This window comes from Hypanus sabinus, chromosome 23 (genome assembly GCF_030144855.1).
Source record: "Hypanus sabinus isolate sHypSab1 chromosome 23, sHypSab1.hap1, whole genome shotgun sequence".
Lineage (NCBI taxonomy): Eukaryota > Metazoa > Chordata > Chondrichthyes > Myliobatiformes > Dasyatidae > Hypanus > Hypanus sabinus.
This window is the reverse complement of record NC_082728.1, coordinates 58,340,643-58,828,229: the sequence shown is the minus strand read 5'-3', so window position 1 is coordinate 58,828,229 and position 487,587 is coordinate 58,340,643. Positions and strand designations below refer to the sequence as shown.

The 487,587-nt window shown below is 43.5% G+C and overlaps 4 protein-coding genes across 9 annotated transcripts in view; 2 read left to right on the top strand and 2 right to left on the bottom strand.

Annotated features, from left to right (window-relative positions):
* Nucleotides 1–1,322: 1,322 nt before the first annotated feature.
* On the bottom strand, nt 1,323–119,584 carry sap30bp (SAP30 binding protein). Of its 2 annotated transcripts, none has more exons than XM_059948933.1 (11): nt 119,469–119,584; nt 95,145–95,248; nt 93,076–93,123; nt 55,166–55,208; nt 21,416–21,504; nt 18,041–18,132; nt 17,672–17,732; nt 15,455–15,506; nt 15,272–15,330; nt 3,176–3,260; nt 1,323–2,069 (listed from the first exon to the last, which is right to left on the bottom strand). In XM_059948933.1, exons 1-11 carry the CDS (start codon nt 119,545–119,547, stop codon nt 1,885–1,887), a joined length of 897 nt encoding a protein of 298 aa, XP_059804916.1. In that variant the 5' UTR covers nt 119,548–119,584; the 3' UTR covers nt 1,323–1,884. The 2 variants fall into 2 exon arrangements, with proteins under 2 accessions (XP_059804916.1, XP_059804917.1); XM_059948934.1 differs by having other exon boundaries at nt 1,323–2,066.
* A 20-nt stretch (nt 119,585–119,604) lies between these two features.
* LOC132380222 (ATP-dependent DNA helicase Q5-like) lies at nt 119,605–173,790 on the top strand. Of its 3 annotated transcripts, XM_059948930.1 has the most exons (9): nt 119,605–119,762; nt 137,203–137,324; nt 138,322–138,840; nt 143,538–143,643; nt 145,025–145,136; nt 157,539–157,701; nt 158,166–158,248; nt 161,052–161,101; nt 173,377–173,790. In XM_059948930.1, the coding sequence occupies exons 1-8, from the start codon at nt 119,642–119,644 to the stop codon at nt 161,098–161,100; spliced, it is 1,275 nt and encodes a 424-aa protein (XP_059804913.1). In that variant the 5' UTR covers nt 119,605–119,641; the 3' UTR covers nt 161,101; nt 173,377–173,790. The 3 variants fall into 3 exon arrangements, with proteins under 3 accessions (XP_059804913.1, XP_059804914.1, XP_059804915.1); XM_059948931.1 differs by lacking the exon at nt 161,052–161,101; XM_059948932.1 differs by lacking the exons at nt 161,052–161,101; nt 173,377–173,790 and having other exon boundaries at nt 158,166–158,252.
* Nucleotides 173,791–178,710: 4,920 nt separating this feature from the next.
* LOC132380220 (ATP-dependent DNA helicase Q5-like) lies at nt 178,711–231,327 on the top strand. 3 transcript variants are annotated; one of them, XM_059948927.1, is made up of 13 exons: nt 178,711–179,041; nt 187,062–187,289; nt 189,998–190,094; nt 190,412–190,448; nt 192,028–192,086; nt 202,791–202,870; nt 203,206–203,299; nt 214,615–214,758; nt 219,498–220,021; nt 223,445–223,541; nt 223,621–223,839; nt 224,010–224,079; nt 230,402–231,327. In XM_059948927.1, exons 2-13 carry the CDS (start codon nt 187,153–187,155, stop codon nt 230,494–230,496), a joined length of 1,653 nt encoding a protein of 550 aa, XP_059804910.1. In that variant the 5' UTR covers nt 178,711–179,041; nt 187,062–187,152; the 3' UTR covers nt 230,497–231,327. The 3 variants fall into 3 exon arrangements, with proteins under 3 accessions (XP_059804910.1, XP_059804911.1, XP_059804912.1); XM_059948928.1 differs by lacking the exons at nt 178,711–179,041; nt 192,028–192,086 and having other exon boundaries at nt 187,247–187,289; XM_059948929.1 differs by lacking the exons at nt 178,711–179,041; nt 187,062–187,289; nt 192,028–192,086 and having other exon boundaries at nt 189,957–190,094.
* A 29,692-nt stretch (nt 231,328–261,019) lies between these two features.
* Nucleotides 261,020–487,587, bottom strand: part of LOC132380273 (unconventional myosin-XV-like) — a 909,717-nt gene continuing 683,149 nt past the window's right edge. Inside the window, exons 29-71 of the mRNA XM_059949029.1 lie at nt 465,158–465,226; nt 457,454–457,511; nt 451,827–451,957; nt 433,392–433,487; nt 430,434–430,669; nt 427,354–427,517; nt 426,138–426,210; nt 414,661–414,870; nt 413,079–413,194; nt 408,149–408,234; nt 405,848–405,935; nt 405,546–405,575; nt 403,527–403,730; nt 397,445–397,605; nt 386,501–386,743; nt 383,492–383,585; nt 376,301–376,420; nt 375,537–375,744; nt 368,541–368,631; nt 364,743–364,971; nt 363,523–363,629; nt 357,587–357,646; nt 353,222–353,297; nt 352,744–352,862; nt 351,393–351,511; nt 348,068–348,209; nt 347,022–347,133; nt 343,808–343,950; nt 342,445–342,608; nt 339,198–339,261; nt 337,120–337,192; nt 336,521–336,597; nt 334,228–334,304; nt 328,692–328,822; nt 296,799–296,893; nt 295,862–295,939; nt 293,374–293,470; nt 292,285–292,433; nt 292,071–292,195; nt 288,869–288,999; nt 268,658–268,791; nt 264,799–264,939; nt 261,020–263,553 (exon numbers count right to left, since the gene is read on the bottom strand). Coding sequence (XP_059805012.1) covers nt 263,488–263,553; nt 264,799–264,939; nt 268,658–268,791; nt 288,869–288,999; nt 292,071–292,195; nt 292,285–292,433; nt 293,374–293,470; nt 295,862–295,939; nt 296,799–296,893; nt 328,692–328,822; nt 334,228–334,304; nt 336,521–336,597; nt 337,120–337,192; nt 339,198–339,261; nt 342,445–342,608; nt 343,808–343,950; nt 347,022–347,133; nt 348,068–348,209; nt 351,393–351,511; nt 352,744–352,862; nt 353,222–353,297; nt 357,587–357,646; nt 363,523–363,629; nt 364,743–364,971; nt 368,541–368,631; nt 375,537–375,744; nt 376,301–376,420; nt 383,492–383,585; nt 386,501–386,743; nt 397,445–397,605; nt 403,527–403,730; nt 405,546–405,575; nt 405,848–405,935; nt 408,149–408,234; nt 413,079–413,194; nt 414,661–414,870; nt 426,138–426,210; nt 427,354–427,517; nt 430,434–430,669; nt 433,392–433,487; nt 451,827–451,957; nt 457,454–457,511; nt 465,158–465,226 — 5,187 coding nt within the window. The 3' untranslated portion in view covers nt 261,020–263,487. The remainder of the gene's footprint in view (nt 263,554–264,798; nt 264,940–268,657; nt 268,792–288,868; nt 289,000–292,070; nt 292,196–292,284; nt 292,434–293,373; nt 293,471–295,861; nt 295,940–296,798; nt 296,894–328,691; nt 328,823–334,227; nt 334,305–336,520; nt 336,598–337,119; nt 337,193–339,197; nt 339,262–342,444; nt 342,609–343,807; nt 343,951–347,021; nt 347,134–348,067; nt 348,210–351,392; nt 351,512–352,743; nt 352,863–353,221; nt 353,298–357,586; nt 357,647–363,522; nt 363,630–364,742; nt 364,972–368,540; nt 368,632–375,536; nt 375,745–376,300; nt 376,421–383,491; nt 383,586–386,500; nt 386,744–397,444; nt 397,606–403,526; nt 403,731–405,545; nt 405,576–405,847; nt 405,936–408,148; nt 408,235–413,078; nt 413,195–414,660; nt 414,871–426,137; nt 426,211–427,353; nt 427,518–430,433; nt 430,670–433,391; nt 433,488–451,826; nt 451,958–457,453; nt 457,512–465,157; nt 465,227–487,587) is intronic.

Genomic DNA, 487,587 nt, shown 5'->3' with positions numbered 1-487,587 from the left:
TCTAAGCAACCCTCACATGTGGCCTCCCGTGGTGCCACTGGCCACCAGGGTTCTCAGGAGACAATGGTGTCTGATTCCTGTAGGGAGGTTACATTGTAAACAGACTTGTTCCTATTTGAATTTAATAAAATTGATGGGAACTTGTATGTACTCAACAGGCAGTCCATAACTTGGGTGATGTAACCCAAGGAGGGTCTGTATTGTAGGGACTTCTAAGATTTTGTAGTTCAATATTATAAGCAAATCTCAGTGAGTGAGCCTCCACAGAGAGAGATTAGCACTTAATGATTCATTCAAGCTAGAATGAAAGAATTCCTCAAGGGAAAAATAACATTGAATGACAGCATAAGCAGCTTGAGAAATGTCAGGCGGAAAGTGTGGTTGGCCTAAGAAGAGTGAGGTGGCTTTGGACCTACATTGTGTTGGAGAATTCCCTACTTCATTTTAGGCTTGTTATTGATTATCAGAATCAGGTTTATTATCACTGGCATGCGACGAGAAATTTGTTAACTTAGCAGCAGTAGTTCAATGCAATACATAATCTAGCAGAGAGAAAAAAATATAAAATAAAACATAACAAATAAACAAGTAAATCAATTACATATATTGAATAGATTAAAAATGTGCAAAAACAGAAATACTGTATATTAAAAAAAAGTGAGGTAGTGTCTAAAACTTCAAGGTCCATTCAGGAATTGGATGGCAGAGGGCGAAGAAGCTGTTCCTGAATCGCTGACTGTGTGCCTTCAGGCTTCTGTACCTCCTACCTGATGGTAACAGTGAGAAAAGGGCATGCCCTGGGTGCTGGAGATCCTTAATAATGGATGCTGCCTTTCTGAGACACCGCTTCCTAAAGATGTCCTGGGTACTTTGTAGTCTAGTGCCCAAGATGGAGCTGACTAGATTTACAACCTTCTGCAGCTTCTTTTGGTCCTGTGCAGTAGCCCCTCCATACCAGAGAGTGATGCAGCCTGTCAGAATGCTCTCCACGGTACAACTATAAAAGTTTTTGAATGTATTTTTTGACATGCCAAATTGCTTCAAACTCCTAATAAATGATTGCTAAGACTTGCTAACACTTCCATTATTGGTGCAGCTTGCGACGACCAGGACTGGAGAACATGACTTCTCCCATTGAGAAAATATGAAGACCAAGCCTCACAGAGAGATGGTTCAAAGCCCATCCTGCTCTGTGTTAAGTTGCCACAATAACTGGATCAAGTTTGGATGGGTACCAAAGGACACTTCAGGAAAGACAGTCTGCAAAAAAAATTCATACATACTGCCCTGTTTGTTTATAGATTTTGTGAAGGAAACTAGGATCAGTTAAACTTAAGAATGTAAAAAGTTTTTATTTGTTTACACACTGGCAGCTGTTTACAGCACTTCATAATCTCATGGACTATTGTGAGCATGTTTTCCTAGGTAACGCACAACACAGAAGCAACAGACTGTGGTGAGGAAGAAGAAAATCTCAGTCAATATCCATATATGTCTGAGCAGTTTCTTCATCTCTGTTCTATGGTCTTGCAGTGTCTCACCTTCACTACCTCTGTCCCTATCCACCTGGCCTTACACATCCTTAAACCATTCACCCCAGCCCACTTCCCCCTTTATCCAGGTTATAGGTTGTACTTCTCACTATGCAAATTACTCAGACTCTTCAGTGCTCATCCAGGACACTTCCAGCTGAGAGATTACAGTACAGTGATATCTGGCTGGGGCAATGAAGGGGTCCCCTGAGGGGTTGTAACATATTTGCACATAGTAAGGAGGTGGTTGTTACAAATAGGAAGAAAAGTTCTCAGATCCAAGGCTGGCTCTGAAGAGCTTGAGATTGCTAGCTTTGCAGTGCTTCCCTGAGATAGCACTCCCAATCAGAACTCATTGCTTGGCTTTCTTCACGATGGTCCCCACTGCAGAAATGACGGTGGTTTTCGCCCCAGTGGCGCTGGTAGTCACTGTGACGACGCCTGGCAGAGTGGCAGTAGTAGTAATGATTGTTGGCTGGGCGATTGTTGTCACAGGCACTGCTGAGTCCCATTTACTTTTCCGTTTCTGAGAATCTGCTGAGAGGAAGGAAAGCCAGGTATGAAGCAAGAAACACTTGAAACGCCAGTACAGGAACACAGGCTGACAGGGCAAAATCCCCACCCGAATGAGGTGCCCCATGTACCGCCCTTGTTGTGTCCCTTCCTCCACACATTCCCTTCACCGCAGTGTCCCTTCCTCCACACATTCCCTTCACCGCAGTGTCCCTTCCTCCATGTTCCCTTCACCGCAGTGTTCCTTCCTCCACACGTTCCCTTCACCGCAGTGTCCCTTCCTCCACACGTTCCCTTCACCGCAGTGTCCCTTCCTCCATGTTCCCTTCACCGCAGTGTCCCTTCCTCCATGTTCCCTTCACTGCAGTGTTCCTTCCTCCACACGTTCCCTTCACCGCAGTGTCCCTTCCTCCACACGTTCCCTTCACCGCAGTGTCCCTTCCTCCACACGTTCCCTTCACCGCAGTGTCCCTTCCTCCACACGTTCCCTTCACCGCAGTGTCCCTTCCTCCACACATTCCCTTCACCGCAGTGTCCCTTCCTCCATGTTCCCTTCACCGCAGTGTCCCTTCCTCCACACGTTCCCTTCACCGCAGAGTCCCTTCCTCCATGTTCCCTTCACCGCAGTGTCCCTTCCTCCACACATTCCCTTCACCGCAGTGTCCCTTCCTCCACACGTTCCCTTCACCGCAGTGTCCCTTCCTCCATGTTCCCTTCACCACAGTGTCCCTTCCTCCACACGTTCCCTTCACCGCAGTGTCCCTTCCTCCACACATTCCCTTCACCGCAGTGTCCCTTCCTCCACACGTTCCCTTCACCGCAGTGTCCCTTCCTCCATGTTCCCTTCACCACAGTGTCCCTTCCTCCACACGTTCCCTTCACCGCAGTGTCCCTTCCTCCACACATTCCCTTCACCGCAGTCCCTTCCTCCACACGTTCCCTTCACCGCAGTGTCCCTTCCTCCACACGTTCCCTTCACCGCAGTGTCCCTTCCTCCATGTTCCCTTCACCGCAGTGTCCCTTCCTGCATGTTCCCTTCACCATACTGTGCACCTCTGTCCTATGCATCTTATGCCTTCTAGCCTCTATGCAGTGTGTTGTCAGTGGTGCGTTCCCATGCGACACATTACCTGCTATTGTTGTGCTTGTTGTGGTCGTAGTAGCTGTGCTAGAACTGGTATTGGTCCCTGTTTTTGTTCTAGTTACAAATTCAATCTACAAAAAGAAAAACTGAAATTGAAATCAAATAAAACAAAAGCTCATTCACCCAAAGCACATTGTTGAACTCCGTCATGTACCCAGTCCTTATACCGAGAATAAATCCATATTCCTCTAAAATTTGGTATTGATTCGTTTCCCCAGTTTTGTTCGTGGACAGGCAGGGTTGTTTAGATTCGTTCACTCAGTTCTTGCTGTCAGCCCTCCATCCACAGAAGGAGTCAAGCTTTGCGTACATAGATGAATATGTGTGTGTCTGGTACATTCAAAGCCCATCCATTCCCATCATGTCCAACCTCCCCTCTGTAACATTATCATGCCCATTATTTTGTTGCTTCTATCCATGATCCACATCCTTGGTCTTGCTGTCACAATAGCTGGTGGGCAAATTTCCTGTACAATGGCAACTTGTTAAGTGTTCAATGTGCACTCACAGAGAAATGTCCGTGACTGAAATCTGTGCTAAAGAGGGGCACTATAGTTAGACAGGTGTCTTACTGTTATGCTGCTGCACAAGTTACCTAGCTCCAACGCAACCCCTCCACCTCTTCCTCCATTTGTGTCCCACAGGATCAAATCATCCCATGGCTCGATGCAGAGCTGGCACTGCAGGCTAAGCAAGTGGTGAAGTTAGCAGAGTGAGCGTGGACTGTTGCTGGAGTCTGGGAACACCTGGTTCACATATTCATGCACACCCAGATCCTATGGTCTCTCACCTCTTATCAGATGTGACACAAGTTTTTCTGTGGCAGTGTTCTCTGGGGATGTAGTTTATTCAGTTCGAAAGCTGTTTCCATTGTGCTGATTGTTTTTTTTTAAAACTTTTTGCATTGTTTGATGTGTGGGGGCGATGGAGCCCACCTGCAGTTCCGAGCACCTTACGAATATAAGAGACGGCTTGTGCAAAGGGTTCGCCCTTTTTCTTCCCTGCCACCCATGGGACCCAACTTCAGATTGAACTGATGACCATCCTGAAGGACCACTGAGAAAGAGCGTTTCAGACGTGGACGGCACCCTCGCGGTCTGTTTAGTTACGTATCTGTTCATAGCACGCTTACTTCTTGGGTTTTATAAATCGGGGAGGTTTAGCAGAGCATCTGTTCACTTGAAGGGTAACTGAATGTATGGTGTAGTGGTTTGGGGTAAATTAAGACGAATACTTAGAAACATAGAAAATAGGTGCAGGAGTAGGCCATTCGGCCCTTCGAGCCTGCACCGCCATTCTGTATGATCATGGCTGATCATCCAACTCAGAACCCTGTACCTGCTTTCTCTCCATACCCCCTGATCCCTTCAGCCACAAGGGCCATATCTAACTTCCTCTTAAATAAAGCCAATGAACTGGCCTCAACTGTTTCCTGTGGCAGAGAATTCCACAGATTCACCACTCACTCTGTGTAGAAGTTTTTCCTCATCTCGGTCCTAAAAGGCTTCCCCATTATCCTTAAACTGTGACCCCTCGTTCTGGACTTCCCCAACATTGGAAACAATCTTCCTGCATCTAGCCTGTCCAATCCCTTTAGAATTTTATATGTTTCAATAAGATCCCCCCTCAATCTTCTAAATTCCAGTGAGTGTAAGCCTAGTCGATCCAGTCTTTCTTCATATGAAAGTCCTGCCATCCCAGGAATCAATCTGGTGAACCTTCTCTGCACTCCCTCTATGGCAAGAATGTCTTTCCTCAGGTTAGGGGACCAAAACTACACACAATATTCTAGGTGCAGTCTCACCAAGGTCTTGTACAACTGCAGTAGAACCTCCCTGCTCCTGTACTCAAATCCTTTTGCTATGAATGCCAACATACCATCTGCCTTTTTCACCACCTGCTGTACCTGCATGCCCACCTTCAATGACTGGTGTACAATAATACCCAGGTCTCATTGCATCTCCCCTTTTCCTAATCGGCCACCGTTCAGATAATAATCTGTTTCCGTGTTCTTGCAACCAAAGTGGATAACCTCACATTTATCCACATTAAATTGCATCAGCCATGAATTTGCCCACTCACCTAACTTATCCAAGTCACCCTGCATCCTCTTAGCATCCTCCTCACAGCTAACACCGCCGCCCAGCTTCCTGTCATCCGCAAACTTGGAGATACTGCATTTAATTCCCTCATCTAAATCATTAATATATATTGTAAACAACTGGGGTCCCAGCAGTGAGCCTTGCGATACCCCACTAGTCACTGCCTGTCATTCTGAAAAGGTCCCGTTTATTCCCACTCTTTGCTTCCTGTCTGCCAACCAATTCTCTATCCACATCAATACCATACCCCCAATACCGTGTGCTTTTGTCAAAAGCCTTTTGAAAATCTAAATATACCACATCTACTGGCTCTCCCCTATCCACTCTACTAGTTACATCTTCAAAAAATTCTATAAGATTGGTCAGACATGATTTTCCTTTCACAAATCCATGCTGACTTTGTCCGATGATTTCACCTCTTTCCAAATGTGCTGTTATCACATCTTTGATAACCGACTCTAGCATTTACCCCACCACCGATGTCAGACTAACTGGTCTATAATTCCCCGGTTTCTCTCTCCCTCCTTTTTTAAAAAGTGGGGTTACATTAGCCACCCTCCAATCCGCAGGAACTAATCCAGAATCTAAGGAGTTTTGAAAAATTATCACTAATGCATCTACTATTTCTTGGGCTACTTCCTTAAGCACTCTGGGATGCAGACCATCTGTCCCTGGGGATTTATCTGCTTTTAATCCCTTCAATTTACCTAACACCACTTCCCTACTAACATGTATTTCCCTCAGTTCCTCCATCTCACAAGACCCTCGGTCCCTTACTATTTCCAGATTATTTATGTCCTCCTTAGTGAAGACAGAACCAAAGTAGTTATTCAATTGGCCTGCCATGTCTTTGTTCCCTATGATCAATTCACCTGTTTCTGACTGTAAAGGACCTACATTTGTCTTGACCAATCTTTTTCTTTTCACGTATCTATAAAAGCTTTCACAGTCAGTTTTTATGTTCCCTGCCAGCTTTCTCTCATAACCTTTGTTCCCTTTCCTAATTAAGCCCTTTGTCCTCCTCTGCTGGTCTCTGAATTTCTCCCAGTCCTCAGGTGTGCCACTTTTTTTTGCTAATTTATATGTTTCTTCTTTGGACTTGATACTATCCCTAATTTCCCTTGTCAGCCACGGGCGCACTACCTTCCCTGGTTTATTCTTTTGCCAAACTGGGATGAACAATTGTTGTAGTTCATCCATGCGATCTTTAGCTAGATGTTTTGCTAGATGCCCGTTCTAGTTTCTTTTTTTATTTCTTAAATAAATACCTACACATCCATTTTGAAATCTGTCTCCTGTTTGACTCATTGAATCCTTGAACCTGCTCTTCCACATTACATGCAGTGTTTGGGACAAAAGATGAGTACTTTTAGACAGATGAGTAAGAGAGAACACACCCCATGCTGAGTTCCTGGGTGCAGGATTTGGTGGCCTCGCTAACCTCATGTGGGGTTATGGACTGCCTGTACATTGGTCTAATCAGCTGGATTCCTCCGAGGTTGAAACTGGACACCACATCCTGTCAATACTAAACTCGTTAGGATTTCCCAGGAGAAAGGGGAGCTGAAAGGATGCTTTCTGGCAGTTTGCACCAACATAAGCAGATCACGGTTCGGCAGAGTTGCGTGAGTGCAATATTGCCAAAGAGGAAGCTGCTGTAATGGCATGGACCTGGGTCACAACACTAGGAGATAAGGGTAGAGAGATAGCCTGTCGGCTAATGAAAGTACACAATTGCAAGGCTAATTGGTACCAGACCCCAATAAGGTTCGAGCCATGATGAGGAGGAGTGATGATCTCAACACATGGTTAGGGAATGGGGATGTCTGGCTAGAAGAGGGGATAGAGTGGAGTTCTGGGATTCCCTCTGAAAATGATTGCCCTTCACCTCCTTCGCACCCAAGACCTTACAAGCCAGGCCGGCGACCACATGGTCCTATACTCGGCACGCGGCCTCTTCCACCTCAGAGGTGGAGGAGACTGGTCAGGAATGGGTAAGCAGTAGTACAGTGGGCCCCTCCATGACCACAGTGACCAGTGAGTTCTCCACTAAGGAACTGACAGAATAAGGAGATGGATACAGACAGATGACTGGGGAGTCTCTGGCCATGTGAAGATATGGGATGAGCTGGAGTGACCATATCTAATGCAGAGATGGGTATTTTAGGGGGCTTATTGTCTCAACATGCGATTAATTGCGCTGAGGCTAACTTAACACTATGGGAAGAATGGCGGCAGCAGATAGGATCAGATACCCTTTCCTCCTTGAATGGGATTTGAAGCCTCGGGTGGGATGAACACAGTAAAGGGAGGCACTAAGGCCCTCTGCAATTATACAATGTTAGTGATAACCCACCAGAGGATGTGGAGTTAAAATCTGCTATGATAGCACACTGGTTACAACAGAGGACATCCATTTAAAAGGAGTCGCACTATCTGTAATAGGGCCAACAGTTGGTTGTCCTGTAAGTGCAGCCATACTATTATTGCAGATGAAGTTGGATAGGCAGAGGGGGTGTGGGATTCCGTATGACCCATAAGGAAATGTTTATAGCACTGCTTAGAGTAGAGGTGCCAAAGGAAGGGATTGATAAGATTCCTATTCTTACCTTATATCAGATGTGGAGGGTACACTGCGAAGGGAAGTCAGGCAAGGGTAAAGCCAAGAGAGAGATATCATCTCTCATCTGATCCTGTGAAGCTCACCTGATCCTGTGCCAGTTTCTGCATCTCAAGGTCAAGATTCCCATATATTTTGTGCTGGAATCATTATAAAGGGCCGTGGCTGATGGTTAGGGTGCCCTTGTCCTGCTCCCACAGGGATGTGGTCAGGGCTCCTGGCAGAGGCCCTTTCCCCACCGGGCCTTGTAGCCATACCTATTACCATGCATTGGGGAAAGGGGAAAGTGCAGTGATGGCTGGCACTGATAGATACCAGTGTCAAGCATACAATCTTTCCGGATAATCCTGACATTTGGCATTTGTGGGGGGGGTGGGGGGATGGGGGAGTTCCCTTCCTCCTCCTGCCAGGGAGGTTACATGATGTGGTCCTCGGAGTAGGACTGACAGGACCCATGACTGTCTTGGTTGTGGCATCTCCTGAATGTATTCTGAGCTGAGGGGTAGATTGGTGCAGATAAGTAAGTGTCATTTTTCCTTTGGGGTAGCCCAGGTAAAGGTGCTGGTGGGATTGGCTAAGTGGGAGCCTTTCGTGATTGCGCTTCCCTCAAAAGTGGTCAACATCAAACAGTATCGGATAGAGGAAAGATTGGGGAGACTGTACGAGCCCTATTACGTGAGGGAGTCATTTGCCCTGCTCCGTCTCCTTATAACAGTCCGGAGTGGAAAGGAGACGGGACATGGCGCGTATTGGTCAATTATCGACAGTTGAACAAACATGCACCGCCCCTCACAAGTGCTGTGCTGGATGTGTTTACTGTCATTGAGGATATGGGGTTAGAGGGGGAAAGCATTGGTATGCATTAGTGGATCTGGCCAATGGCTTTTTCTCCATTTCCTGATCCAGAATTGCAGGACCAACTTGCCTTTGCATAGGAAGGTACACTTGTTGCTGCCTCCCCTAGGTTATGCTACAGCTTGATAGCCTGAGATGTACAGGAGACACAGTTAAACCCTAGTATCTCCGTGTCTCACTACGAGACATTGTGCTGCTACAGGGGCCCTCACAAGAAGTGAGCAGCAGGCATTGGATAGAAACATAGAAAACCTACAGCACAATACAGGCCCTTTTGCCCACAATGTTGTGCCGAACTTGTACTTACTTTAGAAATTACCCAGGGTTACCCATAGCCCTCTGTTTTTCTAAGCTCCATGTACCTATCCAAGAGTGTCTTAAAAGACCCTATTGCATCCACTTCCACCACCATTGCCAGCAGCCCTTTCCACACTCTCACCACTCTCTGTGATAAAAAAAACTTAACCCTGAAATCTCCTCTGTACCTATTTCCAAGCACCTTAAAACTATACCCTTTCGTGTTAGCCATTTCAGGCCTGGGAAAACCCTCTGACAGTCCACACGCTCAATGTCTCTCATCATTTTATACACCTCTATCAGGTCACCCCTCATCCTCTGTCACTTCAAGAAGAAAAGGTTCACTCAACCTATTCTCATAAAGCATGCTCCCCAATCCAGGCAACATCCTTGTAAATCTCTTCTTGCACCCTTTCTATGGTCTCCACATCCCTCCTGTAGTGAGACGATCAGAACTGAGCACAGTACTCCAAATGGAGTCTGGCCAAAGCAGCAACATTACCTCCTGGCTCCTAAACTCAATCCCATGATCGATGAAGGTCAACGCACCATATGCTTTCTTAACCACAGAGTCAATCTGCATAGCAATTTTAAGTGTCCTATGGACTTGGACCCCAAGGTCCCTCTGATCCTCCACACTGCCAAGAGTCTTACCATTAATACTATATTCTGCTATCATATTTGACCTACCAAGATGAACCACCTCACACTTATCTGGGTTGAACTCCATCTGCCAACTCTCAGCCCATTTTTGCATCCTATTGATGTCCCGCTGTAACCTCTGACAGCCCTCCACACTATCCATAACACCCCCAACCTTTATGTCGTCAGCAAACTTACTAACCCATCCCTCCAATTCCTCATCCAGGCCATTTATAAAAATCACATGGAGAAGGGGTCCCAGAACAGATCCCTGAGGCACACCACTGGTCACCAACCTCCATGCAGAATATGACCCATCTACAACCACTCTTTGCCTTCTGTGGGCAAGCCAATTCTGGATCCACAAAGCAATGTTTCCTTGGATCCCATGCCTCCTTACTTTCTCAATAAGCCTTGCATGGGGTACCTTGTCAAATGCCTTGCTGAAATCCATATACACCACATCTACCGCTCTACCTTCATCAATATTTTAAGTCACATCCTCAAAAAAATTCAACCAGGCTTGTAAGGCACGACCCGCCTTTGACAAAGCCATGCTGACTATTCCTAATCATATTATGCCTCTCCAAATGTTCATAAATCTTGCCTCTCAGGATCTTTTCCATCCACTTACCAACCACTGAAGTAAGACTCATGGTCTGTAATTTCCTGGGATATCTCTACTCCCTTTCTTGAATAAGGGAACAACATCTGCAACTCTCCCATCCTCCGGAACCTCTCCCATCCCCATTGATGATGCAAAGATCATTACCAGAGGCTCAGCAATCTCCTCCCTCACCTCCCATAGTAGACTGGGGTACATCTCATCTGGTCCCGGCGACTTACTGTGGACATACATGGTAAATGGTAGGGCATTGAGGAATGCAGTAGAACAGAGTGATCTAGGAATAATGGTGCATAGTTCCCTGATGGTGGAATCTCATGTGGATAAGGTGGTGAAGAAAGCTTTTGGTATGCTGGCCTTTATGAATCAGAGCATTGAGTATAGGAGTTAGGATGTAATGTTAAAATTGTACGAGGCATTGGTGAGGCCAAATTTGGAATATTGTGTACAGTTCTGGTCACCGAATTATGGGAAAGATGTCAACAAAATAGAGAGAGTACAGAGGAAATTTACTAGAATGTTACCTGGGTTTCAGCACCTAAGTTACAGAGAAAGGCTGAACAAGTCAGGTCTTTATTCTTTGGAGCGTAAAAGGTTGAGGGAGGACTTGATAGAGGTATTTAAAATTATGAGGGGGATAGATAGAGTTGACGTTGATGGGCTTTTTCCATTGAGAATAGGGGAGATTCAAACAGGAGGACATGAGTTGAGAGTTATGGGGCAAAAGTTTAGGGATAACACCAGAGGGAATTTCTTTACTCAGAGAGTGGTAGCTGTGTGGAACGAGCTTCCAGTAGAAGTGGTAGAGGCAGGTTCGATATTGTCATTTAAAGTTAAATTGGATAGGTATATGGTATAGGTATCACTACAGGAATCGAAGGTTATGGGCTGAGTGGGACTAGGTGAGAGTAAGTGGTCAGCACGGACTAGAAGGGCTGAGATGGCCTGTTTCCGTGCTGTAATTGTTATGTTATCCAACGTGATGCTTTCCAAAAGCTCCAGCACATCCTCTTTCTTAATATCTATATGCTCAAGCTTTTCAGTCTGCTGTAAGTCATCATTACAATTGCTGAGACCCTTTTCTGTAGTGAATACTCAGGCAAAGTATTCATTAAGTACCTCTGCTTTCTCCTCTAGTTCCATACACACATTTCCACTATCACACTTGATTGGTCTTATTCTCTCATGTCTTATCCTCTTGCTCTTCACATACTTGTAGAATGTCTTGGGGTTTTCCTTAATCCTGCCTACCCAGACCTTCTCATGACCCCCTCTAGCTCTCCTAATTTCATTCTTAAGCTCCTTCCTGCTAGCCTTATAATTTTCTAGATCTCTATCATTAACTAAGTTTTTGAACCTTTTGTAAGCTCTTCTTTTCTTCATGAGGCTGTCTACAAGAAGGGTCAGAGCCGTCTCCACTTCCTGAGGAGACTGAGATCCTTTAACATCTGCCGGACGATGCTGAGGATGTTCTACGAGTCTGTGGTGGCCAGTGCTATCATGTCTGCTGTTGTGTGCTGGGGCAGCAGATACCAACAGAATTAACAAACTCATTTGTAAGGTCAGTGATGTTGTGGGGGTGGAACTAGACTCTCTGATGGTGGTGTCTGAAAAGAGGATGCTGTCCAAGTTGCATGCAATCTTGGATAATGACTCCCATCCGCTCCTTAATGTACTGGTTAGGCACAGGAGTACATTCAGCCAGAGACTCATTCCACTGAGATGCAACACTGAGCATCATAGGAAGTCATTCCTGCCTGTGGCCATCAAACTTTACAACTCCTCCCTTAGAGTGTCAGACACCCTGAGCCAATAGGCTGGCCCTGGATTTATTTCCACTTAGCATGATTAACTTATTATTATTTAATTATTTATGGTTTTATATTGCTATATTTCTACAGTATTCTTGGTTGGCACGGCTGTAACAAAACCCAGTTTCCCTTGGGATCAATAAAGTATGTCTGTCTGTAGATTTTCAATAGCCTTTGTACACCACATTTCCTGTACCCTACCATCCTTTCTCTGTCTCACTGAAACGTATCTATGCAGAACGCCACACAAATATCCCCTGAACATCGGCCACATTTCTACCGTACATTTCCCTGAGAACATCTGTTCCTAATTTATGCTCCCAAGTTCCTGTCTGATAGCCTATTTCCCCTTACTCCAATTAAACACTTTCCTAACTTGTCTGTCCCTATCCCTCTCCAATGCTATGGTAAATGAGATAGGATTGTGATCACTATCTCCAAAATGCTCTCCCAACTGAGAGATCTGACACCTGACCAGGTTCATTTCCCAATACCGGATCAAGTACAGCCTCCCCTCTTGTAGGCTTATCTACATATTGTGTCAAGACACCTTCCTAAATGACTTAATTACCTCCCTGGGGAATCAAGGGTGGTCCATCAACCTCAATAAGATACAGGGCCCCAGTCAGAACAGTGGGAGATACCTGAAAAGGCTAAGTGTATGATTCTGAATACTGCCATCCCCACTCCTAAGAAGGAGACGCAGCATTTGATCAGACTCCTGGGATATTGCCACCAATACACACCCCATTTGACCATGATATGGTTTCCAGATTGGTCCGGAGGTTGCCAAACAGTCTGTGGAACAGGCTCTCCCATTAGCGCATCATCTGAGCTGCAGGTTTCCGCTACTCCTCAGGTCGCTGAATGGAGCCTCTGACAGGTTTTGAAGGGACGTCGTGTCTTTGGACTAAGATTCTCTCTGAGGCTGTAACCTGATACACTCCCTTGGAGAGGCAGATATTAGCCTGTTATTTGGCTCTGTAGGCCACTGAACATCAGGCAGCCTTTGAGTCAGTTGTACTATGACTGCATCTCCCCATCATGCAGTGGGTAAAATCCAACAAGGTGACTCACAAAGGGGGCCACGCCCAACAGTCCTCGATCGTTAAATGGTATGTCACAGACAGGGCCGAGTTAGGTCCTGATGGGGCGAGCCGGCTCCACCAGCAGGTTATGCCTTTGCCCGATAGTCACCACTGCACTCTCGATGACATCCCTACAATCTACCCCTTGCTCTACAATATAGTGGGGCTAATGCTAGAAAACCCCTGAAGAAAAACTACGTCTGGTTCACAGACAGCTAAAGCTTTTGGCGGAGTGGTAAGCAGTGGTAGAAGGCTATGGCTCTCCACCTATAATGGGCAAAGTTGTGATAGAAGGGGGGTGGGTGGGAGGATCCAGTCAATTGGCTGAGTTGGTGGCTGTAACTCTGCCCCTCTGAGAGGCAACTGGTCCTACTGTTTCCTGGGCAACCTAATGGCATAGTGGTATGGATGCCTCAGTGGAACAGGAAAAATGGGGGGTGCATGGGTGACCATTTTGGAGGCACCCTTATTGGGAATATATCTGGAGGGAAGCATGGCGGCAGTGGTAATGATGCTGACCTGTGGTGGGCAGTCCTACAACACGTTGCTGCAAAACGCAAACAAGACTAACGTGCTGGACTGATGGATTTGTGTGCGAACATCAAAACATGTCGCGGATAGGATACCATTAATACCAATCCCTTTGGATGACAAGGAAAAAGACCATTGGGGGAAATTATCCAGCTTCTCAGGTTTTGTCATTCTGTTTTGGGGGAAGCCAGGAGAGAGTGGTCTATTATATGGCTGAGTTTTAAAGAACTTGAGCCTTAATGGTGCCACAAAGGTGGGTACCCCTTGGATGCTAAATGCCACTTACTGGATATGTGGCTGTCAGACCTACCTGTGGCCTCCCATGCGGTGGGACAGTTGTTGCTATCCAAGGTATGTTGTGCTGTTAATACACCACCTCCGTGCTCTAGATGAGCACCCTGTCTATGTTGGTTGGCATAGTAAGAGGACCCTCACAGAGGCAGAACAGTTTTGGATGATAGCCTTTCCCACGTGAGGTACTGCTAGGCTATCCCGGGGGATTATACGCATTGCCTGTTTGATGGAAACATTGGCTAACGAGACAGCCATAGCTCTCAAGAGATACAGAGGAAGTGTTAACTGGGGTTTCGGCTGAAGTACTAACTATCCAAATGATCTTCTTGCAGAATCGGATAAATTTAGATTACCTGCTTGCAGAGAAAGGTGACACTTGTGCTGTTACTGGTCAATGCCTACATTCCTGATCTCAGAGAACATCACTCATTTGGCTGATCACATTAAACAATCAGTGAATAAAATTATCAATGTAAGGGATCAATTCCATAGCTATTACACTTCGGGCAGAAGTTGGTGGCCTTCTAGGGCGCTGGGAGGTTGGTGGACTACTATTATACACTGGGGTGCAACCAATGGACTTATAATACAGGGTATTATATTTTTGTCTTGTCCCTGTAGTTTAATGGGACATCTGCGGAATTAGCCTGAGGGCCGAATTGTCACAATATCATGACTTTCAAGGATTGAATGTCCTCCAGGGACGTAGCTTTTTCCTGTTTGAAAGCTGCTTCCATCATGCTGATTGGTTTGTTAAAAGTTTGTGGTGCTCTTTTCCTACTGTTTAGTTTGTGGGCACAATGGAACCCATCTGCTGTTCCGAGCACCCTGTGGGTGTAGAAGATGGCATGTGCAGAGGGTTCACCCTCTGTCTTTCCTGCCACCCATGGGCTCGACTTCAGGCTGAATTGGTGACCACTGAGAAAGACCACTGCAGACACAGACAGCACCCCCATGGTTTGTTCAATTAAGTATTTTTTTGTAGCATGCTTACTTCTTGGGTTTTATAAATCAGGGAGGTTTAGCAGGGTATCTGTTCACTTAGTGGGTAACTGAATGTATAGTGTAGTGATTTTGGGTAGCTTAGACGCTGATTAATAAAAATAATAAATCTCAGGTGTCATTGATGCACAGTGTTGCAGCAGAGGGGGAAGTTGCATTCCTTTTATCCTGTATGAGCAGTTTCAATGATGCTGTGGTGGCTGCATTTCACTCACCTTTGTCCGCTCCTTCTTGGCTTTCTCTATCTTGTCCATTTCTATTTTCTGTGCTTTCGCTGTCAGGGGAGAATGAAATGGGCCATGAAAGCAGACCAGAATATGGCTTCATTAACATTGTGAGCAATCAATGTAGGTGCATATAGATAGGTTTGGTTCCCACAAACTCCAATAAAACATTACCTAGGGCTTCATAGTATGAGTCTTCTGACCAGCCGTGAGGGTCAAACATGTCCTGTGGAGAAATAACACATCGAATTATCCGGAGTAACACACCTCCCTGCTTCCACTCACAATGCTCTAACACTACATTTGATGCAGCATAGACATTGTATCCTTGGCATATTCACCAATATTATTGCAGGTTTAGGGAAAGTAATGAGGTCAGCAGCTCTGACTTAGTACTTTGTATAATGCAAAGTGTTTTGGACTATCCCAGCCTGGAAAGGGGTCACATAAACCTAAGCCTTTCTTCTCCCCTCCCCACCTCCTCTCTGACCTTAAGCTCTATAGGATAGACAAAGAGTTGTGAGCGTTTGGGGGAACACCTGTAATTCTCCAATGCCAATCTAAAACCATTTTAATTTATCATCAATCCTCATTTTGTTCAAATCTCCCAACTTCTGGCTACTAAATGAGAAAAATTTCTTCCAATCTCTAATTTTGAGGACCTGGAACTAATTTTGTTCTCTCAATCTCTGATTAAGTGAACATTAGCAATCATCTGTGCTCTTCTTGTCTGTTCATTCTATTGTTTTGAGTGCTCTATTAAGTCCTGAATCTCAAAGCCTCAGCTCATAACATGGAACTATTATCTTTGAGTTACTTCCAGCAAATCTGCTTTGTACTTACCAAGGGTCATGAAAGTGACCTGACAGTGAGCTCAGATCTGCACACCATTTTCTAGATGCAGCCTTACAATCAACTTTCATCATCGTTTATTTGCAGAAGCCAAGATGTCTCGGATCAAATGCTATAAAACTCTTTTGTTGTATCAGTGACAGTATACCAAGAATGTTCATGAAGAGTAGAGGGAAAAAGGTGGAATATTTGAACAAAATTTCCCTTAACATGCCAAAAGAATGCTGAAGTACATTCTGGATTGTACCTTTATAAACTTGACTAATCTGTGCTGAGTATTTTGATCTGTATTACACTGGTGGTGGTGGGGTGTAGGGGGCTCTGGATAGAGGTTGCCCCTTTGATGTCTGGGGGCTGCACTGGTCCTCATCCATTTCCCAAATCTCTCACGTCTGCCTCCAGGTGGTACATCCTGATAGTGACTCCAGCTGCCAAGCTAAATAATGTGAGGGGGTGGTGTTAACTCGGCACCACTGGGCAAGGGACCTCGTCAATGAAGTCATTGGCCAGGGCGGATAGTCCCCCGAAGAGCAACAACGACCACATGTTTGAGATCAGCGTAAGCCACAGAGTTGGAGGACATTGGCTGTAAGGGGGATGGGTGCTGCCAAGCCTTGCTAGCCCAAGACATGTGAAAGTGCCCCTATGACCCATAAAAAGGGTTGCAGGATCCGAAATGAACCTAACATAGGTGGTGGTAGAAGTAATTTCAGGCAATGAATCAGTAACATTGTATTAGAACATTGCAAGAAGACCAGAAAGGGCAGAGGTCCATTCTTCACGAATATGGGTTATATCTTGCTCACACCAGCACCGTTTTCTATGCTGCCTAAAGAAGTTCAAAACAAATTGTTCTTAATGAGAGCAATTTTGGTTTCGCATCCAATATCCAAACATCAAGAACCTGTTCTAGGACTGTGCAAAAAAGGATTTCACTATTTTACAGTTCTTGATGCTTGAAAAATCAGATGCCAAACTGGATCATTTCTCAATTGGTTAACATACATAAGGAAATTGGCTCTAAGAATTGATTGTAATAAGCAGTAAAGGAATGTGGTGACAGCCTTAACTATTGGCCATGTGCAAAAGCAATGCATCTTTATAGAGTCTTTTTTCACAACTTGCTTTTAGTTTCCCTCAGGGCTTTGAATACAGCAATAGAGTAAGATAGTGAGAAGCCAGGTGAAGTACACTGTATTTCAAACTTAGATTTGTATAAATTGATCAAACTCCATATTGCAGCATTGACAAGTATCTCATGCCCAAGGCTTCACTAATTAGGTTTGTGTTCTTTCTTTTTGAGCAACTGAGGACTGGGTAATATTTCACCACCCAGAGTTGTTCCTTCCCCCTACAATCCTGAAATTTTTCAAATCCACTTTCCGTGTTATCTTATAATTACATTCCGATTCACCATGTATTGTTTTTTAACTTTACCCTGGCTTATATCATACTTCAAGGTCAATGCATTTCTCAATAAGAGAAAACTAGATACATTATAAATGATCAGTACTATGTGAATTTGAAATTGACAGTTACCTTTGGATAGTTGGTGCCCAGTTCATCAATGCCACAGAACTGGATCAGTTTTTCATAAATACTGAGGGACAGAGAGAAAATGGAACTATTAAATTCAAAGGATACAACATGTTGAAAGCTGCATTCACTGACAATCCAATATATCTACTAGACTTGAGCATCTATTTTTTCTAGAGCATCCCTCTCTAACTGGAACCAATACAGCCACGTTCTTACCTAAAGTGGATACCTGTCCTAAATTACTACCAAAGAGCAACCAGTTTTTCATAAGCCCCAGCAGGATCACAGAATCTTCTGTTAAACAGCAACCTGACCTCAGAACCTTCCATTTCCTACCGTTCACAAGCCGCTAGTACAAAACACACAAACCTGGGGTTGCGGAATTCTTTTTTTCTCTGAATGATATTGTTCATATCAAGCCCCTCATTTAGCTTCCTGTCATACAGCTTCTGAATCTTCTCCTGCGGAGACAGAATGTAACAGCTCATGTTAAATAATGCTCAATAAGAATTGAAGGGCTAAGTGTATACAAGTATACCAGGACGAACTCAAATCTACCTTGGTTCAGAAATTGCTCAGTTTCAAAATGAGTTTCTAAGATTGCTCATTGCACAGTCAGACTGGTGGCTTTACCTACAGAGGTCACGGAACCGTGATTCCGGTTGGTTTTCCAATTTCCTAAGCCAAGACCTCTGTAGCCAACTGTACCACTAGTACTGCTGGTCCCATGCATATCAACCAAACATCTGCATTAAAGGAACCTCCTAAATGGAAATAGAAATGCTTGACAAAATATAGCTAAACAAGTATTGTGATGAAGATGTTTATTTTGATTTTTTTCCTCTTTCTAGTGAAAGGACTTCATCTAGGTGTGATAGTTTCCTCCCACATCCCAACACTATAAGAACTGTTAAGAGCAACTGCCCCTGATGCAAGTTAGTAGAAGAATGTGTGGGGACAATGGAGTTGATGGGAATGTAGGGAGAATAAAATGTGTAGGATAGGATTGGTTGGTGTGGAAGGGCCCAGTTTCCATGAACTGATACACTGTCTACTTCTGCCTAAACAGATGATGCATGATCTATTGTCTATTTCCACCACTTTGTTATTTCAGATTTCAACTATTTGTACTGTTTTGGCTTTGTACATTCTTGAAGGGCTTAGTATCATTTTTGTTAAAGTCGACGGGGAATCTTTCTGGCATCATTCCATCATAAACCAACAATGAGGGAATTCCACTCATAGTGGTAAAACTCCCCATTAAAATAGAGTGAAACGGAATGCAGTTTTTTATTTAAATTATCAACACCAGGACCACCACAGTAGGAGATTCTTCAAATAAAGATGATTCCAAGATTTGAGGAGACTTTTGCACTTACTACCTTTTGGCAAAATGAATTGACTGAACCCGGTTTTTCTGTTCAATGTTACCCAGGACCCAGATCCCCTTGCCCCAAGTGTGCCCGAGTCAAAAAACCCTCATATGGTAGGGTGGGATGGGCCTGCACTTCCTGAAACGAAGGACACTTTGTACATGTATAAGAAAACAGAACATGTCCACACACAGTTGTAAGTGGCATAAGCTTCTCACACCTGCTTAACACATTCATCCATCCTGGCCAAAACATTACTCATGGTAAACATTTTAGCCTTGAGCTGTGAGTGTAGTTATGTGTAGTAACGAATAAAGATTAGTCAGTCACACCCAGTGCACTGTTACTTCTATAGATTCTGTGGATGGAACTCGTCCATTGCTCTTAACCATCTTAGCCCCTCAGCCTTCATTCTGAGAAACCATTTCTTTCAGAGGAGAGGTTGATTGGTCTAGTTTACTCTACTAGACACTCTGTTAGAGCAATAAGGCTTTTTAATTAATTTCACAATGTCATGTGTTACATTTGATGTAGCGATTGCCCACAAATAGCAGAATTTTTTTCACATAGGCTGTCAACAGGACTTACTGATATCAGAAGGATTTATAAATCACCTTTCAATTGCAAAGTATCCCAAAGGTACTATCAGAGAACACTGCATACTGAACCACGCAGACACATGATCAAAGGGCTACAAAAGCAAAATACTGCAATGACAAAAACCTGAAATAAAACTGCAACTGTGATTACCAGTAGGCCTGGTAGTAAGAGAGAAACAGAGTTAACAGTTCAGATTGATAACCTTTCATTAAAAGCAGTGAAGTAGGTTAGAATCAGAGTCTTAAAGTAAAAAACAGAGATTTTATAGAGGAAAGGTTCGAGACCAGGTAGTCAATGGCATAGGTGACAAACAAGTAATCAATGATCAAAGTTTCCATTTCTGAATCTGATCATTTTCTGAACTCCTACAATGCTACCAAGGGATTATTTAAAATCAGCATGTAATGAGGCAGGGAAGCCCCTAGGGTAAAAAAAAGTAGACAGTGGTGTGTCACAGCTCCAGCGTTGTCTGTGTGGAGTTTGTTTATTCTCCCTTTGACTGTGTGGCTTTTCTCTGTTTGCTGTTCCATCCCAAATGTCGTGTGGATTGTGGGTTCATTAGCTCTTAGAGAGCAATGATAGAATTTGTGGAGAGTTAACAGGAATGTGGGAAAAATATTAGAGTGGCATTGGTGTAAATTGGCAATTGCTATTCATGTGGATGCAGGGGCTTAAAGGATTTCCTGCTGTGCTGCATCATTCTATGACTGATAAGGATCACCCAAAATGTGTGGAGTTACCAGATCAGCTGATTTACATTAAAGGCGTTTCAGCTGGTTTCTCACTAAACAAAGGAGAGGGTGTTAAAAAAAAATCATCAGCTGGGATCTCTGCTCTCAACCGAAACCAGGAAGATGGGGGGGAGGAGAATTCATTTTGTAAACTATGTCCATTGATTACCGAGACCAAAACATTGGAATTGTTGGAAATAAGAACGTACCATATAGTGTGCAATGTACTATTCCTCCTGTTGAGTGATACAACTTCACTGGAGTGAATGAATCTGCTGTCTGATTACATGATTTAAATTTGATGTTCCCTTTCCAGTACTGACACCACTCCACATAGAGAATGGCCTTTAGACGTGCAGACATTACTGACAGACAACTGTAACAAAGGATTAAAATACAGTCCAGGACAATTTGAGGAAATCCTTGTTCTCAAGCTTATCATGGTTCAACCAAATTAACTCATTTATGTATTTGCACATAATTTACCAGTTTCATGTCTCATGAGGAAAGGGTGAGCGAGCCAGGGCTTTTCTCTTTGTAGTGAAGGAGGATGATAGATAGAGTGAACAGTCAGCGTGTTTTTCTCAGGGTGGAAAGGCTAATACGAGGGGACTGGAGGAAAGTTTAAGGCAAATGTCAGAGGTAGTTTTTTTTTGCCCCACGCAAAGAGAGTGGCAAGTACCTGTAATGCACTGCAAGGAATGGTGGTTAGGGATGTCAAGAGACTCTTAGATAGGCACATGGATGTAAGAAAAATAGAGGGTTCTGGCTATGTAAGAGGGAGAGGTTCGACTGATCGAGACTAAGCTTCTATAAATTGACATCACATTATGGGCCAAAGAAATTGTATGGTGCTATACTGTTCTGTGTTCAAAGTCAGCATTAGATATAAACCATTCCTGCAGAAAGCTGGAATGTGCTAATCAGATTTATTTTTTAGCCAAAGAACTGTTGAATCTCAAAGAAAAAAAACATTTGCCGGAGTATGTCATCTTTCATATCTAATTTCTGTTACTCTTTTTTACAGCTGTACTCCATACCTGTAGGTGATTGGAACATCTTCCCATGGGTTCAGGGGGTATTTTGATGTCATCAGGGGACATGTTCCTCACTTTTTCTGAAAATGATGCTAATAGGAAACAAAAGCAGTGTTAGGATATGGGACAGGATAGGTCTGCACTGCCCCCTGTATCTGGAGCTCCTCAAACCATTCCAGCACAATTCATTGTTATCTGGCAAAGTCTGAACCTGCTTCCACATCCCAAACATTTAGTTTCACCAATGTCCCGTGTGATTTATGCTTTCCCCTCCTTACTTATAATTGCCTCCTTCTGCTGGCATCTCAGGCACCAATGCCTTCTCCAAATCACCATCCTTTCCATAAGCCTTGCCCTAAACCCTTGTTGAACAGAGATCAAGAACACAAACGATCAATATTATTTTCCAATTCCTACAACAATAATACTTTGCACTTATAAAAGCATCTTAATGTAAGCCGAAAACAGTCATAACCAGAAAAAAACTGCTTAGGTACAAAGGTTGATAGATGAACAAGTGATCAAAAGCAGGCTTTAAGTGGTTTGACATGTTTACAGAGATAGGCAGAGCAAGTCCATGCTAGGCTTTGAATGTAAGGAACCCCACTGCGACTGACCATCACATCCAAGCTTCATCTTGACTGACAGAGGGGGACTACCCGAGAAATAGAATTCAGCAAAAGTTTTGATGTGTTAGGCCGCATCATGGAGGGATCTGAACATGAGAATTATTTTCTTCTTTGAGCACAAGTAGCCAGAATGCCTGGCCTGGAACTGTAATAATAACTACACCAGGCAGCTGGTTCAGAGTGGAGGCATAGGTACATATAATGTTTCATAAGCAGTCAAGGCATCAGTAGCCATGTTGGTGAACAAGACATTTGATAGGGTTCATTGGACTTAACACTCATAACGTGCTTTGACTTATTTTATCTGATCCAGGTCTTGGAAAGACCTTGATTGGCTTCACCTTCAAATTTTTCTTCTTCAAAATGATTTATTTCTAGCCTTCTGGAAGTTATTCTTGAATCTGGTTGTCACCTTTTCAGGCAGAGCATCACGGGGCTAAAGTCCCCTTCCCATTTTTTATTGATGCCTTAATGAAAATGTGATTGTGGGCAAGCACAGGGTTCAAACCCTACCAGCAGAATGGGTGACTATAGTACCAGAGGATTCAGATTAGAAGCAGAACAATGGACAGTGAATGATGAGGTGGAAGGGGTGGGGAATGTCCAATAACACCAAAGACATCACTGGATGAGGTGAGTGAGTTACATAGCAGATATGGGAGAAATTAACCAGGACAGGATCAGAATGACAGACAATTTACGTTCAATGATCTGATCTGTTAGGAACACTGAGGCTGTCTACAAGAAGGGTCAGAGCTGTCTCTACTTCCTGAGGAGACTGAGGTCCTTTAACATCTGCCGGACGATGCTGAGGATATTCTACAAGTCTGTGGTGGCCAGTGCTATCATGTTTGCTGTTGTGTGCTGGGGCAGCAGGCTGAGGGTAGCAGACACCAACAGAATCAACAGACTCATTCGTAAGGCCAGTGATGTTGTGGGGGTGGAACTGGACTCTCTGATGGTGGTGTCTGAAAAGAGGATGCTGTCCAAATTGCATGCCGTCTTGGACAATGACTCCCATCCACTCCATAATGTACTGGTTAGACACAGCAGTTCATTCAGCCAGAGACTCATTCCACCGAGATGTAACACTGAGCGTCATAGGAAGTCATTCCTGCCTGTGGCCATCAAACTTTACAACTCCCCCCTCGGAGTGTCAGACACCCTGAGCCAATAGGCTGGTCCTGGACTTATTTCCACTTGTCATAATTTACTTATTATTAATTATTTACAGTTTTATATTGCTATATTTCTTCACTATTCTTGGTTGGTGCGACTGTAACGAAACCCAATTTCCCCTGGGATCAATAAAGTATGTCTGTCTGTTTCATTAACAATGCATGCTGCAACAGTATTAGATGGGAGTTTTTCTTTGCTTCTTTTAGACCCTGAAACCCAAAGTCCTAACTAATTTAACTCTATTGTTAAAAAAAATTGCAAACACTAAGGTCCGCTCCCAAACTGGAAAGAATAAAAACTTAGGACCAATAAGTTTGTATAGATTGTATGACATCAGGTGTAGAGGGAAGACTGAGGAAGCTGAAGGGCTTCATGTCGAGCAGTGTAAAAGAACAAGTTAACTGATCAGTGGTGCAGCAATAGATCTGTCCCATCCACTTCACATTAATAGTTCCAAGGTCCTTCACCCAACTGGAATCGGGGTCCAGAGACTTCACCTACTTGGACACATTATACAGAAGACTCCTTCGCTGATCACATCTGAGTGCCATGCACCATGATAAGAGGGCTATCTACCTCAGGCCAGACAACTCTCTTATGTGGATAAGCACAGTTAAAAGTGACCTTAAATAACATGGCTTAGTGCTCAATGTCGAGGCACAGATCCAGCAACATCTCATGGGGACTGTTTCATTACTGCCAAGGTAAACAGACTTTGGCAAAAAAGACAAAAATGTTGCTGAGAGTGGGCAATGTGGTGAGTGTTATCACTGAAGGAGGAAACAGTAAAGCAACACAGGGGTATTTTGGCTACATGAAGAAAATGGTTGAGAGATTTTTCCCAAAGCATGAATGTGCAGAGACCAACAGGAGGCTGGACAATATCCTGTCATGCTTGAACTATTCTATTGTTAAGCCCCTACCCAATATTGCATTCTTGTTGTTTATACAAAATGTACAATTAAATAGTTAAGAATACACCAGCGTCAGCAAAGATGAATTGGAGTTACATAATGCCATATTACTAGATTGGATGATGCAGGAATGTTCTAGATCAGTGATACTGATAGGTACAGGCCTGCCACTGCATGATTGCTGGGGATAGATCTATCACTGAATAACTTTGCAATGCAGTTTTGGAGGGTATACGGCCATTACTGTACTACACAATTGCACAAGACTGTACATGCTGGTAACTAAGGATGGAAAGAATACAAGATTATTAATTATGAACATTCTTCTGAAACTACTTTTGAGGACATTCCTTTTGGTGCTTTGAAGCCAGTAGGCAGCATAACCTTTATGTTTTGCTTTTTGTTGATGCCCCCTGTATACTGTACCAGATCAGATTTGACAGACATGCAATGAAATGTCTGTGGTGCCAGCTTCAGAAAGTCTGCATAAATCTATTGCTATGTCCCCCTACACCAGGTAGCCTCACTGGGAGTGTTAAACTCACAAGTCACGAATAACTCTATTGTTCACAGAGAAAGAGTGTGTGTGTGTTCTTTAAACCCCTTGGACCAAACCAACCACATCACAATCATTTTTTGTTTTCCTGGACATGAAATTCAAACAGGTAGTCCCGGCTAATTACCTTTAGCCCTTACAGATTGGTGTCAGTTTGCAACTGAGCTTGAGGTGATATGACTGTTTCATCGAGGCACAACTGAGCAGGCATGTGGACGTCAGCGAGTTAGACCGGCAGAAAGAATTTAAAAGGAGTGCATTACCTTGAGGCGAGTGAAGTTAGTTGTGAAGAATAGGAATAGATAGTATGTCTGCGATGCCAGTGTTCTGTATTGGGTGTTGGATGTGGGATGTCCAGGAGACTCCCGGACTGCCACATCTGCACCAGGTGTGTCGAGCTGCAGCTCCTTAGGGACCAGGTTAGGGAACTGCAGATGTAGCTTGATGACCTTAGTCTGGTCAGGGAGAGTGAGGAGATGATAGGAGCTATAGGCAAATAGTCACACTGGTGCCTCGGGAAACAGATAAGTGAGTAACAGTCAGAGAGGAAAGGACAAGGCAAATACCAGAGAGTACCCCTGTGGCTGTCCCCATTAACAATAAGTATTCCTTTTTGAGTATTGGTGGGCGGGGGGATGACCTACCAGGGGGACACAACAGTGGCCATGCCTCTAGCACAGGGTCTGGCCCTGTGGCTCAGAATTGTAGGGAAATGAAGAAGATGGCAGCAGTGATAGGGGACCCTATAATTAGGGGGTCAGACAGGCAATTCTGTGGACGCAGGGAAAAAAACCATGGATGGTAGCTTGCCTCCCAGGTGCCAGGGTCCAGGATGTTTCTGATTGCGTCCATGATATCCTGCAGTGAGAAGGTGAACAGCCGGAGGTTGTGGTACATATTGGTACCAATGACATAGGCAGGAAAAGGGAGGGGGTCCGGAAAACAGACTACAGGGAGTTAGGAAAAAAGCTGTGAAGCAGGATCACAAGGGTAGTAATCTCAGGATTACTGACTGTGAGTATACGAATAGAGTGAGGTGGAGGATAAATGCGTGGCTGAGGGATTGGAGCAGAGGACAGGGATTCAGATTTCTGGATCACTGGGACTTCTTTTGGGGCAGGCGTGACCTGTACAAAAGGACGGGTTGCACTTGAATCCGAGGGTGACCAATATCCTGGCAGGAAGGTGAGGTGGTGATAGGAGCTATAGGTAAGATGTGTCTATTTTAATGCAAGAAGCATCACAAACAAAGTAGATGAGCTTAGAGCGTGGATCAGTACTTGGAGCTTTGATGTTGTGGACATTACAGAGACTTAGATAGTTCAGGGGCAGGAATAGTTACTTAGAGTGCCAGGCTTTAGATGTTTCAGAAAGAACAGGGAGGGAGGCAAAAGAGGTGGGGGCATGGCACTGCTGATCAGATATAGTGTCACGGCTGCAGAAAAGGAGGAAGTGATGGAGGAATGGTCTACTGAGTCTGTGGGTGGAAGTCAGAAACAGGAAGGGGTTGTTAACACTACTGGGTGTTTTTCATAGACCACCCATAAGTAAAAGGGACATCATGGAGCAGATAGGGAGACAGATTCTGGAATGCTGCAATAATAACATAATAATGTCGAGGTGGGAGATATTAATTTCCCCAATATTGAGTGGTTTATCCCTAGGTTTAGATGGGGTGGAGTTCGTTAGGTGTGTTCAGGAAGGTTTCTTCGCACAATACATAGATAAGCCTACAAGAGGAGAGGCTGTACTTGATCTGATATTGGGAAATGAACCTGGTCAGGTGTCAGGTCTCTCAGTAGGACAGCATGTTGGAGATAGTGATCACAATTCTATCTCATTTACCATTGCATTGGAGAGGGATAGGAGCAGACAAGTTAGGAAAATGTTTAATTGGAGTAAGGGGAAATATGATGCTATCGGGCAGGAACTTGGAAGCATAAATTGGGAACAGATGTTCTCAGGGAAATGCATGGAAGAAATTTGGCAAAATGTTCAGGGAATATTTGCGTGGTGTACTTCACAGGTAGGTTCTAATGAGTCAGGGAAAGGATGGTAGGATACAGAAACATGGTGTACAAAGGCTGTTGAAAATGATAGTCAAGAAGAATAGAAAAGCTTACAAAAGGTTCAAAAATCTAGGTAATGTTAGAGATCTAAAAAATTATAAGGCTAGCAGGAAGAAGATTAAGAATGAAATTAGGAGAGCCAGAAGGGGCCATGAGAAAGCCTTGGCGAGCAGGATTAAGGAAAACCCCAAGGCATTCTACAGGTATGTGAAGAGCAAGAGGATAAGACGTGAGAGAATAAGACCAATCAAGTGTGACAGTGGATAAGTGTGTATGGAACCAGTGGAGACAGCAGAGGTACTTAATGAATACTTTACCTCAGCATTCACTACAGAAAAGGAGCATGGCGATTGTAGGGCTGACTTACAGTGGACTGAAGAGCTTGAGCATATAGACATTAAGAAAGAGGATGTGCTGGAGCTTTTGGAAAGAATCAAGTTGGATAAGTTACTGGAACCGGACGAGATATAACCCAGACTACTGTGGGAGGAGATTGCTGAGTCTCTGGTAATGATCTTTGGATCATCAATCGTGATGGGAGAGGTTCCGGAGGATTGCAGATGTTATTCCCTTATTCAAGAAAGGGAGTAGAGATAACCTAGGAAATTATAGACCATGAGTCTTACCTCAGTGGCTGGTAAGTTGATGGAAAAGATCCTGAGAGGTAGGATTTATGAATATTTGGAGAGGCATAATATGATGAGGAATAGTCAGCATGGCTTTGTCAAAGGCAGGTCGTGCCTGAAGAGCCTGAATGAATTTTTTGAGGATGTGACAAAACACATTGATGAAGGTAGAGCAGTAGATATATTGAATATGAATTTTAGCAAGGCATCTGAGAAAGTACCCCATGTAAGGTTTATTGAGAAAGTAAAGAGGCATGGGATCCAAGGGGACATTACTTTATGGATCCAGAACTGGCTTGCCCACAGAAGGCAAAGAGTGGTTGTAGATGGGTCATATTCTACATGGAGGTTGGTCACCAGTGGAGTGCTGCAGGGTTCTGTGACCCTTACTCTTTGTGATTTTTATAAATGGCCTGGATGAGTAATTGGAGGGATGGGTTAGTAAGTTTGCTGATGACACAAAAGTTGGAGGTGTTGTGGATAGTGTGGAGGGCTGTCAGAAGTTACAGCAGGACATTGATAGGATGCAAAGCTGGGCTGAAAAGTGGTAGATGGAGTTTAACCCAGATAAGTGTGAGGTGGTTCATTTTGGTAGGTCAAATATGATGGCAGAATACAGTATTAATGGTAAGACTCTTGGCAGTGTGGAGGATCAGAGGGATCTTGGGGTCCGAGTCTATAAGACACACAAAGCTACTGTACAGTTTGGCTGTCTGGTTAAGGCAGCATACTGTGCATTGGCCTTCATCAACCGTGAGTTCAAGAGCCGAAAGGTAATGTTTCAGCTATATAGGACCCTGGTCAGACCCCACTTGGAACTACTGTGCTCAGTTCTGGTCGCCTCACTACAGGAAGGATGTGGAAGCCATAGGAAGGGTGCAGAGGAGATTTGCAAGGATGTTGCCTGGATTGGGGAGTATGCTTTATTAGAATAGGTTGAATGAACTCGGCCTTTTCTCCTTGGAGCGACGGAGGATGAGAGGTGACCTGATAGAGGTATACAAGATGATGAGGGGCATTAATCATGTGGATAGTCAGATGCTTTTTCCCAGGGCTGAAATGGGTAACAAGAGAGGGCACAGTTTTAAGGTGCTTGGAAGTAGGTACAGAGGAGATGTCAGGGGCAAGTTTTTTCTTATGCAGAGTGGTGAGTGTGTGGAATGGGCTGCCAGCAATGGTGGTGGAGGCGGATACAGTAGGTTTTTTTTAGGAGACTCCTGAATAGGTATATGGAACTTAGAAAAATTGAGGGCTATGGGTAACCCTAGGTAATTTCTAAAGAAAGTAAATGGTCGGCACTGTAATGTGGGCCGAAGGGCCTGTATTGCGCTGTAGGTTTTCTATGTTTTATGAGTGAAATGTAAAATTTGTACACTGCTTCATTAGGAGGTATTGGAATGGGGCTAAGGCATTGTATTCAGCAGAGTTGGAGAACGTTGGTGTGCTCTCATCATGGAATATCTGAGCTAATTTGTGAGTTTCCTGCTCGATGAACACTAAAGAAAGTCAAGGGGATCTACCTAATACAAACAGTTGGCTGTTTGGTGCATGCCAACTGATATCACCTGATGACTGTGCAGAGACAACATTCCCCAAAGTCACAATCATCTGTTCCTATAGCCTGCAGTGAGTGAAACTCCAACCGTGCTTGGTCACAGCTAATATTCAGCATTAGATTTAATTCACAACCACAGCAGGGCAATGAGCCACCACTTGCCCTGAAATAATTGAGAAACTCACTGTGCAATTATAAAATGTGGTGTTGCTAACAAAGACACAACTTGATGCTTGCCCCGGCTGCCTTGACTGTGAGCACTTTCTCCAAACCAACAGAGTGGCTGATTGTCCTCTTCATGCAGCAGTTAAATTAATTAAATTAGGCCATAAGACACAGAAGAAGAATCAGGCTCTTTGGCCCATTGAGGCTCCTCACCATTTGACAGTGGCTGATTTATTTGCTTTGGGATAAGAGGTCACATTTATCCCATATCAAATAAAGACAGCAAAATCCCTTCCTATTAGGCATCAATGAACCAATTGGATTTTTAGGACGAACTATGAGATCTATCATTACTTTCTCAATGATTTTCCCTCCACATGTATTCAGATTATGAAAGCACAATGATGGGATTCAATTACAAGTTTCCTAGATCATTAGCCCTGGCTACTTACTTACTGGCTCACCATCTCACTGTACCTCATTAAAGTGACTGCCAGAAAGTGAAATGGAAAACAGAATGCCAAATTAAAGCAAAATTTACTCACAGCTCCACTGGAAGAGTCAAAGTTTAAGCATTAAAAATATCTTGAGAAAGGACAGTAAACAAAGGAAGTTTCTGTGTGTTGGAGTGAATTTTAATCCTTCTGAATATTTGGGGCCTGCCATCATTATTCAAACTCCGTTCCTGCAATCGATAACTAAATCAACAGCTCTTGGCTGGAAAACATGCTCCACGAGGCTGCTTTTGGACTGACACCACAAGACACAGGCATGCTTACGCACATATCCTGAACCACGTAAACACACTACGTCGCAGCCAGCTGGTGCAATTCAGGTGAAAGTGACCTTGAGGTACTGACCAAATTCATGGCCTAATTCAACTCAGGTTATTATGGACATATGTTACAACCTGCAGAGCCTTACCAGTTAATGTTAGCAATCTTCTTGTGTATTAATAGCCCAGGGATATCCTTCTCTGTCTCCCTAAAAGCACGATCTCCACTTTGTGCTAATAGCAATACTCTTGGTGTCTAAGCAAGCAGAGACTCGATAAGCAGACTGTGGGAATTAGTTGCATTGGAGCTTTGCCCAGTGCAGTTAATTCTACAGGATCAACGGAGGCAATGCTCTGAAAAAAACAGCTTAAAACATTGCCGACAAGAGCCTGGTATTCCAGTTACCATGGAAATTGAGGTGAAGGTTTGGCCCCTTGCTCAGGTTCTACAATGGGAAGTTGAACAAGGTCTGAGGTCCTTCGGGTGATCTGTAACAATACGCACAGGATGCGGGAGGGACAGCTGGAGGTGCTGGGGGTGGGGGAAGCTAAAGGATCCGGCAAACAGAATTGGAAGGCAAGGGAAGATGCCAAAATACAAGGTGGGGGAGGGGAACCTGCTTCTCCCAGGTGCCTTCCCTCTTTCCCTTTCTCCCAAGGTTTTCTCTCCACTCCTATCAGATTCCTTCTTCTGCAGCCCTTTACCTTTCCCGCCTATCAACTCCCAACCTCTTTCTTCATTTCACTCCTCTTTCACCACCTGGCTTCCCTGATCACCTTCTAGTTTGTCCTTCATCCTATCCCCCCAACTTTTAATTATGAAATCTTCTGCTTTCCTTTCCAGTCCTGATGAAGGGTCTTGTTCTGAAATGCAGACTGTATATTCATTTCCATTGATACTGCCTGACTTACTGAGTTCCTCCAGTGTCTTGTGTGTGTTACTCTGGATTTCCAGGACCTGCAGAATCTCTGGTGTTTGAGACAAGCAGAATGTTATACAGAAGCAACACCAACTGTGAAGCGAGAATGAACAAGTTGATTGCTGGTGCCAACTGTAGAAAACTACGAGGAGGATCTTCATCAAGAACCTTTGTTCTGTCCACCTCAACAGCAGGTTCTCCCATTTTAATTCGCTTCCTATTCCCACACCAACATCGTCTCCTCAGCTCCCACAATGAGACGAGACCCAAGTTGGAGGAGCAACACCTTATATTCCATCTAGGTAGACTCCAACTTGATGACATCAATGTCAATTTCTCTAAATTTGGTAACTACAGCCCCCCTGCCCCGTTGTTTTCTCTCATGCTGGTAGTCCTCTCACCCCTTCCCTCTGGTTCCTTACCTCCTTCCTGTTATTCCATCATCCACTGCCCTCTCCTATCGGAGACTTCTTCCTAAGCCCTTTACCTCTTCGGCCTATCATCCCCAGCTTGTGCTCCCCTCTCTTCCCCTATTGTATTATTCTGGCTTCTGCCTCTTTCTTTTCCAGTGCTGATGATGGTTCCGGGCCTGTAATGTCAACTTTTTATTTCCCTTCACCGAAGCTGCCTGACTTGCTGAGTTCCTCCATCATTTGTGTGTGTTCCAGTAAATTGCCCTAGTGTAGGTGCTGGTAGGGTTCTACATGAGAACTGGTAGGGTGGGGAGGTGCTGATGAGATGTGAGAAGAGAATTGGGATCAGTATAGATGGGAGCTTGTTTACTTGCTGTATGTCAATGGGATGTGTGGGAGACAAATAGGGTACCTTTACATGCAGTGGAGGGGAAATAATACCGTAGAGAAGTAACAGGGCTTTCAGCCCATCTAGTCCATGCCACAGCAATTTTAACTACTTACTCCCATCGACCTGCAGCGGGACCATAGCACTTCTGTTCCCTACTATCCATGTACCCATCCAATGTTGAAATCACATGCATCATGTGCTGGAAACTCCTTCCACACTCTCACAACCCTCTGAGTCAAGATGTTTCTCTTCATGCTCCCCTTAAACTTCTCACCTTTCACCCTTAAGCCATGACCACTGGTTGTTGTCCCACCCAGCCTGAATGGAAAAAGCCTACTTGCATTAACCCTATCGATACCCTTCATAATTTTGTATACCTCTATCAAACCCCCCCTTAATCTTCTATTTTCTAAAGAATACAGTCCTAATGTATTCAATCTTCCCTTATAACTCAGGTCCTCCAGAACCGGCAACATCCTTGTGAATTTTCTCTGTATTCTTTCAGCCTTGTTTACATCTCTTCTGTAGGTGATGATTACAACTGCACACAATATTCCAATCAGGCCTCACCAATGTCTTATATAACTTCAACATAACATCTTCTGCATTCAATATATTGTTTTAAGAAGGCCAATGTGCCAAAAACTTTATTTATGACCCTGTCTAACTACAATGAAACTCTCTATGAATTATGGATCTGTATTCCCAGATCCTTTTGTTCTACTACACTCCTCAGTGCCCTACCGCTTATTGTGTGAGACATCCTCTGGTTGGTCCCATCAAAATGCAAAAACCTGCATTAAATTCCGTATGCCATTTTTCAGCCCATTGTTCCAGCCGATGCAGATCCCTCTGGAAGCCATGATGGTCTTCCCCATTGTCCACTACAACCCCAAATCTTGGTGTCATCTGCAAACTTGCTGATCCAGTTAACCACATTATCATCCTGATCATTGATATAGATGACAAACAAGAAAGGACCCAGCACTGATCCCTGTGTCACAGGGCTCCAGTCAGAGAGGCAACCATTTACTCTCTGGCTCTACTGCAAAGCCAATGTACTAACTCATCCAGAATGCTGAGCGACTGAACCTTCTTGACCAGCCTCTCATGTGGGACCCTGTCAAATGCCTTACTGAAGTCCACGTAGACGGGTTGCATTGAACCCCAGGAGGACCAATATACTGGCAGGGAGGTTTGCTAAGGCTACTAGGGAGAGTTTAAACTAGAATTGTTGGGGGGTGGGAACCAAACTGAAGAGACTGGGAAAGAGGAGGTTGGCTCACAAATAGAGAAAGCTAGGAGACAATGTGTGAGGGAGGATAGGCAGGTGAGAGAGAAGGGATGCGCTCAGACTGAAGGTTTGAGATATGTCTATTTTAATGCAAGGAGTGTTGTGAACAAAGCGGATGAGCTTACAGCGTGGATCAGTACTTGGAGATATGATGCAGTGGCCATTACAGAGACTTGGCTGGCTCAGGGACAGGAATGGTTACTTCAAGTGCTGGGTTTTAGATGTTTCAGAAAGGACAGGGAGGCAAAAGAGGTGGGGGCGTGGGACTGCTGATCAGAGATAGTGGCACTGCTGCAGAAAAGGTGGACGCCATGGAGGGATTGTCTATAGAGTCTCTGTGGGTGGAGGTTAGGAACAGGAAGGGGGTCAATAACTTTACAGGGTATTTTTTATAGGCCGCCCAATAGTAACAGGGATATCGAGGAGCAGATAGGGAAACAGACCCTGTAAAGGTGTAATAATAAGAGTTGTCATAATGGGAGATTTTAATTTCCCAAATATCGATTGGCATCTCCCTAGAGCAAGGGGTTTAGATGGGGTGGAGTTTGTTAGGTGTGTTCAGGAGGGTTTCTTGACACAATATGTAGTTAAGCCTACAAGAGGAGAGGCTGTACTTGATCTGGTATTGGGAGATGAACTTGGTCAGGTGTCAGATCTCTCAGTGGGAGAGCATTTTGGAGATAGTGATCATAATTCTATCTCCTTTACAATAGCATTGGAGAGAGATACGAACAGGCAAGTTTGAAAAGCACTTAATTGGAGTAAGGGGAATTATCAGGCCATCAGGCAGAAAATTGGAAGCTTAAATTGGAAACAGATGTTCTCAGGGAAAATTATGGAAGAAATGTGGCAAATATTCAGGGGATATTTGTGTGGAGTTCTGTATAGGTACATTCCATTGAGGCAGGCAAGTTATGGTAGGGTACCGGAACCGTGGTGTACAAAGACTGTAATAAATCTAGTCAAGAAGAAAAGCTTACAAAAGGTTCAGAGAGCTAGGCAATGTTAGAGATCTAGAAAATTATAACTCTACTAGTAAGGAGCTTAAGAAGGAAATTAGGAGAGCCAGAAGGGACCACGAGAAGGCCTTGGTGGGCAGGATTAAGGAAAACCCCAAGGCATTCTACAAGTATGTGAAGAGCAAGAGGATAAGACATGAAAGAATAGGACCTATCAAGTGTGACAGTGGGAAAGTGTGTATGGAACCAGAGGAAATAGCAGAGGTACTTAATAAATACTTTACTTTAGTATTCACTATGGAAAAGGATCTTAGTGATTGTAGTGATGACTTGCAGCAGACTGAAAAGCTTGAGCATGTAGATATTAAGAAAGAGAATGTGCTGGAGCTTTTGGAAAGCATCAAGTTGGATAAGTCGCCGGGACCAGATGAAATGTACCCCAGGCTACTGTGGGAGGCGAGGGAGGAGATTGCTGAGCCTCCGGCGATGATCTTTGCAACATCAATGGGGACGGGAGAGATTCTGGAGGATTGGAGGGTTGTGGACGCTGTTCCTTTATTCAAGAAAGGGAGTAAAGATAGCCCAGAAAATTATAGACCAGTGAGTCTTACCTCAATGGTTGGTAAGTTGATGGAGAAGATCCTGAGAAGCAGGATTTATGAACATTTAGAGAGGTATAATATGATTTGTAGTCAGCATGGCTTAAGCAAGAGCAGGTCGTGCCTTATGAGCCTGATTGAATTCTTTGAGGATGTGATTAAACACATTGATGAAGAGAGTGCAGTAGATGTAGTGTATATGGATTTCAGCAAGGCATTTGATAAGGTACCCCATACAAGGCTTATTGAGAAAGCAAGGAGGCATGGGATCCAAGGGGACATTGCTTTGTGGATCCAGAATTAGTTTGCCCACAGAAGGCAAAGAATGGTTGTAAATGGGTCATATTCTGCATGGAGGTCAGAGACCAGTGGAGTGCCTCAGGGATCTGTTCTGTGACCCTTACTCTTCGTTATTTTTATAAATGACCTGGATGAGGAAGCGGAGGGATGGGTTAGTAAGTCTGCTAATGACACGAAGGTTGGAGGTGTTGTGGATAGTGTGGAGGGCTGTCAGGGGTTACAGCAGGAGTTTGATAGGATGCAAAACTGGGCTGAGAAGTGGCAGATGGAGTTCAACCCAGATAAGTGTGAGGTGGTTCATTTTAGTAGGTCAAATATGATGGCAGAATATAGTATTAATGGTAAGTCTCTTGGCAGTGTGGAGGATCAGAGGGATCTTGGGGTCCAAGTCCATAGGACGTTCAAAGCAGCCGTGCAGGTTGACTCTGTGGTTAAGAAGGTGTACGGTGTATTGGCCTTCATCAATCGTGGAATTGAACTTAGGAGCCGAGAGGTAATGTTGCAGCTATATAGGACCCTGGTCAGACCCCACTTTTGAGTACTGTGCCATGTTCTGGTTAATGTACTGGTCGCCATTGAAAGGGTGCAGAAGAGATTTACAAGGATGTTGCCTGGATTGGGGAGCATGCCTTATGAGAATAGGTTGAGTGAACTCGGCCTTTCCTCCTTGGAGCGATGGAGGATGAGAGGTGACCTGATAGAGGCGTACAAGATGATCAGAAGCATTGATCATGTGGATAGTCAGAGGCTTTTTCCCAGGGCTGAAATGGTTGCCACAAGAGGACACAGGTTTAAGGTGCTGGAGAGTAGGTACAGAGGAGATGTCAGGGGTAAGTTGTTTTTACTCCGAGTGGTGAGTGCGTGGAATGGGCTGCCAGCAACAGTGGTGGAGCTGGATACGATAGAGTCATTTAAGAGGCTTTTGGATAGGTACATGGAGCTTAGTAAAATAGAGGGCTATGGGTAAGCCTAGTAATTTCTAAGGTAGGGACATGTTCAGCACAACTTTGTGGGCCGATTGGCCTGTAGAGCTTTGTAGGTTTTCTAAGTTTCTATGTTTTTAGACAACATCCACTGCCTTGCCTTCATCCACTTTCTTAATAGTTTCCTCAAAATACTTTATATGATTGGTTAGACATGACCTTCTATGCATGACACCATGCTGATGATCCTTAATCAGTCCATGATTACCTGCATACTTATATATCTGGTCACTTAGAATAACTTTCCCACAACTTTCTCAGGTCCAGGGGATTTATTCACCCTGATTTGCCTCTACTTAGCAAGCACCTCCTCTTCTGTAATCTCTATAGGATCCATGAAGTTGATGTTGCTTTGCCTCACTTCTATAGACTGTGTCCATCTCCTGAGTAAATACAGATGCAAATAATTCCATCAAGATCTCCCCCACCTGTTTTGGCTCCACACATAAGATTACCATTCTGGTCTTCCAGAGGACCAAATTTGTCCCTTGCAATCGCTTAGGATTCTCCTTCACCTTTGTCTGTTGGAGCAACATCATGCCTTCTTTTAGCCTTCCTGATTTTTGTGATCGCTAGCTTTTATTCTGATAGGCACATACAAACTTTGTACTCTCAAAATTTTGGTTTCAAAGGCCTCCCACTATTCAAGTACACCTTTGCCAGGAAACAGCCCCTCCCAATCAACACTTGCCAAATAATTTCTGATAGCATCAAAATTGGCCTTTCTCCAATTTAGAGTCTTAACCTATGGACCAGATGTACCTTTTTACATATTTACTTTAAAACCAAATACAAAACCAGGAAGAATGGGATAAGGGAAGAAAAGCATCAATTAGTACTGGAACAGGAAAAAAAGATAGTGAATAACTTGAGGCACAAGGAAAATGGGAATCACTTACTTTGGTAGCCAGCTCATATAGAAATTAGGAAAGAGGCCACTAGTCCACATAGCTGAGTAAACAATGGGACTGAAAACACTGTACTACAATAGGCTGGAACTTCTAATAGAAGGGCTTCCATAAAATAAACGGCACTATGCATTTCTTCATATACAATCAAAGTGCCAGGACATTTTTATTTATTTGGCAGCTTATGACATGGTGAAATTTCAACATTCTCTCTAACCTTTAATTAAGCAAAGTGATATCTCAACTACTTACATCAACTTCAGACTATGCCTTTATGCCATCAATAAGCAAGCCTATTTTGACCTCTAGAACACTACTTTACTCCATTCCTGAACAGGCTTGTCCCCGGTGAAACATCACCAACACCTTTGTTACTGCTATGTTTTACTGTGCCAATGCACTTCTGGCTGGTCCCCCTGCTTTATCCTCAGTAAACGAGTTCATTGGCAACTCTGATGCCACTTTAGTAACTCTCCCATTTTCTTATTGACCCATACTTGCTGACCCACTCTGGTTTCTGGCTGGACAAAGGCGTAACTTTAAAGTTCTCACCCTTGTTTCAAATAATTTTATTGCCTCATACTTCCTTATTTCTTTATTGTCTTTCAGAAGAGAGGTGTCTCCCCTTTCACTTCTGAACATGCTCCTAAATTTAATCACTCTACAACTGCAATGGTCACCTCAGCTACCATGGTCTTAATTCCTAGAATTCCCTCCCTAAACCTTTGTAAAGCTAATTAGAAAATATTAATCTTCCCTCTGTATAATTTATCTTTCTGACCTCTATCATTTCTATTCTTTCCTTTCATCAGAACAAGTCATTCATTTGAAATGTAAATTCTATTTCTCTATTTATACATGCTGCCTGACTTATCAAGTATCCCCAGTGTTTCCTGTCTCTATTTAACATTCCCTGCATCTGCAGTAACTTACGTTTGGAGCCACCCTCTGAAGCAGTTTCCCCAACCTATTTAAGTTGAGTTTAAGGAGTTAGGATTGAGTTTAGGAGCCGAGAGGTAATGTTGCAGCTATATAGGACCCTGGTCAGACCCCACTTGGAGTACTGTGCTCAAATCTGGTCGCCTCACTACAGGAAGGATGTGGAAACCACAGAAAGGGTGCAGAGGAGATTTACAAGGATGTTGCCTGGATTGGGGAACATGCCCTATGAGAACAGGTTGAGTGAACTCAGCCTTTTCTCCTTGGACCAATGGAGGATGAGAGGTGACCTGATAGAGGTGTATAAGATGATAAGAGGCATTGATTGTGTGGATGGTCAGAGGCTTTTCTCCAGAGCTGAAATGGCTAGCATGAGAGGGAACAGTTTTAAGGTGCTTGGAAGTAGGTACAGAGATGTCAGGGTTATTTTTTTAAAAAAACGCAGAGTGGTGAATGCGTGGAGTGGGCTGTCAGCAATGGTGGTGGAGGCGGATACGATAGGGTCTTTTAAGAAACTCCTGGACAGATACATGGAGTTCAGAAAAATAGAGGGCTATGGGTAACCATAGGTAATTTCTCAAGTAAGAACATGTTTGGCACAGCTTTGTGGGCCGAAGGGCCTGTATTGTGCTGTAGGTTCTCTATGTTTCTATGTCCTGGGTACTTTGTAGGCTCGATACTGTTCTGAAGCAAAGTAGTCATTTCTAGCATCTTGACTAATATTAATTTTTCAATCTGCATTTTATCAATCCAAATATCTACCTTACTGGTCATCATCACATTTGGGGGAGCATGCTGGGGAATTTTCTGTTGAATCCCCTATGTTTCAAAAAACATCCATTGCTTTGTCTTCATCCACTTTGCTAGCTTCCTCAAAAATCTTTATATGGTTGGTTAGACATGACCTACCATGCATGAAACATCCAGGGGAGGGAATGGTGGTGTTACAGAAATACAAGTCTCTTTGTTGAAAGTGAGCGGAGGAAAGTTTAGGGAAAGTCAGAGGCTGTTTGTTTCCAGCAGAGTGGTGAATGCTGGAACGCACTGCCTAAGGTGGTGATAGAGGCTGATAGAATAGCAAGTTTTAAAGGCACATGGATGTAAGAGAAATTAAAGATTATGGGCTCTGTAGGAGGAAAAGGTTAGCTTGATCATGGAGTAGATTTGTGTCCAGCCATCTGCCCAATAATCCTTTAAAATGACCTCAAAATGCTCCTGATGTGGCCTTTTATATATTGGTGAGACTCGACGCAGACTGGGAGACCGTTTCACTGAACACCTACGCTCGGTCCGCCAGAGAAAGCAGGATCTCCCAGTGGCCACACATTTTAATCCCACGTCCCATTCCCATTCTGATATGTCTATCCATGGCCTCCTCTACTGTCAAAATAAATCCAAACTCAGGTTGGAGGAACAACACCTTATATACCGGCTGGGTAGCATCCAACTTGATGGCATGAACATTGACCTCTCTAACTTCCGTTAATGCCCCTCCTCCCCTTCTTACCCCATCCCTGACATATTTAGTTGTTTTCCTGTTCTCCATCTCCCTCTGGTGCTTCCCCCCTCCCCCTTTCTTTCTCCCGAGGTCTCTCGCCCCATGATCCTTTCCCTTCTCCAGCTCTGTGTCCCTTTTGCCAATCACCTTTCCGGCTCTCAGCTTCACCCCACCCCGTCTGGTCTTCTCCTATCATTCTGCATTTCCCCCTCCCCCCACAACTTTCAAATCTCTTAGTATCTCTCCTTTCAGTTAGTCCTGACGAAGGGTCTCGGCCCAAAACATCGACAGCACTTCTCCCTATAGATGCTGCCTGGCCTGCTGTGTTCCACCAGCATTTTGTGTGTGTTGTTTGAATTTCCAGCACCTGCAGATTTCCTTGTGTTTGCTAATATACATGCAGTGGCTTACAGAAACATAAACAGCTGCTGATGGTCACACATGAAAGAATGCATGTTTGGGTGGAGAACAGACAAGCCATTGCAGGCTGCATTACTAAACTAGTTGGTGATTTGTTGGCAGAGAATGACACTCCTACCATTCAGAAACCGATGCTTACAGGAAACTACTTCCTTACAGGCTGACGCCAGCTGCTGAAGGACAGACTGGGGCTGAGGCTTGGGGGGTCCTGGCTGAAAGGACCGCAGCTATCTGGCAAAAGCATTTTTACGCTTAGGCCCAGGGAGTCTACAAAAACATCATGTTCTAGGACTAGCTGGGGTTCAACTACAACAGCATATTTAAAGAATGCCCTGAATAGGCTGCTGAGGCAGCTTGCAGCTGAACTGAAAACCACTCTTGACATTTGATTGTGAACACTATGGACAGTGGGTTCTCTGTTTCACCAACCGAGGAGGCTGGTATTTCTTAGCTGACGTTCGTACTTGGCATTACAGTCCCTAAGTAAGGCTTGTTTGTGAACAAACTGCTTTACACTCTTTGCACTTCACAGACAAATGAAAGATGCTTATATCTGATTTTAAACTGGATCTTTTTTCACAGATTTTTAAATTAAGATTGGGGTTCATTAATAACTCGAACTGACTGCACAAAATAGGTATTTCTAGACCAAACTAACTAACTTAGGGAACATGGCACCAAACTGAAAGACTAAGATTTTCTTGAGTTTTTTCATAAAGTTAGATTGTCCAGATATATTTTATTGCTAATAAAGTCTAGTCATGTAGATAAAGCTGCAGCCAATTTTTAAACAGTAGACAGCTGTTAAGTTATGCCTGTTAATGTCTTGTATTGTTGATGTTGGTTAAAGGATAAATATTGCCTGGAAGAATGGAAACTTTGTTACTCTTTTCCAAAAGATCTCATAGGATCTTTTATGCCAGATGAGAAGATCTTGGCTCACCGTCTCATTATCTGATAGTCTGCAATTTGCTGTTGGAGTAACCTTCTGACTCAGATCCATGAACACAGGCAGGAAGTGTGTAAATACTTGAATCTTTAGCCACTTGCAAGTGACACAGAGATAGGCAGGTGAGGAAGGTAAACAGGATACAAAATACCGGGCCAACAAAGAACTGCAATGTTTGGATGAGTTTTTGCTGAAGCACGTTATTCAGGGATATAGCAAAAATTGAGTAAGTCCATCCTGTATGCAGAAATGGCCTCAAATATCAACTGCTTATAGTTTAAATTAAATCAGTAACTAAAATAATACAAATTCAACAGCCCCACACGAACTCTTCAACCTGTACTCAACATTAATTCATTATTTTTTTAGACATTGGCCTCTGACCACAAGAATGTCACAGTCTTCAAATATTTCCAAACAGAGTTACTGAAATGCCTGAACTTGCAGAATTGCTGCTCATCTGTTATACAGCAAGCTTCGATCCTTCCCTAAAACTCAACTTAATTCAGTGAGCTTGCAATTGGGTAGAAAGTCAGGGTCCAGAAAAAAAGATATATAAAAGGGACATTTTAGTCAAAACCAATCATCTTACCTCAGCAAAACACTAGCAAACTTGCAGGCCGAAACAGATTAGGGTATTAATTCTGAAACCCAGTGAAGCTTATTTTCATATGACGTGTTTGGGAATTTCTCAGACATCTCTCTCACCACTCTCACCCCTGCCCTCCTCCAGAGTATACTGCAACTAGACAAATAGTCAAACCCTCTTTGCCCCTTTTAAATACTCCTCCCAACCTTTATAATTTCCTGCAACTCCACCAGTCCCAACCCCAAGAACAACACAACACATGGGAACCTTGCAAGCAAGATAGGGACCAAATTTTCCAGCTTTGTAAATGGAGCCAGAGAGTAGAACACATTATTGCCAACCGTAATTTCTCATTTAACTTGTCAAACATTTTGCTATTTTTTAAAACATTTCCCAAACTCTCGAGGTTCCATCCAATGCCACTGTTTTGTGTGAAGCATATTAACTCAATTTCAACTAGAGGTTTCACTAAACTTGCAGTAGGAACAGTTTTAATTTAAAGTAAATCCACATTGAATTGGTCGGACTTTAAAGCTGCACACTTGAAAATTGACTGAAGTGGACAAACAAGCATGTCATAAGGTATCAAGACCTTATCAAGAGTAATTGAACTAAAGGAAACACTGGAGCAGCTGTCTGTGCAGATTCAGAGATAGGGTGGAGAGTGGTTAGACTACACCATTACATTGTCTGTTAAAGTCTGATGATTCTATTCTCTGAACTCCCTTGTGGTCTAGCTGTCCACAAGATTTACAAATTTACAAGGAAGTATAACTATGGCTTTACCAAATCTGGATTCATCCAAAAAGAAAGTCCTTTGGAAATGCCAATATTCAGCTTGCTTTAAAATTTTAATGAAAGCAGACCATGTTCTATTAACTCGCACAAGATGTGACAGACGGAGGAATAGCAGGGCTCACACAGCTAATGGTACGAGCTAACGGTTTAAAAAGTTTGTGTCTAGCAAGGTAAGTGGGTGAGTAGACTTATTTTTCCTTGTTTCATCCCTGTAGAATTAGGTGGCACGTCTGCAGGGTTAGTGCTTTGTCACATGTGGTAATCCTGGGAGACCTCCAGCCTCCGATGGGCACATCTGTGCCAGATGCACCGAGATGCAGATCCTCAGAGACCGTGTTAGGGATCTGGAGCTGCAGCTTGATGACCTACCGCTTATTGGGGAAAGTGAAGAGGTGATAGACAGGAGCTACAGGGAAGTAGTCATCCCTAGGCTACAGGGGTCAGAAAACTGGGTGACTATCAGGAGAGGGGAGGGAAATGCCCAGATAGTGGAGAGCACCCCTGTGGCTGCCCCCCTCAGCAACAAGTATATTGTCTTAGATGCTGCTGAGGGGATGACCTGACAGGGAAGGCCACGGTGATCGGGTCTCTGGCACTGAGCCTAGATCCGTAGGGCAGAAGGGAGAGAAGATGAGGAATGCAGTAGTCATAGGGGATTCCATAGTGAGGGGAACAGACAGGAGATTCTGTCAGCCTGAGAGAGATACCCGCGCACGGCGTGTTGCCTCCCAGGTGCCAGGGCACAGGATGTCTCGCATTGGGTCCAGAACATTCTGAAGGGGGAGGGCAAGCAGCCAGCTGTCTTGGTTTACGTTGGTACCAATGACATAGAGAGGAAAAGGGAGGGGGTCCTGAAGAAAGATTTCCAGCAGATAGGAAGGAAGCTGAGAAGCAGGACCTGCAGGGTAGTAATCTCAGGATTGCTACCTGTGCCACGTGCCAGCGAGGGCAAGAATATAAGGATCAGGCAGATGAATGTGTGGTTGAGAGACTGGTGCAGGGGGAAGGGCTTCAGATGCTTGGATCATTGGGATCTCTTCTGGGGGAAGTATGACGTGTTCAAAAAGGACCGGTTACACCTGAACCTGAAGGGGATCAATATTCTAGCGAGAAGGTTTAATACAGCTGTTAGGGAGGGTTTAAACTAATTTGGCAGGGGGATGGGAGCCAGAATGATAGAGCAGAGGAGGGGGAAAAACAGAAATAAATCTAAGATAGTGAGCAGTAAAGATGTCAGGAAGGACAGGCAGGTGATGGAGCAAATTTGCAGCTATTGGGGTGAGTTGTAGTGCAATAAATGCAGTGTATCACCTGAGATTCTACCAACAATCAGCAAATTTGATGGTATTTGAGCTATGCCTAGCCACAGAGTCACGCATATACAGAGTAGAGCAGTGGGCTAAGCACACACCCCTGAGGTGCGCCAGTGTTGATCCTCAGCAAGGAGGAGATATTATCACCAATCTGCACAGATTGTGGTCTTCCAGTTAGGAAGTTGAGGATCCAATTGCAGAGGAAGGTACAGAGGCCCAGGTTCTGCATCTTCTCAATCAGGACTGTGGGAATGATGGTATTAAATGCTGAGTTGATGAACAACATCCTGACATAGGTGTTAGTGTTGTCCAGGTGGTCTAAACTGATAATGGAGACACTGTGATTAGGAAGAAGTGAACTGGTCACATGCTGGAAGATGTCACTATATTGTCAGGTGGATTGACCACTAAAATGACTGTTAACCCAGGAGGTTCAGCTTGCAACCTGGAGAGATGGGTGGGGGAGGGGTGCTTGCAGTGAGAGATTAGTATAATCTCTCAACTCAAATAAAGGTAGATCATACTGGAAAAAGAAATTCTAATCTGCCACCATGTATTAAATTTTCTGGTAGGAGTTTAGTACAGATGACAACATTTGTTCTAAAAGGGCACTGCATTTCTTGAGTGCATAGAAACAGAAAACCTACAGCACAATACAGGCCCTTTGGCCCACAATGCTGTGCCAAACACGTACTTAGTTTAGAAATTACCTAGGATTAGGTAATACCTAGTGCATTATGGATAATTTCTGATGCAATAAATCGTAACGACTAAGGGAGCAGACTACCTTTAAGTTAATAAGTAATAAGGTAGATTTAGTCAAACTGTGCATGAACAATGACTATAATATGATTGCATTTAATGATGTCTGTGTGAAAGAAAAATAAAAAACAAACAAAAGATTCTGTAGATGCTGGAAATCTGCAGCAAACACACACAAAATGCTGGAGCTGCTCAGCAGGTCAGGTGGTATCTATGGAAATGAAAAAGGAGTCAGTGTTTCAGGCAAAACCCTTCATCAGGACTGGAACGGAAAGGGCAAGAAACCAGCTGGGGGAAGGGGAGGAGGACAAGCTAGAAGGTGATAGGTGAAGCCAGTGGGGTGAGGGAGGTAAAGGGTTGAAGGAGGAATCTGATAAGAGAGAACTGTGGAGCATGGGAGAAAGGGAAGGAGGGGTACCGGGGGGAGAAGACAAGCAGATGAGAAGAGGCAGGAGGCCAGAGTGAGGAATGAAAGAGGAAAGGGGGAAGGGAAAAGGAAAATAAAGGAGAAAAAAAATTACCTTAAGGAGAAATATCTTGTCATCAGGTTGTAGGCTCCCTGGACAGAATATGAGGTGTTGCTCCTCCACCCTGAAATAAGCCTCATCTTGACAGAAGAAGCTGCCATGGACGAGCGTGTCAAAATGGGAATGAGGATAGGAATTAAAATGGTTGACCACTAGGAAATTCTACTTTTTGTGGATGGAGCGGAGGTACTCAACAAAGTGATCCCTCAATTAACAGCAGGTTTCATCAATGTACAGGAGCACCAGATACAATGGATGCCCTTAACAGATTTGCAGGTGAAGTGTTGCCTCACTTAGAAGGACTGTTTGGGGCCCTGATTGGAGGTGAGGGAGGAGTGAATGAGTGAAGATGTGGCATTTCTCTCACTTGCAGGGATATGTGTCAGGAGGGAGATGAGTGGGGAGGGACAAATGGACAAAGGAAACATGGAAGGAGCGATCCCTGTAGAAAGTGGAAAGTGGGGGGGAGGGGTTAGAGAAAGAAAAGATATGTTTGGTGGGAAGATCACATTGAAGATGGCTGAAGTTGTGGAGAATGATCAGTTGGATGTGAAGTCTCATGGGGTGCTAGGTGAGGACAAATGAAACTCTATCCCTGCTAAGGGGTTGGGAAGATAGGTTGAACATGGATGTCTAAGAAATGGAGCAGATGTGGGCCAGAGCAGCATCAAATAGTTGAGGAAGGAAAAACTTGTTGTTTGAAAGAGGAGGACATCTGTTTGATGATCTGGGAAGGAAAGCCGCATCCTGGGAACAGATGCTAAAAAGAAACAAGTATTAAGACCCTACACTTAGTCAAGACAAAGTCTCTCTATGGCAAGTGGGCAATGTGTGGAAAAAAGTAGAAGATTAATGAGAGCAATTCAAAAAAATACTGTGATGTAGACCAGCCAAAGAGCAAGAATATCACTTTCCAAAACTGCTCCACGGTTGATTAAAAATGGAAGGGGCAGTGAAACAAAGCTGAAAGGAAAAGAGTACAAAAATCCAAGATGTAATAATGATCTTAGAGATGATTTCCTTGCACAAGGAATGTGAGTGAATCAGATATGTTTTCATAGCAACCTATTAGTTTCATGGCTAACATTATTGATAATACTCATTTCAAATTATTTACTTAACTAAATTTGGGATTAGAACTCAAAACTATATCTTTCTTTCTGCCTCTTGAATTTAAACAGTTTTCCAACATTCCTGGACACAAATAGCAATTGAAGTAAAACCAGAAAATGCTCAATTTACTCAGTAGATCAGGCAGCATCTGTGGAAAGAGATCCAGAGTTAACATTTCTGACAAAGGAGTGTCCAAGTTAAAATGTTCTGTTTTTCTCTAGAAAGATGCTGATCTACTGAGCATTTCCAGTATCTTCGTTTTCCTTCAGGCTTCCAACATCTGCAGTTTTTTGATTTTCATGAATTAAATTATGCTGAAGTGCTGAAGTCAAATTTTTGGATTAATATGCTTTGTTAACCACTTAATAGGGAGGATGCAAGACTCAGACAAAGTGATTAGGTTACATCAGGCCTAATTTTACTGAAAAGTGGAATTAGTGGAGATGAAAGGACAGATGGTTATTTTAACTTGGAAATTGTTTCCTAACTCTGATGGTCCTGTTCAAAAACAAGGTGATGGACAGAGTACTGCTCATTTCCCACACTAAATGTACACACACATCATTCTTTAAGATTAACTTTATTTGTCACGTGTACATCCAAGCATTGAAACAGCCAGTGAAACGCATTGTTTGCGCCAAGGACCAATGCAATCTGAGGATGTACTGGGGCTAGTCAACCCGTGTCGCTGTGCTTCTGGTGCCAATATCGCATGCTCACAACTTACTAACTCTAACCCGTACATCTTTCGGAATGTGAGAGGAAACAGGAATGCCCAGAGGAAGCTCATACGATCGTGGGAGAACACACAAACTTCTGAGACAGTGGCGGGAATTGAACCCTGATCCTCTTATCATTGACACTGTAAAGCATTACACTAACTGCTACGACACTGTGCCTCCCTTTACTGCTTTCCACTAAAATGAAAGTCTGAATGCTGCCCATGATCCAGAATTGACCTCCTTCTTCTGTGCTATTTATGCAGCCAAACCATCAAACACCACTGACAACCGACTCTCCTTGGTCTCGTGTTTCTAACTTCTCCTTGGCAGGAAGTTTGTGGTGTACTTCAGGGCATCCATTTGATTCCCATAACAGACCGCAAGTCAGTTCCCCTAACTCATTTTATAGATTCTCAGAGTATTTAGTTTTTCCTTACACTTGTCAAATTTCCTGCTGGTAGCATAGTGTAATGGTTGACAATGCCAGCAATCACCAACTGGGGTTTCAATTCCTCCTGCTCTCAGGAAGGATATGCATGTTCTCCCCACAACCACTTGGGTTTCCCGTGAGTATTTCAGCTTCCTCCCATATTCCAGAAACATACGGTTAGGGTTACAACGTCTAAGGCATGCTCTGTTGATGCTGGTGAATTGCAACACTTGCAAGCTGCCTCCAGCACAAGCTCGCTGATTTGACTTGCCGCAAATAATGCACTTCACTGTATTTGTAACAAACAAAACAAAATCTTTATCTTTGATTATGCAGGTCTGGACAGCTTGTTGATACCAGCCTCGCTGCATGGTCACTCTTATTTCTTTCAAGTGTTGGAATGCCAAGTAAGAGCCAGGGAGTGTTGATTGTCCATTTCAGCAAGGGGAAAACAGCACTGTCAAACCCAAGCTATCCCCACTACTTGACGTCCATAAATGAAGCATGGTGCATGGGTGCAGGCCGTTGCTTAAAAAAGGAGAAATCAAGCAGAGATATGATTGAATCGGGCAACAGTCAAAATCAGTTAGAGTAGTATGAGTAGACCGAGAGAACTGGCTGCATACTTCAAATACAGTTGATTCTGGTTAATTGAGCCATCAGTAAACAGGGGCAGCTGCTTACTTTGGACAACTCTTAAAGAACAAAAAATATTGAGAAAATAGCCATGATTCCCTTAATTTATTTGGGACACAATGGCACTTAAATGAGACAGAAGGCTGTTGCTGAACAGCTTCTAAATAGCATCAGTCATGTGCACTTGTGTGGCTATTAGATGCTATGCCAGGAACTACAAGAATTTGAAGGTATTGATAATCATATTGAATGTTACAATGAAGATTTGGAGGATGGAATAGTATGAAGGCAGTCCATTATCTGCACTAGTTGTGTCACTGGATGAATTCTTCTGTTGAAAGCAATGAGGAACTCATACACAGTTTTATAGTACTGTGGTGGTGTAGATAGTGTTCTAATTTGTTCTGTATTTCATTCAAATATATAACGTGTGACTCAGTTAAGCGGTAGTATGTCTTTTTCATATCTTTTCATTCCTATGAAGCTTTGGCTAACTGGTGCAGCCACTTAACTAGGCCAAAATGTACTGGTACTGATATGTCCCAATTGGTCGGAACCCACTGCTGAACATATACACATCAGCTCAGCCCATTCTTCCACACACTTGGATAAAGATAGAATCAGACACCACTAGTACCCTAGGGTGAAATTCTTTCGAAGCAAGTAGGGACACTATCAGATTCACACAAGTTTAATAGCAAACCAGCACAAACAAGGATACAATTTGTCTCTGCACTTTCCCCTTTTTCCACTCCAGTTGATTCCTTTCTTTTTTCTGCCCCTGGCACCTTTTCAAAAACACTAATCTAGATTGGCAACACGTCCCAGGTGTTGCGAAGTAGCACAGGAGAGCTCTTTGCTTTGACAACTCCCTAAAAAGCTAATTCCTGCCAGCTGCAAAAGACAAAGTTTAGTGCCTGGAGCAGGTACTCCACCCTCCTGCAGTAGTGTTGATGACTGACGGTCACACCCAGTGCACACCGTGTGTGCTGTTCCAGTGTCTGATTCACTGGGCTGCGCACTCACACAAAGTGGGAATGCAGGGCCTGAAGTTATACATTCAGCAGGGTGTGGGGCAGGAAGTGGCTCAGGGTGCGGTGTGTTGCACATGCAGCAAAGAGCAGAATTACTGGCCGCAAAGCAAATCACTGCTCACCAGCTTGACTAAGACAAATTACACAACCTCCTTCCTTAATTATGATTGGAAATCTATGATGATCTATGGTGATTCAGCACAGCATCCAAGGTAACTTAAAAGGACATAGACCTTTGATATTAAGATTAAAGGGAGAAAATTGTCAAAGGCCCCATTTATCCCATGACTGTTCGACCCCAATGGAAACAGACCTGCTAGAATGTGGAGTTATCCAAGAACTCTGCTTTAAACTGCAGGTACTACCACAAAAGCTGGAGAGGGGCTGTAGGGTGTAAGATTTGTTGAGAATCCATTGACTAACAAGATTGCATATTATCTTCACTTTGTTCTCCACAAAGATTGTCTGACCTACTGACTGTTTCCAGCTCTTTGTTTTTCTATTTTGTATTTCCAGTATCTGCAGTATTTTCCTTTTGGCAAAATAGGCAGACTAAAAAAAACAAAGTTGGATCTGTGAATCAGAATTATCCAGGTCAGCAGTGACAGCCAGAATTGGCCAATCAACTGAACAGATAATCATAGACAGGGTGGAATTTACAACCACACTGGAAAGACCGTAACGTGTCTATATAGCTGTGATTAGACCATAAATACAAAGTATACAGACAGATCCATCTGAGGCAGGCAAGCTATTATCCACAAATAGTTCACAAAGGCACAAGAAATACTGGAGAACTTCACACACTTACCATCAGACCCATCCATAATATGACTGCCATGACCTCCCAGACAGAAAGCAATGCCATGGTACAAGCACAATCCATTACTTCAAATATCAATATGCAGCATTGGCATTCTCCTTCTGTCACTGATTGGCCAGGAGCAGTGCCTCAGGTAAAAGCAGTCTTCTTGTAGTTCTCTCAGGATGCTATTTTATGTACAAATCCAGAGCACGTATCCCAGACAGCTGTTAGTTGGTGACGCCATCACAGAAAAAAAGCCAGATCCTATAACTAACTTGCTCAAAATGCACACCTTCAACATTATCACAGGATAACAACCAAAAATTCTGTTGCTCTTCTAGAGGGCAACGTGCCCAGAACTGAAAAATGCATTATCCTTGTTGCCTAACTTTGTTTCACCCACCATGCAAGGAGATTGGTTCAACAGCCTTAATAGCTCATTGAGGCACCACACTCAGACATTTTAGCCATCCAAATTACCAGTACACCAGATCGGGAATAGACGATTCAGATCCTTGAGCATTCAATTAGGCAAATCTAACTGCCAGGGTTCCATAACTGAGCAGTCAAAGCTAACACAAATCTATCTAAACGTTAGCATTTATCAACCTGATTTTCTGCCTCAGATGTACTTCATTTGCCTAGATCAGCAAACCCCAATTTAAAGGTGTGTTCATGGACATAATAAAATTAGATGTTTTTTTTCTAGATTTACCCAAGGTCAGTTATACTTGCTCTATAAATTCTACTATCAAAATCCTGCAATTACATTATTTGTTAATTTTCTGTTTAGCAAATATATACCTTGCCTAGAAATGTCCATCTGATATCATTATTCTCTTTTGTTTGGCTATTAATCTGCATTTCTAGTCTGAAATATCTTATCTGAGAAGACAGAATAGTAAAGTGAAATAGGGAATGATGTGAGGAAAATGGAGAGGGAAGCTGGGTGAACGGGAGAGGGGAGTGGGAAGTAGGGCCCAAGGCAGGGAAGGGAAATGGGATGAGGGGCAGAGAGTCTGGTAGAGAGGCAGATAACTGGTAAGGATAGGACAATATGTAATCAATGTGTCGAGGAAAGTTCCTGCAACACTCCTGTTGGTATTTAGAAACACATTTGTTGTAATATTATTTCTGCTTAATATCTTTTCTAAAAGATGGCAATTCTCACTGTGCAGACACCCTTCAATACTGCATCAAAATGTCTCCACAAACTGTTCGAACAAGTTATTCGAACACAACTTTCTGATCAAAACCTCGCCTGAGTCTTGATGTAGGGTTTCAACCCAAAGCATTAATAAATTCCTTTCCTCCCATAGGTGCTGCTAACCTGAATTCCTCCAGCATCTTGCTTGTTGTTCCAGATTCTAGTGTACATGTCTACAACTTTCTGACTTAGGAGTAAAAATGTTAACCAAGGAGTAAAGTTTTGAAAACTGTTGTTAATTACACACTTGTATATGGCTTTTATCCAATTTCTTGTTGATAGTAAACTCTCAGAATACCACTTCAGTAAGAGAGATGTCAGGAATTATTGCCATCTGGCAGCCTTGCTGTGTGTAAATTGCTGTCTTGTCCCCTCGATTAAACTGTGATTACACTCCTTGGGCTGTAAGCAGTTCAGAATTTCAGTAGATCATGACAGGAACTACCAGCAGTGCATGTCTATCTTTTTATTTCCTGGTCCTGGAGCTTTTAAGTTGTATCCCTTTTGGGTATTACCCCAAATCTGTCCTCACAGCAGAAACTCTTAAAACACAGAAGATTGTAACATTAATTGAAAACATGAGGGAAATATTAAAATACATCACCTTCTAATTCAAAATGAGCCCAAGCCTGAACATGATTTGGCAGCTAACAGCAATACTTCATAACGTCCTTGTAATGAAATTGTATGTGCAAAACCATAGCAATCACAAACCACTGATCCATTATCAGATCCATAGAATAATAAAGAAATCACTGACACAGATAACCACAGCAACACACACAAAATGCTGGTGGAACGCAGCAGGCCAGGCAGCATCTATAGGGAGAAGCACTGTCGACGTTTCGGGCCGAGACCCTTCGTCAGGACTAACGGAAAGGAACGATAGTAAGAGATTTGAAAGTAGGAGGGGGAGGGGAAAATGTGAAAATGATAGGAGAAGATCGGAGGGGGTGGGATGAAGCAGAGAGCCGGAAAGGTGATTGGCAAAAGGGATACAGGGCTGGAGAAGGGAAAGGTTCATGGGAAGGAAGGCCTAGGGAGAAAGAAAGATAGAGGGGAGCACCAGAAGGAGATGGAGAACAGGCAGAGTGTTGGGCAGAGAGAGAAAAAAAAGGAGGGGGGAAAACACTAAATATATCAGGGATGGGGTAAGAAGGGAAGAAGGGGAGGAGGGACATTGACGGAAGTTAAAGAAGTCAATGTTCATGCCATCAGGTTGGAGGCTACCCAGCCAGTATATAAGGCGTTGTTCCGCCAACCTGAGTGTGGCTTCATCTTGAGATAACCACATGTATTCTACAGAATAATCTGCATGGTTAATCAATCATCCTACTCTGGACTTCTCAGCAATAAAGACAGAGGCTTCATAAATAGATTACATTGACACCACTTACTTTAAATCTGATTCCATTGCCTCAGCACATAACTTAAGCTAATGTACTGCAGTTGCCATCTTTATAATGAGGCATTAAATAAAAGGGTTCAATCTGTCCTTTTATCTTGTCTTTCATGATTGACTGGGTGAGGTCTCCCCAATCAATACTCCTCCCTCACAATGCACCACAAAAGTAACTTAACAATTTGCATTTATATAGCTCCTCTAAATGAATTGAAAATATGTCAAGATTCTGAATAGAGGTACTATCAAACAAAACTCTGAAAGGCAGAGATTGATGGGTTTTTGATTGGTAAGGGTGTTAAGGGTTTTGGGAGAAGGCAAGATAGTGGAGTTAAAATAGATCAACCATGGCGAATTGAGTCTCAATGGGCTAAATGGCCTAATTTTGAACCTATATCTCATGGTATTATCTTATATCTTATGAATTAAAAGATATCTCTGATATCTTATGAATTAAAAGGCTTATATTGGAAGTAGCAGAGATATGGAAGACTTGCAGGACTGTAAGAGGTTACAGAGATTATGGGGGGTAGGGAAATGGAGTGAATGATGCAGAGATCTACAACAGGTACAATGATTTTAAAACGGAGGCATTGATAAAAGAACTGATAAATGTGATGGGTAAATGGAATGATTTAACCAACCAGTTATATTGTTGGCTGTATGTGGGTTTTATCTATACACAAACTACCTGCCACATTTGCTGATCATGGACTACACTTCTTTCATTGGCTGAGATATCTGTTGTGAAGCTGTGAAGATGTACAAGTGCTATATAAATATAAATATTTTAAATCAGCAACAACAGATGTTCTTCCCCCAAAAGGAAACAAAAACTATTTGTGGGACTACAGTGAAGATTAACTAGACCGCTACTTGGGAGTTGTGGGAAGGAATTGACTACATTAAGCTTGCATTCACTAGAATTTAAAAGGTCTCACCAAAACATACAGAACTCTATGAAGGCTTGATGGGACAGATTTGGAGAAGATGCTTCAACTGAAAGAGGAATCTAGAAACAGGCATTTATGGCAGTAACAACTCATTGATTTAAAGCAGTCATCTTCACTGATCGCTGAACTACAAACTTCCAGATGGAAGTTTGCAATCTTAGCACCTTGTGGACTAATTTTGGCATGTTAAATGGAAAAGTGGAAGGTTTGCAAGTGACATTCAAGGGTCCCAAATGGGTCAAATTAGAATGGATATCTTCATCATTGACAGTCTCTTGATAATATATTCAAGCTTTCCACGTAACTTCAAAAGCTACTATTACCATCCCTGCTCAACACTATTTTCCATTAATAGTAGCTTCAGCCGCATGATAATCTGGTACTCTCAGGACTTTGGCAGTGCCAGATGTCCAGGCATTCCAGGTTATTGGAGATTACCATTAATATATCAACATATATTTAATTCAATTTTTACAGATTTTACATGATAGTATAATTATCTAACGAACTAGATGAATTTAAAGGACAATGGAGATGAAGACCTAGTGTGTTTAAAGAAAAAAACCCTCCTCCCTCCAAGGTAGTCTTACACAAGTCAAACCTTCTCATGTCTGCACATACAAGTTTGCAACCTCCTCACCTATGCACAAGTAAAAATCCTACCTTACAAGAACACAGATGTTCCCATTATCTCAATCCAAAATAGGTAAAAAACCTAGCACCTCAGATATGCAGTTCTGTGCAAAAGTCTTAGACACACACACACACACACACACATATATATGTATGTCTCTATTGTGAACTGAAAGTGGGAAGGGGCAGCGAGAAGGGAATCATGGTTGGGAAAAGGTGAAGGGAGAAGGAGTGGGAAGCACCAGAGAGATATTCTGTAATGGTCAATAAACCAATCGTTTGGAATCAAATCACCTTGCCTGGTGTCTCAGGGTTGGGTGTGTCTGCACCTGACACTTTTCCTCTGCTACCTGCCCTGCACCCCTCCATTACAGGATACCTCTCTGGTACTTCCCGCTCCTTCTTCCTGTGGCGCTTCACCTCACTATTTCTAACATCCTTTGCTCAAGCCAGATTTCCAAACTTGCTATCCACTCCAAGTTGACAAATACTAGTTATATATATGTGCCTAAGACTTTTGCACAGTACTGTACACAAGACATAGATCTCAGTCACTCAACCCTACAAAGGTAAAACTCCACCTCTCTGGACAGAAATATAAGGCAGGGGTCACTAACCTTTTTTGCACCATGGACCAGTTTAATATTGACGGGGGGGGGGGGGGGGAGGGGGGAGGAGGTGTTAATCATGACTGGAATACAGCAATACTCGAAGGGGGTTCCTTATGTCCAGTCTATTCGGCAATTTAATTTTCGTGGCTATCAGCACTTGCTTCTGTCCCGCTTGCTCACATTTTTTCTGCTCAAAAAACTCAATGGGTTTATCTTTAAGTGCAGGGTGCTTGGAGTCAAGGTGCCAAAGCAGTTTTGAGGGCTTCATTGCCTCATTAGACAGCCTCCAGGCCCGAACTCTAGCCTCCCACCCGCCCGCTGCCAGATGCCAGGTGTGGCTGGTCGTGGGTGGGGTGAGAGGACAAGGTCAGGGCCGGAGGTCTCCATGCCAGGGCTGTGGCGATCGCAGTCCAGAGAGAACGACCGAGGAGTGTGTCAGGGCGCACACCTGCCCCCCCCCCCGTAGGTAGGTAGGATCTATCAGCCGACAGAAGTTTGGTTGGAGGAATGACTTTCAGTAGATCGCAGCAAGGTAGCTGCTCTGTTACTTACAAAACCCTGAACCCAAATTAGGTCGTCTGCAAATATTTTAGCACCGGGTTCCCCACGAACATTCAGTGTGCTAAACAGGTTTAGAGGCGGCGCCCATCTGTCTGCACTCCAAGCCAGTAGCAATGGCACTTCTTGCCGGCTGGTTACTTGAGGTCAGCCGGTGATCCCTGGTGCTAGGCGACTGATGACCTCATGTGCATTCAAGTTCAACAGTGGGTGTGATGGAATGAGAAAAGGTGCAGCTGACTCATATCGTTTCCTCGCAGCCCGGTAGCACATGCTTTGTGGCCTGGTGGTTGGGGACCACTGATAAAAGGAACATCTCTTTAGCCTTATATTTGCAGGTTCAAACCCCAACTTCTCAATTCAAATATATAATAGATATCTCAGTCCCATATGATAACCTTATTTGTTTCCTCACTATTTTGAAATGAAAATGTTGTAGATTCATCTACTTTCCCCACACAATAGAACTTCATATTTGTTATAAACCTACTGTTTAAAACTGAAATGATATCACCAATTTATAATCTTTCTGATTCATCCCTTGCTCTCACTGCAGGTGACAACCTTGGGTTCCCGAGCGTTACACGATTTTTTTTCCTTAAGCAACAATAATACATACCAACTAGTTCCTGCGGATTCTTCTTTTCCACATCGGGGAACTCCTGAAAAAGAAAGAGAGATTACATGCCTTAACCACCATAACATAATGTCAAGATCTGCATCTCAATGTAGTATTCAGGGGTGTACAGGATGTAGAGAGGTGGGAACAGGGTTGTGAGGAGAACCATCACTCAGATTGTCTGAAAGTAAGGCATAGCTTGATGAAAAGATATGTCAAATATAGAGAAATAAACAAGTAGAGGGAATAGAAGCTGCAGCCCTTTCTAGATCTCGTGAGTATAGGAATGTGCCCATGCAGCAGTGATTTGACAACACTGCATAGCAAACAGGAGACCAAGCTCACAAACCAGGTGCCAGGGTAGAATGTGAACTGGAAGAAGTGTCTCAGGCAGAGTAGGCAGTTTCTTGCTGGCTAAACAACCCTCCAAGCGTTATTTAATGCAGATTTTTGTTAAGGATGCAGTCTCCCCTTAGAGTCAATTTATCAACTATCAAAGTCAGCCAGGTACCACATTCAGAACTTCCTTCAAATACTACAAAGTCCTATTGTATTGCTAGTAGAGGCCGGTAGTGGATACATAATATTGACATTTAGGCTCAAGTTATCAACGAAACTTAAATTCATAAAGAAACATTGAGCCTGAAGTTGGAATGGTATTCCTCCACTGGTCAAGTCTAAGGTCCACTCACTTCTGAACGTGGAAAACATGGAGTTATGTGTTAGCAGTTTCTGGCCGTGGCAATTGAAGAACAATAAGACCATAAGATATAGGAGGAGAATTAGGCCATTTGGCCCACCAAGTCTGCTCTGCCATTTCATCATGGCTGATCCAATTTTGCTCAGCCTCAATCTCCTGCCTTCTTCCTGTATGCTTATATCCACCCAACCTCCTACCTCCCTGCCCACCATGCTACCGCTGGGGAAGAGCTACAGGAGCTCTACACGCCACCTGTGACCCGGAAGCCACTCACACCAATGTTTCTTCATTGCAGCTGGTGACTTCAATGATACTAACTCACAAGCAGTTCTGCCAAAGTTCTACTAGTATGTCAACTTTGCAGCCAGAAGAGTGAATATACCAGGCCCGGTCTACACCACTTTTCATGGAGCCTACACAACCGCCCGCCACCCAGGATACTCAGACCATATATCCATTTTGCTAACCTCTGGCTGAACAAGATGCATGGACTGGAGCACGTTCAGGGACTGGAATGGCTACCTACAATCACCACGTCAACATTGATGAATATGGGATCAGTGATTGGCTACATAGGAAAATGCACTGAGGACATTACAATGTTTAAATACTAAATGGCAGAGCAACCAGAAATTATGGTTGACTGCAGAAGTTCATACACTGCGCAGATTGAGGGACAGGACAACTCTAAGGTCAGCAAGAGCCGTGCTCTCATGTGCCATCAGGAAGGTAAAGCTAGAATACTCACAGAAAATTCACAGGCATCTTTGTGAAACCAGGGACACATGCCACGTGTGGTAAGGTGTACGGACCGCTAAAGGTTACAAATCCACCCTGAGAAAGTGATGTCTCCCTTTCTGATGGGCTTGAATACCACCTATGCAGGATTTGATGCAATGAATGAACGTGACATCAGGGAAAGCTCCCTCTCCCTGAGGAACAAGCACCCCGTCTAGCCACAGCCGAACTGAAGAGGATCCTAGTCAGGGTAAACACACGCAAAGCTGCAGGGCCAGACAACATACCAGGTCAGGTGCTGAGGGATTGTGCGGCCCAGCTAACAGAGGTCTTAAGGCACACTAGTATCTCATTGCAACAGCCTATTTTTCCTGTAGGCTTCAAGCCAGCTGCTATCACTGGTGCCCAAGAGAGCAACGGTAAATGGCATAACCTCAACAACTATGAAGTGCTTTGAGTGGCTGGTAAATACAATCCCACCTTCCAGCTACATTGGACCCTTCTGCCTACTGCTCGAACCAGAGCAATGATGCTATCACTCTGGTCCTCACACTATCCTGTCCCACCTAGAAAACAAAGCCAAGTACTTCAGGTTCGTTGACTTCAGCTTGGCGATTAACACCATCATCCCTCAGAGGCTAGTGGGCTAATTGTCCTCATTGGGACTCAACACCTCTTTCTGTAACTGGATCTCGTACTTCTTGATAGAAAGAACCCAGTTAGTCTGAGTTGGCAGGAACATCTCAAGCTCCATCATGCTGGTGCCTCCCAGAGCTGTGTGTTCAGCTGGCTGCTGTTAAAGCAGCAGACTCACAAATATACTGCCATATTCAGCTCAAACTGCATCATGAAGTTCACTGATGATAATACAACAACTGGCCTCACCAGCAACAATGAATCGGCATACAGAGAGGCCTGTCAAATAACGTGAGAAAACCTGAAGTCTCAATATGGACAAGACAAAGAAGATGATTGTGGACTTCAGGAAGGCACAGGCCGACCACTTTTCATTGCACATCAATGGCTCTGCTGTGGAGGATAAAGAGCAAAAAGTTCCTTAGTCATCTAACCTGGACCCACAACACCTCATTAATTCAGACGGCACAACAGCATCTACATTTTCTGAGGAGACTTGAGGCACGCAAGGCTCCCAATGCCTATTTTAGCAACATTCTACAAGAGTACCATCGACACTGTCCTATCCGGCTGCATCATGTGGTGCAGAAGCTGTACGGCATTGGACTGCAAGACCCTACAGAGGAAAGAAAACACCGCTGACCGGATCACCAGGCCTCCCTCCTCCCTATTTGCGATATTTATCGGTAACATTTTATATAAAAGGCCCAAGGCATTGTTGAAGAGGGTGCAGAGGGGATTTACCAGGATGCTGCCTGGATTAGAGAGGGTGCAGAGGAGATTCACCAGGATGCTGTCAGGATTAGAGAGGGTGCAGAGGGGATTTACCAGGATGCTGTCAGGATTAGAGAGGGTGCAGAGGAGATTCACCAGGATGCTGTCAGGATTAGAGAGGGTGCAGAGGGGATTTACCAGGATGCTGCCTGGATTAAAGAGCATGTCTTATGAGGATAGGTTGAGTGAACTAGGGTTTGCTCTTTGGAGCAAAGAAGTGACTTGATAGAGATGTACAAGATGACAAGAGGCAAAGATTGAGTGAATAACCAAGGCAGAAATGGCAAATATGAGAGGGTATAATTTTCAAGTGATTGAAGGAAAGTATAGTTGGGATTCCCAAGGTAATTTACTTATTTACACATAGAGAGTGGTCAGTGCATGAATGCCCTGCCAGGGGTAGTTAGATTAATCACGTAGGCCGAAAGGCTAGTATCATGCTGTAGTGTTCTATGTTATCTTGTGGGCAGCATTTGATGAATCTAGGCCTGCGCTCACTGGGATTTGAAAAAATTGGGGATTTCAATGAAATTTATCGAATATTGAAAGGCCAACAGAGGATGTGGAGAGTGCGGGAGTCAAGGACCGGGGGTCAAAATACAAAATACAAGGACGCCCCTTTAGAATTGAGATGAGGAGGAATTTATTTAGCCAGCGAGTGGTGAATCTGAGAATTCATTGCCACAGACAACTGTGGAGGCCAAGTCACAGGGTATATTTAAAGTAGAGGTTGAAAGATTTCTGATTAATAAATGCATCAAAGGTTCCAGGGAGAAGGCAGGAGAATGGGCTTGAGAGGGATAATAAATCAAACAGAGCATACTTAATAGATCAAATGTCCTATGTGGTGTAAATGGATGATGGCATGGAGTCAGTGGGCTAAAGGAGTTGATTCTACCTTGTATGCTCAATGAATTTACAATATTATTAGCAGCTTTGGAATTTTGCTGAGATGGTAACAGGAGCAGAATCTGCCTCGAATTCTCTCCATAAAAATAAATTAAGAAAATAAAGTTTGATATATTAAACAGTGAGAATTTAAACATTACATTATAGGTTCAAAGCATTACATGTTCAAGTGTCAACAACATAGTCCAATGATAACTATGCTCACTGAGGAGAAATGTCTATTATTTGGGAGCTGTGAGCCTTGCACAAGGTCACCATTTCTCCTACAGACTCAGTGTGCACTGAGATTAATGACTGAGCACTGTTTTGAACAAGGATTTGGAGATAACAGAACAGAATTGGAATTGTTCATGCATAGAAGACCATCATTTGGTTCACTGAACTCTTGCCATCTTTCTGTAAGAGGAAACGGTCAGATCTGTCCCCACCCTTCTCTCAACAGTTTTCTAGCTTCTTCTCAAGTATCTATCCAATTTCTGTTATGAAAGCATGATTGAATCGATGTGCACTACCCTAACCTGAGTGTAAACTCCAGATCACGGCAACTTCCAAGAGAGTATGTCAATCCCAGTTCTGGGATAATCACATTATATCTACACACAATGTAAACCATAGCTTTTTCTTTTGACTTTATTTTTTGTCATTTTGAATGCCACTATCAAATCACCTCTCAGTCTTCTCTCTGTTCATGTAACTGAAGCTCCTCATCTCCATCATCTTCAGTCTCTTCACAACCATAACATGGTGACCAGCACCGAACATGATATTTTGTTTGCAGCTGACCCAGTGCTTTAGAGGTTTAACATAGTCTTTGTGGTTTTGTACTCAGTATTTATGAATGCTTTATCTTAAATTGCCTATTCGGCTCGATGTGCCATAAAAGATGAATGAACATAACACATGCAGGGCTTTTTTTTCCCCAAACCACCCCCCCTGCTAAGGACTGTACCTATCCTTCATCCATTCTACCAAGATGAATCATTTTACACAAACCCAGGTGCCTGTAGGCAGTTGCTTACGGAAGCCGCAGTTTGCAGCTTTGGTAGCAGTCCGCAATGAATGATGCTAAGGTTGAAACTAAAGTGGAATCTGCCTTGGATTATCCCCATAAAATGATTTTTAAAAATAATGTCATAATCGGAGCAAGGAGAAACATTACACCAAGTGTCCACCCATTTTATCAGCCTCACTCTCCAGTTCATCACTATGCTTTGAAGTGTTTAACACACTTCAAATGCAATGTCATTGGTAAAATTTGAACTGATGAATTACACATAATCAGCTAAACACAAGTCCCCACATTATCCAGAGAAACAACTGTTTATCAAGGTACAGAATTTCAAACCAATTGCACATTGCCTCTCTTACTCCACACACTTCAACTGTGCTGACAAACATTAGATTTTACGCTGTATCAAAGTTCATAGACAAATTGATCACAATAGCGTGTCCTACAGCTTCATATTCGGACAGAATAAAAAGATTAGTGTAGGATTAATGAAAACAGTTGGTGGCCTTAATGAGCTGAAAGGCCTGTATCTGTGCTGTAGGACGTATTTAAGAACGACTTTTAACATGCCTGTGCTAGCTTTCAATAGTTCAACCCATAAATTGTTTCACTGTTTGCTAGTCTATAATTGATAATTTTACGCATTTGCACTGCTCTACTGCTGCAAAACAAATATATCATACAAGTCAGTGACAATAAATCTTGAGTTTGATGATTAATTTTGCTCTTCAATGTCAATTCCAGCTGCTTCTCTGTCACTGAGACTGACTGCTTGGTTTACCATTACATTCCCTTTTCAACAAGCTTGTAGTGTTTTGATCCTTATGTTTTCTGGCATCATCTCTCCACTTTTGTGGTAGGCAGGAAGATTCAAACTTCAGAGTAAATTTATTATCAAATTACACATCTGTCACCAAAAGCTACTCTTGAGATTCCTTTTCTTACAGGCATTCAGAGTAGAACAAAGAAAGACACCAGTATCATTGAAAGAGTACACACAAAGACTGAGAAATAAGACTGAGAGCTAAAGAAAATAATGAATAAATAATACTGAGAACATTACCTGTAGGGTCCTTGAAAGTGAGTCCATAGTTTGTGGAATCAGATCAGTGTTTAGGCAATGACAATGAAGTTATTCACGTTATTTCAGGAGCCCGATGGTTGAAGCATAATAGCTGTAACTGAACCTAATGGTGTGGGACCTAGGGTCCTGTACCCCCTTCCTAATGACAACAGTGGGAAAAGAGTATGGTGGGGTTCCTTGATGATTGATTAAGGCCAGTGTCACTGTTTTACTGGACCTTTTTGTTTATAGCCTTGGACCACACTGAAGCTCATTATCTGTGGGCTTGAACTTCTCATATTGAATTTTAGCTATGTGATATAGACGGCAGGAAAATTGAAACTATAGCATTTCGTGCTTGAGCCAAGCATCATACCTGTGCTAATAAAGACAGAAAACACAGAGAAACTTCAGCATTTGTAGAAATAGAAACAGAAGGGCTTGATTTGGAAGTGCCGACTATTTCTCTTTCCACAGATGCAGTCTGACCTGCTGATCTTTCCTAGCATTTTAATACAGATTTTCAACATCTGCAGTTCTTTGACCTTCAATACGTGTGCTGCTGGCACTAGCTCACAGTCTGGTACTAACATGGAAGTGTGGTAGATTTTGAACCCCAGCAAATTTGAATCTACTCTCTGGGTTTCTATACATTAACTGCTCTGTAATGCATTCGGGTTACCACGGTCTTGCATATATCAAGAACTAAAAACAGGTCATAGTAATAAAAACAACTTTGTATTATAAGTTCCTTTGTTCTATAGAAAGGAAAGCACAAACATCGAATGAAGCAACAAAACCACAAGTGCTGGAAATCCAAAACAAAAACAGAATGGCGGAAGTGCTCAGCAGGTCTGTCAGTATCAGTGGGAATGGGAAACATGGTCTACGTTTTGGATCAGACCATTCATTAGAATGAGATCGATGAAAGCCACAAAAATTCAAGGGGGGGGGGTCACGATTTCTTTATACCCTACCGCATTCCCTTCACCAAGTTCAGCGAGCTGCTCTCTGCATTTGCAGCCACACCCTCCCCAAGCATCTGTGGTATTTTCACATCACAGCTGCAGGTAATAAAGTCTGTTTCAGCTTGTTTAGCTGCTGTGTATGGACAGACTTACAGGAAGTGTCATCACTGAACTGAAATCCAAAAGAGCTAAATACAGTGGATTCTTGGTTAATTGGGCCATCAGGGCAGCCACTTATTTGGGACAACACTTAAAAAAACCCCATTTAATTGATGAAATAACTAGGATTCCCTTCATTTATTTGCACACTATACCACATAATCGGGACGGTTGCCAAACAGATTCCACCTAGCGTCAGTAAAGTTCACTGTGCGGCCATAAGAAATTACTCTGTGCTTAGAGTGAACAGATTTTTTAAATAGCATCAGTTGGTTGTGCTTGTGTTATCCATTTGAAGCAAAAGATGCTGATTCAAAAATCAGTAATTTTTGCTAATTTTGTGCTGGGAATTTATTGTTGGATTATGTACTACTTCATGCAGGAACACAATGAAAGCAGTCCACTATCTGCATTAGTTGTGTACACTAATTTTGTTCATTTAGTCATTACTTTATTAGTATTGGTAATTTGTTTCGTATTTCATTTTAATATGTGTCTTGTTACTCCATTAAATGAAACCTTTTCTATTTTATACCTTTTTAATGATTTCCATGAAATTGGTTTATTGGGGCAATTCTGATCTTGATGTGCTCCAATTAACCAGAATCCACTGTGCATATTAAATGCTTATAACAGGTAGAATTATTGCTCAACGGTCACACTTACTGAATGAAACCAGAACATTGTAACGAGCAAGAGAAATTCTGTAGATGCTGGAAATCCAAGCAACACACACAAAATACTGGTGGAGCTCAGCAGGCCAGCAAGGATCGATGGAAAAGGTAAACAGTCAACGTTTTGGGCCAAGCCCCTTCATCAGGACTGGAGAAAAAGATGAGAAGTTACAGTAAGATGGGGGAGGGGAGGAAGGTGGGAAGTGATGGGTAAAGAGCTAGGAAGTTGATTGGTGAAAGAGATACAGGGCTGCGGATGGGGGGATCTGACGGGAGAGGACAGAAGGCCATGGAAGAAAGGGGAGGTGATGGGCAGATAAGGATGAGAGATAAGGGTGAGAGAGGGAAATAGGAATGGGGAATACTGAAGAGGTGGGGGGGCAATTACAGGTTCAATAAATGGATGTTCATGCCATCAGGTTGGAGGTATAAGGTATTGCTCCTCCAACTGAGTGTTGCCTCATCACAGCAATGGAGGCCATGGACTGACAAATTGGAATGGGAATAGGAAATAGAATTAAAATGGATGGCCACAGGGAGATCTCACTTTTTCTGGTGGATGAAACTGTCTTTCAATCTCGGTTAGGTCTCATCGATATACAGGAGGCCACACCGGATACAGTAGATGACCCCTGATTCAAACATGAGGTGACACTTCATTTTAATTCTACTTCCCATTCCCACTCTGACATTTCAGTCCATGGTCTCTTCTACTGCTCCATTCCCACTTCCCTCTTTCACCTTATCACCTACCTCTGGTGCTCCTCCCTTACTTCCATTGCTTTCTGTCTTCTCCTATCAGATTCCGCCTCCTCCAGCTCTTTCTCTCTTTCACCACTAAACTTCCCAGCTCTTTACTTCACCCCTTCCTCTCTCATGATTCCACCTATTACCTACCACCTTGTACTTCTTCCTCCCCTCCCACCTTCTTATTCTGACTTCTCATTGACTATCTCTGTTCCCGATGGAGGGTCTCAGCCTGAATTGTCCACTGTTCACTCTTTTCCACAGATGCTGCCTGGTCTGCTGAGTTCCTCCAGCACTTTGTGTGCACAGTATTATAAGTGTACTTGGGAAGAGGCTCAAATGAAAGAAGCAGATGAAGATCTGGAGGATCAGGGAGATTAAAACCACAACTATGAGGTTACCTGCAGCATCCAGTGACCCCAAGATCTCGGTCTTGGATTCATGAGGGTGAACCCATGCCAGGTGGCAGGGCCTGGTAACCTGGTAAGCCCCTGAAAAAATGTGCCACCCAACTGGCTGGAGTATTCAAAGACATTTTCAAACTCTCACCGCTACGGTCAGAAGTTCCCACCTGCTTCAAAAGGTTAACAATTATACCAGTGCCCAAAAAGAGCAGTATGAGCTGCCTTAACAATTATCACCCAGTAGCACTCACATCTATGGTGATGAAATGCTTTGAGATGCTGGTCATAGCTAGAATTAACACCTGTCTCAGTAAGGACCTGGACCCACTGCAATTTACCTATCGCCACAATAGGTCTACAGCAAATGCGGTTTCCAAGCTCTCAATGCAGCCTTGGATCACCTGGATAATGCAAAACACCTGTGTCAGGATGCTGTTTATTGACTATAGCTCAGCATTTTACACCATCATTCCTACAGATCCAAAAATTTCTACAGAACCTAGGGGGAAAACTTCATTTGTTCCATCACTAAAGTGTTCCCACAAACTTGGGACTCACTTTCAAGAACTCTTCATCTCATGTTCTCAATATTTATTGCTTACTTATTGATTATCATTATTTCTTCTTTTTATATTTGCACAGTTTGTTGTCTTTTTGCACACCGGTTGAACAGCTAAGTTGGTATGATCTTTCATTGATTCTATTAATATTGATAAAATTGATTTTGAACTTTGAAACGGATTGTCAGTACTTCAGGTTGAAATCCATCATCTGAGTCCAGGTGAAAGGTCTTGATGTAAAACATTAACCGTCCATTTTTCTGCTGTCACCTAACCTCCTGAGTTCTTTCAGGTTTTGTTTGTTGCTCCAGATTCCAGGACCTGCATACTCTTGTGTCTCAAATATTTGAAAGCAAGTCGGATTTTGTGATCCATGGACAGAGGCTGAAATGATGCTTTTAAAACACTGGTTAATGTGAGAAACAAGTTAGTGTGGACGTAAAGCAATCAAAGGGGCATGGGAACTGGATAGAAAGATGGGCTTGAGGTGGAGGATTAGCGGTGACTTCACTGATGTCCAGAGCAGGACTGAGGGCTGTATAGTTTGCTCTAGCCACTAAATCATGTTGTAACATATATAACAATGAAATAAATTGATCCATATTTATCTTATTAAAATGCATGAACAAAACCATTAAAATTCCATTAACGAAAACTTCCACATCTTTTTTAAGATAACTGAATTAGATTTCCCATAACAGTCCACAATTTACAGAGTTAACAAATTAATTGTCAGTGTACAACTGTCATTTCTTTGGCAAATCCAATAATTCCTACATGTACAGCCTATACCACAGGATTCACAAATATTAAGAACGTCAGATATTCCTTGAGGCAATGAATTAATGTCCAAACAGGGCATAATAGCATTGTACAGTACAGTATCATAAGCAGTTCTAGTACAGGACAGCTTATATTAGGACAGGTTTTTGTCATCTGATATTCGAGGATTTGGATGCATTTGAAAAGCTTCAGGGTAAAGTAATTGAAATGATTGGTGGTTTTATTGAAGCAAGCCTCTAGCAGTTAGCCTTACCATCATCACAGATAAGACTGGACAAAATTTTCAAGGCAATGAAAGGTATGAAGGAGAGTAATGAAAACAAGTTATTGTTCTTGGCTGAGCACCACACACAAAATGGAGGAGGAACTCAGCAGGTCAGGCAGCATCCATGTTAATGGATCGATGGTTCTGACCAAGACCCCTCTTCAGGACTGGATGGAAGTGGGAAGACATCAGAATAAAAAGTGGGAGGGGGGGAGAGGGGAAGGGAGATAGCTAGAAGGTGATAGGTGAAGCCAGGTTGGTGGGAAAGGTAAATGGCTGGAGAAGAAGGAATCTGATAAGAGAGGAGAGTGGACCACAGGAGAAAGGGAAGGAGGAAGGGACCCAGGAGAAGTGATAAGCAAGTGAGAAGAGGTAAGAGGCTAAGGATAGGGAAGAGGGGAGGAGGAGGAGGGATTTTTTTTTAAACTGGAAGAGTACAAATTGAGAAGACCCAAGCAGAACACCCTAAATTAAAGCCTGAGATTGGAAAAGTTCTGCTTTCCTTGAGAGAGTTGAAGTAGCCTGAGGAGAGAAACAATTTAGGGTTAAAAAGCAACTCTAAAAGGAGGAGGGATTGAAAGCAGTGGCTGGATTTATAATAGTCCAGAAAGAAACTGAGACATAGAGAGACACTATACAGCACTGCTGCTTGATTCATAAGGCACAGGAAGGAAATTATTGTCCCCTGACAGAGATCAATGGGTGAACTGAGTGGAAATGGCAAGATATAATTAATCACTAGTTTGATAAAATGATGGGAGCTCAGCAGGTAGGTAATTGGAGTTATTTGTTTACGTGAGAGTAAACACTAAATAGGCTCACTTCAAGTTGCAACCTCAATAATTCCCAATCGGCTCACATAATTAAGAATAGAGTAGTATTTACTAGAACCCTTGTCAGTGTTGTGCTGTGCCATTCACATGTATGGCATAAAGCAGGTTTGGAATCACTTATCCCTGTGTTGTACTGGGGCAGCATGTGAAGACGTACAAAGACGTACACTGCCACTAAAACATTTGCCTTCATCACTTGACCTGGTATGAGTAATTCAAGGACTGCTCTCACCTAGTCTGAATCCAGCAGACAGAAACTGGTAGCCTCTCCATAAACATTTGGTTGTAAAAGTTAAAATATTTCAAATCAACAGCTTTTCATATCGTAACAATTATGCTGTTTGGTCAATCCAAGAAATCAGAGCCAAGTCTGTAGTTGAGAAACACAGTGTACTATACTTTCTATTTGCTGCTAAGGTCTTCTCTATCCAGGCTTTGGGCAGGACAGGAATGTAGCCATGGGTCCATGATGCAAAGGCCATGTAGGGTGGAGGAAGATGGTAGTATGGTCATGAGATGCCTACTTTTCCATGCATACATGACCAGAAACCCAAAAAGTTGCTGCCTTTCCAGTCCAGCTTTAAGGCCAGTACTGCTAGACAGGTACTTGGAATGAGGGTGAAGAATCCAGTTGTCACTGTCCACATTTAAGCTGAAGATCCAAGTAGGTTGATGAATTAGCTCATATTTTCAGAGAAGGTCTTCAGGAAACGAGGTTCTGCTGAGAACAGTGGGATTGAAAATTAAAGTGCAAAACCTCAAGTATCTGCAGCAGAATTATTATTCAGGCTATATATATTGGCAAAAGATTGAATTGATCAAAGATTTAAACAGAGATGGAGATTCTAGCATTAATAGTGCAGAGAGTGGGGAAATTGTTGTATTGAGAACCGTATTGAAACCAACACTGATTTTAATGAAAGAGCTAATCCTTGCCTGTACAAAAACACAAGGGCAGTACTGCAGGATAACCTTGGTCCAGAAGAGTTGAAAGAATGTCGAGTAATTAAATGGTTGGAGAAAAGAGTAATTAAATGGTTTGAAGAAAGAGAAATTCTCCATTATTCTCAACAAATTTACATTAAGTAAAAATTTTAGAAAGTGTAACCTTTATTTAGCAAATACAGCAAACTAAAGAGTTTGCTCAATTTTCCAAAGCCGAACAAGCTGTAAGTTTTTTCAGAAGACCAAAGATTATTGACAATGAGGTTGAAATAGCAGGAGAGTTTAAAAAAGTTTGTAAAAAGTGGGTTGTAACAGTAAACATGGGTCCCTCAGAGGCACCAGAGATAACAAAAGAAATGGATGGGATGAAAAGCAACAATTTCACCCTTGCAGGAGGTAACAAATATTTATGCTGAACTATGCAGAACCGGTAAAAGTGAGGAATTTAAAGCTGACTATTCATACAGAGAATGTACTGCTGCAATTAGGAAGACAAGAATATAGAAGCCATGTTGCAAAAATACTAGGTTTTGTTGTAACGACACTTGCAATTCTGGCCTCCACAATAAAGAAAGATATTATCTTGAAGACACAATATTGTAAATTCAATTAACTGAGATCTAGTACAAGCTGCATATCCTGTGAGCAGTGAGTAAAATGGACTGCGAGTTTAAAGGAGTGAGATTCAAAAGAGAATTGACAAGTGCAGACAAGTGGTTCTTCTCACCAAATCTTTTAACCAAAATCCAGAATGTCATGATCATTTAATAATATGATGAAGAAACATCACGCACGGATCACTCTACTCCAGAGGAATGAGATACTGAGTTATTACCTCTTTAGTGTTTATTCATTTTTATAGATATGATTATCAATGAAAAGGCCAGCATTTACGTGTCACCCCTAATTACCCTTGAACTTATTGGCTTGTTCATAATGAGACTGGAATCACATACAGGTTAGGAATTGCGTGGCTCATACAGGTAAGAGTCACACAACTCCTGGCCTTGTGAGATAAAGACAGAAAATGCTGCAGGTCGGGAGGCACCAGTAGAAAGAAAAACAGTTAGCATTTCAGGTCCAAATCCCTTTGTCAGAACTGGGAAAGAGACTAAGCATATTAGTTTACATTAACCAATTTGGTCTCAGCCTATTGGAGATATTTCCTTCTTTCTCTTTCTCTCTTCACTTCTGAAATAGGATCCTTCAGTTTCCAGTATCTACAGTTAAAAAATACTCATTTACTGGTGGAAGTTGAGCTTGAATATCTGGATTGTTAGTCCAGCCATCCAGATTACTAACCCTGTAATTTATCCATTTTATTACTAGCACAAATGCTGAAACCTCCAGGGATATGGGTGTCAAGCAGAATGGTAGATTTCGGGTAAAGCATTCAGTCACCATCTTGTAAAATGGCACACAGGCTTCAGTTGTTGTCTGAGCTGCACCTGCTTTTACTGCCATTGTTGCTCTCACCTCAAGTCTCATCTTACACCTTCCAAGAGTGGAAATAAACTTCCTCCTTTTCCCTACAATTTACTGATGACTCCTTGCCAATTCACTGTGTTGAAGATAGGGCACAACAAAATATTCTATGACGGTACATTGTACAGAAAGATCTATTTACTTGGAAAACCATCTAGTCAAAGATGAAAGAACTACTATAACTTCTCCAGAACTTGCTATGTGGGAGAAAGATGCAAATAAGTTACATACATAAAAATAATCTCATTAGTAAGATCTTACTATTTTTTACTATCTTTTCTGCTCTTACTATCTTTCAGTTAGTCCTGACGAAGGGTCTTGGCCCGAGACATTGACTGTACTTCTTCCTATAGATGCTGCCTGGCCTGCTGTGTTCCACCAGCACTTTGTGTGTGTTGTTTGAATTCCCAGCATCTGCAGATTTCCTCGTGTTTGCAGAGCAAATGGATTCTCAATTTGGCATCACTACAGTGTATTTGGGGAAATATTAAAGAGGCATGTGACAGCAAAGATCTAAAAGTGACTACACCCAAGGGAATTTTACATTTAGATCAATTATTGTTCAATGAGAGCAGGGTTTATCAACTAGGGTTCCACGAGAAGCTGCTAAGGGTTCTGCGAAAGTTAGTGATTAAAAAAATGTTCTTTTTGAACCTTGTGCAACACACAATGCTAGCGCTTGCAGTGATGGACAGTGACCAAGCAGCTCCGTTAGCAATCTCATTAGAAGTCACTCAGCCCAGTTTGGCAATGTGCAGTAGGATTGTGTTTACTCTCAGTTTTTGACGTGAGCTAGGAGAGGCCATTGATAATTGGTGAGTGCTGTATTACATGAGGGGAAGAGAGTAGGCTAATGAAGAGCATGAAATGCATTTTCCAAGCATTGAATGGACTCGCCCAACTTGGGCTGTGACATTAGTCTCATCCTCCTGAATTACCTCCCCCAATTTCCCTTTACGCACTGCCAACCGACTTAAAGGAGCAAACAAACTCTACTGGTGTGTAGAAAATTGAAGAGAAATTTTCATTCTAAAGGAATTTTTATGAGCCATGACTCAGCTGCTGGTCTGCTGCTTTGCTGTTGTTGTAAACATTGCAAAAGGTGGATTGTGTAGGTTAGAAGTGAATTTAGAAACATTAATTTCCATTTTGCCTTAAGCTAGTTATTTAACAGAAATTTATTATATTTACTTTATGAGTTTTAAATTTATGAAAGGGAAAGAAAGATTAATTTCAGAAAGGTAAACTGTTTTTTCAATAAAAATCTATTCGCTACTCGAAAGATCATTGACAATTATCTTTGGATTATTATGTTGACAACTGCACTGTAAGCTGTAGATGTAATTTTTACATTGGGTTCCCTGAGACCTGAAAATTATTTCAAGGGTTCGTCCAGGTTAAAAAGTTTGAGAAAGGCTGAACTGGGGGTTCCGGTGATGTCATCGTCCAGAATGGCAGCTTAAATCAATAGCTCCTCCAGAAAAACATGTATTTTGATTGCATTAATCCATCAAATATAAGATCTTTTGAAAATATCTGAATTGATAAGGGGAGCAAATTGGAGGAAAAAGAATGGAGATAAAAAAAGCATCGCCGTGGAGCCCGTGAACGAGAGGGGTGCAGCAAGCGGCTCTCCTACCTGAACACAGAGAAGATAAACCACGCTCAATAGTAATTAGATTCCTTCAATACAATACCAAGGCGGAGATTCTATGAAGGGCCTGGGGTAAGAAGGTGTTTTTGGACTGGAAATTAATATATTTTAAACTTTTTTTTATTGTATTTCAAGTAGTTACAAAATAAAAGTATGAAAAAAATGTTTATTACCCATCCCCCCTCCCCCCTAGCATCCCTATAGAAAAAAAAGAGAAAGAAAGAAAGAATGCCTGGATATCGGGAGATCCCCACATAAAGTTCGTAATAACTTTAGTATATATATTTATTTCTTTCCCCAAATAATCAATTATTTCATCTTCGGAGCACCTATATATTTAATCCTGTCTTTTGTAAATAAGGGTGCCAAATTTTCAAAAATGTTTCATATTTATCTCTTAAATTATAAGTATTTTTTTCAAGTGGAATACAGCTATAAATTTCTTTCTTCCAACGATCTATACTTAAATATATATTCGATTTCCAAGTAACTGCAATAGCCTTTTTGGCTACTGCCAATGCAATTTTTATAAATTCTTTCTGATATTTATTCAATTTGGGTATCGGTTTTATCCCTTCAATATCACCCAGTAAAAATAATATTGGATTATGTGGAAGTTGTATTCCAATAACTTGTTCCAATAAAATTTTTAAATTTATCCAAAAAGGTTGAATTTTAGAACAAGACCAAGTAGAGTGTAAAAAAGTACCAATTTCTTGGTTACATCGGAAACATTGATCGGATAAATTTGGGTTTAATTAATTTATTTTTTGTGGTGTAATATATAATTGATGTAAAAAGTTATATTGCACTAATCTTAACCGGATATTTATTGTATTTGTCATACTCTCAAGACATAGTCTTGACTAATTTTTTTCTTCAATTTTGATATTCAAGTCACTTTCCCATTTTTGTCTTGACATATGGACTCCTTGTTTAATTGCCTGTTTTTGAATCAAATTATACATACAAGAAATGATTTTTTAAATCTTTCCTTTTTGAATTAAAGTTTCTATTTCATTAGATTTCGGCAATAACATTGTTTGACCTAATTTTTCTCTTAAATAAGCCCTTAGTTGAAAGTAACAAAAAAAGTGTTGTTTGATACTTTATATTTATTCTTTAATTGATCAAATGACATTAATATACCTCCTTCAAAACAATCACCTATATATCTAATCCCTTTTTGAAACCAATTATGTAAATGTTGATTATCCATTGTAAAAGGAATAAGTCTATTTTGAATTAAAGATCTCTTTGCTAATAAGGATTTCTTTATCTCATCGTCAATATTTATCTTATTCCATAAGTCAATCAAATGTTTTAATATAGGAGATTCTTTCTTTTCCCGTATCCATTTAGATTCCCATTTATATATAAAATCTTCCGGTGTATTTTCTCCTATTTTATCTAGTTCTATTCTAATCCATGGCTTATCTTTCTGAAATTAATATATTTTGATCAAGATTACCTCCCCCCCCCCCCCCCCCCGGCGGTCCTGCAGAAATGTAAAGAATACTCTGAAGTAAAGCGAATATTAACGCAAGGAAAGATTAGATTTCAAGCTCTGTACCCTGCTAAACTGCGAGTGTTTTATGAAGATGGGATCCAACTATATCAGACAGTGGAAGAGGCATGAAGGCCAGAGGGTTGCCCATCAGTGCGATCAAACCGAGGGAAAGCCTGGCTGAGCAGTCATCCTGCTCTGCTTGGGAAATAGTGAGAGAATCAAGAAAGCAGGGGACAGGAGGAGGAAGAGAGAAGTATATCAGGAAGAGACTGGGAGTTTTCTGAAGACAGCCCTCACCCCCACCAGAAAAGCCATAAGGTTTGGCTAACTTTAAAAGTGTTGAGAAGCTAAATGAAAGCAAAAATGGATGGTGATATACCTATCTTGAGAAATACTTATTATTATGTGCATTTTACATTACTCAAATATTCTTTTTTATTCATTCATTCGCTCCTTTTTCCCCACCTAAAATATATACATATATATATGGGAGGAATACATAGGGAAATCTTTTCTGTGTAATGGATATAGATTTGCTCGCTTACTTTTATGGGTACTGCAATGGGGGCCCTCACTTCACAGGTAGGACGGGCTATCCCTCACAACTAGACATTTCCTCTAGCTCAACCCAGGGTTATCTACTAGAGACCTCAGCCTTGGAATCACACCTTCGTTGCCTTTTTTTAAAATTATTCGTGTTTCTTGATTCTTAATTGTTCAGGGAAAAGATCAATTAAGCTTTATTCTGCTAATTTCAATGATATATTGACACATGGCTAAGGACAAAGTAAAATTCATTTATTTTAATATCAATGGGCTATTAAATCCAATCAAACATAGCAGAATTCTATCCAAAATGAAAAAAGAACAAGCCCACATAGTATATATTTAGAGGAAACTCACTTAAGTGATAATGAGCATGGAAAACTAAAGAGAATGGGCTTCACTAATTTGTTTTTCTTCTCATATAAATCAGGACATAGGAGAGGAGATGATATTCTTATCTCAAGCAAGCAAATGTATTCAAAATGGTAGATAAAGAGGGCAGATATATTCTGGTAATATAGACAGAAATTCAGTTACTCTATTGAATATATATGCAGCCCCAGGAAGTGATATTTGTTTCTTTCAGAAAATTACTAATATTATGGTAATGGAAACAGAAGGTCTCCTGATATGTGGGGGAGACTTAAATTTACAATTACAACCAAAGTTAGACTCTTCCAATAGAAAAACCTATGAAACAAAATCCTTACATATGAAAGTTAATACACTTTTTGAGGATGTTGGACTGATTCATATATGGAGGGACCTTTTCCCCGAGAGAAGGGATTACACTCATTATTCTGTCCCCCATTCTGTATATACAAGAACAGACTATTCCATAACATTTGGAAAAGACAAAGACAAAATAAACACCTGTGGTATTGGGACAAAAGATTCGTAAGGCCATGCACCTATATATTTATCTGTTGATTTTGACCTACAACCAAAGAATACTATTTGGAAACTAAATTCAAGTCTACTCAATGATCCCGACTTTAAGGAACAAATTAAAAAAGAAATTGGTCTTTATTTTGTTTGCTATTGTGTGCTGGGGCAGCAGACACCAACAGAATCAACAAACTCATTCGTAAGGCCAGTGATGTTGTGGGGGTGGAACTGGACTCTCTGATGGTGGTGTCTGAAAAGAGGATGCTGTCCAAATTGCATGCCATCTTGGACAACATCTCCCATCCACTCCATAATGTATTGGTTAGGCACAGGAGTACATTCAGCCAGAGACTCATTCCACCGAGATGCAACACTGAGCGTCATAGGAAGTCATTCCTGCCTGTGGCCATCAAACTTTACAACTCCTCCCTTGGAGTGTCAGATACCCTGAGCCAATAGGCTGGTCCTGGACTTATTTCCACTTGGCATGATTTAACATTATTATGGTTTTATATTGCTATATTTCTACACTATTCTTGGTTGGTGCGACTGTAACGAAACCCAATTTCCCTCGGGATCAATAAAGTATGTCTGTCTGTCTGTCTTAGAATTCAATAATAATGGAGAGGTTTCACCTCCCATTCTATGGGATACTCTGAAGGCTGTTTTAAGAGAGAAAATTATAGCGATATCTTCATAAAAAAAAGAATAAAACATTAGAGGAATTACAAAATAGGCTGAAGGAACTAGAAAAAGGCAAATTGAATTTGGCACAGGATACATTAGAGGAAATTTTAAAAATTAGGAATTAAATTAATAGTTTGGCTACGTAAGAAATCAGGAAAAATTTAATGTTTCTGAAACAGAGACATTATGAAAGTGGATCTAAGTCTAAGAAAACACTGGGGTGGAAACTGAAAAAAAAAAGATAGCAGAAAATATAATTCATAGAATTAGGAATCCAAGAACAAAAATGATAAAAAAAATAAGCTAAGTTAAATTCAAGAAGCTTTTGAAGTGTTTTACAAAACTCTATATTCCAAAGTTCCAGGGGGAAGCATAACCCAAACTGATACCTTCTTGAATTCTCTAGAGTTACCCACTTTAAGTGAAGAACAAAATAGAACGATGACTGAACGATGAATCTCAGCTATATTGAAAGAAGGCATGCATAAAATGGAATGTGGGTCATTTAGACTAATGTAGATTATAGATTATTTACCTCCATCGTGGCCAAACGACTAGAAGAGACAGGTTTTATATAACAACGCCAAACACAAGACAATATACGAAGGACACTTCACATTATGGATCATATACAAAAAAATAAAATCAAAACAATAGTGATAAGCGTGGACGCTTTTGATTCAGTTAATTGGAATTTTCTTTACAGAGTTTTACATAGATTTGGTTTCCATGACACAATTATCAAAATTATACAGACACTATATGACAACCTTAATGCTATGATTAAAATCAATGGATATTTATCATATAGTTTTACCCTAGAAAGGGGCACGAGACAGGGTTGTTGCATGGTCACCGCTACTCTTCGCATTATATCTGCAACAATTAGCTCAATACATCAGACAAAATGAAGATATCAGGGGAATTACTATTAAAAGAACAGAGCATAAATTGGCTTGTTAAGCGGATGACATTTTGATCTATCTAGGGCAACCAACATACTCTTTACCTCAATTGATGCAATCCTTTGAACAATATGGTCAATTATCAGGATACAAGATCAGCATAAATTCCAAATACTTTCATATAACTATAGCCCACCAAGTGAAATTAAAAGTAAATATCCCTGGTTATGGCAAAGAGTCTTTCAAATATTTGGGCATCATTATACCAAAAGATTTGGCAAAATTATCAGAATGCAATTATCAGCCTATATATAAAAAATTAAGGAGGGTATAAATGGCCCGTTATGAAGGACTATTGGAGTGGGATACACTGTGCCCTACAAGACATTTTTAAATGTGAAATACCCTTAGAAAGTAAGACCATTTAAAGATGTCTTGTAGGGCATTGTGTATCCCCCTCCAATAGTTTTTGATATCAGGGCAGTCCCAAAAAATATGATAATGATTTGCATTTTGATTTCCACAATTTCTCCAGCAAACAGGGAGGTTACTATCATAATGGGATTTCTGAGAGGGTGTAATGAAATATCTTATCAAGTTTTTCCATCCAAACTCCCTCCATTTCTATGAACTGGTACACTTCCATTGAAAACTCCATATTATTGTCCATTCTTCCTCAGATATAATTATCCCTCCTTCCTTCTCCCATGTGGAGATTTGTGACATATATGATTATATGATATATATGTACAATGTCTGAAATACATCTTATGGAAATGTTTGTTTGATGATGAACTTCAGTAAAAAAAAATTACAAAAAAAGAAAGTAAGACCATATATTTTGGGTATATACCTCAAGAATGGTTGAAAAGAGATAAATATTTAATGAATATACTGTTGGTGGCTGGTAAAAAGACTCTTACTAGGAAATAGTTATCAATGGAGAGCCCAACTTTAAACGCATGGATGGAAATTACAATGGACATTTACAAAATGGAGAAGATAACAAGATCTGTTGGAATCATAAGTTGGAACAATTTGATTCATACTGGGAAAAATAGTTTAACTACATAATGCCTCATAGGCCTGATTTTATTCTCACAGATCAATTAATATGTTGTAAAAAAAAATCACTCCCTACTTGTACATAGTTTTTTCCTTTCACTTGTTCTTTCTTTCCTCTTCTCTATAAGTGTATACCTCAGATAAATATTATGTAGAGATTTGTGGCATATATGACTATATGATATATATGTACAATATCTGAAATACATCTTATGAAAATGTTTGTTTGATGATCAATAAAAAACAAATTACAAAAATAAGAGAATGGCTGAACTAGCGGTTAACATTGCCACCTGCTGGAATAGCACCCTGGCAAGTTTGCCTCTAAAATAAGGGAAGTTTTGCAGACATACAGTCTGAGCTTGCTTTACCTTGCTTACAATGTAGGATTTTGGCAAATAGTGGAAGCACTTAACAGGAGGATCACACAGAGGTGATCTTCAATTAGATTGATGGCCAGTAGCAAACCAACACGAGCAATGCTGTCTGCAGAATCCCAAGTTATTAGTCCCTTGACAGGGTCAAGGGCAGATACGCTTTGGAGAGGCTGGGGTGCAGCCAACAAGTAGCTGAGGTCAAAGACATTAAATAGGAAGACAATACAGATAAACAGTTTTCTCATTTAAATACAAGGTGCTCATCCAGCATGGGACTGCTTGCAACCTAATTCCTCCTTCAGATTCGCTAGTTGCATTCTCCACATATTTGCCTCTCTCATCCATATTCTAATGAAAGGTCCACAATCTGAATTGCTACCTTTCCTCTGTCACAGATGCAGCCCAGCTGCTGAGTGTTTCCAGTATTGTTTTTATAATTCCAGACTTCTAGTATCTGCAGTTTTCTCCATCTCATCCCTTTCCTTTCTTCCCTTTTTCTCTACTCCATTCCTCTCTCCTCTCGGTCATTTTCTCCTTAATTCTCCTTCTCCAATTGCTTCCCTTGGTAGTTACTTCCCCCTCAGCTTCTCTTGACCCCAATTCCCTTGTTCCATCTCCCACAACGTATCTCATGCGTTTGTCAGTCTCAAACTCGGTTTTCCTTGCCCGCTCGCCTCTTATCTGATCTTCTCTTCTCATCCACTCTGCTTTTAACAACTTTTCCTTTTCCACTCAATTGCCAACTATTTCTCTCCCTTACTGCCTCTTTCCTTCATCTTCAATAGCCTTCCATTTCCAGCTCATTCCAAACCTCTTCCACAATTATCACCCACTCTTACTATTCCCTCAAATCCTTAATCCAAATGTCTGTTGCCATTTCCTGCACCATTTAGACAGCTCTCCCAAGATTTCTTCTTGAGCTCCCTTCCTCATCCATCTCCACCATCACTTCCATCCTACATCCATAACATGTCCTTTCCTCATTGCTACAATCAAGGAGGAGGTATCAGAACCTAAAGACACAGATTCATTGTTTCAGGGACAGCTTTTCCACTTCTGCCATCAGAGTTCTGAATGGACAATGAACTCATGGACACTTTCCTTTTTTTTGCACCACTTTTTTTATTTATATACGTGATTAAATGATCTGTGTGGATGGCTTTTCAAAACTGCATTTACAGTATATTGAAACACATGAAAATAATACACCAATTTATCACTCCCACTACTTCCTCTGCCCTCCCTTCCCTTTATTTCTCACCCATTTCTTATTCTCTCTGTCTCTGGCTACAACATTCCCATAAGTTGCCTCAGTTTGTATTATTGGGAAAAATTTTCTTATTGACATTCAAGCCCTTCCAGTCCTTTGAGCCACACCACCCAGCAAACCCGTTTAATCCTAGCCTAATCACAGGCAATTTATAATGACCAATTAACATACCAACCAGTACGTCTTTGGAATGTGTGAGAAACCAGATCACCCAGAGGAAACCCACAGGGAGAATGTACAAACTCCTTTCCGGCAGTGTGGGAATTGAACCCCGGTCACCTGTACTGTATTGTGTTAACCACTACCGAGCTGTCCCTGGACAAATCTGAGTTAAACTACCACCACAACATTAGTCTACCTTGACCTGTAGCAGATTTGCTGATCCAATTAACCACATTGGTATCCCAATCATTGATATAGATGACAAACAACAAAAAAATCTGCCACTGATCTCTGTGGTACTCCAGGCCTCCAGTCAGACAGGCAACCATCTACTTCCATTCTTTGGCTTCTCCCACAATGCCCATGTCTAATATAATTTATTAACCCATCTTGATGAGCAACTAAACCTTCTTGACCAACCTCCCATGAGGGACATGTCAAATGCTTTGCTAAAGTCTATGTCGACAACATCCACAGCCTTGCCTTCATCCACTTTCCTGGTAACTTCCTCAAGATCCATTAGACATGGCCTACCATGCATGAAACCATGCTGATTATGCTTTATCAGTCCATGGCTATCCAAATATTCATAATCAGAATCAGAATTATTATCACCAGCATGCATCATGAAATTTGTTAACTTAGAACAAAGCATTACATAATGTAGAAAATAAGAATAATAAATAAATCAATTATAGTATACATACATTAACTAGATTAAAGATAGTGCAAACAAACCAGAAACAATGTATATTTAAAATGTGAGGTAGTATTCACAGGTTCAATGTTCATATAGGAATCAGATGGCAGAGGGGAAGAAGCTGTTCCTGAATCACTGAGTATATAACTTCAGGCTTCTGTACCTCCTACCTGACGGTAACAATGAGAAAAAGGCATGCTCTAGGTGCCAGAGGAATGGATGTTGCCTTTCTGAGACACCACTCCTTGAAGATGTCCTGGGTACTTTGTAGGCTACTACCCAAGATGGAGCCAACTAAATTTACAATCCCATGCAGCAGCTCCACCATACCAGACAGGTCCCTTAGAATACTTCCCAATAACTTTCCTCTCATATGGTCCGAGGGAACAACTCATCAGGCCCTGGAGATTTATCCATCCTGATATGCCTGAGGATAGCAAACACCTTCTCCTGTCTAACCAGTGCAGGGTCTATGAAGTTGATGCTACTTTGCCTCACTTCTACAGACTCTGTGTCTACTTCCTGAGTAAATACAGATGCAAGAAATTTATTTAAGATGGCCTCCATCTGTTATGGCTCCACATATGGAAACATAGAAAACCTACAGCACGATTAAGGGCCTTCGGCCCACAAAGTTGTGTCCAGCATGCCCCTACCGTAGAAATTACAAGGCCTACCCATGGCCCTCTATTTTTCTAAGCTCCATGTACCTGTCCAAAAGTCTCTTAAAAGACTCTATCATACCTATCTCCACCACCGGCAGCCCATTCCACGCACTCACCACTCTGAGTAAAAAACTTACATGACTCTGTACCTACTCCCCAGCAACTTAAACCTGTGTCCTTTTGTGGCAACCATTTCAGCCCTGGGAAAAAGCCTCTGACTATCCACACAATCAATGCCTCTCATCATCTTGTACACCTCTATCAGGTCACCTCTCATCCTCCTTCGCTCCAAGGAGAAAAGGCCGAGTTCACTCAACCTATTCTCACAAGGCATGCTCCCCAATCCAGGCAATCTTTGTAAATCTTCTCTGTATCCTTTCTATGGTTTCCACATCCTTCCTGTAGTGAGGCGACCAGAACTGAGCACAGTACTCCAAGTGGGGTCTGACCAGGGTCCTATATAGCTACAACATTACTTCTCGGCTCCTAAATTCAATTCCACAATTGATGAAGGCCAATACACCGTACACCTTCTTAACCACAGAGTCAACCTGTGCAGCAGCTTATAAGTGTCCTACAGACTTGGTCCCCAAGAGCCCTCTGATCCTTCACACTGCCAAGAGTCTTACCATTACTACTATATTCTGCCATCATATCTGTCCTGCCAAAATGAAACACCTCACACTTTTCTAGGTTGAACTCCATCTGCCACTTCTCAGCCCAGTTTTGCATCCTAGCAATGTCCTGCTGTAACCTCTGACAGCCCTCCACACTATCCACAACACCTCCAACCTTTGTGTCATCAGCAAATTTACTAACCCATCCCTCCACTTCCTCATCCAGGTCATTTATAAAAATCACAGAGAGAAGGGGTCCCAGAACAGATCCCTGAGGCACTCTACTGGTCACCATTCTGATCTTCCAGAGGACCAACTTTGTCTCTTGCAATCCTTTTGATCTTAACATATCTGTAAAATCCCTAAGGATTCTCCTTCACCTTGTCTGCTAGGGCCACCTCATGCCTTCTTTTAACTTTCCTGATCTTTTTCTTCAGTGTTCTCTTGCATTTCCTATACTCCACAAGTACCTGACCTGAGGAGGATGGTCCCTAATGGTGACTCCTTAGCTTGCATCTTCGGAAACAGCTCTATTTCTATCTTTTTGGGGTTCTTATGAAGACCTTGACCTGCAGTTACACGCTGACTTCGGTTCTTTGTGGAAATGGGACCCACTTTCATAGCCTCACAATCAGCCGCTCTTCAATATGCCAAGGACGTGGCCTGGAAGACTGGCGCGCTTTGAGGGTGTAGAAATTTTTGTGGCTTTGGAGGCCGGTGGATTTGAGGTCAGTGCTGCCTGGGGCATTGTGAAAGTACACGGAAGAACGAAAGCAGCGAGTTGGCTGCATGCTCAGAGGCCCAAGTTCTTTGGGCACAGAGCTCTGTAAAAAGCGACACAACAGACTTTTAACACTATAAATTGACAAATTCTTTTATTATGTCTTCACTCTTGGTGTGAATCAGGAACACCACTTTTTTCCTTATTAAGGAGAGAGCCTGTGGTGTGTTGAATACCGGGTGATTGAGTAGTCTTTGGGATACTATAAATCTCTGTCTTCATTGATGCTTTGCTGCACGCTTGAGTTCTTGGTGGTGGGTGCCGATGCTTTTTTGCTGGTGGGAGTTTGGGCGGGGGGGTCATCACTTTGCTGCTGCCTATGTGTGGGGGGGAGCTGGGGGGTCTTTGGGGTTCTAACATTTAAGTTGTCACTCATTCTTTGGGGCACTCCTGTTTTCATGGATGTTTACAAAGAAAAATAATTTCAGGATATATATTGTATATATTTCTCCGACATTAAATGTACTTATTGAAACCTATTGATTTGTTCCTATTTGCCTATACCCGTGCTGCACCTCCTTTTATCTCTCAACCAGATCCTCAAAATCTCTTGAAAACCAAGTTCCCTGCACTTGTTATCTTTACCTTTTATCCAGACAGGCATCTACAAATTTTGTATTGTCAAAATTTCACTTTTGAAGGCCTCCCACTTGCCTGAAAATAGCTTATCCTAATTCACATTGCCAGATTATTTCCGATACCATCAAAATCGGCCTTTCTCCAATTTAACCTCAACCCGCAGCTCAGACCTATCTTTTTACAGGATCTCCCAGTGGCCACACATTTTAATTCCACGTCCCATTCCCATTCTGATTATGACTACCCATGGCCTCCTCTACTGTCAAGATGAAGCCACACTCAGGTTGGAGGAACAACACCTTATATACCGGCTGGGTAGCCTCCAACTTGATGGCATGAACATTGACTTCCCTAACTTCTGTTAATGCTCCTCCTCCCCTTCCTACCCCATCCCTGATATATTTAGCTTTAGATATATTCTCCCCCTCCTTTTTTCCCTCTCTTTCTGCGCATCACTCTGCCTGTTCTCCATCTCCCTCTGGTGCTCCCCTCCCCCTTTCTTTCTCCCTAGGCCTCCCATCCCATGATCTTTTCCCTTCTCCAGCTCTGTATCCCTTTTGCCAATCACCTTTCCAGCTCTCAGCTTCACCCCACCCCCTCCGGTCTTCTCCTATCATTTTGCATTTTCCCCTCCCCCCCCCCCACTTTCAAATCTCTTACTATCTTTCCTTTCAGTTAGTCCTGACGAAGGGTCTTGGCCCGAAATGTCAACAGCGCTTCTCCCTATAGATGCTGCCTGACCTGCTGCGTTGCACCAGCATTTTGTGGGTGTTGCTTGAATTTCCAGCATCTGCAGATTTCCTTGTGTCTATCTTTTTGCACATTTACTTTAAAGCCACTGGTATTGTTGTCATTAGATGTAAAATGTTCCCCTACACAAAATCACTGTCACCTGCCCTGTCTCATTCCCTAACAGCACATTGCACACTCTCTCATTGGGACTTTTATGTATTAATTAAGGAAACTTTCTTGAACTCATTTGACAAACTCTACCCATCGAGTCCTTTGACAGCAATGGGAATCTCAGTCAATACATGGAAAGTTAAAATAATCTACTGTAACAACCTTGTTTTTCACAACGTTCTGCAATATCTCTCCAAATTTGTTCTTCTAAACCCCTCTGACTGTTGTGTGGTCCAGAGTATAGCCCCATTAACATGCTCATAGCCTTCTCATTACTCAGTTCCATTCATAATATCTCACTAAATGAGTTCTCCAGTCTGTCCTGACAGGGCACTGCCATACCATTTTCCTAACTGATAATGCCACCCCTTCTCCTTTAATCTCTCCCACTCTGTCACATCTAAAACAATGGAACCCCGGAATACTGAGCTGCCAGTCCTGCCCCTGCTGCAACAAAGTCTCACTAATACCTATAATATCATAATTCCATGTGTTGACCCATGCCCTGAGCTCATCGGTCTTCCCTACAATACTTAAGACAGAAGATTATCAACCTAGAAAATAGAACTAGAAGAAACAACCTACGGGTTCTGTGTCTCGAAGAATTAACCGAAGGTAATCATCCTATGGAATTTTTTGCAAACTTTTTGCAACAATTATTTCCAGAAATTTTGACGTCTTTGCCTATGGTTGATCGAGCTCACAGGTCTCTCGTGTTTTGACCTCCTAAGAGAGATAGACCAAGATCGGTAATGATCTGTTTTCACGAACTTAAAACAAAGGAACTGTTAATATGTGAATCTCGTCAGAGACATGATTGATTATCATGGCTGCAAAATTAGAATTGTCGAAGATTACTCTCCTGAGGTTATGCTGTAACATGCTAAGTTCAAAGAAATTATGCCTGAGTTTTTTAACAAGGGTTTTAAGCCCTCCCTATGCTACCCAGCTCGACTCAGAATCACACTTAAAAGTGGACCTTTCAAATTGTTTTGTTCGACTGTTGAAGCACAAAGGTCTTTAAAATCCAAAGGCTAGCTGTTTAGTTTGTACATGAAGACACAAGATTAAATGAGAAACTTTTAATTCGCAAATCCTGTCGAAGGGGCATGATTGGTTATAGGCTGGAATATTAAGATTCTCGAAGACTATTTGCTTGAGGTTATGCAGGAACATGCTAAATCTAAACAAGCTTTGTTGGAATTTTTTTAACAAGGGTTTCAACCCATCCCTTGGCTACCCAGTTTGACTGAGAATCTCATTGAAGATGGATTCTTCAAATGAGTTTCGTTTGAATGTTGAAGCACAAAGATTTTTTAAATTTGAAGGCTAACTGCTTAGTCTGTTTTCTCATGAAGATATAAGATTAAATGGTTTAATGTCTTTCTGTATGAATAACTGTATCTTTTACTTTTGCTAAGCCTTTGTAACTAATTTCCTTTTGTATTTTTTAATACTGTATTTTTGATATACGAAAATTGAATTTCTTGTTTGGATATTGTTTAGTCTAGGTTGGAATATAAATTACCTTGAAACTAATTGAATCACCAGGTTTTTTGGGGGGGGGGGGGGTTGTCTGTAGTTGTAGATGTCGGCTTTCTATTGGTCGATCTTCTTTCTTTGGGAGTTAGGTGGGGGTATGGTTTTTTTCTCAGAAGCTGTTTTCAAATTTTTAGCCAACTTGTTGCTTGGTTACCATTTCTCAAGGTTTATGGGTTGGTTTTTAACTTACATTTTAACCCTTCCTTTAAATAATATTAAAAATGGACCAACCTATTAATTTACTCAGTTTTAACATGAAAGGGTTAAAGCACCATGTTAAACCTAATAAGATTTTGGCTTTTATTAGGAAATTTAAGGTCCTTATTATTTTCTTACAAGAAACCCACATATGCAAATGTGATAATCTACACTTTTTAAGTCATTGGAATGGACTTTGTTTTCACTCTTCTTTTCCGGCCAAATCTAGAGGAGTTTCGATTCTTATAGATAATACACTTTCCTTTGTTCAACATAAAGTAGTGTTTGATACTAATGGACATTTTGTTTATAGTTTCAGGAAAACTATATAATAAACTATTAGTATTTGCCAATGTGTATGCCCCAAATGTAGATGATTTTGGATAATTTGAGTGTTTTAGTTTTTACCAGATCTGAGTCTTTATACTTTGGTGATGGGAGGAGATTTGTTGGCTAACTGTTGGCTAAACCCAATTTTAGACCGATCATCTTCTAACCCAGCGTCTCCTAATAAATCAGCTTTGTTTATTCAATCTTTTTTTTTATTGAAATGTGGTATTATTGATGTTTGGCTTTTTTTTACATCCTTTAGATAGGGAGTCCGCATTTTTTCCCATGTTCATCATACATATTCCAGGACTGATTTTTTTTTTTAATTGACAGCTTCCAGTAGAAGTGGTAGAGGCAGGTTCGGTATTGTCATTTAAAGTAAAATTGGAGAGGTATATGGACAGGAAAGGAATGGAGGGTTATGGGCTGAGTGCGGGTCAATGGGACTAGGTGAGAGTAAGCATTCGCATGGACTAAAAGGGCCGAGATGACCTGTTTCCGTGCTGTAATTGTTATATGGTTATAGTCAAATGATTTCATCAGTTCGTTCCTGTAAATATAAAGAGATTGCTCTTTCAGATTGTATATTTTTATCTTTAAATCTCTCTGGTCTTCCTCAAACAAACAGATTTTGGTGTTTAATGCAACTTTGTTATCTGATAAGGAATTTTTAAAATTTCTAGAGAGACATATTATTTTGTTTTTTGAAGTGAATAAAAAGGAAGCCAATCAATTGAAACAATTAGATCCAAAATATGCTATAGCTCCAGCTCCTGTTTTACATAAAAGATGTGTTGAAGTTAAAACTAAATATAATCTTCTGTTAACATATCCAATTGAAACTCAACTTCTTAAAGATAAAACTCAATTTTAAATTAACTAAGATAAATCAGGCTAAGTATTGGCCAACCAATTAAAAGCTTCTATAGTTAAACAACAAATTAAAGAAATTTGCAAAACTAATAGTGATTGGACAACTGATCACTCTGAAATAAATGATACCTTTACAGAATTCTATTCTAAACTTTATAGATCTGATTCCCCTAAAGATAATACTGTAATGAATATTTTCTAGATCAATTAAATATCCCTGCACTCTCTGCAGATAATTGCAAACAGATGGATCAACCCATTTCTATTGAGGAAATTGCCAAGGCTATATGCTCATTACACTCAGGGAAGGCTCCGGGTCCAGATGGATTTTCTGGAGAATTTTATAAGGCTTTTTCTTCTTTAATTATACCGCAGTTACACTTTGTCTTTTTGGATTCTTTCAAATTGGGTAGCTTGCCTCAAGCTTTCTATGAAGCCTCTATTTCACTTATCCTAAAGAAGAACAAGGACCCAACTGAATGCTTTTCATATAGGCTAATTTCATTACTCAGTGTTGATACTAAAATCATATAACCATATAACAATCACAGCACGGGAACAGGCCATCTTGGCCCTCCTAGTCCGTGACGAACTCTTAATGTCACCTAGTCCCACCTACCTGCACTCAACCCATAACCCTCCACTCCTTTCCTGTCCATATACCTATCCAATTTTACCTTAAATGACACAACTGAACTGGCCTCTACTACTTCTACAGGAAGCTCATTCCACACAGCTATCACTCTTTGAGTAAAGAAATACCCCCTCGTGTTTCCCTTAAACTTCTGCTCCCTAACTCTCAAATCATGTCCTCTAGTTTGAATCTCCCCTACTCTCAATGGAAACAGCCTGTTCACGTCAACTCTATCTATCCCTCTCAAAATTTTAAATACCTCGATCAAATCCCCCCTCAACCTTCTACGCTCCAATCCTTTCTAAAGTTCTGGTTCGTAGGATTGAAAATATTTTACCTTCTATTATTTCTGATTTATTAAAAACCGACATTCCCATTTTAATATATGCATGCATTAAATGTTAATTTAATTTACTCTCCTTCCCAGGAGATATTGGAATGTGTGATATCCTTAGATGCTAAGAAGGCCTTAGATTGGGTTGAATGGAATTATTTATTTAAAACCTTAGAAAAATTTAATTTTGGACCAGATTTTATTCAACGGATTAAATTACTTTATCTATCTCCTTCTGCTCAGGTTCTTACTAATTTTCAAAATTTCAAACTATTTAAACTTCATCGCGGAACTAGACAAGGCTGCTTGTTGAGCCCTTTGCTCTTTAATCCAGTTTCAGAACCCCTTGTCATTGCCTTTCGAGAATTTAATGATATCTGTGGTATTTTAAGGAGAGGTATTACTCACAAAATCTTGCTTTACGCTGATGATATATTGTTTTTTTATCTCTAATGTTGAGACCTTGTTACCTTGTGTACTTTCTTTAACTCTCCCGTTTTAGCCAGTTTTCAGGATATAAATTGAACCTACTTAAGAGTGAATTATTTCCTTTAAATAATTTGATATCAATTAATACTAATCTCCCTTTTAAAATTATGAGGAATCAATTTACTTACTTGGGTGTAACAGTCACTAAGAATTACAAACACCTGTTTAAAGAAAACTTGCTTACTTTATTGAACCACGTAAAAAGGATATCATTAAATTGGTCATCCCTTTCAATATTGTTGATTGGATGAATGCATTCTGTTAAAACAAATATTCTACCAAAATTTATATACCTTTTTCAGGCTTTACCTGTTTTTATTCCTAAATCCTTTTTTGACTCTCTTGATTCTATTTTATCCTCCTTTATATGGAAAAATAAATGTCCTCGTTTAAATAAAGTTCATCTTCAAAAATCTAAAAAGTCTGGAGGTTTAGCCTTAGCTAATTTTATGTTTTATTACTGGGCAGTTAATATACGACATCTTACGTTTTGGCTTTACTATATTAATCATGCAGACTGTCTGGTATGGGTCTCTTTAGAAGCTAACTCTTAATAATTTTTCTGTTCTTGGATCCCACTGCCTTAATTTGTAAGTAAACTAACTGCTAATAGTTAAACATACTCTAAGGATCTGGATAAAATTTAGAAGACACTTTGGTTTATTGAGATTTTTCTTTTCAAGTCGCATTTATTCTAATTTTTTTTAAACCCTCCATGACTGATTTAGTTTTTAAAGAATGGGACAGGTTGGGTATTAAATGATTTTGGGATCTGTTTGTTGGAGGAAACCTTTTTTCATTTGAGCAATTGTCAGCTAAATATAGCTTACTCAGAACTCACTTTTTAAGATATCTACAAATTAGAGACTTTCTATCATCTCAATTATGCACATTTCCCATAAGCTCAGCTAAGAACTTACTAGACATAATTTTTAGTTTGACACCTTTTCATAATGGTTCAATATCTAATGTTTATGGTATGTTACTGGAGACGAGGAATGTTCCTTTAGATTAAATTAAGAGTCTCTGGGAACAAGATTTACAGACATCAATATCTGAGGAAACTTGGAATGAAATTTTTAAATTGGTTAATACTTCATTACTATGTGCTTGTCATTCCCTCATACAATTTAAGGTGGTACATAGAGCTCATACAACTAAGGATAAGCTATCTTGTTTTTATTTGGATATATCTCCCTACTGTGACATATGTAATAATGGAGAAACATAGAAACATAGAAAATAGGTGGAGGAGTAGGCCATTCAGCCCTTCGAGCCTGCAGCGCCATTCAGAGAAGTTTCATTAATTCATATGTTTTGGACTTGTCCAAATCTTGAAATATATTGGAAGTTTTTTCAAACCTTTTCCTTACATTTTAAAGTCAATTTTAAGCCTAACCCTCTGACGGCCTTATTCGGTATTGTTGCAGGACAAGATATTAAACTGAAGGCACCTGATTTACATATTTTGGCATTTAGCTCTCTTATAGCTAGGAGGATACTTTTGTTTAAATGAAAAGATGTTTTTCCTCCTACTCATGCTCAATAGTTATGCGACGTTATGTCATGCTTAGATTTAGAGAAGAATCGTTGTTCAATTTCTGAATCTTGTCAAGACTTTCAAACATTGTAGAGACCTTTTCTGAATTATTTTCAAAACCTTCAACCCGTTGTTTAAATTCAGATGTTGGCTATTATTAATTTTTATTATATGAGAAGGTATTATACTTATTTTCTCCTTAATAAACAGCTTCGGTCTTGGTAGGGGTTAGATTCTTTTTTTGGTAATAAATTAGTATAGTTCAATAAAACTATTGATTAACTTACATGAATATGGGGTAATGAGATTGTTATTATGAACAGATATAATGTAATTGGTCTTTTTTGACCTTTTATATATACACTCTTGTACTCTGTATTCTTCTATGTAGAAACTAATAAAAAATATTGGAAAGAGATACTCGGAGCTCAGGACGCTAGATGCACTATGCTCATTCTTTTGATTCCTGACTTTGTGGTCTTACCAACATCTGTCTCCATTAACTGTTCTGGTTCTCTGGCTCCCATCCCCCTACAATTCTAGCTTAAACCCCACCGTGCAGCTTTGGCAAACGTTCTCACTAGGATATTTGTCCTCTTCCAGTTCAGAGTAGAGCATCTCTTCTGAACAGGTCCCACCTTCCCTGGAAGAGAGCCCAGAGATCCAAAAATCTTATGCCCTCCCTCCTACCCTTACTCCTTAGTCACATGTTTAACGTGTATAATCTTCCTAGTTCTAGCCTTACCAGCACATGGTGCAGGTAGCAATCCTGAGATCACAACTCTGGAGGTCCTGTCATTTAACTTAGCACCTAACTTCCTGAATTCCCTTTGCAGAACCTCGACACTCATCCTACTCATGTCACTGGTACCTACATGGACCATGACCTCTGGCTGTTCAATCTCCCACTTGAAAATGCTGAGTACTTGATCCAAGATGCCCTGGATCCTGGAACTCAGGAGGCAACATACCATCCGGGAGTCTTGTTCTCACCCTCAGATCCTCCTTTCTCTTCTCCTCCCTTCTGAGTCACAGAGCCAGACTCAGTGCCAGAGACCCGACCGCTGAGACTTTCCTCTGCGTGGTCACTCCCCACCCCCCAACAGAATCCAAAGTGATATACCTGTTTTTGAGGGATTGGCCACAGGTGTACTCTGCACTGGCTACATAACCCCTTTTCCCTTCCTGACTGTCACCCAGTCTCCTGTGTCCTGCACCTTAGGTGTACCTACCTCTCTCTACGTCCTGTATCACACTCTCAGTCTCCCAAATAGAACTAAGTTCACCGAGTTCCAGCTCCAACTCCTAACACGGATTGTTAGAAGTCGCCAGCTGGATGCAGTTCTTGCAGGTGTAGATGTTAGGGACACTGGAGGTCTCCCTGCTTTCCCACATCACACAGGAAGAGCATTCACTATCCGACCTGGCATTTCCTCTGTTCTAACTGAGCAAATGTTCTGACTGAAGACTCAGAGTTAAAGCCTCAAAACCTCTACTCTGACTCTGTCCATGCCGATGATGATCGCTACTCTTGCCTCTGCCTTGCTTTAATTTGTTCATGCTTATCACTCCTAATCGACAATTGGCCACTGGTCAAAGATGCAAAAAACTGTGAGTTGCTGCCTTTAACAGTGAACCTGAGTGAATTCTGTCCTCACAACTTCTGATCTCGCCGACTGGTCACTGGTCAAAGCATTAAGTGCAAGGTTGTTGTTGTGACACCTCTCAATCAGCCGGTATATCTCACTCCTATACACCATCTGAGATTCTGCCAACAATAGTTGTATCATCAGCGTATTTATAGATGGCATTTGAACTATTCTTAGCCACACAGCTGTGAGTGTAGAGAGAGTAGAGCAGTGGGCTAAGCACACACCCCTGTGGTGCACCAGTGTTGACCATCAGTGAGGTGGAGATGTTATTTCCAATCCGCACAGGCTGTGGTCTTCTGGTTAGCAAGTCAAGGATCCAGTTGCAGAGGGAGATACAGAGGCCCAGGTACTGGAGTTTTTCCAATCAGCACTGTAGGAATGACAGTTAAATCCTGAGCTGTAGTCAATTAACAGCCTCCTGATGTAGGTATTTATATTGTCCAGTTGATCTAATATTGCATGGAGAGCCAATGAGATCATGCCCACCAAAGACCTATTGTGATAAGCAAACTGCAGTATATCCAGGCCCTTGCTGAGACAGGTGCTAATTCTCAAAGACCAACCTCTCAAAGCACTTCTCTGCACATGTCAGTTCCACTGGACGATAGTTAAGGCAGCTCACCCTGCTCTTCTTGGGCATTAGTATAATTGTTGCCCTTTTGAAGCAGATGGAAATTGTAGCAATGAGAGATTGAAATGTCTTTGAACACCCCCACCAATTAGTTGGTACAGGTTTTCAGAGCCTTACCAGAGCCATCTGGGCTTGTTGTCTTGTGGGGGTTCACCTTCTTTGAAAGACAGCCTGATGCTGGCCTCCTAGACAGAGATCACAGGGTCACTGGGTGCTACAGGGATCCTCATAGCTGTAGTTTTATTCTTCCTTTCAAAGCGAGCATAAAGGACGTTGAGCTTGTCTGGAAGTGAAGCATCACTGTCATTCCGATGTTAGATTTCATTTTGTAGGGCGTAATGGCCTGAAAACTCTGCCAGAGTTGACACGCATCCAATATCGCCTCCAATCTTGCTGGAATTATTCCTGTTCTTGAAATTGCCCTCCGCAAGTCCTATCTGATTTTCTGGTAGAGACCTAGATGTCCAGACCTAAATCCCACAGATCTAGCCCTCAATAGACTATGAAACACCTGGTTCATCGACAGTTTTGGGTATGTACAGTAAGTTTTCATACGCACAAATTCATCCACACGTTTTAATGAAGTCAGTGACAGCTGTGGTGTTCGCATTCAGACTCAAAGATGAATCCCTGAATAAAGATCAGTCCACTGATTCAAAGCAGTCCTGTAAATGCTCCTGTGCCTCTCTTGTCCATACCTTCTTGGTCCTTATTACTGTTGCTCCAGACTTCAGTCTCTGTCTATACTCGAAGTAGAAGTACAGCCAGGTGATCAGACTTCCTGAAGTGTGGGTGGTGGTGTTGGTTCCTCTGGTACTACAAGTGATTGTTGGTAATAATTATTTCGAGTTTTTCAAGCTGGCCTGGTTAAAATCCCCCAACGCGAGGAGGAAGGCGCCAGGATGTGCTGTTTCATGCCTGTTGATTATATCGCTCAGTTTGGCTCGAGCCTGTTTTCCACTAGCCTGGGGTGGAATGTACATCACTACCAAGATGATCGCTGAAATCTCTTGTGGCAGGTTAAATAGATGATACTTGATCGTGAGGTGTTCCAGGTCGGGTTATCAAGACTGGGACAACACCACCATGTTTGTACACCACGAGGAGTTGATCATGAAACTCCCCTGCCTTTGAAAGACTCAGCAGTCCTATCTTGGTGGTACATTGTGAACTCTTCCTTCTTACCTTAAACTTGTGCCTTCCAGATCTTGACTCCACACTCTTGATGCCCCTCATGATTTTATAAACCACCAGAAGGTCACCGCTCGGCCTCCTATATTCTAATGAGCCTATCCAACGACACTTTCTAACGAACACGTTCTATTCCAGCTAACAGCCTTATGAATCTCTCATGCTGACACATCCTTCCTCTAGTGTGCTGACCAGAACTGTACACAAAACTTGAAATGTACAGCTGCCACATGATATCCTAACTCTTACCCTCAATGCCTCAGCCTACAAAGTACACCAAATAGCTTACTCGCCTTGTTTCCATTTCCAAGGTTTTCACCTTAAGGTTTTTCTGTATATTAACGGTCCTGTCCCTGCCATTAATATAACTTCCCAAATCACTTATATGTATTACAAACAACCAAGGAGCCAGCATGGAAACCTGAGGTACACCACTCATTACAGACAATCAGTAAGAAAAGCACCTTTCCACCACTACCTTCTGCTTCTTATCACCAAGTAAATTTTGGATCCAGTTTACCCCAACACCTAATTTCCCTCATGCCTTCTGGATTAGTCCACCATATTGGACCTGATTAAAAAGCCATGTAAACCACATTTACCATTTTGACTTTATCTTTTTTTTTCAGCTGCCACTTCAAAATACTGAAATTTGTAAAATGTGAATTTCCTTACACAAAATCTTGTTGACTCCTCCTAATCAGTCCCTTTGTCTTATAATTCACCAACAAATTCCCTGCCACAGATTTATGGCTCACAGGCTGGTAGTTTCCAGACTTATTCCTACTTCCTTCCTGAACAAGGGAACAACATGGCCTATTTTCCCATCTCCTGGTACCTCATCTGTGGTCCAACTAATAGATGCAATAAAGACTTTAGTCCCTTCAGTGCTCATTGTTTGCAGACGTGGACATCATCTGCTCTGTCTAAGAACACTGATTCATGGACATAGCTGAGGGAGAGAGGAAGGCAGTTGAAGCAACCCCAATCCCTATGCTTTGACCGTTCTGACCTTTGAATAGCCACCTTGGCAAAGGCCAGAAACAAATCATGATGACAAGGTCCTCCAATTTGCCCCCGAAATCAGGAGCCCATGTCTGTGGTATAGCTGTCAACTGAAGAACTGGATGGTACTTACAGAATGAAAAGGGGCTGCATCTTCTCAGGTGAACTACAAAGGTCTCCAACCTGTAAAAGTTACAAGTGGGCTGGAGTCCAAAAGCAACTTAAACATTTACTGCATGGAAGCATTGCATACAAACACATCACCCAAAATTTCCCACACGGAACTATCTTTAGAGCTTCACTGAGTGATGCACACGATGCTCAGGATTACGTATAAACTGCTCTGACATTTCCCATGTTGGACATGAGATGCTGACGAGGAAATGAAACTTAAGTGCAGTCCCTGACCCATTCATGTACACTGTGACTTGAAAGCTCTTCACTTAGGGTAGACTGTGGGGCCCCCCCATTGGTTTCTTCCTTTGCCCCAGGTCGAAGTGTGGCAACAGTGTGTGAGATTTGAAAGGTACCTTAACACCATCCAACTCCGGCAGCTCCTTTTCTGAATCTTCACCTTCCTATAAGACAAGAATTTAGAGGGTTAAAGGGATCACTTGTGGCTGCCAGCTGGCCATTTGACTGAAGAGCAGTGCAGAGCGACAACCCCTTGCTCAAGGGACACAGGGAGATAGAGCCAAATCCAAATCCACTTCCAGACAGGCATCCATTTGACGAAAAAAAAAACGCTCTTATACACTAGAAAGGGTAAGTTCACTGGAACAAATGCTGCCCAGGATTTCTGCACAGGCAGACCAAAATAAAACAAAAGGAACACTTGAAAAAATACAGGTCTGGTCCTAAATAAGTAATGACATGCATAAGTTCCAGAGAGTTCAGAAAAACAAGGGTACTAGAAACCTGAATAAAGGTCCACTTCCCTTCTGATTGGCCAAGTCCAGTCCTGTCAATTAAGTACAGATCTATCTATTTTTATGCTTTCCACTGCCTTAGGCCCAATCCAAATTTTTTCCCACCCCAGCATCACACTTAATGTGAAATGGGCTTCTGATCCCATTCACCACTAAACAGACTACTTTTACCTCTGGGTTTCTCAAAATTTCCTCTATTACGCAACCCAATTTTCTTCATCCCCATTTGCCTTCTGCCTCCATGATTTTAGGCTCTGGAATTTCCTCCCTAAGTCTCTCAATTTATTCTCAGATGGCCATTAGGATCGATCTCCTCAGACCAATTTTTGGTACATGTCAAATGTCCTAACATTACCCTACCATTTTTTCCTCTAAATATGCTCTTTATGAAAGCCTACAGATTTTTTGCCATTTTATAAATTCAGTACAAATTCAACTTTTTCCAGTTTTGGAAATGGATATAGAATCACAAAATAGTCACTGCCTGATGTGAGCACTAGACATTTAATGAGCGACTGAAACAATAGTGAATGTAGAATGACAAAGGTATCAATTGGATCAACTGGACCAGTTAACATATTACTACTGCACAAGAAACAACAACAGAAATGCCCAGCCGTTCAGCCAAAAGATGTTTCCTTAACTGCTGGAGATTTCCAATGGGTTTTGAACTATTTTTGATAAGGAGCACCTGAATTATTTTGTTTCTGTAATGCTATGCAGAGCCCAGGAGATAGAACTTTACACACATAGATCCACAAATCCTTAACGCCTTAAAGGCTTTGACTTTATATCGGCGCATGGGAAACATTTGGAAAGTTACCCATTACAACTTTGCCGACTAGTAATTTTTCACATGAATTTTGATGGCAAAGTTTTCAATTATATATATGAGCAAAGCAGCCACATTCACTCCTGGTCTTGCTCAACATCAACTTCCCAAAATATGTAACTGGACAATGATTAAGGACAAAAGCAAGGCAGGGAGCTTCCCTACCTTTCAGTTGCAGCATTGAAAATAAATTAACTGGGACTGAGCCCAGCACACCCTGCTCAAGGCAATGTGAGCATTGACTTATGAGACTCACAGCACAGAAGAATATTCTTGTCAAGTAATCCACTTCACAACCCTACAATATCCAACTTTTAGCGTCCTCTACATCTGATAATACTGCTGAGCCAGTATAGCCAGATTATTTGACAAAAGAGAACAGTGTAAATCCTGACCGACTTCATGTAACTTCTCTTGCCTGGGCTTTAATATTCAGTTGTGTGAATGTGGATTAAGCTCCCAAGACTCTACACTAACTATTTTAGCCTTATTTGGAAATTGTTTTCCCTTATGAATCATTTATCTTAAATCAGATTCAACAAATTTCAAGCCTTTGCAGCATTAAAGCTTAAGGAAAATCATGTAAGCTTGTAATGCACACTGTTAATAAAGTTAAAAATTTCAATTTCTTGATTCTTCCCCGTCACAGGGCCTTCAGAAAAGTTTTATCACCAATTCCAGTTCCATGGTCCTGACACCTGGGATACATTCGTCTTAGTCATGGGAATATTTGGTCTGTTATATTGAACAAGAATGAAAAGCACAGTGTGTAGGTTCTGGAATCCGTCGATACGAAAGGAGGTATTTTTGATGACATTCCTTCTTATTTCTTACTCACCAATGGACTACTACTTTCATCCTCTTCATCCAGCTCATCCACCTCTTCTATCCGGCTCATATCATCATCTCCATATCCATCAGACACCAATCCTCCTTTCGTGCCTGAGGGGAAATCACACAGTAACATTACTATAGTCAAGGCTGTATTTCAATCATGAACAATTAAGTTCCAAGTGACAAAACATAACTTATTCAAAGATTCATAGTATATTTATTATCAAAATACTCTGGGATTTATCTTTCCAGAGTCAGCTATGAAACGAACAAAACCATGGAACCTGTTCAACAATGGCCCCCACACACAAGCAAAAATATATAGTGCAAACGGTAAAAAAAAATCGATGAAAACACTGAATTTAAAAAACAAAAAAAGGAGTCCAGGCATATTCATTTCAGTTCAATCTAGCGCTGTGTTGTTTGTTAACTGCAGACCACCTGATTAAAAACACCCAAACCTGCAACAATAAAAGGAGCGACCAGAAACACATCACAATGTGAACTACAGAGTTCAATCCACATACTGCATTGATTAAACCTTGCCCAAGACCCAGCACCATCCTCTGGCAGCGTCAAGCGAGAGGTTGATAAACCTCACTTAACACCCTGTCGCCTTCTGCTCTTGCCATGATGATTTCAATTTTCCTCGATGCTTTAATCAGCGAGATTGGCAAGAAATGGCTTCTTGGCCTCGAGGCCACACGCCTAGCTCGAATCCTCACCGAACTTCCTCGGAGATAGCAAAGCGCCAGATCACTCAGTTGATCTAAAAACACACCATCAAAATGTAGATCACAGGCTCCAACAGTAGCAGAACCACATTTGAAAGACATAAATGGGGTAGTTTTGTGAACTGTCTGGAGGTTGTCACCCTTGGCCGCATTGTTCACTGGTGCCATCTTCTTCCAGATCCTTTTTCTGGATATAGGAACAGAATTGTCATTCTGCCCCTTAAAACTGCTCCAACATTCGATCAAAGCTAATGATTATTCCATCTCAATGATGACTATTCCATTCTCCTGCCTTCTCCCATAACCTCTAACACCCTATCTAATCAATCCATCAACCTCTGTTTAAATATACTCAATGACCAATAGAAACAATAGTTTTACTATGATTTTAAACATGGTAAAATGACTTGTAGCATTACATTTGGTCATTGACAAACAAAATTTGAAAAAAGCTTGTTAAACATATGTTAGATCAGAGATCAAAAAGCATGGTGAGAGAAGCAGATGTCATGGAATGAATTAAAGGTAGGTTTTTGAAAGAATCTAAAATGCAAGACTAAGAATAGAATGCTCCGCAAGTACCACACACAAAATGCTGGAGGAACTCAGCAGGCCAGGTAGCATCTATGTAAAGAGTACAGTTGACATTTTGGGCCAAAACCAACGGGAATGGAAACCAATGCCATCTCCAGCGGAACTTCTTTCCCTTCCCTCCCCCACTTTCAGCTTTCTGCAGGGATTGCTCCCTATGCGACTCCCTTATCTATTTGTCCCTCCCCACTGATTTCTTTGCTAGTACTTATCCTTGCAAGCTGAATAAGTGCTACACCTGACCCTACACCTCCTCCCTCACTACCATTTAGGGCCTCAAACAGTCCTTCCAAATGAGTCGACACTTCACCTGTGAGAGTCTGTTAGGGTCATATATTGTGTTTGGTGTTCCCGGTGTGGCCTCCCGTACAACAGTAAGACCCAACGTAGATTGGGAGACTGCTTCACCTAGCACCTATGCTCTGTCTGCCAGAACAAGCAGGATCTCCTAGTGGCCACCCATTTTAATTCCACTTCCCATTCCCGTTCCGATGATGTCGTGATGAGGCCACACTTAAGTTGGAAGAACACCTTATATTCTGTTTGAGTAGCCTCCAACCTGGTGGCATGTCAATCGATTTCTCAAACTTCTGGTTATGCTCCTCACCTCCCTCTCCTTCACCATTTCCCACCCCCTTTTGCCCCTCTCACCTTACCTCCTTGCCCACGTGTCACCTCCCTTTAATGCTTCTCCCACTGCCCCCCCAGCTTTTCTTTCTTCCATGGCCTTTTTCACCAATCAACTTCCCAGTTCTTTACTTCATCCTTCCCCCTTCAGGTTTCACCTATCACCTCTCTCCTCTCCCCCCACCTTTCAAATCTACTCCTCAGCTTTTATTTTCCCCTCCCGACCTGCCAAAGGGTTTCGGCCTGAAACATTGACTGTACTCTTTTCCACAGATGTTGCCTGGCCTGCTGAGCTCCTTCAGCATTTTGTGTCTGCTGCTTGGATTACCAGCATCTGCAGATTTTCTCTCGTTTGTCACTGCAAGTACAGTAGATTCCAATTAACTGGGATACATCAGGACGAGTACATTTTGGCCCAATTAAATGGTTGTCTCAGCTGAAGTTTCACGAAAATAGTTAAAAAAGTATAAAAAGACAAACTATTGAGTAACTAAATAAAAAAGTTAATTTAAATGAAATACAGAACAAATTATAACATTGCCAATACAGAAATACTATAGAACTGCATTAGTTCCTAATAGTTATTGAAGGGAGAATTCATGCAGTGTATGCTGCTGTGTTCTTTTGATTGACTGTAAAGAACAAATAAGTGCAGAAAATGGACAGCCTTCATACGATTGCATCCTCCAAATCTTCATTTTCAATGTAATGTTCAAGATGATTGTCAATACATTAAAATCCAAGCTTGCTGAATCGTTTCATTTTCACTCTGGCTGTTTCTGGCATTTGTAAGCCTGAATGCTTGAAACCTTGACGAACAAAACAGTCTAAGTTCTCTTCCTGTTTATTGCTTGCCAACTATTAGTGACAAAAATCACTGTTTTGAACACATACACATTCTACTGATGCTATTTAAAAACTGCACGGTACAGTGTCTAAGGGCCATGGATGACACGAGTGAGAAATCCTGCAAACCTCTGTCACAATTTAGTGGCATAGTGTCCCAAATAAACAAAGGATATCCCAACTATTTTCTCAATTAGTCTTCATTCTTTACGAATTTCCCCAAATAAGTGGCTGCCCTGATTAACAAGTTAACTGGAATCCACCAAAATAAATTAAAACTAAGAATGTAATAGGTCAAATGTGCTTCTTTGTGATAGTGGTGAGATTGTCAAGGCTGACTGTGGTCAGTTGTGACAAAGATCACTAACAGGTCAAAGAAAAAATGGCACAGATCCCTTATTATAAATGGAACTTCATATAATGAGAAGCTGTTCCATTAGTTGGTTCTAAAGTTTAAAAATACAAAATACACTTATCAAGGTGCATATATGTCACCATAAACAATCCTGAGATTCATTTTCTTCCAGGCATAGATACAAAGAAACACAACAACATCAATGAAAGACTGCATACAAGGTGGATTAACAACCAATGTGCAAAAGACAACAAACTGTGCAAGTACAAAAATAATGAAACAAAATAACAATGAATCAATAAGCAATAAATATCAAGAGCATGAAATGAAGAGTCCTTGAAAGTGAGTCCATAGGTTGTGGGAACAATTTAGTGTTGGGGTGAGTGAAGTTGAGCGAAGTTCAAGAGCCTAGTGGTTGAGGGTGAACCTTGTGCTGTGATTCCTGAGGCTCCTGAACCTCCTTCCTGATGGCAGCAGCAAGAAAAGAGCATGGTCAGAATAATTATAAAGTAAAAGAGAGGTGAATTATGAGTGATAAGAGGAAATAGTTAAATATGTAGTGCAATTCATGTGGATATGGGAGGCATGACCTGCCTACTGTGGTCTTGGAAAGGAAACTAGGTGGGGTGGGATAGGGTGCAAAACTGGAAGAAAGATGATGCAGAAAGGGTCAAATGGTTTCCTACTGTATTACAACTTTGCTGTGATTCCATCAATGACCTGTTATCTCATCCTCTATAGCAGCCTCTACCATTTTCTTCACTATTGGTATTAGGCCAATTGATCAGTTGTTTCTCGGTTTGGTTCTCCCTCCTTCAAATTGTAGTGCTCTCCTCCAAACTAGCAGAATCATTCCATAATATTTAGAATTTCAAAAAAAAAACTAGTGCATTTAGTATTTCCATGACCTTCTCTTTACTTCCAAGGGTGCAAATTATTAGATCCGGTAGATTTATCAACTTTCAATGCCAATCGCTTCTGCAACTCTATTTTCTAATGAAAAAATCCCTTTAGTTTTGTACCTTTCTTAGGTTCTTGGTTCCTTGAGCAAGGTTACCTGGGTTGACATTTGAACTCCACCGAGACTGCATATCTTCATAGAAACATAGAAAACCAACAGCCCAATACAGGCCCTTCGGCCTGCAAAGCTGTGCCAAACATGTATTTACTTTAGAAATTATCCAGGGTTACCCATAGCCCTCTATTTTTCTAAGCATGTACCTATCCAGGAGAATCTTAAAACACCCTATCGTATCCACCTCCACCACTGTTGCCGGCAGCTCATTCCACGCACTCACCATTCTCTGAATAAAAAACTTACCCTGACATCTCCTCTGTACCTACTTCCAAGCATTTTATAACTGTGCCCTCTCATGCTAGACATTTCAGCCCTGGGAAAAAGCCTCCAAATGATTGATGCCTTTTATCATCTTATACACCTCTATCAGGTCATCTCTCATCTTTCGTCACTCCAAGGAGAAAAGGCCGAGTTCACTCAACCTATTCTCATAAGGGATGCTCCCCAATCCAGGCAACATCCTTGTAAATCTCCTCTGCACCCTTTCTATGGCTTCCACATCCTTCCTGTAGTGAGGTGACCGGAACTGAGTACAGTACTCCAAGTGGGGTCTGACCAGGGTCCTATATAGCTGCAACATTACCTCTCGGCTCTTAAACTCAATCCCATGATTGATGAAGGCCAATGCACCATACACCTTCTTAACCACAAAGTTAACCTGTGTGGCAGTTTCGAGCATCCTACGGACTCAGCCCCCAAGATCCCTCTGATCCTCCACACTGCCAAGAATCTTACCATTAATACTATATTCTGTCTTCATATTTGACCTACCAAAATGAACCACTTCACACTTATCTGGGTTGAACTCTATCTGCCACTTCTCAGCCCAGTTTTGCATCCTATCAATGTCCCGCTGTAACCTCTGACAGTTCTCCACACTATCCACAGCACCCTCAACCTTTGTTTCATCTGCAAGTTTACTAACCCATCCCTCCACTTTCACATCCAGGTCATTTATAAAAATCACAAAGAGAAGGGGTCCCAGAAGAGATCTCTGAGGCACACCACTGGTCACCGGCCTCCATGCAGAATATGACCTGTCTACAACCACTCTTTAGTCATCCCTGGGCAAGACAATTCTGGATCCACAAAGCAAGATCCCCTTGGATCCCATGACTCCTTACTTTCTTAATAAGCATTGCATGGGGTACCTTATCAAATGCCTTGCTGAAATCCATATACACTACATCTACTGCTCTACCGTCATCAATGTGCTTAGTCACATCCTCAAAATATTCAATCAGGCTTATAAGGCATGACCTGCCTTTCACAAAGCCATGCTGACTATTCCTAATCAGATAATGCCTCTCCAAATGTTCATAAATCCTGCCTCTCAGGATCTTCTCCATCAACATCTTCTCCAAAAAAAAAAGGAAATATGACAGAGCTAAGGTGAATGGGAGGACAGATGATTGGGAAGTTTTTAAGGAACAACAGAACTTAACTAAAAAGACAATACGGGGAGAAAAAATGAGTTACGAATGCAAGCTAGCCAGGAATATAAAGGAAGATAGCAAAAGCTTTTTTCGTTATGTGAAGAGAAAGAAGATAGTTAAGAACAATGTTGGGCCCTTGAAGAATGAATTGGGTGAAATTGTTATGGGAAACAGAGAAATGGCAGAAGAATTTAATGAGTACTTTAGATCTGTCTTCACTAAGGAAGACACAAGCAATCTCCCAGATGTATGGATGGGCCAAGGACATAGGGTAACAGAGGAAATGAAACAGATTGACATTTGGAAAGAAACAGCGATAAGAAGACTGATGGGACTGAAGGCTGACAAATCCCCAGGTCCAGATGGTCTGCATCCTAGGGTACTAAAGGAGGTGGCCCTGGAAATTGAGGATGCATTGGTAATCATTTTCCAATGTTCCTTAGATTCAGGATCAGTTCCTGAGGATTAGAGAGTGGCTAATGCTATCCTACTTTTTAAGAAAGGAGGGAGGGAGAAAACAGAGAACTATCGACCTGTCAGCCTGACATCGGTGGTGGGGAAGATGATAGAGTCCATTATTAAAGATGAAATAGTGGCATATCTAGATAGCAGTGATAGGATTGGGCCGAGCCAGTATAGATTTACCAAGGGTAAAGCATGCTTGACTAAAGTTTTTCGAGGATGTAACCAGGAAGTTAGACGGGGGAGATCCAGTGGATGTAGTGTACCTCGATTTTCAGAAGGCATTTGATAAGGTCCCACATAGCAGATTGGTGGGTAAAATCAAAGCTCAGGGCATCGGGGGGAAGACATTGACATGGACAGAAAACTGGTTGGCAGATAGAAAGCAAAGGGTTGTGGTGAATGGGCGTTTCTCGGAATGGCAGGTGGTGACTAGTGGGGTGCCACAGGGCTTGGTATTGGGACCACAGCTGTTCACCATTTACATCAACGATTTGGATGAAGGCATTGAAAATAACATAAGCTGGGTGGCAGTGTGACATGTGATGAGGATGTTAGGAGAATTCAGGGTGACTTGGATAGGCTGGGTGAGTGGGCAGATACTGGGCAGATGGCGTTTAATGTGAATAAGTGTGAGGTTATCCACTTTGGGAGTAAGAACAGGAAGGCAGATTATTATCTGAATGGTGTAGGGTTGGGTAAGGGAGAAATACAAAGAGATCTAGGAGTCCTTGTTCATCAGTCACTGAAGGTGAATGAGCAAGTGCAGCAGGCAGTGCAGAAGGCTAATGGAATGTTGGCCTTTATTACAAAGGGAATTGAGTACAAGAGCAAGGAAATCCTCTTGCATTTGTACAGAGCCCTGGTGAGACCACACCTGGAGTACTGTGTACAGTTTTGGTCTCCAGGGTTAAGGAAGGACATCCTGGCTGTAGAGGAAGTGCAGCGTAGATTCACGAGGTTAATTCCTGGGATGTCTGGACTGTCTTACGCAGAGAGGTAAGAGAGACTGGGCTTGTACACGCTGGAATTAAGGAGATTGAGAGGGGAACTGACTGAAACATTTAGGATTATTAAGGGATTGGACAAGATAGAGGCAGGAAATATGTTCCAGATACTGGGAAAGCCCAGTACCAGAGGGCATGGTTTGAGAATAAGGGGTAGGTCATTCAGGACAGAGTTAAGGAAAAACTTCTTCTCCTAGAGAGTTGTGGGGGTCTGGAATGCACTGCCTCGGAAGGTAGTGGAGGCCAATTCTCTGGATGCTTTCAAGAAGGAGCTAGATAGGTATCTTATGGATAGGGGAATGCAGGAACCGGGTATTGATAGTAGTTGATCAGCCATGATCTCAAAATGGCAGTGCAGGCTCGAAGGGCCGAATGGTCTACTTCTGCACCTATAACATATAACTTATATAAGTTATATGTCTATAACTTACCAACCACGGAGGTAAGACTCACTGGTCTATAATTTCCTGGGCAATCTCTGAACTAATTAGTTATTAATTTGTCCAGGTTGTCATGAATCATATCACACTCAGATTTAGCACCCTCAAGTTTCCCATCTTAACTTTTAAAAAAATTTCACATTCTTCATTTTTGTTAAGGACCTGTGTGTCTTATTTTCACCTCATGTTGTCACTTGAAAGCTAACGGCTGGTAGTTAACTGTCCAAGGATAAACATCCAATCAAAAAGACAATTAAAGTGATATCAAACCCTAAGTGGGATATGACATTTGGGGGAAGATGCAGAATTCTTGTGTGTAAAGTTAAGAAACTGTAAAGATAAAAGTTTACATACAGGCCTCCAAATTGTAGTCAGGATATGAGGTGCAAATTACAACAGGAGATAGAAATGGATTCAAGGAAGACAATGTTATGGTGGTCAACATGCAGGCAGACTGGGAAAAATCAGGCTGCATCCCACGATTAGTAATTTATAAAATGCCTAAGAGATGTTTTTGAGAGCTGCACCAGAATCAGATTTATTATCACTGACATACAGTGCCTATAAAAAGTATTCACCCACTTGGAAGTTTTCATGTTTTATTGTTTTACAACATTGAAATATAGCGGATTTAATTTGGCTTTTTTTGACTCTGATCAACAGAAAAAGACTCGTTAATGTCAAAGTGAAACAAGATCTCTAAAAGTGATCTAAACTAATTACAAATATAAAACACAAAATAATTGACCACATGAGGATTCATCCCCTTTAGTATGACACAGCAAATCATCACCGATGCAGCCAATTGGCTTTAGAAGTCACATAATTAGTTAAATAGAGATCACCATGTGCAGTCAAGGTGTTTCAATTGATTGTAGTAAAAACAAACCTTTATCTGGAAGGTCCAACTGTTTATAAGGTTGAAAGAAAGCAAATGCAGACTACACTACGAGCTTTGGGGATTGACAGTTTTCATTTCAAAAATTTACTAAGTTAGGGAAATGACTTTAATTTAAATTACAATATTGTCTTTCAGTAATTACAGTCTATATGGCTTTTAGGGATGATTTCGTTTTTAGTCCAGTTGGTGGTGGTAATGCACCTTGAAACTGGACTGCCAACCAGCATTAAAAGTCAGAAGAAGGAGCAACTGATGGCAAGTCAATATCCTGGCAAAAACTACACCATAAAGACAAGAACACTCCAAATAATTCTGCAAAAAGGTTATTGAATTGCACAAGTCAGGAGATGGATACAAGAAAATTTACAAGTTACTGACTATCCATTGGAGTACAGTTAAGTCAATCAAGAAATGGAAAGAATATGGCACAGCTGTAAACCTGCACAGAACAGGCCATCCTCAAAAACGAGTTACTGTGCAATAAGGGACCAGTGAGAGAGGCCATCACGAGACCTATGACAACTCTGGAGGACTACAGGCTTCAGTGAGACTGTACGTACAACTGTCACAGCTTCACCAGTCACAAGAGAGTGGTAAAGAGAACACCACTGTAAAAAAAAACCTAATGAAATCTCAGCTAGAATTTGTCAGAAGGCATGTGGGAGACCCCAAAGTCAGCTGGAAGAAGGTTCTACGGTCTGATGGAACCGAAATTGAGCTTTTTGGCCATCAGACTAAATACTACGTTTGGTGTAAGTCAAACACTGCACATCATCCCTGCCGTGAAACGTGGTGGTGGCTGCAGCTTGCTGTGGGGATGCTTCACTGCAGCAAGGCCCGGAAGGCTTGTGAAGGTAGAGGATAAAATGAATGTGGGGAAATACAGGGAAATACTGATGCAGTTTGCTAGAGAACTGTGACTTGGGAGATGATTTGTTTTCCAGCAAGACAATGACCCCAAGCATAAAGCCAAAGCTACATAGGAATGGCTTAAAAACAGCAAAGTTAATGTCCTGGAGTGGCCAAGTGAGAGACCCAACCTCAATACAATTGAGAATTTTCGGCTGGACTTGAAAAGGGCTGTTCGCTCACGATCTCCACGTAATCTGACAGAGCTTGAGCAGTTTTGTAAAAAAATGAATGGGGAAGAATTGCAATGTAGGTTCACAAGATTAATTCCCGGAATGGCGGGACTGTCATATGTTGAAAGATTGGAGCGACTGGGCTTGTATACACTGGAATTTAGAAGGATGAGAGGGGATTTGATTGAAACATACAAGATTATTAAGGGATTGGACACGCTAAAGGCAGGAAGCATGTTCCCGCTGATGGGTGAGTCCAGAACTAGAGGCCACAGTTTAAGAATAAGGGGTAGGCCATTTAGAACAGAGATGCGGAAAAACTTTTTCACCCAGAGAGCGGTGGATATGTGGAATGCTCTGCCCCAGAAGGCAGTGGAGGCCAAGTCTCTGGATGCATTCAAGAGAGTTAGATAGAGCTCTTACAGATAGCGGGGTCAAGGGATATGGGGAGAGGGCAGGAACAGGGTACTGATTGTGTATGATCAGCCATGATCACAGTGAATGGCGGTGCTGGCTAGAAGGGCCAAATGGCCTACTCCTGCACCTACTGTCTATTGTCTATTGCACAGATGTGCAAAGCTGATAGAGGGCTATCGACACAGACTCAAGGCTGTAATTGCTACCGAAGGTGCATCTACTAAATACCAACTTGAAGGGGATGAATATGTAAGCAATTAATTATTTTGTGCTTTAAATTTGTAATTAATTTAGATCACTTTGTAAAGATCTGCTTTCCATTTTGACACGTCTTTTTCAGAGTCAAGAAAAGCCAAATTAAATCCATTGTACAATGGAACCAATGTACAAAAGGAAAAGTGAGGAAGTGCTCTTGTGGTCAAACTCTGAAAGGAAAAGGCAATTGTGGATATAAAAGTTCTCTTTCGATATATAAAGAGTAAAGTGTGGACATCAGGACACAGGAAAATGATGCTGGAGAAATATTAATGGGAAGAAAGACAAAGGGTATGAATTGAATAAGTATTTGTGTCAGTCTTTACTGTGGAAGACATCAGCAGCATGCTAGAAATTCAAGGAAGGCAGAAATGAGTGTAGCCACTGCTAATGAGGAGGAGGAGGAGGAGCTTGGAAAGCTGAAGGTGGAAAAGTCACCTGAACCAGATGGACTACACACACACACAAAATACTGGAGGAACTCAGCAGGCCAGGCAGCATCTATGGAAAGAAGTACAATCAATGCTTTGGGCCGAGACCCTTCAGCAGGACTGGTTCTGAAAGGGGCAGTTGAGATTGTATAGGCATTTTAGTGCCTTTTCAAGAAACAGTCAGGAATTGTTCCAGAGGACTGAAAAATCACAAAACTCAAAGCAATTTTATTCTCATTAATGGAAAAGGGTAAACCCAGAAAGGTTGGACCATTAGGAACAAAAGAAGCCTCAAAAAATTTCAGATTTTTGATGCAGCACTACACCTTGAGGGTTTCAATATTCAATAAAAAGACAGGACAACTGATTCTTTTTAAGATAGAGGAGGTAAAGCATGTTTCATGGCTAACTCATCATGGTACACAGACGTGGCAGTCCTGTCTCCATCCTGCTCACCCAACCTGGAACATCTAATAGTCAAGTGTCATCCATCTTATCTGCCAAGGGAGTTTTCAACCATCATTAGGGTTTTGGGAGTGATGCACATTCCAGCCTTGGCTAACATCAGGCAGTTACTGGAGGAGTTGAGCACCACGATCAGCAGTTGTGAAAATGCACACACTGATGCCTTCATTATCATTGGGGTTGGGTGGATTTCAACCAGGCCAGCTTGAATAAGTCTCTAAACAATTACCAACATATCATCTGTGCAACCAGAGGAGCCAACATACTTGACCAGTGTTATCCCACCACCTAGAAGGCTCACCATGCCAATCCAATGCTTGGAAAGTCTGATCAACCGGCTGTACCTCTACTCCTTGCATGTAGGCAGACTCTAAAGACCTCAGCACCAGTGGTGAAGACAAAGAAGCTATGATCAACTGAGTTGGAGGAGTGCTTACAGAATTGCTTTGAGTCAGTGGACTGGACAATATTCAGAGACTCATCTTCAAATCTGAATAAATACGCCTCAGTTGTCACCAACTTCATCAACTCCTGTACGGAAGAGTGAGTCTTCAAGAACAAACCAAACCCCATGGATGAACCAGGAGATTCATCGTCTGCTGAGGGCAAGGTCTGTGGCATTCAAGACCAGTGATCCAGAAATATACAAGTACGACCTACAGAAGGCTATTTTAAGAGCGAGGAAACAAAACTAATTGAAGATGGAATCAGATGCACGTTAGCCCAACCTCATGAATGGCTGTTATACTTCAATGCCTTTTAGGCGTTTTTTGAGATGGAAAATAAAACTACACATATGTGAATCCCTGCAGCATCTGGTGACCCCCTGATATCTGCCTTCAACACCGATGTCATCAGAACATCTTTCAAGAGGGTAAAACATCAGGCATCAGGCCCTGATGGTATACATAGTAGAGCATTGAAAACCATCTGGTGCATGTTCAAGGATATGTTCAGTCTCTCACTGATGCAGAGGAACCAAGAAGACCATACCTGCACCCAGGAAGAGCACCGGAAGCTGTCTCAACTACTATCAGTCATGGCCAGAATCAACTCCTGCCTAAGCAAGGACCTCGACCCAAGCAACACACACAAAATGCTGGAGGAACTCAGTAGGCCAGGAAAAGAATAAATAGTTAATGCTTCAGGCCGAGAGCCTCTATCGGGACTGGGGAAAAAAGATAAGTGAGAGTAAGAAGGTGGGCGGGAGAGGGAATGTAGTACAAGGTATCGCCTCACCTGGAAAGACTGTTTGGGGCCGTGAATGGTAGGGAGAGAGCTATAGGGGCAGGTGTGGCACTTGTTCCGCTTTCAAGGATAAGTATCTGGAGGGAGATCAGTGGGGAGGGAATAGAGAAGGAAGTCATGTATGGAGCGACCCTTGCAGAAAGCAGTTCCTGGGGGGCGCAGGAGGAAAGGCGTGCTTGGTGGTGGGATCCCATTGAAGAAGGCATTTGCGGAAATTACATGTTGGATGCAGAGGCTAGTGGGGTGCTAGGCAAGGACAAGAGGAACCCTATCCCTGCTGGTGTAGCTGACCTCAAATAACTGGAATTTGCCTATTGCGACAATCGGTCTACAGCATTTGCGATCCCACTGGCTCTCCTCTTGGCCTTGAAAGACCTGGACAATGGCAATACTTATGTCAGGCTGCTGTTTATTGATTACAGCTTGGCGTTCCACACAATCATACCCTCAGCTCCAAAACCTGGGCCTCTGTACCCCCTTCTGCAACTGGATCCTTCACTTCCTCATCGGGAGACCAGTCAATACGGATCAGAAATTGAATTTCTCCCTCGTTGACACTTAGCACTGGTGGACCTCAAGGATGCGTTGTTATCAATAGGTTATTAGCTTTACTCTCTTTATACCAATGACTATGTGGCTAGATACAGCTCAAGCATCAACTATAAATGTGCCAATGAGGAGATATTGTCCTGTAGCACTTGCATCCAATGTGACGAATTGCTTTGAGAGGTTGGTGATGAAACTTATCAACTCTGGTCCAATTTGCCTACCATCACAACAAGTCAACAACAGATCCCCCTTCATTGGCCCTTCACTCAACACTAGACAGTGAAAGTGCATTCATCAGCCTGCTCTTCATTGACTGCAGCTCAGCTTTCAAAGCCAACAACCCTTGAAAACAGATGAATAAGTGTCAAGACCTTGGCCTCAATACCCCCTTGTGAAATTGTATCCTCTATTTCCCAACTTGCAGACCAGTCAGTTCAGATCACCATTAGCACAAGGCTGTCTATTTAGCCTCCTGCTCTCCCTGCTTTATACCTATGACTGAGAGACAGAGTATAGCTCCAATTCCATATTTAAGCTTGCTGATGACACCAGTGCCACTGGCCGAACCTAAGGTGGTGATGAATTAGCATACAGGAGGGAGATTAAAAAAATCTGGCTGAGTGGTGCCACAACAACAACACCTCACTCAATGTCAGCAAGACCAAGGAGATTATTATTGACTTCAGGAGGAGGAAACTGGAGATCCATGAGCCAGTCTTCATCGGGGATCAGAGTTGGAAAGGGTCAGCAACTTTAAATTCTTTGGTGTTTTCATTTCAGAAGATCTGTCCTGGATACAGCATGCAAGAAAGCATGGTAGCATCTCTACTTTCTTAGAAGTTGAGAAGATTCCACATGTCATCAACAACTTTGACAAGACTTCTACAGATATGTGGTGGAGAGTATATTCACTGGTTGCCTTATGTCCTGGTATTGGAACGCCAATGTATTTGCATAGAAAAACCTAGTACAGTCGGCCCTCCTTATCCACGATTCCCACATGCGTGAATTCAACCAACTGCGAATCGCAAAAACCCAGTACACTTGGCCCTCCTTATATGCGATTTCAACATGCATAAATTCAACCAACCGCGAATTGCGAAAACCCAGAAGTGCTCTTCCAGCACTTATTGTTCGAGCATGTACAGACTTTTTTTGTCATTATTCCCTAAACAATGCAGTATAACAACTATTTTACATAGCATTTACATAGCATTAGGTATTATAAGTAATCTAGAGATGATTTAAAGTATACGGGAGGATGTGCGTAGGTTATCATGGCTCAGGATTGAAAAAAATCATAAGTTCTCTTACTAAGTAAGTTGGAACAGGTACATCCAGTATTATTTAGCGTCAGTTAGTCAAACATTTGTCTTCGTATATAGTATATATTTTACCTTTCTATGCACATAAAACACTAAGAACGTATGTTTCAGAGCCGGGCTCGGGTACAAAAGTTCCCGAGTTTGATCTAGTGACAGATCGCTCCCAAGTGCGCTTTCCACTGTGCCGGGTTGATGTGGTGGATCAAAAATGCAAAACCCAAAAATTAAACCACTGCGATGCTTAGTAATAATTGCAGCCTTCATCGGGGCAGAGCCTTTCACCCTTTACCCTTTAAAAGCGTTCTGATCATTGACCGACATAGCCTAATGCTTTTCAAATGACCAATGGCGTTTCATCTCTTTCCAATCACTTTATTACTTACACTTTATTTTCAATCATGATGGTGATTATTTTCATGAACAGAAACACTGGATTCAGATCTCTGTCGCTGGGTCCTAATGTCCACTGCACTGAGACAGGTTAAATAAGGTCTGGGGTTCTGCTGGGTCCTAAGGTCCACTGCATTGGTACAGGTTGAATTAGGGACTTGAGCATCCATGAATTTTGGTATCTGCGAGGGGTCCCAGAACCAATCCCCCGCGGATGAGGGCTGACTGTATAGAAACTTTGTATAGAAAAGCCTAGTTCATCGTGGGTAAAGCCCTCCCCACCACTGAGCACATCTACACCTAGCATTATTACTGGAAAGTAGTATTCATCATCAAGGACCACCACCACCACCACCCAGGCCATGTTCTCTTTTCACTGCTGCCAGCAGGAAGGAGGTACAGAAGCCTCAGGGTCCACAACACTAAGTTCAGGAACAGTTATTACCCATCAAGTTCCTGAATCTGAGGGATAACTGCTCAACTTCTTTCACCCCAACACTGCACTGGTCCCACAACCTATGGACTCACTTTCAAGGAATTGTCATCTCATGTTCCTGATATTTCGTGCTTATCTATCTTTCTTTTCTTTTTGTATTTGCACAGTTTGTTGTCTTTTGCACATTGGTTGTTTTTCTGCCTTGTTAGGTGTGTGGTTTTTCATTGATCCTATTGTTTTTATTTGTATTTGCACTGAATGCTTGCAAATAAATGAATCTCTGGGTTGTACATGGTGACATAGATATACTTTAATAATAAACCTGCTCTGAACTTGGACCTTTGAACTTTACACATTTGTTGGCAGAATTTCAGATGGTAACAAGGTGGTATCCAGGAGTGAGATAGATCAGCTGGTTGAGTGACTTTGCAATAACAATCTTGCAGTAAGACCAAGGAACTGACTGCGAAGTCGAGGGAACACACATCAGTCCTCAGCAAGGGATCAGAAGTGGAAATGGTGAGCAGTTTCAATTTCCTGTCGACATCTCTGAAGACCTATCCCAGAAACAACATATTGATATAATTACCAAGAAGGTACAATAGTGCCTTTATTTAATTTGGAGCTTGAGGAGACTTAATATTTCAGCAAAGCCTAATAAATCTCCACAGATGTACCATGGAAAACATTCTAACTAGTTGCATCACTGTCTGGTATGGAGAGGCCACTGCACAGGATTGGAAAAACCTGCAGAAAGATGTAAGCTTGCCAACTCTATCATGGGCACTAGCCTCCCCAGCATCGAGGGCACCTTCAAAAGGTCATTACTCAAAAAGGCAGCATCCAGCATTAAGGATCCCCATCACCCAGGACACACCCTCTTCTCATCAGGGAGGAGGTACAGGTGCCTAAAGATACACAATCAATGTTTCAGGAACACATTTTGAATTGATAATGAACTCATGAACACTACCTCACATTTTTGTTCATTTTTTGCATTACTTAATTTAAAATATTTTAAATATATGTTTAATTAAAAAAAAACAGATTTTTCATTTGCTAGTGATATTAAACCCTGATTCTGATAGGTACCTTAATAATAAATTTACTTTGAACTTGGGCCAGATGACTAAAGGCGAGATGGTAAATTAATATTTGTCTTCTGTATTTAAAATGGACAAGAATATTGTAGTTACTAGACCTGCACTCAGTGAAAGCGTTGCTTATATGTAGAGGGAGGAGTATGATAATGTGCTGGATCACGAATCAGAAAGGAGCAAGTGCCAAAAATACAGGTGCAGATTAGGGCAGGCAAATGCTCAGGGTTTGTCAGGATGCCAAAGCAACAGAGAATAGAGCTCCCTGGCACTCTGACAGTCAGTTTTGCATCTTTGTTAGATGCAGGTGAGGTAAGTGAAGACTGAAAGATAGCCTATGTTCCCTTGTTTAAGAAGGTAGTAGGGCTAAGGCTGTAAAGTGCACCCTTACCTTCGTTGGAGAATATTCTGCGGGACAGCGTTTATGGTCACTAGGAAAAGCATGATGTCATTAGGAGGAGCCAGTGTAGTTTTGTGCAGGGTAAATCTTTTTTTTGAGGAGGTAATTAAAACAACAAATAAAGGCAATAGGTAGTTTACGTGGATTTTGGTAAAGCCTTTTCCAAGTTTCTGTATAGTAGAATATTCTAGAAGGTTCAAGCAAACTGGATCCAAAATTGCCCTGGTGACAGAGGGAGAAGGCAGTGGTGTGTGTTTGAATGGAAATGCAAGAACCAGTGAAGCACAGAGATTGGTGTTCGAACCTTTGTTGTTTTATAACTTGGATAGGAATGTGGGCAGTACACATAGGAAGCTGGCAGACATCATGAAAATTTGAGGTCATAAAAAGCACAGGTTATCTAAGGACATATCAGGACATGGATCAGCTAGCAGTGGTAACTGATGGAATTTAACATAGAAACATAGGAAATAGGTGCAGGAGTAGGCCATTTGGCGCTTCGAGCCTGCACCGCCATTCAGTATGATCATGGCTGATCATCCAACTCAGAACCCTGTACCTGCTTTCTCTCCATACCCCCAATCCCTTTAGCCACAAGGGCCATATCTAACGTCCTCTGAAATATAGACAATGAACCGGCCTCAACTGTTTTCTGTGGCAGAGAATTCCACAGATTCACCACTCTCTGTGAAGAAGTTTTTAACCCAGACAAAGGTGAGATAATGTGTCCTGGGAGGTCAAATTCTGGCAGGATGTATCAAGAAAATAGCAGGGACATTAGGACTGATCAGGTACAAAGGGACTTTGGTGTACAAAATTTACTGAAAGTGATGACACAACTAGATAAGGTAGTGAAAAAGCCATTTGGTATGTTGACTTCATTAGCTGAGGCATTGAGTACAAGAGTTAGGATGCCATATTGCAGTTTTTAAGGAATTGTAAGTGGAATGATTAGTATATTTACAGATGACACCATAACTGGTAGTAGTGTGGAGAGGGGAGTAGTTTTTCAGAGTAATATATCATGGATATAAGCCCCGTTGGCCCTCCCAACCAGTCCATGCTAACCACACTAGAAACCTAGCTAGTCCTCATCTCCCACGTTCAGCCCCTATACCTCAAGTCCCAACCCTCTATATGCTTCTTAAATGATTCTATTGTATTTGGCTCAACCACTTCCTTTGGCAACTCACCACCCTGTGTGGAAAAAGTTGCCGCTCCAATCCCTTTTACATTTTTTCCCTCCCACCCTAACCATATTCCTCCTTGTTTTGAACTTCCCTACACTGGGGAAAGACTGTTACCACCCACCTTGTCTCTGCATCTCATGATTTTAAATACTTCTAAGGTCAGCCCTCATTCTGCAGCCCAAGGAATAAAGACTAAGTCTGGCTAATCTCTCTCTATGACTGACAAGGGAAATCAAAGACAACACTAAAACAAAAGAAAATATATAAAATTAGTTGGAAGTCTGAGGATTGGGAAACTTTTAAAAACCAATAAGCTAGCCGGTAATACAAAAGAGGATACCAATTTTTATATATGTTGATTGTGGGAAAATGATGCAGGAGATGTAGCAATGGGGGACAACGAAGTGGTAAATGAACTAAATAAATATCTTGCATCAGTCTTAACCATGGAAGACACTAACAGTGTGCCAGAAATTTGAGCGCCAGGGCAGAAGTGAGTGCAGTTGGTATTCAATATTTTTATTAGTTTCTACCTAGAAGAATAGAGTACAAGAAAGTGTATATAAAAGGTGAAAAAAGATTTTTAAAAAAACCTACCAATTACATTATATCTGTTCATAATAACAATTTCATTACCCCGTATTCATACGTTAATCAGTAGTTATATTGAACTATACTAATTTATTACAAAAGAAGAATCTAACCCCTACCAAGACTGAAGCTGTTTATTATGGAGAAAAGAAGGTAAAATACCTTCTCATATAATAAAAATTAGTAATGGCCAACATCTGAGTTTAAACAATGAATTGAACGTTTTGAAAATTCAGAAAAGGTCCCCACAATGTTTGAAAGTCTTGACGAAATTCAGAAATTGAACGATTCTCTAAATCTAAACATGACATAACATTGCATAACCATTGAGCATGAGTAGGAGGAAAAACATCTTCCCATTTAAACAAAAGTGTCCCCCTAGTTATAAGAGAGCTAAAGGCCAAAATATGTAGATCAGATGCCTTCAGTTTAATATCTTGTCCTGCAACAATACCGAATAAGGCCTTCAGAGGGTTAGGCTTAAAATTGACTTTAAAAAGTAAGGAAAAAGTTTGAAAAACTTCCTTCCAATATTTTTCAAGATTCGGACAAGTCCAAAACATATGAATTAATGAAGCTTCTCCATTATTACATCTGTCAAATTAGGGAGATATATCCAAATAAAAACGAGATAGCTTATCCTTAGTCATATGAGCTCTATGTACCACCTTAAATTGTATGAGGGAATGATGAGCACATAGTGATGAAGTATTAACCAATTTAAAAATTTCATTCCAAGTTTCCTCAGATATTGATGTCTGTAAATCTTGTTCCCAGAGATTCTTAATTTTGTCTAAAGGAACATTCCTCGTCTCCAGTAACATACCATAAATATTAGATATTGAACCATTATGAAAAGGTGCCAAACTAAAAATTACATCTAGTAAGTTCTTATCTGAGCTTATAGGGAATGTGCATAATTGAGATGTTAGAAAGTCTCTAATTTGTAGATATCTAAAAAAGTGAGTTTCAGGTGAGCTATATTTAGCTGACAATTGCTCAAATGAAAAAAGGTTTCCTCCAACAAACAGATCCCAAAATCATTTAATACTCAACCTGTCCCATTCTTTAAAAACTAAATCAGTCATGGAGGGTTTAAAATCAATCAGAATAAATTTTTAACTTTAAAAGGAAAATCTCAATAACCCAAAGTGTTCTCTAAATTGTATCCAGATCCTCAGAGTATGTTTAACTATTTATCAGTTAGTTTGCTTACAAATAAAGGAAGTGAGGATCCAAGAAGAGAAATATTAGAAAATTTAGTTTCTAAAGAGACCCATACCGGACAGTCTACATGATTAATATAAATAGCCAAAGCATAAGATATCGTGTGTAGTTGGTATTAATAAGGAGAAAGTAGCTTGGGAAGCTGAAACGTCTGAAGGTAGAGAAGTCACCTGGACCAGAGGAACTACCACTCCCACGATCCTGAAAGAGAGAGCTGGAGAGATTGTGGAAGCATTAATGATGATCTTTCATGAATCACTAGTTCCTGGAATGGTTTTGGAGGACTCGTAATTTAAAAATGTCACTCCGCACTTTATAAGGGAGGGAGGCAGAAGAAAGGAAATTCGAGGCCAGTTAGCCTGACATAGTGGTTGGAAAGATATTGGAGTCCATTATGATGGATATGCTTTTGGGGTACTTGGAGGCACATGACAAAGTCAGCATAGCTTCCTTAAGGGGAAATCTTGCCTGTCAAATCAGTTGGAATTCTTTGACAAAATAACAGGTAGGGTAGACAAACATAGAAACATATAAAGCCTACAGCACAATACAGGCCCTTTGGTCACAAAGCTTTGCTGAACATGTACTTACCTTAGAATTACCTGGGCTTACCCATAGCCCTCTATTTTTCTGAGCTCCATTTATCCATCTAGGAGTCTCTTAAAAGACCCTATCGTCAGCAGATGTTGTTTACCTGGATTTTCAGAAGTTCTTTGACAATGTGCCGCACATGAGGCTGCTTAACAAGGTAAGGACCCATGATATTACAGGAAAGGTGATAGCATGGATAAAAGATTGGCTGATTGGCAGAAACCAAAGAGTGGGAACAAAATGTGTGTTTTCTGGTTGACTAGTTGTGTTCTGCAGAGGCCAGTACTAGGATAGTGTCTTTTCACATGATGTCAACCGTTTGGAAGGCCAAATTGAAGGCTTTGTGGCCAAGTTTGCAGACGATACAGGGATGAGGAGGGGCGGGTAATATTGAGGAAGGAGGGACTCTGCAGAAGAATTGAGACAGAGTGGGGCGAATAAGCAAAAATATGGCAGATGGAATAGAGCTTTGGCAAGTGTACAGTCATGCACCTTGTTAGAAGGAATAAAGGTGTAGACTATTTTCTAAACAGGGAGAAAATTAAAAAACCAGAGGTGCAAAGGGACTTGGGAAACCTTGTGCAGGATTCCCCAAAGGTCAATTTGCAGATGGAGCTTGTGGTGATAAAGGCAAATGAAATATTAGTATTCATTTCAAGAGTATAAAAGTAAGGATGTAATGATGAGGCTTCAATAAGGCATTGATCAGACTATACTTAGGAGTATTATGAATAGTTTTGGGCCCTTATCTAAGAAAAGATGTGCTGGCATTGAAGAGGGTCCAAAGTTGTTCACAAGTATGATGCGGGGAATGAAAGATAGGTTAAGTGAATGGGCAAAAATCTGGCAGAAGAAGTACAATGTTGGTAAATGTAAGGTCATCCACTCTGGAAGGAAAGATGGACGATCAGATTATTATTTAAATGGTGAAAGATTGCGGCATGCTGCTGTGCAGAGGGACTTGGGAGCGCTTGTGTATGAATCAGAAAAGGTGCAGCAGGCCATCATGAAGGTGAATGGAATGTTTGCCTTCGTTACCAGAAGGATTGAATTTAAGAGCAGGGAGCTTATGTTTCAACTGTACAGGGTACTGGTGAGGTCACATCTGGAGTACTGCGTGCACTTCTGGTCTCCTTACTTGAGGAAGGACATACTGGCTTTGGAGGCAGTGCAGAGGAGGTTCACTAGGTTGAATGCATAGATTTGCTATGAGGAGAGACTGAGTCACCTGGGACTGTACTCACTGGAAGTCAGAAGGATGGGAGGAAATCTTATAAAAACATATATAAAATTATGAAAGGGGTATATAAGATAGAGGCAGGACCGTTGTTTCCACTGGTAGGTGAGACTATAACTAGAGGAGTAAATATGTAGGGAAGCAAATTTAGGATGTGGATCAGGAGGAACAGCTTTTCCCAGAGAGTGGTGAATCTGTGGAATTCTCCACCCAATGAAACAGTGGAGGCTCCCTCAGTAAATATATTTAAGACAAGGTTGGACAGATTTTTATATAGTAGGGGAATTAAGGGTTATGGGGAAAAGGCAGGTAGGTGGAGATGAGTCCATGGCCAGATCAGCCATGATCTTATTGAATGGTGGGGCAGGCTCAATGGGCCAGATGGCTGACTCCTGCTCCTATTTCTTACGTTCTTATGAAAGGGTAAACTTATGAGAAGCAATTAACCATATAACAATTACAGCACGGAAACAGGCCATCTCCGCCCTTCTAATCTGTGCTTATCGCTTACTCTCACCTAGTCCCACTGGCCTGCACTCAGCCCATAACTCTCCATTTCTTTCCTGTCTATATACCTATCCATTTTTACTTTAAATGACAATACTGAACCTGCCTCTACCACTTCTACTGGAAGCTCATTCCACACAGCTACCACTCTCTGAGTAAAGAAATCCCCCCCCCCTAACTTTTGCCCCTAACTCTCAACTCATGTCCTGTTTGAATCTCCCCTACTCTCAATGGAAAATGTCCATCAATGTCAACTCTATCTATCCCCCTCATAATTTTAAATACCTCTATCAAGTCCCCCCTCAACCTTCTACACTTCAAAGAACAAAGAACAACTTGTTCAACCTTTCTCTGTAACTCAGGTGCTAATACCCAGGTAACATTCAATTGATGGTTTTGGGCCTATACTCACTGGAGTTTAGAAGAATGAGGGTTGAATCTCCTTGCAATCTATAGAATATTGAAAGGCCTACATAGAGTGGATGTGGAGAGGATGTTTTCTAGAGTGAGTGAATCTAAGACCAGAGGGCACAGCCTCAGAATAGAGGAACATCCATTTAGAACAGAGATAAGGATGAATATTTTTAGCCAGAGGGTTGTGAATCTCTGGACTTCATTGTCACGGACAGCTTTGGAGGCCAAGACGTTCAGTACATTTAAAGTGGAGGTTGATAGGTTCTTGATTAGTCAGTGTGTCAAAGGTTGCGTGGAGAAGGTAGGAGAATGAGGTTGACAGATAGTAAATCAGCCATGATGGAATCAGAGCAGAGCAGACTCAGTGGCCCCTATGCCTTCCAGTCTTATAACTCAGAGTTTCTAGTCCTGGCAATATACTGCTAAATCTTTTCTACACTCTTTCCAGTTTAATGACATCTTTCCTAAAATAGGATAGCCAAAACTAAACATAGAACTCCAAGTGAGGACTCTCTATTGACGAATACAACATCATGCCTCAATTCCCAGACTCAAAGTCCACAATGGCGAAGGCCAGTGTCTAAACTTTGTCACCACCCTATCCACTTTTTCTCCTTGGCCCCTCTGTTCTCTTATACTTGAGTGCCCTACCATTCACAGTACATCCTTAGCTGGTTTGACTTTTTTTTAAGATGCACCACCTCACAATTACCTGTAGTGAAAATGTCTTGCCACTCTTCAGCCCACTTCCCCAACTGATTAAGACCTCTTAATGAAGCTACATTAGCTTCACTATCAACTGCACCACCTAATTTCATGTTATCCACAAACACTGGCTGATTTATTATCCCTCTCGGCCCCATTCTTCTGCTTGCTCCATCAGCACAGGTGCACTGCAGCACTGTGTGCTTAGCCCTCTGCTCTACTTGCTTTATACATACGACTGTGTGGCTACGCACAACTCCAATACCATATTCAAGTTTGCTGATGACACCACTGCCGTTGGCGGAATCAAAAGTGGTGGCAAATCAGCACATAGGAGGGAAATTGAAAATCTGGTTGAGTGGAACCGATAACAACCTCTCACTCAATGCCAGTAAGACCAAGGAGCTGACTATTGACTTCAGAGCTCCATGAGCCAGTCCTCAATAGAGGTGAACAGGGCCAGCAGCTTTAAATTTCTTGATGTCATTATTTTGGAGGGCCTGTCCTGGGTCCCAGAACACAAGTACAATTACAGAGAAAGCACGGCAGCACTTCCTTGGGAGTTTCTGAAGATTCTGCATGACATCTAAAACTTCCACAATCTTCAATAAATGTGCGGTGGAGAATATATTGACTAGCAGTATCACAGCCTGGCATGGAAGTACCACAAGAAAATAAATCTCAGGGTTGTAGATAGTGACATTACCTCCAGTATCTTCCCCCTCCCAGCTTTCAGATTGACGTTCCTGTAGTTCTCTGCTTCTCCTTGCTGTCTTAAAATGTGGAATGACGTTAACACCTTGCAGTCTTTGGGAACTTCAGCGTCTACCTTTAAAGTCAATATTCCCGCAAAGGCCTTCTCCGCAATTTCCTCTCTAGCCACCCTCAATGTTCCAGGAATTTCAGCTGATCTGTCCCCACCAGGAGTGCTCCACCTGCTATACAGGGAGAGGCCTGTCTCCGCTAGTATTTACTCTACTGTTAACATAGCAACAGATCCATCCCTACCAGCACTGTAACCTTGCTACCTCAAGTACATCCTTGGGTTGTATTGGTTGTTAACACAAACAACGCATTTCAATGTATGTTTTGATGTACATGTGATAAATAAATAATCTGAATCTGGTGATATGGAGCGTCAGGACCGGTTCGCTGTTGTACAGGAACAAACCATGTACCAAGGCCTAATGTCTTACACACAGCACTTGTAAGCCGAATGCAGCCCATTATGAAACTTCTGCCCGAACCGCATGCCTCCCCCGACTCCCAAGCGTGCCCGTAACCCGAGCCTCACCTGTGCCGGCATCGCTGTCCGAGTCCGAGTCCCCCGCATAAGCCTTCAGCGTCGATAGAACATTGCGCTGACTCGCCATTTTTGACGCACTCTGTTTGACGTCACTGCTCCGTAAATGCGCACGCGCCCTTCTGGCCCGGTGTGCGACGTCAGCATTGTGCGACCGGTCGGCAATGGGGTCTCCGCTGGGCTCGGGAGGCCCGGACCGGCTCCTAACGGCCCTCGTCCGCGTCTTCGGCTTTCAGTCGTTCCGCTCAGAGCGGCAGGAGTGCGCCGTCAGGGCGGTGGTAAGAGGTGAGGCTCCGAATTCCAGTTGAGCATTCTCACTACCGCCTATCCCAAGCGTACCCCTTTCCCCCACCTTCACCTTCTGCCTCTAACCCTCCCCCTTCTTGAACCCCGTGTACCTCTTTTCCCCTCCCAGCCACTCTCCCTCTGTGTCTTCCTTTCACTCGCTTCCTCTATCTCTCTTTCGCTCCTTGTTCCCTCGTCCTCACCCTCTCCTACCCTCTCTGTTTCCCCCTTCCTTTCAGGAAGTGAAGGATCTAGCTGCAGAGGGAGATACGGAGGTTCAGATTTTGAAACTTATTGATTATGACTGACGGCATCATGGTAAACAGCCGCCTGATGTAGGTATTGCTGGTATCCAGGTGATCCATGACTGACTGTTGGACTGAATGTTTCCTTCTTGGTCTACACTATGATTGATGCCCTTTTGAAGCAGGTGGGAACCTCTAATCGTACCAGTCAGAGATTGAAGAAGAGTTTGAATACTCCAGTTAGTTGACACTGTGCTTTTGCAGGTACACCATCAGGACCTAACTCCTCTTGAGGGTTCAACCTTTTGAAAGATGTTCTGCTTTTGACTCCTGACACAGATATCACAGAGTTACCAGATGCTACGGGATTTGCATATCTGTAGTCGTATTCACCCTTTCAGAACGTGCATAAAAGGCTTTCAGCTCATCTGAGAATGAAGCATTAACAGCTGTTTATGATGTTTGGTTTCGCCTTGTAGGAAGTAATGTCCTGCAAACCCTGCTGTGGCTGATGTGCATCTGGGTTTTGTCTCTGACGACATTAGGAATTGAGTTTCATTCTTAAGATAGCCACTTGTAGGTCATACCTGAGTTACTAGTAGAGCTCTGAACGCTACAAATCTAGACCACAGCAGACTGAATCTCACAGTTCATCTATGTCTTCTGGTTTGGGTCTGTCTGGTATGTTCTTGAAGTCACAGTTATTAACATACAGTGGCATGCAAAAGTCTGGGTACCCCTGGTCAAAATTTCTGTTACTGTGAATAGTTAAGTGAGTAGAAGATGAACTGATCTCCAAAAGTCAAAGTTAAAGATGAAACATTCTTTTCAACATTTTAAGTAAGATTAGTGTATTATTTTTGCTTTGTACAATTTTAGAGTGGGGGGAAAAGGAAAGGAGCACTGTGCAAAAGTTTGGGTACCCCAAGAGATTTGAGCTCTCAGATAACTAAGGTCTCAGACCTTCATTAGCTTGCTAGGGCTATGGCCTGTTCACAGTCATCATTAGGAAAGTCCAGGTGGTGCAAATTTTAAAAGCTTTATAAATACCCTGACTCCTCAAACCTTGTCCCAACAATCAGCAGCCATGGGCTCCTCTAAGCAGCTGCCTAGCGCTCTGAAAATTAAAATAAATGATGCCCACAAGGCAGAAAGCTATAAGAAGATAGCAAAGCATTTTCAGGTAGCTGCTTCCTCAGTTCGTAATGTAATCAAGAAATGGCAGTTAACTTGAATGGTGGAGGTCAAGTTGAGGACTGGAAGACCAAGAAAACTTTCTGAGAGAACTGCTCGTTTGATTGCTAGAAAGGCAAATCAAAACCCCCGTTTGACTGCAAATGACCTTCAGGAAGGTTTAGCAGACTCTGGAGCGGTGGTGCACTGTTCTACTGTGCAGTGACACCTGTACAAATATGACCTTCATGGAAGAGTCATCAGAAGAAAACCTTTCCCGTGACCTCACTGCAAAATTCAGCATCAGAAGTTTGCAAGGGAACATCTAAACAAGCCTGATGCATTTTGGAAATAAGTTCTGTGTACTGATGAAGTTAAAAAAGATCTTTTTGGCCGCAACGTATGTTTGGAGGAAAAAAAGGGTGCAGAATTTCATGAAAAGAACACCTCTCCAACTGTTACTAGGCTTGTGTTGCAGCCAGTGGCACAGGGAACATTTCGCTGGTAGAGGGAAGAATGAATTCAATTAAATATCAGTAAAAACTGGAAGTAAACATCACACTGTCTGTAAAAAAAAAAAAGCTGAAGATGAAAAGAGGATGGCTTCTACAAAAGGATAATGATCCTAAACATACCTCAGTCCACAAAAAATCATCCAACATCTGTGGATAGATGTCAAAAGAGCAGTCCTGCAAGACCGCCCAAGAATCTCACAGAACTAGAAGTGTTTGCAAGGAAGAATGGGTGAAAATCCCCCAAACAAGAATTGAAAGACTCTTAGCTGACTACAGAAAGCATTTACAAGCTGTGATACTTGCCAAAGGGGGTGTTCCTAAGTACTGACCATGCAGGGTGCCCAAACTTTTCCTTCAGGCCCTTTTCCTTTTTTGTTATTTTGAAACTGTAAAAGGTCAACAACGCCAGGCACAAGAATATACGAAGGACACTTCACATTATGGATCATATACAAAAAATAAAATCGAAGCAATAGTGATTAGTATGGACGATGAAAAGGCATTCGATTTGGTTAATTGGAATTTTCTTTACAGAGTTTTACATAGATTTGGTTTCCATGACACAATTATTAAAACTATACAGGCACTATGTGACAATCCTACTGCTAGGATTAAAAGCAATGGATATTTATTGAATAGTTTTACCCTAGAAAGGGGCATGAGACAGGGTTGGGCATGGTCACCACTACTCTTCGCATTATATCTGGAACCATTAGCTCAATACATCAGATAAAATGAAGGTATCAGGGGAATTACTATTAAAGGGGCAGAGCATAAATTGGCCAGTTACGTGGATGACATTTTGATATATCTAGGGCAACCAACTTTACCTAAATTGATGCAATCTTTTGAACAGTATGGTCAATTATCAGGATACAAGATCAACATAGATAAAACCCAATTGCTTTCATATAACTATACCCCACCAAGAGAAATTGAAAGTAAATATCCCTGGGCATGGCAGACAGAGTCTTTCAAATATTTGGGCATCATTATGGCAAAAGATTTGGCAAAATTATCAGAATGCAATTATCCACCTTTGAATAAAAAAATTAAGGAAGATTTAACAAGATGGAACCTAATTCCTTTTTTTTCGTCTCAGTCCAAGGATTGAATCCATTAAAATGAATATATTGCCCAGACAATTATCTCTTTCAGACCCTACCAATAGAGATTAATCAAAATCAATTCAATGAATGGAACAAGATGTTATCGAGGTATATTTGGTGGGGTAAAAAGCCTAGAGTTCATCTCAAAACTTTGCAATTAGCCAAGGAAAAAGGCGGAATAGAGCCTGCCTTCTCTTAGAGATTATTATTTTGCTGCACAGTTGAGAGCTGTGATGTGTTGGTGTAACCCATCATATGACGCTCAATGGAAAAACACTGAGGAGGGGATACTTTCCATCCCCATACAGGCAATTTTGGCTGATAACAACCTACAAGGGTACATAAATACTATTGATAACTCATGGGTGAAATGGACTCTTAAAATGTGGGAAACTATTATAAAATAATAAAAATTAGAGGGAGATATAGCAGTTCTTAAATGGTGTGCGTATGACTAAGATTTTATGCCGAGTAAACTGGATGCTAGATTTAAGGACTGGACAGCTAAAGGAATAACAGTTCTTTGCAATATAATGAAAGAAGGAACACTGTTCAGTTTTGAAATGCTTGAAGAGAAACACTTATTAGAAAAACAAAACTTTTATCGGTATTTGCAGATGCAACAGTACATTAATAGGAGGGTTAAAAATGTAACCAAGGCAAGTACGTATTTGATAGAGCTATTTAGAAAAGGATATAATTCAGATAACGGTAGTAGAATCATTTCAAGCATGTATAAGAGTTTGTCAAATCTTAAAACACATTTGACTTCATACATTAAAACAAAATGGGAGAAGGAAGGAGGGATAATTATATCCGAGGAAGAATGGACAACAATATGGAGATATCAATGGAAGTGTACCAGTTCACAGAAATGGAGGGAGTTTGGATGGAAAAGCTTGATAAGATATTTTATTACACCCTCTCAGAAATCCCATTATGATAGTAACCTCCCTGTTTGCTGGAGGAATTGTGGAAATCAAAATGCAAATCATTATCATATTTTCTGGGATTGTCCCGTTATCAAAGACTGCTGGAGTGGGGTACACAATGCCCTACAAGACATTTTTAAATGTGAAATACCCTTAGAAAGTAAGACCATATATTTTGGGTGTACACCTCAAGAATGGTTGAAAAGAGGTAAATATTTAGTGAATGTACTGCTGGTGGCTGGTAAAAAGACTCTTACTAGGAAATGGTTATCACAGGAGAGCCCAACTTTAAATGCATGGATGGAAATTACAATGGACATTTACAATATGGAGAATATAACAACATCTGTTAATCATAAGTTGGAACAATTTGATTCATACTGGGAAAAATGGTTTAACTAAATAACACCTCATGGACCTGATTTTATTCTCACAAATCGATGAATATGTTGGAAAAAAAATCACTCCCTGCTTATACATTGTTTTCTCCTTTCGCTTGTTCTTTCTTTCTTTCCTCTTTTCTCTATAAGAGTATATCTCAGATAAATATTACGTGGAGATCTGTGGCAAATATAAATATATGATATGTACAGTATCTGAAATACATCTTATGCAAATGTTTGAACTTCAATAAAAAAATAAATTACAAAAAAAACTGTAAAAGGGAAATAAAAAAAGTAATCTTGCTTAAAATATTAAAGAATTGTGTCATCTTTAACTTTATGCCTTTTGGAAATAAGTCATCTTTTACTCACCTATTCACAGTAACAGAAATTTTGACCAGAGGTGCACAAATTTTTTCAGGCCACCGTAGGTCATGATGAAGTTAGTGACAATTATGTCATATTCATTCTGAAGCAAAGCTGCTTTCCTCATTACAACAGTCCTGTAAGCACCCTTCTGCTTCCCTTGTGGTCCTCATTACTGGTGCTGCAGTCCAGTCACTGCAAAAGTACAGCCAGGTGAGCAGACTTATTACAGTACAGGTGTGGGATGGCACTGTAAGTATTCTTGATAGTGTGGTGGTTCCTCTGGTTCCACGGTAATGTGGTGGCAATAGTTGGTCAGAGATTGCTTCAAGTTCGCCTGGTTGGTGTCCCTGCAATGATCTGAAAGAAGGTACGCTATCATCATGGTGCTCAGCTCCTCCAGTGCCAATCTGAGATTAGTCAGGGGTGGAATGCACATTTGCAACCAGGACGATGGTGGAAAATTCCCACAGCACATAAAATAGATGACACAACCACTAGATGTTCCAGGTCTGAGAGAGGACCATGCACCGTGAGTTATTCATAAAGTAAACACCATCTCCTCAGCCTTTCCCTGATGCTGCTATCTGGGCCACGTGGTGGAAGGTGAAGACCTTGGGCTGAAGTGCTGCGGCTGGAATACTGGGAATAAGCCATGTCTCTGTGAATCATGAGCAATCCCTGATGTTCCTCTGGTACTGCAACCTTGCTCTTCGGTCATCCATTTTATTTTTCAGAGCCTGCATTAGGAGAATGGCACAGAGTGGAGGCCTCAGGGCTCTGCATTTCAGTTTTGCCTGCACCCCAACGTGTGATTTATACCTACTCGTGTTTCTCCATTGTTCATTGATGTAGGTATGAGATCAGTTTCTGATTGACCATGTGGATCATGCTGTCCTTTCTCATGTGTTTCTTAAGCAATACATATGAATTGCTGGAGGTACTCAGCAAGTCAGACAATATTGACTGTTTATTCTCCATAGATGCTGCCTGACTTGCTGATTTCCTCCAGCATTTTGTGTGTGTTGCTTAAGATTTCTTGCATCTCCGGAATCTCTTGTATGATGTGTTTCTACTTACAACACAAATCCAGGCTGTTATCTCTGTTATGAATACTTTCTCTTGGATGTCTCCATTGTCTTCAAGTATATACTGAAGTCTTTCTAAACAGTACTATTTACATGCTTTTTATAGTTTAAACACTTTGGAAACAGGAAAATTTTGTATAAATCATTGATATATTTTGTAAAAAATAGTGGCCCGAATGATAGTCCATGGGGAACACCTTGCAAGGTTGTCCAAGGCTACAAGATCTACTTGTTGGAGTACTCTGTGAATCTCTGGTTACCACATTATCAAAGTATTTAATTAAGCTTGAGAAAGATACAGAAAATATTTACAAATATGTTCTTGGACTGGAGGGTTTGAGTTATAAGGAGCGATTTTAAAGAATTACAAGGCTGAGGCTTTTCCCTGGAGTAAAGGAGACTGAGGGGTAACCTTATGGAAGTTTATATAATCATGTATGGGTTTCTGGAATGAGATGACGGGAAGACAGTACAAGCAGAAACAATTACAGTATTTATAATTGTTTTGGAAAGATTCAGAGGGACCAGGGCCAAAGTCTGGCAAATGAGGATAACACATTGGGCTTTCATGTGCTGTATAACTCATGAATCTTAGAACACTTATCTACTATTTTCAGTTTTAATTTCAGATTTAGTATCTCTGTTTTGGTTTGATTTTTATGCGATATACTTTGGTTTCTGATCTTAGGTCAATTTTTATTCCATGGGTTCCAACCTTATCTATTGTACTCAAGTGTTTTTGATGATTTATCACAAATGTCACCTACTACATTTTATTCATCTGCCTTCTCAATAATTTTATCAAGAAGTTCAGTCAGTTTAAGTTATCAGAATTTGACTTTAATAAATCTGAGGCTTTCCTTAATTAGCTCAAACTTCTTTAAGTATCTTGGAAGGAATTTTGTTACTAGCTAGATACTAAGGGGTTAAAGAGTTTTTTTCACAGTAGCCTTAAACTGCTTCTGCAGGACTGCTGTGAAGATCAACAATCTTCCTCTTTCCTCATTCGTTGCTTCTGAAATGTTTTCCAGCACAGAGGATAAACTGGTGTTTAGTTCCTTTGCATGTCTTTGAGATTCATTTTAAGCAAGAGCATTGTTGGATCTATGCAGCCTTCTTGCATCTCAGAGGTCTGGAATATTATCAACGCCAATTGTGGCTGAAGTATTTACATCTGGCATTCTTGACCTTTGTCTTCTTTATTTTCATTCTATTCATGAATTCTGCCAGAAAGTAGCAGTCGTATACCAGTAGAAAGTACCTGGCCCCTCAAGCTAGGCCCACCACTCAATTATGATCATGGTTGATCCACACTGGCCTTGGGTCTTTTCTGATTCAGACTCCCATAGCCCTCAATTTCCTGATCTTTCGAAATTACGTCTCTCCACTTTAAATACACCCAATGATCTTACCTCCATAACCCTGGGCCAGAAATTTCCAGAGATTCAGTACCCTATATGTAAAAAAAAATAAATAAATCTGTGCAATCATGTTTTAAATAACTGTTCCCTAATGTTGAAACTCAGTCACTCTTTCCCCTTGTTCAACACAAGTGAAAATGTGTCAGTTCTGTTTTGTCATCTCCCTCCCAACCACCCCAGAATCTTGTTTGTGTTAATAGGTCATCCTTCATTCTTCTGAATTCCAATGAATATAGACCCAACCTGCTTAGATTTCCTCAATAGGATAAACCTCTCATCCTGGGGTTTAAGTTGGTCAACCTTGTTAAAATTGAGACAACGTATTTAGGATTTCAACTGACCATCTGCCTCTATGCATCTTTCTTTCTTTCTTTCTTGCACGTACACGTAATTGTGTTTACATTCATGGATGTCATTTGGGTTTAGTTCAGGTTAGCAGCCATCCTGTTCTCTTTTCCCATCTTGTTTTTTTTTAACCTTCTGCTTCAGCTCTCTATAATTAGCCTGGTTCCCTCTCGAACTTTTCATCTACTGTGCACCATGTGCTCCCTAAATTTCATGTTTTTGTCTTTCAATTAAGTGTAGGAGATTCCCAACAATGAAAACTGGTCAGTTTAACCTTATTAGTATAGAAGCTTTAAGAAATAATTTTCAGGTGAATTAATAGGCCCTGAATTAAATGGAGACATTGGAGTTAAGAAAGCAAATTAATACAAGTTTGTTGCAAGTAAATTACTTTTGAAAACCTGATTCAGTATTTTTAAAGCCAGGAAAGTTAGAAGATTATGTGTTTCAGGGGACTGACAAAGTTGGTTAGCTACATAATTCCCCATGGAAAAGAATCAGGCATAGCTATTGTTCAACAGGGAAAAGCAGAGGATTATGATAGATGGTTGTTTTTCCAGATTGCAGTAATGTTTCCAGATTTAGTGCTAGATCACCACTTTCTTTCTCAACATGGTAACTTGAACACAATGTGAAAAGGTTCCAAATTTTTTAAGAGTGACCTGTGGTTAACAGTGAGGAAAATGGCGACAGAACAAAACATTAATCAGCTTCTGGTAGAATGAACAGGTGGCAGAAAGGAAGTGTGGTGAAGTGAAGTGACACATTTTGTTAGAAAAAAAATGAGTTGACATTGTTGATGAAATGGCAGCTCTAAAAGGCATAGAGGAACCAGAGCCCTGCTGAATGTGTTGGAAAAATTCATTAAGAGAAGAAAAAATATTTTGTTTGTAGTGTTTCAAAAGCTCAATTTAAGAAAGGAGGGTTAAGAATCTGTAAATTATTCAGAAGGACTATAGTTTGTATTTATGAGAAGATAATAAGATGGGCTGCAGAGGAAAAAGTGGGGAACGTGGCACAGACCTAACTCCAGTGGTCAAATTCTGACACAAATGAAGCTGAAGTAATAAAGGATTGGAAAGAAGAATATTAGCAGCCATCTTTAAGAAAAAGGTGCCGGGGAAATTCATCCCCATTAAATCTGTCATGTGCAATGGGGGAATTGTTAAAGACCGACCCAAGGAAGGACATGATAAAGAACTACAAAGAACTAAAATTGGTAGAGTAAGTCTTTGTGGCTTTCTGGGCAGAGGACTTTGACATTTTAGGGTTATTTGATGAAGTGTTGCAGATTGGGAATGTAGGAAAGTCAATGGATAATGTTTCAAGTTTGAAACCCATGAAATAGTTGGAGAGTTATCGAGGTGAACTGGCTTCCAGCTGCACTGAAAGACACATGCATGCAGTTACCCAGGGGTGACATTTAACTCAGCAAAGGGTTGAATAGTTGAAAACAGATATTTCACTTAAAGCAGGGTGAACTGAACTGCTTGGCTAGGGGATATTGATACTATGAAAATAATATGTTATAATTAATTAAAATAAGTTGAAGGATTTAGATGATGAGCTGTTTTTAAACTCTGGAACCAGCAAGATGAATTTTGCCAATCCAATGTTGAATGGATAAACAACTTCAAGCTTTAAATCAGCAGTCGCACTCTAACCACAAAGCATTTTCACCATCATGCAAGTTTACTTATCATGCTTTGAATAACTGATGATAGTGCGTGAGCAGAAGTGTCACATTTCTACTAATGCCTTTCAATATTTGAAAATAATCAGAATCTTTGAGTTTGAACTCTGAGACAGTGCAGTTTCAGGCCATTTAATTCTAGTTTACCTGGAGGCAAGTGCTGGAATGTATTACATGGGAAATTATTGAACATTCGGAAAGAGGCTAAACAGGTTTCGAAGGATGGTTCTCTGATCAACTGTAGAGTTTTTGGAATATGAGCTACATTTATGGCAAAGTGTACAATAACTGTAAAGCTTTGTAAACACTTCACCATAATGCTTGAAGAAAAATCACAAAAGGAAATAAATTAAACACTGTGTGAATATATAAAACAACTAGAGATAAGCTTATATTTTGTATGTAGAATTACAGTGCATAATAGAAGAGACCATGACAAGATTAGGAGAGAAACCAAATTAGAACCATTTAAAAGCCAATGAAGAAATTATACAGGAAGCAAAGTAGTAAAATGTTTTACAGGCATTCTATTAAAATAAGATTGGGATGGGTATAGGGCCATCCAAATAATCTAGATTATTAGTTTGCTGCAGTATTTAGCACAGAGGTAGAACAGATCAACATGATATTGGATGAGATGTTAAGTGATGAAATAACATTTAAAATAAGAAATACTAAATCATTTAATCAAACTCAGAAAAACAACTTTAACTTCACTCACTCACTCCAGATCAAAGACATGGGAAGCTGTGTGGGCCAAGGCTACACCTGTCTCTGTGGGTTACGTACAAATGTCTGTTTCAGTCCTGCTCAAGTCCCCTCCCCCATTGTCTTTCTGGCCCACAAATGAATGTATTGATGTTACGTTCCACACTTACACAGAACAGTTTCATCACTTGTGCTGCTAATTTTCACTCTGCTCTCACCTTCCTGTGGTCTCTGACTCTACCTTTCTTATTCTGGATTTTTCTGTATCCCTCTCAGAATTGGCCAGCTACAAGCATCCTTTACCAGGCACCCAATTGTCCACACTTCCTCTATGGACTTCATTTCATTCTCCAGTTTCTTCTGTCTTTTTTGTATTTGCTCAGATGATGTGATTCTCCACATGGGTCCTTTGGAGATGTTTGGCTTCCAGACTGTGGCTTCCCTTCTACCAGACTTGACTATATTTCTCACATCACTGTGCAATCCATTTGAGGGCAGAGCAATAATAGAGTACCCATGGTTCTCATCTTCTACCCTACCAGCCTTCACTTTCAAAGGATTATCCTTTGCCATGTTCACAAGCTTAAATAATATTTCACCACAAGACTCATCTCCGTATCCCAATCTCAGTTTAGTAATTTGATGAGATCGTTGGCAACTGTCTGGTACACACTTTCACCTCCAATCTGTCATTCCCTTTTTTATGGTATTTTTCCATGCAACTGCAGGAGATGCACATCTGTTCTTTTATCTCTTACTGTATCATCATTCAGAAACCTAAACTCTCTTCTGAGGTGATACAGCAATTCATTTGCTCTTCCAATTTAGTGCATTGCATTTGGTGCTCACAATTACATTGGAGTAACCAAAAAGATTTGGTGACCGCTTTGTGGAGCCCCTGCATTCAATCTGGAGGGGTGACCTTGAGCTTCCTGTTACCTGTCACTCTAATTCCCTATCCCACTTCCACTCTGACTTATCTGTGGTCTCCTACAGAATGCACAACTTTCTCTTATCTTTACCTAAACAGTTTTTTCATCCATTTTCATGAACATAAGCCTCCCCTTTCTACTGTTTTTGGTCTGTCATTAATTAACAGAGCTGCTCCCTCTTTTCCTGGCATCCCCTTCTTCTGAAGTGTCACGTAACCCTCGATAGCCCAGTCCATGTCACCCTGCAGCCATATTTCTGTAATAGTTAACAGATATTTACTCTCAGACAATAATTCAGAAGTTAGAGTCTACAATATTCTGTTTAACTTGGTGCCTAGCTCCATTCACCATGTGGAATGTTTTTTTTTGTTTTCCTGATATCATTGGTCCCAACATGCACTATGAACATTGTCTTCTCCCTCTCGCTTATTCTTGTCTTCAGTCCAGAGCTGAACCAAGGTACCATCCTGAGGACATTTGCCCTTCGTTACAGTGCACAGTATGAGTCCTCTGTCCTACATTGTCTTTTACTACTCTACAGTCTTCATTCCCATCACTTGAATGACCTCTTCTTGATGGCATGGTCCATGATCTCATCTAACCTCGAGCTCAGCTCTAATCAGAGCAAGCTGAGCAATCATCAATACCGGTGGCAAGTTGTACAGCTGAGAATCCTGCTGTCTTGGTTCTCTTACCTGCCATGTTTGCAGGCACACTTCCTGCACTTGATTATTAATTGATTGAAAGATCATACCTTAAGGGGGTGACTGATTTTGGGTATAAACTGTCCAGGTGATTTTCATTGGCAACACGAGTGAATCTGCAGATGCTGGAAATAAATAAAAACACAAAACGCTGGCAGAACTCAGCAGGCCAGACAGCATCTATGGGAGTGACGACGTTTCGGGCCAAAACCCTTCATCAGGAGTGAAGTAACATGGGATGGTCGGGGGGATAAGAAGTGGGGAGAGGGATGAAGTAGAAAACTGGGAAGTGATAGGCTGAAGGGAAATGGGCTAGGGGAAGGTGGAGAATTATGGGAAACAAAAGAGAAAGAAAGGTAGGGCTGAGGGGAGATTATAGTGAGGGGGGAAAAGAGAGAGAAAGAGAACCAGACTAAAATAATAGATAGGGATGGGGTAAGGGGGGGGCAGGAGTATCAATGGAGGTCTGTGAGTTGAATGTTCATGCCGGCAGGTAGGAGGCTACCGAGCCGGGAGATAAGGTATTGCTCCATCGACCTGCGTGTGGCCTCATCTTGACGATAGAGGAGGCCGTGGACAGACATGTCGGAGTGGGAGTGGTCTGTGGAATTGAAGTGTGCGGCCACAGGGAGATCCCGCCACTGCTGGAGGACTGAGCGCCGATGTTCGGCGAAACGGTCTCCCAGTCTGCGGTGGGTCTCCCCAATGTATAAATGGCCACATTGGGAGCACCGGATACAGTACATCTCCCCAGTTGATCCGCAGGCGAAGTGGTGCCTCACCTGAAAGGACTGTCTGGGGCCTGGGATGGTGGTGAGGGAAGAAGTGTGGGGGCAGGTGTAGCACTTCTTCCGTTTGCAGGGACAAGTGCCTGGAGGGAGGTCGGTGGGGAGGGATGGGGGGATGAATGGACAAGGGAGTAGCGTAGGGAGCGATCCCTGCGGAAAGCCAAGAGTGGGGGGGAGGGGAAGATGTGGCTGGTGGTGGGATCACGGAGGTGGCGGAAGTTACAGAGTTTTATGCGTTGGATCTATATGCTGGTAGGGTGATAGGTGAGGACCGGGGGACTCTATCCCTGGTGGGCTGATGGGGGGATGGGGTGAGGGCAGAGGTGTGTGAAATACGGGAGATGCGATGGAGGGCAGAGTTGATAGTGAATCATTGCTGTGTTTTAAGCATCTGTTGCTCAGCCTCAAGCTGAGAGATCCTGATCAAAAGCTCTTGAAGCTTCAAACACTTATAGATTTGTCTGCCCTAGATTGCATTGGTGCAGTACTGAGATGCCTTTTTTATTTAAGCTGAGTGCTGCTTGGTTATAGGACTATGCTGGTATTGATAACATATCAACAAGCGTAAATTGAATGTTGCCACATTTTTTATTACTAATTTTTATTGCAACAAATTACATTCACTACAACCAGTTGTCGATTACATTTTGACTGTTTAACCCAGCCACCCCGCAACCCTAATTGCCAATTCTCCTCCACCCCTCTCTCTCCCCACCCCACCAACCAACTGAATAGAGTGCATACACTGACAGAGCATTCCTGTTTTAACAGATCTTTGAAGTTAGATATCAAATTTGTCCACATTAAGATTGTGTTTGGTCATGCATCATTTACTCTCGCTGATGATAATTCCAGGTAAGAAATGTCCAAAAAGCTCCGAAGCCAGTGAGTACTTGAAATATCATGAGGAGGTTTCCAACGCTGGACGACAATCTTCTTAGCTGCAGTCAGGCCTGCCAGCCAGATTTTGCTTGTTTTTTTCGTAAGGGAAATGTGGGAGTCATCAATTGGAAGATGTACAGTGGAGTCCCTAGGTAATTGTACCCCCGTTAGTTCTGTAAGTGTACTGGTAACCTTCCCCATAAACCAAAAACCCCTGGACATTTCCATACAGCATGTATAAAAGAGCCAACAGTTCCGTAGGGGCAAAATGAGCAATATGGATCAGGAAAGAGACCCATTTGATGTCTAATTCTCAGTGTTAAATATGCTGTATGACAAAATTTCAAGTGTATATACCGATGATTTGGGTTTTTTGAAGCACCAACAGCATAATTCTAAATCGCATCCCAGTCTTTAAGTCTTGTCCCAATTCAGATATGTCCCGATCCCAGGCTTTCATTTCTGATGTGGGCATACATTTCTGGGAGTTTAACTTATCATAGATATATGACACTCTCTATCCTGAAGCATTCTATATCCAACTTAAAATGAGATGGTCCTTTAAATCTGTCCCTGTAGACTTTACCAGCTGATCTTATTCTAAAGTAGAAGAAAAGAGAGTGTTTATCAATATTATATTGAGATACCAGTTCTTGAAAGCTAAGGATAGTAATTGCTCCATTAATAGCTTGAAGAGTGGTAATACCTTTATCCTCCCAAGTTCTGTCAGTGAATGGTCCACCCCCCCCCCCCCCCCAGATAGAAGATGATTATTGTTCCATAATGGAGAAGATTTGCACCATACGCTTTTAAATTTCAAGTGAGGCGGTGCGGCATGGCAGCAGCGGCCTTTCAGACCTGGTGTTACTTCAATATAATTTTCTAATTTAAGTTTGAGACACAATTTTTGATTAGGGCACATGGATAACAGAGCGACTATCTACCATCACCAGATACTACTACAATATAGAGATTGGCCAAAAACAATCCTTCACGAAGATCTGCTGGTTAAATTACGTGACCTCGGCTTGCTGAGGGGAACGGGCCTACAGTCCCCTAAGTCGCCTGATGCTGGTGGCCGGAGGTGGAGACGTCGTAAGCGATGTAGCAGAAGCGAGGCAAGCGAGCAGAGATCCGTGCCAGGCAATAAGCAAACCCTAGCCGGCTGGCTCTCCTGTTCATTCTGCTCTCCAATGTCCACTCCCTGGACAATAAATTGGACTACACCTGACTCCACCGAAATACTCGGCGGGCGTACAGAGTCTGCTGTGCGTATGTTTTTTTTCAGAGACGTGGCTCACTGTTGGAATTTCAGATGCCACTGTTCAGCTGGATGGGCTCGCCTTGTTTTGAGCAGACAGGGATGCAGCTCTCTCTGGTAAGACTCGCGGTGGTGGCTTGTGTGTTTACATCAATACGGAATGGTGCAAGAACTCTGTGCTGGTTTCCAGACACTGCTCATCGCTAGTGGAGTTTGTGGCTGTTAGATGCAGACCATTTTATTTACCACAGGAATTCACCTCTGTCCTTATAGTCGGTGTCTACATTCCCCCTGGCGCTAATGCTAAGCAGGCGTTCTGTGAACTGTACAGGGCTATTAGCAAACTGCAGAACGCACACCCTGATGGACTGTTTATTGTCGCCGGAGATTTTAAACATGCGAACCTTAAGTCAGTGCTCCCCAAATTCCATCAGCATGTGGACTTTGCAATGGGGGTGGGGGGGAACACATTGGACCTGGTTCACACAATCATCCCCGACACACACCAGGTGAAGCCCCGCCCCCACCTCAGATACTCAGACCACATCTCTGTTATGCTAATCCCAGCATACAGACCGCTCGTCAGGCGCTCCAGACCAGTTCAGAAGCAGGCGAAAACCTGGCCAGCAGGAGCCATCTCTGCTCTTCAAGACTGCTTTGAGCACACTGACTGGCACATGTTCAGGGAGGCTGCAACCGATGGCGACTCTACCAACTTAGAGGAGTACACAGCATCAGTGACCAACTACATCAGCAAGTGCATTGATGATGTTACTCTGTCCAAGACCATCACTATACGTGCCAACCAGAAGCCATGGATGACCGCAGAGGTGTGTGTGCTGCCTTCAGACAGGCAACAAGGCAGCTTTAACAACAGCAAGGGCCAAACTGTCCCGAGCCATCAGAGGGGCAAAGCGTTCACATGCCCAGTGAATCCACAGCCACTTTCAGGACAGACGACACGCGGCGCATGTGGAAGGGCATCCAGGACATCACCAATTACAGGACAACATCACCTGCCTGTGCAGGTGATGCCTCCCTCTCAGATGTGCTGAGTAACTTCTACGCTCATTTTGAGGTGGAGAATGATGTGGCAGTGAGCAAATCCACCCCTCCAGGTGATAATCTCACCTGGTCCCTCAACACCAGCTCCATAGCAAAGAAAGCCCAGCAGCGTCTCTACTTTCTGCGAAGGCTGAGGAAAGTCCATCTCCCACCCCCCATCCTCATCACATTCTACAGGGGTTGTATTGAGAGCATCCTGAGCAGCTGCATCACTGCCTGGTTTGGAAATTTTACCACCTTGGATCGCAAGACCCCACAGCGGATAGTGAGGTCAGCCGAGAAGATCATCGGAGTCTTCTCTTCCCGCTATTACGGACATTTACACTAAATGCTGAATCTGCAAAGCAAACAGCATTATGAAGGACCCCACACACCCCTCATACAATCTCTTCTCCCTCCTGCCGTCTGGGAAAAGGCTCTGAAGCATTCGGGCTCTCAAGACCAGACTATGTAACAATTTCTTCCCCCAAGTTGTCAGACTCCTCAATACTCAGAGCCTGAACTGACACCTTGCCCTATTGTCTTGTTTATTATTTATTGTAATGCCTGCACTGTTTTGTGCACTTTATGCAGTCCCGGATAGGTCTGTAATCTAGTGTAGTTTTTTTTTTGTGTTTTTTTTTTACGTAGCTCAGTCTAGTTTTTGCACTGTGTCATGTAACACCATGGTCCTGAAAAATGTTGTCTTGTTTTTACTATGTACCAGCAGTTATGGTCGAAATGACAATAAAAAGTGACTTGACTTAAGAATTTTGATGTTGCCACATTTTATTAAATTCTGTAAAATAAACATTCAATTATAGAAAGCTTTCCACAAAACTTTACTTGGAAGCAACTGCTTTCCTTGGTTTTCAACCTTGAATGTTGTTTGCAATTGGTTTTCAGGCTATGGACCTCGAAGACCTAATGTAACATGGATTCCCTGTGTTCCTGCACACTCGGAGCTTCTGCTAGGAGGTTTGCTTTATTACGGCAACTGTCACAGTTCAGCTACTGTTTCCTGTCCCGTGACACTTGGCTTCACTTGGTTCATTTAGTCTGGAATTACTTGCACTGAACATGCCTATAAGTACTGTTTTGTGGGGCCCATTTATTTATCAGAATTATTGAAAATCCTCTGTTAAAGGAAGTGTTTTTCATCCCTTTGGTAACTTTTCATTACCAGTGGAACATTATTCCTACCGTACAAGCTCAAAATGTTCCAACTACAGTTGTAAAGCAACTTATCTCCTGCCTGTAACTGAATCTCAGGATTGTATATGGAGACATTTATGTACTTTGTTAATAAATTGACTTTGAACTTTGGACTTTAAGACAATTGTTCTCACACTCCTGCCTGCCAAAGGGTCTTGGACCTAGAAGTTAAGACTGTTGCCCTTTCCACAGATGCTGTTTGACTTGCTGAGTATTTTCAAGAATTCTGTGTTTTTAATCCTGTTTGGTTATTTGTGTTTCATCTCCCATAAGTTTCTGAAGTTCTGTAGGATCTCTGAAGGGAGCAAAGTAGATTGACTCTGAAATGAGCACTACTCAGGTGGGCTTTGTCAGCTGAGGAATGACATATTTGTTTCAGGATCATAGCGATTTTGATGAAGGTTCAACAAGCTAAAGTATTAACTGCGTGTGTGTCTCTCCTCCTCTTCCCCCCCCCCCCCCCCCCCGACCCTTATTTCAGATTTCTGGTATCTGTGATTTGTTGCTTTTTGCTTGAGCATCTTGCATCTTTTGAAACTTAGTAAGTTAAAAGCACTTGTGTAAATAGAAGTTGTCTGAGAGTAAATTTAGTTCTTGTACTGGAGCTGGGACTAATAATTTTTTTTTTTTTTGCAGGTGATAAAGATGTCTTTATTTGCATGCCAACAGGAGCAGGGAAGTCTCTGTGTTACCAGTTGCCAGCTGTGATTGCTAAAGGTGTAACCATTGTCATCTCTCCACTGATAGCACTTATTCAGGCAAGTTTTGTGTTGGTCCTTCTCTGCTTGCTGTGCTGATCGTTGAAGTGCAGGATCAAAGCAGAGGCCTTATCTAGTTATCCACGTGACATGTGAACATACTAATTTGGAACAGGGACATCCTCAAGCCTGCTTCACCATTAGATAAGAACATGGCTGACCTAAAAACCTCAGCTGCAAATTCCTATTTAACCTTGGTAACCTTCTGATCCTCTTGCTTATCAATCTATGTACCTACCACTACCTTAAAAATATTTAAAGACTTTGTTTCCATCCCCTTTTGAGGAAGAAAATTTCAAAGATTTAAAATCCTCAAAGAAATTGTTTTGCCTCATTTATCTAATCTTTTGAACCAGTAACTCTTATTTCTCGCTTCTCCCACAAGAAAAAACATTTCCTCTAAAGCCAATCACGCATGTTGGCGATCACGCATGTTTCAATCAAGTTCGCTCAATTTCTGCGGATACTGCTGTCTATTCCTTGTGTCATTGGATTGGCTCAACACAAACCCTCTTTTGCTGGGATTTTCTTTCCTGTCCAATAGTTGAAGATTGAATGTGTACCTAAAAAACAAAGGGAAATAGTCAGACTAGGACATGGTAATGTTCACCCTATCAGATGAGGAGGATAGGAGGTCTGAATTGTCCTTTGCAGTAAATGTTTGTGTGGCTGTGGGTTACTCCGAAGGATGCACATTGTCTGTGGAATCCAATCTGGTGGGCATACAATATTGAATATCTGCAAGATTGTCCTGAGAAGTGTACTTGAGGTTAGTGTGTTTGGAGCCTGCCCAGCAGTGTGTCCAGTATACACAACTGTGTACCTTGGGATTTCCGTGCCGAGTGTATAGTGTTTGATGTTTGGGTTCATTCATCAGTTATGTTAATTTTCCTAAAGAGTGTGAAGTATAGTGAATGGTATTTAATATCTATGTGCTTGGTCACTAGACTGCAGTGTATGGTGTTTAATATCTGAGATATATGTATTTTTTCTGCAGGATCAGATTGAGCACCTGCACATCCTGAAGATACAAGCATGTTCCCTGAACTCCAAGAACCCCCTTGAGGAGCGGAAGAAGATCTTATCTGACCTCCAGTGTGAGAACCCCAGCATCAAATTGCTCTACATCACACCTGAGATGGCTGCCTCCAGCACTATGGGCCCTGTCATTGACTCCTTGCTGGCCCGGAAGCTCCTAGCGTACCTGGTTGTTGATGAAGCACATTGTGTATCACAGTGGGGGCATGACTTCCGCCCTGATTACCTCAAACTAGGGCTTTTACGCAGCAAGATATCCAATGTCCCCTGTGTAGCTCTGACTGCCACAGCCCCTAAGCAAGTGCAAGACGATGTTGTTGCTTCTCTCCAGCTGAAAGTGCCCATTGCAATTTTTAAGACTCCGTGCTTCAGGGCGAATCTATTCTACGATGTTCTCTTCAAAGAGATTCTGAACCAGCCATATGTAAACCTAAAAGGATTCTGTGAAAAGGCTTTGGGGACAAAGAATTCTTCAGGGGTGTGTAGGAGTCTTTGTTGTACTTTCTGATCCTTTAAAGTGCTGCTACTGGCTATATACTTGGACATCAGTTTATATACACTTTGCCTAGTTTCATCAACTAATTTTTCTTGTGTATGACAGGCAAATCTGATTTTCTTAAGTACCACTCTTCTCTGTAACGTAGATTATGATCAGATGTTGAAAACTAGGTTGACCCTAAGTTCCACTTTCACAACTTTCCTCAACAGCCCTGAGCCAAGCACTTCATGACTGAAGCTTCGGCTGTGATCAGTAAATTCAAGGATCATCATATCTTGAAGAATTGGATGGTTTATGTGATGCAGAGCTGATCCATGTACCTTGCTGTCGAGGTGAAGCCATACATACCATTGGTGAAAGTTTAATTTGCCATAAGGTTCAGAGAAACTCTGAGGGCTCTGGAGTGCAGGAAGTGCAGAGGTGAGATTAAGAAGAATGTTAGGAAGGCAAAGTGAGTGCATGAAATTACACTGACAGCTAAAATAATGGAAATCTGTAGGCATTCCATAAATACGTGGATTAGAAAGGGAAAAGTGGGTCCTCTTAAAGGGTGTGTGTGTGTGTGTGTGTGTGTGTGTGTGTGTGTGTGTGTTAGTGTTATCTGTTATGCTGGAAGTTATAAGTAAAGTGCTGAATAATCTAACCTCTTAGCCTGGCATGTTACATGTTGTCTCATTGCCTAGTTCAGAGCCATGCAGAAGGGTAAACAGAGCTTTGCCATAACCCACTGCTGAATGTTGTCAGACAATTAAACAGTTACTGACCATCAAGCAGTCTGCTGGAGGAACTCAATGGATTGCTTGCTACTTCAGGTTCCATCACCTGCAATTTTTTTGTGTCTCCAGCTAAATGGAGGAGACCGCTCCTAGAACATCCGCATCATCAATGTTGAGGCCTGGCATACATACACTAAAGACAAGATTGTATCGTTTTCAAACAGTAATACCACTCGCGTGTGCTACCTCTTTAGCACCCAGTCATTATAGGAACACGTTTTAACCTTTCAGACTGAGAGGCCAGATAATGTGCCCAGGAACTATCTTTACCTTTAACCAAAATCTTCCAGCACAGTTACAACACGGTCATCAACCTCTTGCCTGGTTAAGTCTTGCCCAAAGAAAATGACAAATATAGTGTGATTAATTATGCACAGTCGGGCTTCCTTCAGTCGTCAGCAGAATGAGGGAAAGAATTGACTTAATATTCTGCTCACTGATACTCATTTTGCCAGCCCACATGTCTCTGGACTCCATTGCAGCTTTTGTCTAGATATTGGCCAAAAAGCTGAATTCCTGAGAAAAAGTGAGCAGCTGTCCTTGAAATCACGGCAGTACACCATTCACAACTCCTCAGGCAACAAAGTAGACAGTATATGTGTGCTCCATGATACAAAGTATTCAGGAAGTTGCTGATCAGTGGCCAGTAACATTCATGAGCTGCAAGTGTTGGGCCATGGTCCTAAATCCAACTCCTAACGAGAGAGTCGAACCTCTCCACTCTTGCCATTCAGTAATACTAGCCTTGCTTGGATCCCCATCAATATCCTGGAGGCAGTCGCTGTTTACCAGAAAATCAACTGGGTGAGCCCTCAAAATATTGTGGCTTCAAGAAACATTTAAAAACCAGATGCCCTGTGCCTCTCCTCCCCCCATACAAGGCAGTTGTGGGCTGTACAGGAATGTTCTCCATTTACCTGGATGCGTGCAGTGCCAACACCACTGAAAGCTCAGTGCCATCAAAAGCAAAACAGGCGTTTTCATTGGCACCGTGTCTACCACCCGAAACATTCATTTGCTGTTGGGTACATTTTGTACCATTGTCAAATTGCAGAGCAGCTATTCTGCAGATGCAAGAGATTGTAATCGCCAGAACCTGGAGCAACACCTGATCTTCAGTGAGCAGCATGTGTGGGGAAATGAATTGTTAGCGTATCTGAAATGAGAATAGATCTTGCCTTACCGCTCTCAGTTCTGAAGCAGAGTTTCGGTTCTGAAGCAGTTTCAGCCTGAAATGTCAACTGTTGCTTTCCCCTACATATGCTGCATGACCCACTGAGTTCCTCCAGCAGGTTGAGTGTGTTATTTTTTCTGGCATCTCACAAAGCCAGGACCTCTATTGCCATTGAGGGTCAGGTCTTCCAGTGAAAGGGATGACACAAAGGTTCAGGGTGTTGTGAATAGTGTGGAGGGCTGTCAGAGGTTACAGCAGGACATCGATAGGATGCAAAACTGGGTTGAGAAGTGACAGATGGAGTTCAACCCAGATAAGTGTGGAGTGGTTCATATTGGTAGGTTAAATATGATGGCAGAATATAGTATTAATGCTAAGACTCTTGGCAGTGTGGAGGATCAGACTGGGGTCCGAGTCCATTGGACGCTCAAAACAGCTGCGCAGGTTGACTCTGTGGTTAAGAAGGTGTACGGTGTATTGGACTTCATCAACAGTGGAATTGAATTTAAGAGCTGAGAGGTAATGTTGCAGCTATATAGGACCCTGGTCAGACCCCACTTGGAGTACTGTGCTCATTTCTGGTTGCCTCACTACAGGAAGGATGTGGAAGCCACAGAAAGGGTGCAAAGGAGATTTACAAGGATGTTGCCTGGATTGGGGAGCATGCCTTATGAAAATAGGTTGAGTGAACTCGGCCTTTTCTCTTTGGAGCGAGGGAGCATGAGAGGTGACCTGATAGAGGTGTATAAGGTGATGAGAGACATTGATTGTGTGGATAGTCAGAGGCTTTTTCCCAGGGCTGAAATGGTTGCCACGAGAGGGCACAGGTTTAAGGTACTGGGGAGTAGGTACAGAGGAGATGTCAGGGTTAAGTTTTTTTACTCAGAGAGTGGTGAGTGTGTGGAATGGGCTGCTGGCAACGGTGGTGGAAGCAGCTATGATAGGGTCTTTTAAGAGACTTTTAGATAGGTACATGGAACTTAGTAAAATAGAGGGCTATAGGTAAGCCTAGTAATTTCTAAGGTAGGGACATGTTCGGCACAACTTTCTGGGCATGTATTGCGCTGTAGGTTTTCTATGTTTCTGTGTTACCCCCGCAGATTCCTTTCAAGGTCTAAGATGTGGTCACTAGGTCTAAGATGTGGAACTCACCAATGTCTCTGTGTGAGCAGCTTCACTGTTGGGAAAACAGAGGTTCGGGAAGGTATTAAGTTCAGTTGTGGATGGACAATAAATGCAGCAATTGTCTGTGATGTCAATGCTCTGTAAAGTGTTAAGCTTTGAAAAAAGCCTCATCCTCCTTTGTCTGAAGTACTGTGAATGTGAGAGTTAGTGCCCTACTGGTCCCTTTTACCGACACACGTCGAGTGGATGGAAAATGAAGAGCAGCTGCTTTAATGCACATCCTGTTGATAGTGAGCAAGTTCAATCCAGTTACGCCATTACCATGTGACCGAAGAAAATCAGAGGCAGAGTTTACCTTTCCCTCACTGTCTGCCTGCACATTCAGCATCTCAACCCAGTGTGAGCAGCTGACGTGCTCTGATTGCTGAAGTTTTATTCTACAACAAGACATCGTAGAACAAGGAAAAATGTTAATAGTGACATTGGCGTTTTTGGACCACGACTTGGGGGGGAGAGAAACAGAAAGAGATGCTGATGAAGACTTGGACCTGAAATGTTAACTGTTGCCCTGTCCACAGGTGTTTCCTGACTGTTGTGTTTTTTTGTTTTATATTTCCAACATTTCCAGGTTTTTTAACGTGTTCCTTTAGCATTGGAGAAAGCCACACAGTCAATCAATAAGGTCATAACCAATAAGTGGCATTTCCACTCTCTCACGTAATTTGTTTCCTCTGATTTCTATAGTATCCAAAAGTCTATTGATTGAGAGAGACTCTATTGTCCTGTGACATTGAGAATTTCCAAGATTTATGTCAATAATATGAGATTATGTTCTGCGGCTAGAGGAAGTAGATCTGTTGCACTTATCCTGTTAGTTCTGTTTTCTGGAAACCGATCATGTTTCCCCACCTGTTTTTACCTTGTCTAGGATATAGAGGGCTAATTTCCTAGCCCATTGTAACCTTGAGTCAGGGACCAAGATCTGATTGCTTACTCTGCTGTAAACAACATCTTGGGGAAGCTTTGTCACCGTCCCCAACCTCACTGCAGATATTTAGACAAGCACTTATGGCAGGTAAAACAGGCTGCACAGTTTTACTATTGGCCAAGGCTAGCATGGTTTCTAACATTTGATAAATTTTTGAGTGCAGAGATGGTTAAAAATTAATTCAAAATAATACTCAACTTTTCATTTGCTGATTTAACCTGCAGGTATAGAGTTAATGGGTGTCAGGTGCTGCAGTAGGCTGATTGGTACAGGGCCTGAGAATTTGTAGTCTTGTGTTTTATTTAGGGTGTCACAACAAAGTTGCCATTGGATGAGGGGCAGTGCCGGACTGTGGTCCCCTGAATCTGCAATTGTTACAAGTCACTTGGCATGGGTGCGCAGGTTCAGGATTTAATTCAGCTGAGTGCTAGTGGTGCTATTTGAAACCACTGGTGAAAGCGATAACTCCACTTTTGGTTAGACTACCAAAACATATGGAGCAAAGGTGAGTTACTGATCAGTATGAAATGGTGCAGGGTAATTTGCTTGTAGTCAGGTTAGGTGGTGCAAGTGTGCTGAAGCAGGTTGCTCTCATGTTATTCTTCCTCTGCAGAGGTTCAGTGGTTGCGGCATAGTTTATTGTCGGACTAGGAACTCGTGTCAAGAGGTAGCAGAGGAGCTGACAAAGAGAGGAGTGGATGCTAAAGCGTACCATGCAGGTATGTAATACCAGTAAAAGCACCAAGGATTCTTTGTACCTGGAGCTATCATAATGTGTTGTATTATAATGAGTCTTCTATTTGTTCAATTTATTTAATAATGGCAACTGATATATGCTACTAATAAAAGGCACTGTGTTCATGGAAGTTCATTTACCTTGTTAAAATGCATTCCTTGTGGTTAACTTTGTTCTACCACTAGTTAATCTTCACATTTAGCAAGTCTGCTTAACTGGTTTTACTAACTCTGTTTAGCTGGTTTGTCCTAATTCTGGTTAATTTTTCTGTGCACTTTCACCAGTACTACTATTGGTTAACAAATTCTACTTGGTTGCCACATCTTAACTCTTGTTAAACTGTGTAATTTTTAAATTCTGTTTACCTTTGGAATGAATAGATTCTAGTTAACTGCTGCTATTAATTTTAGTTAACCATGCTCGGTACCAATTCTTGTTAACTTCCAGTGCTACTAATAGTACCTGATGTCTGCATGGTGTGTATAATCTCTGGTTACCTTCAGAGTCATATACTTACATGCATAAATGTTAGCTTCATTAATTTGATTATAAAGCTGTAATTTATATAGGTTCCTGCCAAGGTGTTACTTATAACAACACACACAAAATGCTGGTGGAACACCGCAGGCCAGGCAGCATCTATAAGGAGAAGCGCTTTTGACCTTTCGGGCTGAGACCCTTCGTCATGCTTACCTATGTTACTTATAGTGGAATTATCCTCCACCCTCTCCAAATTTTTTGATTTTTTTTTTTTACTTCTCTTTCACATTTTACAGCACTTAAAAACAAATCTATTTTATTGAGTTTTTGGTTATTTGCCCTTTTATGCTTGAGAATTGGATTTTGTTTGATAATGCCTGAGGATGCTTTGCTATGCTGGGAGTCCTGTATGAATGCTGCTGTGGAGAGAGAAGGGAAAACAGCTGGGGCTTTTGCTGATCCCATGTGGGAACTGCATGTATCATCCCATCCTCATGGGTGAGCAGTCTGTTAGAACTGTGGAGCTGCATCTGACTGGGTTGGGGCTCTAAGAAGACAGAAAATTTCTTGGGAAATTTTAACATGAACTTACTGCCCAAAAAGTGGACAAAATAGATTCAGTAATAACTGGGGAAAAATATGTAGAGTTGAAAAAGAAAGGCTAACAGAAGTATGAGGAAAAGCAAGGGAATGGTTAATTTGATAACTCTTTCCTGGAGTCAGCAGAGGCACAATGGGATGTGTGCTGTATGTGTGTAAAATAAAAATTAATTTCATAAATAGTATGTTACAGTTGAAAGTGATTCCCAAACTATGTAGACGGGTGTCTCAGCAGGCACTTCATATTCTGTGAGCTGAATGCTATGTTCCTGTTGTACTGACAGGGCTAAAGAACTCCGAGCGTTCAACAGTGCAGCAGGAGTGGATGGAGGGCAAGGTGCCAGTGATTGTGGCAACCATCAGCTTTGGAATGGGTGTGGACAAGGCAAATGTTAGGTAAGTGTCCATGATGTGAATGGGAATGGCGACTGAGTGGCAATCTACGTGTCTTGGGAAGGGGAGTGAATTATTTCTGATTTAGATTGGCTGATTGTTTTGTCCTGGATAGTGATGAGACCTTTCAGTTAGACAGACTGCTCAACTGGAGGTTGACAGGATCCCACTGTCAGTATGACTTATTTGGGTCAAGCATGAAAGGAGACGGTAAGTTCTTGGGTTTGTAATGCATGCTCAGTGCACTGCTGTGCTGAAATACACGAACTGTAGCGATGTGCTACACACAGCGCTGAAATAACGCCACGCAGTCGATAAGTCATTTGGAGACTAGTTTATTCAAACTTCGCAGCGCTGGCATTTAATCCCTAGCACCCGCCCTCTCTGGGCGGAAATGACGTCAGAGGGGCCTTACCAAGTCTCCCCCCGCGTGCTGGCTATTTGTGAGCCGGTTCGCCTGCGCAGAAAGTGAGTGCCACATAACCAACCCCCCCGATGTCCACAGTCTGGATCAGCCTCTGTTTGGGAGGTCTGCCTCTGCGCCACGGTGCCTGAACCTCGACTGGCTGCGCCAAGTCCACATGGGCTGGTTTGAGTTGGTCCACTGTGAAAACCTCCTCTCTCACCCCAATGTCCAGAACGTACGTGGACCCATTGTTGTTGATCACCCTTGAATGGCCCCTCGTATGGCCGCTGTAGTGGGGCCTGGTGTCCACCCCTTCGTACAAACACAAACTTACAGTCCTGCAGGTCTTTGGGTACATGGGCCGGGGTCCGTCTGTGCTGTGAAGTTGGTACGGGGCCAGATTGCTGACCCTTTCGCGTAGTCTGTCCAGGACTGCTGCGGGTTCTTCCTCTTGCCCCCTTGGGGCTGGTATGAACTCTCCCGGGACGTCCAGGGGCGCGGTATACACCAACTCGGCCGACAAGGCGTGCAGATCCTCTTTGGGCGCTGTGCGAATTCCAAGCAGGACCCAGGGAAGCTCGTCCACCCAGTTAGGTCCTCTCAGGCGGGCCATGAGAGCCGACTTCAAGTGACGGTGGAAGCGTTCCACCAGTCCGTTCAACTGTGGGTGGTGGGCGGTTGTGTGGTGTAGCTGCGTTCCCAACAGGCTGGCCACAGCCGACCACAGGCTGGAGGTGAACTGGGCGCCTCTGTCGGAGATAATGTGGGCCGGTACCCTGAAGCGTGCTACCCAGTTTGTGATCAGTGCTCGGGCGCAGGAATCGGCAGATGTGTCGGTGGGCGGGACTGCCTCTGGCCACCTCGTGAAACAGTCTACCATAGTTAGGAGGTACCGCGCTCCTCGGGACACTGGTAGGGGGCCCACGATATCCACATGAATGTGGTTGAACCTCCGGTGGGTGGGTTCGAACTGCTGCAGCAGGGCTTTAGTGTGCCGCTGCACCTTGGCTGTTTGGCACTGCGCGCACGTTCTGGCCCATTCACTGACCTGCTTGTGAAGTCCGTGCCACGCGAACTTGCTGGAGACCAGCCGGACGGTTGTCCTGATAGATGGGTGCGCGAAACCGTGTATGGAGTCGAAAACTCGCTGCCTCCAGGCTGCCGGGACGATGGGGTGAGGTCGCACAGGAGGGTCCTATCACCTGGGCCTACAAGAAAGTCCTGCAGCTGCAAACCCGAGACTGCAGTCCTGTAGCTGGGCATCTTGTCATCTGCCTGTTGCGCCTCTGCCAGTGCTGCATAGTCCACCCCCAGGGACAGGGCCTGGACAGCTGGTGTTCTGGGGTGTACCAGCATTGTGGCATCTGCCAAGGCTTCCTTGGTTTTAACGAAAGTGGCCGCGGCCTCCTCGTCCCAAGTAATGTCCTTGCCTTTACCTGACATCAGGGTGTACAAAGGGCGCATGATACAGGCTGCTGAGGGGAGGAAACGGTGGTGGAAGTTCTCCATACCAATGAACTCCTGCAGGCTTTTGACTGTGTTGGGCTGGGCAAAGTGGCAGATCGCGTCTACCTTGGCGGGCAGAGGTGTTGCCCTGTCGTTGGTAATCCTGTGGCCCAGGAAGTCGATGGTTTCGAGACCGAACTGGCATTTGGCTGGGTTGATTGTGAAGCCGAAATCACTCAGGCGGGAGTAGAGCTGGCGGAGGTGGGATAGATGCTCCTGACGACTACTGCTGGCTATGAGGATGTCGTCCAAATAGATGAACGCAAAGTCCAGGTCGCATCCCATCGCATCCATTAGCCACTGGAACATCTGTGCGGCATTCTTCAGGCCGAACGGCATTCGGAAGAACTCAAGCCGGCCGAACAGGGTGATGAGTGCTGTTTTGGGGATGTCTTCAGGGTGCACCAGGATTTGATAGTATCCCCGGATGAGGTCTACTTTGGAAAAGATTCTTGCTCCGTGCAGGTTTGCTGCAAAGTCCTGCATGGGCGGCACGGGGTAGCGGTCAGGAGTTGTAGCCTCGTTCAGTCTGCGGTAGCCGCCGCATGGTCTCCAACCCCCGGCTGCTTTGGGCACCATATGCAGGGAGGAGGCCCATGGGCTGTCGGACCTCCGTACGATCCCCAATTCCTCCATCCTCTTGAACTCCTCCTTTGCCAGGCGGAACTTTTCCGGGGGGAGCCTTCGTGCGCGGGCGTGGAGGGGTGGGCCCTGGGTTGAAATGTGGTGCTGTACCCTGTGTCTGGGCATGGCTGCCGTGAACTGCGGTGCCAGAATCGATGGAAAGTCCGCCAGGATTCTGGTGAATTCGTTGTCCGACAGCGTGATGGAGTCCAGGTGTGGGGCTGGCAACTTGGCTTCACCCAGGGAGAACGTCTGGAAAGTCTCGGCATGTACCAGTCTTTTCCCTTGCAAGTCAATCAGCGGGCTGTGAGCTTGCAAGAAGTCCGCCCCCAGGAGTGGTTGGGCCACGGCGGCCAGTGTGAAGTCCCACGTGAACCGGCTGGCGCTGAACTGCAGCTGCACTGTGCGGGTGCCGTAGGTCCGTATCGTGCTGCTGTTTGCAGCCCTCAGGGTGGGTCCTGGCTTCCTGTTGCGGGTGTCGTACCCCGTCAGGGGCAAGATGCTGACCTCCGCTCTGGTGTCGACCAGGAAGCGGCGTCCGGACTGTTTGTCCCAGACGTACAAGAGGCTGTCCATGTGGCCAGCCGCCATAGTCATTAGCGACAGCTGGCCCTGGCCCTTGCAGGGCGGGGACAACAGCGGGCTTTTGTGCCCCACTGCTGGTGGTAGAAACACCACTGTTCACTGACCTCCTCGCTCCTGCCTCTGTGTTGTGTGTGCCCCCCTGCCGGGCCTGGTCTGGTCTGCTGTAGGGCGCGTGGCCTGGTAATCTGACTGACTCTCCCTCTTGGCTTTCCACAGCACGTCTGCCCGGGCCGCCACCTTCCAGGGGTAGCTGAAATCTGTGTCGGCCAGCAGCAGATGTATGTCCTCGGGCAGTCGCTCTAGGAACGCTTGCTCAAACATGAGACAGGGCTTGTGTCTGTTAGCCAGGGACAGCATCTCATTCATCAATGCTGACGGCAGTCTGTCTCCCAAACCGTCCAGGTGAAGCAGGCGGGCACCCCGCTCACGCCGTGAGAGGCCAAAGGTCTCAATGAGCAGCGCTTTGAGTGCTTCATATTTGCCTTCTTCCAGGGGCAACTGTATGAAATCCACAACCTGGGCAGCCGTCTCCTGGTCAAGGGCGCTCACCACGTGGTGGTAACGCGTGGAATCAGACGATATCTGCTGAATCTGGAACTGGGCTTCTGCTTGGCTAAACCACATGTGTGGTCGTAGCGTTCAGAAAGTCAGCAGCTTTAGTGAAACTGTGTGAACAGATGAAGAGTCGGTCATATTTGGTCCAAATCCAGTTTAGACCGTTGGGGTCACCAATGTAGCAATGTGCTACACACAGCGCTGAAATAACGACACGCAGTCGGTAAGTCGTTTTGAGACTAGTTTATTCAAACTTCACAGCACTGGCATTTAATCCGTAGTGCCCGCCCTCTCCGGGCGGAAATGACGTCGGAGGTGCATTACCAAAGTCTCCCCCCGCACGCTGGCTATTTGTGAGCTGGTTTGCCTGCACAGAAAGTGGGTCGCCACATAACTATATTTTAGCAAGGTTGTTCCTGCCTATACTGCATACCCAGGGCAAGTTTCTCTGGTTGAGCACTTCTGGTGATGGTCATATTGGGCATGGAGGAAAAGCAGTCGTCAGGTCATGGACAGATCCAGTTTGAATTTGATACTTGATTAAAGTTCTGACCCAAGGCTGCCATCTTGTGCTGACTTGGAGGTTTACATGAATGGGGAATGATGGTGAGAAACACAACCTGTATCAGTCATGTTATATTTGTTTGCCTAACCTTAAAAAATTAGCCTTCCCTAAAACATAAAAATTGGAGATGTGCACAACATTAATTTTTGACTGTTGATTGCCTTCAGATGCTTTGAATGGTTGTGGTTAGCAGGAGTTAGAACATGAGACAATGAGAGCAGAATTAGGCCATTTGGTCCATTGATCCTGCTCCGCCATTTCATCATGGGTGGTTTATTATCCCTCTCAACCTCATTCTTCTGCCTTTTCCCTGTAACCTTTGAAGCCCTTACTAATCAAGAACCTATCAACCTTTGCTTTAAATATACTCAGTGACTTCGCCTTCAGAGCCAACTGTGGCAATGAATTCCACAAATTCACCTCCCTTTGGCTTAAGAAATTCTCCTCTGTTTTGAAGGGAGGTCCTTCTATTCTGAGGTTGTGCCCTCTGGTCCTAGACTTTCCCACTATAGGGAACATTCTTTCCATGTCTTCTCTATCTGGACCATTCAATATTCAATAGGTTTAAATGAGATCTCCCCACATTCTTCTGAAGTCCAGTGAGTATAGGCCCAGAGCCATCAAATACTCTTCATACAGTAACCTTTTCTCTGGACCTTTCCAATGCCAGTTTGGGCTCCTCAACTTCTAAGATATGGAGACCAAAACTGTTCACAATACATCAAGTGTGATCTGAGCAATGTCTTTGTTATGTCTCAGCATTACATCCTTGCTTTTATATTCTAGTCCTCACAAGATGCGTGCTAACATTGCATTTGCCTTTCTTGCCACCAACTCAGCCTGCAAGTTAACCTTTAGGGAATCCTGCATGAAGACTCCTTTGTTCCTTCTACCTAAGTGTATGATCATACGCTTCCCTACACTATATTATGTAGCCCATTCTCTTAATCTGTCTTAGTCCTTCTGCAGATTTCCTGTTTTCTCAATGCTATCTACCCCTCCACCTATCTTCGTAGCATCTGCAAAAGTGGTCACAAAGACATCAGTCTTGTTATACAAATCATTGACATATATCATGAAAAGAAACAGTCACAACACTGACCCCTGCAAAACACATCCCGAGAAGGCACCCTTTATACCCACTCTGCACCTGCTAAGTCAACCAGTCTTCTATCCATAACAGTATCTTTCCTGTAATACACATGCTCATATCTTGTTTAGCAGCCTCATGTGAGGCAACTTGTCAAAGACCTTCTGAAAATCCAAGTATACAACATCCACTGACTCTCTCCTTTGTCTATCCTGTCTGTTAATTCCTCAAAGAATTCCATCAGATTTGTCAGGGATGATTTCTCCTTAAGGAAACCATGCTGACTTTGGCGTATTTTATCATGTGCTTCCAAGTATCCTGCAATTTTATCATTAATAATGTACTCCCAACATCTTACCAACCACTGAAATCCAGCTAACTGGCCTATAATTCCTTTTCTGCTTTCCTCCCTTCTTAAAGAATGGAGTCACATTTGCAATTTTCCAGTCCTCTGGAACCATTCCAGAATCTAAAGATTCTTGAAAGGTCATTACTAATGCCTCCACCATCTCTTCAGCTACCTCTTTCAGAACCCTGTGGTGCAGGTGACATCTACCTTCAGACCTTTCAGCTTCCTGAGCACCTTCTCCTGAGTAATAGCAACTACACTCACTTCTGTCTCGTGACACTTTTTTTAAAAACTTTTTTTATTGAGTTTTCAAATAATTACAGAAATAAAAGAAAATATATGAGAGAAAAAAATATATATATACCCTACCCCCTCCCCTTAACCCCTCCCCCCTAACATCTCTATATGAGAAAGAAAGAAAGAAAAAAAAAGAAAGTAGGAGTGCCTGGATATCGGAAGATCCCCACATGCTCCAAGGAGTTCGTAATAACTTTAATATATATATTTATTTCTTTCCCCAAATAACCAATTATTTCATCTTCGGAGCACCTATATATTTAATCCTGTCTTTTGTAAATAAGGGCGCCAAATTTTCAAAAATGTTTCATATTTATCTCTTAAATTATAATAATGGAATACAGCTATAAATTTCTTTCTTCCAACGATCTATACTTAAATATGTATCCGATTTCCAAGTAACTGCAATAGCCTTTTTGGCTACTGCCAATGCAATTTTTATAAATTCATTCTGATATTTATTCAATTTGGGTTTTGGTTTTATCCCTTCAATATCACCTAGTAAAAATAATATTGGATTATGTGGAAGTTGTATTCCAATAATTTGTTCCAATAAAACTCATAAATTTGTCCAAAAAGGTTGAATTTTAGAACACGACCAAGTAGAATGTAAAAAAGTACCGATGTCTTGGTTACATCGGAAACACTGATCGGATAAATTTGGGTTTAATTTATTTATTTTTTGTGGTGTAATATATAATTGATGTAAAAAAATTATATTGCTCTAATCTTAACCGGACATTTATTGTATTTGTCATACTATCAAGACATACTCTTGACCAATTTGTTTCTTCAATTTTAATATTTAAGTCACTTTCCTATTTTTGTCTTGACTTATGGACTCCTTGTTTAATTGCCTGTTTTTGAATCAAGTTATACATGTAAGAAATAATTTTTTAAATCTTTCCTTTTTGAATTAAAGTTTCTATTTCATTAGATTTCGGCAATAACATTGTTTGACCTAATTTTTCTCTTAAATAAGCTCTTAGTTGGAAGTAACAAAAAAGAGTATTGTTTGATACTTTATATTTATTCTTTAATTGATCAAATGACATTAATATACCTCCTTCAAAACAATCTCCTATATATCTAATCCCTTTTTGAAACAATTATATAAAAGTTGATTATCCATTGTAAAAGGAATAAGTCTATTTTGAATTAAAGATCTCTTTGCTACTAAAGATTTGTTTGTCTCATCATCAACATTTATCTTATTCCATAAGTCAATCAAATGTTTTAATATAGGAGATTCTTTCTTTTCCCGTATCCATTTAGATTCCCATTTATATATAAAATCTTCTGGTGTATTTTCTCCTATTTTATCTAGTTCTATTCTAATCCATGCCGGTTTATCTTTCTCAAAAAAAGATGCAATAAATCTAAGCTGATTTGCTTTATAATAATTCTTAAAATTTGGAAGTTGTAACCCTCCTAGATCAAATTTCCATGTCAATTTTTCCAACGATATTCTTGACATCTTACCTTTCCAAAGAAACTTCCTCACATATTTGTTTAACTCTTGAAAAAACTTCTGAGGTAGTTGTATTGGTAATGATTGAAATAGGTATTGTAGTCTAGGGAATATATTCATTTTTATGGTATTTACTCTACCTACTAATGTTATTGGTAATACCATCCATTTATCAAGATCTTCTTGAATCTTTTTCAGTAATGGTAAGTAACTTAATTTATACAAGTTCTTTATATCACTATCAACTCTTATACCTAAATATTTTATACCATTTGTCGGCCATCTAAATTGAGTTATTAATCGACATTGACTATAATCTCCTTTAGTAAGAGGTAAAATTTCACTTTTATCCCAATTTATTTTATAACCTGATATTTTCCCATATTCTTCTAATCTATAGGATAATTTACGCAACGAGTGCAATGGGTTTGTTAAATAAAGCAGAGCATCATCAGCAAATAAGTTAATTTTATATTCTTCCTTATTAACTCTAAAACCCTTAATATCTGGGTCCATTCTAATTAATTCAGCTAATGGTTCTATCGCCAACATGAATAAAGCAGGTGATAATGGACAACCTTGCCTAGTTGACCTTGTTAGCTGAAATGGTGTAGAAATTTGACCATTTGTCACTACTTTAGCTTTGGGATTAATATTTAAGGTTTTAATCCATTTTATAAAAGATACTCCTAATCCATATTTTTCCAATACTTTAAATAAAAAATCCCATTCCAATCTATCAAATTTTTTCAGAACTATGGACTCTTATGAATATTTATGTACCGAATGAAAATGATGTAAAATTCATACAAGAGGTCTTTTTGATTTTGGCTAACGCACATGACAAAATATTAATAGGTGGAGATTTTAACTTTTGTCTAGATCCAGTTTTAGATAGATCAACAAAGGTGGTCACAAAATCAAAAGTAGTAAAATTAACTCTTATCATTGATGAAAGATTTAAACTTGATTGATATATGGAGAAGAATTAATCCAAAAGTAAGAGATTACTCATTTTATTCAAATTGACATAAAACATATTCAAGGATAGATTTTTTTCCTATTATCAACGAATATTCAAGATAGAGTGAAAAATGTGGAATATAAAGCGAGAATATTGTCAGATCATTCTCCTTTGACAATGATAATGACAGATAAAGAGGAGTCAATTTATAGATGGAGATTTAATTCAATGTTATTAAAAAGTCAAGATTTTTGTGATTTTATGAAAAAGCAGATTCAGTTCTTTTTAGATACAGATTCACATTCAGTTGATGATAAATTCATATTGCGGGAAGCAATGAAGGCATACTTGAGAGGTCAGATAATAAGTTATACTTCTAAAATTAAGAAGGAATATATGATAGAAATACATCAATTGGAAAAAGAGATTACAAAATTAGAAAAAGAAATATGACAGAAGAAAAATGAAGACAACTTATTAATAAGAAGTTACAAAATAATACACTCCAGACATATCGAACAGATAAAGCAATTATGAGAACTAAACAGAGATATTATGAACTAGGTGAAAGATCACATAAGGTCCTTGCATGGCAGTTAAAAACAGACCAGACTTCTAAAACAATAAATGCAATTCGAACAAGAGTAAATAAAATTACTTATAAACCTTTAGAAATTAATGAAACTTTTAAGAATTTTTATTCTGAGTTGTATAAATCAGAATCACAAAATGATAATGTCAAGATAGAAAGATTTTTATCACAAATAGCTCTTCCAAAATTAAATACGGAAGAACAGAAGGGATTAGATATGCCTTTTACATTGAAAGAGGTCGAAGAAGCTTTAGGATCACTTCAGAGTAATAAATCTCCAGGAGAAGATGGTTTTCTGCCTGAATTTTATAAAAAGTTTAAAGATTTATTAATTCCTCCTTTTATGGAGTTAATACATCAAGCAGAAAGAACGCATAAACTTCCAGAATCTTTTTCAACAGTCATTTTAATAGTATTGCTGAAAAAAGATAGAGATCTTTTAAAGCCAGCATCATAAAGACCTATTTCTTTATTAAACACTGATTATAAAATAATAGCAAAAGTCTTATCTAATAGATTATCCAAATACTTACCAAAATTAGTACATATGGATCAAAGAGGATTTATTAAAAACAGACAATCAGCAGATAATGTAACTCGGTTATTTAGTATAATTCATTTGGCACAAAAGAGGGAGCAAATGAGTGTGGCAGTTGCTTTGGATGCAGACAGTCTTGAATTTCTAATTTACTGCTAGTGTTTTCCACTGGGAAGACTGACACAAAATACTTAATAAGTTTATTCACCATTCCTTTGTATTCCATTACAATCTGATATCCACTCTTGCCTCTCCTTTATTCTTAGCTAGGTAAGAGCTTTCCAAGTGGTTGATTTATTAGTTTAAGTATCAGGGAAATGTACAGCCGGATTTGTCAAAGTATAATCTAATTATGTGAAAGTCAGGGACACAAGTGTTAACTATCTAGATGTAGAAAAAAGCTGGATGAACTCGGGCAGCATCCGTTGAAAGGAGCAGTCAACGTTTCAGGCCGAGACCCTTCGTCAGGACTAAAAGGGTTTCAGTCCTGACGAAGTGTCTCAGCCCGAAACGTTGACTGTTCCTTTCAACGGATGCTGCCCAACCTGCTGAGTTCATTCAGCTTTTTTGTACATCTTGATTTGACCACAGCATCTGCAGTGCACTTTGTGTTTAGTGTTAGCTATCTCCTGGCTGATGGTGCTGTTTGAATTTTACCTAGTTTTCTGACTCTTGGTTACTGTGTGCGTGTAGATCCTGGAAAGCTTCTAAATGGCTATGTTCACTGCTTACGTGTCAGGTCTGAAATCCTTATCAGAGCTGTGAAAGGGATCAAACAAGGCAGTTTTAGTTGTGGAGAAGGTAGGGGAAGAGTAGGTTGAACAATGTGAACATCTAATATACCAAAAGAGTAAAAGTGGTAATTTGAGGCAAATTGTGCTACTCAGTTTATACTAACCGTTGTTAACAGCATGGTTCTAAAATGTGCTCAGCTGTCTGGGCTAAACTAGATGGCTAGCAGGCAGAAATAGTCAATTTTGATATAGAGAAATAAAGAGCAAATTCCATGAACCTGCTAATTTTACATCAATCTGGAAGATGGAAAATGAAAGTGATATTGGTATGGGTGCAGTTCAGACCTAATATAAATGTAAATGATAAAAAGTCTATCAATAACTTTTCAAAAGAGCAGAAATAAATCTGGTCCTATTGAGATAATGATAGGAAACATTAAATCAGGGAATAAAGAAGTGGCGGAGTGTTAAAAGTATTTTGAATCCATAATTATTTGTATTGTTCCCCTGTATCTCTTCTGAAAGCTGTCATACCAGTGCCTGTCCAGCCAATGTTGAAGCCACTTAGTTTAGAGAAAGAAATAGAAATCAAAAAACCACCTCTGTTCAGTCTCGGTGCTGAGTATCAAAACAAGTTCTGTATACTTGTGAATACCAGTGGTAATACCAGTCCATACCCGAATGGAAGATATGCTGGTTTTGAGTGCCCAGTGCTGTTGGTTACTGGAGCTGGCCTCTGTAAGATGGTTAAGCTTCAGTTTATTTTCCTACAGCTCAGCAAATTCTTTTTCAATTGCTTTTTTGAAAGCTATGATTCAGACTGATAACACAGTAGTGCACTGAATAAAACAATTTGTTTCCTGGTTCATTGGACATTGAAACTACTTTCAACTCCTCCCTCGGAGTGTCAGAAACCCTGAACTAATAGGCTGGTCCTGGACTAATTTCCACTTGGCATAATTTACTTATTTAATTATTTATGGTTTTATATTGCTATGTTTCAACAATATTCTTGGTTGGTGCGACTGTAACAAAACCCAATTTCCCTCGGGATCAATGAAGTATTTCTGTCTGTCTGTTTCAGTTCTTCAAAAAAGGGCATATGCTATATATTGTATCTTGTGTCGATCTCCAGATTATATTTTAGTGGTTTAATGATGGTTGTAATTGCCAGCTGGTGGCGTAGTGGCATCAGCACCAGACTTCGAAGCGAAGCCACCTGAGTTCGAATCCAGCCAGCTCCCTTGCACATTTTCCATCCATGCTGGACTCCACTCGGAGTTAAGGGCTTTCTTCTTTACATAGTTGTAATGTTACTATTTGCTTCAATTTTCTATATTCTGTAAAGAACAGCCCTGTGGTGGAGGAGGCTCAGGGGTAAGGGGCATAGATAAGGTGAATGGTCACAGTATATTCCTCAGGGTATGGGAGTCTAAAACTAGAGGACTTAGGTTTAAGGTGAAAGGAGGAAGATCTGAAAAGAGAAAAAGAAGCAATTTTATTCACACAGAAGGTGGTGGATATGCAGAACGACCTGCTAGAGGTTGTGTTGGAGATGGGTGTAATTAAGTCATTTAGACAGGTGCATGGATAGGCAAAGTTTAGAGGGATACATTTGTGCCAGATGCAGGCAGAAAAGATTACTCTGGTAAGCACCTTGCTTGGCAGAGATGAATTCGGCTATAGGAGTGTTTGCATGCTGCATGACTCTTAAGCTCTGTAATAAGTAAAGTCCATGTTCTTGGTATCGTGCTGGTAAAATCTTAACAACTTCAAGCACCTTGCAATCCATCCAAAATGGTGCTGTCCAGAACTATGTGTACAACCCTACTCACGCCAATCTCATGATTCATGTAGGTTTAGCACAGACTCTTCAGCTGTTACTGTTTGTTTTTCAGAATCCGCACTGGTAGTTGCCTGCTGTCTTTGAGTACTGAGTACTACCAGCTCTTTGAGACTTTGGGCATTTTTCATTACTAGATCTTCTATTATCAAGTCCTTTTAACTACTAGCTGCATATGAATGTTACTGATGCTAGTTACTAGGTCTCCAGGTGATGGATATTTCTAGTTGCCTGTTCTCTAAAAGCTGCCTGATATTACTAATATCTTTTTTCTGAATTTATAAAGGTTTGTTGCCCATTGGAATATTGCAAAGTCAATGGCTGCTTATTACCAAGAATCTGGCCGAGCAGGAAGAGATGGGAAACCTTCATTCTGTCGAGTCTACTACTCCAGGACTGATCGTGATAGTATCAACTTTCTGATCAAGAAGGAGATCGCACAAATGCAGGTACTGGGTGATAATATTTTGCTTACAATAGTGTTAGGTTTTAATTTAATACCCTGCTAATTCTTGTATACCTGTTGTTTGCCTATTTGAGGAGTTGCTGAATTTTTGACTGTTGTTACCTCAGGCATTTTTCCTTTCCCTTTCCTTGAATTTCTTACCTTTGTTTAAGAGCAGACCCATTGTCTCCTTTCATCTCTTCATCTTGCTCTTCCACTTAATGTCCGTGTTCCACCTGTACATCACCTGTTGTCACCCTCATTGTGGTGATCCACCCCTTTGTGTACATCCTTGTGAGGTTGTCTTGCTCTCTCATGCCCATTTGTATTGGGGCATGCCACACATGTTCTAATATGCCTCGGGCATCTCACCGAGAGTGGCTATGTGCTTTATTTTTATGTTTCTTTCAGAATGTTTTAAGAGTTTATCCGAACTCACTAATGTTTAGTTCTTTTGCATCTTTTCAGAGCAAGAGAGGCTGTGTAAAAAGCTCAGACAAATCCTCTATGGTGGGCTTTGAGGCTCTAGTTTCCTTCTGTGAGCAGCCAGGGTAAGCACTTGCATGTCCTATATGTCCTGCACTATTTTTATCTTAACAGTCAATAATGAGTTACAGTTTGCAATATACTTGAGAGGTTTAAACAGTTTTAAAAGATAGCTGAGAGTAAATGACAAATTTGGCAGGTTATATTGTAGTGTTTATGTAGTTTAAATGCAGTATAACAAATACCTGCGAGTGCATTTGCTATAGTGGAGAGGATGTTTCCTATAGTGGGGCAGTCCAGGATCGGAGGGCACAGCCTCAGAATACAGGAACATCCATTTAAAGCAGATGAAGAAAATGCTCTTTAGCCAGATGCTGGTGAATCTGTGGAATTCATTACTACAGGTGGTTGTAGAGGCCAAGTCATTGGGTATATTTAAAGCGGAGTTTGATAGGTTCTTGATTAATACGGGCATCAAAGGTTACAGGCAGAAGACAGGAGAATGGGGTTGAGAGGGATAATAACTCAGTCATGATGGAATGGGGGAGCAGACTTAATGGGCTGAATGGCTTAGTACTGCTTCTGTGTTATGGGCCTATGGGTTATGGAATATAATTAAATTGCTGTTGTGTAAAATAACAGATACGTAGATGAATAAACAGCTTCTACCTCAGTGCTTAATGAATTTAAATGGTATTAATTAAATCTGGAATTATAACCTGACATCAGTAATGGAGATCATCATATTACTGGCCACTCTGAAACACACTTGAAAAGGAACACACTTAGGAAAAGAAATAAATTGTCCCTTACGCAGTTTGGCTGCCATGTGACTCCAGACTCGAGGCATTCAGTTACATCACTGCAATGGCAAACAATACTGCAACTGAATGAATGGGACTTTACCTAGTCAATAGTCCAAGCCTTGGACTCCAAGGTTTTCCTCACTGGCATCTAAGGACTTGCTAAAATTGGAAGAGATAATCCAGTGTTTGAAGCAGTAAGCTACATTTTTGTTATTTCAGAATATATCCTTTCACGATATACCTCAGAAAGGCAGCATCCATCATTAAGGACCCGCATCAGACAGGAGATACCACAGGAGTCTGAATACACACACTCATGTTTCAAGAACAGCTTCTTCCCTTCCACTGTCAGGTTTCTGAATGGACAATGAACCCATCAACATTACCTCACTGTTTTCCTCTCTTTTTGTGCTACATATTTAATATAATTTTTATATATTATTATAATTTATAGTTTATATTATGTATTGCTGCAGTAAAACAACGAAACTCATGAAGCATGCTAGTGATATTGAACCTGATTCTATACACTTTCCTCCAAACATTTTAAAGTTATGCCTCCTCGTATTTGTATATCTGCTGTAGGAGAAAAATCCTCTAGCTGTCCATTCAGTCTATACCTTTCATCATCTTGTACTGCTTTATCAAGTTACCTCTCATCCTCCTCTCCAACGAGAAAAGCTCTAGTTCACTTAACCTATCTTCATAAGATATGCTCTCTAATCTGGGCAGCAACTTGGTAAATCTCCTCTGCATCCTCTCTGAAGCTTCCACACCCTTCCTATGGTGACCAGAACTGAACACAGTACTCCAAATATGATCTAAAGTTTCACAACATATACCAGTGACGTTAAACATGGTTCTTATTCTGATCCATTCATTTATTTGTGCTTCACCATCCCTTAGAGTAGTGGTCGCCAACCTGTCGATCGTGATCGACTGGTTGATCTTTGAGACTTTCCCAGTAGATCCCGAAAAAAGAAAAAAAAAGAAAAATAAATACACAAATACTGTTGAGAGATTGTTTCCAGGTTGCGGGGTTTTAGTTCCGTTCTTTCTGCCCAGTGCGCATGTGCATAGCTCCCCCGCACTACACAGTGTACTTGAGTGGTCCCCAACCACCGGGCCGCAAGGAAACGTTATGAGTCAGCTGCACCTTTCCTCATTCCCTGTCACGCCCACTGTTGAAGTTGAACCCACGCGAGGTCATCAGTCGCCTAAATGCAGTGATACCCTCGCGCCAGTGTTCGCCTTGCGTGACTGGCGGGATGCGCCGATGCTACTGGCCCGGGGCGTGGCCGGTGGGAAGCGCCATTGGTACTGGCCCAGGGCACGGCCAGCGGGAAGCGCCGATGCTACTGGCCCGGGGTGTGGACAGATGGGCACTGCCTCTGAACCTGTTTAGCACACCGAATGTTCGTGGGGAACCCGGTGCTAAAATATTTGCAGACGACTTAATTCGGGCTCAGGGTTTCATAAGTAGCAGAGCAGCTACTGCGCTGTGATCTACTGAAACAAACTTTTGTTGGCCAGTAGATCCTACAAGGGGGGCAGGCACGGGCCTGTCGCTCTCCTCGCTCAGTCAGTTGCTCTCTCCGGACTGTGACCGCTGCGGCCCCCACACGGGGACCTTTGTTCCTGACCTTGTCCTCTCACCCCACCCATAACCAGCCACACCTGGCCAGGGTTGTCTGGCGGCGGGCAGGCAGAGGCTACAGTTCGGGCCGGGAAGCTGTCTAATGAGGCAATGAAGCCCTCAAAACTGCTTCAGTACCTTGAGTCCAAGCACCCTGCACTTAGAGACGAACCCGCTGAGTTTTTTCTGCGGAAAAAACGTGAGCAGCGCGGGACAGCGGCTAAGTGCCGAGAGCCGTGAAAACTAAATTGCGGAATAGACCGGACCTAAGGAACCTGCTTCGAGTATTGCTGTATTCCCATCGTGTTTAACACCACCCCCACCCACCTGTCAGCCGGTCCACAAGAAAATTGTCAATATTAAACTGGTCCACGGTGCAAAAATCAGTGGGTACCCCTGGTGTTTATGCATTATTTCTACTTCCAGGTTGTGGGGATGTACTTCCAGACATCTACCAGCACTTACTCATCATTAAGGTACCTAGCCAAACTTAATTTGAGTTTTAATTCATCTGATTGAATTGAGATCTCATCCACGTGTTGTCCAAACAAAACAAAATGCTCAGTAATGTGGAAATGAAATATATGTGACATCTTGGACATGGCAGAGGGAGCAACCTTTGATCCAAATGCTCTTCCGAGAGTTTCCCCTCAACTTAGTGGTTTAATAACAGTGTTAAAGAGCAGTTAAGTCCAGATCAGGTAAGGGTGGTTCCCTGTACAATCCAGATAGGGTTTTATAACAATCTAATGCCACTATCACATATACCAGCTTTTCATTTTAGATTTATTTAAGGAATATTTCAATTTACACATTGGAAAGCAATGCAGTGGTCCAGGCCTCCAGGTGTCGTCATGTATCTTTATACTGACTGACCTTGCTAGTGATGCCCACATGGTAAAGTAAATGGATGAGTTACAAGATAGAATTTTATTTAGCAAATGTGCACAATAAGATCAGACTTACTGACTTTGAGTTTCATGGAAGTTCTAGTTGATGTTCATGAATGTTTCTGGAAGAGTAACAAGAATAGTGAATAATCAGATAGCACAACTGCTGGAGATGTTGAGCAATGTGCAAAATGCTGGAGGAGCTCAGTAGGTCAGACAGCATTTATAGAGCAAAGTGAACAGTTGACTTGGCCTAGACTGTTCATTTCCCTCCATGGATGCTATTGGACTTGCTGAGTTCTTCCAGCACTGTGTGAGTGTTGCTCAAGGTTTCCAGCAGCTGTAGAATTTCTTGTGTCTCTGGGGAAGACACTGCCTCATCAACCCTGTTTCAATCCTGTCGGTGTGGAGTTTACATGTCCTCTCTGTGTTCGCAGGCTCCCCCCCCCACAAAATGTTCTAGTTTCCTCCCACATCTCAAAGATATGCTGGTTGGTGGATTAATTGGCTTTGTAAGTTGGCCCTAATGTGTACGTGACTGGAACCTGGGTTAGGGGGATTTGATGGGAATGTGGGAAGAATGAGTTGCAGGGGAAAATAGTGGGGGAATAGGATTGCTATTTGATGACATAGATAAAATGGGCTGAATGGTCAGCTTCTATGTTGAAAGAGAAAAAATGCCCAGATTGTAGCAACTGGCTCACACTGTTCTGGACATTCATATTGTATATTAACTGGATGAACAAGGTGGCCAAATATGGTATCAAGCTTATTGATATACTGTATAGTGATTTAACTGTTACATGATAGCCTGGCAGTGCAAATGGACTATTAGATCTATATATTCATAGAGAAGGTGATGATTTTCATCTTTTGATCTATCCATGAATGTGGCTTGAGGGTGCAGTCTGAGACACCAATACAACATATGATCATAGTGAAATATTAAAAAATGACTTACTTAAAATTGGAAGTTAGTTTAGAATAGTGTAAGGTTATCTGACATTGTTGTTAAAATTTCAGCCTTTATAATAACGAGAAAATCAATTGCAATGTACAGGGTGTAACCTGTAATTGGAAACTGGACAACTATACCCAGAATTAACTTTTAAAAAGTATTCATTTATTTATATTCTATTCTGATAAAAACCTAAACATGCAAAAAAGAACCAGCTTTAACCAATGTAGTTCAGTAAGTGCATTCACAAGTATAGTTTCTTACAATTTGTCGGTGGTGTTTGAACTTCCCAAGTCTGAATTTCAGATATACTGCATGGGCTGATGAAATGAACAGCTGTTCATGAGTTATGTTTTCCAAGTGTATTTTCTATGTGTAAAAAATGTCCAAGTGTAAACTGTGCAACAGATTTACTTTTATTCCTCCCACCATGTACTGCAGACCTGCTTAAGGGCCTGGGTGTCAGTGGGTTGTTTCTGAAGATTCAACTCTGATTAGAGTGCTGCTCTACACTCTCCTATTCAGCAACTACTTACTGGGAGTTCTGTTGTTTAACCATGGAGTTCATGTACTTTTTATCTTGGGGTTTGTATTCCTGCTTAAGGTCCTCGAAGGCGGGATTAGGTGGTGCAGTGTCCTGTTGCTTGGGTGAGGTTATTGGGATTTCTGTTGCTGCTGTTGGGTTGTTGATTCTGCCTAGTTTGTGGGCATGTGAGCTGCATGTTATCAGATCCTTTTGGTCTTCCGAGTTCTGTTACCAGGTTAAGATTCCATTGTCATATCAGGTTGTTAGAGTTCTCCTGCGTCCAGTGTTGGGTGTTGGAGTTTGTTTGTGCTCAACGTTGAGATTTTGGGATTCCTGTGCCAGAGTTTAAGTTGTTGGTGTTCCTTTGCCGGGCAATGGTTGTTGAGTTTCTCCTGTGCCTGCCATTGGGTTGCTGGGGTTTCAACTATCAGCTTCAGGTGGTTTTTGAATTTTCTAGTGCCCAGTTGAGATTTTATAAGTGTATCCTGTTGCTGGGTCAGGTGTGGTTGGGATTCCTCTTACACAGATTTTTTTGGTTACTTGATTTATTGTTCCTGGATTTGTTGTTGGGTTCTTACTGCCGAGTTTGGTTGTGGTTTCTTTTGGTGAGTTGGTTTGTTGTTATTTGCTGTTGCCAGAGGCAGTTACCTGGAATTCCAGTTGATGGGATTGTTTGTTGTCCAGTTCTTGATGTCAGATTTTTTTTGATGTCTGCAGATTTGGGCTGCTTTTCCCAATTTGGTTAAATTCTGGCTTCCTGTTCCTGGGACAAAGCTGTTGTTGTGCTTTCTTTTCCTGAGATAAGGCTGTTGTTGGGTATCTTGTTACTGAATTCCATGAGTTCCTGTAAATAAGATCTGGCGGTTTTGTGGTCAGTTTGTTGGGATTCCCTTTGCAAGATTCAAACATTGTTAGTCCTTCTCGGGTGTCTATCTGTACCTGGTTCTTGAGCTAGTTCTCGAACACAATCCATACAAAACGGAGAACAAGGTAAGAATTAAGAACATGGCAACAAAGGTTAAAATGACCACAAACCCGCCCAGGGACCAGTCGTCACCCCACATCCGATTCATAAACTTCTGTACCGTTCCAGAGGTTGGGAATGATGATTCATCCATTGTTGTGCTGTGGAATGGAGAGATGGGAAGGTCAGAGTGAGAAAGGTACTGGGGCCAGAGGTGAGATGGGTGGAGTGCAACTGTCCATCCTCTGACCCTAATGCTTTTCATTACTGTAGTGAAGTTAGCTGCACATGACATGGATAGATTTGGGTGTTGCTTGCAACAAGAGGATATACGTGTTAATGCATTTATGAAGACGGACAGTGAAGGGGTTCATGCTGACCACAGAGCAAGCTGGAGCACTGAGATCCTCATAAGCATTCATATATGTGCATATGCATGCAGGTAGGCATCGGTTGGAACATATAGACTCATTCATGCACACAAGTAACCTTGCTCATTACCTCCATTTGCTTTGTGCCTCACACCTCATTCCTCCTCAACCCTGAATCATTTCCCCAACCTTTAATCTCAAACCCAAACACCTTTCTTTCTCTCCCCTTCTTTCTCCTACTTGTCCCCCTCTTCCTTCCCTACACTGGAAGTTCTCCTCCTCTTTCTTCAGGCTCTCTGCTTTTCCACTCTGTACCTTCATTCTCTATTACCCCATCTCCAAGTTCTTTTCACATTCTCTCTTGATCCTTTAAGATCAGCCTCACTTTCCACCCTGGGGAGATTGTGGTGGTCTTGGGTTGGCAGGTGCACAACAGTGCCTCTTGCCACCCTCCTGCCCCTGCTCCTGGGAGCAACCTTGTGCCGTTGAACAAGTATGATTGCTAGCTAGTTACCCAAGGTTTGAAAACAAAATCATACACACATGTATGAAACATCATTGACCTGAACCATTGAACCATGGTTTCTTTCTCCACAGATGCTGTCTGACATGTTGAGCCTTTCCTGAACTTACTGTTTTATTTTAGATTTCCAGCATCTGTAGTTGTTCAATTTTTGTTTGAACTCTGTTGCCGAAGGTCAGGAATTTGGGGAGCTTTGATAATACTGAGTTAGATACAGGGGAGAACTTGCTTTCAGTACAAGGCATTGAGTACACTTGTAGATGAACAGACTGGAAGGTGAATGCTGCGCTGGAGTGAGCTGACCTGTCAAGGACCTGTAAGTGGCACTGAATGAACACACAAAGGTCATCAATGCCTCAACCATGGAAGATGTGGTAGTGGCTAAAATGTGCTGCTATTTCAGCACAAGAGAAACCCTGGCTAGTTTCTCGTAGCCAAATGAACTGATCCTTCGGGAGATTTCATTGGCGGGACTAGAAAAATACAATTTTCTGGTAGGTTATGATCGGTAAAGAGAGCTATTTCTGAAATTGGTCCCCCGACAAGATGCTTGATGTATGATCTTATCATAACCAGCACTTTAATTCACTAGGGAGATGAGCACCAGATCTGGCAACCACTTTGAATATAGAAACTGCCACCTGATGTTTTATCTTATTGTCCAAAAAAGCCCCTGCAAGGATGCCCACATCACTTGTGATCTGACAGGCACTATGATGACTTTTGAACTGATCTGTCTAATGTTATCTTCATCTGCCTACCTCTGAAAGCAGTGGCTGCATTGCCCCTGGCAGTATCTGGTCTGTCCTGGTCCACAGTAATTAACAGCTCTGAGGTGACTGTAGGCCTCCTAAAGCACCAAGACTAGTTTGATGAGAGGGAGTATCTGGCACAGCATTGAAAACGTTTGGACCATGCTTTAGGAGAATGTAGAAACCCAGTATAAAAAATTGGAGAGAGCCATTGATCGTGTGGATAGTCAGAGGCTTTTTCCCAGGGCTGTAATGGCTAACATGAGAGGGCACAGTTTTAAGGTGCTTGGAAGTAGGTACCGAGGAGGTGTCAGGAGTAAGTTTTTTACGCTGAGTGGTAAGTGTGTGGAATGGACTGCTGATGACGGTGGTGGAGGCAGATACGATAGGGTCTTTTAAGAAACACCTGGGTAAGTACATGGAGCTTAGGAAAATAGAGGGCTTTGGGTAACCCTAGGTAATTTCTAAAGTACATATCCGGCACAGCATTATGGTCCAAAGGGCCTGTATTGTGCTGTAGGTTTTCTATGTTTCTAGAATATCTGCCAAACAATCCACTCAGTTGTCCTGCCTTTCACAACCTTCTCCACGTTGCAGAGTTCACAGGTTCCACATTAACTTTATTCATTACCTCAAAAGCAACAGGTGAAGAACATCCTTGATCACTAGGAACTGCCCAACAAGAAAAGTGATCACAGTAAACAGTCCCATATTAATGTTGACTGACCATGTAATAGCTGTGCAGAGTACTTGCTGTGACTGAGTAATTCTAAGATAACACACATCACGCATGCTATAAACCCTTTAAAGGTCAGAGCAACCTTTAGCATGGGACGAACTTGAAAAATCTTTCTCCTTGTATGACCATTAGCAAAGGTTTGAAGAGCACAGTTTTATAGATGAACAGTCTTTACCTGAAGAAGCCAAGTAATGGTGAGATGGTTGCTGTTGCTTTGCCAGCGTCTTCTGAAATGAGATCAATCTTTTCCTTTGGTTTATGTTTGTTTAGTTAAATATTAACCTGATGTATTGGAGGAAATGAGCTAACATTCTTATCTGTGACTTTCTTATATTAAATAAATATTATAAATAAAACACATTGACTGGCATTGCATTGAGCTGTTTTGGAGTAGAGAAAGGGTACTTTGTATCCTGGATTAGGAAAGAGAGAAGTATATACAGTGCCTAGAAAAAGTATTCACAGTTCACAGCCCCCCCCCCCCCCCCCAAAAGTTTTCACATTTCATTGTTTTACAACATTGATTCACCATGGATTTAATTTGGCTTTTTTTGACAATGATCAACAGATCAAAGTGAAAATAAAGTGATCCAAATAATTACAAATATAAAACATAAAATAATTGATTGCATAAGTATTCACCCCCTTTAATATGGCATACTAAATCATCACTGGTGCAGCCAATTGGTTTTAGAAGTCACATAATTAGTTAAATAGAGATCATTGCAGTCAAGGTGTTTCAGTTGATTGTAGTGAAAATACTCCTGTTTCTGGAAGGTTCAACTGCTGGTGAGTTAGTATCCTGGCAAAAACTACACCATGAAGACAAAAGAATACTCCAAGTAACTCCACAGAAAGGTTATTGAAAAGCACAAGTAAGGAGATGATGGATACAAGAAAATTTCCCTTGGAGTGCAGTTTAGTCAATCATCAAAGAATGGAAAGATAATGGTGCAGCTGTAAATCTGCCTGGAACAGGCTGTCCTCAGAAACTGAGTGACCATGCAAGAAGGTGATTAGTGAAAGAGGCCACCAAGAGCCTACGACAACTCTGGAGGAGTTACAAGCTTCAGTGGCTGAGATGGGAGAGACAGCACATACACCAACTGTTGGCTGGGAGCTTTACCAGTTGCAGCTTTATGGGAGAGTGGCAAAGAGAAAGCCACTGTTGAAAAACATTCTCAAGACTTCCTGCTGGTTGCTGATGGAGTAGCAGTTTTCTGAAGTTGCACCTATTTTACTTACTTTACTGTTTCCAACCTGTTTTGAAACCTTATTCTTCAACCTGACTTGCTTCACTATGACTACAAGGAGTGCCAAAGGTACTAGAAAAGAGGATCCTCCTGCATCTTTGGAATCTATTACGGATTTGCTTTGAAGGCTCCTCCGAGGAGCTCCAGCAACAATTTCAGCAGCTCTCATCTGAAATTAAACAGGTGGATGCAAAATTAGATTCTCTGCAAAAAAACCTTAGTTGAACATGATAAACGAATTGAAGATAATGAAGCAACTCTTGACGATTTTGGATGCAAAAATTGATGACTTAGGAAAGCTTTGTAAAAAGCAATCAAAGGCTAATGGAAAAAATAACGCAGAAGATTATCGACTTAGAAAACAGAAGCAGAAGAAACAATCTGCGAACTCTGGGCCTTGAAGAGTTAACTGAAGGTGATCAGCCTACAAAATGCTTTGCAAGTTTTTTGGCACAATTATTTTCTGTAATTTTATCGTCTTTGCCTATGGTTGATCGAGCGCATAGATCGTTGGTACCTAAGCCCACTCCAGAGGAAAGACCCAGATTGGTCATAGTCTGTTCACATGAATTTTAAACTAAGGAGCTTTTAATTCGTGAATCCCGTTGAAGAGGAATGGTTGATTATAAAGTTCAAAAGATTAGAATCGTCGAGGATTTTTCACCTGAGGTCATGAATGAGCATGCTAAGTTTAAAAAGGTTATGTAGGAACTTTTTAACAAATGTTTCAAGCCTTCTCTTCGTTATCCTGCATGGCTCAGAATTATATTGAAGGATGGCTCGAAGAAGTGGTTCTGTTCAGTTCAAGATGCTCAAGAATTCTTGGAATCAGAAGATTAACTGCTCAGTATCTTTCTGCATGAATATCTGCCTCTCTTACTCTTGGTAACCCTTTGTAGCTAACTTTTTTTGAAACTTTTAGTGTTTTACTAAGAGAATAAGGCTTTAATGAGCTAATACCTTGAGTTTTCATGTAACATATATAACAATTACAGTACAGAAACAGACCATCTCAGCCCTTCTAGTCCATGCTGAACACTTACTCTCACCTAGTCCCACCGACCTGCACTCAGCCCGTAACCCTCCATTCCTTTCCTGTCCATATACCTATCCAATTATACTTTCAATGACAATATTGAACCTGCCTTTACCACTTCGTTCCACACAGCTACCACTCTCTGAGTAAAGAAGTTCCCCCTCATGTTACCCCTAAACTTTTGCTCCTTAACTCTCAGCTCATGTCCTTTTGTTTGAATCTCCCCTACTCTCAATGGAAAAAGCCTATCCACATGGACTCTATCTATCCCCCTCATAATTTTAAATAATTCTACCAAGTCCCCCCTCAACCTTCTACGCTCCAAAGAATAAAGACCTAACTTGTTCAAACTTTCTCTGTAACTTAGGTGCTGAAATCCAGGTAACTCTAGTAAATCTCCTCTGTACTCTCTATTTTGTTGACATCTTTCCTATAATTCAGTGACCAGAACTGTATGCAGTACTCCAAATTTGGCCTCACCAATGCCTTGTACAATTCTAACATTACATCCCAACTCCTATACTCAATGCTCTGATTTATAAAGGCCAGTGTACCAGAAGCTTTCTTCACCACTCTATCCACATGAGTTTCCACCTTCAGGGAATTATGAACCATTAGTCACTCTGTTCTACTGCATTCCTCGATGCCCTACCATAACAATTACCATGTTTGTCCTATTTTGATTAGTCCTACCAAAATGTAGCACTTCACACTTATCAGCATTAAACTCCATGTGCCATCTTTGAGCCCACTCTATTAACTGGCCTAAATCTCTCTGCAAGCTTTGAAAACCTACTTCATTATCCATGCCACTTATCTTAGTATCATCTGCGTACTTACTAATCCAATTTACCACCCCATCATCCGGATCATTAGTGTATATGACAAACAACATTGGACCCAGTACAGATCCCTGAGACACACCACTAGTCACCGGCCTCCAAACTGACGAACAGTTATCCACCACTACTCTCTGGCATCTCCCATCCAGCCACTGTTGAATCCATTTTACTACTTCAAAAGTAATACCTAACGATTGAACCTTCCTAACTACCCTTTTGTGTGGAACCTTGTCAAAGGCCTTACTGAAGTCCATATAGACAACATCCATTGCTTTACCTTGGTCAACTTTCCTAGCAACCTCTTCAAAAAATTCAATAAGATTTGTCAAACATGACCTTCCATGCACAAATCCATGTTGACTGTTTCTAATCAGACTCTGTCTATCCAGATAATTATATATACCATCTCTAAGAATACTTTCCATTAATTTACCTACCAGAACCCTTTTTAAACAATGGAACCACATGAGCAATACGCCAATCCTCCTGCACCATCCCTGTCTCTAAAGACATTCGAAATATTTCTGTCAGAGCCCCTGCTATTTCTACACTAACTTCCCTCAGGGTCCTAGGGAATATCCTGTCAGGACCCGGAGACTTATCCACTTTCATATTCTTTAAAAGCGCCAGTACTTCCTCTTCTTTAACCATCATAGTTTCCATAACTTCCCTACTTGTTTCCCTTACCTTACACAATTCAATATCCTTCTCCTTAGTGAATACCGAAGAAAAGAAATTGTTCAAAATCTCCCCCATCTCTTTCGTCTCCACACATAACTGTCCACTCTGATTCTCTAATGGACCAGTTTTATCCCTCACTATCCTTTTGCTATTAATATAACTGTAGAAACCCTTTGGATTTATTTTCACCTTACTTGCCAAAGCAACCTCGTATCTTCTTTTAGCTTTCCTATCTTCTTAAGATTCTTTTTACATTCTTTATATTCCTCGAGCACCTCATTTACTCCATGCTGCCTATATTTATTGTAGATCTCTCTCTTTTTCTGGACCAAGTTTCCAATATCCCTTGAAAACCATGGTTCTCTCAAACTTTTAACCTTTCGTTTCAACCTAACAGGAACATAAAGATTCTGCACCCTCAAAATTTCACCTTTAAATGACCTCCTAATACATCCTTCCCATAAAACAAATTGTCCCAATCCACTCCTTCTAAATCTTTTCGCATCTCCTCAAAGTTAGCCTTTCTCCAATCAAAACTCTCAGCCCTGAGTCTGGACCTATCCTTCTCCATAATTATATTGAAACTAATGGCATTGTGATCACTGGACCCGAAGTGCTCCCCAACACATATCTCCGTCACCTGACCTATTTCATTCCCTAACAGGAGATCAAACACTGCCCCTTCTCTAGTTGGTACCTCTATGTATTGCTGCAAAAAACTATCCTGCACACATTTTACAAACTCCAAACCATCCATCCCTTTTATAGAATGTAAAATAGACTTCTCAGTCTATGTGTGGAAAATTTAAATCTTCCACAATCACAACCTTCTGCTTACTACAAATATCTGCTATCTCCTTACAAATTTGCTCCTCCAATTCTCGCTCCCCATTAGGTGGTCTATAATACATCCCTATAAGTGTTACTACACCTTTCCCATTCCTTAGTTCCACCCAAATAGTCTCCCTAGACAAGCCCTCTAATCAATCCTGCCAGAGCACCGCTGTAATATTTTCTCTGACAAGCAATGCAACTCCTCCCCCTCTTGACCCTCCAATTCTGTCACAGCTGAAGCAGCAAAATCCAGGAATATTTGGTGGCCAATCACACCTCTCCTGCAGCCATGTTTCACTAATAGCTACAACATCATATTTCCAGTTTCAATCCATGCTGTAAGCTCATCCATCTTTCTTATAATGCTCCTAGCATTAAAATAAATGCATTTAAGAAATTCCCCACCTCTTCCTCTCTGTTTATCCCTAGAGGTGCAAACAACTTTACTATCTTCTTTTTGATTTTTTTATATATTTTTTGATACTTTATTTTATACATACTTTCTGAGGTTTTTCTCTATTAATAAGAAAATAGAAAAATGGGTATTTATTATTTTATCATTTTGAAATTGCAAAAATTAATCTGTTTTTTTGGTATGAGGTTTAAGTTTTTTTCTCTCCATTTTGTCTAGGTGGGAACGCAGCTAGCGGTATAGATTGGAGTTAAATCAGCAGGTTCTTTTGGGAGGATGACGTCATTAATGCTAGCTGCCGGCAATCTATTGGTTGGCTTTTTGGTTTTGGGAGGAGGGCTGGGGGGAAGGACTTTTTTTCTGGAAGTTGTATTGGGTTCTTAGCCAAAACTGGTGCTGGGTTACCTTATCTCAAGGTTCGATGTCTGGTTTTAATATACATTCTAGCATGGTCATTATCTTAACTTTTCTTTTAAATAGTATTAAAAATGGATTAAACTATTGATTTACTTAGTCTTAACATGAAAGGGTTAAATCATCCTGTGAAACAGAATAAGGTTTTTGCCTATGTTAAAAAAACTTAAGGTCCCAATTTTATTTTTAACAAGAAACTCATGTATGTAAATGGGACAATCCATACCTTTTTAGCAGATACAAATGCTGCATTTTCTTTCCTCTTTTTGAGCTAAATCTAAGGGGGTTGTAGTCTTTATAGATAATAGTGTTCTTTTTGTTCCACATAGTGTCTGATATTAATGGGCATTTTGTTATAGTGTCAGGAAAATTAGATAATAAATTAATGGTTTTTGCTGATCTGTATGTCCCGAAAATAGATGACCCAGGATTCTTTGATTTTGTTTCACTCTTGCCAGATTTGAGCCTTTATTCGTTAGGTTTGGTAGGAGACTGTAATTGCTGGTTGGATCCAGTTTTAAATTGGTCATCTTCCAAACCAGCTACCCTTAACAAATCAGCTTTATTTATTCAATCTTTCCTCATGAAATGCGGTATTGTTGATATTTGGTGTTTTTTATATCTAGAAGATAGGGAGTATTTTTTTTTCCCCCCATGTTCACCATACGTATTCCAGGATAATTATTTTTTTTATTGATAGTCAAATGATTCCATTAGTTTGATCCTGTGAATATAAAGAGATTGCTGTTTCAGATCATGCTCCAGTGCTTTTGTCTTTAAACCCTCCTGGTCTCCCTCAAACAAATAGATTTTGGCATTTTAATCTAACTTTTCTATCTAATAAGGATTTTTAAAAGTTTCTGGAGAAAGAAATTATTCTTTTTTTTGAAGAGAATATGCTCGAAGAGACTTCTGGTCTTATATGGGATGCTTTTAAGGCCTATATTAGAGGACAACTTATTTCTCATACTGTAAGTGTTAAGAAAAAAGCTATTAAAGAGAAAGTTGATTTAGCTAATCAGTTGTAACAATTAGACCAAAAATATGCTTTGGCTTCAGATCCTGCTTTATTAAAAGATGTGTTGAAGTTAAAACTAAATATCATCTTCTTTTAACGTATCCAATTGAAAGTCAACTCCTAAAAGACAAAAGTCAATTCTATACTCGTGGAGACAAAACAGGTAAATTATTGGCTAACTAATTAAAAACCTTTATAGCTAAACGGCAAATTAAAGAAATTTGTAAAGCTAATGGTGATAGGACAACTGATCATATCGAAATAAATGATACCTTTAGAGAATTTTATTCTGAACTCTATAGTTCCGACTCTACTGAACATAATACTGTAATGAATAATTTTTTTAGACCAGTTAAACATCCCTGTACTTTCTGTTGATTATCGAAAGCAGTTGGATCAACCTATTTCTTATGAGGAAATTGCCAAGCTGTACGTTCATTGCACTCCAGGAAGACTCTGGGTCCTGATAGATTTTCTGGAGAATTTTATAAGGCTTTTTCCTCATTGCTTATACCTCATTTATGTTCTGTCTTTTCAGATTCCTTTAAATTGGATAGGCTGCCACAATCGTTTTATGAAGCTTCCATTTCGCTTATTCTTAAAAAAAGAACCCAACTGAATGCTCTTCATACAGACCAATTTCTTTACTTAAGGAATTTTAGTTGATACTAAAATTCAATCCAAAGTTTTGGCTCATGGACTTGAAAATATTTTACCATTTATCATATCTGATGATAAGACTGGATTTGTTAAAAATCACTATTCCCATTTTAATATTCGTCATTTACTGAATGTTATGTATTTTCCTTCTAAGGAGATATTGGAATGCATGATATCTCTAGACACTGAGAATGTTTTTGATTGGGTTAAATGGAATTATTTATTTAAAGCCTTAGAAAAATTTAACTTTGGGACCGGTTTCATTCAATGGATTAAATTACTTTATTTATCATCTTCTGCTCAGGTTCTTACTAATTTTCAGAATTCTAAACGTGGAACCAGTCAAGGATGTCATTTGAGCCCTTTGCTCTTTGATCTGGCTTTAGAACCCTTAATATTGCTTTCCGAGAATCAAGTGATATCACTGGTATTTTCAAGAGAGGTACTTACCCACAAAGTTTCACTCTATGCTGATGATCTATTGCTGTTTATTTCTAACATTGAGACCTCGTTATGTCCTATGCTTTCTTTACTCTCTTGTTTTAGCCAGTTTTCAGTATATGAATTAAATTTACATGAGTGAACTTTTCCCCTTGAATAATCTGTTATCAATTAATACTAACCTTCCTTTTAAATTTGTAAGAAATCAATGTACCTAGTTGTGTGTAATAATTACTAAGAATTATAAACACCTACTTAAAGAAAATTTTCTTACTCTATTGGATTATGTGAAAAGGGCACTATCAAACTGGTCACCCCTCTCTCTATTGTTGATTGGTCGAATTAACTGTTTTAAAATGAATATTCTGCCTAAATTTATACAGGCAGTCTCCAGGTTACGAACCAGTTCCGTTCCTAAGTCCGTCTTTAAGTCGGATTTGTACATAAGTCGGAACAAGTACATCCGGTATCATTTAGCGTCGGTTAGTCAAATGCTTGTCTTAGTATATAGTATATACTTTACCTTTCTATGCATTAAAACACTTAAGAAACATATGTATTCCAATAATTAAACCACTGCGTTGCTTAGTAATAATTACAGCTTTCATTGGGGCAGGGCCTTTCACATGCTCCATTATTGTCACTTTATCCTTTAAAATTGTTCCGGTTGTTGACTGACTGTAGCCTAACACTTTCACCTTTTTCCCATCGCTTAATTATTTCCACTTTATTTTCAATTGCGATCGCTTCCCATCAATGGAACAGAAACACTGCGGGTGGCGGGTCCCGACCTCCGCTGGCTCCCGAGGAACACTGGGCCCTAAGGACTACCGCAGTGAATTCCCCGGGTCCTAAACTGAGACAGGTTAAATGGGACGAGTGGGGACTGTGCTGTGTTTGGATATTTGATCCTCCACAATATTCCACGTGGGAATTTAAACTGGAGGTGGAGTTGCGAACTCGACATCAACCCAGCATGGGAGTCGTCTGTCACTGGATTGAACTTGGGAACCTCCGTTCTCGAGCCTGGTGCTGATCTCACTGCACCACCAGCCGACTGGAACGGGGAGGTCAGAGTAAATCTTGCTAAGAAAAATTTAAGCCAAATACGAAGTTACACACTCAACACAGTGTCAACAGCAATGACTTAAAATGGCAGACAGGGTTCTCCTTCCTCTGATCATAAGTACAAGTTGTCCGTAAGACAGACGTTCGTAACTTGGGAACGACCTGTATAGCTTTTTCAGTCCTTACCCGTTTTTATTCTGAAGTCCTTTTTCGATTCTCTTGGTTCAGTTCTAACTTTGTATATATGAAAAAACTAACATTCTCGATTAAATAAGATTACTTTTAAAAAGTTAAAAAGTATGGAGGTTTAGCTTTACCAAATTTTAGCTTTTTTTACTATAAAATCTTACGTTTTGGTCATATTACATTAACCGCGAGGGCTGTCCAATATGGGTCTCTTTAGAAGCTAACTCTTAAAAAAAAATTCTATTCTTTCTCTTCTTGGATCCTCTCTTCCTTTATCTTTAAATAAACTTACTGACAATTTGATACTTAAACATACTTTGAGGATCTAGTTACAATTTAGAAAATACTTTGGTTTATTGAGATTTTCTCTTTCTAGTCCCATTTTTTCTAAAAAATTTTTTTAAACCTACTGTGACCGGTGTAGTTTTTAAAGAATGGGATAGTTTGGGTATTACACGAGGAAATCTGCAGATGCTGGAAATTCAAGCAACACACGCAAAATGCTGGTGGAACACAGCAGGCCAGGCAGCATCTATAGGGAGAAGCGCTGTCGACATTTCGGGCTGAAACCCTTCGTCAGGACTAACTGAAAGGAAAGATAGTAAGAGATTTGAAAGTAGGAGGGGGAGGGGAAAATGGTAGGAAAAGACCGGAGGGGGTGGGGTGAAGCTGAGAGCCGGAAAGGTGATTGGCAAAAGTGATACAGAGCTAGAGAAGGGAAAGGATCATGGGACAGGAGGCCTAGGGAGAAAGAAAGGGGGAGAGGAGCACCAGAGGGAGATGGAGAACAGGCAGAGTGATGGGCAGAGAGAGAAAGAAAAAAAAGGGAGGGGAGAAAACCTAAATATATCAGGGATGGGATTAGAAGGGGAGGAGGGGCATTAACGGAAGTTAGAGAAGTCAATGTTCATGCCATCAGGTTGGAGGCTACCCAGCCGGTATATGAAGTGTTGTTCCTCCAACCCGAGTGTGGCTTCATCTTGACAGTAGAGGAGGCCATGGATAGACATATCAGAATGGGAATGAGATGCGGCCTCTGGGAGATCCTGCTTTCTCTGGCGGACAGAGCGTAGGTGTTCAGCGTAACGGTCTCCCAGTCTGCGTCGGGTCTCACCAATATATAAAAGGCCACACCAGGAGCTCCGGTGTCGCCTCACCTGGAAGGACTGTCTGGGGTCCTGAACGGTGGTGAGGGAGGAAGTGTAAGGGCAGGTGTAGCACTTGTTCCACTTGCAAGAATAAGTGCCAGGAGGGAGATCAGTGGGAAAGGATGGGGGGGATGAATGGACAAGGGAGTTGCGTTGGGAGCGATCCCTGTGGAAAGCAGAAAGGGTGGGGGAGGGAAAGATGTGCTTGGTAGTGGGATCCCGTTGGAGGTGGCGGAAGTTATAGAGAATTATATGCTGGATTCAGTGGATAGGCCATCTCCAGAGATGGGGACAGAAAGATCAAGAAAGGGGAGGGAGGTGTCAGCAATAGACCAGGTAAATTTGAGGGCAGGGTGAAAGTTGGAGGCAAAACAGTATAACTCAGTATAATCCAATGTATAATTCTCCGTAACTTCTGCCACCTCCAATGGGCTACCGGCTGGGTAACCTCCAACCTGATGGCAATAACATTGACTTCTCTAACTTTCGTTAATGCCCCTCCTCCCCTTCTAACCCCATCCCTGATGTATTTGGTTTTTTCCCCTCCCTTTTTTTCTTTCTCTCTCTGCCCATCACCCTGTATTCCATCTCCCTCTGGTGCTTCCCTTCCCCTTTCTTTCTCCCTTGGCCTCCTGTCCCATGATCCTTTCCCTTCTCTAGCTCTGTATCCCTTTTGCCAATCACCTTTCTGGCTCTCAGCTTCACCCCACCCTCTCCAGTCTTCTCCTACCATTTCGTATCTTCCCCTCCCCCCACTACTTTCAAATCTCTTACTATCTTTCCTTTCAGTTAGTCCTGACGAAGGGTCTCGGCCCGAAGCATTGACAGTGCTTCTCCCTATAGATGCTGCCTGGCCTGTTGCATTGCACCAGCATTTTGTGTGAGTAGATTGGGTATTAAGTGCTTCCAGGATCTGTTTGTGGAGGAAGTCTCTTTTCGTTTGAGCAACTGTCAGCTAAATATACCTTACCAAAATCTCACTTTTTTCGATACCTACAAATTAGAGACTTTCTACGATCTCAATTACATACATTTCCTATGTGTCCTGATAAGAACTTATTAGATGTAATTTCTAATTTGGAACCTTTTCATAATGGCTCAATTTCCAATATTTATGGTATGTTGTTGGGAATAAGAGAGGCTCCTATAGAGAAAATTAAAAATGCCTGGGAACAAGATTTACAGATTTCAATTTCTGCAGAGACTTGGAATGAAATTTTTAAATTGATTAACACTTCATCACTATGTGCTTGCCACTCCCTCCTACAATTTAAAGTGGTCCACAGGGCCCACATGTCGAAAGACAAGCTATCTCATTTTAATCTGGATATATCTTCCTATTGTGATAGATGTAACAGTGGAGAGGCTTCACTAATCCATATGTTTTAGACATGTCCGAGTCTTGAAAAATACTGGAAAGAAATATTCCAAACTTTTCCTGTACTTTTTAAAGTAAATTTTAAGCCTACCCCTTTGACTGCCTTGTTTGGTATTGTTGGAGAAAAAGGCATAACTTTGGAGACATCTTATTTGCATGAATTGGCTTTTATTTCTTTTATAGCTAGGAGGGCAGTGTTGCTTAAATGGAAGGATGTTGTTCTGCCTACTTGTGCTCAATAGTTACGTGATGTTATGTTATGCTTAAATTTAGAGAAGATGCGTTCGATTTCTGATTCGAACCAAGACTTTCAAACATTGTGGGGACCATTCTTGAACTACTTTCAAACCTTTGATTTGGTGTTAAAGTACAGATGTTGGCTAATAACGTAAATCACTATGTGATAAGGATTTTTTTCCGTCTTTCTTTACCGTACAGCTTCAACTTTAGTAGTGGATTTAGATTCTTTTTTTATTACAATTCAAATTACAATTTAATTAATGTATGTGTTTGATCATGAATATAGGGTAATGTGATTGTAAGTATGATTTAAATATAATGTATTTGGTGCTATTCTATCTTTTTATTGATTCATAATATATATCTTCATGTACTCTAATCTTCTATGTGAAAATCAGTAAAAAAAACAAATTGAAAAAGAAAGAAAGAAAAACACTTTCAGAAATCTTGGCTAGAGTTTGCCAGAAGTAATGTGGAAGATTCTGAAGTCCGCTGGAAGGAGGTTCAATGGTTTGATGAAACCAAAATTGAGCTTTTTAGCCAGCAGTCTCAACACTGTTTGGTGTAAGCCAAACACTGCATATCATCAAAAACGCACTATCGCTACCGTGAAGCATGGTGGTGGCTGCATCATGCTGTGGGGGTACTTCACTGCAGCAGGCCCTGGAAGGCTTGTGAAGGTAGAGGGTAAAAATCACTGCAGCAAAATACAGGGAAAAAAATACAGGGAAAACTTGATGCAGTCTGCAAGAGAACTGCGACTTGTGAGAAGATTTGTTTTCCAGCAAGACAGTGACCCCGAGCATAAAGCCAAAGCTACACACAGTTGGCTTAAAAACAAAGTTAATATCCTGGCCAAGTGAGAGTCCAGACCTAAATCCAATTGAGAATTTGTTGCTGGACTTGGAAAGGGTTGTTAACTCATGATCCCCATCCGATCTGACAGAGCTTGAGCAGTTTTTTAAAGAAGAATGGGGGAAAAATTGCAGTGACAAGACGTGGACAAGCTGAGAGACCTATCCACACAGACAAGGCTGTAATTGCCGCCAAAGCTGCATCTACTAAATACTGACTTGAAGGAGGTGAATATTTCTGTTATCTGTTATTTTGTGTTATATATTAGTTATTAATTTAGATCACTTTGTAGAAATCTGTTTTCACTTTGACACAGAAGTAATTTTCTGTTGATCAATGTCAAAAAAAAACCAAATTAAATCCACTGTGATTCAATGTTGTAAAACAATAAAACATGGAAACTTCCAAGGGGGTGGAGGGATAAGCCCTGTTTGTTGCAATTTTCACATTTGGGTTATTCTGTTGAAGTGTTAGAGCCTATAGAGAGATGGAGCAGTCAACTAGCACACAGTGTTGTTGAAGTACCAACCAGTAGACCTGTTTGGTGATATTGATGGAGAAAAGCTGGTTAGGGCATCAGCAAAAATCTTTCTCATCATCTTCAGGACATTGCACGGGGTCTTTTTTTAAGATGGATGTGGGGCATTACTTACCACCTAAAGGATTACAGCTCAGCTAATGCCCTCGGCTGTGCTTTAATATTAGCCTGGATTATGGGCTCATTTTACCAGAGTGAGACTTTCACCTTTTGCTTCAGGATCACTGAAATGTTATTTGAGAGACAGCCCAAGGGTAAATAACAGTAATGAAAGAACAATGCCTGTAAGTTCTGAACCAGTGTCCATATTATTTTGACCTTTAGTTCTAATTCATTTTCCTCCTTGAATCCACAGCAGAATGATAGGTTCTTGATTGTAAAGGCATTAAAGCTACGGGGGAAGGCAGGAGATTGGGGTTGAGAAGGATAATAAATCAGCCATGATGGAATAGTACAGCAGACTCAATGGGCCAAATGGCCTAATTCTGTTCTTGTGTCTTGTGGCCATGAGACCAGTTAAGCTACTAACCCATGTGTCTTTGGAATGTGGGAGGAAACTAGAGTACACAGAGGAAACCCATGCTGTCACAGGGGAATATATGAACCCCTTACAGACAACAGCAAAACTGAACCCAGGTCATTGACAGTTTAATAGCATTACACTAACAACTTATGCTTTGCACATTCCAGATTTCCTACTCTGCCTTTGGTTAACTAGATTCCAGGTGATAAAACTTCTCCCCCAGGTATTTCTGTTGACTTCCTTGATCTGTTGCTAATACCTACTTCATATTATTTATTATACTTACTAATCTTTGAACCTGTTACACACTTCCTTAAGGTGATAAGGCTAAAATTTCCTGCTTTGACTTTGCCCTCATTTAGAATTGTTAATAGCACAGGAATGGAACTGGACAATGTTTGGATAAACTGAAGAATGCCTGGACCTGGTTTATGGTGACGTTTTTGTTGGTGCATTCCTTAATTCAGCTGTGCCTTTGATACAGCTTTGAATGGTAACTTGACCCTTCTGAATTGACTTAGCATGAATGAAGTGTTCATCTGACAGTTGACTGAAAGCATTGTAGGTTCAAAGTAAATTTATTGTCTAAGTACATATGTCACCATTTACAACCCTGAAATTCATTTTCTTGCAGGCATACACAATAAATCCATGATACTATAATAACCGTAATAGAATCAATGAAAGACTGCACCAGCTTGAGCATTTAACCAGTGTGCAAAAGACAACAAACACTGCAAATACAAAATAAAGAAATAATAATATTAAATAAATAAGCAATAAATATTGAGAACATGAGATAGAGAGTCCTTGAAAGTGAGTCCATAGGTTGTTAGAACAGTTCACTGATGGGGTAAGCAAAGTTGAGTGAAGTTATCACCTTTGGTTCAAGAGCCTAATGATTGAGGGGTAATAACTGTTCCTGAACCTGGCGTTGTGAGTCCCAAGACTCCTGTACCACTTTCCTGATGACAGCCGTAAGAAGAGATTGTCCTACTGGGTGGTGAGGGTCCCTAATGATGGATGCTGTTTTCCTGAGACACTGCTTCATGGAGATGTGTTCGATGGTGCGATCAGCTTTCCCTATGATGGACTGGACTGCATTCACTACTTTTTGTAGGATTTTCCATTCAAGGATGTTGGTGTTTCCATTACCTGGCTGTGATGCAGCCAGTCAAATACACTCCACCACACATATATAGAAGTTTATCGAAGTTTTAGGTGTCATGCTGAATCTTTGCAAACTCATAAGGAATAGAGGCGCTGCTGTGCTTTCTTTGGAAATACTCTTGCTTGCTGAGCCCAGGTCAAGTCCTTCAAAATAATAGCACTGAGAAATTTGAAGTTGCTGACCCTTTCCACCTCTGATCCTCCGGTGAGGACTAACTCACTTTTGCCTTCCTCCTCCTTCTGAAGTCAATAATCAGCTCCTTGGTCTTGTTGACATTGAGTTGTTGTGGCACCACTCTGCCAGATTTTCAATCTCCCTCCTATGTGCTGATCCATCGCCATCTTTTATTTGGCTTATGACAGTGGACTCTTATGCAAATTTGAATATCATATTGGAGTTGCGTTCAGCCTCACACTCATAAGTGTAAGGTGAGTAGAGTGGGGGGGTGGGGGTGGGAGGCTAAGCACAGCCTTGTGACGAATCTTTGCTGATGGAAATCATGGAGGAGATGTTGTTGCCAATTAGAACTGACTGGTGTCTGCAAATGAGGAAATGGAAGGAACCAGTTGCACAAGGAGGTATTGAGGCAAGAACTTGCTTATTGATTAGTTTTGAGGGGAAGATAGTATTGAATGTTGAGCTGTAGTTGATAAAGAGCATTCTGATGTGTGCATTTTGCTGTCCAGATTTTCCAAGGTTGACTGAAGAGCCACTGTGGACCTGTTGCTCCTGTAGGCAAATTGGAGCAGATCCAAGTGGAAGACAATGTTTTGTGTGGTCACTGAGCTGAGCATCTGTTCTGTGGGTAGCATGGCTTATTCTAACTGTTGCAAGTCACTTTGTCATGATTGGTTAGTTTAGAAACTGAAGCTCCCTCTTCCTTGGTTTAAGGTGAGCGGTGCACAATGCCATTGGGAAGGTCCAAAAATCAAGACCAAACTTTTCTCCATGTAGATTATGTTTGAATCATTAGATAACTCTGTTCCATCTTTTATATTTTATTAATTGAAATATTGATTCAAAATGTTGTCCATGATTATTTTTTTGAAAAAGTGAGGTGTTCAAAATTTGTACAATAGAAACCAACATGCAATGTTATTCTGATGGACATGTGATAATATGCTTCAAGAAGAAAACAGGCAGCATTTGATATGATGCTTTGTATGGCTGAGAAACTCCATCTCCCTTTTATTTCTCCCCCTGTATGCGGTGGACATACCAAGGCCAACCCTGTCTTCCTGCCTTCTTGCTATGTATTTTACAACTCCCACACGTGTCTGACTATGTTCTTACTCCAACTGCTCCTACTTACTGACCTGATAACCTTGTTTGTAACTTATCCCTTTAGTCTTTCAATTTTTTTGGAGCAACCAGTTTATCCTACTTTTTCTGACATGCATGCAAGTACAGCAGCGGTAAAAAGCAGGGATGAGAACCAGTAAGAGGAAAGTAGCTGAAAACACAGAATGGTGTAAGTGTAGTTACTACTGGCAGTTTTACAATTGCAATTAACAACACATTGTGGTTATTTTGACCAATAGATCTCTATGGCTCCACTCTTGCCACCATTCAGGACCCCAAACAGTCCTTCCAGGTGAGACAGTCCTTTCACTTGTGAATCAGTAGGTGTTACTTATTGCATCCAGTATTCCTAGTGTGACTTCCTCTACATTAATGAGACCCAATATGGTTTGGGAGAATCACTTTGCCAAACACCTTTGCTCTGACTGCCATAACAGTTTGGATCTCCCAATGGCCAGCCATTTTAAATCTACTCCCCAGCTCAATTAATGAATATAAACTGACATTGGAGATTCTCGTGTTAAAGAGCGGGTTCTAAGCACTTCTACTGTCAGTGCTCAGCTACTCCAGTCACCTGTACTTTGCTTGTGGGGTGATGCTCTGATGAAGACTCCATTAAGCTGAAATTTGAGTTTACATTTCTAACATCTTTATATCTGATTCATCACTATGAATCTTTACTATCTTATTTTAATTTTAGAAATAAAATGATTACCTTATTCTTTATAATATTGCCATTTCTTTAATAGCGTCTTTATCTTCTGCTCTCAGCATTGTTGCATTGGAACTTCTATATTCTCTGCTGTCTGGCTTTCACATAACATTGACAGGCGCTGTTAACGGCAGCTGATGTTCACACTGAGGAAGTGCTCTGTAACGAGCTGTTTGAGGTGCTGTTGGGCTCTGGCTGGAGAATATAGGAGCTGTGTTTGCTGTAGTTCAGCCCTAAGTGGCAAAGTTGAGTCTCACTAATGTAGAGGAAGTCACACTAGGAATACTGGATGCGATAAGTAACACCTACTGATTCACATGTGAAGGACTGCCTCACCTGGAAGGACTGTTTGGGGTCCTGTACGGTGGCAAGAGTGGAGGCACAGAGATCTATTGGTCAAAATAACCACATAACAAGATGGCGGCGCAACACAGTTTGCAGCAGCCTCTCCGGAGTTGATATCTGTTATTTGTTAAGCAGGGTGCCGTGCACAATCTTAATCTGATGAAAAATGAACGTGGGAACACGGAGGAACATCTGGAAATCTCCAGGAAGGCCTTCTTCGTTGCTGCTGCAGTTGTGAGGTCCAGGTCTCTGCTGGGAAGAACAGGCCCCCAGTCCTCGGGGTCGCATTGCTGGTGGCCGTTGGCGGGGGCGTCGTAGTGCACTCGGCAGAGGATGGTGCTCAGAGAGGCTGTGCCGGAGGGGATGGTCGGAAGTTCAGAGGTTCGATGGACTCGGAGTCTGCTGCTGTTGGGGCGCTTTCACTGTGTGCTGCGTCTGCGAGGCTGAGTCTGGCAGCGCCTTGGAAGTTCATAGCGGGGGCATTCCTTTCTGCCACCGGCGTGGGATGACGAGTCTGTTGGGATCCTGAGGACGTAGGGAAACTGTGTGGTGGTTTCTTATAGTCTTTTAACATCTTTGGACTATTTTTTGTGCCCATGGTCTGTTTTTTTAATCAATTATGGTATTGTTTGCACTGTTGTAACTATATGTTAACTATAACTATATGTAACTGGTTTTGTGTAGGTCTTGTAGCTTTAGTTTTTGGTTTGTTGGGTGGTAAAGTTGGTCTCCTGACTTGGTGTGTCTGGGTAGTCTTGTTTTGTCTGGTGGGTTTGGAGCTCCTTTCTGGGGAACACACTACGATGGTAGCGCGATATTAATATGCAGCAGCCTCTCCGGACTCTGGATTTGGGGATTGCCAAACGTTATATGGATTTTCTAGTGTAGTCTGTTTTGTCGAGTGCTTTTGTGATATCATTCTGGAGGAACGTTGTCTCATTTTTTTAACTGCATTGCATTTGTGGTTTCTAAATGACAATAAACTGAAGTGAAGTGAAGGACAAAGGCAGCTGTCACAGGCAAGGGCCAATGAAATGCATTATAATATTTTTCCAGCTATTTATGGGAATTTTATTGCAGTTAGCACAATGGTAGCATAGTCACTCTTGTATTGACCAACCTGAGTAACTATTTCTCTGCTGTATTGAAGGGATTAAATGGGAAAGGTAATTACTGCTGTGTCTGTTTCCTGCTGTGTATTACCAGCACAACACTTACAGTTCAGTGGATGTGAACCTACCTTTGCAGTGTAATACTCCAATTACATCAGGCCACTGTTTATTGATTACAGCTTGGTGTTCAAAACTGTAATTCTTTCAGTACTAATAACTAAGTTTCAAAACTAGGCCTCTGTACCTCCCTTTACATTTGAATCCTTGACTTCCTTATTGGGAGATGATCATGGTCAGTGCAGATCAGTAATAACATCTCCTTGTTGACAATCACTCAGATACACCTCAAGGATACATACTTAGCCCACTGCTCTACTCCCTCTACATGACTGTGTAGCTAAGCATAGCACAACAGCATCTATAAATTTGCTGATGATACCATTGATGTTGGTAGAATCTCAGATGCTGATGAGCAGGCTTAAGAGTGAGACTGGTCAGCTGGCTGATTGGTATCAACACAACAAACTCACACTTAATGTCAGCAAGACCACAGACTGATTGTTGCCTTCAGAAAGGGGAAGCTGGGAGAGCACGCACCAATTCTCATTGAGGAGTCACTGATGAAAAAGGTGACCAGCTTCAAGTTCCTGGCATCAAAATTTCAGAGAATCTGTTCTGGTCCAACACATTGATGCAGTCACATAAAAGTCATGGTAATGGCCTTGCAGCATTACAAATTTGAGAAGACTCATTATGTCATGAAAGACATTTCAAAAGATGCACAGTGGAGAACGTTCTGACTGGTTGATTCACAGCCTATAACCTTCTGGTGAAAGATTATAGCTGAGATCATATTTATCCATGCAATAATCTCTTTCAATTCTGTGCATTCTTAGTGTACGCCACATTGATATTTCACTGTGGTAAAGTACTGTATTTGTAAAAGAGCCTGCTATATCTGAATAGTAACATGTCTTGTTGGCACTGAGATACGGTATGTTTGTGTGGTCAACTGTATTCATGTTTAAACCTAGTATTTCCCTTTCTATCAAATCCAAGTTAAAATAGGTAACACTGCAATTTATAGGCCTCATTGAAAAACTGGATGACTGTCTGAATGAGAGTTAGAATATATTCCACAGGAACTTTGTATCCCCTCCTTTTCTTTCTGTACACCCATAGATGTGGCACCACCCATAGCTCCAATCTGCTAATTAAACTTACAGATGATACTACAGTGATTGGTCTTATTTCAAATAATAATGAGGCAGCCTACAGAGAAAAGTCATCACCTTGACACAGTAGTGTCAAAAAAACAATCTTTCCCTCAATATCGCAAAAACAAAGGAGCTGGTTGTGGATTACAGGAGGAATGGAGACAGGCATCAGTGGATCTGGGGTTGAGAGGGTGAACAGCTTCAAGTTCCTTCATATACACATCACTGAGGACCTCACTTGGTCTGTGTGGTGAAAAATGCACAGCACCTCAGATGGTTGAAGAAGTTCAGTATGAGTCTCCAAATTCTAAGGACTTTCTACAGAGGCACAATTAAAAGCATCCTGACTGGCTGCATCATTGCCTGGTATGGGAGTTGTACTTCCCTCAATCGCAGGGCTCTGCAGAGAGTCAGAGAGATGCAGACAGCTCAGTACATTTGTAGATGTGAAATTCCCACTATTCAGTACAGTTACAATGATCCGTAAGGATCATTGGGGTCTTGAGTCACCCCAACCACCAGCTGTTCCAGCTGCTATCATTCGGGAAAGGGTACTGCAGCATAAAAACGAGGACCAACAGGCTCCAGGACAGCTTCTTCCACCAGGCCATCAGACTGATTAATTCACACTGACACAATCGTATTTCTAAGCTATTGACAGTTCTGTACATATCTTACTGTACATACTATTTATTACAAATTGCTATAATTTGCACATTCAGATGGAGATGTAATGTAAAGATTTTTACTCCATGTATATGAAGGATGTAAGAAATGAAAGTCAATTCAATTCAATTTAGTTTTGTGAGTTTTATCATTGCAAGGTAGTTTGTCTTTGCTGGTTTCTCAGTTAACTGGGAAGAGAGGTGCTCAAGGTTGGTTAAGAATTAGACAAATATTTGAGCCTTGGCTAATAAAGTATTACAGACTTGAGAGTACTTGGTAGATATGTTTTTGTAAGTGGAAATCTTGCCATGCAACTCATGTATTTTGAATCATGGGTAACTGATATGTATGTATGGTAGCTGTTAGAGTGACTGACTCCTGATTGGTTTGTTAAAGCAGCAAAATGAGAAAACACCTGTTTGCATTAACAGTCTGAATTCTGCTTTTGTAGATACTTGACAAATGGCAGAGTTTATACCAGACTAGGGAAAACAGAGGAATGGTCTGGGTGGCGATAAACCCGAGGGATTTAGTATTTTTAGCCAGTCTGTTTTTAAATGTATATAGGATAAATGCTAGTCAGATTGGGTGTTTGTCAGGGTGCTTTTCTCCACAGGTCATTCAAATTTTTGATATCTGATTTTTTGACGTTTTGTGTAAGGTGTCGGCATGCAGCCATTGCCAAGTATTTTGGAGATGCAATTCCAATTTGTAATCAGGCATGCGATCACTGCAAAAATCCTGAGATTGTGATGAAACAGCTGGACTCCCTGCAGAGGCTTGACCTCAGCAAGGCTCAAGCATCGGCTACAACACCATCAGCTGCAGGACCATTCGGATACATCAGTGACCTGTATGAAGGGGGCAAAAAGGGTTACGGCTTTGAAAGGTAGGTTAACTATTGGAGAATTTACTGGAAACATCTAAAAGTGATATACTGGTAGTGTTGTTGACAAATGAATTTTGTAAGAAATAAGGCTAGTTAGAATTTGTGATGCTGCCAAGTGTATATTAAGAAAGCTTTCATTTGTTTATTTACTCATGCCCCATTTAAAAATATAATACGGATGCTTCACAATAAACAATGCTGCAACTTTAAAGTAAAACAACCTTGAGCATTGGCTATGCTCAGGTTTGTATGAAATGGTTCAGATGGTATGTGTTGGTTATTTAGTAAGTACCAAAGGATGGAATAGAAACCAAAAATGCTGGAAATGCTCAGTATTTTACATAGTATCTGTGAAGACAACAAGTCAGAGGTAATGTCTCAGGTTGATGATCTAGAAGTAGCACAAGTTATAAGTTAAACATGTTTTATGTTGCAGAGAAGAGGAAAAATGGAAATATGAAAAGGGAGTATCTGTGATTGGGTGACTAAGGGAGACTGACACAACTAGTGGTACTGGCTGGGAATGCTGAAATTACTAAGCAGGTCAGGTAGCATCCATAGAGAAAGGAGAATAATTCATAGAACAGACTGGCTATCTTTCATCAGTGTAGGCGGTAGCTTCAAGAATGCTGCCTGACTTGATTATTTCTAGCCTTATGTTCTATCTCAGACTTAGCAGCATCTGCTGTGGTTTGCTCCTCATAATTCTGGCTTTGGGCTCTTCTCTTTCTTCATTTTCATTCATCATCTCCTATTTTGTCTTTTCGTTCAGATCAGCTGCCATTAACAAGCTTCATCATGACGCGTCTCACTCTGTTGTTGATTCTGTTTCTTTCCTGTCTGACCTGATAATTTCCAGTGTTCTCAGCTGATGCCACTATTTGTGTCTTATAGCTCTGTTTTCACCCTTCTATGTTCTCTCCATCCCTTCCTTTCCTCTGCAGCTTAAAAGTATATCTGATATCCAGCTTATCTCAGCTCTGATAAATCATCATTGATCTGAAATGTCTCTCCACAGATACTACCTTACCTGCCACTTCCAGCATTTTCTCTTTTCATTTCAGACTTCCAGCACCTGCAGTATTTTGCCTTTTGAGTATGAAAGTTTGGAGCCTTTCATCAGCAGCACTGTTGGGTGAAGTATTCTGAGGAAAAAAATGGGCTAAAGTGGAAAAAATGTGGAGATCTTATGCCCAGTTTATGTCTTATTTAATTTAATGGAAGCATTGTCTTAACATTCCAAAGTAATGTTACAAAGTGATACTGAAATTATTACTCAAAGATACAGATTAGAATAACAGGATAATACAGCCTGGCAAAATGCTTCAGATCATCACCAAGATGACCAAGATCCCCTTCACTGTTTACAGTACCAGCTTCATCCCAATTCAGCATGCTGACCAAGCTGCTCATTTAAGATGGTCCCAGTAACCTGTGTTTGGCCCATGTCCCTCCAAACTTTTCCTCTCCAGGTACCTGTCCAAATGTCTTTTAAATGTTGTAATTATACCCGGCTCAACTCCTTCCTGTGGCAGCTCAGACTATATTTGCTTCACCCTCTGTGTGAAAAAGTTGCTCCTCAGATCCTTCTTAAACCTTTTTGATTTCGCCTTGAGCTTAGCCCTCTAGTTTATGATTCTGTTTCCCCAGTGGAAAAGCCTGTCCATCCACCCAAACCATGTTGTCGTGATTTTGTACACCTCCAACAGGTCGCCCCTTGCTCTCCAACGCTCCGAGAAGTGAAGCCCAAGCTTTCCCATGGCTATAATTCAGCCCTTCAAGCCTTGGCAATAATCTCCTAAATTTTCATTGCACTCTTTCCAGCTTAATGACATCCTTCCTAGAACTTCACACTATATCCAAATGCAGCCCCACTATCGCCTTGTATAATTGGTGCCCTGATTGATGAAGACCAACATCTTTACCACCCTGTCTATCTGTGATGGCATCACTTGTTCTGTTAGGACCATCTGTTCTATAACACACCCCAGTGCTCTACCAAACATGAGGAAATCTGCAGATGCTGGAAATTCAACAACACACACAAAATGCTGGTGAAACACAGCAGGCCAGGCAGCATCGATAGGGAGAAGCACTGTCGACATTTCGGGCTGAGACCCTTCGTCAGGACTAACTGAAAGGAGAGATAGTAAGAGATAAGTGCTCTACCATTCATTTTAAAGTTGTGCCCTGGATTCTGGATTGAATGTCATTTGCTATGCCTCAGCTCACCACCAAGATGATCAAGAGCCCCTTCACTGTTTACAATACATTCTTTGTACTTTGTGTCATTCTTTGTACTTTCTCTTCCAAATTGTTTATATGAATGATGAACACCATTCAGCCAGATTACAAACTTAATCTATGTCTGACCATTGCATCTGTGTGTGTGTGTGTGTCTCTTTGTGAACTTGTATGCTTTTCTTTGGAAAATCCTTGGGACCAGCAGCTTTGCTAATTGGTACAAAAACTGTGAAATGGAAATCAAAATAAATTAGTGAAGTCCAGCTTAAATTTTGAAAGACAAGATAATAGCAGGTTGAAGAGATGAGCTTTACACTGTCAAGTACATGTGTACACTTTATTTACTGGTTTTATTAGAATCTATGACATGAATGTACGTTGTGAGTGAGGTGAAATAACTTGAACAATAAAAGTGATTGGAAATTGACGATGGATATCTGCTCAGCTCAGTCTGTCTCTTTCAGATATGGGAATGAAGATGGCAGTGAATCAGATGGGGAAAGTGAGCACAGAAAGAAGGAATGGAATAAGTTTTATCAGAAACAGATGAAGCTGCGTAAGGTAAGGTTGATGTAGGAGTTGAATAACTTCAATTGAGTGCTTTGATTTTATTTAAGCATTCATTCAGTTGTTACAAGGCACTGAGTTAACAGTGAACTCTTCCGTTCCTCCTGAGTAAACAGTGGCTGTGTGACTGAGAAATACAGTCCAGTCAGTGAAAGCTTCCATCACACTCGTTTCAGTTACTTGGCCAAAGGGAGCAAATCCACAACAGTGGATTGGAAAGGAGAGAAGATGAGTGGATCGTGATGTATCAGTCCTTTGTTTTTGTTCTTCCTGTGCTAGCTAACTTTTAATCTATTTCCTTCTGTCTATAGAATGGGGAACCTGTAAAGGATGTCTTTGTACCACCAGGTGAGTTTGTGAGGGTTACGTTTATCTTTTAGTTGCAAGTTACATTGCTGGGTTTTGTACGCTTTTATTTTAAGAGAGATTCTGGAACTCCACCCTCGCTGTTGCAAAGCCAGCACAAGGGCTGCTGCTTGAGCAACCCTCGATGCTCAAAATAACACTAGAGCACTAGAAAAGAATTTCTGAACAGACAAATCCTCTGAAGTGAGTTATGTTCTTACCAAACTGTAAAATAAGCTTTTCATTCCTTTAGAACCATTTATTCCATTCAATGCATTTCCTGAGTCTTCTCCCAGCTAACCTTTTTTTTTACATACTCACTTGGCTTCCATTTTGAATGACTTGCCTCAGCCAAGCACATTGTCAAATTTTATTGTTGTAGAGTGGAAGATTTACTTTTAGACCCAAGCTCAATGTTGAACTTGCTTTATGCCAGTATAACATCAAACAGAATGGAAGGAAAGCATTTGGACAACTGTTCATGGCACTGTACATGTTCCTGTATTTATCAATGGTGCTGAGGTGAAGGTGGTTGAGAGCTTCAGGTTCCTAAATGTAAATGTCACCAGTTAGCTTGTCTTGGTCCAACCATGTAGACAATATGGCTGAGAAAGCATATTTCTTCAGAAGATTAAGGAAATTTGTCATGTTCCCATTGACCCTCATCAATTTTGTAGATCACCAGAAAAAGTGTCTTATCTGGATGTGTCATTCCTCTGTGTGAAATTGAAGAAATCGGTAGAAACAGTTCAGTCCTTCATGAAAACCAACCTCCCATCCATACACTCCGTCTACACTGTGATAAACAGTGAGGAGGATAGTAACAATCACAAGAGGGTACAGGTGGGTTACAAAGTGTCAGTTGTGATTTAATCCAGGAATGCAAATCGAGAGAATTAGAAGAGACATTTCTGCAGAAAGAATGAAAGACTAAATAATTAAATGGCATGGTTCTAAAGGACACAAGGAAAGAAAGTAACATGGAGGCACATGTACATAAACACTTGACTGTGGCAAGACATGTTGAGAGGGTAGATGTGGAGAAACCGGAATTCCTGTAGACAGAGGAATGCTATTATACGTCAAGACTGCTCAGGGTTATATACAGTATGTTTCAACGAATTCCCTCTTGCTTTTCTAAATTTCAATGGCTAAACACAAAGCCTGTCCAATCTGCTCATTCCACAGGTGGCTATGGAGGCCAGGTCATTGGGTGTATTTCCAGTGGAGGTTGATGTGTTCTTGATTAATTAGGGCATGAAGGCAGGAGAATGGGGTTGAAGACTGATGAATCAGCCACAATGAAATGGTGGAGCAGACTCCATGGCCGAATGGTCTAATTCTGTTCCTATGTTTTATGGTCTTATGGTCTAAATTGGGTTCCCAACGTGGAGTCCGCAGACCCCTTGGTTAATGATAGAGGTTCATGGTATTTAAAAAAAAAAGGTTGAGAACACCTGGTTTAAATGATTGCCCATTTAGCATAACTCAAAGCCCTGCTTATCTATAAACTTGTGGCAATAAGAGCTGTCTCTCCCATCAGCTGAGCATTAATGATATTCCATACTTATTTTCTGTTAAGACCTTGACTGTCCCCTCCGTGATGCAGCCAATCAAAAAATACCTAAGCTCTCTGTCAAGGTAAGGACTAGAATTGTAGTAATTAGTCTCCTTCAGGAATAAAATAGAAAATTAAAGAACTATTTCAACAATGCACTGTTCAAAGCAACTGTTCAAATTCATTGTGTACTGTACAGGGTGGACATTTTGTACTGTGATAATTATTTATTGAGACTGTTTGGATATGAGCATAATGCTCTTGCTTATCCATTTCTAAAAAGGATATTTGCTAGAGTTTGGAACAAAAAGTTTGGAAGCTGAAAGAACTTAGCCAGTCAAGCAGCAAAAAGATGAGGCAAAAGATGTAATTCTATGCTTCAGGTCAGGAACTTGTGATCTTTACAGATGCTGCTTGAATTGCTGTGTTCTTCCAAAATTTTTTATGAAGTGTTGATTCCACACATTGCCTTTCTATTAGTCAGTGATCTGTTGGGAATAATTTGAGAATAGATTTTCTGTTTCAGACCAATTAAGAGTTGCCACTGTCACACTTAATTATTAAGTTGTTAACAAAAAGAACAACAATGAAGAACCTTGACAAATTTCTTTTTCTTGAGTTTGTTGAGGAAATTGTATCCAGAGTTGATGGGAGCCAGCTGGCGTGTTGTACTTTGAGGCATTCAACCATGGGCACCATGGTAGCATAGTGGTTAGCATAGCTTGGGGTATTCTGGAGGTTGAAGTTCAATTCCAGTGCCATTGTGTAAGGGGTTTTTACATCTTCCCTATGAAAAGGGTGGGGTTTCCTCCAGGTCCTCCGCTTTCCTTCCATAGTCCAAGTAGATTAATTGGCCAGTGTAAATTGTTTCATGATTGGGTTTTTCAGGGGTTGCTGGGGCAGCGCAGCTCGAAGGACCAGAAGGGCCTATTTCATGTGGTATTGCTAAATAAATAAAGTGCCTCACAAAGGGTTACATCACCAGTTGAGAACCTACAATACTGGAAATAATCCTGTGGATAAACAGGCAGGAAGCAGTGAGGAGTTATTTTAGGAGTAATTACTGGCCAACAAACTGTGTGACCAGTGGGAGTAATGTGGAGCAGTGCTGAATCAGAATCAGGTCTGATATTACTGGCATATGTGATGAAATTTGCTGTTATACGGCAGCAATACATTGCAATGCATAGTAAAAACTGTAAATTAGAGTAAGAAGTAAATATTAAAAAGGTAAAATTAATAAGTAATGCAAAAAGAGGAGAAAAAAAGTAGCGAGGTAGTGTTCATGGGTTCAATGTCCATTCAGAAATCTGATGGGAGAGAGGAAGAGGCTATTCCTGGATTGTAGAGTGTGTGTTTAGGCTCCTGTACCACCTCCCCGATGGTAACAATGAGAAGAGAATATGTCCAGAGTGATGGGATCCTTCGTGATGGATGCTGCCTTTTTTTTTGAGACATCTCTCATTGAAGATGTTCTGGATGCTGGAGAGGCTATGTCCATTATGGAACTGACTGAATTCACAACTTCCTGCACCATATTTTAATCCTGTGCAGTGCCCTCCCCTGGCCCCCCCTTCCAATACAAGACAGTGATGCAGTAGCCAGTTAGAATGCTCTCCACGGTACATGTGTAGAAATTTGTGAGTGTCTTTGGTGACATACCATATCTCCACAAACTCCTAATGAAATATAACCGCTGTTGTGCCTTCTTTATAAATACTTTGGTGTGTCAGGCCCAGGATAGATCCTCAGAGATACTGACACCCAAGAGCTTGAAATGGCTCACCCTTTCCACTTCTGATCCCTCTGAGGGCTGGTATCTGTTCCCTTTCTGAATTCCACAATCAATTCTTTCGTCTTTTTTGTGCTGCAACACTACTCAACCAGCTGATCTAGCTTACTTCTGTACGCCTTCTCATCAGCATCTGAAATTCTGCCAACAATAGTTGTGTAGTCAGCAAATTTACAGATGATATTTGAGCTGTGTATAGCCACACAGCCATGTGTGTAGAGAGAGTAGAGCAGTGGGAAAAGCACACCTCCTTGAGGTGAGCCAGTGTTGATTATCATTGAGGTGGAGATGTTATTTCCATCTTGCATAGACTTCTGGTGAGGAAGTTGGAAATCCAGTTGCAGAGTGAGGTGCAGAGGACCAGATTATAGAGTTTTTTTTGATCAGAACTGTAGGAATGATTGTGAATGGTTGTGCACCATTTGGGCCTGTCGTCTTGCAAAGCCTCTGAGACACAGATCACTGGGTCACTGGAAGCTACAGGAATCCTCACAGCTGTAGTTTTACTCTCTCTTTCAAAGCATGTATAAAAGGCGTGAACTCATCTTGAAGTGAAGCAGGACTGTCATTCATGATGTTAGGTTTTGCTTTGAGGAAGTAATCGCCTGTAAACCCCGCCAGAGTTGACGTACAGTTAAAGTCAGAAGTTTACATACACATTAACCAAATACATAATTCCTGATATTTAATCCTAGTAAATGTTCCCTGTCTTGGGTTAGTTTGGATCACTACTTTAAGAATGTGTAATGTCAGAATAATAGTAGAGAGAATGATTTGCTTCAGTCTTTATTTCTTTCACTGCTTTCCCAGTGGGTCAGAAGTTTACATTCACTTTGTTAGTATTTGGTAGCATTGACTTTAAATTGTTTAACTTGTGTCAAACATTTTGGGTAGCTTTCCATAACCTTCTCACTGTCAGTTACATAGAGAAACATGGAAAACCTACAATACAATACAGGCCCTTCAGCCCACAAAGTTGTGCCAAACATGTCCCTACTTTAGAAATTGCTAGGCTTACCTATAGCCCTCTTATTTTTCCAAGCTCTGTGTACCTATCCAAAAGTCTCTTAAAAGACCCTATCATATCCGCCTCCAGCACCGTTGTTGGCAGCCCATTCCACGCACTCACCACTCTGAGTAAAAAAACTTACCCCTGACATCTCCTCTGTACCTACTCCCCAGCACCTTAAACCTGTGTCATAGAAATATAGAAAACCTACAGCACAATACAGTCCCTTCGGCCCACAAAGTTGTGCTGAACATGTCCTTACCTTAGAAATTACTAGACTTACCTATAGCCCTCTATTTTACTAAGCTCCATGTCCCTGACGTCTCCTCTGTATCTACTCCCCAGCACCTTAAACCTATGTCCTCTTGTGGCAACCATTTCAGCCCTGGGAAAAAGCCTCTGACTATCCACACGATCAATGCCTCTCATCATCTTATACACCTCTATCAGGTCACCTCTCAACCTCCGTTGCTCCAAGGAGAAAAGGCCGAGTTCTCTCAACCTATTCTCATAAGACACATGCTCCTCAATCCAGGCAACATCCTTGTAAATCTCCTCTGCACCCTTTCTATTGCTTCCACATCCTTCCTATCTTTCTTAAGCACAGAGTCAACCTGCTTTGAGCGTCCTATGGACTCAGACCCCAAGATCCCTCTGATCCTCCACACTGCCAGGAGACTTACCATTAATACTATATTCTGCCATCATATTTGACCTACCAAACTGAACCACTTCACACTTATCTGGATTGAACTCCATCTGCCACTTCTCAGCCCAGCTTTGCATCCTATCAATGTCCTGCTGTAACCTCTGACAGCCCTCCACACTATCCACAACATCTCCAACCTTTGTGTCATCAGCAAACTTACTAACCGATCCCTCCACTTCCTCATCCAGGTCACGAAGTGTAAGAGTCCCAGAACAGATCCCTGCGGCACTCCACTGGTCACCACCCTCCATGCAGAATATGACCCGTCTACAACCATCCTTTGCCTTCTGTGGGCAAGCGAGTTCTGGATCCACAAAGCAATGTCCCCTTGGATCCCTTGCCTCTTTACTTTCTCAATAAGCCTTGCATGGGGTACCTTGTCAAATGCCTTGCTGAAATCCATATACACTACATCTGCTGCTCTTTCTTCATCAATGTGTTTAGTCACATCCTCAAAAAAAATTCACTCAGGGTCGTAAGGCACGACCTGCCCTTATAAAGCCATGCTGACTATTCCTAATCATATTATACCTCTCCAAATGTTCATAAATCCTGCCTCTCAGGATCTTCTCCATCAACTTACCAACCACTGAGGTAAGACTCACTGGTCTATAATTTCCTGGGGTATCTCTACTCCCTTTCTTGAATAAAGGAACAACATTCGCAATCCTCCAATCCTCTGGAACCTCTCTTGTACCCATTGATGATGCAAAGGTCATTACCAGAGGCTCAGCAATCTGCTCCCTCACCTCCCACGGAAGCCTGGGGCACATCTCATCCTGTCCCAGCGACTTAACGACTTGATGCTTTCCAAAAGCTCCAACACATCCTCTTTCTTAATACCTACATGCTCAAGCTTTTCAGTCTGCTGCAAGTCAACACTATTATCATCAAGATCCTTTTCCATAGTGAATACTGAAGTAAAGTATTCATTAAGTACCTCTTCCATTTCCTCCGGTTCCATACATACTTTCCCACTGTCACACTTGATAGGTCCTATTCTTTCATGTCTTAACTTCTTGCTCTTCACATACTTGTAGAATGCCTTGGGGTTTTCCTTAATCCTAGCTGTCAAGGCCTTCTCATGGCCCCTTCTGGCTCTCCTAATTTCCTTCTTAAGCTCCTTCCTGTTAGCCTTATCTTCTAGATCTCTAACATTGCCTAGCTCTCTGAACCTTGACTAGATTTATTGCAACGGTTCCTGTACCCTACCATCACTTCCCTGTCTCATTGGAATGTACCTATACAGAACTCCACACAAATATTCCCTGAATGTTTGCCACATTTCTTCTGGAATTCCCCTTACTCCAATTAAACGCTTTTCAAACTTGCCTGTTCCTATCTCTCTCCTATGCCATTGTAAAGGAGACAGAATTATGATCACTATCTCCAAAATGCTCTCCCACTGAGAAGATCTGACACCTGACCAGATTAATTTCCAAATACCAAATCAAGTACAGCCTCTCCTCTTGTAGGCTTATCTATTTATTATGTCAAGAAACCTTCCTGAACACACCTAACAAACTCCACCCTATCTAAACCCCTTGCTCTCATGCCAATCGATATTTGGGAAATTAAAATCTCCCATCACGACAACTCTGTTATTATTACATCGTTCCAGGATCTGTTTCCCTATTTGCTCCTCGATACCCCTGTTACTATTGGGCGGCCTATAAAAAACACCCAGTAAGGTTATTGACCCCTTCCTGTTCTTAACTTCTACCCACAGAGACTCCGTAGACAATTCCTCCATGGCGTCCACCTTTTCTGCAGCAGTGCCACTATCTCTGATCAACAGTTCCACTCACCCACCTCTTTTACCTCCCTCCCTGTCCTTTCTGAAACATCTAAAACCTGGCACTTGAAGTAACCAGTCCTGTCCCCGAGCCATCCAAGTCTCTGTAATGGCCACCACATCACATCTCCAAGTACTGGTCCACGATCTAAGCTCATCGGCTTTGTTCACAGCACTCCTTGCATTAAGATTGACACATCTCAAACCTTCGGTCTGAGCGCAGCCCTTCTCTGATCACCTGCCTATCCTCCCTCTCGCACTGTCTACAAGCTTTCTCTATTTGTGAGCCAACCTCCTCTTCCTCAGTCTCTTCAATTCAGTTCCCACCCCCCCACCCCCAACAATTCCCAGTTGCCTTAGCAAACCTCCCTGCCAGGATATTGGTCCCTCTGGGATTCAAGTGCAACCCGTCCTTTTGTACAGGTCACACCTGCCCCAAAAGAGGTCCCAATGGTCCAGAAATCTGAATCCCTGCCCCCTGCTCCAATCCCTCAGCCACGCATTTATCCTCCACCTCACTCTATTCCTGCAACGCACTGTTGCATGGCACAGGCAGTAATCTTGAGATGTCTGCCTTTGGGGTCCTGCTTCTCAACTTCCTTCCTAACGCCCTATAGTCTGTGTTCAGGATCTCCTCCCTCCTCCTACCTATGTCATTGGTACTAATAAGTACCACGACATCTGGCTGTTCTCCCTCCCACTGCAGGATATCTTGGATGCAATCTGAAATATCCCGAACCCTGACACCTGGGAGACAAACTACTATCCAAGTTTCTTTCCTGCGACCACAGAATCGCCTGTCTGATCCCCTAACTATAGAGTACCCTGTCACTACTGCCTTCTTCTTCCTTTCCCTACCCTTCAGAGCCACAGGGCCAGACTCTTTGACAGAGGCATGGCCACTGTTGCTTCCCCCAGGTAGGGTGTTCCCCCCCCCCCCCAACAGTACTGAAACAGGGGTACAGCCACAGGGGTACTCTTTGAAAAGTTGCTGGAATTTTGTTCCATTCCTCCAGACAGAGCTGGTGTAACCGAGTCAGGTTTGTAGGCCTCCTTGCTCGCACATGCTTTTTCAGTTCTGCCCACAAATTTTCTATCGGATTGAGGTCAGGGTTTTGTGATGGCCACTCCAATACCTTGACTTTCTGGTCCTTAAGCAATTTTGCCACAACTTTGGAGGTATGCTTGGGGTCATTGTCCATTTGGAAGACCCCTTTTGTGATCGAGCTTTAAGTTCCTGGCTGATGCCTTGAGAACGCAAACACGAGGAAATCTGCAGATGCTGGAAATTCAAGCAACACACACAAAATGCTGGTGGAACACAGCAGGGCAGGCAGCATCTATAGGAAGAAGTACAGTCGACATTTCGGGCCAAGACCCTTCGTTCAGGACTGACTGAAAGAAAAGATATTAAATGATTTGAAAGTGGAAGAGTGAGGAGGAGATCCAAAGTGATAGGAGAAGACTGGAGGGGGTGGGGTGAAGCTAAGAGCTGGAAAGGTGATTGGCAAAAGGGATACAGAGCTGGAGAAGGGAAAGGATCATGGGATGGGAGGCCTAGGGAGAAAGAAAGGGGGAGGGGAGCACTAGATGAACTGACAAGGAGTGATTGTGAGAGGGACAGAGAGAAAAAAGAAAGAGAGAAAAGATAAAATGGGGGTGGGGAGAGGAGAGATAAATAAATAAGGGATGTGGTAAGAGGGGAGGAGGGGCATTAACGGAAGTTAGAGAAATTAATGTTCATGCCATCAGGTTGGAGGCTACCCAGACGGAATGTAAGGGGTTGTTCCTCCAACCTGAGTGTAGTTTCATCTTGACAGTAGAGGAGGCCATGGATAGACATATCAGAATGGGAATGGGACATGGAATTAAAATGTGTGGCCACTGGGAGATCCTGCTTTCTCTGGCGGAGAGAGCGTTGGTAATGGTCTCCCAGTCTTGAGATGTTGCTTCAATATATCCACATTATTTTCCTTCCTCATGATGCCATCTATTTTGTGAAGTGCACCAGTCCCTCCTGCAGCAAAGCACCCCCACAGCATGATGCTGCCACTCCCATGCTTCACGGTTGGGATGGAAAAGCCTCACCCTTTTTCCTCCAAGCATAACAATGGTCATTATGGCCAAACAGTTCAATGTTTGTTTCATCAGACTAGAGGACATTTCTGCAAAAAGTAAGATCTTTGTCCCCATATGCACTTGCAAACTGTAGTCTGGCTTTTTAATGGCAGTTTTGGAGCAGTGGCTTCGTCCTTGCTGAGCAGCCTTTCAGGTTATGTTGATATAGGACTCGATTTACTGTGGATACTTGTCTACCTGTTTCCTCCAGCATCTTCACAAGGTCCTTTTCTGTTGTTCTGGGATTCATTTGAACTTTTGGTGCCAAAGGACGTTCATCTCTGGGAGGCAGAATGCGTCTCCTTCCTGATGTGACGGCTGCATGGCCCCATAGTGTTTATACTTGCATACTATTGTTTGTACAGATGAATGTGGTACCTTCAGGCATTTGGAAATTGCTCCCAAGGTTGAACCAGACTTGACTTTATTTTCTGACCTCAATCCGATAGAAAATTTGTGGGCAGAACTGAAAAAGCATGTGTGAGCAAGGAGGCCTACAAACCTGACTCGGTTACACCAGCTCTGTCTGGAGGAATGGAACAAAATTCCAGCAACTTACTGTGAGAAGCTTGTGGAAGGCTACCGAAAACATTTGACCCAAGTTAAACAATTTAAAGTCAAGGCTACTAAATACTAACAAAGTGTATGTAAACTTCTAACCCACTGGGAATGTGATGAAAGAAATAAAAGCTGAAATAAATCATTCTCTCTACTATTATTCTGACATTTCACATTCTTAAAATAGTGATCCTAACTGACCTAAGACAGGGAATGTTTTCTAGGATTAAATGTCAGGAATTGTGTAAAACTGAGTTTAAATGTATTTGGTTAAGGTGTATGTAAACTTCTGACTTCAACTGTACATCTGATTCTGCCTCTAACCTCAATCAGAATAGTTCTTTTTCTCTTGAGATGGCTCTCTGTAAGTCGTACCTGGTGTTCTTGTATATTCCTGGATCACTAGACTCAAATGCTATGGATATAAAGTTAGCAGACTACTAATCTCTTTCTTCAACCATGGCTCTTGATTCTGTATGGTATGTTCTTGTAGGCACACACATTGACCAGTCTACTGACTGAAAGCAGTCCTGTAAATGCTCCTCCGACCCCCTTCTCCATATCTTCTTGGTCCTCTCTACTGGTACTGCAGTCTTCAGTCTCTGCCTATACTTGGGGAGTATAAGTGCAGTCAGGTGATCAGATTTTCCAAAGTGTGCGCATTGAGTGGCATGGTAAGCGTTCTTGATGGTGTTTTAACAGTGCTCCATTGTGTTGGCTCCTCTGATTTCATAAGTGGTGGTTATTATTTAGGGAATTTTTCAAGCTGGCCTATTTAAAATCATCTAAAATGATGGGAAAGGCATGAGAGTGTGCTGTTTCACGCTTGTTAATTATGTTGCTCAGTTCTGGAGCCTGTTTGATACTTGCCTGAGGCAGTTAAAATGGACAACACTTGATCGTTAGATGTTCCAGGTCGCAGGTGGAGGACTGGGACAAAACTGCCACATTTGTACACCACAAGGAGTTCATCAAAGAATACTCCACCTCTTCTGCCTTTGAATGACTCAGCAGTTCTATCTTGGCAGTGAATCGTAAAGCCAGTGAGCTATATCGCTGCATCCAGAATGGCAGAGGGTAGCCAAATCTCCATGAAACAAAAAACGCAGCAGTCTCTGTTCCTATGGTTCAGCAGTCTTGCTCTGAGGGCTTCTAATTTATTTTCCAGAGACAATATGTTTGCTAGCAGAATAGACAGTAGTGCAAGTTGGAACCATTTTCTCCTTAAATTAACTTTTCATCCAGCGCAGCATTCTCTTTTCCACTATCTTAAAGGGGAACCGTATTTGTCACTGAAGACTGCCATCCAAGATTCGTCAACTTTCAGTAGTGATAGATTTTTTAACTGCCTGAAATTGATGTTAGTGCACTGTCCATGGCTGTAGCTGTGGATTTCAGCTATAGCAGCCGGCAATGGGATTATTTGAAGATTTCCATAGGAGTTGCTGGAACAACCTATTGTCTTAATGGCACCACCAGAAACTGCCTTTAACTATAAATGTAACTATAACTGTTTATAATACATTAATTACCTGGAGGAAGGAAGTCAAATTTGCTGATGACACAAAAATTGATGGCGATACAAAAATTGATGGCAAGACAAATGAGGAAAGTGTGAACAGACCAATATGGTGTTAAGTGAATGTCCAAATGTCTGGCATATCTAGGAAGCTGAAATTCATTTTGAAAGGAAGAATGAAGCATTTGTTCAATGGAAAGTATTGTTTCAATGGAGACAAATTGCTTAAAGCTGCCGTACAAAGTAATTTGGGGAATGAAATAGAAAGCTAGTACATGAGTAATAGGAAAGCTAATGGTAAGGTGGCCCTGATTTCATGGGTGTTGTATAAAAGTGGGGAAGTCTAAATTCAACTGTACAAGGTACCCATGAAACCTCATCCAGAGAACTTAAATCATTTTGGATCTCCTGCTTAAGGAAAGATCGTGAATGTGGTGCAGAAGGTCTGTTCAGATTAATTGGGGACACAAGGGAAAGTTAAGCTGATGGGACTCTTATAAGAATAATAAGAAGCGACCCTATTAAAGCAAATAAGATTCTTAGGGGGCGAGGCAGAGTAAACGCTGAGAGCAGGTTTCAGAATAAAGAATATCCATTTACACTGAGCTGTAGGTGTTTTGAGCTGCTTGACAGAGACAGATATAGAGAAGAATCCTTGGGTTTATCTAAAGCCAAGGTATATTTCTAATCAGAAAGGGAATCAAAGATTACAGAGGGAGAATCAGTAATGTGGGTTTGAGGAATGTCAGATCAGCCGTGAATGAATTGAATTGTAGAGTAGGTTGAGGGTCTGAATGGTCTGTTGCTGCTTATCCCTAGTTGGAGCGTGCATAAGCCCATGAGGGATCTCAGTGTTAACCCTCAACTGAAAAAGTTGGAATTATTTCCTTTGGATTATAGATTGATAGGATATTTGTTGGAAGTGTATGAGAACATGGATTGTTTTAAGAGGAGAAGGAGAACTATCCCACTGGTAGGTATTTCCTGGACAAAGATGTAAGGGAGATGAAGGGAAGACATTTTATGCAATGAATATTTATGGTCTGGAATTTATTACCTGTGGAAATGGTGGAGACAGTGTTTTTAAAGGGAATATATTCTGCAGTATTTGAAAGGAAGAATTTCCAGGGTTATGGGAGAGTTGGATGATGTGATTTCTGCACCTGATAGGTATTCTGGACCAAATGAATACCTTTTGTACTGCAGTTACTATATGACACTGCTGAATGCCAAGTTTTTACACTAAATGTTTTGGCTTTCTTCTATGCATCGGTGGCTGGGTACCAGGCACGAGAACATTGTCTCCACATGCTGGAGGAGGCACTGACCAAGAATAAAGGGACGGAAGTCACCAAAGCAGACCAAAGGTAGGTAACCGATTCGAAACCTTGCACCCATTTTCCACTTAAAGCAAATATCAATGAGTGTGGGGAGAGTTTCAATAAATGGGCTGTTGAGTATTTGCATAAGAATTTACGAGTCTTAAGTTTGTGCCATAACTTGTCTTCCTTTCTCAAAACAGTTAAATCCCATATCCATGAGACCTTTTCCTTGCTGTGTCATTTTGTCTTCCTATTTCTCCCCACCCTCTCTCCCCTCCCCTTCTCCCTTCACACTCACCCCCTCTCTCCTCTCTTGTAACACAAATATATATAAAATGTTAAATGTCTACTGATGCTACTATCTCCTCTCCCAATATCAGGGCTGACCCCCACTCATGTGCCATACAGATGGAACATGAAGCTTTCAAAACCAGCAAAATGGCTAATTTGTATAAAGCAGTTGTACTCCGAAAGGTAAGGAAACTAAACGATGCCTTTTTAATACATTTTCATACATTGTGACTTTCTAAGTATATTCACTATCATAGTCGATTCATTGCAGTTAATGTGTACAATTCACTCAGCACTTCTCCCTTGGATACATTCAACCACTCTGAAACTAGGATATCCAGGTTTGGATGTTCCGGGTGATGGTGTTCGTTTTACCAAATGCGACTTGAGCTACAGTGCTCCTTTTCTCTCTTTCTAGTTTATTATGGAACAACTCAGTTTCAAACCAAGAGCCTTGTTCTCCTTATCAGCCTCTTTCCCTGGCATGAGAGTTTTGTTCTCCACTTGTCAGTTTGTCTTGGTAGAAGTTCAGTATTTGAAGAGCAAATGCTGTCATTCTCAACGTGCAGAAACAATTACAGCCTCTTGCTCAAGTTCCATTAACATTGATAAGCACAAATCTGTGTGGTTTTAATCAGGCTGAAATTAAAACCACAGTGATTTCTGGAAGGCATGGTCAACATTCAGCTCCAACTGTCTTCATTCTGTCACTTAATGGTTCTCCCACAGCTTTTCCATCAATCACAAATTGGCAGGATTGGATTAGTATTAGAATCATGAGAACCGGGCATTTCACATATATGAGCAGATAACATTGCTCAGCAGTCATCTGTGCTCAAGTTGCTTAACTGTGCAATATTGTAATTTATTTGCTAAATTTTAAAGATGAAATTACTCAATTTAAAATAACTTAATTGACAGTTTTAACATTTATGTAATTATAAATTACAGTTTAATTAAGGGGGAAGGCAGGGAATAGATTATAACTGGAAGCCTTCTGTAATTGGCCATGTAATATGATCAGACATTTCACACGAGAAATATTGGGCTCCATTTTGTCCCCTATACTTTCATGTAGTTGAAGTTGATTCAATATGAGAATTAATGGTGTTGGTATTTGGTTTGACATTTAGTTTCCAGCATAGAATGGGGTAATGGGTACATCAATTACTTTATAAATTTTCCATGGAGTTGATGCATGGATGAAGTCACTGGAGAAAAGTATTGGTAGGTATGAAGTAGCCCTTTGAAATAGATATGAAGCAACCCCTCATCTCTGGAATCAGCCTGGTGAACCTCCTCTGCACTGCCTCTAAAGCCAAAAGCCCAATGCCTTTGTTACAAACCCACAGGTTTCCTGTACTGTGGACTGTCACTTTAAAAGAGCGTTTCAGTGAGGCAGGACTGTGATGTTGTTCACTGACTGCCTCGCAACTTGTTTACCTTTAAAACAAGGACACAGACAGTCACAGGCAGAAGAAGAGAGAGAGGAGCGAACCTGGAAAAGGTAGCAGCTCCAGCTTGTTGAAGCTGGGGATTTGGAACTCTGCCATACCCACAATGGTGGGCTGATTATTGATCCAGTGCACATTGGCTATCACTTTGTATAATCTATAGGAGTGGATTAAGGAATGTCTTGTGAGACCACTCGAAGTTAACCCTTGCCTGGGTATGTTATGCGATAACCCCTTGAAGACAACATCCCTTTGACAGATCACTCTGGTGGTAATTCGTGTGTGGATTTGGACGGCTCGATGGAGGATCTTTATTAATTACCATTGTGGAACCTGTGGAATTTTACGTATTTGCCTTCTCTCTACGTTTTACCTTGGATTACAAATAACTGTCTCCCATCATTTATTCCGTGGATGAACTGAACTTTCATACTTTACCATCTCAAGACTCTGAGCTTTGTTCCCCCAAGCTCAATAGTTTGGGAGTTATATTTACACATATATACACACAACAATGTTAACTTTTGTTTATCTTGGTTAAGTTACTATATTATAAGTAGATACTAATAAAGATAGTGGTTTTAACATCAAAACCAGACTGCAAGTGTGAGCTCTGTTGCTGCTGGTTCATTTTAAAATTGTTACAGTTCCTAACACCTTCTTCAAGTAAGGAGACCAGAACTGCACGCAGTACTCCAGGTGCGGTCTCACCAGTAGCAGCATAACCACCCTGCTCTTAAATTCAATCCCTCTGGCAACGAAGGCCAACATTCCATTTACCTTCTTGACGGCCTGCTGCACCTGCAAACCAACCATTTGTGATTCATGCACAAACACTTCTAAGCTTCTCTGCAAAGCAACTTGCTGGAATTTTTTTTAACCATTTAAATAATAATCTGTTCTTTCATTTTTTTCTTCCAGGGAGGATGACCTCGCATTTACCAACATTGTATTCCATCTGTCCACTCACTTGACCTATCTATACCTCACTGCAAACCCTCCGTATCTTCTGCACAATTTGCTTTTCCGCTCAGTATCATCAGCAAACTTAGATGGACTACACTCGCCCCTGCCTTCCAGATCATTAATGTATATCGTGAACACTTGCGAGCCCAGCACCGATACCTGTGGCACACTGCTCACCATTGATTACCAACTAGAAAAACACACATGTACCCCAATCCTCTATCCATGCTAATACATCACTCCAAACTCTATGCATCCTTATTTTGTGCGTAAGTCTTTTATGTGGCACCATTTTGAACGCCTTCTGGAAATCCAGGTAAATAATGTCTGTCTGTTCCCCTCTATCCACTGTGCTCGTTAATATCCTCAAAGAACTCCAGTAGGTTTGTCAAACAGAGCCTCCTTTTGATGAATCCATGATGTGTCTGCCTAATGATCCATTTCTTTCCAGATGCTTTGCTATTTCTTCTATTATGATAGCTTCAAGCATTTTCCCAACTGGCCTATAAGTTACCTGCCTTTTGCCTACATCCATTTTTGAATAGTGGCGTGACAATCACTGCCTTCCAATCCGCTGGGTCCTGCCCAGAGTCCAGAGAATTTTGGTAAATCACCAAAGCCTCTACTATAACTTCTTTCAGTACCCAGGGATGCCTTCCATCAGGACCAGGGTACTTGACTATCTTCAGGCCAACAAGCACTACCTCTTTAGTGATAGCAATTATATCGAGGTCCTTACCTCCCATCGCATCCATAACTTCTCTCTTTGGCATGTTAGATGCATACTCCACCGTGAAGACCAACACAAAATAGTCATTCAAAGCCTCGGCCAATTCCTCGTTACCAAATATCAATTCCCCTTCTCGTCCTCCCAAGGGAACTACATTCACTTCGGCCATCGTTTTCAGCTGTATATAATTATCAAAACTTCTACTATTCATTTTTATATTTTATGCTAATTTCTTTTTATAATCTAGCTTCTCTTTTTTATTCCTGACGAAGAAGTCCCTGACAAAGGATCTCGACCCAAAACATCAACAGTGCTTCTCGTTATAGAGGCTGCCTAGCCTGCTGTGTTCCACCAGCATTTTGTGTGTGTTGTTTCCCTTTTTTATTGCTCACTTAGGGGTACTTTGTTGCTTTTTAAATTTTTCCCAATCTTCTGGTTTCCCATTAATCTTGGTGACTTTGTATGTACGAGCTTTTAGTTTGATGCCTACTTTTATTTCCTTAGTTATCCAAGGCTGGCTCTCCCCACCCTGACTGTCTTTGCTTTTAACTGGAATATACTTCTGTTGAGCTCCGTGAAAGATCTCCTTGAAAGTCTTTCACTGTTCCTTAACTGTCCCACCATATAGCTTCTGTTCCCAGTCAACACTAGCCAAATCCTCCCTCATCCCATTGTAGTCTCCATTGTTTAGGCACAATACACTGGTTTTAGATCGAACTATTGCAGCCTCCATTTGTATGAGAACCTCAGTCATACTGTGATCACTCTTTCCGGGAGGATCCCTAAAGACAAGATCACTAATTTTCCCTGTCTCATTGCACAGGACTAGATCTAAGGTGGCACGTTCCCTTGTAGGTTCAGTAACATGATGTTCAAGAAAGCAATCATGGATTCATTTCATGAAGTCCTCCTCAAGACTGCCTCGACCAGTTTGATCCACTGAATCAATGTGCAAGTTAAAGTCCTCCATGATGACTGCTGTTCCATTCTGACATGCTTCAGATATTTCTGGTTATTACCTGTGCCATTGTAATGTTATTATTCAGTGGCCCTTAGACAACTCCCACCAGTGATTTTTTTCCCCTTTACTATACCTAATCTCTATCTAGATGGATTCACAATTCTGCTCCTTAAATCTTATATCGTCTCTCACTATAGCCCTGATCTCATCTTTAATTAAGAGCACTTCCCCACCTCCCTTACCTTCCTGCCCATCCTTCCGTATTACCTGATATCCTTGGATATTTAATTCCCAATCCTCTGCACCCTGCAACCACATCTCTGTAATGGCCTCTAATCATACCTCTTTGTACTGATTTGAGCCACGTTCATTGGCCTTGTTTCGAATACTACCGGCATTCAGATAAAGAGCCCTTGCGCACATTGTGCTTTTAAAGCCTTATCATCTTTTACTCTTTTGCATTTGACTTTTCTTCATACACTCTTACTTTTCTCCTTTTTATCTTTATCCACACTTTCCTTTCTTACTTTATCCATACTTCTCCAATCTGTTGAACCCACCCTCCCTATGACTTAGTTTAAAGCCCTATCCACAGCGATGTGATTTGCTAGGATCCAGGTCCCATCTTGATTCAAATGGAGCCCATCCCATTGACACAGCTCCTTCCTTTCCCAATATTGATGCCAGTTTCCCATGAATTCAAACCCACTTCTCCCCCACTAATCCTTGAGCCACACATTTAACGCGCTAATCTTCTTGACCCTGTGCCAATTTGCACGTGATCCAGAGATTACCACCTTTTTTGGTTCTGCTCTTTAATTTAGTCCCTAGCTGCTCAAATTCCCTCAGCAGAACCTCTTTCCTTTTCCTGCCTATGTTGTTGGTACCCACATGGACCATGACAACTGGATCTTTCCCCTCCCACTGCAAATTCCTCTGCAGGCCAGATAAGATGTCCCAAACCCAGGGACCAGGCAGGGACATTCTACCCTTGTGACAGAGAACTCTGTCTATTCCCAGGTCTATACTATCCCCACTTACCACTACATTTCTTTTCTTTCCCTCCTCTTGAATGGTTCCCTGAACTACAGTGCCATAGTTGGGTTGCTCATCCTTCCCACAGCTCTCACTGTCATCCACACAGGGAGCAAAAATCTCAGACAAGCTCAAGGGCTGAGGCTCGTCCAGCACTCTCTTGGATCCCACTACCCGCCTCACTCAGTCACATCCTCTTGTCCCTGACCACAGACCGAATTTGAGGCAGCTAATCTAATGGGTGTGACTACCTCCTGGAACAGAGAATCCAGGTAGCCCTCCCCCTCCCTGATGTGCCGCAGTGTTTGAAGCTCTGATTCCAGGTCATCACTTTGAGCCTGAGTTCCTCGAGCAGCCAGCACTTGCTGCAGATGTGGTTACCAGGAACCACAATGGGGTGAACCAGCTCCCACATCATGTAACTGTAGCACATCACCTGATCCTGCATCATCCCTTTATTTAATTAGCTGCTACTTAGTGACTTTATTCAACCACGACAAAAGCCTTATTTGCTACTTACCTGTGCCTCCTCACCAAACCTCCAGTTCCCACTCCTGCACTGGTACCACCACACAATGGCCACTCTGCTTTGACTGTGCTTTACTTTTATTTGCTGCTGCTAATGAATCGCGAATAGATTGGTCTGCCCTCACGAAATGCCCTCCTTTTTTTAAACTCTTCTCCCTGATGCATGTGAATCTCTCCCCCTCTTTTATATATATATATAATATATATCTAGAAAGAGTTAAAACAATGCACAAAGGAACTGAATCTTCAAATACACGGAGCCTTGGTTAGGCCTCATCTCTAAAACCAACTTCACGGAAAGGAGTTTCAAGGCCAATTTATACTTCGGCGTCGAATCTATGCCATAGCTACATCGTAGCCGCGTACCCTACACCATACCTGACGAGCACCTCCCCAAAATATAACTATGTGTCGCGGCGACACAGACCGCAACAACTGTGATTGGTCTGCTTGGTAGCATCGCACTTCCTCCTACACATTTCCGGTTGCTTCTGAACAATGAACCAAATCGTCAAATCTACCTGCCGACATCTGAAAATATTTGAAATGCATTTCCTCGTCCATGTCTCTCAGTGGCCGGACAAGCGCAGAAAATTCACCCTCCTTCCTCAATCCGTTCAATGGTCGTACATACCATCCCCTCCGACGTCTTCTCTCCTTTCTGCATTGCAGTAATTTCAGCAAAAGTAACTCCTGTTCAACATTTATTAGCTCCAACTCCAACATGATGCTCAGTTTCAGTCGCCATTGTTTGAAGTACACAAAGAAATTCAACACAGTGGCATAGAAACCCCACTGCCAACTAACGTTTTGGCGGTGAATTGCAGAGCGACGCAGACACAGCAACACACAAGTATAAATGCTCACAGCGGCGTAGGCCACTTGTGTAGGCAGAAGTATAAATCAGCCTTTAGTCTCAGTGGAAGTTCAGCATGTGTTCACCAGACCTGATGCAGGGTTTCAACCCTGAAAATCAACAGCTCCTTATCCTCCTCAGATGCTCCTCAGCCTGCTGAGTTCCTCCAGCAAACTGTGTGTTGCTGTCAAATGATACCCCTGTGTAAGTTATGAAGAAGCATTGATAAACTTAGCTCGGATTCATATGAAGTCTGAGGTGATCTAATAGATGTTTATAAATGACAAAAGCATTTTAAAACTAGAGCTGCAAAATACATTCAAATGTGCTAGGAATGTATTGCAAGGGATAGGGTCCTAAAATTAGAGATTTTCAAAGTGAAATTCTGAAATACTTTTGTCGCAGAAAGGGTAACGTTTGGCGACCCACTTCCTAGCGCACTTGAACCGGCTCACAAATAGCCAGCATGCAGGCACAAAGGCCAGTCCCAAAAGGGTGCCAGGTCTGCTTCACCAACAAAGGGAAAAGCCTGCGCGGGACTGTGAGTACGTGCCCCCCACAGCATCCGCGCCCGGGGAGGGCGGGATCAGGGAGGCTTTAAAGCGAAGCCGCGAAGTTCGACTAAAATCTTCTTTAACTGCAGTTCACCGACTCCGTGTCGTTATTTCAGCGCTGCGTGCAGCACACTGCTACAATTGGTGACCCCGACGGTCCAAACTATATTTGGACCGGAGATGAATGACACCGCATCTGTTCATGCAGTTTCGTTGAAACTGCCAAGCTTCTGGACGCTGCGACCTCACCTCTGGTTCTAGCAAGCAGAAGCCCAATTCCACGATCGGCAGATAACCTCAGAGGACACACATTACTACTACGTGGTGAGCTCCCTCGACCAGGACACAGCGGCCCAGGTTGAGGAGTTCGTACAGTCTTCCCCCAGCGAACGGCAAGTACATGGAATTCAAAGCCCTGCTCATAAGGACTTTCAGACTCTCATGGCGTGAGTGGGCTGCCCGTTTACTGCACCTGGATGGCTTGGGAGTCAGACCTCTATCGGCTTTAATGAATGAGATGTTGTCTCTGGCCGGCGGACACAAACCCTGCTTCATGTTTGAGCAGGCATTCCTGGAGCAACTGCCCGAGGACATACGCCTGCTGCTGTCCGACGCGGATTTCAGCGACCCCCAGAAGGTGGCAGCCCGGGTAGACTTGCTGTGGAACGCCAAGAAGGTGAGAAGGGCGTCCGTCGCACAGTTCACCAAGCCACGCTCCCAGCAGCAAACCAGACCAGGCCCGGTCACAGAGCTCGCTAACCCCAGAGGCAGGGGTGAGGAGCCCAACGAACAATGGTGCTTCTACCACCAGCGGTGGGGCGCAGAAGCCTGCCGCTGTAGCCCGCCCTGCAAGTTCCCGGGAAACGCCAGGGCCAGCCGCCGCTGATGGCTACGGCGGCTGGCCATTGGGATAGCCTCCTGTATGTGTGGGACAAGAGGTTGGGATGCTGTTTTTTGGTCGACACTGGTGCCGAGATCAGTGCCTTACCTCCGACGAGTTACGACACCCGCAAAAGGACACCGGGTCCCCCCCTGAGGGCCGTGAACGGCAGCACAGTAAGGACCTACGGCACCCGTACGGTGCAGCTACAGTTTGGCTCTAGCCAGTTTGCGTGGGACTTCACACAGGCCGCCGTAGCCCAACTGCTTCTGGGTGCGGATTTTTTGCGGGCTCACAGCCTGCTGGTCGACTTGCTGAGGCAGAGACTGGTCCACGCCGAGACCTTTCAGACGTTCTCCCTGGGAGAAGACCAGTTGCCAGCCCCACACCTCGACTCCATCACGCTGTCCGACAACGACTTCACCAGAGTCCTGGCGGATTTTCCATCGGTTCTAGCACCGCAGTTCATGGCAGCCATGCCCAGACACGGTGTACAGCACCACATCCTGACACAAGGACCACCCCTCCACGCCCGTGCTCGGCGGCTTCCCCCGGACAAGCTCTGACTAGCGAAGGAGGAGTTCAAGAGGATGGAGGAATTGGGGATCATCCGGCGGTTCGACAGCCCATGGGCCTCCCCCCTGCACATGGTGCCCAAAGCGACGGGAGGCTGGAGACCTTGCGGCGACTACCGCAGGCTGAACGAGGCTACCACACCGGACCGCTACCCTGTGCCGCACATTCAGGACTTTGCAGCAAACCTGCACGGTGCACAGATCTTCTCCAAGGTAGACATCGTCCGAGGGTACCATCAAATCCTGATGCATCCGGACAATGTCCCCAAAACGGCACTCATCACCCCGTTTGGCCTTTTCGAGTTCCTCCACATGCCGTTCGGCCTGAAGAATGCCGCACAGACGTTCCAGCGGTTAATGGACGCGGTGGGACGCGACCTAGACTTCTCATTCATCTAGTTGGACGACATCTTCATAGCCAGCAGCAGTCGTCAGGAGCATCTGTCCCACCTCCGTCAACTCTACGCCCGACTGAGTGAGTACGGTCTAACAATCAACCCCGCCAAATGCCAGTTCGGGCTCAACACTATCGACTTCCTGGGCCACAGGATTACTAAAGACGGGGCTCTGCCCACTAAAGTAGACATGGTCTGCCATTTCCCCTGACCCACCACAATCAAAGGCCTTCAGGAATTCGTAGGTATGGTAAATTTCTACCACCGCTTCCTCCCTTCAGCTGCCCGAATCATGTGCCCCCTGTTTGCCCTGATGTCGGGTCCAGGCAAGGACATTACCTGGGACGAGGAGTCCGCCGCCGCTTTCATTAAAATGAAAGAAGCCTTGGCAAACGCCGCGATACTAGTGCACCCTAGAATGGACGTCCCTACAGCCCTCACAGTGGACGCCTCTAACACGGCAGTCAGTGGGGTTCCGGAACAACTCATCGTGGGTCGCTGACAACCCCTGGCGTTTTTCAGCAAACACCTGCGGCCACCCGAGCTCAAATACAGTGCTTTCGACCGGGAACTGGTGGCGCTATACCTGGCAATCCGGCATTTCAGGTACTTCTTGGAAGGTAGGCCCTTCACCGCGTTCAGGGACCACAAGCCGCTTACCTTTACGTTCACGAAGGTGTCCGATCCCTGGTCGTCCCGCCAGCAGCGCCATCTGTCCTACATCTCTGAATACACGACGGATGTCCGGCACGTCTCGGGTAAGGACAATGTCGTGGCGGATGCGCTCTCGCGCCCTAACATTCATGCCCTTTACCAAGGGGTAGACTTTGAGGCGCTGGCAGAGGCCCAGCAGGCAGACGAGGAGATCTCAGGTTACAGAACCGCAGTCTCCAGTTTGCAGCTCCAGGACTTCCCCATAGGCCCAGGTGAGAGGACCTTACTTTGTGACGTCGCCACCGGCCAGCCCCGTCCCGTCGTCCCGGCACCTTGGCGGCGATGCGTTTTCGACTCCATTCATAACTTAGCACATCCTTCCATCAGGACAACTGTCCGGATGGTCTCCGGCAGGTTCATTTGGCACGGTCTCCGCAAGCAAGTCAGTGAATGGGCCAGAACGTGCATGCACTGCCAGGCGGCCAAGGTGCAGCGGCACACCAAAGCTCTGCCGCAGCAGTTCCACCCCACCCACTGGCGTTTTGACCACATTCATGTGGATATCGTGGGCCTCCTGCCAGTGTCGCGCAGAGCGCGGCACCTCCTGACTATCGTGGACCGGTTCACAAGATGGCCAGAGGCGATCCCGCTCACCGACACCACCTCCGAATCTTGCGCCCGGGCACTGATCGCCACCTGGGTGTCCTGCTTTGGTGTACCAGCCCACGTTACCTCCGACAGAGGCGCCCAGTTCACCTCCAGCCTGTGGTCAGCTGTGGCCAGCCTTTTGGGGACACAGCTGCACCACACCACTGCCTACCACCCACAGTCGAATGGCCTGGTGGAGCGTTTCCACCGTCACCTGAAGTCGGCCCACATGGCCCGCCTGCGAGGAGCTAACTGGGCGGACGAGCTTCCCTGGGTCCTACTCGGCATCCGCACGGCGCCCAAAGACGATCTGCACGCCTCGTCGGCCGAATTGGTGTACGGCGCACCCCTGGTCGTCCCCAGGGAGTTCATCACAGCCCCAAGGGGGCAAAAGGAAGAACCTGCAGCAGTCCTGGGCAGTCCTACGCGAGAGGCTCGGTGACCTGGCCCCCATACCCACTTCGCAGCATGGGCAGAACCCGACCTGCATACCCAAAGACCTGCAGAACTGTAAGTTTGTGTTTATACGAAGGGGTGGGCATCGGCCACCGCTGCAACGGCCCTATGAGGGGCCATTTACAATGCTCAGGAACAACTGGTCCACGTTCGTGCTGGACGTTGGGGGGAGAGAGGAGGTTTTCACAGTGGACCGACTCAAACCGGCCCACGTGGACGGCGCAACCGGTCGAGTTTCCGGCACTGCGGCGCAGAGGCCGACCTCCCAAACAGGGTCCGGCCCAGACTGTGGACATTTATCGCCGGTTCGGGGGGGGGGGGGGGGGGGGTGGGGTTATGTGGCGACCCACTTCCTAGCGCACATGAACCGGCTCACAAATAGCCAGCACGCCGGCACAAAGGCCAGTCCCAAAAGGGCGCCAGGGAAAAGGGAAACAAAGGGAAAAGCCTGCGTGGGACTGTGAGTACGTGCCCCCTACAGCATCCGCGCCTGGGGAGGGCGGGATCAGGGAGGCTTTAAAGCGAAGCCGCGAAGTTCGAATAAAATCTTCTTTAACTGCAGTCTACCGACTCCGTGTCGTTATTTCAGCGCTGCGTGCAGCACACTGCTACAAACGTACATTTAATATGCACATCTGGAAAGACTGATTAACTTCTGAAATTTGTCATCAAAGTTAGGTGACAGAATAATTGAACTAGGCAAATGAGCTAAAGATCAACGGTGATCTGCTAGAATGATGGGAAGGTTCAAGATACTGAACAATGTATATTAGTTCTTATTTAATTGTCTGCTGCTTTCTTACCAGGTTGCAGAAATTAACAAACTGACTGAAAATGGACTGCTGTATCCAAAACTGTCAGAAATGGACAATGCAGCAGCATCAACAGTCAGAACAGCAAATAGTGATAAAGACAATGAAACATTTACTTCTGCATCAGAGCTCTATTCTGTGAGTACGTTGAGGTGAAGAAGTGTCATCTCCTCCAGTGAATCTCCGAATGGAAATGAAGATCTGATAAAGCTTTTAGTTTTCCTTCTGAAAGTAAATGCACCACAATTTATCTTTCTAATTTCGTTTCCTGCACAATTTCAAAACAGTAAGCCCCTTCCCCTACCCTGAACGTCATCTCATTATTATTTCCTGATTTTGGGATCACCTGATTGTGGCCTATAATTTTACAGATTTGTTAAAACAGTGTCTGACATCTCTCATTTAAACCAGTTTAAAAAGTGTAGATCAATTCTTATCATTCCCAACTCTTGTCAGATCTTAAGGTGAAACATACAGTGTTGGTGTTGTACACTACCTGGTTGCAGATGGATTTGGCTGTAATTTGATCGAGCAATTGCTTGCATGAAAGTGAATCAGAATCAGGTTTTTTAAAGTCACTGGCATTACTAATGAAACGTTGTTTTACGGCAACAGTACATTGCAATACATAATAAAAAGCTATAAATTACAAGGAGTATATATAAGAAAAATAAATTAAATATGTAGTGCAAAAAGAGAAGGAAACATAGTGAGGTAGTGTTCATGGGTTCATTGTCCATTCAGAAATCAGATGATGTAGAGGAAGAAGCTGTTCCTCAGACATTGGGTGCAACCTGGTTTATGAATGAGAGATGTCACACCATGTTTTATCAAATCGATAATTACATAGGCCACAAACAGCTGACCCCAAAATCAGGAAATAATGAGATAACAGTCAGGGAAGGAGAAAGGGATAACTAAAGGAAATGCTTACTGTTTTGAAATTGTACAAGAAACCAAATTAGAATGAGAAGAGGGCATGTCCTGGGTAATGGGGTCTTTAATGATGGACACTGCCATTTGATGCATCATGTTTTGATAGGGTCCTGGATACTGGGGAAGCTGGTGCCCATGATGGACCTGACTGAGTTTACAGCTTTCTGGAGCTTTTAGAATGCTCTCCATGGTGCATCTGTAGAAACTTGCGAGTGTCTTCGGTGACATACCAATTCTACTCAAACTCCTAATGAATTATAGCTGCTCTCATTTCTTCTTCATAATTGCATCAATGTGATAGATCTTCATAAATGTTGACACCCAGGAACTTGAAGCTGTTCACCCTTTCCATTTCTGATCCTTCGCTAAAGACTGGTGTGTGTTCCCTCGACTTCCCCTTCCTGAAGTCCACAATCAATTCACTGATGTCGAGTGCAAGGTTTTTTGCTGCAATACCACTCAATGAGCTGATCCCTCATCTGTAAACCTCCTTGTTGTCATCTGAAATTATGTCAGCAACAGTTGTGTCATCAACAAATTTATAGGTGTTATTTGAGCTGTGCCTAGCCATGTAATCATTGGTGTAGAGTGAGTAGAGCAGTGGCTGAAGCATGCACCCTTGAGATGTGCCAGTGTTGTCAGCGAGAAGTTGTTGTTTCTGATCTGCACAGACAGACAGACAGACATACTTTGTTGATTCTGAGGGAAATTGGGTTTCGTTACAGTCGCACCAACTAAGACTAGTGTAGAAATATAGCAATATAAAACCATAAATAATAAGTAAATTATGCCAAGTGGAAATAAGTCCAGGACCAGCCTATTGGCTCAGGGTGTCTGACACTCCGAGGGAGGAGTTGTAAAGTTTGATGGCCACAGACAGGAATGACTTCCTATGATGCTCCGTTTGCATCTTGGTGGAATGAGTCTCTGGCTGAATGTACTCCTGTGCCTAACCAGTACATTATGGAGTGGATGGGAAACATTGTCCAAGATGGCATGCAACTTGGACAGCATCCTCTTTTCAGCCACCACTGTCAGAGAGTCCAGTTCCACTCCCACAACATCACTGGCCTTACGAATGAGTTTGTTGATTCTGTTGGTGTCTGCTACCCTCAGCCTTCTGCCTCAGCACACAACAGCAAACATGATAGCACTGGCCACCACAGACTCGTAGAACATCCTCAGCATCGTCCGGCAGATGTTAAAGGACCTCAGTCTCCTCAGGAAGTAGAGACGGCTCTGACCCTTCTTGTAGGCAGCCTCAGTGTTCTTTGACCAGTTCAGTTTATTGTCAATTCGTATCCCCAGGTATTTGTAATCCTCCACCATGTCCACACTGACCCCTTGGATGGAAACAGGGGTTACTGGTGCCTTAGCCCTCCTCAGGTCCACCACCAGCTCCTTAGTCTTTTTCACATTAAGCTGCAGATGATTCTGCTCACACTAAGTGACAAAGTTTCCCACCGTAGCCCTGTACTCAGCCTCATCTCCCTTGCTGATGCATCCAACTATGGCAGAATCATCAGAAAACTTCTGAAGATGGCAAGACTCTGTGCAGTAGTTGAAGTCTGAGGTGTAGATGGTGAAGAGAAAGGGAGACAGGACAGTCCCCTGTGGAGTCTCAGTGCTGCTGACCACTCTGTCTGACACACAGTGTTGCAAGCGCATGTACTGTGGTCTGCCAGTCAGGTAATCAATAATCCATGACACCAGGGAAGCATCCCCCTGCATCACTGTCAGCTTCTCACCCAGCAGAGGAGGGCGGGTGGTGTTGAACACACTGAAGAAGTCAAAAAACATGACCCTCACAGTGCTCGCCGGCTTGTTCAGATGGGCGTAGACACGGTTCAGCAGGTAGACGATGGCATCCTCAACTCCTAGTAGGGGCTGGTAGGCGAACTCCCCTGGGAAACTGAACTCCCAGTAGTTGCAGAGAGATGTACAGATGCCCAGGTTTTGGAGCTTGTTGATTAAAACTGTGGTTATGACTGTGTTGAACACTGAACTGTAGTCAATAAGCGACAGCCTGATATAAATATTGCTATTGTCCAGGTGATCCAAGGCCAAGTGGAGAGCCAGTGAGATTCCATCACTGACCATGGGTGTGGTATAGTTTTGAAAAACTACAAAAGGACAATAGATTCTAAACTGGGTTGAGCCACTTTTACTAGATTGAAGTGTTTAGTAAAAACATACTAAAATTGACTTGAGAAGAAATCAGTCCTAGAGCAATGGGAAACATTTAAAAGGGGACTCAAAATGTTCCAGATTAATGTTTTCTCAGAGGTAAAAGACTGGGCAGCATATCTGGAGCCCTTTGCAATGACAAGATGAATTAGGGTAAGGTAAGGCAAGAAAGTGAAGCTTTTATGAGGCACCAAGAGCTTCATATAGAATAAAATCTTTTCTAAAAAATTTAGAGATGTTATTAAAGAAGAAATTTAAGGAAGCAAATCGTATGGAAAATTGCACACAAGTAAATTCAGCTATAATGTATATAAGTAGATAAAAAGGAAGAAGTTAATTAAGGGAAGTTAGTTTTAAGTTGCAGAGCAAGGAATGAATAGAAAGGAATAGCTTTGATCAGGTGATGTAAGTTTTTGAAGAAGTCAGCAAGTTAATCAGTGTAGTTCAAGGAGGTAAAGGACATGTAAATGCTATGCAGTGCAGGTCAAAGTTATAAGCAATGTCCAGCAAATCAGACAGTGTAAGTGGAGAGAAAAATAGCGAATTTATATCGCAGATGGATACCGTTCATTGGAACTGGTCAGTTATCACACTAAGTTCACATTTGAGTTTGTTGAATTCAATGTTGAGCAACAATGCCTCAACATAAGATTATGGAACAGAACCTCTCATTTTGTGTCCTGGGCACATTACTGCCTTCAGAACAGTAGCATCTTCACGAACCATTGGCTTCTTGTTTTCCCATGCAGACATGAGACTGAAACACCTACTTTTTCTCCTTCATTTCTTCCAATTATTTTAGTGATTGCACTCACAATTCAGTGTTAATAAAATGATCTCCTCTGGTTTAGAGAAACCAAAAGTAGATTGGATTATCCTGAGCCCCATCTTACTTTCAAACTGACCTACCTGATTGAGGCTTCCTGTGGTATTCCCAGTGAGAGCTGCAGAGAGTGTTTGAGGACACCTCCCACCTCATCTTCAGCCTGGTCCAGTTGCCATCTTTAGGATTCAATGCTGAATTCAACAATTTCAATGAACTAATTTATCTCTGTGTTAGAGTGCTGTTGACCTCCAAAACACTCCAGGTCTACTGATCACAAAATAGATGTCCAGTGTATCATGACCATTATTGACAGCCTCCACCAAGATCACCCCACTATACCTTGTTAGTGACCCCAAGCAACTACCTGGTGTGGTTTGAATGTCATTGACCACAAATTATTGTCAGCTGTATGTGGATGTTATTGATCTAAAGCTACTACTTATAAGATCTCTGTATGATCTCAAGCCTGTGAGCATGTACCATGAATGCTGGAGACCAGAACCCATCTGTGGAGTAATGTCAATTATGTCAAACTTGTCAAAGTAATGCCAAAAGAAAGTGTGACTTTAAGTCAATGTCTGCCATATCTTGACATTGACAGCAAACTACTAGTCTTTAATCTAAATCACTGCCCTATGAAGTTTCAGTGACTGAAGACTTTATCTTCTGTAAACTTTAACCTAACTCTCAGCCCTCTGTATACTCGCAATGACCTTAGTGACAGCTCTCTGTATGCTTTGTGACCTACCCTTGGTATAGTCCCAATGACCTGAGCCACTGCCTTCTGTAGTTTCAGTGACAGGAGTAGCTGCTCTCTACATGGTATTTCTGACCTGTCACTGGCTTTGCTTGTAATGGTCTCACCTTCTCTGTTGTACCATTGTTCTTGTAATTGTGGTTTTAAAAAAAGAATGTTTGTATTTTGCAGTTTAAGCCAAAGCGTGTTGGAGTAGCAGTTAATTGTTCATCCAGCCCATTCCAGACAGCAAGAGATCTGCTGAGGAATTCTGTGCCAGCGGAGAGTGAGCATAGGAATTATGCTAAGTTGGAGGATTCAAACCACCATTCAAAAAGAGCAGAGGAAAAAACAGCACATGATTGCACAAATCCTTCTGTAGACAGCAATGTGAGGACGTGTCAAACCGCACCTGCTTGTGCCAGTTCCATCAAGAAGAAATCCACTAAAAAACAATTGCTTGCAGAAAGCGCCAAGAAGGGGTCACAGAATATTACTAAATTTTTTCAGAAAAACAAATCTGAAGGATTAACAAAGAATTCACCTAAGAGTCTCAATGATGATCTCCGCTCTCTGATCAATGATGGCCAAGAGCAGTATAGCAGGAAAGGATTATCTTCCGTTCTAACCTCTTCTGAGGGGCTGGAATCATTCTCAGATCCAGAGAATTGGAAAAAACATGAGCAATTTTTTCATCATTTGGAGGAAAAGATAAGGTAGTTAATTTATTCTCAGTAGGTTTGTTTCACATGCTGTGCCTTTCAAATGGATCTGTATAACTCAGATACTCAATTGGCAAGCCATTCAGAAAAGATGACACAAAAGTTGAACATTCATAAGACATGTTTGCAATGCAGTGCAGAAATACTCCAGTGATCTGTACCTTTTTTCCTTTGCTCACGCCCCAAGTCCAATGTAATAGACTTACATTATTACATAATGTAATTAATCTTTTTTCTTCAGTAATTTTATCTTTTTCAATGTTCTGTGGAGAATCACTATGAGTTACAGCCAGAATTATTGACTTTTCTCTATAAAAGTGGCAAAGCTATTTTACCATCTTTCTTACTATCTTACTGGCTCTTACTATCTTTCCTTTCGGTTAGTCCTGATGACGGGTCTCGGCCCAAAACATTGACAGCGCTTCTCACTATAGATGCTGCCTGGCCTGCTGTGTTCCACCAGCATTTTGTGTGTGTTGTTTGAATTTCCAGCATCTGCAGATTTCCTTGTGTTTGCTATTTAGTTAGATTTCTCTAAAGAAACAGTAATGCTGAACTTTTTGATTGAACAATTCTCTGCTTACACTTTGCCACAGGGCTTCCTGATAGTTCTCCTCATAGATTCCAGCAGGGAGGGCAAAATTCCTGTTTTCTCCTCGCCGTGGTTATTTTCCTATTCTTACTTGCATCATTTTTGAGAATTTTTATACCATAGATAACTTGGTTTCAGTGTTGCTCTTAAGTTTGGTCTTTCCCTTTGGTCTCCAGAGACCAGGAGTTCCCAACTTTTTTTATGCCATGGACCTATACCATTAAGTAAACGATCCATGGACCCCAGATTGGGAAGCCCTGCTAGAGAGGGTTCCCAGAAGTTGTAAAACAACTTGACTTTGCATTGTGGACCCTCATGGTCTCAAATGCAATTCAGTGTACTTTCTGTGTGTGCCCAGGCATGTCACTCTAATCTTTTCACAGCTGGATTGAGAACTGTATTGATATGCAAGACAAGATACAAGCTGTTAAAGTGCTTTATAGCAGAATGATTTACTCTGTACAGTTTATTTCTACATAATAGGAAATAATGCATACTCTGATTCCCTACACCAGTCATTCGTCTTGCTTGAATTAATGAAAATAATTGCAAACTGAACTGAGCCAGGGCAAAATTTGCTCTTGCAGTTTTCTGTTTGAAGTGTGAATGTGTACATTTTTTTATCACTTGTTTTCATAAACTGTATCTGAGACAAATACTTGTCAACATGAGATCTAGATGTGTTTATGATCCAGTCATTGGGCTAAGATTTCAACTACATTTCTTCTGTGTGAGTGTGAGGCATACACTCAGTGACCACTTTATTAGGTACACCTTTGCACCTGGTCATTAATGGTCATAAATCTAATCAGCCAATTTTGTGGCAGAAGCTCAGTGCATAGAAGCATGCAGACCTGGTCAAGAGGTTCAGTTGTTCAGACATTAAAAAAAGAATGGGGAAGAAATGGGATCTAGATGTCATTGGCCGTGGAATTATTGTTGGTGACGGACAGGGTGGTTTGAGTTTCTAAGAAATTGCTGATTTCTGGGATTTTCATACACAACAGTCTCTAGAGTTTACAGAGAATAGTGCAAACAACAAAAACGTACAGTGAGCAGCAGTTCTGTAGGTAATGAGAGAGCTCAGAGGAGAAAGGAACCCAAGTACATAGAGCCCAGGAATAAAGACCAAATCCAGGCCAATAGAAATAGCTCACTTAGACATCTCAGCATGTCCAAGTTGGACAGAAGGCCCGTTTCATTGTTATATAAAGAAAATCTTCTAACTTGAGGGTCCTGAGTATTTGGAACTGCTTTCCTCAAGTGAGTGTTGGAAGTAGTGTCTCTGACTATTTTCTATGGCAGAGATAATTATGTTCTTGATAAATAAAGGATGAAAAATTATTTGGATAAATGGGAATGGGGAGCTGAAGTTGTAATCACATCAGCCATGACCTTGTTGAATGGCAGAGCAGGATCTCAAGACCCAGTGGCCCATTCCTGCACCTATTTCGTATGTTTATATGCAATCTCTAACAAACAAACCTAATGACCAGTTAGAAATACATGGATTGAACTCTCATGCATGGATTTATTAAATGCAAATTATGTTTGACTTCTATTTTACAAGAAGTGAGCAAATTAATAAAGAAATAATATAATGGATATAGTATCTGTGTATCTTCAGGTGCTATTCAATAAGATCTCTAGCATGTTACAAAGCATCAGCTGTACAGTATAACAGAAAACTCAATTTAACGTCTAGTAAGACATCTGGTACTAAAGTCTGGTTCCTTTTAAAGAATTTGAGAAGGATTTATGATATTAAGAAGGTAACAAATATATTATACGGAAAAATAAGTAATATGTTTTTAAATATTTTATATGTTCTTGCAATGTGTCACCAGCAAATTATTGCCCTTGATATGGTGGCCCTCAATCACTGCCTTCTGTGTGCTGAAGGTACTTGTAATGTTATTAGGTGGAGAGATCTAGAGTTTTAAGTCAGAGATGATGAAGACTGTCTGTTTGTCCAAATAAAGATAGAGAACCTAAAGGTTAGAGCAGAGGTAATGGTTTCCCTTGTGTCTGTTGTTGTACTGCTTTATGGATTTGAGGGTTCCTGTTTCAGAAGCCTTAGCTGCTCCATTGAACCTTACAAATCATAAACACTGCAATCAGGTTGCACCAATTGTAATTTTAGATGGCTGTGAGAATTCCATTACAATCTTGATTTTGTCCATTGTAGGCACCTGGAGGGCTTAGTGAGTCAGGATACGCAGCTAACTGGCCTCTGCAGTAGCCATAACATTTATCTGTGCATATTATAGAAGGCTCCAGGACCCTGTTTCCATGTGAACGTGGATGCTTAGAATATTGTGTTCAGTTCCAATCACCTTATTATAGGAAGGATGTGGGTGCTTTCGTGAGAGTGCAGAAAAGATGTACCAGGATGATACCTGGATTAAAGAGCAAGTCTTATAATGATAAGTTGGTTTAGCTAGGGATATTTTCTTGGGGGATAAGGAGGATGAGAGGGTGAGACATGGATCGAGTGGATAACAAGAGACTTTCTCCCAGGGAGGAAGTGTCTAATTCAAGGGACATAATTTTAAGGTAATTGGAGGAATGCACGGGGTGGAGTCAGATAAGTTTTTTACACAGAGAGGTGGTGCATGGTGCCAGGGGTAGTGGTAGAGGCAAATACTGTACATTAGGGGCATCTTAGATGGGCAGATGGATGAGATAAAAATGGAGGATGATGTAGGAGGTCAGTGTTATACTGCCCTTAGAATATGTTAAGAGCTTGGTACAACTTCATGAGCCAAAAGGTCTGTAGTGTTCTATGCTGTAACTTTTCCTGTGTTTGGTATGTATTTTTCAAGTGATGGAATTAGAAACGTGGAAGAAGTACCTGACATGAGCAAACAAATATTGGAAGTTGCCCATAATGCTGGTGAGAAAAGATCAGCATCAAATGAGGTGAGCTGCCAATGTGTTTGTTACACGCAATGTGACTTGTGATGATAAACCCTCAATTTACACTTGTAATTTTTCCCAGGGATCTGGGTTACTCGATCCCAAGCGACAGCGAACCAGCACTTCATGTCCTGAGATTAAGGCCAATCAAGTCAAGAAGAAAGTGAGCTTGGACTCCTTGTTTCAGGGGAGCACAAAAGTGCTTCCTCCTGCATCAAAAGGAGGACAACTGAAGCAGACAGCAGATGTTGTTGTCAAGTGCTTGACTCCTTATTACAAAGAAGGAAGATTTGCTTCTAAGGTAAAATGAGCTGCATTCAACCCAGGGCATCCAAGCCTAGTTCTTAATTTGCAACTAACTTATCTCTTGTATCATTGCTCATGTGGATTGTTTTTTGTTTACACTTTTAGTGAATTGTGTAAATGATTTAACAGATTAAACCAATAATATTTTGTGTTGTGTCATTACAGGATTTATTTAAAGCCTTTGCTCGCTACCTTTCTCATTTACTGGCTGTTGAGAGTGCTTCAAAGAAAAATGGTAAGACTAAACTCTACTTTTGTAAATGCCTGTAAAATTGAATGCACAATTAATCCGAAGGACTGGTATATCCTTGAATAGTACCCTCATCAGATATAACCAACATTAGCATGTTCAAAATACATTGGGGAATATAAGCTTTGAGTGAAATTGTGATATCAAACCGATAACAGAGTGCCCTTCAAAGTGTGGTCAAGGTAGAGAAGCAGAGATAAACTCTGGAATAAGAATCAATTAGATGTCGTGAAGGAGAAAACTGAACTATCAGAAACAAAATGATCGTCTTCATCTGTTTCTGTTTTGTGACTTAAAGATGTGGCTTGCCAATATTTAACATACAGTCGGCCCTCCTTATCTGCAAGTTCCGCATCCGCGAATTCAATCCACCGTGAATTGAGAAAACCCGGAAGTGCTCTTCCAGCACTTGTTGTTTGAGCATGTACAGACTTTTTTTTCTTGTCATTATTCCCTAAGCAATGCAGTATAACAACTATTTTACATAGCATTTACATTGTATTAGGTATTATAAGTAATCTAGAAATGACTTAAAAGTACAGGCAGTCCCTGGATTATGAATGAGTTCCATTCCTGAGTCCGTCTTTAAGTTGGATTTGAAGTCGGAACAGGTACATCCAGTATTATTTAGTGTCAGTTAGTTCAAACGTTTGTCTTGGTATATAATATATATTCTACCTTTCTATGCATATAAAACACTTAAGAATGTATGTTTCAGCGCTGGGCAGTTCGATCCAGTGACAAACTGCTATCGAATGCGCTCTCCATTCGTACTGGGTTGATGTGGAGGATCAAAAATTCAAAACCCCAAAACCGAATAATTAAACCACTGGGTTGCTTAGTAATAATTGTAGTTTTCATTGGGGCAGGGCCTTTCTCACTTTATCCTTTAAAATTGTTCTGATTGTTGACCAATGTAGCCTGACACTTTTCCAATGACCGATGGCATTTCACCTCTTTCCAATCGCTTTATTATTTCCACTTTATTTTCAATTGTGATTGTGATTATTTTCATGAACAGAAACACTGCGGATTCAGAGCTCTGCCGCCGGGTCCTAATGTCCACTGCATTGAGACAGGTTGAATAAGGGACTTGAGCATCTGCGTTTTAGTATTCGCGAGGGGTCCTGGAACTAGTCCCTTGCGGATAAGGAGGGCCGATTGTATTTTTGAAACCAATATATTGTTCCTTTTATTTTTCACATTTATTTCTAAAAACACTAGCTCTAGTTAGTGTGAATGTAGAAGCTTTCCCAAGCATACATTCTTCACATGTCAGCAAATCTAATTCCTAATTAAAGACATTGTACTTCATTGTGTTAAAGCACTTCAGCATACTGCGAGTTTTGCAGATACATTTATCTGAGACATTTATTGAGACATTTATGTCTCAATTCCAATGATAAAATTTTTCTGTGTACAGAGAGGAAATGTAAACCAGGTTAACAAAAAATTTGGGCCAACATGCCTCCACTTCCCCAATCAATGTTATTCAAAAAATGCTCAAAATCATGCTGAGCTGCCTAACATGCCATTTAGGAATTACAACTATTTTTAAATGCTTTAAGGCATTTGTACTGTGGAAGAAAATTAAATTCACTTTATTTAGTGCTCCTGCCATTAAAATCACTTATATCCAAAAGAAGGAAGCAGAAAAATGACAAAGGCAGATCATAACTGTAATTCATCTTTAGAGTGTTGTTACCATAAGGAAATCTCCCAAGATGTTTCATGGTCAGGCCTAAACTGAAGAAAGAAAGAATGCAGCTAACACAAAATGTGGTGGTAGGATGAAACAGAGAAGAATGTTTGGAAGGATTCAAAATATTCTTGACTCTAGTCAAACTTGATCAAAAATAACAAAAATATTTGCTTAATATCAATTTTATTGAGGGACTTTACAATAGGCTGTAGATTTACTAATGTGGAAATCTACAATGAAATAATTTCTAAATGGCTTTATTGCATTTGATCAAAGTTCAAAGACAATCTCTTAAGTCACCATATACAACCCTGAGATTTGTTTTCTGAGGTGCATACAGAGTAATCCAGGAAGCACAATCAATAAAAACCTACGCTCAACAGGATGGACGGAAACCATAGTGCAAAAGGAAACAAACTATGCCAATACAAAAAATAGAAATAAGCAAACATTCAATAAATATCAAGTTCACGCGATGAAGAATCCTTGAAAGTGAATTCATAGGTTATTGGAGCATTTCAGTGATGGGACAAGTGAAGTTATCCCCTCTGGTTCAAGAGCCTGTTGGTTGACCATAAGATGTAGGAGCAGAAGTAGACCATTTGGCCCATTGAGTGTTCTCCACCATTCAATCATGGGCTGATGCAATTCTTGCAGTCATTCCCACTCCCCTGCCTTTTCACCATACCTTTTGATGGCTTGGCTAATCAAGAACCTATCTATCTCTGACTTGAATGCACCCAATGACTTGGCCTCCACAGCCACTTGTGGCAACAAATTCCACAGAATTACCACCCTCTGACTAAAGTAGTTGCTTCACATCTCTGTTCTAAGTGGATGTCCTTCAATCCTGAGGTCATGCCCTCTTGTCCTAAGCTCCCCTAACATGGAAGAGGCATAATATGATTAGGAATAGTCAGCACTGCTTTGTCAAAGGTAGGTCGTGCCTTACAAGCTTGATTGAATTTTTCGAGGATGTGACTAAACACGTTGATGAAGGTAGAGCGGTAGATGTAGTGTATATCAATTTCAACAAGACATTTGATAAGGTTCCCCATGATTGAGAAATTGTTCCCCATTATTGAGAAAGTAAGGAAAGTAAGGGGACGTTGTTTTGTGGATCCAGAACTGGCTTGCCCACAGAAGGCAAAGAGTGGTTCTGGACGGGTCATATTCTGCTTGGAGGTTGGTGACCAGTGGAGTGCCTCAGGGACCTGTTCTGGGAATCCTACTCTTCATGATTTTTATAAATGACCTGGATGAGGAAGTGGAGGGATGGGTTAGTAAATTTGCTGATGACACAAAGGTTGAGGGTGTTGTGGATATTGTGGAGGGCTGTCAGAGGTTACAGTGGGACATTGATAGGATGCAAAACTGGGCTGAGAAGTGGCAGATGGCATTCAACCCAGATTAGTGTGAGGTGGTTCCTTTTTCTATGTCAGATATGACAGAATATAGTATTAATGGTAAGACTCTTGGCGGTGTGGAGGATCAGAGGGATCTTGGAGTCTGAGTCCATAGGACACTCAAAGCTGCTGAGCAGGTTGACTCTGTGGTTAAGAAGGTATGTGATACATTGGCCTTCATCAATCGTGGGTTTGAGTTTAGGAGCCGAGAGGTAATGTTGAAAATGAGTACTGTGCTCATTTCTGGTATCCCCACTACAGGAAGGATGTGGAAACCATAGAAAGGGTGCAGAGGAGATTTACAAGGATGTTGCCTGGATTGGGGGACATGTCTTATGAGAGTAGGTTGAGTGAACTGAGCCTTTTCTCCTTGGAGTGACAGAGGATGAGAGGTAACCTGATAGAGGTGTGTAAGATGATGAGAGACATTGATCATGTGGATAGTCAGAGGCTATCCCAGGGCTGAAATGGCTAGCACAAGAGGGCACAGTTTTAAGATGCTTGGAAGGAGGTACAGAGGATATGTCAGGGGTAAGTTCTTTTACACAGTGAATGTTGAGTGTGTGGAATGGGCTGCTGGTGACAGTGGTGAAGGTGGATACGGTAGGGTCTTTTAAGAGATTCCTGGATAGGTACATGAAGCTTAGAAAAATAGAGGGCTATGAGTAACTCTATGTAATTTCTAAGGTAAGGGCATATTTGGCATAGCTTTGTGGGGTGAAAGGCCTGTATTATGCTGTAGGTTTTCTATGTTTCTATGGGAAACAACTTTACCATATCTAATCTGATCAGGCCTTCTAACATTTGGAATGTTTCTATGAGATTTCCCCCCTCATTATCCTGAAGTTTAGGGAACACAGCTCAATACCTGCCAACCATTCCTCATATAGTAACCCTTTCATTCTTGGAATCATTCTCGTGAATTTTCTCTGACCCCTCTCCAATGTCAGTATATCCTTTTTAAAATAAGGTGCCCAAAACTGCACACAATACTCCAAGTCTGGTCTCACAAGTGCCTTATAGAACCTCAACATCACATCCCCGCTCTTATATTCTGTATCTCTAGAAATGAATACCAACATTGCATTTGCCTTCTTCACCACTGACTGAACCTGGAGGTTAACCTTTAGGGTATCCTGCATAAGGACTCCCAAATCCCTTTGCATCTCTGCATTTTGAATTCTCTCCCCATCTAAATGATGGTCTGCCCATTTACTTCTTTCATCAAACTGCATGACCATACCCTTTCCAACATTGCCTTTCATTTGCCTTAACTATCTGAGTTTGTCTGCAGGCTCTCTGTTTCCTCAACACTACCCACTTCTCCACCTATCTTTGTATCATCGGCAAATTTAGCCAAAAGTCCATTAATCTCATCCAAATCATTGACATACATTGTAAAAAGCAGCAGTCCCAGCACCAACCCCTGTGGAACTCCACTGGTAACTGGCAGCCAGCCAGAATAGGATCCCTTTATTCCCACTCTCTGTTTCCTGACGACCAGCCAATGCTTCACCCATGCTCGTAACTTCCCTGTAATTCCATGGGCTTCCATCTTGCTAAGCAGCCTAATGTGCAGCACCTTGTCAAAGGCCTTCCGAAAATCCAAGTACATGACATCCACTGCATCTCCTTTGTCTACCCTGCTTGTAATTTCCTCAAAAGAATTGCAGTGGCTTTGTCAGGCTGGATTTCCCTTTCAGGAAATCAGGCTGGATTTGGCCTATCTTATCATGTGCCTCCAGGTACTCCATTAGCTCATCCCTAACAATCGATTCCAACAATTTCCCAACCACTGATGTCAGGCTAACATGTCTATAGTTTCCTTTCTGCTGCCTCCCACCCTTAATTAGTTGAGTAATATTAGCAATTTTCTAGTCATCGGGTTGAGGGTAATAACTGTTCCTGAATCTGGTGGTGTGGGTCCTGAGGGTCCTTATCACCTTCCTGATGGCAGCAGTGGGAAGAGAACATGGCCTGGGTGGTGAGGGTCTTTGATGTTGACTGCTGCTAATGACTCCACTATAACCAATATGATATTTACTGATTTATGCTAAGTCATTTTGCAGTTAGTCAACAGGTTATTTATTTACTGCAACAACACACGCATTCTTGTGTGTTGTTGTTTGAATTTCCAGCATCTGCAGATTTCCTCATGTTTTATCTATTTACTGCAGTTTGACTTGCTTAGTTTTTTATTTTGTATGTCGCTTTAAAGTTTTGTATCTACTATATTGGTGAGATCTGCCATAAATTGGGGAACTGCTTCGTCAAGCACCTCCACTCCATCTACCACAAGCTGGACTTCCCAGTGGTGAAACATATCAATTCCCACTCCCGTTCTAATATGTCAGTCCACGATCACCTCTTGTGCCAAGATGAGGCAACCCTCAGGGTGGAGGAACAACATCTTATATTCTCTCTGTGAACCCTCCAACCTGATGGTATGAATATTGAATACTTCTGGTTTAAAAAAAATCCCAACCCCTCTTCTCCTATACCCCATTGTGGCCTCTTGCCTCTTCTTACCCGCCTAAATCCTCCTCCTTCCCTTTCTCCTCTGGTCCACTCTCCTTTCCTATCCTATCCGATTCCTTCTTCTCCAGCCCTTAACCTTTCCCACCCACCTGTTTTCACCTATCACCTAGCATGCTTCCCTTCCCCCCAGATTTTCTCCCTTCCTTCTCAATCCTGAAGAAGGGTCTTGGCCCAAATTGACTGTCTATTCATTTTCATAGATGTTGCCTGACCTACTGAGTTCTCCTCAGCTTTGTATTCTCTCTCATTTTATTTAATGCTTTATTGGTTGTCAATTCCCTTTCTTGATTCATGTTTGTTTCCTTCACAATGTATACCTGGATCACTCACTTGTCTCTGGTGTTCTTTGTGAATTTTGCTCTGGTTGTTATCCCTGACTTCTCTTCTATTTGAAACCAGGACTTTCTATCCAGCAAATGAGATTCTGATTTTGGCTAAGTGAGAGAAATGGAACAGTCAAAATGAAACAGAAATGCAACATTTTACAAGTGGACTTGAGGCATAGGATCATTTTATCTAAATGAATCACAGATAAATTATGAGGGGTCAAATGGCCTACTAATGAAATAATGTTATCTACATTTCTCTCATCTGTATAACATTAGCAGGAGATCTTTTCGTGAGAAATGATTAAAACTAGTTTTCATTTGATCTCTTTCAGTGAAAGAAGAGGCTCAGCGAATAATCCACTGCTTCTTTAAAAGATGCAGAAAATGTGAGAGTGAAAATGACTGGAGGGGCATGAATGCATTGTAGCCATTCTGTTATATTTGACACTGACAAGAAGCAATGTGGTTTTGTTTATTGTTTGTTTGACAATTTAATATGTTATCTTCATCAGAACTGCATCAATCAGGGCTAATCTCAGTAATTAGGAAACATTTACCTGTTCTATGCAAACTCTTTGAAATATGCACCAGGTCTATTGAATGAAAATAAGTTTATATTATTACTATTGTTCTGTTATAACTGAGAGAATTGTGAAGAGATATACTTTACTAAAATAAAATTTTTGTCCAAATAACTCTCGAAAGGTTTGCTGGAAAATGTTAGTCTTGAGTCGCACAGGGTCAGAGGGTGGGTTCCAGATGACTAAGCTATGATTTCATCTATGAGTGCTACATGAAACATAATTTTTTTTTTATCTATGTAAAAATAGCAGACAGTGTCTTAGCTTAGCTTTTAGCCATAGACCAGCACATCTAGTATTCTACACTTTCATTACTGTTCTGATTACTTTAGTAGAAAGTTATAAAGTTTTTATACAGAAATCACCAGAGATGTAATCTGTACAATATTTTGCTCCACTAATATGGTGAACTGAGGTCAAGGCTTGAGCTTGGGCCTACTGCTCAGGCTGCTCCAGCAAGCAGATCTAAGGACTCCATCTGGTTTGGAATGCTGTCATTTACTTTTATTGCTTGCATGATATGTGTGTGTGTGTGTGTGTTTTTCTTTTCCTTTCTCGGTGCAGTGGTTATGATCTTTCTTTTAAATTGAGTTCTTCGGGTTTCTTGCTGTGTGCTTCCTGTAAGCAAACAAATCTCAAGTTGCATAATTTATGCATTATTTGATAATAAATGTACTTTTAATTGAATGTTTGCTTAGGCCATCATCTAAATTGTGGTACATATTTCTTCCTTTTGGAGATAATGTTTTAATGGTCTGTTACCAGTAATGCTTATTGCATTTAAGCTTAGAGATTTCAGCAAAATCTACCCAAGCCTGATATCACTTTAGGCAAAAAAATGTGCTAATTCTACAATCCACACTCATCTTTAATTGCCAAAACATATCAATGGATTAGTCAGATGGGACAAAAGTGGCAAATCCAGAGAAATGTGAGGTATTTGAGAAGGGGAACCAAGGCAAGGAAATACTTAGTACTTGATAAAATACTGAGAACAACAGAGGCATTTTAGAGTGTGTGCTATAGAAGCCTGGCAATAACAGGACATCTACAGAATGTACAACTTGCTTTATTTGTGGAGTTGCTTGAATTTTACAAAAATATTAGCTCCACCACAGTAGTCACAATGAAGGAGGGTAGTGGTTACAGATTACGGGAAATTTAATTAAGGGGCAAAAATTAGACAGAGCCTAGAAAGGGGCTAAATAAAGACATTTCCTTTGGCAATCACTTGTAAATAAAATTAAAGGGAAATTGACCTCCCCCCACCTTAAATTTGATAAACCCTTATCTAGTAATTTGCAGTTAGAAAATAATACGTAGGAGTGAAATAAGGTCATTTGGCCCACTGTGTCAGCTCTGTCGATCCATCATAGCTGATTTATTATCCCTCTGAACCTCATTCTCACGTAACCTTTCGCACCCATACTAATCGAGAACCATCACCTCTGCATTAAATATACCCAATGATTTGGTCTCCACAGCCATCTGTGGCAATGATTTCCACAGATTCACTACTCTTCAGCTAAAGAAATTCCTCCTTGTCTCTGTTCTAAAGGGATGTCCTTGTATTCTAAGGCTGTGTCCTCTGGTCCTGGAATTTCCTACTATAGGAAACATCCTCTCCACATCCACTCTATCCAGGTTCTTTCCACACCCCCCAGTTCTTCTCAAAGCCAGTCAATTCCGGTTCAGAGCAATCAAAGGTTCCTCATATGCTAACCCTTTCGTTCTTGGGATAATTCCCAAAGATAAAGGGCCATAAACTGCAAACAAGTTCCAAGTACAGTCTGACCTCAGCATTACATCCTTGATTTTATATTCCAGTCCTCTCAAAATAAACACCAACATTACATTTCCCTTCCTTACTACCAACTCACCCTGCAGTTAACCTTGTGGACCTCCTGCACCAGGACTCCCAAATCACGTTGCATCTCTGATTTCTGAATTTGCTACCCATTTAGAAAATAGAAAACCTTTATTATTTTCTAGCAAAGTTCATAACCATACACTTACACTGTATTCAATCCTTTGTCCATTCTACTAATCTGTCTAAGTCCTTCTGCAGTCCCCCCTGCATCCTCAACACCACCTATTTCTCCACCTACCATTATATCATCCATAAACCTGGCCACAAAACCATCAATCCTGTCATCCAAATCATTGCCAGGTAATGTGAAAAGTGGTTCCAACACCAACCAATCCCTGAAGAACACCACTAGTCATTGGCAGCCAAACAGAAAAGTACCCCTTTATTCCCATTCTTTGCCTCTTGCCAGTCAGCCAATCTTCTATCCATGCTAGTATCTTTCCTGTAATACCTTGGGCTCTTACCTTGTTAAGCAGCCTCATATGCAGCATCTTGTTAAAGGCCTTCTGAAAATCCAAGTAAACAACATCTACTGATGCTCTTCTGTCTATCCTGTCGCTATTTCCTCCAACAGATTTGTCAGGCAAAATTTTCTCTTAAGGCCTATTTGACCTATTTATCATGTGCCCCCAAGTACCCTAAAGCCTCATCCTTAATAATAGACTCTAACATCTTCCAACCACAGAAGTAAGGCTAACTGACCTATGATTTCCAGAGGAGATTTACAAGGATGTTGCCTGGATTGGGAAGCATGCCTTATGAGAATAGGTTGAGTGAACTTTTTTCCTTGGAGCGACAGAGGATAAGAGATGACCTGATTGAGGTGTATAAGATGATGAGAAGCATTGATCATGTGGATAGTCAGAGGCTTTTCCCCAGAGCTGAAATGGCTACACGAGAGGGCACAGTTTTAAGGTGCTTGGAAGTAGGTACCGAGGATATGTCAGGATATGTTTTTTACGCAGAGAATGGTGAGTGCGTGGAATGGGCTGCTGGCAGTGGTGATGGAGGTAGAAACGATAGGGTCTTTTAAGAGACTCCTGGATGGCTACATGAAGTTTAGAAAAATAGAGAGCTATGGGTAAAGCCTAACTAGTTCTAAGGTAGGGTCATGTTTGGCAAAGCTTTGTGGGCTGAAGGGCCTGTAATGTGCTGTAGGTTTTCTATGTTTCTGTTTTATGTCTCCTCTTCTTAAAAGAGTGGAGTGACATTTGCAATTTTCTGTTCTCGGAACCATTCTAATACTAATGCCTCCACAATTTTTTCAGTTATGTCTTTCAGAACCCTGGAGTGTAATTCATTCAGTCCAGGTGACTTATCTACCTTCGAACCTTTCAGCTTCCCAAACACCTTCTTCATAATAGCAATTGCATGCAATTCTGCCCACTGACACTCTTGAATTTCTGGCATACTGCTGACAGTGAAGCCTGACAGAAAATACTGCAGTTTCCTTGTCTCCCATTACTATCTCTCCATCTGAACATTTCCCATTGTTCAGATATCCACTTTCATCTGTCTTTTACTCTATATATCCGTAAAATCTTTTGATATCCTGTATTATTAGCTTACCTTTTGGTTATAGTTGCCTTCTGTTCATTTTTAAAAGCTTCCCAATCCTCTAGCTTCCTACTAATTTTTGCCAAATTATATACCTTCCCTTTTTTTTAATGTCTTTGACCTCCCTTGTCAGCTATGGTTGACTCATTCTCCCTTTAGAATACTACTACTCTGGAATGTATCTATCCTGGATCTTCCAAATTGCACCCAGAAACTCCAGCCATTGCTTTTCTGCTTTTATCCCTTCCAGTGTCCCCTTCCAATCAACTTTGGCCACTCTTCTTTCAAGACAATAGGTGCAGAAGTAGACCATTCGGCCCCTCAAGTCTGCACCGCCATTCTGAGATCATGGCTGATCATTCACTATCAATACCCAGTCCCTGCCTTGTCCCCATATCCCTTGATTCCCCTATCCATCAGATATCTATCCAGCTCCTTCTTGAAAGCATCCAGAGAATTGGCCTCCACCGTCTTCCGAGGCAGTGCATTCCACACCTCCACAACTCTCTGGGAGAAGAAGCTCTTCCTCAACTCTGTTTTAAATAACTGACCTCTTATTCTCAATCCATGCCCTCTGGTACTGGACTCTCCCAACATCTGGAACATATTTCCTGCCTCAATCCTATCAAATCCTTTAATTATCTTAAACGTTTCAATCAGATCCCCTCTCAATCTCCTCAATTCCAGCGTATACAAGCCCAATCTCTCCAATCTCTCTGCGTAAGACAGCCCTGCCATCCCAGGAATCAACCTAGTGAATCTACGCTGCACTTCCTCAATTGCCAGAATGTCCTTCCTTAAACCTGGAGACCAAAACTGTACACACTATTCCAGGTGTGGTCTCACCAGGGCCCTGTACAAATGCAAAAGAACATCCTTGCTCTTCTATTCAATTCCCCTTGTAACAAAGGCCAACATTCCATTTGCCCTCTTCACTGCCTGTTGCACTTGCTCATTCACCTTCATTGACTGGTGAACTAGGACTCCTAGGTCTCTTTGCATTTCTCCCTTACCTAACTCGACACCATTCAGACAATACTCTGCCCTCTTGTTCCAGCTTCCAAAGTGGATAACTTCACATTTATTCACATTGAATGACATCTGCCAAGTATCTGCCCACTCACTCAGCCTATCCAAGTCTCCCTGTATTCTCCTAACGTCCTCTTCGCATGTCACACTGCCACCCAGTTTAGTATCGTCAGCAAACTTGCTGATATAGTTTTCAATGCCCTCATCTAAATCATTGACATAAATCGTAAAGAGCTGTGGTCCCAATACAGAGCCCTGTGGTACCCCACTAGTCACCTCCAGCCAGTCTGAGAAACACCCATTCACTGCTACCCTTTGCTTTCTATCTGCCAACCAGTTTTCTATCCATGTTGAAACCCTGCCCCCAATGCCATGAGCTCTGATTTTACTCACCAATCTCCTATGTGGCACCTTATCGAATGCCTTCTGAAAATCTAGGTACACAACATCTACTGGCTTACCCTCATCTAACATCCTTGTTACACCCTCAAAAAACTCCAACAGATTAGTCAAGCATGATTTGCCCTTGGTAAATCCATGCTGGCTCGGCCTAATCCTATTTCTGCCATCTAGATGTGCCACTATTTCGTCCTTAATAATGGACTCAAGCATCTTCCCCATGACTGACGTTAGGCTAACAGGGCGATAGTTCTCCGTTTTCTCCCTCCCTCCCTTCTTGAAAAGTGGGACAACATTAGCCACTCTCCAATCTTCAGGAACTGATCCTGAATCTAAGGAACATTGGAAAATGATTACCAATGCATCCGCAATTTCCTGAGCCACCTCTTTTAGAACCCTCGGATGCAGACCATCTGGACCCGGGGATTTATTAGCCTTCAGTCCTACCAGTCTACTCATCACAGTTTCTTTCCTAATGGCAATCTGTCTCAATTCCTCTGATATCTTATGACCCTGGCCCATCCATACATCTGGGAGATTGCTTGTGTCCTCCCTGGTGAAGACAGATCTAAAGTATGCATTAAATTCTGTTGCCATTTCCCTGTTTCCCATAACAATTTCTCCCACTTCATTCTTCAAGGGGCCAACATTGTTCTTAACTATCTTCTTTCTCTTCACATAGCTAAAAAAGCTTTTGCTATCCCCTTTTATATTCCTGGCTAGACTGAGCTCATACCTGATTTTTTCTCTCCGTATTGCTTTTTTAGTTAAGGTCTGCTGTTCCTTAAAACTTTCCCAATCATCTGTATTCCCACTCATCTTAGCCCTGTCATACTTCTTTTTCTTTAATGCTATACAATCTCTGACTTCCTTTGTCAACCACTGTGGCCCCTTCCCCCTCTTTGAATCCTTCCTTCTCATTGGAATGAACTGCATTTGCATCTTTTGTATTAAGCCCAAGAATATCTGCCACTGCTGATCCACTGTCTTTCCTGCCAGGGCATCCGCCCATTTAACTTTGGCCAGCTCATCCCTCATGGCTCCGTAGTCTCCTTTATTTAATTGCAACACTGACACCTCTGATCTGCCCTTATCTCTCTCAAATTGTAGATAAAAACTTATCATGTTATGATCACTACTTCCTAATGGCTCCTTTACTTCAAGATCACTTATCAATTCCTGTTCATTACACATCACCAGGTCCAAAATAGCCTCGTTCCTGGTTGGCTCAAGCACAAGCTGTTCCAAAAATACATCCCTTAGACACTCCACAAACTCCCTATCCTGGGGTCCAGCACCTACCTGATTCTCCCAGTCCACCTGCATGTTGAAATCTCCCATAACGACTGCATTACCTTTAGCACATGCCAATGTTAACTCCCTAATCAACTTGTACCCAATATCCACGCTACTGTTTGGGGGCCTGTACACAACACCCATTAGGGTCTTTTTACCCTTACTGTTCCTCAGCTCAATCCACACAGACTCTACTTCCCCTGTTCCCAAGTCACCTCTTGCTAAGGACTGAATCTCATTCCTCACCAACAGGGCCACCCCACCCCCTCTTCCCATATTTCTGTCTCTACGATAGCACGTATACCCTGGTACACTCAATTCCCAGGCCTGATCCCCTTGCAGCCATGTCTCCGTTGTCCCAACAATATCGTAGTTCCCCATTTTCATCTGAGCTTCAAGCTCATCTGTCTTATTTCTGACACTACGTGCATTCAAGTATAGAATTCTTAGCCCATTCCTCCTCTCTTTGCTTAAAACACTGTCTACTGTACCTAACCCAGCTCCTTGAACTTCCATCGGGCAAATTGCACCCTGAATTTTGATGACCTTCTCAAGATCACCCAAAACCTGTACACATTTAACCCCATGCACCTTCTGACCAACCCTCTGGATCTGGATCCCTGCCCCCTGCACATCTAGTTTAAACCCCCCCTAGCAGCACTGGCAAATGCTCCTGCAAGAATGTTAGTACCCCTCCGGTTCAGATGTAGACCATCCCTTCGAAACAGATCCCAATGTCCCTGGAACAAAGACCAATTATCCAAAAACCTGAACCCTTCCTTCCTGCACCATGCTCTCAGCCTCGTATTAATGTGCATAATCATTCTATTCTTCGCCTCACTCGCACGTGGCACAGGTAGCAATCCCGAGATTGTCACCCTGGAGGTCCTGCCTTTCAGCTTCACTCCTAACTCCCTGAACTCTCTAAGCAGGACCCCCTCACTCACCTTACCTACATCATTGGTCCCTACATGGACCACTACATCTGGGTTCATGCCCTCACTCTCAAGAATAACCTGCACCCGATCTGAGATGTCCCGGACCCTGGCACCAGGGAGGCAACATACCATCCGAGACTCCCGATCTGCCCCACAAAATCTCCTATCTGCCCCCCTAACTATAGAGTCCCCTAAAACTATCGCTCTCTTCTCTTCCCTTTCTAGTTGAGGGTTCAACCTCTGTGCCAGAGGCAGGACCACTACAACTCATTCCTGGTAAGTCATCCCCATCAACAGTATCCAGTACGGTATACTTATTGTTAATGGGAATGGCCGCAGGGGTGCTCTGCTCTCTCTGCCTCTCTGGACCGTCACCCATCTGCCTACTTCTTGGTTTTTTGGTGTGACTACCTCCTGATAACTCCTATCTATCTCTGCCTCCACCTCCCGAATGATCCATAGTTCATCCAGCTCCAGCTCCAGCTCCAACTCCCTAACTCGGGCTGATAGGAGCTGCAGCTGGACGCACCTTTTGCAGGTGTGGTCATCAGGGACAACTGTGTTGACCCTGACCTCCCACATACTGCATACGGAGCACACCACTGCTCTGACTGTCTCCCCCATACCTGAACTGAATTAATAGAATAAGTCTAAAAAGCACCGAGCGACCTTACCTTCTTCCCCTCAGCGAGCAATCACACAGGCTTACCGAAGTCCCCTTACGCCAAAGCCCATTTAGCCAAAGCCCAGGACTCTGCTTCCACGGACTTCATGCTTCTATAGTTCCCTTTACTCCACTGATACATCTGATTTTATCTTCACTCTCTCTCTCAAACTGCAGGGTCAATTCTATCATATTTATAATCACTGCCTCCTAAGGGTTTCTTTTCCTTAAGCTCCCTAATCAAATCTGGTTCAATACACAACACCCAATCCAGAATTGCCTTTTCCTTAGTGAGCTCAATCACAATCTGCTGTTTAAAAAATAAATCTTGTCAGCATTTCCTTCTCTTGGGATCCAGGACCAACCTGCTTTTTCCAATTTATCTACTTATTGAAATCCCTTATGACTATTGCAACATTGCCCTTTTGACATCTTTTTTATCTCGCGTAATTTGCATGCCACTTCTTGACTACTCTTCGGAGGCCTGTATATAACACCCATCAGGGTCTTTTTATCCTTGTCGCTTCTCAACTCTACCAACAAGGATTCTACATCTTCCAATCCTGTGTCACCTCTTTCTAAGGATTTGATTTAATTTTTTTTTACCAATATAGCCACCCCATACCCGTGCCCCCCTACCACCACTGCCTACCTGCCTGTCCTTTCAATACTAGGTGTATCCTTGAATGTTTAGCTCCCATCACTGATCATCTTTCAGCCACAATGCAGTGTGCTCATAACGTCATACCTGCCAATTGTTATTGTGCTACAAGATGATCTACCTTATTCCGTATACTGTTTGCATTCAAATATAAGTCGGTGCTGTATTCATCACACTTTTCAATTTTGCCCCTTTATTACCAGAAGTTAAATTCTTATCCCATGCAAATACATCGCTTTTTAATTTATTCAGGAGACTTTCATAATCTCTTTTGCATTCCCCTTCCATTTTACTTTATCCTAATTTTTTCAAAATGTTGAACTGTTAAACCTACTATTTGGTTTAAAGACACACTTCAACCAATTGCACTAATGGCAATTTTGCCCTATCATCTGCCCATCAGTTTTCATTGTCTCACTACACACTGCATCTACTTGTACACCAATTGTACTGTACTCTTCCTTATCACCCTGGTTCCCACACCCTTGGCAAACTAGTCTCCTACAGTTCTAACAAACATGACTGCAAGCATGTTGGTTCGCCCTCAAGTTCAGGTGTAACCAACCCCCTTTTGTACAAGTCATACCTTCACCAGAAGATATCCCAATGATCCAGAAATCTGAAACTCTGCACCAATTCATCTATCAAATCATCCTATTCTGACCCTCCCTAGCTCATGGCACAGGGAGCAATCCACTGAGGTCCTACTTTTCAGCTTTCTACCCAACTCCTGCATTCTCTCTTCAGGACCTCATCGTTTTTTCTACTTATGCCATTAGTACCAATATATATCACGACTTCTGGCTATTCTCCTTACTCCTTTAGAATGTTATGGACCTGACCCTAGATGTCCCTAACCTTGGCATTTGGGAGGCAACAAACTGAATATGCAAATCATCTCAACTTGTATACTAGAGAGCACTGTGCAAAAGTCTTAGGCACACAAATTGCTAGTGTGCGCGTACACACACAATCTCCCTTCCCCCTCCCCCCAACATCTTCCTTTGTTTTTAAAGTTTGGTTGTCCTTCATCCAGTTTGATTCCTTCTACACCCATTTCTGTTTCAGTTAATCAGTTTAGTTCATTTAACTTATGGGAGCCTCTGCCGGTCCAAAGAGAATAACCCAGGTTTATCCAGCCTCTCATAGCACATGGCCTCTAAACCAGGCAGCATCCTGGTAAACTTCTGCACCTTCTCCAAAGCCTCCACATCCTTCCCTTAGTGGTGTGACCAGAACTGTATGTAATACCCCAAATGTGGCCTAACCAAAGTTTTATAAAATTCTAACATAATCTCCTGACTTTTGAACTCAATGCCTTGACTAATAAAAGCAAGCATTCCATAAGCCGCCTTAATCACCTATCGACCTGTGTAGCCACTTTCAAGGAGTGATTAATCTGGATCTCAAGAGCTCTCTGTTCAGCAAGACTGTTAAGGATCTCACATGTAACAGTGTACTGTCTCCTTGGATTTGCCCTACTGAGGTGCAACACCTCACATTTATCTGGGTTAAACTCCAGATGCCTTTTCACTGCCAATATCTGCAATTGGTCTATATTATTCTGCATTCTTTGCCAATCTTTCTACACTGTCGACAACTCCACAAGTCTTGGTATCATCTGCAAATTTACTAACCCACACACCTATATTTTTATCCAGGTCACTTATATATGTCATAAGCAGTAGTGATCCCAGCATGAATCCCTGCAGAACTTGACTAATTACAGACCACCTGTTTGAATGAGTCCCTTCAATCATTATACTCTATTTTATTTGTGTAAAGCTGTTCTGAATCCAAACAGCCAATTCGCCACAAATCGCATGCATTTTAATCTTCTGGATTAGCCTCCCATGAGGGACTTTGTCAGATGCCTTTCTGAAATCCATGTAGACAACATTCACTGCTCTACCTTCATCAATCTCACTCATCACCTTGTCAAAAACCAACTTAATAAAGTTGGTAACATAAGACCTGCTCTGCACAAAGACATGCTGGCTCTCCCTAATTTGACCATGGGCTTCCAAGTGCTTGAATATCCTATCCCTATGAATTTTCCCAGCAATTTCCCTACAACTGACGTGAAACTCACCAATCTACAGTTTCCAGGATTTTCCCTTGGTCTCTCCTTAAATAGAGGAACAACTTGCCAGTCTTTAGGACCTCGTCTGTGTTGATAAATCCTAAAAAGGATGCAACTGTGACATGTCTTTGGTCTTGGAGTCCACCACAGCTCTTCTCAGCATACTTGTGTAATTCTTGCACGTCAATGGTATGACCATAGTAAACGATTCTTGTTTTAAAGAACTCACTTTTCTGTGTCATACTATGAGCCTTTAATCTCTTTTTCTTTACCACGGTCTTGAGACTTTGGAGATGTTCCTTGTCACCCTGGGCATAGCTTTCTGCCAGATTGTAGGTGCACATACTACTTCAAAATGATGCCTGTTATGGTGATAAAGCCCTTTGTAAGTGTTTATGGAGAGAAACACTTTTGACTCTTCTGCCCCTTCATTTCTCCATCTGTAGGTAGGCCTCAACTCAGTCTACTTTGCTGAGGTGTTTCCTCCATCCTACCCTCCAGCCCCGGAAAAGGTTTGCAAAGATATCATCTATAGTGAGCAGAGGGTTTTGATCTACTCTCAGTACTGGATTGATGGTGACCACAGATCCTGACAACTCTTAATTTTCTTGGCTAATGGGACCACTGGTGCTGCCCATGGACTGCACTCAACCTTGGAAAGGATTTGCTCAGCTGCCATATATTCTAGCTAATGGGTTATTTTATCCCAAACTGTATAAAGAATTGAACAGGCTTTGTAAAATTTGGGTGTGGCAATTCCATTTAACACTAGTTTACCTTTGATATGTTTGAGTTTTCCAATGCCATCCTTGTACTCTTCTTAGTTCACTTTCAGTTTAAGTTGCCTCGGCCACGCAAGTCCCCACAATGCTGGTCCTCTTTTTTTTTGCCACATATGTATGGTTTGTTAGTTGTTGTATTTCACTGTTACAAATGTCATTCCCACAGGAGTTATTTTTCTACAGGAGTTATTTTTCTACAGTATAAGTTTAGTTGGATATCTGTAAGCTTCCGTTCACTATTTTTGACGTACTGTTCAAACATTTTATGTAATGACTGAAACAACGAAGCCGGTGTCCAAATACATTTTAATTAATCTCCACTTCACTTCTAGTGTAAGCCATATTGCTTGTCTCCTGTTAGTTTTCACATTGAAAATCTCAAGGCTAACAAGTCCTGCTTCATTTTTATCACCAGATTTTTCATCAACGGCATGCAGATTAGTGCTCTTTTTGAAACTACAACTTGATTTCTTCTCTTCCTTATCCAGTCCATTTATTTTTCTCTGCCCAACATGCTCTTTGCATATGTCCTTTGTTGCATTTTCTGCAACTTTTGCCTTTAATCTGCATTGATCTGGTCCATGTGAGCCCCTGCTACAATGGTAACACAATTTGTTTGGCCAGGCTGGTTTCTGTTTAGATTTTGTCCACACACATTTTCATTCCTGACTGCAACTGAATTATGTATCTGGCTGCAGTTTCCATTGATACAATGATTTCAATTGATGTTTGTGCTTCAGACAGAAGCCATATTTGAATGCTTTCTTGTTGGATTCCATTACTAAATGCATCATCACTGAACTGGCAATGCTCAGACGATTCTTTAATTTAGCCATGCAAGTTGAAATGGACTCCCCTGCCTTTTGATTCCAGTTATGAAATTTAAAACATTCTGCAATCAACAATGGTTTTAGTTGCAAATTTTCCTGCATTGCTTTTATGATATCAGCAAAGCTCATTTTGGCTGATTTGGTTGGAGCAATTAAACTTCTAAAAAAAAAACTGGATTCTCTTCCACCTATTATATTCAACAAAACTGGTATTTGTTTTTCATTGGTTATCTCATTTGGTTCAAAGTACGGCTCAATTTGCTCAGTATACATCATCCAGTTATCTGTTATGTAATCAAACATCTACTTTTTCAATGGCAAACACGTGGAAATCTGCAGATGCTGGAAATTCAAACAACAACACACACAAAATGCTGGTAGAACACAGCAGGCCAGGCAGCATCTATAGGGAGAAGCTGGACTTCGTTCCTGACAAAAGGTCTCGGCCCGAAATGTCGACAGTGCTTCTCCCTATAGATGCTGCCTGGCCTGCTGTGTTCCACCAGCATTTTGTGTGTGTTGTTGTTTTACTTTTCTAATGTAGCCAGCCATTTCTAGTTTTTTTTTAACTATTGTAATAATCATTCAGTAATCAGTGTTTATGAACCCATATATTTCTTCTGTTTTCTGCCTTTTTTAAACTTGAGCGTCCCTTCCAAAGATAAACGTACTGTGTTTTTTTAAAAAAAGCTCAAATGTCTCACTGCACTTCTGAAGAAAAAAAAAATCATGCCCCACTTCAACAGGTAGGTAATAGTCTCTGGTTCATTTAAAATCATACTTGTGACCACTAATGTGCTTTGTAACACCAAAATATGCAACTTAATTAAAAAACATGGAACTGGAAATAATATGTCTTAGTTTTGTTTTTACTTTAGTAAGATGTGCAATTATGACATACTGGCATAATGATGTATGCTATTCATGTACTTTTACATGTAACGTAATCAATTATTGAAATGAATAACAAATGCTTAATCAAACAATCTATTTAGAATATTACTCAAATATTGCTGAAATATTAAATACACAACACAAACCATCCAGGTGTCTTTTTCACATCCACAGAATCTTCTGTTACACTACTGCACTCTTCTTGTCCCCCTTTCCTCCTGAGCCACAGAGCAGGACACTGGATGCAGGGTGAGGACAGGTTTGACATAATCTGAACTATGTCTGGGTCAGGATGGCAGGTAGTAGTGGTGGAATGGAAGAGGTCTTTATGGAGTGGAAGGAAGTGCAGACAGGTAGGAAAAGTGGAAATAAACGAGAAAATATAATGATAGAGGACAATGGTCAATTCAAAGGAAGGACATAGAGGAGGAATTTAAAGTCATATTTAAGTTTAAGTAAGGCAGTGGAGTAAATACATTGAGTTCACTAGTATTGACAAACAATCTTAAAGTTGTAGGAGATATTAGTATGGCAAAGATTCTGCATGTTGGATGTTTGTAAAAAATGCAAAGCAATGAAGATATTAAATATTGGCAAAAGAGACATTATAGAAAAGAGGCTGTTATGGGAAAATGATGTTAAAGGGGTGATAACAGAAATACCAATTGCAGAAAACTTCGAGGAACTGAAGAAAAATATTAAAGGAGGATTGGTGACTGAAATAAAAAGATTGAAAGCAGTGAGGAATGGAGAAAAGGTCAATACCACATCTGTCATGTTAATATTTCAGGGTTCAATCTTACCAGAAGAAAGTAGCAATTGGATTCATGTGTCAGAGTCTTGTGTTCCACCATCACTTAGGTGGTATAAATGTCAGAAATAAGGGCATGTAGAGGCCATGTGTAAAGTAAGGTAGAGATGTGGTAGATGTGGAGCAACACAGACAGGATGAACCGGTAAAATGTTACTGTGGTGGGGCCTGTACAGTAGCCTGTTGGAGATGTGAAATCAGGGAATGAACAATGGAAGTCCAACAAATGAGGGGACAGCATAGTATGTCATGTGTATACTATTAGGATGGTGAACAATGAAATAAAAGTTAAGGAAAGAAATAATTCAGATGTAATTGCAAGACAAGGTCAGTGAAATAATTCACCATTTGTGATTAGCACAGATCAATTAGTTTTATTCATGGCAAATGTTATAGCTTGCAAAAACCATAACAGAAAAGATAAAAATGATAGTGAAGGCATCAGTGAGTTCTTTGAATATGAGAGAACTATCACAAGAGCAAGTGCAGGCAGAACTGGGTCGGAATGATCCAAGTTTTGAGGTTTATTTACAAGGTAACTAATACTATACTGATCCTGTTAATTTTTCAGTGGAATGCTACAAATAGCTAATGGACAAGAATTTATGAATTATGTGAGAAGTTTTGCTGAGAAGCTGGATGTGATAAGTGTGAAAGAAACATGGGTTAACCAAACACTAGATTTTATAATTAATGGTTATGATCGTGTGAAAAGTGACAGGGTTAATGGCAGAGGGAGTGGGTGTGCAACTTTTGTTAAATGTGGTTTACAATTGGAGAGCTAAAGGAGAACCAGAGTACACAGTTTTCAAAGTATGCACAAAATCATTAATACCAATAATACTTGCAAAAAAAGAAATCGATTTACTGGAACAAATTAGTACACAGGGAAATACAGTACGGTGTGAGGATTTTAATGCACAAAACACAATGTGGGGGGGCATGTTGATGCTGATGGGGCAGTGAGAGAACTTGTGGAAAATTAAATCTGGTCTGTATAAATGACGAAAGTGGGACGAGACAATTTTGATGCAGGTTGTGAAACAGCAGTTGATTTGCCATTAGCTACCTCACCTGCAGGAAATTGTTGATGGCAGGTTTTGGAAGAAACAGGCAGTGATCCTTGGGTTGAATAGGAATAGAAAAGTAATAGCTGAAAAGGCTGATTGGGGCAATTTTAAATAAATAAATGGCCAGGAATGACAGAATATTGACATCAATCAGAATGTGGTTATTTTATGTGACAGGTTTGTAGAAGGGATAATGACAGTGGCAACAATAAGTATACAAAGGAAATAGAACAGAACTGAAGAGAATGTGTTTTTGTATCATCTTCAGGCTGCTGCGGGTCATTGTTCTTCGTCCAGGTCATTGAAATATAGTGTGAAGGCAGGTGACCCCTGTAGCGCACCACTGGTCACAAATGGCCAACTAGAAAAGACACCCTCTATTACCTCTCTTTGCCCCCTACCAATCAGCTAGTGCTCTGTCCATGCTGGTATCTTGTGAAGCGGCTTCGTGTGTAGCACCTTGTCGGAGGCTTTTGGGGGTCCGGGTAGATGACATCCACCCACTCTCTTTTGTCTTTTCTGCCTGTTGTTTCCTTGAAAAGTTCCGGCAGATGTGTGGGGCAGGGACTCCCCTTGAGGAAACCATGTTGAATTTGGCCTATTTTGTCATGTGCCTGAAACCTCATCCTTAATAATAGTCTCAAACATTTTTCCAACCACTGAAGTCAGACCTACTGGTCTACAATTTCTTTTCTTCTGTCTCCCTCTCTTCTTAAGAAGTATAGTGACATTTGCTATTTTCCATTTCTCCAGAACCATTCCAGAGTCTAATAATTGTGGAAAGATGGGTGGAATGCAGCTCCGGCAGTGTTGGAAGCAGGTCCAATCGGGTCTTCTAAGAGACTCTTGGATAGGTACATGGAGCTTAGAAAAATAGAGGGCTATACAGTAGGGAAATTCTAGGCAGTTTCTAGAGTAGACTGCATGGTCGGCACATCATTGTGGGCTGATAACGTGCTGTAGATTTCTTTGTTCTAAAATAGTACCGTGGAGAAGCAATACGGCATCGTCGAAGAGAACACAAATCTTCAAAAAGATACAAGCGATAGTAAGAAAAACAATTCTAAAGGTGAAACGGGAATAAGCCTTGGGACTCTGGGATCTCTGGTACAGAGTTTGGAAGATGATTAAAAAGAATGAATGGTCTCATCAGGACATTTGGATCCCCAGTGTGATGTGATGGGGAAAGAGCTGCAATGTTGCATGTCGGGAAAGCAAAAATGCCAATGCATCCCGTTGTTAAAATACACGGGTTCTGGCAATATGAGTCACACAGGAAAGAGCAGAAGGAATGAAATGTTATTAGAGAACCTGGAAACAATTTACCGGTGAGGTGTCCAGGATATAATCGCAAGAGGGGATGGTTGTTTTTAAAGTTATCACGGAATAAAATACTATTTAACATTAGCAGTATTTTGCAGAAAGGATTGCAGGATTATTGTTTTGAATATATAGTGTAGTTCATTAAGAATACAGGTCTTTTTTTTTTGTATTTGATGCAAATACAAGTACAGAGAATTTAGATATCCTGGTCCACACTCCAGCTCAGAAGGTGGCGGTAATGAACCGCCATAGAACCTCAAAGGATTTAATCGTTGGCTGTTGAGCAAAGTCGACTTGGTATATTGCGTTACACCGGATCGGTTGCCTGGCTCCTCTCGGAGAGATCCAGCATTTTCGGCGCAGCGGTGTGTTGAAGGTGGGAGAACCCCGCTCCAGGTGAGGTGCTGAAGACGGGAGTGAAGGGAGAAGAGGAGAGGAAATGTGTTTATAATCCATGCGGTCCGGGTGGTTGTGAAAACGAGATGGCTGCGGGTGTTGGTTACCTAATAGTTTCAGACCTCTCAGTTTATAACCTTGGTGGTGGGAAAGTTTTAGGAATAGTAACAGACACAGAATCAGGAGTCACTGTGACAAGTGCAGGTAATTAGGGAACGTCAGGCAACGTATTTTAAAGGGAAATAAGAATGGGAACATGACCAGGGTAGTAAGTGGAGCCAGGTTCCGTTAGAGGGGCTGGATTTGAAATGAAGGTGTGCGGGACAGGTGGGGTCTGTGACTAACTGGATTGTGCTAAATAGCGTGGACTAATGAGAATTCAGAAATCAGTGGAACGAAGGGACTTGGGAATTCTCAGTTCAAGTGCCCTTTGGGTTAACTTCCAAGTTGAGTACGTAGTAGAAGGCAAAAGCAATGTTTGCATTCATTTCCAGAGGACTGGTATATAAAAGCAAGGATAGATTGCCGAGGCTTTATTAGGTGTTGGTCAGATCGTATTTGGAATATCGTGAGCAATTTTGGGCTCTTGTCTAGGGAAAGATGTGCTAGCCCCGGAAAGCTTCACAGGACTGTTCATAGGAATGAAACGTTTAACACATAGGCAGGATATAAGATGTCTCTAAGCCTATACTCGATGAAGTTCAAAAGGATAATTGAACTGAATTGACTTTATTTCTTACATCCTTCATAAACATGAGGAGTAAAAATCTTTACGTTACGTCTCCGTCTGAATGTGCAATGTGCAAATTATAGTAACTTATAATAAATAGTATGTACAACAGGACAGTCAATATTACACAGAAATATAATTGTGTCAGCATGAATCAATCAGTCTGATGGCCTGCTGGAAGAAGCTGTCCCGGAGCCCATTTGGTCCTGGCTTTATGCTTCCCGGACGGTGGCAGCTGGAACAGTTTGTTTTTGGGGTGATGGGCCCCCAATCATCCTTCGGGCCCTTTTTGCACTCTTGGCTTTGTAATTGTCCTGAATCATGGGAAGTTCACTTCTACAGATGCACTGGGCTGTCCGCACCATTCTCTGCAGAGTCCTGTGATTAAGGGAGGTACAGTTCCCATACCAGGCAGTGAAGCAGCCAGTCAGGATGCTCTCAAATGTGCCCCTGTAAAAAGTTCTTAGGACTCAGGGGCCCATAGCAAACTTCTTCAACCGACTGAGGTGAAAGATACGCGGTTGTGCTTTTTTCACCACACAGCCAGTGTGCACAGGCCACGTGAGGTCCTCGGTGATGTAGATGCTGAGGAACTTGAAGCTGTTCACCCTCTCAACCCCAGATCCATTGACATCAATAGGGTGAGCCTGTCCTCATTCCTCCTGTAGTCCACAACCAGCTCATTTGTTTTTGCGACATTGAGGGAGAGGTTGTTTTCTTGTCACTGTGTCAGGGTGATGACTTCTTCACTGCAGGCTGCCTTGTTATTATTCGAGTTTAGGCTAATCAGTGTAGTGTCGTCAGCAAATTTATTTAGCAGGATAATGGAGGATCTCATTGAAAACTACTGGATATTGAAAGGCCTGTATATCCGAGAGGAGAGCCGAAGATCCGAAGATGGATCCTCCTTTAAAACTGAGGTGAGGAGGAATTTCTTCTAACAGATGGTGGTGCATCTGTTGAATTCTTGTGACCGAGGGCAGTGGGTGTCAAGTCGTTGGGTGTATTTAAGGCAGAGATGATAGGCTCTTGATTGGTAAACAAGGTAAGGGTTATGGGGAGAAGTTGGGAGAATTATGTTAAAAAAATCAGCTATGCTTGAATGACAGACTCAGTGAGCTGAATGGTCTAATTCTGTTCCAGTGACCTATCGTATCTGACTCAGCTTGAAGACCAAAAGCGGTTGTTACTGTGTGGACAAAACACTGGCCAAGTAAAAAGCAATGAAAGGGGAATGGAAATAGTTTTTACCAAGCAAAAGTGTGTAATTGAGTTTCCTAGGGGTCAGTATGAGAACCACTTCACTTCATAACTTAGACCATAGAGGAGTTTCCAGGTTTTCAAGGTGGGTGAACTGGGAGTAGTATGGTAATAGATATCAGAGTTATGTGCAAGTTGGTGGAGTGGATGAATAAGGGGAGTACTAACAAATGTTACATTTTGATGGGACAAAAGGAAGTTGTATAACCCTGAGAACATAAATCAAAGCAGGGTGGTTTGAGAGTATGTGTGCATGGATTGCAGAAAATGACAGGACAGGATGAGAACGTGGTTTTAAAAATATATTGCAAGATTCTGAGTGTCAAGCACCTTTTTGTTATGTCTTACAACAATGAACTTAAAATGAATCAATCTTAAGTACATTTATTTTACTTGCTGTAAGGGAATACCATCACCACACAAAAGCTGGTGATAGCTTTGAGAAAACAGACAGCCTTTATACGCAAGTGTTAGCTTCAGTTCAAGGACATTGTGTTACCTTCACTTGATCAGTGTTCTTGGTGATCATTCTCATCATGCGTTTGCTTATCTTTCTGCAGTTGGGCATATACTCAAGGTCCATTGGCATAATGTTACACAAACATTATTAGCAAAGCACTCTGGTACAATACAGGTTCCATTTTATTATAGACAAAAATGTCATTTTGTTGCTACAAGTAAAGTACATTTCCTCATTTCCTCCTTTTTGTTATTTCATGATAACACTGTAAGTACTTTGTACTTTCTACTTTGCAGTGATGCAGCTTTAAAACCAGACTCAAAATTCCCTTTTCATCTGTCCTCTTCAATGTACCCATCCTTTCTGTAATATTGTCTCCATCATCTTGTTATTTCACACAAAAGTTACAAAAGAATAACTGTCATTATTATACCACCAGTTATACCATAATACAGAATAGTTGCCCAGCATCGTCCCAGCACCCTGAATGGCCACCAGCCACCTCCTGAGTGTAATAGTTGTGATACTGATCTCCCACTTCCTTAAACTCTTTTGTAGCTTCTCAGATGTGATTTGCCAAATTGGTTGTATTTTCTTATTCGCCAAGTATATAAGTACAGCAACACAAGAGACCCCTTTTTCTGATAGAATAAAATCCAAGTCATTCTGTTCTGTAACGCTTGTTGGGTTTGAACAAAGGCATATGCAGTTTCATTTGCTATTTTCTCCAAAGCCAATGCCATATCAGTCAATTCCCGGGACAATCGTTCAGTCCCATAGCAGTCATCCAGAATGTCTTGGCCCCTGTTATGGACCTCTGGTGCAGCCAGATGAGTGAGGGTGGGGCACTACATAGGCAAGATAACAGCAGCCCTTACAGGGTCATGACTCTCTCCACTTCCCTCATACTCAGTGGACATGCCCAGCAGTCAGGATTAGGCCTGGTAACCACATACCTGATAAGTGTTGATCAGCGTGTGGGGAGGACTGAGATTTGTCAGTTCTGTACATGTACCCTTACTGCTCCCATCAGGGGCTCTTGCCCTTCCACATTCCCTGATGCCAGCACTTCAGTTCCAGAAACAAGCATTTGAATCCCTCTCTCAACCATTGAGGTATAGAATCAAATCTTTGGCAGAGCAATGACCAACAAGATGCTATCATTCTTTGTGTTCGTGAATCAAAGTTGCTCTCATTGCTGTACAAGGTGAATTGTCCAGCTCTATCAGGGATTCTTGATGCAGGTATAGTAAACAATGTCACCTTTGAAGTTTAAAACACTTTCAGTTATTCTTCATTAAGAGTCATAAGGTCATCTGAGCACTTCTTGTCATTTAGTAGATTTTTGACTCGTTGAGCAATAGCTGATTGATCTGCTGCTTGCTTGACAATAAATTAATTAGCTATGTCATTTGACATAGCTGTCAATCTTTTTGTTTTGACACTGTCATTCCACTTGAGTCACTAGAAGCCAATGTAGAGTCCTTGTCAAAGTCCAGCCTATACTTCCCCAGAGTTCAGATGATGTTGCTGTTCCTGGAGTCCTGTAATTCTCCTGAGTTCAGATGGTGGCACTGTATAAGAAGACTGTTTGATGGGAGATGTAATCTGTTGTGTATTTAATACTTAAGTAATATTTGAGTAATCTTGTATATAAATGGTTTTATTGAGCATTCTTGTTCATTTAAATAATTAATTATGGGTTATATGTGAATTGAAAACACATTACGCTGCATGATATGTGCACACCTTGCTAAAGTAAACCCGAAGTTAGACCCACATTTTGGACTCCTGTATCTTCCTTTGAATTAGTTTAATGTTTTGAAGATACAAACAGAACATTGGTGACGAGGTATCTTTTAAAATAAACCTGAGACAGTTACCGACCTGTTGAAGCACAGTCAGACGTTCGAGCTAAAAAAATGCAGCAAGAGATTACAAGAAGCAGTGCAGTACTCTTTCTTTGGAAGGGAAGACTTGATTGAGGTTTTTTTTAAGTCAAAAATGGAATAATTCACGGCTCCATAAACATAGAATACCAGGTGATGATAATCATTAAAAAAAAGAGCAGAAATGGTTGGCTACATTAGAAAGATAGACATGTTTGATTACACAAAAGATAATTGAATTTTGTATACTGAGAAAACTGAATGATATTTTGAAGCAAATGAAATAGCCAATGAGAAATGAGTACCAATGTTGCTGACTGCATTGGGTTTAAATGTATACAGTTTGCTTTGACTGCTCCAGCCAAGCCAGCAGAAATGAGCTTTGCTGATATTGTCAAAGTAATGCAGGAATACTTCGAACTGAAACCACTGTTGACTGTAGAACGCTTTAGGTTTAATAAACAGAGACAAAAAGAAAAGGAATCCTTTTCAGTGTATGTGGCTAATTGAAGAGATTGTCCGAGCATTGTCAGTTTGGTAATGGTCTTAATGAAGCACTGAGAGACCATTTAGATAGTGGAATCTTACAAGAAAGCATTCAAAAATGTCTCCTAACTCAAACACAACTTACATTTAAAAGAGCACTTGAAATCGCTGTTTCAATGGAAACCGCAGATAGAAATGTGATTCATTTGCAGTCAGAAATAAGAGTGAGCATGAACAAAATTGCACCATTTAAACAGAAACCAACCTAGCTGAACAAATTGTGTTACCATTGTGGAAGGAGCCCACATACACCAAACAAGTGCAGATTGAAAAGTGAAAAAATGTCCCCATCATGCTGTTTTTGTAGTTTATCGTATGTTTGCTGTTTCTTTACTTGCCTCATTAGCTTTTAGTTGCTCACACATTTTACAGAACTTGTTTTTAATCACTCTACTCATCCTTTCTAAGCCAGCTGACTGAGGGTGGTAGCTACAATGGAAATGCTGGTCAATGTGTAAGGCCTTATATACTTCTATTTTTACCTTCCCAGTGAAGTGGGACCTTTGTCTCTGGACAGTTTCCAAGGGATCCCAAACCTCAGGATGCGTTCCTTCAATATACACTTAGCTACTGTAAACTGCATCATTTTTTCTACAAGGAAATGCTTCACTCCATTGTGAAAAAAAGATCAATAATGACCAATACATATTTATATCTGTCACACAGAGGTAATTCTATAAAATCCATCTGTAATGAGGGTGGTGTATGAGATCCTTCTACCTTCACTAGTTTCAATTGATTTTGTAAAATACATATTCACAGCTTGCAATAATCCAGGGGCATACCATATTTGGTTTAAACAATATGTCAATCCCGTCTTCAGCCTCCAAGGAAAAATTTCCGGCTGGGTCATAATAAGCCGTACAGTAAAGATAACAATCCCACTTCCTGAGTTGTAGATCTAAACAGAAACTAGAGAAGCCTCTGGTTTTCAAAGCACTCTCATAAGTATGTTCCAAAGTCTTTGATAAATAGGTTACTAATAATTCCATGATACAAAATATGTTGACGGCAACTGAAATAGTACAGTCCACAGTAATTTTCTGGTAAACACATATTAAGTTCCTCAGGAGTCCAGGTAATAGCTTGTATCTTTTCCATGTAAGTTTACAGGCACACCTGGAGAAAGTAGATATAAATCCTGGCCTTCCATGCTAACCTCCACTGGGTCTGATTTCAGAACATTAGTAGACTGTCCTTTGTTTGGGAAGGACAGATTGCTATTCGGGCTGAAGACCATTTGCAGTAACATCCCATAGCCTTCTGTTTTGTCAGTTCCATTTTCTGTACTGTACTATCTTCTGTATATATTCTTTTACATACCACCTCTACCTTGTTGTGTCTCCATATTCTTAGACCAGTTATTCTTCTCAGTAAAGGCAGCATGTAATGTATTATGCTTATTTATATAAAAGACTTCATTTGACATGGTGGGAGGTTGTGGTGTACTGAAATTTAACCTCAAAATATTCGGAGCAAGAAGGTTGCGAGTGAACGGCTGAATTTTTGGAGTGAAGGGAGTATTTTACTACTTGAGTTAAAGAGAGGCGAGACTGCGCAGGCGTTTGATGTTAGCCAGTAGCGCATGAAAGGTTTAAAAAGAAGACCGCCGTATACAGCGGGCAACGTCGGAGTGGGTAGCGGAGTGAGAGGTGATAGGGCTTTGGCTCAATGCGCTTAGGCGGTAACGGGACTTGCGGAAAGGAGGTAGTATGTGTGTGAGGCCAGCTTTCTGTGTTCAGTGTCAGATGTGGGAGGATCCTGGAGTCCCCCAGCTACCCAGATGGCCATATCCACACCAGTGTGTTGAGCTGCAGCTCCTAAGGGACCAAGTTAGGAAACTGGAGATGCAGCTCAATGACCTTCGCCTGGTCAGGGAGAGCGAGGAGGTGATAGAGAGAAATTTTAGGCAGGGCATGGGAGACAGACAGGTGGGTCAAAGTCAGGAGGGGTAAGGAGAAGAGTCAGGTACTAGAGAGTACCCCTGTGGCTGTACCCCTTGACAATAAGTACTCCTGTTTGAGTACTGTTGGGGGGGGCGCAGCCTACCTGGGGGAAGCAGCAGTGGCTGTGCCTCTGGCACAGAGTCCAGCCTTGTGGCTCAAAAGGGTAGGGAAGGGAAGAGGAAGGCAGTAGTGACGGGGGACTCTATAGTTAGGCGGTCAGATTGGCGATTCTGTGGATGCAGGAAAGAAACTCAGATGGTAGTTTGCCTCACAGATACCAGTGTCTTGGATGTTTTGGATCACGTTCAAGACACCCTGAAGTGGGAGGGAGAACAGCCAGAGGTCGTGGTACATATTGGTACCAATGACATAGGTAGGAAAAGGGAAGAGGTCCTGAAAAAAGATGACAGGGAGTTAGGAAGGAAGTTGAGAAGCTGGACCGCAAAGGTAGTAATCTCAGGATTACTGCCTGTGCCAAGTGACAGTGAGAATAGGAATAGAATGAGGTGGAGGATAAATGCACGGCTGAGGGATTGGAGCAGGGGGCAGGGATTCAGATTTCTGGATCATTGGGACCTCTTTTGGGGCAGGTGTGACCACAGAACCATAGAACATTACAGCACAGAAACAGACCTTTTGGCCCTTCTTGGCTGTGCTGAACCATTTTTCTGCCTAGTCCCACTGACCTGCACCTGGACCATATCCCTCCATACACCTCTCATCTATGTACCTGTCCAAGTTTTTCTTAAATGTTAAAACTGAGCCCGTATGTACCACTTCATCTGGCAGCTCATTCCACACTCCCACCACTCTCTGTATGAAGAAACCACCCCCCCAATGTGTCTCCCCTCATTCTTCTACACTTCAGGGAATAAAGACCTAACCTATTTAACCTTTCTCTGTAACTCAGTTTCTCAAGTCCCAGCAGCATCCTTGTAAACCGTCTCTGCACTCTTTCAACCTTATTAATATCCTTCCTGTAATTAGGTGACCAAAACTGTACACAATACTCCAAATTCAGCCTCACCAATGTCTTATACAACCTCACCATAACATTCCAACTCTTATACTCAATACTTTGATTTATAAAGGCCAATATATCAAAAGCTCTCTTTATGACCCTATCTACCTGTGATGTCACTTTTAGGGAATTTTGTATCTGTAATCCCAGATTCCTCTGTTCTATTGCACTCCTCAGTGTCCTACCATTTACCTTGTATGTTTTACCTTGGTTTGTCCTTCCAAAGTGCAATACCTCACACCTGTTTGCATTAAACTCCATCTGCCATTTTTCAGCCCATTTTTCCAGCTGATCCAAATCCCTCTGAAAGCTTTGAAAATCTTCCTCACTGTCCACTACCTCCAATCTTTGTATCATCAGCAAATTTCCCGTACAAAAAGGACGGGTTGCACTTGAATCCCAGGAGGACCAATATCCTGGTGGGGAGGTTTGCTAAAGCTACTGGGGAGAGTTTAAACTAGAGTTGTTGGGGAGTGGGAACCAAACTGAAAAAACTGGGGAAGAGGAGGTTAGCTCACAAATAGAGAATGCTTGCAAATAGAGAAAGTGCGAGAGGGAGGATAGGCAGGTGATAGAGAAGGGACACGCTCAGACCGAAGGCTTGAGATGTGTCTATTTTAATGCAAGGAGTGTTGTGAACGAAGTGGATGAGATTAGAGCGTGAATCGTTACTTGGAAATATGATGTGGTGGCCATTACAGAGACTTGGATGGCTCGGGGACAGGAATGGTTACTTCGAGTGCCAGGCTTTAGATGTTTCAGAAAGGACAGGGAGGAGGCAAAAGAGGTGGGGGCGTGGCACTGTTGATCAGAGATAGTGTCACGGCTGCAGAAAAGGTGGACGCCATGGAGGGATTGTCTGGTGGGTGGAGGATAGGAACAGGAAGGAGTCAATAACTTTACTGGGTGTTTATTATAGGCCGCCCAATAGCAACAGGGATGTCGAGGAGCAAATAGGGAAACAAATCCTAGAAAGGTGTAATAATAACAGAGTTGTCGTGATGGGAGATTTTAATTTCCCAAATATCGATTGGCATCTCCCTGGAGCGAGGAGTTTAGATGGGGTGGAGTTTGTTAGGTATATTCAGGAAGGTTTCTTGACACAGTATGTAGATAAGCCTACAAGAGGAAAGGCTGTACATGATTTACTTGAGATAAGAATAGCAACTCCTTTCCTATGTCCCGATTTATATGAGGAAAAAAACAGATTAGTGAAGCCCATTCTCTTTAGTTTTTTATGTTCATTATCACTTAAATGAGTTTCCTGTAAATATACTAAAATGGGCTTGTTCTTTTTTCATTTTGGATAAAATTGTCTTACGTTTGATTGGATTTAATAGCCCATTGACATTAAAAGAAATGAATTTTGCCTTGTCCTTAGCCATCTGTATTTATCTGTCAATGTATCATTGAAATTAGAATAAAACTTAATCGATCTACTCCCTGAACAAATAAGAACCAAGAAACGCAAATAATAACAAAAATGGCAACAAACGTGTGATTCCAAGGCTGAGGTCTCTGGTAGATGACCCTGCGTTGAGCTAGAGGAAATGTCTAGCTGTGGGGGATAACCCCTCCTACTTGTGAGTTGAGGGCCCCCATTGCAGTGTTCATAAATGTCAGTGAACAAATCCATTACACAGAAAAGATTTCCCTGTGTACTCCTCCTATAAATACATATATATACACACACACAGACATATATATATATACATACACACACAGACATATATATATATATATATATATATATACACACACACACAGACATATATATATATATATATATATACACACACACAGACATATATATATATATATACACACACACAGACATATGTATATATATATATATATATATATATATACACACACACACACACACACACACACACACACACACACACACACACATATACTCATTTTGGTGGGGAAAAGGAGTAAGTGAGCGAATAAAGAATAACAACTAAGTAATATAAAATCCACATTATAATAAGTATTTCTCAAGATAGGTATATCACCGTGTACTTTTGCTTCTGTTTATCTTCTCAACATTTTTAAAGATAGCCAAACCTTATGGCTCTTCTGAAGGGGGTGAGGACTGCCTTTGGGAAACTCCCGGTCTCTTCCTGATATATTTCTGTTGGCCTCCTCCCATCTCCTGCCTTCTTGATTCTCGCACTATTTCCCAAGCGGAGCAGGATAATTCCTCAGCCAGGCTTTCCCTTGTTTTGGTGATGTTGATGGACAACCCTCTGGCCTTCGTGTCTGTAGTCACCTCTTCCACTGTCTGGTACAACCGTGTCCCATTGTCATAAAACACTTGAAGTTTAGCAGGGTACGGAGTTTGAGATCTAATCTTATTTTGCTTTAGTACTCACTTTACTTCAGAGTGTTCTTTGCATTTCTGGAGGACCGCGGTGGGGGGGGGGTGGTAATCTTGGTCGAAATATATTAATTTATCATTGAAAAACACTCTTTTCTTACCCCAGGCCCTCCGTATAATCTCTGCCTTGGTGCTGTACCGAAGGAATTTAATTATTATTGAGCGTGGCTTTCTATTCTGGGTAGGTTTTGGGACGAACGCGTGTTGGGCTCTTTCGACTCCCAGCTTCATAGCCGGGGGAAGATCCAACGCGTCCCACAGTAACTTTCCAACAAACTCCATCATAGACGAGCCCTCCGCTCCTTCGGGAACATTATAGATTCTGATATTTTTCTACGGTGATCCTCCCTCCAGGTCAAGCAGTTTATCTTCTTGGTGATGTAATATTTTTATTGTCTTACTCAGTATCCGTTCTACGTTTTGAACGCGATCTTCCACCTTCTCAATTTGCGACTCTGCCACCGCTATTTTTTGATTGACGCTGGCGAGCTCTGACTTAACATCATGGAGCTGCTGTTTTATATCTTTCTGGAACTCCATCATCTCTTTCAGAATTGCGATCATGTTCGCCACTTCGCCTGAATAAGGCCCAGTGTCCGCCTCGCTAGCACGCGGTTGGGTAGGAGAGCTGCTCGCTGCACTCTTCTCGGCCACAGGCTCTGCAGTGTCGCTTATTTATTTCCAATTTTTTCCCCATTCTTGCCCCTCTTTTCAGTGCAAATATTTTTCAAAAAATATTATATTTGATGGGTTAATATGCGTTTTTCCAGAGGAGCTAGTGACTTAAGCTGCCATTCTCGACGATGAGTCACCGGAAACTCTCGTTTCTAAAATTTGAATCTGGGGGCTATCTGTGCCCTCATTGAGATTTACAAATCCATAACAGTAGATACGTGACACAAAACAATAGTTTTAAGCTACTGAATAGCTTTTTCCAAAGCTGTCTCCAGGTCAGGCAGGTCTTCTACCATGGCGCATAATTCAGCAACCAAGGTTGACATTCACACCTCGGTTCTCCATTCATAATTTTTCTGCCGATTACTTCCCATAATTATTAAACAAATACAATGTTGGCGTCCCCTTGTTTGGGTCAGGGAAGTTCTCCCCTTCTCCCATTATTACCTGTTTCTAGTCTCTCTTCCTCATCCTACTTACGATTTTCTTTTTCTTTTGTTCACAGCTTCCTGGAGTGATTAAACTTATGAGCTTAGTTTCCACAAATCCCACCCAAACTTACTCTTCTTATTGGTACTGGCACATCCCTGACACTCCACCATATGGATTTGCTGCATTCCTGACGCCATAGGTGTCCCTAACCCAGTCAAATCTAATCATTGATATCCATACATTTAATAATCATCGGTACCAATATATTTAATCTAATCATAATACCCATATATTTCTGATCACCGTGGTGAGAGCATCAGAATCACAGTCACTAGTCCACTCAATAGACAGTAGCTCAGTGTACAGATTTGGGGTGGGGCAGAACCTGGTATTTGCTACTCACCTGGAAAGGGCACACAGAGCAAAAAGCAAACTTATCATTCCTCCACTGGAATTATATCAGGAGATAACTGGGGGAATGGGGATGAGGGACGTGCTATGAGAGCTGCATAAAACCAATCATCCAAATCATCTTCTTCCAAGTTTTAGGGAAATGCATGATCAGCAGAAGGGTGAGGAACTGTAGATGACTGGCAATGAGCAAACTTTCTCATGTAGCCAGTGGTCAGGGTCTGGGATGCACTGCAGTGAAAATGTTGGTGGCAAATTCATTTGTGACGTTCAAAGGAGAGCAAGTATCTGAGAAGCAACGGTTTTTGGGCAGTGGGGAGTGTGACCAACTAGAATGCTTTTACGTAAACCCAGTATGGCACTAATAGACTAACATGGACACTTTCTGTAATGTGCATGTAAATGAGACTCTGGTTCACAGCACTAGAATAATATTGTCATCTTTTGATGCTTTTTGATGCTGTATATGTATCAGAATTAAACAAAGATCACTTATAATTACTTTTCTAGAAAATGGATATTCAAATAAAACAATGCCTCCGAAAAGAAGAATGACTGTGGTGATTCAAGGATAACAAGCTCTTCAAATACCCCTAAAGTGGCAATGTTACTTGCCCTGGCATTTGAAAACTGTATTGTAAAATTATTTTCTACCATTTTTAAGAGGGTTTGAGGTCAGGGAGGGGTGAAAACAGGAGAATTTGGGGGTAGATGGGAAGCATAACAGCAAGGCCTGGAATAAATATTATATCTTTATAAATTTCTGTATCTCCATGTATGACAACAAAACCAGTCCATCTGTGTCGCCACCCACAGCTCCAAACTATTGATTTAATTTGCTGACAATACTACACTGATCAGCCTAATCTCAAATAATAATGAGGCAGCAGACAGAGAAGTCCCAGGGCTGAAATAGTTGCCGCAGGTTTAAGGTGCTGGGGAGTAGGTACAGAGGAGATGGCAGGGGTAAGATTTTTACTCAGAGTGTGGTGAGTGCGTGGAGTGGGCTGCTGGCAACATATAGGGTATTTTAAGAGACTCCTGGAGCTTACATGGAGCTTAGAAAAATAGAAGGCTTACTAGGGTAACCCTAGTAATTTCTAAGGTAGGGACATGTTCAGCACAGCTATGTGGGCTGAAGGGCCTGTATTTTGCTGTAGGTTTTCTATGTTTGTATGTTAAGTCATCACCCTGACATAGTGGTGTCAGGAAAACAACCTTTCCCTTAATGATGCAAAAACAAAGGAGCTGGTTGTTGATTACAGGAGGAATGGAGACGGGCTAACCCCTATTGACCTCAATGGATCTGAGGTTGAAAAGGTGAACAGCCAAGTTCCTCAGCATCTACATCACGTGGTCTGTACACACCAGCTGTGTGGTGAAAATGGCACAACAGCGCCTCTTTCACCTCAGACGCTTGAGGAAGTTTGGTACGGGCCCCCGAATCCCAAGGACTTTCTACAGGGGCACATTTGAGAGCATCCTGACTGGCTGCATCACTGCCTGGTATGGGAACTGTACCTCCCTTAATCACAGGATTCTGCAGAGAGTGGTGCAGACAGCCTAACACATCTGTAACTAACACTATTCAGGACATTTACAAATACTGGTGTGTAAAAAGGACCCAAAGGATCATCAGGGACCTGAGTCACCCCCAATAATAATCTATGCTACCATCTGGGAAACGGCACTGCAGCATAAAAGCCAGGACCAACAGGCTCCAGGACAGCTTCTTCCACCAGGCCATCAGACTGATTAATTCATGCTGATACAATTGTATTTCTATGTTATATTGACTATCCTGCTGTACATACTATTTATTATAAGTTACTATAAGTTGCACATTTAGATGGAGACGTGACGTAAAGATTCTTACTCCTCATAGATATTAAGTCTGTAAGAAATAAGGTCAATTCAAGTCTATCTGTTTGATGATAAATTGTGTGAAGCCTTTAACAGAATTGTGCACATTTGTAGATGAATGCTTGCATGAATAATACAAACAGAAACATGATCTTAAATAGAATTTAATTTTTCTAGGTATAAAACAGTAACCTGTCTAAACTGCGTTATTTGATCATTAGGAACAAAGCTACAAAGCAAAGGAAAGTGAAAATTCCAACTGTTTCATTTCCGGTATATGGAAACTTACATTTCAGGATTGTCTTTTTGTCTAGGTCACGACCGAAGAAAAGCTGTGGTGTTTGATGAAGAGGTGGTGGGATAGGAAGCTTGTTCCCTAGCTTTTACACTGAGCATCAAACTTCGGTTGAGATGAAATATTCTGTAATATTACCCTTAACATAAAATATTCTGGCATTTTCTCATTCCTTTCCAGTCCTGATGAAGGGTCTCGGTCAGAAACGTTGACTGTTTATTCATTTCCATAGCTGCTGGTTCCTGTGTGTGCTCTTCTGGATTTCCAACGTTTGCAGAATCCCTCGTGTTTATGATAATCTTTTTTTTGTATCCTGGCTAAGGCTTTCAATTATGATTATACTGTTGGAGGTTATTTCAAATACCTTTGAATGCCCTATAGTTGAAGTTATTTACAGGTCTCATCTAGCATTATGTAACATTTCCTTTCTAGATGGAACTTTAATGGATTTCATAAAATGATTAACAGATCAGATTCTGGAAATGGCCTAACATAATAATTTAAATTGAACTTTTCCTGACACCCATTGGACCTGGGTACCACCACACTGCATAATTCATCACTTTAATCTTAATCTTGCCAGGTGTTCTGAAAATTAGCATTTGGAGATTAAAGGCTAAATATTTCTGCTAATCAGACCGAAAAGCAGCAAAAGTTCCATGAGCATGCTTGGTTTTATCTCTGCTGTACAGTGTACTGCTAGGGTGGTTTTAAAGTGCCAGTGCCAACAGATTATCCAGAACACTACAATGATATACTGCATTTTCACTTTATTCTGAAGCAGCACCTTGTGGTATCAATGTCAGAATATTAACTTAGATGATTTTGGAAATATAAACTTGAAAAACATTAAAAAATGAACAAAAAATAAAAAGAGAATAAAAAGAGGTCTATTTAAAAAGATAAATAGCTGTTTCATTCGCAGCTTTGAGATGTATATTTACATGTTTGTTGTTTTAGTTTATTTCATGTTGTCTCCAGTTTCCAACAAACCTTTTCATTAAAATAAGCTGCTCTCTCAACAAACACAAGAAAACCTTCATTCACACAGAGGAATTTAGGTGTCAGAACCTGGCTGTGAAGTGATCACTAGGCTGTTGGATGGGAAGCTGTACTGTGGGCTTTCGCACTGGGATCATGTGTACATGGGAAGGCCAATCACTTGACTTCCTCCTTATGCCAGTCATGGACCAGTGATGGAGAACTTGCCACAGTGTTTGCAGACTCAACGCTAAATGGTGCAGTTTACAGCTAAAATTAGTCACCAGGTGAAGATGGGAGTTCCCTCGGATGATTTGGTCTGAATCTGTGACCATATTGAATGTTGGTGATTCTGGGCAGACCTCTAGGCAAGGCAAAAAGTGGCCACTTCAAATTTATTATATTTTACTAAATAGCTGGAAGTTTAATTATATCTGGTGTCTGCAGCTGAGTGCAGATTGAACAACCCTTATCTGAAATGATTGGGGCCAGAAGTATTTCCAATTTTGGTGTATTTACATATGAGACAACTCGGAGCGAGCAGCTGAGTCTAAACGTGAATTCCTTTTATGTCACGTGTCCAGCCTTACCCACTGTATCCCTGGAGGTAGTTTTGTTTTTTAACAGCAATCACTACCTCAGTCACTCAGGTTTGGTATAACTATCATTCCTGATTCGGAATTCATGTGCTACCATTATGTAATCTTTGTCTTGCATCACACATATGTATTGATGCAGCCGTTCAGTGTGTTAGATTTTCATCAGTGACGATCTTGGCAAACTTGTTAAAGAATTTCTCTGCTGTTTGGTGATCAGTAGACACTTTAACAACCCAAATCTTTAAAAATGCAGTGCTGTGTCTATTCTTAAATTTATACAACCAGACTGCTGAATATTCACAGATACTAGTTCATCATGATTGATCTTTGCTTGTTTCATGATCAGCCTACTGTTAGACAGTATATGTTCACTCTGATGCTGACTCAAAAACTCTTTCAAAACACGATCAACATCTTCATTTTTCACTTTATGTAGTGTTTCTAATTAACTTCTGTTCATTGCATATGTGAGGGCACATCTCCGAACTGTCTGTGGTGGGTAGAGATCTGTGAGTCACCTGGGGACCTTCCCAGCACCTTGTGGAATATTCATTTTGTGATGTCGTGTCAGCACTCAAAACTAGTTCAGATTTTGGAAATTTCTGGGTTTTGGGATTTCAGATAAGGGGTGATCATTCTGTATTAATTTGGATCGCATTGTGTTTCAGTTTGATAAACTTTGATTAACCTAGCAGTAACACTGGAACTCTAACCCATCTTTGTATGTGATCTTGTGTAGGTCATGTGTAGGTGGTCTGCAGTATGTCGTCCAGGATCATTCTAATCATGTGGCAGATCTTCTTTGCCTGGGTAAAGAAATAAAGACAGAATATTAGTTTCCACCATATCCATCCCTGAAACACTCCTGGCTGTAGAGTGGTTCCGGAGCTTTCCAGCAGACAACCCGATGGACACTTTTTATATGGGAGCCTGAAGCATTGAACATGATACTGTTTTTGTAATGAAATGCTGCATTGTGTTAGAGTCTCCCCTTTCATCTCTGCATTTTGAATTATAATGTAACTGCAGCCTGCTATTTTGTAAGGTGAATTTTGCATTTGCTCAATTAGTTCTCAGTTATTAAGACCTCACATCACAAATTGGCATTAATTATCAGTAGGGGAATATGGGGAACAGTGTTAAGGTATAACATGAGCGTGAATTATCAAATCACTGAACAGCCGTGAGGTGCTGTGTAACCTACCCCTAGTCACAGAATTATACAACATGGCAATATTGTATGAAGCTGGGAGTAACAGGTGTAAGTGACAAAGATGGAATCTGTTGCGAGAGGACAGTGGACCTTGGAACGAAGGGCAGGAGGAGAACTGGAAGATGGAACATGTTAGGAGAGTGGTTAACAGAAATTGGTATTCATGCCATCAGTTTCAAGGCTACCAAGAAGAATAGGAGGTGCTGTCCCGCTAATCTGTATTTAGCTTCACCTTGGCAGTAGGCAAGGCCATGGACAGACGCGTTGGTGTGAGAACCAGAGGTGAAATCAATATATCTGGCCACCAGGACAGCCTGGCTGTAGATGGAGTGAACCTCCAATCCGGGTTGGGTTTGCCAATGTAGATGTCAGATTCCCAAGTGAAGGATTGCCTCACCTGAGAGAACTGTTCAGAGTAATGGTGAAGGAGGATGTGTAGGTTTGGGTGCAGCACTCAACGTAGTCCATGACATTGGCAAGGAGGGACATCTACGCAAGTGTACATGGAGAGAGTAATCCTTACAGAAAGCAGAGAGGGGAGAGGGTTGGAGATAGGCCTGGTGGTGGGACTCCTTTGGGGGTGCAGGGAATTATGTACAGGCAGGATGGCTGAGGACAAAAGTCCAGATCTGATCTGTGTGAGGCAATGGGTAATTCAAGCAGTAAGTGTAAGCAGAGGGCCCCAGTCGGCCAAATCACATGCAGCTTCACAGTTAGCTCACATCTCCTTGGTCTGCTTTGGATACAAATCTCCAAGTAGAAGTAATTAGCCATGAAGCCACCATTTTCCATAAATGATGGAACTTCATTTGTGATTTTAATCTGTGGCTTACAGTACCTCTTTCACTTCAAAAGCGATCATATGTGGTTTGACTGCAGGGCCATAGTTTATTTCCATCAATGGAAAGCTTGATTCATCCGCTGGCCGTTTCATTCGCATCATCTGAATCTCCCTCACAGAAATACTCAGGTGTTCTTCCTGCACAAGATCATACAGATCAGGCTGATCAAATGTTTATTGTGGGATACATTCACATAAACAAACATATTAATGTAGCGTGTATTTCCTTTGGAATCTTTACCTACACAGTAGTTAGTGTTTAAGTTGTGGTTTCAAGATCCATTTTGCTGACATGAGATCTACACTCAAGGCTGATGCCAGTACTGTACTGGAATGTCTTTCCAATGGGATGTTGAATTGGGAATCATCTACTGTCTTCAACATTATTTTGAAGGAGGCCAAGAGGTTATACTCATCGATTAGGTATGACACTGAAGATTGAACGTGTGGTTATTATTATTTATGAAGTTGAAGTGTGTTTGTGTGTGATAACTTGTCAGATTGCCTTCATTGTCTGAATGACTACACTTCAGAAAGAATTGCCTGTAATCATTTTGGAGTATTCTGAAGTCATGAGAGAAGATAGATCTTTCTCATTACAGGGTGGGGAAGATTTACCTTTACCTTTTCATGAAGATACTGTAGATTATATTAATTTGTGCACTGATAGCATGGGATAGAGGTAGAAGTTTTGTGCGTGTAAAGGCCTCCCTAGAAGAGCTCTGATATTCCCTTCTGAAACATCTGTAACCTCATTGTGTGCTACCCTTGAGCAGTAGCCCACCTTCCACAACGTTGTCTTATTGCATGATATCTAACAGTCGCTGCTCATCTTTGCTACCTTCGACAAGTATCTCAGACAGAGTCGATAAGTGACAAAGACATAATCTCCTAACTACTTTGGTTCCTCTAATGAAAACCATTGCTTTCACATACAGTGTATTGTAAAAGTATTCAGCCCCCAGCCCTTTGTTCACATACTGTAAATGAGTATTACAACCAGGGATTTTGAAAATTTAACTCAGAATTTTACTTTGTGAATCACATGCACCTTTTTCACAAACACGGAAAATTGTAAAGCATGAAAAACTAAAAATTCAAAACCTGAAATGTCAGCACTTCAAAAATGTTCATCCCCTTAAAAATGTTCATCCCCTTTACCCTGTAGTTAGTTGAACCACCTCTCTAACCTATTACAGCTTGTAGTCTTTTTGGATAAGCCTCATTTAGCTTTGCACAACATATTGAAGCAAAATTAGCCCATTCCTCCTTGCAACATTGCTCATGGGGAAGTGGTGATGGACAGCAATCTTGAGGTGTTGTAGAGGTTTTGATTAGGCTAAGATCTGGAATTTGACTGGGCCAGTCAAGGACATCAATTTTCTTCATTTAAAGCCACTCCATGAGTGCTCTGGCAGTGTGCTTTGGGTCATTGTCCTGTTAAAAGACAAACTTCCTCTCCAGTTTAAACTTACTGGTAGAAGTTAACAGAAAGCTCCAAGCATTCTGGAAAACTTGCCACAGTTCTGTAGTTCTTGGTTGTCTTGCTTGCTCCTGTTTCTCCAGGCCTCATTGATGCTGAGATCAGGGCACCGTGGAGTCCATACCATCTGTTGCAGAACTCCTTGCTCTTCTTTTTGCTGAAGGTAGTTCTTTATGACCTTGGCCGTGTATTAGGGGTCATTGTCCTGCTGCAGAATGAAGTTGGGACTGATCAGACCCCTCCCTGATGGTTTTCCATGCTGGATGAGAATCTGCTTATACTGAGAATTCCCTTAATTCTGCCCAGATCACTAACTCCATGTGCACTCAAACCTGCATCACCGTGCTTCACTGTTGGCTGCAGACACGCACCTATGTTCTGCTCTGCAGCTCTTCAATGGACAAACTGCCTCTTATTCGAGTCAACAATTTCACATTTTGACTGGTCAGTTCAGAACACTTGCTGCCATTATTCAGCACCCAGTATTTGTGTTTTTGTGCATGGGTGACTCTCTTGGCTTTGTTTCCACTTTGGTAGGAAAGCTTTTTGGTAGGAACTCGTCCATAGAGATTACCTCTAACAAAACCCCTCCGGTCTGCAGAGGGGCGTAGTTGGGTCCCGGTGGTTTCTGTGAGTTCAGAGCTGTTAGCAGTGCTGGACTTCTGATTTAGGAAGGACATTAGTTTAATGTATCTCTCATCTGCTGCACTCGGTTTCCGTGGTTCTCAACCTTGCCTGTTTCTTTGTGCTTCTTCCGAAGAACTTGGGCAGCATATCTTGAAACTTATGTCTGCTGTGAAATTTCTGCTTAAGAGAGAGCTTGCTGATGCTGGATGTTCACCTTGTCTTGTTGCTATGCTCACTCTTGCCATGGTACTAATGATTTGAAGGTTAAACTGTCACATTTGCCACACCCTCGCCTTTTAATCTGGTTCTCCTTTGCCCGTTTTTGTTTCAGTTAACCAGTTTAGTTCATTCAACTTATGATGTAATTGGTCATTAACTCCTGTTTGTTACCTTTGTTTAAGTAATCAAGATATTTTTGAGAAGTGGTCTGTTACTTAATTTAACAAAATTCAAAACTTTTTCTGTATTTGAATGGTTGGAAATCTAAAATTTGCTCTCTTCTACTGACACACTAATGCAAGAGACAAAATTAAACATCTAAAATAAAATGTATATAAAACAGCTCAGTTAGACTTTTGCACAGTACTTTACAGGGGTGGTTTTACCTGGCTGAAGTGCAGTATTGCACTTACACCACACATACCACTTAGTGTTGAGACCAAACAGTTTCACTTTAACCTCATCCAACCACAAGACCTTCTTCCACATTTTTACAGTATCTTCTAAGTGATGCTTTGCGAAATCTTTATGAGAAAGGATAACCTTTATTTTAGCAAGGACTTTTCATTGCTACTGTTCTATAATACCCTATTTTGTGCAAGGCTTCACAATTCTAGTTTTTAATGTTTAGTAAATTGTTGACAGGTTTTGGAATTTTCCTCTAGATATGATGCACAATGTTTTGTAGAATAGCTAAAGGAAATCCTACTTCAATATCTTTTAAGTTTGAAAAATTAGTCAGTAAAATGTTAAAAAAACTATGGGGACTGAATACTTCTTCAAGTCACTGTATATTGATGCTGTACTATTTAATAGCACCTTGCAAATTGTGGCTATTTATCACATTGTTAATCACACTGAATACTTGTTCTTGGATATGCTGTTAAACCTATCCATAACTAGTCAAGAAAGACACAGGAAGGCGTCCGCTCCTGCCCCAACAGGCGGTGCTCCTTGCCCCATCTGCAACCGTATCTGCGCTTTGGACTTCGGCCTCAGAAATCATAAGCATGCCCACAGACGTTGACTGCGCAACACTGCATTCGTCTTCCTTGGACTTCGAGAGACTACTACTACTAACTTGTCTGGGATATTCGGTGAGAACTTTTGAAGCTGGATATCTCCTGCTGAATGGGTTTCTGCCCATTAATGGATATTCTACTGAGAAATATTTTATGCCCTGGTCTTCACTAATAATCACTAATCTCATCTAATATTACCCACAGTATGCTTTGTTTTAATAGGATTGCTGGATATTGAGCAAGAATGGGAAAACTCTGCATCTTCCCACTGGGGATCAGTTAGATATATTGTGTTATCGGTGAAATTACAATAGTCTATTCAATTCATCAGTTATGTAGCTTGAATATTTAACAGGATGGGGGGTTTACATGAATAGAGATATATTACAACTAAAAGAATTCTCAGTGTTTGTCTGCCTTGAGCCATGGAAACAGTAAATAGTTTCTGTGTATTTCAATTCCATGTTCTTTATATCAATGTAGTCATTACAGCAGATTACTGTACCTTGGCTTCCTCACTTAACACCATCAGATCTTCCTCATTGAATGCAATGATGCATGGAACTGGAATCCAAGATGAGCTGGTCGACTTCACCTCAAAAATATTGTAACCAAACAGAGGCATGGCATGCACTGTAGCTGAACGGAAAGAGAGAGAACTTTAATATGTGAACTGAGCCAAGTGTTGGAAGGAGGCTGAAGGTATCAGGATACTTATGCAGCAGTCCAATCACAAAGAAGAGAAAATCTGCAGATGCAGGAAATCCGAGCAACACACAGCAAATGCTGGAGGAACTCAGCAGGTCAAGTAGCATCTATGGAAAAGAGTAGAGTCAGCATTTTAGGCAGAGACCCTTCAGTAGGACTGGAGTAAAAAAGGTGAGGAGTCAGAGTTAGAAGGTGGGGGCAGGGAAGGGAGAAACACAGGGTGATTGGTGAAATCATGGGGGAGGGGTGAAGTAAAGAGCTGGGAAGTTGATTGGTGAAAGAGATACAGGGCTGGATGGAGAAGTGGGAATCTGATAGGAGAGGATGTGAGGCCGTGGGAGAAAGAAAAAGAGGGAGGAGCACCAGGGGTGAAGAGTGGGCAAGGAGATGAGGTGAGAGAGGGATGTGGAATGTTGAGGGGGGGAGTTCAAGAAATCGATGTTCATGCCAACAAGATGGAGGCTAACCAGATGGAATATAAGCTGTTGTTCTTCCAGCCTAAGTGTAGCCTCATTGTGGATGGACGTGTTGGAATGAGAATGGGAAGTGGAATTAAAATGGGTGGCCACTTTTTCTGGTGGAAGGACTGTAGGTGCTTGGCGAAGTGGTCTCCCAATCTACGTTGGGTCTCACCGACATAGAGGAGGCTGCACCGGGAGCACTGGATACGATAGATGACCCCAAACAGACTCACAGGTGAAGTGTTGCCTCACCTGGATGCACTGTTTGGAGCCCTGAATGGTGGTGAGGGAGGAGGTGCGGGGCAGGTGTAGCACTTGTTCCACTTGCAAGGATAAGTGCCAGGAGGGAGATCAGTGGGGAGGGACGAATGGACAAGGGAGTCACATAGGAAGTGATCCTTGTGGAAAGCAAAAAGTGGGAGGTGGGAAAGATGTGTTTGGTGGTGGGATCCCATTGGAGATGGCAGAAGTTACAGAGAATTATGTGCTAGATGCAGAGGCTGGTGGGGTGGTAGGTGAGCAACCCTATCCCCAGTGGGTTTGTGGGAGGATCAGGTGAGGGCAGACATGCATGAAATGAAAGAGATGTAGTTGAGGGCAGCATTTCTTTGAAGGAGGAGGACATCTCCTTTGTCTCCACCGCATCTGCTTTCAGGTTGAGGCTTATCATTCCAGTCATCTCATTTCCACCATGGATGTCCAGTCCCTATACTCCTCCAGCCCTCACCAGGAAGACCTCAAAGCTCTTCGCTTCTTTCTAGACACCAAACCCAACCAATTCCCCTCCACCACCACTCTCCTCTGTCTAGCGGAACTTGTCTTCAATCTCAATAATTTCTCCTTTGGCTCCTCTCACTTCCTTCAAACAAAAGCTGTAGCCATGGGTCCAAGCTATGCCTGCATTTTGTTGGCTATGTGGAACAGTCCACACGGGTGACTGCCCTGCATTTTTCCTACGCTACATCGATGACTGCACCCGTGCTGAGCTCATCGATTTCATCCAGTTTGCCTCCAACTTCCACCCTGCCCTCAAATTTACATGGTCCATTTCTGACACTCCCCTCCCCTTTCTTGATCTCTCTGGAGACAGCTCTCCACTGATGTCCATTATAAACCCAATGACTCTCATAGCTGCCTGTACTATACCTCTTCCCACCCTGTTACTTATAAAAATGCTAACCCCTTCTTTCAATTCCTCCGTCTTCGCCTCATCAGCTTTCAGGATGAGGCTTTTCATTCCAGGATGAAGAAGATGTCCTCTTTTTTCAAAGAAAGGGGCTTCCTTTCCCCCACCATCAACGCTGCCCTCAACTGCATCTCTTCCATTTCACGCATGTCCGCCCTCACCCCATCCTCCCGCCAACCCACTATAGTTAGGATTCCTCTTGTCCTCACCTACCATCCCACCAGCCTCCACATCCAGAGCATAATTCTCCATAACTTCCACATTCTCCATTGGGATTCCACCACTGTACACATCCTTCTCTACCCCACTTTCTTTTTTCCAAGGGGATCGCTCCTGACACAACTCCCTTGCCCATTTATCCCTCCCCACATTTCCCTTCTGGCACTTATCCTTGCAAGCAGAACAAGTGCTACATCTGCCCCTATACCCCCTGCCCCCAAACACTCCTTCCAGGTGAGGTGAGTCTGTTGCAGGTCATCTATTTTACTGCTGCTCCCGGTGTATCCCCTCGTTTATCCGCAAGTCCCGATGTGGAGTGAGATACCGCTTCGCCAAGGACCTACACTCGGTCTGCCAGAAAAAGCAGGATCTCTCAGTGGCCACCGTTTTAATTCCACTTCCCATTTCCATTCCAACATGTCCGTCCATGGCCACCTCTACTGTCGCGAAGAGGTCACACTCAGGTTGGAGGAGCAACACCCTCACTTAGGGAAGTCTGATCACCTGGCTGTACTTCTTCTCTCTGAGTAGAGGCAGGGACTGAAGACTGCAGCACCAGTAGTGAGGACCAAGAAGGTAAAGACAAGGGAAGCACAGGAGCGCCTACAGGACTGGACTGTATTCAGGGATTCATCTTTGAACCTGGATGAGTATGCTGCAGTGTTACTGACTTCATTAAAACCTGTGTGGATGGGTGTGTGTCCACAAAGACTTACTGTACATTCCCAAACCAAAAGCCGTGGATGAACCAGGGGGTACATTGTCTGCTGAAGGCCAGATCTATGGCATTCAAGTCTGGTAACCCAGGCCTGTACCAGAAAACCAGGATGATTTGCGGAGGACTATTTCAAGGGCGAAGAGACAATTTCGAACAAGGTTGGAAGGTGACATCGGATGTATGACAACTCTGGCAGGGTTTGTAAGACATCACTTCCTACAAAGCGAAACCCAGTAGCATGAATGGCTGCGATGCTTCACTACCAGATAAACTCGATGTCTCCTATGCCCACTTTGAAAGGGAGAACACAACTACAGCTGTGAAGATCCCTGCTGCACCTGATGTCCCTGTGATCTCTGTCTCAGGCCGCTGTCAGGCTGTCTTTTTTTTTTAAAGAGAATGAACACTCCCAAGGCGGAAGGTCCCAATGGAGTACCTGGTAAGGCTCTGAAAACCTGTGCAAACCAACTGCGGGAGTATTCAAGGACATTTTCAACCTCTCACTGCTACAGGTGGAAATTACCACTTGCTTCAAAAAGGCAACAATTATACCAGTGCCTAAGAAGAATAATGTGGGCTGCCTTAATGACTATCACCCGGTAGCACTCACATCGACAGTGATGAAAGGCTTTGAGAGGTTGGTCATGACTAGACTGAACTCCTGCTTCAGCAAGGACCTGGAGCCCTTGCAGTTTGCCTATCACCATAATAGGTCAACATCTCAATGGCTCTTCACACGGCTTTAGACCACCTGCACAACACAAACACCCACGTCAGGATGCTGTTCATCGACTGTAGCTCAGCATTTAATACCATCATTCCCACAATCCTGATTAAGAAGTTAAGAACCTGGGCCTCTGTACCTTCCCCTGCAATTGGATCCTCAACTTCCTAACTGGAAGACTACAATCTGTACAGGTTGGTGATAACATATCCTACTTGCTGATGATCAACAATGATGCATCTCAGGGGTGTGTGCTTAGCCCACTGCTCTACTCTCTCTCTATACACACATAACTGTGTGGCTAGGCATAGCTGAAATACCATCTGTAAATTTGCTGACGATACGTCCATTCTTGGTAGAAACTCAGGTGATGATGAGAGGGTGTACAGGAATGAGATATGCCAACTAGTGGAGTGGTGCTGCAGCAACAACCTGGCACTCAACGCTAGTAAGACGAAAGAGCTGATTATGGACTTCAGGAAGGGTAAGACAAAGGAACACATACCAATCCTCAGGGAGGGATAAGAAATGGAAAGAATGAGCAGTTTCAAGTTTCTGGGTGTCAAGATCTCTGAGGAACTAGCCTGGTCCCAACAATCTCACCCCAAAACTAAAGTCTTCCCAAATAGATAATATCCTGGTAAATCTCAGCTGCCCCTTCTTCAGCATGTGTTCAGCACTACAGCTGGACTGAAGTGTGTTCGCATGGCCTTTGTTGTATCCAGTATTCTCATCCTGGAGAATGGGGTCTGAAGGTCGGGCTGATATCGGGCTTCTTGAGGAAAGTTAAGGTGAACCCATCAATTTCCCCCTTCCTACAGTTTCTACAGATTGTACCACTCACCTTCATTACAGGGAGAATTTCGAGTGGCAAATCTGCATGTCTTCGGGATGTGGAAGAAGCCTGAGCAGCCGGGGATAAGCCACGGTTAGAGAGTGCGGGGAAACACCGCACGGACAGCACCCAGACAAGAACTGACTTTGGGATCTGTGGACCACTGTGCTGTGAAGACCCACTACAGAACAAAGTCACTTAAGGGCAACAAACTCAAAGAAAAATAACTCTGCTCAACACAGAGTGATATGTTAAAGTTCAAAGTAAAACTGGTACAATTTTCTGCAGCCCACAAAGAGTTGCCGATGTATGCCAGTTCCATCTTGTATCTACAAAAGAACTCTGACAACAAAATGGGCACAATTGCTCAGTGGGAAATTTACTTGGCAGAGCATTGCAGCTGTTGCATCCATATTCCTGGTATTAACTCACTGTAAGCAGTGAGGACGTGACCTTTGGCCTAATCTCCTGCACAGTAAAGCTAAAATCAGCAATCTGTGGTCATCTCCATCAGTCCATACTGGAGAAATCAATAGTGACTTGGGTGATCTTTTTTCAGAACAGAACTCAGTCTGCAAGTGTGATCCTGAGCTTTCAGTTGACTGCTGCTTCAATTGTATATCTTACTCCCTTCTTATCTCTTACTTGGCCTTTTATACACACTGCTGTTGCTGGTAACATCACAGAGGGCAATGAGGAGAGGGACAGATATCAGTTGGTTGAGTGGTATCACAGCAATAACCCCGCACTTTCCATCAGCATGACTAAGGAATTGATTGTGGACTTTAGGAAGGGGAAGTTAGGAGACCTATACCAATCCTCATCAAGGGGTCAGTGGTGGAAAGGGTGAACAACATCAAGTTCCTGGGCTTCAAATTTCAGGATTTATCCTAGGCCCAACACATCCAGGCAGAAGGTACACCAGCAATTATATTCATTAGGAGTCTGAGGAGACAGGTCACCAAAGACTCTTACAAGTTTTACAGAAGTGCTGTAGAAAGCATTCTGAATGGTTGCATTATAGCCTGGTATGGAGGTTTCAATGTACAGTGGTACAGAGGTTTCAAAGTAAAATTTATTATTAAAGTACATATTGTTACCATATACTACCTTGGGATTCATTTTCTTTCAGGAATTTACAGGAAAATAAAGAAATACAATAAAATCTATGAATAGATTTTCTGGTGGCCCAATTGATTCAGAAGTGGGAGAGGAGGCAATTCACAGGTCTGTGAGAGATTAAAAAAAGGAACATTCACAGGCTTTCAGTGTTTTCCGGCAGCCCAGTCAAACAGTGAATCCTTATCAAGGGCAAATAAAATTAAGCTATGGGCAAGTGTTGTGGCCATTGTGTGAGTAGACTAGTGTTAGAGTGGGGAGGCCTTATTTCATCAGTCTTCAGTGAGAACAGGCGTGGGTGAGGTACGTATCTGGTATGTTTATTCTTCCTCTGTTAGTACATACAGCAGGCTCCGTGTTGTGTGTGATGTGGGAATTCTGCCTCCCAGATAACCACATCTGCACCAGGTGTTTCCAGCTGCAGCTCCTTAGACAATGTGTTAAGGAACTGGGGCTGCAGATTGATAACCTTCAGCTGATATGAGAAACGTGGAGTGATAGATAGGAGCTACGGGTAGATCGGGGCAGGTACCTGGGCAACTGTCAGGAGAGGGAAAGGAAATGGGCAGCCAGTGCAGAGTGTCTCCATGGCAGTTCCCCTCAATAATACTTATACTGTTTTGGATATGGGGGCAGGGGGGGAGTGACCTACCAGGGAGAAGCCACAGTGACCACAAAGGGAAGAGGGGAGAAGAGGACTGCAATAGTGATAGGGATTTCCATAGTTACATGAGTAGACACAAGATTCTGTGTACAAGATAGACAACTGGATGGCATGTTGCCCTGCAGGTGTCAGGGTTATGGATTGAGTCCATGACATACTAAAGGTCAGGGGAGGGGAGCAGCCAGTAGTCTTGGTACATACTGGTACAACGGCATAGGCAGGAAAAAGAAGGCAGTTCTGCAGAGAGATTTTAAGGAGCTAGGTAGAAAGCTGAGAAGCAGGACCTCCAGGCTAGTAATCTCTGGATTGCTGCCCGTGTCATGCGTCAGTGAGGGTCCGAATAGGATGATTTGGCAGATGAGTGCATGGTTGAGCACTGGTGCAAGAGGCAGGATTTCAGATTTCTGGATTATTGGGATCTCTTCTGGGGAAGATATGACCTGTACAAAAGGGACGGGGGATTACACCTGAACCCAAAGGGGACCAATATGCTTGTGGACAGGTTTGCTGGAAGATATAGAATCATTGTGAATAGAGTTAAGAAACTGCAAGGGTAAAAACTCCCTGAAGGGTGATACAGACCTCTGAACGGTAGACAGGATATGGGGTAGAAATTACAATAGGAGATAGAAAATAGATGTCAAAAGGGCAATGTATGTAGATTGGGTAAAATCAGGTTGGTGAGAGAAAATTTATAGAATGCCTACAAGATGGCATTTTAGAGAAGCTTGTGGTTCAGCCCACTGGAGGATCAGTTATTCTGGATTGGGTGTTGTGTAAGGAAATGGATTTGATTAGGGAGCTGAAGATAAAGGAACCATTAGCAGCCAGAAATCCCAATGTGATAGAGTTCATCCGGGAACTTGAGAGGGAGAAGCCAAAGTCAGGTGTTACAGTGCCGGAAACGGAATTACAGAGGCAGGAGAGAGAAGCTGGCCAAAGTTGATTGGATGGGGACAATAGTAGGGATGACAGCAGAGCAGCAATGGCTGGAGTTTCTAGGAGCAAATCAGAAGGCACAGGATAGATATATCTCAAAGAAGAAGTAGCATTCTTAAGGCAAGATGATACAACCATGGCTGAAAAGGGAAATCAAAGCCAATATAAAAACAATAAGATAGAGTAAAAAGTTATTCATTTATTCATTCAGTGAGATACAACTCAGAACAGACCCTCCCAGCCCTTTGAGCCATGGCACCCAGCAATCCGATTTAATGCTCGCCTAATCACAATAATTGATTAATATACCAACTGTTACATCTTTGAATTGTGGACAGAAGCCCATGCAGTCATGAGGAGAACATACAAACTCCTTACAGTTATCAGTGGGAAATGAATCCGGGTCACCTGTACTGTAAAATGTTGTGCTACTACACTACTGTGCCATCAATGACTTGGATGATGGCTTTGTGCTCAGATGATAGGAAGATAAGTGGAGGGACAGGTAGCATTGAGAAAGCAGGGACTTAGAAAATTAGGAAAATGAGCAATTAAGTGGCAGATTGAATACAGTGTCAGGAAGTATACGGTCATGGTAGAAGAAAAGCGCATAGACTTTTCTAAACTGGTAGAAAATACAAAGGTTTGAGTTGCAAAGGTTAACTCACAGGTTGAGTCAGTAGTAAGGAAGGAAAATGCAATGTTCAAATTTGTTTTGAGAGATCTAGAATATAAAAACAAGGATGTTATGTTGAGGTTTTATAAGGCTCTGGTGAGCCCTCTCTTTGAGTATTGTGACTGTTTTGGCCCCTTATCTAAGAAAGGTTGTGTTGAAATTGGAGAGGGTTCAAAGGAAGTTCACAAAAATAATTCCAGGAATGAAAAGATTATCATATGAGGATTTGATGGCTCTGGGCCTGTACTGACTGGAATTTAGAAGAATGTGGAAAGGCCTATATAGAGGTTGTTTCCTTTGGTTAGAACCAGAGGGCACAGCCTCAGAATAAATGGATGTCTGTTATAACGGAATGTTAGAACAAAATAACGGAATATTTGCATAGTGTTCTGCATAGATACATTCTACTGAGACAGGGAAAGGGTGGTAGGGTACAGAAACCATGGTGTACAAAGGCTGTCGAAAATCTAGGAAAAGAGGAAAAGAAAAGGGTACAAAAGGTTCAAAAAACTAGGCAATGATAAAGATCTAGAAAATTATAAGGCTAGCAGGAAGGAGCTTAAGAAGGAAATTAGGAGAGTCAGAAGGGACCATGAGAAGGCCTTGGTGGACAGGATTAAGGAAAACCCCAAGGCGTTCTACAAGTATGTGAAGAGCGAGAGGATAAGATGTGACAGATTAGGACCAATCAAGTGTGACAGTGGAAAAGTGTGTATGGAACTGGAGGAGATAGCTGAGGTACTTGATGAATACTTTGCTTCAGTATTCACTGAACCTTGGCAATTTGTAAGAATGACTTGCAGCGGACTGAAACGCTTGAGCATATAGGCATTAAGAAAGAGGATGTGCTGGGGCTTTTGGAAAACATCAAGTTGGATAAGTCACTGGGACCGGACAGGATGTACCCCAGGCTACTGTGGGAGGCGAGGGAGGAGATTGCTGAGCTTTGCATCATCAATGGAGACAGGAGAGTTTCCAGAGGATTGGAGGGTTGCAAATAGAAACATAGAAAACCTACAGCACAATACAGGCCCTTCGGCCCACAAAGCTGTGCTGAACACGTCCTTACCTGAGAAATTACCTAGGGTTACCCATAGCCCTCTATTTTTCTGAGCTCCATATACCTGTCTAGGAGTCTCTTAAAAGACCCTATCGTATCCGCCTCCACCACCATCGCTGGCAGCCCATTCCATACACTCACCACTCTCTGTGTAAAAAACTTACCCCTAACATCTCCTCTGTACCTACTTCCAAGCACCTTAAAACTGTGCCCTCTTGTGCTAGCCATTTCAGCCCTGGGAAAAAGCCACTGACTATCCACATAATCAATGCCTCTCATTATCTTATACACCTCTATCAGGTCACCTCTCATCCTCCGTCACTCCAAGGGGAAAAAGCCGAGTTCACTCAGCCTATACTCCCCCAATCCAGGCAACATCCTTGTAAATCTCTGCACCTTTTCTAAGGTTTCCACATCCTTCCTATAGTGAGGTGAGCAGAACTGAGCACAGTACACCAAGTGGCGTCCTAACCCTATAGCTGCAACAATATCTTTCGGTTCCTAAATTCAATATCGTTATTAATGAAGGCTGATGCACCGTATGTTTTCTTAACCACAGAGTCAACCTGCACAGCAGCTTTGAGTGTACTTGGACCCCAAGATCCCTTTGATCCTTCACACTGCCATTAATACTATATTCTACCATCATATTTGACCTACCAAAGTGAACCACCTCACACTTCTCTGGGTTGAACTCCACCTGCCACTTTTCAGCCCATTTTTGCATCCTATCAATTTCCTGCTGTAACCACTGACAGCCCTCCACACTATCCACAACACCTCCAACCTTTGTGTCATCAACAAATTTACTAACCCATCCCTCTACTACTTCATTCAGGTCATTTATAAAAATCACGAAGAGTAGGGGTCCCAGAACAAATCCCTGAGGCACACAATTGGCCACTGACCTCCATGCAGAATATGACCCGTCTACAACCACTCTTTGCCTTCTGTGGGCAAGCCAGTTCTGGATCCACAAAGCAATGTCCCCTTGGATCCCATGCCTCCTTACTTTCTCAATAAGCCTTGTATGGGGTACCTTATCAAATGCCTTCCTGAAATCCATATACACTACATCTACTGCTCTTCCTTCATCAGTGTGTTTAGTCACATCCTCAAAATATTCACTCAGGCTTGTAAGACACGACCTGCCTTTCACAAAGCCATGCTGACTATTCCTAATCATATTATGTCTCTCCAAATGTTCATAAATCCTGCCTCTCAGGATCTTCTCCATCAACTTACCAACCACTGAAGTAAGACTCACTGGTCTATAATTTCCTGGGCTATCCCTACTCCCTTTCTTGAATAAGGGAACAACAACCAAGAGGTGGGGGCGTGACAATGTTGATCAGAGATAGTGTCACGGCCGTAGCAAAGGAGGAAGACATGGAGGATTGTCTACAGAGTCTCTGTGGGTGGAAGTTAGGAACAGGAAGGGGCCAATATCTCTACTGGTTGTTTTTTATAGACCACCCAATAGTAACAGGGACACTGAGGAGCAGATAAAGAGACAGATTCTGGAAAGGTGTAACAACAGAGTTGTTGTGGTGGGAAATTTTAATTTCCCAAATATTGATTGGCATGTCCCTAGAGAGAGGGGTTTAGATGGGGTGGAGTTTGTTAGGTGTATTCAAGAAGGTTTCTTGACATGATAATGTAGATAAGCCTACAAGAGGAGAGGCTGTACTTGATCTGGTATTGGGAAATGAACCTGGTCAGGTGTCAGATGGGAGAGCACTTTGGAGATAGTGATCACAATTCTATCTCCTTTATCATAGCACTGGAGAGGGATAGGAAAAGACAAGTTAGGAAAGCGTTTAATTGGAGTAAGGGGAAATATGACACTATCAGGCAGGAACTTAGAAGCATAAGTTGGAAACAGATGTTCTCAGGGAAATGTATGGAAGAAATATGGCAAATGTTCAGGGAATAGTTGCATGGAGTTCTGCATACGTACATTCCAATGTGACAGGGAAAGGATGGTAGGGTACAGGAACCATAGTGTACAAAGCCTGCTGTAAATCTAGTCAAGAAGAAAAGAAAATTATGTATTGCATTGAACTGTTGCTGCTAAGTTAACAAATTTCACATCTCATGTCGGTGATAATAAACCTGACTCTGACTCTGATAAGAGAATAGGACCAATCAAGAGTGACAGTGGAGAAGTGTGTATGGAACTGGAGGAAATAACAGAGGTACTTAATGAGTACTTTGCTTCAGTATTCACTACGGAAAAAGATTTTGGCGATTGTAGGGATGACTTACAGTGGACTGAAAAGCTTGAGCATGTAGATATTAAGAAAGAGGATGTGCTGGAGCTTTTGGAAAGCATCAAGTTGGTTAAGTCACCAGGACTGGATGAGATGAACCCCAGGCTATTGTGGGAGGCAAGGGAGGAGATTGCTGAGCTTCTGGCGATGACCTTTGTATCATCAGTGGGGACAGGAGAGGTTCCAGAGGATTGCAGATGTTGTTCCATTATTCAAGAAAGGGAGTAGAGATAGCCCAGGAAATTATAGACCAGTGAGTCTTATTTCAGTGGTTGGTAAGTTGATTTTGGTAGGTCAAATATGATGGCAGAATGTAGTATTAATGGTAAGACTCATGGCAATGTGGAGGATCAGAGGGATCTTGGGGTTCCTGACCACAGGACACTCAAAGCTGGGGCACAGGTTGACTTTGTGGTTAAGAAGGCATTCATCAACTGCGGGATTGAGTTTAAGAGCCGAGAGGTAATGTTGCAGCTGTATAGGACCATGGTCAGACCCCACTTGGAGTACTGTTCTCAGGTCTGGTCACCTCAATACAGGAAGGATGTGGAAACTATAGAAAGGGTGCAAAGGAGATTTACAAGGATGTTGCCTGGATTGGGGAGCATGCCTTATGAGAATAGGTTGAGTAAACTTGGCCTTTTCTCCTTGGAGTGATGGAGGATGAGAGGTGACCTGATAGAGGTGTATAAGATGATGAGAGGCATTGATCGTGTGGATAGTCAGTGGCTTTTTCCCAGGGCTGAAATAGCTAACACAAGAGGGCACAGTTTTAAGGTGCTTGGAAGTAGGTACAGAGGGGATGTCGGGGGTAAGTTTTTTTACGCTGAGAGTGGTGAGTGCATGGAATGGGCTGCCCTCTACTCTGGTGGAGGTGGTTACAATAGGGTACTTTAAAAGGCTCCTGGATAGGTACATAGAGCTTAGAAAAACAGAGGGCTATGGGTAATGCTAGGTAATTTCTAAAGTAAGTACATGTTCGGCATAGCATTGTGGGCCATAGGGCCTGTATTGTGCTTAGGTTTTCAATGTTTCTAAAACCTTGTTCAATTACCATCAGCATATAACCTGTTGAAATAGAAGTCCCAACACACTAGACCACTGTTTTAATAAGAAAAGGAATGCCCAGACTGCATTTTGGTAAATCTGATCACTTTGCCGTCCTTCTCCTACCTCCTAGCAGAGGCTGAAGAGGAAAGCCCCAGAGATATGGACAACAAAGAGATGGTCATGGGAGGTGGAGTCGATGGACTGGACAGTGTTAAAGAACTATGAAACCTATCAACTCCTGCCTGAGAAGCAACGTGGATCCGCTCCAATTTACCTACCAATACAACAGGTCCACAGCAGATGTCATCTCATTGACTCTTCACTCAACCCTGGAACATCTGGACTGCAAAAATGCTCAGGATGCTCTTCATCAATACCATCATCCCCTCAAAACTAATCGATAAACTTAAAGACCTTAATACCTCCTAGTCCAATTGGATCCTTGATTTCCTCACTTGCAGAACTCAGTTCAGATTGGCAACAACATCTCCTCCATAATCTCCATCAGCACAGGTGCACCTCAAGCCCCTACTGTGCTTGCTTTACAATCAATTATGACTGTGTGGCTAGGCAGAGCTCCAACGCCATATTCAAGTTTGCTGACCACACCAGTGTTTTAGGCTGAATCAAAAGTGGTGATAAATGAGCATAAAGGAGGGAGATGGAAAATCTGGCTGAGTGGTGTTACAACAACTTCTTATTCAATGTCAGCAAGACCAAGGAGCTGATTATTAACTTCAAGAGAGAGAAACTAGAGGTACATGAGCCAGTCCTCATCAGAGGGTGAACAACTTTAAATTCCTTGGTGTTATCATTTGGGAGGATTTGTCCTGGGTCCAACATGTAAGAATAATTATGAAGAAAGCACAACACTGCTTTTTACTTAGGAGTTTGTGAAGGTTCAGCATGACATCTAAAAGTTTGACAAACTTCTATAGATGTGTAGTGGAGAATATACTGACTGCTTTACAGCCTGGTGTGGAAACACCTGTGCCTTTGAATGGAAAATCCTTCAGAGTATTGGATATGTCTCAGTCCATCATGGGTAAAGGCCTCCCCACCAGCGAACACACATGCACAAGATGTTACCATAGGAAAGCAGTGGCAATCATCAGGGACAACATCCAACACCCAGGACATGCTCTTCTCACTCTTGCTATCTGGATGAAGGTACAAGAGCCTCAGGACTCACTCCACCAGGTTCAGGAACAGTTATTACCCCTCAACCATCAGGCTCTTGAACCAATTGGGATAACTTTGCTCATCTCATCACTGAAATGTTCCCACAGCTTATGAACTTACTTTAAAGGACTCTTCATCTCATGTTCTTGATATTTGTTGCTTATTTGTTTATTATTATTAGTTCCTTCTTTTTATATTTGCACAGTTTGTATCTTTTATACACTGGTTGAATGTGCAATTTGGTATTGTCTTTCATTAATTATGTTATGGTCATTATTCCATTGAGTATATCCTCAAGAAAATGAATCTTAGAACCATTGAACTGTAGAACATTACAGCACAGAAACAGGCCTTTTGGCCCTTCTTGGCTGTGCTGAACCATTTTTCTGCCTAGTCCCACTGACCTATAGAACCATAGGGTTGTATATGGTTGCACTTTGATAATAAATTTACTTTGAATGTTGAAAGGTAGTTGAAGAGATTGTGCAGCCATTAGTAATGTTATTTTAAGAATCACTAGATCCTGGCATGGCTCTGGAAAATTACAAATCTCACTCCACTTTTCAAGGTGGAAGAGAGGCATAAGAAATTAAAGACCTGTTTTAGCCAGAACTTAGTGGCTAGGAAGATGTTGGAATTAATGCAGGGATTGGTGAAGGAAAGATTTATTTTTACATTTTACGGCAATGATTTTGATGATGGAATTGATGGCTTTCTGGTCAAGTTTGTGGATAATATGAAGTTAGGTGGATGGGCAGATAGTGTTGAGGAAGCAGGGAGGCTGCAGAAGAACTTAAATAGATTATGAGAATGGGCAAAGAAGTATCAAATGGAATACAGTGTCAGGAAGTGTATGGTTATGCACCAGCAGAAGCAATAAAGCTGTGAATATTTTCAAAACTGGGAGAAAATTCAAAAATATGAGGTGCAAATTGACTTGGGAGTCCTTGTGCAGGATTTCTTAATTTGCAGGTTGAGTTGGTTGTGAGGAAGGCAAATGTGATGTTAGCAATCTGCAACACCAGGTCCAGAATGGTGCTGCTCTCATAGGGTTGTTCCCACACCCCACCTTTTACCTCCTCCTCTTCATTTTCTAAATCTTTGAAAACCTGGTACATTAATCAATTCATCACCCATTCCTGCCCCTTTCACAACCACGTTTCAGTAATGGCTTGTCAGGAATGCGGCCGGATGGACCCAAACGTAGGACGCAGACACTGAAGCACTAGGGGGAGGACAGGAACGAGACCCGAAACGCGGGTTCCGGACCGGACCGGCCCCTGACATGGCTACAGCATTGTAGTTCCATGTATTTGATCCATGTCTAAGTTCATTGCTCTTATCCATTATACACCTGGCATTAAAATATACACACTTCAAACTATTCGACCCGTCATACCTGTTATTTCAATTTTGCTTCTTAATACTTTCCTTGACATCTACCTTCTGGTCTAATTCTTCCCTTACTGATCCAGTTACCAGCCCCAACAGAACTAGTTTAAACTGTCCCAACTAGCATCAGCAGATCTCACAGCCAGGATATTGGTTCCCCTCCAGTTCAGGTGCAACCAGTCTCTCTTGTACAGGTCACCCCTTCCCCAGAAAAGATTCCACTGATCTAAGAACCTGAAACCCTGAACCCTGCACCATCTTTACAGCCACTTATTCATCCGTACCATCACCCCATTCCTACCCGCACTAGCCCATGGTACAGGAAGCCAAATCAAAGAAAGTCCCAAAGCTTTTGATATGAAGAGCAAGATGGCAATGGAGGAAAGAGTAGAGACCAAATTGGCAATCTACTTGTGGTCCCAGAGGGCATTGGCAAGAACTTAAGTGAATATTTCTCATGTCCTCACTCAGGAGGTCATTGTGCTCGAGAAATTGGGGAGGGGTGGAGTAAAGGAGGCATCATACACCTAAACATACTTCAGGGTCTTTAACAGCCGAGTGAGAAGTATTCCTGGTTGCTATGGGAGGCTAGGGAGGATGGCTACAGGCAAGATACCACATAACGGGGAGAATAAATATGCTCTCATTCAAAATGGGCCTCTTGGATAAGATGGGGGTAACTATGGGTCTGTAAGTCTAGGTAGAGAAGTTATTGAAAAATAATTCTGAGCAACATAATTAACCTGCTGTTGAAAGAGTGGGGTTTTGTTAGAGGGAGATCCCATCTTCTGAGTTTTACTTAGCTACCATTAACTGATTTTATCATATATATCCCTGAAACTACCCTATCCATTTCCTGCATTTTGTTGCTATTTATGTTCATGTAATATTTTTTTGGCTTCTTTGTAACTTCACTTGACAAAGGTGAGACTGCACATTGCAACAAAGGTTTTAATTCATTTTTATTTAGCGATACAGCACATGCAAAGTATGTCGAGGAGTGACGGTGCAGTTTGCATGGACTTTATTGAGGCATTTGATAAGGTGTCATGTGGAGATTGCACCAAAGGACTAGGGCTATTAACAAATTGGATCAATATTTGGCTTGAAAATAGGAGGCAGGGGATGACGGTGGAGATTGCTTCCATGATTGGAAGCATGAGACTAGGATGTACCAGAGAGATCAGTGCTGTAAACTTTGCTATTTGTTATATACATGAATGCTATGGATCTCAATGTGTAGGAGGTATGATTAATGAATTTGTAAATGATATGAAAATACAGTGTTATTGATAGGAAGATAGCAGGCCTATGGGAGAATATTGGTCAGTTGGTAAGTTTGACAGAGGGATAGCAGATGGTATATGCTCCTGCTAAGTCTGAGGGTTACGTTTTGGGGGGACATAAACAGAATAGATAATAGAAAATTATAACCCATCACACAGGAGTTTAAAACTAGAGGGAATAGTTTTAGGTTGGTGGGCAAGAGGTTTTGAGGGAATTTTTCATCCAAAGGTTCATTGAAAACTGGAACACACTGCCTGAGCTGGTGCTGGAAGCACAGACTCTCATCTCTTGAATTGCCAAGGCAGAAAGCTACAGGCCAAGTGCTGGTAAAGGGAATTAGTTGATAGGCTATGGTTGACATGGATCTGGTGGGCTGAGGACCTATTTCTCTGCTCTGTGACTCTAATGATTATTACAGCACCAGAATATCAAAGCAGGCATCTTTTTCACATACATCTGTACTGTACAGTATTTAGTGTTTGCCAGTGCTGGTGCTACCTATTCAATGAATGTCAGCAGCTTTGAGTTTACAAATTGGTTGCCAGTTTTCTGCATTAACAGGCCAAATTATTGCAGTAAAGACTTTGAGAGGTTCTTAAACCTTGATGACTTGCTGCAGCATGACAAGTTTCATTATCACTCATAGCCAAAAGACGTATGGAAACTAAAACAAGGGTCTTAGGAAGATCTGAAGTGAGATGGAGTAACATTTTTTTGGATAGGCTTAGCCAAAGGCAAACCTCCAGCCAGATCTCGGTTCACAGAAATAAATTACCACTGCTAAAGAGTTGTGTGAAGGTTAGAGTCAGTATCAAGGAGAGAATTCCCTAAATATTGAATGGGCATGGCATCATTGGGAGAGTTGAAGTTTACTAATTCCTATTCTGCGGTCAATCCATTCCACTGTCAGTCCCACAATTAAAGTTGTAGGATGGACTGTTAGTACTTAAGTAAAGAATTCTATTCAAGTTCAAGTTTAATTTTCATTCAATCATAATTGAATACCCGTGAATACAGCCTGAGGAAACAACATTACTCGAGGGTCAAGATACAAAACACAATACCAACAGTCACACACAGCACAAGGCATGTATAAGACAGCAAGCACATAAGGTATCACTAAAATACAATCACACAAAAAGAAGTCCAAGACCCTGCGTCCATAAATTTTGCAGCAGTCTGCAGTCAAGCACAATAAGGCTTGTCTTCTACTGAGCGACACTAGGGGGCAGCACCAATGTCAGTTGAGACTGCCCCCAGCACTCAGGTGGAATGCGCTGAGACCACCTCTCTCCTGGGCAGGCGCCACCGCAATCTGAGGCCACACAGCTCCCCCGCTATCCACCAATAAATCAATGTAACATTCCACATGAACAATCTCCAACAGGCTCTTTCGATCACAAGAAAAGCGACTAAGATGATCACTTGCTGTTAGACTGGTCACTTTCTTTGCATACGGACTCATCTGTGACGCAGGCAGCAGCACGATCCACACCAAGTCCAGCTCCTTCAGTGCGAGCAACTCGCTGATGGGGTAGACCTGTAGTACTTATTGTCTTATTGGCAGGGTCTTATGATCATAGGAAAATGTATGAAATAAAAGACAGTAACACCTTTGGGTGGCCCTGTAGAAGCTGCTGCCACCCTTACCAGAAGCAGGAACAAAGGAAAACAGCATTCAGTAATATTTACACAGAGCAGAGCAGGCAGGGGAAGGAAAACCTACACTGATATTAGTGAGGAGAAAGGAAAAGGAGGGTGGCACGTTGTTTTGGTGCCATAGGTATGCACCCGATGCTCTTTCCTTGATTTCTCTGTTCGTGCTGAGATGCAGAAGAAAACCCTACCAACAGCAGAAGAGTTGTGGTGATTCCCTGCCGTTTTGACTGGGTGGATAAGAGCACATGGCAGTCCAGATTGAACCACGTTTTATTTGATTTGTTTTACCGAGCACAAAGTAATCAGCAACAGACAGAGGATACAAATACATCAGAAAACATTGTACATCATGACTGAAATACAGCAACAACATTAACTAGTTATTTTTCAGAGCCACTTCTCCACACAATGTTAGGAGGTGGATTGAGAAGAACAAATCCGTCTTTCACTAACTGATGCCTTATGCTAAAACTACAATTGGCTTTCTCTCACTCTCTCTCCCCCCTCCCTTTTCCTCATTCTCCCCCTTCCCCTCGCCACAGAGGATGTCCAACCTGCTGACTAATTACAGTATGTCCACCCTTCCAGAATATGAAGGTTAATTGCTTTTCAAAGTCTGTGCTGCCTAATCAGACATTTAGTCCATCAGGTTGTAGGCACAGAACAACAGTTTCTCACACTGTTACACCCAAGCCTTTCCAGATTCAATTCTCCATTCAGGAAGTGTTGGATAACAATATTTGTGGTGTATACAAAATGCCTGGCAAAACAATTTGATGACACTACATGATTTTTGGAGTGCCACACAATCCAATGTCTATGATCCAGAAGGTGGGATCCATGATAACTGGATTCAAAATTGGCTTAGCCATGGAAGACAGAGGGTAGAGGTGGAGTGTTTTTATTCTGACTAGAGGTCTGTGACTAGTGGTATTCCACAGGGATCAGTACTAGGACCTATGTAGTTTATGTCATATGCAAATGATTTCAATGAAAATATAGGTGGGCTGATTAGTAAATTCGCAGGTGACACAAAAATGAGAAGAATTGTGCATTGTGAGAAAGTTGGCTATAGATCAATTAGAAATATGGGAGGACAAATGGCAAGTGAACTTTTATTGGACAAGTGTAACATGTTCACTTTGATAGGTCAAATCCAAGAGGAAAGTATACAGTTAATGGCAGGGCCTTTAGGAGCATTGATGTCGAGAAATATCTTGGGGTACAAGGCCATTGCTTCCTAAGAGTAGTAACACAAGTGGTAAAGAAGGTACTGTAGATGGCATGCTTGCTTTCATCATTTGGAGCATTGAGTACAAGAATCAAGAACTCATGTAGCTGTATAAAACTTTGGTTAAGCCACATGTACCTGTAGTTCCGCTCACCCTATTACAGGAAGGATATGGAGGCTTCAGAGAAGATGCAGAAGAGGTTCCCCAGGATTGTGCTTAGACTTGCAAGTTTTAGATAAAAGGAGAGGTTGGACAAGTTGGATTCATTTCTCTGAAGACGTGGAAGCTGAGGGGTGACCTGATAGAAGTTTATGAAATTATGTGAGGAATTCCAGCCACTAGTTGTGCCTTTCACTGATCAACTGATCCCACCAGCAGGTCTCTTCAACCCTTTAGACGCAGTCCAGACCCAGATTTGTCTGATTTCCTTTCGATGCTCTTCACCCAGCAACTCCAAATCAGTTATGTCCTATGCTTTATGGATGTGAATTACCAAATGGCGGACCCAGGATCAAAACAGTAGTTGGCACACATGGCAACATCTATTCTGCTTCACCAAACACTCCAATATACTTTAATTTGACAACACCTCCAGAGTGATTGATCAGCAGTGAGGACTCGGGTAAAGCGAAGGCTCCATTTCTGGCTAACTCCATGTTAAGCTCCATCTCTCTTTCTCCAGTCTGCAATTGGTTTCATCTCAGTAGGAATCCTGGAAGCTAAAAGACTTACTCGCCTGGGCTGATCACAAATTCAGAGGAACCCACACATTCATTTGAAGAATGTGACTGATGATCTCAAGATTCATTCAGTTAAAATGGTTGGACACATTTTCATCTACGCCAATAATCTGTGCTGGATCCTTAAGTTGGAAAATTATTGCTCCAACTTGCTACAATTCCCATTCCCACATCCGAGATAAGCTGTTCACTTAGTCTATTAAATCTTTTAGCAAAATCAAACAGTCTGCTGATCCAAAAGTATCTCACTGAAAAACTGTTTTTGCTTAGAACTGTTCAGAAACAGGAGTACTTCAGAAGTGTGAACACAGAGACTCCAAGAAATAGTTGGAATGTCTACCTCCTTCTGCTTAGTACATACAGTATTGCCCCACAATCCCCCCACCCCCTCCAAACTGCTCTCATTGCCCCATCTATCAAATGGTTCTTCCACCCACTCTCTGGGAAAGAAATACATCTTTAATTACATTCTGGAAACACTACATCCCAACATAAGATTGCTCTGATTTTAATATTAACATTCTGGATTAGCATTCTTAGATTTTGTCAAAATTTAACCGACTTTTTATTTCTTCATTGTGAAGACACTTACTTAAGAAGTGCATCTTGGCTTCAACAGGACTAAGATTGTGCATTGCATCAAGTTGTAGGAGAGTTTGTTTCAGGACTGCATCAGAGTTCACTTTTCCCAGTGTTTTAGGGAAGTACATCTTCAACTGCTGCCTGCAAAGACAAACCCAAGACACCTGCTGTTAGCTGTCCATGATATTACCCTGACCTTCAGTGCCTTATGTTCAAAAGGAAAGAGAAATTATTCCTGAGTTCCAAGTAAATTTTTCCATTTTGTTAGCATAGTCTCATTGGAAACCGAAGCAAGGTGGGGGGGAGGCTGGCAAAGGCATCTTTAATTGCCCTTGAGGTGGTGGTGGAGATCCGCTGTCTTGAACCAATATAGTCCTTGCAGGGAATGGTATTGGAAAGGAGTTCCAGGATATACCCCGTGAAGATGGTGGGAATGGCCTTTGAGGGAAATCTGCAGGTGCTGCTGTTTCTACTTACTTCTATCCTTATTTTTCCTGGTGCAGGAGTTTATAGGTGTTGTGGGGATAGTCCAATACATTTTATGGGTGGTGTTCCTGTAGGTGCTGTGTTTGTGGATGGTAAATACTTCAGACATTCAACAGGACACCGGTGAGGTAAACTGCTGCGTTCCACCTGCATTTTGTGTGTTAAGTTGCTTTATTCTGCATAGTGCAGTGCCCCCTGAGTGTTGCTGGAGCTGCACCCATGCAGGCAAGCACCAGGATACTCATCTCAGTCTTGCTTATAGAGAAAGCAGAATGTGTTTGTAACTGCAGTCGGCAAATTGCTTGTCACAAGATACCAGCTTGTCCAGAAGGTAATGGTGAATCCCAGTATGATAAAGATGGGAACACAGCAAAGGTTTTATCCGATCAGTTGTCCAATTAGCCCTTGTCATAGAGATAATCAAATCAGACTATTTCCCACTTTAAGGACTCTTCATCTTGTTATTTCATGCTTCCGTTATTTATTGCTATTTATTTATATTTGCATTCCCACAGTTAGTTGTTCATTGATCCTGTTTATAGTTGCTGTTGAACAGAACAGTATGCCTGCAGGAAAAAGAATCTCAGGGTTGTATGCAGTAACACGTAACTACTCTGATAATACATTTTAGTTGGAACTTTGAACTGTGCTGGATGTTGTCCAGCCCTGGCTGCCTGCAGATGTGGGCTGCTTCATTTATTGAGGAGTTGTGAAAGGGACTGAACATTTTGCAATGTCTCCACAAACAATCTTAAACTGGAAGACCGTTGATGAAACAGTTACAGAAGGCTGGGACTAGGACACTGCCTCATCTTTTGTGTAAGGTCTGACTCCAACTCGGACCTTACTCCGTCACAAAGGCAGAGCAGAGTGATGATGGAGCTAAACGGTGAATCCTTTACTTGCATCTATTCCATCTTTAATATCTCTATTTTTCCCTTTCAGAGTTCTTTTGAAGACCCTGACCTGGAGTTCCACGCTGGCTTTGCTCTCGGGATTTCATAAACTGGCCAAGGGCTCGGCCTAGGAGACCTGGGATCTCGGGGCTTTGGAGACGGGCAGATTGAAGGTCGGAGTCATGGCAGGAGACCGTGTGTCATCGGGGGAGTTGGAAGATCTACGGCTGTGTGCCCAGATCTTTGGGCACAGAGCTCGAGAAAAGCAACGTAATTGACTTTTAACTCATAAACCAGCAAGTTGTTTGTTATGTCTCCTCGCTTGCTGTAAAACGGAGACATCTCTTTCTCCCCTGTTAGGGAGAGAGAGAGCCTGTGGTGTGTCGAACAATCTGGTCTTTGGAGTGCAGCAAGTCTGTGTCTGCTCACGCTCCAGTGTTCAGTGGAGGGTGCCGATGCTTCTTTCTGTTGGTCGGGGAGTGGGGATTGTTACTTGCCTCCGCTTACGCACAGGAAGGGAGCTGGGGGGGGGGGGGACTCCAGGGTTCTAACATTTAACTGTTGTTTATTCTTTGGGGCACTCCTCTGTTTTCGTGGATGGTTGTGAAGAAAAAGCATTTCAGGACATATATTGTATACATTTCTCTGACATTAAATTGGACCTTTGAAACCTTGAACCACTTGAGCTGTTTCTACCTTGATGGCAAGGGCAGCCACCCTCACCTCACCTGTGGAACTCAGGTCCTTGCTCCGTGTATGGGCATGGCTGTGATAGGGTTGTGAGCCAAATGGTGCCAGCAAAGCCAAATGCATTGAGCAGGTTATTAATGAGCAAGTTCCACAGGCTAACACTGTGACAATGCTGATGACTGAGGATGGAGGAGTGTAGGCTTGAGGAAATGGGGACCACTGCCATTCGGGGATAGACTGCTCTGCACCGTCCTCACTGCATTCCCTCCTTGCTCTCTGCAAAAGTCCACCATTGTGGTTTCTCTCCTTCAGTGCTGCAGACAGGCTAGCAGTCTGATGAGTGTAAAATTTAAACTTCACCTATTACCAGGCACTTACAAATGTTTCTATTTTTTGCATCTGTTGTACTTTTTCATATTTCCAAGTTTTATATTCACTTATTATTGCTTGGCTTTATTGTTTGTGCAGATACTTCAATCCAGGATTAGCTTCTTTAAGAATTCAAACAGCGAGTTTGGGTGGACACGGCGTAGTTACTTAAGAAATATTTGAATAAGTGCATTTAATGTCAGAGAAATGTATACAGTATACATCCTGAAATTCTTCTTCACAAACATCCATGAAAACAGAGTGCCCCAAAGAATGAACAAAAGTTAGAACATTTGAACCCCAAAGCTCCTCCCACACACAAGCAGCAGCAAGGCGATGAGACCCAACTAAATTCTTCCCAGCTGAGGTAATATTAATTATCATCATTTAGTGATTGCATCACTGATGAAAACCTAAAGCACAAAGCAGTTTTTGTGAGAAATTCATAATCCCTGAGCATTAGTCTCTCTGATCCATGATTTGAAGAATTCCAAGTGGCTTTTCCTCTGTTCTTGCAGATATTCGAAGCTGCACGATCTACCTCCTCTCTGCAACTAGATGCAGATTTATTTTAACTAACTTCAATGCTAATTGATTTGTTTGAAAACCCCTTCCCTTTGAAAACCATTCATGGTATTTCAGATAAGCACATCAAGATGTATCCCACTTTTTCACCTTATTAGACATTGGTGTTTTGTTATACTGTATCCTGGACATGGGAGCTAATAGGTTTCAATCTAAATGAGGCAGCTGTGGTGACACATCACTTACTTAGTTGGCTCAGGGTTCTCCTCGCTGCCCTTGAATTGATAGGCTGCCAGGATTGCAATGAGGTGTTCTGCTTCAGAGCTGTTGTTTGGCAAGAGCAGCTGTCCCTTCAGATAAATCGGAACCACCTGAAAAAGACCAGGATTGTGGAGACTAAACAAATCAGCCTGAAGAAAAGTAAAAGTTCAAGGCCAAGGTGTGAAGGTCAAGGGTGTACCTGATTATAATGTAATTTGATATAGAGGTCATTGTAGAAATGTAAAGGTTCTTTCCAAATGATACGTTGAAAATAAAATTTGACTGAGTTATCATCCAGCAGGAAATCGAAAATATATTCAGACCATCGAATGGGTTTGGCAACCCTCCCTGCAAAAAGACAGGATAAGATTAAACTGTGACAGCACACCAGCACAGCGTTGCTCTTTAACCTTCACCTTGGACAGAACCAGATGTGCAATGCAGATACCCTGCCTAACCAACAACAGCAATCCTTACCTTTATTTTAATTTCATCACCGCTCATCATATTTAAATCTCCGAGATTTGTCTACTTATACCCTTCCTTGTCCCTGCCTCTGTCAACTATATATAGGACAGTACAGCACAGGAACAGGCCATTCAGCCCACAGAGTTGTGCTGAACCAGTTAAAAACAAATCAGAAGCACTCAGACACTAATCCCTCCTATCGACAGCACGTCCATATCCCTTCATCTTCCTCACAACCATGTGCTGATCTAAACGTCTTTTAAAAGCCTCCAATGTGTTTGCCTCTGCCACCACACCAGGCAGTGCAACTCAGGCATCCACTACTCTCTGAGTAAAAAACTTACCCCTCACATCCACCTCGAACCTACCCCCTCTCACCTTCAACACATGCTCTCTGGTATTAGACATTTCAACATTGGGAAACAGATACTGTCACTCTCTCTATGCCCTTCAATTTGTGAGCCTCCATCAGATCTCCCCTCAGCCTCCGACGCTCCAGAGAAAACAACCCAAGTTTATCCAGCCTCTCGATATAGCACATGCCCTCTAAACCAGGCAGCATCCCAATAAACCTCTTCTGCAGCCTCTCCAAAAGCCTCAACATCCTTTATCTCCTTCAGGTTTCTGTACCAATCTTATGCTTTAAGTTTAATTCTTCCTGTTCTCCCAAACCAGAAATCATCTTTTTGTTCTTCTCCTTATAGTCTTTTCACTGTACTGACCTCTGCTCCCTTGGCGCCTCTCTCTTAGCCTTGTGTGACCCCAACTCATATACTGAAAGAATAAGTCTCTGCCATATTTCATTCCAAATTTCACTTACCATTATCTTTATCAGCAATCAGCGAAAACTCCTTAGCTTCTTCAGAGTCAGTAATCCCAATAGTGGCACATATTTCCATCACCAATTCATTTCCTATCTGTAAGGATAATTTGAGGTTGAGCAAGCTTTTCTTGTTTAGAGCTAACAGCAGTCTCTGTACTGAGGAAGGGACTGGGTTCTCTCCCCAAAGATGTTGCTTGACTGGCTGAGATCTTCCAACATTTCCTTTGTTTCAAATTCCAGCATCCACCACTGCCCTCCCCCACCTGTCCTCCAATCTCTGGACATCCACGTTCACCCCATCTTCCTGCCACTGTATCAGTGATAGAGTTCCTCCTGTACTTCCCTACCACCCCATGAGCCTCTGCATCCAACACATCATCCTTCGCAACTTCCATACTGCCAAAGAGATGTATCTTTACCTCCAACCCCCTCCCTAGCTCTCAGCTTTCTATATGGATCACTCCCTCTTTTATTCCCTTGACTATTTGTCACTCCCCACTATTCTCCCTCCTGGCACTTAACCCTGCAAGGGGCCAAAGTGTTACACTTGCCCAAACTTCTCCTCCCTCACCTCCAGTCATGCCCCAAACAGACCCTCCAGGTGAGGGAATACTTCACCTGTGAATCTGCTGGGACTTTCTATGGTGCACAGTTCTCCTGATGCGGTCTCCTCTACATTGGTGAAGCCTGTCGTAAATTGGGGGACTAGTTGGTCAAATACCTCTGCTCTATCCATCAAAAGCGGAACTTCCCAGTTTGCCCAACATTTTAATTCCGATTCCCACTCTTGTTCTGATAGGTTGCCCAGATGAAGCCATCCTTGGGTGGAGGAGCAACAACTCATTTTCCGCCTGGGTAGCCTCCACTGGTGGCAGGAATATTGATTTCTCCTTCTGATAAAAATAAATTCCCCCCCCTTCCCCTCTTCGATGGCCTCTTACCACTTCTCACCAGCCTATCACCATCCCACCCCACCCGCTACGTCCCACCTCCTTCTCTTTCTCTTATGGTCCATTCACCTCTCCTATCAGATTCCTTCTTCTCCATCTCTTGACCTTTCCCACCCACTGGCTTCACCTATTACCTTCCAGCTAGCCTGCTTTCCCTTCCCCCACCTTTTTATTCTGGCACCTTCCCCCTTCTTTTCCAGTCCTGAAGAAGGGTCTCAGTCTGAAATGACAATTGTTGATTCATCTCCATAGATGCTGCCTGACCTGCTGAGTTCCTCCACCACTTAGTATGTGTTGCTTAGGATTTCCAGCATTTGCAGCTGTGTTTTTTTTGCCAGCTTTCAAATCTGAATGGTGGCTATGTGATTTCTGGTGAGCAAACATGTGCACTCTCACACCTACACATGTACATACGTATGAAAACCAGTAATTTTCCAATAGTTAAACCCAAAAATGAAATTTAAGAATTGACAACATAGGACTAAAAATCTGTTGATCAGGTCATTGGGACTTTCACAGCACCATATCCTGGGCAATTCAAATGCTTACCAAAATGAGCAGGTAACCTCTTTCCAATTCAAAGTTAATACCCTAACTGTAATATTAAAGAAATTTGTCTCATGAAATATCCTAAACCTGAATATTAGCACTCTAAACCAGGGATGAGACATTTAAATTTTTATTTTTGGAATTAGCTTCTGATTCTGTAATAATATTGCTGGTCTTGCCAAGTGTTGACATTGTATTTTTCCACTCACTCACTATCAACATCTACGCCTTATCAAGCAGTGACATCAGGTTTTAGCAGCAAATTCTTACTTGAAAAACTTAAATACGGTTGTGGGTCTCAAAACATAGCCTTCCTTCCACCTCTGACTGGTTGACCAAAATTAGGAATAATATTATTTTTTTTGGTAAGAATCAAAATGCTTGCTCTAAGTTTTGCTAAGGTTGAATTGGCAGAAAATTAAGAAATCATATTAGATATGATGGCAACCTAACTGGCCTAAAGGTGAGAAGTTGGTTAGTTAGACTTCATTAGATGTAGTTTCTGTTGAAGTGGGTGTTTGATGCACTCCCACTTCAATAGCCACCTATGTCCTCTAATGATAAACATTTTCCCCAACTGCACAAATATGGACTTGACTACTGTTACTAGAAGACGTGTGAGATTATAAATTCAGTGGAGAGGACAAGGCATTTTGATGTGTGAGCTCTTGAGATATTTCCCTGAAAGTAGTAGGAAGTCAGATCTGCTTGAACGCAGACAGCTGGTGAATATGTGGCACACACACCATAAGCTTTCTGAGTAGGTTCTGATCTCGTGATTCGTGCACAAAACATCGGGCGGGAAACTTGCATCTTCTCATGATGTTTGAAATCTGTTGCACCAGCAATACATTTCATGAAAGCAACAAAATAGTGAGCAACATTTTAAATACAGAAGGAGTTTGTTGGAGCAAACTGTAACATCTCAGTCTGAAGACGACAATGAGTCATTACTGCCCACCCAATCCTTAGCTATGTCCACATACTGTGAAGGGCTTGATCTTGGACACATGAACCAACTTCCCAGGCAGTTGCACGTTGATCCTTCGCGAGCTGCGTCCTTTCTGTCAGGTAAACACAACACATTGACATTTTATATACGCCGATGTAAAAAGAGGGCAATTCTTGCAGTTTACTGCTGTTAGTAACTAAAGAACATTGTTGACCAGGGCACACTTCCTCTGATCAGCATTAGTGATGAATTCTACCCATCCTTATTTAACCAAGAGCATCCAGCATTCCTCAGACATTGTTATCCATTCAGTGGACATGAGCATTCCTGGCAAGACCTGAACTTATCGGCCATAAGCCAGTGCCTTTGAGAAGATGGTGAGCTACTTCCTGGGACAACAAATTTACAGACAATAACACAGACAATGAAGTACAGTTATCTCTGTCTGCTGCTGTTACTTCTCCAGTCCCACCCACCAGATATACTCTCCTTCTTCTACCCATTCTCTCTCCCACCTTCTCTCCAACTGAAACTAACTTATTTTCTCTCTTTCCCAGCTTTTGGATTTTGGACTTACAAAGAAAATTCTGTTTCTCTTTCGACAGATGTTACCTGACCTGCTGAGAGATCCAGTGATTTTGGATTTTTGCCATATACAGCTTTTTTAAAACTTTCTTAGAAAGTGGTTGACCTTACCCTGCTTCTAGTACTTAGGTTGTTATTTCTTTCTGACTTGTAGTTATTTTGTTGATTGTGCATCCTGTCGTCTACCTTGAGCTTCCTTACTAATGCTATTAATGATTGTTGGCAGTGATATTCCCATGTGCCTGCTGTTTTTCTCTGTTAAGATAGTAGAACTCTCTTCTTCTCCTCCCCTTACAACTATGAATCAATGGGGGACAGGTTATTCCCATCTGCCCCTGATTATGGCAACATCCAACCTGTGTTAGGTGGGATCTGGTGAAACTTACGGCAATAGCAGCCATTTCAAGGTTACTTGGGAGATGTTGCCGGCCTCCAAATTTCAAAGTGCGTTCAAGGTTTTCCTGGCAATGCTTTGCTATTTCTGGGGAAAGAAACAAAAGACAGACATTAATGTAAGCAGTCAAAGTACGGTTATTTCTGTAAATTCCCTGCGTAAGTTTGTTCCCTTTCCCTTGCCTTTATTTCAGTGGCACAGAATTGCAGTTCAACAACTACGCAGGTACATCAGGACTGAGCAATACGGCTGAAAGTCAATACAGACTGAGAGAGGGCGAGGTAACCTTGTGGAGCTGTTAAATACAGAAGAACTTCAATAATCCAGTATCCTCGGGACTTGAGTGTTGCTACAGTGGCAGATTTCTTACGACGCTATGCTCATTAATGTCCAAATATAGTTGTATTTTAATTTTTTACATGTTACACAATAGTAAAATAACTTTTTTTCAGTAAACCTGTTGAGTTTAGAGGGAGTGGGTAATATATGAGCAAACCTGCCTATGTTCCTGATCTATACTGTTCCAGATCCAGCACACTGACCGACCTCAGTCCCGCCACAAAATAACTCACATCCCGGACTATCAGTGTGTCCAATCGAACCACAGACCAGTCACACAGTAACTCACACCCCGGACTATCAGCGTGTCCAATCGGACCCCAGACCCGTCACACATTAAGTCACAACCTGGACTATCAGTGTGCCCAATCGGACCCCAGACCCGTCACACAGTAACTCACATCCCGGACTATCAGTGTGCCCAATCGGACCCCAGACCCGTCACACAGTAACTCAAACCCCGGACTATCAGTGTGTCCAATCGGACCCCAGACCCGTCACACAGTAACTCACACCCCGGACTATCAGCGTGCCCAATCGGACCCCAGTCCCGTCACACAGTAACTCACATCCCGGACTATCAGTGTGTCCAATCGGACCCCAGTCCCGTCACACAGTAACTCACATCCCGGACTATCAGTGTGTCCAATCGGACCCCAGACCCGTCACACAGTAAATCACATCCCGGACTATCAGTGTGTCCGATCGGACCCCAGTCCCGTCACACAGTAACTCACATCCCGGACTATCAGCGTGTCCAATCGGACCCCAGACCCGTCACACAGTAACTCAAACCCCGGACTATCAGTGTGTCCAATCGGACCCCAGACCCGTCACACAGTAACTCACACCCCGGACTATCAGCGTGTCCAATCGGACCCCAGACCTGTCACACAGTAACTCACACCCCGGACTATCAGTGTGTCCAATCGGACCCAAGTCCCGTCACACAGTAACTCACATCCCGGACTATCAGCGTGTCCAATCGGACCCCTGTCCCGTCACACAATAACTCACATCCCGGACTATTAGTGTGTCCAATCGGACCCCAGTCCCGTCACACAGTAAATCACATCCCGGACTATCAGTGTGTCCGATCGGACCCCAGTCCCGTCACACAGTAACTCACACCCCGGACTATCAGTGTGTCCAATCGGACCCCAGTCCCGTCACACAGTAACTCACACCCCGGACTATCAGTGTATCCAATCGGACCCCAGACCCGTCACACAGTAACTCAAACCCCGGACTATCAGCGTGCCCAATCGGACCCCAGACCCGTCACACAGTAATTCACACCCCGGACTATCAGTGTGTCCAATCGGACCCCAGACCCGTCACACAGTAACTCACACCCCGGACTATCAGCGTGTCCAATCGGACCCCAGACCCGTCACACAGTAACTCACACCCCGGACTATCAGTGTGTCCAATCGGACCCCAGACCCGTCACACAGTAACTCAAACCCCGGACTATCAGCGTGTCCAATCGGACCCCAGTCCTGTCACACAGTAACTCACACCCCGGACTATCAGCGTGCCCAATCGGACCCCAGACCCGTCACACAGTAACTCACACCCCGGACTATTAGTGTGTCCAATCGGACCCCAGTCCCGTCACACAGTAAATCACATCCCGGACTATCAGCGTGCCCAATCGGACCCCAGACCCGTCACACAGTAACTCACACCCCGGACTATTAGTGTGTCCAATCGGACCCCAGTCCCGTCACACAGTGACTCACACCCCGGACTATCAGTGTGTCCAATCGGACCCCAGACCCGTCACACAGTGACTCACACCCCGGACTATCAGTGTGTCCGATCGGACCCCAGTCCCGTCACACAGTAACTCACATCCCGGACTATCAGCGTGTCCAATCGGACCCCAGACCCGTCACACAGTAACTCACACCCCGGACTATCAGTGTGTCCAATCGGACCCCAGACCTGTCACACAGTAACTCACACCCCGGACTATCAGTGTATCCAATCGGACCCCAGACCCGTCACACAGTAACTCAAACCCCGGACTATCAGCGTGCCCAATCGGACCCCAGACCCGTCACACAGTAATTCACACCCCGGACTATCAGTGTGTCCAATCGGACCCCAGACCCGTCACACAGTAACTCACACCCCGGACTATCAGTGTGTCCAATCGGACCCCAGACCCGTCACACAGTAACTCACACCCCGGACTATCAGTGTGTCCAATCGGACCCCAGACCCGTCACACAGTAACTCACACCCCGGACTATCAGTGTGCCCAATCGGACCCCAGTCCCGTCACACAGTAACTCACATCCCGGACTATCAGGGTGTCCAATCGGACCCCAGTCCCGTCACACAGTAACTCACACCCCGGACTATCAGCATGTCCAATCGGACCACAGACCCGTCACACAGTAACTCACACCCCGGACTATCAGTGTGTCCAATCGGACCCCAGTCCCGTCACACAGTAACTCACACCCCGGACTATCAGCATGTCGAAACGGACCCCAGACCCGTCACACAGTAACTCACACCCCGGACTATCAGTGTGTCCAATCGGACCCCAGACCCGTCACACAGTAACTCACACCCCGGACTATCAGTGTGTCCAATCGGACCCCAGACCCGTCACACAGTAACTCACACCCCGGACTATCAGTGTGTCCAATCGGACCCCAGACCCGTCACACAGTAACTCACACCCCGGACTATCAGTGTGTGCAATCGGACCCCAGACCCGTCACACAGTAACTCACACCCCGGACTATCAGTGTGTGCAATCGGACCACAGACCCGTCACACAGTAACTCACACCCCGGACTATCAGTGTGTCCAATCGGACCCCAGACCCGTCACACAGTGACTCACTCCCCGGACTATCAGTGTGTCCAATCGGACCCCAGTCCCGTCACACAGTAACTCACATCCCGGACTATCAGTGTGTCCACTCGGACCCCAGACCCGTCACACAGTAACTCACATCCAGGACTATCAGTGTGTCCAGTCGGACCCCAGACCCGTCACACAGTAACTCACATCCCGGATTATCAGTGTGTCCAATCGGACCCCAGTCCCGTCACACAGTAACTCACATCCCGGACTATCAGCGTGTCCAATCGGACCCCAGACCCGTCACACAGTAACTCACATCCCGGATTATCAGTGTGTCCAATCGGACCCCAGTCCCGTCACACAGTAACTCACATCCCGGACTATCAGCGTGTCCAATCGGACCCCAGTCCCGTCACACAGTAACTCACACCCCGGACTATCAGCATGTCGAAACGGACCCCAGACCCGTCACACAGTAACTCACACCCCGGACTATCAGTGTGTCCAATCGGACCCCAGACCCGTCACACAGTAACTCACACCCCGGACTATCAGTGTGTGCAATCGGACCCCAGACCCGTCACACAGTAACTCACACCCCGGACTATCAGTGTGTCCAATCGGACCCCAGTCCCGTCACACAGTAACTCACACCCCGGACTATCAGCATGTCGAAACGGACCCCAGACCCGTCACACAGTAACTCACACCCCGGACTATCAGTGTGTCCAATCGGACCCCAGACCCGTCACACAGTAACTCACACCCCGGACTATCAGTGTGTGCAATCGGACCCCAGACCCGTCACACAGTAACTCACACCCCGGACTATCAGTGTGTGCAATCGGACCCCAGTCCCGTCACACAGTAACGCACATCCCGGATTATCAGCGTGTACAATCGGACCCCAGACCCATCACACAGTAACTCACACCCCGGACTATCAGTGTGTGCAATCGGACCACAGACCCGTCACACAGTAACTCACACCCCGGACTATCAGTGTGTGCAATCGGACCCCAGACCCGTCACACAGTAACTCACACCCCGGACTATCAGTGTGTGCAATCGGACCACAGACCCGTCACACAGTAACTCACACCCCGGACTATCAGTGTGTCCAATCGGACCCCAGACCCGTCACACAGTAACTCACACCCCGGACTATCAGTGTGTCCAATCGGACCCCAGACCCGTCACACAGTGACTCACTCCCCGGACTATCAGTGTGTCCAATCGGACCCCAGTCCCGTCACACAGTAACTCACACCCCGGACTATCAGTGTGTCCAATCGGACCCCAGTCCCGTCACACAGTAACTCACACCCCGGACTATCAGTGTGTCCAATCGGACCCCAGTCCCGTCACACAGTAACTCACACCCCGGACTATCAGAGTGTCCAATCGGACCCCAGTCCCGTCACACAGTAACTCACACCCTGGACTATCAGTGTGTCCAATCGGACACCAGTCCCGTCACACAGTAACTCACACCCCGGACTATCAGTGTGTCCAATCGGACCCCAGACCCATCACACAGTAACTCACACCCCGGACTATCAGTGTGTGCAATCGGACCCCAGACCCGTCACACAGTAACTCACACCCCGGACTATCAGCATGTCCAATCGGACCCCAGTCCCGTCACACAGTAACTCACACCCCGGACTATCAGTGTGTCCAATCGGACCCCAGTCCCGTCACACAGTAATTCACACCCTGGACTATCAGTGTGTCCAATCGGACCCCAGACCCGTCACACAGTAACTCACACCCCGGACTATCAGTGTGTCCAATCGGACCCCAGTCCCGTCACACAGTAACTCACACCCCGGACTATCAGTGTGTCCAATCGGACCCCAGACCCGTCACACAGTAACTCACACCCCGGACTATCAGCGTGCCCAATCGGACCCCAGTCCCCTCACACAGTAACTCACATCCCGGACTATCAGTGTGTCCAATCGGACCCCAGTCCCGTCACACAGTAACTCACACCCCGGACTATCAGCGTGCCCAATCGGACCCCAGTCCCCTCACACAGTAACTCACATCCCGGACTATCAGTGTGTCCAATCGGACCCCAGTCCCGTCACACAGTAACTCACACCCCGGACTATCAGCGTGCCCAATCGGACCCCAGTCCCGTCACACAGTAACTCACACCCCGGACTATCAGTGTGTCCAATCGGACCCCAGACCCGTCACACAGTAACTCACACCCCGGACTATCAGTGTGTCCAATTGGACCCCAGACCCGTAACACAGTAACTCACACCCCGGACTATCAGTGTGTCCAATCGGACCCCAGACCTGTCACACAGTAACTCACATCCCGGACTATCAGAGTGTCCAATCGGACCCCAGACCCGTCACACAGTAACTCACATCCCGGACTATCAGCGTGTCCAATCGGACCCCAGACCCGTCACACAGTAACTCACAACCCGGACTATCAGCATGTCCAATCGGACCCCAGACCCGTCACACAGTGACTCACACCCCGGACTATCAGTGTGTCCAATCGGACCCCAGACCCGTCACACAGTAACTCACACCCCGGACTATCAGTGTGTCCAATCGGACCCCAGACCCGTCACACAGTAACTCAAACCCCGGATTATCAGCGTGTCCAATCGGACCCCAGTCCCGTCACACAGTAACTCACACCCCGGACTATCAGTGTGTCCAATCGGACCCCAGTCCCGTCACACAGTAACTCACACCCCGGACTATCAGTGTGTCCAATTGGACCCCAGACCCGTAACACAGTAACTCACACCCCGGACTATCAGTGTGTCCAATCGGACCCCAGACCTGTCACACAGTAACTCACATCCCGGACTATCAGAGTGTCCAATCGGACCCCAGACCCGTCACACAGTAACTCACATCCCGGACTATCAGCGTGCCCAATCGGACCCCAGACCCGTCAGACAGTAACTGACACCCCGGACTATCAGTGTGTCCAATCGGACCCCAGACCCGTCACACAGTAACTCACATCCCGGACTATCAGCGTGCCCAATCGGACCCCAGACCCGTCAGACAGTAACTGACACCCCGGACTATCAGTGTGTCCAATCGGACCCCAGTCCCGTCACACAGTAACTCACACCCCGGACTATCAGCGTGTCCAATCCGACCCCAGTCCTGTCACACAGTAACTCAAACCCCGGACTATCAGCGTGTCCAATCGGACCCCAGTCCCGTCACACAGTAACTCACACCCCGGACTATCAGCGTGTCCAATCGGACCCCAGTCCTGTCACACAGTAACTCAAACCCCGGACTATCAGCGTGTCCAATCGGACCCCAGACCCGTCACACAGTAACTCACACCCCGGACTATCAGTGTGTCCAATCGGACCCCAGACCCGTCACACAGTAACTCACAACCCGGACTATCAGCATGTCCAATCGGACCCCAGACCCGTCACACAGTGACTCACACCCCGGACTATCAGTGTGTCCAATCGGACCCCAGACCCGTCACACAGTAACTCACACCCCGGACTATCAGTGTGTCCAATCGGACCCCAGACCCGTCACACAGTGACTCACACCCCGGACTATCAGTGTGTCCAATCGGACCCCAGACCCGTCACACAGTAACTCAAACCCCGGATTATCAGCGTGTCCAATCGGACCCCAGACCCGTCACACACTGACTCACACCCCAGACTATCAGTGTGTCCAATCGGACCCCAGACCCATCACACAGTAACTCACACCCCGGACTATCAGCGTGTCCAATCGGACCCCAGACCCGTCACTCAGTAACTCACACCCCGGATTATCAGCGTGTCCAATCGGTCCCCAGTCCCGTCACACAGGAACTCACATCCCGGACTATCAGTGTGTCCAATCGGACCCCAGACGTGTCACACAGTAACGCACATCCCGGACTATCAGTGTGTCCAATCGGACCCCAGACCCGTCACACAGTAACTCACACCCCGGACTATCAGTGTGTCCAATCGGACCCCAGTCCCGTCACACAGTAACTCACACCCCGGACTATCAGTGTGTCCAATCGGACCCCAGACCCATCACACAGTAACTCACACCCCGGACTATCAGTGTGTCCAATCGGACCCCAGTCCCGTCACACAGTAACTCACACCCCGGACTATCAGTGTGTCCAATCGGACCCCAGACCCGTCACACAGTAACTCACATCCCGGACTATCAGTGTGTCCAATCGGACCCCAGACGTGTCACACAGTAACGCACATCCCGGATTATCAGCGTGTGCAATCGGACCCCAGACCCATCACACAGTAACTCACACCCCCGACTATTAGTGTGTCCAATCGGACCCCAGACCCGTCACACAGTAACTCACACCCCGGACTATCAGTGTGTCCAATCGGACCCCAGACCCGTCACACAGTAACTCACACCCCGGACTATCAGCGTGTCCAATCGGACCCCAGACCCGTCACACAGTAACTCAAACCCCGGACTATCAGTGTGTCCAATTGGACCCCAGACCCGTCACACAGTAACTCACACCCCGGACTATCAGTGTGTCCAATCGGACCACAGTCCCATCACACAGTATCTCACACCCTGGACTATCAGCGTGTCCAATCGGACCCCAGACCCGTCACACAGTAACTCACATCCCGGACTATCAGTGTGTCCAATCGGACCCCAGACCTGTCACACAGTAACTCACACCCCGGACTATCAGTGTGTCCAATCGGACCCCAGACCCGTCACACAGTAACTCACACCCCGGACTATCAGTGTGTCCAATCGGACCCCAGACCCGTCAGACAGTAACTCACATTCCGGACTATCAGTGTGTCCAATCGGACCCCAGACCCGTCACACAGTAACTCACACCCCGGACTATCAGTGTGTCCAATCGGACCCCAGTCCCGTCACACAGTAACTCACAACCCGGACTATCAGCGTGTCCAATCGGACCCCAGACCCGTCACACAGTAACTCACACCCCGGACTATCAGTGTGTCCAATCGGACCCCAGACCTGTCACATAGTAATTCACACCCCGGACTATCAGTGTGTCCAATCGGACCCCAGTCCCGTCACACAGTAACTCACAGCCCGGACTATCAGCATGTCCAATCGGACCCCAGACCTGTCACACAGTAACTCACACCCCGGACTATCAGTGTGTCCAATCGGACCCCAGTCCCGTCACACAGTAACTCACACCCCGGACTATCAGTGTGTCCAATCGGACCCCAGACCCGTCACACAGTAACTCACACCCCGGACTATCAGTGTGTCCAATCGGACCCCAGTCCCGTTACACAGTAACTCACATCCCGGACTATCAGAGTGTCCAATCGGACCCCAGTCCCGTCACACAGTAACTCACATCCCGGACTATCAGCGTGTCCAATCGGACCCCAGTCCCGTCACACAGTAACTGACACCCCGGACTATCAGTGTGTCCAATCGGACCCCAGACCCGTCACACAGTAATTCACACCCCGGACTATCAGCGTGTCCAATCGGACCCCAGACCCGTCACACAGTAACTCACACCCCGGACTATCAGCGTGTCCAATCGGACCCCAGACCCGTCACACAGTAACTCAAACCCCGGATTATCAGTGTGTCCAATCGGACCCCAGACCCGTCACACAGTAACTCACATCCCGGACTATCAGTGTGTCCAATCGGACCCCAGTCCCGTCACACAGTAACTCACACCCCGGACTATCAGTGTGTCCAATCGGACCCCAGACCCGTCACACAGTAACTCACACCCCGGACTATCAGCGTGTCCAATCGGACCCCAGACCCGTCACACAGTAACTCACATCCCGGACTATCAGCGTGCCCAATCGGACCCCAGACCCGTCACACAGTAACTCAAACCCCGGACTATCAGTGTATCCAATCGGACCCCAGTCCCGTCACACAATAACTCACACCCCGGACTATCAGTGTGTCCAATCGGACCCCAGTCCCGTCACACAGTAACTCACACCCTGGACTATCAGTGTGTCCAATCGGACCCCAGTCCCGTCACACAGTAACTCACACCCCGGACTATCAGTGTGTCCAATCGGACCCCAGTCCCGTAACACAGTAACTCACATCCCGGACTATCAGCATGTCCAATCGGACCCCAGTCCCGTCACACAGTAACTCACACCCCGGACTATCAGCGTGTCCAATCGGACCCCAGACCCGTCACACAGTAACTCACACCCCGGACTATCAGTGTGTCCAATCGGACCCCAGACCCGTCACACAGTAACTCACACCCCGGACTATCAGTGTGTCCAATCGGACCCCAGACCTGTCACACAGTAACTCACACCCCGGACTATCAGTGTATCCAATCGGACCCCAGACCCGTCACACAGTAACTCAAACCCCGGACTATCAGCGTGCCCAATCGGACCCCAGACCCGTCACACAGTAATTCACACCCCGGACTATCAGTGTGCCCAATCGGACCCCAGTCCCGTCACACAGTAACTCACACCCTGGACTATCAGCGTGTCCAATCCGACCCCAGACCCGTCACACATTAAGTCACAACCTGGACTATCAGGGTGTCCAATCGGACCCCAGACCCGTCACACAGTAACTCACACCCCGGACTATCAGTGTGTCCAATCGGACCCCAGACCTGTCACACAGTAACTCAAACCCCGGACTATCAGCGTGCCCAATCGGACCCCAGACCCGTCACACAGTAACTCACACCCCGGACTATTAGTGTGTCCAATCGGACCCCAGTCCCGTCACACAGTAAATCACATCCCGGACTATCAGTGTGTCCGATCGGACCCCAGTCCCGTCACACAGTAACTCACATCCCGGACTATCAGCGTGTCCAATCGGACCCCAGACCCGTCACACAGTAACTCAAACCCCGGACTATCAGTGTGTCCAATCGGACCCCAGTCCCGTCACACAGTAACTCACATCCCGGACTATCAGCGTGTCCAATCGGACCCCAGACCCGTCACACAGTAACTCACACACCGGACTATCAGCGTGCCCAATCGGACCCAAGTCCCGTCACACAGTAACTCACATCCCGGACTATCAGTGTGTCCAATCGGACCCCAGACCTGTCACATAGTAATTCACACCCCGGACTATCAGTGTGTCCAATCGGACCCCAGTCCCGTCACACAGTAACTCACACCCCGGACTATCAGTGTGTCCAATCGGACCCCAGTCCCGTCACACAGTAACTCACACCCCGGACTATCAGTGTATCCAATCGGACCCCAGACCCGTCACACAGTAACTCAAACCCCGGACTATCAGCGTGCCCAATCGGACCCCAGACCCGTCACACAGTAATTCACACCCCGGACTATCAGTGTGTCCAATCGGACCCCAGACCCGTCACACAGTAACTCACACCCCGGACTATCAGCGTGTCCAATCGGACCCCAGACCCGTCACACAGTAACTCACACCCCGGACTATCAGTGTGTCCAATCGGACCCCAGACCCGTCACACAGTAACTCACACCCCGGACTATCAGTGTGTCCAATCGGACCCCAGACCTGTCACACAGTAACTCACACCCCGGACTATCAGTGTATCCAATCGGACCCCAGACCCGTCACACAGTAACTCAAACCCCGGACTATCAGCGTGCCCAATCGGACCCCAGACCCGTCACACAGTAATTCACACCCCGGACTATCAGTGTGTCCAATCGGACCCCAGACCCGTCACACAGTAACTCACACCCCGGACTATCAGCGTGTCCAATCGGACCCCAGACCCGTCACACAGTAACTCACACCCCGGACTATCAGTGTGTCCAATCGGACCACAGACCCGTCACACAGTAACTCACACCCCGGACTATCAGTGTGTCCAATCGGACCCCAGACCTGTCACACAGTAACTCACATCCCGGACTATCAGCATGTCCAATCGGACCACAGACCCGTCACACAGTAACTCACACCCCGGACTATCAGTGTGTCCAATCGGACCCCAGTCCCGTCACACAGTAACTCACACCCCGGACTATCAGCATGTCGAAACGGACCCCAGACCCGTCACACAGTAACTCACACCCCGGACTATCAGTGTGTGCAATCGGACCACAGACCCGTCACACAGTAACTCACACCCCGGACTATCAGTGTGTGCAATCGGACCACAGACCCGTCACACAGTAACTCACACCCCGGACTATCAGTGTGTGCAATCGGACCACAGACCCGTCACACAGTAACTCACACCCCGGACTATCAGTGTGTGCAATCGGACCCCAGACCCGTCACACAGTAACTCACACCCCGGACTATCAGTGTGTGCAATCGGACCACAGACCCGTCACACAGTAACTCACACCCCGGACTATCAGTGTGTGCAATCGGACCCCAGACCCGTCACACAGTAACTCACACCCCGGACTATCAGTGTGTGCAATCGGACCACAGACCCGTCACACAGTAACTCACACCCCGGACTATCAGTGTGTCCAATCGGACCCCAGACCCGTCACACAGTAACTCACACCCCGGACTATCAGTGTGTCCAATCGGACCCCAGACCCGTCACGCAGTAACTCACATCCCGGACTATCAGCATGTCCAATCGGACCCCAGTCCCCTCACACAGTAACTCACATCCCGGACTATCAGTGTGTCCAATCGGACCCCAGACCCGTCACACAGTGACTCACTCCCCGGACTATCAGTGTGTCCAATCGGACCCCAGTCCCGTCACACAGTAACTCACACCCCGGACTATCAGCGTGCCCAATCGGACCCCAGTCCCCTCACACAGTAACTCACATCCCGGACTATCAGTGTGTCCAATCGGACCCCAGTCCCGTCACACAGTAACTCACACCCCGGACTATCAGCGTGCCCAATCGGACCCCAGTCCCGTCACACAGTAACTCACACCCCGGACTATCAGTGTGTCCAATTGGACCCCAGACCCGTAACACAGTAACTCACACCCCGGACTATCAGTGTGTCCAATCGGACCCCAGACCTGTCACACAGTAACTCACATCCCGGACTATCAGAGTGTCCAATCGGACCCCAGACCCGTCACACAGTAACTCACATCCCGGACTATCAGCGTGTCCAATCGGACCCCAGACCCGTCACACAGTGACTCACACCCCGGACTATCAGTGTGTCCAATCGGACCCCAGACCCGTCACACAGTAACTCACACCCCGGACTATCAGCGTGTCCAATCGGACCCCAGACCCGTCACACAGTAACTCACACCCCGGACTATCAGCGTGTCCAATCGGACCCCAGTCCCGTCACACAGTAACTCACAACCCGGACTATCAGCATGTCCAATCGGACCCCAGACCCGTCACACAGTGACTCACACCCCGGACTATCAGTGTGTCCAATCGGACCCCAGACCCGTCACACAGTAACTCACACCCCGGACTATCAGCGTGTCCAATCGGACCCCAGACCCGTCACACAGTAACTCAAACCCCGGATTATCAGCGTGTCCAATCGGACCCCAGTCCCGTCACACAGTAACTCACACCCCGGACTATCAGTGTGTCCAATCGGACCCCAGTCCCGTCACACAGTAACTCACACCCCGGACTATCAGTGTGTCCAATTGGACCCCAGACCCGTAACACAGTAACTCACACCCCGGACTATCAGTGTGTCCAATCGGACCCCAGACCTGTCACACAGTAACTCACATCCCGGACTATCAGAGTGTCCAATCGGACCCCAGACCCGTCACACAGTAACTCACATCCCGGACTATCAGCGTGTCCAATCGGACCCCAGACCCGTCACACAGTAACTCACAACCCGGACTATCAGCATGTCCAATCGGACCCCAGACCCGTCACACAGTAACTCACACCCCGGACTATCAGTGTGTGCAATCGGACCACAGACCCGTCACACAGTAACTCACACCCCGGACTATCAGTGTGTCCAATCGGACCCCAGACCCGTCACACAGTAACTCACACCCCGGACTATCAGTGTGTCCAATCGGACCCCAGACCCGTCACGCAGTAACTCACATCCCGGACTATCAGCATGTCCAATCGGACCCCAGTCCCCTCACACAGTAACTCACATCCCGGACTATCAGTGTGTCCAATCGGACCCCAGACCCGTCACACAGTGACTCACTCCCCGGACTATCAGTGTGTCCAATCGGACCCCAGTCCCGTCACACAGTAACTCACACCCCGGACTATCAGCGTGCCCAATCGGACCCCAGACCCATCACACAGTAACTCACACCCCGGACTATCAGTGTGTCCAATTGGACCCCAGACCCGTAACACAGTAACTCACACCCCGGACTATCAGTGTGTCCAATCGGACCCCAGACCTGTCACACAGTAACTCACATCCCGGACTATCAGAGTGTCCAATCGGACCCCAGACCCGTCACACAGTAACTCACATCCCGGACTATCAGCGTGTCCAATCGGACCCCAGACCCGTCACACAGTGACTCACACCCCGGACTATCAGTGTGTCCAATCGGACCCCAGACCCGTCACACAGTAACTCACACCCCGGACTATCAGCGTGTCCAATCGGACCCCAGACCCGTCACACAGTAACTCACACCCCGGACTATCAGCGTGTCCAATCGGACCCCAGTCCCGTCACACAGTAACTCACAACCCGGACTATCAGCATGTCCAATCGGACCCCAGACCCGTCACACAGTGACTCACACCCCGGACTATCAGTGTGTCCAATCGGACCCCAGACCCGTCACACAGTAACTCACACCCCGGACTATCAGCGTGTCCAATCGGACCCCAGACCCGTCACACAGTAACTCAAACCCCGGATTATCAGCGTGTCCAATCGGACCCCAGTCCCGTCACACAGTAACTCACACCCCGGACTATCAGTGTGTCCAATCGGACCCCAGTCCCGTCACACAGTAACTCACACCCCGGACTATCAGTGTGTCCAATTGGACCCCAGACCCGTAACACAGTAACTCACACCCCGGACTATCAGTGTGTCCAATCGGACCCCAGACCTGTCACACAGTAACTCACATCCCGGACTATCAGAGTGTCCAATCGGACCCCAGACCCGTCACACAGTAACTCACATCCCGGACTATCAGCGTGTCCAATCGGACCCCAGACCCGTCACACAGTAACTCACAACCCGGACTATCAGCATGTCCAATCGGACCCCAGACCCGTCACACAGTGACTCACACCCCGGACTATCAGTGTGTCCAATCGGACCCCAGACCCGTCACACAGTAACTCACACCCCGGACTATCAGCGTGTCCAATCGGACCCCAGACCCGTCACACAGTAACTCACACCCCGGACTATCAGTGTGTCCAATCGGACCCCAGACCCGTCACACAGTGACTCACACCCCGGACTATCAGTGTGTCCAATCGGACCCCAGACCCGTCACACAGTAACTCACACCCCGGACTATCAGTGTGTCCAATCGGACCCCAGACCCGTCACACAGTAACTCAAACCCCGGATTATCAGCGTGTCCAATCGGACCCCAGACCCGTCACACAGTAACTCAAACCCCGGACTATCAGTGTGTCCAATCGGACCCCAGACCCGTCACACAGTAACTCAAACCCCGGATTATCAGCGTGTCCAATCGGACCCCAGTCCCGTCACACAGTAACTCACACCCCGGACTATCAGCGTGTCCAATCGGACCCCAGTCCCGTCACACAGTAACTCAAACCCCGGATTATCAGCGTGTCCAATCGGACCCCAGACCCGTCACACAGTGACTCACACCCCAGACTATCAGTGTGTCCAATCGGACCCCAGACCCATCACACAGTAACTCACACCCCGGACTATCAGCGTGTCCAATCGGACCCCAGACCCGTCACTCAGTAACTCACACCCCGGATTATCAGCGTGTCCAATCGGTCCCCAGTCCCGTCACACAGTAACTCACACCCCGGACTATCAGTGTGTCCAATCGGACCCCAGTCCCGTCACACAGGAACTCACATCCCGGACTATCAGTGTGTCCAATCGGACCCCAGACGTGTCACACAGTAACGCACATCCCGGATTATCAGCGTGTGCAATCGGACCCCAGACCCATCACACAGTAACTCACACCCCCGACTATTAGTGTGTCCAATCGGACCCCAGACCCATCACACAGTAACTCACACCCCGGACTATCAGCGTGTCCAATCGGACCCCAGACCCGTCACGCAGTAACTCACATCCCGGACTATCAGCGTGTCCAATCGGACCCCAGACCCGTCACACAGTAACTCAAACCCCGGACTATCAGTGTGTCCAATTGGACCCCAGACCCGTCACACAGTAACTCACACCCCGGACTATCAGTGTGTCCAATCGGACCACAGTCCCATCACACAGTATCTCACACCCTGGACTATCAGCGTGTCCAATCGGACCCCAGACCCGTCACACAGTAATTCACAACCCGGACTATCAGTGTGTCCAATCGGACCCCAGACCCGTCACACAGTAACTCACACCCCGGACTATCAGTGTGTCCAATCGGACCCCAGACCTGTCACACAGTAACTCACACCCCGGACTATCAGTGTGTCCAATCGGACCCCAGTCCCGTCACACAGTAACTCACACCCCGGACTATCAGTGTGTCCAATCGGACCCCAGACCCGTCACACAGTAACTCACACCCCGGACTATTAGTGTGTCCAATCGGACCCCAGTCCCGTCACACAGTAACTCACATCCCGGACTATCAGCGTGTCCAATCGGACCCCAGTCCCGTCACACAGTAACTGACACCCCGGACTATCAGTGTGTCCAATCGGACCCCAGACCCGTCACACAGTAATTCACACCCCGGACTATCAGCGTGTCCAATCGGACCCCAGACCCGTCACACAGTAACTCACATCCCGGACTATCAGCGTGCCCAATCGGACCCCAGACCCGTCACACAGTAACTCAAACCCCGGACTATCAGTGTATCCAATCGGACCCCAGTCCCGTCACACAATAACTCACACCCCGGACTATCAGTGTGTCCAATCGGACCCCAGTCCCGTCACACAGTAACTCACACCCTGGACTATCAGTGTGTCCAATCGGACCCCAGTCCCGTCACACAGTAACTCACACCCCGGACTATCAGTGTGTCCAATCGGACCCCAGACCCGTCACACAGTAACTCACACCCCGGACTATCAGTGTGTCCAATCGGACCCCAGTCCCGTCACACAGTAACTCACACCCCGGACTATCAGCGTGCCCAATCGGACCCCAGACCCGTCACACAGTAACTCACACCCCGGACTATCAGTGTGTCCAATCGGACCCCAGACCCGTCACACAGTAACTCACACCCCGGACTATCAGTGTGTCCAATCGGACCCCAGTCCCTTCACACAGTAACTCACACCCCGGACTATCAGTGTGTCCAATCGGACCCCAGACCCGTCACACAGTAACTCACACCCCGGACTATTAGTGTGTCCAATCGGACCCCTGTCCCGTCACACAGTAACTCACACCCCGGACTATCAGTGTGTCCAATCGGACCCCAGACCCGTCACACAGTAACTCAAACCCCGGACTATCAGCGTGTCCAATCGGACCCCAGTCCCGTGACACAGTAACTCACACCCCGGACTATCAGTGTGTCCAATCGGACCCCAGACCCATCACACAGTAACTCACATCCCGGACTATCAGTGTGTCCAATCGGACCCCAGACCTGTCACATAGTAATTCACACCCCGGACTATCAGCATGTCCAATCGGACCCCGGTCCCGTCACACAGTAACTCACACCCCGGACTATCAGTGTGTCCAATCGGACCCCAGTCCCGTCACACAGTAACTCACACCCCGGACTATCAGTGTGTCCAATTGGGCCCCAGACCCGTCACACAGTAACTCACACCCCGGACTATCAGCGTGTCCAATCGGACCCCAGACCCGTCAGACAGTAACTCACACCCCGGACTAGCAGTGTGCCCAATCGGACCCCAGACCCGTCACACAGTAACTCACACCCCGGACTATCAGTGTGTCCAATCGGACCCCAGACCCGTCACACAGTAACTCACACCCCGGACTATCAGTGTGTCCAATCGGACCCCAGTCCCGTTACACAGTAACTCACATCCCGGACTATCAGAGTGTCCAATCGGACCCCAGTCCCGTCACACAGTAACTCACATCCCGGACTATCAGCGTGTCCAATCGGACCCCAGTCCCGTCACACAGTAACAGACACCCCGGACTATCAGTGTGTCCAATCGGACCCCAGACCCGTCACACAGTAATTCACACCCCGGACTATCAGCGTGTCCAATCGGACCCCAGACCCGTCACACAGTAACTCACATCCCGGACTATCAGCGTGCCCAATCGGACCCCAGACCCGTCACACAGTAACTCAAACCCCGGACTATCAGTGTATCCAATCGGACCCCAGTCCCGTCACACAATAACTCACACCCCGGACTATCAGTGTGTCCAATCGGACCCCAGTCCCGTCACACAGTAACTCACACCCTGGACTATCAGTGTGTCCAATCGGACCCCAGTCCCGTCACACAGTAACTCACACCCCGGACTATCAGTGTGTCCAATCGGACCCCAGACCCGTCACACAGTAACTCACACCCCGGACTATCAGTGTGTCCAATCGGACCCCAGTCCCGTCACACAGTAATTCACACCCCGGACTATCAGCGTGTCCAATCGGACCCCAGTCCCGTCACACTGTAACTCACACCCCGGACTATTAGTGTGTCCAATCGGACCCCAGACCCGTCACACAGTAACTCAAACCCCGGACTATCAGCGTGTCCAATCGGACCCCAGTCCCGTGACACAGTAACTCACACCCCGGACTATCAGTGTGTCCATTCGGACCCCAGACCCATCACACAGTAACTCACATCCCGGACTATCAGTGTGTCCAATCGGACCCCAGACCTGTCACATAGTAATTCACACCCCGGACTATCAGCATGTCCAATCGGACCCCGGTCCCGTCACACAGTAACTCACACCCCGGACTATCAGTGTGTCCAATCGGACCCCAGTCCCGTCACACAGTAACTCACACCCCGGACTATCAGTGTGTCCAATTGGGCCCCAGACCCGTCACACAGTAACTCACACCCCGGACTATCAGGGTGTGCAATCGGACCCCAGACCCGTCACACAGTAACTCACACCCCGGACTATCAGTGTGTCCAATCGGACCCCAGACCTGTCACACAGTAATTCACACCCCGGACTATCAGCGTGTCCAATCAGACCCCAGACCCGTCACACAGTGACTCACTCCCCGGACTATCAGCGTGTCCAATCGGACCCCAGACGCGTCACACAGTAACTCACACCCCGGACTATCAGCGTGTCCAATCGGACCCCAGTCCTGTCACACAGTAACTCAAACCCCGGACTATCAGCGTGTCCAATCGGACCCCAGACCCGTCACACAGTAACTCACACCCCGGACTATCAGTGTGTCCAATCGGACCCCAGACCCGTCACACAGTAACTCACACCCCGGACTATCAGCGTGTCCAATCGGACCCCAGACCCGTCACACAGTAATTCACACCCCGGACTATCAGTGTGTCCAATCGGACCCCAGTCCCGTCACACAGTAACTCACACCCTGGACTATCAGTGTGTCCAATCGGACCCCAGTCCCGTCACACAGTAACTCACACCCCGGACTATCAGTGTGACTAATCGGACCCCAGTCCAGTCACACAGTAACTCACACCCCGGACTATCAGTGTGTCCAATCGGACCCCAGACCCGTCACACAGTAACACACATCCCGGACCATCAGCGTGCCCAATCGGACCCCGGTGCCGTCACACAGTAACTCACACCCCGGACTATCAGTGTGTCCAATCGGACCCCAGACCCGTCACACAGTAACTCACACCCCGGACTAGCAGTGTGCCCAATCGGACCCCAGACCCGTCACACAGTAACTCACACCCCGGACTATCAGTGTGTCCAATCGGACCCCAGACCCGTCACACAGTAACTCAAACCCCGGACTATCAGTGTGTCCAATCGGACCCCAGACCCGTCACACAGTAACTCACACCCCGGACTATCAGCGTGTCCAATCGGACCCCAGACCCGTCAGACAGTAACTCACACCCCGGACTAGCAGTGTGCCCAATCGGACCCCAGACCCGTCACACAGTAACTCACACCCCGGACTATCAGTGTGCCCAATCGGACCCCAGACCCGTCACACAGTAACTCACACCCCGGACTATCAGCGTGTCCAATCGGACCCCAGACCCGTCACACAGTAACTCACAGCCCGGACTATCAGCATGTCCAATCGGACCCCAGACATGTCACATAGTAATTCACACCCCGGACTATCAGCATGTCCAATCGGACCCCAGACCCGTCACACAGTAACTCACACCCCGGACTATCAGTGTGTCCAATCGGACCCCAGTCCCGTCACACAGTAACTCACACCCCGGACTATCAGTGTGTCCAATCGGACCCCAGACCCGTCACACAGTAACTCACACCCCGGACTATCAGTGTGTCCAATCGGACCCCAGTCCCGTTACACAGTAACTCACATCCCGGACTATCAGAGTGTCCAATCGGACCCCAGTCCCGTCACACAGTAACTCACATCCCGGACTATCAGCGTGTCCAATCGGACCCCAGTCCCGTCACACAGTAACTGACACCCCGGACTATCAGTGTGTCCAATCGGACCCCAGACCCGTCACACAGTAACTCACATCCCGGACTATCAGCGTGTCCAATCGGACCCCAGACCCGTCACACAGTAACTCACATCCCGGACTATCAGCGTGCCCAATCGGACCCCAGACCCGTCACACAGTAACTCAAACCCCGGACTATCAGTGTATCCAATCGGACCCCAGTCCCGTCACACAGTAACTCACACCCCGGACTATCAGTGTGTCCAATCGGACCCCAGTCCCGTCACACAGTAACTCACACCCTGGACTATCAGTGTGTCCAATCGGACCCCAGTCCCGTCACACAGTAACTCAAACCCCGGACTATCAGTGTATCCAATCGGACCCCAGTCCCGTCACACAGTAACTCACACCCCGGACTATCAGTGTGTCCAATCGGACCCCAGTCCCGTCACACAGTAACTCACACCCCGGACTATCAGTGTGTCCAATCGGACCCCAGACCCGTCACACAGTAACTCACACCCCGGACTATCAGTGTGTCCAATCGGACCCCAGTCCCGTCACACAGTAACTCACACCCCGGACTATCAGTGTGTCCAATCGGACCCCAGACCCGTCACACAGTAACTCACACCCCGGACTATCAGTGTGTCCAATCGGACCCCAGTCCCGTCACACAGTAACTCACACCCCGGACTATCAGTGAGTCCAATCGGACCCCAGACCCGTCACACAGTAACTCACACCCCGGACTATCAGCGTGTCCAATCGGACCCCTGTCCCGTCACACAGTAACTCACACCCCGGACTATCAGTGTGTCCAATCGGACCCCAGTCCCGTCACACAGTAACTCACACCCCGGACTATCAGTGTGTCCAATCGGACCCCAGTCCCGTCACACAGTAATTCACACCCCGGAATATCAGCGTGTCCAATCGGACCCCAGTCCCGTCACACTGTAACTCACACCCCGGACTATTAGTGTGTCCAATCGGACCCCAGACCCGTCACACAGTAACTCAAACCCCGGACTATCAGCGTGTCCAATCGGACCCCAGTCCCGTGACACAGTAACTCACACCCCGGACTATCAGTGTGTCCAATCGGACCCCAGACCCATCACACAGTAACTCACATCCCGGACTATCAGTGTGTCCAATCGGACCCCAGACCTGTCACATAGTAATTCACACCCCGGACTATCAGCATGTCCAATCGGACCCCGGTCCCGTCACACAGTAACTCACACCCCGGACTATCAGTGTGTCCAATCGGACCCCAGTCCCGTCACACAGTAACTCACACCCCGGACTATCAGTGTGTCCAATTGGGCCCCAGACCCGTCACACAGTAACTCACACCCCGGACTATCAGTGTGTCCAATTGGGCCCCAGACCCGTCACACAGTAACTCACACCCCGGACTATCAGTGTGTGCAATCGGACCCCAGACCCGTTACACAGTAACTCACACCCCGGACTATCAGTGTGTCCAATCGGACCCCAGACCTGTCACACAGTAATTCACACCCCGGACTATCAGCGTGTCCAATCAGACCCCAGACCCGTCACACAGTGACTCACTCCCCGGACTATCAGCGTGTCCAATCGGACCCCAGACGCGTCACACAGTAACTCACACCCCGGACTATCAGCGTGTCCAATCGGACCCCAGTCCTGTCACACAGTAACTCAAACCCCGGACTATCAGCGTGTCCAATCGGACCCCAGACCCGTCACACAGTAACTCACACCCCGGACTATCAGTGTGTCCAATCGGACCCCAGACCCGTCACACAGTAACTCACACCCCGGACTATCAGCGTGTCCAATCGGACCCCAGACCCGTCACACAGTAATTCACACCCCGGACTATCAGTGTGTCCAATCGGACCCCAGTCCCGTCACACAGTAACTCACACCCTGGACTATCAGTGTGTCCAATCGGACCCCAGTCCCGTCACACAGTAACTCACACCCCGGACTATCAGTGTGACTAATCGGACCCCAGTCCAGTCACACAGTAACTCACACCCCGGACTATCAGTGTGTCCAATCGGACCCCAGACCCGTCACACAGTAACTCACATCCCGGACTATCAGTGTGTACAATCGGACCCCAGACCTGTCACACAGTAACTCACACCCCGGACTATCAGTGTGTCCAATCGGACCCCAGTCCCGTCACACAGTATCTCACACCCCGGACTATCAGTGTGTCCAATCGGACCCCAGACCCGTCACACAGTAACTCACACCCCGGACTATCAGTGTGTCCAATCGGACCCCAGACCCGTCACACAGTAACTCACATTCCGGACTATCAGTGTGTCCAATCGGACCCCAGACCCGTCACACAGTAACTCACATCCCGGACTATCAGTGTGTCCAATCGGACCCCAGACCTGTCACACAGTAACTCACATCCCGGACTATCAGCGTGTCCAATCGGACCCCAGACCCGTCACACAGTAACTCACACCCCGGACTATCAGCGTGTCCAATCGGACCCCAGTCCCGTCACACAGTAACTCACATCCCGGACTATCAGCATGTCGAAACGGACCCCAGACCCGTCACACAGTAACTCACATCCCGGACTATCAGTGTGTCCAATCGGACCCCAGTCCCGTCACACAGTAACTCACACCCCGGACTATCAGTGTGTCCAATCGGACCCCAGTCCCGTCACACAGTAACTCACACCCCGGACTATCAGTGTGTCCAATTGGGCCCCAGACCCGTCACACAGTAACTCACACCCCGGACTAACAGTGTGTGCAATCGGACCCCAGACCCGTCACACAGTAACTCACACCCCGGACTATCAGTGTGTCCAATCGGACCCCAGTCCCGTCACACAGTAACTCACACCCTGGACTATCAGTGTGTCCAATCGGACCCCAGTCCCGTCACACAGTAACTCACACCCCGGACTATCAGTGTGTCCAATCGGACCCCAGACCCGTCACACAGTAACTCACATCCCGGACTATCAGTGTGTCCAATCGGACCCCAGTCCCGTCACACAGTAACTCACACCCCGGACTATCAGTGTGTCCAATCGGACCCCAGACCCGTCACACAGTAACTCACATCCCGGACTATCAGTGTGTCCAATCGGACCCCAGTCCCGTCACACAGTAACTCACATCCCGGACTATCAGTGTGTCCAATCGGACCCCAGTCCCGTCACACAGTAACTCACACCCCGGACTATCAGTGTGTCCAATCGGACCCCAGTCCCGTCACACAGTAATTCACACCCCGGACTATCAGCGTGTCCAATCGGACCCCAGTCCCGTCACACTGTAACTCACACCCCGGACTATTAGTGTGTCCAATCGGACCCCAGACCCGTCACACAGTAACTCAAACCCCGGACTATCAGCGTGTCCAATCGGACCCCAGTCCCGTGACACAGTAACTCACACCCCGGACTATCAGTGTGTCCATTCGGACCCCAGACCCATCACACAGTAACTCACATCCCGGACTATCAGTGTGTCCAATCGGACCCCAGACCTGTCACATAGTAATTCACACCCCGGACTATCAGCATGTCCAATCGGACCCCGGTCCCGTCACACAGTAACTCACACCCCGGACTATCAGTGTGTCCAATCGGACCCCAGTCCCGTCACACAGTAACTCACACCCCGGACTATCAGTGTGTCCAATTGGGCCCCAGACCCGTCACACAGTAACTCACACCCCGGACTATCAGGGTGTGCAATCGGACCCCAGACCCGTCACACAGTAACTCACACCCCGGACTATCAGTGTGTCCAATCGGACCCCAGACCTGTCACACAGTAATTCACACCCCGGACTATCAGCGTGTCCAATCAGACCCCAGACCCGTCACACAGTGACTCACTCCCCGGACTATCAGCGTGTCCAATCGGACCCCAGACGCGTCACACAGTAACTCACACCCCGGACTATCAGCGTGTCCAATCGGACCCCAGTCCTGTCACACAGTAACTCAAACCCCGGACTATCAGCGTGTCCAATCGGACCCCAGACCCGTCACACAGTAACTCACACCCCGGACTATCAGTGTGTCCAATCGGACCCCAGACCCGTCACACAGTAACTCACACCCCGGACTATCAGCGTGTCCAATCGGACCCCAGACCCGTCACACAGTAATTCACACCCCGGACTATCAGTGTGTCCAATCGGACCCCAGTCCCGTCACACAGTAACTCACACCCTGGACTATCAGTGTGTCCAATCGGACCCCAGTCCCGTCACACAGTAACTCACACCCCGGACTATCAGTGTGACTAATCGGACCCCAGTCCAGTCACACAGTAACTCACACCCCGGACTATCAGTGTGTCCAATCGGACCCCAGACCCGTCACACAGTAACACACATCCCGGACCATCAGCGTGCCCAATCGGACCCCGGTGCCGTCACACAGTAACTCACACCCCGGACTATCAGTGTGTCCAATCGGACCCCAGACCCGTCACACAGTAACTCACACCCCGGACTAGCAGTGTGCCCAATCGGACCCCAGACCCGTCACACAGTAACTCACACCCCGGACTATCAGTGTGTCCAATCGGACCCCAGACCCGTCACACAGTAACTCAAACCCCGGACTATCAGTGTGTCCAATCGGACCCCAGACCCGTCACACAGTAACTCACACCCCGGACTATCAGCGTGTCCAATCGGACCCCAGACCCGTCAGACAGTAACTCACACCCCGGACTAGCAGTGTGCCCAATCGGACCCCAGACCCGTCACACAGTAACTCACACCCCGGACTATCAGTGTGCCCAATCGGACCCCAGACCCGTCACACAGTAACTCACACCCCGGACTATCAGCGTGTCCAATCGGACCCCAGACCCGTCACACAGTAACTCACAGCCCGGACTATCAGCATGTCCAATCGGACCCCAGTCCCGTCACACAGTAACTCACACCCCGGACTATCAGTGTGTCCAATCGGACCCCAGTCCCGTCACACAGTAACTCACACCCCGGACTATCAGTGTGTCCAATCGGACCCCAGACCCGTCACACAGTAACTCACACCCCGGACTATCAGTGTGTCCAATCGGACCCCAGTCCCGTTACACAGTAACTCACATCCCGGACTATCAGAGTGTCCAATCGGACCCCAGTCCCGTCACACAGTAACTCACATCCCGGACTATCAGCGTGTCCAATCGGACCCCAGTCCCGTCACACAGTAACTGACACCCCGGACTATCAGTGTGTCCAATCGGACCCCAGACCCGTCACACAGTAATTCACACCCCGGACTATCAGCGTGTCCAATCGGACCCCAGACCCGTCACACAGTAACTCACATCCCGGACTATCAGCGTGCCCAATCGGACCCCAGACCCGTCACACAGTAACTCAAACCCCGGACTATCAGTGTATCCAATCGGACCCCAGTCCCGTCACACAGTAACTCACACCCCGGACTATCAGTGTGTCCAATCGGACCCCAGTCCCGTCACACAGTAACTCACACCCTGGACTATCAGTGTGTCCAATCGGACCCCAGTCCCGTCACACAGTAACTCACACCCCGGACTATCAGTGTGTCCAATCGGACCCCAGACCCGTCACACAGTAACTCACACCCCGGACTATCAGTGTGTTCAATCGGACCCCAGTCCCGTCACACAGTAACTCACACCCCGGACTATCAGTGTGTCCAATCGGACCCCAGACCCGTCACACAGTAACTCAAACCCCGGACTATCAGTGTATCCAATCGGACCCCAGTCCCGTCACACAGTAACTCACACCCCGGACTATCAGTGTGTCCAATCGGACCCCAGTCCCGTCACACAGTAACTCACACCCCGGACTATCAGTGTGTCCAATCGGACCCCAGACCCGTCACACAGTAACTCACACCCTGGACTATCAGTGTGTCCAATCGTCCCCAGTCCCGTCACACAGTAACTCACACCCCGGACTATCAGTGTGTCCAATCGGACCCCAGACCCGTCACACAGTAACTCACACCCCGGACTATCAGTGTGTTCAATCGGACCCCAGTCCCGTCACACAGTAACTCACACCCCGGACTATCAGTGTGTCCAATCGGACCCCAGACCCGTCACACAGTAACTCACACCCCGGACTATCAGTGTGTCCAATCGGACCCCAGTCCCGTCACACAGTAACTCACACCCCGGACTATCAGTGTGTCCAATCGGACCCCAGACCCGTCACACAGTAACTCACACCCCGGACTATCAGCGTGTCCAATCGGACCCCTGTCCCGTCACACAGTAACTCACACCCCGGACTATCAGTGTGTCCAATCGGACCCCAGTCCCGTCACACAGTAACTCACACCCCGGACTATCAGTGTGTCCAATCGGACCCCAGTCCCGTCACACAGTAATTCACACCCCGGAATATCAGCGTGTCCAATCGGACCCCAGTCCCGTCACACTGTAACTCACACCCCGGACTATTAGTGTGTCCAATCGGACCCCAGACCCGTCACACAGTAACTCAAACCCCGGACTATCAGCGTGTCCAATCGGACCCCAGTCCCGTGACACAGTAACTCACACCCCGGACTATCAGTGTGTCCAATCGGACCCCAGACCCATCACACAGTAACTCACATCCCGGACTATCAGTGTGTCCAATCGGACCCCAGACCTGTCACATAGTAATTCACACCCCGGACTATCAGCATGTCCAATCGGACCCCGGTCCCGTCACACAGTAACTCACACCCCGGACTATCAGTGTGTCCAATCGGACCCCAGTCCCGTCACACAGTAACTCACACCCCGGACTATCAGTGTGTCCAATTGGGCCCCAGACCCGTCCCACAGTAACTCACACCCCGGACTATCAGTGTGTGCAATCGGACCCCAGACCCGTTACACAGTAACTCACACCCCGGACTATCAGTGTGTCCAATCGGACCCCAGACCTGTCACACAGTAATTCACACCCCGGACTATCAGCGTGTCCAATCAGACCCCAGACCCGTCACACAGTGACTCACTCCCCGGACTATCAGCGTGTCCAATCGGACCCCAGACGCGTCACACAGTAACTCACACCCCGGACTATCAGCGTGTCCAATCGGACCCCAGTCCTGTCACACAGTAACTCAAACCCCGGACTATCAGCGTGTCCAATCGGACCCCAGACCCGTCACACAGTAACTCACACCCCGGACTATCAGTGTGTCCAATCGGACCCCAGACCCGTCACACAGTAACTCACACCCCGGACTATCAGCGTGTCCAATCGGACCCCAGACCCGTCACACAGTAATTCACACCCCGGACTATCAGTGTGTCCAATCGGACCCCAGTCCCGTCACACAGTAACTCACACCCTGGACTATCAGTGTGTCCAATCGGACCCCAGTCCCGTCACACAGTAACTCACACCCCGGACTATCAGTGTGACTAATCGGACCCCAGTCCAGTCACACAGTAACTCACACCCCGGACTATCAGTGTGTCCAATCGGACCCCAGACCCGTCACACAGTAACTCACATCCCGGACTATCAGTGTGTACAATCGGACCCCAGACCTGTCACACAGTAACTCACACCCCGGACTATCAGTGTGTCCAATCGGACCCCAGTCCCGTCACACAGTATCTCACACCCCGGACTATCAGTGTGTCCAATCGGACCCCAGACCCGTCACACAGTAACTCACACCCCGGACTATCAGTGTGTCCAATCGGACCCCAGACCCGTCACACAGTAACTCACATTCCGGACTATCAGTGTGTCCAATCGGACCCCAGACCCGTCACACAGTAACTCACATCCCGGACTATCAGTGTGTCCAATCGGACCCCAGACCTGTCACACAGTAACTCACATCCCGGACTATCAGCGTGTCCAATCGGACCCCAGACCCGTCACACAGTAACTCACACCCCGGACTATCAGCGTGTCCAATCGGACCCCAGTCCCGTCACACAGTAACTCACATCCCGGACTATCAGCATGTCGAAACGGACCCCAGACCCGTCACACAGTAACTCACATCCCGGACTATCAGTGTGTCCAATCGGACCCCAGTCCCGTCACACAGTAACTCACACCCCGGACTATCAGTGTGTCCAATCGGACCCCAGTCCCGTCACACAGTAACTCACACCCCGGACTATCAGTGTGTCCAATTGGGCCCCAGACCCGTCACACAGTAACTCACACCCCGGACTATCAGTGTGTGCAATCGGACCCCAGACCCGTCACACAGTAACTCACACCCCGGACTATCAGTGTGTCCAATCGGACCCCAGACCTGTCACACAGTAATTCACACCCCGGACTATCAGCGTGTCCAATCAGACCCCAGACCCGTCACACAGTGACTCACTCCCCGGACTATCAGCGTGTCCAATCGGACCCCAGACGCGTCACACAGTAACTCACACCCCGGACTATCAGCGTGTCCAATCGGACCCCAGTCCTGTCACACAGTAACTCAAACCCCGGACTATCAGCGTGTCCAATCGGACCCCAGACCCGTCACACAGTAACTCACACCCCGGACTATCAGTGTGTCCAATCGGACCCCAGACCCGTCACACAGTAACTCACACCCCGGACTATCAGCGTGTCCAATCGGACCCCAGACCCGTCACACAGTAATTCACACCCCGGACTATCAGTGTGTCGAATCGGACCCCAGTCCCGTCACACAGTAACTCACACCCTGGACTATCAGTGTGTCCAATCGGACCCCAGTCCCGTCACACAGTAACTCACACCCCGGACTATCAGTGTGACTAATCGGACCCCAGTCCAGTCAGACAGTAACTCACACCCCGGACTATCAGTGTGTCCAATCGGACTCCAGACCCGTCACACAGTAACTCACATCCCGGACTATCAGTGTGTACAATCGGACCCCAGACGTGTCACACAGTAACTCACACCCCGGACTATCAGTGTGTCCAATCGGACCCCAGTCCCGTCACACAGTAACTCACACCCCGGACTATCAGTGTGTCCAATCGGACCCCAGACCCGTCACACAGTAACTCACACCCCGGACTATCAGTGTGCCCAATCGGACCCCAGACCCGTCACACAGTAACTCACACCCCGGACTATCAGCGTGTCCAATCGGACCCCAGTCCCGTCACACAGTAACTCACATCCCGGACTATCAGCATGTCGAAACGGACCCCAGACCCGTCACACAGTAACTCACATCCCGGACTATCAGTGTGTCCAATCGGACCCCAGACCCGTCACACAGTAACTCACATCCCGGACTATCAGTGTGTCCAATCGGACCCCAGACCTGTCACACAGTAACTCACATCCCGGACTATCAGCGTGTCCAATCGGACCCCAGACCCGTCACACAGTAACTCACACCCCGGACTATCAGCGTGTCCAATCGGACCCCAGTCCCGTCACACAGTAACTCACATCCCGGACTATCAGCATGTCGAAACGGACCCCAGACCCGTCACACAGTAACTCACATCCCGGACTATCAGTGTGTCCAATCGGACCCCAGTCCCGTCACACAGTAACTCACACCCCGGACTATCAGCGTGTCCAAACGGACCCCAGACCCGTCACACAGTAACTCACATCCCGGACTATCAGTGTGTCCAATCGGACCCCAGACCCGTCACACAGTAACTCACATCCCGGACTATCAGCGTGTCCAATCGGACCCCAGACCCGTCACACAGTAACTCACATCCCGGACTATCAGCGTGTCCAATCGGACCCCAGACCCGTCACACAGTAACTCACACCCCGGACTATCAGTGTGTCCGATCGGACCCCAGACCCGTAACACAGTAACTCACATCCCGGACTATCAGTGTGTCCGATCGGACACCAGACCTGTCACACAGTAACTCACACCCCCGACTATTAGTGTGTCCAATTGGACCCCAGTCCCGTCACACAGTAACTCACATCCCGGACTATCAGTGTGTCCAATCGGACCCCAGACCCGTCACACAGTAACTCACACCCCGGACTATCAGTGTGCCCAATCGGACCCCAGACCCGTCACACAGTAACTCACATCCCGGACTATCAGTGTGTCCAATCGGACCCCAGACCCGTCACACAGTAACTCACATCCCGGACTATCAGCGTGTCCAATCGGACCCCAGTCCCGTCACACAGTAACTCACACCCCGGACTATCAGTGTGTCCAATCGGACCCCAGACCCGTCACACAGTAACTCACACCCCGGACTATCAGCGTGCCCAATCGGACCCCAGACCCGTCACACAGTAACTCACACCCCGGACTATCAGTGTGTCCAATCGGACCCCAGACCCGTCACACAGTAACTCACACCCCGGACTATCAGTGTGTCCAATCGGACCCCAGTCCCGTCACACAGTAACTCACACCCCGGACTATCAGCGTGCCCAATCGGACCCCGGTGCCGTCACACAGTAACTCACACCCCGGACTATCAGTGTGTCCAATCGGACCCCAGACCCGTCACACAGTAACTCAAACCCCGGACTATCAGTGTGTCCAATCGGACCCCAGACCCGTCACACAGTAACTCACACCCCGGACTATCAGCGTGTCCAATCGGACCCCAGACCCGTCAGACAGTAACTGACACCCCGGACTAGCAGTGTGCCCAATCGGACCCCAGACCCGTCACACAGTAACTCACACCCCGGACTATCAGTGTGCCCAATCGGACCCCAGACCCGTCACACAGTAACTCACACCCCGGACTATCAGCGTGTCCAATCGGACCCCAGACCCGTCACACAGTAACTCACAGCCCGGACTATCAGCGTGCCCAATCGGACCCCAGACCCGTCACACAGTAACTCACACCCCGGACAATCAGAGTGTCCAATCGGACCCCAGTCCCGTCACACAGTAACTCACATCCCGGACTATCAGCGTGTCCAATCGGACCCCAGTCCCGTCACACAGTAACTGACACCCCGGACTATCAGTGTGTCCAATCGGACCCCAGACCCGTCACACAGTAATTCACACCCCGGACTATCAGCGTGTCCAATCGGACCCCAGACCCGTCACACAGTAACTCACATCCCGGACTATCAGCGTGCCCAATCGGACCCCAGACCCGTCACACAGTAACTCAAACCCCGGACTATCAGCGTGCCCAATCGGACCCCAGTCCCGTCACACAGTAACTCACATTCCGGACTATCAGCGTGTCCAATCGGACCCCAGACCCGTCACGCAGTAACTCACACCCCGGACTATCAGCGTGTCCAATCGGACCCCAGACCCGTCACACAGTAACTCAAACCCCGGACTATCAGTGTATCCAATCGGACCCCAGTCCCATCACACAGTAACTCACACCCCGGACTATCAGTGTGTCCAATCGGACCCCAGTCCCGTCACACAGTAACTCACACCCTGGACTATCAGTGTGTCCAATCGGACCCCAGTCCCGTCACACTGTAACTCACACCCCGGACTATCAGCGTGTCCAATCGGACCCCAGTCCCGTCACACAGTAACTCACACCCTGGACTATCAGTGTGTCCAATCGGACCCCAGTCCCGTAACACAGTAACTCACACCCCGGACTATCAGTGTGTCCAATCGGACCCCTGTCCCGTCACACAGTAACTCACTCCCCGGACTATCAGTGTGTCCAATCGGACCCCAGTCCCGTCACACAGTAACTCACACCCCGGACTATCAGTGTGTCCAATCGGACCCCAGACCCGTCACACAGTAACTCACACCCCGGACTATCAGTGTGTCCAATCGGACCCCAGTCCCGTCACACAGTAACTCACACCCCGGACTATCAGTGTGTCCAATCGGACCCCAGACCCATCACACAGTAACTCACACCCCGGACTATTACAGTTTATTTTGAAGACATAGATTTGTAATTGTTACAGCACTGATTGGATCAGATGCATTTACCTCGCACTCTGTCATAGAGCAAGATTTATTGAAAAGCGTATAAAGTCAATGGTGATATTTTGTATGTTTAGGTTGGATGAACAGTTTCTAATGTGTGAATTCAATGTATCAACTTTCTCTCTGTGTTTTTAAAAGTTATAAATGTCACAAACTGTACCTTGGAATGGGTGATTGGGGTTAAAGGAGATATCCTGCAGATAGCTGGTGACGTAAGGGTTGAGGTTGTTTGTGCAAGAGTAGTAGCCCAGGAAGATGTAGAGCATCCTCCAACCCTTTACGCAGCTTTCACTGTGGAGAAACATAATGCGTCAGATCTTTTCTTTTCAAATGTGGCTGGAAAGCACTGATTCTTGATTCTATCGGTTACCCAGCCTCTTAACTGGCCCATCCTTTTACATTTAGCACCAAGCGTTAATTATCAGAGCAGAGTTTTCAACATGATCAAGAATGATCGCATGGTTAATTGACCTTTTGTTTTTTAATCCAAGTACACTGCTAGTTGACAAGGTACTGCACCCAGTGTCTGACTAATCTGAATATGGAGAAACACACATAGAAACCAAGTGACCGGGAAACCTCTCATAACCAAATATTTCTAATACATCTTCTGAAGAGGTGCTACTGATGGGAAACCGTACATTTTAATTGTTTATGGTCATAAATATTTGCTGCTTTTTGGGGTAATTGTATTTAGATTGAGAAATCTCAAATTCTGTGATCAGAAAATGTCCTCAAAAATTTGCCTTGCAGATTGTGGGTTAATAACAACTCGAAACAGGAAGAGTCAAGTCCCTGCCCGGTACACAATCCTTGCTGGATTGATGGCCTCAGCCCAAAGTGCCAACCTTTTATTCCTCTCCACAGATACTGCCTGACCTGCTGAGTTTCTGTTTTATGTTTGTTACTCTGGATTGTCTTTGACTGTTACAAATAATGCTTTATCCGACTGAAGTAATGTAACACCAGGCAGTTGACACTGTCAGCAATTCTGTTGCAGGCTCTCGCCCGTGAGTCTAGCAGCCTGTTTCCAATTGCGACATTTACAGCGAGCAGATAGAGGAGACTTTTGCCCCATTAGTCAAGTGTGGTTGAGGTTCCAGTTCATAGTATGGGAAACGATTCACTGCCATGGGCAACAAGACAAGACAAAGAAGCAAGCACTTAAGAGTAGAGTGCAACTGAGATGCGTGTTGTATTTCTGTCCATACAGAATAATTAACAATAGATTCATGAATTGTCAAACAATAATGAACTACGTAGAAATTTCAAACATGATTTTTAAATTGTTGAAAACACTTAGCAGGCCAGGCAACATCTGTGGAGGGAGAAACCAAAGATGAAGAGCCTTTGAACTGTACTGATAATTTTTTTTCTTTCCCTATGTTGGCAGATATTTGGATTTGAAACTGGGAGTCTTTCATTCATTTACCATTTCAGCACTGACCCTGAGCTGACATTCCTCCAGAAGCCTACAAAACATCATGGATACAGCCCAATCCATCCCTCCATATCCACACACAGCGCTGTCACAGGAAAGCAGCTTTCACCCTCCATATCCACAGAGAACGATGTCACAGGAAAGCAGCTTTCACCTTCCATATCCACAGAGAACGATGTCACAGGAAAGCAACTTTCACCCTCCATATCCACACAGAGCTGTCACAGGAAAGGAGCTTTCACCCTCCATATCCACACAGAGCTGTCACGGGAAAGCAGCTTTAACCCTCCATGTCCACATATAAGCTGACACAGGAAAGCAGCTTTCACCCTCCATATCCACACTGAGCTGTCACAGGAAAGCAGCTTTAACCCTCCATATCCACATATAAGCTGACACAGGAAAGCAGCTTTCACCCTCCATATCCACAGAGAACGATGTCACAGGAAAGCAACTTTCACCCTCCATATCCACACAGAGCTGTCACAGGAAAGGAGCTTTCACCCTCCATATCCACACAGAGCTGTCACGGGAAAGCAGCTTTCACCCTCCATATCCACACAGAGCTGACACAGGAAAGCAGCTTTCACCCTCCATATCCACACAGAGCTGACACAGGAAAGCAGCTTTCACCCTCCATATCCACACAGAGCTGACACAGGAAAGCAGCTTTCACCCTCCATATCCACACTGAGCTGTCACAGGAAAGCAGCTTTCACCCTCCATATCCACACAGAGCGATGTCACAGGAAAGGAGCTTTCACCCTCCATATCCACAGAGAACGGTCACAGGAAAGCAACTTTCACCCTCCATATCCACACAGAGCTGTCACAGGAAAGGAGCTTTCACCCTCCATATCCACACAGAGCTGTCACGGGAAAGCAGCTTTCACCCTCCATATCCACACAGAATGCTGTCACAGGAAAGCAGCTTTAACCCTCCATATCCACAGAGAGCTGTCACAGGAAAGCAGCTTTCACCCTGCACATCCACACAGAGCTGACACAGGAAAGCAGCTTTCACCCTCCATATCCACATAGAGCTGACACAGGAAAGCAGCTTTCACCCTCCATATCCACACAGAGCTGACACAGGAAAGCAGCTTTCACCCTCCATATCCACACAGAGCTGACACAGGAAAGCAGCTTTCACCCTCCATATCCACACAGAGCTGACACAGGAAAGCAGCTTTCACCCTCCATATCCACACTGAGCTGTCACAGGAAAGCAGCTTTCACCCTCCATATCCACACAGAGCGATGTCACAGGAAAGGAGCTTTCACCCTCCATATCCACAGAGAACGGTCACAGGAAAGCAACTTTCACCCTCCATATCCACACAGAGCTGTCACAGGAAAGGAGCTTTCACCCTCCATATCCACACAGAGCTGTCACGGGAAAGCAGCTTTCACCCTCCATATCCACACAGAATGCTGTCACAGGAAAGCAGCTTTAACCCTCCATATCCACAGAGAGCTGTCACAGGAAAGCAGCTTTCACCCTGCACATCCACACAGAGCTGACACAGGAAAGCAGCTTTCACCCTCCATATCCACATAGAGCTGACACAGGAAAGCAGCTTTCACCCTGCACATCCACACAGAGCTGTCACAGGAGAGCAGCTTTCGCCCTGCACATCCACACAGAGCTGACACAGGAGAGCAGCTTTCACCCTGCACATCCACACAGAGCTGACACAGGAGAGCAGCTTTCACCCTCCATATCCACACAGAGCTGACACAGGAAAGCAGCTTTCACCCTCCATATCCACATATAAGCTGACACAGGAAAGCAGCTTTCACCCTCCATATCCACAGAGAACGATGTCACAGGAAAGCAGCTTTCACCCTGCATATCCACATAGAGCTGTCACAGGAGAGCAGCTTTCGCCCTGAAGGATCCCACCATCCAGATCTTGCTCTCTTTTCACTGCTCCCATCAGTCACAGCAACCTCAGGACCCACACTGCCAGGTTCAGGAACAGTTATTACCCCTGAGCCATAAGGTCTTGAACCAGAGGGGATAACTTCACTCAGCTTTACTCACCCCAATACTTAACTGAACATAACCTATGGACTCAATTTCAAGGACTGTTCATCTCAGTTTCTCAATATTTATTGTTTACTATTTATTATGTTTGTATTTGCACAGTTTGTTGTCTTTTGCGCATTGGTTGTTTGTCCATCCTATTGGTTGCAGTCTTTGTGTTTGTTTATACAGGTCCACAATCCCTTATCTGAAATTCTGAAATCCGAAAAGCTCTGAAAACCATTTTTTTTCATGGAATGTGGAGTGTGTTGTAACAAGGCTTGTTTGACATGCCAACAGCCGACATCATCAGGTTTGACGTGGCAGCACTAGCAGAGGTCAGTTGTGGCTCAGCGCTCATACTGGTTATACGTGCATTTGCTGTTCGCTGATATTTTGTGTTCACCATTGACTTTGTGTTTAATTTCACACTGAAAAAGAGCTGCAGATACCCCTATGGGTAATAATGAAAAAAAGAGAAGGAAGCACCTATCATTATCAGTAATGCAGAAAGTGGAGTTATTGCAGAAGCTTGATCGTGGTGTGTCTGTGCTGTGTCTTACTGAAGAATATAGTGTTGGACTTGAACAACTGGCCTTGATCAACATGCATTTTTCAGTAAGCAAGAGATTATGACAGATTACTCAGTTAAAGAGAGATTGCTTAGACTAAACCTATGTTAATTAAACAGACGACACTTGGAGAAGTCTTTAAGAATGCCGTCTATCATCGTGCTGCTTCATAACTTGAGAATCCTATTCCTGGCCGATCAGGTACCTGTAGAGTATTTAACTCTGCTTGCCAGACGTAATGCAACTTAATTAGAGGCACCTGTATGTATTTAGCTTAGTTTGAACCTGTATATGTCCTAGAGTATTTACGTTCTGCTTTTATTCCAATAAGTCATTTACAATGTGTTTGATTCGGTTCATTTGAAGCTGTTTATTTTTATGTTTTATTGAATGTTTTTGTTGGAAATAAAATGTACTAGTATATTTATGGTCTATAATTATCCCACTATTTCATTTATCAGTATATTACTTGATAAATAAACTGTAATAGTATTTGTAAAAGAGCGCAGATTGGGAAAACCTGGAAGTTCTTCCTCCAGCACTTGTTGTTCGAGCATGTACAGACTTTTTTTCTTGTCATTATTCCCTAAACAATGCAGTATAATAACTACTTACATAGAATTTGCATTGTATTAGGCATTATAAGTAATCTAGAGATGATTTAAAGTATACGGGAGGATGTGTGTAGGTCCGGAGCTCCCCCGAGTCTTAAAGTCCACCTGCACTGAGACAGGTTAATTATCAATATAGTTATCAATTTTCTGAAATCCAAAAAATTCAGAATTCCAAAATGGAACTGGCCCCAAGGATTTCGGATAAGGGATTGTGGACCTGTACTAACTGTGAATACCCACAGTAAAATGAATTTCAGGTTGTATATAGTGACATATACTTTGAACTTTGAAAGTCTTCTGTAACTAAATACTCAGGATGAAACATTGCAGGCAAGGCCAGCATCTAGTGCCATTCTCAAACTACAACTGTGTTGGTGAGCTGATGCCTAGAACAGTTGTCATCTCTGGCTGCTACATTTTATAGTACAATCACATGCATTTTAAATAATTATTTTCCTCCCAATTTAGTATAATCCTATCTTCTATCTCAGTCCTCTTCCCACAAATCAAGTTTTTCCCAAGTATTGAACTGGCCTTCAAAGCACCTCTGATTAAGGGTTATTATTTTGCAGCAGATCCTCTGACATGTAGCTGTAATGAAACTCAACCACAGTACCTGACAGTGCACAACAGATGTACGGTACTCGCACTGTGATCCTCGGGTGCTGTACTACCATCCAAGATGTGAAATTGGGGCCACATTTTATTTATTTATTTGATTGTTATTTATTCCATGAAATATGCATGGAATAGGCCATTCTGGCCCTTCGAGCCATGCCACTCAGCAACCCTCGATTTATCCCTACCCTAAACACGGGATTGTTTACAACCTACCAACTAGAACATCTTTGGACTGTGGGAGAAAACTGGAGCACCCGGAGGAAACCCACGCGGTCGCGGGGAGAACCTAGAAACTCCTATAGGAGCGGTGGTACAATAAAGCAGTCTGCTAGCCACTGTGCTACCTTGCTGCCCCAATTACTTATACAGAGACTCTGCCCTGTGCTGGGTAGGGTTCCATCAGAATTCTGAGCACTTACTTCTTGGGGTTGTCTGTGATTTGCTTGATGATCTGACAACAGACTTCATCCAGTAGCAATTCTTCCTTCTTGCACAGCTATGAGAAAACAGAAGGTGGCAACCTGCTCATTAGATTCTGTAGGCAAATTTTCAAACATTAAGTTTAAATAACCTCGGCTGTGTATCTTCTCATGCTGCTCAAGCCTTCCTGAAAGCCCATGCAGTGGGCAGGGATTGGTTGGCCTTTGGCCTATGGAAGCATATGGTCTAACCCTCACAGAAAACTCTCCAAACTCATTTTCCATTGGCTAAAGTTAACATTCTTCAAATGACTGAAAGTTTACTGGCCTAACCCTACCTGCAAGCTGATATCTACTTACGTAACCTCCAGATCTTCCCAGTCACCAAGCACAAGATTGAATGGTGAAAGGCCTCGATAGAGTGGATATAGAGAGGACGGTGGGGCTGCCTAGGACCAGAGTCCTCAGAATAGAGGGGCGTCCTTTTAGAATGGAGATTAGGAGGAATTTCTTTAGCCAGAGGGTGGTGAATCTGTGGAATTCTTTGCTACAGGCATCAGTGGAGGGCAAGCTTTTATGTACATTTAAGGCAGAGGTTGATAGGTTCCTGATTGGTTAGGTCATGAAGGGATACAGGGAGATGTCAGGAAATCGGGGCTGAGAATAAAATTGGATCAGCCATGATGAAATAGCAGAGCAAACTTGATGGACAAAGTGGTTTAATTCTGTTCCTATATCTTACAGTCTTATTTACATGACTCCTATATTAATCTATCTATGAAGGTTCTCAGTTGTTCAGGTTGCTGTGTATCGAGCAGTAGTAAATCAAGGCAACTGGACGCTGTGTTGTCCAGAAGATGTTTTGCCACTCATCCAAGAGGGTTCTTCAGTTCTGATCCATGGTGGGTAGCCTTCCTTCTTTGCATGAATGGAGGTGTGAACTGTTGTGGAGACGCTGGGGTAGAGATGTCAGGACTGCATTGTAAGTAGCTATAGGTGGTGTCGTATCCCACCCCCTCTGTTCAGGGGTTGGGGTACAACACACACACAGATCCACACATATCAGTTTGTCTCTCATCACCCACCAGATCATAGGTTGGGGGCTATCAGAAAACTACATCACCGCACTGAGAATGTGGCCACCAACATTGCAGCTAAAAACAAGGAGTGCAAGTATTTGAGAAAAGCCTTGAAAGCTTGCGACTGCCCTGACTGGGTCTTCATCAAGATAGCAACAATCACCAGCAGGGGCATCAGCCCAACAGATGCAAAGCAGATGGAAAAACATAGTCATTCCATATGTAGCTGGAGTTTCAGAGAAACTCAGAAGGATTTTCAACAAACACTAAATCCCTGTGTTTTTAAAGCTACAAACACACACAGACAGAAACTGGTCTGTCCCAAGGATCCTACACCCAGACATAAACAGGGCAATATTGTATATGCTATCCAATGCAATGGGAACTGCTCAGATCTGTACATTGGTGAGACTTAACAACCTCTTCACAAACATCTCACCTAACATAGGAGGGCTAACACCTCAGACCAAAACTCGGCTGTATATCTACACCTAAAGGACAAGAGACACTCACCCCGTTGATCATAACAATGAGCATATTTTGGACAGGGTTTGAAAGAGGGTTAAAGAAGCCATCTTTGTCAAACTGGAAAACCTATCCCTGAACAGAGTGGATGTGGTATGACTCCACTTATCAGCTACTTACAATGCAGTCCTAACATTGCCACACCAGCATGTCCATAACAGCTCGTACCTCCATTCGTGCAAAGTCTAATGACCCTCTCATTACTTCTACGACTCTTAATGACTCTCATGTGATTGCTATACCTTTAAACAACTCACAGCGTATATAAGCTGGAAAACTACCCACCGTGGATCAGAACTGAAGAAGCCTCTCCGATGAGTGGCAAAATGTCTTCTAGACACCACAGCAAGTCCAGCTGCCTTGATTTACTACGGCTTTCCCTACATTAATCCCCTTTTTCGTCTCTCCACATTCCCATCAACTCTCCCCAGATCCTACTACTCATCTACAAAGTAGGCACAAGTCACAGTGACCAGTTAACCTAAAATCCCCTTCCATGAGGCAGCTATTATTTTTGAAATGTTGGATGCGTGGATTTCTTCAGCAAGCATTTGTTTCTTTAAAATTCCTTGAGACTGAACTTCATAACCACACCCAGTGGCCTTGGCAGACTGTGAGGTCTGGTGAGTGGGGTGGTAGTGAACAGTGGACATTTCAGGAAAGCGTTGCTCTGTATGAGTCCAACATACCTTCAGGATACTCTCTAAGCAGTCAGTATCAGAATGTTTCTTCTTCAAAGGCTGGTCTCCCATAAACCTCATAACAGCTACAGAGAAACAAGAGTTAGAACTTCCTGGCATCTATGCATAGTTTCTTTTGTTTGTATTTTGAATATCAACTGAAAATTCAATCTCACTTGATTAGAAAGTAGAAAACAATGTGCTTATGGTTTGTTATTATTGGACACGACCTTCTCGTTGCTCAAGATCATTGAAAGGTCTTTGACCTGAAATTCGACTATTTTTCTCTTTCTCCCGATGCTGTCTGATCTCCTAAGCAATTCCAGCACTTTCTGTTTTTTAATCAATGAAACATATTTACCTTCTGTTGTTATTTAACCCAAACCTGTCAATCTTAACTTTCAAAATCGTCTTTCATTCAATTAAAACACTCTTACTACTAATGTGGATCACATTGCCGTTAATCTGAGATCTGCTTCAATTATTCCCAAACCATATTAGAATCAAACACTTTCATTATGAACCTGTCCATCCCTCACACAACTGCCATTCCATCAAACTGTACAAAACCCCTTCAAATGTCTCACTGCTTCTTGATTAAAACTCACCCATGAAATTCTGTGTAGCAAGTTCATTCAATTCATTGTCAACAAGATAAAGTAGTGACTGCTGGATGGGAACCTGGAACAAGAATTATGGGTTGAATAAATCTTTGAAAATTGTCTAACTCCCCGCCTATGCAATATTTTTTGTTTCTTGTTTCTTTTTCATGGATATTTGGGGTAAAATACATTTATCAATGAGTTACACACACAAAATGCTGGAGGAATCCAGCAGGCCAGGTAGCATCTAGGAAAAGAGTACAGTTGACATTTGGGCTGAAAACCCTTTGGCAGGACTGAAGGAAAAAGGGTGAGTAGTAGATTTAAAAGGTGGGGGGAGGGGAGAGATAAACACAAGGTGATAGGTGAAACCTGGAGGGGGGAGGAATGAAGTAAAAAGCTGGGAAGTTGATTGGTGAAAGAGACAGAAGGCAATAGCAGAAAGAAAAGGGGGGAGGAACACCAGAAGGAGGTAAAGGGCTGGCAAGGAGATAAGATGACAGAAGGAAAAGGGGATGGGAAATGGTGAAGGAGTGGGGGGGGGGGCATTATCAAAGTTTGAGAAGTCAATGTTCATGCCACGAGGTTGGAGGTTACCCAAACAGAATATAAGGTGTTTTTCCTCTAACCTAAGTGTGGTCACATAATGACAGTGAAGGAGGCCAAGGAATGGACATATCGGGATGGGAATGGGTGGCCACAGGGAGATCACACTTTCTCTGGTGGATGGAGCGTGGGTAAAATGTTGCCTCACCTGGAAGGACTGTTTAGGGCCCTGAATGGTAGTGAGGGAGGAGGTGTAGGGACACTTGTTCCACTTGCAGGAGGGAGATCAGTGGGGAGGGATGAATGGACAAGGGATTCGTGTAGGGAGCAAATCCTGCGGAAAGCAGTAAATGGGGGGGGGGGGGTGAGGGAAAGTATGCTCGGTGGTGGGATCCCCTGTTTATCAATGAGTTCGCATTTTCTCATTGTCTGCTTAAATAAATAACTAATCAGTCCTTTGTGAAATCAGCACCCATCTAATTCTGGAGATTAACTCTGTGGGATATGAGAGAAAGTCTAATTTTCAATTTGTAATGAAATGAATGATAGTTTGAATGTATGGATGTAGCTAACAAGGCAATCCTAACTTAACTTAGTTAAATGTACCTTTCTTTTGCAACTTTAATAAAAGATATTCTAAAGTCTAAGCAATATTAAAGACACTGTAGTGAACTATATGTTATATGGTGCCAGAGTAATGTACTGTATGTGTCACGTCTTTTTAAAGCAACATGCAAAGATATCAGCGTCTGCAGCCAGCACTTTGTTGATTTCCTTCCTGGTACTTCCACAGCATTGTGCAACACAGAAACAACGGAGTCCACACCAACACCCATGTATCTAATTACAGTACTTCCGTTTAGTGTTTCCCCAAATTTTCCCCCAGGTTTTACTGCCCGCCTACATGCTAATGGCAATTTGCAGTGACCAATTAATTAATTTGTACCTACACAAACATCTTTGGGATGTGAGAGGAAATTGGAGTGTTCAGTGTATATTGATGTGATCATGCAAACTCTGCACAGACAGCACCAGAGGAGAGGTCAGGATTAGTCACTGGAGACGAGAGGCAGGAGCAGCTCCATCAGCACCACTGGGCTGGCTTTATATCCACAGCCTTTGTTAATCTTGCATCTCTTTAAAACCTCTACCAAACTTGTATTTTTTGAGTGCTTAGCTTGCCTTTTCACTTCAGAAATATTAATTCCTATTTGTCGAGCCACAGTACTGTGGCAGTTAGTGTGATACTTTTACAGCTGGGAGTGTTGGAGTTTGAAGTTCATTTCTGGTGCCATCTGTAAGCAAGTCTGTATGTTCTTCCCATGTGTGAGGGTTTTCTCTTGGTGCTCCAGTTTCCTCCCACAGTTGGTTAATAGGTGATTATAAACTATCTCGTGATTGGGCGAGGGTTAAATAGGGTTGCTGGGTGGGGTGGCTCCTTGGGCCAGAGAACCTGTTCTGGGCTGTATCTCGAAATAATAAAACATACAGATACAAATACAAGCACTTTCATTCCCTCACTATTTGTGTTCACTTACCTTTGTGTGTCTGACCAAGTAATTAGGTTTCTTTCCTTTTGCACTCATATTCTTCATTTCAGGTCTGTAATCAGTGGCAGGAAAAGGCAAACTTACTGACACACAGTTCCAGTTACAGCACATTTACAGAACCAAAGTTAGCCGCAAATACAAGCACTGCCGGGTTTGAGATCCCAGAGGCAAGGTACCGGGAACTGATTCTGACCTCGTGCTGCCATGTGTTCACACAGTATTAAAATGTGGTGTTGTAGTGGGAATCGGTACAGGTTGAGAGGGCCTTTGTCGAGTGGGATCAACCAATACAAAAAAATACACCAGAAGTTTGGTTGTTACTGCAACACCCTTTTCCCACCAGTATCAGTGGCTGCATTTTCCTCAGGATATTAATGAGAGTTTAACATGGGGAGATTAACTTTTATGGTCCGAGCTACTTGTTATGGTAGTGGCTCAAAGCAAATAGATCAACTGAAACCCTGAAAGAACCCCTCCCCCTTGAAAATGATGCAGCCTGGGACTATCTGTACAGCAAGCCTCCATGGTCCCTGGTGGAACTGCAGGCTCGTGGAGTTTTCAGATACAAAATGTTTGTGATTGTGCTTTGATGTTGATGTTTTGCAGTGATGGGGTCAAAGATATGGGATCAGGAAGGCGTGCGTGTTGTATTGTGTTGATATGGGCAACTTTTCACACAGATGGTGGTGCATATATGGAACGAGCTGCCAGAGGAAGTGGATGAGTTAAGTACAATGACATCACTTAAAAGACTTGGACAAGTACAGTCGGCCCTCGTTATCCGCTGGGGATTGGTTCCGAAACCCCCCGCGGATACTCAAGTCCCTTATTTAACCTGAATCAGTGTGGTGGTCTTTAGGACCCAGCAGAACCCCGGACATTATTTAACATGTTTGGAGCGGTGACATTAGGACCCGGTGTAGCTCTGAATTCGCGGTGTTTCTGTTCACGAAAGTAATCACGATCGCAATTGAAAATAAGGTGGAAGTAATAAAGCGATCGGAAAGAGGTTAAACGCCATCGGTCATTGGAAAAGCGTTAGGCTACAGCTGGTCAATGATCGGAACAATTTTAAAGGATAAAGTGAGAAAGGCCCTGCCCCAATGAAAGCTACAATTATTACTAAGCAACGCAGTGGTTTAATTATTGAAATATGTGTGTTTCTTAAGTGTTTTATATGCATAAAAAGGTAAAATATGTACTATATACTAAGAAAAATGTTTGAATAACTGATGCTACATAATACCGGATGTACCTGTTCCGACTTCAAATCCGACTTAAAGATGGACTCAGGAATGGAACTCATTCATAACCCAGGGACTGCTTGCACTTTTAAGTCATTTCTAGATTACTTATACTATCTAATACAATGTCAATACTATGTAAGTAGTTGTTATACTGTATTGTTTAGGGAATAATGACAAGAAAGAGAAGTCTGTACATGCTCAAACAACGAGTGCTGGAGAGAGAACTTCTGGGTTTTCCTGATCCGCAGTCGGTTGAATCTGTGTGTGTGGAATCTGCGGATAAGGAGGGCTGACTGTACATGGACAGGAAAGGTTTAGAGGCATATAGGCCTGAGATGGGCAAATGAAGAGAAGCAAGGGGATATTAATTTAGTGGTTCAGAGTTAAATATCCCCATTGGAGCTGGACACCATGGCCCTGTTAGGATGATGGGCCTACTTCCATGCCACTGATGACACTGTTCCATCCCGGGGCAGCAGGGCTTGTCAGTGATGGTGAATCCCAAGACCTCAATTAAATCAGTAAGCCCCTGCCCTGACTGGTTGCTGCATGAACTATCATTGGGCACAGTGCAAGTGACCATTGGGTAAAGTTCAAATGAGGTGTCTAGAGAGGAGCAGGGGATAACCCCAATGGGACTGAGCCCAAGTTCAGAAGCACTTACTGAGTCACACAGCCTGGAAAAACTGGGCTGCTGAGTCTGCACCCAGTTGCACTGGTACTATTTTATCCTCCCCAATTTCCGATTAGCTTCCTCAGACTCTACCCCTCACCTAGACTATAGGGACAAGTCCCAGTGGCCAACCAACCTACCAACTTGCATGTCTTTGGGGTGTAGGGGGAAACCAGAGCACCCGGAAGAAACCTACATAGTCATAGTGAGAACATACAGGATTGAACTGTGCTCAGTGAAGCTGACAGTGAGATTTTTAATTCAATGTAAAGATCAGGGTTGTGTTTATAAGACATAAAACATGCCACTGTGGACATAATCACTCAAGATTCACTCCTTCCAGAGGGATGTGCTCTATAAAGTCCCAACTACTGATGTACTTCCTGCCAGTAAGTCGTTAATGCTGTGTGCACTGATGACGATTGTAACATACAACACTGGCATTAGAGTCAATCCTTGGTGAAAAATCCTGCTAGGCGGGTTTCTACAGAAACGATCACAAACACTTCAAAATACACAGCAAATGTCATTTTTTGTGTGATTTGAGCCTTGAGGACCTGAGTTATAAGGAAAGGTTGAATAGGATAGGACTTTATTCCCTGCAATGCAGGACAATGAAGAGAGATCTTATAAGGGATACAAAATTATAAGACAAGGCGAACACACACAGGCTTTTTCCCTTCAGGTTGGGTGAGACTAAAACTAGAGGTCAAAGGTTTAGGGTGAAAGGTACAAATCTAAGGGTAATCTGAGGAGGAACTTCATTCAGAGGGTGGTGCAAGTGTGATAGCAGTGAATGTGAGTTCAATTGTAGGGAGGGCTACCTTCCAGTGCAGATAGATGGCACCAAGCAGACTAGCCCAGCATAGGCAAATGAGCCAAATGGCCTGTTTCTGTGCTTTATGACTCTGCATGTAACCACTCTAAATAGTTCAGGTTGTAGGTACACTTACTGTTGTTTCTCTCCACTCTGTCATGCTGACAATACAAATGCAGAGTCTAAAATGCATAGTTTGACAAAGGTTCCTTAACAGTTTTTCTGGACACAAACAACTGAATTTGACTTTCCTTGAATCAGAACAGTACTCCGATTTGCAAAGCAATAATAAGTGAAACACTGGAAAGGGATGAACAATCTTCACATACAATTATTCTTGTAACACTGTATGTGTTCCTGTACTGCTGCCTTCCCTGTAGCTTCTATGTCTGGGAGCATATATGGTGTGGATTTCATTATTGTGTGGCAACCTCTACAATTGTTTGTTCTAATGAGTGACATCAGATGTGTGTAGACCTTGAGATGCCCATTACTCACGTAGTCACAGGCTCTCTGAAGTACTTCATTGCGAACTCGGTCATTACATACTGTCCCTGTTCAGGCAAGGAGTAAGTGCTTGATGCAGACTTGATGACAGATGAAGAATTAGAGGAGATGGTTGCTCCTCCTCTGGTGCTTGAGACTTCACTGAGTGCTTGACTCTAAGCAGAGAGGATTCCATTAGTGCAGCACAAGACACAATAACCAAATTACTGTGAACAAAACCAACTTTTAGAAACACACTGTTAACCTCCTGACTAGACTATGTTTTTTCCTTTATATTCTTTTATGGGATATCACTAACAAGACCAATATTTGTTACCCATCACTAATTCCTTTGAAGAGGAATTAGTAACCCACTATAATCTAATACTGTGGGCAGGCAGCTCTATAATTTAGACAGCAACACTGAAGGAGAGATGATATATTCCCAGATCATGATGAGTTGCCCACCATGGAAATCAAGCCAAAAGTCCTGTAAATATTTATTATTTCAGTGTTTTTGAAGTTGCACACATCCTGGCAAATATATGGTATTCTGTCATACAGCTACTGAGCTGTAGGGAACAGTGAGATTCAGTCAGGAGATTCCTCTGCAGATAGTTGAAAGACTTTGGAGTAACAACAATGACTTACTCCCTAGGATATGCAGCCTCTGACCAACTCTTGTAACTGTGATGTCCAGTGGTAATCTACTTTGGACATTGAACAGTGGAGGCTTTTGAGATATGGTAAGATCACTGAATATCGATGGACACTGGTTAAACCCTTTCTTATTGTGATGGTCATTATCTGACACTCATGTGGTGAGGGCGCTGCTTGCCATTTGCCACCCGAATGGTGAATGGTGACCTTTGTGCAATCATTGGTAAACACCCACACGTCTGACCCAATGATGGAAGTAAGGCCATTGATGAAACAGCTAAAGATGGTAAGCACCAGGATGCTTTCCTGAGGAAGTCCTGCAGTGACGACCTGGGGCTGGGATGATGGACCTCAAATAGTTAAAATCATCTTCTGTTGTGCAGTGGACTTGGAGAATTTCACTTTGATTCTCATTGAAAGGCATTTTACAGAAGACAATCACATGGCCAGTTATCATTTATTTAGAGATACCGCAAGTTAACAGGCCATTCTGGCCAATGAGCCTGAACTGCCCAATTCACCCGTGTAAAACGTTAACCTACTAACCCAAACATCTTTGGACCAGAATAGTCAGAGGAAACCACTTGGAGAACGTACAAGCTCCTTACGCTCAATGTTTGCTCCCCATTGTGGCACTATGGGAGCTGAAATAATAACACAGTGTGGGTCATGCAATGAACTTGGGGTTGTTTAATTACCCTGGATGTCCCTTTACCTTTTTAATGGAGGATCTACTGGAAAAGGACATACTCCTTGATCTCTCCTGATTAACATTGTAGTAATCAGGAGCTGCTGTTGGCTGGACTTGATCTTCAGGAAACAGGCCTGATCGCCCAGCAACAGACCCAAACAGCCAGCCTATGGAAAGAGAGAGAGAGATAGATCAATGATACATATGCTGTCCCACTGACTGTGTTTACCACTATGTTTCAGGATGTGGTTTATATCTCTAAGGACACTGCTATGTTTTAAATTCAATTACAATACATTCTGGCATGGACACTCCCAACCTCCACCTGCAATGCTTCAAAGTTTAGAGGTGTTTTGTTTGAACATTTATACCTGTGAAGGATGTTAATACCAAGATATACTAGTAACATCAATAGCCAGGTAAGATGAAATGGTGTTAGGAAAGAAGGTCCCATGTATTATCAAACACTCCCAGGGAACACACAGCTCAGTCTGATACACCAGAAAGCTCCCTTTATCACTATTCCATCAAGCTCAATCAGAGAGCAGGGACTCTGCTTCACCGAATATTCTCAGGGCAATCAAAGCACAGACTGGAAAAACCAGTAAAGTTTCTGGCAAGGCCAGTACTTATTGCCCATCCTGACCATCCTTGAAAAGGTGGTGATGATCCACTTTCAAGAAATATTGTGGTCCTTCTAGTGAAGGTATACCCACAGTGTTGCTAGGTGGGAGGTTTCAGGATTTATACACAGTGATGAAGAAGGACTTACTGAGATAGTGGCAGCAATCATGGGTTTGGAGGATGGTGGATGAGGTACTAGTCGGGTAGACTGGATGTATGAGGTTGTTAATACTGGGAGACTCAGGGATGTCAAGGGCACTCCATTATGTACCTGGCTTGATATGTAAATGGTGAAAGATCTCCATGAGTGGTAGGGCCTAGAACCAGAAGGCATAGCCTCAGGATAAAAGGCTATCCATTTAGAACAGAGATGAGAAAAATTTTCTTTGACTAGAGGGTGGTGACTCTGTGGAATTCATTGCAACAAATGGCTGTCATTGGGTATATTAAAACCGAGGTTGATTGGTTCTTAGTTAGTAATGGTGTCAAAGGTTGAAGGGAGAAGGCCCACAAAAATGGGATTAGGGGAAAATGACAGAGCAGACTCAATGGACTGAATGGACTAGTTCTGCTCTTATGCCTTATGGTCATGGACTATTGACATTATGATGGAAGGAAGGTCGCTAATGAAGCTGCTGGAGATGGCTGGGCCCAGGATACTTCCCTGAGAAGCCCCTGCTTGATCTCCATTATTTTTTTCCTATGAGAGATGACCCAACCCCAAGGAAGTGATTTCCCTGGGTTCCTACTGACAGTTTTATATGGACTTTTCAATGAAATGTTAATTACAAGCTATTTTCATGACATTTTCACTTCACTATTAGGATTCCGATTTTCAGAGTTGGAATGAGCTGTGTATTAGTTCTGAAGCTGAGCATTTGTGAATTTGTCAACAAGTCATATACCTCAGTGGTTTTTAACATTGTTTTAAGTAACCAGCATTTCCTCTGTCCTGGAACAGCTAGGCTACAAACATGGCTACTTCTACAGCTCAAATCTCCAGCACCACAGCTGGGATGTTCTCTTGCTCCTTAGCCTCTGCTGTGTCCAGTGCTGTTGGCCAGCTCCTACATCATGCAGGGTGAACTGGATTGGCTGAAGACTTTGTGTACAGAGGAGGATCAACAGGAAGAGGCAGGGATGGTCAAGTGTTTCATCTTTGTTTCTGCCCCTGATTGTTGAGGAAATGCAAGTACTTGGTGTGACCTCCTCCTCTGGAATGACAGTAGTGGGCAGCAACTGTTATAATTTTAGACTGGTCCTGCAAATGTCCATCACCTGCTGTGATTAGATGTGACAGGATTGTAGAGTTCTGATCAGATCCATTGGTTGTGGAATCACAGCTCTGTCTATCACATACAAGAGAAAATTTGCAGATGCTGGAAATCTGAGCAAAACACACAAAATACTGGAGGAACTCAGCAGACCAGGCAGCATCTATAGAAAAGAGAACTCCCTTGTCCACTCGTCCTTCCACCTGAACTCCCTCCTGCACTTATCCTTGCAAGTGGGGCAAGTTCTACACCTGCCTCTACACCACTACCATTCAGGACCACAAATAGTCCTTCCAGGTGAGGTGACACTTCACCAGTGAGTCTGCTGGGATCATATACTGTGTTCAGTGCTCCTGTTATGGCCTCTTGCATATCGGAAAAACACGACGTAGATTGAGAGACTGCTTTGTCGAGCACCTATGCTCCGTCCACTAGAACAAGCGGGATCTCCCTGTGGCCACCCATTTTAATTCAACTTCCCATTCCCATTCCAATATGTCTATCCATGGCCTCCTCCATTGTCATGATGAGGTCACACTTAGGTTGGAGGAACAACAGCTTACATTCCACTTGAGCAGACACCAACCTGATGGCATGAGCATCGATTTCTCAAACTTCCAGTAATGCTTCCCCCACTTCAGCATTTCCCGTCCTCTTGCCCCTCTGTCACTGCCCACCCATCGCCTCTCTTTTTTCTTTCTTCCATGGCTTTTTGCCTCTTTCACCAATCACCTCCTAGCTCTTTGCTTCATCCCTCTCCCTCAAAGTTTCTCCTATCACCTTGTGTTTCTCTCCCCCCACCTTTTAAATCTACTCCTGAGCTTTTTTTCTCCAGTCCCACTGAGGGGTTTTGGCCCGAAACGTCGACTGTACTCTTTTCCATAGATGCTGCCTGGCCTGCTCAGTTCCTCCAGCATCTTGTGTGTGTTTTGCTGTCTTTCACATGCTGCCTAAACCAGTCAATATGCACCTTTGGATTGATGAGGTGATGCTCTTGGCATCCCCTTCCACATCCCTTACTGAATCAGGGTTGTCCTGGTGGTCACGGTTGAGTGAGGGAAATGCCAGGTAAGCGTGGAATTTATTGAAATTTCAGTTGGGCTTGTTAATACTAAGACCTGCTTCTACTTGCAATGAGATTTCCCTCACGAGAGATGAGAGGAAGTTTTGTTTCTTACGTAGCACGCTGAGATTTGTTGTGTTTTTCATCAGAATCCCAACAGCAAGTTCACAGAAACAATTTTCAATCCCATCAGCAACATTTAAACAAAGCTACACAGACAGCTCTGACTGGATGTCTGCCTGTGGGCTTTCTGCTGGATGATCACTTGGTAACTGACCTGGCTGGAGTCCATCCATGGGCAGTAGTTTGATGATATCCCCCGTACGCATGCTTAGCAGACTTTTATCGTCTGTAATGTAGCTTTTAATAGCCTTGACATACTTGGAGTCCTGTAATACATAAATGGAACATCACAGTCCTACTTTTGTTTTGATTCCAGCACTGAAGGAGATACAGCAATATTCTGCCATTGCACTGATCACGTTACTGAATGCACCACGAATAAGCACATCAACACTGCCTCCTGTGGGCGCACAAAACGGTAGGCGAGGCCAGTTCAGACTGATGCTGCACCAGAACCGGGTAAGACTGGTACTAGTGTACTAATAATTTACACTGGGCAGAACCTGTAGCTGCAATTGTAAGAGATTTGAAAGTAGTGGGTGGAGGGGGAAATGCGAAATGATAGGAGAAGACCGGAGGGGGAGGGATGAGGCTAAGAGCTGGAAAGCCGATTGGCGAAAGTGATACAGAGCTGGAGAAGGGAAAGGATCATAGGACAGGAGGCCTCAGGAGAAAGAAAGGTAAGGGGGGGGGGGGGAGCACCAGAGGGAGATGGAGAACAGGCAAACAACTAAATATGTCAGGGATGGGGTAAGAAGGGGAGGAGGGGCATTTTGTGTGTGTTGTTTGAATTTCCAGCATCTGAAGATTTCCTCACGTTAGTTGCAATTGTTGCAGCTTTGCATGGAACCGCGGTCAGTAATTGCACACAGATTTTGGTAAGAAGATTAATGTGGAAGCACAAAGTCTAGAATGGGGGAACCATCAGTCTGATGCTATTGAACCAATAATCGTGTCCACATTGAAGCAGGGGATTACTTTGCAGCCAACAATGTCAGCAGAGCTTCTACCACAGACTTACCCAACATTAAGGTAACAGCTAGAACATTATCAGCACTAAGGCTGTACCAGTGCACAGGTACTAATGTCATCAGTTCTACACAGTGAAGAGGGAAGATGTTGCTGGTTTGACATGCCACCCTCTGCTATGCCACTGTGGCCAGTTCCCCTGGATTCCCAGCACAGCTGGAATTAGTGTACCTTACGCAGCTCGTCCAGGAACAGATTGATGAGAATCTTTGCTTGCTTGGCTTTTTCCGAGTAAAGGACCATCTTCTCATTTTTCAGAGTGAGTTCCAGTGCAGCCTCTCCCTGTACCTCCGCACTCTGGATTTCCACATAACTGCAATGAAAAGAGAGAGATGGGTCTATGTTAACTGTGGAGGTAGGAGTGCCCTGCTCAGGAAAGGATGCTGATAAGGATCACGGCAAATCTGAAGATTCCTAGGTGCTGCCCTGTCTCCTGTAAGATCCTCTGAAAACCCTCAGGTTAACCTTTTGGGTAGGGCATCTGCAGTAGAAAGACGTCCTGGTATTAGCCCCATTCATTAACTAAATTTCTAAACAACCACTGTTTCTCCAAATTGTTTGCATTTATTTAAACTATAAATAAATTTGTTTAGATAATTTTCTGATTTTAAACATGAGAAAGTCTGCAGATGTTGGAAATCCAAAGCAGCACATACAAAATGCTGGAGGAACTCAGCAGGTCTGGCAGCATCTATGGAAAAGAGTGAACAGTCGATGCTTCAGGCTGAGACCCTCCACTGGGACTGAGAAGGAAGACACTAGGTGAGGGAGGGAGGGGAAGGAGTCCGGCTGGAAGGTGAGAGGTGAAGCCAGGTGGGTGGGAAAGGTCAAGGGCTGGAGAAGAAAGAATCTGATAGGAAAGGAGAGTGGACCATAGGAGAAAGAGATCCCGGGGGAGGTGAGAAGAGGTAAAAGGACAGAATGGGAGATAGAAGAAGAGAGGTTTTTTTTTACTGGGAGGAGAAATTAATATTCATGCCATCAGGTTGGAGGGTACTCAGATGGAACATAAGGTGTCGCTCCTACCCATGGCTCTCATTCTGGGTTCAGGGATTTCATTTGTAGAGAGAGATGGGAGAAGCTGGGTTCAGGGAGAGACTGGGGGATCTGGGTTCAGGGAGAGACTGGGGGATCTGGGTTCAGGGGGAGACTGGGGGATCTGGGTTCAGGGAGAGACTGGGGAAGCTGGGTTCAGGGAGAGACTGGGGAAGCTGGATTCAGGGAGAGACTGGGGAATCTGGGTTCAGGGAGAGACTGGGGGATCTGGGTTCAGGGAGAGACTGGGGAAGCTGAGTTCAGGGAGAGACTGGGGAAGCTGAGTTCAGGGAGAGATGGCAGAAGCTGGATTCAGGGAGAGATGGCAGAAGCTGGATTCAAGGAGGGACTGGGGAATCTGGGTTCAGGGAGAGATGGCAGAAGCTGGGTTCAGGGAGAGACTAGGGAATCTGGGTTCAGGGAGAGACTGGGGAATCTGGGTTCAGGGAGAGGCTGGGGAATCTGGGTTCAGGGAGAGACTGGGGAATCTGGGTTCAGGGAGAGACTGGGGAAGCTGCATTCAGGGAGAGATTGGGGAATCTGGGTTCGGGGAGACAAGGGAATCTGGGTTCAGGGAGAGACTAGGGAATCTGGGTTCAGGGAGAGACTGGGGAATCTGGGTTCAGGGAGAGACTGGGGAAGCTGGATTCAGGGAGAGACTAGGGAATCTGGATTCAGGGAGAGATTGGGGAATCTGGGTTCAGGGGAGACAAGGGAATCTGGGTTCAGGGAGAGACTGGGGAATCTGGGTTCAGGGAGAGACTGGGGAAGCTGGATTCAGGGAGAGACTAGAGAATTTGGGTTCAGGGAGAGACTGGGGAATCTGGGTTTAGGGAGAAACTGGGGAATCTGGGTTCAGGGAGAAACTGGGGGATCTGGGTTCAGGGAGAGACAAGGGAATCTGGGTTCAGGGAGAGACTGGGGAAGCTGGATTCAGGGAGAGACTGGGGAATCTGGGTTCAGGGAGAGACTGGGGAATCTGGGTTCAGGGAGAGACTGGGGAAGCTGGGTTCAGGGAGAGACTGGGGAATCTGGGTTCAGGGAGAGACTGGGGAATCTGGGTTCAGGGAGAGACTGGGGAAGCTGGATTCAAGGAGAGACTGGGGAATCTGGGTTCAGGGAGAGACTGGGGAATCTGGGTTCAGGGAGAAACTTGGGAATCTGGGTTCAGGGAAAGACTGGGGAAGCTGGATTCAGGGAGAAACTGGGGGATCTGGGTTCAGGGAGAGACTGGGGAATTTGGGTTCAGGGAGAGACTGGGGAATCTGGGTTTAAGGAGAAACTGGGGGATCTGGGTACAGGGAGAGATAGGAGAAGCTGGGTTCAGGGAGAGACTAGGGAATTTGGGTTCAGGAAGAGACTGGGGAAGTTGTTTCAGGGATTTCAGTTGTAGAGAGAGGCTGGAGAAGATAGGTTCAGTGAGTGACTGGGTAAGCTGCGTTCAGGGATTCAGCTGCAGGGACAGACAGGGAATCTGGGGCTCATCTTCAATGAGGAAGGTCAAGAGAAAATTTGCTGAAGTGGTGACAGTTTGTAATTAGTTTAGACTGAGGATGTAAGGGAAAAGAGTTCCTATTAGGAATGATTTAAGGACCCTGGGTAGAACAGTATTTATAACAGTAGAACAATATACTGGACAAAAACTGCAGAGAAAACCATGTGTTGTGCCATGGGACAGAGAGCGTAAAGGAAATTGCCCTTCTGGTAGAAGGCACATTCTGGATGGGCCAAATCTCCTTTTCTCTAACATGATCTGGTGCATTCTGTTGAATGTTTATATTCAAATTGGAGTGAAATGCAATATTTAACTCTGCTCTCCATATCAAAGCCCTGTTTTTATATTCTTTCTATCAGAATACAGAACCTCACATTCCATCTGTCAGATTCCTGGCCTGACTATATACTATATACCCTTGTTGCATCTTTCTCACTGCTCTCTTTCCCAGCTAACAACATCAACAACAGACCCCCCTTTATTGGATTTTCCATGCCCCTTTTTCTAAGTCATCAATATCAACAGCAATAATTAATCTGTGTATTGGTTACCGTCACTAACCTGAAAATGACTGAATTATTCACACCTTGTTTTTTTCATTTCTTTGGTCCATCCTCCAATATGTAAATCCCCAAAATCATGAGTGCTGTAACAAATACCTTTTGATAATCCAAAATATTATTCCCCTTTTCTTCATTCTGCAAATGGATTTTTTAAAAACTCAAAGGAATCTGTCAAACATGATTTCACTCTTGTTTACTTTGCTCGGTGATGTAATTTTTTGCCTTTGTATGCTGTAATGGATTTCAGACTTCTTCCGACTGCCAGCTAACTAACTGGCCTATAGTTCCCCAAATTTTCTTTTTCTCCTTTCTTGAATAACTTGTTGTATTTTCTCATTAACCCACTGAGACATATGGGCATAATGACAAGCTAACAGTGGAAGATTCTTTCTCGTGCTTTTACCTGTAACTTTGAAGAACTTTGTAATGTTCAGGATTCATTCCAACTGCTTTCACAGATTTCAGCAGCTTGATTCCTCGATGAGAGACACTGAGAATCTCCACGTTGCTGCCAACATCACCCTGAAGTACAAGTAAAGGTGTGACCCCAATTCAGAACAAAGCCCTCAACATGGAATCGACAATGCCCCACCGTGTCAGAGCTTTCTGTTTATGATCATCCTGGTGACATTTGCTTGGTGTAACAAAAGCAAATGTGTGACAAGAGGAAGTACTGTTTTATACAGTGTGCAAATGATGCAAGTATATTAGAAAGCTAAGAAACAGAAGCAGGAGTTGGCCATCTGGCCCGACAAGCCTGATCCACAATGCAATGAGATCTGGCATGGACTCAGCTGCAACTACCTGCCTTTTCCCCAGAACCCTGGATTTCCCTGCTATGCAAAATTCTATCTGACTCTGTCTTAAATATATTTAATGCGGTAGCATCCATTGCATCCCTAGGCTGAGAATTCCACAGCTTCTCTACGTTCTTAGTAAAAGAGGCTTCTTCTCATCTCTGCTGTAAATCTACTCCCCCAAATATTGAGGCTACGTCCCCTAGTTCTAGTCTCACTTACCAGTGGAAACAACTCTCTTGCTTCAATCTTATATACTCCCTTTATAATTTTAAGTGTCCTGATAAAATACCCTCCAATTCTTCTGAATTCCAGTGAGTATAGTCCAAGGTGTCTCAATCTCTCCTCGTAGGCTAACTCCCTCATCTCTGGAATCAACTCATGCACCTCCTCCAAAGCCAGAAAAGGAGACCAGAACTGCATGCAGTACTTCAGATGTGGCCTCACCAGTAAATTGCAGCGAAACCTCCTTGCTCTTAAATTCAATCCCTCTAACAATGAGGGGCTGTTATATTTGCCTTCTTGATAACCTGTTGTACCCCCAAGCCAACCTTTTGCAATTCATATAACAATAATTCTAACTTGATCTACACAATGCAGGCTGCAGCCTTTCACCTATTAAATAATAATCTGACCTTTGATTTTTCCTTCCAACATGGATGACCTTTATTTACCAACGTTGCACTCAGTATGCCAGACCATTGCACATTCCCTTAATCTATTTGCAAACTCTCTGTAGATTCTCCACATCCTTTGTGTAATTTGCTTTTCTACTCAATTTAGTGTCATCAACAAACTTAAACATGTTACGATCAGTCCCCTCTTCCAAATCCTGAACAGTTGTGGGTCCAGCACCAATTCCTTTGTCACCTCGCTTACCACTGATTACCAACCAGAATATATATACATAATCCATCAGCAGTTTCTCACAAGAGGTTATGTTGGTGCTGTACTTACACTGACAGAAAACAGCCGAGAAAAGTAAACAGCCCAGTTGTCTCGTGCAGCCACAACAATTCGTTTTTTCAGACCGCTGTCTTGCAGCATCCTGATATTAGTTCCAACGTGATGTTCAGCTGTGTTCAGGGATACACTAGTTTAGCAACACTATACCACTTTGATCAGTTTACACTTAAAAGAACTATTTTTTTGTTCTAAGTGTCTTTAGTGTAAAATGTGTGTATAATTTACATTTATGTATTCCTTGTGAACGTTCTGTATCTGATGTTATGTGCCTGTAACGTTGCTGCAAGTTTCTCTTGTGTGTGTACACACACACACACTCACTCACTCACTCACTCACTCACTCACACTCGCACTCCTTCCAGATCACAAAACCTTTCTTGCCTGAGAATGGCACCTGCTCACAAACTTGGTTCTCTCAGAACCAGTCCTTGTCTTTTTAGAATAAGGGAGATCCCAGCCCACAACCTACCAAGTAGATTTCGCATCTTTTGCCGTTCCTCCTTTGAAATGCGATTGCAGCCTCCTGAGTAAGTGTCCTGTAAGATCTGAGCAGACGTTCAGTTGCAATTAGATGCAGACACACTCTATTTGTGATACATGATAGATGAACAGAGACACATAAGTGCACATACACAAAATACAATGTTAACAGCACAGACCTCAGTTTCCGAGGTCCAGGTGAGTCTACGAACTTCTGACAATTTAATTAGGTACATCTTGAAATAAACATAAAGGCAACTCAATAAATAAATGAAAAAATATGTAGAGGAGTGGGAAAAGTGCTGCAGTGCACAGGATTTCACAAGTTGTAGCAGCTTTTTATTAAATCCCTCCAATAGTGATCAATTTTACATTGAAATCTTTGAATGTTAAATGTACTTTCATGGAATGCTCTCATCTCAAATCTATTCCCTTGTCCAGTTTTGGGTTCATTCCTGCAACTGGGTTGCTTTCTTGAATTAAGTTTTACATTATGGGATCTACTGGAGTATCAAGCACTTGAGTGGTTTGACTCTGCGTGGTTGGAGATGACAGTCATGTGATCAACATCACAGTCAACGGTCGTAGCTATAGATTCTGTCATGACAATGGCAGCCTACATTTCCAGTTCTCTTCAATTACACAGTTTGTGATGATTGTGATGTGTTAAAATATATTAAACAACAGTGGAGAAAATTAGGGTAGAAAACTATGTTAGGATTACTAGAACATAGTTCTCTATGAAGTTGTAATAACTGAGGGTGGCAATGGGGATAAGCTCCCACTACCTATTAAATGCTCCCAGTGGTGTGCGCCTCAAATAGCCTGTGAAGAGGGGGAGCTGGCTGCATGACCAACAGCTTGCTCTCCTATCGTACCGTCCAGGCTTGCACATCGAGACAGCTAGGCAGCAATATCCCTGTCAACTCTGACCAACAGAGGCCCTCACTCCTCACTCAGTTCTATGAAGAGCTGCAGTACTGGTATTTAATCTCTTTTCAACATGCATGGAAGTTAAGAATCCAAACAGTAACCCTGCTCAGATTATGCAGTTATCCTGCGACCCTGGTATTGATGTGTGGGACAGACAGAGGCTCTCCTTTAGTTTATGACCAGTGAAGAATGGATTCCTTTGCACAGTGAGCTGCTGACAAATACTATTGTAAGAAACAGGGGGCATCAGAAACACCATTCACTGAAACCACGGATAGCAATGATTCATCAACGTTGCTCAATCTGTGTGAAGCCCCACCATGAGAGTTCTGGATTTCCATAAAACCTCAAGGCTGATCAAGGCCCAACTAAACCCAAGCAGTGAGTAGAGGCAAAATTACATCAGCCCAGGCTTCATCCACCCCTCCATTAAAATAAATATGACAGTCAGGCTGGGAATATCCTTTAGGATGGGTGGGTCAAAGTTCAAAGTAAATTTATTATCAAAATACACCCGTCACCATATACAACCCCGAGACTCATTTCCTTGCAGCATTCACAGTAAATCCACTAAACACAACAGAATCAATAAAACACCAAATGACCACTATGCAAAAGACAACAGTCTGTGCAAATCCAAACGAGAAAAAATACTAAATAAATAAGCAATATATATCGAGAACATGAGAAACAGAGGGCTATGGGTAACCCTAGGTAATTTCTAAAGCAAGTACATGTCCAGCACAGCATTGTGGGCAAAAGGTCTCTAGGCCATATTGTGCTGTAGGTTTTCTGTTTCTACGAGATGAAGAGTCCTTGAAAGTGAGTCCATAGATTATGAGAACAGTTCATGATGGGGTGAGTGAAGTTGAGTAAAGTTATCCCCTCTGGGTCAAGAGCTTAACGGTTGAGGGATAATGACTATTCCTGTTGTGGGTTCTGAGGTTCCTGTACCTTCTTCCTGATGGTAGCAGTGAGGAGAGAGTACGTCCTGGGTGGTGGGGGTCCTTGATGATGGATGCTTCTTTTCTGCAACAGTGCTCCATGTGGGGAGGACATTACTGCTGATTGTTTAGGCTGTATTCACTGAAATTTGTAGGATTTTCCATTCAGGGCCATTGACGTTTCCATACCAGGCCATGATGCAGCCAGTAACTATTCTCTCCACCACACTTCTGTCCAAGTTTTAGATGACATGTCGAGTCTAAGCAAGATGCTAATGTGCTTTCTTCATCATGGCACTTATGAAATGAAATGACAGCACTGATGAATCTTGAGATGCTGACCCTCTGTACCCCTGATCACCTGAGGAAGTCTGACTTCCAGTTTTCCTTCTTCTGAAGTCAATAATCAGCTCCTTGGTCATGTTGACATTGAGTTAAAGATTGTTGTTGTGGTACCATTTAGCCAGATTTTTCAATCTCACTCCTAAATGTTGATTCATTACTACCCCCCACCCCCGATTCAGCCACAACAGTGCTGTCGTCAGCAAACATAGATATGACTTTAGAACTCTACTTGGCCTCACAGTCATAAGTAAAAAATGAGTAGAGTGGGGGCAAAGCACACATTTGCGGTGCACCTGTGCTGATAGAGATCATGGAGGAGATGTTGCCAATCCAAACTGGCTGGGATGTGCAAGTGAGGAAATTGAGGATCCAATTGCACTAGGAGGTATTCAGGCCAAGGTCTTGGAGCTTATTGATTAATTTGGAGAGGATGATGGTATTGAATGCTGAGCTGTAGTCGATAAACAGCATCCTGATGTATGCACCTTTGCTATTCAGATGTTCCAAAGTTGAACAAAGAGCCAATGAGATAGCATCTGTTGTGCCGGTGGGAAAATTGGAGCAGATCCAAGTTGCTTCTCGGGCAAGAGTTGATGTGTTTCTTCACCAACCTCTCAAAGCACAGAATTACAGTAGATGTATGTGCTAGTGGGCGATAGATAAGGTAGGTCAGTGTTGCATGGATATATCGTGAGTGCAAATGGTAATGGAGGCAGGGTCTGTCCCAAAGGAAAATCTGAAACTGTCAGGCCTGCACAGGCAGGCGCTTCCCAGTCTCCGCCCAGCTGACAGGAGTCACCTGCAGTCTGTTTATACCCAGCTCTCTTCAACACTCTTTGTTCTTCTTTGAACCAGCCAGCCTCCCTAACCTTCAGCCACCCTGTTGCCTTGTGCTAAGTACCTGCTGTCTCTCGTTTTGTGGCTTGTTATTTTGCAGTTGATTATTAAAGCTAAACCATCTTTGCAGTTCTGCTTTGAGGTTAGGCATTTCCTGACAAGAACATGAGAAGTGTTAAAGCTTGATGGAGGCAGTTGCCTTTTACTGAAGGTGGAGGAACGAAAGCTTTTTTGAGCAGTGGCGTCAAGCTCTGGAGGCCAATAGATCAACATTCAGAGCTCTGAACACCTGTGTTTCTGAGTCCTGCACTAACTACAAAACATAGACTGAGGCACAACTAGATACCATGTTCCTGCAAAGGCCTCCAAATCTACTGGAAGGAACAAAAGGTCAGTGCCCTTTCCCAGGCAAGCACCTCAAGGCAGGTCATATCACTGACAGGCCACACATCAGACCCTCAGAACAGTGGCCATTCCATGCTGTTTTCAGGGAAGAGGTCAACAGGTGTGCAGAGCAGAAGATTCAAAGTTGTGCTCTACGCCTTGTGGAAAAATACAGCACCCCCACTGCCCATTGGGAGACCCGGGTCCATGACTGGTCAATGTGGAGCAGGAGCATTCAGGATGGGACTAAGAACCTCAAAGTCAGGCATCAGGAACACACCAAGATCCTGACCACCTCCCTTCAGTGGGTGAGTCTGGAGCAACCATGCTGACCTCATTAACCTAACAAGGTGGAGTGGACACAAGTAACCCTCAAGCCTGAGTGAATGCCTAAGATGGAGGTGGATCACTATTTGTGATTTGCAATGCTGATAATTATTGGTAAAGGTTATGTTGTAGGCTGTGCTTCTGTCAACTATAGTTAACCTCAGGGCAGCAAGTTATAAAGGGTTAGTGTCATTGGTACTTGAATGTGCAGGTGTTAGAACTTGGCTGTCAATAGTGTTACATAAAACCAGCCTGCTGGTCAGGTTAGCTGCACAAAGTGAAACAGAATTGGTAGGAGATCAGAATATGAACAGAGCCACACATTTGTGATATAATCAGTCACATTCCTAACATAACCCCAGTCTGTATTTGAGTCCGACGGTACTGGAACATGGTCACAATGACTCTTATCACTCCATATGAAGCTGCTCCCAGTGATCCCCCTGGCCACACCCCCCAACCACCACCATCCCACATGAACCTGTTCCCAGTCTGCTCCACACAGGGCTTTTCCCGGAGGTGACTAGCCTGGTTCACTGATCAGACATCCATAGTGCGCAGTTCAGCCACTGGGGTGTTCTTACCTGTTCGCACAGCAGGTTGAGAATATATTCAGAATTAAACTTCTCCCGTGGGTAAAAGAGCTGTGGGAGAATAGCCAAGGATTAGAGATTCAGAGAAAAGAAAAATCTCTACAACCCTATTGACAAAAATCAGCAGCACTCAGCGCTGAACGGAGAGTCAGTTTGTGTCATCACAATCAAACACCATAAGCTAACTATTGTAGTACCATACCCTAGCACACACAAAAAACACCAGAGGAAGTCAGCCCGTCAGGCAGCATCTACGGACAGAAACAAACAATGTTTCAGGCCGAGACCCTTCCTCAGGACTGAGAAGGAAGGGGGAAGATGTCTGAATAAAAAGCTGGGGGGAAGGAAGAGGCTACCTGGAAAGTGACATGTGGCAAGGAGAAGAAAGAAGCTGATAGGACCACAGGAGAAAGGGAAGGAGGAGGGGACCCAGAGGGAAGTCATAGGCAGGTGAGAAGAAGTAAAAGGTCAGAGTGGGGAACAGGGGAGGGGAATTTGTTTACTGGAAGGAGAAATTGGTATTTATGCCAGCTGGTGGAAGACCACTCGGTGTAAGGTGTTGCTCCTCCACCCTCAGGGTGGCATAAGAGGAGGCCATGGACAGCCATGTCAGAACATGAATAGGAATCAAATTAAAATGTTTGGCCACCACAAAGTTCTGCTTTTAAGATCATAAGACCAGAATTAGGCCATTTGGGCCATTGAGTCTGCTCTGCCATTCAATCATGGCCAATCTTTTTATCCCCACCTCAGCCCCATTCCCTGACCTTCTCCCTGTAATCTTTGATGCCATGTCCAATCAAGAACCTATTAATCTCTGCCTTAAATACACCCAATGACCTAGTCTCCACAGCTGCCTGTGGTAATAAATTCCACAAATTCATAACCCTCTGGCTAAAGAAATTTTTCTGCATGTCTGTCCTTTATGGACGCCCCTGTAACCTGAGGCTGTGCCCTCTTGTCCTAGACTCTCCCACCTTGGAAAACATCCTTTCAGCAGCTACTCTGTCTAGGCCTTTCAACATTTGAAAAGTTTCAATGAGATCCCCCACATACTTCTAAATTCCAGTGAGTACAGATCCAGAACCATCAAATGTTCCTCATATAATAACCATTCCATTCATCGAATCATCCTTGTGAACTGCCTCTGGACCCTTTCCTGTGCCAGCACATCTTTTCTAAGATGCAGAGCCCAAAACTGTTCACAATACTTAATGTGAGACCTCACCAGTGTCTTATAAAGCCTCAGCATCACATCACTGCTCTTGTTTTCAAGATCTCTTGAAATGAATGTCAACATTTACTTTCCTCTTGACTGACTCAACCTGCAAGTTAACCTTTAGGATGTTCTGCACAAGGACTCCCAAAACACTTTGCATCTGAGATTTTTGGATTTTCTCCCCATTTAGAAAATAAACTGCACATTTATTTCTACTACCAAAGTGCATGACCATGCATTTCCGAATTGTATTTCATTTGCCACTATTTTGCCCTTTCTCCTAATCCTAAAAGTCCTTTTGCAGCCTACCTATTTCCTCAACACTACCTACCCTTCCACCAATTTTTGTATCATCTGCAAATTTAGCAACAAAGTTAACTATTCCATCATCTAAATCACTGATACAACATAAAAAGAAGCGGTCCTGACACGGACCCCTGCAGAACATAACTAGTTGCTGGCAGCCAACCAGACAAAGATCCTTTTATTCCCACTTGCTGCCTTCTCCCAATCAGCCAATGTTTTAACCATGCTAGTAACTTTCCTGTAATACCATGGGCTCGTAACTTGGTAAGCACCTTGTCAAAAGCCTTCTGGAAGTTCAAATATACAACATCCACTGCATCCCTTTTATCTATCCTACTTGTAATTTCCTCAAAGAATTCCAATGGGTTCGTCAGGCAGGATTTCCCCTTAAGGAAACCATCTTGATTTTGTCCTGCCTTGTCCTGTGTCACCAAATACAGTACTCCATAACCTCATCCTTAACAATTGACTCCAACATCTTCCCCAACCACTGAGGTCAGGCTAGCTGGTCCATAACTTCCTTTCAGCTGCCTTCCTTCTTTCTTAAAGAGTGGTGTGACATTTGCAATTTTCCAGTCCTCTGGCACCATGCCAGAGTCCAATGATTTTTGAAAAATCATTACTAATGCCTCCACAATCTCTACCTCTACATCTTTCAGAACCCTAGGGTGCAGTTCATCTGGTCCAGGTGACTTAAGTACCCTTAGGTCTTAAAGCATTCTGAGCATCTCCTCCCTTATAATAGTAACTGCATTCACTTCTCTTCCTTCACACACTATGACATCTGGCATATAGATGGTGTCTTCCACAGGGAAGACTAATGCAAAATACTCATTTAGTTCATCTACCATCTCCTTGGCCTCTGTTATTACTTCTCCAATCTCACTTTCTATCAGAACTACATCCACTTACATCTCTCTTTTATTTTTTTACATACTTGTAAAAAGCTTTTGCTATCCATTTTAATATTGTTTGCTAACTTGCTTTCATATTTCATCTTTTCCCTTCCAATGATTTTTTGTTGGTTTCTGTAGGTTTTTAAAAATTTCCCAATCCTCTATCTTCCCACTAATTTGTGCTTTTTTATATGCCCTCTCTTTCGTTTTTACATTAGCTTTGGCTTCCCTTGTCAGCCACAGTTGTGCTATTTTGCCATTTGAGTTTTTCTTCATTTCTGGAATACATCTGTCCTACATCTTCCTCATTTTTCCCAGAAATGTATGCCATTGCTGCTCTGCTGACATCCCTGCCAGCATCTCCTTCCAATTTACTTTGGCCAACTCCTCTCTCATACCACTGTAATTCCCTTTACTCCACTGAAATACTGTTGCATCAGATTTTACTTTCTCTCTGTCAAATTTCAATCATATTGTGATCACTGCACCTAAGGTTCCTTTACCTTAAGCTCCCTAATCGCCTCCAGTTCATTACACAACACCCAATCCAGTTCAGCTGATCCCCTAGTAGGCTCAACAACAAACTGCTGTAAAAAGCCACTCATAGGCACTTGACAAACTCACTCTCTTGAGATCCATTACCAACCTGATTTTCCCATCGACCTGCGCGTTAAAATCTGCCAAGACTATCGTAACATTACCCTTTTGACATGCCTTTTCTATTTCCTGTTGTAATCTGTGGTTCACATCCCAGCTATTGTTGGGAGGTCTGTATATATCTGCCATCAAGAGTCCTTTTACCCTTGCAGTTTCTTAATTCAACCCACAAGAGTTCAACATCTTCCAATTCAATGTCACATCTTTCCACTGATTTGATGCCATTCTTTACCAGCGGAGCCACAACACCCCCTCTGCCGACCCTCCTGTCCCTCCGATACAACATGTAACCCTGGACATTCAGCTCCCAACTACAACCGTCCTTCAGCCACGATTCAGTGATGGCCACAATATCATGCCTTGCAATAGTGCAACAAGATCATCCACCTTATTTCTTATACTCCGTGCATTGAGATATAACACTTTGAATGCTGTATTTGCTACCCTTTTTGATTTTGCATCCCTAATTCACTGATGTTCACTCTGTTGTCTGCAATTATGTCCTATCATCCACCTGCCCTTCCTAACAGTCTGACTGCATGCTAACTTTGCTTTCTTACCATCCATCCTATCCTGAGTCCCTTCATTCCAGTTCCTAAATTAGTTTAGACACTAGAAGACACTAGAATACTACAGCACAGTACAGGCCCTTCAGTCCTCCATGTTGTGCTGACCCATATACTCCTTAAAAAAATTACTAAACCCACACTACCCCATAATCCTCTGTTTTTCTTTCATCCATGTGCCTGTCCAAGAGGATCTTAAAGACTCCTAATGTTTAAACCCTTCCCAATAGCTCTAACAAACCTGCCTGCGAGGAGGGGTTTAGGTGCAATTGGTCCCTTTTCTACAGGTCATACCTCGCCCAGAAGAGATCCCAATGACCCAAGAACCTGAAGCCCTGCCCCTGCACCAGCTACTCAGGCACACATTTATCTGCCAGATCATCCTGTTTCTACCCTTACTGGCACGTGGCACAGGCAGCAATCCAGAAATTACTGCCCAGGAGGTCCTGCTTCTCTGCTTTACCCAGCTTTCTACATTCTCTCTTCAGGACCTCTTTGCTTTTCCTTCCTATGTCATTGATACCAATATGTACCAAGACATCTGGCTGCTCCCCTTTCTTCACTAAGATGCTGTGGACATGATCTGAGATGGCCCTGTCCCTGGCACCTGGGAGGCAACATACCATCCAGTATAGCGGATGGAGTACAGGTTCTTGACAAAGTAGTCCCCCAGTTTACGATCGGTCTCACCAATGTAGAGGAGGTCGCATCGGGAGCACTGGACGTAATAGACAACCCCAGCAGATTACCATACCCTTGAGGAAGGGATGGTACAGCACAGAAAAAGGCCATTTGGCTCACCATATCCAACACTAAGCAACATGTATCGATGGGCAACTGGTCAGTAAAGCAATCGCAGACTGTGATAGTGAAGCTACGGTGGTAAAAATGGTTGCGAGACAACTGTCCGTGAAGCCTATGAGGCTTAAAACAGAGGCAAAGTGCAGCCTATGCTGAAGTGTTCAGTGAATAAATCAGAGGCAAAGTGCAGCCTATGCTGAAGTGTTCAGTGAATAAATCAGAGGCAAAGTGCAGCCTATGCTGAAGTGTTCAGTGAATAAGTCAGAGGCAAAGTGCAGCCTATGCTGAAGTGTTCAGTGAATAAATCAGAGGCAAAGTGCAGCCTATGCTGAAGCGTTCAGTGAATTAAAGAGCAGCAGATTAATTGGATCGATCAATGATTCATTTTATATCAGTGTACTGACAAATACATAGCCAGTTGTAAATAGGTGATGCTGTGTGTGGGTTCTCTTTCCCATAATGGAAGCAGAGTACTAGATAAAAGTATATCTGCACCTTAGAGAAATGAATGTACCACATTGTATGACTGATACATTGTTGTATCAGACACTGCTGTTAGTTGAAAGCTCATGAGCGTTCTGTGTTAGTGTTGCCTCTACTGTTCATTTATACAAGCAGCATCAAGAAAGAGACCTTAGATCAGGGGTCGGCAACCTGCGGCTCTTTGATATCTGTGATGCGGCTCCCCGTGGTTTGTTAGTTTTTGAAATGTATTTCGAAATTTGAAGATTATGGTGATCTTGTACAATCTAAAAACTTTGTGGAGACCCCATTTCCTGGCACATCCGAACCGGCTCACAATTAGCCACCGTTCCGGCTAAGGGAGATAGCCTACTGGGGTTTGTGAGTACGTGTCTTTTGGAGCATCCGCGCCCACGGGGACGGGTTGAGGGAGGCTTTAAAGCAAGGCTGTTTAGTTCGAATAAAGCTACCTTTGACTGCAGTGTCTTTATTTTAGCGCTGCATGTAGCACACCGCTACAACGTGTTTTTTATCGCTATTAATATACATCACCACTGCCAATGCCTGACACCCGCCAGTGCGCACTTTCTTTTAATTCTTCGATCCAAGGTAGGCTAACTATGGAGTAACCTTCAACCCAACGTCTTTTTTTCGGAGTTCAAAATGTTTTTGTTGCATGCAGAAATGTAATTTCGTTTTCTCTGCAGGAGTTCATCAATTTCATAAATGCAACACATTATAGTTTGTTTATACATAGCATAAAGGCAAAAAAAAACGTATGCAGTGTTATTTCATTTTAAATATCAAACGGGTTTTGTGGCTCCCAGTGTTTTCTTTTCTGTGGAAAATGGGTCCATATTGGCTCTTTCAGTGGTAAACGTTGCCGACCCCTGCCTTAGATTTTGCAGCTTCTTCTAATTACATAGATTAGTAATCACTGGTGTACAGCTGTATTACAAGTTTCTGGTTGTCACTCTGCTCTACGTTCTTGTTAGAAGTATGTGATAGTATATACCGTACCTCTTTGCGCAGGTAGAGCTTCCAAGGAACATTGATGTAAGAGAAATATACACTGGCTGTCCGTCTGTAGAGTTGGGTTTTTATATTCTCATCTTGTAATGATATTGCTAAAAGAAAGAAGGGAAAGTATTTTCATTTTGTGGAACCTTTAGAAAATCCCACAGAGCTACAGAACCATGAATGTAACTATGGAAATGCGATCACACTGTAAGAAAATGCCACAGCCAAACTGAGCACTACAAGGCCCATCGATTAATACTACGGTAGTGTCGTGGTTAGTGTGATGCTACTTCAACTCAGGCCATTGGAGTTCAGAGTGCATTCCAGCGTCCCCTGTAAGAAAGCTTTAACGTCCTTCCTGCGAGCATGTGGACTTCCTGCGGGTGCTCTGGTTTCCTCCCACAGTCCAAAGACATGCAGGTTAATAGGTCAGTTGTCTTGTGATTAGGCTAGTGCTAAACGGAGGTTTGCTGGGTGGTGCGGCTCGCTGGGCCGGTAGAGCCTGTTCTGCACTGCATCTCTAAATAAATAAATAGATAGAGAGATACTGCAGTAAATGATCAAGACAGCATGTGAATTCCAGCACTCTTCATTCAGAGGTGTGTAATGTGAGGGGCTGGCACCTTGGACAATATCTCTGAGAGACAGCGCCCATTGAAGATGGCACTGAAGTGCCAGCCGCTGCCAGCTCAAATCATGTCTGGCCGGGATAAGTGTGGAGCAAAAGATGGGCACATTTGATAAAAAAGACAAATTATTTTACTCTTTTGGGGCCTCTGCTATAATGTAGAAAATGTGGCTGCTAATTAGGGCTCAGCAAGCTTCCACTGACAGCAATATGATCATGACCGAGTTATGTTTTTCAAACGTTGTCTGAGATCTAAACATTGAGGAAGGGATTAGGGATAACTTGCCTGCTCTTCTCCAAATCTGTGAGACTCGAACTCATAACCTCAGACTCAGGAGGCAAGAACACTACATCCAAGCCTCAAGAGCAGCCACTGCTGGCCTGCTAATCACAGAAACACACGCAGAGACACCCTGCAACACTGGTGAATATCGCACCGTATGATTAGAGTTTATTCTGTCTGTAGTGAGCACTGGAACTTCATAAAGTTGGGCAAGAATTTTCAGCTACTGTTTCTATTTGCGTGAAGGCTGGGATATTTAACCCTAAGTAGTACTGTGGATTGCCTGGATGATCCCCTGCTCGAACCTACCTGATACTCCCCTTGGTGACGATGGGGAGAGCTGAAATTCACCGTTAGTTGAAGTTGGAGATAAGCCAGCTAAAGAAGGAGGTAGAGGAGGAGGTGGGGGCGGAGCATCTTTGGGCGACAGTAGAAGGTTGAGTTGCTGATGTATCGAGGACTGAGAGGACAGAGGACGGTGCTGCGGTTTTGGTGCTGTTTTGGGTGGAACTTTTGCAGCTGATGTTCCATTTCCATCCTGCAATAGAAATGGGAGAGACTTTAGGGGAAGCTCTACAAACTTCAGCACCTGCACTCCATCTAATCTGTGGGTAGATTAACCACTAGATCTTTGACTAGTGGGTCCATTCTTTATTCTCCTCTTCCTGTAGCGAGACTCCACTTGTTGCCCCACAAGCTTGGCCCTGATGATCCATCACTGAACACAAAGGTATTATAAACAAAAACAGGTGGAAGCTCTTCGGCACCCAACCCATCAACATCTTTACTGATGTCTCATCTCAGTGATATTTTCCACCATTCCTTTGATTATTTTCATGTCTAAAAATAGAACCAGCATCAACCTTGAGTATACTCAGTGCCTGAGGATCTGCAGCCGTCTTGAATTGAGAATCTGAAAGCTCAATTCATCCATTACTGAATCTTGTTCCTGAATGGTCAGCACCCTATTTGAGTGACAACGTGATAGTGGACTCAGCGGGTGTGAGAGTGGGGCAGGGGTTGCAGAATTGTTGATATTTAGGGTCAGACCCATCGTCAGGCTCTGAAGCAATGATTCCTACAGATGCTGTTCGATCCACTGAGTACCTCCAGCAGATTGTTTGTTGCTCTAAATTCCTGCATCTGCACTCTCTTGTGAACACCTTATCATCAGATGTAGCCCCTGGTTCTAGATACCACAGCCAGGTGAAACATCACACTGTAACTATCCAGTGAATGCACTGACATGTCTGGTGAAAATACTGACATGCACGGTGAAAATACTGACGTGTACAGTGAAAATACTGATGTGTACAGTGAAAATACTGATATATATGGTGAAAATACTGATGTGTACAGTGAAAATACTGATATATACAGTGAAAATACTGACGTGTATGGTGAAAATACTGACGTGTACAATAAAAATACTGGATGTGTACAGTGAAAATACCGATATATACGGTGAAAATACTGACGTACACAGTGAAAATATTGATATATATGGTGAAAATACTGATATATATGGTGAAAATACTGACATGTACAGTGAAGATACTGATATATACGGTGAAAATACTGACGTGTACAGTGAAAATACTGGATGTGTACAGAGAAAATACTGCTGCATACAGTGAAAATACTGATATATACGGTGAAAATACTGACATGTCTGGTGAAAATACTGACGTGTACAGTGAAAATACTGATATATACAGTGAAAATACTGATATATACAGTGAAAATACTGACGTGTATGGTGAAAATACTGATATATACGGTGAAAATACTGACATGTCTGGTGAAAATACTGACGTGTACAGTGAAAATACTGATGTGCACGGTGATAATACTGATATATATGGTGAAAATACTGACATGTCTGGTGAAAATACTGACGTGTACTGTGAAAATACTGATATATACGGTGAAAATACTGACGTGTACAGTGAAAATACTGATATATAGTGAAAATACTGACGTGTATGGTGAAAATACTGACGTGTACAGTGAAAATACTGACGTGCATGGTGATAATACTGATATATATGGTGAAAATACTGACATGTCTGGTGAAAATACTGACGTGTACTGTGAAAATACTGATATATACGGTGAAAATACTGACATGTCTGGTGAAAATACTGATGTGTACAGGGAAAATACTGACGTGTACGTTGAAAATACTGATATATACGGTGAAAATACTGATGTGTACAGTGAAAATACTGATATATACGGTGAAAATACTGACATGTCTGGTGAAAATACTGACGTGTACTGTGAAAATACTGACGTGTACAGTGAAAATACTGATATATACGGTGAAAATACTGATGTGTATGGTGAAAATACTGACGTGTACAGTGAAAATACTGATATATACGGTGAAAATACTGATATATATATGGAGAAAATACTGACATGTCTGGTGAAAATACTGACGTGTACAGTGAAAATACTGATATATACAGTGAAAATACTGATATATATATGGAGAAAATACTGACATGTCTGGTGAAAATACTGATATATACGGTGAAAATACTGACATGTCTGGTGAAAATACTGATGTGTACAGGGAAAATACTGACGTGTACGTTGAAAATACTGATATATACGGTGAAAATACTGATGTGTACAGTGAAAATACTGATATATACGGTGAAAATACTGACATGTCTGGTGAAAATACTGACGTGTACAGTGAAAATACTGATATATACGGTGAAAATACTGATATATACGGTGAAAATACTGACATGTCTGGTGAAAATACTGACCTGTACAGTGAAAATACTGATATATACGGTGAAAATACACGTGTACAGTGAAAATACTGACGTGCACGGTGATAATACTGACGTGTACTGTGAAAATACTGATATATACGGTGAAAATACTGACGTGTCTGGTGAAAATACTGATGTGTACGGTGAAAATACTGACATGCACGGTGATAATACTGATATATATGGTGAAAATACTGACATGTCTGGTGAAAATATTGATATATACGGTGATAATACTGATATATATGGTGAAAATACCGACGTGTCTGGTGAAAATATTGACACATACGGTGAAAATACTCACAGGCTGTGGGAAGATTCTGCAGATTTGCCCAACATATCTAAGTGGGTGTTCAGTCATCAAGAAGGAATAGAGTTCCCATGTGCCAGCCTCCCTTGTCTTCTAACAACACAGAAGGAAGTTGCCCGTCCATCTGGCTCTCAGGGTATGAATTCTGTCTGTCCTACTCTCTTCTCCCTATGTCCCAATATAACTCACCTTTAGATCCATCGTAGATCATTCAAATCTTTCAAATGAGCCATAGATCTTTAACCTATACCGAAGGGTGATTTACAGCAGGCAATCAACCATCTGTGTGTACTGCTGCCACAAAATAACATATTTCATGACATATGCCAGAGATAATGAACCTGATTCTGATTGTGAGGGGTGGACTGGAGAGATACTGTCACAGAAACCTTGGTAATTTTCTGCACTTCATCTTGCGTACACTGCAACCGGTACATTAGCACTGATGTTTATGTTAGCACGTGGTTTACTGACAGCACCAAGCAATATGAGTGCTTGGCAAAATACTTAGTATTCCATCCCATCCTGGTGCCCTAGAGATTTACTGAGGCTGTTGAGGGAAGACACTTGTAGTTTTTGACATGGTACTATTAGGATGTGGGTAATAATCAGTTATCTTGGTGCTTTTATCTGAGAAGGAAATGCCAGCCAGAGTGGAGCCAGGAGCCTCCAGTCAGACAGCCAGGCCTTCAGCTTAACGTTTGGAGGAAAACATCCAAAACTGTGAGACTCAACCCTTTCCTACGCTTACTGTCTCACTGAGGTTCAGAGGTGAATGTACACCACCAGACCATTAATTGTTGTTTGCAGGGCTCTCCAGGACCAAAAGATTAGTCCTGAACTCCTCAGCAACCTGGGCATCAAAACAAAAAACTTATTTTCTCCTTGTGTTATGGTGTTAAAAATGTAGGAGCTGGGAAGATGTTTCTTTACTAAGCAGGGCAGAGGTAGAAGGCATGTGAGGAACTGTCCCAGAACTGTTTCAGGCTGAGCTGGTTTCCCTACCTCTGGAAGATCTGAAGGTCCTGCCTTTCTCAAAAGAGACAATGCTTCATCCTTGGGATCAGTTTTCTTCAGGAATGGTTTTGCTAGTACTCTGGAGACAAAGAACAGGACGTATTAGTTGTGGGAGAAGTAGGTGCCAATTGGATAAAGCCAATGCTTCATTCACCTTGTTAAGATCGAGCCAGGCAGCAGGGTGAAAGCTGCACTGCAACGAGCAACCCTGTATTCACCAAATACAATACACAACCGCTCAAGGACAAGCGGACGTCAGTCAGATAAAATAAACCATTTCTGTCTAATGTGGTCATGTGATGCCAAAAGCCAAATATCTGTTTTAAAGTTGGGTAGGTTGACTTTGAAATTCAGTGACACCAGGCTTGAGATAAAAATATGTATGCAACAGACGTGCACGGATATGAACCAAAAGTGTTCTTTCGGCCATCTTGATGGAGACATCAAAAGTAGCACTTAAAACAGCTCTGATGGTTTTTAGATGCACCAGTTGTAAAGCTTTCTATGTTAAGCCTGTTTGTCCTGAAGATTGGAAAGCAGGTCAGCACTGAAGTTATCAAATAGTTGTTAAAGGCCGGCATACCCCATGATCTCTCCCTCTCCATATTTTCCATTCTCCAAGCTCCCCTGACTCACTTCCCCACTCCTCTCCTGCTGATCTCCTAACTGCCCATTGCTTGGCCCAATTGCTCTCTCATCCCTAATCCACAACCCTTCATGGTTCCTAGTAACTTCCCTCTGACGCTGGGTCTCTTCTCTTCAGCTTGTTCCAGTAACTCAGTCACCTCAACTTGCAGTGCCATTCCCAGCTTCCCAACCACTTGTCTTCCAACAGCCCCATCATTTCAAATAGTCGTCTCTTCTGTTTCTCAATGTGTCTCCTTCTCGATTCCACCTCACTCTTAGATTGTCATCTTTCCCAGTCACTGCCATTGCTGATTATCAATCTGCACCTCACCTCCTCTTGCCCAGCTCACTCCTGTTTCCCAGTTCTTCCCCTTTATTCATCCCATGACGTTTGAATCTTCTCTGCTCAAAACTGTCACTTCCAGTCTTCTCTGCTCAAAACCTGTGCCTAGTCACTTCCAGTCTTCTCTGTTCAAAACCGGTCCCTAGTCACTTCCAGTCTTCTCTGCTCAAAACCAGTGCCTAGTCACTTCCAGTCTTCTCTGCTCAAAACTGGCCCTAGTCACTTCCAGTCTTCTCTGCTCAAAACCGGCCCTAGTCACTTCCAGTCTTCTCTGCTCAAAACCTGTGCCTAGTCACTTCATGTCTTCTCTGCTCAAAACCTGTGCCTAGTCACTTCATGTCTTCTCTGCTCAAAACCTGTGCCTTCTCACTTCCAGTCTTCTCTGCTCGAAACCTGTGCCTAGTCACTTCCAGTCTTCTCTGCTCAAAACTGTCCCTAGTCACTTCGAGTCTTCTCTGCTCAAAACTGGCCCTAGTCACTTCCAGACTTCTCTGCTCAAAACTGTCCCTAGTCACTTCCAGTCTTCTCTGCTCAAAACTGGCCCTAGTCACTTCCAGTCTTCTCTGCTCAAAACCGGCCCTAGTCACTTCCAGTCTTCTCTGCTCAAAACCTGTGCCTAGTCACTTCATGTCTTCTCTGCTCGAAACTGGCCCTAGTCACTTCCAGTCTTCTCTGCTCAAAACTGTCCCAAGTCACTTCCAGTCTTCTCTGCTCAAAACCGGCCCTAGTCACTTCCAGTCTTCTCTGCTCAAAACCTGTGCCTAGTCACTTCATGTCTTCTCTGCTCAAAACCTGTGCCTAGTCACTTCATGTCTTCTCTGCTCAAAACCTGTGCCTTCTCACTTCCAGTCTTCTCTGCTCGAAACCTGTGCCTAGTCACTTCCAGTCTTCTCTGCTCAAAACTGTCCCTAGTCACTTCGAGTCTTCTCTGCTCAAAACTGGCCCTAGTCACTTCCAGACTTCTCTGCTCAAAACTGTCCCTAGTCACTTCCAGTCTTCTCTGCTCAAAACTGGCCCTAGTCACTTCCAGTCTTCTCTGCTCAAAACCGGCCCTAGTCACTTCCAGTCTTCTCTGCTCAAAACCTGTGCCTAGTCACTTCATGTCTTCTCTGCTCGAAACTGGCCCTAGTCACTTCCAGTCTTCTCTGCTCAAAACTGTCCCTAGTCACTTCGAGTCTTCTCTGCTCGAAACCTGTGCCTAGTCACTTCCAGTCTTCTCTGCTCAAAACCGGCCCTAGTCACTTCCAGTCTTCTCTGCTCGAAACTTATGTCTAGTCACTTCCAGTCTTCTCTGCTCAAAACTGTCCCAAGTCACTTCGAGTCTTCTCTGCTCAAAACTGGCCCTAGTCACTTCCAGTCTTCTCTGCTCAAAACCTGTGCCTAGTCACTCCATGTCTTCTCTGCTCAAAACCAGTGCCTAGTCACTTCCAGTCTTCTCTGCTCAAAACCGGCCCTAGTCACTTCCAGTCTTCTCTGCTCAAAACCAGTGCCTAGTCACTTCCAGTCTTCTCTGCTCAAAACCGGCCCTAGTCACTTCCAGTCTTCTCTGCTCGAAACCTGTGCCTAGTCACTTCCAGTCTTCTCTGCTCAAAACCGGCCCTAGACACTTCGAGTCTTCTCTGCTCAAAACTGGCACTAGTCACTTCCAGTCTTCTCTGCTCAAAACCTGTGCCTAGTCACTTCCAGTCTTCTCTGCTCAAAACCGGCCCTAGTCACTTCCAGTCTTCTCTGCTCGAAACCGGTCTCTAGTCACTTCCAGTCTTCTCTGCTCAAAACCTGTGCCTAGTCACTTCCAGTCTTCTCTGCTCAAAACCGGCCCTAGTCACTTCCAGTCTTCTCTGCTCGAAACCTGTGCCTAGTCACTTCCAGTCTTCTCTGCTCAAAACCGGCCCTAGACACTTCGAGTCTTCTCTGCTCAAAACTGGCACTAGTCACTTACAGTCTTCTCTGCTCAAAACCTGTGCCTAGTCACTTCCAGTCTTCTCTGCTCGAAACCTGTGCCTAGTCACTTCCAGTCTTCTCTGCTCAAAACCGGCCCTAGACACTTCGAGTCTTCTCTGCTCAAAACTGGCACTAGTCACTTCCAGTCTTCTCTGCTCAAAACCTGTGCCTAGTCACTTCCAGTCTTCTCTGCTCAAAACTTATTGCTAGTCACTTCCAGTCTTCTCTGCTCAAAACTGGCCCTCCTCACTTCCAGTCTTCTCTGCTTAAAACCGGCTCTAGTCACTTCCAGTCTTCTCTGTTCAAAACCGGTCCCTAGTCACTTCCAGTCTTCTCTGCTCAAAACCGGTCTCTAGTCACTTCCAGTCTTCTCTGCTCAAAACCAGTGCCTAGTCACTTCCCGACTTTGCTCAAAACCAGTGCCTAGTCACTTCCATTCTTCTCTGCTCAAGACCTGTGCCTAGTCACTTCCAGTCTTCTCTGCTCGAAACCTATGCCTAGTCACTTCCAGTCTTCTCTGCTCGAAACCTGTGCCTAGTCACTTCCAGTCTTCAGTCTCAATGCCAGCAGCACGGTGGCTCTCAATGTACACAGCCTTTGGTGAGTAGCTGCCTTTGGCCATATAATGAACAGTCCAAATCTCTGGCCCATTTTGTAACTATAGACCGGTACAGCACAGGAATAGATCCTTTGGCCCACGATGTCTGATTCCAATTCAAACTAATCCCATCTTCCTGCACATGGTCAGTATTCCTCCATTCCCTGCCTGTTCTTGTGCCCGTCTAAACTTGTTACTAGTGTACCTGCTTCTACACCTCCTCAGTACATTCCAGGTACCAATCACTCTCTGTGTATAAAATAACTTGACTCATAGATCTCCATAATCTTTCCACTCTCTCATCTTAAATCTATGCCCTACTGAATTTGTCACTTCCACCCTGGCAAAAGGACTATCTACCCTATCTACACCTCTAATAATTTCACATGCCTTTATCAGGGTCAACCTTCAGTTTACAAACTCAGGGGAAACACTCCAAGTTTGTCCAAATTCTCCTTAAATCTATTACTCTTTAATCCAGACAACACCTTTGATAAACCTTTTCTGCTCCAAAGCCTCTGCAACCTTTCTGTCATGGGGCAACCAGAACTGTGCACAGTACTCCAGAAACGGCCTAACCAAAGTTTTATACAGGTGCAACACAACTTTCCAACTATTATACTCAACACCTCAACCAACGAGGGGAAGTGGCCTTTTATACCACCCCCCTTTCAGTGTGCTATGGCCTTGCTCCCCAAGATCCTTTATGCATTAGTGCTCCTCAGGACCCTGTCATTAACTGCCCATTTTCTTCAATATCTCTCACTTGTCTAGAGTCATAGAAAGTGCAGCACAGAAACAGGCCCTTCTGCCCATCCAGGATGTACAGAACCATTTAAACTGCCTACTCCCATGAATCTGCTCCTGGACCGTAGCCCTCCATACCCCTACTATCCATGTACCGATCCAAACTTCTCTTAAACTGATTCTAGATTAAGCTCCACCTGTATTTCTCTGCTAGTATTTCTGACTAGTCTATATCCTGCTGAATTGTTTGACAACCTTTCTTTCTATCCACAGTTCTGCAAATTTTTGTGTTGCCATCAAATTTATTATCAGCTTATCTATACTTTCATAGAAATCATTTATATATATCACAAACAATGGAGGTACCAGCAGTGATTGCTGTGGAACCCCGCTGTTCACAGACATCCAGACAGAATAGCCCCCTTTCCACCGCTATGTTGTCCGCTATGCTCATGCCAGTTTTGAATCCAGTCTGTCAAGAGACCATTTTATCTTCTGGACCAGTTTATTTTGAGCTACCTTCCCAAATGCTTACTGAAGTCCACAACAGACTACATTCCTACATTCATCAATCACCTGCATCATCCCCTGAAAGAGATGTAATCAAGTTCAAAAGACATGATCTTCCCTGTCAAATGCCATGCTGGCTATCACTATTAAGTCCATGCTTTTCCAAACATGTGTAATTCTTATCTCTAAGGATCTTCTAGAAATAATCTTGCTGTTGTAAATCAAATCAAATCAAGTTTAATTGTCATTCAAACCATACATGGATACAACCGTACGAGACAGGGTTACTCTGGGACCGAGGTGCAAAAACATACATGTGCATTCAAAATATTGAGAAAAGAAAAAGAGAACATAGTCACATAAGAAAAACAAGTTTTTAGACCAAGTTCCTAAGCAACAAGTCTCTCAAATTGATGGTTCCTCTCAGTACAGCCAGTAATTCCACCAATCCACCACTGGAGGGCAGCACTGACAGGAGAGGCAACCGCCAACCGAGCCTGGACGGCTCAAGGACTGAGGCCTAGTCCTAGCTACAACCAAGGGGACACTGCTATCTTGTCGCCTGTCCCACCACCAAACAAGGGAGGCGAGCTTGTGGCAATCAATGTCCAACAATCACAATCACTTGCAATCACAGAAATGTCCAAGACAGTCACTCACAGTTTCACTGCATGCCACCTTCACACCAACCCCGGTGCCTCGAAGGTCAGCTGTGATATAGTGGATTATCCCTTTTCCCTACTTAAACAGAGGAACTGCAGGCTACTTTCCAGTCCTCTGGAACATTCCCTCTGGCTAGAAGTCTCTATAAAGGTCCCTATAATCTCCTCTATTGACTCCTCAATAACCGAGGAAATTAGCCACATAAATATTCTTCAAGCAATCCAACACCACCTCCTCCATGATATTCATATGCCCTAGGATACCAGCATACCCCCACTTCCCTGTTCACTCTATCCTTCATTTCTTTGGTGAATATTGATGAAAAGTACTTCTTTAGTACCTCACCCACTTCCTCTCACTCCAGGCATAAATTCCTTCCTTTTTCTAAAGTGGTCCAGCTACCCTCTTGCTTTTAATGAATGCCTTGAGATTTTCCCTAATTCAACTCACCAAGGACACTTCATGGCCCCTTTTAGCCCTCCTGATTTCCTGTTAACTTCTATCTTGCTTCTTTTATATTCCTCAAGGATTATGTCTGGTTTCGGCTTTTTAAACCCTACACATAGTTCCTCGCTTTGACAAAATTTACAACACCTCTCCTCACTTTTCTTCCTCGCAGGAATTTGTTGGTCCTGAATCGTGAATGCTGGCTTTTAAAGGACTCCCACTTGACAGATGTGGATTTACCCAATGGTATCTGCTGTTGGTTCTCTCTCCCCAGCTCCTGCCTGATACCTTTGCAATGATCCTTCCCCCAGTTAAAGACTTGTCGCTTGGTTACACACTAAATTCAGACAATTCCTGGGAGAAACAATGATGGAAATGTAGAGTACAGGAGGGGAGGCATGCTAATGCTAACTGGACACCATGTCTTCTTAGTCCTGTGTATATTTTGAGCCTTAAACTCATATACATCACAAAATGACCACTGAGACCATGCTGACCGATCAAGCACCTGCTTACACTAATTCCATTTTATTTCCCCCCACATTCTCATCAGCCCCTCTCCTCTCCAAATGTTCATTCGACACAACGGAACATCTTACTGACCGGGCAACATGCCATTGGGTGTAGCAGGAAACCAGAGCACTCAGAAGAAATCTATGTGGTCACAGGGAGAACATACAAACTGCTCACAGTCACCAGCCAGTGTGCCCCAGTGATCTAACCAGCCTAACAGATCAGTGTCCAGTGTATCCCAGTGACCTAATCAGCCCACCACATCAATGTCCAGTGTGTCCCAGTGACCTAACCAGCATAACACATCAGTGGCCAGTGTGCCCCAGTGACCTAACCAGCCCACCACATCAGTGTCCAGTGTGCCCCAGTGATCTAACCAGCCCACCACATCAATGTCCAGTGTGCCCCAGTGATCTAACCAGCCCACCACATCAATATCCAGTGTGCCCCAGTGATCTAACCAGCCCACCACATTAGTAGAAGATTCCAATGCAGCTGAAACAACAAGATGTAGTAGAAAGTCATCCTCAATGGCCAATGGCCTTAAAAACCAATGTCTGGTGCCCCGCAAAGCTGACATGCTCATCTTGCTAACCTGTTTGGCTTGGGAATAGGAGGCGGCGATAATGGTCGGGTCTGGTACTTCTTTATTATTTCTCGAATGTGGTGACTGGGTTCTGGTCTCTTTCCGATGTTGGCAGTTCTCACTATCTCTTTTTCATCAGTCTCCTTCGTCTCCTTTTCATCGTGCGAGTCTTTGGCTGGGACTACTGGAGGAGGGGGAGGTGGAGGTGGAGCAGTTTCTAAAGGAATAAAAAGAAGACAGTGCTTGAGTTGAAGATTATCTGAAGTTCATTATATCAACCTCAAATAATTGACTACCTTCTGTTCAAGATTCTATGAAGAGAGGTGGGACAATGAATGAGTGAAGAGAGTGAGCTGAATAGGCCACTGGGGGATGCGAGGGTCAGTCCATGGTGCGGGGGAGGTGAAGGTGAATAGGTGATCACAGATTGGACAGCCTTTAGTTAACTTGATCGGAGATTGGGAAGCTGAAAGTAGGTGAGGGAGAGTGGCTGATTATAGTCTAGTGGTAGCTGAGGGCCACTAAACAGTTTACAGTATCAGAACTTTATTCCAATTTGAGTTCAAAGAATGGCTGACCACTTGTTGACAGCACAGCAGAGTGTAACAAAGTTTTATGTGGAATTAACCTGACAAAAGGAGATCTTGGGCTGAGATCCCACCCCCACTACCTTTCACCTCACCCACCCTGACAAAGTGGTCCCTGAATTCTATGCTTGACTTGATCTGAAGTCTGGTCATGGAGGATCAGCGAGCTTCTCCACACTTGAATACCTTTCTGTTTCTCCTCTTTGGAGCTCCCAGAATCTTCAGCTTTCTGCTTCTTTTCTGATTTCTCTGGTTTGGGAAGCAATATTTTAGACCGACGTTTCAACTTCACACTTTCCTCCTGTCCTGTGGGAGAGCAGAGTGGAAAGGATCAAGAAACAACATCTCACACACATGAAACACCTTGTCTGAAAGTAACAACAAAAGAAAAAATACCCTGACCTCCTTCATTCAACTATTTTGAGACAGATAATATCTGATGTGATAGGTTCAGAAGGTTTGGAAGAGACAACGGAAGTATGAGTAGGACGTAAGATTTCCAATATAATTTGGGTTTGTTCCACTTTTATTCAACAGATATTAACGTTGCTTCAGTGACTTTCAGGTGGAAGAAGGAAAGCTAGAAAGATCTGGGCTTCTTCCTGCCCATTTATTCAAACAAGATGCAGCCAGGAACTCACTAAATCCGTGCTGACCAAGCACCTATTTTCACACAGATCCCACCCACCTTCTCTTCCCCACTTCACCACCAACTCCCACTCCAGATTCTACCACTCTCTTACTTGACAGAGCGGCTAATCAGGCGGATGGAGCCAGGTTGAGGGGAGGAGGTGGAGAATTGAGGAATTATGCAGTTAATAACTCATCTCCTTCTACCTTAGGCCACAAACTTATCAATCACCCCCCAAGAGTTATTAACTTCAAACTGCATAATCACTCAGTTGACCTGCATATGTATGTAATGAGAGCTGTATAATTCATCTCCTATCTTAGGCCATGAACTTATCAATCTACACTTTCTGGAGGTCCAAGATCCATATACTCCATGACCGCTGGACTGTGAATGTAGGAGGGGACTATGTTGGAAAATAAATGTGCTAGGTTTTCTAATATTGACTCCTTCCACCTTAGGCCACGAACTTATCAATCACCCCTCGTAATGGGATTTCATCTTATCTATAAAGGTGATAGATTTTTCAGAAGTGTCATCTTGGCTTTTTAATTCTCTTACATCCCTTAGCATCTTTTCTCAACTCTTCATTTAGTTTGATTATTATTTGTATACTTGTACTCTAAAGTAAACTAAAATCTTGGAATTAAGACTACTCACTATTTTTGACTCCTGGAAGAACTTCATGGATCCAAAAATAAACAGAGATCCAACAATCTGGCACCCAAACATGGAAGGGTTACATGAAGGAAAAAGCAGACTAACAAGGAAGCTGGGAGATTCCTCAGTTCCATAATTGTCTGAAATAAGTATTTTCAGTACATTTTTTAAAGGGAATTTAAGACTGAGAGGAGTTGTGGTTGTACAACCTACGTGGGGCTGGAATAAATTATCAGGATCTGATCACAATGGAGTTGTCAGACAAGAGGCTGACAGAAGTTTTAAGATTTTGGACAGATGTTTGTTTTGTGAGTTTTGTGAGATTCTTGACATCGAAAAGTGAAGAGACTAAAATTAATACAATGTCAAATCTTTGTAGCACGGGGAAGATCTTTAGGGGGCAGTTTGAGCAAGCCAGTGGGTGGTGTTAATGGTGATGCTGATCATGTTGAAAGGAAGCCACGCTGACTAGTCCCCAAAAATAGTGATACCTTTGGAACTCTACGGAAGAGATACTGACTCAACAGAGACCTCTAGTGGCTTAGGAGATGATGACAGTAATGAGGTAACAGGTCTTGCCCCAGTGGAAACTATGAGAGTGAAAACATACAAGATTGATGATGAAGATTTTGAAAGAAAACAGGAGGTTTATCATTAACCACCTGATCCAGAAAAAAATTTAATAAATGGTCCAGGGAAGTTTCACATCCTAAAAAAGGAAGCTTAAAGACTTGGGCTGAACTTCAACAGATTAACAATATATACAATTTGCATCCATGTGCTGGCATTCAAAGTTTAGCTACAATGCTAACAACTCAGCAAGTAAACTGGTTGACATGGTGAGTTGAGGATAGCATAGGAGAGGATAAACAGGATTTAGCAGCTGGTTGGGAAGCAATGAAGGGTAAGTCCCAAACCAGATTGATTGGAAGAAAGTGGTTGATTGCAGACAAAGGGCTTCAGAGGAAGTTGCTGAATTGGAAGACCACTATAGGACAGTGTGGCGCAATTACTCAGGAGTCCCAGGAATAAAGGCAGATAGTAGCAAAGATTCGAAATATGGCCTCTCAAGTCAACCTTCATGGATGGTTTGAAACAAGATGTTGCCAAAATGGCGAAGCTAACAAAAGCAAATTGGAGTGAAATCGCTCTTTTCCTACAGTGAACTGGTATAAGCTGGCAAACAAGTGGAGCAGGGTATCAACATCTGAATAATATTGGTACAAATGGATCAACAGTCTCCACCTGCTAACCAATAGAACAAGTGGAATTGGATATGCAAATTCTGTGGTAGAAGAGGACATTGGACAAGGTCTTTTTGGCATAATAAATCAACTTCACCACAAGGTCAACAACAGCCTCAACAGCAAGCTGAACCCTCTACCTTCCAAGGGAAGGAGAACATTGAATGGATGGTACAATTGCAAATATAATGGAGATGTTGTAAAATTTGAAAAAAATGACTAGCCTCTTGCAAAGGTAGAGCAAAAATCAGATGGCTTTGTATGCACTGTTGTCAGTGGACTTTTAAAAATTCATTTACAGGATGTGGGCGTCACCAGCTAAGCCAGCATTTCTAGTTGCCCTTGAGAAGGTGCTGATGAGCTGCCTTCCTGAACCGCTGCAGTCCCTGAGGTGTAGGGACAACCACAGTGCTGATAGGGAGGGAACTCCATGACTTTGACCCAGTGACAATGAAGGAACAGTGATATGTTTCCAAGTCAGGATGATGAATGACTTGGAGGGGGATTTCCAAATGGTGGTGTTCTCCTCTGGTCGTGGGTCTGGAAGATGCTGCCTTAGGAACTTTGGTATGTTGTTGCATCTTGTAGATAGTACACCGGGTACCAAACAAATGGGCTGTCTTGTACTGGATGATGTCAAGTTTCTTGAGTGTTGACGGAGCTGCTCTCATCCAGGTGAGTGGTGAATATCCATTACACTCCTGACCTGAGCCTTGTAGATGGTGGACAGGCTTTGGGGAGCCAGGAGATATTTATATGGCTAGACCAGTTTAGTTTCTTGTCAATGGTAACCCCAGGATGTTGATAGTAGGGGATCCAGTGATGGTGATGCCACTGAATGTCAAGGGGCGATAGAAAACTATGACGATCATGACTGTTCAAGAATAATAACGTCAAGATGAAGCAAATTATCAGAAAGAAGTGCCTTTGTTGAACCTAAATCTGGTTCTGTACACTGATGGCTCCTCAAACATTGAGGGAGGAGTTCAAATGGCTGGTTGCGCTGTTGTCACAGAAAATGAAGTGATGGCCCCAGGAAGCATGGTTCCTGATACCTCTGCACAACAGGCAGAACTGAAAGCTTTGAATGAAGCCTGTAACCTAGCAGAAGGAAGATCACCTAACATCAACACCAATTCTTAATATGCTTTCAGAGTCATTCATGACTTTGTAAGATTATGGAGACAAAGAGTATTTCTCACAGCCATGGAACTCCAATCAAGAATGGCAAACTATTATGAGAATTTAAGGAAGTCATGAAACTACCACCAGAAGTTGCAGTATGAAAATGTAAAGGTCACTCTAAAATGACCACAATGGGAAGCTGTGGAAATGCATACGCAGATGAAACTGCAAAAAGGGCAGCAAGAGAAGGAATAAAGAAAATCAAAGACATAGAAGAAAACTCGATGACTGAAAGCAAGTAAAACACTGCATCACAGATGAACATGAGAGATACTTAAGAAATGCAAGATCAATGCTCAGTAAAGAAAAGTGGTATTGGATGGAAAATGGTGGGTTATTAAACAACAGTGAAGTAGGGCGATACAGCACTAGTCATAGACTGGTAGACCTAACTGAGCTGCTTCCTTACCTGACACAGCAGATACACTCCTTAGGACACACGGGAGTGCAAAAGATGGTCAACGGATTCTCCTAATGTTGGTAGAATCCGACATTCAGGGTGCAAGCTCGATAAACATATCATGCCAGAAAACAAACTCTGGATCAACGGAGAAGCTACCTCAGTTAAGTATACCTGCCCCATTTGGTCCATTTTTACATCTACAAGTGGACTACATTATCTTATCATGGTGCTGAGGGTATTCAGATGTGTCAATAATAGTGGACACATTTTCAAGATGGGTGGAAACTGTCCCAGCACGAAAAGCTACTGCCACACCAAGGAACGCATTTCACTGGAAATGTTTGTCAAGAGTTGGTGGTGTTGAGGAAATGGGTATGACACAGAGCAACTCAGACAAATTAAGAGAATAGGCAAGAAAGTGGCAAATGAAATACAATGTTGGAAAATGCATGGTCATGCCCTTTGGTAGTAGAAATAAATGTGCGGGCTATTTTCTAAATGGGGAGAAAATCCAAAAATCTGAGATGCAAAAGATCTTAGGAGTCCTTCTACAGAACACCCTAAAGGTTAACTCGCAGGTAGAGTTGGTGGGTGAGGAAGGCAAACGCAATGTTAGCATTCATTTCAACAGGTCTAGAATACAAGAGCAGGGATGTGATGTTGAGGCTTTATAAGGCACTGGTGAGGCCTCACCTTGAGTATTGTGAACAGTTTTGTGCTCCTCATCTTAGAGAAGATGCACTGGCATTGGAGAGAGTCCTGAGGAGGTTCACAAGGATGATTCCAGGAATTAAAGGGTTATCACACTAGGAAGGTTTGATGGCTTTGGGTCTGTACTCGCTGGAATTCAGAAGGATGAGGGGGACCTTACTGAAACCTTCCAAAAGTTGAAAAGCCCAGACAGAGTAGGTGTGGAAAGGATGTTTCCCATGGTAGGAGAGTTTAGGACAAGAGGGTACAGCCTCAGGATAGAGGGGTGTCCATTCAAAACAGAGATGCAGAGAAATTTCTTTTGCCAAAGGGTGGTGAATTTGTAGAATTTGTTGCCAGCTGCAGCTGGGGAGGCCAGGTTGTTGGATGTATTTAAGGCAGAGATTGATAGGTTCTTGATTGGACATGGCATCAAAGGTTATGGGGAGAAGGCTGGGAAATGGGGTTGAGGAGGAGGGGAAAAAAGGATCAGCCATGATTGAATGGTGGAGTAGACTTAATGGGCCAAATGGCCTAATTCCGCTCCTATGTTTTATGGTCTTGTGGTCTAATTATGTCAACTGATGAACATTGAATGGTCTTTTCATTGCCACATCAGACAAGTTGAAAGAATCAAACAACAGTTGACTATGTATCACAAGGAAGGCATACCTTGGCCTAAGCTCTTCCTTTGGAACCTCAGAGCAACTCCAAACAAGAAAACAAAATTGAATCCATTTGAAGTGGTGACGGAACGACCTATGTCGCTACTGGGAGCTCTCTTTCTCAGAGAGGCTGATATCTGTTATGTCAGATAGTTTGTTGGTTATTGTCCAAAATGAATACAGGCTGTTCAATCTGCTTCTTGACAGATTTCTGCTGTTTGGAGTGGTCCATTGGAAGGAGGTCACATCTTGATTCCTGGTGAGTGGGTCCTGGCCAAGACACCAGATAAGGAGCCATTGGGAGCCTGGTGGGAAGATCCTTAGCCAGAACGGTTAATTACCAATCAGCAGTTAAGGTAGAAGGAACAAGTAAGAGGATACATGCCAGCCACTGCAAAAGAGCCAAAGTGACTCCAGATTAAGGCATGTACTGAGGGAAGGCTTCAAGCATGACCTTATTCATTGGACACCATTATCATAGTCTACATTTTTTTGTGTTTGTTTAAAAGTGATTATTCTGAATTTTCAGATGTGACTCTGCCAGGATCCCTTATAGAATCCAAAGAGGGGACTGCTGGAAACTACTGCCTTTTTTAAACAATACTTTTTATAAGAATTGTACTTGTTAACAACCTCAAGTATTTTTTGCACTCAATGGAAGGAAGTGGTGCAGCAACTAAACTAACAGTCTAACACCTTTCTCATTTTTCACTGGCTAAATATTAGCACATTGCCCATGTGATGTAATTGTGTTAATTATGTGGACTATTAACTAATTCATTCTTATCTAAAGGATTTCGTTAACTTATCTACTTTAGATTATTACCCTGTCTTCGATTGCTCAGAAGTGCCATTTTGGCTTCTTCGTTATTCTTTTGTCTTAGCATTAATTCCCCTCTTAGTTTCTCAGCTCTTTATTTAGTTTGCTTAGTATTTATGTATGTTTGTGCTCTAAAATAGACTGAAATCTTGGAATTAAGACTGCTTGCCATTATTTAGGAAGAACCCTAAGGATCAGAAAGTAAGCAGAGATCCAACAGTGTTCACCATCCCTTTGCTTCCATAGATGCTGCCTCACCTGCTTTCTGCACCTCTTCAAATCTGACTGTCCAAGAATGTGAACCACTCACAATACTTATCGATCATCTAGGCTACAGATAGAAGGCATGGTCCAGAACCTGCATTACTTCATTTTATTAACAGTAAAAAAAAGCAAGTATCACTGTGATTTTCATTGTGCACTCCTCAATCACAAGCTTCCAAGAACAGTGTTACTTGACGTTTCTATGTGAAGCCCTGTGGTGATCGTTTCAGCACAGTGCTCTTCTGTTACAATAATGCATGTTCTTGCATCCTTCGCACTTAGCTTTACAGCTGCACCCTCAGCTCCCAGTTCTTAAAAGGATGAACAACATCTTTAAAATTATTTATTTGCAGAGAGTTTTTGAAAAGAAATTACTAAAATCTATTGGGATGATAGTTAAAAGATTAATCTATTATTTTAAACACAAAGTACACTGCAGATGCTGGGGTCAAAGCAACACGTTCAACAAGTTGGAGGAACTCAGCAGGTCGGGCAGCATCCATGGAAACGAGCAGTCAATGTTTCCACGGATGCTGCCCAACCTGCTGAGTTCCTCCAGCTTGTTGAACGTGTTGCTTTAATCTATTTTTTGACTTTCATCTCAAAGAGGTGGGAGTGATAAGAGAAGACAATATCCCAGTGGGATCAGTTGAACATTTTAAACAGTTGGAAGATTTTTACTGGGTATGAGCATAAAATGTTACTGAATCATGGCGTAAAGAGTCGAGAGATGGATTAGCCACAAGCTAACTATGCAACAGACCAAGACCACGAGCAGAATGTCCCCCAACCATTCATGGCATTCTGATGCTCACCGACTTTCAGGAAAAAAGCTCGTTTCTGCTGAAAAGATTCAAATTGTTCCAAGTCCGTCTCCTCAACAGCATCTTCCTTAGCAAGTGGAAGGACCTACAAAAAGAGGGGAGAGAGAAAATACCCAATGTGATACAGCCAAATCACCCTCTCCCTGGCAACTTGGTGCCAACCAGATGGAGTAGAATGTGATTCTCAGGACAGAAAGTCCAGCTTGTTCATTCACTACTTCCAAAAGTGCCTTTGAGATATTGAAACGATTTTGAAATTTAGTCATTGAAATCATGTGGGAAACACAGAAAACAAATTTGCACAAAGCAAGATCCTGTCTGGAGGGACATATGTACTTGCTCTTAAAATCCTGGCATGATAGAAGTATATGCACTAGTGCAGTCATCCATGTTTTTAAATTATTACTGTGGGCAGACGAGGTGGGTGTCAGAACTCTTATGAACGGCCTCAATGACCAGATCACCTGTTTTAATGATGAGGGTGCCATACCTGAAATGCTAAAGAATACAGATACACCAACCTATAACAAAAGCAAATGGAATGGTGTTTTTTTTATTGCAAGGGACAGGATACATGGGTAGGGGAATCTTTCTACATTTGCACAGGACATTGGTGAGATTGCTCCTGGGGAAACTGTACAGGTTTGAGTGGATGAAGACAGTTCAGAGAAGGTTGATTACATGGATTTTTGGATTGCAGCAGTTGTCAAGTGATGAAAGGATGAGCAGAATAGGCATATGCTCATTAATGTTTTGAAGATTGAGAGGTGACCCCCATCCAAACATACAAGGCTGTGAGGGAGCCTGCTGGGAAAGATGCTGAAGACATTACCCTTCTGGGAAAACCTAGAACCATGGATGACCATTTTGGGATAAGATAGATCCGATGAGGAATGCCAACCCTCAGCGGATCTGAAAAGCCAATGAGACTAACCATTGCCCATTGTTTACAACTTGGGCTGAGATGGATAGGTTTGTATAGGGCAAGAGAGTGAAAGCAAGACCAATAATCAGATCAGCCATGACCTTACTGAATGGGAACCTGGGCTCATGAGACCATGTGACCAACCCTGGTTCATTTTCCTAATAACATTGGTTTGCAGAAGTCAAATGGAATGTTGGCCTTCATTGCAAGAGAGATTGAACTGTTTATGCTGCAGCTGTACAGGGTTCTGGTGAGGTCACACCTGGAGTACTGTGTCCAGTTCTGGTCTCCTTACCTGAGGAAGGATACACTGGCTTTGGAGGCCGTGCAGAGGAAATTCACCAGGTTGATTCCAGAGGGTGTTAGACTATGAGGAGAGATTGAGTTGCCTGGGACTGTACTCACTGGAATTCAGAAGGATGAGAGTAGATCTTATAGAAACATATAAAATTATGAAAGGGATAGATCAGCTAGGAGGAGGAAAGTTGTTTCCACTGGTAGGTGAGACTAGAATTATGGGACGTAGCCTCAAGATTCAGGGTGTAGATTTAGAATGGAGATGAGGAGGAACAGCTTTTCCCAGAGGGTGGTGAATCTGTGGAATTCTCTGCAAAATGAAGCAGTGGAGCCTATCTCAGTAAATATATTTAAGATAAGGTTGAACAGATTTTTGTACAGTAGGGGAATTAAGGGTTATGGGGAAAAAGCAGGCAGGTGGAGGTGAGTCCATGGTCAGATCAGTCATGATCTTACTGAATGGCGGAGCAGGCTCAATGGGTCAGATGGCCAACTCCTGCTCCTATTTCTCATGTTCTGTAAAGAATCAATTGACATTTGTGAAATCCTGCCCGCTACCTGAAAAGGAATCTGTCATCAATGTCTTTATGTATCTCTGAACACCTGCATCCCTGGAGGACAGCTACAGCTCACACCGCCTGAGGAAAGCTACAAGCATCTGTAAGGACATGCAATCATTTGTTTGAACTTCTTCCATCTGGCAGATGTTATAAGATTTTCCATGCCCACAATTCCAGACTGAAAAATAGCTTTTTCCCCAGAGCTATAATTGCTCTGAACCAATCGATCAAGCATCATCCATAAATTTGTTATATTGCTACTTTTAATACTGGTTTTATGGCTGTCATGTATCTGAGTTGTGCTTTTGTACTGCTGGGCATTGCTGTACTGGCTGGTTACTTGATTTTATTTGTTGTTTTATAGCATTGAGTACGAGAGCTGCAAACTCATTTTTGCTGTATCGGTGCGTGACAAATTGTACCATGCAATGACAATAAAGATATTTCAATTTCATTATTAATATCATAACACAAATCACAAAACACCCCAATACAGTTGGCCAGTGCCCACAAATGCATTTATCTTGTAATGTACCCCAGTGATTCACAATCAAGATGTCCTATTGAGGAATAGTTGAACAGTTGGCTCTCCCAAGCAAAGAGGAAGACTCTACCCAACCCTCACTCACCTGACACACGAAAAGGAAGAACCCAAGTCCAGAAAATTACTTAGTCTCGGAGCTAAAGACCAAGCTAAAGATCTACAGGTGAAGCAATGGTACCCGTTCTCCTCCTCCCTTTACTCTGTTCGGGTCCCCAGACACTTTCTCTGGGTGAAGCAATGGTACTCCTTCTGCCTTTCGGGTCCCCAGACACTTTCTTCAGGTGAAACAATTTACTTGCTCCTCTCTCAGTGCAATGCACTGAATTAACTGTTCACAGTCTAGTCCTCTTTAAAATGGGAAAACCATCATTAAGTCACTCCTGTCTCCGGGTCACTTAACACTTTAACTCTCTGCTTCACCCCACCTTGACCTCGTTTTTGTGATGCCCAATGTAAGCTCAAGGAACCTCACCCCTTCTTCTGGCTCAAAACATTACAGCCTTCTGGACTCAGTACTAAGTTTAACAGTTTCAGATAATCAATGTTTCCACAATTTTCAGGGGTCCTTTCCAAATTTCCAGCATCCAAAAGTTTTACTTTTGAAGCTGACATGTTGATTCCCTGCTTTCTGAGGTAGAGGAGGAAAGAAACACTACAATAATAAAAATAAATACCATGTTAGTAGGAAGCTGCTCCTTCTCTTTGGGAGGAGTTTTACTGATGACGGGTTCCTCCTTCTCTTTGGGCTTCACTGGTTGTTTGGGTGGATCAGGTAGGACGGGATTTGACTTGGTCTTAGGTGTAGTTGTGGGTTTTGTTGGCTTTGAAACAGGTTGTGTCTCCTTTTGTAATTCCTTTCGCTGTTCCCTCTGTTGTTGCTGGCTTATTGACATGGCCTGCATTGTCATCTGCTGGGCCTGGGGAAAGAACACGTTCTTGATATTAGGAAGTAACAGGCAAGTTATTCCAGTTTAGAAATTCCACTGAAAATTGGCATATGCATGCTTAATTGAACATTGAATTGAACTGACTTTATTTCTTACATTCTTTACATACATAGGGAGTAAAATCCTTATGTATGTCTCCATCTAAATGTGCAATTTATAGTAACTTATAATAAATAGTATGTACAACAAGGTAGTCAATATAACATAGAAATACAATTGTTTCAGCATGAATTAATCAGTCTGACAGCCTGGTGGAAGAAGCTGTCCTGGAGCCTGTTGGTCCTGGCTTTTATACTGTGGTACCATTTCCCAGATGGCAGCAGCTGGAACAGTTTGTGGTTGGGGTGACAGGGGTCTCCAATGATCCTTTTTACACACCTGTCTTTGTAATTGTCCTGAATAGTGGGAAGTTCACATCTACAGATATGCTGGGCTGTCCGCACTATTCTCTGCGGAGTCCTGCGATTGAGGGAGGTACAGTTCCCATACCAGGCAGTGATGCAGTCAGTCAGGATGCTCTCAATTATGCCCCTGTTGAAAGTTCTTAGGATCTGGGAGCCCATACCAAACTTCTTCAACCATCTGAGGTGAAAGAGGCACTGTTGTGCTGGTGTGTACAGACCACGTCAGGTGATGTGGATGCCGAGGAACTTGAAGCTGTTTACCCTCTCAACCCCAGATCCACTGATGTCAGTAGGGGTTAGCCAGTCTCTATTCCTCGTGTAATCCACAACCAGCTCCTTTGTTTTTGCGCCATTGAGGGAGAGGCTGTTTTCCTGACACCACTGTGTCAGGGTGATGACTTCTTCTCTGTAGGCCACCTGGTATTATTTAAGATAACTGACAGGAAGTCCAGGATCCAGGTACACGAGGCAGGGTGAGGGCCGAGCTCTCTGTCAAGCCTGCAGGGAATTATGATGTTGAATGCTGAACTGTAATCCAAGAACAGCATTCTCACATAAGTATCCTTCTCCAGGTGTGTAAGGACTATTTTCAGAAAAGGGTTAAGTTTATTTGCCATAAACATTTACCTGTATTAGGAAATTGTTGTGGTGTGTTGTCATGACTGGCAACAAAAAATAATACCATTCAACAAGTACAAACAACAAAGGATTATATAAAACATGGTTAAAGTCCAGAAAGGAATAAATATTGTACATAGATACCAGCATGTATTTGCAAAGTAAACAGCATTATAAACAGTGGTTTAAAGTGTTTACAGTGCAGTAACGGAGATAATAGCTAAAGGGGGTGGGGGAGGGCTAACTGAAATGGCTGATCAGATTAAACTGCCTGGATTCCCTGGAAATGCTCCAAACAGAGCAAAATTCACTGCATAATGTCATTATACCTGATGCAGAAACTGCACTAGACCCACAAGGGAAGTTCCTGCTGGAATCTCTGGACTGGCACATAATGACATGGTTATTCCACTTCACTCCAGGAAAAGTCCATTTTCAACCTCTACTGGGAACTAGCAGTGAGACATCAATAAATTTCTACACCAGTCTCAGGCTGCAATAAACACTCAGCCATTTAATGCTTCAATAAAGAGAAATTTCTCCAACATAGGGATGTAGAACCGAATTAGATGGTGTTTTGGATAAAGAGAGAGTTCAACAAATTAGGAATGATGTGTAGGCTCATTTCATTTGAAGGGTCATAGAATGACAGAGCACTACTGCACATAAACAGGCCATTCAACTCATCTATTCCTTGCCAACCTGGTTTTCTACCTAGTCCCATCTACCTGTACCCGGAGTATAGCTGTTCATACACTGCTCATCCATGTATTTATCCAAACCTCTCTTGAATTTTGCAATTGAGCCGGCATCCACCAGTTCAGCTGGCAGCTCGTTCCATACCCACACCACCCTCTGAGTGAAGAAGTTCCTCTTAAATATTTCACCTTTCCCCCTTAACCTATGACCTCTAGTTCTAGTCTCACCCAACCTCAGGGGAATAAGCCTGGATATATTCATCCTATCTAAACTCAGAACTTTGTACATCTTCCTTCATTCTCCTACACTCCAGGGAATAAAGTCCTAATTTATTCACCCTTTTCCTATAACACATTATTCTAAATTCAGCCTCAACAATATCTTATACAGCTTCAACATAACATCCCAACTCCTGTACTCAGTGCTGTAATTTATGAAGGCCAGTGTGCCAGAAGTTCTCTTTAGGATCTATCTACCACTTTCAAAGAATAGTGGATCTGTATTCCCAGTTCCCTCTGCTCTACCACACACCTCAGTGTCCCACCACTCACTGTGTAAGTTCTATGCTGGCCTGTCCTCCCAAAGTACCACACCTCGCACTTTCCACGTTTGAATAGCTCAGTACTAAACCAAGGACTGGCTTTACTTTCGGTGGCATGGGGAAATGAGAAACACAAAAAATTCTGCAGCTGCTGGGAATCCAAAGCAGCTCACACAAAATGTGGAGGAACTCAGTGGCTCAGGCGGCATCTATGGAAATGAATAAACATTTTCTAGAAGGTGATTGGTGAAGCCAGGTGGGTAGGGAAGGTAAAAGGCTAGAGATGAAGGAGTCTGATAAGGAGATTGGACCATAGGAGAAAGGGAAGGAGGAGGGGACCTGAGTGGGGGTAGAGAGAAGTGTTAGGGAGGTGAGAAGAGGTAAAAGGTCAGAGTGGGAAGTAGAAGAGGAGAGGAAGAGGGAATTTTTTATTACTGGAAGGAGAAATTGATATTCATGCTATCAAGTTGAAGGCTACCCAGATAGAATTGCTCCTCCACCCTGAGGGTAGCCTCAGCATAGCACAAGATGAGACCAGGGATCAGCATGTCAAAACGGGAATGGGAATTGGAATTAAAATGTTAGCCAAACTGGGCAGTTCCACTTTTGGCAGATGGAGTGGGCCCCCAATGTAGAGGAGGCTGCATCAGGAGCATCAGACATAATAAATGACCTGGGCAGATTCACAGGGGAAGTAATGCCTCACCTAGAAGGACTGTTTGGGACCCTGAATAGAAGTGAAGGAGGAGGTGGATGGGCAGGTGTAGCACTTTGCTCACTTGCACGGAGAAATGCCCGGAGGGAGATTAGTGTGGAGGGATGAATGGACAAGGGAGGGGTCTTTTGAGAGACTCCTGGATGGCTACATAGAGCATAGAAAAATAGAGGGCTATGGGTAAAGCCTAGGTTATTCTCAGGAAGGGACATGTTCGACACAACTTTGTGGGCCGAAGGGCCTGTATTGTGCTGTAGGTTTTCTATGTTTCTAATCGTCATGATCTCAAATGAGACACCTGCAACACAAAGTGAAAACCCAGAGTCCAAAGACAGACAATTAGATATAAAAGGTGAATGATCCAAGGAACTCTGAATATCTACAAGGTGACACTGAGAAAATACAGTCCACATAGTAAATGAAAAAAAATCTCTTCTTTTTCTTTTAAAAATGACCCCTTGTTGTGATAGAAGGCCCCCCCACCCCACCAAGCCATCTCCTAGTGGCTAGGGGTGACTGGGGTGAAGCCAATGAAAATCAGCAATCAAGTCAGGATCCAAAGTACCCCCAGACCAGAATCCAACTCCTTTCGTCGGACCATACCACTCCCAATTGTCTAAATACTGGAACTGACCCTTAATGTGCCAGGAGTCAAGCAATCAACGGACACTGTAAACAGGTGCTCCATCTAGGATTCTATGAAGAGGGGATAATCGACCACAGAGTATTGGTTTAAACCCAGAGATGTGAAAGGTGGATGGATTTGGAGACACCTGGGAAGCTATGATCTATAAGTTACAAGATCGATCCTTTTAACAACTCTAAAGGGCATCTATGAAGTAAGGAGCTAACTTATGGGATTCAGTCTTAAAGAGAGATCTTAGGAAGAGAGCCAAACCACTGACCCAGGCATCTCCTCCTGTTGACATTGAATTGCTGCCTCACCAAAAGAAGTTCCAAAGTCCTCTTGGCTTTAAGCCATCACTGTCTACAGTGCTTGGCAAACTGTTTAGCAGATAGAATACTGACTTACACTTCCTGTTCAGGAAAAAGAAGCTTAAACCCAAATTTACATTTGAAAAGAGTTATGTTAAGCAAAGAATGGTAAAGGGTGTAATGAGCTATTTCTGCCCAATTAAAATGGTCACTCCAAAAGGATTGGTTACCAGAAACAAGGCAATGAAGAGTGTGTTCCAAATCTTGGTTAGACCTCTTTGTCTGACCATTCCTGTGTGGCTGAAAACCAGAAGAAAGGCTAGAAGTAGCTCCAATAAACTTACAAAATGCTTGCCAAAACTAGGACATAGCTGTGGGCCCTGGTCAGAGAAAATATTGGAAGAAAATCCATGTACCCTGAACAACTGTTACAATAAAAGGTCTGCAGTTTCAAGAGCTGTGGTTGATTTAGTGAGGAGAAAAATTTACAAGCCTTGGAAAATCGATCAACGATGACTAAAGTAACAGTAAAGGAGCATTAAGGAGTCAAGCCAGTGATAAAATCCAGAGAGAGATGGGAAGGGATGGGGAAAGGATGGGGAGGACCCTGAGGAGGAGAACTGGAATCTAGGGAATAGACACAAACATCACAGGTTTGGACAAAGGACATGATGTCTCTATTAATACCAAGCCACCAATAATGTCTTTCTATGAATTCTAGGGTACGTGAAATCCCAGAGTGGGCTGTTACCCTGGATGCAGGCCCCCACTTGAGCTCTGACCTAAGTTTGATGACACAAAAAGGTGACCTAGGGGAACATTACTGGGAACTAGATTACTCCCCTTGAGTGGTTAACTGACCTAGGAATCAATATCCCAAGTAACAGGAGCCAAAAGTTTATTCTCTGAAAGAATCAACTCTAGACTATCTATCGAAATCTATTCTTATGATCCATCCAAACAATAAACGGATGCTCAGCTCCTTCTAGTCAGTGCTGGGACTCTTCTAAGGGCCGTTTAACAGCCAACAACCCCCAGTTACCTACAGTAGATCATAATTGGATTTGGTTCGTGACACCATTTTGAAAGATAAGCACAGGGATGCAACTTTTTATCAGTGGTGGAACATTGGGCCGAAACTCCCCTGGTCCAATGTAGGAAGCATCTACCTCAAAAACAGAGGGCAGATCAGGGTTGGGTGAGCACAATACGGGAGCAGTGACAAACCGATTCCTAATGTTGTTAAAGGCTGACTCACCTCTGCCATCCAACAGAAATGATCCAACCCTTTCTTGGTAAAATTAATCAGGGGAGCAGCCACAGAGCTAAAATTCCTAATAAATTTCCTTTAATAGTTAGCAAACCCAAGAATCTCTGAACCTGCTTGACAGAAGTGGGAGTGGGCCAGTCCGGAACAGAATGAGTTTTATTTGGATCCATTAGTAGGTTTCCCTGGAAAGTATCAAATCCTAAAGAGCAGACTTTAGGAACATGAAATTCACACTTCTCTAGCTTGACAAATACAATGTTGTCTAATAAACCATATAACCATATAACAATCACAGCACGGAAACAGGCCATCTTGGCTCTCCTAGTCCGTGCCGAACTCTTAATCTCACCTAGTCCCACCTACCCGCACTCAGCCCATAACCCTCCAGTCCTTTCCTGTCCATATACCTATCCAATTTTACCTTAAATGACACAACTGAACTGGCCTCTACTACTTCTACAGGAAGCTCATTCCACACAGCTATCACTCTCTGAGTAAAGAAATACCCCCTCGTGTTTCCCTTAAACTTCTGCCCCCTAACTCTCAAATCATGTCCTCTCATTTGAATCTCCCCTACTCTCAATGGAAACAGCCTATTCACATCAACTCTATCTATCCCTCTCAAAATTTTAAATACCTCGATCAAATCCCCCCTCAACCTTCTATGCTCCAATGAATAGAGACCTAACTTGTTCAACCTTTCTCTGTAACTTAAGTGCTGAAACCCAGGTAACATCCTAGTAAATCGTCTCTGCACTCTCTCTAATTTATTGATATCTTTCCTATAATTCGGTGACCAGAACACAATATTCTAAATTTGGCCTTACCAATGCCTTGTACAATTTTAACATTACATTCAAACTTCTGTACTCAATGCTTTGATTTATAAAGACCAGCGTTCCAAAAGCCTTCTTCACCACCCTATCTACATGAGACTCCACCTTCAGGGAACTATGCACTGTTATTCCTAGATCTCTCTGTTCCTCTGCATTCCTCAATGCCCTACCACTTACCCTGTATGTTCTATTTGGATTATTCCTGCCAAAATGTAGAACCTCACACTTCTCAGCATTAAACTCCATCTGCCAACGTTCAGCCCATTCTTCTAACTGGCATAAATCTCCCTGCAAGCTTTGAAAACCCACCTCATTATCCACAACATCTCCTACCTTAGTATCATCGGCATACTTACTAATCCAATTTACCACCCCAACATCCAGATCATTTATGTATATTACAAACAACATTGAGCCCAAAACAGATCCCTGAGGCACCCCGCCAGTCACCGGCCTCCATCCTGATAAACAATTATCCACCACTAAAATTAAACACCAAAGAACCTGACGAACGTGGGATACATGTTCCTGGTAGAACTTGAAAAAATCTGAAACAAACCTGTTTAACATCTCCCTCAAGACACCATTAATAAATGCCTGAGAAACTGCTGGGGCATTAACAAGCCCAAAGGGCATAACCAGGTGCCCGGTGTGGGTATTGAATGCCATCTTCCATTCATTACCTTGACAAATCCAAATTAAACTGTCGGTATTCCTGAGACCCAATTTAGTGAAAACTTTGGCTCCTTGCAGTAAATCAAAGGGTGAGTTAAGGGGTAATGATTTTTACTGGTAGTCTTTTTAAGATCTCAATAGTCAATACAGGGTCTCAGCCAGCCATCCTTCTTGGTGCAGGGAAGCTGAGGGTCTGATAAACTCCGCTGTCAATACGCCATTGAGGTAATTGTCCATAGCCCGTCTCTCAGGACCAGAGAGGGAGAACAGCCTCCCTCAGGAAGGATAGGAACCAGAAATAACTCAATGCCACTATCACAATTATGAAGTGGGTGGCAGCAAGGTAGCCTTTTTCTTGCTAAAAACTGCTAAGAGATCTGAGTATTCAGGAGGGACCTGCTTAATCTTATTACTAACTTTTCACTCAAGATGGTTGGGCACAGGTTCAGGGATTTCCGTTTTGACTTTGGGTGCTCAGGAAACAGACTCATAGTTCTGGGATAACAATGAAAAACAAACATTCTGGCACTTAAGGACAACCAGTAATAATTCCCCCAGACCAGCCAATTGCAGGGGTATGCTGAGGCAACCATGGATACCCAAGAATAAGGGACCTCTGTAGACTGAATCAAGTGGAACTTTAATGTTTCATGGTGATGCCATCCAAAAGCCCAACAATCTGGAAATGTAACAAACCTTCCCAGTTCAAGAGCCTACCATCTAGGGCAGTGATGGTAAGGGGATGATCAAGCTTAGGGATAGGGACCCCCATTTGTCACGCCACCCCTAAATCTAAAAAGTCAACAAATGGCCAGCTGGGAAACTCCTCTTGATTCCATATCAAACAAGAGGGTTAATGTAACCCCAGGGCAGTGCTCATGGGAAAAGCTCCAGGGACCATCACAGATCTCCCCTTACTGGCCGGCTGGCCGCTGGAGTTTTCTGACCTCTTGGGGTAAAGGCAAGATGATGCCTCCATTCCCCACAGTAGAAGCAATGTCTCTCTGTAAATCATCTGTGGCATTCAGCACCCAAAAGGTGTATCCTGCCCAACTGCATGGGTTCCAGGGCATCCAGTGGGTAGGTTGGCAAAGGATCTGTAGGAGGAAATGGTGAAGTTGGTGGAGGGCGAAGGTAGGTAGGATAGAAGCAAGGGGCCTCCTGGTGTTGCTCCTGCTGCTGTTCTGACAGACAAACGTCCAAATGAATGGCCTAAACCAATTAGCCCATTAAGGGCCGGTACAGGATCACAAGCTGTCAGATCATCTTTAAGGTTGTTAAACCCTTTGCAGAACATGGCTACCAGAGCTTCACTGTTCCATCAACTCTCTAGAGCCAAAGTTCTGAATTCGATTGGATAGTCAGCCACACTCCTTATGTCATGAAGTCTGGCAGCCCACTGATGGGGTGATTAAACACAGGGCGCTGATGTGTGTCAATAAAGGAACATTTGGAGTCCCCAGTCTGCCACTTTGCCATTGCCCATTCCGGAGCTTTACTGGAATGGAGGGGAGTAATGTAAACCACTTTACTTCCTCTGTTTATGAACCCACGGCACGACTCGGGACTCCCGTCAGAGTAGGGAGCTCTTGGCACTCTCCTCCGGAGATCGTGGCATACCTCACTCCTGGGCTTTTACACGTTCTGTTATGGCAGGAGGAGACAAGGCCACTTCCTGCAACTGCAGCTCGTGGCACTCTGCTTTGCCAGATCTGATTGCACATTGTATCCTGCTGAGTTCATCTTTTGGGTTGGGTCATTAGTGCAGAAATCACAAAGATTTCTGTAATTCAAACAAAACAAAAGGTTTATTACAGAAATTAACCAGGAAAACTAACAAGAACTCAGGGAAACTATACAGAATCTGAAGAACTGTAATCACTTGCAATACACAGAAGACCTTGTTCTGAATTTCACCAGAGAAGGATCCACAATGATAACCGAGTAAAGAGAGGTTATCAAGCCCCCCCCCCCCCCCCAAATACACCCTACAGCACATAGGGATTCGGAACCAATCAGGTGACCCAGGTGTCCAGACAAAGAGATAATCCCTAAAGCTAACACCTACAATGCGGACGTTGGAGATCCTGAGGTAATGAAATTATCCAAAACTGAATAAAAGTGATAAATACACAGAGCTTTACAATCCCCATGATCCCAAATGAGACATCTGCAACACAAAGTGCAAAAACAGAGCCAGTCCAAACCAAACAAGTCGACACAGAAGGTATACAATCCAAGGAACATTGCACACTGAGAAAATACAATCAACATACTAACTGAAAAAAATAATTTCTTTTTCTTTTAAAACTGCCCCTCAGATGTGACACTTGGAAGCTAATGTGAGAGCATCCTTCAGAAGGGTCAACCTACAAAAGTATCCAGTCTGGATAGGGTACCTGGACAAGTCCTAAAGACCTATGCTAATCAACTGGCTGTAGTGATCACTGATATCGATACCTTCTCACTTCAGCTGTTTGTGGTATCCATCTGCTTCAAGCAGGCTTCAATTATACTGGCATCTAAGAAGAATGTGGTAACCTGCCTCGATGATCATCATCCAGTATCACTGTGATAAAATGCTTTGAGAGATTGGTCATAAAACATATCAACTCTTGCCTGAGAAGTGGCTTGGATCCACTCCTATTTGCCTACCATCACAACAGGTCAACAGCAGATGCCATCTCATTGGCTCTTCACTCAACACTGGAACATTTGGACTGCAAAGATATATACATCAGGATGCTCTTTATTGACTACAGCTCGGCATTCAATACTATCATCCTCTCAAAACTAATTAACAAGCTTGAAGACCTTGGTCTCAATACCTCCTTGTGCAATTGGAGACTCGATTTTCTCACTTGCAGACCCCAGTCAGTTCAACATCTCCTCAACAATCATCATCAGTACAGGTGTGTGTTTAGCCCCCTGCTTTATTCACTTTATACTGTGAGTATTTAAGTTCACTGACAAAACCAGACAGACATACAACCACTGTTGTGGGCTGTACCAAAAGTGGTGATGAGTCAGCATATTGGAAAGAGAATGAAAATCTGGCTGTGATGCTCACTCTATGTCAGCAAGCCCAAGGAGCTGAGGTCCATGAGCCAGTCTTCATCCCGGGATTAGAGGGGGAGAGGGTCAGCAACTTGAAATCCTTTGGTATTACCAGTTCAGAGGATCTTTCCCTGGGCCCAGCATGTAAATGCAATTGTGAAGAAAGCACAGCAGCACCTCTACTTCCTTAGAAGTTTGCCAAGATTTGGCATGAAATCTAAAACTTTTATCGAACTTCTATATATGTGTCATGAAGAGTATATTGACTGGCTGCACCACAGCCTGATATGGAAACACCAATGCTCTTGAATGAAAAATCCTACAAAGAGTAGTGGATACGGCCCAGTCCATCACGGGTAAAGCTCTCCCCACCACTGAGCACATGTACACAGGGTGCTGTTGCAGGAAAGCAGACCCCTACCACCTAAGCCATGCTCTCTGTTCACTGATGCCTTCAGGACTCTCAGGACCCACACCATCAGGTTCAGGAATAGTTATTACCTGTAAACCATCAGGCTTTTGAAACAGAGAGGGTAACCTCACTCAACTTCACATGCCCCATCACTGAACTGTTCCCACAACCTATGGACTCAATTTCAAGGACTCCTCATCTCATGCTCTCGATATTTGTTGCTTATTTATTTATCTATCTTTTGTATTTGCCCAGTCTGTTGTCTCTTGCACACTGGTTGTCTGTCCACCTGTTGTGTGTTGTTGTTCGTTGGTTCTATTATGTTTCTTGGATGTAACTGAGCATGCCTGCAAGAAGATGAGCCTCAGGGTTGTCTATGGTGACACATATATATACTTCAAAGTAAATTTATTATCTACGTGGATGGTTTGCTTGGCCAACAATCCAACGTGGTGCTTCATATTATAACAGTCAGTAAGCACGGTCTCAGTGTCGCTTATGCACTCACCAGTAGAAGAGCCTGCTGGTTGATGAAAGTTTCCTGCTGAGTTGTAAGTTGGGAGGAGGAGTTGAATCGATTTGAAGGCTGAGAAATCTGAGACCTTGAGTACTGGGACATCTGCTGCATTGGCTGCACCTGAGGCATACTGGCCTGCGGAACCATCATTACTGCAGAGAAAGGCATACGGTAACAGATGGACAATTCCATGGAAAACACCTCAGGAATCCAACAGTTTCAACATCAGAATCTCCACAAAATGAACGCACGAACAATGATTTAAATGATAGCTGATGGTTTGACTGCGCAATAAACAGCTCCCAAGTTTCAGGCTGTCATGTCTGGGAAAGTAACACATAGTGTTTCTTCACTGTAATCAGCAGTATGTGAAACCAAGAATAGGTATTCTCGTGTATGAGGATTGCCAAATTAAACTTCAGGTCAAGATTGTCCAACAGTCAGTGTTGCATTTTCCAACATGACTTCATATATAGCGTCAATGAATGGGAAGCACAAAAAAACAGTGAGGGTTTCAGAGAATGCTTCTCTCAGCATGTGAGTTAGTGCCTGTTAATGCTCTGTAGTGACTCCTGGATTACATCACCCCAACACTCCGGGCAGCTCTACCCTGCCACTATCGACCTGCGCCTCTGTTTTTAGCTTCCTCGATACTTTTACCTGACAGACATCTGGGGGGCTCCAGTTGCTTCTGGGCAATCACTTGCTATCCTAGAGGAAGAACTAGGTTTCAACCAATTTATGGAAAATTGTACTGATTTCTCTCCTGAAGGTCCTCATTAGAGAAAATAATTTCCAATCCCTGATCCTTGCAATACTTTAAACAACCAGATGACCTTCATCTGGTCAGGGAGAGTGAGGAGGTGGTAGAGAGGAGCTATAGGCAAGTACAGTAGTCACACCGGGGCCTTAGTAGGTAACAGTCAGGACAGGGAAGGGGAAGAGTCAGGTACTAGAAAGTACCCCTGTGGCTGTACCCCTTGACAATAAGTACTCCTGTTTGAGTACTATTGGGGGGGGGGACAGCCTACCTGGGGGAAGCAACAGTGATCGCACCTCTGGCACAGAGTCTGGCCCTGAGGCTCAGAAGGGTAGGGAAAGGAAGTGAATGGCAGCAGTAATAGGAGACTCTATAGTTAGGGAGTGAGATGCAGGAAAGAAATGCGGATGGTAGTTTGTCTTCCAGGTGCCAGGGTCTGGGATATTTCTGATCACGTCCACAGTATCCTGAACTGAACTGCCAGAGGTCGTGGTACATATTGGTACCAATGACATAGGTAGGAAAAGGGAGGAGGTCCTGAAAAAAGACTACAGGGAGTTAGGAAGGAAGTTGAGAAGCAGGACCTCAAAGGTAGTAATCTCGGTATTACTGCCTGTGGCACACAACAGTGAGTATAGGAATAGAGTGAGGTGGAGGATAAATGCACGGCTGAGGGATTGGAGCAGTGGGTAGGGATTCAGATTTCTGGATCATTGGGACCTCTTTTGGGGCAGGCATGACCTGTATAAAAAGGACAGGTTGCACTTGAATCCCAGGGGGACCAATATCCTGGCAGGGAGGTTTGCTAAGGCTACTGGGGAGAGTTTAAACTAGAATTTCTGGGGGTTGGGAACCAAACTAAAGAGATGGAGGAAGGTGCTGTTGGCTCACAAATGGAAAAAGCATGGAGACAGTGTGAGAGGGAGGATAAGCAGGTGATAGAGAAGGGATACGCTCAGACCGAAGGCTTGAGATGCGTCTATTTTGATGCAAGAAGTATTATGAACAAAGTGGATAAGCTTAGAGCATGGATCAGTACTTGGAGCTATGATGTCGTGGCCATTACAGAGACTTGGATGGCTCAGGGGCAGGAATGGCTACATAGAGTGCCAGGCTTTAGATGTTTTGGAAAAGACAGGGAGGGAGGCAAAAGAGGTGGGGACATGGCACTGTTGATCAGAGATGGTGTCACAGTGGTGAAAAGGAGGAAGTCATGGAGTGATCATCTGTGGATGGAAGTTAGAATCAGGAAGGGATCAATAACTCTACTGGGTGTCTTTTATAGACCACCCAATAATAACAGAGACATCAAGGAGCAGATAGGGAGACAAAGATTCTGGAAAGGTGTAATAATAACAGGGTTGTCGAGATGAGAGATTTTAATTTTCCAAATATTGATTGGCATCTCCCCAGAGCAAAGGGCTTAGATGGGGTGGTGTTTGTTAGGTGTGTTCAAGAAGGTTTCCTGACACAATATGTAGATAAGTCTACAGGAGGAGAGGCTGTACTTGGTCTGGTTTTGGGAAATGAACCTGGTCAGGTGTCAGATCTCTCAGCATTTTGGAGATAGTGATCACAATTCCATCTCCTTTACCATGGCATTGGAGAGGGATGGGAACAGACAAGTTAAGAAAGCATTAAATTGGAGTAAGGAGAAATATGAAGTTATCAGGCAGGAACTTGGAAGCGTAAATTGGGAACAGTTGTTCTCAGGGAAATGTGGCAAATGTTCGGGGATATTTGCATGATGCTCTGCATAGGTACGTTCCAATGAGGCAGGGAAAGGTTGGTAGGGTACAGGAACTATGGAATACAAGTGCTGTTGAAAATCTAGTCAAGAAGAAAAGAAAAGCTTACAAAAGGTTAAAAAAAACTAGGAAATGATAGAGATCTAGAAGATTATAAAACTAGCAGGAAGGAGCTTAATAATGAAATTAGGAGAGCCAGAAGGGGCCTTGAGAAGGTCTTGGTGAGCAGGATTAAGGAAAACCTCAAGGCATTCTACAAACCATTCTATAGTGGCTGGATGGGAGATGCCAGAGAGTAGTGTTGGATAACTGTTTGTCAGGTTGGAGGCCGGTGACTAGTGGTGTGCCTCAGGGATCTGTACTGGGTCCAATGTTGTTTGTCAGATACATTAATGATCTGGATGATGGGGTGGTAAATTGGATTAGTAAGTATGCAGATGATACTAAGATAGGTGGTGTTGTGGATAATGAAGTAGGTTTTGAAAGTTTGCAGAGAGATTTAGGCCAGTTAGAAGAGTGGGCTGAATGATGGCAGATGGAGTTTAATGCTGATAAGTGTGAGATGCTACATTTTGGTAGGAATAATCAATATAGGACATACATGGTAAATGGTAGGGCATTGAGGAATGCAGTAGAACAGAGTGATCTAGGAATAATGGTGCATAGTTCCCTGAAGATGGAATCTCATGTGGATAGGGTGGTGAAGAGAACTTTTGGTATGCTGGCCTTTATAAATCAGAACATTGAGTATAGGAGTTGGGATGTAATGTTAAAATTGTACAAGGCATTGGTGAGGCCAAATTTGGAGTATTGTGTACAGTTCTGGTCACCAAATTATAGGAAAGATGTCAACAAAATAGAGAGAGTACAGAGAAGATTTACTAGAATGTTACCTGGGTTTTAGCACCTAAGTTATAGGGAAAGGTTGAACAAGTTATGCCTTTATTCTTTGGAACGTAGAAGGTTGAGGGGGGACTTGATAGAGGTATTTAAAATTATGAGGGGGATAGATAGAGTTGACATGGATAGGCTTTTTCCATTGAGAATAGGGGAGATTCAAATAAGAGGACATGAGTTGAGAGTTAAGGGGCAAAAGTTTAGGGGTAAACATGAGGGGGAACTTCTTTACTCAGAGAGTGATAGCTGTGTGGAACGAGCTTCCAGTAGAAGTGGTGGAGGCAGGTTTGATATTGTCATTTAAAAAAATTGGATAGGTATATGGACAGGAAAGGGATGTAGGGTTAAGGGCTGAGTGCAGGTCGGTGGGACTAGGTGAGAGTAAGCGTTTGGAATGGACTAGAAGGGCCGAGATGGCCTGTTTCTGTGCCGTAATTGTTGTATGGTTATATGTGAAGAGCAAGAGGATAAAATGTATGAGAATAGGACCAATTAAGTGTGACAGTGGAAAAGTGTATATGGAACCAGAGGAGATAGCAGAGGTACTTAATGAATACTTTGCTTCAGTATTCACTATGGAAAAGGATCTTGGTGATTGTAGTGATGACTTGCAGCAGACTGAAAAGCTTGAGCATATAGACATTAAGGAAGAGGATGTGCTGGAGCTTTTGGAAAGTATCAAGTTGGATAAGTCACCAGGACTGGATGAAATGTACCCCAGGCTACTGTGGGAGGCGAGGGAGGAGATTGCTGAGCCTCTGGCGATGACCTTTGCATCATCAATGGGGACGGGAGAGATTCCAGAGGATTGGAGGGTTGCAGATGTTGTTCTTTTATTCTAGAAAGGGAATTATAGACCAGTGAGTCTTACCTCAGTGGTTGGTAAGTTGATGGAGAAGATCCTGAGAGGCAGGATTTATGAACATTTGGAGAGGCATAATGTGATTAGGAATAGTCAGCATGGCTTTGTCAAGGGCAGGTCGTGCCTTATGAGCCTGATTGAATTTTTTGAGTTTATGACTAAACACATTGATGAAGGAAGAGCAGTAGATGTAGTGTATATGGATTTCAGCAAGGCATTTGACAAGGTACCCCATGCAAGGCTTATTGAGAAAATAAGGAGGCATGGGATGCAAGGGGACATTGCTTTGTGGATCCAGAACTGGCTTGCTCACAGAAGGCAAAGAGTGGTTGTAGATGGGTCATATTCTGCACGGAGTTCAGAGACCTATGGTGTGCCTCAGGAATCTGTTCTGGGACCCCTTCTCTTCGGGATTGTTACAAATGTCCTGGATGAGGGAGTGGAGGGATGGGTTAGTAAATTTGCTGAAGACACAGAGGTTAGGGGTGCTGTGAATAGTGTGGAGGGCTGACGGAGGTTACAGCGGGACATTGATAGGATGCAAAACTGGGCTGAGAAGTGTCAGATGGAGTTCAAGCCAGATAAGTGTGAGGTGGTTCATTTTGGTAGGTCAAATATGATGGCAGAATATAGTATTAATGGTAAGACCCTTGACAGTGTGGAAGACCGGAGGATCTTGGGGTCCGAGTCCATAGGATGTTCAAAGCTGCTGCGCAGGTTGACTGTGTGGTTAAGAAGGCATAAGGTGCATTGGCCTTCATCAACCGTGGGATTGAGTCTAAGAGCTGAGAGGTAATGTTACAGCTATATAGGATCCTGGTCAGACCCCACTTGGAGTACTGTGCTCAGTTCTGGTCACCTCACTCCAGGAAGGATGTGAAATCTATAGAAAGGGTGCAGAGGAGATTTAGAAGGTTGTTGCTGTATGAGAATAGGTTGAGCGACAGAGGTTGAGGGGTGACCTGATAGAGGTGTATAAGATGATGAGAGGCATTGATCGTGTGGACAATCAGAGGCTTTTCCCCTGGGCTGAAGTGGATAACATGAGAGGGCACAACTTTAAGGTGCTTGGAAGTAGGTACAGAGGAGATGTCAGGAGTAAGTTTTTTACACAGAGAGTGGTGAATGCGTATAATGGGCTGCTGGCAACAGTGGTGGAGGGAGATATAATAGGGTCTTTTAAGAGACTCCTGGATAGGTACATGAATAGAGAGCTATGGGTAACCTTAGGTAAGTTCTAAGTAAGTACATTGTGGGCTGAAGGGTCTGTATTGTGCTGTAGGTTTTCTATGCTTTTAACCAGATCTGATTACTTTCAGTCTTTATCACTCAAAAGTACTGAAGAACTCTTGAAGAACTGATGGTATCCAGTTGTGTATTTCTGAAATATTGTAAAAGGTAATGTGAAAATAAGTATGGAGACAGAAGGGGCAGTTTAACCTGGTTGTGCATTCTTAAGCCCTAAATTTTGCACAGGTTACCTCAGACAAATGTTAACTGCGCTTGTGAAGAGATGAACATTTTTCTCAAGGATAGGGGTAGGCCCATGCCCATGTAATCTTGCACATCTCTGGCCTTCACTGAATAAACTGGAGCATGACGCTGGCAAAACAAGCACTGACCTTGGACAGTGATGTGGTTTCCGTTCACTGCTGTGTAACTGTAGATATCAGGAAAAATGCAACAATTTTGGAGGAATAAAAGTGAACACTCAGTAACCCTGCACACTAAAATACTTGAGGGAGTAGACAGGGCCGGACTAGCTGAAACTGAGATGAAGAGATGTACCCAAGATCATTCCACTACCTGGCACTGACGGCTCCACTGGCTGCATCACAGGAACTGTTTGCATCGCAGGCATGGGTTGCATCGCAGGCATGGGTTGCATCGCAGGCATGGGTTGCATCGCAGGCATGGGTTGCATCGCAGGCATGGGTTGCATTGCAGGCATTGGAGTCTGATAAGCTGGAAATGCAGCCATCTGTTGCATCTGAGGCATCATCGGAACACCTGCATAAGAGAAAGAAAAGGACACAGATAATGTACCTGGCACAGCCACCTTCATTCTTCACACCATGCTTCTTCCTATATAGTGTCAAAGGTTTTCTGCATAAATGGACTCAGGTGAAACTATCTGCTGTACCTAGCATACAGAGGTAAAGACCGTTATGATATTGCAGATAGGGATAATTCAATTCTCCATCCTATACAACAGATACAAAGAGGCAGTGTAGATATTTATTCCTAATGACCTGAAGGCGAGCCAGAACTAAGCAATAGGGCAGCACAGTAGTGCAGCAGTTACCATGCCAGCAATCACAGATGGCAGTTCGAATCCTGCTGCTGTCTGCATGCAGTTTACATGTTCTCCTTGTGACCACATAGCTTTTCCTCTGGGTCTCCGGTTTCCTCGCACATGTTACATTGGTGCCGGAAGCATGGTGTCATTTGCTGGGCTGCCACCCACACAATCCTCGGACAGTGTTGGTCATTAATTCAAAATGACATATCAACCATATAACATGGAAACAGGCCATCTCGGCCCTTCTAGTTCATGCCGAATGCTTACTCTCACCTAGTCCCACCTACCTGCACTCAACCCATAACCCTCCATTGCACTGTCTGTTTTGATGTACATGTGACAAATGAAGCCAATCGTAATCTTAACCACTACTTTAATATCCCAGAGAGTACTGCTGTAGTGTGCAAGGGTGTGGGGTAGGACCATGTACTATGAAGGATGAATAACATTTGAAAAGAGGCAATGTAATTTTCTTATTCATTCTGAAACTCCCAACACTTGAAGCATGTTAAAGTGGATTCATTTGGGAAGGGAATTGATTTTCCGGACGATGGGGAAGGTTTAGGAGAACGGAAGTAATCAAACCTTCTCCAAGCAGCAGCAAACAATTTTACTGAAGAAACTCAGCGGGCACAGCAGTGTCAGTCCTGAAGCAGGGTTTCACCCCAAAACATTGACAATTTCCTTCCCTCCACTGATTCTGGTCAATCCACTGGGTTCCTCTGTACTCACATCTACAGTGACTTGTATCTCATTCTCCAGGGAACTGTTGGCCTAAATAGGTTCCTTCTCTCGTGAGCAGAGCTCTGACACTGCTGTAACAATGCAGGTGATTGCCTCAGTGGTTTTCAGGGGAGGGATCCTGGTCTGGACAATACATGGCCCAGGCCCACAAGCACCTGGCTGATTGTAATTGTGCTCTGGAACAGCTTGGTAAGGAACTTTGTTGTATCAAACTGCTAAGTTGAAAGAGAAAAAGTATGAACACAGATAGTAAACCCGGCATCAGTTCAGGAAAGAATTCAGGCATGACAAAATCCTTACCAGCCCATGTAGTTTCCATCTTCATAAACATCTAGAATGGGTGTCTAAATTGGGAGATCTGTCTCATAAATTAGTCAAGTAGCAGCTTGTCACCAGCAGGCAGTGTGGTAGACTTGTCCATCACACTCCCTGGGTATTGTATATGCTGTTCCAACCACAGGACAGACCCAGTTTTGGCAGCAGAAAGGCATCCAGGTGAAAGTATCTAAATGAGACTTCATCGCTGACTCCAAACACCATGAAGTCCAAGGCATCATGTCAGAGCTGGGCAAGGAAAGCATCGCATCCTCTCTCACTAATTGATTGTTGCTCCCTCATGTCAAACGACATTTGCGAAAAGCACAGGGAGTAACAAAGGTACAGACTGTGGGTGGAGAAAGAAGTAGGCAGGAGAGGGAAGGACAACCATGCATTTAATGATAGAGACTTTCCATAGACAATAGGGGTTACACTGAGTGAAGAGAAGAACATATACCTACCCATTGAGTAGTTGGGGACCATTGGTACACCTATGGACAAAGAGAAGTAATCAATAAATATCCGTGAGATGGAGCAGAGTACACACTAGGTGTAAATAGTTCCACTGTACACACTCATCACAAACTCATCTCTCCAGCTTTTCCCATTCCTCAGACTCACACACACCCTCACCCAGTCCACACTCAATCCCACCAGCTCACTTCAAATCTCTTTCATCCTTCTTGCCTCTGCATGTTATTTTCATTTACAAGTCCTCATTCACCACTTGCTGGTAACAAAGAGTGCACAGGAAGTGCCTGACCTGTGGACATGTACGCTCCTGTGTGTGGTGGGCCTATCCCCCCTCCTCCTTTCATCCGCCTGTTTAGGTCACTCGGTCTCTCCATTTCCTGAAAAGTGAAGCAGAAGGATCTGTCAGAACCTAACTGCACAGAATCTGTGCAGTTACAGACACTGCCCACCCTCAGCAACTCTCCCACACCCGATCTCCCCCACCCCGAACTCAGCAACATTTACACTCTCTGCTCCCACACCCGATCTCCCCCACCCCGAACTCAGCAACATTTACACTCTCTGCTCTCACACCCGATCTCCCCCACCCCGAACTCAGCAACATTTACACTCTCTGCTCTCACACCCCATCTCCCCCACCCTGAACTCAGCAACATTTACACTCTCTGCTCTCACACCCGATCTCCCCCACCCCGAACTCAGCAACATTTACACTCTCTGCTCTCACACCCGATCTCCCCCACCCCGAACTCAGCAACATTTACACTCTCTGCTCTCACACCCGATCTCCCCCACCCCGAACTTAGCAACATTTACACTCTCTGCTCTCACACCCGATCTCCCTCCATCACTCACACAGATGTAAAGCTTACCTCTTCACCCCATACTGGCACGCATCCCTAATGCACGCACCGTCTCACACACACACACACACACACACACATCATCAGCCATCACTCGTAGTTGAGTACGATTCTTCTCCTGGTGGCTGATCTGGCGATGACTGAAGAGGCCGATTCGGATCTGCAAGTCCTATTGCAGAGTCGGCAGGTGTAGGTCATTGAGGTGGCGTTGGATGGAGCTGGTTGGCCCTTTCCCAGTCTCTCCTTACATGGGAGCCATTTAATTTCAGCGGCTTGCTGGAGGTATTCTTCGAGCTGTGCAGTTCCCTCGTAGACAGTCTTTCTCCAGCTTTTCCTAATCTGTGCTAATTTCTCCCATCCATGCAGGTTGATGTGGCCCTTCCTCAGGTAGGTCCAGAATATTGTCCTTGAACTGCTTTTCTGCCCTCCAGCAGGGTGCTTTGCATCCTTGAGTTGGCTGAAAAGGAGGTGTTTGGGAAGGTGGGAGTCAGGCACACTGATGGTGTGGCTGACCCATCACAATTGGTGTTGAGACACGGTTGTGGCTATGGAGTAAATGTTCACTTCCTTCAGGATGATGGAGTTAATGTTCTTCCAGCTAACTCTCAGAAGATTTTGGAGCCATCTTTGATGGGAAGTTTCTCGGCATCTTATCTGCCAGCTGTACGTTGGCCATGAGAGTGTCTGCATCGCTGCATCACACTCCGGTATGGAGGGGCTACTGCACAGGGCTGAAAGAAACTGCAGAAGGTTGTAAATCTAGTCAGCTCCATCTTGGGTACTAGCCTACAAAGTACCCAGGAAATCTTCAGGAATAAAGGCAGCATCCATTATTAAGGACCTCCAGCACCCAGGGCATGCCCTTTTCTCACTGTTACCATCAGGTAGGAGGTACAGAAGCCTGAAGAAACACACTCAGTGATTCAAGAACAGCTTCTTCCCCTCTGTCATCTGATTCCTGAATGGACGTTGAAGCTTTGGACACTACCTCACATCTTTAATATACAGTATTTCTGTTTCTTTGCATGATTTTTAATTTATTCAATATACATATACTGTATACACACACCCCCGTGGATTCACCACTGAGACAAACACCCCCCCCCCGTGGATTCACCACTGAGACACACACACCCCCGTGGATTCATCACTGAGACACACCCCCCCGTGGATTCACCACTGAGACACACACACCCCCGTGGATTCATCACTGAGACACCCCCCCCCGTGGATTCACCACTGAGACACACACACCCCCGTGGATTCATCACTGAGACACACCCCCCCGTGGATTCACCACTGAGACACACACACCCCCGTGGATTCATCACTGAGACACACCCCCCCCCCCCCGTGGATTCACCACTGAGACACACCCCCCCCCCGGTGGATTCACCACTGAGACACCCCCCCCCGGTGGATTCACCACTGAGACACCCCACCCCCTGTGAATTCACTACTGAGACACCCCCCCCCCCCCCGTGGATTCACCACTGAGACACACCCCCCCCCCCCCGGTGGATTCACCACTGAGACACCCCCCCCCGGTGGATTCACCACTGAGACACCCCACCCCCTGTGAATTCACTACTGAGACACCCCCCCCCCACCGTGGATTCACTACAACTGATGTGCATCCAGTACCCAATCCCCACCTTTGTTTGTACCACCTATCAGCTTTTGTCTGTGCTTCACTCACTCAGCTCATCTCCCTACTCTGCACTTACCCCTCCTCCATGTGAGAACACTGGGTCGAACAGACTGTCCACATAGTTTCCATACCCAGGTGAAGTCTCGGACTGTGTTAAGGAGGCTGTGAAGGAATAAGCAACGGTAACATTTCCATTTGAAAATATTTTCTTTCCTGGAGCACCAACCTCACATGGATGAGTGACATAAACTGGCCGTGGTACACGACCCCACTGTCTACAGCAATCGACTGGGAGGGTTTAAACTTGTTTGGCAGGGAGATGGAAGCAGATTAGTAGGTCACAGGATGGGGCTGTTGGTGTACTGGCAATGCAGAGTGTAGAGAACTTGTGAGGAAGGATAAGCAGTCGTTGGGGCAAAATTGCAGTCAGTGAGATGGGTTGAAGTGTGTCTATTTTAATACAACAAGTATCAAGGACAATGGTGATGAACTTAGAGCATGGGTCAGAACATGGAACTATGATGTTGTGGCCATATAGACTTGGCTGTCACAAAAGCTGGATTGGCTGCTGAATGGTCCAGAATTTAGCTGTTTCAAAAGATAAAAGAGGTGATGGGGTAGCATTGATAATCAGAGATTTTCTACTACGTCAGTGGGGTTGGAAGTGAGAAACAGGAAGAGAGTAATTACTCCATTGTGAGTATTCTAAAGATCTCCCAATAGCAACAAATACACAGAGGAACAGATGAAGAGGTATATTTCTGGAATGGTGCATAAATAACAGGGATGTTGTCATGGGGCAGTCCAACCTCCCTAATACTGATTGGCACCTCCTTATTGCAAAAGGTTTGGATGGGGTGGAATTTATTAGGTGATTGATTCCCGACTCCATATGTAGACAAGCTGACTAGAGGAGAGGCCATATTGGATCTGGTGCTCGGTAATGAACCAGGTCAGGTGTCAGATCTCTCGGTGGGAAAGCATTTCAGAGACAGTGACCACAACTCTCTGACCTTTACTATAGCCTTGGAGAGGGATAGGAGCTGATGGTATGGGAAGAAATTTAACAGGGGGAGGGAGAATTATAATGCTATAAGGCAGGAGCTGGGGAGCATAAACTGGGAACAGATATTCTCAGGGAAGAGCACAACAGAAATGTGGAGCTTGTTAGGGAGCACTTGCATGGTTCTGGATAGGTTTGTCCCATGAGGCAGAGAAAGGATGGTAGGGTGAAGGAACCATGTGTGACAAGAGATGTGGAACATCTAGTCAAGAGAGAGGAAGATGCTTACTTAAGGCTTAAGAAGCAAGGGTCAGACTGGGCTCTAGAGAGTTACTAGGTAGCCAGGAAGGAGCAGAAGAAAGGACTTAGAAGGGCAAGAAGAGGCATGAAAAAGACTTGATGAGTAGGATTAAGGAAAACCACAAGGTGCTCTACACATATTGTATGTGAAAAGCAGGAGAATGGTCAAGGTGAGGGTAGGACCAATCAGGGAGAAGCATCAGAGAAGGTAGGGGAGGTCCTTATTGAGTATTTTGCTTCAGTATTCACCAGTGAAAGGGACCTCAATGACAGTGACGATAGAGTAAAACAGGCTGATATGCCAGAACTTGTTGATGTTACGAAAGAAGAACATGCTAGAATATTTGAAAAACTTTAGGAATGGAAAGGTACTGGGGCCAGATGAATCCTTATGAAGAGATGCAGCTCAAAATATTGGCTCTTTATTTCTCTCCATAGACGCTGCATTCCTCCACCACCCAGTTACTCTGGATTTCCAGTATCGGCAAAATCTCGTGTTCATGATATACTCCAGTTACTATGGAAAGTGAGGAAAGGGATTGCTGTGCCCTTGACCATAATCTTTGCATCCTGATAGCCTCCAGATGACCAGAGATAGCAAATGTTATTCCTTGGATCAAGAAAGAGAGTAAAGATAACTCCAAAAATTATTTCAGTGGTGGGTAATTTACTGGAGAGGATTCTTAGAGACAGTATTTTTGAGGGTTTGGAGAAGCATTGTCTGATTAGGCATGGTCATCATGGCTTTGTGAGGGGCAGGTCATGCCTCATGAGTCAGACTGAATTCTTTGAGGATGTGACAAAGCTCATTGATGAGGTAGAGCAGTGGATGAGGTGTGTATGAAGTTTAGTAAGGTGTTTGATAGCATACCCCATGGTAGGCTCTTTCAGACGCTTCGGATCTAAGGAATCTTGTCTGGAAATACAAAACTGACTTACCCAGAGAAGGCAGAGGGTGATAGTAGATGTCGAGTATTCTGCCTAGAGATCAATGCCCACTGGTGTTCCACACGGATCTGTTCTGGGACCCCTGCTCTTTGTGATTTTATAAATGATTTGGATGAGGAAATGGAAGGGTGGGTTAGTTAGTCTGCAGATAACATGAAGGTTGATGGAGTTGTCAATAGTGTAGAGCATTGTTGTCGTTTGCAGTAGGACATTGACAGAATGCAGAGCTGGGCAGAGAAAAGGCAAGTGAAGTTCAATCCGGGAAAGAGGAAAGGGATTCATTTTGGAAGGATGATCTTGAAGGCAGAGTTTAGGGTCAATGGCAGGATTCTTGACAGGGTGGAGGAACAGAGGGATCTTGGGGTCCATATCTACAGATCACTTAAACTTGCTACACAAATTGATAGTGTTGTTAAGGAGGCAGATGGTGTGTTGGCCTTCATTAGTCGCGGGATAGAGTTTGAAAACTGTGAGGTAATGTTGCAGCTGTATAAAACCCTGGTTAGATCACACTTGGAAAATTGTGTTCACTTCTGGTCGTCTCACTGCAGAAGCTCTAAAGAAGGAGCAGAGGAGATTTACCAGGATGCTCTCGGTACCAGAGAGGAGACAGGTTCAGCGAACCAGGGCCTTTTTCTTTGGAGCAAAGGAGGATGAAAAGTGACTTGATAGAAGACTACAAAATAACATGTGGATAGCCAGAAATTTTTCCTTAGGGCAGAAATGAGGGAGAATAATTTTAAGGTGTTTGGAGGAAAGTATAGGGGAGTGTCAGAAGAGGATATTTTGCACAGAGGATGGCGGGTACAAGGGTCGCCTGCCAGGGGTGGTGGTAGAGGCAGATACATTAAGCACATGTAAGAAACACTTAGATAGTCGCATGGATGATGGAAAAATGGAGGAATGAGGGGTTAGATTGATTCTCAATTGGTTGATAGGTTAAAAGCATCGTGGGCTGAAGACCTATACTGTGCTGTGATGTTCTATGTAACCCTACAAGGACCTGTTCAACCCCTCTTCCCAGCGAACCTACCCTAATGCACAGAACTGATCACATGGTACACCACATTAAACCAAGGAACCTCACTCCCACCCGTGGGATTACACACTCACTTACCCAAAACCCCTCTCACCCATTCCTACACATATGATGTTGCCTTGATTGGAGAGGATCAAGAATAAAGAGAGGTTTGAAAATCTTGGATTGTTTCCATGGAGTGTTGGATGCTGAGGTGGTGACCTCATAGAAAGTTATAAATTTATGAGATGGGTAAGGCTGGTGGTGTAGTGGCATCAGCACTGAATGGTCCTGAGTTCAAACCCAGCCGGATCCCAACCTGGGCAGCAGCGGGGGAAAGCCCTGGCAATCTACTTCTGTATCTTGCCATGAAAACCCTGTGGACCCTGTGGTTCATGAGGTCACGAAGAGTTGGACTTGATTGAACAACAAGACAGCCATAGTCTTTTTTTTAGGATGGAAATGTCAAGTACTAGAGGGCATACATCTATGGTGAGACCGGGATAGCCACCTCCATCACCCATCCTTAGGGCAGCCCCAGGAAAGATTCAGTGAGGAAGCACGAGTGGGGTGGTGACTGCACAGCTTGCAGAGTGTGATGGGACTTGTTGAGGTGGGAACTTTCTGCTAATTAATTGGGATAAGGTTTCAAACTGAAATTTATTTTAATGTTCAAGCCAGGATCCCCGCTGAAGTCAAGAACAGTACGAAGATAGTTTACACCAGCTGATTGCAGCTGCCAACCTGTTGCTGTGCGGGGCTCACAGAAGGGCCTCCACCCTTAAAGACTCCTCCCAGCATCCAGATAACATCAGTACCCACTGCACAGCAGCTACTGTGGGGAAGGCAAACGTGAAGGAGCAGGAGATCCAGGAAACACACATTAGGAGCGAGGTTCTGTGTGGCAGGAGCTCAGGAGACCAGTCAAGTCACTGCTGGAAGTAGGAAGTGGCTACAGGAAACTGCTCAGAGTGACAATCCCAGGCAACACAGTAGCGCAGTGTACATTGTGCAGAGCCGCTGCTCTCTGATGCACAGACAGTACTCTCTCCTTAGATTTTATAAAAGAAAGTGGCTACTCTGTGTCCCATAATTCTTCTTTTACGGATTAAAAAAAGAAAAGGACAAGGAGAATAAAATGATTTTCTGCAATGCAGAGCCTCACTGGTTTGGAGCTGATCATCTTCCTCCCTCTTGAGAGAAGGCCAGAAAGGCACAAAGTAGTTCAAGAGCAGGAGATTCTGACACTATAGATGTTGACTCAATACACTATGAGCGGACGACATTGTTTATATATTTCTAATTTATTTTTATATTAACTAAGTTTATTCTTGAAATACAAAAATTCAAGAGCAGGGGCTGTTTATAATCTGAGTAGTATGCTACTGACAGTCTTTCATTATGATCACAGCATCCTCTCCAATACACACCCTCTCTACTCAATATAACAGCAGTCTTTACAAGCAAATACCTTTTAGATTGTCTTCGCAGGGGAAAAGGAGGGGTCACCCTTTTACTCTTAGAGAAGGAAAGTCCGATTAGGAAGAGATGTTGGAAACAGCAGGGAAAATGGGAAGCGTAGGGGAGGAAAATGGATGATGCTGATGATGATCAAACACCAATTATTGATTAATCATCAATAACAGCAGATGGGACCATCCTGACTGCTAAAGGCATCACATTAGACTGAGGATGAAAACCAGCTATTTGTCCCATCTTTATTTTTGGTTTACTTACAAGCATACACATGTGGATTAGCTTCAGAGCTGTTGTAGGATAACATTTCTGGAGGCAGATGCGGAGCCTGTATGTTGGGCGCTGGAGGAATATGTCCTTCATTGAACTCGGGTGATCTACCAAAACACAGTTCACAACACTCAGTATGGTTAGCACAAGCAAAAAATACTCAATGTAGCACAATACCCAGCAGTGGTTACCCTTGGAGGGTCTGATGCCTCACCCAGGGGAGAGCCCAATACACAGGAAATCTGATTGCTACATTAGAGAAGGTTCAATGCCCAAGGATTTTGATACACCACCCTGGGGAGCTAACTATTGAAGTGTTTAAAATTGTTTCCATCAATTTTATAAAAATAAGCACTCAATACAAAATTAAGAAGATCATGCTAAACCTTCTGTGACCACTCTTCTTCTCAAATTAAGCATTGCTTCCAGTTCTGGGGCTTATCATTTAAAAAGCTGGTCAAAGACTTTGGGCAGAACATTCAGAGGATGTTAACAGGATATCACCAGGGAGGACTATGAGTGCTGCAGAGCTGTGGAGAAGTTGCTGGAAGGATGTTTCAGGCTGAGTAGATTTTTTATCAACCAGTACTGACTCAAACAGCCTCCTTTTATTTTCTATAATTTCCTCCAGGCACTTAGTTGGAGAAGCTAGGTGTTCTCCTTAGTTTAGGGAAAGGTAAAAGAGGGATTGAAAATAATGTAAGTTATTGATCGAGCAACTGAGAGTGGTTCCAGTAAGTGGAGAGCATAGGTTTAACATAATTAACCAAAATATGAGAACAATGAGGAGAAATATATTCACAAAGACAATTTGCTACAATATGGAGTGAGCTTTGTGACAGTGGAATCATTTTATGTTGGAGCTTTCAAAGCACAGTGAAACTAGTAGAAATAATTCTTTTAAATTGTATTTATTTAGAGCTATAGCCCAATGAGCCCTCACCACCCAATTACACCTATGTGTCCAGTTAACCTACTAACCCATATGGCTTTGGACTGTGGGAACCCCACATGGTCACGGGGCAAACATACCAACTCTTTATAGACAGCAGCAGAATTGAACTTGCTGCCGCTAGAATAGTATTATGCTAACCGCTGTGCTAAAATGCCACCCCAAATAGTTGAATATGACTAAGTAGCAGTTCCACAGAGTAGGCTGGCTTTAATAATCAGACCTTCTCAGAGTAACGTTGGGGTGTGAGGCTGATTTACGTGGGCCTTTCATTGGGACAACAGGAGACTGATCCTAATTGTGCTGGAACCATCAATGATTCTGGAATCCTAACAGGAAAGATGGACAAAGCATACAATGGGAAGTTAGAGTTTGTGCTGTTGGCATGCAAGAAGCCCTCAAGAGCAAATTCCTGTTTAACAACTGCACAGAGTGGGGTTGGTTGGTATGAGGTGTGATTTTGATGGTTCCACTGTTAATGCAAGAAATCTGCCTTCCCATATCTGTAAAGAACTAGTTGCTCAAATCAGCTTATTCCCATCACCTATGCTTCTCAATTACTTTCTGCAGTTAGTGGATTGACTCCAAAGTCAACTGCGACATAGAAACCGAGTTACTTACGAATAGCTTTCCTCAGAACTTGAATGGCGTTCATAAGCATCCTCATTCTGTTGTGGATGGAAAAGAGGGGTTGGTGGCTGAGTTGTGAGTAAGTTCTTTGCTTCGATTTCAGCAATGAGATCCATGACAAAATCACAGCCAAGCATATCTCTCCATTCCTCTCCAATGTGCATAGACACCGTCCATCCTCTTTGCTCATCCTGCTGACCCCTAGGGATTCAAAGGATAAACGACAAGGTAGAAAAATAGAGAACAGCTGGTTTTGCTACCATTCCCAAACCTAATCATCAACCACAATGTTGTGTATGTGGCCTGGTTACACAACAATGCTATTAATAAAAACGCTGGAGAAGGGAGCTAAGTTTCACGGTTCTTTACTGGCAGAAACCGAACTCGGCCCACACGTACAAACAATATGCATCTAATAGCATGTGCTCAATACGCGCCTAATAGAGCATGCAACGACATGTTACTAAAACATAAAGTAGTCCCTTATTGTACTGTAGGCTATACAGTACACTCCTCCCCTCTTATTTTAATAGTGTATCAACTGTTTTTTTTTACTAAGACATTACGCTAAACTAATATGTTTATCCTTAACATACAAATGCCTACCATTTGTTTACTTAGTAACTTAATAATATCAAATTATAACAAGTCTTTTTTTTTTACTTTTGGTCTAAGACCTATTTATAACTCAAGCCTCAGGGGTGGTCTTCTCTACCTCTCCGGCTAACATCTGTCCTGAAGCGTTTGCTTTGGGGAATGAGTCTCCACAGGTGCCTCAGGTGGGTCCTGAGCACTGATGACAGGCTTATCTGTAGATGAGGCTGATGTGGTCACATCAGGAGTGTTTGCTTCTATGTCAGGGGAGTCCAGGCAAGGTGTTGTTGTGTTTTTTACCTGAGCATCCAGGATTTGGTCCACATGGCGTCTCCACACAGTCTCTCCCACCTGTACTCTATACATCAGCGGCCCATCTATGGTGGAAATTGTACCCGGCTGCCACTTTTCAGTCTGGTAATCATGTGCAAGGATTGACTGTCCCACACGGAAGCTTCGTGCTGATTTAGCATTCAAGTGTTTGAACTGTCTGTTCTCCACATCACGCCGTCCATCTGGTTTGAGAAGATCCATGCGGGACCTCAGATTCCTGTTCAGAAACAGCATCGCTGTAGTCTGGTTAGTGGTTGCATGTACACTGCATTATGATAGGCAAAATGGAAGTTGTCTATCTTGTGTTGTAGTGGTCGATTTTCACTGTCCCTTGCCTTGATGGCTTTCTCGAATGTCTGCACAAATCTTTCTGCCAATCCACTTGTGGATGGATGGTAAGCACCAGATGTAAAGTGCTTGATTCCATTGTTCTTCACAAAACTTCGGAATTCTTCAGAGACAAATTGTCATCTGTTGTCTGTGCAGATTTGTTCTAGTATGCCATTCCCGGCAAACTAGTCCTCAGAATTGTAATGGTCTTTTCCGATGTGATTGTCTTCATTTTGATTACCTCTGGCCATTTGAAATGTGCATCAACAGTGATTAAAAAGATAGAATCCATGAGTGCTCCAGCAAAGACAATGTGCACTCATTACCATGGTGATGAAGGCCACTCCGATGGATGGAGAGGGGCTTGTGCTGGTGTGTTCTGGATCTTTTGATATCCAGAGCAGTTCTTAGTCAAGTCCTCAATCTGTTTATCGATTCCTTGCCACCACACATAGGCATGGACAAGACTTTTCATCTTCACAGTATCCAGGTGCCCCTTGTGCAGTTCCTCCAGCACTCTGGTGCACAGCTTGGGAGGAATCACAACTCGTGAACCACACACTAATGTTCCCCAACACACTGACAACTGCTCCTTCCTCGCTGAGAAGGCTGGAAACAGTGTGTTACCATGCGCTGGCCATCCCTTTACCGTGATGTCATACACTTTTGACAACATAGGGTCATTGTGTGTTTCCCTTTCAATGAGGCTGTTTGTCACTGGTAATTGTTCAACTATTGTTGTGTGAAAGACCTCTGCTGAATCTATTTGTGTAGTTATCTCGGAAGTCGGCAGTGGTAAACGTGACAACCCATCTGTGTTGCCGTGTTGCTTGGTCCCCTTGTGTTCAATGAGATACCTGTGACGTCCTAAGAAAAGAGACCATCGCTGCAGCCTTTGTGCTGTCGTAACGGGAACGACTTTCCTTGGGTTGAAGATTGACACAAGAGGCTGATGGTCAGTCAACAGGGTAAACTTTTGGCCGTACAGGTAGGTACAGGCCGTACAAGCCTTGACTCCCCTCACAAGGCTTAGGGCCTCTCTGTCAATCTGTGCATAGTTGTGTTCAGTTGAAGTTAGCGTTCTTGAGGCAAAGGCTATTGGTCTTTCTGGGCTATCTGGAAACGTGTGCGATAACGCAGCTCCTATCCCATGGGACGAAGCATCACAAGCTAGTCAGATGGGTAAGGAGGGGTCAAAGTGCGCGAGCACCCCTTCTGAAGTTATGAGTCTTTTAGTTTCTTGAAACACTTTCTCACAGCTCTCAGTCCACTTCCACTGTGTCCCTATCTGTAATATTGCATTTAATGGGTGTAGGACTGTGGATAGGTTAGGCAAGAACTTGTGGTAGTAGTTCACTAGTCCAAGATATGCTCTCAGCTGAGACATATTTTCAGGTGGTGGTGCCTATAGCACCACTTCTATCTTGTCTTGAGACATGTGTGAGCCATCCTTGCTGATCACATGCACACAGTATGAGATTTCCTTTTTGAACAACTCTGTCGATTAGCTCTGAGCCCATATTCTCGTAACCTGGTGAGCACTTGTTCAAGGTTAGAAAGATGTTCGTCATCATCTTTGCTGGTGACAATGAGCCCCTGGAATCCCCTGCAGGACCTGGTCCATTGCCCTTTGCCAGATTGCAGGAGCTGATGCTATCCCAAACACCAACCTGATAAAGTCCCTTGTGTGTATTTATTGTCAGTATTGGATGCATCATCGATTTCCATTTGGAGACAAGCCGGTTTTTGTGAAATGTTTCCCTCCTGACAGGGAAGCAAAGATGTCCTCAATATGAGGTAGAGGATACTGTACTGTGCGGAGAATTGGGTTAACAGTCACTTTAAAGTCTCCACATATGTGCACCTTTCTTGGTTTTCCTGGTTTTGTGCTGGAGGTTTCCTTCATCACTGGAACAATAGATGTGGCACATTCACTCCAATCCACCTCTGACAGGAACCCAGTCTGCTCCAGATTTTTCAGCTCTGCCTTTACTGTACGACAGATTGCATATGGCACTGGTCTGGCTTTGTGAAATTTTACATGCATTTTCCTCAATCTCAATCCTTGCCTTCATGCCCACCTGTTCCTTTCATGAAGACTTCCTCAGAGTCAGCAGGTATTTGTGACAGTTTCTCAGATGTGGCCTTGCTGCCCTCCTTTGCTGACACATTTAGTGCCTTAATGCTGTGCCAATCCAACTGGGTTTTCCTGAGCCATTCACGTCCCAGCAATGGTGGTCCTCCATTTTTCAGTACGTAGAGGTTCAGCTGCTGTGTTTTATCTCCGTAGGTCACTGTCACTTTAATTTTGCCTTTGGGGTGCACTTTCTGCCCTGTGAAGTCTTTAGCAGTAGTTTAGTTTGTTTCAGAGTTATGTGAGATAACAATCGTTTGTAGTTGTGTACAGAGATCACTGTTAAAGCTGAGCCTGTGTCCAGTTCCATTTTCAGCCTCATGCCTGCCACTTGTGGGGTGATCCTTATTACTCTTCGATCATCTGTCTCTTTCACGCTGTGAAGTTGCAGACAAGACAATTCACTTTTGTCTGAGTTGTTTTCATCAGATCTGCTTTCTTCCATTTTGTGTACATTGTTGTGTTTTCCTTTCTGGGGTTTCTTGTTTCTCTGTATTTTGTCCTTTTTCCTTTTTACTAGATTTGCATACTCTGCCAATGTGGCCCTGTTTGCCACAGTTTCTGCCTTCTTTGTCTTCAAACCAACAGTCATCCAGATCACGTGACCTGTTCCCACAACAGTAACATTTCTTTCCTTCATTTCTGTTCAGTGACATTTTATTTGCAGCATATTCCAGGGATTTTTCTGGTATCTCTGAAGCACCATGTGCTGCTGTTTCCATTGAAATGTTCAGAGCCTTCTCCAATTTAAGGTCTCTTTCACACAGAAGCTTCTTCCGAGTGGTTTCACAGGGCATGTCACACACTAACCTGTCCCTCAATGTGTCTGATAGACCAGCTCCAAATTGACAATTTTCTGATAATTTGCGCAATTCAGCATAATATTCAGAAATGCTTTCATTTTTACTCTGATTCCATTTGTGAGATTTAAATCTTTCAGCAATGACCAGTGGTTTGGGGTTTAAATGCTGTTGGAAAGTGTCTACTATTTGCTTGAACATTTTGTCAGCTATCTTTTCAGGGGTTAACAAGCTCAGTAGCAGCCCCTATGTTTTTGCTCCCATAATACTGAGTAAGACGCTGGCTTTCTTTTCATCTTTAACACTGTTAGCCTCACAATATAACTCCACTCTTTCAATGTAAGGCTACATCTACACTGGACCGGATAATTTTGAAAATGCTGGTTTCACCTAAAAGCAATAGGCATCCACACTAAGTGTTTTGTCTACATTAAAATGGATATTTTATATTTTATATTTTATATTTTATATTTTATATTAAAATGGATATTTCGGCGAATCTCCTCCTACTGCGCATGCGCAGGACACATCTACCGAAAACAAGCAACGTGTTTGGTGTTGAATCTTGCTTTGAAAGACCATGCGCATTTGTCCAGTTACAGACTAGAAAAACTTAAACAATGGACAGCTGTTGGCTCTCGCACAGGAGGACTTAAAACTAAAATAAAACAAATACTGGACCGTATGGAGGCAACCGACAGGGAGTTCACGAACAATATGACTTGGCTGATGACGAACATTGAAAAACTGACTAACTCAACGAGAGAAAAAACACAAATTCAATTTGGCACAGGATACATTAGAGGAAATTTAAAAAATTAGGAATGAAATTAGTAGTTTGTCTATGCAAGTAATCAAGAAAAATTTAATGATTCTGAAACAGAGACAGTATGAAAGTGGATCAAAATCTATGAAAATACTGGCGTGGAAACTGAATAAAAAATACAAAAAATACAATTCATAGAATTAGGGATCCAAGAACAAAAATGATTAAAAAAATAAGCTAAGTGAAATTCAAGAAGCTTTCGAAGTGTTTTACAAAACTCTATATTCCAAAGTTCCAGAGGAAAGCATAACCCAAATTGACACCTTCTTGAATTCTCTAGAGTTACGCACTTTAAGTGAAGAACAAAATAGAATGATGACTGCTGACATAACAGAAGTTGAATTAAAAGCTGCAATTAGTAGGCTTAAATTAAGCAAGTCACCAGGTTCAGATGGGTATACGGCAGAGTGGTACAAAGAATTTAAAAATGAGTTAATTCCTGTTTTACACTGAACTGGGCTCTAAAAAAGGCACAAATGCCACCCAGTTGGAAGGAAGTGATAATCTCAGCTATACTGAAAGAAGGCAAGGATAAAATGGAATGCGGGTCATTTAGATCAATATTCGTTCTTAATGTAGATTATAGATTATTTACCTCCATCTTGGCCAAACGATTAGAGGAGTTTCTACCCATACTGATACGTAACGATCAGACAGGTTTTATATGACAATGCCAAACACAAGACAATGTACGAAGGACGCTTCACATTATGGATCATATACAAAAAAAATAAAATCGAAGCAATAGTGATAAGCATGGACGCTGAAAAGGCATTTGATTCAGTTAATTGGAATTTTCTTTACAGAGTTTTACATAGATTTGGTTTCCAAGACACAATTATTAAAACTGTACAGACACTATTTGACAACCCTAATGCTAGGATTAAAATCAATGGATATTTATCAAATAGTCTTACCCTAGAAAGGGGCACGAGACAGGGTTGTGCATGGTCACCACTACCCTTCGCATTATATCTGGAACCATTAGCTCAATACATCAGACAAAATGAAGATATCAGGGGAATTACTATTAAAGGGACAGAGCATAAATTGGCTTGTTATGCGGATGGCATTTTGATCTATCCAGGGCAACCAACATACTCTTTACCTAAATTGATGCAATCCTATGAACAATATGGTCAATTATCAGGATACAAGATCAGCATAGATAAAAACTCAATTACTTTCATATAACTATAGCCCACCAAGAGAAATTGAAAGTAGATATCCCCGGGCATGGCAAACAGAGTCTTTCAAATATTTGGGCATCATTATGCCAAAAGATTAGGCAAAATTATCAGAATGTAATTATCAGCCTTTATATAAAAAAATTAAGGAAGATATGGCAAGATGGAACCTGATTACTTTTTTCAATCTCAGTTCAAGGATTGAGTCTATTAAAATGAATATTCTGCCCAGACTGTTATGTCTTTCAGACTCTACCAATAGAGATTAATCAAAATCAATTTAATGAATGGAACAAGATGTTATCAAGGTATATTTGGCAGGGTAAAAGGCCTAGAGTTCATCTCAAAACTTTGCAATTGGCAAAGGAAAAGGGGGGATGGGGCCAACCTTCTCTTAGAGATTATTATTTTGCAGGACAATTGGGAGCTGTGATATGTTGGTGTAACCCATCATATGACGCTCAATGGAAAAACATTGAGGAGCGGGTACTTCCCATCCCCATACAAGCAATTTTGGCTGATAACAACCTGCAAAGGTACATAAATACTATTGATAACCCTTGGGTGAAATTGACTCTTAAAGTATGGAAAACTACTATAAAAGAATATAATCTAGAGGGAGATATTGCAATTCTTAAATGGTGTGCATATGATTCAGATTTTACACCAAATAATAGGAATTACTTGTCACCGAATTATAGGAAAGATATCAATAAATTAGAGAGAGTGCAGAGACGATTTACTAGGATGTTACCTGGGTTTCAGCACTTAAGCTACAGAGAAAGGTTGAACAAGTTAGGTCTCTATTCATTGGAGCGTAGAAGGTTGAGGGGAAATTTGATCGAGGTATTTAAAATTTTGAGAGGGATAGAGTTGACGTGAATAGGTTGTTTCCATTGAGAGTAGGGGAGATTCAAACGAGAGGACATGATTTGAAAGTTAGGGGGCAGAAGTTTAAGGGAAACACGAGGGGGTATTTCTTTACTCAGAGAGTGATAGCTGTGTGGAATGAGCTTCCTGTAAAAGTAGTAGAGGCCAGTTCAGTTGTGTCATTTAAGGTAAAATTGGATCGGTATATGGACAGGAAAGGAGTGGAGGGTTATGGGCTGAGTGCGGGTAGGTGGGACTAGGTGAGATTAAGAGTTCGGCACGGACTAGGAGGGCCGAGATGGCCTGTTTCCGTGCTGTGATTGTTATATGGTTATAAACTGGATGCTAGATTTAAGGACTGGACAGCTAAAGGAATAACAGTTCTTTGCAACATAATGAAAGAAGGAACACTGTTCAGTTTTGAAATGCTTAAAGAGAAACACTTATTAGAAAAACAAGATTTTTATTGGTATTTACAGATGTGACAATATTTTAATAAGACACTTAAAAATGTAACCAAGACAAGTACATACTTGATAGAACTATTTAGAAAAGGATATAATTCAGATAACGGCAGTAGAATCATTTCAAGCATGTATAAGGGGTTGTCAAATCTTAAAACACATTTGACTTCATACATTAAAACAAAATGGGAGAAGGAAGGAGGGATAATTATATCTGAGGAAGAATGGACAACAATATGGAGATATCAATGGAAGTGTACCAATTCACAGAAATGGAGGGAGTTTGGATGGAAAAACTTGATAAGATATTTTATTACACCCTCTCAGAAATCCCATTATGATAGTAACCTCCCTGTTTGCTGGAGAAATTGTAGAAAACAAAATGCAAATCATTATCATATTTTTTGGGACTGACCTGTTATCAAAGACTATTGGAGGGGGATACACAATGCCCTACAATACATCTTTAACTGTGAAATACCTTTAGAAAGTAAGACCATATATTTTCAACCTCAAGAATGGTTGAAAAGAGATAAATATTTAGTGAATATACTGCTGGTGGCTGGTAAAAAGACTCTTACTAGGAAATGGTTATCACAGGAGAGCCCAACTTTAAATACATGGATGGAAATTACAATGGACAGTTTCAAAATGGAGAAGATAACAGCATCTGTTAATCATAAGTTGGAACAATTTGATTCATACTGGGAAAAATGATTTAACTACATAATGCCTCATAGGCCTGATTTTATTCTCATAAATCAATGAATATGTTATAAAAAAAAAGATCACTCCCTACTTGTACATAGTTTTTTCCTTTTGCTTGTTTTTTCTTTCCACTCTTTTCTATAAGTGTATACCTCAGATAAATACTTTGTGGAGATTTGTGATATATATGATTATATGATATATATGTACAATGTCTGAAATACATCTCATGGAAATGTTTGTTTGATGATGAACTTCAATAAAATAATAAATTACAAAAAAATGAAAAATTGACTAACTCTGTTGCATTAATAAAGCACCTTGTCAAATGTATAAAACATGTCTGAATCAGTGTTATCTTGTATTTCCGTACAATGTTACATTAGGCTGTTACACATCCATTGTCAGAGAAGTACTTGCATAAACAGGTGAACCATCTTCATACGAGCAAGGACAGAAAACAGGGCAAAGTGAGCATACTTATTTATTCAGTAAGTTATGGGTCAAAGTATTTGGTGAGTACATTTCTAACTCTTTTGGCTTCAGTCTCGTTGCCATCTGTTCTGAAATTGTTAGGTTGGTTCAAGAAAATAATGAAATGGCGCGCTGCCATCACTATCTGTTCCGGCACGTCATGACAGTGTTTTTAGTTTTCTCTGGTTACCTCGTCCACACTGCTCTGCCCAAGCGGCGTTTTCAAAATTACACACTCTGGAGAGCGTTTCTGAAAATCTCCATTTTCAGGGGATGAAAACGCCATTTTAGTGTGGACAGAGGGTAAAAACAAAGAGAAAAAGCTTCGGTTACGGATTTATCTGGTCTAGTGTGGATGTAGCCTAAGGCTTCAATGCCACTATCAAATGCTGTAATGGTTCCAATCTTTGTTATGCTAATTTAGACCCATTCTCCCTTTGTTTCCTTTTTGCTAGAGCAAGGAGCGCACTCCATCTAGATGTGTCTAGATTCTCTCTCTTCTCCTCCGAGTGTCATTATCAACTAAAATAATGACAATAAGATGTAGGTCCATAATTCTCATGGTCAATTTGTTGTGTATGTAGCTTGGTTACACAACAATACTAGTAATAAAAATCTTTACTGGCAGAAACTGAACTTGGCATAAACGTACAGATCTATATACGCCTAATAGCGCATGCTCAATACGCACCTATTAGCACATACAATGACATGTTACTAAAACATAAAGTAGTCCCTTATTATACTGTAGGCTATACAGTACACACACCAATGCCCAGGAATGGAAAAGCCTACAAAAGTAGTGGACACAGCCCAGTCCACCAAAGGCAAAGCCCTCCCCTCCACATTAACAAGGAGCACTACCACAAGAAAGCAGCAGCCATCATCAAGGACTCCCATCACGCAGGCCAGGCTCTATTCTTGCTACAAACATCAGGCAGGAAGTCCCACACCACCAGGTTCAGGAACAGTTATTACTTCACAAGCATCAGACTCCTGAACCAGCTTCACTCATCTCAATGCTCAACTGACTCCACAACTATGAACTCACTTCCAAGGACTCTACAACTCAGGTTCTCAGTATTTTTTTAAATTTATTATTGGCATGATATGTCCTCTTTTGCATGTGGATGTTTGTCAGTATTGCCTTATTTTCCTGTAAATGCCTGCAAGAAAATGAATCTCAAGGTAGTATATGGTGACAGATATGAACTTTGATACTTTGAACTTAGAGTATCACGGCATCATAGAGAGTTATGCAGCACGGACATACTGTACGCCCTTTGGCCTATTCCCATCTGAACGCTATGCTCAGGTAGAATTATTCAAAATCAGAATCAGGTTTATTATCTCCAGCATGTGTCATGAAATTTGTTAACTTTTCAGTAGCAGTACAATGCAATACATGATAATATAGAAAGTAAAAAAAGGAAGCTTCTTTTGGTCAAGTGCAGTAGTCCTTCTCCCTCATACCAGACAGTGATGCAGCCTGTCAGAATGCTCTCCACACAGAAGTTGGAGGAAGTACAAATTTGTCAAGATAACTTAGAGGTCAAATTATAACAGCAGGTTGCATTAATTCAGCTAGTGTTTACTAGAGTTTGGGAAGTTAAGGAATGATAAAGTTGAGGCACTTAAACCAGCAATGGAGGATCTGTAAGGAATTTTTAAAATACGCACATGGGACACGATAATGTCCTTGAGAAGGGAGGGGTGAGCCACCATCCTGCCCTGGTGCCATTCCTGAACTGACCATGTTCCCACAGTGTAGTCAGGGAAGGGAGATTAATGCAATGAAATAAGATGTGATATATTTTAATGTCAGGACATTGTGTGAGTTGGAGACAACCATGAAGTTTTGACCATCGCAGGTCCTTTCTGGCACAGTCATTCTTGGTGATAGAGGTTGCAGTTTTGAACAGTGCCACTGTAAAAACCTTGAGAAGATGCTGTAGACATTACGACAATGGAATGCAGAAGGTAGGTGGGGAGAGTATCTACGGTAGAGTGTGAGGTGCCAATCAAGTGGACTGTTTGCCGAACATGGTTTTGGTTTCTTCAGACTTGTTGGATATGCACTCTTTCAGGCAAATACAGAACATAATTTCATACCTATTCACATCCATTCCTAGTGGAATCCTCCCCTGACCCTCCCCCCAAGCCATGTCATAGAGAAGTGCTGTACATGACAATTACCTCTCAAATTAAGATAACCGGATTCACTGCCAGCCACACTAACATGTAGAAACAGTAAACTTCACTTCTGATGTATTTACCAGGAGCCCACACAACACCATCACAGGTTTGTGACAACACAATGCTGAGCACACACGCTCACACTCACACTGAATCTGACAGAGCTAAGGTCACCACATTAACACACTATGCAATGCGAGACTACAGAGAGACAGGTTACAAATTGAACTATAAATGATTATGGCTTTGATTTTGAAACTACATTGCGTATGTCACTGTGTTTCACCTGTGTTTGTGTTTTTCATGTTGAGTAAAGCCGTGCCTGCATTGGGGAGGCATTGGGTATTTTTAATACTGCACACTGTGCATCATTGCTGAATGTATCATGGTTGTGACGGGAACACTTGTACGTGATCTGAGTGTATGTCTGATTGCAGTGGGTGTATCTATGCAGAGTGTCTCCACCGGGCATAACTCCACCGTGTGACTGGCCTACTCTCTCTTTCTTAAGCACATCTGTACACTGGATGTCTTGTCCACATTTTGACATACCGGAATCTTAAAATCCAGTTTCCAAGTTCTTCTCCTGTTGTCCAGGACTCCACCTCTGTTGCAAATTTTTCATCTGGTGAGAGAAAATGAAGTTAAACTGTAAAAGATCTCCAGCTGAACCCCTATTTCCAAGCAGCCAGGGACAAGAGTGAAACTGGGACCGATAGGGGCGTATTCAATGGGGAACCTGTTTCTCTGGTAGGCTGCAGGATGTTCGACATATGCAGTCAGTATTGTGCAAGAGGGTACATCTGCACAACACTTTCATATTTCAAATCGTTTTTCAGCCAATCCAAAGGAAGTACAAGCCAATAAAGATATCAATACTTTTGGGATCATAGGTTTTACAAATGTGCATTAAATGCTGAAGTCAAGAGAATGATAATCATTAACACAAGAGATTCTGCAGATGTTGGAAACCTTGAGCAACACACAGACAGAATTAAAATACCAAGTTCTTCTTTAGCTTGTTCATTATGTTAATGTCATGGTGAAGGCTCAGCAGGGAGTCACTGACAGATGTCAAACAATAGCTGAGACTATTAACATCTGAGGACTTATTTATTTACCTAACTGAGAGGATGGTGAAGGTCATACATATTTTGAAGGGGTTTAATAAGATAAGCTGATTACATTGGGATAGATTTATATGGGGGCTTACCATTATAAATCTGGACATGGATATTTGCAATAGAAAAGTTACCAGGAAAGCCTAATCAAAATATAATAACTGGTCCAAGCTTATGCAGATATGAATCTACAGAGGAACCACATTTCTTATAGGTTTTGATGTTTGCTGATCAATGCATTGTTTATAGAGTCTACAAAAATGCTAAACTTTGGCCCACAAGCTCTGGACACTATTTCTGTGAAAGTGATTTCAGCAGCAATTCTAATCCTACACTGTACTGGGATCAGTGAACAGTGAATCTACTTTCTGTTTCAAGTGTTAAAGAGGGGAGCTGGTTGGAGGATCGTTGTACCCGATCAGTGGGACCTTTAGCATGTATGAGATGGTAAACAATCGAACATCGATGCACAACCTTCTTTTAACAAACACACCAGTGCATTGCAGTCTCAGGGACTGAACTGAAAGGGAATTAGGAACAATAAAGGATTTCTATCTTAAAGATGATTTTTTAACAATTAATTTATAAAATTATGCATTTCAAGCTGTAAAGCTGAGTCAATGATATTATTGTATTCATGTAAATACCATGAGAGATGTGGACATCCAGCACCATCTGTCCTCGCCTGTGATTGGCTGTCCATTCTAGCTGGGTGGGTGGGAAGGCCCTGTTTTGAACGCACTGCATGGCACTAAGGGCTTTGTGTTGACACACTGCCCTGTACTCTTCCATGATGTGATCGGACACATACCTGTGTGAGAACAATGGCACATGGTCATTCTGTGTTACTGCAAACCTAGTCAGGAGACCATTATCTTTCACTGAAGGATATTACTTCAATAAGGTGAAATTATTTCTATTACAGACAAAAATGAACAATATCAGCACCAGCACGTGGATACAACATGGATTAGACACAGCATAGATCTTTTTGTTTGTCTATTCACACTCTCCCAGCTATGGTACAATATGGATTAGGTACCAAGTAAATCTGCCGGTGCAGAGCATAGACCATGCCGGAGTTGCAAAATACACTGATAGATTGTGAATGAAAGTAATTCAGTGTTAGTAGGTATGAGGTCATCTACTTACAATATAAGTAAGATTAACTACTGGAGTGCTTTCTAAATGGATCTAAATAACAAGTTAGAGGGCAAAATTCATCAAGTATTAGAGGACAGGACTAAAAAAGAAATTTAAATGACTACTGAAAATGTTGGTTTCTGTGTAAGAAAAAGTGAGAAGATATATATTACAACTGTAAAGAATTTTAGTTACAAAGCCTTGTGGTGCACAGTTACTCACTGTGGGCACCCATCACCAGAAGTATACACTGGTGTCAAAGGGCTGCAGCAAGGATTCAATAAATCACATCAGGACGTAGAGGGCTAAATAATGTGGAAGTGTAGCAGGGGTTTGGTTTGTTAACCCTTGAATAGAGAAGATCTCAGAGAAGGGGAGATGTTCAAATAGTAAAGGAGGTTAAATAATTTAACACAATCACCAATGAGAAAGATGTGACAGAACAACCAGGTGCGGTGGGTAGTGTTTGGGTTGGTCTAACTTCAGGCCTGAGCTTGATTGCAGACTGGGCATTGAACATTTTTGTCATCAGGCCTGTGTTTGGAGTAAGCTGAGGGTGACATAAGCCTTGCATTTGATGGTGATGGTGAAAGCTGTGGGATGACTGGGAGATTGAGACCAGCTTTTGTTGTGATCGTAGGAAGTGGAACTGGTATTGGCTTACTATTGCCATGTGTACTGAGGAAAGCTTGTCTTGCACACTGTTCACATAGAGCAAATCATCACACAGTGTGTTGAGGTGGTTCATGGTAACACACTGACAGTGTGTAGAAAAAGTGTTGGAATTACACAGAAAGTGCAGCATAGCTAGATTTTGGGATGTGGAAGATCAACAACTGGGAGCAGGCGAGGATGGGATACTAAGGCCAGGACGTAGCAAGAGATCAGAGATCGGGAGAGCATTTAAAGAAAGAAAGCTTAGCTTTATTTGTCACTTACACATCAAAACATACAGTGAAACACATTGTTTGGTGTCAAATCAAATCAGCGAGGGTTGTGCTGGGGAAGTATCACCAATGTAGCAGGCCCACAACCCACTGACCCTTTGGAATGTGGGAGGAAACCAGAGCACCCAGAGGAAACCCATACAGTCAGGGGGAAAACGGACAAACATTTAATGAAGGTTTGGAGACTATTACGGTGATGTGGAGACTGCAGATTGGTGGGTCAGGAGGCAGCCTGGAAGTTGCAACAATGGAGAGTGGTTTAATGGGGGGGAAATGAAGATTAATATTTCACTTACCTATAGAATCAGAAAGTGAGATTCTCATTTGCACATGACAGACGAGGTTAAGTTGTGGATTAGCCATGATGTAACTGCAAGGACCAGAATTTTGTGCAGCTGAATGGCCTAACTTAATTCTGTCTCACCAGTCATAGAGCAGGTACAACATCAGTCAGTTGTGCAATAGAGTCCCCTTGACACCACCACCCATCAAATATTTCTAATGCACCCTCAACATGGGCTAGATCAGAATAAAGTTCCTCTGTACTATTCTAATCAGTTGCCGTAAGGATAGAGGTTATCTTGTATAGAATCTGTTCTAGACTATCAAGCACTTTGAAGCTGGAAGTGTTCACACACGTAGACCATTCTAAAGAAGTGAGAATCTGACGATGTTTCCCAAACAGGAACAGGATGTGGAGTTTGTGGAGTTTATGTGCAGTTTACTCCACTGTTCAATCATGATCATAGCTGGTCTGAACACTGGTCTCAACTTCATCCCCCACCCTGGTACCAATGACATTTGATTTCCCTGTAGTCCGAGGGACTCCGCCTCCCACTTCGGACATATAAGATTTCCCTGTAGTCCAAACTCACTCAGCTTTGAATACATTCAGACCGTACAGCATATGAAGTATACTGCTTCTGGATCTTTGCACTTTCTGTGGTTTAATCCCACAGCCAATAGTGTTCTTACATCTTCCACTGGGCCAAGTGTCAGAGGAAGCTGCGCAGGTCATGGAGAAGGGATAATGGAGAACATTGACAGAGCAAGGTGGAGGGAGGTGAGCAGGAGTGAAACAAGTGTGGAACATAAACAATGGTTCAGAAAAGGTGGGCTGACATGTCCCTTTGTCCTGCAGTAACATTTGAAAGAAACTGTACAGGAGCTCAATCAGATAAGAGAAGATACCAAAGAGGGTGACATTAGTATTAGTCAAAGAGGAGGCTTTAAAGGCCCTGTGTTGGAGTATGGTCACTGGGATGGACAAAAGAACAGCTTGTACAAAGGTCCTTTAAACCTGGCTGTGGTCAGGACTGTGCTGGTCAGAGACAACGGAATCTGAATCAGAATCAGGTTTATCACTGACATGGTCAAGAAATGTGTTGTTTTCTGGCAGCAGTACAATGCAAGATGTCAAAATTACAACTGAAAAATAAATAAGCAGTGCAAAAGAGAAATGGTAAGGAAGTGTTCATGAGATTATGGACCGTACAGAAACCCGATGACAGAGGGCAAGGCGCTGGTCCTTCTGGCCAAATATTCATTGAATCACTGAAGCTCAAAGATCACTTCTTGTTTCTCTGCCTCTGTACTGTCCCCCACCCTGAACTCTCTCTCACGCAGGACTTTCTCACTTGAGCAGAGGCTTCTCCAGCTCGGGCGAAGGCTGCAGACAGCTCAGGCAGGTGGTCATCAGGAGGCAGGCTCTCTGCCATTCCTCCATGTCACGGTTCTTCCAGGTCTGGTTCGCCACCTGGCAGTAGATCTCATTCCGGAGTCTGGGATTGGATATTCCCTTCTGCACAATAAAATTCCCAAGAATGATTTCCTTCCTGCCTTGGAGGAATTCTTCTTGTTGAAACCGCAGAACCTAACAAAGGAAAAGGGGAGCTTAAGAAGTGCATGTAACACCAGATACTAAAGAGAGAGATGGCAGCATCTGACAGTTGCTATGTAAAGTGAAAATGCCACACACAGGCAGGTAGGAAGCTATAAGACATACATAGAACACTACAAACTTTACCAGCAGCTTCTGCTATATACAATATATACTTTTACAAGACAGGAGGACGCTTTCAGTTCCTTCCCAGCTCTCGCTAGACTAATCCCATCACATTCCTTCTGCTTACTTCTCACTTTTGCTCCATGGCCCCTTACACAAACATCATGCCTCCTGCAGATACTGTCCTTAACCAGCTCCTTTAGGATCCTCTGTATTCTTGGTACCCTCTCTTACTCACTCAGCAGCAATACTCCCCTGTAATGAGAAGAGTTTCACTTGTCTAGGTATATGTCCCTTCAGGAGCTCAATGTAGACATACATTAAGACAAGACTTTAATGAGGCCAATAACGTCACTTGAGTGGGATTACATGAGAAATTTTGACAATGATGTTTTGAGAATATTGCAGTATTCCCTATCTGACTTTTACAAGCATCATCAGCATGATCCTCGATTCTGCAAAGGAACAATTTCTAGATTCTTGCAGATTGTGATAGAAACTTATATCCAGCATTTTCCCTTTCCTCAGATTCTATATTAACACTAAGAATTCACCCTACATAACTTGCAATCCTCTTCCAGATTCCAATTTTGTACTGCGCCAATACAGCCAAACTCCCCAGCCAATGAAAACAGCCTCTTTGTTTATCGTAAGACCATACGATAGAGGAGATTGATCCGTCGAGTATACTCTGCAGTATATAACTGCGATGGTGGGATCTCCAGAGAGATCTGCGATGAATAACCCCCTCAGCATTAAAGGCTGTGAATCATTCTGACATCTTTTACACTCACCTGCTAGGCCCAGTATCACAAAGCTGGTGATGTTATTGGAGCTTTCTCCTTCTGGTAACTGTTCATTTACCCATCAGCTACAAGACTAGATCCAGCAGGTTTCTACCTGATCCATTCATTATGGTATCATTTAGCACTGTCTGTTGCTTGTGTTAGCAAACTTACTGTGAAGTCTAATCTTGGCACATCAGGCTTGGATACATCCAGTGTTGCTCCCAGCAAGCACCTCTGCATGTTCAACTAAATTAGGGTTGATAGCAATGGTAGAGTGAGGGATGATCTAGGCTGTGAGCTTACTTACTGCAGCAGTGTGCATTTATGCTGCATCTAATGATCCAGAGGACCTCAGGGATGTCGGATCTGTTTACGTTCCGCATGACTGCAGTGCACACAATGTATCAGAGATGGTCACTGGCATGAAGACAGGACAGTCTCCACAAAAACATGCAATGGTCATCCCTACTAATTGTGCCATGGACCTCTGTAACAGTAGAGCTGGGTGTGGGGGATGAGGCTAGGCATGTTTACCTGGTGAATTCCTGCTGCAGACCCTGGCTGGTGTCTTCTCCTGTCTCCCACTGGGCAAAAGATTCAAAAGCCTGAAAGTACCTATCACCAGACTCAAGGGCAGCTTTAGTCCCAGACTCTTGTATGGACTTCTTTTACAATTAGATGTACTCTTGGTCTCACCACCTACCTTGTTATTATCTTGCACTTTATCTTTTTACTGCCTTTCTTTGGTAGCTTTTACACTTTATTCTGCATTGTTATTATTTTACCTTATTCTAGCTCAATACACTGTGATCTGTAAGAATAGTGTGCAAGACAAGCTGTACACATGACAATTGTAAACCAATACCAATACCCTTCATGCTTGGACTAATTAGTTCAGTGGTGGTGCTACCAAGAGCCCTGGTGATGGAGGTTTGAGCCTTCCAACCAGGCTGCATTGTCTGCTCTGGTTACTCCAAGCACTGCTTCTACACTTTGTTCAACAGTGAGGAGCATCGCATCATGAGTAAAATGTAATAAGGAAGGTGTTTCTTGCCCTTGTTTAAAATGATGCCATGATCTAGGTTGTGAGCTTATAGATTGCAGCAGTGTGTGTTCATGGGGCCTGGGGAAACGTTGAGGATTCTCTCCCACTTGTAGAATCACGTCACCAGAATCTGTTTTCCCAAAAGGAGAGGACATAAGCAGAGATAATGTGTGAGTATGGCACACTGCCTTCATTAATGGTCATCCCTACACCACCACCCCATCTCTTTCCTCTCAATCCCTTCCTGTCCATGCTTGTCCCCAATATACATTATATACAATATACAGGACCTCATCAAATGTTTGTTGAACACCAATCAAATTGGAACATTCTGAGATCTTGAATCAATAATTATTGAATAGACATATAGTCATTATTTCATCATCACTTTTGCATTTTTGTTTATTTTTTCACAGTTATAATGCCATTTCTTTAAAGAAACATATTAACAAGAAACATATTAACAGGTATAATTTCTTTATATCCACTTCTGGCTGTGACAGAGATTGAGAGTTAGGTGATCACACTTTCTACCTGTCCTGTTCACTTCTTTACTTTTATAAGAAAGATAGTTCACAGGTGATTGAAATAAATCTAAGTAACAGGAGGCTGGTATTTCAAAATCCGACGGTGGTGGTCTTTAGGGAAACCAAGAGAGGTAAAATTTACAAGAGATTCTTGTAAGGAGTGGGCAAGATTCATCAGACTATAGCTGCTATGAGTATTTTGATTGTGGATTGTCAGAGTTGGTACTAACCAATTTGAAAAGCTCCAAAGCTGCCTGATGCTCTGCTCCCTGCAGTCGAGTGAGAGGTTGCTGCAGAGGCTGGTCCAGAACTTCAAAGTGAGGTTCCTATGTAGAAAGAGAAATAAAATTAGTCTCTTTTGGATCCCTGATCAATGTGGTCTCTCAATTCCTAAAAGTGAACTTCCTTCCAAATAGTGGCCACTCGGCTGTTCAATTCAGGAGGCATCGTGACTGTACCTTCACCAGTGATACAGGATATTGATATTACTTTACCTGAGAGCAGCAGCACAGCAACAAACAAAACTGCAGTTTACAAGCAGAGTGGCAAACCTATGGAACATGTGCCTAAAATTACATGCACAAAATTTTGTTGGTAAGTGGCATGAAGCTGCCCTTCAATTCTTTAAACCCCTACCATAATGAAAAAAGTAATCATTTTACTGCCAAACAAAGCAGCAAGTTATTTTTTACAACCCGAGAGCAGATGTTGTCACAGGAAACATCTCCCACCAGTTTGGTGCCAGCTGAATTGTTACAAGAACACGTTAAATTAGATGATACCTTGTGAAATCCTCACAGAACTGGCGTACATATCAGTATTTGGATAGTAAATGGTTGGGCCAGTTGTCAAAGTCAGAATCAGAATCAGGTTTAATATCACCAGCATATGTTTAGAAACTTGTTGTTTTGCAGCAGCAGTACATTGCAATACATAATATGCTTCGCTCTGCTTATATTTTTTCTTCTATTATTTTTGAATGAACAATGATAAATATTGTATGTAACTTGGCTCTCCCATGAATATTCATGTGAGTCATTGTTTTCAATGTTGAACTTGGTCAAGTCTAATTATAGAGGTAGACTTACTGATGAAACTAGTGCATAGCTCCTTACACTAAGAAAGTCCCAGTTTATATTAGGGAAATAGAAATCCCCCATGACAATAACCCTATTATTTTTACATATTCCCTTAAGCTGATTACATAACTGTTCCTCAATGTCCTGGTGGCTAATGGGGGTGTGTAGTACCATCCCATCAAGGTTCCAGATGAGCTCAATGCCTTCTATGCTCTCTTTGACCAGCAAAACATGGAGGAACCATCACAAACTCCAACAACCCCTGATGATCCTACGATTTCAGTCTCTGAGGCTGACGTGTGAGCAGCCTTCAAGAGGGTGAACCCACGAAAAGCATCTGGCCCAGATGGGGTAACTGGCCAAGTACTAAAGATCTGTGCTGATCAACTGTAAGTACTGAGTAGTACCTACCTGCTTCAACAAGGCTTCGATTATACCAGTGTCCATGAAGAACAAGGTAACCTGCTTCAATCACTATTATCCAGTAACACTTACATCCACAGTGATGAAGTGTTTCAAGAGGCTGGTGATAAAATGTATCAACTCCTTCCTAAGAAGTGACTTGGATCTGCTCCAATTTGCCTAGCAGAGCAACAGCTCCACAGCAAATGTTATTTCACTGGCTCCTCACTCAACCTTGGAACATCAGGACAGCGAAGGTATATACATCAGGATGCTCTCTATCAACTACAGCTCAACAGGCAGTACCATCATCCCCTCAAAACTTATCAATAAGCTCCAAGACCTTCGCCTCAATACCTCCTTGTGCAGTTGGATCCTCGATTTGCTCACTTGCAGACTCCGGTCAGTTTGGATTGGTAACAATGATCTCCATCAGCACAGATGCACCACAGGGCTCTGTGCTTAGCCCCCTGCTCTACTCACTTTACACTTACGACTCTGTCCAAGCACAGCTCCAATGTCCAATGCCACATTTAAGTTTGCTGATGCCATAACAACAATCACTTACTCAATGTCAGCAAGATGAAGCAGCTGATTATTGACCTCAGGAGAAGGAAACCAGAGATCCATAAGTCAGTCCTCATTGGAGGATCAAATGGGGAGAGGGTCAACAATTTTAAATTCCTCGGTGTTATTATTTCAGAAGATCTTTTCTGGGCCTAGCATGCAAGTGCAATTACGAAGAAAACACAGCAATTTCCTTTGGAGTTTGTGAAGATTCGGCATGACATCTAAAACTTTGACAAACCTCTGTAGGTGTGGAGTGGAGAGTATATTAACTGGCTGCATCACAGCCTAATATGGAAACATCAATGCCCTTGAACAGAAAATCCTACAAAAAGTAGTGGATACGGCCCAGTCTATCACGGTTAAGGCCCTCCCCATCATATAACCATATAACAATTACAGCACGGAAACAGGCCATCTTGGCCCTTCTACTCTATGCCAAACGCTTACTCTCACCTAGTCCCACTGGCCCGCACTTGGCCCATAACCCTCCATTCCTTTCCTGTCCATATACCTATCCAATTTTACTTTAAATGACAATATCGAACCTGCCTCCACCACTTCTACTGGAAGCTCGTTCCACACAGCTACCACTCTCTGAGTAAAGAAATTCCCCCTCGTGTTACCCTTAAACTTTTGCCCCCTAACTCTCAACTCATGTCCTCTTGTTTGAATCTCCCCTACTCTCAATGGAAAAAGCCTATCCACGTCAACTCTGACTATCCCCTTCATAATTTTAAATACCTCTATCAAGTCCCCCTTCAACCTTCTACGCTTCGAAGAATAAAGACCTAACTTGTTCAACCTTTCTCTGTAACTTAGGTGCTGAAACCCAGGTAACATTCTAGTAAATCTTCTCTGTACTCTCTCTATTTTGTTGACATCTTTCCTATAATTTGGTGACCAGAACTGTACACAATACTCCAAATTTGGCCTCACCAATGCCTTGTACAATTTTAACATTACATCCCAACTCCTATACTCAATGCTCTGATTTATAAAGGCCAGCATACCAAAAGTTTTCTTCACCACCCTATCCACATGAGATTCCACCTTCAGGGAACTATGCACCATTATTCTTAGATCACTCTGTTCTACTGCATTCTTCAATGCCCTACCATTTACCACGTATGTCCTATCTAGACTATTCCTACCAAAATGTAGCACCTCACACTTATCAGCATTAAACTCCATCTGCCATCTTTCAGCCCACTCTTCTAACTAGCCTAAATCTCTCTGCAAGCTTTGAAAACCTAATTCACTATCCATAATGCCACCTACCTTAGTATCATCTGCATACTTACTAATCCAATTTACCACCCCATCATCCAGATCATTAATATATATGACAAACAACATTGGACCCAGTACAGATCCCTGAGGCACACCACTAGTCACTGGCCTCCAACCTGACAAACAGTTATCTACCACTACTCTCTGGCATCTCCCATCCAGCCACTGTTGAATCCATTTTACTACTTCAGTATTAATACCTAATGATTGAACCTTCCTAATTAACCTTCCGTGCGGAACCTTGTCAAAGGCCTTACTGAAGTCCATACAGACAACATCCACTGCTTTACCCTCATCAATTTTCCTCGTAACCTCTTCAAAAAATTCAATAAGATTTGTCAAACATGACCTTCCACACACAAATCCATGCTGACTATTCCTAATTAGACCCTGTCTATCCAAATAATAATCCAAATACCATCTCTAAGAATACCTTCCATTAATTTACCCACCACTGACATCAAACTGACAGGCCTATAATTGCTATGTTTACTCTTAGAACCCTTTTTAAACAATGGAACCACATGAGCAATACGCCAATCCTCCAGCACCATCCCCATTTGTGATGACATTTGAAATATATCTGTCAGAGCCCCTGCTATTTCTACACTAACCTCCCTCAAGGTCCAAGGGAATATCCTGTCAGGACCTGGAGATTTATCCACTTTTATATTCCTTAAAAGCGCCAGTACTTTCTCCTCCTTAATCGTCATAGTTTCCATAACTTCCCTACTTGTTTCCCTTACCTTACGCAATTCAATATCCTTCTCCTTAGTGAATACCGAAGAAAAGAAATTGTTCAAAATCTCCCCCATCTCTTTCGGCTCCATACGTAGCTGTCCACTCTGATTCTATAAGGGACCAATTTTATCCCTCACTATCCTTTTGCTATTAATATAACTGTAGAAACCCTTCGGATTTATTTTCACCTTGACTATGATCATTGAGCATACCTACATGAAACGGTGTTGCAGGAAAGCATCATCCACCAGCAGAGGCCCCCAATACCCAGACCATGTTCTCTTCCTGTGCTGCCATTGGGAAAAGGGTACTGGAGCCCCAGGACACAAACAACCAGGTTCAGGAATAGTAATTAGTTCTCAATCATCAGGCACTTGAACCAAAGGGGATAAATTCACGCAACTTCACTTGCCCCATCACTGAAGTGTTCCCACAATCTATGGACTCTTCACCTCATGTTCTTGATACTTATTGCTTATTTATTATTGCTTCTTTCAATAGGTTTCAAAAGGTACATTTAATGTTAGAGAAATGTATACAATATACATCCTGAAATTCTTTCTTTGCAAACATTCATGAGGAGTGCCCAAAGAATGAATGAGTTAAATGTTAGAACCCTAATGCCACCCCCCAGCTTCCCCCTCGCACACGAGTAGCAGCCCCACCAGCAAAAAAGCATCTGCGCCCCCCACTGAGCATTCAAGTGTGCAGCAAAGCATCGATAAAGATACAGACTTGCAGTACCCCAAAGACTGCTCATTCACTCAGTAATTCGACATACCACACGCGCTCTCTCTCCCTAATAAAGGAAAAAGAGATGTCCCCATTTCACAGCAAGAGGGGAGACATAACAAAATAACTCGCTGATTTATGATGTTAAAAGTCTGCTGTGTTGCTTTTTCCAAGCCATGTGCCCAAAGATCTCAGGTCTCTGGGCACAGAGCCAGCAGTCAGCTTTCTTTTGGGATTTTCATAGTTTGTTGTCTTTTGGACAACAGTTAGACATTCAAGGTGGTGCTGTCTTTCAATGATTCTGTAATGGTTATTATTCTATAGATTTATTGAGTATGTCTGCAGGAAACTGAATTTCAGGGTTGTATATGGTAACAGATATGTAATTTACTTTGAACTTTAATTATCTTTGACAGTCAGAAGCAGCAGCCAATTTTGTGCAATGCAAACACAAAGGAAAGTAACAAAACAAACTGACAGACAACCTTATGTCGCATGTTGAGTGACTGTGGCCAGGATACTGTTCTGTTTCATAAACACAAGAGAATCTGCATATTTCCAAATCTTGAGCAACACATATAAAATGCTGGAGGGTCTCAGCAAGTCAGGCAGCATCTATGGAGGGGAATAAGCAGTCGATGTTTTGATTGAATCCCCTCGTCTAATAGGAGAGGACAGTGGGGAGAAAAGAAGGAAGAAAGGGGTAACCAGAATGGGGAATGGAAAAAGTGGTCCTGGCTTTCATGGTGGACAGAATGAATGTGACTGCCATTTTCAATTCGACTTCCCATTCCCAATCTGACATGATTATCCATTACCTCCTCTACTGCCATGATGATTTCATGAGATGTTGCTCTTCCAACAACTTAGGTTTGAGGAGCAACCATCATATTCCAGCTAGGTTGCCTTCACCCTGGTGACATGAACATCAATTTCTCCAACTTTCAGTAACATTTCCCTCTCCCTTCTTCTCTCTTTTTGCATTCTCCATTCTGGTTACCCTCTTAACCTCTTCTCTTTTCCTCGTCTACCCATCACTCCTTCTGGTTCCTTTCTTCCATGGTCCACTGTACTCTCTTATTAGATTCCTTCTTCAATCATTTACCTCTTCCATCTATCCACTCCCAGCTTCTTACTTCATCCCTCCTTCCCCATACACCCATCTTCCCCCTCAACTAGACTCACCCATCACCTTTCAGCTTGTACTCCTTCCCTTCCCCCGCCTTCTTATTCTGACTTCTTTTCCAGTCCTGATGAAAGGTTTCAGCCTGAAATGTCAACTGTTTATTCCTCTTGATAGATGCCACCTAACTTGCTGAGCTCCTCCAGCATTTTGCGTGTGTTGCTCTGTGTTTCACGGTGCTTTGGGATATTCTACTTCCATTAGTGGCCGAGGTCTCATTGGAAAGATGATGTCTAATAATGTGACACATATCAAGACAGCACTAGAATACCAGATTATTTATTGAGTAGTCTGGACTGGCTCCTGAGCTGCTTTTCTGACACTCAGACTGACAGCCCTGTAATAAAGCAGTTTATTGTTGTCACAAATACCAAGAAACAGTGAAACACTTTGTTTTGCATGCCGTCCATACAAATCACTTTGTCGGATCATTACAGAGCAGTTGTACAAGGGCAAAGCAATGCAGAATATAGTGTTACAGTTCAGAGAAAATGCAGTGCAGGTAAGGCCACGATAAGTTAGATTGTGAAGTTAAGAGTTCATATTATCACACAAGGAGCGGAACGATAGTCTAGTAGTTAGCGCAACACTTTACAGTTCCAGCAATATGGGTTCAATTCCTGCCCTTGCCTGTAAGGAGTCTATACGTTCTCCCCATGACCGTGTGGGTTTCCTCCGGGTGCTCTTGCTTCCTCCCACAGTCCAAAGACGCACCGGTTGGTAGGTTAATTGGTCATTGTAAATCGTCCTGTGATTAAGCTAGGATTAAATTTGGGGTTGAATTGAAGGGTCATAGGGTCTATTCCTTGCTGTTTGTCAATAAATAAACAAACAAACAAGAGGTTTGCATATCGTATTATCTTGAGTTCTTACAGGAAGCCTTACATTTAGCAACACTACTGTAATCTACGATTTAGTAATAAAGCCTTGTAAACTATAGATTATTCACATATTTATAAATGAACTACTAATTAATGTTAATTATCTACACATTAGTTATAGAATTAACTAATTATTTACAGAGGTATTTATAAACAGTTATAAATTTAACTAAACATAAATTCATTCCGCATAGTTGTATTCTTGACTCCAAAGTTCCACACCATGAGTGAAATTAACATTCTGGATGAAGTCATTCTAATCACTGATTAAAACTGCTACTTTAACCTGACTCTATTTAATTCTTTAGCAATTAATGCATCTTATTCCATATTATAAGCATCACCTTTTAATGTAAAATTTACTATAGATTAATAGTTCTTATCAACTACAATGGTTACATTACTTAATGTCTTGAACTCAGCCGTAATTTCTACTTCGGTTGCTTGTTAAGGCTCTTCACTCTGTGCCATCACCTTTGACCATCTGACTTACAGTCTCCTGCCACCTAGACACAGGATCTTTTAAAGACACAAGGTCATTTCCTCTGGGTTTCTCTTTCTGAATCATCTCTAGGGCTCACAGTTCTGCCAAGATAGTTCCCTAATCTGTCCTGGTGCACTTTGGTTACACTACTGGGCCAAGCTGTGTAAACCCATGCCTCCTGTAACAACCCTTGGATGATCTTCAGAGCTTATGACCAGCTGTGTCTTCATGACACAGACCACTGCTAATGCACCCAAATCCATCTGTGCCATTCAGGAATTCTGCCAACAAACGTTTTGTGGACATTGACCTCCTCCCCAAACACTTGCAATCTCATATACTTCAGCATGGCCCGTAATATCTCCTGCTGAGTCTTTCAGATGTTTGTATCGATGCGGTTCTGGTGAACCAACACTTATCACACCATTTAAGCAGATTACAGACCCTGTCATTTGAGGTTTGCAAACAGTCTGGCTGCTCTGGAAATACAAAAACATTGTCCAACTGAAGGCTTGGGCTCGTGTTGTTCAGAGCAGACTGTCCTTCCTCTGGGGCATGTCATCCACATTTAATTCTCCCACCAGATGGTCACTTGGCCTTGCAGATCAGTTTCTCAAGTTCTGCAAAGGCTTCTTTAATCTGCTTGCTACCTGCATGAAATAGACATACGTCCAGCCCAAACTGATGGGCAAGGTAATGGTACCACTGCAAACCTGGCCTCTCAAAGAGAAACCAACAGTATTCTTTGTCTAATGAAGTTATATCCTTCAGTTGTTGTTACCCACTTTCCTTGCAAAGCAACTTCTGGTGATACCCCAATCTCTTCACTGCCAGTGGCTACAACATAGTTGTTGGTTCTGACTCCCATCTTTCATTTGTTCACTCCAGCAACATCAACACACACAAAATGCCGAAGCAATTCAGCAGGCCAGGCAGCAACTACGGAGGGAAATGAACGGTCAACATTTTGGGTTGAGACCCATCATCAGATTGTGTGACTTCATCAGACCACAGGTTTCCATTCTCCTATGGGTTCTCTTATTCAAAAACCTGACTCTTCCTTAGGCTAGGCTTCACATTCCTCATCCAATGGAATATTGTCAAACTCCATCTGCAGTGCTGCTGGTGCATCACTGCCTGGACCTCCATCGTCAGACCTGCACTCAGAGAGAAAGCCTCCTGTTATTGGAGCTTTCTCTCACTGTCACAAGTCACTGATGGTAACTAGACTGCCGCCTGGAACCCTGGTCTGCCAGTTTCCATTGACTGAGCATTTACTGCACCTCTCAAGGCCATCTTGGGACCAGGTGGGACCAGGGCACCCCTGAAGTGAGTTCCAGTTGGAACTACTCCACCTGGATCCTTCAAAAACAAACTCCTTCACTTTAAGTACATTTAGAGAATTTCTAGAAATGATTGAGCAGATTATTAGAGTTATCTACCTGTGGAATTATGAAAGCAAGTCTTGATTGTTTCGTAATCAGGTACTCTAACATCTGATTCATGACATAATTTCCTCGTAAAGAGATAAAAGTTTTATTAAATGATTAACGTATTTCCAGCATGGTACAAATGACATTACATTACTCATTACCTAACTGGGAAAAGAATATTATAGGATAACTTGTCTTCTCCCATCTCTAATCTTAAATTCTCATCATAACCATACATCAAGGTATTTTTGCATTGTTTCAAACCACACCCTAATCACCCTGATTCTGCAGAAGTGCATACCTCCCTCAGATGGGAAAGCAAGAACTGGCTAAAACTATCAATTTTTCTACTTTTCTTTGCTACACTTAATCAGAGTGAAAATGAGAACATTTACTGATACTGATCATCAGGGATCTAACTGGGCCTTCAGGGTCAGCTTGGTGTCAGACTGAAGTCCATTAACATCAGTACCCTAACTTGCTCATCAGCGCTAGCCCCTCTAGTACTCCAGCACCAGTGTAAGAAACTGTTCCTCCAGTCTCCGAAGGATCAGACCGAAACCTTTCTCTCGAGTACCAATGCTCCCAGCAGAACAACCACTCCATTATCCCTTCCACCCCAACTTCCCCACGAAAGCCAAGCTCCTTCATCAAATCTTGTACTTCTAGTACCCAAAACCTTTTCACTGGGGCATCCAGGCTTCATTTATGCATCAACCAATACCACCAGCTGGCTGACTATTTCAAACATCATTCCCTACAGGAAAAGAGAAGTTAGTCATGCAACCATAGAATTCTATGACTCAGAAACAGACCCTTCGAACCAGCTTGTTCATTATGACCATCATTTATCCTTGATTCTTAGTCTTCTATGACGTGGTCATTCAAGTGGAGAAGGAAGTTGGAGGATCAGAACGGGAGTGCGGCGGGAGCCATTTTGATTTTTTTTCTTCTTCTCATTGGAGTTAAGAGAGTCGGGGCTGTGCAGGCGTGTGACATCGGGCAGTGAAGTGGGGGAAGATTTAAAAAGGACACAGCTTTAAACAGCGAGCAGCATTGTCTGTGGGCAGTGAAGTGAGCCGGGAGCAGAGTGAAGGCTTAAGGGCTTTGGCTCAATGGGCTTAGGCGGAAGCGGGCGAGGCAAGGTAGGTTTAGGTTTCACTTTTTCCTGTTATTTGAGGAAAGGGGGAATTATGAGTGTGAGGGCAGCTTGTTGTTCTCGGTGTCGGATGTGGGAGGTCCTGGAGTCTCCGAGCCTCCTGGATGTCCACATCTGCACCAGGTGCGCCGAACTTCAGCTCCTGAGGGACCGTGTTAGCGAACAGGAGCTGCAGCTCGATGACCTTCATCTGGTCAGGGAGAGTGAGGAGTTGACAGAGAGGAGTTACAGGCAGGTGGTCACACCAGGGCCATGGGAGGCAGGCAAATGGGTCACGGTTAGGAGGGGGAAGGGGAAGAGTCAGATACTAGAGAGTACCCCAGTGGCTGTACCCCTTGACAATAAGTACTCCTTTTTGAGTACTGTTGGGGGGGACAGCCTACCTGGGGGAAGCGACAGTGGCCGTGCCTCTGGCATAGTGTCTGGCCCTGTAGCTCAGAAGGGGAGGGAAAGGAAGAGGAAGGCAGTAGTAATAGGGGATTCGATAGTTAGGGGGTCAGATAGGCAATTCTGTGGAGGCGATCAGGAGACCTGGATGGTAGTTTGCCTACCTGGTTCCAGGGTCCGGGATGTTTCTGATCACATCTACAATATTCTGAAGTGGAAGGGTGAGGAGCCAGAGGTCGTGATACATATAGGTACCAATGACATAGGTAGGAAAAGGGAAGAGGTCCTGAAAGGAGAATATAGGGAGTTAGGAAGGCAATTGAGAAGAAGGACCGCAAAGGTAGTAATCTCGGGATTACTGCCTGTGCCATATGACAGTGAGAGTAGGAATGGAATGAGGTGGAGGATAAATGCATGGTTGAGGGACTGGAGCAGGGGGCAGGGATTCAAGTTTCTGGATCATTGGGACAGAAATAGATCTAAGGTAGTGAGCAGTAAGGATGTCAGGCATTTTGCAAATTTGCAGCCATTGGGATGAGTTGCAGTGCAATCAATGCAAAAAGTACCAAATACTGGAATTAAGGTGTTATACTTAAATGCACGCAGCATAAGGAATAAGGTGGATGATCTTGTCGTACAGCTACAGATTGGCAGGTATGATGTTGTGGCCATCACTGAGACATGGCTAAAGGATGCATGTCTCTGGGAGCTGAACGTCCAAGGATACACAGTGTATCGGAAGGATAGGCAGGTAGGTAGAGGGGGTGGCATGGCTTTAATGGTAAGAAATGATATTAAATCATTAGAAAGAGTTGATATAGGAGCTTTATGGGTTGAGCTAAGAAATCGCAGGGGTAAAAGGACCCTGATGGCAGTTATCTACAGACCTCCAAACAGCTGCAGTGACGTGGACTACAAATTACAACAGGAAATAGAAAAGGCTTGCCAGAAGGGCAGTGTTATGATAATTGTGGGGGATTTTAACATGTGAGTGGATTGGGAAACTTAGGTCGGCACTGGATCTTAAGAGAGAGAATTTGTGGAATGACTAGGGGATCGGCTGTACTGGATTGGATTTTGTGTAATGAACCAGAGAGATGGAAGTGAAGGAACTCGCGAAAATGAGAGTTTTCTGGACAGGACCTACAGTGAGGTCGTTACACCGAGGATACCGGAAGAGAGAAAGGGGGCGACGATGAGGAAGGAAAGGATGCTTGAAGTACAGGAGACCCTGGGGGATTTACCTCTTGTAAACAGGTTCACTCTCTTGGAAGCTGTCAGGACGGAAGATACTGCCAGTCTGAGAGGCGGACAGGTCTGCGAGTCGAAAATTGGTGCAGAAGCAAAGCCAGACATCAGGAAGAGCCATGGTAGTAGGGGACTCCATAGTAAGAGGTACGGAAAGGGGTTTCTGCGGCAACAGGCGAGATTTAAGGATGGTGTGTTGCCTCCCTGGTGCTAGGATCCAGGACATCACGGACCGATTGCAGGGAATCCTCAAGGGAGAAGGTGAACAGCCGGAAGTGGTAGTGCATTTTGGCACAAATGACATCGGGAAGAAGAGGAAGGACATTCTGCAGCGGGACTTCAGAGAACTCGGAAGACGGCTGAAAAGCAGGACTTCCAGGGTGGTTATCTCCGGTTTGCTTCCAGTTCCTCGTGCTGGAGAGGGCAGGAACAGGGAGATAATGGATCTGAATGTGTGGCTGAGGAACTGGTGCAGGAAGCAAGGACATACATTCTTGGACCACTGGGATCTGTTTTGGGGTAGGGATGAATTGTACAAAAGGGACGGGTTGCACCTTAATAGGCGGGGGACCAGCATTCTGGTAGACACTGCAACACGGATGAGTTTAAACTAAGTAGTGGGGGGGAGGGGATGAACTGGAAATATAAGGATGGAGTTAAAAGGAAAATGAAAATAAGAAAAGTTAAAAAGGACAACAGAATCAATGGAGCAGAAAGTTCAAGAAGAGATCATATAATATGGCCAAGTGAAATAGGAATTGATATGAAATGTGAGGGGAGTACTGAATTAAAAGTATTATATATGAATGCACAAAGTATAAGGAATAAAGTAGATAAGTTTGAGGCTCAGTTGGAAATTGGCAAGTACGATGTTGTGGGAATAACTGAGACATGGCTTCAAGCGCACAGGGCCTGGGAAATGAATATTCAAGGATACACGTCATCAAAAGGACAGACTGATGGGCAGAGGGGGTGGGGTGGCTCTGTTGGTGAGGAATGATATTCAGTCCCTTGCGAGGGGGGCATAGAATCAGGGGATGTAGAGTCAGTATAGATAGAACGGAGAAATTCTAAGGGTAGAAAGACCCTAATTGGTGTTATCTACAGGCCTCCAAACAGTAGTCTGGATGTAGGGTGTAAGTTGAATGAAGAGTTAAAATTGGCATGTTGCAAAGATAATGATACAGTTGTCATGGGGGATTTCAACACGCAGGTAGACTGGGAGAATCAGAATGGTAATGGACCCCAAGAAAGGGAGTTTGTGGAGTGCCTCCGAGATGGATTCTTAGAAAAGCTTGTACTGGAGAAGGCAATTCTAGATTTAGTGTTGTGCAATGAACTGGATTTGATCAGGGACCTCGAGGTAAAGGAGCCATTAGGAGGTATTGACCATAATATGATATGTTTTAACCTATAATTTGAGAAGGAGAAGGGAAAATTGGATGTGTCAGTATTACAGTTGAACAAAGGGAACTATGGAGCTAAAAGGGAAGAGCTGGCCAAAGTTCAATGGAACAAAACCCTAGCAGGGAAGACAGTGGAACAACAATGGCAGGTATTTCTGGGAATAATGCAGAAGGTGCAGGATCGGTTCATTCCACAGAGGAAGGAAGATCCTAAGGGGAGTAAGGGGCGGCCGTGGCTGATGAGGGAAGTAAAGGGCAGTATAAAAATAAAAGAGAAGTATAACATAGCAAAGATGAGCAGGAAACCAGAGGACTGGGAAGCTTTTAAAGAGCAACAGAAGATAACAAAAAGGGCAATACGCCAAGAAAAAATGAGGTACGAAGGTAAACTAGCCAAGAATATAAAGGAGCATAGTAAAAGCTTCTTAAGGTATGTGAATAGTAAAAAAAATAGTTAAGACCATTGAAGACAGAAACGGGTGAATTTATTATGGGGAACAAGGAAATGGCAGATGAGTTGAACAGGTACTTTGGATCTGAATTCACTAGTTATAGTGAATAGTAATGTAATAGTGGCCAAAGGAACTGAAGGAAATTTATATTAGGCAAGAAATGGTGTTGGATAGACTGTTGAGTCTGAAGGCTGATAAGTCCCTAGGACCTGATGGTCTGCATCCCAGGTTACTTAAGGAGGTGGCTCTAGAAATTGCGGATGCATTGGTAATCATTTTCCAATGTTCTTTAGATTCAGGAACAGTTCCTGCTGATTGGAGAGTGGCTAATGTTGTCCCACTTTTCAAGAAAGGAGGGAGAGAGAAAACAGGGAATTATAGACCAGTTAGCCTGATGTCAGTGGTGGGAAAGATGCTGGAGTCAATTATAAAAGAGGAAATTACAACACATTTTGATAGCAGTAGAAGGATCAGTCCAAGTCAACTTGGATTTATGAAGGGAAAATCATGCTTGACTAATCTTCTGGAATTTTTTGAGGATGTAACTATGAAAATAGACAAGGGAGAGCCAGTGGATGTAGTGTACCTGGACTTTCAGAAAGCCTTTGATAAAGCCCCACATTGGAGATTAGTGGGCAAAATTAGGGCACATGGTATTGGGGGCAGAGTACTGACATGAAAATTGGCTGGCTGACAGGAAACAAAGAGTAGTGATTAACGGGTCCCTTTCAGAAAGGCAGTGGGATGCCACAAGGTTCAGTGCTGGGACCGCAGCTGTTTACAATATACATTAATGATTTAGATGAAGGGATTAAAAGTAACATTAGCAAATTTGCCGATGACACAAAGCTGAGTGGCAGCGTGAAATGTCAGGAGGATGTTATGAGAATGCAGGGTGACTTGGACAGGCTAGGTGAGTGGGTGAATGTATGGCAGTTGCAGTTTAATGTGGATAAATGTGAGGTTATCCACTTTGGTGGCAAGAACAGGAAGGCAGATCACTAGTTAAATGGAGTCAAGTTAGGAAAAGGGGAAGTACAACGAGATCTAGGTGTTCTTGTACATCAGTCAATAGAAGCAAGCATGCAGGTACAACAGGCAGTGAAGAAAGCTAATGGCACGCTGGCCTTCATAACAAGAGGAATCGAGTATAGGAGTAAAGAGGTCCTTTTGCAACTGTACAGGACCTGGAGTATTGTGTGCAGTTTTGGTCTCCAAATTTGAGGAAGGACATTCTTGCTATTGAGGGAGTGCAGTGTAGGTTCACGAGGTTAATTCCCGGAATGGTGGGACTGTCATATGTTGAAAGATTGGAGTGACTGGGCTTGTATACACTGGAATTTAGAAGAATGAGAGGGGATCTGATTGAAACATATAAGATTATTAAGGGATTGGACACGCTGGAGGCAGGAAACATGTTCCCACTGATGGATGAGTCCAGAACTAGAGGCCACAGTTTAAGAATAAGGGGTAGGCCATTTAGAACAGAGATGCGGAAAAACTTTTTCACCCAGAGAGTGGTGGATATGTGGAATGCTCTGCCCCAGAAGGCAGTGGAGGCCAAGTCTCTGGATGCATTCAAGAGAGAGTTAGATAGAGCCCTTATAGATAGCGGGGTCAAGGGATATGGGGAGAGGGCAGGAACGGGGTACTGATTGTGTATAATCAGACATGATCACAGTGAATGGCGGTGCTGGCTAGAAGGGCTGAATGGCCTACTCCTGCACCTACTATCTATTGTCTATTGAACCCTTAGGAGGCAGTGATCACAACATGATTGAGTTCACTGTGAAATTTGAGAAAGAGAAGCCGAAATCCGATGTGTCAGTACTTCAGTGGAGTAAAGGAAATTACCGTGGCATGAGAGAGGAATTGGCCAAGGTTGACTGGAAAGGGACACTAGCAGGAAGGATGACAGAGCAGCAGTGGCTGGAGTTTAAGCGAGAAGTGAGGAAGGTGCAAGACAGATTTATTTCAAAGAAGAAGAAATTTTCAAATGGAAAAAGGATGCAACCGCAGCTGACAAGAGAAGTCAAAGCCAAAGTAAAAGCAAAGCAGAGGGCATACAAGGAAGCAAAAATTAGTGGGAAGACAGAGGATTGGGAAATTTTTAAAAGCTTACAAAAGGAAACTAAGAGGATACTAAAAGCTTTTTCAAGTATATAAAGAGTAAAAGACAGGGAAAGTACTCAGGAAGCTGAATAGTCTAAGGGTAGATAAATCTCCCGGACCAGATGGAATTCACCCTCGTGTTCTGAAGGAAGTAGCAGTGGAGATTGCAGAGGCATTTGCAATGATCTTTCAAAAGTCGATAGATTCTGGCCTGGTTCTGGAGGACTGGAAGATTGCAAATGTCACTCCACTATTTAAGAAGGGGGCAAGGAAGCAAAAAGGAAATTATAGACCTGTTAGCTTGACATCGATAGTTGGGAAGTTGTTGGAGTCGATTGTCAAGGATGAGGTTACGGAGTACCTGGAGGCAGATAGGCAGAACTCAGCATGGTTTCCTTAAAGGAAAATCCTGCCTGACAAACCTAGTGCAATTTGTTGAGAAAATTACAAGTAGGCTGGACAAACGAGATGCAGTGGATGTTGTATATTTGGATTTTCAGAAGGCCTTTGACAAGGTGCCACACATGAGGCTGCTAAACAAGAGAAGTGCCCATGGAATTATGGGAAAGTTACATACGTGGATAGAGCGTTGGTTGATTGGCAGGAAACAGAGAGTGGGAATAAAGGGATCCCATTCTGGTTGGCTGCCGGTTACCAGTGGTGTTCCACAGGGGTCCGTGTTGGGGCCGCTTCTTTTTACGTTATATATCAATGATTTGGATTATGGAATAGATGGTTTTGTGGCTAAGTTTGTGGATGAAACAAAGATAGGTGGAGGGGCCAGTAGTGCTGAGGAAACAGAGAGTCTGCAGAGAGACTTGGATAGATTGGGGGAATGGGCAAAGAAATGGCAAATGAATTACAATGTCGGAAAATGTACGGTCATGCACTTTGGTAGAAGAAATAAACAGGCAGACTATTATTTAAATGGGGAGAGAATTCAAAGATCTGAGATGCAACAGGACTTGGGAGTCCTCGTGCAGGATACCCTTAAGGTTAAACTCCAGGTTGAGTCGGTAGTGAAGAAGACAAATGCAATGTTGGCATTCATTTCTAGAGGAATAGAGTATAGGAGCAGGGATGTGATGTTGAGGCTCTATAAGGCACTGGTAAGACCTCACTTGGAATACTGTGTGCAGTTTTGGGCTCCTTATTTAAGAAAGGACGTGCTGTCATTGGAGAGGGTTCAGAGAAGATTCACTAGAATGATTGTGGGAATGAGAGGGTTAACATATGAGGAACGTTTGACCACTCTTGGACTGTACTCCTTGGAGTTTAGAAGACTGAGGGGGGACCTCATAGAAACATTTCAAATGTTGAAAGGCATGGACAGAGTGGATGTGGCAAAGCTGTTTCCCATGGTGAGGGAGTCTAGTACAAGAGGACATGACTTGAGGATTGCAGGGCGCCCATTCAGAACAGAGATGCAAAAACATTTTTTTAGCCAGAGGGTGGTGAATCTGTGGAACTTGTTGCCACGGGCGGCAGTGGAGGCCAAGTCATTGGGTGTAGTTAAGGCAGAGATTGACGGGTATCTGAGTAGTCAGGGCATCAAAGGTTATGGTGAGAAGGTGGGGGAATGGGACTAAAGGAGAGATTGGATCAGCTCATGATGAAATGGCAGAGCAGACTCGATGGGCCAAATGGCTGACTTCTGCTCCTTTGTCTTATGGTCTAAGTGTTCATCTAGAAAGTTCTTAAATATCGTCAAAGCACCACCCTCTCAGACAGTGTCCTCCAAACTCCCAGCTGAATGATATTATTCCACAGCCTAAGACCGCCCTCCACACTATCTGGAAGCCCACAAATTCTTGTGTCATCTGCAAACTTATTACCATACTTCCTAATTAACATCTAAGGCATTAATGTATGTAACGAACAGTAAGGATCCCAGCACTGAGTCCAGTGCTGCACAGCTGGTCACAAATCAATCTCCAACCATCACCCTGTTCCTCCTATAAACAAGTCAATTTTGGATCGAATTTGTTGATTTGCATTTGTTCCCATCTTTTGGACTAAAATTACTTGTGGGACTTATCCACATAGACTACATCAACTATACTGCCCTCATCTATTTACATTCTGACAAAACTCAGTCAAGTTATTCAGGCAAGATCTCCCACTGACAAAGTCTTGTGGACTACCCCTGTTCAATTCCTGCCTTTTTAAATATAAATTGATCTTGGGCTTCAGAATTTTTTCCATTTATGTCCCTACCACTGACATGAATCTCACTGGCCTGTCGTTAACCTGTTTATCCACAACCCTTCTTTAACAAAGAAAACAATATCAGGAACCTCATCAGTGGTCAATGGACTTTAAAAATCTCTGTTAGGGCACCAGCTGTCTCCACCCTTGTTTCCTGTAGTAGCCTAGGATAGTCTTAGATAGATACTTTATTGATCCCAAAAGAAATTACAGTGTCACAGTAGCATTACAAATATACAAATATTAGAAGTAAGAAAGAATAAAAAATAAGTTACCTCAAACAGTGTAACAGGAAGGGGTCAGCACTTCCCGGGCTATGGGTTGACTCATTATAGAGCCTAATAATTATTTTCCACTCTGGTGAGGTTATTAGAAAATAAAGCAACCATGAAATCATCACTTTTACATCTGAACAATGGTTGAATTATCCAGGGCAACTTCCCTATCAGCCTTTGATTTTGTCTGATTTCTTCCTCAATGCTCAAAGCTCATTCTCTCGTAAATGATGCAAGTCAAAATATCAAGGGAAAATTGCCAAAGAAAGATATTTATCAATAGTGGTCGAAGCAATCACCCTTTAACTGAGTGAAGATCAGTAAAGGCACTGCCACTTTGTTGTTCATAAAGTTGTTACTGGAGTTGATCTTCAGAGCTTGCCAAGTGAATCTCAACACCAGGGTGTCAGGGTTCAGACGTCAGCCTCTGATAGCCAAGATTCGTACAGGATTCTCGATGCAGTCACACTGATCTAGCGCTCACATCAAACACTGTTGGTCCAAGTCAGAAAAACCTCCTCTGCACGCCCCCCCCCCACCCCCCCCCCCGCCCCTGCACAGATGTCGGAAGATTTCCCCTCCCACTGCCAGTAAGTCTTTGAAATGAGAGTCTGTTACAATACCTGGAAATGGTCATTGATGAAATTACTGAAGGGGTAGCTGTTCACATCTGCAGGGAGCGTGTGATAGATGAGTGCCTTAACTTGTGGTGGGGAGACTTCAGTCACCTGGTTCTCAAAGGGTTGAGGATTCACTGGAAAAGAAACAATAGTATCAATTGTACCAGATCAAAGTATCTAAGCAGATGATCATGGGAATGTACAGCAAAAGCATGGCTGATGGTGAGAGGCACCAGGCAAGACATATAATAGTATACAGCACACACATCACATTCTCATGAACACAATGAAAAGCAGTGCACCTAGGAACATGGAACACTGCATGCGGACTACGTCAACACAATGGCATAATGTGGATAAATGCATACCTGATTTTACAATAAACCTTTCGACAAGTACACAGATGCAGCATCTGTTTCAAATCAATGGATATTCCATACCCTAAAGGCACAAACAGTCCTTTCCCAAAATATAGACCAAACTACACCAGTGTTCCATGCCAAATAGTTACAGTAATTCCATTCCCTTTATGTAAAGAATATTCCTCACTGCAAGTATGCTATTCCATTTCTTCAATAAGCTTATATTCCATTCCAAAAATACAAACTATTCACACATAAAATACACTAGTTTTTACCCAAAGCAAAGCACTTTTCCTTACAAATATCCCCAGTATTACATTTTTCTTTCAGAATTCCAGTTCCAAATACACTGAAATTCAATCCCACAAAAAATAAATTTTACTCACAAAGTGCAAAGTCCATTTCCCAAATATTCCACTCCCCAAAAACATTCATTCACTAAGCACATTTGCCAGTGCACTTACACTCCAATCCTTAATACACTCTATTCCCCAAAACACACAAGTATTTCATTTGTCAAATACATTTATACTCACATTCCTGAGCACAAAGAAGTCTCGCCTATCAAATAAACTGACCATCTACACCACATAAAGTAGACACTGTCATATCTACAAATAAAACTCCTCTCTAAATATTCTGATTTTTCAGTCAGCAAACACACTGTTATCAATCTTCCGAAGCACCCATTCCATTTCACACACACACACACACACACACACACACACACAACTACAATATTTTCCAAATACAGTGATAATCCAAATACTGCATTATTGAACTCCACAAATACATTGATAATGCAATTTCTAATATATCAATATTCCAATCTTCAAATAAAAATAACACTTAATTCCCCCCATGCACTAATATTTCATGCACACTCAGTTCTTAGGCTCTCCAAGTAGAATGGCTTTGCCCAAACATGCAGACATTCCCACTGTCCAAATGCTCCAACATCCCACTATTCAAATACACTGACATTTCAATCCTAAAGAATACAGAAATATGCACAGATATTGATTCACTCAAATATAGACATTCAGTTTGCATTTTGCAAACACATTTCTTTCTCCAAATACAGTACATTCCATTCCTTGTTTACACCAATGTTCCATTTTGTGAATAAAGGATGTAACTGATAGAACAGATAAAGGGGAACCAGTACCTTAGATATATTTGAACTTATAGAAAATATTTAATATGGTCCTACATTAGAGGAAAACTAAAGACTTGTGTTTAGTGCAAAATTACAGACTTGTGTAATATGCTAGAATATGTAGAATTTGTTGGCAGGCAGTACCTTTTTCCAAATGCCAAGTAGTAACTAGTGTGTGTCACAAGGAGCAGTGCTTGGGCTCTAGCTATTCATAATATAGTGTATATCAATGACTTGGATGAGAAGACAAATTGTAACATCACCAGAACCTTAGAGGAGAGGGGGCAATGTGCATTGTGAAGAGAATGCAAAGAGGCTCCAATGTGATTTAGACAAGTTGGGTGAGTGGGCAAATGCATGGCAGATGAAGGTTAACATGGATAAATCTGAGGTTATACACTTTGATTCGGAAAAGAAAGAATATATCTGCTTGGTGACAGATTGGGAAAAGTGAAGGTGCAACAAAATTTGAAAGTAGGTGCACAGGTGTGCCAAGTAATTTGGAAGACCATTAATATGTTAGCCTTTATTACAATGGGATTTCAGCAAGCACCAGGAAATCTGCAGATGCTGGAAATTCAAACAACACACACAAAATGCTGGTGGAACGCAGCAGGCCAGGTAGCATCTATAGGGAGAAGCACTGTCGATGTTTCGGGCTGAGACCCTTCGTCAGGACATATGTCTTGCTGTTGAGGACCTTGGTGAGGTCCCATCTGGAGTTTTTATGCACTTTTGGCTTCTTTATATTGTAAGGTGCTAATCTCTTAGGCACGTATATTGAGTTGGAGTGCCTAGGATTTTTGCACATTACTGTACTTGTCAATGTGGAGAGTGAGTTTGTAAATCTGGCTGGAGCAAAATATGTTGGGAATGGTGAGAGTGGAGCACCTTGGGAAGGGTGTGGGACAGGTGGCAGGTGACAAGGGGAGGGTGGCATGGCTGCAGACATATTCAGCCCTGAGACACTAGGCAAGAACATTTGATTTCAAACAATGATCAAATTGATCACTACAGAAAATTTCAGTCCTGACGAAGGGTCTCAGCCCGAAACGTTGACTGCTCTTTTCAACGGATGCTGCCCGACCTGCTGAGTTCATCCAGCTTTTGTATGTGTTGATTTGACCACAGCATCTGCAGTGTACTTTGCGTTAGAAAATTTCTCTGGTGCTTCCTGCTCTCTCCCCTCTTCCTTTCGTTTTTCCTGACCATGATTCCCCTTCAGTCCACAATAGAGACCCATATCAAAATCAGGTTTTTCATCAATCACGTATGTCATGAAATTTGCTTTTTGCAGCAGCAGCAGTACAGTGCAAAACATAAAATTACTACGGTACCATGCAGGTAATATGTTATTTAGCGATAAAGTCTGGAACAGGCCCTTCCAGTCCTTCAAGCTGCACCGCCCCGATTTGACCTTATCCTAATCACTGGATTAATCTACTAATCGGAACATGTTCGGACTGTGGGAGGAAAACAGAGCACCTGAAGGAAACCCCTGCATTCCATGGGGAAGCCGTACAAACTGCTTACAGAGGACGCTGGGATTGAACTCTGAACTCCAGCATCCTGAGCTGTACTAACTGGTACACTGCAGTGCTGTCCAAATTCTCACAGAACTAAAGGGGGATGTTCCTGATAGCTGAGGACTGAAGAACCAGGATTACTGTCTCAGAACTTGGGGTGTGCCATAAAGAGCCCAGAGAGTGGTGAACCTGTGGAATTCTCCACAGCAATTGTCTGTGAAGGTCAAGTTAATAATTATAGTTAAGAATGAGGTAAATATATTCCTCAATGCCAAAGGGATCAAAGGACATGGGGAGGTGAGAAGAGACAATAAAATGTTGGACTATTGTTGATCATGTGGAAGCATGCAGTAGAACCCAAATGAATGGCCAAATCCAGCTCCTGTCTCCCACACTGCTGTGCTTTCATATACACAGATTCAGAGACCTGGGTTCAATACTGACATCCGGGGCTGTGCGCATGAAACTTGCACATTCTCCCTGTAACTGTTAATAAAACCATTTTCCTCCAGCTGTTCTGCTTTCATCACATCCCAAAGATGAATAGGTTAGAAGGTTAATTGACTACTGTACTGGATTAATGGAGGATCAGTGTGAAATGACTGAGAGCTGAGGAGGACTCAATGGGCAGAAGAACACATCTCCTTTCTGTATCTCTCCATGACTCCGACACAATTGCACGGTGACCAAGGATGGGAAATGAATTTTCTTGGATAATTGCCATTTCAGGAGGAGACACAGAAAACCAAAGAAGGTGGGGTGGTTCCATAAATAAAAGGTGATATCAGTGTGGTATGGAATGATATTGCATCAGAACAAGCTGTTAGAATCAGTAGAGATAAGAAACAAAAATAGAAAGAAGTCATCATTGGGTGTGTGGTTTATGAATCCTTGAATAGTATCTATTTGTCTGATTTTTGAATTTCTCCCAATTATGACCGAAGCCTTTCAACCCCAAACAACACTGTTTCTCCTATCTGCCCTACAGAAGGATATGGGTATTTTCATACATGTAACACAGTATGTTAATAGAGAACACCATTAATTAGGTAGGCAGTTAGAATACTGGCCTTGAGTACAAAAGGTGTGGAGTGTAACAGTCGGGAAGCCCTTCTGCAGCTGTTGAGAGCATACCCGGGTACTGCTCACAGTTTTGGGCTGTGTGTTTAAGGAGGAATATATTTGTATCAGGAGCAAATCAAACCAGGCTGTCTGAGTCATGAAATCATACAGCACCCTACCCTTCCAAACCTTCCACCCTCTGTGTGAGAAAGTTACAGCTCATATCCCCCCCTTACTTTAAATCTATGCTCTCTAGTTTTGGACTCCCCTACCTTGGATGCCCCTCAAGATTCTATACTCCTCAGTGAGGTCACACCTCAGCCTCTTATGCTTCAAGAGACAAATGTCCTGGCCTATCTAGCCTCGCCTTATAACTCAAAAACTCAAAATCTCCTGTCCCGTTGAAGTATTCGTAAGTCTATTTTTATACCCTTTCCAGTTTAATGTCATCCTTTCAGAACTGTACACATTATTCGTGATGTAGTCTCACCAATACCTTGTATAGCTGTAACAACACAGCCAGTCTCCTGTACCCAATACCTGAACGATGAATACCCAACACCTTCGCGACCCAGACTAGCTGTTTTCCCACTTTCAAGGAACTATGACTTGCACCCCTCTGTTCTACAACACTCCCCAGGGCCCTACCATTTACTGTGCAAGTCCTTCTGTGGTTTGTCTTAAAAGTGCAAAATCTCACTTTAAACTCATCTGCCATTCCTTGGCCCAACACCTCAGTTGATCAAGATCCCATTGTGGTTTTGAGCTAAATTGCTGACTGGAACATTTTAAAGAGCAGCTAATAATCAACCACATAGCTCTGGGCCAGGACACAGGCATTGCTCAGGTGAAGACTTTAGAAAACAAGTGGGCTTTTGTGACAGTCCAATAATTTCATGGTCATCCTGACTGAGTATACCTGCTAATACCAGGATTTTAAAATCTCTTGAATTTAAGTTCTCAAGTGCTGTGGTGGGATTTGAGCTTCCCTTCTGGACTAACAGCAGACATTTCTGGAAGCATGTGGAGACCCCAGTGAGAACAATCAATAGGACTGTCTGCTGTTGCTGAGTGGACACAGAAAGGAGAAGGGAGCTGCTCCCGGGGGAGGCATGAGCTGGCTGCCTGGTGCTATTGGGAGCAGGAATGTTTTCAGGGGTTGCTGTATATAGAGGGAAGGTTCCAGAACGAGAGAGAAGAAGATGCTTGGGTGGAGTGCTCATGCTAAGGAATCATCAGAAAGGGATGATCTAAGCATGGTACCACTGAGCAGAGTGTCACGTGTGAGAACCTCTCTCTAGGTGATGCGGAGGAACTGTCCACTGCATCAAAGACAAATCTTTAACAGCATTAATTAGCATTGATTTATTTTGAGTTTGGGTGCAGGAACTGGATCAGCACCAACAAACTCATTCATAGCCAGGAGAAAGAGGAATCAATTGTCCAACAGTCTGGGTTGGATATGTGAAAGAGTGCTTCAAGAATTCCCCCCCACCTGCCCCAAAATTTACACACACTTACCTTCAGCAAGCTGTAACTGAGCAGCCAACTTTGCTGGGATCTCAAGCAGGCCAGCTTCCTATTGAAGGAAAAGGCAAGACATTAGCTGATGGTCTTTGTGAAAGGAGATGTTTGTGGGTGTAGCCCACTGTAGAGTGTTCAGGAATGTGCAGGCATCTTGAATAGTCTTGTTGAAGGAGCATCTCAATAAGAGATGGCACATGGATGGTGACATTCTGCTTGTAGCTATTCGACTGAGTAATACTGACTAGATGCTATTTGACATTATTTATTTTCAGGATTTTCATGAGCTTGTGGAGATGACATATCACAACTATGTCGTTTTTCTGCCTGAAAATTACTAGCCAGCACTGTTGCTGATAACTGGGCAGTCTTTCTAAGGTTGGTTTTGCCCGAGGAGGTATTTGTAGCTGATTCTCAGCCCTTGGACTGTGCTGAATGACTGGGTCCCAGTTACTTGTCTGCTTTAATGCTCTGACCCGCACATATGGGCTCCGGCCAAAATCCAGCCTCACAATCCTGAAATCAAACAGAGAGTGCCAAAGAACGGCTGGAAGTGAGTCCAGGAGAGGGGCTAGAAATGTGAGCAAGAGTGAGACCAGGGTCAGGTTGAAGAGGGGTTGGGAATTCTGGGAGCAATAGGGTACAAAATGGTACTAGGATAAGCAGGGTTGGGATCAGGAGGGTGGGAAAACAGAAATAAGGCCAGTAGCAGCATCTATCAAGAATGAATTAATCTTCTTATGAGGAACAATTTCTCCTTCAACTTCATTCACATTTTTCAGATCAAAAGTACTGCTTCCTGCATCCATACAAAACCAAAAATGTTGTTAGCAATATGGATGCCATTTTTAATCCTGCTCACAGTTTCATCCATCTCTGTCTCAGGAGACAGGTTCATGACAAATATCCACTGCAAGCCCACAGTTAAACTGACTACACTTCTTTGCATCCTGGCTCCTGTAAGGGCTCCATTCTATTCTTGTAGTTCCTCAATCTCCATTGTATCTGTTTCAAGGAAAACTTTCCACAGAGTTGTTCCTGAAATGCCTTCTTCCTGAATGTGACTTCCTTTTAACTCTTGACCACATCTCTTCTGTTTCCTGCATTTCTGCTCTCATGTATTCTTTTCCAGGTTAGAACAAGGAAAAAGTTACCCTGGTTCTTTTCTTCCACCGATTAGTCTCCCAATTCAATAGATTTGCAACTTCCATAGCTTTGCCAAGACTCCACCACCTGATATCTCCTTCCCATTAGTATCCTGAAGGAGACATTCCTTTGATGACTGCAGTCTGCTCCTCCATCCTCACCAACTATTCCTCTTCTCATGGCATGTTTCATCCCAACCTCTGGAGATCCATCACCTTTCACCTTTATCCTTCCCAGATTTTCCAGGTGTATTAGTGACTTACTTGCACCCTTTCTGATCTAGTGTACTGCATTCAGAACTCCCTGTGTGGTCTCCTCTGTATATTGGTTGATTCTAATGAAGACGCACTTACATTCAATTTGCAAAGACAGAATTTGAGCTCCTGGGTGCCTCTGGCTCGGACATATCTGGCTGTGGCTTCCCGAACTTGTACTGCCTGAGGAACAACACCTCAAATTCTGAGCAAGCATCTTGCAAACTTCCAGTCTCAGCACAGTCACTGCATCAAAAATGACCAATTCTGTTGTAACACTATAACACTGATAATATATCAGTTATCTGTCTTTACAAGCTCAGTCTAAATTACTGAGCATATGAATAATCTTACTTTCAGTTTTGATTCCCTGAAATAGCTTGGAGCTCTTTGCTTCGTTTGTTTTCTCTCCATTTTAACTACCCTCATTAATCTATTGTATAGCTGAATAAACAGCGCTTCACCATGGAAACTCAGGCTTCACCCAATCTGATGCACCATCAATAACTCACCCTGAGACATAAAGGCGAGATATCGGCATTTATTGACTGGAAGAAGGAACCAGCAGTGGTTGACCACCATACTACATCCTGGAGACTGAGAGGCTGGGCTCAGGCCTCAATCGCCTTTATACAGGGGTCTGTGGGAGGAGCCACAGGAGCAGTCAGCAGGGGGCGTGTCCAGACAGGTATACGTAGTTCACCACACAATCACAGACATCTCTTTTGCCCCATCCATCTCTTCTCACCCTCTTGGCAATTTAAAACTAACTTGTTTTCCTACCCTTCCAATTCTGACAAACAACCATTAACCCTGAATCCTGAATTATTTAGACCAAAAAACATAGGAGCAGAATTTTGTTCCATTAAGTCTGCTTCATCATTTCATCATGGCTGATCCATTTCCCTCACAACTCCATTCTCCTGACTTCACCCATGTCCTGACTAATCAAGAACCTATTGTCCACCTTAACTACATCCAATGACTTGTCTCCACAGCTGCCTGTGGCAATGAATTCCACAGATACACCACCCTCTTACTAAAGAAATTTGTCATCTCCATTCTAAATGGACATCCCTCTATTCTAAGTCTGTGCACCCCGGTCTTAGACTCTCCCACCATAGGAAACATCTTCTCCATATACGCTCCATTGAAGCATTTCACCATTCGATAGGTTTCAATAAGATCCCCTCTCATTCGTCTAGATTCCAGCAAGTAAAGGCCCAGAGCCATCAATCACTTCTCATACGATAAGCCTTTTTGTTCTCAGAATCATTCCCATAAACCTTCTCCAATTTCAAGCACATCCTTTCTTAAATAATGGGCCAAAAACTACTCACAACACTCCAAGTGAGGTGTCACCAGTGCCTTACAGAGCCTTAACATAACATTCTTGATTTTATATTCCAGTCCTCTCAAAATGGATGCTAACATTGTATTTACCTTTCTCACTACCAACTCAACCTGAAAATTAACTTCTAGGGAATGCTGTATGAGGACTCCCAAGTCCCTTTGCACCTCAGATTTTGAATTTTCTCCCCATTTAGAAAATAGTCTGTGCTTTTATTCCTTCTACCAAAGTGCATGACCATACACCTACCAACACTGTATTCCATCTGCCACTTCTTTGCTCATTTTCCTAATCTAAGTTCTTTTGTAGGCTCCCTGCTTCCTCAACACTACCTGCCCCTCTACCTATCTTTGTCTTGTTCACAAAGCCATAAATTCTGTCATTCAAATCATCGGCGGTGGTGTTAGCTGTGAGGAGGATGCTAAGAGGATGCAGGGTGACTTGGATAGGTTAGGTGAGTGGGCAAATTCATGGCAGATGCAATTTAATGTGGATAAATGTGAGGTTATCCACTTTGGTTGCAAGAACACGGAAACAGATTATTATCTGAACGGTGGCTGATTAGGAAAAGGGGAGATGCAACGAGACCTGGGTGTCATTGTACACCAGTCATTGAAGGTGGGCATGCAGGTACAGCAGGTGGTGAAAAAGGCAAATGGTATGTTGGCATTCATAGCAAAAGGATTCGAGTACAGGAGCAGGGAGGTTCTGCTGCAGTTGTACAAGGCCTTGGTGAGACCGCACCCAGAATATTGTGTGCAGTTTTGGTCCCCTAATCTGAGGAAAGACATTCTTGCCATAGAGGGAGTACAAAGAAGGTTCACCAGATTTATTCCTGGGATGGCAGGACTTTCATATGAAGAAAGACTGGATCGACTAGGCTTATACTCACTGGAATTTAGAAGATTGAGGGGGGAATCTTATTGAAACATATAAAATTCTAAAGGGATTGAACAGGCTAGATGCAGGAAGATTGTTTCCGATGTTGGGGAAGTCCAGAACGAGGGGGTCGCAGTTTAAGGATAAAGGGGAAGCCTTTTAGGACCGAGATGAGGAAAAACTTCTTCACACAGAGAGTGGTGAATCTGTGGAATTCTCTGCCACAGGAAACAGTTGAGGCCGGTTCATTGGCTATATTTAAGAGGAAGTTAGATATGGCCCTTGTGGCTGAAGGGATCAGGGGGTATGGAGAGAAAGCAGGTACAGGGTTCTGAGTTGGACGATCAACCATGATCATACTGAACGGTGGTACAGGCTCGAAGGGCCGAATGGCCTACTCCTGCACCTATTTTCTATGTTTCTATCGACATACAATATTAGAAAGAAGCAGCCCCAACACCAACCCCTACAAAACACCATTAATCACCGACAGCCAATCAGAAAAGGCTCCCTTTATTCCCACTCTCTGCCTTCTCGTAATGCTCTATCCATGCTGGCATCTTTCCCGTATACCTTAGGGTCGTCTTCCCAAACACTGAGGTCAGGCTAGCTAATCAATTCTTGAAAGATTATTACTAATTAATAATTAATTAATTCTGATACTCTCTCAACAGATTCTGACTGAGTGTTTCCAGCTCTTTCTGTTTTCAGTCCAAAACTGAAAAACTCAGTGAGTCTTTGTGGACGTCAAGGGACAGTCGATGTTTCAGGATGAGACCCTGTATCAGGATTAAGAGGAGAGAAGGGTTATGGTCAGTATAATGAGGTGAGCAGGACCAATGAGGCAGTGACTGGGACTGGCAAGTGATAGAGGGATCCACATGAGGGGGGAGATGACGAACAGATGAAGCCAGGTGGAATGGAAGTGGAGAATGGAAAACTTTATGTTGTGTGCACTGACTGCCTTTCAGTCTCTGTCTCTACCTCTGAACTCCAGGTGAACCCTTCCCTCACCTGGCTCCATCTACTCATTATCCCCCTCTTTAGCCAGTTCAACGTGCCAGCTCTTTCATCACCCCTCCCCCTCGCCTCTTTATTCTGGAAATTTCCTCTTTACACTCTGACCTGATGAAAGGTCCAGACTTGAAACATTGACCATCCCTTCCCCTGTACAGATCAGAATCAGAATCAGGTTTAATATCACCATCATATGTCATGAACTTGGTTGTTTTGAGGCAGCAGTACATTGCAATACATAATAATAAAAAACTACAAATTACAGTAAGTATATAGCAAATTATATAAGTGGTGCAGAAAGAGAGCAGTAAGAAAAATAACCCTTCATCTGCTGAGTTGCTCCAGAAGCTTGCTATTTTTGCTCCAGATTCCAACACGTACAGTTTCTGATGGGGCAGCTTCTGTATTTACATTCAGTAACCACTTTATTAGGTACATTTGTACACCTGCTTGTTAATGCAAATATCTAATCAGCCAATCAGGTGGCATGCAGTCATAGTCAAGAGATTCAGTTGTTGTTCAGCCCAAACATTAGAATGGGGAAGAAATGCGATCCAAGTGACTTTGAATGTGGAATGATTGCTGGTGCCAGATGGGGTGATTTGAGTATCTCAGAAACTGCTGATCTCCTGGAATTCTCACAAACACCAGTGTCTAGAGTTTACAGAAAAAAAAAATTCCACCTACAGAACTGAGTGGCAGTTTTGTCGGTGGAAATGCCTTGTTAATGAGAGAAGTCAAAGGAGAATGGGCAGACTGGTTCAAACTGACTGGAAGGTGACAGTAACTCATCTAACCACACGTTACAACAGAGGTGTACAGAAGAAGCACTCTGAATGCACAACATATTGAACTTTGAAGTGGATGGGCTACAGCAGCTGAAGACCATACTGGGTTCCACTCTAAACTATTAGGTGCACTCCTGTACCTAATAAAGTGGCCACTGAGTGTGTATAAACTAGGTTGGTAGTTCAATGACTCCCCTCACTCATGGCCGTACACTCACTATCATTCACAACTAACACAGTACTGTCATCAGCATCTGTCCCAATCCTGAAGTCTACAGATCAGACCAAGGGGACCCTTCTTGGATCCTGAAGTCACCCAGTAGGATCAGATCATCTCTGATTGCCAGCATCGGTGTAGATGCAATCCTCAAGAAGTATGATTGGCAAAAAGGAAGTAAGAAAAACAAAATCCAGTCATTGCCAACAGCCAACAGCCCATTCCATCACAGAAGGAAGCACAGGACCTCATGACAACACCCTGATCCAAGCACTTGATTATATCAACACCAAAAAGTAGACTGCACAGATGACCTGGTTAATAGGCTGACAGGTACCGAAGGCTGCTGAATTCTCAGCCATGCTAAACTTGTTCAGTTACCTCCACTAACTGGGGCAATGGTTACAGTTTCAGCCTCCCCACAAAGATAACTCTCACTGACAGCCTGACGTTGCACATGCAGCGACAATAATGGCAAAGGTCTTTGACTCTCTGAACTCCACTTTATTTAACACCTGTAAGGAGATTCTTGCCACCTCCATCAGTAAATATCAGGACTGATTTTATTTTATTTAGAGATACAGGGCAGAAGAGACTCTTCCATCCCATACCAACCAGCATCCCACCTATTTAATCCTAGCCTAAGCACAAGACCATTTATAATGATCAATTAGCCTACTAACCAGTACATCCTTGGACTAGGGTAGAAAACTGGAGCACCCAGAGGAAAACCCATACAGTCACGGGGGAATGCACAAGTTCCTTGTGGATAGTGCTGGAATGGCCAAAGCTGTAAGACCGCTAACTACCACACCACCACGGCATCGTTAGCAGGTCCAGGAGGTAATTAGCAGCAGAAGCAAGTTGTTTTTGGATTGGAAACCTGAGCATATCTCAAGGAACCTGAAGACTGGGGTCCAAGAGATTCCCCCAAAGAACAGTTGAAGAGTGGGCAGAGTGCAGGAGGTGCAGCCACTCTCTGTAACCACAACATGCCAACAATTCAGTGCTCTCAGGGCCATCTGTGGCCCCAGGAATACCTGGCATCTTGCATCTGTTATGCTGGTCATTATGATCATGGCTGATCATTGAACTCAGCACCATTTTCTTGCCCCAACTGCACACCCTTTAAACTTCTTAAATATTTAAAGGCTTATTGTCACGTACACCAAATGCAATGAAATTCCTTGTTCGCAAGAGGAAAGACTATACACAGTGTTAATAAGTACAGATGTCAACACAAAATAACAGAAAGGTGCAGGAGCATAGTCATGAAAACAGAAATGCTAGGTGGAGATAACAGAATAACTGGGAGAGGAAGAATTAAGAGTTTGAGAATATGGTAGCACCACCGGGAAATGGGTATGAAATCTGTGGTGCAGAAGTGTGATAGCAAGATAGAAGCTGTTCTGAAGTCTTATCGACCGGGACTTCAAGCTCCTGTATCTTCTCGTAGAAGCAGGAGAAAGAAAAGGGAATAGTGGTGGGCATCCTAAAGCAATGCACCATGAAGATGAGCTGGATGAAAGGAAGTGATGAGCTTGTGACGGACTGGGCAGTGTTGATTACAGGTTTTGTCAGCCCACTGCCGTACCAGGCTCAGAAAAAACCGTCAGGACACCTTCAGTAGTGTGTCTGTCGAAGTTCAGGATAATTCTGGTGGACCACCAAAACTGGATGAAGTGAGGATGCTGCTGATATGGATGCCAAGAAATTTGAAGCTATCAACCACCTGTACAGCAGCTGAGTTAACGAGGACAGGGTTTGGTTCGCATCCCCAACCCCCTTCCTTAGGTCTACAATTAGCTCTTTTGTCTTCCTGTCATTAAGACTTGCTTGTTGTTTTGACATCATGACACAAAAGTATACCTCTGAGTTGAAAATGCTCAGTGACAGAGTAGTTAATTCCCTACACTCTGTATGACTAAATTTCTCATCACATCAGTCCTGAATGGCTGTTTGGTACTGTTTATAAAACACCCGCTGTCGTATTGTACAAAATGAAACAATAATTACTGTCGAGTTAGAAGAGAGACTCCACAAACTCACCATTCCCACTGCTCCTCCGTCTCTCCTGGTCCTTGAATATATTCGTTGGTGCCACGATATCTTGATTGGCTAAGGAAGAAGTCAGTCCCAGGTATCAGACTCTCACTGTCACACATCCAAGTGCCGTCACCCACTATTCCCTACCTATTTGTTTAATCCCTCTTTACTACCACCGCATTCCCTGCCTCCCTTCCATTCTCCTGGGGTGTGATACATTTGTGTTGCCACAGTCCAGTGCCTCACCCATCTCAGACTTTGACAAATTGTTCCACTGTGGAATGCATCATCTTAATGTTATTTTGAGGGATTGGCTTAGATCTTGACAACATTCTTCTTGGCTGAGTAATAAGGCAAATTGCAGAGTCTCCACACCTTCCCACCTGAGACCACCTCTTCACCTAGATCACAGTGGGATTTTCCTGCTGTGTCTGACTGAATTCACTTCACTTGCAATTTCAACATTCATACAACTGGATTAAATCCAGATAGTCTCCTTGACTCTTAGTCCCCTGTCTCCCATCTTCTCTGAAAATCAAGGGTAACAGACCCAACATGTTTTTCTGTTCACAGATGCTAATTGACCTACTGAATATTTCCAGCATTTTCTGCCTTTATCCCATCTTCTTCAATCCAGGCTACCTCTCAACAATGTAGGGAGTGAAATCACTTGTATTATACACCACAAATAAGTTCAGCGTATATCTAAATATAGATTGAGGTCCTCAAACTCAAATCCTTCACAAAGTTCCTGCTTTGCTCAAATGTCAGGATTAAACAACAGAACATTTAATCAGTTCTGGCCAAGATCTCGGGGAGGGCAGCAAACTCTGCCTCAGCTCCTACATCCTCTCAGTAACAGCCCAAGCATCAACTGTCAGATTCCATTTACCTGATTCCTCCTTTTTTACTGTTTTAATGAGATTTCCTTCAGCTCTGACCCAGCGGGGAATGCATTCCTTCTGCACTGTGCTTGTGATCAGTTTCTGTAGAAGGTGTGCGTTCATTAATGTATCAAAGTCCATACAAAAAAAAGGCAAGATTTACTGCAGTTGAACTTTGTCCAGCATCATTCTCAGTGTATGTAATGTGCAGCTTCTCAGACTCTGCCCTAGCAAAAAACATGGCCACTCCCTGACCCATGGAGTGACAGAGCTGATCACCTACAACTGAGCAGTCACATGATGTGCCTGCAGAATAGAGACTCCACCTTCATATAGTACACCTATTTCCCTGTTCCCAGCCCCAGGTCCCTTACTGCTATTACACAACAGTCACACAGTTATACAGTAGGGTAAAAAGCCCTTTGGATCAGCCTGCCCATGTCAACCAAGTTTCTATCTCTGCCAGTCACACTTCACTGCATTTGGCCCATTTCCCTCTAAAACTTTCCCATTCATTTACCATGCAAATGTCATTTTTACTTAATTTTATCCACCTCAATTACTCTGGTGGCCATATGTATACCACCCTCTGTGCAAAAATGTTGTCCATCAGGTTCCTTTTAAATATTTCCCTCTCACCATAACTCTGTGTCCTCTAGTTTTAGACTCCCCAATCTAGGAAACAAAAGCTGTGTCTGTTCACCTTATCTCACCCCTCATGATTTTATAAATCTCAATAAAGCCATCCCTCAGTCTCCGCTGCTCTGGCAGGAAACAATCTCTGTCTAACTCCAAGCCTCCAGATCCAGTAACATTCTCGTAATCATTTTTCTGCATAGACTGCGGTTAAGTTGCTGAATTCAGTCCCACGAAGAAAGGTGGGAATTTAAATTCAAGCTGAGAGAACAGGGAGAGGCCCTTCTGCCCACAATGTTGCACTGAACTAAGTAAATTAGTAATCAAGTGTTGCACTAAACTAATCCTTTCTGCTTACTGGACATGATGCCCATATCCTTCCATTTCCTGCACCATCATGTGCCTATTTAAGAGCTCTTGAATGCCCCTACTGTATTTGCCTCCACCATATCACCACCTCAGGCAGTGCATTCCAGGCTCCCACCTCTCTCTGTGTAAGAAAACTTACCACACATCTTTGAATTCACCCTCTCTTATTTTAAATGCATGCCCTTTGGAATTAATCAATAAATCCTGAGACAAAGATACTGGCCGTCCATGCCTCTTATAATATTATAAACCTTTATCACATCTCCCCGAAGCCTCAGATGCTCCAGAGAAAACAACCCAATTTTGTCCAACATCTCATTTCAGCATATGCTCTCAAAACCAGGCAGCATCCTGATAAACCTCTTCTGCACCTCTCCAAAGCCTCAGCAAGAATTGAATGCAGTCCTCCAAATAAGCCTAACTAGTGTTTTATAAAGCTGCACTTCGGGAGGGTTTAAACTAATTAGCAAGGGGGATGGGACCCGGAGCGATAGAGCAGTGAAAGAAGTGCATGGAGTAAAGTCAGATCTGACACACAGAGAGGCTTTGAGGAAAGAGCAGCAGAATATAGGGTATAAAGGTAGTAAGGTAGAAGGGCTAAAGTGTGTGTGCTTCAATGCAAGAAGTATCAGGAACAAAGGTGATGAACTGAGAGCTTGGATACACATATGGAATTATGATGTAGTGGCCATTACAGAGACTTGGTTGGCACCAGGGTGGGAATGGATTCTCAATATTCCTGGATTTCAGTGCTTTAAAAGGGATAGAGAGGGGGGGAAAGGGGAGGAGGGGTGGTATTACTTGTCAGGGATACTATTACAGCTACAGAAAGAGCAGGTAATTTAGCAGGATCCTCTTCTGGGTCAGTATGGGTGGAGGTCAGGGACAGGAAGGGAGCAGTTACTCTACTGGGGGTATTCTATAGGCCCCCTGGTAGCAGCAGAGATACCGAGGAGCAGATTGGGAGGCAGATTTTGGAAAGGTGCAAAAATAACAGGGTTGTTATCATGGGTGACTTTAACTTCCCTAATATTGATTGGCACCTGATTAATTCCAAGGGTTTAGATGTGGCAGAGTTTGTTAAGTGTGTCCAGGATGGATTCCTGTCACAGTATGTTGACAGGCCGACTAGGGGGAATGCCATACTAGATCTAGTATTAGGTACGAACTGGGTCAGGTCACAGATCTGTCAGTGGGTGAGCATCTGGGGGACAGTGATCACCGCTCCCTGGCCTTTAGCATTATCATGGAAAAGGATAGAATCAGAGAAGACAGGAAATTTTTTAATTGGGGAAGGGCAAAATATGAGGCTATAAGGCTAGAACTTGTGGGTGTGAATTGGGATGATGTTTTCGCAGGGACATGTGGTCGATGTTTAAGGATCTCTTGCAGGATGTTAGGGCTAAATTTGTCCCGGTGAAGAAGATCAAGAATGGTAGGGTGAAGGAACCATGGGTGACAAGTGAAGTGAAAAATCTAGTTAGGTAGAAGAAGGCAGCATACATGAGGTTTAGGAAACAAGGATCAGATGGGTCTATTGAGGAATACAGGGTAACAAGAAAGGTTAAAAGGGGCTGAGAAGAACAAGAGGGGGCATGAGAAGGCCCTGGCGAGTAGGGTAAAGGAAAACCCTAAGGCATTCTTCAATTATGTGAAGAACAAAAGGATGACAAGAGTAAAGGTAGGACCGATTAGAGATAAAAGTGGGAAGATGTGCCTGGAGGCTGTGGAAGTGAGCGAGGTCCTCAATGAATACTTCTCTTCGGTATTCACCACTGAGAGGGAACTTGATGACGGTGAGGACAATATGAGTGAGGTTGATGTTCTGGAGCATGTTGATATTAAGGGAGAGGAAGTGTTAGAGTTGTTAAAATACAATAGGATGGATAAGTCCCCGGGACCTGACGGTATATTCCCCAGGCTGCTCCATGAGGCAAGGGAAGAGATTGCTGAGCCTCTGGCTAGGATCTTTATGTCCTCCTTGTCCATGGAATGGTACCGGAGGATTGGAGGGAGGCAAATGTTGTCCCCTTGTTCAAAAAAGGTAGTAGGGATAGTCCAGGTAATTATAGACCAGTGAGCCTTATATCTGTGGTGGGAAAGCTGTTGGAAAAGATTCTTAGAGATAGGATCTATGGGCATTTAGAGAATCATGGTCTGATCAGGGACAGTCAGTATGGCTTTGTGAAGGGCAGATCGTGCCTAACAAGCCTGATAGAGTCCTTTGAGGAAGTGACCAGGCATATAGATGAGGGTAGTGCAGTGGATGTGATCTACATGGATTTTAGTAAGGCATTTGACAAGGTTCCACACAGTAGGCTTATTCAGAAAGTCAGAAGGCAAGGGATCCAGGGAAATTTGGCCAGGTGGATTAAGAAATGGCTTGCCTGCAGAAGGCAGAGGGTCGTGGTGGAGGGAGTACATTCAGATTGGAGGGTTGTGACTAGTGGTGTCCCACAAGGATCTGTTCTGGGACCTCTACTTTTTGTGATTTTTATGAACGACCTGGATGTGGGGGTAGAAGGATGGGTTGGCAAGTTTGCAGACGACACAAAGATTGGTGGTGTTGTAGATAGTATAGAGGATTGTCGAAGATTGCAGAGAGACATTGATAAGATGCAGAAGTGGGCTGAGAAGTGGCAGATGGAGTTCAACCCGGAGAAGTGTGAGGTGGTACACTTTGGAAGGACAAACTCCAAGGCAGAGTACAAAGTAAATGGCAGGATACTTGGTAATGTGGAGGAGCAGAGGGATCTGGGGGTACATGTCCACAGATCCCTGAAAGTTGCCTCACAGGTAGATAGGGTAGTTAAGAAAGCTTATGGAGTGTTAGCTTTCATAAGTGGAGGGATAGAGTTTGAGAGATGCAATGTAATGATGCAGCTCTATAAAACTCTAGTTAGGCCACACTTGGAGTACTATGTCCAGTTCTGGTAGCCTTACTATAGGAAGGATGTGGAAGCATTGGAAAGGGTACAGAGGAGATTTACCAGGATGCTGCCTGGTTTAGAGAGCATGGATTATGATCAGAGATTAAGGGAGCTAGGGCTTTATTTGCTGGAGAGAAGGAGGATGAGAGGAGACATGATAGAGGTGTACAAGATATTAAGAGGAATAGATATAATGGACAGCCAGAACCTCTTCCCCAGGGCACCACTGCTCAGTACAAGAGGACATGGCTTTAAGGTAAGGGGAGGGAAGTTCAAGGGAGATATTAGAGGAAGGCTTTTCACTCAGAGAGTGGTTGGTGCATAGAATGCACTGCCTGAGTCAGTGGTGGAGGCAGATACACTAGTGAAGTTTAAGAGACTACTAGACAGGTATATGGAGGAATTTAAGGTGGGGTGTTATATGGGAGGCAGGGTTTGAGGGTTGGCACAACATTGTGGGCTGAAGGGCCTGTAATGTGCTGTACTATTCTATGTTCTAAATTCACTCTTGAACTCAATTCCTTGATTAATAAAGACAAGCATGAATTTATGTCTTCTTTACTGCCCTATCAACCCAAGTAACCATTTTCAGGGAGCTAAGAGTTGGTGCCCTCATCAAAACTGTTAAGGATCCTGCCATTTAAAAGTGTACTATCTCTTCAGATTTGATCTCCCAAAGTGCAACAAATGTGGCTATTTCTCTACTTATATCTGAACTGATCTGTATCTTGTTATGCCCTTTGCCAATCTTCTGTGCTATCCACAATATCGCCAATCTTCCTATTGACTGCAAACTTACTATACCACCCATCTACATTTATATATATCACAAACAGTGGTCCCACTATGCATCCCTGTGAAACACCACTAGTCACAGAGCTGCAGCCAGAATAACTCATATTGACCACTCTGTCTTCCACAGGCAAGCCAATTTAACAGTCAATACAATGTGAATCTCATGCAGCTTAATCTTCAGGATGCACCTCCTAAGAAGGACCTTCTCCGTCGCTTCATGTTGACAACACCAACAGTTCTACCTTTGTCACCTTCTTGAAAAACTCAATCGAGTTAGTTAGAAACACAGAAAAACCTACTGTACAATACAGGCCCTTCGGCTCACAAAGCTATGCCAAACATGTCCTTACCTTAGAAATGAACTAGGGTTAGCCATAGCCCTCTATTTTTCTGAGCTCCATGTATCTATTCAGGAGTCTCTTGAAAGACCCTCTCATATCTGCCTCCACCACTGTCACCAGCAATTGGTTTTACCAGTATGATAAATTTATTGGCAAACTCGGTAAGTCATAGTCATACATCACAGAAACAGCCCCTTTGGCCCATCTTGTCCATGCCAACCAAGATGTTCATCTTAGCTAGCTCTTTTTGCCTGTGTTTAGGCTTTATCCATCTACAGTTTTCTAATGCACGAAACTTTCAAGTGTTGTTTAAATATTGTCAATGTGCCTGTCTCATCTACTCCCTCTGGTAGCTCATTCCACATCATCCAAATGGTGAAAAAGGATGCCTCTCAGACTCCTATTAAATCTCTCCTCTCTCACCTTAAACCTATGCTCCCTAGCTCTTAATTCCCCAGCTCTAATAGACTGTCTACATTCACTCAATTTATGTCCATCATGATTTTAAGCATTTTATAAGATTTCCTCTCATTCTACTATACTTCATGATAAAGTCCTATCTTATTCAACCTCTCTCAATAACTCAGTCCTCCAAGTTTTAACAATATCCTCCATATAACCATATAACAATCACAGCACGGAAACAGGCCACCTCAGCCCTCTTAGTCCGTGCCGAACTCTTAATCTCACCTAGTCCCACCTACCCGTGCACTCAGCCCATAACCCTCCACTCCTTATATACCTATCCAATTTTACCTTAAATGATACAACTGAACTGGCCTCTACTACTTCTACAGGAAGCTCATTCCACACAGCTATCACTCTCTGAGTAAAGAAATACCCCCTCGTGTTTCCCTTAAACTTTTGCCCCCTAACTCTCAAATCATGTCCTCTCATTTGAATCTCCCCTACTCTCAATGGAAACAGCCTACTGACTTCAACTCTATCAATCCTTCTCAAAATTTTAAACACCTCAATCAAATCCCCCCTCAACCTTCTACGCTCCAATGAATAGAGACATAACTTGTTCAACCTTTCTCTGTAACTTAAGTGCTGAAACCCAGGTAACATCCTAGTAAATCGTCTCTGCACTCTCTCTAATTTATTGATATCTTTCCTATAATTCGGTGACCAGAACTGTACACAATATTCCAAATTTGGCCTTATCAATGCCTTGTACAATTTTAACATTACATCCCAACTTCTGTACTCAATGCTCTGATTTATAAAGGCCAGCGTTCCAAAAGCCTTCTTCACCACCCTATCTACATGAGACTCCACCTTCAGGGAACTATGCACTGTTATTCCTAGATCTCTCTGTTCCACTGCATTCCTCAATGCCCTACCATTTACCCTGTATGTTCTATTTGGATTATTCCTGCCAAAATGTAGAACCTCACACTTCTCAGCATTAAACTCCATCTGCCAACGTTCAGCCCATTCTTCTAATCGGCATAAATCTCCCTGCAAGCTTTGAAAACCCACCTCATTATCCACAACACCTCCTACCTTAGTATCATCGGCATACTTACTAATCCAATTTACCACCCCATCATCCCAGATCATTTATTTATATTACAAACAACATTGGGCCCAAAACAGATCCCTGAGGCACCCCGCCAGTCATCGGCCTCCATCCCGATAAACAATTATCCACCACTACTCTCTGGCATTTCCCATCTAGCCACTGTTGAATCCATTTTATTACTCCAGCATTAATACCTAACGACTGAACCTTCTTAACTAACCTTCCATGTGGAACTTTGTCAAAGGCCTTGCTGAAGTCCATATAGACTACATGCACTGCCTTACCCTTGTCAACATTCCTCGTAACTTCTTCAAAAAATTCAATAAGGTTTGTCAAACATGACCTTCCATGCACAAATCCATGCTGGCTACTCCTAATCAGACCCTGTCTATCCAGATAATTATAAATACTATCTCTAAGAATAATTTACCCACCACTGATGTCAAACTGACAGGTCTATAATTGCTAGGCTTACTTCTAGAACCCTTTTTAAACAATGGAACCACATGAGCAATACGCCAATCCTCCGGCACAATCCCCCTTTCTAATGACATCTGAAAGATCTCTGTCAGAGCTCCTGCTATCTCTACACAAACTTCCCTCAAGGTCCTGGGGAACATCCTGTCACGACCCGGAGATTTATCCACTTTTAAATTTCTTAAAAGTGCCAGTACTTCCACCTCTTTAATTGTCATAGGTTCCATAACTTCCTTACTTGTTTCCCACACCTTACACAATTCAATATCCTTCTCCTTAGTGAATACCGAAGAGAAGAAATCATTCAAAATCTCTCCCATCTCCCTCGGCTCCACACATAGCTGACCACCCTGATTCTCTAAGGGACCAATTTTATCCCTCACTATCCTCATAAATCTTTTCTGCATTATTTCCAGCTGAATGGCAGCATGGTCACCAAAACCCCAATTTTGAACAATGAATCGAAAGAAAGCACAAGAACTGGGTCTTGGTGAGTGGAAAGGGAGTGAAGTGGGCCAGATGTCATACCATTGGGATTTCTGGGTGGTTGAATCATGAATGATCAGAGTTTAGATACAGGGCTAGAATCCAACTTCTCCCACACTGTTCTGTGAACCTTGCTTCCCTCATTTCTTATTCTCTGATCTTATTTGTCCTCTGCCAATCTGTACACAGCTCAGTTAGTTATCCAGACATTCACATCCATGTGAATGTCTGGATAACTTTCCAATTTTGCCCCAAGCCATTCACAATCCCTCAGCAGAACCTTTTTCTTCATCCTACCAATGTTGTTTCAGCAGAACATGACAACTGGATCCTCCCCCTCCCACCTTAAGTTCTTCTCCAGTCAGATGAGATGGCACCAGGTAGGCAACATAGTCTTTGCTGCAGGGAACACTATCCACCCCCTATGACTACCACATCCTTTTATCTTGGCCCATCCCCACCACTCAAACAGCTTCCTGTAATCTGGTATAATGGACAGTTTGCACATCCTCCCTGCAGTTCCTACATTTCTACACAGGGAGCAAGAATTACTGGACAAGTGAAAAGGCTGAATCTCCTCTGGACCCACCCTGTGGATTCCCCCACTAGCCTCTTCAGCAGCTATACCTTCCTATCCCTGCTGATCAAACATGAAGAAGTTAGCCTGAGGGTGTGACTGCCTCCTGAAACACAATGTCTAGATGACTCTCCCTAACTTATGTGTCCAATGTGTCAATGGCCAGACTCCTCAGCTGAAATTCCCTGTGCAGCCAACATGGTGTCTATGGGGTTATACCAGCTACAGCACATTGTTTGCCCAGCCATTCATGCCCTGTGAAATTAGTAAGGATTTAATTAATTATTTGAACCTGCCACACTCCTTGGCTACAATTATATCTCCAATTAAATCTGTTATTCTAGACTAAAATTAAAGAACCTGCTAAAAATCTGAAATATAAACAGAAAATGCTGGAGGCTCTCAGCAGGCCAGGCAACGTCTGTGGCAAGAGAAACACTCAACATTTCAGATCTGGTTCTTTTCCTATTACCTGTCCTAGATATTTAACCTAGTAAGCATGCCTTGAATGGCTTGCAATCCATTAAAGCCCTTCCTTAGATTCTGTGTACAGTATTCCAGAAGAGATGCTACCTTCAACACTGAGACAGGAAGAGGTCAGGGCCAGTATGCTCCTGCTGGAGTGAAGGGCAAGATTAGGGAACTTTGATTGATGAGTCATATTGAAACTTTAGTCAGGGCAAGGAAGGAAGTAAATCTCATTGCTAGGCAGCTGGAATCAAGCACATTCCTTAGGGAAGTACAATAAGGAATTAGCAGGGCATAAAGGAGCCATGACATATCCCTGATGGATAAGGGAGAATCCAAACAGATTCTATATTAAACTACAGAAAGGGTTAGTTCCCTTAAGGATAGTGAGGTCATAAATGTGTGGAGCCATGGAAAATGGGTGAGTTTTTAAATGATTAGTTCTTGCAATCATTTAAAACCAAACCTATTTTCCTTAGAAAAAGATGTAAAAGCTGTTGAGTTCAGAGGACGGAACAGTGACATCCTGCAACATATCAATGTTATGAAAGGAGTTGACAAAGGGCTTGAAACATATCCCTGGAGCCTGCAAAGTGTATCTTGAGATATTATGGGAAGCAAGAGCGAAAATTGCTGGGACTCTGGTAGAGATTTTCATATTTTCGTTAGAGAGATATCAAAAGACTGCAGGAAACTAATGTTGTGCCTTTATTTAAGAAGGGTAGTAAACACAAGGCAGGGATTACTTTAATATGACCTTTGCATCAAAGGTGGGAAAGTTATTGGAAAGGATTCTGAGAGCTAAAACTTAATGGCATTTTGAAAATGAAGGACGAATTAGTAAAGACTAGCATGGTTTTGCATGTGAGAGACCATGCCTCTTCAATTTGATTGAGCTTCTTGAGGAAGTCATTTCACAGCTTGTCACTCCAGACAGACAGCCGTTCTTGTCTGGCACGTAGTGTCAGGATTAGTCTCCTTTCGGATTTGCTGGGTCACAATATGAACGTTTCTGATTCGACCCTTGTTATTTACGAGGCCGAGCAGCTAGCTCGACGCTCAACCCCGCACGGATAGAAAGCATTGGGGGGGGGGGGGGGCGACAGGATTCGAACTTGGGAGTCCAGCGCCGATGCCATTGCACCACCAGCCGGCTGTGATCAAGAGGACTGATGAGGGTAGGATGATGGATGTTGTAAACATGGATTTAGTGAGGAATCTGATGGCATCCTGCAAGCTCAGCTGGTCTGGAAGGTTAGAACACATGCGATCCAGGTTGAGCTAGCCAGTTGGATACAAAATCGACTTGATGATAGGAGACAGAGAGTGGTAGTGAGGGTTCTTTTACAGACCGGTGGCCTGTGACCAGTGGTGTTGCACAGGGATCAATACTTGGTCCCCTCTTGTTTCTCGTTTATATTAAAGTTACGGATGAGAATTCAGCTGGCATTATTAGTATGGCATTTGTGTAAAACTGCTGCACAGTGGAGTCTACACGGTAGCTGCTAAACTGATTGCTATGATGCCATTTATCATAAGTTTATTTTGTTTCAATCCATTCCTATCAGGTGAGTTTCTAATCATACACCTCATCTCACCCATGATAACTCCTGTGACTCTGCATGGTAATGTTGAGAACAGGGAACTGTAATATGAGTGCTCACCGAATGTCTACTTCCATACAGGCAACTCATTCAGTATCATGAGGGAAAAGGTATCAGAAAGGCATGGTGTTCAGAGGGTATATCTCTTCTGTTGGTCTGGTATGGTAGGTAGCACACTGGACTGTGAAAGCACATCAGGATGGCCCTGGGTGAATGTGCTGTAAATGCTCCCTTAATGTCGGGTTTCAGAAAGGGGAAGTTGGGAGACCATGTATCAGTTATCATGGTTGGGTCAGGAAAGAGTCAGCAGCTTGAAATTTCTGAGCATCATCACCTTGGACCCAGTACACTGATGCAATTACAAAGAAGGTGCAGCAGTGCATCTCCTTTCTTAGAAGCGTAAGGAAACTTAGTTTGTGACCAAATACTCTAATTTCTACAGAGGCATCATTGAAAGTATCCTGACTGTTGCATTGCAGCCTGGTGTTGCGATTCCAAAACACAGGGATGCAAGAGGCTGCAGAGAGCAGTAGACACAACCCAAACCATCACAGGCAAAGCCCTCCTCACCACTGACAGCACACACAGGAGATGAAGTCTGAAGAAGGTAGCAACTGTCAACAAGCATCTCCACCACCAAGATCGTGCACTCTTCCCACTGCCACCATCAGGCGAGAGGTACTGAAACCCAAAGTCCCACATCACCAGGTGCAGGAATAACTACTTTCTTAAAATCACTGGACTCTGTACTCCCCTAATACTATCTCAGCAACTGAACATTACAGACCACCTCTTGCATTACCATGGACTTGTTCCTGGCTGTGCTTTTATGTTGTGTTTGCAGTCATCTTTCTTCACTGTCTGGTACAATTTATTTTCTGTGCTGTAAGCAAATTTTAACTGTACATATATCACACTGTGCTTGTGCACTCGACAATAAACTTGACTCCACTTTCAGTAATTTAGGATTTTCAAGGAATGAACTCTCTTGCAGTTTCTGTTCATGTCTGGATTCCTGAGACACAGTCCATACTTTACGGAGAGCTCTCCTTACGTTGCAGAGCCATCCCTGCTTTTCATCCTGTCTCCTCAATCTTCCTATCACATTATAAGGCAAGAGGAATGCCAAAGTCCCATAATAGATTCCTGATAAGATTTAGAGGCTTTTCCATATTCACAGTTGGTTTTAGTTAGCTTGTCAAGACCCAGTTTAGTATGAAAATTGGAAATGTGAACTGCTCAGTCTGCAGGCAGCAGAACCACCTTTGCAAACACCATAAGACCACAAGATAGACGAGTGGAATTAGGCCATTTGGCCCACTGAGTCTGCTCCATCATAGCTGAATCATGTTTCAACCCTTTTCTCCTAGCTTCTTCCTGTAACCCTTAAACCTCTTGCCAATCAAGGACCTATCAATCTCTGCCTGAAGCACACACCCGGCTTCTTGGCCCTCTGTGGAAATAAATCCCCCAGGTTCACCATCCTCTGGCTGAAGAAATTTCTTCTCACTTCAGTTTAACAAGGATGTCCCTTTATTCTGAGTCTGTGCCCTTGGATCCTGGACCCCTCTACTACTGGATCTGCATCTCCACTCTATCCAGCCCTTTTAGCATCTGGAAGGTTTTAATGAAAATGACTACCCCACCCTTCTCTCCCAACATTCTTCTGAACTCTATTGAATTCAGGCTCATCATTTCAAAGATATGCAAACAAAAACACAAATATATCTCATACAAATTTAAACCAAATCAACAACCCAAGTGACCTAAAATGTAGGAGGAGAAATGGCAGATGGAGTCTAGTCTGGACAAGTGTGAGGTGTTACACTTCATAGAACCATAGAACACTACGGAACAGTACAGGCCCTTCAGCCCTCCATGTTGTGCCGACCCATATAATCCTTAAAAGAAGTACTAAACTCACACTACCCCATAACCCTCCATTTTTCTTTCATCCACGTGCCTGTCCAAGAGGCTCTTAAATACCCCTAATGTTTTAGCCTCCACCACTATCCCTGGCAAGTCATTCCAGACACTCACAACCCTCTGTGTAAAAAACTTACCCCTGATGTCTCCTCTAAATTTCCCTCCCTTAATTTTGTACATATGCCCTCTGGTGTTTGCTATTGGTGCCCTGGGAAACAGGTACTGACTATCCACCCTATCTATGCCTCTTATAATCTTGTAAACCTCTATCAAGTCCCCTCTCATTCTTTTACGCTCCAAAGAGAAAAGTCCCAGCTCTGCTAACCTTGCTTCATATGACTTGTTCACCAATCCAGGCAACATCCTGGTAAATCTCCTCTGCACCCTCTCCATAGCTTCCACATGCTTCCTATAATGAGGTGACCAGAACTGAACACAATACTCTAAGTGAGGTCTCACCAGAGATTTGTAGAGTTGCAACATGACCTTTCTATTCTTGAACTCAATCCCCTGTTAATGAAGCCTAGTATCCCATAGGTCTTCTTAACTACCCTATCAACCTGTGCAGCGACCTTAAGGAATGTACGGATTTGAACCCCAAGGTCCCTTTGTTCATCCACACTCTTAAATAACCGACTATTAACCCTGTACTCAACCTTCTGGTTTGTCCTTCAAAAGTGCATCACCTCACACATATCCGGATTGAATTCCATCTGCCATTTTTCTGCCCAACTCTGCAGCCTGTCTATATCCTCTTGTAACCTTTGACCACCTACAGCTCATCTACAACTCCTCCAATCTTTGTGTCATCTGCAAACTTACTCACCCATCTTCCCACCTCTACATCCAGGTCATTTATAAAAATCACAAATAGCAGGGGTCCCAGGACAGATCCCTGCGGCACTCCACTAGTCACTGACCTCCAGACAGAATACTTTCCTTCCACAACTACCCTCTGCTTTCTTCCTTTAAGCCAATTTTTTTAGCCAAACAGCCAAGGTTCCACTTATCCCATGCCTCATGACTTTCTGGATGAGTCTCTCATGAGGGACCTTGTCAAATGCTTTGCTAAAGTCCATGTAGACCACATCCACTGCCCTACCCTCATCAATTTCTTTTGTTACCTCTTCAAAAAACTCAATCAGGCTCATGAGGCACGATCTTCCCTTCACAAAGCCATGTTGACTTTCCATGAGTAGACTGTTCTTCTCCAAATGCTCACAGATCCTATTCTTAAGAATCCTTTCCAGCAGTTTGCATACCACTGACGTAAGACTCACCAGTCTATAGTTCCCAGGTTTCTCCCTATTACCTTTTTTAAACAAGGGAACTACATTTGCCATTCTCCAGTCCTCTGGCGCTTCCCCTGCAGCCAAAGAGGATTCAAAGATCATGGCTAATGCTCCTGTGATCTCTTCTCTCAATTCCCACAACAACCTGGGGTGTATCATATCCGGCCCTGGGGATTTATCAATCTTACAGTTTTTAAGAAGATCCAGCACTACTTCTTCCTTAATCTCCACATTGTCCAGCACTCAGGCCCGCTCTACTTTGACCTCATCCCGATCAAGATCCTTTTCACTTGAAAATACTGATGCAAAGTATTCATTTAGGACCTCCCCAACCTCCTCCATCTCCAGGCACATGTTGCCCTCTTTATCCTTTAGCGGTCCCACCTTTGTTCTCGTCATCCTCCTATTCTTCACATATGCATAGAATGCCTTGGGGTTCTCCTTAATCCTACATACCAAGGCCTTCTCATGCCCCCTTCTAGATCTCCTAAGTCCTTTCTTTAGCTCCTTCCTGGCTACCCTATATTTCTCATAAGCCCCTCCTACTTCCTGCTTCTTATATCTAACATATGCTTCCTTTTTCCTCTTGACGAGTTGCCTCACATGTTTCATCAGCCACGGTTCCCTTTTCCTACCATTTTTTCCTTGCCTCAGTGGGACAAACCTATCCTGAACCCAGCTCAAGTGGTCCCTAAACTTCTCCCACATTACTTCTGTGCTTTCCCTTTGAACATCTGTTTCCAATTTACTCTCGCTAGCTTCTGCCTCATCCCTTCAAAGTTCAAAGACCTGCATCATCCAATCCTGCCCTTCGTCCAACCATGTTTCAGTAATGGCCACAACATTGTAATTCCACGTACTAATCCATGCTCTGTCCATCCTCTTTGTTCTTAATAGTCCTAGCATTGAAATAGACACATTTCGACCCCTTTAACTGGCTACAATTATGTTCTGTCCCCTGCCTGTCCTTCCTCATCAACTCAGAACTCTTAGCATCATGCCCTTATCTTTCTACCTTAATCCCTGCACTCACATTCTGATTCCCACCCCCCTGCCAAACTAGTTTAAACCCTCACCAACAGCTCTGTCAAACCTGCCCGCCAGGATATTAGTCCCTCTGGGATTCAAGTGCAACCCGTCCTTTTTGTACAGGTCACACCTGCCCCAAAAGAGGTCCCAGTGATCCAGAAATCTGAATCCCTGCCCCCTGCTCCAATCCCCCAGCCACGCATTTATTCTTCACCTCATTCTATTTCTATTCTCACTGTCGCGTGGCACAGGCAGTAATCCCGAGATTACTACCATTGAGGTCCTGCTTTTCAACTTCCTTCCTAATTCCCTGGACCTCTTCCCTTTCCTACCTATGTCATTGGTACCAATATGTACCATGACCTCTGGCTGTTCTCCTTCGCACCGCAGGATATCTTGGATGTGATCAGAAACATCCCAAACCCTGACACCTGGGAGGCAAACTACCATCTGAGTTTCTTTCCTGTGTCCACAGAATCGCCAATCTGACCGCCTAACTATAGAGTCCCCTATCACTACTGCCTTCTTCTTCCTTTCCCTACCCTCCTGAGCCACAGGGCCAGACTCTGTGCCAGAGGCACGGCCACTGTCGCTTCCCCCAGGTAGGCTGTCCCCCCCAACAGTACTCAAACAGGAGTACTTATTGTCAAGGGGTACAGCCACTGGGGTACTCTCTAGTACCTGACTCTTCCCCTTCCCTCTCCTGACTATGACCCATTTCTCTGTCCCCCATGGCCCCAGAGTGACCACCTGCCTGTAACTCCTCTCTATCACCTCCTCACTCTCCCTGACCAGACGAAGGTCATCGAGCTGCAGCTCCAGTTCCCTAACTCGGTCCCTTAGGAGTTGCATCTCGGTGCACCGGGTTTAGATGTGGCCATTTGGGATGCCGGGAGACTCCAGGACCTCCCACATCTGACACTGACCACAGAAAACTGGCCTCACACACATACTACCTCCTTTTGCAATCAACAACTGCCTCACCTCGTCCCGTTACCGCCGAAGCCCGTGCAGCCAAAGCACTTTCACTCTGCTGCCTCTCACTCTGTTGCCCACTGGGCATGGCTGCCTTCTTTTTAAACCGTTCGCACTCAACTGGTTGATGTCACGCGCCTGTGCAATCTGGCCTCTCTCTTCTGCTGAGAACTCAAAATGTCTTCCCTCTAGAAATCCTTAGGTGCTCTCCCGCTGCCTTCTTCTTCCAAATCAAAAACTTCTGCAAATTCTTTGCCCTTTTTAAACCACTTGTGCTCAACTGGCTGCCTTCTTCTTCCAAATCTTCAGGGTCAAAATAAAGAGGAAAGTGGAGAGCAGGACCCTGAGGATGTAGAGGGATAGCTTCCTGAAAGCGGCAACACAAATAGGTAAGTGAGGAAGAAGGAAAATGGTCGACTTGCCTTCGTCAGCTGGGGCATGGAGTATGACAGTCAGAAAGTCAAGTTGCAGACGTATTGTTCCTTCGTTCGTTCTGTGGCATGGGTGATTATGGTCTTTCCTGGACCATGATTGTTCTTGGTAATATTTTTTACAGACGTAGTTTGCCATTGCCTTCTTCTGGGTAGTGTCTTAACAAGATGGGTGATCCCAGTATTATCAATATTCTTCAGAAACTGTCTGCCTAGCATCTGTGGTCATATAACCAGGACGTACAGGAGTGAGATATGCCAACTCGTGGAATGGTGCCGCAGCAACAACCTGGCACTCAACGTCTGAAGGAGCGCCTTACACATCCTTTGGTAGAGATGTACCTCCACCCTGCCACCCATCAATGTATAGAACTTTGTCTAGGCTAGATCCTGCTGCGGCTTTGCAGAAAGGATGTGGAGATCTTGGACAGGGTGCTGAAGGGGTTCATTAAGGTATTGCTTGGATTTGAGAATATTAGATAAAAGGAGAGGTTGGACAGACTTGGACTGGTTTCTCTGGAGCATTGGAGGCTGAGAAAATAATGTTAGGAATAGATAGGATGGAGTATCTTTTTTCCCAGGGTGGAAATGTCAAATACTACAAGACATAATTTTGGGGTGAGAAGAGGTAAGTTTAAAGATTTATAAACCAAGTTCTTATTTAAGCACAGAAAGTAGTAGTGGAATGTGTTGACAGAGGAAGTGGTGGAAACGGAGATCATTGCAATGTTTAAGAGACATTAGACTGGCAGGAAATTGAAAGACATGGACCGTGTGAGGGCAGATGAGCGGTTGAAATTAGAATCATGGTCAGCTCAGATGTTGTGGACTGAAGGGTTTGCTCCTGTGTTGTATTGTTCTGTTCTATGACTTACACATATTATCACGTCTGAGCAAAGGCATTAATTATCCACACACCCACCCACCCCCACCACCACACTGACACACGGTGTTCAACAAAGCCCCATACAATAGATTACAAGAAGAAAAATAAGTTTTCCAGTGTTCAATATTAGAACCACAGCTCTCTTAGATATGTACAAGAGACACTTAGACTTGCAAAAACGTGGGGAAAGTTCACAAAGCTGCTTCCAGCTGCTATGAGGAGAGCACGAGAATGCAGCACATTCAGCACCAAACACAGGAATAAACATACGGGCTACAGATTTCAGAATGACAGTGACAGATTGATGAAAGGGAGTTTTATTAGATTGAAGCAACAAGTGAAACATTTGAAGGAAAACTAAATATCACAAAAGTAAAGAGAGAAGAAATATGTAGTTTCACAGACACAGATCTTCAAAGATGGCAAAATAAAGTAAGTTCACATCCCTGTTCTGTTGTCTGACGATCATGCCGGATCTTTTACCACAGCACCACTGTCTTGCACTAACCCTACATCCTCTTACTCCTTTAATATGTAAAACCTCTCCATCTCCATCTTAGATTGATTCAGCAATTGGTAAATTATCCCTAGTGTAGGGCAATGAATCAAGGAGGAGACGATTCCCCTCCTCGCTGACAATCAACACTGGTGCACCTCAAGGATGCGTGCTTAGTCCACTGCAGTATTGCAGCCCATTACACCCACAACTCTGTGGCTAGGCACAGCTCAAATGCCATCTATAAATTTGCTGATGACACAATTATTGTTGGCAGAATTTCAGATGGTGATGAGGAAGCGTACAGGCGTGAGAGAGATCTGTTGGCAGAGTGGAACAATAATAACAACCTTGCACTCTATGTCAGTAAGAAAAGGAATTGATTGTGGACTTCAGGAAGGGGAAGTTGAGGAACACACACCAGTTCTCATCTAGTGATCAGCAGTGGAAAGGGGGAGCAGTTTCAAGTTCTTGGGTGTCAACATCTCAGAAGATTTATCCTGGGCCCAATTGATGCAATTACAAAGAAGGCACAACAGAGGTATACTTCATTGGGGTTTTGAGGAGACTTGGTATGTCACCAAAGGCTCTTGCAAATTTCTACTGATTTATCTTGAAGACTATTTTAACTGGTTGCATCACCGCCTGGTATTGAGGGACCACTGCACAGGATTGGACAAAGCTGCAGAGAATTGTCGGCTCAGTTAGCTCCATCATGGGCACTAGTCTCGCCAGCATCAAGGACACCCTTAAAAGGTAATGCCTCTAAAAGGAGGAATCTATCACTAAGGATCCCCATTACCCAGGACATGCCCTCTTCTCATTGCTACCATCAGGGAGGAGGTACAGCAGCCTGAAGATACACACTCAACAGTTCAGGAACAGCTTCTTCTCCCCCATTATCAGATTTCTGAATGGACAATAAACCCATGAAAACTACCTCAGAACTTTTTCCTTTTTTTTGCCCTTTTTGTGTTAATTATTTAATTTATTTTTATATGCCATATATTTCTTATAGTAATCTATAGTTTTTATTACTAGGTATCGCAATGTACTGCTGCCACAAAACAACAAATTTCACAACATATGGCAGTGATATTAAACCTGATTCAGATTCTGACTGATCCTATTTAAGGAAAAGTAAATCGCAGGAGTCCAGGGAAATAAGGAGAGTGAGAATGAGGGAGATGATGCACAGGTGGCTCTTGACACTAGTCATTTCACAGGGATCTTCCAGAAATCTTGCTTCTTCCTGCAAAATTAAGAAGAAAAGCCAAGGTGCAGAGGGAATTTGCAAATATTAAACTAAAAACAGTGACCTCCATGATGTATTTGTTTTGAAAAATTAGCAATAAATAGAAATACAGATTACAATAGTCAGACCACCATCTTTCTGGAGTCTCCCAGTTCATCATATCTGTACATTTTATTCGAGCAGTTAGGCAACAAAAACTCAACAATAGGCCTTGCTGTATGTACATTTCAGAGAATGTTATCACAGGAATCTTGTTATCGGTGCAATCATTTGAACTACTCACCCTTGTGTTTTCCTTCAGTCGTAGCCTCGCAACATGGCTGGTTGACCCTCGTCCTCCTGCAGCTGGGATGCTATGGTTGACCCTCGTCCTCCTGCAGCTGGGATGCTATGGTTGACCCTCGTCCTCCTGCAGCTGGGATGCTACGCAGGTTGACCCTCTTCCTCCTGCAGCTGGGATGCTATGGTTGACTCTCGTCCTCCTGCAGCTGGGATGCTACGCAGGTTGACCCTCGTCCTCCTGCAGCAGGGATGCTACGCAGGTTGACCCTCGTCCTCCTGCAGCTGGGATGCTACACAGGTTGACCCTCGTCCTCCTGAAGCTGGGATGCTATGGTTGACCCTCGTCCTCCTGCAGCTGGGATGCTACGCAGGTTGACCCTCATCCTCCTGCAGCTGGGATGCTACGCAGGTTGACCCTCTTCCTCCTGCAGCTGGGATGCTATGGTTGACTCTCGTCCTCCTGCAGCTGGGATGCTACGCAGGTTGACCCTCGTCCTCCTGCAGCTGGGATGCTACGCAGGTTGACCCTCGTCCTCCTGCAGCTGGGATGCTATGGTTGACCCTCGTCCTCCTGCAGCTGGGATGCTACGCAGGTTGACCCTCGTCCTCCTGAAGCTGGGATGCTATGGTTGACCCTCGTCCTCCTGCAGCTGGGATGCTACGCAGGTTGACCCTCATCCTCCTGCAGCTGGGATGCTACGCAGGTTGACTCTCGTCCTCCTGCAGCTGGGATGCTATGCAGGTTGACCCTCGTCCTCCTGCAGCTGGGATGCTACGCAGGTTGACCCTCGTCCTCCTGCAGCTGGGATGCTACGCAGGTTGACTCTCGTCCTCCTGCAGCTGGGATGCTATGGTTGACCCTCGTCCTCCTGCAGCTGGGATGCTACGCAGGTTGACCCTCGTCCTCCTGCAGCTGGGATGCTACGCAGGTTGACCCTCGTCCTCCTGCAGCTGGGATGCTACGCAGGTTGACCCTCGTCCTCCTGCAGCTGGGATGCTACGCAGGTTGACCCTCGTCCTCCTGAAGCTGGGATGCTACGCAGGTTGACCCTCGTCCTCCTGCAGCTGGGATGCTATGGTTGACCCTCGTCCTCCTGAAGCTGGGATGCTACGCAGGTTGACCCTCGTCCTCCTGCAGCTGGGATGCTACGCAGGTTGACCCTCGTCCTCCTGCAGCTGGGATGCTACACAGGTTGACCCTCGTCCTCCTGCAGCTGGGATGCTATGGTTGACCCTCATCCTCCTGCAGCTGGGATGCTATGGTTGACCCTCGTCCTCCTGCAGCTGGGATGCTATGGTTGACCCTCGTCCTCCTGCAGCTGGGATGCTATGGTTGACCCTCGTCCTCCTGCAGCTGGGATGCTATGGTTGACCCTCGTCCTCCTGCAGCTGGGATGCTACGCAGGTTGACCCTCGTCCTCCTGCAGCTGGGATGCTACGCAGGTTGACCCTCGTCCTCCTGCAGCTGGGATGCTATGGTTGACCCCCGTCCTCCTGCAGCTGGGATGCTACACAGGTTTACCCTCGTCCTCCTGCAGCTGGGATGCTATGGTTGACCCCCGTCCTACTGCAGCTGGGATGCTACGCAGGTTGACCCTCGTCCTCCTGCAGCTGGGATGCTATGGTTGACCCTCGTCCTCCTGCAGCTGGGATGCTATGGTTGACCCCCGTCCTACTGCAGCTGGGATGCTACGCAGGTTGACCCTCGTCCTCCTGCAGCTGGGATGCTATGGTTGACCCTCGTCCTCCTGCAGCTGGGATGCTATGGTTGACCCCCGTCCTACTGCAGCTGGGATGCTACGCAGGTTGACCCTCGTCCTCCTGCAGCTGGGATGCTATGGTTGACCCTCGTCCTCCTGCAGCTGGGATGCTACACAGATTGACCCTCGTCCTCCTGCAGCTGGGATGCTATGGTTGACCCCCGTCCTACTGCAGCTGGGATGCTACGCAGGTTGACCCTCGTCCTCCTGCAGCTGGGATGCTATGGTTGACCCTCGTCCTCCTGCAGCTGGGATGCTATGGTTGACCCTCGTCCTCCTGCAGCTGGGATGCTACGCAGGTTGACCCTCGTCCTCCTGCAGCTGGGATGCTATGGTTGACCCTCGTCCTCCTGCAGCTGGGATGCTACGCAGGTTGACCCTCGTCCTCCTGCAGCTGGGATGCTATGGTTGACCCTCATCCTCCTGCAGCTGGGATGCTATGGTTGACCCTCGTCCTCCTGCAGCTGGGATGCTACGCAGGTTGACCCTCATCCTCCTGCAGCTGGGATGCTACGCAGGTTGACCCTCGTCCTCCTGCAGCTGGGATGCTATGGTTGACCCTCGTCCTCCTGCAGATGGGATGCTACGCAGGTTGACCCTCGTCCTCCTGCAGCTGGGATGCTACGCAGGTTGACCCTCGTCCTCCTGAAGCTGGGATGCTATGGTTGACCCTCGTCCTCCTGCAGCTGGGATGCTATGGTTGACCCTCGTCCTCCTGAAGCTGGGATGCTATGCAGGTTGACCCTCGTCCTCCTGAAGCTGGGATGCTATGGTTGACCCTCGTCCTCCTGCAGCTGGGATGCTATGGTTGACACTCGTCCTCCTGCAGCTGGGATGCTACGCAGGTTGACCCTCGTCCTCCTGCAGCTGGGATGCTACGCAGGTTGACCCTCGTCCTCCTGCAGCTGGGATGCTATGGTTGACACTCGTCCTCCTGAAGCTGGGATGCTACGCAGGTTGACCCTCGTCCTCCTGCAGCTGGGATGCTACACAGGTTGACCCTCGT

What these genes read in the sequence shown, in the direction of transcription:
- LOC132380220 (XM_059948927.1), top strand. Translation starts at nt 187,153, where the DNA reads ATGAAACAGCTGGACTCCCTGCAGAGGCTTGACCTCAGCAAGGCTCAA. An exon ending in AAGGGTTACGGCTTTGAAAG is followed by an intron (nt 187,290 to 189,997) that starts GTAGGTTAACTA and finishes TGTCTCTTTCAG; the next exon opens with ATATGGGAATGAAGATGGCA. An exon ending in GGATGTCTTTGTACCACCAG is followed by an intron (nt 190,449 to 192,027) that starts GTGAGTTTGTGA and finishes TTTTCTGTTAAG; the next exon opens with ACCTTGACTGTCCCCTCCGT.
- sap30bp (XM_059948933.1), bottom strand. Translation starts at nt 119,547, where the DNA reads ATGGCGAGTCAGCGCAATGTTCTATCGACGCTGAAGGCTTATGCGGGG. An exon ending in GAATCCGCAGGAACTAGTTG is followed by an intron (nt 21,505 to 55,165) that starts GTATGTATTATT and finishes GTTTCCTATTAG; the next exon opens with CATCATTTTCAGAAAAAGTG. An exon ending in GATGTTCCAATCACCTACAG is followed by an intron (nt 18,133 to 21,415) that starts GTATGGAGTACA and finishes CTGTCTCCGCAG; the next exon opens with GAGAAGATTCAGAAGCTGTA.
- LOC132380222 (XM_059948930.1), top strand. Translation starts at nt 119,642, where the DNA reads ATGGGGTCTCCGCTGGGCTCGGGAGGCCCGGACCGGCTCCTAACGGCC. An exon ending in GGACAAAGAATTCTTCAGGG is followed by an intron (nt 138,841 to 143,537) that starts GTGTGTAGGAGT and finishes CTTCCTCTGCAG; the next exon opens with AGGTTCAGTGGTTGCGGCAT. An exon ending in TGCTAAAGCGTACCATGCAG is followed by an intron (nt 143,644 to 145,024) that starts GTATGTAATACC and finishes TTGTACTGACAG; the next exon opens with GGCTAAAGAACTCCGAGCGT.